General features: G+C 48.1%; 1 protein-coding gene across 4 annotated transcripts; it reads right to left on the bottom strand.

Annotated features, from left to right (window-relative positions):
* Nucleotides 1-96082: 96082 nt before the first annotated feature.
* FBXL7 (F-box and leucine rich repeat protein 7) lies at nt 96083-450713 on the bottom strand. 4 transcript variants are annotated; one of them, XM_055325791.1, is made up of 5 exons: nt 450547-450604; nt 387750-387836; nt 362390-362479; nt 105737-106354; nt 96083-99181 (listed from the first exon to the last, which is right to left on the bottom strand). In XM_055325791.1, exons 2-5 carry the CDS (start codon nt 387766-387768, stop codon nt 98445-98447), a joined length of 1464 nt encoding a protein of 487 aa, XP_055181766.1. In that variant the 5' UTR covers nt 387769-387836; nt 450547-450604; the 3' UTR covers nt 96083-98444. The 4 variants fall into 4 exon arrangements, with proteins under 4 accessions (XP_055181766.1, XP_055181765.1, XP_055181769.1 ...); XM_055325790.1 differs by lacking the exon at nt 387750-387836 and having other exon boundaries at nt 450547-450713; XM_055325794.1 differs by lacking the exons at nt 387750-387836; nt 450547-450604 and adding an exon at nt 387400-387574.
* Between the last annotated feature and the right edge of the window lie 56158 nt (nt 450714-506871).

The following is a 506871-nucleotide window of genomic DNA, read 5'->3' as shown; positions in this document are numbered from 1 at the left end:
TTTCTTCTCCCTTCCCCTCTATTCCCTTTCACTATTATTTATATTCCCCAAAAGAATGAGACCATATAATGTTTGTCCTTCTCTGATTGACTTATTTCACTCAGCATCATACCCTCCAGGTCCCCCCACATCGAAGCAAATGGTGGGTATTTGTCATTTCTTACATGTTTTTATCAATCTCTTCCTTATGATTAGGGATTTGTCTATGCTTAGCTTATAAATTTTTGTTTTATGTGTTTTAAAGTTCTGCTTTTAGGTATGCATATATATGCCTATATATACGCATAGACAGAGATACAGACGATACAGATAGAGTTATTGTGTCTTGACCTTTTTTCATTATGAAATGTTCTTTATCTCTGGTATGGAAGTTCACTTAGTCGATATTAATTTTGCCATGCCAGTTTTCTTATAGCTTTTTACTTACATTGATTCACATATTCTTCTCCTTTTACTTTATTTATTTGAGAAAAAGAGAGAGAGAGAGAGTGCACACGGATAGGTAGGGAGGGGCAGTGGGAGAGAGGAAGGAGCAGACTCCTCGCTGAGGGGCAGCCTGACGTGGGCTCCTCTCAGGACCCTGAGTTCATGACCTCGAACTCAAGAGTCAGATGCTTAATCGACTGAGCCACCTAGGGGGTCCCTCCTCCTTTTCCTTTTAAATTATTTGTGTTTTTATACTTAAATTTCATCTCTTGAGAACAAGATAGAGCAAAATCCTTCTTTTTTTATTCACTCTGAAAATGTTTGCCTTTTATCTCTTTTGCCTTATAAGGCAACATAGTCCCCTGTTTTAAGGATTAGAATTTGGATATATTTGGGGGGCCCTTCTATCCTTCCCTGTGTCTCTACCTCTCATCCGTTTCAGGCCCCAGTATAATTCTCCTTAGGAAGAGTCACAATAATAAATAATGGAACAAAAATCAAAACAAAACCAGGAACTATTCACAACAGGATGCAAACATAACCTTGGGAATGAAGGAATGAGGATTATTCTCTTTCATTTTAGTTTTTTGTGGAAGGGGGGAAACGATTAATTGTTTATAATTAATAAATAACCTCTCTACAGTTTACTTTTCCCCCCCAAATTCATGGATCTCTCTCAAAATCTCTAAATATAAAAGTACAGTTTAAAACATCAATTTATGGGGCACTTGGGTGGCTTGGTCAGTTGAGCAAACAACTCTTGGTTTCGGGTCAGGTCATGATCTCAGGGTCATGAGATTGATCACCACATGGGTTCTGTGCTCAGTGAGGAGTCTGCCTTTCCCCCTCTCTCTTCCTCCCCCTCTACTCCTCCTCCTCCTCTCCTTCCTCCTCCTCCTTCTTCTTTCTTCTTCTTCTTCTTCTTTTCTTCTTCTTCTCTCTCTCTCTCAAATAAGTAAATAAATCTTTGAAAATAAAGTAAGTAAAACATCAATTTATGTAATTCCTTGTCAATGTCTATGCCCAGAGCACCAATCATGAATTTAGGCAGAGATGGATTTCCTGAAGTGAATGGACATTTTAAATGTCAGAAGAAAGTTCAAGAAGAGGGTGTGACATTTATTTCTTGCAGATTTAATCTTTGCTGTTTGCCTCAGATCTGATAGCCTTACAGGAAACAGAATTCAGAGTGCACGTTCAAATTACAGCCTTTGGGAATTATGCCTGAATCAGCTCTGTTCCACTGGAAATCTTTACCTAGACATGTTTATGGAGAATTTGCATTAACACTCTCCCAAATAAAAGCCAAATAAATTTATTGACAGAATTTTGAACTTAAAATGTTCTTTTACTTCCCCCCTCTCGCTTTTATCTAAAATACCCTCAGGTATAACTTACTTTAGTCTTTTTTTCTGAGGCTTGTAGAATGTAGTTTAATCAAAATGGCAGGTGAACTTTTTGTTTTTATAAGACTTTATGACTCAAGTCGTTTCCATCTGGACTAAAATAGGATTAAAACACCCACTTCCCATTAACTAAAGCAACTACTTCCATGGGTGATGATTTTTCTGGACATAACAGAGAATGCACTTTGAAATGGCACCAAACAAAGTAGGAGGGTTTGTGTCTATGACAAATACAAGTTTAGAAGTTCTGGTAGGTAAGTGATCATGTGCTACTATCGTTACCGATGTGGGGTTTGGAAGGCTCTGTAGCTCTACGGAGGCTGCTCTGAAGACATCGTCAGGACGAGTAGTCCTTTTTAGGTAAATCTCCTAAATACGCAAGTGCAGTGTTTGACAGCCCTTAATTCCAACCATCTCCACGTTGCTTCGTTGTCATTACCAGAAGAGGACATGTACGTGGGTAGGGAGGAGGGCGTGGGTGTGGGGGAGATTAGAGCAGTTCATCTGCATCTGTGGAAGATTCATCATCAGGACAAAAGGTTGGGACAGTCAGTGCTCGGGATTTCATTCTGAAGCGTCTGGTGCTTGTTCGTGCCACCATTCATGGAGCCGAATCTAATTCTCATCCACCGTGCTTGCTCTTCGGAGTCACTTAGGATCAATTTTAGCTGTGCTCAGAGATGTGTGGGAAGTCTGGCTCCTGTCCCAGCCCTATGACCTCACTCAGGGCTGACAGTCTTAAACCCCAGCAGCACCCAAGACTGAAAATGCAAAATTTGCCTTTGGGAACTAGGCTACCTTATCTGGTAAATATTTGTTAATCTCCAATCTTGTGCCAGACTTCGTGAGAGAAGGTGGGGAAGAGGGTTTGGAGGTGGAGTTGGTCCTGTCCTTAGACCTGAGAAGAGGCGCCCTTGCCATGTGTCCCTCTAGCTTCACTCCTGCACGTGGCACATAGCAGGCCAAGGTTACCTGTCCACCCAGAGTTCATCCAGAGCCCATCTCTCAACTTTGAATGTGCTCTAAGCACTGACATCCCAGAAGTTTCTACCTGAATTGCTCATGTCTACTTCCTGAGCTTGCATGGACCTCTTTCCTGGGTTCATTCTTCTAGGGCTGACTATCCTCCAGCAGGACTAAACCTAAGGCTTTGGGGCTGGTCAAGAGGCAGCTGGTGGGGTGAGAGGATGCATGAATGAAGCCTGGATGTATGAGCTGGAGGTCACACGCATGCGGTCAAAGCCCTTGTAGTGAGGAAAGAATCGAGGGGTGGAAAGAAAAAGGGGAGAGCCGTGGAATACAAGAACTCGCCCTGAAATGTAGATTTCAAGTTAAGAGGACAAAGCTTATTTGAGAGCATTAGCTTCATTTTTAGGTTTTGAATATTAGACATCTGGTATTTGTACGCCTGCCTTGAACCCTGTAAATAATTAAGAGCTTGTCTACAAGCCTGGAGTTAAGAAATCAAACTAAATTATTATCATCAACTGCTATGTATGGTTTAATAAAGGCTTCTAATTTTTTTTTTTAGAAATATAGTAATATAATTCGGAATTCAGACTTCTGGGTTCAAAGTTAGGCTTTAGCTCTTAATCGTAGAAGATTTACAGAGGACATTTATTTAGCAAACTCACTAGTTGATCTACCTCCTCCATTCCCTCTGCGAAACACGAATGATACCCAAAACACTCATTGGGGTGATCTACTGCGGCACAGTGAACTACTTAAATGGGGTTGGCTTCAAATAACAGTCTTTTATTTCATTCCCTAATCTGTAATTGGGAAGCGCTCAGCAGAGAGGGCTCCGCCCTATGCACAAGGTATAAGGTATCAGAGGGGCTCGGCTGGCACTGCAGGGTCTGCTTTCCTGGGAGCTCGTTCACGGGCCGGGCCGGGGAGCCGAGCTGGTATCAGCCGGGAGTGGGCTGGGGCCCTGGCTCTTCCCCATGTCGCATCTCTGGAGGGTGCTGGGGCTTTTTTGCAGCATGTGGCTGGATTCCAAGAGGCAGGGATGCAAAGGAACAAGGTAAAAGCGCGTGGCGTTTTTATGACTTAAGGTTGGAAGGCAAAAGGCACCACCTTTGCCATGCTCTGCCACGGTAGTTACAGACGCTCCTCCAGGTTCCTGGGGAAGGGACGGAGATTCTACAGGAGCGTGTGAGGTGGTGCATCTAGTTACAAGCATATTGGAAATAGAATCCTCTATAAGAGACATATACATTTCTGCTTTTACCAGATGCTAAGGATTATTACTATTTTTAGTCCAAAACTCTTAATACCAATGTCAACACATAATTTAATCAAATATAACTGATGATGAAATTGAGTATTAAAAAAAAGAAAGTGAGTATTTTAAAAAGGTGCTTTTTGTCCGCCCTGTGAACATTAGGCCTAATGTTTTGGAAGGACTAGACAAGAGTGAGCCATGCTAGTTGGATGTTGGAAAAGTATCTACGGAAGATTATAGAAAACAAAAAGAAATCTAGAAAGATTCTGTGTCAGATTGTTTCACATGTGTCTCCAGGTTTATTTTGCATCAGAGAAACTGAAGCCAGAAAATGTTAAGCATATATTATACGTGTGGTTTCTGCCAGAAAAACAGCCCTGAATTCCATTAGCAACTTCTACCAAAAGAAAAGCCCTTGTCGAATTGACGTATATTATGCATTTAAAGAAATAGAATGTTTAAGGTATGCATGAATCAGTTCCTAAGTATTCCTTGGTTCGATTTTCAAGTCACTGATGAATTCCTGGGCCTCGCTGCATCCAATGGGAAAGCTTTTGTTGTATTTGACCCTCCTTTGCCTCAGTGTACTCATCCATAAAATAGATATCATTGTCATGATACTTATTTCATAGTGTTTTTTAAAGATAGATTTATTTATTTATTTATTTATTTATTTATTTATTTATTTATGTATCTGAGAGAGAGCAGGGAGAGGGGCAGTGAGAGAGAGAGAGAAGCCTCAAGCAGACTCCCCACTGGGCATAGAGCCCATCCCAGGGCTCACAAGGTCATGAGGTATGATCTGAGCCGAGTCCAAAACTCGGACACTTAAGTAACCGAGCCACCCAGGTGCCCCTCAGAGTTATTCCCATCGTAATTGTTTTAGGTCACAAGGAGGAGAGACAAGCTTGAGAGGCCCCAGGTCATGAAGACCTTGCAGGGAACGTTCAGGAAAGTGAGGAGGGTCAGTAGACCACCTTAGCTCTCCCAGGTGTCAGAAGGAACCAAAGCATCATTCCAGATCCCCAGAGCTCTGGTGCCCTCTTGTCCTTTCTGTAAATAGCACTGGGACCTCCTACCTACCGTGAGCTCACCAATCTCAACACTGAGCTTCTTTTCTGGCTGTTTCTCTTTCTACTCTGGGGTTTCCTCCATGGCTGCCCTGCTTCTATTTCTTCCTTCTATTTCCTGTACTACTCTTTCAATTCCTCCAGAAAGAGGCTCGCATTGCGTTCCCTGATCTTCACCCAAAAAGAAGCACATTTATCTGGCACTTGACCGCCTTGTGAGCCACTGGACTACCATATGTGTCATGTGGTTTTTAGTCAAGGATCCAACCGCTGGCTCCATCCATTATGGCCAAGATATCTGCGTCTGAGGGCACAAAGCAAGATAGCACATGCAATTCCACTCTGGTCGTAGGTTTAGGAAGGATACATCAACCGGCATTTGTTGTACTTGAGGAGTGCTGGTGCTGCTGGACCATTTGTCTTGACTCCCACCTTTGCACGGTGATTATTTGATTACAGCCATTGGAAAAAAAGGAGGGGGAGGGGGTATTGTGCCGAAGAACATGAGCGGGAATCGGACACTGGTTTTGAATCTTGGCTTCTCCACTAGAATCTCTCTCTCTGCCCCCAACCCGTGTGGGTCACTCTCTGTCTCTATCTCTCTTGATCTTTCTCTCACCCTCTCCCTCTGACACACACACACACACACACACACACACACACACACATGCACACTATCCTTCTCATTAAAATTACTCCTAAAACTAACTTAAAATAAAAATCATTTGTTATCATTGCTCCCTATTTTCAAAGTATGTACTTAGGCAGAGATGGAGAAAACTCATCCTGAAAATGTATCCTGTAATCCCTACCCTGTGAGGATTAGTGTCTCTGACGTGTAGTAGGAGCATCAAGAAAGACGTGTCACAGAAGCACAGAGAAAAACAAAACAAAACAAAAATGGGAATTGAAACCATTTACCCAAAGTGACACCTGAACCCAGCAACCTGTCCTTCCTAGTTGCTTACTATTTCAGCAGCCTTCACTCTTTGGTGAATACGGACATTCTATCTTTAGAACTCATTTAGAGAAAACAATTCCAAAAATGATACAAGGAGAATCCATCTGGAATCAATTGTTCAAATGCTCAGCAAAACTCTCCTTCTCTTTGGAACACTCCAGTCCTCTAAATAGAGTTAAGATTAAAATAACTCTCCCATATCACTGCTGGCCAGAAAGTGGGGGAAAGAGATGTGCCAACATAATGGAATGAGAATTCCCACAAAAGATTCCCGTATGGTGTTAACCCGCAGTCCGTCTAGCTGGTTCTCCTGGCCCCACACCTCCCGACAGTCACTCGGAGCTTATGGTGGAGCCTGGCAGTTCATTTCCTTTCTAAATAGAGCAAAGGGGTAGAGAAATCACCCTAAGAAAGAGAAGTTGGCACCCGGAGGTACAAATAAAATGATCAATGATCCAGTGGGCCGCCGGGCCATCACTCCAGCCCCCGCCGACCGTATCCAGACTGTTACTCCGTGGCGTGCATTTTATCCCTTGGGGCAGAAGGAAAAATGCCTTTCTATACAGGCCAGGAACAGAAGATCCGTTCTTTAATAGAGAGCCAAACCCACTCACCCTTCCCAGCGTGGACCCCTTAAGACCCCTTGCGACCGGGCTTCCTGGGGTGTAGTTTTATCAGAATATGTTTGCTTCTTCCTACGTGCAAATTTCAGGACATAAATAATGGACCCGACTCTGTGCAAAGTGATTTTCCAAAACACCAGGAAAAAATGGGTTTCCTCCCATCCACTGGCTTTCACTACCCACAATCCCAAGCTTCACATCTCCTAGTGTCTCTTTTTATTCGTCCTAATTAGCAGTAAGTGAATCCAGTCGTGTTCTGTGGTCAGCCAGCTTACAATTGGATTTTATGTGCACTTTATACTTAGCAACCTGCTGCTATCTGGCTCCAGACGCCGCCTCATCTCTGGTCATGGGAAGTGTCTGCTTTTGATTTATTTCTACTCGAAATCAAATGGTTGATTCTGTGTGTATATCCGACGCACTGCGCCCATGCTGGTTTTCTCGGTTTCTCGTTTTTGAGAAGTTTAAAGTTTTAATAGGCAGCGACCGATTTGTGCTGCTCTGTTGAATGCCTGGCGTGGGCACCAGGATTCGTTTCGTAAGGAAAAGCTATCCAAAGGTCACGCGCGGGGGCGTAAAGGCGAGTGGAATGTCAGATCACGGAGGAGGACGGAGCATCGTCAGCTCAGAATGGGCTTTCTGAGCAAGGATTCGAGCTTGGCCCTCTCTGACATAAGCCCCCTTAATGGGACTCTGCTTGGGCACATTCTCTGTATCCCTTTCCCTCTGTGGATCTGCACCGTTTAGTTAGGACACTAATTCTGATACTGTGATGAGTGATAAATGGGGTCTGCACATATAATCCAATTCCAGATCCCACCAAAAAAAAATCTCAGTATCAGTGATTTGCTATCCAATTTTCATGGATCATTTTTAATGATATAATCCAGACCCCGCTCCCTTATTTATCCCATCCTGGGCTCAGGCTGGGCCCTCTGGGGTTGCTTAGCTGTTTCTAAGAGTGAGAGGGAGTTACTTCAAAGCCCCAAACGTCCCCCAGCAGGCAGACCCAAGGGCTGTGAACACAGAGCTGCTCTGGTCTCTCCAGCCCACCCCCAAGCTCCTGTGACCCCACCATGTCCAGTGTCACACCCGTAAAGCCAAACTTGAAATCTCCCAGTGTTACTCATTGTAATTTGCAGTGAGCGCAGCCCACCTAACGTCATGCCCTTGGAAGAAGCCTGGGAGGGAAAGATTTCCTGTGGGTTGGCCACAACTTGACCTGAAGCTGCAAACCTCTGTCACACAGCCAGTCAGGGTCAGAGGCCTCAGCAGCTTGATCCCACCTCAAGTCATCCTGCTGGCGGCCAACGTGGTGTGGTTCTCACGGCTTGAGGAAGGTACGTCCTACCCTGTCCTCGGTTCCACATGAAACTCAGGGCCTCAGCACCTTCAGACCAGAACTGGCCAAAGAGCTTGCCATCTTCACTGAAGGTGTCTGCTGACGCTGACCCCTCATAGACCATAATGTCCATTACCATCCCCAAAGAACTGCTTTATTAGAGACCCAGGAAAAGGGCTCCAGGAACCCCCCCCCCCCGTGCCATGCTTTTTATACTGGTCCCTGGAGGGGACGCTTCTCACACTCTCTTTCAGGTTTCCTTTCATTTTTCTCTTTAAGTAAATGCTTTTTAAAATAGTTTTTTTTTAAAAAACATTTTATTTATTTATCTTTTTGACAGAGAATGAGTGGAAGGAGGAGCAGAGGAAGAGGGACAAGTAGCTTCTAAGCTCAGTGCAGAGCTGGATGTGGAGCCCGGTCTCACGACCCTGAGATCTGACCTGAGCAGACATCCAGAGTTGAACGTCCAGCCCACTGAGCAATCCGAGGTCTCCTCTTTTAAAAGACCTGTATAATCATTGATTACACCTTCTAAGCTAGTTGTTTCCAAGTCATCTGTACTGGCAAACACCCTCAGTGGAGGAAGGAGGAGCTATATGCAGAACTTTGCATTCATTTACTCCAAAAACATTAATTGAGCACCTATTATGTGCACGAAGTGATGAGTGCATAAAAACATTTACAATCCCTGACCGGAAGGACACAACTAAGTCCAATATACAGCCAGGGTCCAAGAGAGTATGATAGGGCCTTGGAATAGGAAGCCCTGGGGCCATGTGGGCACAGGGGTGGTCTGACCATGCATCGTCAGGGTAAGCCCTGCCATCAGAGGAAGTCTACACAGCCACGTACTGTTTCAAGTGTTGTTTATGGATCAAATACATAATACCTCCACTGTATTATTTTTCCATAATACCTCCAGCGTATTGGTTGTATATGGAATCCTTCTGTCCTTATGTGACTCCTGTCCTTGTGGTTTGCAGTGCAAGTTGACCTACAATCCGGAGAAAGGATAGCATAGCCATTGAGACTAGGGACAGTGGAATTGGGTCATAACTCAGTTCCCCTCTAGCTGTGCTGTGACTTCGGGCAAGCTCTTTAGCTTCCCCTTACCTTGGCTTTCTCCTCTGTGAAATGCCACGATACTATTTTCCTCACAAGGATGGAATGAACATTAACAGAATCAATACACAGAAAGCACATAAGCAGGGCTTGGCTCATGATAAAATGTTGGCCATGGTTGTAATCATGGCGAGGGGGCATGAAATATTTTGTGGTTGAAAATGGCTTTCTGACAAAACTGGAAAAGTTTGGGAATGAAACTTTTCTTCCAGGGGTCTGGCCGGGGAGAATGAAGCCAGTTGCCATCAACAGGCATAATCCTGTCGTCACCAGTCCTAAGTCAGCAACACTTGTTGGGCCACTCGGTTCAAACTTGTCATGTCCATTTCTTACATGTCCATTGGTAATGGCCAGTGAGGACATCATCGCCTGAGATGCTTTCCTGTTCCAGGTGCGTGAGATACACCCGATTATTTCAGGGCATCCAATCTCGATGGACTGCACTATATGAGGCTCTTTTTTCCAAGATCCTATGACAGCCAGACTCTATCCTGATCCACCCAGTGTGAACCTTAACACTCCTGGAATCCACAAAAACACTAATTTTACTTACCTCCCAGTGATACATAAAACCTGAGGTCATGGGCACAAATGACAGGGGGGAGGACATAAGGGCAGGGAGGGGAAGAGACATTTATTGAAGTCATGATGGAGATAGAGGGTTGAAAATGTACAGTTAGATTGGGGAAAAATATACTCCAGTTTTCATTTGGGCCCATTTTTCTGAGGAGGTTTAAAACTTTTTCTTCCTCCCTTAGGACTTCTATCTTCCTGTGATATCTCATTACTCAGTAACAAGCAAGAAATATAAATAACCAGGACCTGCAGAAATCTCCCAAGTCTCAATGCCATTTGCAACTACTCAGGCTTTGGATTCAGAGGGATTAAACGATAATGTCTCATGGAGGTGAGGGTGAGTCAAGAATAATCTTTCAATTCCCTATCCATAAATCTCCATTTCCTTCCTACCTGTCTCTCTCTTCCTCCCCCTCTCTCATTTTATTTCTCCGTGGAGGTGAAGGGGGCTGCATCTGGGTGGCTCAGTCAGCTGAGTGTCTGACTCTTGATTTTCACTCCGGTCATGATCCCAGTGTCGTGAGATCAAAGAGTTCTGTGTCGGGCTCAGTGCTCAGCATGGAGTCTGCTGGAGATTCTCTCCCTCTCCCTCTCCCTCTCCCTCTGTTCTCTCTCTCCTCTCTCTCTCTCTCTCTCTCTCTCTCTCAAATAAATAAATAAATAAATGTTAAAAAAATTCTCCACCATGTCTCTCTCCATCTCTCTCTACCCCTCTGCCCATTTGTTACCTATCATCTACCTGTCTATCTAGGGTCTAGACTAAAGAAACGATGACGAGTGTTTCCAGGAGATCTGCACTTTGGGAACCAAGACGGTTGTTGTAAATGTGTGCTTAGTACAAAGGACAGAAGCGCATGAAATCCCACCCAGAAGGTAAACAACTAAGCCACCTCTCTGTGCCAAGTATTGTCCCTCGAGGCCTCGGATCATCTCATTTTATTCCCTACAACAATACTGCGGCAGGTTTCAGTCTTTCTATTTCTCCAAAGTGGAAATATGAGGCTTAGGGAAATTAAAACATTTTCTTGTGTCCATAGCTGAGAAGTGGTAAATTTGTCTCCATTTAACACACAGGGAAATGGATTCAGGAAGAAAATAATTTTAAAACAGTTGCAAAACTAAATTAAATAAAAATAAGGCATGTTTTGGGGATCCAAATGGTCCCCCCAATGATGCGGCAGTTTGGTCTTCCTGGGACACAGCAATTCCCCACCGCTCAGCCAGTCTCTGACATACATTTCCTCTCTCTCTTCCTCTCAACTCCTTCACCTACCACTCCCTCCCGGACCAACTTCCCTCTCTCTCTCAAAACAGAGCACCTGGCCCATCAGCCCTTTAACCTGTGCCCCCACCATGCTGGCTGTGGGATTGTTCTTGGACCATATTCAACAATGGACCCTTCCTTCCCTGCAACAGAAGACCTCCAGAAGCTCCCATGACACTTGCTTCTTACGCTACCTCCATCCCCTCAAGTCCTCACCAATGAATGAAGGGGGAGTTTCCATTTCTGATGAGCTGTCAGTGAGGTGGGATTTTTCAAAACATTAACTATTTCAGGTATTTTGGGGGGGTTAAAAATCTACTACGGTTTAAGAGGCTCCTGTCAAGTTTATCCACAACTATCGTGCTGGCTGAAACTGAGTCATGAGTCATGCCTATGCCCTGAGAGTGGAAACGGGTCAGCCAGCAATTGAAGAAGTGGGTGGCACAGTGAAAAGAACGTGGGACATGCATCTGCCAGTTGTTGGATAACTAGCTATGTGACCTTGGTTACATCACCTCTACTTCCTCTAAGACTCACGCGGTACATCCTGCTGTTCCCGGAAGGTGCTGTGTCAGTCAAATGAGATAATGGCTGTGGGAGAGTTTTAAAAACATTATATACGTATAGGAATACAAATACGAATATAGGATACAAAGATACACATTTTATTTACATATAAATTATATATACATATGCATGTATGCAAACATTTTTGACGTAGACGTAGATGGAGAGTGGTCTATATAGCATAAACACCATTTCCATTAAGCCAGAAGCTGAGTGACTCAGACTGGCAATGAGCAAATGATGAAGAAGGAAAGGTCATGGGACATCTAGAGGCAACACTGAGCTGAGTCATTCTCCCGAGGCCCTCATTACATTGTGGCAAGTCAGTACGGGTGACACGGGGAGGGCATATCAGGTGAGCAAAGGAGAGGGAGGGAGGTTGTACTTTTGTCTGTGAAGTGGCTCAGGTGGTAGAAGGTGAGTGACAAGGCAGAAACAGACTGGCGGCTGAGGACACTCCATCGGGAGCTGTTACCCACCCAATAACTCATTCAATTAGGTAGTCATTCTTCTCACAAGTGTTGAGCACCTACTATGTGCAACGTACTGTGGGGGGCGAGGCTGCGTGACAGAGTTCTCGCCCTCCTTCATGTAGGTAACAAAGGCCTAGTGAAGTCAAGACAAAGTAAATGCCACAAATGGGATATGGTGATCCCTCCCCATCTATGTCTTATTCTCCATGGCGAGCTCAAACACCACCCCAAGAAAGTGTAGGACTGGCCCTTCCTCTGCATGGGAGAGTTAGGTGTGCCCCGTGTAGGGCCTGGGCCTATGGTGGTAAAACAAATGGCAGTGCTGGAGTAGAGGTTTGGTTGTTTTGTTTTGAGAGAGAGAGGGAGAGAGGGAGGGGATGGATAGGGGCGTGGGAGAGACAGAGAGAGAGAGAGAATCTTACGCTGGCTTCATGGCCATCCCAGAGCCTGTTGCAGGGCTCAATCCTGAGATCGTGATTTGAGCCAAAATCAAGAGTCAGAGGCTTTACTGACGGAGCCACCAGGCATCCCTGAGGATTGGTTGTTTTGAAAGAAGACCTTCAAAGGAGTTAGGATGCTGAGGGCTAGTGCTTGGTCACCAAGTAGGGTGTTGGGCTAGTGCACAGGAGTCAAGGGATAGTTCTAGTCCTGCTTCCAGAGCACTGAACCCCCTCACCCCGCTTATGCCCTCAGTATCTGTCTCCGCGTGCAGATTATATCTCCCCTTTAGGAGCCTTGGGATGATGAATCTGGTAATAAATGTCAGTCTCCACAGTGCTGGGTAGGTAAGTGCTTGGGGGAACTCAGGGCTCCTCATGCCAGCTTCTCCTCCGGAGTAAATACTGCCTCGGTTATTGGCGTCTGGAGGTTAATGTGGTTGGAAGGGAGTGGATCTTAATAAAACTTGTCCACTGACTACACAACTTCATTACAATATCATATTGATTTCAAACTCCTCCCCCTCGCCCTCTCCCCACCCCGCCCCAGCTTTCTGGATGGTCTCATTATCAAGAAAGAACTGCTTCCTACAAGATCGAATGTCGTTCTAAATCGGCAATAAATAAATAAATAAATAAATAAATAAATAAATAAATAGGCGGTACACACGATACTGGGGCTGGGGCAGCGAACACGGGGCCTTGTGTGGCCTTTGCATTTGTCCAAACAAGGGGCACGTTCTTTGGAAGCGTAATTTTCAAGGATATTATGTGACGCTTCTTCGAGTCTGGAAATGGAAATAATTTCACCTGCAATATTTAGAGCTGGGACTAATGAATCTTCATATCTTTTCAAACTCATCTATTCTTATTTAAAAGTGATGAATAGTGGCAGTTTGGAAAGATGTACTTGTTCATTGGTGCAATAAAAAATAGATGGCATTGAAGCGCAAAAGTTCTTAATGTCCTTTCCCAAGGGGAAAAAATAATTGCTACAAAGAATTAGAATTTAACTCCTCGCTCATTCCTGCAGAAGGTTCACCAGCGTTTATTTTTATCCTTTGTACAACCTTCCCTGCCCCCCCCCTCGTAATTCACTCAGTTCCTGCGCAGAGCATTTTGTGTTTACGTAGAGAGATTCATGTTTTCTCACCTATTTGGCATATTGATAACAAAGGAAATATTCGTTTTTAAATTCTTTTTCTAAAGAACTCAAGGCGCTTTAATAGCTTAAATGCAACATGCAGAATTCAGACTTTGCGTATCGCTCTCCCCCATTCCCAGATGAGTAAATACTAGCTGAACACAAACTTTATCTCCTGTTTCTAACCTGGAAATGGTCTCAGGAGAAAAATGTCTCTAAGTAAATGCAGAGTAAATACGTCCTTGAGGGAAGAAGGGATATATGGGTGTTTGGGAGGGAGGAACTTTTAGTTCTTCTTTCTGGATTATGGTTTCATTAGAGAATGAAGACCAGTAGTATCACCTGAAGGGCAGAGTTAAGTTATATTCATGCAACTAGGATTTTTTTTCAGTGATATGGTAGGAAGAGAGTCAGGATGTATTGATTCTGACTTCGGCTTTTTTTTGGTAACTGATTATGAGATTTGAGAATATCGAATAATATCTTTGGAATTCAGTTTCCTCATATACGAGAAGAAAGGATTTGACTAAGTGATGGAAAATACTTAGTATATCTTTCTACCACCCCCCAACCTCACGCCCACCATGGACCCCAGTAACAACCTCGCATTACTTCTTGCTGAGCCCACAGTTGGCTTTGGCACAGTTTCAACATCATGCTCTGGGTAGACACAATCAGTTGATAAGACTTAACAATTGAAATAAAATCTATTTGCCACCCCTGGACTGGAAGGTTCCAAGGGTCCCATCTAAAACCCTAGGCTTCCTTTCCTTACACAGCCTGCCTACATTTAATAAGAAGGATTTAAAACAACTGAACATTTGGGAGGCATCCATAACACCCTTTGTTAGAGGGACGCCCCAGGGAACACGGCCCCAGACTAATGAAATACTTAAAACGTCACATGCTTAACCCACAGCGGTCATGTGCTAACTGATGGGCTGTTGGGGTCAGACCTCAGGATACGGAGATATCATCTGGGCTCTCCCAGACATAAGCTGCACTGCATGATTTTAAAACTACGCTGCAAGCAAAGGAGAAAGAGAACACTTAGCCATAAAAGGACCCAGATATTGGCAGCAATACACTATTAGATCTCTGTGGAATCTGTGTTGTTGTCGAGATGACACAGCAAAGACTTAGAGCTCTGAGCCTGATTTCTCTTAGCCTCCTGGACCCAACTGCAGAGTGACACACATTAGCAGGCTGGGTCTGTACTAAGGAATTACATATGTGCATACATTACCCAACTGACCTGCCAAGAACATGTTGTGTAATGATTGCATGGATGAGGTCCCTATGAATAGACGCTGATTCGTATTGTCCTGGCTTATCTTCTTTTACTCTGGACTCTAAGATTCTCTGGCCTAGAGAAATTAAGACATTCATAAAGGAAACAAAGCATTTTGAAAATGCACTATCGATTTATACTTGCAAATGGTCAATAGACTTGGGGAGAATAAGAGCTCCTTTTGTTTTGTGTGTTACTTTGGTATGATTTGAAGCCCAGTGTCCTTCCAAATGAATCTATAAAGTGATATTAATGAGGATGCTCTGCTTTTTCTCTGTCTGCAAGCAGCGGTGATTCTTCCCAGAACTTCCTCACTGACTGGAGAAGACAATTCAATGATGCTCTGGTGACAGAAACCTAGAGCTCCTTGAGGTCATCTAGGAAGGTCAACTCAAGGGGTATGGGGTAGGTAACCACATCCATTCTTCTGCAGTGGCCCATGTGCACGTTCACTTCCCCCTCTCTGCCTTTCTCATCTCTGGGGAACAAATACATATTGAACACTCGTGTTAGTCTGCTCAGGCTGCCTTCACAAAACCCTACAGACTGGGTGGCTTATACATCGGAAATTAATTCCTTCAAAGCTCTAGAGGCTTGAAGTTTAAGATCAAGGTGGCACCGGGGTTGTTTCCTCTGAAGGTCATGAGGGAAGGATCTGTGCCACATCCCCTCTTTGGCAGACAGATGGCCACCCCTCTGCACACGCGCACCCCTGGTGTTTCTGTGTGTCCTTATCTCTTCTTATAAGGACACCAGTCATATTAAGTCAAAGTCTACCCCAACAGCCTCATTTTAACTTAATTACCTCTTTAAAAGTCCCTATTCCCAAATATAGTCACATTCTGGGATACTGGGGCTCCAGCACTGCTGAGCTCACGGTAGCACTCATGGTTTAGACTCATAAATTCTTGATGCGTGCAATCTTCATCCAGTCCTCACAGCAAACCTATGAATTAGGTACTATTATTGCCCCATTTTACAGGTAAGGAAATGGAGGTCCTTGGAAAGAACTTATCCAAGATCCCAAATACACACACATGCAGTTATTTCATTTGATAGATTCATTTCTTCTTTCTTTGAAGGGTGCTGTAAATAAGCTTCACTATATTTGCTAGCACGAAAACAATATCTTATACTTGTGTGTAAACTTGAATAATTATCCTTTTTTGACACGCGTCTGTATCAGGATTCCTTACTGTATTCCAGTGCCTTGTATTTAGGACGTGCTCAATAGTTCATAATCTGACTTAAAGGTATTTGAAGGCAGAAATAGAATATAGAAATGGTTAGAAAAGTCCAGAGTGACCGAATTCACTAGATAGCAGTTTCATCTGTGATGAGAGACGCAGCATGAGTTATCAGGACATGGATACTGATCGATGTACACTTTTGAAAATTTGGCCAATATAAGGAGGCTTTAATATGGGGGCTTTAAGCTGTGATATCTCAATTTGTTATGCAGTCACTTTCCTCCAATTAAAAGATCTGTCAGAGAAGACAATGTTTCCTGCCACTTGCACATACAACACATATGTGGAAAGGCACATGATGAATTTAGCTGGAGAATATTTATATAATCAGTGTTTAATCATTTTTCTGTTAGTTCAAGTCTGAAGCCTCCATCAGCCACAGTATTCGCACACAATCCACAACAAAATGTTTTCCGGTCTTCAGGAGAGGAGACCCCTACGTCCATATCATAGGCAGAGGTTGCTTAGATAGAGCCGAGGCTTCCCTTGGTTCCACATCCACAGCCCCAGGACAGGGATCCCACCATGTTAGTCCCTGGGTTTTCTTTCTTCAGATCTTGTCTCCCACTCCGCTCCCCCCGAGGGAGGCGCGGTGCTGAACACCACCACCACCTTGTTTCATCCGATTTTTCACCCTCCAAGGTCTTACTCATGACAAGGGCAATTCCTTCAAAAACGAAGACTTGGAAAGTAGGGTGGCCCGCTCCTGGGCTTAGCGCTCGCTGCAATGGATGAGAGAATGAAACCACAGTGGAGTCTTGAGCCATACTCCGCTTTCCAGCCCTTCTGCTAGGAGGGATTCGAAACGACTGGCAATCGAACAGCCCGATATAAAGAACCAGATGAGTGGAGGAGCCTTGGCATTACGCAGGGTGTTCTGTGGCTGGGAGGCTTGGCGTAACCCTGAAATTACCCAAACTTTGATGGATGTAAGCCAGGCTCTTAACTCTATTTTAATGTGGTTTTTGAGCCTGAGACCCATACTTACATATTGTATACAGCCGTGGCTGCCTGCAGAAGCAAACCTCTGTAATAATGGTTTTATTTTGTTTTAGAAAGAAATACTATACGAGTATTCCTCAATAAACCCCTAAACTTTTTCTCTCTACAAAACCAGCAGTTTTATCTAGGCTTTGGGTTCTGGTTTACGTCTCTAATTTGGCTCTGATGTGAGGTAGATGTCTTCTTCAGACGTTATTTCCCTTAAAGCTATCATTTGTCTGATTCCACTGTGAAGAGGTAGCTCTATCTGTGCCTACCTTATGCTCTAAAATCTATCTGTGGGTCAAAGACCTGAGTCTATCTGTCTTAAGAACACGGGGAATTATGGGATAACTGTCCCCAAAACACCCCTTTATGGCTGTGGATGCTCAAAGTTAAGTGAGAATGTTCCTCAGGGTAGCGGGTAGAAAAATGTGGCTTGTCTATACATCTATGCTGCCTTAAGAAACCCCACTGAGAGGTGGTTACAGCTTTCCTCCAAATGTAGACTGACCAGTCTTAGGTTATAGCTGTGTCTCTGTTGTATTTCAAAAATCCAAAAGAAGCCAACAAACAAATAAACGTACTATTTGGAAAACTGTAGGTTAGAAAGATAATTCTTTGCGATATCACAGTATTTCCCCTTTGGATAATGCAGCCTTTCCTCCATCCAGTCAAGGCCAGGAGACTGAAGCTAATTGCTCAGGAGAGGAGGATGGCTATCATTTAAAATAATAATGATGATAATAATGGTGTTAAATGCTTATAAAGTGTGTATTATATGCCTGGAATTGCTCTATACAGTTTCATTAGTTCTTTGAATCTAGTCTTATCCCTTAACACTGGGCAGGCAAACATATCCCTCTAGGCTCACACATGAACCATCTTAGGCTACTGAAACAGGAAACAAGATGGGAACCGAGGGGTCGAGGCCTTATTTAGCAATAAAATAATGCACTTCCCTGACATTTTCTTTATGCATATAAAGAAATTCTGGGACTTTGCATGTAGATTCCTTAGTACATATAGATTCCATTAGGAATCTAGTTCGGAAATGGGAATCTGGTCATGTTTTTCATCAGACGCTCTGATTATTTCAGGATACATGGATGTACTCAGTGATAGCCTCTTCTGACCCATCTTCAGAGTAACACCAGGAGTCTGATCAGATAAAATAAGCATAGAATTCAGGTAAAAGTTCATATTTTCAAACAATCTTCTTAAGGGCAGCTCTTTGTTCACATAAAATATAGGCATAGTTCACTCAAGATAGCTCTAGCAGGAGTAGGAAATTCTATCAATTTTTATTCTACAAAATGGCCATGTTCTTCAGAGTGCCTTAATATCTTACAATTATTCTGTTCCAAATTTTTTCATCTTGCATTCAGCCTAGCAAATACAGCTAATAGGGGAAAAAAACATATCCTTTCTCTAATATGCAAAGTCAAATCATCAGGTTGTACATTTAAGTATCTTACAATTTTTTGTCAATTGTAACTCAATATAGCTGAAGTAAAATGAAATAAAAATAAAGTAATTCAAATCCAATTTGATTATTTAAAGACTCCATTTAGATACTCACCAGTCTTACCCCCCAAAAAATTTCTTAGCCACTGAAGTATCTCAGGCACTACTTCTTTCCCTGGATCTTCCCTAGAGTTGGATATAAATGCATGGAGGAAGGAAATGCTTTATGTACATGTCTGGCCATAGGAAAAACAAAAGGTCGTATCCCCTGGCTTAACCCCAGGATTATGTCCTTAGCCTGTGCTTTGGCTGCTTCCCAGTGGGCAAACTATGTGGCTGGCGTGACTCAGGTCTTGTTTCTCTGTTCATTTTTGTTTGGTATATGTCCTGAGGTATTATTTCATTACAGGCAGAAGATATAAAATGTATAAAAGATAATTTCAGAGCACATGTACAGCTCAATAATTATTTATGACAATGAATAAGTAATATTATTGAAATCATATTCTCTGTATGTCCTCCTACCCCAAAAAAGAAATGATTTATTTTTAAAAAATTTGGAAAGAGACTTCTGAGAGCATTTATATATACAGAAGTATATTTCTTTAATCAACAAATGAATGTTATCTCAGGAGATTGTGTGGTTCCAAAGCATCTCATTAATTCAAAAACATTTTTCAGTGTACCCTCACATCTTGTGCAATTTTCCCAAAGTCCTTGGAAATAGCACTCCAGAGAGGGGAGGAACCATGGCCCTGACTGAGGGTGGTCCATATGCCCTAGAGGTGAGGGTGAGGATGGGCTGGGGTGAGTCCTGGGGATATCTTTAAAGAGTTATATTTTCTCTTGTCTCCCTCTGGGTTAGAAGTGAGCCTGGGGAGACATGGGTAGAGAATGGTCATGCTGAGACCAGTAGGCAGGAACTAGATGCTAGGTCTTCTTGATATCCCCAATTCTGAGAATAAGTGGGGGTCACAGTACCTGCATTTCCCATATAGGGCCAACTGTTACCAGAAACATTGGAATCCAAATTCCCAGGTTCTAGGGACTTCACAACTCTAAAGTTAAAGCTGAGAAAGAACAAAGCTGGAGGGATCACATTTACTGATTTCAAACTATATTACAAACCTATAGTAATCAAAGTAGTCTGGTACAGGCATAAAAACAGACACATAGACCAATGGGTCAGAATCAAGAGTCCAGAAATAAACTCTTTCATATACAGTCAACTAATATTTGACAAGACAGCAAAGACTTCTCAAGGAATAATGGGGAAAGAGTGTTCTCTTCAATAAATAGCATTGAGAAAACGATATTCACAGGTAAAAGATTGAAATTGGACTCCTAGCTTACATCACACACAAAAATTAACTCAAAATGAATTAAAGAATTAAATGTAAGACCTGAAACCAGAAAACTTCTAGAAGAAAACATAGAGGAAAATGTCCTTGAAATTGGTCTTGGCAATGCCACCCAAACACTAGCCACAAAAGCAAAAAATTAAGCAAGTGGGACTATATCAGACTAAAAAGCTCCCTATCAAAAAAGAAAGAAAGAAAGAAAGAAAGAAAGAAAGAAAGCAAAGCTCTCTATCATTTTGTTCAGTTCAACAAAATAAAAGGATAACCTATGGAGTGGGAGAAATTATTTGCAAACTACATCTAATAAGGAGTTGTTATCCAAAATATGTAAGGAACTCATACAATTCAATGGCAATAAAACTAAAACAAACAAACAAAACCCCCCAAAAATATGATTAAAATGTTGGAAAAGGATCTGAATTAGACACTTTCCCAGAGAAGACATGCAAATGGCCAGTGAAAAGGTGCTCAACATCACTCATCATTAGGGAAATGCAAATCAAAACCACACTGAGATACCACCTCACACCTGTTAGAATGGCTATTATCAAAAAGACAAGAGATAGTAAGTGCTGATGAGGATGTGGAGAAAAGAGAACACTTGTAAACTGTTGCTAGGAATGCAAACTGGCACAGCCACTATGGAAAACAATATGGAGGGGCACCTGGGGGGCTGACTCTTGGTTTCAGCTTGGGGCATGATCTTGGGATCATGGTATCAAACCCTGCATCAGGCTCCTTACTCAGCATGGAGTGTGCTTGAGATTCTTTCTCCCTCTCCCTCTGCCCCTCCTTCCCTGTGATTTCTCTTTCTGTAAAATAAGTGAATCTTAAAAAAAAAAGAAAGAAAGAAAGAAAGAAAACAGTATGGAGGTTCCTTAAAAAATTAAACAGAGAACTCGGATGTGATCTAGTAATCCCACTTCTGGGTACATATTCAAAGACAGTGAAATCATTATCTTGAGGAGATACCTATATTTCCACATTCACTCTGGCATTAGTCACAATAGCCAAGACTAGAAACCGGATAAGTGTCCATTGTTGATGGATGAACGAGAAAAGAAGATGTATTGTATATACACACAATGGAATATTATTTAGCCGTAAAAAGAAAATTCTACCATTTGTGATAACATGGATGAACCTTGAGGGCATTGTGCCAAATGAAAGAAGTCAGATGGAGAAAGACAAAATAGTGTATGATCTTCCTTATATGTGGAAACTAAAAAAGTTGAATTCATAGAGAATAGATGCTGGTTGTCAGGAAGTGGATGGGTGAGAAGAATGATGAAAGGTTAAGGTATAACTTTCCAGTTAAAATATGAATGAATCCTAGGGGCCTAATGGACGACATAATGACTATAGTTTGCAATACTGTGTTGTATCCATGGAAGATGCTCATAGAGTAGACTCTAAAGGTTCTCACCACAACCACCACAATAACAGAAAGTGGCGGTCATAGGAGGTGAAAGATGTGCTAACTAATCTTAACTGCGGTAATCATCTCACAATATACACCCGTATCAGATCGTCACGTTTCGTACCTTAAACTTACACAGTGATAAATGTCGATCATGTTTCGAGAAAGCTGGGGGCAGAAAAGAAACTTCACAGCTGAACACATTTGCAGGGGCTCCCTCCCTTTCCGTAGGCCCAAGGCAACCCACCAGCTGCGTGGCTTAGCTTCGCGATGCTTTATCCTACATTGGCAAAGAATAAAGGTTTCAACTCAGAGACCTGTCCTGAAAATATGCATGTTAATATTTTAAGAATGAAAATGTGTTTTTACTATTTATTTATAGATATATAGTCTTTCAGTTTTATTATTATATATATAAAAAATATATATTTCATATTTATATTATATATATTTATATATATTTTATATATATAAATATATATTTATATATATCATATATATATTATATCAGTTTTCATATATATATTATTATATATTTATATATATATAAAGCTTTTATATATATAATATATAAAACATACCATTATTTTACCTGATTAAAAAAAAAACCTACAGAGAAAAGTAATCTTGCCTCAATTGCTTAGGATTGTAATTCTGAACAGTGGACACATACAGTATGTGTCCATGGAGGCAAAGTGAGGAGGGAGAAAGAGCAGACTGCCCAGAACCAGTCCCGGGCTCCAATCCTGACGCTCTCATACGTGATGTCTTCGTCTTCACGATGCAGTCAGTAACTCCTTGCCCTGTCAAAAGATAATATGTGCAAAGTGTGTATTATGTGGTCTGGCATATCATAGGCACTCAGTAAATGTTGGCTTCTCTTCTACACTCTTTGATTCTCCTTGATCCGTCTTCCCTGTAATTTTCTCAAAACTCAGAGATACACAGAACTGTTCCTTAAGTTCCTAGGACAACTATGATGAGTGACGCCTAAGATTCCAATATTCTCCAGGTTGGGGGGTCTACGTAGAGTGAGGAATGGAGGCTTTTCCTGCCCGCCTCCGTCCTAATGAAAATACAAAAAACAATGACCAAGTCTCTTGTGAAAGGGGCTTATATATTTCCCCAGATCTACCCATGTTTCATTTAAAGGTTGGCTGAGCTCCCATTTCCAATGTATAGATGGAGGCATTCAGTTGTTTATTCATCGTGCTTTTTTAAGGAAAAAGAAAATGAGGTAGAGTGGGAAGTACTTTTGTTTTTTAAAGCCTCCCTTAATCTACACATACCCAAAGAAACGAATAATAAAAGCTCATCCACATTAGGTGCCTATTACTGCCTAGACTCCGTTTTAAGCACCTTACAATTATTAGCTCACGTAACTCTCACAACAGCCCCATGAAGTAGGTTGCCGAGAGGACTGAGGTATCAAGGGATTAAATCGGACCATCAAGCATCAGGGCTAGGATGCTTGAACCCAGGATGTTTGGGTCTAGAGTCTCTGCTTTTGGCTTCTGTGCCACGTGTCATAACTTCATAAATAGGCATTAAAACATCATATATATGGGTCATCATCAAGAAAGACTTGGAAAATACTTTAGATTTAACTAGTGGTAGTGAGTTCCCTAATGCGCAAACTCCATATCTCAATGCAGGAGCTGGTTGTAGAAAAAAATACAAGGCAATTTGCAGGCAATAGAATATATTCAAGCATTACCAACACTGCCCTACTCATGAAAAACAGTATTTCAAATTAAAAAGCTGTAATTTCAAGGATCCTATGAGAAAAATAATCTTAGCTTTGGGGAGTTCCTACAGAGTAGGGCCTTAGGGCAGCAAGCTCGAACAAATTAGCCCTGGAGAACAGTGGACGGTGGATCAAAGTAGGGCCACCTTCACACCCATATAAAGTGTGACTCTCCACACCTGCCTTCTAGAAAAAGATTTCCTGGTTGAGGGAGAGAGAAGGGCAACTAAAGGTCAGACAGAGGTCGATCTTCCACAAAGAATTTTGCCTTTAAAGCCAGATATGTGAACTGGGACAGTCTGGCCTGTAGATGGGCGGCAGGGAGCATAGGGATTCCATTTCCATGTATCTGATTTAGGACCTAATATCCTTGTGTTTAAAAGGTTTCCCTATTGATTTTTCTGCCAAAGATGTCTAATTCCATTCAAAAGCCTTGGGTTTTCTATTTGCCTTATATACTCAGCCTCTCGCTCATATTCAGAGCTCTGGAAAGTTTAGTGCTTGTGTTCAGCACATTAAAAATCCCAATACATTAACAAAGGCAAAGTTCCCATCAAGTGAAAGTTTTGCTTAATATAAGTGTAAGAAATACACTATAGGACTGACCATTCCGGGACGCCTGGGTGGCTCAGCGGTTGAGCACCTGCCCCTGGCTCAGGGTGTGATCCGGGGTCTCAGGATCGAGTCCCACATCAGGCTCCCTGCCTGGAGCCTGCTTCTCCCTCTGCCTGTGTCTCTGCCTTTTTCTCTGTCTTTCATGAGTAAATAAAATCTTAAAAAGAAGAAGAAGAAGAAGAAGAAGAAGAAGAAGAAGAAGAAGAAGAAAGAAGAGAAGAGAAGAACTGACCATTCCCATAAACATATTTGAAAAACATGCAATTTCTCTTCATCCCACCTCTGGCCCTGAGCTCTGCTCACTGCCCCTTCTGTCTGGCTCTGTTTGTCTGAAGTCCTCTCCGGCCCCACCCAGCTCAGAGGGCCCCAGGGAGATGCACCAGAGCAGAATGGTGTTGACATTTCATTGGTCAAGGGTGATGTCATGCTCTAAATATTTGACCCTGGAGATTAGAGTAATTGAAAACACGCTTTCATTCTCTAAACACCCCCGTGACTCTGTCTCTTACATCGGCCTTATTTTCCTCCAAGTACAATTGTCAGTATATCGCTGTTTTCCTGAATATAAGGTTTTATTCTCTCCTCTTCATATGGGAGGGCCGTGTTCAACGACTAACCGATTAGCTGATGCATCCCCATCTTACGTTGCCCAACGGCCCTTAGTCTCTGTTCACTGGATATTTCAGGAAAACATGTGCACGAGCATGAGCATGGGCACGTGTGTGTGCTGCGTGTGCGTGTGCGCACCTGCACTGGTGAGTCTCTTAGCGTAGTGTTTCAACTTAGTTACGGAATGGAGGGTGGAATATTGGTAGAGTACCTCATTACTCTACCAATACAAAATAATGTGTCGTTATCTTATTTATATCTTATTATTGTCATAGCAAAGAGTCAGACCACCTATATCTATGTGCTAGAAATGTACTTTTCTACCAGTACGAAATAATGTAGTATTAGCACCACATAGCCATCTTGGATTTCATGGAGAATCTTAGACTCGGAAGAAATATGAAAGACCTTCTAGTTCAAATCTTACACCATTATTCATGTTACAAAATGACAAGGAATCCTTAAAACTCTAAATTGTAAGCTCACAATATCTTCTTTCGCAAAGAACATGTACTTTTTGCCAATGCTCTTTTACTTTCCATTTCATTAAGCTTTTAAAGTCTTAATCCGCATACATTATATTTTGCATGTCCTCATTTCCCCTGCTCGCACCGTTACTATATCTGGCTACCGTTCCTATTTTAAAGGCACCGCTCTTCTCGTAGACTTTTATTTTCTTCTACATTGCTTGTATTCTCTTCCACTTTTTGAAAAATACTATATATCTTAATAGAGCTGAATCAGAAGGAAAAAAGAACGATAAATTCCCGCCACCCTCTTACTAATAGCCCCATGGTGGAATGTCGACTACTTCCATGACCACTGGAGGCTGTCATGAGATAATTTTTTTTTTAATTTATGATAATCACACAGAGAGAGAGAGAGAGGCAGAGACACAGGCAGAGGGAGAAGCAGGCTCCATGCACCGGGAGCCCGACGTGGGATTCAATCCCGGGTCTCCAGGATGGCGCCCTGGGCCAAAGGCAGGCGCCAAACTGCTGCACCACCCAGGGATCCCTGTCATGAGATAATTAATGTATCCTTTCATCAGGGGTTCAATGATGACTGCATCAGCTTCAGAATCCCCTCTGCGCAGAGACGCCTCGCCATCACAGGACAGTGGTTTACAGATGGAAGATAACAAAGTTTACGACTTTGTCCCCAAAGCCCAAAGCAAAAGGCTTGCAATCCAGGTGAGCCACGTGGAGAACTCTGAATAGCTCTTCATCTCTAAAGTCCAAACCTAGGTTTGTGATTTCATCAATTTGTAAGAAAAGGACTATGCGGTGTGCACGCTCTAGTGTCGAGATGTGGATCCTCCGTCACAAGTGTCCTTGTGTGAGAGCGGCGGAGGGAGGTTGGACAGAAGAAGGAAGCAATGTAGTGGCTGGAGCACGATGCTCCTGCTAGCTTTGAAGATGGAGGATGAAGGGGCCATGCAAGGGGCTCCGCTCTGGGTGCTGGTGAGGGCAAGGACACAGATTCGTCCCTAGAGCTTCTAGAAGGAGTGTGGTCCCGCTGACACCTTCATTTCGGACTAAGTGAAAATGATTTCAGACTTCTGACCTCAAAAATTGTAAGGGAATGAATATGTATTGTTTTAACCATCAAGGTCATGCTAATTTGTCAGAGCAGCAGTGGAAACTTAATATTCTACGTGCCTGAGTTGAGGCCAAAGGACTGTGGGTAGATAAGGCCTGTTTTCAGGTCTGGTCTACAAACACTGCCCACATGGTTTCCTCAAAGCTCTTCGTGATGCGATGGGCCAAAGCACGGTGACCATGGAGGCCACATACCGAAGACAGCAGAGCTCCCCAAGCCCTCGAGAAACTATGCGGAGAAGACAGGAGCCTGCCAGGCTGGGACTGGTCTGCAGGACGTAAGCTTCCGTGGTGCGTAAGCTGCTACTCCTTTTGGGGTCGATCAGTTCACAGCGGTTGCTAGCACGCGAGCCAGTGCAGCCGGCACACGGTCTCCTTGGCCCTCGACACCCCTCTCTACTGAGAGGTTTATTCTCTTCCATCCTGAGCAAAGCCCTTCGTGGCCCCGGCTGGATAAAACCCTGGCAACGGCTGGTCGTACCAGGCGTGCCTGCAAAATGACGCTTCGTGCGCTTCTCACCTCTGCTGCCACTGCTCCTGAGAAAGCACCGAGACACTGATGGGCTCACGTGGCCACGTGGCACCCTGGCGTCAGCAGTTGGGTGCTTGCCACCTGGGACTTCATAGTCCCCCTTGGAGGGAAACGGCAACGACAATGTGACCACCTCCATCTACGTGCTCGTCGCCTACCTGCCTACCTGCTTACCTGTCTACAGCCACCGTATGGCCTGAATACATCGGTGGAGAGACAGACAGGTGCTCTGGGTGGCCACGCGGTTGTTCCCAGGACCGTGTCTAGAGCCCTGCGGTGGCATAAATGTCTACGTCACCACTACGGCGTAGACAAAGGAAGCGCAATGTGCTGTGAGACTGCTCAATTGCAGCACGTAACCACATCTAGGTGCCAGGTGGGTCACACAGCGAGCCACATTCCAGGCTGATGGTGGCAGGCGGGCGGGCAGGCGGGGGGCAGGTGGGGGGCAGGCGGGCGGCAGATGGGTGGGCGGGCAGGTGGGCAGGCTGGGGCCTGTGGGCCCGTGTGTCAGGGGCAGGGGGAGGCGAGCTGAGCTGTGCAGCCCCAAGCAGGGCGGGAAGGGGGAGAGTGGGGCGGGTGGGGGTCCCCAGGATGCTTCCCTGTGCAGCCTCCACCCGGAGGCTCTGAGCAGCAGAAAGGTGGCTTTGGGGGGACGTGGGGGTCCAGTGGCCCACCTCCCCGGAGCCTTATGTGGAACAACGTGTGTGACCTGGGGAAACCGGAGTGAATTCAGATGAAGTCCGTTTGCCTTTCTGGTTGGTTTCCGACATTCATGACTATTAAGCACGATGAGCTCCACGTCAGTGGGGGGTGAGGGGACAAAGGCCGCCCCCGGGCCTCGGTGTCCCCGCCAGTGGAGGCCCACGCCCAGCACCTTTGCCCGGTTGCCGCCAGGCTGTCCTTGGCCGGGACACCTGCCACGGCCGAGACTGCAGTGCAGGCTGCTCCATGTGTCCTCGGGCCTCCTCCTCCTCCTCCTCCTCCTCCTCCTCAGGGAGCTTCTGTGGGCTCGGGCTGGGGCTCCCGGGGCCCAGCTCCGGGGGGGGGGCAGGCCCGCTCGTAGCCCTTGTGGGGCTGGAGGCCGCCGGGTCCACCGTCCTGCAGAGCCCGGCCTTGCCCCTCGCAGCGCAGCGAGGCTGTCCCGCCTCTCTAGCATCTGGCTGTGTAGACAGCGGCACCCCCACATCCTCACCCGACCCGGCCTGCTTCCCAGCCCGCACCGCAAGCCTCGGTGCTCCCTGCGGCCTGTGCCCCGCTCCTCCTCCGAGAAACCAGTGCTCCCAGTTTCCCCAGCATCCCCGCTGCGCGACCTTGTCTATTCAGCCCATTATTCTGGGTAGTTTGCTTTCCATCAGACACACCTGGAGCTGTTTGCCCCTTTTTCTCATTGAGAAAAGTCGGCGGACTTCTACTGAGACCATTGTAGGATTTTCCTTTCTGGTAAAGAAAAAATGCAACCGACATTATTTGCTCAGGGTTGGCATTAGCAACCCAAAGATAAGCTGTAGGGTTTAGGTGCTTTTTAAAAAAAATACTTTATGTAAAAACACTTTGTAATTGTCGAAGTGTTTTTGCAAATAACTATTGTCCTTTCTGTTGCTCTCATTAGGGCGATTCATCGCTCCTTTCCCAGTCCGAAGAACGCGCAATTAATGGGACGTGAAACCATCTCGACCCTCACAAGCCAACCCGGACTGACCACTGTTGACGGAAAAGAAACACATTTTATGTGTTTGAAGAGGTGGGCGGCCTGCCCCTTAAAATGATAGATGTAGGTGAAGATTACATGGCTCACAAAAATCGCTTTCAGAATCTGAAGGAGGAGAAGATAATTAAAAGTTCAGGTGCCTGTTCTGGTTACAGGATAACACCAGTAATAAACGTATTCGCGGAAGGCGTCTTATAATTACCATGCATCTGCTTTGGAACGAGCTGGAACCTATCACATTACTAGACACTGGTTGTCCCTGACGTGGAAACCGCGGATTACCTCTGCTTGTTTGAACGGGTGGAAGCGAGCAGATGAGAAAGGAGTTGGAGATAATCAATGGAGCTACTAGTAGATGAAATCTTGGCTTTAGGAGCTACTTCATAATTGCCTCCTTAGCATGAGAGATCCTTTATTTCTCTTGGGAGTTTTTGGGATATTGGTTACAGAATAATTTCTACTAATTCTCAAGAGGCACCAAGGCCAACACAGAACTCATTTTGCTCTTAAGAATTACAATGCAATTATCTTATATAATCAGATATTAAATTTGGCTGGACAAGTGCAAGATACAAGCCTCCATCTCCTGGCACTGCAGCCTCTGTGCCCAGTGTTTGCAGAGTCGCACGTGTGCGTGCCACTCAAGGAGAGGACTTTGACTTGGCCTGGAGGTGAGAACTGATCCTGCCTCTGCAAAGTCATTCATCCACTCTGGGTGTTGGGTGGGGTCAAAACAGTACAGCGGCTGCTGCGTAAACCCAGGGATCTCTTTTCTGCCCCCAACTTCCCATTAGACCCTCATCTGAGTCCATATAAACCAAGAATGGTGTCCACTCAGGTTTTTTTTTTTTTTTTTTTTGCAGTCGGCGGGGGAGTGCTATGGACTGAATATTTGTGCCCCTCAGAATTTATATGCTGAAGCCCTAAGTCTCAAAGTGATGATATCAGGACATGGGGCCTTTGGGAGGTGGTTGGTTTTCCCATGAGGCTGGAGCCCCCATGATGGGATGAATGTCCTCATGAGAAGAAGAGACTACAGCGCGCGCTCTCCCTCTCTCCCTCTTTTGTGACGACACAGCAAGGAGCACCATCTGCAAACCAGGAAGCGGCTCTCATTACCCCTCTATGCTGTTTGTTGCGGTGGCCTGAACGGGCTAAGACGGGCGAGGACGACTCAGTGACCGTCTGCTGCGTAGTAAACATTTCAGGCTCTCGGGTCATCTGTCTACAATAAGACACTGACTACAGCCACCGTCAGGCGGGCACCTCATGCTGGCAGTCAAGGGGAGGCGAGCCGGAGGTTGGCCTGGGTCTCCCGCCATGTGCCCCTCTGTTTTATGAGAGAAGGAGATGAGCTTCCAGCTCATTGAAGCCATCGACACACTGTGAGTCTCAGGCTGCTTGCTCCCTAACCTATTTCTCACCGAATCTCTCTATTTCTCACGTCTACATGGTAACTCACAGTATTTTGAGCAACACGGATCCTCTATCTTATCCCGCTTTATTTTTTCATTCCCTCAGGGTGGAGAAGAAAGGTGGCGACAACACGGTGTTTCCCAGGGGAACGAAGACACTAGAACTAGAAACGCTGCTGTTGGAATGAGAGCAAGACTGGGGCCAATCACCTGGGGCTGGAAGGTCCATGTCTCCTTCCTCCCGCTCTGCCGCAGACCATTCTGATCACTTGTCCTCGGTGGGTCTCGTAACAGGGCTTTTGTTGCAGGAAACTGAAAAACAGAACCCCGAACAACATGCAAGCAAAAGTTTTGGTGGACTTAAGCAGACAAGTATTTTACTGAGAAGACGTGGGGAAGCTCTTAGGACACGAGGCCGTGGTAACCAGGAAGGCCATCGGCAAACGCCTGCTCAGGAACAGGAGATGCCGGCAGCGACCGGGCCAGGCCAAGCCCTGCACCGCCAGGCGGGAAGGGGCTCCACGGCTACCTCCAGAAGTGACCAGGAATGCCACTACGGCGGCGCTGAGCCTGGGGTTCCTGACAACACGGCCGCCACCGCCTGTCACCGGATTGGAACCTCCCTACTTTTTTATACCATAAGCTCCCAATTCAGAATTTGGGAGAATTACAAGGCAGGCTAATGCTGTCAAAGTCTAGGGCTTTGAACATCTGTAGTGAGAATCGAGCTTTGTCTCCCACTGAGACTTGTGAACTGAGGAATCCTCCATTTATGAGGGTTTTGGATGCTCAGGAGCCAGAGAGAGAGAGAGAGAGAGACAACAGAGAGAGAGAGAGAGAGAGAGAGAGAGAGAGAGACTCCATACAGCAGGACACCATTTGCTCTCCTGAGAAGGTTGAATTACGTGATCTCCGAATCTATTTTAACTTCTTAAGTGTTCTGGTTCCAGAAAAGTGACACCTAGATGCTTATGAATATTAAGAATATGCCTCTTATTATTTAAAAAACATGGGAGGAAGCAGCACATAAAATATTTGCTTCCTGAGCTGCGCAGGCCTGTCTTGAGGCAAATAGGTGTCCTTTTGCATGCTCATTTCTATTGAGTCACTGTGGTTTTCAAAACTGTTATGTAAAAATAATTCAGACCTAGGTTCATCAAGAAAAGGAGTTGGGGTCAATCACCATGGACTCCTACAAAGGGGCAGCAGTGGGGAGGGATCACAGTTGTGTGACCTTCCTACCAATTCCAGGCTAAACTCAGAAATAGTAGGGGCCAGAGCCTCTCCTTTGCATATGGGTGTCCTTTCTCCCCGGCGGGGAGCTGTGGATGAGAATCCACCCCTCTTAGGAGGCCGCAGGTCATGACTGCAGATAGCCAGGAATTGACGATGACTTTTGTGTGTCAACTTGACTAGGCCACAGTGTGTCCAGACATTTGGTCAAACGTTACTCTGATGTGTCTGGAAGGATGTTTTTGGATGAGATCAACATTTGAACCAGCAAACTGAGTAAAACAAATAAGACTTCTTAATGTAAGTGGCCCTTAGTTAATCAATTGAAGAATAGAACAAAAAAAAATTAAGAGGGGATTTTTGCTTTTCTGACTGTTGAGCTGGAACGTTGACCTCATACCCTTGTACTCGAACTTAAAACTTGGGCTCTTCTGGTTCTCAGGCCTTTTGACTGACTCAGACCAGAACCACACCCACCGCCCTCCTGGGTCTCCTGCTTGGGACTCTAGATTGGAACTTCTCAGCCTCCATAATCAGGCAAGAGCTAATTTCTTATAATAAATATTCTTTATATGAGAATATCTCCTTCTGGCTTTCCTTCTCTGGAGAACCCTAAGACATGGGACTATGCCTAGCTGGGGCAGAGGGTCAATGCTGGGCCATATAAATTACCCCTCCCCCACCGCCCACCTCCCCCAATTCCATAGCCAGCGTGATGACCATGAGCCTCAGATCCCTGGTCACCAGTGTAGCCACTTGTTCAGACTCTGTTCCGGTACCAGAGACAGTGTAGAAGACCTGGGGTAATGGTGTAGGCCTACTTCTCCTGCGCTTGGGGGGCTCTGTCCCTGAAGCTAGGGCCCTAAGTGATGCCTCTTGATGGTGGGTTTCAGAACAAAAGTGACTGTACCGAGAAGGTACTAAAAATGTACTAAAAATGCAGATCAAAGAAAAAGCCTGAACTCTAGGGCCCAGAAAAATGTGGAGTTTTTCCATATGAATTCTTTCCATGGGGTGGATTCTGTATTTTCTCCCGACTCATCTGCTTCACTCACTTCTGTATTTGCAGAACCCCTAAGCTATGACTCTTGGCTTACCAGAATGGCGGGTGCACCCGCATGAAAGAGGACAGTGACCTTCTAGGACTTGGCACACAACATTTATTCATATTTATCAGAATACTCACTAGGGATGGGAATTTGGACTGAGGCATTTGCTTGCAGTGGAAAGTGGGATTCCGGTCACAAAGGAAGTGGAAGCTTCAATTATTTACACTCCTCACTTTCTACGGCACCCTGCTAGTGAACTATGCCTTCAAAGGACAGAATTCATCTATTAAGGTGGATTAGAAATACCATTAAACTGATTCTTTTCTTCTCTCTTTTTGCTTCTGGTGGTCCCAGGAGGTGGATGCTACATCTTCTGGATTGTCCCCAGTGCTTGGACTTACTGATCTGTTTCCTTTTTGTTTTTTGGTCTTTGTTCTTTCTGCTTTTTGTGTTTTGAGGATCCTATTGCTATGTCCTCTAGCTCAGAGGTTCTTTCCTCGACCATGACCATGGTTCTACTAATAAAGCCATCAAAGGCGTCCTTCATTTTTGTTTCCATGATTTTTGTCTTTGGCATTTCTTTTTTGCTCTTTCTGGGGCTTCCTACGGCTCTGCTATACTGCCCATCTGTTCTTGCATGGTGTCTACTTTGCCTGTCAGAGCCCTTAGCACATGAATCACAGTTGTTTTAAATTCTCATTATGATACTTCCAACATCCCTGCCACTCCTGGTTCTGATGCTTACTCTGCGTCTTCAAATTGTAGGATTTTTTTCCCCTCTTTTGTTATGCCTTGTAATTTTTCCTTACAGAATTTGTTTTTTTTAATTTAAATTCAATTAGCCAACATATAGTACGTCATTAGTTTCAGATGTAGTTTTCAACAATTCATCAGTTGTGTATACACCCGGTGCTCATCACATCCTGCGCCAGCCTTAATGCCCATCACACAGCTACCCCATCTCCCCACCCATCTCCCCTCCAGCAACCCTCAGTTTCTCAAAGTTAACAGTCTCTCATGCTTTGTCTCCCTCTCTGATTTTTTCCCAGTTTTCCCTCCCTCCCCCTATGATCCTCTATGCTGTTTCTTATATTCCGCATCTGAGTGAAACCATATGGTAATTGTCTTCCTCCGACCGACTTCACTTAGCATAACACCCTCCAGTCCCATCTATGTGGATGCTAGTGGCAGGTGTTCATCCTTTACAGAATCTATTCTCTGGTGATAGCTGGATATAAGGTACTAAGCGTAAAAGAAGTTGTTGTAAGTAGGCCCTTAGTCACGTGGTGGCGGGGTGGGCGGGGGGTGGAGCAGTGCCCTGGGGTCTGTGATTAGGTCTCCGTCTTTCAGTGAGCCTGTGCCTCTGGACTGTGAGCCTCACAAAGGGCTCTCAGTTGTCTCCTCCCTCCTTATGCGGGACAGGATGGCTAGACTGGACTGGGGTCAGTATTCCCCTTTCCCAGGTCCCTTAGGCTCTGACAACATCCCAGGAGTTTGGGCTCTGAGCTGTTTCGCTGGTCTCCCCTGGAGGCCGGCCTCCTGAGGACCAGGGTGCACTGGCCTGTTTCAAAATGGTTCCTCTTCCCGTGTCCCTGCCAGAAGCCTGGGAAGATGTGTTTGGTATGGGAATCTGGTCCAGCTCCTGGAAGCAAATCTTACAGTATTGTAGGGCCCCCCAAGACTGGGTCCCGTGAAGTTTTAAACTCTCAGAGTTGTCCACACTGAGGCTCCAACAGTTCTTCAATATGGTTAAGTTTTCCTTCCCCAGCACCAGTCACCATGGCAGTTTACACTCGTGAGTCTCTGCTCTGGCTACACCGTAGCTTCCCCTGCTCACCTGCCCCTTCCTCCCATCTCAGGGGCAGTGGTATCTCTGGGTCCTCCCCTCTCTTATAGATCCAAAAAGAGTGGTTGATTTTTCAGCCTATTCAGCTTGTCACTCGTTGTTAGGATGTAGGGGGCCACTTCCAAGCTCCTTATGGGGGCGGGGCAGAAACTGCGAGTCTTAAACTCTGGCTGTGACTGAATTAAGAGCGTGTTAGGGAAACATATTCTGAGAGTCTGAAAAGAGTTGAGAAGAGGTGGCTTTGGGGGAAGCTAGATCCTTCCATTTTTTTAAATTCAGAAAATCATCTTTTTAAAAGACCCTGTTAGAAAATACTTCAGACTCATCAGAAAAGATAGAGAACATAGTAAACAATTGCATATCAATTATCTAAATAATAAAAGATAAATTCAATGCATCTGTAATGAACACACTCATAGTAGGCTACAAGAAGTCATCTCCATTTCTGATCTATTCGCATGATTGAGAAACCATGAATCAGTGCAAACACTTGAACCACGTAAGAAGTCACCTCTCTTTACTGGCCCTGATTGGCCTTTGGCTGTTTCTAAGGCACATCGACCTGCTGAAGATGACAATTGTCCTCTATAAAGGGATATCAAGGGAATGCATGTCAGTCTCTGATGGCCATTTTTGTGATGAGATAAGGGAGTTTGCTCCAAAGCAAAGTCATTGGAATCAGTATATAATTTCCCAAGGTGATAAAGCTGAGGTGATGATGGTCACTTGACTACGTAAGTTCTTGAATGCCCAGTAACATTTGTCACACCATTTAACAGTCAGGATCATTTTCAAACATTTTAATGGAACTTTCACAGTAAGATTTGTAACTCTTACTTCTGGAAAGCTGCCTTTTATGTCAACCTTAAACCTCTCCTACAGCTCAGTCGATTACAATCTGCTTGGCCCTGAATCAGGATAAGAATAGTCACTATTTGAGCCTGAGAATGGCTCTCTGCCTAGGAGGTGGGTGCTAGCATAGCCTATGTTTATAGGTGAGCAGCATCACTTGGTGAGATGAAGTACTTGTCCAGAGTCGCGCAGGGAGAGTGGTGGAGAGCTGGGATTCGGACCCATTTAGATTCTGGGACCCTTGGACATTGCCTTTCCGATCCCCACTAGAGGAGATGGTTTCTCAGACACAGGAGCTTATCTTCCTTAGAGGAAATGGACGCAGCTTTCCCCGACACCTAAAGAGAACTCATCTTGGGATGGGTTGCTTTATACTGAATTCCCTCAGGTCTTGTAGACGCAATAAAAGTGAGTGGCCCTGTGTGTAGCTGCACACAGAATATGTGCCACATGTCCAGAGTGAGCTATTGTCTCCAAACAGGGTTTCAGGGAGAAGCTTAGCTCCATATCCCTGGAAGTAGATGGATGTGGTTCCTTTGCATTGGTTGCTAGGTGACTCACTGCACCAGCCAGCCAGAATTATGGATGCAAAGCAGAACATCAGGAGGAGGCCAAAAAATAGTCGTCCTCTCCTTAAAACTCTAAAGAACCCATTTTCAGCGTGTCTCTTGGGAGCCCTTGGGAGACACAATCATAATAATTTATGCCACCTCCATCCGAAAGAAAAAAGAGAAGATTCTCCTTTTTAAATCTTGGGGATATAACCATTCACGACATCCAGTTTCTGGGTTTTCTGCCACAAATATTTAGTATCCATCCCGTGACATACACATTTATAAATTGCTGAGAAGATCTCAAGGGGCAAATTATACAAAGGTGAACAACTGATGGAGCCTTCGTTGGTTGTGGATTCCACCCAACATATTAATCTCCTGGTGTTACCTTCCACTCTCCACCACCACCCTAAATAGCCCTTTGTTTCCTGGGAAAATGTACATGCCACTCTCCACACCTGTTTCAGATCAAAACTACCTTTTCAAAAACCAGTCAACAATTTCTCTGGTTTAACAACTTACTTAAATATCTCGCCTTTCTGGGCAGTTATATCTTGGCAAAGGTCTTTCCAAAAGCTTCCTTATCTCCCAATAATTTTAACAAGACTTCCTCTGGACAGCTGATGTTTTTCTTCTATCTCTGTTCTATCGGAAGTTTTAAATCTTGGCTCTGATTTCTCACTGTCCTGTAGAATTACATTAGGATTGGCCACAGCTGAGCTATAGGGTGGCCTTCCTCTGCCTTTGACTTTGGTCTGGGCCACATGACCTTCATTGGCTATAGTAGTTTCTATTGCCGTCATAATAAATTGCTACAAATGTATTGGCATAAAACCACGTCCACTTACTATCTCACGGTTTCTGTAGATCAGAAGTTCAGTGGACTCAAAACTGGGTCTTCTGCTTAGGGTCTTATAAGGCCTAAATCAAGGTTACAGAAGGGCTGGACTCCTTTAAAGATATTTTATTTTTTTATTTATTCATGAGAAAGAGAGAGAGAGAGGCGGAGACACAGGCAGAGGGAGAAGCAGGCTCCATGCAGGGAGCCCAACATGGGACTCGATCCCGGGTCTCCAGGATCATGCCCAGGCTGAAGGCGGCACCAAACCGCTGAGCCACCTGGGCTGAAGGGCTGGACCCCTTAATGAAAGTTCTAGGGATGTATCTGCTTCCAACTTCATTAAGATTGTTGGTCAAATTCAGTTCCTTGTTTAGGAAGGAGACCCCTATTTCCTCACCGGCCATCAGTGGGGACCAGGCTGTCTGCATTGCTTCTTGAGCTGTCTTCTTCCAGCTGGAGGATGTGGTCTCCTTCAGCAAAGGTGGTTTGAATTTCTCTCATATCTCAATTCTCTCCATCTTTCCCTTCTGCAGCATCTCTTACTCCAGCTAGAGGAAGTTCTTTGCTTTTAAGGACCCAAGCAATTAGTTTGGGTCCATATAGATAGTCTTATAATACAGATATCTCCCTATTTTAAGAATCATAATTTTAATTGCATCCATAAAGTCCCTTTTGCTATATAATGTGATATATTCACAGGTTCTAGCGATTAGGGCATGAGCACCTTTGGATACCTTCTAACCACCATATTGGTCAGCAGGATGTTAGCAGAGGAGAGGCAAATGGAGACTTGAAATGTACATGCAAGAATGGCCTTGACCTGTTCTTCCTTCATCACTATGGGGATAACCCATGTGGCTGACTGCTCTTCTGTGTGGACTCTACAGTGAATACGTTGGAAGAGCTCTGAGCCAACACACGGTAAGGATCCAAGTTCAGCCCAACCTGTAGGTTGAAGCAGAGCCACGAAGTTAATTCCAGCCTGGATTGGTCCCTTTGCAGTCCCATTGTCTGAGAATAAATGCTTATTCTCATCTGCCACTGAGGTCAAGGGAGACTTCCCCATGTAGAATTATTGTGGCAATTGCCTACTGATATAGCAACTGACCTTAAGACATAAAATGAAGCACATTCTTTTTCTTTTTTTCATTTCTAGAACTAATCTAAGTTTTATTTCAGAATCTGTTCCCACCCTATTTCACCCTAGAATCTGAGCTTTATTACTGTAAAAAGGCTCTGGCCAATGACAGAAAAGGTGGCCAAGAATTCTGGCTCCTGTGATCTGAGACAAGTCATTTGCTCTCTACGTGTCCTGAATTCTTCCTATCTAAGTCAAGAAAATAAGTCCATTTCTTTTAAATGAGTGGGAAATATCAGAAAGGGAGACAGAACATGAAAGACTCCTAACTCTGGGAAATGAACTAGGGGTGGTGGAAGGGGAGGAGGGTGGGGAGTGGGGGGTGACTGGGTGATGGGCACTGAGGGGGCACTTGACGGGATGAGCACTGGGTGTTGTTCTATATGTTGGCAAATTGAACACCAATTAAAAAATAAATTTATAAAAAAAGAAAATAAGTCCACACTTGTAGAATTAGAGCAAAAAAACAAATAAAAAAATAAATTATTTCATTCAGCTGTTCTTTGGTATATTCACAAAGGTAAAACTTGAGTTCCTACTATGACCTAGGCATTATTTTAAGGATCAAGGAATTAAAGATTAATGGAGACAAGTTTCTTTTTAAGAAGTTTACATCTCAATGAGAAAAGCATTTTGTAAATGCTAAAGCAGTCCACAAATTCAAAGCATTACTGTTTTATTTCTTCTTCTTTTTGTTATCCCTTCCTATTAGGCATGAACTGCTTTTCCATATTTCCCATCCTATTTTTCTCTAACCTGTCAATCAATTGTTGGCTTATTTTAAAAATTAACATCACTCAAATTCCACCTTCACATTCTTTACTTGGAGTAAAAGGTAGTTACATTATGCATTGGGGGAAAAGCATTTCACTTCAGGGAGACCCAAATCCACTAAGCCCTGTAGGCAAGCATAGGAGCTTTTCAGTTAAAAAGGATTAACCTTTCTTAGATCTATTGAAAATCCTCTTATTTATTTTCTTCGCTCGTAAGAATACACCTCAGGGTATCTATGCATCAGTACCAAACCCCAACAACACCACAAATGAGTTACATGCAATTCTAAATAAAAGATTATAATGGAAATTGTCTGACTGCATTGTTGCTGTAATCCTCCAAAGCCCCATCTAACGATTCATCTTTTCTTCAGGATCAGAGCATTTCTATAAATTCTTATGGCCCTTAATAGTTCTATTTTGCAGACATGATCATTATTCAAAGTGTAACCCAATAGAATATTTTTGGAACATTGCATTACTGTCATTCACTATGCTATTTTAGCTTTGGTTTGCTTCCCCGCTTCTTTCTATCTCCTTTTCCCCTGCACTATGTCTCTGGACCAGAGCAAACGTTCCTTTTGTTGGGCTGCCCTAATAGTAAAAAATAACACTAAGTGTGCATAGCTTGACCTGTTCTGCAACAATTCACCGACAGTCTAAATGACAGAACATTGGCAGAGAAAATCACCTCAGGGACACATCAACATCCCACCCAGAAGTGCCAGGAGGGCTGCTGCACTGTGATAAACTTCCCCTTTCCTTCAATGCCTAAGTTGACAATGCCTCTGCAGAGCATCTTAACCTTGTCCTGAGAAGGGTCTCTGGTCCAAGCCCAAAGTTCACTCAAGAGCCACTGTGATGGTCACTCCTTTAGGTTTCTACATCGTTCTCAAAGACTTCCTCCCCATGAAGGTATTTCCACACCGAGTGAATCATTGGATGGTAACGGGCACTCAGCCTCATCATGCTTTCAAAGGAGACAACAGCATGGAATTTGCAACCATACTCACTTAAGGGACAGATCAGTCACTGACGGGTCAACTACAATCTGTTTGCGTCATTCTGGCCATCACTTGTGCCAGGATATGATATCCAACATTTGGATGTGAGAGTCAGAGAAGGTATGAGATATCCTGAGAATGAGAGATACTGGTCTACTGCTGCTGGCCTTGGGGGAAGCGTGGTGAGACATGTCAGAGAGGCATATCAAGGGGGTTAGTCCTAAGCACCCCGGGTCAAAGAAAGGAGACACCCCTTGTGCAAGGCAATGAAAACACAGAAGGTCAGAATCGGGAGGGATAGGTAAATGGGACACAAAAGGAAGGCTGCATGGTATCAGAGGTTAGGGGCAAGACACAGAGAAAACAGGGCCCAAAAGAAATGTGAGTTTAAAATATGGTGGTTTAGAGAAATCTTGGTCTCCTACTATTCCATCTGCCCTGGATCTTAGTGTGCAGTGTCCTCATCTGGTCAAGAATAGAGGTCTTGAATGGGTAGACTAAAGATATGCTCCATGTCTTAATTCTGTAACTTAAACAAGTGAGTTCAATAAAAACAAGTCTCCTTCAGTTTCCTCCTCCCCCAAGTGCATGATAAAACTGCAGAGGATTGGCGTGTCTGTCAATGCCTTAAAGCATTATGGTTAAAAGAGACCTCAGAGGCCATTTGGATTATTCTCTTGCCTTTAGTCACATTCTCTAAACCACCCAAGATTGCTCTTGATGTTACCATGAAACTGTTATTGCACAAGTGAAACCAAAGGAGGCCCCAAAAGACCTGTGATCAGGGCCTTATCCTCTCTTGATAGGGATCTACAAGCAAACCCCTGGGTCTTGTAGATCCAATTTAATCACATTGACCATCATGGTAGGCTTTCTAAGATGGACAATATCACCCATTCTTACCTTTTTCTTACACTAGGCATTCTGATGTTTGGTACATAGTAGGTGTTTCAGAAATGTTTGTGGCATAGATGAAAGACTCAGTTCCAGATCCTACGCGTTTTCAGAGCTGATGAGATCTGTTAAGAAGTATAATAAAGCTAGACTATACAAGGCATGGAAATCCTCACTGCTCAGGTTCCACTACTGGAAAGTGGAATTCAGTATTATGCTTATTAGGGAATATGGATTATATTTCAAAAATATTACGTGGATGTAACCTATGGTTAATAAACAGGTGGGAAATAAAGGAGCAAAATCTTCATCAAATCAAGCCTATTTTGAATAATGACCATTAGCAACTGTGTCTATGACAATGGAGGAATAAAAATACTACATGGCCATCTCAATGCTGCTCTAGTGCAGAACGGAGATTGGACCCAAGGAAACTAGCTTTTATGGGCCGAGTTGGTTTTCAGAGATCAAGTGACTTGGTGCCTCAGGCTGGGAAAGAGGGAGGTAAAAATGAGATGAACCAGGCAGGACTTTTTGAACTTTAATTGTCTCCCAGTTTTATTGGGATATAACTGACATATTGTCTAAGTTTAAGGTGTACAAGGTAACGGTTTGTGGTATGCATATGTTGTGAAATCATTACCACAATAAATTGCGTTAAGAGTCATCACCTCATGCAGTTACAATGTTTTTTTCCTGATATAAGAATTTTTAAGACTTACTCTCTTGGAAACTTTCAAGTATACAATACAGTATTGATAACTATAGCCACCGTACCGAACGTCACACTTCCAGAACTCATTTATTTATAACCGGAAGTTGGTACCTTTCCACCACCTTTACCCATTCTCCGCATCCACCATGCCCCCACTTCTAGCAACCAGCAATCCCCTCTCTGTTTTTATGAGTCTGGTTCTTTGAGACTTCACATGTAAAAGAAATACAGTATTTGCCCTTCTCTGCCTCCTTTCACTTAGCGTAATGTCCTCAGGATTCACCCATGTTATTGCAAATGATAGATTTTCCTTCTTTTTCATGGCTAACTAACAAATACTCCATCATATGTGTACAGCACGTTTCTTAAAGCGCTTATCTGTTGATGGGCACTTAGACTATTCCCATGGCCGGGCTGTTATGAATAACGCTGCCATGAACATGGGAGTGCGAATATGTCTTTGAGATAGTGATGCCATTTCCTTTGTATGTACCCTATAAGGGGAATTGTTAGATCATAGGGTAGTTCTATATTTAATGTCTGAGGAACCTCCATATTGTTTTCCATATTGGCTGGGCCACTTACCTTCCCACCAACCATGCGTAAGAATTCCTTTTTTTTTCAAACCCTCACCATGCTTGTTTTTTGTCTTTTTGATAATAGTCATTCTAACAGGTTTGAGGTGATATCTTTTTGTAGTGATTCTGATTTGCATCTCCCCGATGGTTACTGATTTGAGCACCTTTCCTGTACCTGTTGGCCATTTGAATATATCCGTTGGGAAAATGTCTATTCAGGTCTTTTATTGAGTTGTCTTGTTTTGTTTTGCTATTGAATTGCATGAGTTGCTTACGTATTTTGATATTAGACTTGTGGTTTGCAAATAGCTTCTCCCATTCCATAGGTTGCCTTTTCGTTTTGTTAGTGGTTTCTTGCTATGCAGAAACCTTTTAGTTTGACGTAGTCCCATTTATTTATTTTTGCTTTGTTGCTTATGGTTTAGGTGTCATAGCCGTGGAATCTTTGCCAAGACCAACTCAAGGAGGTTTTCCTTGTGTTTTCTTCTAGGAGTTTTATGGTTTCAGATTTTAGATTTAAATCTTGAATCCATTTTAAGTTAACTTTTGTGAGGAGCTTGTCTTTTAACTTGCAACCGAGGGAATCTTCTCCAAAGCCAGGGCATGTCCAGTTGCTATATAGTCCAGGGTGCAGCTGGCCATATAGAACACTGACTGACCCATACACAAATGTCTCTGTAAAATTAGAAAAATGTGCCCACTCTTGATAGATGCAGCCCGGTGCTGAGGTATGTGGTCTGGCAAACAGCACACTGTTTGCCAATCCCAGTCTCCTCCTCGGCTGGCCACACTTGCACAGAACTGACCCTGCATGCCTGAGTGTGGCAACCCTGATCATGAGCTGGAGCTTCCCAGGGTTCATCCCAAGAGGCCTAGGCAGTGGAGAAAGAAGAGGATGTTTTCTGGTCTCTCATTTCTTGTCTTGTCCTGGATACAAGAGAGAAATCTGAGCTTATTTTACTAAATTGGAATTACTTAATATGAATTCCTTGGATTCTTAAGGCTCCACAGTCTTCTTTAAGTTTCTCTAAATCTTCCAAAATTTGGTTAGTTTTTGCAAGCATGGGTTTTCTTACAAAAAGATTTTATATCTTTCACCAGCTTCCGAGGGATCTGTAACCCTCAAAGGCTAAAATTACTAGTCAAATATCCATTGTAATCTAAGGATTAAACCAATGAGCACAGAAGAGAAGAAAAAAAAAAACATCTGATAAGAACTTGTTCTTTATTTCACTTTAGTTGGCACTGTCAAATGAGCATGATATAAACATATAATATTTTGTGAACAGCTACACATTTGAGGAAACTTATTCTTACCTGCTTTGCACAGCCTTAGAAAGTAACTCTTGGCCACTCTCAAGTTATTAAACCAATAGATCTGAAAACATTCCAAAAAGCACAAAAGCTGTTCAAATATGTAGTCCTGTAGAAAAGCTGCCAAGGACCATATGTTCTGGGCAGGCAAAAAGAAGCCCAACTTGGTGGTTAAAACCTCCTGTTTAGGGTCAAGTTTAATTCCCATTTCTGCCATTAACTAACAAGGAGTTGAGAGGAAGTTTAGGCAACTTATTTAATTTCTCATATGCAAAATAGAGCTGAATAGGAGAACTACCCATCACACAGGATGGCTTTAAGGGAAAGATGTAACAATACATGGGATGTACCTTATATAATCCTTGACACATAATAAAAACTCTATGAAGGTGAGCTGTTGGATATTTATGTTACTATTACTGGCAAAATTGACCTATCAGAAGCAGATTGAGGGCTTTAAAGTTTTTGGTGGCATTTTCCTTTCTGTTGCTGATCTCTTTCTATGTAACTTTAGAAACAAATGCCCAGATTCTAAGATAAGATACACATCCCCCCATTACCCCTTGGAGATCTGTTAAAATGAATTTAACCTTTAAATAATTTAACAGCTATTAACAATGTACAATGAGTGGGATTTAGAAGATCAGACTTTGACAAATGGGTAGAAAGAGTAAAGATGAGTTGGCAGGAGGTATATATCCATTGGGTGAAATGATGCACAAAGATTAAAAGCAATTTTATTTCCCCTGGATATCAGCTTAAGGCCAGTCTTGAACTTTTCAGGCACTTGGGGGTCATTTTGTATTTAGAAAGGAGTAGTTGGTACACAGGTCTAAATGTTCAGAGAATGTGATGCCTGGCTCAGTCCCCAAACCCCTTCCAGCCCCCCGCTGACTCTCCTGTGTGGACAGTGCCTTTTCAATGTCCAGGACATTCTTAAGCCTACTTTCCTTGTCATCTCCCTAGTGATTATTTAAAAAATCACATCCAAGACAATTAAAAATATAATACTTATTTGGAAATCTATAAAACCAAAAATGGAGGCATGACAGAAAAAACACAGGAGTAGGTAAAGGGAAGGAGTAATAAAATTATCATTTGAAAATACCATAGGTAGCTTGACCAGATGGAGGAAATGGACGATGTTTCATAGACCACAGGTCACCAAACTGGGACCAGTGGCAGATTCTTTGAATTCAGTCCCATAACAATCAACGAGAGTATCGTGGGGCTGAAAGTGCAATGTCTGTTACATTCTTGACCACCTTTTCTTACAAGTTGATTTTTCCAAAGAGAGGAGAAATAAATAGGAGGATTGGTCCTATGGACTCAGTTCTGATGAACAAGGAGGATTTAATTGTAGAAGAAGTTAAAGATATCTTTGAAGAACATGTCTATATTACTTTGGAATTTTTTTGATAGCTGAAGAAAAAAAGACATCAAATGTGGAGTCTAGACTTAAGAAAATGGATGGTTGCATGTTACGAAAATTGGGTAGAGAAAAAGCTCAAGAGGATTAAGCAATTCCTAAAACTCAAATTCTGAGTATGCAGCCCCAAAACAGAAGAAAATGAAATGAAGCAAGATTATATTCTCAAGAATTAGGAATGGAATCAATGAGAATAAAACCTTTGGTATCAACTGGATGTGTGTGCCTTACATCACCCCAAACCACCAATTTATATGTTGAAATCTAACCCCCAATGTGATGGTATCGGACGGCGGAGCCTTTGGGAGGTGATTAAGTCATGAAGGTGGAGCCCTCATGAGTGGGATTAATGCCCTTACAAGAGAGGCTCCAGAGAGCTCCCTTGACCCTTCTGCCATGTGAAGACGTAACCAGAAGACAGCTTGTATGATTCAGGGAGCAGGTCCTCACCAGACACCAGATCTGTGGTGCTTTGATCTTGGACTTTCTGTGATAAATAAGTTTCTGTTGCTTATAAACTACCTGGTCTATAATATTTTTGTTGTATCAACCCCAAATGGACAGTAAGAGTGGTTGTCTAAATTTTCTTTAGAAGAGAATGATCCCAGAAAGGATGGATTTATGGCTTGAGCACTCCCGGAATAACTGCAGTATATTGCTGGATGACAGTAAAGTCACAACTTTCCAGGGCCACTTTCTTTCTGTTTTATTTGTGCTTTAAACATGGAAAATCATCATTGGTAGGTGGGGATTGAAATATAAGATATATGAATAAATGAAAATGAAACTTTGGCTGTTCTACTTTCTTGGCTCAGACAGCTGCCTTCCAACGACCAGAAGTAATAATAGCTACGATTTATTGAATTCTTACAAAGTTCCAGGCATCGTGTTAAGTGCTTTATATGAATTATCTCATGTAATCTTTACGGAAATTCTTTGGGAGAAGGTATTCATTAATAACCTCACCTTAAATATGATAGAAATTAGGTTTGGAAAGTTTGATGACCTATGTCAAGGGAGAAAAATAAAAGTTAAGACAAAACCAATGTTCCAGACTGCTATACAGAAAGAGCTCGCAAATGAAAATGGTCAATTGTTTTCCATAATCTTTGAGGTATTGTGGGGAAAAAAAAAAAAGAAACGATGCTTCTTAGGATAGGAGCAGAGCACAAAGATGCAGGAGGAGGGTGTCTGGCAAGGGTTGAAATATAATCAACTCTCTGCTAGTGGGCGAGTAGCATCCCTGCAGAGGGACTGTGACAGCTCAGAAGAAAGGATTCGTTTTCCTATCTGGTCTATCAGAGGGCGTCCATTTTTCAGTCCCTTTGCTCGAAAATAGAAACACCCTAATTTACACAAAAATGCTCTGCGCTCTCGAGGTCCAGGATGAAAAGTAGAATAAATCAATGAAGGGACAAGTGTGAGAAGATTAAAAAGAGAGAAAATGTTAATATAGTTTGCAACAAGATGAATCAGGTAGGCTTGGAGAACCAGCAGCCAGTACGATTGACTTCCATCTTGGGCAAGATTCCTGGAAAGGCTTATTAAGGGTATGATTTGTCTTCCACTGTCTTACTTGTCTGAGGTATTTTTTGAAAAGTTGACAGCAGGGATTACATTAACATATACACCCACCCCGGCAGAGAGAGCCTTATATGGGCTTAAAATGTATGTTTAAAATACATATCTGTGTATGTTTATATTTATTTAAGGTAATAGGTGCTTGATATTTTCTGAAATGAATAAATGTGTAATATGAGAATAAGGTCAGAATGAGTCCCTATATTGATATAGCTGCTTTCAAAATTAACTTGGCACTAGAATCTATCAGTTCACACAATAATCACAATGATTTCATTCATCTTTCTGGTCTCAGGTTCAATGTGACTTCCTTAGATGTGACTTCCTTGGATAAATCTTGTTATTTTTTTTAAGTTTTTATTTATTTATTCAAGTAATCTCTACACCTGATATGGGGCTCAGGCTCACAACCTCAAGGTTAAGATTTGCATGCTCTTCCAGCTGAACCAGCCAGGCACCCCCTTGTTATTCTTGCTTAAAGCACCCAAATCTGAGACAGAACATGGAAGACTCCTAACTCTGGGAAACAAACTAGGGGTGGTGGAAGGGGAGGAGGGCGGGGGGTGGGGGTGACTGGGTGGCGGGCCTGAGGGGGGCACTTGATGGGATAAGCACTGGGAGTTATTCTGTATGTTGGCAAATTGAACACCAATAAAACAAATTTATTATTTTTAAAAAAGCACCCAAATTTTTTGTCTTCATTTCACTCATCACAGGCAGTAATTTATGTCCACTGGTGGGCATTCACTTAAGGCTGTCCCACCATAGCAGTGGCTGCATCTCGCTGGCCATTTTTTTTTTAAAGATTCTATTTATTTATTCATGAGAGACACACACAGAGAGACAGAGAGAGACAGAAACAGAGAGGCAGAGACACAGGCAGAAGGAGAAGCAGGCTTCACGCAGGGAGCCCGATGTAAGACTCAATCCCGTGATCCTGGGGTCACACCCTAAGCCGAAGGCAGATGCTCAACTGCTGAGCCACCTGGGTGCCCTGCAGTCTATTGTTTTACCTTCAACACACATCTGAATGTTCAGCACATAGAGGCTGCCCAATAAAATTTTGTGGAGTTAAAAATATGGATAAAAGAGGAGGGGACATCACTGCTTACTAGATCAGAAGACCAGTGGGTTATTGCTGCTCTTCTGGATGTCCCATTTTAAATGCATATGGACAAAGAGGAGTATATCTTGAGAACAGAGGCCAATCCATTTTGAGAGCTAATCCTGAAAACTAGAGAAGAGAATTAATTCTAAGTTCTATGAAGAAGTAGAGTCATTCAGCCCATTGAGAAAAGTCTGAAGGTAAGAAGTAGAGACATGACAGTTGGCTAATTGTCTACAAGCATTGCAAGGGTCATCTCTGAAGACATGAGCATTCCCTACACCACACACACACACACACACACACACACACACCTAATTTGTCCCTCGGGGGCATCCTAGGACCAGTGTTGACAATGATAATTCTTAGAAGATAAACAAATGACATCAGGGTAAAAAAGCATCACGTTTAGTAGTTAAATCTGCCCCCAAATAGAATGGATAACTGCAGGAAGTCTTCAGATCTCCCATTAGACACACGGTGGGTACGTTAGAGTTGGCAAAATTAAGAAATACCATGCAAGTTGGACCAGCAGGAACTGGACAGCACTGGAGAGTTCTGGCTCCCCATGGCTGCCTTGAATTTGTGTGGGCTGGTCAGACGAGCTGTGGCTTCTTCTGACCAAAGTTAGAAGTGCTGCAGAACTTTGCAGAAATGAGTGTAAAATCCATAGTTCTTAAACTTTGATCATCCGTGACACTCTTGAAAGAGTCTAAGTGGAAAATCTGGCCTATCATGTTTGAAGTATAAAGGGTATGTCACGGAAACTAGGGTGTTTTATAAACTCATAACAAATGGGTTATGATTTAATAACTTTATTTTTTCAAATGGAACATGAGAAATCTAAGCAATTGCTCCAAACTGCCTAACTATTAACCTTGATTTATTGGTAACAAAAGCAATTTCCATATTCCTGGTAATGTAAGCCCTGTGTAGACACAGTATTAATATTTATTAAGACATTTTTTTCTATATAGCAAAAAGAACTGAACTATTTTTTTCCCAGAAAACTAAAATTCAGCACATTTGACTAGCAGATAATTTAGTTAAACACAACAATGAGTGTGTAAGAAGACTCTTTATCTTCTCAAACTCCATAGTCCTAGATTGAACAGCCATAAACCAATCTCTTAGGAATAGATGCAGTCTGGCCAGTTGTCTTCATCTTTGTTCACTACATATAGGTCATAGAATGAGTGTTTTGATATTCTGGAAAGTTCTTGTCCTTGGAACAAAGATGATAAAAGTGTCTCAATATTTTATTTTATTTATATATCATTTATGTTCATTTTCTTCCATCATCCCACACTCCTTCAACCATCACACCAAGCTCTATTTGGGAAGAGAGCAACAGAATGCCTTTCACAGTTTATGGTATTAGTAGGTGTCGCATTATTATTTTTCTACTTTATATTTTTTATACTTGTAATTACTAAAAATATCATTTTAATATTCACATCTCATCAGATCCATTTGACTGGAAGCAATGATCATACATCAGATAGTTTGGAGGACACTGGTTTTATTAGTGCACATGATACATAAAAATGCCCTAGATCCTGCAGAGATGTTCTCTTCTCAATTACAATTAATATTGCACAAGCCCTCTTGCCAATTTTTCTCAACTCATTTTTTTCCCTTCAAATTCCTTTTTAATCTTGCTTCTTTCCCACAAATTATGAGGCAAACTGGCTGTGCTGAGGCAATCTCCACTACCAATAAATCAAGGGTTCCCATAAAACCGTACAATTTCTTGCTGATGGCACTTGAAGAAGAAAGTTATTAAATCATTATTCATTTAATATGAATTTTTAGGATGCTCTAATACTTCTCACTCTATACTTTGCCTAGTACAGTCATGCTGTAGGAATCTAGATAGTGTATAGAAAATATGGGCCAAATCTTAGTGACTTGCAGGGTTTAATAGTTGGTCTGCTGTTGCTAATTACTGAACAGATGAGCCGCTAACTTTCAAGAATGCCTGTTTTCCTTTAACTGCAATATCCAGGGCGGATTCCACAAAGGAAAGATGGACTGGAGTCCGGGAGTGCAGCTACAACACCCTTGCTTGGTTATCTCACGGAGAGGGGCTCTCTTATGCATCTCTGCATTCCCATGGTTTTGTCCTGCAGCTTGTAGGTGCTTTGTGGTTAATGAGATGAATGTAATGCTTAGTCATGAGAGGGAGGGAGAGACACAAACCCATGTCTACGAAGAAAGATACTCCTCTTTGCAGACAAGTGAGCTGATCCCTCGCGTCCCTCGGAGGTGGAGTGGTGAGAGTGTTGCGGTAGTAGTAGGCTCCGCAGCTGGGACGAGGATTCTTCTCCCTAGAACCAAGACTGGTCTCTGAAAGTACTTGAGGCTGTGACAATCCTGAAGCATGAAGCTTCACATTTTATTTGTAGCACACAATCAGGAGACCTGAAAGGATAGAAAGCCCTGAGACTATATTTTTATAAAAATCTGCTCTATTGCGATGTATTTCCCCCTCAGGACTGCTTTTGCTGCATCCCAAAGATTTTGAACGGTTGTATCTTCACTCTCATTAGTTTCCATGAATCTTTTTAATTCCTCCTTAATTTCCTGGTTGACCCTTTCATCTTTTAGCAGGATGGTCCTTAACCTCCACGTGTTTGAGGTCCTTCCAAACTTCTTCTTGTGATTTAGTTCTAATTTCAAGGCGTTATGGTCTGAGAATATGCAGGGGACAATCCCAATCTTTTGGTATCGGTTCAGACCCGATTTGTGACCCAGTATGTGGTCTATTCTGGAGAAAGTTCCATGTGCCTTGAGAAGAATGTGTATTCAGTTGAGTTTGGATGTAAAGTTCTGTAGACTCAGAGGTATGTGTGCTTCTCTGTGGACTGAAAGAAAATGTCTCAGAAGCTGATTTAGTTTTTAGTCCTCCAAAATTCCTCTTAGGAAACTGTTGCCCAAGGCGCTGCCTGAATGGTGACCTGCTGAATGGCATGTGTTGAGTAGGGAATCCAAGAAAGTTGAATTTTTTTCCCCTAAGTATTGTGTACAGACCATGAGGACTTTTACAACTATCATGTCTACTAACAATGATCTGAACACCAGGGGATATAGGTTTATTTACTTAACTAGCCACAGGGTAGGATCACCCAGTGAGACGGCTGCAAGGAGAAAACTTGAACCCAAAGTATCAGTCCCATTTAGGGACCAGTACCTAAAACTTTACCATTACAAATTCATTTTTTTTTTGCCTTAAGTATCATGCTGTTCCTCTAGTTTCCTTTTTACAAATAGTTCAGATATAGATTAATGTATTAAGCCACTCATTAACACCTTAGAGTAACAGTTTGTCACATCCACGAGCAACAGGAAAAGCTCAGTGCAGCAGTGGGGGAATAGGGAAAGTTCTAAATCAAAAATGATTTTCTTTTTTGCTTGGGGAACCCATCTGTAAGCACAAATTTTACAGATTCTCTCATCTCAGAATCGCTTCATCTTTCTTTAAATTTATTTTTTTAAAGATTTTATATAGTTATTTGGGTGGGGGACAACAAGTGGGAGGAGGGGCAGAGGGACAAGCAGATGCCCCATGCCATCCCAGGACCCCGAGACATGACCAGAGCTGAAGTCAGATGCTCAAGAGACTGAGCTGCCCAAGCCCTGACCCCAGAATTTCTCTATCTTATTGATAGGGTGGGAAGTCTTTGTGTAGGGCTTTCCAGAGCACTGTAGGATGTCTAGCAGTATCTATCCCTGCCCTGTACCCACTTGATGCCCTAATCCAGTTATGACAGCAAAAAAAAAAACTGCTCCAGGTGTTGCCAGATGTCCCCCGGGGAGGGCAAAACTCCTGCCCCACTGAGAACCACGGGCCTAATGTAAATTGTAATGAGCAAGACGTCAAGGGCAGATGCGGGGTGACGGATTTCCTCCCATAGATGGGGCTCTTGCTCAACAAAGTGCTTCATTAACCGGCGGCGGTGGCAAATCTGACCAGAAGGAGGAACCCTGCTGGCTCAGTGGCCGCTTCAGCAGCTGCAAACCATCCGGTGGTTTTGGTCTTGGAATCAGCAGGAAGTGGCAGCCCTGGAGAGTTCTGGGCTGTGAAGGCTGCCTCGACGCCCCACAAGGGGGGATCCTGCGGATGGGGGAGGCAGCTGCCCCGTCCTGCATGAGCGCCACGGTTGGCGCCCCATTGCCCAGAGCAGCAGGCCACTCGCGCCTTCAGCATCGCGAAAAGCGTCCCCTGTTCCCCTGCACTCTGTGTCTTTACGCTGCTTTCGTTGCTTCACGCGGCCCGTGTCACACACCTCACTCCTGCCGGCTGGCAGCCGAGTATTTCCAGCGGTGGCTCCTCTGACAGATGTTCTTCGTGCTTGTAGGCCAAGGAGTCAATGTGAAGTCAGGGAACAGAGGTGAGGGGTTGAGACCCGTAGCCTTGAGATGAGAGGCAAGTCCTCATACAGTGCCCTGTGACCCAGAGGGAGAAGGGCCACTCTTTGGGCCCTCAGGGTGATGCTAAGAAAGCCTCCATCTCTTTGACGCTTGGCTGGAATTCTATGAAACTGGTTATGGGTTATTCAAATTGCAGCTCTCACATAGCGGCTCAGGACAAGGTCGTGCCACTGGGACACAACAGGGATGCTCTTGCATCGGGGCCCGCGGCAGTCCCAGTGCCCTTCTCTTCCACTTGGTGAGCGAGCAGGTGGATGGGGACACGATACAGCGGGTGCTCGGAGCTGACAGCCCCTTGATTTGTCACTAGCAGCAGTGTTTAGTGTCAGGACTGGAGCTCCTCGTACCGGGATCTGTTGACTGCACCGCTTACAGACTTCATGAGGACTCCCCTTGTGCAGATAAATACCCGGAGCCCCGAGGTTCAGGCCCCCGGAGAACCTTCCTCAGATCCATTGATTCAGCAAGTACCTTTTGCAGATGTAAAATTTGCTCCACCCTGGGCAATGACGTCACCCCCAGACGCCAGCGCTGAGACTAGCCCCACCTGAAAGCACCCAAGCCCACATGCGGGACGCTATCCTGCTTGTCAACACTCCAGAATCTCGTCTTCAGAGCCTCTCTAGGGACCTTTCTTCTTTGCAGCAGCGGCAGTTCCATGGGATGGGAGCTCCACCTTTACCTGCTCCCGAGGAGTTCAAGCAAGCAAGTTACGCCCGGCCTGCTCTCCCGAATGCCGCCCACCCTCCACCCCCAGCGGGGACAGATGTGGGAGTTTTGCAAACTGAGGAAGGAGCCTGATTTAGGCTGAGGGGGCTACTTGGATGCATATTCTTACAAATCTCCTCGGAGGTTTCTCGAATGTGCTACTGTCCTAGACGCGTTGTCTTGACACAGATTCTCCACCCTGGCTGCACATGGAAACCACGTGGGATAGCCTGGGAAATGCTGCTGCCTAGGGCCCCATCCCTACAGATTCTGATTCCATTGGTCCGGCATGGGGTTCGCTCTGTGGGAAAGTAATGAATTTTATATCAGTGGTCCTCAGTCCTGGATGTAAATTAAAATTAGGTAGGGACCCTCGAAGTGTCTTGATGCCTAACCCTTGTCCCAGACCAATTAAAAATGAATCTGTAGGCTAGAGTCCCAGCATCAGTAGATTTTTTTTTTAATTCCTTAGTGTGTTTTAGTGCATAGGTAAACTTGGGCCCCTGGTTCAAATTCTATTACGTTCAGGTGGAGACAGTATATACCAAGCAATCAAAAAGGCAGAAAGAGTAAGGAAAAAAAAGGGGGGTCAAATTGGGATGGTTCTTGGTGCATAAGGAATCAAGAACCAAACATTTCTCCTGGAACTTTTGAAAAGGCATGTGCGTGTGTGTGTGCGTGTGTGCATGTGTGTGCATGTGTGTGCAGGATAGGTTTTGTAGAGTTGCATGAACAGGAGTAAGATGCTCTTGATTAAGAAAAAATACATTCTGCACCAAGGACATCTATTAACACCTCCTACGTGCCAAATGCTGTCAAGGAAAATAAGGTAAGGCTAGAGCCTCTCATGCTCAGAAGGCGATGTTGCTTTGACAGGCCTACTAGAAGCAGAGGGAAGCATAACAGAGAAAGGACCTAATTCTGGCTCATGTCTCCAGATTTGTCACTCGTGTGATCATAGGGAAAGTTCAATACCTCTATAAGCCTTTGTTGCTTCCCCGTAGAGGGTTCACGTAGATCGGAATGGCTCCTCCTGCATCCTCCTCTTCTCTATAATTCCTCCTCCAGAGAAGCTCCCTACCATTTCTTTACTCCACCTATTCCGTACCCGTCAGTGTCCCAGCATCCAGACCCGTTCCCAAGTCCCCCCTCTTCCTCCCCCATGTGATTTATCCTGTCATCTTATTTCCTGTTCCCTAGGGACCCTGTTCCCTGAGGTCCCCAGTGAGAGCTGATGAGCCGTAAAATTCTCTACAGGTGAGGTGCTAATGAATAAAAGTGCCGTATCTGGTTTCCTTCCCAAGGATGAGCAGTCAGGAGCAACACATCCAGAGAGTTTATTTCCTGACGGGCTTGGTGAAATATGTAAGAACCACATGGACTTCTCCGTGGAGCTCGACGACTGACTGCTAAGAGAGAGCTGCTCGTTCAGCCCGGGAAATGCCTGCAGGAGGGACCCTCTGTGACCTCATTCCAGGAGGCCTGGGTCCCACCGCGAGGAAGGAATGGGTCCTCTTTACTCTGCCCTGATTTATTAATGTAAGAAACTTTGTAAGGTTAAAACCTCAGAAACTTTCCTTTGAGAATAGTGCTTAATTTTCAAAGACATCTTTTATGAATTGAACTGAATCCAGGGCACACGGTGAGGAAGAATTTTTAGAAACGGTGATACCGTGGCTTTTTACTGAGGTGATGGAAAATACTATTTAGCTCAATTACCTATCAGCCCAAAGATCTTGCACCACCTTGTTGATAAAACCTCCTGTGTTATTTTACTTATTTATTTATTTATTTATTTATTTATTTATTTATTTATTTATTCATGAGAGACACAGAGTGAGAGAGAGGCAGAGACACAGGCAGAGGGAGAAGCAGGCTCCATGCAGGGAGCCTGATGTGGGACTCGATCCCGAGACTCCAGGATCACACCCTGGGCGGAAGTCCTGTGTTATTCTAGCAAGAAATAATCACCCTTTTCTCTGAAATACAGATCTAAATTCATATCTGAGATTAGAGAAATTTATTTGCATTTTTAATAATGCACTTTCTCCTCATGTGATATTTATTTAAGTATATATGTTATTTTTTTCAACTAGACTGTAAACTCCTTAAGGGGAGATACCACTTCCTGAACAGTATCGAGCCCAACATGAGGCCTGCATATTGGCAGCTCCAAATGGAGGCATGAGTTTATGTTTGTGCATTAAAATAATATGGGAAGAAAGCATCAAATCTTAGCATGTATATTATGGGAAGGCAATCATAAATGTTAATTGAATTCGCTTTACTCACATGTCATAAAATTGTAAATGATTGGCTCCTGGGCATTCTTACCCCATGGGGGTAAGAATCGAGGTATCGGCCAGCTTGAGGTCTCCTCCGGAGGGTCTGGGGAAATGTGCACCTTATCCTAATGACTTTTCTCAAGCTCTCAGCTCCTAGAGGCTGCCACATGCCTTGCTTTTGTGGCTCCTTTCATGTTCAAGTCAACAATGGTGCATCAAATCCTTCTCAAGCTTCAAATTACAGACTTCTTTGTCGCTGACTTCTAACCCAAATTCATTTGATCAAGGTCAAGTCCATCCGGATAGTCTCCGTTCACAAAGTCACTTGTGCCATGTAAGATGGCCTAGCATGGGACTGAGATCCATCACAGTCCCACATCCTGGGGATTACACAGGGGGTGTACACCAGGGGTTGGACATCTTGGGAGCTACCTTGGGTTTCGGCCTATCACAGTACTCCTTCAAAAAGCTTGGCTAAGAATGGGAAAATACTAAAACAGAAAGATAATCTTTCAGAAGGACACGGGAGTGAGTTTTTTTTGAATCCGTGGTCAAGAACAAACCTTGAGTATTATTTGTATACTGAGGAAAGAGAAAGGATCGAGAAAAAGGATTAAAACTCTAGGAGAGTGGGGACAACCGTAAAGGGAACTGAGGAGATGATCTCCTGAATAACAAGATTAAACTCAGAGGAAGGACTGCCTCCTCCTCAGAGGATGGAAGAGAGATTGAGGGTGAATGTGGAACTGGGAAATTTTGTGTGCAATGGCGGGAAGTTGATGGAATATTTTCAGATGATTTCAGTGCCTTCTCCAAGAGGTAGGAGGGAGGTGGGCAGCCATACGGATAGGATACATAGCATCAGGGGGATGTTGAGAGAGTGGATATTAGGGACAGAACTTGAGATGGCTGAGCCAGGGTGTCCACAGATGCTTCAGGGATTGACCAACCCACCTGTAGAGAGCTGAAGGATGCTGGAGCTGCCTCATACCTATTCATGAGTGCCTATTACGTGCACCTCTTCCCAGCTCTGTGCTCAGTGACATAATGCTGGTAGCTTGAAATCGGCCACCACGGCGCTAATTTATTGCTCGGAAATTGGCAAACACTACAGTTAAGGCTTTTAAAACAGAGCTGGTGCTTAAATCTGTACCAGCACACCAGTGCTGCAGGGACTACCATTTTGATTCCAAAAGCATCGGGCTGCATTAAATTGCTTCTGTTTATAAACTGCCGGTTCCACGTAGAGGTCACAGGAGCATCTGGATACAGTGGCGGTTAACGTGAGCATAGTTCACAAGAAGGTGCCCCGATTGCCAAACTACTGAGCTCTCACACCAATTGCATGGACATCAATAGGAGGGGGAACTGCTGAGAGTGGCCAAAGGAGCAACTGCAGACTCTTCTCCTCACAGAACACAGTTTTCAGCCTCAATTTGAAGATTAATCAAGATCCATGATATTAGGGGCATTTTAGGTGTTGAAGCAAATATCAATGGATAATAAAAAAATTTCCTTCCTTGTTCCACTTCTTTCTTTCCTACTTCCCTCTCTTGCTTCCTTCCTCTTTTTTTTTTCTCTTTTAACATTATGTGAGTTTTTAAGACTATCAGGACTTGTTTAAGGAAATCAGGAGAAGGCAAAAGTAAAAAAATTGAACTAGAAATAGAGGGAGATGAGCCACAAAGAGAAAAAAGAAATAAGCAAAGAAAGGTACAAGGGGATTGTGAGCGACATTAATGTAACGTCCGAAGAAGAAACGCTTCCAGTGAGGAAATTAAGGTCTACATTTTTTAAAATAATTTTCTAAATTGTCAATGGTCTTCCCAAAACCATTCAGGTGAATGCATACTTTGATTCTTTGGTCAAAAAGTCATAACGTCTCAGTGCTGCCAAATATTCGTGAGGCAACCTACAGCTTCACTAGCTCTATTTCAGGAAAAGACATTGAAAAGACCTCTCGATGAGCAGAAAGACGCTCGTGCCGTCCGGCCGTGTCTCCCCTAATTCCCCTTGTTATCTACTCCGAGCGGCCTTCTATGGGAAGAATGCTGAGTCCAGGGAAAGCAAAAGCAGGCAAAGTACCACAGAATTTTGACTTCTGTACATAATTTTAGCCGTGTTGTTTTTGATGAAAGAAGGCACTAGAAAAGTATAGCAATAAGAAACTTTGGAGATTATCATGAACACTTAAGCTATGCAAAAGACTTAGGGTTTTTTATTCTCTTTTTACCGGAAGCACTGGTTCTTAGAGTCTTGTTAGGGAGATCAACATGAAAAAAATTAACTGTAATTCTATAAGGATGGATTTTATGTTTTCAGAAGTCTACTTCTTGGGACCGGCCTAAATGTCAGTCTTAGGCCCAAGTCACCTAGGAGCAAAGGGGCCAAAGTGGTAGAAGGGAAGCCAACTCTTGATTTTCCCCTGTGTCAAAGCAATTGCTTTCCTTGCTCAAGGGACTTTGGGACAGTATCTCAGGAGCATCTTCTCAGAAGAAGAATAAATTTGGATTCTGGCCATTTCCTTAGCACTGTCTTATTTGATGGACTCTCTCCCCTTCCCTGCTACGTGGAATGCTTCATCGATATTCTCAGAGGTCACCATGATTTATCATGCGGCTCAACAAACGTATCCAAGTGGAATGTACCAGTGGTCGTATGAATTAAAGTTCATTCAGGATTCTAGATAAATTAAAAGAGACTAAAGTTACGTTCTCTGTACTGTGGATTTATACAATTGGATCTCCATGAGCAACTTACTACAGCAGTCTTATGACATTTTGAGGAAGTTCATATATTCCCAATAAGGTAAGGAACCAATTCACTGATTCTTCAGCTTGCTTTTTAAGAAAGTCTTAATGACTCTTTGAGCCAGCAGATAAATAATCTGACATTTTAAGGCATGGAACAAGATGAATTTTAAAATCAAGTTTGAAGACATGTTGAATAATATCAAAAGTTCCAAATCAAAATAATTTTAAGAAAATTCTGTATGTAAAAAGAAACATGTAATCTAAACGTGAGACTGATTATTTGCTTTGTCTATCTAGAGGCACATTAAAAATGGAAACAAAGTAATATACATTAGTTTTAAAGTTATTCAATAACTGTAAAGCAGTTAATAAAAATTTTAATATATGATATAAATACTAATATACTAATACCATCTACTTCACTGTATGGTTTGGAGATTTAAGTAGATTAATATATGTGAAATTTTTAAAAATTATCTCACACATAGGAGATAATAAATATTTAACATTGTCACAGAATGTTGTGCCCCTTCAAAATTCTTCGGTTGAAGCTGCAATTCCCTACGGCACTTGGGAGTGGGATTGTGAGAAGATAACTAGGTTTAGGTGAGGTCATGAAGGTGAGGGTCCTGTGATGGGACTGGTGTCCTTAAGAGAAGAAGAAGGACCAAAGCAGTCACTCTCTTTCTCCACCACGTGAGGACACAGTGAGAAGACAGCTGTCTGCAAACCAGGACGAGGGCTCGCACCAGGAACAAAGTCATCCGGGACCTTGAACTTGCACTTTCCAGCCTCTAGAACTGTGAGAAATAAATGTATATTGTTTGAGCCACCCAGCCTATATGGTATTTTGTTACAGCATCTTGAACTGACCAAGACAAGCATTATCACATATTTAAGAAAATAGAATCCTATTCAATTCTCTTATTTGAGCAATATTGTATTATAGTGTCCTAAGTCATTAAAAAGTCACTACTTAATGCCAAATCTCATTATATAGATATGTGAAGTATAAACCATAAGCTATTACTGCATTGCCAGTATGTCCTGTCTATTAACTATGAATTCCATTAAATTTCTTTGCAAACTCGCTAACTTTTTATTCTAATTTGTACTTGTTATCTCATAATTGGGCCGCAACTATCTTGGAAACTATTTTCTATCCCAGAGTTTCTAATTGCCTTTTATTCATGTTCTTCAGTCTGGGCCGATGGCTCTGTAGCAGGATGAAAGAACAATACTGTTTCTCACCACGTTTTTGGGTTAGATGAACATTTCCCGGATCCCACGTGGTCTTCTTTGGTTTACTCTGCTGAAGTACATCCTGATCCAACTTCTAAGAAAGGGTATATGGAGCATAAACTTTCTAAATCCATATATGTCTGAAAAAGTTTTATTAGACACTCTAGCTAAGAGTTCTGGCTTAAGAATTTTCTTCAATTCTATTTTTATGTCTTACGTATATTGATTATTTTTTCTCTCAGAGAACTTTTAACATGATCTTTTCATTTTCCATTTAATAATTACAGCATTTGGAGAAACTTGCCAAATGTAAGACACTTGTATCCTTTCAGTTTCTGGAATTTTATTTTTTAAATCTCTTTGAAAATCCCTCATTTTTATTTTCTACTCCCACCCCACCTCCCTTCTTTCCCTCTTCTTCTCACTTTACTCATCCCCCCACAATAGTTAGATGTTGGAATAAATAGCATTTTGTCAGATATTATCTGAATATTATACATGAATAACATTATGTTATTAATGAACAATGGATGACATCATCCTAATGTTATCTTATTAGATAACATTTCTATTTTCAGGTAAGCAAAAACAGGGTTTTTTCAATAGAATATAGCTTTGAACTTTCACATAATAAGAAACCTAGGGGTAAGAAGTCAAGGCCTGGTATGGCAATTCCCCAATGCCGTGAAGATCTGGGGCCATTCTCTTTTCTTGAGCCATCATCTTTAGCATGTACCACTCACTGTCACCCACCCATGGTGGTTGCTTCCTCTCCAGAAATCTTTCCTGTGTAGGGAAGAGTGAAGAAGAAATGGAGAAGACATTGAAAGCCTTCATATATATATATATATAATTTTAAGATTTTATTTATCTATTTGACACAGAGAGAGAGCACAAGCAAGGAGAGCTGCAGAGGGAGAAGGAGAAGCAGGCTCCCCACCAGGCAGGGGGCCCGACGCAGAGCTCCATCCCTGAGATCGTGCCCCGAGCCAAGGGCAGAGGCTTAACCAAACAAGCCACCCAAGCACCCCTGAAAGTCCCCTTTAAAACAAATATTAATAAGGTTGAAATGGAGAATGAATATTGAGTAGGCAACTATAGTGTTTGCTGGAGACTTTTTTTAAGATTTCATTTATTTATTCATGAGAGACAGAGAGAGAGAGAGAGAGGCATAGACACAGGCAGAGGGAGAAGCAGGCTCCATGAAGGCAGCCCGATGTGGGACTCAAACCTGGGACCCCGGGGATCACGATCTGAGCCCAAGGCAGACACTCAACCACGGAGCCACTCAGGCGTCCCAATGGCTGGAGACTTCTTGATTTCATCTCTATGTCCCTTATCATATCTGCCATGATTATGGCCCCCATGTCTTTATATTCTTGTAGATTTCCTTCAGTGTATTTTCCAACCCTTCTATTGAATTTTTTAAAATCTGATCATGATTTTAACTTGTTAAAGCTCCTCTATTCTTGTTTTATGAGTGCAACATTTTTTTTTCATATTTCTCTGAAGGACTCGAAGGATTTAGGAAGTGGCCTTTGGGTACATGAAATTGTCTCTGTTTGCTATAGCTCCGAGTTTTGTATCTTGATCCTTCTCTTTCATGTCTTGGTTTTCCTCAAATGTCTAGTTATTTTGGTGATGTCATAGTAAAGATGTGGTTGGGAGCGCTGCACGGAGCTGGGGCATTTCAATCAGCAGGCTATTCTAAATATAGAATGCTATCTCTGCAGCCCAGTCCCTAACCCCCCAACCCTGCATCCAGCACAACCATACTCAGACGCACCTGGAGTCCATTCTCTTTTCCTGTTCTTGGCATTTACTTCATCCAGGGCCAGATGCAAGCAGGATTGGAGAAAGAAGAAAGAATAGATTTAGGAAACCTGATACTAACATATTTGAGAAATGCTATATTTGATTTTGCTCTTGGAACATAGATTCATATCCTCCTTGATCTTTGGGATCTTTTTTGATCAAACTCTTACAGAGCTAAATTAGAGATAATTCAACTTAGGAAATCAGAAGCAAAGTGAGGGGGAAAAAGTAATAGCATTTTACATCCCCCGGTGAAGGCATTTAGGATAACAGCCAGAACCTGAAAGTGCTTGAGTCTCACTTGAAGTTAATTTTGGTATAAATAATCAGGGAGCGCCTCTCATCTATCTAATTTGTACCCTATTATCACTCCATATAATTTGTTTTTCTGAAGAAGCAGTAGTGATTGAGAATGAAATGTAAGAGAATTTTATTTAACTCTCTTTTGCAAGTAAAAATTATGCTTTTCTATGAAAAAAGAACCATCCTATTTTGATATGCCTTCTGAAGTGTTAGCTAGCCATTTATATATTGTGTTTAATTGCAGCATGATTATGAGTAGGAATGTCAAAACTGGGGTGATTTATGATGTTAAAAAATGAAATCTTTGTGTGCTGTTTTCTTTTTGTCTATTTCAAAGTATCTGGTGAAAATGTATTCTCACAATATCATGCTGAATGGACTTCTAAGCTTTTTGCCAGAGATAGGAAAATGTTTTCTATCAAGAGCCAGTCACCTCACACATGCTATATCAATTTAAGGTTTACATGAAGAACAGTCATCTTAGTACGGCTTTAGCTTTTTATTTTGAAAGAGAGAAAGTTTTTAAAAGTTTAAGTAGACAAGCTATAAAACTTGATAATATCAGTTATTTAAAAATATACTTCAGTTCTATACTATGCATTAACATAGTGCAGAGGGTTGGGTGAAGGAAGGAGAAGAGGAAAAAGAGACAGATGGGAAGAGGAGAGAAGGAACAGATTCAGAGACCGGTGAGAACACAGAGAAGTTCAATGGATTATGAAGTGTGAAGCTATTTTTGTTACATGATGCTGTCTCCTTGGACTGAGTGTCTATTAGCAGCACCTTCTGAAACATTAATTTATTAGCATCTGTTCACACATCCTTAATTATTCTTTATTCTTTTTTTAAAGGATTGTATTTATTTATTCATGAGAGACACACACACAGAGAGAGAGAGAGAGGCAGAGACACAGGCAGAGGGAGAAGCAGGCTCCATGCAGGGAGCCCAATGTGGGACTCGATCCCGGGACCCCCGGGTCACGCCCTGAGCCAAAGGCAGACTCTCAACCGCTGAGCCACCCGTGCGTCCCTATTATTCTTTATTCTAAAATGCAGTGAACAGTCACAGGAGCTCTCCACGGAGGTCACTTTTTAAGAGTAGTATTATTATAACTGGGGAAATTTTACTAAGGAGATAGCACCTAGACCCTTCCTTTTTTTTTTTTTTAAGGTAAAACTACAGACTTAATCAGATTTCATCATTTTCAAACTGGTGTTCCTTTCGGGACCATGATTCAATCCAGGGTTCCACACTGCCTTTAGTTTTCATGTCTCCATATTTTCTCCCAGCCTGTAATGGCTTCTCCCTCTTTGTCCTCCAGGACCTTGACACTTTCGAAGCATATTGGACAAATGTTTTGCAGAGTGTCCTGTAATTTGGATTTGTCTAATTTTTTCACGCGTGGATTAAATTTGTGGGGTTTTTGGCAAGAATGTCACTGAGATGATGCGTGCCCTTTAGTGTACCGTACCAGAATGTGTCTCATTACTGGGGATGCTAACCTCCATCACGAGGCTAAGATGGCATCTGACAGTTCTCTCCATCTATAAAAGTATTAGTTCTCCTCTTGTAACTAATAAGTATCTTCAGAGGAGATATTTTGAGATTAGGCAAATGTTGTCCTCCTCCTCCAAGGTTTGGTATTCCTTGGTAGGTCTCATCTGCAGCAACTTTTACTGTTGTGTTCTAATGGCGTATTCCTTCTCTTTCTTTCCTTTTTAGAGAGGGAGAGAGTGCGTGCGCACACCTGCACTTGTGCAAGGAGGGGAGGGGCGTGGAGCTGGATGTGGGCTGGATCCCACAACCCTTGGATCATGACCTGAGTCGAAATCGAGAATCAGATGCAACCAACTGAGCCACCCAGGCACCCCTTTAGAGGTATATTCCTCTTCTTGTCTTTCCTTCTACACGTACTGATTGGAAGAGCTGTCCTGCCTCACTTCTTTATTTATCCAATTATTTTTTGTGTCATTATGGACTCATGATGGTTTATTATATTCTGTTTGTTACAATCTAATCTGTCATTATTTATTTTGTTACTCAACTTGCTCCAGCTCTGGATATTGGAAACCCCTTGAGGTTGACTTCTTTTGACATGCCCCCACCCTTTATTGAGCACTTCCCTACTTTCTGGCCCTACAAGATGCTCTGGGCTCATCCTGTATTTTTTTTCTGCCTCAGCTTTGAAATCAGTTATGTCTACAAGGAGTTCGGGTTTCTTTTATTGGAAAGTGGTGTTAGGAACAAAGATCTGGGCTCTGGGAATGTTTATTATTACTGGGATGTCATTGTTTCTAGACTTCATTAGTGCTTTTGCTGATACCCTGCTGTCCTGATTAATGTGGGTTTATATTGGGACTTGAGTGTGAGTGTTCCAGCTTTGTTCCTTTTCAAAACTACTTTGGTTATTCTAGTTCTTTTTCCTTTATATGTGAGGATCTACAAACAACCTACTGGGATTTCCACTGGGTTTGCATAGATGAATTTGAACCGAATTGACATTTTAACAATATCAAGCCTTCCAGATCTTTTCTTTTTTTTTTCTTCTTCAGATCCTTACTTTTTTACAACTCTGACTTCTATACAAGATTCAAACCAGTGCATGGAAACCTATTTAAGGTAGTTGAGGTCAGGAACCAACCCTATGCACTAAAACCAGACCATAACGTTAGGCAATCCAAGAGTTGGTAGGAAGCAGTTTACATAGTCATTTTTAATGATTCTCTCCCAAGCCAGTAAAGGATAGAGTAAAGGAAAGAAGAAAAGGATTTCCATATGGTAGCATAGTAAGGGAACTGATAGCAGAATTTAGTTATTTGCTTCTAATGCCCTTGATAACATCCACACCAGATGTCCTGCCAAATCTGAAATACTGTAAAAACATTCTTTATTTACAGAACCATAACATTTCTTTTCTGCTTTGTAAACATTGCAAGAATGCTTCCTGTTTCTTTTCCTTTTTTTTTTTAAATCCAACCTCCTATATATATTTGAGGGGAAAAAAAACCATAGGGTAAGACAAGACAGGAGTGAAATTATTTTTCCACTATAAATTTATCATTTGTAGAACCACCTTGGATTTCATTTATCACAGGAAACTTAGAATAATCATTCCCAGTGCATCCATTATGGTTTGGAAACTACAGAAAAGTAGCATATGGTCTTTTAAAGCCTGTTTATGTGTTTGTATTTTTGAAAATTAATGTATTCACTGACATCTTTTAACAATTTCTCATTATACACAGGTTGGAAGGATGCTTGGTGGGGAGAATATAACTAGGTCTCTGTGGTGGTTTAGAAATTAGGCGTACAAAGGCAAAGATAACCCAAAAAAGTTTGACAATTAAACTTTATAAAAGACAAACTGGTATAATCATTTCTAGAAGTGTGTGTTTCCAATTACATCTTTGTGGAAAGCTTCTGATGAAGTAACTTATGTTGTGCTATGGTAGATACGTCCTTGTGATTTTGGCTGCTGGTTACCTTGGCCTAGAAAATAAAAGGACAAGATGAGATTTTGAAGAAAAGTCACTTTTTGATAGTGGACTTTACTATTCGATTATAAAGTTTTGTTTATTTAACATTTTTACTGTGACAAAATAGATATGACATAAAATTTACCACATTAACCATTTTTAAGTGTACAGATCAGTATGAAGTACACTCATGTTGTTGTGCAACCATCACCACCATCCATCTTCAGAATGCTTTTTATGTTGCTAAATGAAATTCTATACCCATTAAACAATAACTCCCCATTCACCCTTCTTCACACACCCTGGCAACCACTGCTTCACTTTCAACCTCTATGATTTTTTTTTATGATAGTCACAGAGAGAGAGAGAGAGAGAGAGAGAGAGAGGCAGACACACAGGCAGAGGGAGAAGCAGGCTCCATGCACCGGGAGCCCGACGTGGGATTCGATCCCGGGTCTCCAGGATCGCGCCCTGGGCCAAAGGCAGGCGCCAAACCGCTGCGCCACCCAGGGATCCCTAACCTCTATGATTTTGACTACTCAAAGTAATTCTTTTTTTATTATTAAAATTTTATTTATTAATTCATGAAAGACACAGAGAGAGGCAGAGACACAGGCAGAGGGAGAATCCAGCTCTCTGTGGGGAGCCTGATGTGGGACTTGATCCTGGGACCGCGGAGTCATGTCCTGAGCCATGGGAGATGCTTCACCACTGAGCCCCCAGGTGTCCCTGTATTGAACATTTTATTAATATTTTTATGTTGAATATATATATTAATTGAACCTTTTATTAATATCTTCCCTTTTCTCTCTCAAATTTTTAAAATTTAAGGTCTGTTTTGTCTGATAGTTTAGGCTCTCTTGTTCTCATTTGGGTGCTATTTGCATGCAGTATCTTTTCTCATCCTTTCACTTTCAAACTATTGATGTCTTTGGATTTAGAGTGAGCCTCTTGTAGACAGCATGTTGTTGGATCATGCTATGGTATCCATTCTGCCAATCTCTGTCTTTTGATTGGAGAGTTTAATCCATTTATATTTAATGTAATTGCCAATAAGGAAGGACTTCTGCCATTTTACTATTTGTTTCCCATATGTTTACAGCTTTTTTGTCCCTCATTTACTATTTTACTGACTTATTTTGTGGTTACTTGAGTTTTTACAGTGAAATATTTAAATTCTTTCTTCATTTCCTTTTGTATATATGCTACAGCTAATTCTTGTGGTTATCATGGAGATTATATTTAATATCCTAAAGTTTCAATACTATAATGTGAATTTATACCAGTTTAACTTCAATAATATACACAAATCCTAAAACTCTGTTCCTTTACAGCTCCTTCCCTGCCCTTTTCAGTTGTTGGTGTAACAAAATTATATCTTTATACATGTGTATTTAAGGTAGATGGTACTATCATTCCTGTCCTCAAGGAGCTAACAGATGAGAGGATGGTGGGCAGTTTGCAAATGTCAAGGGGACACTAAGAAGTTCAGGTTTCAAGAGGAACACAAAACTGGGGAGTCAACTCTAGTGTGAGGGTATAAAGCCTCCCCCAAAATGAGGCTTAAAATCTAAAAGCATGAGTAAAGATACATAATGAGAGTTTGCTGTGGTTTCTTCATGCTTGTCTATGAACCAGTGTCTATGAACCAGAGCTATGAAGTTTTCCATGATAAAACAAGGAAAATATAAGGACCATATTATGAAGCTATTAAATATAAGAGATACTTTATTTTGAGACTGTGTCACTTCTAACTTTTTGTGTTAAAATTTTCTCTCCTAATAACTACTTGTATTTGTATGTGTATATGCAGAAGGAGGCAGTAAGAGAAAAAAAGAGAATGACCAGTAAAGAAATGTTAAGAAAAAAATGTGTTGAGAAAGAATGAAACACAGAAAGAAAGAATAATATTTGGCAAAATATTAATAATAAGGGAATCTGAATAAAATGTAAATGAGAGTTCTTTGTATTATTGCTGTGAGTTCTCTGCAAGTTTCTTTATTTCAAAACAAAAGTTAAGAATTCCTTTCATTAATGAAAATAGAAGTATAGTAGATAATAGTTCTTTTTATTTATAAAATTAAAAGTTGATAGCATTTTTCATTACTTGTGAAATTTTACTGCGTGTGAATTCCCAATGGTAGATTAGATTTCTTTTGCTTCTCCAGCCAATTACTACTAAGTTGGTGATTTAAAACATAAAAATTTATTGTCCTACAGTTTTGGGGGTCAGAAGTCCAAAATGGATCTCAGTGGGCAAAAATCAAGATGTTAGCCAAGTTTTGTTCCTTCTGGAGGCTCAGTGAAAGAATGTATTTCCTTATCTTTTTCAGCATCTAGAGACTACTCTTTTTTTATTTTTTTATTTTATTTTATTTATTTATGATAGTCACAGAGAGAGAGAGAGAGAGAGGCAGAGACACAGGCAGAGGGAGAAGCAGGCTCCACACATCAGGAGCCCGACGTGGGACTCGATCCCAGGTCTCCAGGATCACGCCCTGGGCCAAAGGCAGGTGCCAAACCACTGCACCACCCAGGGATCCCTCTAGAGACTACTCTTATCCTTTGATCATGGTCTATTGCTCCGTCTTCAAAACCAGCAGTGTAGCATCTTCAAATCTCTCTCAAACTCTGACTCTCCTGCCTCCTTTTTTCACTCATAAGGACCCTATGGTAACATTGGGCCCACCCTGACAATCCAGGATAATCACCCCTCCTGAAGGTCAGCTGATTAGCAAACTTAATTCGATCCTTCCATATGACATAACAAACTCAGAGGTTCTGGGGATTGGGATATGAACATCTTTTATTCTCCTCACCATGTAGCTAATGTTGGAAGAACATTTCCACTGTGTAGCAGCGGAAAGGTAGACTGTGGTGTGAGGGACACGAGTGGTGAGAAGCCAGGTAGTGCAGAAGCCTTTAGGGCATGTCAAGGATCTGGTACTTTCCCCACTGGGAAACCACAGAAAAGTTTCAACTGGAAGCTGACGTGTTCAGATTTGTATTTATGGAAGTTTACCCTGTCTTCCACGGAGAAAGTAGGCTGGATAAGAATGGTTTGCCACTGGCTTGGGTTATGATCTCAGGGTCCTGGGATTGAGCCTCACATCAGGCTCCCTGCTCAATGGGGAGTCCGCTTCTCCCTCTGCCCCCTCCCCCTCCCCCTACCTGTGATCTCTCTCTCTCTCAAATAAATAAAATCTTTTTTTATAAATTTACTTTTATTGGTGTTCAATTTGCCAACATATAGAATAACTAAAATCTTTAAAAAAAGAAAAGAAAAGAAAAGAATGGCTTGCTGAATAGCAGGTCACAGAACTGTGTAGTCATTCTAGTGAGAGCTGATGATATGGACTTGGCTGGTGGTGGGGAAAGGATAGAAATAAATTGTGAGCCCTGGGAGAAATGAGAATCTGGAACTGGATTCCCCAGGTGGCAGTGTCATCTTCAGTAATATTAAGGTATTACTTAGACAAAAGAGTTGACAGGACTTGGTAAGTGCCCAGAGGGATGATTAGGGTTGAGGGGGGTTTACCTGTCTGGGTTCAACTGGAGAAGCAGAACGAGTAGGATGCCTGGTTTTTGTGTATGGATTTATTATTTGGAATTGACTTTGCAATTGTGCAGCTGATTAAGGCCAAAGAGCACGAGCAGTCAGGCAGAGAGGGAAGATCACAAGTGGGCTGGAACACCATAGGCATGTGGCTCACAGACAAGCAGTTAAGAAGGAAGATCCAGGGAGAAGGAGACTCACTGCACACTCAACTGCTGTGTGGAGCCACTCGGCTCAGGGAAATCCTAATTTCTCTGTCAAAGACTTACAACTGATTAAGCCAGGCCCACCCAGGATCATCTCCCTTTTGATTAACATAAAGTCAATTGATGAAGGGCTTTGATTACATGTGAAAAGTCCCTCACAGCATCACCTCTAACAGTGTTTGATTGAATATCAAGGAGAAGGTGGTGTATCTTACAAATTGGCTGTTACCTTCCCTCCATCCTCCAGCTCTTAGAAGAGATCTCTCTTATAGCTTAGCTCATCCAAACTACAAACATATAGAAAAGGGAATACTGGAGACTAGTTCAGCCTGGCCAGGTTGACACATCACAAACCTATCACAGGGAAGGAGCAGTAAAGGATGATCCAAAGACTCCTGATGGAGAGGTGTGTTCAGGGACACAGTCATGCCTTGAGGCACAGTGCGTTACATGGTGGGGAGATCCTTTTTCTATTTTAGATCCTTCATTGTTATCTGATCCCAAACGGAAAAAGTGATGATAGGGAGAGTCAGAGCATAGAAGGTACAGCAATTCAAGTTCAATAAGCCTCATTTTGGGCATCTCCTCTTTTCCACGGTTTGTTGCGATTCAGTCTCATCCGCCAGAGCTGATGGATGACATGGTGACTAAAACTCATAGTTTTCATCTGGAATTTCATTGGCTGGTGGTGATATTCACACTTCTTGAATTCTTGGTCTCCTGGACACTCTATAAAACCGGCATTTTACCTTCCTCACCCCTCTGGGGGGTGTGCACAGGAAGCTGGAGCGTGCATTTGAGAAGGGTGGCAGTGCATGTCAATGTGAGGGTAAGAGGAGATGTAGGGCCACCACCTCCACTTGCTCTTGCATTAGAGCACTCAGATGGACACTCTGGTGTGGCCTCTGTTCACTCTTGGCCACAGACATCCTTTCTTCTTCTTTTTTTTTAAAGATTTTATTTATTTATTCATGAGAGACACACACACCACACACAGAGAGAGAGAGAGGCAGAGAGAGAAGCAGGGTCCCTGCAGGGAGCCTGATGTGGGACTCGATCCCAGGTCTCCAGGATCACACCCTGGGCTGAAGGCGGTGCTAAACCACTGAGCCACCCAGGGATCCCCGGCCACAGACATCCTTGCATCACATGAGAGAGCATGACTGTGCTTTTTAGTGTCATCATTAGAAAATTACAAATGTACCTAACCCAAGCATCACTTGCTTTTTGGAACCTGTTCAATTTAATATCTTAGATAGCAGATTAAAAGTACCTGTAATGCTTTTTAATACATTTACTCCAAATTATGGAGTTTAATAATTTTTCAAATTACTGATTCTGAAATTTAGAAAAATGTCTGAAACCACCATGCATTGAGCAAGAACTATGTGCTAAGATTTTTACACATCTCTCATTTTTTTCTCCACGGTCAATCTAAGAGATGGGCATCATCATCCACACTTTGCACATGAGGACATTGCCTAGAGTCACACTCAGTAAATGGCAGAGTAAGGTGATGAACCTGTTCCTGTCTGAATCAGTGATAATATTTTATATGCAATGACATGCTGTGCATCTCAACTTGCCTCATTGGCAGCCCACTGACTTTCCCCCATAATGAGATTATACATCTTGACATCAGTGGTATTCTCTTGCAAATTAAGAGGAAAGACTCTTAACCTCAAGCACTCTATTATTGAAATCTGGCAGTAAATGTGAGAAAACAATACACTAATAGGGAAAACGTAACATAAATGACAAGAACAACAATTAATTGCCTTGTCGAGTACTGTTAGGGTCCTAAAACCTATTGTTTGATTTATTTAGGCATAATTAACTGAGCGCCTGTGATAAATAAAAAGACAGTTCTGATGCAAATCCTGAGCTAATGGAGCTTTAGGTCTGAGCAGAGAGAGATGTGATGTAGATTATCAGAGTGTGTGATAGCAAAGGCTGGATACCCTGAGGGAAGAGCAGGTAAGATTTCTCCGTGAGACAGAGGACAGGGATCTAGAGGACGAGCACTAAGTGCCACCACCATGCTGGACTGTCACAGTCTATCTCTCACGTCATGAATTTCTACACTTGGAAATACAATCACCCCAAATTTGGGCTCACCAAGTGTGTGAGCATTCAAACTGGCTGCCGTGCCGTGGTATGGACAGGTGCAGTGTAGTTAAATCTAAGTCGATGGCCTTATAAAGGCAGGTCACTCGAGTGGCTTTTGTAGGTGGCCATCATGTAGTTCAGCTGGTTCCTGGTTTGGTCTGGGTTTGTTGACTATCTTACCCTATTCTCGGATGGCATCAGCACTTAAATGGTGGTATGTGTGTGAGAGAGAGACGGAGACAGAGAGGGCTCAAGATCACAGTAACAGGGCGTAGGGATGAAGGACAATATTGACACGAGCTAACTCCAGACTGTGATGTCTGAATTGTAGCTCCTACACCTTGTCTGAATTCCAAATTATACCCCTAGGTTTGGCCTCTCGCTCTTTCTTACCTGATCTTCGTAGTTCGCTTGCCTCTGTGACCCTGAATATGAATTCACGGCCACACTTTCCTAACAATAAACTTGCCCGTCAAATTGTCGTTAGGGCTGTGCTGGCCGGCTCTCCCTCTGGAGCTCGCCTACCGGTCTGGGGTCTCCCCCCAGCCGTAGCTTGATATCTGGTAGCCCCGCCGGGGAAGGGCTGAGGACGTTCTTCTTCATCTGATTTTCTGAGATACGGCAGCGTCAACCAGAACTGGGAGCGTTCCTAAAGTGGCCATGTGCCTCCAGTTCGCTTAGAAGCTGATTTTAAAAATCAAATATTTTCCCTCCCTGCTGATGAAAGCTATTTTATACGTGGTGATCCTGCATCAGGGAGGCTTACAGGAAACAAACAGAAGCCACAGTATAAGCATAATATTGACTCCACCATAAGTAGAGAGGTTTTGTGTTTTTCTAGGAAAAGTGTTGCTCTCCTAGGGCTCAATCCTTTCCTCAATTAAGGCTGCATGTTAAAGCAATTACAATAATGTGACTTTGGGAACACAAAGGACTTGAAGAAATATTCCTTCATTTGTCAGAGGAAAGCTCAGAATTGGGACAAGCCACGCTGAGCATTTCTTCCCAGGAAGAGGATGCAGGGTCATTTGAAAAATCTGCAGGACCTTGCTAGAGAGGGGGATGCCACAGACAAAAAGGAGGGTGCAAAGACAGGCCGAGGAAAGCACGCTGGCTTATACCGCGCCAATGTGCTTGGGCAAAAATGATGCTCCCCAGGTTCCATTCCCTGCATGGTCTTGAGTGGCGCTTGACCAAGGATGAATTGAAGCCAGCTTTGGAGGCGGTCATGAAAGCCTAGCCACTCTGCTCTGAAGGTTGCTGTGACGTCCTCAGCCTGGCCGTGAGCTTTCCCTGCATGGATCCACTCTGGTGGCTCAGCTCATCCAGCTCCCCTCCGGGACCTTCACTTCTCAGCTTCTCCCACAGTGGTATCAGATCAAATTCCCATAATGAATACCTAGACCCATAATGGGGAGTTCTTCTACCTTTGGGGATGAGCCCTGACTTACACAAGTAACGAGGGGACCAGAGGTCTCATTTCCATTCACCTCCATGAACAAAACCTACCCATAGAAGGCTCTTGCTTAGCTCTGGGAAGATCAAGAAATTGAAACTTCAGTTCCCAGGTGGTAATGGATCATTGATTGATTGATTGATTCATTCATTCATTCAACAGTTATGTAGAAAATTCTCAAAACGTGCCAAGTACTCCAGGCGGTGAAAGTACATTTACACTCAGAAAGGCTTATCCTGTAACTCATTGTCCACACCAGATGTGTTGGAGACTTAAAGGGAACTGTTAATAAGTATGCCAGAAAAATAGGCATAAGCTGGAACTGTGCTGGACAAATCGAAGTCCAGATAAAAGAAACCTGATGTTGGCCATCCTGATGCTGACAATCAAGTCAGAAAGGTGATTTAAAAAACTCTCACGAGTAAATGTAGACTTACGAGGATGAGAAGGGCTAAAAAGGAGTCCACAGAGCAGAGACAACACGTTGTAGACTGAGGAGATCAAGAAAGCCTGTTGACTGCTCGGGTAGCCCGAGTGCTCCCTCCTCCTCCTCTTTCTTTTTCTTCTTCTCCCCTCTTCTCCCCTTGTCGCCCCAAGTCAACATCACACAAGCACTTGTCAAGTTGGCCAGGCAAGTTGCTGGGCATGCAGGACATTCACGTGGGGGAGTCGGTGTGCAGGTAAAGGCCCCACGGAAGCGTTAAACATGTCCGTGAGTTGGGGTGTGTCTAGGGTGGAGGAGACCCTTCTCTGGAAGTTAACTTGGAAGTAAGAGGTCCTGATCTGGGTGCGAGGGAGCCGTTCCCATGTATTCCATTTTCACCTTTATCCTTTTGCTTTTTGTTCAGAGAGTTTGGTCTAAAGTGTAGACCCTCCCCCTTTGCTAGCTGTTAGATGAGCTATTCCTCCCTTTTAGACTTACTGTTCCCTTCTGTAAAATGGTTTATTCTAATGGCGATACATCTCATAAAGCTCTTTAGAGCTAAATAAGACAAAGAATTTAAATGCTTAGGGAATGCTTGGCACATCATACCCTTCATATAAATATTATTCTTTTTGTTATTGTATGATTTTTATTATTATTGGGTCATAACACTTCTCAATGAAACTCTTTCATACTGTTATTCTGCAGAGAAAGGTAAATCACTGTTAAAATGCTTTCATGTTTCTTTCATTTAATCCCTTATAGATCTAAAATGTGAGTTTGTCAAAATGTCTCAAATATTGCAAAAATGAAGAAAATAAATTTCCTATATTTCTTCATCTCAGAGATAAACACTGCTAACACACTGATTTATTTTCTTTCCATCTTTTGCTGTGAATTTTTATGTGGTTGTGTTAAAGTATAGGACATATCATATATGCTGAATTTTTTTAGTTTATTTTTTCTTTTTTTAAAAAATATTTTATTTATTCATGAGAGACACACAGAGAGAGGCTGAGACACAGGCAGAGGGAGAAGCAGGCTCCCTCTGCAGGGAGCCTGATGGGGGATTCGATCCCAGGACCCTGGGGGTCACGACCTGAGCCAAAGGCAGATGCTCAACCACTGAGCCACCCAGGTGCCCGAGTTTATTTTTTCTGACTTAAAAATTATAAATGTTTATTATAGAAAAATTAGAAATGCTGACAAAATCCATATTCAAAATATTGAAAGTATACAGCTGTTAATAATACTTTGGGTGCATTTTCCTATTGCCCTTTTCTGTACTTTTAAAGAAACATAGTTGACATCGTGCTGTGTACACTGACTTTTAAGCATTAACAAAGGGACATTTATAGATTCTGTATGACAACTATATTCTTTAGGTTCCATAAAGAACCAATCAGTAATCACTAATGTCAGCCCCTGAGTAGATTTATTGGGTTTTCCTGATTAAAAATCTCCCATCATTGCTGTCTTCAACATGAATTTTAGGGAAGCCAAAAACTATTACTCAAGTAATTTGCAACAGCACTGGGATCGCCTATACACGCCTAGTTTTATGAATGAAGGAAACACAGTGCTTGGTACACCTTCCCATTCAGCGTCCCAGTGGTCTAGAGTCAGAGCCGTGCTAGGCAGGTGTAGGCACAAAATACAAGGTTTTTATTTCAAGTGTCATCAACCACGGCTCCAGGGCTGTGAGGCAATTATGAAAATGCCCCGGTCTCTGCCACTTACTGAGTGAAACGGGAGGGAAGTGCTCTGGGGGGACCCAGGCCTGGGCTGCGGGGTGGGCTGCTGCACTGAGCCGGCTCGATTGTAAGCTGGCAGGAGCTTAAGCCGGACAAATGTCCCACACCAGTGCCGGGGGCTGTACAGGGGGAGGCAAATGGCTGGGTCCGACCCGCGTGCTCGGGGTTGCCTCGTGGAGCGCCTGGAGTCCTGCTATGTTAACAAGCGCCGCGCTCTGCTAGAGGTCACGCTCTGTGGACGGGATGTGAGATTTAGGGTTGGATTCCTCTCCTCCTACGGAGACTGTTCAGAATGCAAGGGTCGTTTTCCGGAGCACCTGGATGTCTCTGTGTTCCTCTGGAGCAACCTGCCACGTTAAAAAGCCCCGGCCGTGCAGTTACCTGTGTCCCCGTCGCCTCCTGGTCCTTAGAGCTGCAGAGAGTAAGTAATGAGCAAAGGCAACTTCCACTCAATCTATTCAAGAAGCTTATAATATGATCTGTCTTTACTTTTGAAATCCCAAACTTCCATCAGGACGTAGGTGTCTCGTTACTGAATTTTCCTACAACACACGAAGGCACTTTAAATTTGTATCTTCACACTTTTTAAGCATTTTTTAAAAATTTTTTTTAAAGATTTTGTTTATTTGAGAGAAAGAGAGTGAGTGAGAGAGCCCGGGAGCAGCAGGAGCAGCAGGGGGAGAAGGAGAAGCAGGCTCCCCGCTGAGCAGGCCGTCCCACTCGGCTCCAGCCCAGGACCCCAGGATCACGACCTGAGCAGAAGGCCTGACTGACTGAGCCCCCCCGCCCCCGCTCCCCGCGCCCCTAGAGCATCATATTTTAAAGCTCATACTCAGCAAAGTCCATAAACATGAAAGTTGTTTTTTCAAATATGCCTTTGAGGTTGCTTCTGTAGAGTTGCCCCAGCTTCTCTTCCATATCACTTCTTTTATTATTATTTTTTTTACATTGTTGGCTCTGTATTTTACTGCCTCTCGTAGAAACTTTCACGTTGTGATTATATTGCTATCACTTCCTTCTACTAGCCCGTGTCCCATTTGTCTGCTGTTCATGGCACTGTGCTACCTTTTCTGCTCAGCTGTCTCTCTCCTTCTAGCTTTCTCTTCTTTGCCAAAATGTTCATATTTTCTTTCAGCCATTAACCGATGCCAGATTTCCACATTTTTCACCTGACTCCTATTGTAAATAGTCTTTTTTTTTTTTTTGGTAAATAGTCTTTAAGGAAGTTTTTGTACCTGAGTCTTGAGGATAATGTTCTGTTGTATTTAACATTCACACAACTTCCAGTGATCTGAGGTAGAGTCAGATCCATGGTTAACTTACAGAAAGGATGTAGACCATTTTCTGGCTCGGTCAACGTGGTTGCTGATTGAAGCCTCGCTGAGATAATCTGTTTCCCCACTGGCTGCTCTACAGTTCCCAGGGCTCTACTTGGCCTGTGGTTTTTCAGTGGGAGTCTGGAGGAGACTGGAGGGTGGGGGGAGGGAGGTGGTGGTATCCATTCCTCCGGCCCCCTCCCTGAGGCTGCTGGTCTCTTGACTCGGGGCCTTCACTAAGGCACCTCTTACACATAACTCGTTTTGCCCATATTCTGGTAACTGCTCACAACGACCTCTCCTCCCCTTACCTTTTCAGGCCCATGGGTAATGGCAGCCCTGTTGTTCAAACTCTTGCACAACATCAATTTTGGTTTCCCTTACTTTTATAAATAGTCCTTCCTATAATATATCAATTATACACTAATTTCATGAGTCAACTTGGCCAGGTTATGGTGCTCAGTTGTTTGATCAAAGGCTAGTCCAGATGTTCTTGTGAAGGCCTTTTATAAATGTGATTAGCACTTGCATTCACTTTTATTTTTTTTAAGATTTTATTTATTTATTCATGAGACACACAGAGAGAGAGAGAGAGAGAGGCAGAGACACAGGCAGACGAAGAAGCAGGCTCCATGCAGGGGCCTGACGTGGGACTCGATCCCAGGACTTACTGAAGGATCACGCCCTGGGCTGAAGGCAGGCACCAAACCGCTGAGCCACCCAGGGATCCCTCAGTTGACTTTTACAGTTGGATTCTCCTCCCTAGTTGGAGTGGGTCTCATCCAATCAGTTGAAGGGCTTAAAAACACACACAAAAAAACTGGGAGTTCCCAGAGAAGAAATTGTGCTTCAAGAATGTACCATAGAAATTGTGGCTGAGTTTTCAGCTTGTCCTCCTGCCTGATGGATTTCAGACTTCCTAGTCGCCACATTCTTATTTAGCCAATCCCTTAAAATAAATCTCTCTGTCAGTAGAACGACTTGTCTATCTATCTCTCCAATTGTTTCTGGAGAACCCCGACTGGTAACCCTTCATTATGTCTCTGAGGAACTTCTTTTGTGCTAGTTCATATGAGTTCTAACCCTGGCATTGGGCTGGGGAGATGTGGCCCTTGCTTTGCAAAGCTTTCAGATTCCCGGGAAACCTGAAAAATGCGATAAAATAAAATAAATGTGAGGGGTGGTGCCATAGGGCATCTTCCCTTATTATGGATTTTAGAGAAGCTTCTGTGGTGAAACCAGCTCCAGGCGGCGAGGAAAGGTATGCAGGGCTATCCAGGTGAAGAGGAGGGGTAGTTGGAGGATTTCTAGACACCAGAGCTGCCTGTGTGAAGCTTTTAAGGTAGTAACGTGGGTAGCGGATTCATCTCCTGTATGTTTATGCCAATCTTCACAGTCTTCCTGGCTCTCTGACACTTTAAAGAGATAGACCGCAGTAGGAACCTTACCCCAGGTCAGTCCTGCTTTCTGGACTGTTTCCACAGCTGCATCCAGAGTACTTTCTTTGGTTACCTCCTCTCCCTGGATGTCCACCATCAAACTTCCTTCTTGCTCAGGAGCTTTCCGGGAATTTCAGTCTCCAACAAGTTTAAATATAAAGGTGCTACCCATCCTCAAAATCACATGTGGTAGTACTTCAGTTGGCATTTCCTTGCAGGTAAGAAACCGTGGTCCACCTTTCTGGCGGCACACCGCCCTTCCCTTTCTCAGCCAGAAGCAGACAGTAGGTAAATTTCCACCCTTTTAATAGTTACTAGAAATTCCTTCAAATTCTGGAAACCTTTTTCCATCAGTTCTACTTTTCAGAGCCATGTAAGTCATTATTAATTGATTGACAGATGGATGGACGGGTTGAGCTTTAGCCAGAAAGCTCATAAAGTGAAGCAAAATGTTAGAGGAAGCTAGGAGAAGTTTCCTCAGGAGCCATTCGCCAGCCATTTTAGAATAGGAAGTCTGAACCCACAGTGTTTGATAAGGGGATGACATTCAGTTCCACTTATATAAGTGAAGTCTACCTTATTAGAGCAGACACTTGATTGAATCAAAGAGGACCTTTCTTGGTGTTCTAGATAATTGCCTCAATTGTCCCTTTAGTGCACATATTTTGCAGAAATAGCGTTCAGTGGAGTAGGGGATGGTAGGTCTAACCAGCGAGTCCAGTTTTCTAAGCAGGCTGCCTTCATCTCACTCTTCTTTGGAAATAATGAGGTTTGTAAAATCACTGTAAATACATGTCTGAACATGTAGCCCTCCTCACCCCTCTCTCCTCATGATTTCATAAGCAGCTGGTGTTGCCGTGGCAGTTTAACTGAATAAACTTGCTCTTTGGGGGACATCTGTATCCAATATAGACTATCTCTGGCATGTCTGGGTCCCTTCTCTGTGTGTAACGTGATGGAAAGCAGACTCTGAGTTTTGGGTCCTTGCCCCACGTACTTCTCCATATCATGAAGCGAACAGCTACTTCCTTTCCAAGTTTTGTAAATGCTGAGGGGATTTTCATTTTCTATCAGGAGGATGAGATTTTCCTTCTCCCTGTGATCTCAGAAGTCCTTGCAGCTGGCACTTTGCAGAAAGTGAAGGAAAGGGCATTAGGCTTTTGATTGTACCATCTGCTCTACAGTCTCATAATTCCAAAAACAGAGTGAGTTCCAACTTTTTGTTTTGGTTTTGTAAATAAAAACAATAGACATAAAACAAGCCATAAGTAATAGCCAAAGTTGAACAAGATTGGGTGATACTATAAAGGGAAAATTCCTACCCACGTGGCAGGTATCTTCTCCACTTTTCTTGTGTTCTTGAATTTCCCATTCAAAGAAATCAATTTGTAAAAGCATCTTAGAAGGTAGACTTTTACAACTTTTATATACTTTAAAAAATAAATTCTGATGAATTATTTGAAATGAATCCTAAATAGATTAATGTACCTTAATCTTGTCCTTTTTAGAATAAAAGGGTTTGCTTGACAAAGAGAGTATTTAACAAAGTCGATGCTCTACAGTAGTGGGTCTTAGCGTGTGCTCCCCAAGGTGGCAAGATCGGCATTCCCTTAAAACTTGTTGGGGGATGCACATTCCCTGGCCCCATCAAAATCAGAAGATTCTGGGATGGAGCCATCAATCAGTTTTTTAAGAAGCCCTTCAGGGGATCCTGGTGCACCCCAAAGTTGGAGAACCTTAGGTCCCTATGGGGTGACTGGTAAAGTGAAACTGAAAACTGAATTAATATCTCTATGGGGAAGCCAAGGAAAAAGAGGTGGCCGACACTGAGAGGTCTCGCAACCCTGGCGGAGCGATGGCTCTGGCCACTCTTGCTTGTTTAATTTAATTAATGGTCATAACAATCTCATGCAGTAGGTACTATTTTGAAGATTTTATTTATTTATTCATGAGAGACACAGAGAGAGAGGCAGAGACCCAGGCAGAGGGAGAAGCAGGCTCCATGCAGGGAGCCCGACGTGGGACTCCATTCCGGGACCCCGGGGTCATGCCCTGAGCACAAGCTCAGCTCAGCCACTGAGCCCCCCAGGTGCCCCTTACGTGGCGTGGGTACTATTATTCTTACTTTCAAGATGAGGAAATTAGGTTAGGGCCTTGGCCGTGTCACCCAGCTGCATCAGCAGAGGACGCATGCTCCTGCTCAGGAACTCTGGGGTTTAGGGATGGTCACCTCTCCCTGGCTTTGCAGAAATCTGCGAAGGAGCTGACACCTTTCACAAGAAGCCCAGGGGCTCTTTACGAGGAGCTCTGAGGCTGTAGCTGCTCCCAGAAGGACACAATTAAGGGAACTTCTCAGGACAACTAGGGTACAAGGTAAAGTGGCACAATCTCCTGCCTTCTGCTATATTAGCGTCTCTGTGCCTAGATCGTAGTCCGGTGTAGCGTGGGTTGATGCAGGCAAGCCCGTTTCCAGTGTTACGGCTCACTCTAATGAAGTCCTTCTCGTATTTTACTCTGAATAGAACACTTTTCATAAATTTCAATTTCCAAGTGTGGAGTTACGGATGGCTAGAAAGTTCTGCATCCCTGTGGAATGAGAATAGAGGCCCTCCTTGGTCCGATCTCCCGGGGGTTGTTCGCAGTGTGTGGAGTAAACCTACGTGTGAATATTCAGAGGCTTCTGCTTACGCTAGAGTTCAGTTTCCTTCTGCTCTACGTGATAGAACCTTGTGAAAGATAGTACCCTCCCATTTATCTAGAATGAATCCAGATGAAATGTCCAAATCTTAAGGTTTCTTCTGGATTGACACCGTGAAGCAGCAGGATATTGTTTGTAGTAGTCACTTTATTGTATTATTTTGTGTATTTATGTTTTGAGGGAAAAGAATCTGGACAAGTTTAGTGTGGGAAAAGTGTGGAGTTATGATATAATGAAGATGTACTCTCCACTTCCTTCGGTTGGTTTATACTCTTCATTTTGAAGATTTTTTATTTATTTATTTTAAGTTCCAGTATAATTAACATACAGTATAGGGATTCAACAATTCTACATGTTACTCGGTGCTCACCGTGACGCGTACACACTCAATCCCCTTCACCTGTTTCTCTCATCCCCCTACCCACCTCCCCTCTGGCAACCACCAGTTTCTTCTCTATATTTACAAGTCTGGATTTTTGTTTGTCTCTTTTCCTTCGTTTGTTTTGTTTCTTAAATTCCACATGTGAGTGAAGCAAGGTATATTTCTCTTGGCTGGCTTAGTTTCTTTAGCATGATATTCTCTAGATCCAACCATATTGTTGTATACGGCAGGGTTTCGTTCTTCTTTATGGCTGAGTAATACACACACACACACACACACACACCATCCTTCTTTATCCATTTGCCTATTGATGGACACTTGGGTTGCTTCGCTTCCATAGTTTGGCTACTGTAAATAACGCTGCAGGAAACACAGGGCTGCATGGACTTCAAATTAGTGTTCAAAATTAGTGTTTTCTTATCCTTTGGGTAAATTAGTGTTTTCTTATCCTTTGGGTAAATACCCAGTAGTACAATTACTGGATGGTAGGGTAGTTTTAATGTTTTGAGGAACCCCCATACTGTTTTCCGTAGTGGCTGTGCCGTCTGCACCACCAACGGTGCATGAGGGTTCCTTTTTCTCGACATCTCACCTACACTTGTTGTTTCTTGAGTGTTTGACTGTAGCCGTACTGACAGCTGTGAGGTGGTATCTCATTGTAGTTTTGATTTGCATTTCCCTGATGATGGGTGAGGTTGAGCATCTTTTCGTGTGTCTGCTGACCATCTATATGTCTTCTTTGGAGAAAAGTCTGTTTATGTCTTCTGCTCATTTTTTAATTGATTTGTTTGGCATTTGTTGTTATTGAATTGTATATGTTCTTTTTTTAATTAAAAAAATTTGAGTTGTATAAGTTCTTTTATTTTATTTTTTAAATTTATTTATGATAGTCACACACAGAGAGAGAGGGGGGCAGAGACATAGACAGAGGGAGAAGCAGGCTCCATGCACCGGGAGCCCGACGTGGGATTCGATCCCGGGTCTCCAGGATCACGCCCTGGGCCAAAGGCAGGCGCTAAACCGCTGCGCCACCCAGGGATCCCGAGTTGCATAAGTTCTTGGCATATTTTGAATACTAACACTTCATCAGATACATCATTTGCAAATATCTTCTCCTGTTTACTGGGTTCTCTTTTTGTTTTGTTGGTGATTCCTTCCCTGTGCAAAAGCCTTTTATTTTGGTGTAGTCCCAATAGTTTATTACTGCTCTTGTGGGGGTTGTTTGGGTTTTCTTGTGTTTTGACAAAGGAGACATATCTAGAAAAATGTTTCTTAGGCTGATGTCAAAGAGATTGCTGCTGATGTCTTCTCCTAGGAATTTTTTGATTTCAGGTCTCACAGGTAGGTATTTAATCCACTTTGAGGTTGTTTTATATATAATATAAGAAAGTGGTTCAGTTTCATTCTTCTGCATAGCTATCCAGTTCTCCCAATACCGTTTGTTGAAGAAACTTTTTCCCATTGTATATCCTTACCTCCTTTGTCACAGATTGACCATAGAACTGTGGGTTTATTTCTGGGCTTTCTATTCTGTTCCATTAATCTATGTGTCTATTTATTTGCCAGCTGAGGACAATCCCTTGGCGTGGCTGGCAGGTCACTTTTGTCCTCATTGACGAATGTGGCCAGAGCCATCAGCCATGGTTAGAACCGCTATGAGGATTGCCCAGATCTCTCAATCTGCTCTTTCTCCCGGGCTTCCCTGTCACCACCATGCCACCACTTTCTTCCATGCTTTGTTTTTGTTTTTGTTTTGTTTTGTTTCTGTTGTATGCAGAATAGGAAAGGAATTGGGGTGCAGTTTTTTAGGGCTGAGAACACTGAGATGCTTGGTACCCAGGCTTCCTGTTCTCCAGGTTCCTACTGATGTCACTGTGCCTATTTAGGAGCCAGCTTCTTTGGGTACAGAAGTGATCTGTTACTAACACAGAAAGGAGGGTCAAATTTAAAACAAGTTGATAGTGTTATTAACTAAATCCCAAAAGATTAAGTTAACTCTGAAGTTTTCAAAACTTCACCAAGCCTAACTAATTGCTTACTCAGTATTTGCAGGGTAGTATCTGAGGTGGCTTCAGCGATATTATAAAAAGCCAGGAATCAATGCCAATAAAAGAGAAATAGGCAGGACTTCTCGGAGACAACCTTGGAGAGCTTGGTGGAGCAGAGCAGGAAAACAGATGTAAGATCTTTCTGGGTTTGTACCCTGAGGACTTTGTTAGAAGTGCAGACAAGTTACTTATCTTTTTATATAAGGGCTTCGAAGTTGACAAAGTACTTTCATCTATCATCTCTCCTTCTACAGCCAAGAGAAGGGGTCTGGGTCAGATTCCTACACAGGAGGGATGGGGCCATTGAGGAGAGAAGGATTAAGTGAACTGCCCAGGGTCATATGGCTAATAAGGCATAGAGCTGATAGCTCTGATGCAAGACTCTCAGTGACTCCGTAACTCCACGCCATCTCAGGAGATGGCAGTGAGCACCATACTTTGGCCATAGCTGGTTTGTTCTACCAAAATGATGAAGGAAACAGTTACAGGAAGCAGCCAGTCGTGGTACAGAGGATGAATGATGTTGACTATGATGGCATTGTCATAGCCACCATTCATCCTTCCTCCAGCCAAAAAATAGTAGCTGATGAACTATACTTACCAGTCCTGTTATCATAACAAACACTGATAAAGGGACACACCATCCATCAGTGCTTCAGATGTGTAGGCATCTGGCACCTGGATACTTGAGTCAGCAGTTAACATCCTACTTTTTTCACAGAGAGGCTTGCATCTTTGTGTGGATGGGTCCAACTGATAAGGAAGAACATCACTATGCACATTTAAACAAGAGCTCAAAAGAAAGTGGATACAGGCCTTCATTTATCAAAGTTGGCCATTGGCATAATAGCATGGAAATCTTTGGAATAGCTCTGACTACAGCACATTCTGAAGATGATAATAAAGTTGAGTGTCACTAGCAACACCATCTTTGGGCGCATAAATATTTATATTCCCTTGATGAAAAGGAAATACTACTGTAGTTTAAAAAAAAAGGAAGAGTGGAAGAAAAGGAAATATGTGTGTGTCTTTAGCTTATCTACAGGGGACAACTTTTTCCTGGTTCTGAATTTCCACCCATTGCCTCTCCCCATGCCCTCCCCAGCAATCCCCATTCTACTTGATCATAAGATCAAATTAGATGCTGGAAATGTAATTCTGGCATGATTTCAGCTGACCTGTACCACTGCAAAAATCCTCTGGGCCAAGTACGCTCCTTTGGTTCTCTTTGGAAAAGCAAGAATGTGTCAGTGGGATGTAACATGAATATGACCTGTGGTGCCTACATTTCAGGGTCTCTTCCCAGACCATAGAAGGTCTTATGCTGCCTGCCAGTCTGGTAGTTGAGATAAGCAATTTAACATATGGAGAGATTTTTAAAAAAAGATTTTACTTATTTATTCATGAGAGACCCACAGAGAGAGAGGTAGAGACACAGGCAGAGGGAGAAGCAGGCTCCATGCAGGGAGCCCGACGTGGGACTCGATCCAGGACCCCGGGGTCACGCCCTGGGTCGAAGGCAGAGACTCAACCCCTGAGCCACCCAGGTGTCCCCCATGTAGGGATTTAAAACAATTTCAAAAGGTGAACAGAAGATGATAAGCAGTAGGTTTGGGCCATAACGAATATGACCAACTGTGGTACTTCAGAGCTGAGTGGAGAAGCCCAAACTTTGGGCCTTGTAGGAAACATCTTCTCCTTGATACCTCCTTCCCCTATTAGCATTACCTTATCCCAGTAGGGTTCAGAGGAATGACCTGTTGATCAGGCTGGACCATGCTTTAGATACTTCCAGAAGTTCACTTGAGATAGAGCCAATATCTTTAACATGATTAGTTTTTGTCATTTTTTCCCCTATGCTCAGGCTCTACATGGCTTCATACCTTCAAACCAAACTGTGGACAGCTCTTGTCTGACCCCAGTTATGAAAATGTTGATGGCTTTAGTTTTTATTCCTTCGTCAGAGGATATAATCATATATTAGTTAACTAGGTCTCTCATAACAAAGTACTGCAGATTGGTGGTTTGCACAACAGAAATTTATTTTCTCAATTATAGAGATTAAAGGTCCAGCATCATGGTGACCACAGGGTTGTTTCTTCCGACGCCTTCCTCCTTGGCCAGTAGATGTCTGTCTTCTCCCTGTAACTTCATGTAGCCTTCCCCCCTGTATTTGTCTATGTCCAAATTTCCTCTTCATATAAGGACGCCAGTCATTTGATTAGAGTCCAGCCTAATGAGCTCATTTTAACGTAATTACGTCTGTAAAGACCTACCACCAAATATAATCACATTCTGAGTTACTGAGGGCCAGGACTTCAAAGAATAGAAATATAGAATATTTTCTATATTTAACATAGAAAGTTTGTTGATTGAGAGACACAATTCAGGAAATAAAAAAATAGTATCCAAAAAAAATTTAAAAAAATAATAAAAACAAAAATAAAAATTAAAAATTAAAAAATAGTATCCAAGCTGCCTCAAAGGATGGGCAAATCTGAATCATCTTCTGCTGGCTCTATGATTTTCAAAAAAGAACACATATGAAAGACAGCAGCATTCTCAAGATGCTGGAGGGATCAGCTAAGAGTCCTTCATCTCAGCAGTGCCACTGGAGCTGAGCGACAGTACTTGTGTATACAGACCTAAGCTTTGGAGCTTGAGTCGGAAATCATTTGCCCTTGGCTGAAGCTGTCATAATTTACTATTTATTTGGAATATAAACCTTGTCTACTGCAAAAGGATGAGAGGTGGTATATAACTTTAAACATAATGAAAGAAGAGTAATCATATGAGATACAGAGAAAGAAGAGATGTTACTAGTCAACTAGAAAGAGCTAAAGCTTTGGGATCCCTGGGTGGCGCAGCGGTTTGGCGCCTGCCTTTGGCCCAGGGCGCGATCCTGGAGACCCGGGATCGAATCCCACGTCGGGCTCCTGGTGCATGGAGCCTGCTTCTCCCTCTGCCTGTGTCTCTGCCTCTCTCTCTCTCCCTCTGTGACTATCATAAATAAATAAAAATTAAAAAAAAGATTATAGTTTGGCCTTAGTTATTTTCTGGATTTCCTGAAAACAAAGGAAGACAGAAATATACTGAGACAGGTCAACTTCCTAGGCTGTTAAAAGAAAGCAGGCAAGCTTGCCTGCAGGATAATTTTTTTTTTCTTGGAACTAAACCCAAGGAGAAATTTATTGCATGAGACATCGTGCAGACACCTGACTGAGTTAAGAGTGTCAGATGTTGAATAAGGGATAGTGGATCATAAAATAAACAACATCTTCAAACAGGTTTAATGAAAGTAATTATTTATAATAAAAACTGTCTTATGGCTAACCTTTGTGTTATAAGGGGAACATTTGGCATAATTCATAACTTTGGGGAAATAAAATCCTCAGGAAACTCCTTTCTCCCTGTGCTATTTGGAGTGACGGCAGTGGCTAGTGGGAGAAAGGAACCTCGAGGTGCGAGCGAGCTGCCACGGTGCAGCAAGGCCTGGTCCCGAGCAGTGGAGCACGCGGTGCACGGCTGGAGGTGATCTGGGCTTAGGAGCTGCGAAACGGGAAAAGGCCTCTCCAAGGAAAATGCAGAAATGTCTTTTTCATTTTATTTCTTTTCTCCTCTTCCTCCTCCTCCCCACTCTCCTCCTGCTTCTCCTCCTTCCCTTTCTGCTTTTCTCCTCCAGGCTCCCGAGAGGGGGATTAGCAGAGGTGGCCCGGAAGAGGCCTGAGTAACTAGGAGCTGAGTGGGGCTCAAGCACGGGATACTGTGTATTTGGTGTCGCAGCCTCCAAGAGAGCCCCACGGTGATGCCCGCCTTCTGGAATTCACGGCCTCTGTAGTTCCCTTCCACATCCTATCAGGCTCGGTCCGTGGGACGGCAAGTCATTTTAAGACGAGGTCATTAAAAACAGGTGGCTCTCTGCTGGCTGTCTCTTACCCTCTTTCTTGGATCACTTCCTCTGGGGGAAACCCGTTGCCATGTCGTGAGCAGCTCCGTGGAGCAGCCCATATGGCAGGGCTTCCTGCCAAGAGCCACCGACGAGGTTGAAAATGGGTTCTCCAGCCTGTCAAGTCCTCTGAGGACTACAGCCAGGGCCAGCATCTTGACTGAGAGACCCTGAGCCAGAACCGTCCAGCTGAACGACTTCCAAGCTCTGCGAGACACGAAACTTGTGACCCAGGAGCGATATGGTTCTAGGACCCACAGAAACGGTGAGGTGGCAAGTCTGGTGTTGGGTTGCCGAGTCTGGGGGTAACTGTGACCTGTAACAGGAAGCTAACAAGAGCATTCGGTCGCACTTTGCTTGCATTACTACAGCGCAGGTACTTGCTCTGTCCTGGGGAGATGGCATCGCGGCAGAGCTTTCCCGAACCGTCCTAAGACAGCGCCCCCCTTGGGCACGCACCTGCCCCTAATCTACTTCAGTTTTCTTCACAGCCCTTATCGTCACGACACGCAGCATTGTTTTCATTTATCTGTGGTCCATCTTTCTCTAAACAAAGGAAGTTTTGCAAGTATAGGGAATTGTCCCTTCTTTTCACATTTTCAGAAAGTGCTTGGCACCTAAGTGGTGCTCAGTAAATAGTGGCTGAATAAGCTAAACGATTAACAAAATACTTCATAGCTGTTGGCCTACAATGACTGAATTCCGGGAAGAGCAAGTGCAACCAGGGGAAACCACTTAAGAGATGGCCGGAGGGGACCTGCTGAGTGAAGGGTCAGCCAGGATCCAAGACGGAGGTGTCAACTAGTCTGTATGGCTTTCCAGAAGTTTCCTTGGGAAGAGAACTAATAGCTAGGAGTGACTCCAGAATTTCTATAAGGACGTTTTTTTTGGAGGAAATCTGCTTGAGGATGAATCCCCAGGCTCTCAAGCAAGATTGAGAAAAGCTGAAGGGTCCAGAGCAAAGGAGGTGGTTTGATGGGTGTGTGTGTGTGTGTGTGCGTGTGTGTGTGTGTGGCTATAGCCCTTCTATATACTCCCTGCTCCAGGTGCCAGTATGGATAGGCGAATGGACTGGACAGACCTTTGAAGTTTTTGTCATGTAGCAAGCACAGGAAATAATATCTAGTTTGTTTTGTAGTCCTTGTTAATCAACCTAGTTTGCTTGGAGTTATCCTTATTCCTTTTGTTTTTAAATCCACATCCAATAGTAGGCAGATCCTTTTGGTGTTTCCTCCAAAACGTACCCTGAAGTTGGCTGCTTTTCATCGCTTCTACCTCCACCACCCTATTCCAGACCTCTCTCATCTCTCAGATTGTTGCAATGGTTTCCTAGGTCGCGTCCCTGCTCGTATCCTGGTGTCACCGTTTCAACACAAAACCAGAGGGCACCCTTTAAAGTATGTCAAGTCATATTATTCCTTTTGCTTACCATTCCCAAGTCACACTGGGAATAAAAGCCAAAACCCTTGCAATGGCACTAGCCTCACACAGATCTCCCCACTACCTCTGAGGCCTCATCTTGTACCACCCTGCCCCATGCTTTCTGCTCCAACCATGCTGGCCTCCTTGCAGTGCTTGGAACAAGGCATTAGGGTTTTTGCTCCTGCCGTAGGGGCTTTGCATTTGCTCTTCCATCTGCCTGAAACGCTTCCTGCAGGTACCCACACTGCCTGTTCCCCAACCTTCTTCAAGTCTTTTCTCCAAAGTCACCTTTCAGAGAAGACTTTTTTTTTTAGAGGGAGGGAGAGAGAGAGAAAGAGAGAGAGAGAGAGAGAGAAAGGAGAGGGAAGGGGAGGGAAGGGGGAGACGGAGACGGAGAATCTCAAGCAGGCTCCACGTCCACCACGAAGCCCGACACGGGCCTCGATCTCACAAGCTTGAGATCATGACCTGAGCCAAAATGAAGAGTCAGATGTTTAATCAACTGAGCCTCCCAGGTGCCCCTTCGGTGAAGCCTTTTCTGATCATTCTTCTAAAAATGGAAGCCTCTCTATTCTGCACTCCTTGTCCTCCTTCCCTGCTTTATTCTGTACAACACAGAACTTCTCATCCTCCTCCATGGCCACATCCTCAACCACACACACACAGACATGCACACATTTGTATATATGCACACATATAATTCATTTATTGCATTTTATTATGTCTGCCTGTATTAGACAGTGCTTTTCAGAATTTAATCTGAGGATCCTGTTCACATGCAGAGTCTGAATTCTTAACATCCCAAGTGTCGCTGATGCTGTTGGTCCATGAACCATATACTGAGAAGCAGGTTTCTAGAACTGCACTGTCCAATACGGCACTCACTAGCCACACCTGTTTCTCCAAGTTGAAATTTACTAAAATTAAATAAAATCTAAAATCTAAATATTCATTTAATATCCAGTTCAAAATTAAATAAAACTAAATGAAATTTACTAAAATTGATGCAATAGAATTTAATATTCAGCTACACTTCAGATGCTTACTAACCATGTGTGACCAGTGGCTACTCTACCTACAAGATAGCACAGATACAGGGCATTTCATTACTCCTGGAGGCTCAGATAGGTAGCCCTGCTCTAGAACTACTCTGTACAATGTGGTAGCCGCTAGCCACATGGGACTATTTAAATGCAAATTAATCAAAATTAAATAAAAATTTAACATCAGTTCTTTCCAACTAGCACATTTCAAGTGCCCAGTAGCCACATGTGGTTAGTGGCTGTTCTGATGGACAGCAGAGATAGAGAACATCTCTGTCACTGTGGAAAGTCCTGTTGGTTTAAGAATCCAAGCTCCATGGGGGCATGGACTTTTGTCTGTCCAGTTCACTGGTCCATCTCTAGTGCCTAACACAATAGGATCCCTACGTGGGACTTCAAGAAATACTTACTGATTTGAATCAGAACACCATTTTGGTCTTCCTTCAATAGATAGTGGGCGTCTTGAGGGCAGGACTTGTGATTACCTTATTGGAGACCGCACTGGGATTGCTGTCTCCAACAGCTATTGATGGAAGACCATCAGTCCACATTCCCTGGACTGAATGTTCAGAACACTTTAACTTCCCAGCTCCTGAGGGATCAGTGTGTGGTGGGACCACATCTGTGCAGGAAACTGGGCACAGGTACAGACTCTCCATTGTGACTCTAGTCTTTCTGTGAGGCCAGACATGGAGGGGGCCCAAGGGTCGTAGCTTTTTACTCTTTTGGAGAATTGATCAAGTCAGCTCTGGAAATTAGTCCTCCTGGTGCCACTGAGCCCTTGCAAACTCTGATATGAACAAATTATACCAAATGGCCTCCCTCTTCCTGTGCATTACTTCACACTCCCAGATGTGCCACCAAAAACACACACACACACAAAAAAAACAAAAACAAAAAACCCTATATCATCAAGTGTTTCTTTGAGATCTTTACACTTACCGCATCTTGAGCCCTTTCATTGTGCCTTTCCGTAATCAGATCTAACTGCTCTGTCCAGAAGAAAACACTAAGAGGCAGCACACACAAAAATTTAGCTGTATTCTTTGGAAATTGTTTCCCTCGAATGTTGGCTACTTTTGATTATCAATGGTATTCATCCAGCTATATTTTTCCAGAAAAAAAAAAATCTGGCCAGGGATTTTTAAAATCAGTGCAGAAGATACATTTCACTACTACCACATTGGAAAAAAATATTGTGTTTGGCAAAGAGGAGCCTTTTGGATGCCACCAATAAATACCCTCGTGTTCAGTCTCAGTAACCAGAACTGAGAAAGGAAATCAGGCCATGAAGTCCTGTCTGCATCCTAATTCAGATGGCTTATTTATCCCCTTGGCTTTCTCCTACGGCATTTCAATTTTATTGGCTGAGTCAAACGTCTTGTTTGTCCTCATTCCAGCATCAGCAGAGTATCTGTATTCTTTTATTCTTCTTAGTTGGACAGAATGGCAAGATTTAGAGTGATTTTGATAAAAATGGAGGGCAGATGCAACACTCAATATTTTTGACAGATGTGGCTCCATTGCTGTTTTGTTCTGGGCCTGGAAGCTGAGATGTCTCATAAAGCTAAATAAAATACTAAGCAAATGAGAGTCTTAAAAACACCAGGAACTCTTACAGGATGGCATCAACGCTGGGTGCTCCTTGACCAAATCTATACCATACGTGTACATGTATAGGTAACTACCTACCTGTATTTTATGGGAAAATCAGCCCACCGTGTAAAGTATAAACCATGACGATATGCCCCCAAAGCTTGACCTCTTAACCACGGCTGTTGTCATAGCCTCTAATACAGAAATTAAGTAATTCTTCTAAACAGTAACAGAAAATCAGCGCCAGAGGCAGGAAGCAAATTCAGGACTGTTCGATCCAAATCTAATAATGGATTAACTCGGTCAGACCTGCGCGTGTAATAAAACGTTAAAGGGAATCCTTTCTCTGTGCTTCGGTAACAGTGCCGGGGCCGAGCGGGTCAGTGTTTCTGTGTTTGCTCTTTCGTTGTCTCTAGACTTACTGGTCGGCAGAAAGTGTGTAGTGGGGGCTTTCTCTTAGACTGAAGGTCTGCTACCACAGACTTCTATGTCAAGAGAAATGCTGATGGAGACATTAAGAATTTATTTTAGAAAGCCCCCTGGAGACATCCCAAATGCTGGACCAAGGTAAACTCAGAGACATTTGGAAACTGTTAATACGGACTGGAGTGGTGGGGAGAGGTCTGAAAAACGCTGGGGAAATGGTCTGCGAGTGGTTCTCCTCTTTATTCTGATTCTGCTAAGTCAGAAGGATGGCGGCTAAAAGTAGTTTTCTGAAGGATTAGGTGTTCAGATGTGCATAAATCCCACTCAAGCTGGCTGCTTGACACTAACTTGAAGCAGACTTAAGTTATTCATATGCTAATGGGATCTTGGAATACAGTCAATGAATTCCAGAGCCTTTCTACCATGTGATCCATGGCTCTCCCATCGATTGCAACCCAAACGAAAAGGAAAGGGCTTATTTTTAAGTCATACAAAGTGGTGGGACCAGCAGGTATCCCCATGACAAGGCTAACTGAAATGCGAAATCTCTAATCAATCCTTTCACCTAAAGCTGGAACACTCTACAAGTCAATGAAACTTGATGTTTTGAAAATTCAGCATTTGGGGGGCGCCTGGGTGGCTCAGTGGGTTGAGTCCAAATCTTGGTTTCGGCTCAGGTCATGATCTTGGGGTCATGAGGGTGAGCCCCCATGGGACTCTGTGCTTAGCAAGGAGTCTACTTGAGAATCTCTCTCTCCCCATCCCTGCTCTCCACTCTCTAAATACATAAATAAATAAATAAATAAATAAATAAATAAATAAATAATAAAATCTTAAAAAAAATTCATCTATTTGTATGTCTAGTCCCTTACTGGACATATAGAAAGGATATATTTGGTCATTAAAAACAAGACAAAATACCTGAACACCCCTCATTCCTGTGCCAGAAACAAAATGTTGCGAAGAACCTTGGCACGTTTCTCTAAGTGGCTTTTTGAAATTATCGAACCACGTCTGTCGCAGGGCTTATCTCTAGTTTTGTAACAGTTTCCACAAACTTGCTGATGGTCACTCATCGTTTACATGGGGGTCCCTGGATTCTGAAAGAAACAGAACTTACCACTGTAAATGCCGCGTGAGCGCGAGCATCCAGGCCGAAGAGGAAGCAACTATGAGTGATGAGCGAACACCTACAAGCAGACCGTGAGCTTTGGTCGGGCCAGAAAACCCTCCGGATTTGTTAGCCTTACAGTGTATGGTTATGGGGTAATTAAGTCCCTGCTGCAGTTTGGGATCCACCTGGCAGGAGTGGAGTGAACCTCTTCAGTCCCCCAGAGTCAGGCTCTTCATCTTTCCGGGATCATCTCCAAAAATGCTCACGTCCCTGACAAATTACCATTTGCGTTCCAACAACGGTACGAGCTGTTGGACCCTGGGCTATCCAGCCTCGCCCTGCTGCCTAGATGGTCCTGCAATCACCGGAGAACCCCACAGGGACGCATCTTCTGAAAACGGTGTGCGACACAGGAGGAGCCAAAGCCAGCTTGTGTGCGCAACTAAACAACAGCGACAACAACGAGGCAAAGAACCAAAACAGGATTAAAACAAAACAAAACAAAACAAAAACAAAACAAACAAACAAAACAAACAAACAAAAAAACCCTACAGAACCCAGACCTCAATTTATGTTTCATCAGTTGCCAGAGAAGACTTACCAGGCAGGGCTGCAGGCAAGGAGGGACGGCTGTGGAATTTGTCCCACCCGAAGTCAAGAAATAGTCAGCTTTTATAAAGTCTTAAAATTTGCCTTTGCTACCTCCCTCAGAATTACCAAAGGTTTCCGAGTGTCAGCAAAGGGGACTGTCACCCCTGCCCCCCCACGGTCTCAGATCTCAGGAGCCCCTGAGTCCTGGAGAGCAGCCTGGCTGTGAAGCTGGTGGCACGGTCCTACGCGTCGTCCCAAACCCGGGAAGAAAGGTCAGTTCTCGGGGCCAGAGTGAGCTATTGGCCGTGCGCAAGGTCAACGCATTTCGTGTGAGGGAAGCTAAAAACCCAAATAGCACCTAAGCCCATGTGACTTTCCTTGTTGCAAGCACGGGGGGTCCCTACGTGACCCGATCACCCTCAGGACTACTGGCCACACGCATTTGGGGTTAAGCGCACATTCTAAAAGGAGGGGAGGCTCCGGCTCCCCCGTGGCTTGTGTGTCCCGTCGCTTTCTGGGTGCACTATTTTTAAAAGAAACATTACACGCAGGAGCCCCAAGGCGATGGTCCCAGGGAAACCGCGCCAGCTCGCAAATCTGGAGGAGACTCTGGTTTTCATTAACTGGGCAAGAGGTCATTCATTATTTCTGTCTCTCTCTCTCTCTCTTTCTTTAAATCTGCAGCCTTTTGGTCTCCAACTTTCCCGGGCATCCATGGCCATTATTCTTTGGATATTTTAAAATTATGAATGTAAAGCCAACCGAAGTCTCCACATCCAACCAGCTCATGGAAAGCCTTGGCGGCGTAGACGCCGTTCCTGCACATCAGCCTGTGTCGTAAATCAGCCTGTGTGGCTTGTAACAAGAACAGGAGAAATGGTGCGAATTCTCCGTCTCTGGGTCTTCTGCTAAGACAAGATGATCTCTTCAGGGGCTGGACCAAGCGGCCAGGGAGCACGAAAACCCAGCTTTTGCCACATTTCTCCAGGGTTGGAGGTGGGATTGCAAAACGAAAAGATCTACGGTTGAAATCCAACGCATCTGTGTGGTTATCCTGGAAGCACGGATAGTGTCCAAGTCTATGCAGGCGATTATATCTGCTTCGGTCTCCATCTCCAAAGGAAAGGCTTCGAGATAAAACGAAGAAGCCGATTTATCACTTGTGACAGTTTGTCCCTTTATCTACTTTCTCAGAAAGGAAAAAGGCCTTGATAAAGGCCGTTTAAACTCCAAGTGTAAATGCCCACGAAGAAAACATTCATGATGCGAAACCCGGAATTTCTTTAAAAAATTTTTTTATTTATAGAGAATGTCTGTGTTCATTGGTGGTGGAGGAGGATGGGAGACAAAGGAAGCGCCAATGCCCGGCGAGGCTCTAGTTGGAGGTCCTCCCCCCGGATCTGTCGCATGCCCGTCTGGAAGCGGCCTCGGAGGCCTTCCCAGGCTTTGCAAGGCCGTGGGGCTCTGAACACCGGGACTGCTCTCCCGGCAGCAAAACAGAAATTAAGAGCCTTCCCGCCGCCCTCTCACTTCCTAGGTGACGGCTTTCATCACTCGGTCTTTTGTTACTGCAGCAGATAATTTCACATTCCCAAGCCTGACGCTATTTGAGGTTCCAGAGAACCCGTCCGCAGGGAGTTTACAAATCGAATCCATTTCTTGGCGATTTTAACAGCGACGTTTTCAACCCTCCTTGGGCCTTCCAGCGTTTTTGACATCACTGGCCCAGGCTGGTGTGCAGCGGAGGGGCAGGATAAATTGGGAAACCTCGGGCTCCCTGGGTGGCTCAGCGGTTTGGCACCTGCCTTTGGCCCAGGGCGCGATCCTGGAGTCCTGGGATCGAGTCCCATGTGAGGCTCCCCGCATGGAGCCTGCGTCTCCCTCTGCCTGTGTTTCTGCCCCCCCACCCCCCGCCGCCATGTCTCTCATGAATAAATAAAATCTTTAAAAAAAAGAATTGGGAAACCTCGACTATTCCGACAAGACAGCCGTGCGGGCCCGAGCGTCCTAGCAGCCCGGGGGGGGGGGGGGGTCGATCCTCCCGCAGGGCTGGATCCTGCAGAAACAGGCCTGTGGCCGACCTTGACCTGTTACCGCGCCTGCTGTTCGGGAGGACGGTCAAGCTGCTTTGGGCTTCCTCAGGGTTTGTCCAAGAAACTATGGTTCAGTGTGGTCTTCACAGAAAATCCCCACTCTTATGGTATTGTACGTGTGCGCATGGAGGTGTGTATCTGCGCACAGGACTCGGTCTGTGGGAGGACAGCAGAGCAGAGCTTGCTCTTTCCGAGGACGCAGACCCCAAGGCAACGCCAGAGTTGGCCCGTAGTCCGTATAGTTGGCGTCTGATGCCGCTAACCTACGGCAAAGGGCAACGACTTCTATGAGCCTCATCGATGCTGCCTCCCCGGGACGGCTCCCCGTAGGGACGTTCAAGGGCACCGTGGCCTCTGACGGCCCCTTGTCTGAGTCATAAAATCCAGCTCAAGGGTCTTGTCCTCTGGCCGGAGCCCCTAAATTTTATTCCTCTTTCCATATGGTGATGAAAACGACCTCCTGGGCAAACTCCATCGGGAAAGACTCGGTGCCGCCACAGTGTCTGGCACATGTTGGATCCTTAGTGAGTGTTTGTCAGATGAATGAGTGAGAGGGTGTTGCCTCTGCTTTTTAAACTCCTCTCCCCATTCTATAACTCATTCTGTGATATTACAGGTATTTGACCTGACACACCACTTAGGCTAAGGATAGTCTCTCTTTCCCCCCTGGAAGCTATCACCGTAACCGCTCAATAAATCTTTGTGAAAGGGGTTGAGAGTTGCTCCTTCGGAAGAAAATGACTGGCGTTCCCTGGGCATCCTTTGTTCATGAAGAATGACTTCAATTTCCAGTCTCCATCATATGTTGGTCATCATGGGCCGGGAGAGAGTTCAGACATACTGATCTCATCAGGGTAAAATTCAGTAGCTCAGTGATGGAAAGAGAAACATTCTGCAGTATAGCAACGACTAGATTTGGAAATATTTAGGCCAAGAGTTTTTTTTTTTTTTTTATGATCTTCAAGGCCATTCTGGTTTCTGCTGATGCTGGTAGCGAACATCTGAGCAACAGTTTAGAGCTTATTGAGCCTTCCTGGGTAGTGCACGAGGCCAACATCCTTGTTGCGATCCAGGTAGCTCTGCGGGAGATGCCACAGGGTGGTGACAGGCAGCGGTTGAGCCGCCTCCAGCTTCCAAATGGAGATGTTCTTTCATCCCGCGTGGTTTTAGCAGATGCCAGGTGGCTTGAAGAGGGGAAAAAGGCTCTACACAATGGATCTGTGGCTTTAGGAGATAATGGTGCACTCAGAGAAAAAAGATGGAATAGTCACATCCTAAGTACATGCCTGGATGGGCTGTCCCGAGTGTCCGGGAGAGTTTACTGCTTCCCCCAGGTGAACAGCTCTGCCCACCTGGGGGTCATCTTCACGAAACTGCCCGAGCTGCTCTCTGGGCACCTGGAACTGTGTTTGGGGAGCCTCAACGACGGCATCAGCCTCCACTGCAGATGATGGCAGGCGCGTCCCTCCCCGCGGCACCTCCCCCTCCTGCCACAGTAAGGACGGGGCTGCTGAATGGATCAGGAAGAAGAAACCATTTGACCAACAGCAACGCAAGAGTCAAAACCAGCTTCGTCTCACAGTTGTCTGTGTGCACGGTTTCACCGCAGGCTTTACCAAGTCTCTAAATACGCTCTCTTCCTCCCCGACTGTCGAGTCAGCATTTCTTCAAATTAACGTCTCTCTTAGCTAATCGTGATTGCCGGCTATTGAACAAATGCACGACCTTGGGTGGCTTCTCTGTGAACACGGAGGAGCGGGAAGCAATTTTTCTAGTATTACTTTTCCTCTTAAAAGGGCCCAATCTGTTTGGGTTCATGTTGCATGGTCTTGGGTATCAGATTTCTTGACGACTTTTTCTAATTCTGAACAAATGTCGACTTAAGAAGTCCAAGATAAATGCATTTTACTTGCTGCTAGCTTCTCCTGGGATCCCGGCAAGAACTGCATGGCGCTACCCCAAGTTAGTGTTCCCAGGCCGCTCGCTGCCCTGTTGGCTAATGCGACGCTCGTTAGGCGGCTGACGTAGGATGTGGAGAAGGTTGAGGGCAAATACATTTAAAATCAAGATCTCTTAAAACCTTCTTACTTGCTACAGCTGGAGCGAGCCACGCACCCATCAGTACTTGCTTTCTGCCACATTGATTTCTCAGATCTAAGGGCTGGGGTGAGTAGATCTTTGGCATTTCTTTTTTTCCAACTGAATGATAATTTTTCCTTTTAGATCAAGTTGCCGTGTTGCCCCTCTAGGTTTTGATGCTCTAAGACCTTTTAAAAAATGTGTAACAACCAATGGCACGATTTTGACGATGACTCCGATGTCTGCACCAGTGCCAGGGGAAGTACTTTCAGGTCCACGGTTACTTACTCATAATTCTGAAATCTGGAGAGCTCTGAAGAAATAGAAGCCTTTTTTTCATTATGTTTGGCACAAATTAACTTGGTGACAAAATCTGAATGGGCGCAAGGCTATTTGTAGTCTGCAATGATCTTACATAGTACGGCTATCCGCAGCGATTCCTGCAGAAATCTAACGTGTGTGACTAAGGGGCCGTCCTATAGACTCTGCCGGGGTATTACGAAATACACCACAGCTAACTTCCTAAAATATAAAAAATTACGAATTCCAAAATACGTGTGGCTCCAAGACTTTGGGCTAAGGAATCCAAGACCTGAGCTGAACTGTGAAGCTAACGATTTTTCACTCACCTGTTACTTTTCAGCCCAAATCACCGAGCCCAGGGAAACGACAAAATCGTGGCTGCAGCTTTAAAGGGACAAGAGACGCACGGGCCCGGCTTGCTCTCTACTTCAGCAGAAGATGCGTTTCTGGCTCGCCCTTGAGTGTCCCCATCTGAACACCGTGCTCTTCCAGCCAGGGTATTAAATGAGACTTAACCCAATTACCAACATATTGCTTTATTTCTTGGTGGTAGTAAATTAAGGCTTTCTAGAGTCATACAGCACGCAGTGATTGAACATTAGAAATAAAAAAAAAAAACAATGAGCATTCAATTTCGCAGAGGCAGGAAGGAAGCAATGTTTTAAAACAGATAAATTTCCTAGTGAGGCCTTTTTCTTGGTCTCTAAGAATCTGCTGAGCTGCTTCCCCAGTGACTTCTGCCATAGATTCATATCCCAAGTGGGGGCAGAGTGGATGAAAAGAAGACTGGGGGAAAGGGAGAGACTGGGAGGGGCAGCATGTGCTGGGCAGTGAGTGCGAAAGTCAGCTTTGTCTCATGTTTGGAAGGCTGGTTAGGTGATGTGGTCGGGAGACGGTGGGACACCCCGTTCCCTGGCTCAGGGCGCCGTTTTGGATCTCTCTCCTCATTCTGGGGGCATTAACATATGCCACTTGGAAGACCCCGGTGCCTGGGCTAGGGACAATCCTTGCGACTCATAAAATCCTAAAACGTCAGACCCGGTCACAAGTCACAGAGATGGGGATGCGACATTCAACCTCTTTCATGGCTCTAAACCCTGTGACTATCCCTAGACGCTCTTCCCAGCCAAGCAATTCACCCCCAGCCCCCGTGGCACAGGGTCTTGATTGCACACTAAGTTGCTGACGATGTTGACTGGAGAGGAGGCCATACGTCACGTGACGCGTGGAAGAAAACTTCTGGGCAGATGCCACCTCACTCTATCTCCTCCTTCCCGACATGAGACAAAAAAAAACAAACAAACAAAAAAAAAAACCAGACCGCAGGGAGCCTACAGTGGGAGTGCAGTTGTCGAGCTGTGTGTGAGCTTGATCTGAAACGAATCCCACATCCTTAGCTTGGAGATGCGGAGGTTCTGGGTTTGGATGGTGGACCCTTTGAGAAAGAAGCGGATGACGGAACAGCAGGGATGAGGGAGAGGTGTGGCTAGAGAACATGTGGGCACAGTCCTGGGTTTACTAACAAAAGGCAACTGCATGGTCATGAAAATGAGCCGTGGGCTTTCCTCTGGCATCCTGACTTCATGCGAATGAGGCCAGCAAGTGGCTTTCCATCCAAATAGGGCCATTTAGGATGTGTGCTTGGCAACGATTTTAATGTTCTATTCCAAGGGCCTGGCTAGCGCACCAGCGCCCGAGTGTCACCAATGTGCTCCTTCTTCCGTTTGCCTGACATTTTTGAGTGAACAGTACTTAAACACCTGCAAGTCCGCTGTGCTTCCTTTGACAGAGAACACGCGGACAGGCGCCGGCGAAGGCGGCAACCCGCGCAGCTGAACGCTCAGGGCTTAGGCCCACGGGCTTCACGGGATGAAGTCTGGATGCACAGAGAAATAAATAGACGAGCAAAGTGGAAGTGTGAGCTGCATGACAAAGAACCGACATGGCTGTTCCTGCCAGCTGCAGGGCACGTGTGCCTGACGCATGCCACGTGAACACTAGAAGGGACCGGGAAAACCTCCGAAGACGTGTCCTCTCGGGCCTCACTCGGCAATTAGGAATCATGAGGGTCTTGCTTCCTATCTGAGAACATTCAGCAACGTCAGCCTGACTGGGGACGTGGGCTTTGCTGTGAGCAGGAAATCCTTTTCTTCCATAAGATGGCATGTGTGCGTGTGTGTGTGCGTGTGCGTGCGGAGGGGGCGGGGGGTGACGCGGGAAGCACTTGTCACAGGAGCCATCCAGCCAGCAGGGCAGGAGGAGGGGCCCGGGAGACTCACCCACCAAAACAAACGGGCTTAGAGTGACATTCCGGTGGGAGCGGAGGGCGCAGAGGACCCTCAGGCTGGCGCGCGTGAGTGTCCCCGGAGCACCCGCAGAACCAGTATTCGTGGACGAGGTAGATGCCTCATATGCCGTGTGCCGGGGCGCTTCTGCTTACCTGCGCCCCATGTGTCCTTTCTGGACCAGGTACGACGCGGATCCTGGAGCTGGATGGCCTCTGATTCAGCGCCCGAGGCCGCGGCCCAGCGAGGGCAGGCCTGTGCCCCAGGTCACCGGCCGGTGGTGGCGGGGCCTCCTCCTGCACGGCGGGCCTGCCACTAGTGATTCTTTAGAAGAGGGCTGGAGGCGCTCTGTCTACATTTATTCACCGAGAATCTGCCCGGGCCGGGGACTGGTGCGTGGGGCTTAGGCCAACCCGGGGCCGAGGGGCGGGGGTGGGGGGTCAGGGGAGCATCTGCGGAGGGTGTGTGGCTGCGGCTGTTGGCCGGGCGGCCTGGGGAGGGGGCGCCCCCGGGGGCTCCTGAGACAGGAGGCCCCAGGCGCCCCTTGGGAGGAGGAAAGGCCTCGGGGCCCCCGCGGCCCCTGTCCTCGCGGGGCCTTCAGCAGAAGGCGGGGTTGCTGTGCTCGATGACACAGCGCCTGCAGTGGCGCTTCACGAAGCGCAGCGCCTCCACGGACACGTCGCAGTCCTGCACGTTGAGCATCTGCAGGTCGAAGCAGTTGGCCGCCACGATCTGCAGGCCCCGGCCCGTGATGCTCTCGCACGACTTGAGGCTGAGCCGCTTGAGGTTGAAGCAGTTCAGGGCCAGGCACTCGAGGCCCGAGTCGGACACCAGCGGGCACTTGCCGATGTCCAGGGACTTGAGCCTGGCGCAGTGCTTGGCCAGGTACTCCACGCCGTGGTCCGTGATGCCCTCGCAGCCCCGCGCGTTGAGGTAGCGCAGCTTGCCGCAGTACCTGGCCACGTAGCGGATGCCCACGTCGGTGACCCGGCCACAGTGCGCGATGCTCAGGTACCGCAGGCGCGCCTCCAGCTTGGCGATCTCCCGCAGGCCGAAGTCGCTGATGCAGCGGCAGTCGCTGACGCTCAGCTCGCGGAGGGAGCTGCAGTAGATCACCAGGTAGCGCAGGCCCTCGTCGGTGAGGCGCGCGCAGCGGCGCAGGTACAGGTGGGTCAGCCGCGTGCAGTGCGCCGCGATGGTGTGCAGGCCCTCGTCCTCCAGCGCGAAGCAGTCCGTCATGTCCAGGTAGCGGATGGAAATCTGCTTGCCGTGCAAGGGCGACAGCTGGATGGAGGCCTCCCGGGTCAGGCTGATGCAGGTCACCTTGGAGCACCCTGCGCGGAGAGACGGAGCACAGGCTCAGAGACCCCTGGAGCACCAGGCCGACCCGCCCAGCGCGGCCCCGGCCTGGCCCCTGCCTGACCCTGCGGACAGCGACAGCGACAGCCGGGCCTCCGCGCTCCTCTGACCACGGGGCTACTCGGTCATCCGGGCTCAAGACGCATCCCCGGCTTTAGGATCAAAAGGCCGCGGCTCCAGTCCTCGTCCGCCACTGGCTGCCTGGCCCTGGGCTGCTCGCACTCCCGAGCCCCTCGTTGGTCCTAACACGGGGACCTGAGGTCCCTGCAAAGCCGCTGTGAAGGGTAAGTGGACCCATGCTCCTGAGCATGTCGCCCTGGGCCGCGAAGCTCTGGAAGCTCAGTAAGGCTCAGTAAGGCCCCGCCGTCCCCCTGCAATGGCCTGGTGGCCCCGTGGCCAAAACGCTGCCCACGACCTGGCTGTGATCCTGCTTGGCACAGAGGGCACGCGGCAGTCACCCCCGGTCCAGGTGTCCTCCTTATGGCCTCGGGCGGGGGCTCCCGTCTATGCAATGGGCGTGAGGAGCTGGGGCGCCCGCACCTTAGAGACAGCGCTGGGGTGCGCGAAGTGGCAGCGACAGAGGTCCTGGGGGGACCCCAGCGGGAAGACACCTAATCATTACCTCAACCCGGGCCAGCCGCCTGGGGACTCCAGGCACCTCTCTTTGCTCAAGGAAGAATGAGTGTCACTCGGTGATGGCTCCAGCCCCCCAACCGGCCTCTCTGGCCGCGCTCCCACCGGCTATGCTCAGCTGCTCGGGGACTCTGGAGAACAGACCTCCGACCATGCCACCCCCACCGCCCAGGGGGGCCTCCAAGGACCCCACCTCTCAACAGCCCTCTACCCCGCCCCGGCGGACCACGCTGGCCTCCCTGCTGGCGCCCAGACCCCGCAGCTGCCCCTCTGCCCCAGTGCCGGTGGCCTGGACACTTCCTCAGGTAGCCCCGCGGGCCAGCCCCGCTTTCTCGGGTCCCAGCGTGTGTCACTTGCCTGGACACTTCTTCCCAAGGGCCCTGCATGAACTCCTACTTCTGTTCAGCGCCCTTCCTCACCCTGTCGTTTGTCCGCTCAGGGATTTGCTGTGCTCACTCTGGGGCTGGGGGACCGGGCTGCCCCCTGCCGCATCCCTCCCCGGGTTCGCCGCTGCTCGCCAGGTGTCTGCTCCGTGCAGGAAGGTGTGGGACCCGCTCACACGTGGGCGGAGGGCGAGCTGGCGGCTCTTGCACAGGCACTCATCCCGTCACCTCACCCTAAGTACTCCCGGGGTCCCTCGTCCTGACATCATCACATGGACGGCTAGGGCTCCAGCGTAGGGACCTCGGGGACACACAGGCCTTCAGCGGGTGACACTGCCCTCCCCTTCCCCTCAGGCCGTGCTTTCGTACCACAGATGTCTTCGGCAGATGCCAATTAGGCAGGAAGCGTGCCCGGCACACGGGGGCACCCACCCCGACCTCGCCCCCGGCGGGCAAATGTGGGGGGGCAGGGAGGGAGGCGGTTTCTCTCATTACGTAAGTACCTGCAAAATACAGATGATTTCACCTCCTGGGCCATCAAGCCTCTATAAGCCTCTAGGGAATACCTGTAGACCTTCATCCAGGGCTAATTTTGCCCCACTCAGGATAATTTAAATTCCAACGTTTAAACGTCCTCAGGACTTTGACCATGGCTGATGCATATTTAGACTATGAAACAGTGTGTTTTATACTTAATTACAATGTCTTTTATTTGCGTTGAATCATGAAGTTTACAGAACGGTCTCATAAATAATCTCTTTTTTTTTCATAAATAATTTCTCACCTGATTTTTAATCCGTTTTACTGATAAGGAAATTCACGGTTAGGAAGATTTTTGTTGTCGTTGAGATCTAGAACCCGTTTAACTAATACTCCGTCCTTTTTCAGATGATGGGAGGATCTCTTTAGCTGTCTCTCTAAGCACCATTTCTAGCCACTCTTCCCCTACGAATGTGTGCACAAATGACACATTGTATGTCACATAGACAATCACACAGGAAACACGCGTTCCAAGGTGTATTTCCGTTCACGGTATATCACCACGGAACACAGGCGCCGTCGATTCTTAGTTGTGTAAACTGAAATATTAGGATGTCGATGTAGAATATAAATAAATATATAATATAGGCACGTCCCTCCCTTTCATCCCACTACATAAACCGTATGTATCGTTTTCCCTTTTCTCCGTGCTCTTCCGGAATCCTTGTGGCAGCTCCAAAGCCAGGTGCTTCACCTCAGGCACCTCCGAGCCCCGGCTGCTCGGGCAACACCCAGGGCTCCCGAGTGGCGACCTAATAGTGCTAATGGGGACTTTCCGCCCACCTCCTGGCAGCCTGCCCAGGAAACTCTTATAAACTTCAGGTCCTGGGAATAATGAGGTTCAAGGGCCAAGTGCTACCAAGTCAAAGAATTTCAGGAAAGAGTAAAGCGTACAATCCCGTGCTGGAGAACAAAGATGGGGCTCGTCAGAGGCCGGCCCTCTGCTCCGCCCAGTAGCCTCTGTGGTTTTGCAGAAGTCGGATGGTACCCCGCAACTTTTAACTCTGAAATCTTCCTTTGCTTGGAATTTCTTTTCTTAGAGCGGCTGTAATCCTGCTTATGCTGAATTTGTGTGTTCACGGTCACGGCTGCCCACTTGCGATGGGCACTGGGAAGGGACTTTGTTTCTCAAGATCCTAGGACAACCTTTGTTCCTAAACTCTTGGTTCTGTTTTTTCTCTCTCTCTCTCTCTCTCTGTCTCTTTAAAAATATCTAGTAAAATCCGATGCACTCCGGTAAGGACATTACGTTTGGTTTGGGGAAACAGATGCCTTGTTTTTGAAACTGAGCCCCTGTTTTAAGGAAACACTGATTAAGGTCAGTTTTGGTAAAGACACTATATGGATATGTTCATATTATTTTACATCAATAATTTCTTTAAAGATTTTATTTATTAAGAAAAAAGATTTTATTTATTTATTCATGAGAGAGAGAGAGAGAGAGAGAGAGAGAGAGGCAGAGACACAGGCAGAGGGAGAAGCAGGCTCCATGCGGGGAGCCCGATGTGGGACTCGATCCCGGGTCTCTAGGATCACGCCCCGGGCTGCAGGCGGCGCTAAACCGCTGAGCCACCCAGGCTGCCCCATGTCCAGCCTTTGAAGCAATTTCATTTGTGATAATTACACCATTTTACACTTTGAAAATTAGTTGGCTTTGCCGTGTTTCGTTGATGTTTAAAGATATTGTTACTTGTGATATATTTTGATTTTATGTGTCAACTCGAGTAGATGATGATGCGCTAAGACATTGGCTAAACATTTCTGGGGGTACCTGTGAGCCTGTTTCTGGGTAAGATTAACATCTGAATCAGTGGACTCCATCAAGCAGACGCCTTCCTCAATGTGGATGGGCACCCTCCAATCCAGTGAGGGCCTGACTAGACCGAAAGGTGGAGGAACGGAGAATTCTTTCTCTGCTTGACTGCTCGAGCTGATGCATTCGTCTTCTCCTGCCCTCGAACTGAGACTTACACCATCAGCAGCCCTGGTTCTCAGGCCTTGAGACTTGGACCGAACTGCACTGCCAGCTTCCCAGAGTTTCCAGCTTGCAGATGGCAGATAAATCTCTTTACACACACGGGCGTGCACACGCACAGAGACACACACGGTTCTGCTTCTTTGAAGAAACTGAGCTAAATATCAATAAGAGATACTATGTGATGACAAAACCCTACAGCTAGTTATAGTGTTTCAATGACTCGAAAAGACAGCTTTCCAGGTGAGCACCGCGGGCACAAGGGAGGCAGTCTCACGTCCTCCGGGGGAATTAAGCTCCTGAGCAGCCACGAATCATCCGAAGTCAAGTTTCCTGCCAGCTTGGACACCAAGGGGGTAAGGTAAGGCCTAGGTGGGATCACCTCTGGCAGCCCTCTGGCTTCTCCCAGGACCAGCTTACTCCTTCCAGACTCTCTCAGAACTGGAGGGCACCATTTGGAAAATCCTGCCCCTTCTCCCCCCATCTCTGGAATCCTGTGCTCTTAGCTTGGTGAGTCAGAGGTTTCCTTGTGTACACAGTCTCTACACAGGTCACAGCAGGTCCCCGAGAGGCCTGTGAGCAAAAAACAAATAGATCAGGCCCTGCAGATTCGGGGGATGTAGAGGAAGGACACTAGGCTTCGGCCTCGCTCCATCCCCTCACTGGGGCCGGAAGCCCAGGAATTTCCATTCCCAACGTGCTTTCCACATTTCTGAATTCAAAAGGGCTCCAGGAGAACAGGACGGGGTACTTGAAGCCAGTACCCGCCGTGCTCAGGGAGGTCCCTTAACAAGGACGGAGATGCCAAGCACAAGTCACTTTCTAATCTGATTTTCGAAAAGACAAGGAAATGAGGTGTCTGAAGAATAGGCCCACGGTGCTCAGAATCTTGGAATGTTTACGAATCCAATTCCTTGCCTTTTGTTTTGTTTTTGTTTTTGTTTTTTTTTAAACTGAAGAGGAAGCACATCCAGAGAAAGCTGTGAACTGTCCCAAATCACAAAGTCTTGAAACTAGTCTCGGGCCACATCACAATGCTTTGCTTCCAGAACTCCTTAGGGAAAAAACAAAAGAAAACCTCTTTGTTTCCTGCCTCTCTATGCCAGCGGTGGCCCCTGACTAACGGAACGGCCGGTCACTGTGGTTTTGTCCCGAAGCCAGCTGAAGCCGGGGAGAAACTAGTTGCTTTGCAATAAGTAACTGTCATCGGAAATATTTTCGGACGTCGGCTTTTGAAAGAGAGAGAGCAAGCTGGGAGAGCGGACTCCGCCTTCGGGGTTGGTTGGAGGCCATCAGTTCCCGCCGCTGCTTGTCAACCCCAGATTCTGTTTAGTTGCCTGTCACGGCGGTTTGTACTTCTTGACCCCTCCCCGGCCGTCCCCGAGGTTGCGGCTCACGCTGTGGGCTCTTGAATAACTCCCCGCAGCATCTCACACGTGTCGGCCTCTCGGATGTGCTGGTCCTTGACGGGGCAGCGGGTGAGGTACAGGCAGGCTGCTAGGCCGCTGGACCCGCGTCTGGCGCCCAAGCGTGAGTTTAGTCCTTCTTGCCCGAGGCAGGTTTACAAACATCTACGGGCTCCCGCGATGGGCCTTGTCCTTGCACCAGGTAATTGAGGATGCTGCTTCAAAAAAGATCCCAAGGGCGCCTGGGGGTTCAGCGGTTTAGCGCTGCTTTGGGCCCAGGGCGTGACCCCGGGTCCTGGGATCGAGTCCCACGACGCGCTCCCTGCACGGAGCCTGCTTCTCCCTCTGCCTGTGTCTCTCTGCCTCTCTCTTTCTCTGTGTCACTCAAGAATAAATAAATAAATCTAAAAAAAAAAAAAATCCCAACTCGACCCAAGGCGGAATATATGTTGAGTGGGCTGCGAGGGGTGTGTGCCCGGTGTTGCCGAGCACGGGGTGCAGGAGCCAGACGCAGGAGCCTTCGCCCGGGCACAGCCGCTGGTACACACAGGTGCGTGGGGCCCAGGAAGCCGGGGGACCTGTGTGGCTGCCCGGGGTTCTGCGGCCGCTGGGCCCACGCGTCGGGCCACAAGCAGGTGCCCTTGGTGCTCTGAGGATGATGGCTTCATGGGGTGAGGGCGCTGTGGGGCCTGGGGCCTGGGGGCCTGGGGCTGCCTATCCGGAGTGCCCCCCACCCCTTCCCTTCCCCTGTACCCCGTCCCCCCTCCACCCCCCCATTCCCCGTGGGCCGGGCCAGCAGGGTGGGGGTGCAGCGGGTCTTGGGTCCTGGGTCCATCTACCCCCCCTCCCCACCCGGGGACCCAGGCCCCGGCCAGCAGGGCGGGGGCGCAGTAGGTCCTGGGTCCTGGGGCCGCCTCTCTGGAACGCCCCTCCCTCCCCCTCCCTTCCCTTGTACCCCCTCCACCCCCCATCCTCTGTGGGCCCGGCCAGCGGGGCGGGGGGCGGGGGTGCAGCGGGCCCTGCGTCCTGGGTCCTGGGGTCCTGGGGTCCTGGGGCGGCCTCTCTGGAGCGCCCCTCCTGCCCCCTGCCCGCCGTCCCCGTCTCCCTCCCCTCTCCGCGGGCCCAGGCCCCGGCCAGCGGGGCGGGGGTGCAGCGGGCCCTGCGTCCTGGGTCCTGGGGTCCTGGGGTCCTGGGGCGGCCTCTCTGGAGCGCCCCTCCTGCCCCCTGCCCGCCGTCCCCGTCTCCCTCCCCTCTCCGCGGGCCCAGGCCCCGGCCAGCGGGGCGGGGGTGCAGCGGGCCCTGCGTCCTGGGTCCTGGGGTCCTGGGGTCCTGGGGCCGCCTCTCTGGAACGCCCCTCCCTCCCCCTCCCTTCCCTTGTACCCCCTCCACCCCCCATCCTCTGTGGGCCCGGCCAGCGGGGCGGGGGTGCAGCGGGCCCTGCGTCCTGGGTCCTGGGGTCCTGGGTCCTGGGTCCGGGCCCCGCATCCTGCGTCCTGCGTCCTGGGTCCGGGTCCCGGGTCCGGGCCCCGCGTCCCGCCCCCCCCGCCCCCCCACCCCCCACCCCCGCGGGGCCGCGCGGCGGCCGCCACTTACCCGACACGTCCAGGTGCTCCAGGTTGGGGCACAGGGACACGACGTGCACGACGGCCTCGTTGGAGATGCCCTGGCAGCCCGCGACCTCGAGGCGCCGCAGCTCGGGGCAGCACTGCGCCAGCGCGTAGAGCCCGCGGTCCGTGAGCCGCCGGCAGCCGCGCACCGCCACCGTCTCCAGCAGCAGGCACACGTTGGGCGTGTCCTGGCACAGGCGGCGCGTGAGCACCCGCAGCGCGCGGTCCGCGTGCAGCCCGGCGCCCGCCAGGCGGATGGCCCTCCAGAGGCGCGGGTCCCAGGCCACGTTGTACCAGCGGCGGCACACGCGCGCGCAGCGGCACAGCTGGTCGGTGCGCAGGAAGGAGAAGACGCGCACCAGGCAGGCGTCCGGGAGCCGCTCCACGCGCGCCTGCTCGCGCTGCGGCCGCGCCGCCAGGCGGATGAGCGGGTGCGCGAGGCGCGGCGGCGGCGGCGGCGCGTGCACCAGGGCCACGGTCTCGCCGGCGACGGACGACGACGACGTGGACGAGCCCCTTCCGTTCTGGCAGCCGCCGGGCGCGCCGGGGGCGCAGCTGAGGGCCGGGCTGGGCGTGCTCAGGGTGCGCATGCTCAGGTCGGAGTCTGGCAACGGGCAGAGAGCACAGGGTTAGGGGCGCAGGCGGCGGCGGCGGCGGGGGGGGGGGCGGGGGCGCGGGACACACCCTGCGGACGGGCGGGGAGCTGGGGCGTGCACCTGCCTGCAGACCCGGGAGCTCGGGCCACGCACCTGCCCGCGGAGACGGGAGCTCGGGCCACGCACCTGCCCGTGGAGACCGGAGCTCGGGCCATGCACCTGCCCGTGGAGACGGGAGCTCGGGCCATGCACCTGCCTGCAGACGGGCCCAGGAGCTCAGGCCACGCACCTGCCTACAGACCCGGGAGCTCAGCCCATATGCACCTGCCTGCAGACGGGCCTGGGAGCTCGGGCCATGCACCTGCCTGCAGACCCGGGAGCTCGGGCCATGCACCTGCCCGTGGAGACGGGAGCTCGGGCCATGCACCTGCCCGTGGAGACGGGAGCTCGGGCCACGCACCTGCCCGTGGAGACGGGAGCTCGGGCCACGCACCTGCCCGTGGAGACGGGAGCTCGGGCCATGCACCTGCCCGTGGAGACGGGAGCTCGGGCCATGCACCTGCCCGTGGAGACGGGAGCTCGGGCCATGCACCTGCCCGTGGAGATGGGAGCTCGGGCCATGCACCTGCCTGCAGACGGGCCCAGGAGCTCGGGCCATGCACCTGCCTGCAGACCCGGGAGCTCGGGCCACGCACCTGCCCGTGGAGACGGGAGCTCGGGCCATGCACCTGCCTGCAGACGGGCCCAGGAGCTCGGGCCATGCACCTGCCTGCAGACCCGGGAGCTCGGGCCACGCACCTGCCCGTGGAGACGGGAGCTCGGGCCATGCACCTGCCTGCAGACGAGCCTGGGAGCTCGGGCCATGCACCTGCCTGCAGACCCAGGAGCTCGGGCCATGCACCTGCTCACGGACGGGCCTGGGAGCTTGGGCCATGCCCCTGCCCGCAGACAGGACAGGAGCTCAGCCTGCACCTGCCCCACAACCTGCCCAGGAGCTCAGTCCATGCACCTGCCCCATGGACAGCCTGGGAGCTCGGGCCATGCACCTGCCCACAGACAGGACAGGAGCTTGGCCATGCACCTGCCCGCAGACGGGCCTGGGAGCTCGGTCCATGCACCTGCTCACAGAGGGGCCCGGGAGCTCAGCCCACGCACCTGCCCCGCAACCTGCCCAGGAGCCCGGCCCATGCACCTGCTCACGGATGGGCCCAGGAGCTCAGCCCACCCACCTGCTCGCAGACCTGGGAGCTCAGCCCACGCACCTGCCCACGGTCGGGCCAGGAGCTCAGCCCACCCACCTGCCCTACAGTTAGGTGGCCCCGGGTGCTTGGCCCACCCACGTGGCCCACCCACCAGAGGCCTCGGCCCACCCACCCCGCAGACAGGCCACCCTGCTACCGGGACGTCGCAGCACCAGGAGCTACAGCTGTGTCCCACGCCAAAAAGGAACTGCGCCCTGTGCTGCAGCGGGAACCCTGGGCCTAAGACCCGGTTCAGGAACCAAGGCCAGCTGCAGGGCCAGGGCCACAGTGGTGACCTCTGACCTGCCCTGGTGCCGGTTACTAGAAGGGCGAGGCCCAGTTTCAGGAGCGCTATTCCGGGAGGAACCCTCCCATATGATGAACATGAACTCTCTTCCTTTCCTTATTACATTTTGGGGAGGCAGGTAATCATGTCGCATTTACCAATGAAGGAGTGAGTCCAGGGGAGAGGCCCGGCCTGGCTCTGGGGAGTCCTGCGTCCTTGGGCCGCTGCCCCTCCCGTCCAGCCTCTCTTCTTCTGATCACTGCACCCCAGCCTCTGCCCTCGGAGCCAACCCGCTTCCACCTCGAGAGCAGGCACTTGGGCTGGTATTTCCAGGCCTTCAATATGCGGGGCGTATGTTCTCCCTCCTTCCTCGCAATGCTCTCTCCCTCACATTTTTTTTTAATGATTTTATTTATTTATTCATGATAGGCAGAGAGAGAGAGAGAGAGAGAGAGAGAGAGAGAGAGAGAGAGAGAGGCAGAGACACAGGAGGAGGGAGAAGCAGGCTCCATGCCAGAGCCCGATGCGGGACTCGATCCTGGGGCCTCCAGGATAGCGCCCTGGGCCAAAGGCAGGTGTTAAACCACTGAGCCACCCAGGGATCCCCCTCTCCCTCACATTTGAGTGACGTGATTCGCATTCTATTCTTTGAAATAAGAAAGACCAGGTAGTGGGGATACAGGTAGTCTTTAGAGTGCCATTCCAGGAAGTGTGCTCAGGGGCACCCGGGGGCTCAGCGGTGGGGCATCTGCCTTCGGCCCAGGGCATGACCCCGGGGTCCCAGGATCCAGTCCCACATCAGGCTCCGTGCATGGAGCCTGCTTCTCCCTCTGCCTGTGTCTCTGCCTCTCTCTCTCTCTCTCTGCATCTCATGAATAAATAAGTAAGTAAGTAAATAAATAAATAAATAAATAAATAAATAAATAAATAAATAATAAAATCTTTTTAAAAAAGTGTGCTCATTTCATGTGCCCCACCTTGATATCTGTATCTATCTGAAATAATGTATTTTCTATATAAATATATTTGTCATATACTTTATGTATATAGATGGATAGATTTCTTTAAGATGACATTTATTCTCTCACTCTATGTTTATATTTCTCTCTCTCTCTCTCTCTCTCTCTCTCTCTCTCTCACACACACACACACACACCCACAGGCAAAACTTATCTCCAAAACACAAGTTTCTTAATCTGTGTAATAAGAAATAAGTGATCTGGGTTAGATGATTTCTAAGTCATTTCTAGCTCTAATTACAGCTCTAAAGACTTAAACAAAAATTCTATCCTCCTGTGCTTTTCCACATGTCAGACTTGGGGAATTCTCAAACACTCGTCCCCCCCCCCCCCCCCACAGGGCTTCCAGTAACAACATACATCACAACAACTCCTGACACTGGGGTCTCCACCGAGTGTCTATTTGTAGTTTTCTTACTGGAATACTTGTTCTGTTGTTACAATGTTTTCTTTCAGTTTGCTTCTTTATAACCTAACACTGAACATGTCCTACAGTGTCCATGACTTTGCGCCGGGATCATCTCTGAATTACTGTTTCTCTGCCGCACCCCACGCAGCCCCCCTGCCCCGCCGCCCCGTCTTGTCCGCCTGTTGAAATAGAAGCCCTAAGTGCAAACGCCACCTCCTCTGAGAATATTTTCTTAATGTCTTTGAGATAGAACTAATCCCTCCCCTACTGAAATCCCCATCCTCTGTTATTAGGCAGCTGTGAATTTATCTTTCCCTAATGTGCTTGACTGTGTTATTTTTCTCAATATCCACATCTTTCTCAGGTGACTCTGGGCTTCCTGGCAGGGACGGCAGATTTGCTCCGTGCAGCGATGATGGGCTTGGCCTCGTGGCTTGCTCTGGCCAGTGACCTGCTTAGGACATGTGACATGCCCAAGGCGAAGAACATGCCCGGCTAGTTCGCTGACCTTAGGGTGGTGAGGCGCCCACGGGGAATGCAGAGCCGGCTGACACCTGCGGCTTAGAGCTCAGGCCAACCAACGGTGGGGTCCCCTGATGCCCAGGACGCCGAGCCTGAGCGTGACTGTAGCAGCAGGTGATGCATAGGCCCTCAGTACACCGAAAACTCCTCTGAGACAACGATTAAATCCTCTTCTTATTTGTGTCCTGGCAGCACCTGACACGGTTTATGGTACGTAGTAGGTGCGTATGAATTTCCTGGATTGAGGAGAAATACTCATATGTCTGAGAAACAATAGCTTCTCCCTCGGCGTGTACCTCTCTACCCCAAGGGGCAGACACGCCGCATTCTAGATCATTCATGACAAAAGGAATGTGTACGTCTCTCTTCTGTAAGCAGCTGAAACAAACAGTAGATCTTTATGGAAAACACTACACGTAGCTACTTAGGGATCTCGAAACTGCCATCCACGCTACCGTGGCGCTAACCTCCGGCATGATGTGAACTCCGAGAACTGCCCCCGGAGTTGGCATTGGTCTTAGGCCGCATTCTCTGAGTGAGCGGTTCCCAGGTGGACCGTCTGGGACGGATCCGGCTGCCAGGGCTCCGAAATCCCTCTCCTGCCTGTCTGCACGCCTCCTATTTCTCTTGAAAGAGAAGATGCTCCACGGGGACCCGCACACCTTGAGCTCCGCGGCGCTGGCATGAACGCGCGCAGTGGGGACTCAAGCGGGTTCCTGACCCCGCGTCTACACCCGATTCTCTCTTCTTCACTCTTCCAGGCTCCCTGCCCTGGAGGGGGGACAGAAGGGGATGCAGCCCCACTGACCAGACTGCTGTGCTGGTAGGAACGCATTTCTTTGCCCATAATGACACCCCAGGGGGCACAGAACTGGCTCAGAAGAGATGGCTGGGCCGCACGGCTCGGCTCGGAGGAGCCTTCTGTCCTGGAGAGGATCCGGGCGCAGCAGGGGCTCTTTCCCGCCCTTTCTGGACACAGTAGCTGGGTTCTCAGCAGTACCTGTGTGGCGCTGCTCACCCAGCGAGGAGATAAGCAGGGAAGGATCCCTGGGTCCCCACCAGGGAAGCTGGATTCTCTGGGTCCTTCCTAGTTATTCCGGTCAAGAACCCCCAGAGCCTTTTTGAAAGGGTCTGATTTGTCATAACTGAAGAAATAGTACCTGATAATCAAATAAATAACAAAGAGCAATGAGTAATGCCGTGGTCTAGTTGTCTGTATCCCTCTCAAGTTCCTGTCGAAATCCCAACCCCCGAGTATGAGCCGGTGAGGCCTTTGGGAGGTGATTAGGTCGTGAGAGTAGATCCCCCATGAGTGGGATTAGAAAGGACACTCCAGAGAGCTGCTGGATGCATAAGTATGTACAATTGTTTTATCTTCTGGTTAGAGGGTCTCTTTTATTATTAAAGTGTCCTCCTGTGTCTTCTGTGCAGTCTTTGTTTTCAAGTCTGTTTTGTCTCATGTAAGGATTCCTACCCCCACTTTCTTTCTCTTCACAACCATTTGCATGATAAATGCTTCCCCGTCCACTCACTTTCAAGCTGCATGTGTCTTTAGGTGGGAAATGAGTCTCTTGCAGGCAGGGTATAGATGGGTCTTGTTTTTGTTTTTTCTTATCCATTCTGACACCCCAGTCTTTTGTTTGGAGTGTTTAGTTCATTCACATTCAAAGTAATTATTGATAGATGTGTATTTATTGCCATTTGGTACTTGGTTGTGGTTGGCTTTGTACTTCTTCTCTGATTCTTCTCTTGTATTCTTTTGTGGCTTGCTGGCTTTCTTTACTGATCTACCTGGATTCCTTTCTCTTTATTCTTTTTTTTTTTTTAATAAATTAACTTTTTATTAGAGCTCAACTTGCCAACATGTAGTATAACCACTAGGGTTCATCCCACCAAGTGTCCCCCTCAGTGCCCGTCACCCAGTCACCCCCACCCCCCCACCCTCCTCCCCTTCCACCACCCCTAGTTCGTTTCCCAGAGTTAGGAGTCTTCATGTTCTGTCTCCCTTTCTGATATTTCCCACACATTTCTTCTCCCTTCCCTTATTCTCCCTTTCACTATTATTTATATTCCCCAAATGAATGAGAACATTCACTGTTTGTCTTTCTCCGACAACTTCACTCAGCATAATACCCTCCAGTTCCATCCACGTTGAAGCAAATGGTGGGTATTTGTCGTTTCTAATGGCTGAGGAATATTCCATTGGATACATAAACCACATCTTCTTTATCCATTCATCTTTCGATGGACACCGAGGCTCCTTCCACAGTTTGGCCATTGTGGACATGGCTGCTAGAAACATCGGGGTGCAGGTGTCCCGGCGTTTCACTGCATCTGTATCTTTGGGGTAAATACCCAACAGTGCAATTGCTGGGTCGTAGGGCAGGTCTATTTTTAACTCTTTGAGGAACCTCCACATAGTTTTCCAGAGTGGCTGCATCAGTTCACATTCCCACCAACAGTGTAAGGGGGTTCCCTTTTCTCTGCATCCTCTCCAACATTTGTGGTTTCCTGCCTTGTTAATTTGCATATCTATTACTGGTTTTCGGTCTGTGGTTACCACTAGGTTTGTATATGACATCTTCTGCATATAGCGGTCTATATTAAGTTGGTGGTCACTTAAGTTTGAGCCCATCCTTTCCTCCCCCCCAGCTCCCACTTTAGGTATATGGCGCCATATCTTACCTTTTTTTATTCTGTTTACTTCTTGACTGATTTTTTACAGCTATACTTATTTTTACTGCTTTTGTGAGTTTCCTACTTTTCTTATTCTTTCTTTCTTATCCACTCAAAGCGCCTCCTTTGGCCTTTTCTGTAGGGTTGGTGTAGCTTTTGTTTCTCTGAGAAACTATCTCTCCTTCTATGCGGAATGATACCTTTGCTGGAGAGTATTCTTGGCTACAGATTTTTTTTTTCATTTTAGCCCTTTGAATATCTCATGCAACTCCTTTCTGGCCTGCAAAGTTTCTGCTAAAAAATCTGCTCATAGCTTTATGCGGTTTCCCTTGTTTGTAACTGTCTTCTCTTCTCTTGCTGCTTTTAAAATTCTCTATCACTATTTTTTTGCCATTTTAATTATATGTGTCTTGGGATGCACCTCCTTGGGCTGATTTTGTCAGGGAATTTCTGTCTTCTGGATCTGGATATCTGTTTCCTTCCCCATATTGGAGAAGTTTTTAGCTATTATTTCTTCAAATAAATTTTCTGCCCCTTTTTCTCTCTTCCTCTGGGATCCTTATAATGTGAATGTTATTATGCTTCCTGGAGTGCTACATTCCCTACGTCTATTCTCGTTTTGAATTCTCTTTCTTATCTCATCAGCTCAGCTTGATTACTTTCCATTTTTCTGTCTTCCAGGTCATTAATTCATTCCTCTTCTTCTGGTCTGCTATTTATTACATCAAGTATATTTTTTCATTTCATTATTGTGTTCTTCATCTCTGATTAGTTCTTTTTTATCTCGTTGTTAAGGATCTCACTGATGTCCTCCACTCTTTTCTCAAGTTCACTGAGTATCTTTATGATCATTACTTTAAATTCTTTATCAGGCATATTACTTATCTTCCTTTTGCTTAGGTCTCTTGCTGTGGTTTTGTCCTGTTCTTTGATTTGGGACATTCTCCTCTATCTCCTGGTTTTGTCTAACTCTCTGTGTCTATTTCTATGTGTTAAGAAAGTCAGCTACATCACCTGCTATTGAGAGAAGTGGCCTTATGGAGAAGAGATTCTGGAGCACCCTGCCGTGCAGTGTCCCCCATTCACCAGAACCTGCTGTTTCAGGGAGTGTCTCCTATGTGTGTTGCGTGTGCTCTGCTATTGTATCCTGGCGGCTTTTTCCTTCAGTCCAGTAGTCCACAGAGACTCTCTTTTCCTATTGTGGGCAGGGTTTGGTCCCTGGCCAAGGTGGGGAATGTAGTTTTAAAAAGATGCATGCCAGTCTGCTTGGGAAAGGAGACTTGCAGCCACTGGGAATCAGGCTCCACAAATGATGCCAGTTGGGGGATGCAGTATTGGCAAGGTTTACTTGGATCTTCTGGGAGAGGGGTCTATAGCTCCGGGACTGAGGCAAGACTGGCAAGGGTGGATCCAAGGAAGCATGGTGGGATGGGACTTGGTGTAAACAAGTTGCCATTGGTCCCCACAGGTGGCCATGTTTTTATGCTGGGGGACAGAGGAGAGAAATAGCACCTGCCAGCTCCATTGTTCCTGGAGATCTTCCTCAGTTATCCCTGCCCCTCCAGGACATGCTCCAAAATGTGTCAAGTACTCTGCTTCCTGTATGTCCTAGGCATTATGAAAACTGCTGCTTCTACTCTGTATTTCTGTGGGCTGTTTGTCATGCTGTCTCTTTAAGAATGGGGACTCAGCTTCCTCTCACCCTCCAGGCTCTCCCAGAACTGAACTTGCTGATTTTTTAAAATTCCAGGCCTTAAGTCCTGCTGGTTGTAAGAACTCACAAAATGCAAAATTTGGCTCCTCTTGCTTTCAAAGTAAATGTTATGGGGCTATGTCTTCCCTGTACGGTAGTCTGCTTCTCTCCCTTCTCTGCACCTTTGTCTCCCTCCCCACAAAAGATGGCTGTGGTCCCTTTTGCTCCCCACTGCATCTCTGATGCATCTCTGCCCTTCCGACCCTCTTTAGTGTGGCCTCTTCACTACCTCTAGTGTTGGAGTTTGTTTTGCCAGTGTTCAGGCCATTTCCTGGTTATTTACACCGATGTGAGTGTTATCTAGCTGTATCCGTGGGACAAGGTGAGCTTAGGGTCCTCTTAACTCTGCCATCTTCCCCATCTCCTCCAAGGCAGCTAGCTTTCTAAATTTACCAGGACTACTGCTGACATTTTTTTGGCAAGATTTTAACCAAAATAAATACATAAAGTGATAATGAAATATGTTAAAGGTAGACTCAATGAATTACTCTGTGGGAGGATGGATGGCTGACTGGAGGGATGGACAGAATGACAAAGCTATAAGAGGACAAATTATAAAGTTTGCAAAAAGGGACATATCTGGTTAATTTCAGATACAAGAATTAGGGAAGAGGTTGCAAACCATGAATATGTAAGACTCTAAGAAAGACAGAGATGAACACATGTAGGTGTCATGAAAGCAGAATGGGAGAATTTAAAGAAATGAGCATGTATTTTTGCAACGAGATACATATTTTGTGGCCTGTGTCTCTTAATGACATTGGGAAGGTGGATATATCAAAAAATTTGAAATAAAATGAAAAACACACAGCACTGGTGTCTACAGGAAGATAATACAGAATGGACTGCAAGGAATACAGAGGAACAGGCACTGGGTACTAAAATTCAGTAGGTTGGGCTGCTGCACATTCTAGGATTACAGATTTATAGGCAGAAAAGAAAGTGATGATTCATTCTTTCATTGGATCCTTTAACACACATTATTATTGCTGCTTGAGTGCCCAGTGGGGTCTAGAAAGCGAGGAGCTTTTGCATTTGACTAGATTATAAAGCAAATGTTCCTAGCCCACCTCCTTTCTGTACCACAGTCCCATTAAAGTACCTCCACAGCAAAGACTCTGACCTCTCCAATTTATTGTATCCTTTAGGGAGAGAGAAAAATGACTCTTGAAAATGTGGTCAAGTCACACAAAACCCTGGATTTCTGTAAGGGACAGAAAAGGTTTGTCTAAGTCTGGAGCAGAAGTCAGTTTTCAGATGTCCAAGGTAAAAACAATGACATAGAATCTCCCAGTGGTGGAAAACATTGGAATTAAACAATATTTTTGGTGAGCTTTTGGATTTTCTCAAAATGGTGTAATCTTTGTTTGATAATATGGTGATCCTAAGACAAATAAATACACTTTTTTATATTGATATTTTTATCTGTTGACTAAATGAAGAGATGGTGGATGCCTTAAAGTTTAAGCACTTGTGGCTCCATTAATAATTTAAAACATTCCAAGTATGTAATTTATGTGAGAACAATATGTGTAATGTTCTTAAGTTACTTTAAATATGTAAAGGATACCAAAAAGTATAGCTGTCTTATTCTGTCGGGGTGGGGGGGGAGACCCCAATAAACTCATTTTCTCATGGTTTCAAAAGCCCTGGAAATTTTACATCTTTAGTAATTATAGCACATTATCAAAAATATTCAAGGCATCTCCTACACCCATGCTTCTAAGACACATTTTCTTCCAAGCAGATAGCTGCCTGTTTCACACAAGTTTTTATTTTCAAACCGCTGCTGTTTACACTCTAGGAAGTCATATTTACATTACACTGGCCTTTCAAAGTCAAAATTTACAAAGCTACTCTGCATTTTCCCTCTCTGATTACCGAAACTTTTCTGCAAGATGCTTTCCATTATAAATTGTCTTTCTACTCAAGAACTCTTGCCATAAAAAGCAAAGTTTCTTTTCTTAGCTTAAACTCAAGCTTAAAAAAATACATCTATAAAACCTCGCCAGTGGAAAAAAAATACAATCTGAGGGATCCTTTTTCTTCTTGTTTTATTTCAAAATATTTTCTTTTAATGTGGTTCACATAATATACACACCCTAGAACTTATTTAAGGTGTTGGTTCTATAAAGTGGAAATTTATATAGACAAGGTTAATCCTGCATTTTACCTGGAGAAAGTTACCTCTGGGACCCAAAGGTTCTAGCTAGGACTGTCATCCAGTAGGTGGCACCCCCCCCCCAGGATCAGATTATGGCTAAGAGTCTGTCCAAGGGCAAAACCCTGCTTTGTTAGTGATGTGGACCAGCCCCATAAGGACAGAACTATGGCGACTGATCCTTGCTGTCTTGATGAGGACGATGAGGCTCCTCGCCTGTCAGGGCACGCGGTCTAGGTCTAGTGAAATGCCCAGCTCTGTGTGTATGCTGGAACACCCGTTCCCCTTGTATTCAGTTTTTGATTCTAAACTGAGTGTAGATTCTGTTTGATACTAGTTTTCTAAAAAAAAGAACAGTCTAAAGAAGCTTTTGAACCACATTATTCTAAAATCCATAAATATAATCAATGAAACGTATAGAATGGCATCTTTGGAATCTATGGTGCAGTCTGATTTTGTCTGCAACATGAGTATCCACAAAGGAGTCTTAGGGAAGTTACGCCAGGGGAAATAGGAGGTGGCCTCAGAAACTATGGGAGAGTCCTGGACTGTATAGTTCATCAGCCTCCTTATGGTTTTATTCTAGGTCGAAATGACAACTTTTTAGAACCTTTCTTTTTCTTATCTTGTGAAATGGCAAAGGATGACCTTATACCACTTTTTCTTTAATGGCAAACAGGATGCTTTATCCCCGAGAGAGTACCACTGCTATGAGATGCTATCCTTTGCAAAAGGCGGGGGGATAGTCTCCTTAAGGTAGAGCATGTTTTGAGCATCTCTTGAAACATTTGTTAATCTTCCTTTTTAATAAGAGGAAAGTAGGTTTCAGATGCAAAATCTCTGACAGGCGGCAGTATTTTATGACGTTAATTACAGTCTTCTTTTTTTTTTTACTGTTCATAATTTATTTTTATTTAAAAAAATTATCATCTCTTTGTAAGAAGCGCTCTTTCACGTATTTGGTTTTTAAACAATAATTTACATTTACTTTTGAAGATATCAAGTGAACAGTAGTACAGGCAGTAAGGAGACATCAGCAAAAATCATGACGGTATTCATGAATGTCTTTTAAGTTTAGGAGACGGATGAACCCGCCTTCCTGTCCCTGCTCTACTCAGGGCAACCTGCATCATCCGAGGCAAGCAGCTGGAACTCCATAAGCCACGAGCCTCCTCTTTTGTAAACTGGAAGTCATTCCACTCACTTTGTAGAATAATTAGGTGGAGCCTGTGAAACCTGGTATTGTCCTCGGTAGAGTCATCTGACAAAAACTCTACAACCTCAATGGAGGACTCATGGGTAGAAATTCTGGGCCCTCCTGCTATGGGGCAATGTTTTTAGGGGCATATTATTCTGTATTGTCTGGTGTTCTGTCTTTATGAATATTGTTGCCTCCATAAGCCTTTGAAATGTCTTTCAGGTTGGGGGGTGGCAGGGTGGAAATAAAAATAAAAATAAAAATCCGTATCTCCAGCACACAATATACTTAACTTTTGCTGAACAAAATATGGCCATTGCATTTATTGTCAAAGGAATATGGTAATGTTGAAATCCTTTTCTCATACTCTATTTAATAAAATCTGTTTTATATGACATGGTGGACCTGCTGTCTCATTAAAATTTCTCCCATGGCTTTTGCAATACCATTCCCTCTTCTGCTTTCCCTTTCTTCTTCTCATGTGCTGCTTGCTCACCTTCTTTTGTGGTTGCACCACTACACTGATGGTCCCCAAGGGTTTTATTCTTTACTCTTCTCTCTTAGCATCTGGCCTCCCCTGCGTCGACAGAGGGCGGTTCGTGGATCCACATGGCTTCAACAATTGCCCAAAACTCAATTTCCAGTCTGGACCATGCTGTGCGTCTCTTTCAAATATTAAACACATATATACCCAAATACCTGCTAGGCCAGTGCTACCTACTATGACAGACCTAGCCACATGTGATTATGCAAATTGTATTTATTAAAATTAAACTAAAAATTCAGCTCTGTGGGTACGTACACATTTTATTTTATTTTTTTTTAATTTTTATTTATTCATGATAGTTACACACACACAGAGAGAGAGAGAGAGAGAGAGGCAGAGACACAGGCAGAGGGAGAAGCAGGCTCCATGCACCGGGAGCCTGACGTGGGATTCGATCCCGGGTCTCCAGGATCGCGCCCTGGGCCAAAGGCAGGCGCCAAACCGCTGCGCCACCCAGGGATCCCCTACGTACACATTTTAGGAGCTCAGTAGTGACATGTGGCCAGAGGCTACTGTACTGGACAGCACAGACACAAAACTGTCAAGAGTGCTAGTGGGGCACCTGGGTGGCTCAGTCGGTGGAGTCTGCCTTTGGCTCAGGTCACGATCCCAGGGTCCTGGGATGGAGCACTGCGTCAGGTGGGGAGTCTGCTTGTCCCTCTGCCTCTGTCCCTCCCTCCACTCATGATCTCTCTCAAATAAATAAATAAATAAATAAATAAATAAATAAATAAATAAAATCTTTAAAAGAAAAAAGAGTGCTAGTGGACAGCTAGCTCTACTAGACCACTCGCTGAAAGTTCACTGGATAAACCTTACTTACAACACCCACGAGGCTGAATACACCCATGTCCTTGGCAGAGAAGAGCCTCCTTCCTTTAGATTCTGTGTTGCTGCTAATGTTACCACTACTTGTCAAGTCTCCCTCCTAAGCCAAAAACCTGGGAATGACCTTGACTCCTACTCCCATCTAACCAGTTGACTAATCCATGGAGCTAACTGTCCTCTCTTCTCTGTCTGCATGGCTACCACCCCACTTGAACTTTTCAACATCTCTGTCTCTTCTCAACAACTCCTTACCTGAGACTCCTGACTCGTTCTTCAAATCTCCACCGCTCTCATATGGCCTCTACCCTGCATTTCGAGTTAACCTCCCAAAGCATGATTCAACCTCCTGCACCAAAACCTCGAATGACTCATTCCTTCTGTTGTGGGTTGTGTCCCTGACAGGATATGCTGAAGTCTTAATGCCTGGTATGGGTAAATGTGACCTTATTTGGAAGTAAGGTCTTCGAAGATGGAATCAAGTTAAGATGAGGTCATGCTCGATTACAGTGGTCCCTAATGCAATGTCTTTGTAAGAAGAGGAAACAGAGACACAGGGAGAGGAGACAAAAACACATGGACACAGAGGTAAGATGGTGGCGGAGACTGGAGTGATGTTGTCATAAGCCCGGGAATGTCTACGGGCACCAGGAGCTGAAAGAGGCAAGGTCCGGCCCTCTTCCAGGTCTCTGCTAACACCTCGTTTTCTGACTTCCAGACTCCAGAACAAGGGGAAAATAAATTCTGCTGTTTTAAGGCACCTGGTTTGCGGTACTTTGTAACCACAGCTCTAGGAAACCTACACACTTCTTTCCACACTTTTTTATTGACTGCTTCCTAAGTGTCAGGTATTATACTAGGCCCTCCCCTGGGAATAAAGTCCAATATTTTAGTTTGTGTAGGAGACCAGAAGTTCTATTCCCCCTATACTCTGTGCTAAGTATAGATTCCTGGCCAAACCTCACATCCCAGGCGGGAAGTCAGCTTCTCTGTGACCTTTCAGATCTACCCAGACTACGTAATTTAGCTACTTTTAGTGTTCCCCCTGAATTCAAATACATCTTATCCCCTTTTGTATAGTGTCTCTCTGCCTACTAGACGGTGAGTACCTCGAGGCCAGGAGGCGTCTTGCTCATCTCTTGGTGATTGCAAGTCTTACCCGGATTCAGGCGTCCAGGAATCATTCAGCTAATGCACCCCAACGAGTGTTCTTGGCTTGGTCCTACCACACAGCCTGACAGTTTTCTTTGGGTTCCTGTTGGAAGTATTTATAGGAACTAGCTGGAGGAGCCAGGTGTTTCAGATTGAGGAGGAAGTTGGAGCATCTCTGTGCTTTATCAACAGTTCATTTTTTAGATCCTTTTCCTCTGTCCCTCCGCTTAATCTAGGCTGAGGGAGCACACACACTCAGCCTAATGATACTCGTCTCCTCAGAAGATATTTAGAGAGACACATGCACACATAAAAAGAGCCTCTTGGAGCACACATCCCCGAAAGTACCCAGAGCCAGAATCTTAGCGCTTTCCCCCAGGGTCCCTGCTGTTAGAGATTGCTCACATCTCTGTTCACTCCTAATAACAATGAAACACAAAAGCTCAAAATAAATAAAAAAGGATCACACTTTTACATTGGCTCAGAATTGTAAGACTTATTCGGTTTAAGTTTAGTTACCTTAGCCGGAACAGGAACTACCCCCCCCCCCGCCCCACCGCCCCCCCCCAGAACTGATTCACACATCAGTCGTAATAAGCAGAACTGGCTCTTTCTTCACCGTGCAGGAGAGACAGGGATAGTTATTTGCTGTTCTCTAGAGAGCTCGTGGACAGCTTTGCAAGGCTTGGGAAATGAGCCAGCTCCTGTCTCGACAAGAGAAGAAACGCATAGATTTTCATGAAAAGCCGTGCAATCCATACCGTTCAACCTTCAAGACGCACTTTATACGGGCGCCTTAATTGTCCTCTCTCTTCAATTGTCAGATACCGCTTCCACCTTATTTCCCCATGAACAGCTGTGAAATTCCGACGTCTGCATCTTTCAATGCGCAATGCACGGCAGAGTATTGAATTTAGATTCTGGTGAAGAGAAACTTATAAATTTTCAGTTCACAGCAGAAAACAGGCCTCCCCGGGAGCTCCAGCCTAGCTCACAGATCCAACTTTCAAGTGAGAAAAAAGAGAAATCTCCGGCAAACTTATGAACATGTACAAGATCAATAATTAATTAGAATGTTCCCAGAGCAAAGCAAATCCCTGAATTTCCTTACCCATTTGAAAATACGATCCACTGTTGTTTGAATTCTTTACAACAATTTCTTTCAGTGTAAAAATATGTGTAAAGCATTTATTATATACAAGACACTGCTCTAAGTACTACCGAAATAGTTTCATAAATGCAATCTCCCTATTACATTTTTAAAGACTTGGGAAAACGAATGACAAAATGATGTGGAGAAACATTTTGTTCTTTCTACAGAAGCAAATGGAGAAAGCAACAATTAAAGGAACTTAGTATATTTAAATATTGTCTTATTTACCTGCTGAGGATCTCACTGCAGCCTGGTGGGTGGATGGATACCTCGCCCCAACCGAGGATACACTTTGCATGCGGAGTTCCCTGGGTCTACTAGGCCAAGTTCATCATCTCTTTTTGAGACACCAGGACTACCTTATAGGGTGGGACTTTCCCAAGGATCGGACCCCAATACTCAGTAGCACAGAGACTGGCTTTTCAATGGGCTCCTGGGTTTGGGATGCACGACTTTACATGGTTGGCTCATGGCTCCAGTTCTAGACTATCTTATTTTTCAGCAGTTAAATCACACTTCTTTAGGGACCCCCCCCCATTTTAAAGGGTAATTAATAATAATCTTTCAGAAATTCACCTGTAGAGTAGAATTCAAGCAAATCAAAGTATTTCTGGGAAAATCTCTCTGCTCCAACTGCATAACAGATTTAGGACCTTTCATCAATCTTTCCATTCACCCATATCCCACTCAATCCATAATGTCTGAGTCGTATTTCGCTTTAGGAAGATATCTATAATTTTATATTTATTGGACATACCTCTTAACTGCATTTGGATCAAGATTACAACTTTAGTAGGTTGATAATTGTAACATGTGGCATTAATTATAGTGCTTGAAGCTCCCACGTAATCCTAAAATCATTTAAAAAAAAATGCTTGGGGTAGAGGCTGGAAGCCTGGAGGGGTGAAAGTATACATTTGATACACTGGAGATAGTTTCTCCTTAAGACTGCTTCTCTAGACAACCTGTGCTTTTACGTTCCCTTTTAAACGAAACTTGAGACTTATACTTACTTAGTCATAAAGCAAACAAAATGGTAGATCATGGTTCATCATTTATAAAGTATTTCACATATTAGGATGTAAAACATTCAGTAGACTACAGTTCTGGTTCCTTCTTGGAAGCTAAGGTTTGACCGTGTGACATGGGTCGGTGTGGGGATCGGGGCACAAGGGGAGTGGGAGGTGAGTAAGGGCTCATCCCCCCCGCCCCCCCCCCCCCCGGTCTGCCCCTGCATTCGTTCCTTTGCTTCCCCAACACTTACTGAGAATCTGTGTTGCGTTCAGAGGAGGATCACTTTGCCTACCTTCGTTAAGTTTAGATCTGAACTCAAAATTTTTTTTTCTTTTTTTTTTCAAGACCGATTTTATTTTTATTTTTTTATAATAAATTTATTTTTTATTGGTGTTCAATTTACCAACATACAGAATAACACCCAGTGCTCATCCCGTCAAGTGCCTTTTTCAAAATATTTTTACCAGCAAATGTTAACACTCTGACCTTATATTACAGGCTAGTGGCTGGAGTTTTCCTCAAGATTTTTTTGTTGTTACATTTGTTCATTTTATTTTAAAATACCTATTGAATTAGTCAAAGCAAAGATTACCAAAGATGACAAAAACATTTTCAGATTCATTCTTCAGAGGTTGACCAGATAGAAGCCCTGAGGTAGGAACTGTTTTGGTTCGTTCAATATGAACTATCTTAAAAGAAATTCCTTATCCTAGGTCAGATTATTGGCAGGCTGGCCTCCAAACAATAAATTAGTTCCTTTTTTGGTTAGGAAGAAGATCCAATCTCTTAAAATGGTTCAAAAAGGGAAAATAAGATGAAAATGGCATCTTAATTTTAGATTTTGATGATAAACCGCAATGTTTTATTGTCTTGGAATTGATTTTAGGTCATTTTAAACAACAAAGAAAATATGGTTTATAGCTAGAAAATTGCTTCACGTTGCTTCATGCACCAGGCAAATAAAAAGATTAAAATAGCATTTTGCAAAATGGTCAGTGTGGCTCTTTTGGCCGTGTCAAGAGCCTTATGAAATAATACAGCTGAATGAATATCCAGTGATTGATTATTACAAGTAGAGCACAGAGTAGCACAAACCACAAAGAAACGGTCAGATATTTTTACTTAACATTCTTCTTTGGCCAGTGATGTTAAGTAAAGGGCATACTTATTTTTCCATTATTAAAAATAACCCACATAAATACAGTCAACTAATTATGAAATAAAGATTTTGTTTTCTTAGGGAAAAATGTAGAAATATCTTGACCAAGACTAATGTGCGAGATACTGAACATGTCGTTATTAATGTAACTCTTTCTTTTTTGTGTCTTACAATCCTGGAAGTAATTTTGAACTTTGACCAGAGCCGTCCTTTGTCCCTGGAAAAACAATGTGAATTGTGTAAAGACCTAAAATAAAAGTAGAAGCCACCCATCACAACTATAATCTACCTAATACTTAACCATAGCAAGGAACCTCTGCTTTTGCCACAAAAATCCACAAAAGGTTTATAATTATCTCTCTCTAGAGCTTGGCCTGGCTGCATAATCAAAATAGGGAACAAAGCATTGTGTATTCACATCGGGGTTACGAGTTTTGTGTGTTTACACTGTGCATGAGTATACAAAATGTCAGGAAACGGTCTGTTGCAATTTACAGTTGACTAACAGATAACTTTGTCTGAACAAATCTGGCTCAAATCTTGGAATATATCAAAACACAAGACTACATCTTTAAATTAGAGGAGCCAAGAAAAACGATGCTTAGAATTGTCCTATGACTTAACTGATAGAAGTTAAAATCGTAAACACGACAGAAAGCTGTATCTATGAAGATTTAGAGATACTGATATATTGTACCTTGGCGTGTGCCAACCACCTTCGCATGAACCAAGGGTGCTACGTCTCACGATGTCGATCTTAACCTTGGATCCCTAAAACAGCCGTGATTTTTTCCAATTCTTCCCTTCTCTTTCCATAGGATGTAAAAATGTACTCTCTACAATTTACATGCAGATAGAGCTGTTGTGCACAATTCCAATCCCTGGACAGTGAAAGAGCAGACAATGTGAGTATATTTTCCTGCTCCTGTGCTGGAATTCTTTGAACGAGTTAATGGCACGCTGACTTCTAATCTCTTTGTTTTTAAAAATCTGAGTTGGATAAGAAATAGACAAACAATAGGAAAACAAAACAAAACAAAACAAAAAACCACAAAAACCCCACCCAATCAGGCCATTGTTACATTGCAAGGTTTTAGAACCTCTTTTATAAAAGTTTCCGTAAAAATATCTATTCGTGTTTCTCTTTCAAAATCATGGACTAAAATCATGTTTTAAAAAGGGCCCAACGTCTGAATAAATTCTGGGTTTCACCACCCTCTCTCTAGCTCTGCAAGAAAGAAGAACTGTTGCTCCTAAGAGTGTTTTCGTGTGTGTACGGAGGCCAGAGGCTGTTAAAAGATAAAACCACACCAAGAAGCTGTCAATCCTTCTGGAGGGAAGTGTGCCAGAGTATGGAAGGATGAGGAGAACAGCAATCAGATTTCATAGTGTTTACACCTAAACCCCCTCCTTCCAATTCTTGTATTAACAGTCTGTCCCCGGTGGACACAATACTCGAAAGGGGGCATAGTGGGTGGTGGGGACCCGAGAAAGACCTTCCAGATAGGCATCATTTTTCAGGATCCTTGAATTAAACGGCAGTTTTCTTAGGAAACATTTGCTTTTCTAGATAGGTCTCGCTTCCACTCTTTAATTCCTGAAATGTTAGGCGTGGGGTTTAATTGAGCTTTTGAAACGGCTTCTACTCCTCACTGTATTTACCCGGCCGGCCTGGCCCTCGTCCGCTCTAGTTTTGCAGGTTGCTCCCAGGGACCATCAACCTGGTGCTTGCTGGTCTTTCTTCCGCAGCACTTTTGCTTTTGAGCCTAGACATTTGGGCAGCAAGTCAATCGTGCAGGGCTTGCTCTGCTCTGACCTATGCCTACGACGTGAAGTCTTCATTGCCGTTGTTAGCACCACTTTGTAGAGAGACCATATCCCACGCTCACCTGTAGACCAGAGGGCCAAGATGCCGACCTGACCCCAAAGCACTGACAATGGTGGTACGGTGCCGGAGTCCTGAGGACAGCTTTGTGACTCCTCGTACTTTAGGGGATCTGCTGAAGGAACCGCACTGTCGTGCTGTCCACTGAACTGTGTCAAGCCAATCTGAAACCTAGAGAGGTGTGTGGGGGCAGGGCTGGGGGGGGAGGATCCTAAAAAGGATCCTAAAAAGGAAGCTAGCAAATTCTCTTCTGAAAAGTAAGCTCTCCACCCAAACATGGGCAAATGGTAAATACCACTGTCACTAATTAAGCCATATTTGGGGATTATAGAGCAGAAAAAAATGTCTCTCATGTGGAAAACTAGATTGGACCAACTTCCACAAATCATCTGGACATATTTTTTCTTTAAATCAAAGCATTGAGTTTTTCCTTGTATATTTTTCAGTTGTTTTCAGTCAACATAATGGCAGCAAATGGCAAAAATGTGCTGGCTCAAAACATTAGAGCACTTAGATAATAATAATTGCGTAAACATAGATGCAATGTTGGGCACTCTGTGCTATGAAGACATTAAGAGCTCTGGGACTTTGCATGTTAGGGCATCTGTGCCTTCTAAGGAAAACAAACTGATAAGTCCCCAACTTTAAACATCCTGTTCCATCTCAAATATTAAACATATGGTGTAGGGGGAAGCAAAGCACAGCCATGTGGAAGCAAGACAATCAATATAAAAGTGTCACTGAGCACTCCACAGGCACAGAGAGAGGGCTAGGAGCGACGAGATGAGAGGCAGCTGCACAGGGCCTTTCCCATTTGGTAAACTGGATGGAAATGGAGACGCGGGATCATGGGGATGGAGTGGTTTGGGCTCCTATTTCAGTGCAGTTTCCTGGTCAGCCTGTGATCATAGCACCTTTGATCACCTGCAAGAAACAATTTGGAAGGATGAAGTACGATTCCCTAAGTACTTGCATTCCAGAATGAAAGACAGGAATCTGAGAAAATCAACCTGTAGAACCTAGAGCAAGGCAGGCAATCACTCCCAGCTGAAAAAGTCATTAAGAATGCAAAGCCAGTCTTTTACACTCAGGCCTGAGTATTTAGCGTGTTGGGCTGGGTGTGATTCAAAATTCCTTCTCGAGGTGGGACAATGGTCTAGGCCTTGGTTCTACTCACAAAGAGTAATGCGCTGTGTGAAACTTGGTGACGTGGCCAAACTCTGGCTTTACCAGTTCCTTGCCTGTTTTAATGTTCCGTGGTTCACTTAGGAAAGATCTTGTGGGGAAATCCATTATGACTTATTAATTTTAAAAATACGAGAAGGAATGGTAGATGTTTCCAGCATTCATCATGCAATAAACTATGGCGTTGGGAGTATAGGGCTTTTAGAAATTCGAGTAGTCACCGAGGAGTTCCTACTTCCAGAGAGGCAGTTAAAGCATGTATTTCTGATTTCTACGGTTTTTCTACATATGTCTTTGAAGTTAAGTAGGTTTCTATTTGATACTCTGGAAGAATGTGGGTTTCAATAAGAATCCAGAGGACTCTATGAAGATTTGAAATTTCAAGTAAGCCCTAACTGTGAAGTAAAATCGTTCTAAAGAAAACTGGAAATCTACTACTTAGGCCAATAGGTGCAAATGCCAATAAATATTATCAGAAGTTATAGGAGCAGCAATTTTCTCTTCCTTGAACCAAATTAATTACATTTCAGTCAATACTGCTTCAATTTCTATCATCACAGGCTTTGGTTTAGTTGATTCACTTGTTATTTGATTGGAAGTATTTATGGTGCACTCTGATGTTTGCTCATAAAATTTTAGAGTTCATACATTTGATTTATTTGCGTATGTTGCTTTGACTCCAATAGGGAATCCACAATAATAAGTTTGCTGGGAGGTATAAAGTATATAATTTAGTAGGTAAACAAAAATCCCAAGGAAGTGATGTTCTTGCTTACTATTTCCACCTGTTACTCTCTCACCACGGCTGGTGTTGCTGGTAGCAGCATGAACGGACTCTATAGAACATCAAAAATATATTTTTCTTCTTTGTAATCCTTGAGTACAGATTTAAATATGGTACAGAGCCAGCCGTCTTGTGACAGTTTAGGAATATGGTGGGGATGACTTCCCTAATGTGTCCCCAGTCGTGGATTTTTGTCTTTAGAGATACCCTCCAGGTTAAAATGGTTCCAGGTTACAATGAGGCTGTCTTAGAACGGGAGCAGGTGAATGCAAAGTACAATCAGTTACTCATTGTAAGAAGAAATTGATTATATTTGTTTGGACGTAGACCACATGAGGCCACCCCGAGCAGGATCACTCCCAGACAATGCTCTTACTGGCCAATTAATCTTTCCAGCCTCAGTGGAAATAGGCCCTAGAGTGAACATACCATATTTTCATTTTCTCTAATCCTCAGTACCGGGGGAAAGCTTCTATATGAAAGATTCTGGAGAAATTCTTGGTGACATGAATTTCTTAGGTATATATCTTTAATAGTAAAGATTAGTTTTCTTATCTTAAATCGTTATCATCAAATTTTAAAAAAAGATTTTGTTTCTTTGAGAGAGAGAGACAGAGAGAGAGACAGAGAGAGCAAGTGAGAGAAAGAGCTGAGCTGGGGAAGGGACAGAGGGAGAGGGTAGCAACTGACTTTCCGTTGAGTAGGGAGCCTAAGGGGGCAGGATCCCAGGACCCCGAGGTCATGACCCGAGCGGACGGCAGCTGCTTAACTGACTGAGACACCCAGGCACCCCTATCAACATTCTTCTTTCTTAAAAAAACTTTTTTTAAATTCAATTTGCCGACATATAACACCACCCAGTGCTCACCCCATCACATGCCCTCCTCAGTGCCCATCACCCAGTTACCCCATCCCCCCACCCACCTCTCCTTCTGCAACCCTTTGTGTGTTTCCCAGAGTCAGGAGTCTCTCATGGTTTGTCTCCCTCTTTAAGTCATCAACATTCTTATTAAAAGCTCCATCGCTTACCAGTTCCATTTGTAGGAGATACTTATGGGCTCTCATTCCTCCCTCCCTGCCTCCCTCTTTCCTTCCTTCTTTCCTTCCTTCCTTCCTTCCTTCCTTCCTTCCTTCCTTCCTTCCTTCCTTCCTTCCTTCTTTCCTTCCTTCCTTCCTTTCTTGTTCAGGTTTCTCTTTCAGGTCTCTGAATAGCTCTTAATTGGGCCAGGCTGCATGGCATTACCCTTCCAGGCTTGTCTAATGTCTAACTCTGTACACTGATATGGCTGCTCCATGTCTTAAGAATTGCTGGAACGAAACCAGGGCTTTGTGTTTTTTTGGCTTCTTGAATTATTTTCTCAAGTCATTCAAGACCAAAATTTCAAGCTTACAAAAAGTTGCGTTTTCAAATCTGTTTATCTCAATGACAACTCCTTTACTGTGTAAACGACCTTGCATGGCATCATTTCATTCAGCAGAGCCCTTGGGACAGAAGAGGAATTCGGAATATTTAAAGAGTCAAAAATACCATGATGATGGATAGCATGTGTATATGTGTATATATTATATAATCTTAAATATATATATATATATCCTTCATTTATATATAAATATACATACATATACTTAAGAAATATGTATATTCTTAGCTTTGAAAGCTCTATGAATTATTCAGTCCTCTTCAAAAAGAAAGGCCAGAAAAAGAACCCCTGTAAGAAACAGGAATAGCTGGCCAAAAAGTAAATTCGTGGCAGGAGATGAGCAGGTGTAACGAAGTGACTTCTCAGCCTAAAGGGAAAGTAAACGGGGAACCGGCGCTGTGAATGCGCGTGCTATTCCCCAGGCCCGTAACAGAAGGGATTGGCTGAGCTAAGAAAACACTGAGTTTCATCCACGTGTCTATGGAAACTATTTCAGGTAGAAAGCTGTATCCTGACGCATATTTTTAGCTTGAGGCTAAAATCTAACTTTTACCATAATAACATTTTCCACATATCTACGCCCAAGGACAATCTAGTTGGGATCAATGAACAAATGTCCCTTGAGAATAATGAGTGCTCATGTCAAACAACTCATTTCTCTCTTTTCGTGCTGCCTAATATGTAGGATCTCTCTCTCTCTCTCTCCCCCTCCCTCCCTCTTTCTGTCTCTCTCACACATAAATCAATCTAGCCGCTGGCTGGCACTGCTCTACTACCTGAAACCACATCTGGGTTGCTGGTTTACTGTTACTTATGACCTCTCCTTCGTGTTTTCAAGTAAGTCAACAGAATTTCCAGTGTGGTTGGAGACAAAGAGGCTGCTTGGCCAGCAACGGGGTTGCTGATCGTTGGCTGCTGTCTGGAAAGGTGTTCTAGCTTGTGAGGTTCCTGGCTGGGGCGGGATTCACTACGTGAGTGTCCTTCCTCCACCTGTGGCTAGAATTCTGGTTTCTCCTACGTTAGTTGTGATAATTACATAAAACGAGGCTAAAGAGAGAGCTTTATATTCATTAGTTTGGAAAGCATATTTTTTTTAAGATTTATTTATTTATGATAGACATAGAGGGAGAGAGAGAGAGAGGCAGAGACACAGGCAGAGGGAGAAGCAGGCTCTGGGCTGGGAGCCTGACGCCGGACTCGATCCCGGGACTCCAGGATCGCGCCCTGGGCCAAAGGCAGGCGCCAAACTGCTGCACCACCCAGGGATCCCCTGGAAAGCATATTTATATGGGCAAAGTCCACGGGGGTGTAAATCTCTGGCTGATAGCCTCTTTATTTTCGTTTTTGCCTCACATCCACTAAGTGTGTTATCTTTGCACGCTGGCTATGCAGCGTGTTTCACTGTTACTGTTTATGTGAGTCACAGTGACGTGATGGAAGGTGGTTGATGATAGTGATAATCCCCCAATGGGATTCACACCTTATTTTCTTTTCAAACTCTAATCCATTCTGGTTGGATCAATCTTTGCTCGTCTTTGTTGCAAAGGGTCACAACTGTTGCATCCCTGGAGCAAAACTGCCTGTCACTCTCCTCCAGTTGCGGTCAGCGGTAAGTGTTCCCTGCACACCGAGCCACCAAAGGTTGAGAGGCTGAAGGAGAACGCCATAGCAGGCTTTACACGTCATCCCCAAGGCCTACCAAACTAGAGCTGTGGGGGCTTGGTGGATAGTCCGACGTCTGGATCCATCTTAAAGCACACCTGCCCCCACCCGGTCCCTAACTCGACATCGGGCATCGCTGTCCTATCGCCTGCTGAATTCAGAACCAGCTTCTTGCCTCTTCACCGAAGGCTGGCCTTGCTGGGGTTTTGACACATTTTTTTTCAACTTCTGTTAGGGCTTCCCTCGTGGCTTAACCTCTAGAAGTTAGACTCTCCACTACTTCCCAGAGCACCATGTAAATTAAAGTTTCCCCTTCCTCTTCCATCCCGTAGAATTATGTTGCTGCTGTTTTTTGAATCTTTTTAGGGTTGACTCAAGTACTTCCTTCTTCATGAGATCCCAGAGGTCCGTCAACATATGACATCTGCCTCCTTTAAACTACTACAGCATTTTCTATCTTAAATAAGGCTTACTAGTCTGTGAGCTCCATGATAATTAAGTAGCCTGATTATCTTGGTCACAATTACTTTGCTAGCATCGAAAAAAGTGCCTCACACTTGAGAGATACTCCGTAAGTATTTGCCAAAGAAATACATGATAGGAGTAAAGGCGTTAGATCTAGCTCTTTGAAGTCCTTCTTTTTATCTCCTGCAGCAGCAAGCAGAGTGATTGCATAGAAGACTCTAATATGTATTTGTTGAATTTAGGAGACCCTGCAGAAACATGTGTTGAATTAGGAAAAATTGGGTTTGCCCATGATGGCTTATAAAGCACTTTTATTATCTTTTTTCATACTGAACGCATTAAGGTACACAAGTTGGTTTCCCTCCCTCCCCCCGTTTTACACTGAGTTACTAGGGCATACAGAGAAACAATACACAGTGGCCTCGGGATAGGACTGCTCTTCTGATGTCTGTCAACAACAACAGATGCCTAAGTCAGCTGCCCAGGTAATCTCCACTTCCAAGGGTTAGAGGAGGAAAGAACTGGCAGGAATTCTTCTCAGTAGCCTGAGATGCAGGCCCATCAGCTGCAGAGTCAGGAGCACTTTCAGTTCTTGAGCCTCCAGAGCTAGGACTTTCCGACTGGCTCCAAGGCCATTATCTTCACACCAGGTGACATTCTCTATCTCATCTCCGGATCTATGAGATGCGTAACTTTAGAGGCTGTTTTGACCATTCCAGGGTCTCAGAACGTACTGGTGGTTTACCCACGTGGAGTTGGTCTCTGAAGTGAGGCACAGATGACAGGCCAGCAATTTGGGCATCATGTGCCCTCTCCTACCTGAGCTCTCACCTTTCTGACCAAAACATCTGAGGTCAAAGTCAAGACTCCATTATTAAAGGGTGGTTGACACAGCTGACCTTGAGTTCAGTGCCCTAAGTCCCCACTTTACAAATGGCCTTGGGCTTAAAAAATATGAAAACAAATGTCCTAAGTATCAGAATTAGATGATCATTCCTATAGACAATGGAATTTAAAGAATCAGAGACGTCTACGTTTTAATGTTTGCAAATGAAAAATCCACTAAAATGCAATGTATCCAGCTTATAGCATCTTCTTTGGTTACAATTAAATTTCACATTTTTTTCCCCCTGGAAAACTCTTAAGTGTGTTCAATGATTTTTTTAAGGCTTTCTGTAAGGGTTGCAATTATGCCCCAATCCATATGTTCCATGCTAAGCATGATACTGCTTTTCTTCTCTTCAAAATTAACTAGATCTTTAAAAAAATGTTTAAATAACTTTACAGAAACTCAGTTAGACAAGTAATATATGCTCCATGCTAAAAATTCAGAAGATATAGAATATCAACAAGAGCAAAGAGAGTATCTATAGTCTTTTCACTGACAGGTAATATATATTTAACATTTTGATTTATGTCTTTCTAAGTATAGGTAGGAAGGTAGGTAAAATGGCAAGTAGAACAGATAGGACAAACATATTCCAGAATATTGATAGTGTTGAACTGGTTCTCAAACATATACATGCTTTGATCTTCAGAGTTTGGTAATTCATTTTATAGAAATGAATTGTTCAATACCAGTAACGTTATACAGTGAAATCCAAATTCTTATAACTTGCCATTAAACTGTTTAGAAGGCATATTTTTCTCCTCTTCTGTGAAGTACCTTGCCATCACCTATTTAAAAATGAATATCCGCCTTGTCTAATTCTATATATAATACAAAAAATTTTTTTGAAAATGTCACGTAAGCCCCTAACTGGGTCCTCGGGTAGAACTGAGTTGAGGTATGGTTGTAGAGCAGGGTGCTCTGTAGGCACCTACTGAAACGTGGCAGGGTCCTATCCATGGAAACCCCGACAGGCTTTAGGAGAATCTCATCTAAATTATAAAATATACTTCTTCATGTAAAGACGTGTCCCTACTATCAATCAATCAATAACCTCTCCGTCGTCGTCGTAACATTCGTGATGTCTGTCATTGATATTTACCATTTGTGCTCCTATCAGTGGGCGGTTATGTAAGTCGCATATTTCAATTCTCCTTGGAAGGAACATGTTATCAGGCTTATTTTTATTGTTCGAACGAATGTTCTCTCTCAGCTGTGTTACGTCTGACCAAATACTCCAGAGGTCCACCTGACACATCTGTTACAGCGACTGGTATCAGTGAGCTGTCAGCCTGAGGCCAAGCACTTAGCTTTTCCAAATGTTGACATGCTTTCTCTATAGCCCTATCTGATGGACTGGACTCTTGCCCGAAATGTGAATTTAATCATGCCTCCATATGGCTGTCGACTAAGAGCGTGCGTTGAGCTTGAGTTTGCCTCTTTGTGGCAAAGTACAGTGGAGATAAATAATTTATCCCACTGCACTATGTGCTCAAACGTAATTTCTTTTTTTTTAATTTTTTATTTATTTATGATAGTGAGAGAGAGAGAGAGAGAGAGAGAGAGAGAGAGAGAGAGAGGCAGAGACACAGGCAGAGGGAGAAGCAGGCTCCATGCACCGGGAGCCCGACGTGGGATTCTGGGATTCGATCCCGGGTCTCCAGGATCGCGCCCTGGGCCAAAGGCAGGCGCCAAACCGCTGCGCCACCCAGGGATCCCTCAAACATAATTTCTAATATAAAATATTTGACCTAAATTATTGTGATCATGACTGGGTAATTCCATTTTAACCAGTTCACTAATTTTGGCCTAATGCTGCATTAGAAACATTATGGTTCAAATGGACCCTGTAGACAAAGGCACAGTCAGGATTAAAAGAAATTCACTAAATTCAGGCCATGCTTTTAGGCAGTCGGTTGACGCAAAATCAACAGGTCGTCTGCTCATTGTAGTCTTCCTTTGGACGTGCGCTAATTGCCCTATTCCAATTAGTTGCTTAGATGGTGGCCCCACCAGCCCCTCCCTTTGTGAGCATGAACTCAGTACTGATTTGTAACATCCCAATGTATAAAGTGCTCAGTTCTGCTTCCTATAATGGATACAGATTTAACTTTGACCATTTTTTTCATAATTTCATAATTCTTTGCAAGAGCTGTTCAAAGACAGTCTGTCAAGTGCTACACGATAAACAATATCTGTCCGTGTCTTACACCCCTGGCCGGCCGGGGGCACTGTGGTTAGTGTGGGAGCACTGGCATGGGGCAGACTAACTGATTTCCATCCCACACCCTCCAGCTGAAAGACTTTGCACACCTTCAACTCTCTAAACCTTGATTCTTCATCTGAGAAATGGGGAATTAAGAGTTGAATCAACAAGGGTTGATTCTTCATCCGAGAAATGGGGAAAATCATCTCTGCCTCATTGTGTGTCATGAAAATGAAATGGACCATAAGTAAGCCTCGGTCAAATCCTTCATGAAGAGTCTGGCACATAACAAGTGCTCAATGGAATTCCCTCCCTCTGGTCCTTGAGCTCAAGAACTCCCTGAACTCATGCTCTGCACACAGTAGCTACTTAGTAAATGTCCACGAAATGAACGAAAGTGTCGCGAAAGGTGTTCAGACGTCAGACGGTAACAAATCCTAAGAGGTCAAACCTGGTTTTCTCAACACTTCTCCTAAGTCTTGCTGCATCCACCGTATTTCAGATGATGACAAACGTCTTCTCCCATCTGAACGTCCGCTCTAAGCTCTGGGTGGCTGCAGTCCATCCTACCCCCTTAGCCCTGCTTCCCACACAGTGACCACGGCCTCCCCTGCTTACAACGCCCCCCATGACCTTCGCCTCACCTCATGTAAGATGAGAGCCAAGGCTTTGTAGAGTTCACAGGGTCCCACATGATCTGCCCTCCACTCGCCCAGTGACCCAGACGTCTACAAGGCTCCCCTTGACCCCCGGACTGCCAGCCCCGCAGACTCCCTTGCTGTTCCTAGAATGTGCCAAGCACAGCCCTCCCGGGGGCTCCATGCTGGTTGGGGTGTTTCTCCAGGGTGGGGCTGGCTCACTCCTTCTCTGACGTTCTCTCTGGGTCCTGCTCTCATGCCAACCCTGCGAACTGCCTCTCCCAGGCTCCCTTGTGCCGTGGCTTGCAGCCAGGAAGCACTGGCCAGAGGTGGCAGGGTAGGCGGAGGGAGGCAGGGAGGGTGGGCCTCCTCTGTCGCTGCTCCTCCCTGTTGCAAGGGTAACTCCCTCTTCTGTGAAGCAGCCGTCCTTCCTTGCGACAGCCCTTGCTAGGGTGTGATCTCAGCACTCCCACCCTCCGCCCCTTCGGGATTACAAGAGGTGAGGGCACCCATGGCAGCCGGGCCTGGGTGCTCACCAGCCCTGCCCCTTCGTCCTGCGTATACTCGTGCACATCGTACTCTTATTAAGTCCATCCACTTACTCCCTGTGCCATCTGTTCCAGCTCAGAGGTCACCTCCTGAGGGAAACCTCCACCTTGTCTCCTTAACACAAAAGTCCTCTCGCTCTCGCTTCTTTATCACACTTTACCTGCCTCCTTGGCACTTGGCGCCACCCGACAACATAACACATTATTTTTTAAACTGTGGGCCTCCCTCTAAATCGTAAGCTCAAAGGGGCTTGTCTTTCTTTTGCTTCCTGGTACGTTTCCAGCTCTTCTAACAAAGTCCAGTTTGCACAAAACAGTTGCTTAAAAATGGATGCTGAGACCTAGAAAATGATATTTAGGATTTCTCTTTCTCTCCAAGGTTTCCAACGTTAGAGGCAGTGACTTAGTATCAGTGGAAACCACTCTGACCAGGGCAGAGAAGAACTTCAGGGGAGGATGGAATGTAAAATCACTGGAAATCTACGGTCCGTAAGTTAGGCTTATAATAATACAAGTCACGGCACCTCTCTGACCTGAGCAAGAAATTGAAGACGCTTAAAGAGTCTACTTTTCTGACGTATCTAAATGCATATGGTGGAATTAGGAAGCGATGGGTTGGGCAGGGCCATCGGAGGCCTTGGAAACTGTTCCAACTCTGCGGAGGTATCCAAATGATAGTAGGTCATGGCAACAGTGGTAGAAGGAAAAGGGGGGAAATCATGCAGAGAAAATGCTACGAATCATTTGGCTGTATTTCGGCTCGAATCTCCTCTGCACGGAAGATAATTTTAGCAATTCTCAGATCCCTCTAATGGCATAGATTTTTTTCCGCCCGATATATCACTATTCCAGCAATGCTATTTTTTGAAACTATGGTCACCTCACCAAATTTATTATGAGAAAAGAATTAGTGAACTTCTGATCTCCTTCGGACTTTGTTTACAGCAGGCAGAGCTGACATGTTGAAGGGTAACGGGGATGAGCCAAGCCTCTCATTGGGAGTCTCGTGTCGGATGCCGTTTTGGAAGGTACCGAGGCTGAGTTACGTTGGTGTCCTGCTCTTAAGAGGATATTCCCAAGAACTTTTGTCCCTCACAAATTCAGCACTGTGAGCAACCTCCCTCAGGTTAGGGACGGCCCACCTCCCCCACCGCACTTCTTAAATTGACCAGCGCTTCGGCACCTGCTTGGATTTCTTGTTTCTTTGTTTGTGGTTTGATTTTCACACCTTAGCCCTGGTGTCGATCTTGAAGTAGCTGCCGAATAACCATGTGTTTGCGGGAGGAGGGACCAGACGGGCCCGGAGACGGCAGGGATCCCGCCCAGCGATGTGCCGGCAGGTGCGCCCAGGTGCCAACGCAGGGCACCGACTCAGAGTCCGATGTCAGTTGGAACCGCCCAGGGAGTCCTGAAACCACACCGACCTGGGTCAGGGGGATTTATTTACCTGGCACAGGCGCCTTCTAAGTCCGGGCGGGTGGCCAAGCTCCCACCTGTCCCGAGAAGGGAGGCGCTGGGACACCGCCCGCCGGAGCCTTGGGGCCCAGCAAACCCTGAGGGCAGGTGTCCCTGGCTGCAGCCGTCCAGGCGCCACGCTCCTGCCCCGCCCCCCGCTCTCCCCACCAGCCCCGGGGCTCTGCGGGTCCCTGGGGGGGGCGGGGGGGACGGGGGGGGGGACGGGGGGGGCACTCGCCCACGGCAGGAGGTGGCGCTCGGCAGGTTGAGAGCCAAGCAGCGAAACAACAGGCTGTGGCTGTTGGTGGCCAAGGCCAGGCCACCTCTGGGCCCACGGCCTCCAAGCCCACAGCCTCCCGGGCCCACGGCCTCCAAGCCCACAGCCTCCCGGGCCCACGGCCTCCAAGCCCACAGCCTCCCGGGCCCACGGCCTCCAAGCCCACAGCCTCCCGGGCCCACGGCCTCCAAGCCCACAGCCTCCCGGGCCCACGGCCTCCAAGCCCACAGCCTCCCGGGCCCACGGCCTCCAAGCCCACAGCCTCCCAGGCCCATGGTCTCCAAGCCCACAGCCTCCGGGTCCACAGTCTCCTGGGCCCACGGCCTCCGGGCCCACTGAGGCCCCTTCCCTGTGCCACTGGCCCCCCACCCCCGGGCTGTCCCCGACCACGGCCTGGAGGGACGCGTCCACCACTGCCCTCGCTGGTGACACCTGCCTAGAGGCCGCAGCGGCACCCCCCGACGTGCGGAAGGCACACCGCTCGCCCTCGGCTCCTGCCGGGTTTCCACGAACCCGACCAGGGGCTTCCCTTAAGAACTTGGTGCTTCGGAACCGTCATCAAGCCAAGACTAAACCCCAGGAAAGCTCAGCGGCTTGCGGAAGGCACATGCCTTGGCCTGTGAGGTGGACTCTGCGGGGGGGTCACGGTTACCGGCACCTCGGCCCCTGCAGGGCAGCTGAGGGGTGCCCGGGGGGCCCAGTCGCTGGGGCGCCCGCCCGCTGCTGGGCCGAGATCCAGGCCCGGCCGGAGCCCGCACCCTCCCGCCCGGCGGAGACTGCTCTCCCTCTGCCCCCCAGGGTCATTCTCTCTCTCTCTCTCTCTCTCTCTCTCTCTCTCTCTCTCGTTCTCAAATACGTAAGTAAATGAAATCCTCTAGAAAACAGTTACTGGTAAGTTCTTGGATGGCGACGCACCACACGCCAGTCACTGTGACGGCACCTTGTGGGGTGGCCTGAGTCGGGCTCTCAGGCTGCACAGCCAGGCTGCTCGGGTTGGGGACAGGAGTTCAGGGATGTCTGGACCTGGGGCCCCATGAGGCCGCGTGGCACAGCCTTAACTGCAGCGTCAGGCGTCCCAGTGCTGGAAGAACAGTGGATGCGGAGCGGGAGCGCGTGGCAGCCGCCAGGACACAAAGAATCCTGGAATAAGCCACTTTTTAAAATTTTTAAGATCAGCATTTCCTTCCCTGGCCCCTGGAAAAGCACATATGTATTTAAAATGATTTCACAGACACTAACCCACAGTCAATCCTCTGGACCTCACCAAAATACCCGCACGTGCAACTCCCCAATTCCCACGGAACGCTATCTCACGCGCGATCGCACGCAGGTCGGGCGATGGCATCGCAACGGGCAGCGCTGAGGTCACAGTAAACGTGCTGAGCAAGGGGCTCACGGACGCGCTGTGCCCCAGACACCCCCGACCAGGCTGACGATGCGCACGGTCCGTAGGGATGTCGAGGCGGTTTGGAGCCACCTCCAGCAGCAGCTGCGCAGATGGTCGACGTGGTCGCTCTTTCTCAGACGCTCATCTGCACACATGTCCAAACACTGAGAATATTTGCACTTTTGGTAAGTAGGAGAGTCCCACTTGGGGTTTAAATGTGAAGCCAAGAGGGACCATCCGTCCCCTGCTTCGCTTCCCTGCAGCTCTCGGCTCCCACGCGCTCCCCCCGGCGACAATACACCCGCCCTGACTTGCTCCCTGAGAAGCCCCCCGAGAAGCCCCGGGCCTGCTCTCCTGTGCCGTCAGAAGCAGCGGGGCAGAGGCACTCGCTGGAAATGTAAACTTGGATCAAGCTCCTAAAACACAACACGACAATTGGTGGTCTTGTCGGGTCCAGTCCTTTAATTGGGCAAAACCATAGTCTTGACGAGGCTGTACTGTTTATAAGGCTCATCCCCACATATAAACGGTTTTTAAAAATTATGGGAGACCCATGTTTATAAATGCAACGAGTCTTTGTTTAGGAAAAGCAATTCGTCTGTCTCTTGAATTGTTTTTTTTTTTTTTTTCTCTTTCCTCTGTCCAGCCCAGAGCAAAACAAAGCGCGGTTTGGTCTTTTCTAATTGAAGGTGAGTCACGGCGAACTTGCTCGATGCAAAGAAGTCTTCGTGTAAATCATTCTGAGGGGAGCGTCATCATCGGGTTGTGAGGTACGGCTCTGGGAAAATGTGCTGCGAGCATAGGCACACACATGAGCGCGCACACACGCACATGCACGCACGCCCACGGGAGCACACACGTAGCTCCCAACGTTTTGCCAGAATTTATTAGGAGAGGATTTCTCCTTGGCCGTCTACACTGTTTGTGCCCGGATAGTCACGGAAGCAGAAGATCCTTGGTTTATGGGACGAAAAGCCCTATTGGCAGGACGGCCATCCGCAAACTAGCATGATGAAGGGGCAAAGCTGGGGTCGCTGACATTAGCCTCCGTTTGAAGACAAACTAACTGGGGAGATTTGCTAAGTCGTATCCGCTAGGACTGCTCTTTGGAGAAAAGGGAAAATGGCATAGTTCAGAGAAAGGAAATGCCTCTGGAGACAACTAATTTAGGCTTCACCAAACTAAAAAAGTTCCCGTGCCTGATTTTACTGCCATAGTGAGAAGGGAGCGAGGTAAACGCACAAGGCCACCCACTGGGACATGGGCCCGTCCCACTGTGTGTGTCCACGTGCACACGTATGAAGGCACGTCCGCGCATGCACGCAAAAACTCAGAGCTCAAAACGATGTATTCACAGCTCTTTCAGCTGACTCTAGAGAGAGAAACGGGGACACGACACATCTGGCTGACTTCAACGTAGAACATTCCGGTTGTTTGCCTGAATCGATTTTTCTCTCCCTTCTTCTGGATCTCCTTTTTTATTATTTTTTTTTAATATACATTTTAAACAAGAAACTGTCATATTTAAAAGTCTGACTAATGGTAAGGGGAATGTTAACTTGCCCAGTTCGGGAGGCACATACGCTCATAGATATTGAATTAGGTCCTACCTAGAAAGATGATTTGTGTATTTTTAACGTTTTGGAGGAAAAATCTGAGGACTTAAATATATCTTAGATATTCCACTTTTCATTTTGCCACCACGGAGGTGGAAGTCTATCACCGCGGGTGGTCTGGCATGCGAATCAAGGATCTCCCCCCCTTTTATTTACCTACTCATGCACTCACCTCCTCTTGAGTGGGGGCTGGACCTAGTTACGTGCTTCTAAAAATTGACATTTGGGAGAAGTGGCAAGATGTCACTTCTAGGTTAGGTGACAAAGGATGGTGACCCCGTCTTATTGCACCCTCTCTGGCCTGCCCATTCGAATGAAGGGAGTGCCATGTGTGACTGTCCTGTGGAGAGGCCCACCTGACAAGAGGATGAGGGAGGCCTCTAGCTAATGGTTTGTGAAGAAGCGGGTCCTCAGCCCACCAAACGTCAAGGAACTGATTCTTGCCAGGAACCATGTGGGTGAGCATGGCGTGGATCCCTCCCCGGCTAAGCCGCGACAGGACTGTAGCCCAGCGGGTGCCGCGTGCTGCCTCGGGAGGTGCATGGGGCCACACCGCACAGCGAGGCTGCGCCTGATTCCTGATCCACAGACATTCTGAAGTAACGAAAGCTGTTTTTTTTTTTTTTAATTTATGATAGTCACAGAGAGAGAGAGAGAGAGAGAGAGAGAGAGAGAGAGGCAGAGACATACACAGAGGGAGAAGCAGGCTCCATGTACCGGGAGCCCGACGTGGGATTCGATCCCGGATCTCCAGGATCGCGCCCTGGGCCAAAGGCAGGCACTAAACCGCCGCGCCACCCAGGGATCCCAAAGCTGTTGTTTTAAGCCACCAAATCTTAGGAAAATATGTTATACAGCAATCAGTGGCCAATTCACCATCACTCATTGGTAGACTGAATTATTTATTTATTTTTTAAAAATGATTTTTTATTTTTATTTTTTTTTTAATTTTTTTAAAGGTAAATGCACTCATACGCAATTTATGACAAGTTTCCATCTACTTTTTTTTTTTGGGGGGGGTGTTTTCTTTTGAATCCCACCATTTTCCCCTGCTAACAGAATCTGTTAGATTCATGTAATTCAAACAGTGAAAGTGTCCCTAGTGAAATAAGACTGTTTATACCAATGGAATCCCTGACTCAGAAAACTGTCTCTCCTCCACTAACATCCTGAATTTGACATTTTAAGCAGCTATATCGAATTAATTGGTGAGCAAACTGTGTCTTTCTCTTTTAGTCTACTTTTCTTTGTTCACGTCAACGACAAATAATAGACAATCAAGATAAATGCAGATAATTGGACAAGGGATTACCCCATTTTTGTACAAAAGACAATTCCATAAGCATTTATTAGGCAGTTAACCATAGTTACTACATTTTATACTTTGGGGAATAGTTTGCTATTCATAAGCAGATTATAGTTAGTTGGAATAGTTTCCCAATGATAGATGGGTGTTAGGATTTAGGATGTTAATCAGTTTCAAGGCCCCAGCCACGTAGTCTTGTCCTCTGTCACCCTGGGAGAAATCGTCTCCAGATGTTCACGGAAGCTGAATGACCAAGTAGCAATTTGGCCAACACTGATCTAGGACTTCCCGAGACCACAACTTGGACTTGCTGCCAAATCTTCCCAACAGAAAGGATGCCTGTCTCACCACCTGTAAAGCGGTCAGTTCATAATGCCCAATTTGGGGTCATGAGACCCATTTCTTGCAACACTAAAAGTTGTTATGGATACAACTTGTGATGAAAAACCAATGCGTGGGAGAAACCTTATTTGGTGAATAACAGCCTTTCTATACATGGGCTGAGAAACCCTGGCGCATCTCATGGATCTAGTTTCAAGAAGACTGAAGCCAATTGGTGGTATTTTATTTTCTGGGAAAACCCCAAAAGCTAAACAAAAACAAATCAAACCTTAAAGCGGTCTTGTCAAGGATAAAGTGTCTTGGGAATGTGCATTCTTCTGAATTCCCTGCTCTGTGATGATGCTCTCGAGTCCGCGTCTATGCCAAGAGAGCAAGCATGCCAACACTGAAAATGTAGATTAAAAAGTCTCCTCCTGTCTTCTCTCTTACCCAGACATTTAAAGACCACACCTAGCATATGAATGATACATGTGATAAGGATGGTTTTGATCACACTGAAGAATTTTTCAACTGCTGAGAGTTGGCCACCATCTTAAAAGACGTAATTCATGACAACGGGTCTGAGGCTGAGAAAGCAAGCTAGGCCTTACTTCAGCTACTTATTTCTCGAAATTCCTGGACTGATATGTCGGTAAATCATTTACAACATATGTTTTGGTAAAAATATGCTATGTTATTTTTCAATACGTGTTTCTGAAATTGGAGCTCTATTAGGCGTCAAAAAAAAAAAAAATCACCTTGCCTGGTGATCCCACGCTAGTGCTTGTTCTGCTCTGCAAACTTATTAGTTTCACCTCAGCTTCGCCTTAGGGGTTTGATGGAGGAGAAAGAACCAGTTCTGGGCCCTAATAAAGGCTTTCTTCCACAGGGGGCCAGATTGGGAAGAGATTGTGTTTACTGCGCTAAAGGCCGTTTGACTCCACAAGATTCCCGGCTCACAGCCCCTGCCTTGAAGCCCTGATGGGTCTCTGGGCTGAACAATGACTCCTGTCACGGGTGCAATGTGGGCTTGTATAGATCTTGGCCGCTTCTGCAGCACGGGGAGCTGTTTTGCTTCCTGGCCGCCAAGAGCAGACATCCGCCTCGCGTGGCCACAGGTCTGCCCCCTGACACCAGCCTGGACTGGGTCCCTTGGGAGCATCTTGCACAATTCCTGGCCCTGACCCCTCGGGCACCAACACGCTCATCCCTGGTGGGTCACCGAGACCAGCGTCCTGGGAAAACTTTGGTCACCGTCTCGCGGGAGCTTAGGCTCGTTAGCTACACTCCCTTCGTGACGCAGGTGAGAGACCCTGAGAGTCTGCGGGGGATTACTCATACCCGAGAGAGGGAAGGATACGATCTCTGCAGAAAAGCAGAGGCTTATGGCAACGCACTAGCTCAAATCTGGAAACAATACGTCCAGCCAAACAATAAAATCATCTATCTTGTGAGCCACTGTTTTTTAAGAATGGCTTTGGCTTACTCAGAAAAATAGTGCGTCTGGCTAAAGAATCTGTGCGGTAAGGACAAATTTTGACCGTGAGTAATACTATTAAGTTTCCTGCCGACTGCCTGATGGTGGGGCGGGTCCATGCAAGAAGGCAGGGTGGTTCGGTGGGTAAGAATGAAATTTCTGGAAATGGGCTGCTTGGGAAAGTAACTTATCTCTCTGTTGATTGTTTTTTTCATCTGTAACATGGGAATAGAAGCAGCGCCAGCCTCTCAGGGGAGTACACAATAGGCAGAGGCAGGAGGATTATGGTACTCAGTACACTATTTTTTATCATTAAATGAAAATATAAAACTTCCCTTGGCCCACGTGTTTCAGAATTTATTTTACTCGGCATGTATTACAGACCAGAGTAATTACATGGTAAGCGGTGTGCTTCTCAAACCCCCTGTTGTTAACGTGCCAGGGTTTTGTTTCCAATCCACGGCAGGCCGGCGCGCTAGCAAAGCTAATACAAGTGAATTACTACAAAAATGAAATAAAAACGGGATAAAGATATACAAGATCCAAGTCTACGCTGTTGCATAGAATGTTTCTGAAAGCGTCCTCAAAGTTCATGCTGGTCTCTTGGTCATCTGGTCACTCGGTTCCCCGACAGGCACCTGTCTGCACCAGGGTGGAGTGGTAGCGGGTAACACTGTCCTCAGGACTGTCGAGCATCTGCACATACTCTAGGCTGGGGATCCCTGCACACGCCCCTAGCTGCGGGCCCTGAAGGCTGGGCCCAGTCCTCGGCCCTGGGTCAACCGTCAGGTACAGACTTGGAAAGGAAGCTTGATACGGGAAGCAGCGTACAGTCCACCCCAGTTCAGGGAAGAGGTAGCAGGAGTAGCTCATTCCCTGTCCCAAATATTCTCTCCACCTATTCCTTCTGCTGAAACTACCCGGTGGGTTTGTGTTGCTTGAAACTAAGAGCCCTGAGTAAGTAATTCATGTGAATTTAAAAGACAAAGTCAAGCATGGGCTGTCTTGGCATCCAACATCCCACGGAGCTGGCTCTCCTCCGGCTGTTTAGAAACATGCTGGATTCCCATCCACGTTATCATCCCATTACTCATCCCAGTTCTACTGACTGGGAGCTTCTATTTCAGTTTACTTAAAATAAATAAATTCTTTACAATAAATAATTGCAAAATCAAGCCCAGCTATCACTCCCTGGAAAACATTTTTCATCACGTGGCGCATAATGGTTTGCCAGAGGCAGAGTAATTTATTAACAGGGGACCCGGAACCCTAACCATAGGAGACGGGTGTCTCCTATGTATTTTGTGAATTGATGAGTGAGAGAGTGAGAGGACGTTCTAAACCTAAGTTCATTTGGTTTCACCAACATTCGTGTCCAAGAGTAGGGATTTTGAGTATTTAGTATCTCCCTGAATCCCTTCCTTAGAGATTAAACTTTCTAGGTAACTGGGTAGTTCAATTATCCCTCCCCCCCCCCATTTTCCAAACCTAAAGTTTTTTCCCTTTTCCAAATTCAAGAAGGTCAGTTGGCTTGTCTCGGATCACGCAGGGGTTGGCACCAAAGCCAAGTCAAACCTCCAGCTTCCAGCATCGCATTCCCATTGAAATCACTGTTACTGGATTCACGTCGCACCTGCAGGTGTTCACCCTGACGGCGGGTTCTCCTTCGTAACACGCGTTTTTGCCAAATATCCCAAAGTTTTCCTACTTATTCCATGATTGCATTTTGATTATGAAAAGAGAATAAAGCCCATGTGGACATTTGAACGGGACCCTTGTGCTCAGCCACTCTGCGGTCTCAAACGACTTTATAATAGAATATTCAAAGGAAAGTTAGACCAACATGAAGAGTTACGGAGATATTAATTTCCTTCGTGTTGCTTGTTAATTTATGTGAAGGGTTCATTTAATCATATTTAAATCCCACAGAGATTAAAGAGATGCAATTAGCAAAGTACAAACAATCTATCTTTGTCATTCCAATTCCTTGCTGTTTAGCTCTGCGCAATTGGCAAGGTAAATAACCCTGAGTAATGAAATGATTTAGGAATATTATTTGGAGCCATCGCTCAGTGGATCGCAAAAGACAGATCCTATAATAGGGGAAATTAGTAAGCGAAACAGAGAAAATTAGTAATAACGTAAATTTCCAGTTTGCTATTATTTCTGCATCCCTGAGCCCATCTGATGTGCTGATGTTTCCCTTTAAAACAGCTCATAATTCCTCTAAACTCCTACTGATCTAATCACCTGGCTGCTAAAGAAATTGCTCTTTTTAAATATTTCTGCAGAAGAGAAGCATTACTCGGAGAGCTAGTCGACACTCTGAAGGGGTCCCTCTTCCACACGTGTCCCTGTTCATCTTCAGAGATTTGTGCTGCTTCCTGTCTGTGCACGTGGCCTCTCGCGCGGCCCCGCGGCCCGTCACACCCAGGCCCGGCCCTCCCGAGGGGCTGGGGTCAGGCCACGCGAGGGTGGCTCGATCCCGGGGCTCCCCGGGGGCCCGGGCGGGAGAGGACCCGCAAGCCTTTCGGTCGTCGTAGCGGGCCGACGAGCACGCGGGCTGCAGGAAGCTGGCTTCCCGAGGACCACGGAGCCCCCGGCCGCCCGCAGCGGCTGTGACGGCAGCTCTTGTGCAGCTGCCGACTTGCCGTTCAGAAAATCCCGGCACATTTTGTGAAGAATCCCACGATAAACTCAACTCGGATGCCCACCGCCGGCCGCGGCCCGCCAAATCCCTCTCCACGCGCCCTGGCCATTCCACCTAAAGATGGAAGATTCAGCCGCGGCCTAGGCCAGTTTGGGCTCAGAAGTCGATCCCCAGCCCAGAAAGCCCGGAAGCATCTCCAAGCTAGGTAGGATTCGCTCTCAGACCACAACCTAGTTGCACCTCTCCAAGTCCCTGGGGATTCTCTAGTGTTTTCACCCACCCATTCCCTGCAGAAAACCCTGAGCCCTCTTCTCTGGTGCTCTTTTCATTGCACCGCCTGCCTTCTGTCCACACGGCGCAGCCGGGCCACACGGCCAACCGGCAGTGTGAGTGGCGGAGGGAAGCTGGAAGGGAGGCCTGGCTGAGCGCTTTGTCCCTACATTAAACGTCAGAGGCGGTGAGATGTGCGCCCCCCTTGATGGATCTTCCTGGACCAGTGCTATTCCCATCCCCCTCTTCCCTTTCAAAATGCCCTAAGTGCTCCTGACACCTCCCGCTGGCCTACACTCGGGTTACACTGTTCCAAGAAGTGAGAGCACAACCCGAAGTCCTACGAAGCTGGAAAACATATTATTAAATATTAAAAATCTTCCCAGGTGATTCTAATGTGAAGCCAAGACGTGGCGGCCAAGAGTCCTCTTCTCCTGGTGTTCACACCCGACGTGACTGCCTCCCCTCAAGTGCGGGCTGCCTGGGCCTCGTGACCACCTCCTAACAAGCAGAATGTAGCAAAGTGATGGGACGTCACTGCCAAGATGCAGTCACACGAGCATTGGCTCCCGTCTTGTCCTCTCTTGCCTTCTGGGCTTGCTCGCTTTGACGGGAAGCCCATGTGGCACGAGGCTGAGGTCAGGTCCCGCCCACTGCTCGTGAGGCCCCGAGGCCCGCAGGCCAGCCTCCCGATGGCTACGGCCCACCGCACGAGCGAGGTGGTAAGTGGCCGCGTCTCCAGCTCGGCGCCTGGATGACCTTGTGAGAGACCCCGAAGCTCAGGAGCCCAGGAACCTGCGTCTGGACTCCTGCCCCACAGAGACACTGAGAAGATAGATGGGTATTGGCTTCTTTCCCCGACGCGCTATTGAGGAAAAGGTGACAAATAAAAAGTTGTATGTATTTAAGGCACACACAGCGATGTTTTGACACACCTGCAGACTGTGAAGTGCGCACCACCACCACCGAGTCAATTAGCGTATCCACCTCTAGCGGGGCTGGGGGGAGATGGAGAGAGGATCCCAAGTAGACTCCGCGATCAGCGTAGACACGTGGCTGGATCCCACCACCCGGAGGTCATGACCTAAGCCAAACCCAAGAGTCAGACGCCTAACCAACTGAGCTACCAGGAGCCCCATGATTTTAGTTTTTTTGTGGTGAGAACACTTAAGATCGACTCACTGGGCACCGTCTTTAAGTTTTCAGGTAGTTTCTCACGGCAGCGGATGGCTATACGATAATCACGTTAGTGGTGAGTGCTCTGGGGAAAAATGAGCACGAAGGGGCACGAGGAAATGATGGGGATGGGGCTACAGGAAACAGCTGACGTTTTAGTGGTACCGAGGAAGGCGCCGTCTAGAAGGTTCCACTGAGCAGCAGCTTGTGGGGGGTGATGAAGCGAGTCCTGCAGATACCGGTAGGGAGACGCTTCCAAGCGGCAGGGCAGGAGCGTGCAACGGGTAGAAGGAAACCCTCTCCCAGCCCGACAATATGTTTAGCGCTTTGTCTGTATTTTCTCAGGCCATTGGCACAGAAGCCGAAGAGCTAGGCATGGATTACACCCGCTGCAGAGGCGGACTCCCAGGCTCAGCCCCCCCAAGGGTCTACTCCCAGGAGCCTTGGCGCTGGGCACCAAACGCAGGCCGGTTGAGTCCAAGTTCCGGTCGGAGAGCGCAAATTAGTTTCCTATTGCTGCTCTCACAAATTACCTCAGACTTAGTGGCTTGAATAATGAGATTTTATTGTCTCATAATTTTGTAGGTCAGAAGTAGAACACGGACCTCACCCGCCCAGGATCCAGGCGTCGTTAAGGGCGCGTTCCCTTCTGGAGGTTCTAGGGGGAAGCCGTCTGCTTGCTTCCTCGGGATGTTGGCAGGATTCGGTTACTTGTGGTTGGAGGCCTTTGCTTTGTAGATCCCCGCTGCCCGGCTAGCGGTCGGCCGGGGCTGTTCCCAGGTTCCAGAGGATCCCACACTCCTTGGCTCACGGCCCTCTTCTCCGCCTCAAAGCCAGCGATGGCCGTTAAGCCCTCCTCCCGCCTCAAGTCTTTGCTGCTGCTCCTGGGGTTGCATCTCCTTGGCCTCCTCCTCCACTTTGAAGGACCCCCCCCCCGCCCCCATGATTAGACTGGGCCCACCTGGCCATCCGGCTTAGCCTCCCTGTATTAACCTCCACAAAGTTAATTCCATCTGCAAAGTCCCTTCCACCAGGTAACGCAACACACCCACAGTGGGGCTTGGCCTGTGGACTCTGGGGGCAATCATCCTGCCGGCCACAGAGGGGCACTTTGGGGAAACGACGTGAGAATTACTGAAGACGCACCGACGCTCCGCGAGAGCTGAACGACAAGGAGACCAGTCACCGCTCGGATCGGTCGAGGGGATCGGTCTACGTGACCGATGCTCTCCATGGAACCAGCCACCCTCCTCCTTAGGCTGGAGAACTGTCAAGAAAAAGCTTTCTGTAGGAGGTTTGCGTGGGGTAAGCCTCACAACACGTTCAAGAGGAGGACGGAGCTGGTGAGCGCGCTCTTCGCGGCGGGCAGGCCCCGGACACGGTTACTGAGCTCGTGCACAGCACAGAACGGATGCGGGTCACTCACACAGGCTGCTCCGGGCACGGGGGGGCGGGAAGCGAGTGAGCGGTCACGGGTCTGAGACACGGGCTGCGGCGCAGTCAGAGGAGGAACTTCGTCCTCAGCGGCATGGATTAGAATTTACAAACTATTCCAGTTAAGAAAGGTTTTTTTTTTTAAAAGATCTTATTTATTTATTCATGAGAGACCCAGAGAGAGGCAGAGACACAGGCAGACGGAGAAGCAGGCTCCCTGTGGGGAGCCCAACGTGGGACTCGATCCCAGGACCCCGGGGTCACGCCCTGAGCCAAAGGCAGACGCTCAACCGCTGAGCCCCCTGGGTGTCCCAAGAAAGACTTAAATATGATTCATACAGAAAGTAGAAGATACGTACTTCTCCATGCCTTAACACGCTCCAAATAGGTTTTTCCACCACAGTGCATCTTCCTAAAGTTTCTATCTAAAATCTAAGGTCAGATATGGACCGAATTGGCTCATTTTACCCCATTTCATGTAAGTGATGGGCATTAGTCACACATGAAATTAAACTAGGAAAAATACAGGAACTGTTTCTCATCAGAGTGGCATCTGGAACTTCTAATCGCGTGTGGCCATGTGTAGGGGATGTGCACACAGGTGTATACGAGTGTATCTGTAAACCTGTATTTACAACCCTCCTGTAAGTGTGCCGTTGATGGTCTCTGACGGCCTATCATATGCTGACGCTATCATATGTTGGTAGTTTAATTCTACAGACAGTCCAGGAAACCCCGGTCTCAAGACCATTCACGAACTTGCCTTGTCTAATAATTATTCTAGTTCACTGTTGTGCCCACATGTGAACATCAAGAGTCGCAGCCGTTCTCTGAATCACCGAAAGCAAAATCTGTGTCTGTCTCAAACGTGCACCATTTCTGGGAAAAGGTGACCTTTCCCCTGGTAACGCATGTGGTCGTGTAGATCGTGTCCCGGGGAAAAGAAATCCTCACGATGGTTTGTTTGTAAGAGTTGGGAGGCCACCGCGGGCCTGCTGGGCTAAGGGGTCCCATTGTTGGCGTCTTTGAAGATGATGAGAATGGGTGGGAGATGTGCTGTGCTGGGAAAATGAGAGAATTACATGTGGTGGGGTCAGGAAGGGAGGAGTCACTTGATGTGGGCACTTTCCCTGCAGCTGGTATTTAGGGGATTTTATTCTCTGACCCTTGAGGCACTTTTAATTTTCTCAACATGGAAAGGTCAGTATTTCATCTCGGCAACAATTATGGTGAAAACAGCTCCAAGTAAAAGTAGATTGAAAGCAATTGTCCTCCCAATGGTACTATTGTACATTGTTTTCAAAAGGCTATTTTAAAGAGAGAGGGGAGCGGGGGGGCGGGGGGGGGGAGAGCGAGAGAGAGAGAGACCCGGAGAGAAGCACGAGGCTGAAGGAGGCGTGTTTGGAGGCGGCTGACAGTGGTCACCCGTGCTCAGCCTCCTGGAAGCCCGCCAGGGCTGCTGCCGGTCCGGCCTCAGTCCCCCAGCCTCTGGGCGCCTGGCTCCCTTCTGCCCTGGGTCGACCCTCTTCCCCCCGCCAGGAAGCTCCCACCGGCTTCCCAAGCTGCGTCTCCTGCGGGGGGACCAGGTCCCTGCAGGCGGTGGCAGGGAGCTGCGGGGGGCCTTTCCTGGGGGACCCACCCGGCCCCACTTTGTGGAGTGAGGCCAGAGCTGGCAGGCGGGGGGCAGGTGATGTCCCCTTACCCCCGGCAGACCTTCCGGGCCATCGGGTGGGTGCCGGGAGCCCGAGGTGGCTTCTGTCCTTGCAGACTCTGAGATGGTGGAACAGTGTCTAGAACGGTGACCCTTCCGTCAGTGGCGGCCCGAGCGCCGGGATGAGAGCCAGGCCCGGGCAGAGCAGCGGCTTCTGGGGGTGCAGCGGCGGGCGAGGGGCTGCAGGCTCCTGAGGCCGCATTTCCTCTCCCGCAGGGACGGCGTTCCCCTCTGTTCCCCTCTGTTCCCCTTGGTCTCCGCAGACCTAGTGCGGCCTCCGCTGGTTCCCCGGCTGTCCCGCTGCGCGGACACCTGGGCTACTCCTCGGGCTTCTCTCCTTGGGTTTCTCTCCTTGTTCTGAGATCATTTCTGCGAGCTCCGTGCCTCCCCCTGGGCACCTGGGGCTCATGCTCAGCCATCGCACCTCTGGATCCTCAACACCTGCTAGGAAATCTGGCCAAGCTGGGGAGCAGCAGCCACCTCCCGGGGCCTGGAGAGCTGGGGACAGCGCCGCAGACACACGGTCACCACAGTGGGGTCGCACCCACTGCGCTCCAAGATTCCCACGTCTGTATTTTTTTTTTTTAGGATTTATTTATTGAAGAGAAAGAGAGAGAGAGAGAGAGAAAGCGAGAGCGCAGACTGCATGCAGGGCACAGAGCCCGCGGGTCTGAGCGAGACCAAGAACTCAGGCGACCCCGGCTAAGGCACGGGTGTCCCAGGGCATCAGGGTGATGCCGCCGGGCGCCTGTTAAATTCTGACCTCTGTCCATGTGAGCAGAAGCCTACGGTGTCTGGTAGGAGAAAAGCCATCAACACTGTTTCTTATAAAGGAAAGTGGGTGCTGGGAGAGGAAGGGGCGCCAAGCCCGGCCCAGTGGAGAAGCTCCACCCGGCAAGGCCCTGGTCATGGTCAGGGGCCCGCAAGGCCCTGGTCATGGCCAGGGGTCTTTTCAGCCCCTTTAGGGCTTCTTTCTGGGTCTCCACTCCTGGAATTTTACTCCTTAGGCCTTCAGAGCGGGTGAGACGGGATGGACCTCGGCTGTGGGGGGGGGGCGGCCTGCCTCAGACGCCCCGGGCGTGGGGACATGGGCGGCCTGACTCCGGGGCCGCGCCTGCTCCCAGGGCTCCGGGACGGTGGGCGCTGGGGCCGCAGTGGGGCGGGCTGGGGGGGACCGCGCGGCGCCGGGGCTTAGCACCCGCTTCCCAGCAGGTGACTGGGGGGGGGGGCGGCGTCCTCGCGGCCGGGTCAGCCCCCCCACCCCAGCTCGGAGGCCCTGGCCCCTCCTCCCCAGCTGCGGTCAGACCCCCAGCTCCGAGCCCCCCCGCAACCCCTCCCCCAGCCCTGAGCCCCCCGCGGCCCCTCCCCCAGCCCTGAGCCCCCCGCGGCCCCTCCCCCAGCCCTGAGCCCCCCGCGGCCCCTCCCCCAGCCCTGAGCCCCCCGCGGCCCCTCCCCCCACCGGTGTCAGGCCGGTGTCAAGCGCAGCGGGGGTGCAGGGCCCAGGCCCTGTGAGGACCTGGCGCAGCCGAGTCCCGCCCTGGGCCTTCTGGAGCCCAGATTCAGGGTCCAGGCCGCCAGGTTCAGGCCTGCCAGGCCCAGGGCCACCAGGTTCTGAGCCACCAGGTTCTGGGCCACCAGGTTCCGGGCCTCCAGGTTCCAGGCCCACCAGGTTCCAGGGTCACGAGGGTCCAGGGTCTCCAGGGTCCGGGCCGGCCAGGTGCCAGGCCCACGGCCTCCTGTGCTCTGCCGCCCTGACCTAGGAGAGCCCTGCTGCGACCTCCTCACGCTCTAAGCCCAGAGGTTTAGGGAGGAGCAAGGAGGTCCTCGCCCCTGCCCGTGGAGCCCCCGGGGCGCGCTGTCTGGCTGCCGGCGTCCCTGCCACTCAGGTGGGCCCCTCAGTCGGGCCCACAGCGCGGGAAGGCCTGGGTCCTCAGCGCAACCCGAGGTTTTGCTTCCTGCCTTCCCTTTGGAACAACCACTATTACTCTTTGCTTTTCACTTTTAAAGATTTATTTGAGAGAGAGAAAGAGCGAGGAGAGGAGGGACAGATGGAGAGGGAGAGAGGAATCCTCGAGCAGACCCCCCGCGGGTGGGAAGCCCACTCAGGGCTCCATCTCAGGGACCCACCATCAAGACCTGGGCTGAAATGCAGTCTGACGCCTAACCGACTGGGCCACCCGGCCGGGCGCCCCATGATTGCTCTTTTAAAAGACAATAGAAATAAGGACAAAGCCAATGTCTGTCGTTCTGGCAATATTCTCGCATGTGTGGCCTGTGAGGCGGCCGGACTTGGGAGCCTGTGCCCCATCCAGAAGGAGGCCGGGACAGCGATGACACTCCCTGCTCAGTGTCTGGCTGGGGACACTTGCTGTCCTCACGCCCAGCCCCAAGAAACCCGGCATTACCCCGGCAGGGTCGGCCAGGCCACCGACACGGGCGGCGCTGGAGCCCACGCTGCTCTGGAGCGTGGAGCGGAATCCACTGCAGCAAACGCTACCCTGAGCCACATTCCAATGCGCTTTATTACCGGGTGGACCTTTGTCAAAAAGTGTCACGCAGATGAGCCTGGGAAGGAAAACCAGTAGATAAAGACCGAGGTCCCGCTGCGCCAGCTCGCCGGCCGTGTGGCCTGCACCAGGACGCTCAGCCTTGTTGGATCTTACGTCTCTACCGGTCTGAACAGGGGCTGGACCAGACACTTTCTAAGGCTCCCGTCGGTGCCAACGTCCCATGAGTCATTTGGGCCCAGCGTCAGTCATCGTCTAAGAGGAGACTCCAACGGCAGAAGCTGCACGGCCCCTGCGCATCGAAGCCCAGCCCGTTCCAGAATGCTTGAGTTTGGTGGTAGGGACCACGGAAATGGGGAGCTAACCAGCCAGGTCGAGGAAAATTAACATGCTGACGAGCAAATATGAGAGGACAGCGGGGGTTGGAATGAACACTTTTCAGAGACAGGCTCCAAGGACCCGAATTTGAATAAGCTCATCAGAGGGTAAAATAAACCCGACATCAGAGCGACCGGAATATCATCGGGGACTGGGGAGCTCCCACTGTCACGTGCGAGGTGCGGCCAGAACTCCTCACTGGTAACGCGGCCACACTGCACTTCTCTGGAGAGAGATAACGAGAAGAAAACGAAGCAAGCAGGACGGCTGCAGGGCATTTCTTGATATCTGGGAACTAAAAATGAAGTTTTGGAAATAACACCTAAAATAAAATGTCTGGTTTCACTTTGGCCCCGGTTTGCGACTCTTAATAAATTTTGGCAGCTCAAGGCTGTCAGATAGGAGAATATGTGTCTGCGTCAACAGGAGAGCATAAGGAATGAGGTCTCAGGACCAGTAAATTGCTTGAAAATAGGAAAATACGTGTGCTGGTGTGTCGAGCTCTGATTTTCCAGGAGCATTGCCTTTTATTTACTGTTTCTGCATGTAAGAAGGGCTCCCCCGTCCCTGTAGGATACAGGCTCCTCAGGTTCCTAACTGTCCACAAGGGGACGTTGACTCACACGTCGTGGGCTTACCTCTCACCCCCGGAGAGGGACTGAGCTTCACCTTCTGGGTGAGGCCTGACGTGGATCCTAGCTCTGACATTCACAGAGTGCGCACCCCGAGCCTCAGCGTCCTGACCTGTAGGACGGGACAGCGTCTCTCCGCACCGGCACTACTGACACTCTGGGCATGATAATCCGAGCAGCACCCTTGGGCCCTGCCTGCTAGGTACCAATAGCATATTTGCATTGGAGAAATGTTTCCGGACGCTGCCCCAAGTCCCCTGGGGGGCAAGGTCTTCTCAGGCTGAGTGGTTCTGCTTGTCTCAGGTATCACTGCGAACGTGCAAGACAAGAAGGGTAAGAAACCCCTGGGCCCCGCCGCTGCTCCTTGTCTCTTGATTCTAGAACTGGTGAAAACACCGGGGACCTTCCAGGACTCCATGTATCACCTCCTAGCATCCCTGCAGCATCTCCTCAATGTCGGGACATAGAGGATTGGCTTCTTTGATTTCTGCTCAGCACCTGACGATGGTGACTGGCTTAGGAAACTTAACTTTAAAAAAAAAAATTTTTTTTAGAAAAGAGAGTGTGAGAGGGAATGGGGCAGAGAGAGAGAGAGAATCCTCAAGTAGACTCCCCGCTGAGCATGGAGCCCAACGTGGGGCTCGAGAGATCACGACCTGAGCTGAGCTGAGCTGAAGCCACTCAGGTGCCCTGAAAACCTAACCTTCAGGGGCAGAGATAAGGAAGAGGAAGGGAGGGACCCAAGGTACATTCTTACAACCCCAGTGTATTAAAAATAGGAATTTATTAAGCCATGTTAGTGGGAATTTCTCCAGACCAAACTGTGTCTTAGTCATATTCCACTTCACGGACGTGAAACAATATCTCATGACGTTGAATTTCCGGCGACCCACTACGTGCATGTAAGTGTGGCAGGGATGAGCCTGTGAGACAAGATATAGGTGGAAAAAAAAATGGCAAAACCTGAAAAATGGTTCTCTTTTGCCTCTGACCAGAGAAGCAGAGGCAAACAACCTAAATCAGACTAAAGGAGTCAAAATGATGTGTCTCTTTTACATAGAACGAGAAGAAAAGACAAGAAGGAAACAAAAGAACCCCTGGGCAATGAGCTGGCTCCCCTGTGAATTCAGGGGGGACAACGAGGCCCAACCGCGTCCGTCTATCGGGTCATTCCCACCAGAGCATCACCCCGCACACGAAATGACGGGACACGTAGCAGGGTGGCCCGTCCTGTGACCACACGTGCCCTCAGAGACCTTCGGTTGTCAGATCTGGGAGCCAAGCACCGGGGAAGGCCCGCCGCTGCCAACCTCGGGCTTTGTCCTGCTCACCCAGGGGAAGGCAGCGCCCCTCCTGCCCACGCACGGGCCGAGAGCTCCGGGAGCAACAGCCCCGTGTCGTCGCTATCAGTGATGTGGGGCCGTTTGTGACTAGTTTTCGTATGACCAATTCCTGGGGTGCGTCTTAGACTTCACATGCATCCCCACGTGCATTGGCATCTGCCTCCGCGCCCCGCCCTTTCCTTTCCCTAAGAGCTAAGGGTGAGGTTTGCCACGGTTCCCCGGAGCGTCGTCGAACTCTAACGCGAATAAAGAAATGGAGTAAGACTGGACTATGAAGCCGCGAGCTTGGAAAGCAATCACTCTGCCGTACTGGTGAATGCTCCGTTTTCTGGAGTCTGCGTGCCAGCTTGCAGCAACCGTTAGACTTGTCTGCTTTTATTTCCTCAATTTATGGCTGCTGGTCCTTGAGACAGAAACACTTCAAACACATGCATCAAATAATCACACACATACACATCAGAAACCGTGCATTGTGTGGTGGAAATCACCCTTTGCAGGCATCTTCACATGTATCTGTTAGTAGTTAAAAAGATTCAGAACTTCACTGGAGGAGAGAGGAAATCTTTTTTTTTTTTTTTCTGCAGAATTGAACTAAGCCCAAACACGTCTTCTGACCCCAGTCCATTGGCGTTGGCTTCCCACCCCTGTGCCGAGGCCGAGGAAGCCCTCACTGCTCTTACCAACTACGTCCCTTGCTAATAGCTTCCGACGGATTCCCGGCTCCCAGAGCAATGGTCTTCGAGCTGCGCCCCGCGCGTTTTGGGGTCCACACGCCGATGTCAGGGGCTGCCTGGGGGACAAGGCGGGTCCACAGGACTGGCTTTGGGGCTGCTCTCCCCACTCGCTCCCCATGAGCGCAGCTGCAGCTCAGTCCGAGTAACACATGGAACCAACCACTGCAAAGGAGGATCTTCCCCTGGCACCAAAAGTCACCAAAAGCCACCATGGGTTTTGCAGGACTTGTGGGATGACAGCTTGGAGAAGAGAATCTGAATTCATCTCACTAATATTTTCTTCCACAGCCTGGGCCCCTATGAAGCCTGCTTTTAGGACAGAAGGAGACCAGAAGGAAAGGGGACGAAGGGAAGGGGCGAGGGGAGAGTTTCAAAGAACAGAATTTGCAAGAAGTGAATGGGACACACACTTCCTCTACCACCAGGTTCTCGGGCAAATGGCAGGTGAAGCCTGATGGATGGTTCCCTGGTGGAGGTTTGCAGAGCACGAGGACTGAGGTTTGCAGAGCATCACGACTGCTACATATGCCGGGGCACCGTGAGAGTCGCAAAATGGTCTTGCGGCAGCAAAGCAGTGGAGGGGACCAGTGAGACCCCCCCCCGAATGTGCAGGGGGAGGAAACGGGTTCCAGAAATGCCCTGGGCCTGAACATGGAGACGGAGGGCACGCAGGCGGCGGGCTCCAGAGGATGTGCAGCGTGCTGAGCACGAGTCAGGCCCGATGCCCCTCAGAAGGTGGGCACACCACGCCCACCGGAGTCCTCAGGGCCCACCCGCCCTAGGAGAGCTCTGGGGACCTGGGAGCCCTGCATCCCGCAGGTTCCTACACCCGGACAACAAACAAGGTGCTGTGCAACCCACTCGACTGGAGTCTTAACTCACTGGGATATACACTCGGAACAGATTTTCTCATAAGTTACTGCTGTGCGCTTCTTTTTTTTTTTATTGAGTCACAGGAAACACCCTAATTGATACCTCATTTTTCAGTCATCTTCACTTGTGAAGGTTTTTCTGGTCCAGTTTGCACCCCCGTCTCTGATTCAATTTGAAGCTTTCTCCACCTGCTAGATTTATGGCCCGAGCGGCTGCGGGAGAGCAGGGCTGTGTGTGGTCTTTGCTCCTGGTCCCGAGAAGCTCCAGCTCCAGGTCACTGGTCAGCACTGACGGACACATTCTCCTCTGCTCGCCCGAAGCTCCAGTCAGCTTTCCCAAAGACACACACACACACACACACACACACACACACACACACACACTTACTTTGGGTTCTTTTTAACTCAAAATCCTTGATCCTGCTCCTCTATATTCTTATACTTAGGACTTTTTTTTTTTAAGATTTATTTATTTTTTGGGGGGGAAGGGCAGAGGGAGAGAACCTTTAAGCAGACTCCCCACTGAGCCCGGAGCCCAAAGCGGGGCTCGATCTTACAACCCTGAGCTCATACCTGAGCCAAAACCAAGAGTTGGACGGTCCACTGATTGAGCCACCCAGGTGCCCTATACTCTACCCTATACTCTAGGACTTCTTTTTTTTTTCTCTTTTTTTTTTACTCTAGGACTTCTTAACGAATATGCTAGGTGCCTTGGTTGGAATGACTCTTGGAAACAACTTTTCGTAGAAAATAAGTATAAAATAGAAATACAGCGGGCAGGTTCAGAGCATGGACTCCTGGGCCGTATTTCCAATTCTGACCACACTGATTTGGGGAAAAGTTGCTTCGTCTCTTGGTGCCTGAGTTTCCTCACCTGCAATCTGGGGACAGTAATTGTGCCTTAACCTGTAGGGCTGTTGTAAGGAAAATGGTTTTAAAAGCGTTTACAACGGCCGTTGGCCCTGAAGCGTTGGCCATCATTATTATTACTAATACTAAGATCTGAGCTGGGCCTGAACCCAGTTCTTATTACATGGGTGATGATGTGAAGACAAGCCTTCAGCTCCTCTCAGGCTCAGAGTTTCGACTAGAGAAATAACTAGAGGCATGAATAGTCTCCTCGATGCCCTCCCGTGGTTAGGGTTTGCAGGAGCTGGTGGGAGCAGGGTAACAGGGAACCCTTACCTGATGCCAGGGGAGTGAAAACCAGTGAAACCTTTTTGGAAGGCTGTGTTACAGTAGTGCTTATAATTACACAGGTGCAGACTTTGGTCTCAGGCATTTTTAGTTTTCACGATTTATTTTCCAAAAAATACTTACGTGGAAAAAATAAATATAGCAGAATGCATATTGAAACACTCTTTATGATGACGCAAGACATACGGTTATTAGGGGTTGGTTAACTACCATAATAATGCTACAGCCATTAAAAGGAAGTTTGATATTCATGGGACTAAGCAGCCAAGTAGAAAAAAGCGCCAGTTGTGAACAATGAGTACATCGTGATCCCATCAAGAAGAGAGGGAAAAGAAAGAAACAGAGAAGGAAGGAAACAGGAGAAAAATGAAGGAAAGCAATAAAAAAACACATGCACATCTTAGCATTTGTACGGGACGCTATTTGAGAAAACGTATGTCTGACAATTACCAGTAGTTATTCTGGGGTGGAATTACGGATGTCTCTGTCTTCCTATGCTATACAGTTATTTATTCTCTAAATATCTTAAATTATAAGTAAACATTACTTTGGTAGTTAAGAAAACAAAGCTATTATATACATATATATAATAGAAATATAAATATGTGATAAATAAAGGATATATATATATATGTATACACACACACATTTTAAAGAATAATCATAGAGTTTGGAATCAGATAAGCTTGGGCTCAAATTGTAACTTTATAACATTTTGGCAGTGTGACCAGGGACAAACTATTGAAAATCTCTGAATCTTAATTCCTTTAACTTTCACAGGGAAAATATCAAATTCTCCTTACTATTGCAAGAATGAAGTAAAGTGGTAGATTTAAGGTCCTTGTTGTAAAGCCTGGCACACTGTGAATGTTTCAAAATGTCTATTCTCTTCCTTCCCTCTGTGCTAATCATGAAATATCTACATACTAAGCTGTTTGTCCTTAAACAGTGGAAATAATATTTCAACTGAAATAATATTTCAACTGAAATAATATTTCTCAATAATGTCTTAATTTTACTCTAACACAAATTTAATAGATCAAATTTGTGATAGTCTAGTCTTAAATGTATCATTTTTCTTAAGAGCATTCTTATTTTAGAGAAAATAAGAAAATGTGTATATTAAGAGATACCATATAATAAAAATAGGGATATGTGAGCAATGATCGAATACCTGTGCTGTCTTACTGTAGGCCCATCAGGACAAAATATACACAGAATCTTTGTGTCTCAACCCATTTACAAGCACTGCAGGGTGTAAACGAGTCACTGTTCATTATAAATTTTGGCAAATACGTCTTTATGTAGATTTATATAAATATACGCACATATGTAGGGAAAGCTCTTCTTCACAGTAACAGTGGTGATCCTTAAAAAACAAAACTGGAGGAAATTTTTTAAAACTCATTTATACATTAAAAATTTTTACTGTGGGGCACCTGGCTGGCTCAGCAGGAAGAGCATGAGAATCTTGACCTTGAGGCCACGAGGTGGACCTCCTTGTTGGGTGGAGAGATCACCAAAAAAAACCCAAAAACAAAACAAAACAAAACAAAACAAAACAAAACAAAAAAACTCAAAAAAATGTTTACTGTATATTTTTTGAAATGAACAATAGACACTAAATTTTCTTCACTTCAAGTATGTAGAACTGAGCAGCGATAAAAAAAAATAAACCAGGGTCTTTGAAAAATCACTTTGTTTCTATTTTTCCACCAGAATGACCAGGGCAAACTTTCAAGCTAATTGTATTCCTGATTTGGGCGAGGTCAACTACAGCCTGCCAAGGAAGTGAGAACAATGAATTTTGACTTGTTTCTGACATTAGGAAATACGCGGGGCTTGTCCTCACCATGCTGGCTTTATCGTAAACAATTAAACAAAACGCGGGTGGAGAAGTGGACGGGCACTGCGTGGGGCGGCGGCCCATCCGGGTCTAGGCAGGGCGGAGGTGAGAAAGCCGTCCCGTGCCCACTGCCCACTCGGAACTGGAGGCGAAGCTCCTGCTACGTTGACACAATGGGAAATTGCTCTGAGCGGCGGGGGCTGTCTGGGGCCGGGGGCCTGGCGGGATGATCCACTCCACGCCCACGGCAGAAACACGTCATGGGGGGAAAGCATGTGGAAAAATAGGGACTCTTCCACTGTTCGTGTGCTCATATCCAAAAAGGATTAAAAACAGCAACCAGTCTAATGTCTCCTTTTAGAGAAAAGCCCCTGATTTGAGCTGCAACTTGAGCCCCATGTCCCAGCTCGGACGCCTTCCTCCTTTTCTTTCCGCCAGAACATGCGGATGCGCTTCCCATTCAGGGAAGGCCGCGCGGCCAGGAGGCCTCAGATCACCTGCGTAGAGTCTGAGTCCTGTTGGGGGGCGGCGGGGGGCGGGGGGCAGGGGGCAGCTAACGTGCCGGGGTAACGGGATGTGCATTAAAACCTGCCTTTGGAATTTGACTTTTTCACGTTTGCGCTGCCCCATTCGTCGGAGTCAACCGTGAAATGCGCACACTTACGGGGACGAACGCTGTGGCCCGGCCAAGCGAGCCAAGCATGCCCAGGCCCTCTGCAAATATTTGTCAGATAAATCGCTAACAGATGGTTGTTTACTGTATGGATTTCACAGCTCCTTTGCCTCCCTCTCTCTCTGATTCCTGCCTCCTCTTCTGGTGCCAGAACCATTTCTCTCTAAAGGCAAAGAGATGAAATCAGAGTCAAGCAACTCCCAAGTGGTCCACTTTACTCTATTGAACGTTTAGGTCCTGATGGCTTGGCAGGGAGGAACTTTGTAAATGTCGACGAAAACAATCTGTTACATCTCTGTCGCTGTTCGTTAAGAGAGTCGAAAGGATCAAATATCCATCTGTCATTCAAGAAGACAGCCAGGGTCAGAGATGCGAAGTGCAGAGAGTCCCGTCCCTAACGAGTTCAAGCTCCGCGCAACGGCCATGGTGATTTTTCTAGGACCCTCCGGACAGGGGGCATTTCAAGCTCGAAACCCTTGTTAGCTGGGTGCCTGCCCATCCCCGTAACCCCATGCCCTGCCCCTTCCTCCCAGGCATTTGATGCTCCAGGGCTCCGAGCAGCTCTACTACCCCCGGGTCAGAGCACGAGTGCCCCTGAGTGTCCAGGGCGTCCGGGGCTTGGGATGCAGAAAAGGAGCTCGCTGTCCCCCTCCAGGAGTCCTCCCAGGGCTGCACGGAAGGCATCTTTGCAAGCCACCTGATTGGCCGGAATTGAGTCCCAGCACGTAGGCCCCAAGAAGAGATGCTCCTCTTCCACCTCTCACTACCCTAACCCTTTGCCCCAAGTACCACTCCTCCATCCAGGGCCTCTGCTGAGCTGTGGCCTCTGCTGGGTAGGTCCTCGGGTGCAGTCCTTCGAATCTCCTCCTTTAAATCTCTGTTCAAGATGTCAAGCCCTTGAAAAGCCAAAGCACAGCCAGAGACTACGCCTTGGGTCCCCCCCACTGTGGGTAGGCCCCACGGTCCCCAGCGGTAACGCGGCGAAGCCCTGCCTGCGTTGACCGTGCTGTCTCAGAGCACGGAGCTCCTCAACACCGACTCCGCGGGCAGGGACCCTGGGCTGGACCCCTGGCTCCTTCAGCGGTCGGCACGGTCGGGCTCCTCTTCTGTAAGGTGGACATTACGGGGCAATCGGCCTCGAGGGCGGAGGGTTGAATCAAGCAGTATCCCCAAAGCCGACAAAGCGGGGTCCTCAGCGTGAGCTCTCGGCACCCTTCACCCGCGCTGGCTCCCCACCCTTGGTATTTCTCGCAGGAAAAGACGACTTAATTGTCGTACATCCTTGGCCTCACGCACGCCGCCTGGCATCTGCAAGCGCCACGGACGTACGGGGCGAGCCCAGCTCCACTTGTAAGAACACGACGAATAATTTCCAAGTCCTAGAATGACGGATCCGACAACTGGAAATGCCGGACCATCGACACTTAGTTCCAGGTCCACAGGGCGAGGAAGCAGCCCCCCGAGGCCGCGGGAGCCCTTTTCCCCAGGGAGGAGACAAACGAGTCAGACTGTACCCGACCGCGACCGGCCCCTCCACGGCACGCGCGCTCGCAGCCCTGACTCCTCCCCGAGGCCTGCTGCGCCCGCAGAGCGTTCAGCGAGTTTTCAACAGAAAGTGTAAATTACGGGATGTCTGATAAATTCATCCAAAAACGCGAAGAAAAACAGATGGCATTTTCCGATTCTTATCAAACGATTCCCTTTCTCCTCACTCACCAGGGTCGCGTTGTGCCAAATACGATGGAAAAGTAATTTGCCGGCCCCGGTGGCGTCTGCGCCCCGGAGCGGGGCTGTCGGGGTGAGTGGGCCGAACCGACTCCCCGCACGGCGCCCTCCCTTCCCTGGGTGGCTAGAACCAAGACAAAGTATTTGATTTCCTCCATTTTTCTACCGACGAAGGGTCACAGATCCAAGAGTTGAGCTCACAGTGCAGATCTTTGTTACGCAGGACTGGAACCCCCGCCCGTGTTTCCACCGGCGCATCCCGGAGACGCACCGAAGCCTGCAAGGCCGCGAAGCTGCGAGGCCTGTGCCACGGCCCCAAGGCCCGGCAGCCGAGGCCGACGCGGACCGGGCATCGCAGAGGACGGACGGGCTGTTGGTGCGCCGTGGCTTGCGGGCTGCGGGCTGCGGGTCTCCTTCCTGTCCTGGTCGCACGTCCTCCGCTCGGGGAAAGTCGGCGCTTCCCGGTCGTGAGCCAAGCACCTGCCCTAGGAGGAGGCCACCGCGAGGCCGCGCTTAGGAGACGCGGCCGGTCTCAGCTCGCGGACACGGTGCCTGCAGCGGGTGGACCCCGGTGTTCCATCCTGGGGTTGCCACGCATGTGACAAGCTTGCGTGGATCCTACAGACCCGTCGCCCTCACGCTGTCCACCCCCCGACTATAGGAAGTATTAAGGAGGAACCGACACGCCGCGGGAGGAACTCAGCGAGTGGTCCTGGACCCGTCCACGCAGATTCGGCCTCGAGGGCAGCTGCACCGAGGCGCTCGCGGTGACCCCGGGGTCAGGCCCACAGGGCAAGGTGTCCGCGGCCGCAGAGCTCATGTTAGGTCCTCAGAGCCATCCCCGACCTCGGGGACTCCGACAGCTTCGGCTGCTGGTGCGAGGGGCTCTCGGCTCTCGGGGGATGGGGACGGAGCGGTCCCCAGCAGCCTGCGTCCCTGCGCTGATGCCCGCGGGGGCTCCACGTCTGCGCTGCCGCGGGTCGGGAGGTGAGTGGGCTCGCGGGCTGGACCCGGCTCTGCGCTCCGGCGCCGCAGGGAGGACGGCGGGTCGGCCTGCACCTCGGGCGGGACGCGCTGGGCAAGGGAACCTCCGAGCGGTGCTGAGCTCTCCAGAGGAGGGAATGCCCGAAATAATGGGGGGGCGGACCTGGCACGTGTCCTCCCGGATCGCCCGGCGTGTGTCCTCGCTGCTGACGCGGGAGCCAGCTCCCAAGCCTGCTGTCCAGCAGGCCACACTGCCCTCCCGACGGTGTGTCCCCAAGGACTGGACACTCCAGCAGGTGGCTGGAGCCCTTGGGGGTGGAGCAGAGACGTGGGCTCCTGGGCCCTGGTAGCAGGATGCCGTTGAGGTGGACAGGGCGGGGAGCAGTCGGGGGGACAGGGCAGGGGCCGTCCGGGGGACAGGGTGGGGGCTGGTCAGGGGTACAGGGCAGGGGCCATCGGGGGGACAGGGTGGGGGCGGTCGGGGGGACGCAGTGGGGGGCAGTTGCGCAGGACACAGGTGGGGCGCCAGCACTTACCCAAAGGAAACCCACTGTGGACTTATTCCCCCGGGTTTTTAAAAATCGCTTTAGGGAACCGAAATCCAGAGCATGGATCATTGTCGGGAAGCTTGTGTCTGTCACCTTGTGGATGAGGCCGGGGAGAAGCGGTAGGTAAGGTAAGGGTCAAGCAGCCACCTGCGATCCTGGGTCACGACAGCCACCTGGGCCAAGGGCACCTGATGGCCCGGCCTTGACCACCACCCGCGTGCACGGAACCGGGCAGGGCTCACCAGCGTGTCCCCACGTGTCCTCTGCGGCCAAGCTAGTGCTCTCACAATCACCCCGGGGACCCCAACCGGCGTCTGGGCTTAAGGGGCCCCTGCCCCATTCAGCGGGTGACGTGGCCGCGACCAGCCCGTGTGCCCTGGAGCGCGGGCTCCCTGGACGGCGGGGGTCCAGCACCTGCGGCCCAGGAGCCCTTCCAGGCGCGGCCCTTCCCTCTGGAGCCCGAGGTGCCAGCAAGGTGCCGCCACCCTGCCGCACGCTCTCGCCCAGCCTTGCCTCCTCGCTGGCGCCCCTTGCACGAGCTTTCCTGCCGTCCATCGTTCACATCAGGTTTGCCCAGTTCGACGGTCCTCATGGCGAGGCCTGAGGTGGTGAGAGCTGGGCGGTCACATTTGGGCTGCTGCGGCCGCGAGGCCTACAGGTGCGGCTGCTGGGGTTCAGCGCCCCCCTGCACCTGTGCCCCGGCCTGTCCAGTCCACGGCCGCCTCCGCCCCTCGGTCCTCCTGGGGGGAGAGTGGGGACAGGCCGGCCGGGGCTTGACGGCCAGGAGCACTGAGCCCGCGAAGACCCGCGAACACGCGGGGCAGAGGCAGCAGAGGCTCCCGGGCTCCCGGGTTTCCAGGTGGATGAGAGGCAGGTACGCAGGAGACCCCGTGCGCAGCTGCACTCGACACAGGGGAACCAGAGGGAACACACAAAAGTGTGTGCGTCGGATTAGCAGCGATTTGGTTCTTCGGACTCGTCCACCCACCTCCTCGTTCATTCGCCAAACGCCTGTTAACCTTCCCGGGAACGTGTCTGTCGGACACGAGGGGAGGACGACGAGGGGCTGCTGCGCTTGAGGGCCGTCGGGCAGGAATCGCCCCGCGTTCACGGCCCGCGCAGGCGGCTTCTGTCAGACGCGTAGGCCGCAGAGCAAGGGATTAAAGCCCAGGAGGGGCCGACGCGGGACGGGTTCTTAGAACACGGAGGATCGCCTCCACAGAGCACACAGGGGAGGTCGCTGAGGCACCACCCACGAGCAACGGTCTCCCGCTCGGCCTTAAGCGCACCCCGAACACGTTGCATCGGGCACCCGCCAGCCTGGATTTATTTTTGCAGAAGAGAGAATAAAGCCGGGCAACAGTGTTTGAAGACACTAAGCCCCGGCTTCTGTTTCCTTTTAAACAGCCCAGGATTCAACGCTCCTGAAAAATGCTGTCGGATGTGACCACAGCCCCCTCCGAGCGCCTGCAGGTGCGCCTGGGCGGCTCCTCGGGCAGGACGTCGAGTGCAGCCCACGCTCAGCAACTCCGGCCCAACACGCGGAGCCGCACCCCAACAAGGCCCGCTTCGTTTCAGAGTTGTTGCTCTTGCCATGCCGAGCTTCCTCCGGGCGGCAGGCACGGCTAACCGAGCGGGCCCCGTGACACCAGGAGCTGGGAACGTCTTGCCGTTGTCACCGGAGGATCAAGCGATCCGACACCGTTCCTCACCGTGCGTAACCGTCCACGAGGAGCCACAGCCTTGACAGAGGATTTTTGTCAGCTGGGCCCTCGGAGTGGAACTGCTGGATGCATCAGCCAGCTGCTGCTGTGTAACAAGTGATCGCCACCGAGTGGCTGTAATCACCCCCAATCACAATGTCACGGTTTTGGCGGATTGAGAATCTGGGCTGGACCTTCTGTGTAGGATCCGGCTAGGCCGCCCTTTTGCAAGGTCACATCACTGTTGGGAGAGTTCGCTTCCTTATGGTGGCAGGACGGAGGTACCTGTTGTCTTGCTGGTGGCCCACTGGGCGCTGTCCTCCACTCCTTGAGGTCGCTTGCAGTCCCAGGTGACCCTCTCAGCACATCGGCACTATATGGAGGCCAGCCGAGAATCTCTTTAGGAAACGAGGCCCTGGTCTCTCCTCTAAGGGATCTCACCTAATGAGGCCAGGCCCTCCCGGATAATCTCCCTTTCAATTAAATGAAAATGCACGGATTTGGGTGCTTGCTTCATACAAGTGCAAAATTTCTTCCCCTTTGCTCCGTAAGGCGACCTAATCAAGAGAGTGAGATCCCATCACATACACAGGTCCCGTTCACACTCAGCGGAGGGAATTGTGCAGAACTTGTATGCAGAGGGCAAGGGTCTTGCAGACCCTCGTAGAGCTCTGCTTTGCACCCTGGGCGATAGTATTTACTTGAGAAACTCGGATTCATATTGCCAAATTCTTCTGTCAAGAGTTTGGGACAATTACCAGCCCACCAGTGTATGAACGTGCTGCTTCCTCCTGTTTTAATAAATATTCAAGATGGGGTGGCTCAGCAGTTTGGCGCCTGCCTTTGGCCCAGGGCTTGATCCTGGAGACCCGTGTCGGGCTCCCTGCATGGAACCCACTTCTCCCTCTGCCTGTGTCTCTGCCTCTCTCTCTGTATCTCTCATGAATAAATAAAAATCTTAAAAAAATATTCAAGATGATTGATTGGTCCTTTGATCCCTCCCCCCACAGTTTGGTGGAAGAAAAACATTTTATTATGGCTTTAATTTCTATTTCTTGGAAGAGGACATTGAGCATAATTTCATGTGTTCACATACCCAAGAATTATCTTTTTCAAACCTTTTGCTTTGGTTTCTTTTTAAGTTGGGCTGGTTCCTTTTTTTATATTGATTTTTAAGAGCTATTTCTTTATTATGGAAAAAAAAATCCTTTCCTGCTTGTGTGTGTTATGATCATCTCTCTCTCTCTCTTTCGGCCTTTAAACTTGTTCTCTCTCTCTCTCTTTCATTAAGGAGAAATTTTTAGGACAAATGTATAATAGTGGAAAGTTTTTAGTTGATCAGGTTGTTGAATGAATTGATGTATGTTCATGTGATGGAAAAACTCTGAAAACATTAGGAAAATGAGGTCAATTTATAAGATATGGACACGAAGAGAAGTTAGACTTTCACAATTTCAATTAGTAGGAAAGCAAGTTATAACATAAGATCCGTCCTTGTGATCCCATGCTTGATAGTTTGTTCTTGCCTATCTGAGTATTTATTTATAGAAAAATGTCTGGAATGACACACACCAAGATACACATACACACGATAGTGGATCAATCTGGAAAAGTGGATTAGGAAGTGGGGTGTAGCTTTTTTACTTCATTCACTTCCATATTCTTTCATTTAGTTTTGCAGTAAATGATCTTTGATTTTATATTTGAAAAGAAGACGAGCAGTGGGGGGCACCGGGGTGGCTCAGTCAGGTAAGCATCCAACCCTGATTTCAGCTGCAGTTGCCATCAGGTCGGGCTCCATGCTCAGGCTCAGCAGACTCCACTTGGGATTCACTCCCCCTCTGCCCCTCCCCCTGCCCTTTCTCTTGCTCTTTCTTTTTCTAAGTAAATGAATAAAGTCTTAAAAAAAAAAGCAAGACGAGTAATGATATAATGATGTTTAATCTACTTTCACTGAGCAGTGACCTTGGGGCTCAGGAGACTGAGGTACCTGCAGTGAACCGCCGAGGAGAGGAAGGGAGAGGGGCCACCAGGCAGTGGCCTTGCAACTGCGGGCGGGTCTGGGCAGGGGGCTGGCTGGTGGTCAGGCTGTCCTCCCTGAGGGCGGAGGGGCAGAGATGTCCTCTGCGGGGTCCCCAACCACACACACAGTCCGAATTCCTGACTCTCAGTTATTTCTGAAGTCTTTTTTTTATTTTAATTTTAATTTTAATTTTTTTTTTAATTGAGGAGGGGAGGTTCGGTAACAGAAATGATGCCCGGTATGTCCGCCCACGCCAACGGCCTGGCCATGCAGTACCCTTGCTCTCGGCCCCCTCCCTGCAGCCTGAGCGCACACCCCATCCTGGAGTCACCACCACCGCCCCCTCCTCGCAGCCTGAGCGCACACCCTGTCCTGGAGTCACCACCACTGTCCCCCCCTCGCAGCCTGAGTGCACACCCCGTCCTGGAGTCACCACCATCGCCCCCACCCCACAGCCTGAGGCACACCCTGTCCTGGAGTCACTCCCACCACCCTTAACCCCCTCCCCATGGCCTGCGGTGCCCACTGGTCCAGAGGTCATCAAAGGAAGTTTTTTTTTTCTATAATTTTTTTTAACATATGGAGTTACTGCAGAACAGTAGTTACTCACTTTTTAGCCTAATCTTTGGAAAGCGTACATATTTTTGCTGCCACTGTGCATAGGCTTTTTGTTTTTTAGAGATTATGCATCTGACATCTTTTTGAGATGCAGATTAGCTGTAAGATTTTAAGACTTAGGCAAAAAAGACAATAAAACTACACTGATTATTCAGCAATTTGCAATCCGCTGGAATTACCAGAAATTCTAGAGATGTTTACAATCTTCTTTTAAGCTTTTTCTCCATCAGATTTAGGAATTTGAGGAGAGCAATTCCTAGATATTCGTTTGTCTTCTCTAAAGTGTCATTCTTTGCATACTTATAATATGGTACTTTTACCATATTTTCAATTCTATGACAAATCAACCATATAGAAAGGACGATTCATAGCATTTTATTCATTTAAATATTTTCTGAATTCCTACTGTGTGTGTGGGACACAGAAAGGAAAGAGGCAAGATCCCTAACTGGAGGGAACTTTCATTCTAGTAGGGAAAGACAGCCAGACAGGAAGGCCAGAAACACACACACGTGTGTGTGAGAGAAGTATCATGAAAAAAAGGAGAATAATAAAGACGGAGGCAAATAAAGGTATTTAAATTGTGTGTCTCAGAAGAAGAAGGGGATATACTTACATGAATTATCTTTTTTTTTAATATTAGAAAACACACCTTTCTTAGCATCAGACATATGTAGGAAATTCGAGGAAAGTGAGCAAGAAAGATGTTTCCTGAAAATCACATGAAGATTCACCTACAAAAATGAGGTCAATGAAAGGATGTTCCAAGACATGGCACCTTATCTGCAGCCGTCTTTTCCACAGGGTCTGTTTTCTGGTCACAGGGAGTAAAACCCCGTACGACCTAGAGCAGCGAACGGTCCTGTCCTCACGTGTTCTACTTAAAAGCGGGCGCATCCAGGGCTTCTCCTGACTGCAGTGTGAGCATCCCTTTGCCCCACAGTGGCCACAGATCCTTTAAGAGTCGCAGCAGGCCGGGCCACCCTCCCTGGCTTTCTGGAGCCACGGGCCAGCCTGCACGGGGTCTTCTGCTGCAGAGCAGCGCCTGCGCCCCGGCCACCTCCACCTCCACCTCCACCCCGCCGATCCCGCTGATTTCACACGGCCCAGGGGATCCCTGGAGAGCGGAGCTCCGGAGGCGCTAACAGGACAGCAGAGGTCCCCGGGGAAAGGCTCTGCGGGGTCATCGGGCTTGGAAACAGAACGTAAGGCAGGAGCCCTCCTGGCCTCAGGTGTCAGCATCCCTCATAGACTGCCGTGCAGAACGAACATGCAGGATTGCTCAGAATTATTTAAAAACAGAATCAGTCTTTTTTTAATTAATTAATTAATTAATTTTTTTTGGTAGCATGCTTTAAGGGATACACACTCCAACAAGACTATTTTTGAGAAACCGGGAGTTACATCAACCCCACAAAAATATCTCCAACACTTGATTCTTCTGGATTTTCACCGCCCCCCAAAGAAGAGGGGCAACCCGAAGAGATCTCTAATGAAGAGAATTTACAAAGATGCCTTGTTTTCAGTCAGGAGGGACTTTAAATGCTTTGTACTCAAATATCTCCTGAGGTCGGAGCTCACTGGGACAACAGGGGGGCAAAGAAGAAACAGAGAACCCGATAGGAAATCGGGGAAAGTGTCTGAGGAGCGAGGTGGGTCATAGCAGAGAACAGGCGAGCGGCCCAGCAATGCACGAAGAGCTCGTGAGCCGTTCGGTGCTCCGGGAAAACAGGAGTTTTCAAGGGATGAGAAAAACGACAGTGAAGGAAAAATAAAGAAAGAAGAAGAACCTTAGGACGTCCGACAAGCAGTTCACAAAAGGCGAAGCCATCCTATGGTTCACGGGCTCTGTATGTTTCAAAATCAAACGGGCAAAACCAAATATGTCATTATGGTTATTTAGTAATAGTTACTGTTACCGATATATCCCATAGACCAAGCTACGTCTACAGAATTTAGGGAAGGAGATCCGGGTTAAAAATAACGATTTTCTACACAGTTTTTAAGTCCTTGAAAGTCTGTACTAGAAAGTGGACTGCGGGAAAAGAGCAGTGGGGGCCTGCAACGACCCTCCAGGGACGACTAGCAAGTCAGATGCGCCCTCGAGGGAGGAGAGATGTCCCCCCGGGAAGACGCTCTTGGTTCCAGGAGGAGACTCAGAAACCGCGAGGGGAAAGCATTTCAAGAAGGGGGTGTAGTCGGCAGGGCCAGTGCCGCAGAGATCCGCCGGGCGGGATGCAAGCGTCGCGGGTTCTTCCGGCTCAGCACTGAGAACGGTCTCCGCGCACCGTGTGCTTGTCTGACTCCGGGATGCAGGGCGAGCCCCGGCCTCAGGGGGGGAGGCCCACCCACACCTCCGCCCCGCTCCGGCTCGCCCGAGTGAACGGTGGTTGTTTATCGTGGCCTAGAGACACAACTCCGTGATGCACCCTGGAACCGTCGGGAGGAACGACGATGTCCCTGTCGCTCCCAAACAAAACTTACTTACCCATTTATCCCTTTCTGTCTTTGTGCCGAGTGATTACGTTCCAAAAAATCTCTCCCTAAAAGAAAGAAAAAGCTACTCTGACCCAAGAGCATCGCACTGAAGACGGTCTGCCTCCAGGGACCTTGGGCAGGGCAGCCGCCAGATGCCGACCCGGGATTCCTGACTTCCCACCAAGTCAGCTGCAAGGAAGATGCATTTGCCCTCTGAGTCTCTGCCTGACTTGACTTCTAGCCATCCTTGGCTTTCAGGGTATCTTAACGCTAATCCCAATAATAATACTTCCCAAACAGCCATTAGGTAACAGGTTAGCCCCAGAGGGTTGTCTCAATCCGCTCTATCTAGAATTTGGCTCAATTTCCCTTCGCTGGATTCAATCTTTGAGCATGCTTGTCCCAAACGTCAATGAAACCGAACAGAAACATCTTGTTCAAACGAGTTTATCTTCACTAAACTGAACTGTAGTCTCCGATGAGCTGATGGAAGTCAAAAAAAAGCATATTTATGGTTGTTTTCCCCCTTATTGTATGCCAGCTATATATGGGCAAAACCGTATGTCTCAGATCCTTTAAAATGTCCAATGGTGAACTTTGAAAGAGCAGGTGTCACGCTTAATTTTATCCAATATAAGCAGTTAAGGGTAACTTGAGCGTTCACTGCTTTTGAAAGGGTTCTTTCCGTAATATAAGGAAACTCTAGGCTTTCTGAAAAGAAGTAACTTGTAATTTCATAAGATGATATTATTTACAGTATTTCAACTCGCGCTGAATTTTTCATTTGAATGTCACGCTAGCTTCAGCCCAGGTGGGGCAAGCACTCTAGACCTGGTGTCCCTGCGCCCCCTCCTCATTAAATTCATAGATTGAAAGCTCTTCCCCATTGTGATGGTGTTAAGAGGTGATTAGCCTTTGGGAGGTGATGAGGTCCTGACCTTAGAGCCCTGGTGAATGGGACTGGCGGCCTAGTAAGAGAGGCTCCTCCCCCAAGGGAAGGTTCAGCAAGAAGACAGCCATCCAGGACCCAGGAAGCAGGCTCTAACCAGACACTGAATTTGCTGGTGCCTTGATCTTGAACTTCCCAGCCTCAGGAACTCTGAGGAATAATCCCCACTGTTTAAACGCCACTCAGTGAGTGCAGTATTTACTAGAGCAGCCCGAACCCAGACACCATGTCACACGGGCATCGGGGATCTCAGTGCAACAGGTTAGGAGTGAGGTCATGCTTCAGACTTGGGCTATGGGGTTACCCGAAATTCTGGGTGTTTGTCTGCTAGGCACACGGGGGGACCTACACCTGTGAAGTCTGGATGCCTCGGTCTTTCTTGCAAGTGAAGCAGCAGAAGACACCAAGAGCTCACAGGATGTACAGGAGGGGCCCCTGCCTGGACGCGGGGGGAGGGTGTAGCTCACCGCTCATATCCCAGTTCTCCCGATGGATCCCGGGGCAGGTTCCATCACAGCGTGTGATGGGGATGGCCAAGGTGAAGGGCTGGAAGCTGGAAGCTGACCAGGCCAGGTCCCGTCGTTCTCCGTGCCACACGCTGCAGGGGGCCTTGGACTAACTGGGGCACAACGCGCCACAGGCCTGGACTCTCATGGTCTCAGGCCCACTTCTTACTACTCGTCCTCTTCTCTACGGGGCCTGGGCGCACCGCTGCTCGCTGTCCCTGGGACACACTGCGCACACCCCCACTTCGGAGCCTGGCGTCACCTGCCTTTGTTGGAGGGCCCTCATCACAAGGTCTACGCAGCTCATTCTCCGTCTCAGTCCGTCGCAGCTGTCGTGACGGAACGCCGGAGACTGAGCGGCTTATAAACAACAGAAATTCATTTCCCACAGTTCTGGAAGCTGAAAGTCCCAAGATCAAGACTCTGGTAGATTCAGTGTTCGGCAAGGGATCCCTTCCTGGTTCCCTTCCCGAGAAGACGGCCATCTTCTAGCTGTAGCCGCCATGGAAGAAGGGGCTAGGGAGTCCTCTGGGTTCCCTTTCACGAGGACACTAATCTCATTGGTCTGTACCTTCTCGACCTGCTCACCTTCCAGGGCCTCCCTTCCAAATACCATGATATTAGGGGTGAGGATTTCAACGCTGGACCCTGGGGGAGCATGAGCATTCCGTCGAGAGCGCTCTCCTGCCTCATGTAGGTCTTCGCCCAAGTGTCACCTTCCTGATGAGGCTGCTCTAGAGCATCTTATTTAAAATTGCAACCTTGGTCTTCCCAATCTCTCTCTCTTCACGTGACCTATTTTTTCTTGCACTTTTTTCTTTTTTCCCCCTCTGTGGCACTTTTCATCTCCAAGGTACTATATAATGTGTCTCATTTATCATGTCTACAGAGTTCTATCTGCCTCCCTAGGCCGGAATGCATGCTCCAGGAGAGCAGGGATTTTTATTTTGTTCACCGATGTATCTCAAAGCTCTGAAATAATTTCTGGTACATAATAAGTGTGCAATAAATATTTAATAAAAGAATAAATGGATGAATAAAATTGATAGGATATTGTGCAATGATAAGATAGAAGGACCATGATGAGTAAGGGACAGGTTGGGCTAGGTAGGGAGAGATAGGTAGGGGGCCATGGACTCTGACTCACACACATCCCAAAAATATGGAGGTGAAAGGAAACCAGAGATAAACCAGACCATCCCGTCCTCATTGTCAGAGGTGGGGTCTTGTTATAACAGCTACTTGTGACCAACAAGGCATTACAGGACCCTAAAAAGGAAGTGAGTGAGCCATTAAGGTGTCCTCACCACTCAATGGTGGTATCATTAAAGATGTTAAGAGGATTTAGGTCTCCCGGTTGGTTTTCAATAAAAGACAGACCCTACAAGCCCCCAGTAGCAACCCTGTCCAACCCTTAAGCTTTCTCTGTATCCTTGCTTAATAAACTTCTATGGTTTCACGCCCTCTCCTTGGTCCCCAAGAATCATTCTCTGACTCTGTGAGACAAGAACCTCGCTGTCTCCCCTCAACAAGGGCAAAGAGCACATGTATTTGCTCACCATGATATCCTAAGCACCTATGATAGTCCCCAGCAGCAAGGAGTAGTGAATTTATTGAATGAGCGAATGCGTGTTATTGGTGGGTGGGGGCATCTGAAAACCTGTGTAAGTATTAGTAGAAAATAAATGTCTTGGGGCCCAGATTGAAGTGCTTCTGTGACCCAAATCCTGCTGCAGGTGCTTTAGCTACGTGCAAGTCATAAAATTACCCAGGGAGCTGCAAAAACAGATTATTCCAAAGAATGTTCCAAATAGCTACAGCTACTTTCAGAAAAGTCCTGACAAAGGTGACAGAATCTGTGCTGCAGAGCAAAGCGCGTGAAGATGATCATCCCATGATGTCACGTACACGGTTCCACCCGGCCCGAAGGCTCCCCACTCGGTGCCGTTCCCTGCGCTGGAAGGGGAGACCCCGCCATGGGGTCGGACCTCCCCCTGCACCGTGCCCTGGGCTGTGTGATTCTGAGTCGCTCGCTTTGTCTGGGCTTCATGTCCCATATTTTAAAAACAACACCCGCTCTTCAAGGTCATTGTGAAGCTGAAAACGATGAGTCAAGTAAAATGCTTAGCAGACATTGCAACAAAAAAAATCACGATGCCCTCTCTGTCTTTTCTCTGATGATTCTAATATTTCTATTATAATTGCAGAGTTCTGTATAATAATACATAGTCACATATCATAATTCTAAATAAGGTTTTGTTTTCTCATCCATGATCTAACCATTAGACGGCTCTGTTCATATTTTCTTCTTGCATTTTACACAGGAAATGCACAATAGAAAATGCCGTAGGAAATTGGAGTTAAAATACAGACCATTTCATTTCCTTCCTGAGCGAGTGCAAATCTAGCTGGTGAGAGTCATGATTGGTTATTAATACTGGATTCCTTAAAAATCATAGCGTAATATCAGAATATTTACTAAGAGGGCAGAGCAATGACTCATAAGTTACCCACTATGCATATTTGAAAGATGCTAATGGTTTTTATCCCAGATAAATCATGACTTGATCTCCAAGCCCGGTGACCAAAAAAAGGCCGAACTGGTTTACAATGAGTGGCCCTACTCCACTACTTGGAAATATTTCTTACTGAAATGTAATTAACCCTTAGCTCCTGGAACTCAAGAATAAGCAAATTAGTCGCCAATGAATCTGTTAATTTTTCTGTTGCCTACTTAGGTCTTTACGGATATCATGTGAGTGATGTAAATCTTATTGAGGAAGGAGCACTTCTGCAATCTGCAGACTTCCAGAAGGCCAGGATTTCAGCCTTAGGGCTAGAAAACACACAAAGAAGGAACTGGCGCGTTGAAGGATTGAGAACTCTGATAGGTTTACACAGTTTCTACGTGTTGGAGCCATGACCTGAAATCCTTGAAAGTGAAGCCAGTTAAGGCCATAGGATTCATAATCAGAGAGCCACGCATGTTAAGGTTGGCTGGAGTGCTTCTGGTCCACCAGATTCAGAACAGCGATACTTGTCTCTGTTTTATGTGTGTGTCTTTTATGGAAGACAAAAAATCTTATTTAAAAAATCGATACACTACTTATCGTGCCTAAGTATAACTTTCTCTTTCTTTTTATGATTTATTTATTTACTCATGAGAGACACAGAGAGAGAGAGAGACACAGGCAGAGACCCAGGCAGAGGGAGAAGCAGGCTCCATGCAGGGAGCCCGACATGGGACTCGATCCCAGGACCCCGGGGTCACGCCCTGAGCCAAAGGCAGACGCTCCACCGCTGAGCTCCCCAGGCATCCCTAAGTATAACTTTCAAAAACTTTAAAATATGATTTTCATATAAGTATGGGAAGAACAAATGAAAACATTTTCTTTAAAGGGAGCCAACAAGATGGATTCAAAAGAGAATGAAAATATATAGGCAGTGAGGAAATCGTTTTGCAACAAGATTTCTGTATCAGATGTACACCCAGGCGGGGCCCTATGGGGCAGATATCTTTTCTGCAGACAGAAATCATTTGACTGGACAAGAATGTACATGTTAATACATAATTTCATAGAATCTAGGCTTTCGGTCAATAATACCTAGTGAGTCAAACAAAGTGACATTCCCTGAACAAGTATACAGTCCTTGGGTCAACCTGTTAAACAGTGTCCTATGTGGCATCAAACGACATGCTTCCTTGCTTTGCCTTATTGCCAACTACTGTGTAACTTTCCATCACTTCCAGCAAATGTCTTCTTGGAAACGGAAGACAGATTAATAAGAATAATGAAGATAATAATGTTTTATTGGCAGACGGCTCTACAGTTGATCATTTTATAATTTATAAAATTACCTAGATGGTGAAAATGGCACCCAGATATTTCTGATGCAAGAGAGCATGACTTATTTTCTAAGAGTAGGGACCAGATATTCCCTATAAAGAATGTTACCAAAATATATATTTTGAATGAAAATGGATTATTTTTATCAAAGCAGTTAATGACATCATCAGAATCTTAGCACATCCATGCGCTTCCTCTCAGAAAGCACCGAAAAGCAGATGCAAAGGAGGAAGAGTGATAAGTTGAAGGTGACATTGCTGACCTGGATGGGAAGATAAACAAACCTCCCCTCACTCTTACAGCCGACCTCCTTGAGCTTGAATATGGGTCTCTGTTCATCATAGGACAAATGACAAAACCTGGTTCAACTGGCCAGTCACTTGTAAGTCAATATTAGGATCAGAAAGACTAGCCTTGTATGGCCATTGCTTGAGAACAGGAGACTTGCTGAAATTGAATTAATAGAGGACATAGGGAGCTGGTCTATCACAGCAAAGCAGAGTGGATAACCCACCAGGAACTCCCTATAGATTCTGACTCAATCATTTGTGTATTGGATAAAGCCCTCTGAGATCTCTTTCTGCTTGGCTCTTCTCTGCACTGGACAGAGACAATATCTTTTTTTTTTTTTAATTTAAATCCAATGAGCCAACAGATAGTGCATCATCAGTTTCAGATGCAGAGTTCAATAATTCATCACTGGCATGTACACCCAGTGCTCATCATATCATGTGCCCTCCTAATGACCATCACCCAGTTACCCCATCCCCCCCCCGCCTCCCCTCCAGTGACCCTCAGTTTGTTTCCCAGACTTAAGAATTGACAAAGAGAATTTCTATAAGCTCAAGAGTGTTGTGTGTCACCCAGGTCTCTGTATTGTCTTTCATTGTTCCATTTGTAAAAACCTCAGTTGACCTAGCTGTGGTCAGGATGGCTAACCTGAGTGCCTTGTACTGAGAAAGGTCACTGACTTAACATGGATTAAGATACTTTTAATCATACTTCCGAGAATTACCCAAATAATTTTTGAATACATAACTTTACACTGAGGTATAACAAACTGATGTTTATTAAGAAACAAATGATTTTCTTGCCTGACTTATGCCCTAGTAAGTGTGCTTTCTAGCATTTGTAAAAATAACCTTTAAACAGATATAACAAAATCGTATTTTATGATATTACAAGGCCACGACTCTCTCGGGTTACTTGCTCCTGTGCTCCTTTGTTGCAGTATTTAGCTGCAGCAGACAGCTTCCTCTATGAACTGCCTCAAGGAAAGAGTAATACAAAGGAGCTTCAAATAGGTTTTTGAAATTCATAGCAGAGACAACAGTTTTGAGAACTGGAATAATTCAAATTCACAAGAAAGGCTTGGAACTTCCAGGAAAAAGAAAGATGTGTGGGTTCCATTAACCAGAGCCTGGGATATTTAGATCACAGAGTTTATGCCATAATTTCTAGGGCAGGGAGGGGTCGGTTAAGATTGGTAGCTGCTTTCTTACCCTGAAGGCCAGGTATTAGGGTGGAAAGGATTGTAGAGGTCCTGAGGGTGGGCAACAGAACAAGGACCAGGGATACCAGCAGAGCGAGGACGATGGACCATCTCTTTACAAATAGATGAATCACATACAACATGGGGCTGCCCCGTGTATAGACAGATGTTTCTTATCTTCTTTCCCAATGAAAGATATTATGTGCATCTCAGCCACCCCAACACTCTCCTCCTTGCCAACCCCAGTCCCATCTATCCTGGCACATCTCCTGCCCCACCCCACCGTCCTCTGAGAATTTACAACACTTTCTGCAAAGGGGAATATCCTCACTGCCCTCCTGTAAGAACAGCCTGGCGTGATACGAGAACAATGTTTCCTAGAATGATTTCCAGAAAACGAAATTTGAGAAACAGACTCCTAGACTCACCCTGCACATTAGCCTATTGGAGCTTATAAGAGTTCTGTGTGGGACAGGAAAATGCCTTAGTGCGTCCTAGGGTATCTGATCATATAAAATCCATTCAAACACATGGCTCTTTCCCAGGAATTACACTGATATCCCGTAAAGCCACTGTTCCTTGAACTGTACTTTGGGGAACACTAGGCCAGCTCCCTGGCTGTCGGGTGTGTCCTGCAGCTGCCTCTTGATCTCGATTTTTCCCAAATAAAATAATACCACTGAGCATAGTTGGTAGTATCAGATGGGACTGTGTCATGCAAAATGTGCAGGATCTGGTACGTGGGAAGGCGCCTTGCTCCTTTCCTCTCATGCCCTTTCTTCCATACCTACTGCTGGGAGTGCTCTGACCCCCATCCCCTGCTGTCTAGATTCTCCTCAGCCTTTCGGATTGAAAGGCCGCCCTCTCCGGGAAAGGTTCATCTAGTCTTCAGACGTGTAATCTCCCTTGAGCTTCCAAAGCATTTTGTTTCACTTGATCTTGGAAGAACTGTAAAGATCTTCACCATAATCAACCAGTCTTTTGATTGTTGGTACTAAAAACACTCTGTCATGTGTTACCACTGTCATAAGTCTATCTCTTCCATGGACAGGAATTTTCTTGAAGAACAATATGCCAAATGCTTTTATCCTGGAATTTTATGCATCTAGAAAGATTCCTGACTAGAGTAGGCACCCATTTGTCATCTGACGGATCGAATGGATTGCTGGGAGAGAGAAGTGGGGGCCTAAGGGGGACTCTTCAGCAATAGAAATAGTATATTAGTCAGGATGAGCTAGGCTGTGCTGCAGTAACAAAGAGCCCCAGAACCTCAGTGGTCAAACAATAACGACGTGTATCTTATGTTACGTGAGGGTGAACTGGTAGTTGTATGCCAGCCGTTTCCCTCTGAGAGCCAAGATGCCACCTGGAACACTGCCTGTTGGTGAGGCAGAAGGAGAAGGGACCGTACACTGTGGCCTCCACATTGCACTGCTAATGCTCCAGCCCACAAACGGCGCCATCAGCTGTGTTCACAGCTCTCTGGTGAGAACTGGTTATATCCCGGAGAGGGGGGGCGGCACGTCTTGCAGCAAGCCCCTTCCTTTGGTTTGTAATCAGGTCCGTGCATGGGAGCCACCACCCCTGGATGCCTCCACTGAGCCCTGATCAAAGCAGGTGTGCTTCTGTATCCCCTCGTGGAGGCTGATGCTGAGACGGGGTGAGTAGGCTCTGGGTGGACTTGGAGATGTCAGAGGACCACAGTTTGGAGCCGGAGGAAGGAACTACGTTCTATGTTCCGTCATTTCTGAAATGTACTAAAAAAAAAAATTTTTTTTTCTTGGTGAAAATAAGCATCACCTTCAAATGCAAACACAGCTTGGAGGGTGAAGTCTGTGGTTGTGGTGTTCCCAGGTAAATCAGCATGTTTGCTTTTTAGGAATGGCTCACCCCTGTGAGCCAAGAAACACTTCTGATGTTTGGGGTGAGCGCATTGCCAATTCGGAATCGTAGAGGACATCCTGAAGGGAGACAGGCCACAGTGTGCTAAGGAACAAGCACAGGAGTCCGTGGGCGGAGAAAGAAAGTGTGAAAAAACAGGAGGCTAGCCAGAGAAGGCAGACTCAGGTGATTCTGAAATTTCACTGTGGTCTCGCCTCACTCCCAGCTCAAAGAAGGAAGAAAACATCGTCTTTCTTCTCAGCTCCCATCCTGTTTCTCAGGTCCTGAAACCAGGAGTCAAGCTGGTTTCTTCCATGTTGAAAGCACGAGTAACGGTGCACGGTGCACTACCGTGTTTAGTTTTCACGTAAGAAAGTCCTCACGTTCTTCTTCAGAAAAACCAGGATGAGGAACCAGGTTTTGAGGGGCTTCTGCACGTTACCGTAGGAGAGCGTTACGTACTCTGTGCAACTCCAGCGGACGCTTCTCTATGTCCTCATTTTATTACTTTTTTTTAGAGGTATAATTGACATAGAACATTGCAGTGGTTTCAGGTGTACACCAGCGACTCGGTATTTGTATAAATCAGATACTCCTTAAAAGAAATAGTACCAGTGCCGTTTACATTATTTTCTTATTTTGCAGAATGAGTTGATGTAGCCATAATAAAGGGCTTGGATATGCCAGTGAAACCAATAATTCTAGAACAAACACAGGGAAACAACAGTCGCAGGAAACCTGTCCCAAGGGTGACCACGACATCCGTTGACACTTGATGAGTGTTTCCCAGGCGCCACCTGCTTTATGTCGACTTAACGTCATCCTCAGGACTTCCCTACCAAGTACGTCTTTGTACCCCCCCCCCCCCGTGAGGGGTCGCTATGGACCTCATACTGTAGGTGAGGACACTGGGGTCCAGAGAAGTAGAGTTACTGGGTTTGAAGTCAGGAAGCCTGGCTCTAGAACCTTCCTGCTTCGACACCTGCCCCTCGCCATGTCAGCAGCGTCACTGATGGAAAGTGCAGTGCTGAGCTCGGAGCACCCAGGCAAAGATGAAAGCACGTGGGGCTCCGCCCTCCCCTGCTTAACCAAACTCTTGTCTTGCCATCATCGTTTCACGTCCTCAAATCCTGCGGCCCCCGGTTACCCCATCAGGCCAGGAGGGGCAAAGGCCGACCCACCCACACTGGCGGCACCAGCCACGCACGACTGACTCTGCTCAGCGCGGCAATCACAGCCTTGGGTTGAGGGCATCTGTGCTAAGGGGGCCGGCGTCTCATCTTCGGGCCTCAGAGTCTGAGAAGGAGCTACAGGCCGGGGCTGGGAACTTGCCGGGTTCGGGTCTCTGGGTGTGAAGATCAGAGGAAAGTCGCCCTAAGTGAAAGGAACGAGGGCAGCTGCCTCTGGGAGAAGCCGGGTTGGGCTCCAGAGGAGGCACCGGGAATTAAGGGGGGGCCTCCCCTCACCACCCCACTCTCCCTTGGGGCAAAGCTGAGAGTGAAAAACACTGGTTCCAAGGCCAACTTGTGACCAACAAACACCATGTAAGAAATGCTCGGCCCGTTTATGACCCAGGATGTGTAATTAACACGACAAGCTAGATCTTGCAAAGACGGGTGGACCCCAGTGCAGTGGGGCCGGAGGTTTGCACGACGTGGAGGTTCTCTTTCAAGCTGGAGAGGCAAAGAGAGCGAAGGACTGAAGTCTTACCTGATGGTGGTAAAATATTCTATTTTTGCAAATTTTTCTGCAGCCTACGTGAATATATTTTTAGATGTCTCCCAGGATGTTGGAAGGACCCAGGTAAGGGTGGGCCCTAAAGCAAAAGCCTCTTGGCTTCAGGATAGATGCGGCTCTGCAGGGGAGGATTCTAAGCAGGGAGAGATACGGCCGGGACCACGCTAAATGGGGGCAGCTTTGCTCATTTGTCAACCCAACATGTAACTCTCTGGGGGCAGGCCTCAAGACATCAATGGTTTGGATTCTGGTTTTATTTTAAATTACCAAAATAATCATGTTACACTAACAGAAGAGGAGAAACCTAAGGGCAATCACTTCTCAGGTTTTTTTACGAGGGAAATATTCAAGTGCCACATAGGATTATTTTTCCAATAAAGCAATAATATTTCAAAAGCGAATCTTGACGTTCAACTTCCCAAAGTTACCGTGCCACTATAGGACAACAATTGATATATTCTTAGGAGCACTTCTAGGAAAGTACAGACTGAGTGTCCACTGGCAAACTTATCTGCCGACTGGTGAATTTTAAAGCAAAGAGAGCCAATGCTATTAAAATGAAAATAATCATATATGATTCAGAATTCTAAATGATTACCATATGTTACTTGGGTGACTCCCAATGTTAGAAAAGAAATGCAAAAATGAAAAAAAAAATCCATGTTTTGTTTTTAACCACTTGTTTCTTGAATCGGATTTTATATTTGAACACCAGGTACAAACTTTCCAAAAGTATAAAAAAAAACTTTTAAAAAACCTATAAATTTAGTATTTTTTGCAGTCACAGATTTCTAGGGATCAATGGCTTAGCAAACAAACAAACAAACAAAAAATTGTAATCAATGAGCCACCTTAAAAAAATCAAAGACGATGACAACAGACGACAAATATAAATAGAAAGGCTTAAGATGGCCCTGAGGTTTGGAGAGTTAATTTAGGGTCACTCTTAAATATTAATATGAAAATGCACTGTTGCTTAGCTGGTTCATGCAACTGAATAAACCAAGTTATATTAAAACCCAATAATCCAGAGCAACGGCCCAGGCTTCTGAAGGTCACAGATCACTATCCAAATTAGTTATATTACTAACAGAAGTCATACTTCTTCTCATACCTCATGTTTGCTATTTCATTAAGAATTCTAATAACTCTGAGGCCACGTAGCATCTCAAATCAAAAAGGACTAAGCAGGGATCCCTGGGTGGCGCAGCGGTTTAGCGCCTGCCTTTGGCCCAGGGCGCGATCCTGGAGACCCGGGATCGAGTCCCACGTCAGGCTCCCGGTGCATGGAGCCTGCTTCTCCCTCTGCCTGTGTCTCTGCCTCTCTCTCTCTCTCTCTCTAACTATCTTAAATAAAAATTAAAAAAAAAAAAGGACTAAGCAGGTAGAAAAGCTTATATGAACGAGTTCCCCATGGCAGGTGTTGTGTTGTCCTCAACCTCTTTCTCAGATCCGAGGCAGGTGTTTCTAGTCAGGTAACAACATTCTGCTCCCACTCTAAGGTTTCTACTGTGAATTCCTTTCAGCCTTTCCAAGAGGCCGTTGCAGGTCAGAAAGAGACTCAACCCCAAAACTACGTGTGGTGCAGAAGGCCCACGGGACCCCTGAACTTCCAATGGTTGGTTCACCCAGAATTCCTGATCCCCTTCCAGGCACCAGCTCATCACCTGAGATCAAGTAGCTGTTGCAGAATGTGTTCCATGAATCAGAAAAGGCTCCTGCTAGGGGGGCGGTGGGGGGGGTGGTAGGATTTACACCTTTCATTCAGTTGATGACACCAACCCTTTAAAGTTGCATTCCTAATCTTCAATTAAGGTTTATCCATTCAGTCAACCTAGGGTCAACCCGATTAAACCCAGGGCACCCAATTAAATTTGAATTTCAGATAAATGATTTTGTCCCACGAGTGTGTCCCAAATACTGCACAGAACATCCCTGTGATAAACAACTCATGCACAGTTTCCCCGAAAACCAAATTTAACTGGGTAGCTCATATTTTTGTTTGCTAAACCTGGCAATGCTAACTCAATCGCATATTAATGACGGCCAGCAAAAGCAGGCACACCACGCTGACTATGCCAGGCACTTAGTGTGTTCTTCTGCGTTCCTGACTATTGCAATAACCTCATGAGGTGACTATTATCTCTATTTATTTTCCAAGTGTGAAAAGGGAAGCTCAAAGAAATAAACATTCTCGTAGGAGATCAAATACTTTAAATCTGGACACTCAGATGTCTTCCCATTGTGTGGAGGTGGGCGAGGCCAACGTGTTCCACAGAGAACAATCTGAGCTGCTTGAACACAAGGACAGATGCTCAGTCGAGGTCCTTAACAAGCTTTGGCATGGAGTATTGTTATATTCTTTTAGTTTGGAAAATATCCACAGCAGGTGTTACCAATTGCCCACTGCGGCCATTAAAAGACTCATAGAAAATATTGAATTTTAAGCAATTAGATTTTGGGTGAGCCTTCCAAGATAAACTGGCTATAATTTATGCCCCTTAATAGCCAAATAGTTTGACCTGCTATTTGTTTGATAGAAACTATTTAAGTGAGCACTCGCCACTGCCAAAATGAAGATTTCTGTTTTAATGTAGTTCATGTACCATGCCCCTCCTACATGTCAGACATAGAAGAAAGACACATAAAGAAATAATTTAAATGCAATATACTGGATGTTAGGGTAGAGATATACCCAGTAGCTATATAAAATGTAAGATTTTATTTTAATTTTTTAAGTAGGCTCCATGCCTAATGTGGGGTTTGGACACAATTCTGAGATCAAGAGTCTCATGCTCTCCTGTTGGAGCCAGCCAGGCACCCCATAAAATATAAATGCAGAGCTGAGTAGGGCTATCCATCTCAAGATGAGGGGACTGCAAGAAGGCCCTCAAGGAGGAGATGTGGGTGAACTAAAATCTTAAAGAATAAGGAAGTGTTCCTCAAATAGGAAATTGGAAAGGTTGTTGTAGGTGAAGCCCACTGAATGAAACAGAGGGAACCTTGCGTCTCATCATCATTAGGCAGCTGGATCCATCAAGCCTTGAGCACATTCTTAGTATGAAAAAATGAAGCCAGAGGCGCCTTGGTAGCTCATTCGGTTGAGTGTCTGCCTTTGGCTCAGGTCATGATCTTGGAGTCCTCCAACTGAGTCCTGCGTTGGGCTCCCTGCTCAGTGGGGAGCCTGCTTCTCCCTCTGCCCCTCCCTGCCACTTGTGCTCTCTTTCTCTCTCTCAAATAAATAAATAAAACCTTAAAAAAAATGAGGCCATAGGGATGTTTGCAACATCCAGACTAATATAAGGAACAGTTATATTCTGTTATTTCAGGCCTCTTGGCTTTTTTTTTCTTTTTTTTTTTTTTTTAGATTTTATTTTCAAGTAATCTCTACACCCAAAGTGGGGCATGACTTTACAGCCCCGGTATCAAGAGCCATATGCTCCACTGACTGAGCCAGCCAAGCAACCCCAGGCCTCTTGGCTTTTTAACATTATTTTTCTTGATGCTGAACTAAATAGGCACAAGATTAGGTCTTCATGCACAGTAATCAGAGCAAAGAAAAGATCACAGAAAATGTTAGGACTTCCTTTCCTCGCCCTGTACTTAGAAATACATACATTACAACTATTATTTTCTCTAAATACTAAAGTCTTAAAAGCTCATCTGTCTTTTATGAGTTCCTCCACTTTAGACATTCAATATTAAATAAGGAGTATTTAGTGTATTTTGAAATGTGCATTCTCTCTAGCATTTTTAACCGTTAGTTTGTAGCTAGGGAGTGGGAAATAAAATTTTTGCAAAAAAATGGATTGATGCAGATATTGATCAGATATACCAGAAATAATGAAAAGTTTTGATTTTGGGACATTTAATTTTGCTCTCAAGACAAGTCTTATTCTAGGCCTGGCCCCTGGTAACTAAAGAAGAAATGTGAACCATGTCCTTAAGCTTCTACAACACATTTCTCGCCATTTTAAGTTCACAGAAAGCTCTGTAAGGAGGCTAGGATGATGGACTTGAGGCAGAGAGCAACATGCGCTGGGCTGGGAAGCAAAGGCACCTGCATTTCCTCTTGGTTTTGTTTCTCACTAGGGCAAGTCATCACGCTGCTGAGTTTCTCCTTTTTTCATCTCCCGAAAGGGACAACTGAGGTGGACAATTGCTATGATCCCCCTGGCTTAATTCTACTTCTATAACTTAAGTTGTTAGATGGAACTACTTTTACTTATTTGCACTTCAAATCTTTTGAGTAAGAGATTTAGCAAAATTGCCGGTGACCTGGGATAGTATCCAGAAAAAGGATGATAATGCCTCCCACCGACCTGAATACATACAGATTCAGAAATTAGAAAACATTTAAAATAAAATTTCCAAGGTTTTATATTTTGCAACGGGAATTGGAATGATTTGTACTTCTGATAGAAACGTAACAGGTCTACTTCATTCAAATGCATGTGTGTTCCTTCCTTTGCTTGGCTGGAAGCCAGTGAAAGCCTCAAACCATTCTAAATAAGTAAATTGCAAAGTTACTCTAGTTAAGAGTTGTAAGATCTATTCAGTATTTTAAAGCAACATATGTGGTGTTTTATTGGATCGAGACCTTATATTCCAAATGAAGTCATTTTTTTTTTTACCAAATAAAGATGATTTTACTGGATTCAATTCAGATAATAATAACATTTATGGACAAATTCCAAATTTCCTTTGTTTTCTAGTAATCATATACAAATGAGAGTGGGGACAACAATTCCACGAATATATTTACTTCTGTCAGAAGCTGTGTTAGCAAGCATACAAGAAAACACTGGAAAATAAACACTGAAAATTGTACTTTTAAGGCATCCATCGTAGCTTATGGATTTTATTAAATAAATGCCAAAATAATTAAATTACTGCAAAATTTTAACTAAATGTTTATTATTTATCTTGGCTTAGAATAAAAAATCCTGAAAGTTTATAATATCTCATGCTCCAAAATTAATATATCTGATTTACTAAAATAAAAACATATCACAATGAATTAGGTTTGCATCTGAAACTTGCAGATGGGCTTTGACACTGCGTATGCCTCTTGGAAGCTCTTCTAACTTCTCATAACCTTGGTCCCACGTCTATAAAAAGACCGGGCTGGCGATTTTAGAAGTGTCTTCAAGCTCTGAGAGTTCATGAATCAAGATAACAGCTTGCAAAAAGTACTGAGAGGACTCTGATATTGTTACATGGATTTCAAAGATCTAAGGTAAAAAAAAAAAAAAAAACAGGAGAAGAAAAGAAAATCAGCCGGTAGGTAAGACTGGGTTATTTAGAGCAGGCGACACTGAAAAAGGGGGACTCATAGTGTTTGTCACTCAGGAGGAAGAAAATGACCATTTTGAATCAATAGACGCAAATGTTCTTGGAGTCTCCCAGCTTTTTCTTGGAAAGTGCACGTTAGGAACTCCGAAGAACAGCAGAGGGCGCCACAATCACAACCAAAATAAAAGAAAAATCCAGCGCCAGGAAGTCCCTAGCCTTGCATTTCAGAAGTGAGCCACCGCCAGGTGGGAACAAAACATTTTCTGGGTGTATTTGGGAAACTGCCAATAAAAATTATTTACCTTTAGTCTCAGCACGCATTTTCACATCAAAGGCCATCATTCTCTTTCTTGGCTATCCCCTGGAACGTTTCGTTCACTGTGTGACACCGAATTAGAGAAGCGACTGTGCCAGGTGAGAGCACACCCACGGCAGGTGCGGCGGAGGCAGGTGCACGGAGAATTACTGGAGGCTGAGGGCTGCTGTGGCTTGGAGACCACAGTCCTTGGGGTGGCCACTCTGTACACTGGAGCCTGTGTGTCACCTGAGGGCACGGGTCTAGAATGCTGGAGCTCATGGGAGGGCAGCATTGGGGGGACGGTGGAAAAGAGCTCCAAAACTAGGGTGTCCGCCCACAAAGTGAGTCAGATGATGAGAAGTTTCCAGGCAATGGCTGCCTGCACTTCATTCACAGACCTCGGAGACTTAAGAATCTGGCGAGAGGTTGGAGTTGATGACAAAGACTGTATAACGGCAGTGTATTAATTACACCTGTCACTGTGTCAAACTGCGTAGAGTCTGATTTACTTCTAAAAAATAAGTATGAGGTTACAAATGCTTTGGAAACACAAGCCCATTATTTCCCAATAACAGGCTATAAGGACTGTGATCCGTCATTTTATTTATTTATTTATGATAGTCACAGAGAGAGAGAGAGAGAGGCAGAGACACAGGCAGAGGGAGAAGCAGGCTCCATGCACCGGGAGCCCGATGTGGGATTCGATCCCGGGTCTCCAGGATCGCGCCCTGGGCCAAAGGCAGGCGCCAAACCGCTGCGCCACCCAGGGATCCCATGATCCGTCATTAAAACAAAGTAATGATTACAGTTGTTCAAGTAAGTACAAGAATGATTCACGAGTTTGCTAATGGTCACTCTACTGATGCACAGTGGGCCTCGGTGAGAGCCCGGTTTTCATGTACACGGTGTATTCATGTGCACACGTGCACAAGGACTTAAGCAGGCACACTTATATGCAGAAAAACAGAGGAGCGGCTTATAGGGCAGTGGACTTCCTCATGTCAGGGCATATCACTCCCCTCTAGTTATTAGTACCCCGGTAACTCCAAGGCTCTTGGGGTAGAGGCCTGGTGTGGAATCCAGCCTCTACCACTTATGTGGCCCTGGGCATCTTACCCCACCTCTGGCTCTCAAGTGGTCCCTGGAAGGGCAGCATCAGCATCAGCAACAGTGACCCCAGGGAACTTGCCTGAATTGCACGTTCTCAGACCCCACCCCTGAAACTCTGGCCCAGCCATCTGTTTGAATGAGCCTGTTAGATGAGTCCTGATGCGCACTAACATCTGAGAACCACTATTCCATCTTAGTGTGGGTCATTCTTCAATTACAAAAGTAAGACAAATAGCATTGTGGTGAGAAATACCTGAGCTAACACATATCTCCAGTGTTTAGAACAGTACCCGGTACCTACTGAGCAGTAGTTAACTGTTGTCTAATATTACTATATAATTACAATAGAAAATAGAGTGAGGGGCGCTTGGGTGGCTCGGTTGGTCGAGTGTCTGATTCTTTGCTATCAGCTCAGGTCTCATGAGTTCAAGCCCCACATTAGGCTCCACACTGGGTGTGGGTGTTATTTGGAACACTGATGTTATTTGCAAGCACCCACTAAAACGTGGAACGGAGAAATATCCAGGCTTCATAAGCCAAGGCCTGTAGGACTTCCTAGGGAGGAAAAGGCGATCACATTGGCTCCTCAGAAAGCAGCCCTATCACTCTCATTCCCTGTGTCTACACCTTCTACCCTAGCATGCTTCCTGAGGGGCATCATTTGGGGTAAGGCTGGCCCACCTCAGACCCCATAGATGATTTTTACTGAGGCAGCCAAAGGAGCTTCATCTAAAATGCCATGTCTTCGTGTCCAAGCCGACTGGTGCTCTGCAGTTCCTCATAACTGAGAAAGTAGAGGCTAGCTCATCCAGGTGCTAGACGGGGAAGGCTTTCCCAGACACTTCCAGCTTATGCCCTGGAACCGCAGGAAAGCCAGCCCTGACTTTTTTGGTGGTTATGAGTGAAGGCTGCGGAATGTCTTTGATCCTGTAAAGTTTAGGGAGTCTTCAAGCCTCGATTTCTCAATGTGCACTACAGGGGTGGTGGTGGCGGTGGCGCTTTCCTCACAGGGCTGTGAGCACCGCATGAGAGCAGGGATAGAGTGGCAACCATTAGAAGGTGCATTCACCCCTGCTGAGGGATTGACTTCACGTATTCTGGGAGGTGAAGTAAATCACCCAACATCCCACCGGAGCAGGTGACAGAGTTCATCTGACTCTACAATGAATGTGCTCCTCCCCGCATAATGCTTTCTTGAGAGCTGCCATTTTATGGCAACCTGAGATAGCTTTCCCTTCCGAATTCTAGGAGATGTGGTTCAAGGACCACTATAAAAAAAAAAAAAAAAAAGAATCCTCACGACAGGAAAGACTGATGCTCATAATCTCAAATATTCATTGAGGGAAAGATATGTCTAGTTGGTAAAATAATATTATGATTTTAATTCATGAAATTACCAAGGATTTCTTACCTTTGGAAATCAACTGGCAATGAGGCTGACTAATCAAGAAGTCATTCACCAAGGGCATGCCATGTGTCAGGCCCATTTAGTGGACGGGAGAGCAAAGTCGAATAACAAGTATCCCCGCCATTAGCAAACACGCTCCGCTAGCGCAGTAGCTTACGTCTCTTATAGCATTTACTGCTACAGATCCACCAGGTCAGGAGTGCTGAGGCAGGGTTGGTGGTGCAGCATCAGTATTTTCTAAGATCTACTTAGATAACACGAAGCTGCAACCCGGCTTGAGACCGTAGGCCTAAGGACCCCATCCAGGTCCTGGGATTCGATCTCTCTTCACTGGCCTTTCTGGGCCAGGTGCTCCTTCCTGAACAAGCAGTTATCCTTCCTGACGGGCAAAAATCAGGAGCCACCACTAGACGCGACAGTGCAATCAAATCCTCAAAAATAAAAGCCTAAGACCGAGAAGAGAGAATTCAGTGGACAGGAAATGGGAAAATCGTAATTCAGTGAAACCCACAGACTTGCTGGGGACTAGCAGGGCCCAGGTCTCAGGACAGGTCCTTTGTATGGAGCTCGACCCCAGAGGGAAGGAGGAGAGAAAACAGCACTTGAACTAGAGGAAGGAAAAGGGAGACAAGAAGGGAGAAGGAGGGTGAGGGAGAGAATTGAAGGTGAGGGAGGCTTACGTTTTTGTGATTAATAATACAAGGAAGAAGGTAAATTCAAATGAAGCCAGAGGGAGAGGCATGGGATCCAGGATGGGGTGTAACAATGGCCCGTGAGGGGAGGGGAGGGTGGGGACGGCCCAGGGCAGGCCCGGCCCGGGCACGACAGCGGGAGAGCAGCCAGGGAAGGCGCGGAGCAGGTGCCAACCGGGGACCCGTGTGGGGGACAACGTGGCCTGGGCGGCAGGGCAATGGTCGCGGAGCCCCCGACCCAGGCTGCGGTCACCCCACAAACAGGCAAAGGAAGACGTCGTGTTCTAGAAGGAATACAAGACAACCCTGGCACTTGTTTTCACGAGGTTCTCCAGAAGCGGAGCTGAGTTATTTTCATTCTAGAATCCAGCGCGGGGCCAGCTTCACCTCCAGTGCTGTTTAAATGGAAAGGGGGAGAAAGCACTCGGGCAGCTGGCGACGACGGGACACAGCTCCCTGTCTCTACCACGGCGGGTCATCAGCCGCCACGAGCCAGGACGGCATCGCGACGCATCGTCCGTCCTTCTGGAAGGTTCGCTTCCGGGCATCAGAGCTCGCTGGGGTTCGGCGGGAGCGTCTGAGGGTGGAGGCTGCCAGGGTGCGAGCCTGGGGCTGGCGACAGCTCCCAGCCAAAGACATCCTTCCTGCGCCAACTGCCTGACCCCAAGCTAGCCCAGCGCCGTTGGGGCTGCGGTTGTGATGGCTTCAAGACAGCTTCCAATATTAACGTACAGTATCTTCTACTAGAGACATTGTTTTCCCTCCACTGACCCTTGTGTTGGAGGATCAGATTCAAAGTGAGGAGGAAAAAAGGCAAAATTCCACTTTGTGTGCAGCTTTTTAAACATGTTGAGATCACTCTTGGAAGGAAGTACACAAAAAGCTTGGTAATAATCATAATGATAACGTAATAGGTGGTTTTTAAACTTTAGATGTCCGAACATCCAGATGTTTGGCCTCTGCTGGAGGGATCCCGATGACTGATTGCATTTTCCCAGCCTTCATGCAGCTGCAGGACTTTGTGGGCCCCGAGCCTGAGAGCTGCAACAGCGCAATTAGAAATCCAGATTATCGTCCTACCGCCGAGGGCCCCGGTGAGCAACCAGGGTCTGCAGCCCAGATCTAGGCCCACCGGCTCCTGACGCGTCGTCTCTGGCGGCCTTCGCTCGGCAACGCGGGGCTGAGCTCCTACGATGCGGATTCTGGGGCCCGCGATGCCACGGGGGTTGATGACCTGGCCCTTTGCGGAGAATGTCTGCCCACCCCTTACGTACACCATCTCCTTTCCTTAGTTAATTGGAAATTAATTAAATTATTAAATAAATTAATTATTAATTTATTATTATTAAATAAATTAATTAAACTAATTTCCTTAGTTAATTTCTATGAACCTTTACCTTTCAGGAAGGTAAAATAAATCAGTGTACTTGATAAGGGCGTGGACCATACAGGCTTTGAGAAAATGCAAAATAATTTCGGTCATTGTTCAGAGGTGAGCTCCCTAGAATTTAATGTTTAGGAGGCCGCTGGTTACCTGCTCTTCACCTTGGAAATCATCACACACTCGTTAGGAGAGGAGCGAGCTCCAGATGCACAGGTAGACACGTGGCTAAAATGTTCTTCACAGTTTCCATTTTATAGTTTTTTAAAAAAGATTTTACCTGTTTGTTCATAAGGGACCCAGAGAGAGGCAGAGACCCAGGCAGAGGGAGAAGCAGGCTCCCTGTGGGGAGCCCGATGTAAGACTCGATCCCAGGACCCCGAGGTCACGCCCTGGGCGGAGGGCAGACACTCCACCACTGAGCCCCCCGGGCATCCCATTTTTATAATTTTAAATAACATAAGCTACAAGAAGTGATGGAGCATCAAAATCACCTCGATATAAAGACTTCAGTCTTAACCAAATTTTACTGTCATAATTATCACTAACGTGCTTATTTAATGGCCAGTTTTAACTTGACACTTCCACATAGAAAACTAATGAATAAAGAAAACATAAAGAAAGTAATGTAGTTACCGTTTTTTCTGTATCATTTCAAATGTAAAGTTCTGTGAAATCTACTTTTGTATCCTATTATTATCCTATTGCTATTTTATCCTATTATTTTATCCTATTATTTTTAAAGAAAAGGTTAATTTAGCTACCTGAGGAGTCATGATTCATAACAAACTTGAATTACTGTTTCCTGAAAAACTTTTAAGTGACATTTAAGTAAACTTAAACTGATCTTTCTTTTTTCATTAGTTGAAAGAAAAAGGAAAAATAAAAAATAAAAGCCACCGCAGATCTTTTTGTCTACAGATTCTTAGGTTCTCATTTGAATGTGATCTGAGACTCTCTCCTAGTACAGACAGTGCTTTGTCAGGTTTCCTCTCTCCATGAATCCTAAACCCTGTTTACTGCATCAATTTCTGGCAGTAGCATCACATTCATGTATGTATACGTCTATGTGTACACGTGTACACAGGCGTGTGTCTGTAAGTGTGCGCCCGTGTGTGTGTAGTGCTGGGGACGACGGGTGAATGCCTGCCGGCGCTCCGACTGTTACCACCGCCTCTGACTCCTGAGTGTGCTTGGTTCAGTATTGTGTGGGATCACAAACGCTTGAAGCTGGATCCCGGAGCAGCAGGCCCTTTGCCTTTATTACAAGATGAGTCTCCTGTTATCTAGTCTCTAAATTTTATCACCTATTTAAATCCTCACTCTTCCACGCTAACCCTAAACTCGCCCTGTCCAAAACTTTACTAGCTGTCTAGGGACTGGGATCCCGAAGGAAATGAAAATATCTTTTTTTTTTTTTTTTTAAGTTAGCGAGAGTCATATATTTGGGAAGGGAAGTCTCTATCACATCATTTGTCTTATATTTTTTTTTAAAGATTTTATGTATTTATTCATGAGCAACACACAGAGAAAGAGAGGCAGAGACACAGGCAGAGGGAGAAGCAGGCTCCATGCAGGAAGCCCAACATGGGACTCGATCCCGGGACCCCGGGGTCACACCCTGGACTGAAGGCGGTGCTAAACCGCTGAGCCACCCAGGGATCCCACATCATTTGTCTTTTAAAAGAGAATCTGTCCGCCGCCCCTGAGGCCAACACCTGTCGGAGACAGAGCCTCATGCACTCCCCCGCCACTTTTTGACTTGTCGTGACGGTGTTATGCCCCTTTTACAGGTGAGAAAACTGAGGTGTGGGCAGACCGGGTGACTCGCCCAAAGCCTACAGCAGAATCTGGGACCTGATCTCGGGTCTTTGGGCTCCAAGTCCAGCCAACTTCTCATTACCTCACACCCGCAAACCTCTCACGGATCTAAACAAAACCAATCTACCCAGAAGTTAGGAGGAGTTCGTTCTTTTCGACTTTGATTTTTGACAAAGGTCGATTCGTTACGGAATCACACTTCATTTTCCAACGAAAAACCATCAACAAGGTTATCTTGCATGAAAAAACAAAACAGACAAATCTCTCAACAGGAATTTCTGAATAGATGAGCAGCTTTGCGGCCTTCGTAATAAAAAAACTTAAGTGGCTGCGATGCAGGATATTTAGATCAACTGTGAGTTTAAGAGCGGCATCTAAAACGCATCAAACGCGTCTGGGCCACAACAGCGTGGACTAGATCTACGTATTTTTTAACTTGGTGTGGGTGCCAATCCCAGCCCACGATGAAGATTAAGGCAGCACGGGGTGGGCAGCAACTCCTCATTTCACCCACGAAGAAGGTATGGTGGGGCAAGTGCAGGCTTCGCTCGCGGCCAGTTACCGCCACACCCAGTAGTCGGATGAGACCGTGCTGCTCCACCGCAGGGTTTACGGCAGGATTTGGCTTTCAGATTAACTGTGTGTTCACCGAACTTGAAAAGGCATGACCTGTACGGATGCACAAACGCCAAAGGACAGTCGCAGCATGAGAAGGGTCCCCCCCCCCCATCTCCAAAAGGAAGAGATCCTTCTGCCGATAGAGTTTACCGTGTCCGTTCACTCCCACACACTCCTGGCTTTCTCAGATTCGCAGCAAAACAAAACAAAACAACAAAACCAACACAAATCTAAGTAATTAAACCCTTTTTATTTGTGTATCTAAGGACAGCACCCAGTGGTAGATGAGTTAAAAGGGAAACAAGTCATTTCGGTAACATATTTCCACCGGTTAATTTCTGAGTATTTTCTGTCCGAGTGATAGGATCAGGGGTAAGGAAATGATCATAATGGATATTTTTGAACATCCAAACATTTCCGAGTACCTAAAAACACTCCAATTGTGCTTTATATCTAAGTCTTGAGGTAGATGTGGAAAATTTATATCACATTGGTGAGAATCCAACAGCGCTTTTCACGTATAAACATCTTTTCATAGCCCTTTCCAGACAGTTTGAAATGAAACATATATTACAAATTAATCTAAAATAAATTACGTTTTCTCAATTGCAGCCATTGGCTGTCACCTTACTGAAAACACCCTTCAGCCAAGACTCAGTATCTAGCCACTAGATTTAGTGCTGGCTACCGAGGTTTGATGAAAGCAAGAAAGTGTGAAAACTTAAAACCCTTAAAGCAAATACAGGACATTTTATAGGTGATGAAAATAATTGAGTATAAATCCTGTATTTTATTTCCATCCTTCACAAAATTGTCCTGTCCTAAATAGTCAAGTGTCTTGATTGAGTAGAATTTAATGTTCCAAAAATAATCTATCAAGGCAGAGTTTCCCCATCAGCAGCATATGACTCTCATCACCTTCAAATATTTCTCATTAAATAGGGATTAATCCACGAGGCCCCTACTCCGCTAAGGCCCCACTGTAAATATGCAATATTCCAGGGAAAGTTGCTAACATCATTATCAAAGGCACTAATGTCCTAAAGAGCTTAGCGAGTCTGCCTGTATAATGAGTCCATAGAGAATTCTGTTTCCAAAAAATAAAATAAAATAAAAAAATAAAAAAAAATAAAAAAGAATTCTGTTTCCGCGGAGGTTGGACAGCCATTCTGCACTGAGGCTCTATTTAAAGCTGAACACTTAAGTTTCTTTCCCTTCAAGAGGCATCTCCTTGCATCGCTTCTTCATTTCATTCAAACACTAAGAAAATCAGCTGCAAAAAGTGTTCTCGAGTGCCAGTCATGGGACTGAAGGATTCCAACAGTATCTCCAACCTCGAGGGAGGCAGTAGGTGGAAAGATTGGTACCACCTGGTTGGTGGAGAGTACAAAACAGGGAAAGCCATAATTTAGTAAAGACTTCTTAAATGCATCGAGGAAAGTCCTGGGTCAAATTACGAGTGTATTTCAGAGGTGGTACAGGGTTGGAAACAGTGGGTCACTCGGAACTGGACTCACCAGTGGGGCTGCTTGGGGTTAGATCAGTAGCCCTCTCCAACAGCACTACTCAGGGGTAGGACCCAACACGGCGCTGGGCCACCACTGCGATTTGTCAGGTTCCATGGGAAGACCTGGAGTGTCAAAGGTGTATGTCATTAGGAAGGGGGGGGGTGCTGCTTTTTTCATTTTTGTGTTTGTTTGGTAAAGCCAGACTCCTCTGGTTTTCTCCGGGAGATTCCTAGTGTACGATAGCAGATAAAAGGGATCCACTAAATGTGCCTCCCCAGGCATGTCTCAGACCCCTCTGGCAATGGAAGATTTTCTTTTTTTTTTTTTTAATTTTTATTTATTTATGATAGGCACACACACAGAGAGGGAGAGGCAGAGACACAGGCAGAGGGAGAAGCAGGTTCCATGCACCTGGAGCCCGACGTGGGATTCGAGCCTGGGTCTCCAGGATCGCGCCCTGGGCCAAAGGCAGGCGCCAAACCACTGCGCCACCCAGGGATCCCAATGGAAGATTTTCACGACCACACTGCTAACTGGCTGGATTGAGTCCTCCCCGCCCCCAAATCCAGACATTGGAAGTCCTAAGCCTCACACGGTGACTCTATTTGAAGGTAAGGTCTTCAGTGAGTTTCTAGGGCGGCCTCTAACCCGATATAAGTGGTGTCCTTATAAGAAGAGTTGAGGATACACACAGAGGGAAGACCAGTGAAGACACAAGGAGAAGGTGGCCATCTGCACGCCAAGGAAAGGGGCCTGAGAAGGAACCACAGCCCTGCTCACACCCGGAGGTCGGACAGACTCTCAACCCCAGAAGTATGAGGAAATACGTTTCTTTTTTTTTTTTTAAAGATTTTATTTATTTATTCACGATAGACGAGAGAGAGAGAGAAAGAGAGAGAGAGAGAGAGAGGCAGAGACAGAAGCAGGCTCCATGCCAGGAGCCTGACGCGGGACTCGATCCTGGACTCCGGGATCACGCCCTGGGCTAAAGGCAGGTGCCAAAGCGCTGAGCCACCCAGGGATCCCAGGAAATACATTTCTATTGTTTAAAACTACTGAGTCTCTGGTATTTTGCCATAGCGGCCGGAGCAAACTAACACACACATCTTAAAGATTTACTGGGACAAAACACTATCTTACGGCAAAAACGTTCCTATAGTTACGGTGTATAGCAGCAGTAAAGGGTAAAGGCCCACGTCCTATTTCATGTTTGCGTCCCACCCTGTGAGCAGCTACTACTACTACTAGTATAGAACCTCTTGTACGACTGTGAGCTGTGAATTTATTTTTTTATTTTTTAAAGATTTTGTTTGAGAGAGAGAGAGAGAGAATGAGCTGGGGGAAGGGGCAGAGGGAGAGGGAGAAGCAGACTCCCCTCTGAGCAGGGAGCCCGATGTGGGGCTCCATCCCCGGGACCCCGGGATCCTGACCTGAACCAAAGCCAGCAGCTCAACCAACAGAGCCACCCAGGCGCCCCGGGAGCTCTAAGTTCAGACATACTTCCGCAACTTCTTTTAATTTCGCCAAAGGGTCATTTTTGTTTGTTTTGGGGGTTTCTCTTGTTGTTGTTAAGAAAAGCGGAAACATAAAAATGCAAATGTCATGTTTCCATATCTACATTTTGTTTGATCATTTATTTGTTAAATGCCAACTGTGTACCAAGAACTGTGCTACATGAGGAGAATACGGAACAAACGAGATAGGTCTGCCGCTTGGGTTTTCGAGTGAGGGGCGAGGAAGAGATGAACAAATATTGGTACAATCTATTATTCATTGTTTAAAATAAATTTATTGAAATTTACTATTTCATTTCAGTTTTGCTAAGTCATATAAATGAAAAATATGGTGGCAGCGGGGCTGTAACAATATTTCAGCTTTCACTGAACAAATGCAGGGCATTTTAAATAATGATGCAAATAGGGTCTGCCATCATGGTAAACACTGATATGTTCACATCTGTGTCCCATGCAATACGCCTTTTAATATTGAATAAGGCTCACCGACGATTATTATTCGATGGTACCTGTTTATTCAGTTTCTTAATACTATTTGTTCTGAGAGAGAGCTAGAAACATTAAGCAACAGGATATGCACTTCAATTTAAAATATTTCACTTTACCATCTTTTACATAAAATGAAAACAGTGGGTCATTATTGTCTGATTTCAGTACCGACATACATTCACACAAAATATATATGTATTATACCGAAACAGACTATAGAGTGCTATTTCCAAAACTACCCAACAAAATATTTTGCGCATTCAAAGAAATTCTGGGAAGCCAGAATCACATATATACGTTGCGCATCTGAATGATAAAAGTCATTTACGACACTAGGAAAGGAAGTCAGGATTGGCAGCTTTGGCTGATAAAATACGGTAACAATCGGAGACTGTGTTTCAGAATGGGCATGTTGACATTTCTTCATTTATGCAAAATAAAAGTTATTTTTAAGTTGCCTTTTCTCATCCCTTTCACTTCCTTTTCAGTTGGATGCCTCAGCTCCGTTCACAGTTTAATCAAATAATCTTGGCCTCTTTCCACGTGTTGTTGTTTGGCTATTGATCTTCTATCAGAATGGATAAAGCTATTATTTTTCTTCAAAACGACGGGAGTTTTCTAGGAGTATAATACATTAATATGCATAAACGATCATTTTAATGATGATATCAGTTGAGACTCCAGTGATAATAGTATTAATGGCTAACGGCCACTGCGTGTTTACTCTGTGTCAGGCCCTTTGCTGAAATCTTTGCCCCCGTCAGACATCATCCGCCCAACAGCTCTATCGAGTCCATTCTCTTAGGAGCCTCCTGGTTTTGGTTTGGGCTCTGGGGTTTCGTTTTTGTTTTTTTGAGGAAACTAATTTTAAGGAGAGTAAATGACTAGGACTCTGATTCAGGGGCAGCCCGGGGGGGCCAGCGTGTGACCCCAGGGTCCCGGGATCGAGTCCTGCATCAGGCTCCCTGCGTGGAGCCTGCTTCTCCCTCTGCCTGGGCCTCTGCCTCTCTCTGGGTCTCTCATGAAGGAACAAATAAAATCTTAAAAAAAAAAAAAAAAAAAAAAAAAAACTGGTTGTGACCTGGCCGCAGAGTCGGGGCTGCGGGGACCACCACCCATTGAGCAGCAGGGACTGGGCCGGGAGCACCCCAGCTCCCTGAGGCGCCCAGGAGCATGGTCTTCCCCTGGCGCCCGTCCTGCCGCCAGCACGCGGGGGTCTAGGAGCGGCGCCCACCTCCCTGGCTGACGGGGCGGAGGCCACCTGGTCAGGACGAGCGGCGTTTGCTTCTCCTGGTCACAGACAGCTAGGCCTTCCTGTTCAGAAGTGCAGCCATGGCCCAGACTTGGGGATGGACGGCGCCCCGATGGCGCGCGCCCGGGGGCCCCCCAGCCTCTGGGGGTTAATGGTGGTGAAGAACAGGGGGACCGTGTACCAAACCCGGTGGGAAAGGCCCTCTTCTATATGTGACGTCCCGACCGCCTCGCTGCCACAGCGCCCACGGGCCCAAGTGAGCCCCAGGGTGGGACACACCGTGTCGCTGTCCTGATGCCGCTTCTCTCCTCCAGTGCCTGCCAGCCACTGGGGAGCTCCCTGATTTTTCACACTGTTTGTGAAAGTTTGTCCAAGCTCATTTAAGCAGATACATGGAAGGTAACCGTGAGCTGAATCATCCACAAACCCACATGTCAGGTGTGAGTGCTGGTGGAGGCGATTTTTCTGCTTTGACTAAAAAAGCGACAAGCACACAGGTGGCGGACGTCTGATCATGTGGCCCATAAGCGAGCAAACTCAAGAATCATTGGAACGAATTAAACAGGCTTATTTTTAAGTCTTAAATATTTCTGTTTAGTGGTTCGGTCTGTAAGTGACGTCATCTGGCTTTTCTTGGGTCTCGTTTACTCTACCTCGAGATTCTGGAATTGGATCAGACGATCGGGAAGGGCTTTATTACTTGTAAATTTGATTCTGTGATTATGAGGTTTTTTTTAAAAAGCAGATCAACTGGAGAAACAAACAAAGAGCCGTAGGACAAGAATCAAGCCTCACTTTTCTTGCTCTACTCGTAGCCTGAAAAAGGGAGGGTAGTTTTTCATCTACTTCAATACCCAAAATAATTATCCAATTCAAAATAAAGTGAAAAAATCTATTTTATATCCACAGAAGCTGAATGATTTTAAGTAAATCCCACCAAATACTTCACGTTACCACAAATATCTTAGCTTTCTGTTTAAAAATCCTACGACTAATCTCCTGAATGGATTATTTTTCTCCTGAAATTGATTATCGCCGACATCCCGGCGACCTTAGAGGCTGAATAGGGCCTTTGCGGCCCTGCGTTCTAAAATCTCTCAATGCCTATGGTGATACAGTGTCTCAAAGAACTTTGTAGTTAGGTTTCATTATATGAATCCACAGTGAAGACGTGGCCCTTAAATAGGTCCTATTAAATCCATAAAACACTGAAAATCCGTAAGAATTTAAAAGTCACATCTTACTGGAATATACTACTATATACGACATGATGATTTATGAGAACTTCAGAGTGTGGAGTATTTGCAGTTACCAAATTTCCAAGAGTGTGGATTTCTATTTGGGGAGAGTGGAATTTTGGGATCTAAAAGAGACATCGGCCCTCTTCACCGCGGGAGCCAGGACAACATGCTGCTCTATGCCAGTCCCGAGGGTTAGGTGGGCTCCCCCAGAATTCACATGCTGAATTTCTAACCCCCAGTGGCTCAGAATATATGCCTGTATTTGCAGATAGGGTCTTTAAAGAGGTGATTTGTTAAAATGAGGCCCAAGGATGGGCCCCACTACAGGACGACTGGGGTGCTTAGAAGAAGACAAAATTGGGGCAGAGATGCACAGGGACGGTGACGTGAGGACCCAGGAGCGTCTGGCCTTCTCCAAGCCAAGGCGAGGGGCCTCAGGAGAAACCTGCCCTGCTGACACCTTGCACTTCTTGGACATCCAGCCTCCAGGACTGTGAGAAAAACCTTTTTTTGTTGTTGTTGTTTTTTAAGGCGTCCCCTAGTCTGTGGTACTTTGTTAAGGCCGCCTAGCAAACTAATGCAATAGTTAATTTTTGACATTTTACTTTAAATGTGGAACAGTAAAATAAGAATGCAGTGAAGAGAAACTGCAAAAAAAAAAAAATCAATGTGATGTTAACAAACTCTCTTGAGGTATAAAGGCAATTACTTTAACATTTGGGTGAGAACAGAGTCACAAATTACGACAAGCGACGGGAAGAATCTCGTGGTACCGCTTTCCGAAAGCGGCTGTCCTCACGCTACAGCAGCAGCTGGATGTGTGCGGAATGTTCTGGTGGGCTGCTATGGCACGTCCTAGTCCCGCGCCTCAAACACGGTCATTCCCCTTTGTGTGGCCGCCTGCACACCTACTCAGGTGCCCTCAGCCACTCGCCTGCTACGGCTTTACTTATTATTATTATTATTATGAACTGCAAGGAGGAGACAGTGCTGTATTCAAGGAGAGGACACAGTGATTACGGGAAATAGCACAGTCGGTTTTCTGTAACTCAAAAATACCATTACCGAGACAGGGACCTACGCACAGGGGATCAAGGGTCTACTTGTGGAATATTCAGGGATAAAATGCTGGTCATTAATTTTTAAGTGGCTGATTTCCAAAGTCCGAGCAGAACACTGGCAGGAACCAAGGCATCCACAGGTGGCCATCAGGACCACTGCGGTGACGCGCACAGCGAGGCTCTGGGGACCCGGCAGGTACCGGTCGATGTCCATATCGTCAAGGATCTCACTTTCTCCCGAGGAGGGACATACAGACCTGAAGTCCATCAACACATTTTAAGAAGTATGATTTCAGGCATAGGTAGGTGCAAAGAAAAAAACAAACAAACAAACACGTTGGGGAGTTCGGAGAACAGCCTGGCAGTGCCGAGAGCGGTGCTAGGTTGGCGGGAGGGCAAAGGGGCTTCTCCAGGGAGACACTTAGGCTGAGACCACAGGGTGAGAGCCAGCTGCACCTCAGGGGAGGAGGAGCAGCCAGTGCAAATGTCCTGGGCTCAGGCCACACTCAGCACGACCAAGCGAGAGAGCGGGAACGGCTGCAAGGCAGTGAGTGGGGTGAAAGTCGGACATAAGTGGCAGATGAGACCACACGGACGCCCGGGGCCATGCGGAGGAGCATGGATTTTGCCTGAATGGGATTCCATTTTAAGCAGAAACTTGACTTGATCTGGCTCTAAGTCCTCACTCTTGCTGCTGGGTGGAAAAAGGGACTGTTTGGGGTCAGAGTAGAGGGAGGGCGATCCAAAGAGGGGGTTAGACGACGTCGCCGAGGAGATGGTGAGAAGTACTGAGGCCCAAGGTGGGTTCCGGAGGCAGAGCCAACTGGACTTGTCGATGAGTCGGGTGGGGGTACGAGGGAAAGGTGGGAGCCGGGGAAGCCTTCTGTCCTCCCGACAGCCTCCTGTATCCTGCTTGGGGGAGGGTCGCTCTATCAGGCGACGCCCCGCAAGCTTCAAGTCCCCAACACCTGGGGCTTTCATGGATGGAAGGGAGGTGACCACTCTCTGAGCTGATCAAATGCAGTAAAGTGTCCGCAGTCGTGCTGGCAGACGAACCCCCTGCAGAAACACGGACAGCGGCGAGCATGTCGACCGTCTGGGCCTCAGAGCTTCTCCGTAGTTAAGTGGATACAATAAGGGGCATTTTCAGAGAAGACAGCCCAAAACAGGAGACATCCCTCTCCCGCCTTGAGCCACACAACCCCAACCCCTCCCTCAAGGAGGACTTCCAGCGCCTAAGAATATTTAAAAACTCGGGCTTGCCTACTTCCCTGGGTCCCAAGGTGGAGGATGGAGGATTCTATCCCATTGATAAAGAAAACCCTACACAGAAGAAGACTCGCTCCGGCAGCAATTGCAGGTCTTGTACTTTTCTTACCAAAATTAGAACCTCGTCGTGGCCCATGATGCTGTTTATCATACACCAGACGCACGTGGCTTTCCGCTAGAAGCTTGCTCGCCAGTCCTTTTACGGAGAGCAGCCCTATGGCCTCAGCCTCTAACCTGCTATCTCCTTCTGCTAGGAGCTGGCAGTGGCTCAAATCCCTTATGACGGCTGGTTTTAGATGCCCACCTGGCCACAATACAGCACTCAGGTATTGTCAGATACGGTGACACGGGTGGGCCTCACCCAAACAGGTGAAGGCCAAAATGAGCAAATACAGATTTCTCAGAAAAGAACGTCTGGAACGTCAAGTCTGACGTGAATTAGCAGCCTGCTGGCCTGGCCTATGGGCTCAGACTTGCCAACCCCGCAGCGCCACAGGCCGATGCCTTAAAATACGTCTCTCTTGTCCCCCCTCTCACACGCACGCACACGCACCCTGTTTCGGTCACGCGTGTCTATAACAGAGTCCCGTGGGTTCTGCTTCTCGGGAGAACCGCGGCTGATACATCCTGAGAACAGTAGGCAGCAGGTGCCCCTCTGAGGGGGCCGACCCGCCGCAGGCCAGGCCCCAGGCGACCCCGGGCCGCGGCTCCTCCGGGTCCAGCGGGCCGCCGACGCCGGCACCGGTGTGCAGGACGAGAGCCAAGCACCTGCCTCCTGAGTCTGCCGTGGGGCTGGCGGGAGGGCATCGGGCCGCGCACCTGCGAGGTGGGGGCTCAGGCGGCCTCGGGTCCCCCCCCCCGCCCCGCTCTGCTGTCACGGGCCCTTGCTCCTTCCGGGACCCCTGAGCCTGTGAGCCCCGTCGGCCTCTCCATGGCAGGAATTCACTTTCTGTCCTCTGCTCCCCACGGGCCACGGGAGACGCCCTCCCTCGCGCAGTCCCGCTCAGCCCTGCCGGGGCCCGCAGGGGAGCCATGGGCCTGAGGATGCCCGGCGCCCGCCCGCGGCACCTGCACCTCTTTCCTTGCGGGGAGAGCCCCTGAGGCCGTGGGGCCACTGTCGTAGCCACGGCGAGGCAAGGGTGCAGGCCTCTGGGGCCTGCCTTTCCCTCCCGGATACAAGCCCAGGGTGGGACGGCTCTCTTGGCCGCTCCATTCGACTTCTCCCGCCGCCCGCGCTGCTTCTCCCTTGCACCCCGGCTAACGGCGCCACGGGCCCGCGCCCACACCCTCGGCACACGCACGTCTTGTCGCTTTGGCGACAGTCGCTCCAGCAGGTGTGAGGCGACACACGTGGTTCTGATTCGCATCCTGATGACGAGTGACGCTGAGCGCTCTTTCATGTACCTGTTGGCCGTTTCTATGTCGTTTTTTCTGGAAAAATACCCACCGTCTTTTGCCCGTCTTAAAATCAGATTGAATTGTGTGAGTCCTTTATGTATTTTGGGTATTAACCCCTTATCAGATTACGTCATCTGCAAATATTTTGTCCTGTTGAGTAGGTTGCCTTTAAGTTTTGTCGACTGTTTCTTCTCCCGGGCAGAAGCTTTCTAACTTAGTGTAGTAGCCCCGGTCGATTTCGGCTTTTTCCCTTTCTCTTAACGTGCAAGGTGACAGCGCCTCCCTCCCGGCCAACATACTCTGTCGTATTGTGTGTTCGACCCCCTATTGCAATGAAGGTATAAAAATGAATAAGGGGTTATTAAAATGTTTTTTGGAGGCACCCGAGTGGCTCAGCAGTTTGGCGCCGCCTTTGACCCAGGACGTGACCCTGGGGTCCTGGGATCGAGTTCCGTGTCGGGTCCCCGCAGGGAGCCTGCTTCTCCCTCTGCCTGGGTCTCTGCCTCTCTCTTTGTGTCTCCATGAATAAATAAATAAAATCTTAAAATAAAATAAAATAAAACAAAACAAAATAAAATAAAATAAAATAAAATAAAATAAATAAAATAAAACAAAATAAAATAAATAAAAATAAAATAAAATAAAATAAAATAAAATAAAATAATAAAATAAAATAAAATAAAATAAAATAAAATAAAATGTTTTTTCCTCAATGACAGGCAAAACCTTTCCCCAAATCTTCGTTTCCCGACTGGCCTGGGAAGCAGCTTTCGCCAGGACTGATGCACAGTGCTCAGTAATTAAACAAAACTAAATGAGCCCAGAGAACCTTATGACGGTGACTAAGCGCCGACCGTGACGTCCTTAAGGAACTACCGTGCGTCGCTTGATGCTGCTCGGCTTTCCCACGACCTGCCAACTACCCTCCCGGGTGGCTCACTGCCCTGAACACTGTGCCCCGCGCTCTGGACATGCAGGGCACCAGGAGCCGCCCCCACGGGGGTGCGCGGGAGGGTGCTCGAAGGAGCCTCTGAGACCCGGTGCAGGATCGGGTGGGGCTGGACACGGGCACACACCCTGTGGAGCGGCCGGCCAGGCTGTGCTCCCTCTCCGGCGGCTGCTCGGAGGCCCTGGCTCGGTACCTGGGCTCCCCGGGCCCCGCATGTGCCACCGTTCAGCGCTTGTCCTCGGAGCAGGTGCCAGGGTCAGCAGTAAGGAGGAGGACGACGTGTGGCTGTGTGCAACAGGCTGGCCCCACGCTGCGGCCCGGGCTTGGCTGTCGGCACGCGGACCCTCCGTGGAGCTCAGGGCCCGCGGCCGGCCACGCGAGCCGGAGGCCAAGGGGTAGTGGGGGCTCCGCCGCCGAGTCCACGCGCTCACTCCAAGGTGGGGTCGGCTGGACCCTGGCCACGCAGGCGCCTGGGGCCGACGGGAGGCACTTGGGTCCAACTCCCGCTGGTCTCTGCATTGTGGCTTCTTTTGATTTAAAAAATATTTTTGGGGATCCCTGGGTGGCGCAGCGGTTTGGCGCCTGCCTTTGGCCCAGGGCGCGATCCTGGAGACCCGGGATCGAATCCCACGTCGGGCTCCGGGTGCATGGAGCCTGCTTCTCCCTCTGCCTGTGTCTCTGCCTCTCTCTCTCTCTCTCTCTCTCTGTGTGACTATCATAAATAAATAAAAAAAAAAATTAAAAAAAAAAAAATAAAATAAAAAATATTTTTGATTTTAAAAATTAACTTGATCTTTTCGACAGGTTGCAAACTCGCATGTCCTGTAAGTGCAAGAAAACCAAGCTCCACGGCGGAGGGCCTGTCGCACGTCCCCCCTGGCTGCGTGGTGCCCGCACCGGCACGGCCCTGCCGCCTGTTCTGTGAGTCCTGAAGACTTCCGGCTGCGCACGCAGATACATATAAATTCCCATCCCTCCCCCCCTTTTTTTCCCCAAAAACGATGGTTGCTCATAAAAAAGCAGATTCATCAGTGCTGAAGGAAGTTCTTCCCAGGTAGAGAAACTGTAAGATCCGTAAGTGGAAGAAACTGTTGGCCCAGAGGAAGAGGGAAACTGGAAGAAAAGAGAAGCAGAAAGCGCTGAAGCGGGCCCTGGGGCGCACGTCCTGGTCCCCAAGCCTTAGGGACCCATGGGCAGCTGGGGCCCGAGCGCAGCCTGTGGCTCTGCTCCCCGACTCGGGCTTCCTCGGCGCTTTCAGTTTTCTTTCCTCTCTGTCTCTCTGTCTCTCTGTCTCTGTCTCTGTCTGTCTCTCTCTCGTCTGGGCTGTGTTAATGGAGAAACGGGGAGGAACCTCAGCAATTATCTGGAAAATCAAGTGGAAAGATCCTCGTTGGTCGCCGCGGAGGGTGCAGGCGGATCCGAGCCAGGACGTCCTGCGACCGAGGGGCCTTCAGGTTTGGGGCCGCGGCACTTCTCTCGGGGGCGTGAGGCCACCTTGCTAGGGGCACAGGCATGCCCGACGGGGCGCGAACCAGCAGGGCGCTAGGAGGGTCTGTCGGTCAGCTCTGAGCCGTTGCTCCCGCGCCACCTGAGGCCAAGGCTGGAAGGCTGCGCCCCGCGCAGGGCGCGTCCCCAGCCCCGGCCTACGTGCCACCGCCCGGTCTGAGCCCCATGGCCGAGCGCCGTCGCCCATCAGCCGCTGTGCCCGGGAGCAGGCTGCGGCCCGAGGCAGGGGCCCACGTCGGGCCCGGGGCTCACGAGGACGCCGCGTGGTCCTGGCCCAGGCCCAGGCCGAGCGTCACCCACGCCGTGACCTCACACGTGAGCCCACCGGCCTGGAAGCCCGCGCGACCCCGGGCCCAGCTCGGTGGCCACAATCACAGGAGGGAGCGGCACCCGGGGCCGCCTGCAGAACGGTCAGACAGCATCCGAGCCGCCTTCGGGTCCCCTGCCGAGTGCACTGTGCTCCCCGTGGGCTCCGGGGCGGGCCGGGCTCGTGGGCCAGTCCCCAGTGCTGGTGCCCCCCTCCTGGAAGGCCGCGTCCACACCCAGGCCGCCGCGCAGACCCCGGACAACACAGCGAGGAAGGTCCGGCCAGCGCCCTGGGAGGGACTCGGCCGCCAGGCTCCCAGCCACCGACACAGCCCAGTCCTCAGCCCGCGGCACCGGGACAGCTGTCCCCACAGCCCACGGGGCGGCCGTGTGCCTGTGAACCCGCATCCACCACAGGAGCGGGCAGGGTCGCCGGGTCACGGTCACCGGGTCACTGTTGCCAGTGCTGCGCTGAGACCCACCACCTCCCCAGCGTGTCCCCCGTTGGCTGTTACACAACGTGCCCTCTCCGCCGTCGCGACTCCCGCGGGGCCTATCTTGTCCCCGCCTCCTCTTCCCTTATGGAGCAAGATGCTCTTGGCTTCTGGACCAGAAACCACCCAGAGATTTTCAGGGTTGCCTGAGAACCCCCCTTCACCTCAAGATTCACTCATGGTTTAACAATTCCTTCAAACTGCCACCCGTGACGGGGACAACGGATAGCGCCAGAACATCTAGTGGGTACAGTGACCCCGTACAGCGGCCTGACGTCGTGGGCCTGCTTTAGCAAGAAGACACGCCACTGGGTGGGCGGTCGGGGAAACACACTGCAAGGTCATGAACTGAAAAAGAAAAGTATAGATCATATAAAATCATAGATTATCATGAAAATGCAGTCTTTGGGCTGGATGCTACTCCAGGTTCAAGCTGTGGCTTCCTTTTCTGCTCACCTGTCACATTGATGGCAGAGAGCTGGTGAGCACGCCTCTGAGATCAGTGGGATGGTCGTGCCCATTTGGATCTCCGAATACACGAAACTGTCAGGAAGATGTGTGTTTGGGGGCCCCCGGGGCTCAACGATTTAGCGCCTGCCTTTGGCTCAGGGCGTGACCCCGGGGTCCCGGGATCGAGTCCTGCATCGGGCTCCCTGCATGGAGCCTGCTTCTCCCTCTGCCTGGGTCTCTGCCTCTCTCTCTCTCTGTGTGTCTCTCAGGAGTAAATAAATAAAATCTTAAAAAAAAAAATGTGTCCTTACTTCTACCTTAAAAGTAAAAGCTGTATTTTCTCCCACTTGCCCCACTTAGCCCCCAAAATAAAGAACAATGGAATTATGTGTATTTGCCTCTTAAAAAACACGTGTGAGGCGAAACCTTGAGATCATCTTAGTGACCACACTTCTGTTCGCAGATAAATGAGTGTGACTTGGTCCCCAAGAAAGCCCAGTTTCTTCACATTAGCAACGCTCAAAGGACATGGATTTTGAAGCATTCGTCACAAAAACGGTGCCTGGGTGAGAACAGTACCGTCTGGCTCGCGGACCTCTCTTGTCCTGAGCCCCCCGAGGCCTAAGGCTGCGGGCCGCGTCATCCCGCTGGCTGCGGCTTCCGACGGCCACCCGCCAGTCCCGGCGTGACACACGAAGGCATCTTTCGCCCGCGTCCCTCTGACCTGCGAACAGTGACGTAGTTAGAAAAATGTCAGCCAAGTTAGAAGAGGGAAGCGCTTGTGTGTCCCCCCGCCACCCCCCCTGGAGGCTTCTGGTCCCTCCGGTCCCCTGCTGTCGGAGCTGACCCCGGCCCCGGAGTACGCCTCCGGACGAGGAGCAGGACAGACACACAGGCCGGGCAGGCCTGGGCCGCAGGCCGCGGGAGGAGCCGCAGAGGCGGGGGCCTTCCTCCCACCTGTCTGCCGCATCCTGCAAACGTCTGTCACGTCCCGTGAACAACTCACGATGAGCTGTCACGCTAACAAATGGAGCTAAAGAAAGTTGTCGCCGATTTCCCACAGGAAACGCGCCCTGCTTGCCCCCTCGGCCCCAACGGGGGCCAAACTCTCTCTACACAGGAAGGACCTTCTGTGTTAGTTTCCACCCGCTCCGCTCCCGCCTCACACTAGCAGGAGGCTGCAACCGCCTGGTTGTTACGAAGCGACCGGAGCGGCCCACGGTCGGCATACAATTGTGTGATCAGCCGCGAGCCTCCTCTCCCAAAGTGGTTGAGAGAAAAGAAATAGGCCTAGTGTTCACGAGGCCAGTCATCGGCTCCCAGGAGGAGACAGGGAAGGCCCGGGACTCTGAGCAAAAACCCTCTTTACTCCGTTCCTAAAGGTCTCGTGATATTTCCCACGAGGCCTTGCCAATTTCAAGACTCCTTTTGCTTTTTTGCTTTATTTATCCGCCTTTAGTAAAGGGAGATATCAGTTCTGCTCGTCCACTCTTCTGAACACGCAGTGATAACAAGGACTTATAAAATGCTGATGGCCTTAAAACAAAGCACGTGGCAAACATCTTTTGTTGCTTTCTTTCATATCTTCACGATTTGCTCTCACCTCTGAAGATATCTAGCAGTCGTTTCACATCTCAGCCAGGAGATGTCACTGCAGTTGAATTAAATAATTAAGAGCACTTGAGATATTCCGGAAAAAGTCTGAGTGTTAAAAAAAAAAAAAAAAAAAAAAAAAAACCTTCTATGAACTGTCACAAATGAGTGGAAAGGCATTCTGGAGTAAAAGTGGGCTTTGTGTACCCAATTCTGCTTTATGGCTAATAGATGCAACATTTGTCTACACCCCAGATTAAAAGAGAATGCTTATCCCTCCCTCCTTGCTAAGTCGCAAATACACTGGAACACAATAGCATCAGAAACTTACTGATTTATTCGTTTGTGTGAATAAAAAACTTTTAGGAAGCGGGGACCTCCTCATCGCTTTCGCTTCTCAGAGAAATAGAAAAAACAATCCTAAAGTTAGTATGGAAATACCAAAGACCTCCAAGAACCAAAGCAAACTCAAGAGATGAGAACAAAACTGGAAGAAGAACAAAACTGGAAGAATTTCCTCATTTCAGACCATACCACAAAGCTGCAGTCATCAAAGTGTCATGGCACCGGCATAAAAATAGACGTACAGACCGACAGAAGGGAACAGAGCGCCCAGAAGGAAATGCCTGCATTTATGGTCAATTAATATTTGACTAGGGTGCTAAGAACACTCAGTGCGGAAAAGACAGTCTCCCCAGCAAACGGTGCTGGGAAAACTGCACAGCCACAGGCAGGAAAATGAAACTGGACCCCTACTGACACCACTCACACTAATCAACTCCTTGACATTGATCCTGGCAATGATTCATTGGATTTGACACCAAAAGCAAAGACAATAAAGGAAAAAATAAACAAGTGGGACTACATCGAACTAAAAAGCTTCTGCGTAGCAAAGGAAACCATCACAGAATGAGAAGGCATCGTATGGAACGGGAGAAAACACTGCAAAACACATATCTGATACGGGGCTAATATCCAAAATATACAAGGAACTCGTACAGCTCACTAGCAAAAAACCCAAATAACTCAATTAAAAATGGGCCCAGGTCCTGACTAGACATTTTTCCCAAGGAAAACTTACAAGTGGCCGACAGATACATGAAAAGGAGCTCAGTTCATCACTAATTAGTGGGGAAGTGCAAATCCAAACCACAGCGGAACACCACCTCACACCTGTGAGGATGACTGCTGGTGAGAAGACAGGAGATAACAGCTGTTGGCAAGGATGTGGATGGGATGTAACTGGTGCAGCCACTATGGTGACGGTACGGAGGGTCCTCAAGACATCAAAACATTGCTCCCGTTGACGCAGCCAACCCATTCCACGTGCCAGTGGGCACCTCGCAAGGTCCGTGTCTCCTCATTACAGCCCATCCTCCGGACAAGTAGGATAGCACTGTGTCCCACTTACGTCCATAGTGCATTCTGGAAAACATTCCAGACTTGGATGTCTGAAAGTCAAACATTGAACTCCTGTTATTTCACGTGGGGTGTGAGCAAGGAATGCTTTTTTGCTTCAGCTTTAGTGAAGATTCAGCGCGTCACGAATGCATGCCAAGTCAAACGGAAAGAGACAAGCAGAGTGAAGATGCCCCAGTCCCTGCCTCCTCTCAACCAGACGGTGCTCAAGGAGCATCACTGAGTCATGGGGTCAAGGATAGTACGCTTGAACACAAAACGCTTGACAGCTAAGCCAATTTCTGTTGTTCCTCCCGCCGTGATGCCCGTATAACATCTTCCCGCCATTTACTGTCATCGCCATTGTCCGCTCTTCATAAAGCTCCAGGTGACAAAATGATTCTCTCTAACCGTTAACCCAAATTACCTGTTGTTCTTGCACAGTAGGTACTAACAGGATATTTTCATGGGATACTCTTTGGAGTCACGCTCTGCATTTGCTGCAGCAGATCCACTCTGGGGCCTTCTGTATCCTGCCCCACAGCCGGGAGCCGCACGCCTAATGGCCGCTTCTACAGAACAAGGCTACTTCGCTCTCTGGCTCCTGGTTGGAAACAACCAAAGGCAGCCCCGCAGAATAGAGGAGGCCAGAGAGGGAGAGGTCACGGCACTACCTGCCGTCCTCCCCCGTCGGCCCTTCCTCTGCCAAACACGGCTTTTGCCTTCAGACACGACTATCGCTCCCTTGCAGACCTGGCAAGTACCCCAGGAGCCAGCTTGCCTTTGCCCCAACAGGCCCCGAAACTAGCCCAGAGTACTGTGCAACTTTTGTAGGGTCCCTTTAACCCTCCCTCAACTTTGTAAAGGGTTCTCTAGTAAATTCTCTCCAGTCACCTCGTTTGAATGTTCTGCATACGCGCATCATTCCTGGACCCTAGGTGGCACCTGAAGCGCGACCTATGCATTAGTCACATATTTAAAACTTACTACTTAGATACACGATCAGGAATATATCCCACGTGGATGACTTGCATTGGGAATAAAATCGTTTTTATTCAGATCATCAAAACCAAGTTCTCCGTGGGAGAAGAAAATGCATAAAGGCAAAGGAATATTTAAAAACCGGAACTGAAGAACAATGAACCCTAGAACTAAACTTGTTGGATCCAACCACAGGTTGATTTTAAATCTTGATTATGGTTCATAGCACTCACTACACTATTTATCCAGCACCTACTCAGGGTTTGACACCGTGCTCGGCATTTCAACATAAATCATTTTCAGTCTGTCGGATAATCTTGCGAGGCAAGTGACACTCTTGTCCGAGAGCCGAGGAAAACGAGAGTCATAGGAGTGCAAGAGCCCATCTCAGACACAAGGCCGTGACCTAGCGAGGTGTCCAGTGTGTGCCAGCTGTCCCTGTAGCAGACCACCCCATGCAGAGGGACGCGGGCTACTTCTGGGCTGCCCAAGCCCAAGGGACTGAATAGGCCTGAAGCCTTAAAACAAGCCCGTTTAGTTCTGCATCATCTCATCTTCCAAACAGGTATCTTCACATCTCTCGGGAAGCTCCGCAGCATCTCGTCCATGACTCACGGGTTTTGGAAAGTGGGCCGTGTCACTTCTCTGCCCCTAGTTCTGGATTTTTGTCTCTTTGAGCCGAGTCTGATGACTGTCCTTCCCCCTGGGATCAGTGACTCAACTCCAGAAAGGCTGCTCAAAATGTCAAAGATTCCCACTGTGCTGTCTTCACAACGATGAGGCGTACTGGTGAGGTTTTCAGAGCATGTCATAATTTGATGAGGAGGAGGAAAAGAGAAATCTTTGTGACAGGGAGGCCTTTCTAGTGCTTAGTGATTCGGGCAGTGACTGGGCCAGCGGCCATCTGATAAAATGGTTTGCTAGGAAAACTGCTGGTGTGGGTGACTTTAACAATAAAGAGGCGCAGGGATGATAGGTAACAGCACTGAGTGTTGTTCTGCTCCCCACGAGTCACCTCCCTTGAAGCTCCCTTGGGGGTAGACGTGATTACCAGGCTCGGATTTTAAGGTGGGGAAACTGAGCCGCCAAGCACTGACCAAGTGACCGACCTCTGGCAGCTATAGCCGAGGAAGCTGCCCAGCCCCTGAGAGCCGAGTTCCAGGCCCTATGCTGGGAGGAGAGGTTTCATCCGTGCAAGAGACTCCAGCTTCCTTCTGTTAGGAGCAGCCACAGTTGGAAATGTCTTTTTAAGTTTTTTATTTAAATTCAATTTAGTTAACATACAACGTGTTACTAGTTTCAGGAGTAGAACACGGTGATTTATCACTTGCATAGAACACCCAGGGCTCATCCCATCATGCGCCCTCCTCAGTGCCTGTCACCCCGTTACACCATCCCCCACCGCCCGTCCAGAGATCCTGCTTGTTCCCTACACTTAAGTCTCTTATGGTTTTAAAAAATATCATGCACAGTGATCTCAACATACTGCAGGGACGGATGGACTCTCAGAATACGAAACGTGGTATAATCAAATTTGTAAATCAGGCCTGATATTTTTTAAAGATCTAGTTTCAAAAAAAATTTTTTAATAATTTAAAAAAAAGACCTAGTTTCATGAATTCAGGAAGAAGTGAAATTTAGCATCACTGTGGAAACGGTCTGAAGATTTGAGTTAAACGTAATCTAAACAGGCACAGCCGTGTTGGGGCGCTGACAATGGGGTCTCACTCAGCGTAGCCGCAGGCTCAGGGCTCAGAGTGGCCCCGCACATTGTCAAGAGCCACGGAACCCAAAGAGCCAAAGAGCCAAAGAGCGCTCTTATTCTGAGCACTTCCCACACGCAGGCACACGGCGCACACACACGCACACGCCGCACACGCTCCACCACTGTGTATCACACACCTGCACGCACACGCACACGGCGCACACATGCACGGTGCACACACGCTCCACCACTGTATATCACACACCTGCACGCACACGCACACGGCGCACACACGCTCCACCACTGTATATCACACACCTGCACGCACACGCACACGGCGCACACACGCTCCACCACTGTATATCACACACCTGCACGCACACGCACATGCACACGCCGCACACGCTCCACCACTGTGTATCACACACCTGCACGCACACGCACAGCACACGCGCACACACGCTCCACCACTGTGTATCACACACCTGCACGCACACGGCGCACACACGCACGGCGCACACACGCTCCACCACTGTGTATCACACACCTGCACGCACACGCACACGCACACGCCGCACACGCTCCACCACTGTGTATCGTACCTACATACCTACACGCACGCACACACGTGCACACACGCACACGCACACAGGCGCAGGCACACTCCTGCGTGAGCAGATTCTCAGCACGTCTCCAGCCCAGGCAGCAGCGTGAGGACGGTGCGGACGCCCCCGCCGCCGCGAGCTGCAGGCCCCACATCCTGCCCTTCGGCTCGGCGGCAACGGGCCCGATCCCTCCCTCAAAAGAGCAGCTAAGGCGCCTCGGTGCGTCTGCGGGCGGGACCCGGGGCCGGGGCCGGGAGCGCCTCTTCCCCGGGAGGTCACGGCGGCCGCACCTCCGCCTGCTGCTCCCGCCCCCCCCCCCCCCCGCGCCCTGGGGCCGCGCCCTGGAGCCCCGCCACGCCCACTGGGGTCCCGCCCCCGCCCATTGGGGTCCCGCCCCCGCCCCGGGCCCGGGCGGCAGAGCGTGGGTCCCGCCCGCAGCCCCAGGACCCCAGGCCGCCCCGCCACGTCCCATCCGCGGCCGACCCCGCGGCCACTGCCCGGAGGCCCAGCGCCCTGCCCGTCTGGCCGACTGCGGGCCCAGCCGGTCAGCCCCACCGGGCCGGGCTGCCCCGCCTCCCTGCGTGGCTGCCCGGTCGCTGACCCCAGGGCTCGGGCCGGGGCAGGCGCCCTCCTCGAGAACCGGCCCCAGCACCACGCGGCCCTCTCCCCCTCTCCCCTCCCGTCACCGACGCGCCCTGCTCGTCCGTCCGCACAACGGACTCAACCACTGCCGGACACTCCGGATCCGTATCCGCCCGCCTGCCCTCCGGGTCCTGGGCCTCACCCCCGGCGGGCTCCTGCTACACTTCACCTCACCCCCCCTCCCAACGCCACACCTGCACTGCGCCCCCCCAACGCCGCACCTGCACTGCGCCCCTCCCCCTCCTCCCAACGCCACACCTGCATTGCGCCCCTCCCCCCTCCCAACGCCACACCTGCACTGTGCCCCCTCCCCCTCCCAACGCCACACCTGCACTGTGCCCCCTCCCCCTCCCAACGCCACACCTGCACTGCGCCCCTCCCCCTCCTCCCAACACCACACCTGCACTGCGCCCTCCCCCTCCTCCCAACGCCACACCTGCATTGCGCCCCTCCCCCTCCCAACGCCACACCTGCACTGTGCCCCCTCCCCCTCCCAACGCCACACCTGCACTGTGCCCCTCCCCCTCCCAACGCCACACCTGCACTGTGCCCCTCCCCTCCCAACGCCACACCTGCACTGTGCCCCCTCCCCCTCCCAACGCCACACCTGCACTGTGCCCCCTCCCCCTCCCAACGCCACACCTGCACTGTGCCCCTCCCCTCCCAACGCCACACCTGCACTGCGCCCCTCCCCCTCCTCCCAACGCCACACCTGCATTGCGCCCCTCCCCCTCCCAATGCCACACCTGCACTGTGCCCCTCCCCCTCCCAACGCCACACCTACACTGCGCCCCTCCCCCCTCCCAACGCCACACCTGCACTGTGCCCCCTCCCCCTCCCAACGCCACACCTGCCCTGCGCACCCTCTCGCCGAGGGCCGCAGCACCTCGGTTCCCCACCAGCCCTCAAGACCTTCCAGCTCACCAGGCGGCAGTGACGACAGTGCTGCGATTCCAGTCCTTCATCTTCCCCAAAGCTCGCATCCCCTAACCCCACCGCTGTCACTGTTCCTCGGCCACCTTCTCTTTTCCCTTCCCCTTTTGCCAGCCTGGATTTCCTGGGCCAGCGCCACTGTTGGTCTCATGCGAAACCCTTCACTCTCCTGCTTCTCCGTGCTGCTGTGCCTACCCCTTAAAACCCAAACTTCCCTGCTCCAACTTTCCACCCCCACCCTGCCTACAGACTAGCTGCTTTATGTTACCGGACAAAAATCCTACAGAAGTTTGTTTCCCTTTAAATTGATGATTGCAAAAAAATAATAATAATAAAAAAATAAATAAATTGATGATTGCAAATGGCCAATACAGTCTCAATATTGCCTGGGGAGCCTGCGACATTTCCTTCCTAAATTCACTTTTCCATCCCAGGTATCCTTTCTCCTCAAACATCTCCCATGGTCACCTCCCCAACCCCAAGCTCTGACTCAGAATGGAAGAAGGGATATCCCTTATCCCTTCACATGCAAATGCCTTCCTTCCCTCGGGGCTGCCCATCTCCTCCCCTCCTACTTCCTCAAGAATTTTGCTTCTATGGTCTTCCTTGTTTGTCCTGTGCTATGGATCTCTCCATTTCAACTTTTCAATCCTATCAACAAGAAATGCACACTCCAGTCTGTCCAGTTAAAGGAAAACTCCTTTAACTCCTTAACTCCTTTAACTCCTCAACTCCTCAGATGTCTTCAGCATCGGCTCCATTTCACAGTCCCCTTCATAGCAATACTTATCAAGGGATGTCTGTAAAATATGGGTCTCCACATCCTGGTTTGTCATTTACGTTTTAAAATGTTTACTTTTGAATATCAAAGTAAGATTCTTACATATTCTAAAAATGTATTTATATATTTTAGATTTTCTTCCCATAGACAGCAGCCTGAAACTCTCAACAAAATCACCTGTGATTCACCTTAAAAACACGCTCGTGAAGCACTTCTCTATTTCTCAATTTCTGACACTTGTATTGGCTCCTCAGTACTGAAATGCCATTGTACTCTACATATAATACCCTACGCTCACATACGTTTCTGCTTTTCCCACCCTCCCAATCGTAGTTATGTCATAGTTTTTGGTTAAACCAGTGTTCAATGATACGGAAATACTATTCATAAACAAGATTGTAATGTGCATGACAATAAGTGCATAACTGCATTTTTTAACACTTTAGTTTTTCTATAGTTATCAGTTGCTTCAATTTTCTAATTATTTTTCTATCACAGATTTGATCTCTACTAGAGCTGTAGAACTTCTTTTAATATATTCAAACATAACAGTATACTCGGTCCCAATTTCTGTTGGGCAAATCCTTCCTGGAGTCCTCTATCCTCTGACTCAAAGAAGATCACAGCGGCACAGGGGAGAGATATAATAAAAGATGCCCTAGGGAATCACTGTTACAACCGAATGTGCAGCGTATCTTAGAAATATGCCTGGCCAAGAAGTCTAAGAAGGTGATAATGAGAGTATGAACAGCAACAGCTTCAGGACAATGGGATCAGAGCACTACTTTTTATGGCCAAAGAAGCTTTTGTACCAGAAAGAACATTGTTTTCTGACTTTTTGGTTCATTCTAAATTCTCTGAATCTGTGAAGAATTCTAAATTCTTCAGAATATTAAAAGAAGAACAAAATTTTAGGATAAGTCTGAAAAGAAAGGTAATTTTTATATTCTGTAGCGTAATTCCAGCCACGATTGCCGGATTCTTTATCCCACCAGCTTTAATAAACACATAGAACTCACTGACCTACGTGAGACGTGCCTGTTGAATATGCAATATGAATCTGTGAATCCTCTAAAACCCTTTCTTGTGTCTTAGTAACTCTGGAATTGGTTTATGAAGTTTAATGTACTTAACAAATTTTTTTTCCCCTAGAAAATAGTCAGGTAATCATTGGGCAGCTGTAATTCAACTTATGGCATATTCTGAATTAATTCAAATAATTTACAATGTTTTATAGATATAATATATATAAAAATATAAACAAATATAAAAACATATATTAAAAAATATACACACACATATTATTTTTCCCTGAATTCTATCTGGAATTCCTTATAGTAACACAAATATGGCTTCTTTAAGTTCAGTAAATGTAACCAAGTTACCACAACTAACCTTTAGTTTTTTTCTTTTTTACTTTGGACGAGTGATTATATACTGAATTTTCCCTTAATATGGCTATTTATTTAGTGAAACCAACCAGAATTTCACATTTTAAGTAAAGAAATGTAGACACAGCAATGGAAAGTATAACTCAATTATTCCCCTTCCCCAATCTTCTTTGTAGATCCAGATTTCCCTTGGAGGGAAGTTCCAAAGCAAGACTAGCCAAAGAGAAATCATTTATTTCACTCAATACCCACATGATGTGGCAATTGGTTTTCAAATATATTTTTGACAAACACAAGTAGGACATCTGGAATTGAGGTAGGGATGATTAGGTCTGAGGAGAAAAGACCAATAAATGGAAATTTCAGAAATCTTTACTGTAGAAACAAGCATTCTAAGAGTAAGTGGTTCTGTCTTTAAAATGAAATTGCTTTTTCAAGTAAGAAAATGCTTATTGAGTTCTACTACAGAACAAATAGATTTTCCATGATGATTCTTGGGCAAAAGTTATAAATCAAATCTTAAGCACTTTTTAAAAAGACCATACAGATGTGTATTGTTTAAGCTTATATTGTCATTAGTTCATTGACTGTATCTGAAAAACTTAAAAATGCTCAAAAATACATACTCAAATTTATTTTATATGAATTATGATGAAAATACCCAAAATTATTTATCCATGAAAAATTTCATCTAAGTGATATGAGACACTTCTTAAAAGTGTCTTCTTAAAAATGGTCATGGATGGTTTTCCTTAGAACTCAGAATGGCAGGAAACCAACAACTGGGAACCACATTTCCTAAAAAGGCACTCCTTGTGACAGACAAGAGAATAATTGCTCCTAAACCACTCTTTTCCATGTTCAATGACATGGCTTTTCTACTCTGCTCTAGGCGTAGTTCTAAGACCCACCGCAAGAGTCTATGTCATAACCTGCATTGACAATTATCAATAAATAAGGAAAAACAAAAAGTCAATTAACAGTAAACTGACACAACAACCTTCATATTGCATGGATTTAGTAGGAACTAACATGCTTTTGATTTTGAGAAGCAGGGCTCTACAACTGTAAGACATTACCCCTAGGGAGAAGATCCCTTTGTTTGTACCTTGAGGCATGGTCCATTTTCACTTCTGGCTAAAATCTCATCTCTCTTCTTTGGCTTTTGGGACCCTGACCTTGTGAAGCCATTTCAACTGTACTAGAAAGCTGACTACAGCACCCGCCGCTCTCAGGGATGAAGGCTCAGGGATTCCCGGTATCTGTGATGACACTTGAAGTAATTTGGGGGATACAGAGAACAGAGGTTGAAGCAAATCAACCACTGGAACAGAGAACCCTTGGACAAGAGGAAAACGAACCGTTGGACAAGAATGACGAGGATGCAATAGGGGGTTCAGGAAGCAGTGCCCTTGAGAGAAGGCAGGAGAGATGCTCTTGACCACAGGTAGATACCTGGTTTTCATAAAGAAGAGGTTTCTTCTTAAGAAAAAGTCCATGGTTCTCAGCCCAGATTCCTTTTTTTTTTTTTTCAAGTTTTTGTTTATTTGTCTAAGAGAGAGAATGAGAGAAAGAGAGAGCACAAGCAGGAGGCCGGGGTGGGGGCGGGGAGGACGGGACGACAGGCAGAGGCAGAGGGAGAAGCAGACTCCCCGCAGAGCAGGGGCCCGACTGAGGGCTCTATACTGGGACCCTGAGGTCATGACCTGAGCTGGAGGCAGATGCTTCACTGACCAAGCCCCCCAGGAACCCTCTCAGCCCAGTTTCTTAATCAATCTAGAGTGGGTCTAGAGTGGGTCTAGGCAACAGTATTTTTTTAAATAGCTCTCCAGATGACTTTAACGTGTGCTCAGATGTGAGAAGCACTGGAAAATGAAGAACAAAACAAAAATACAGAAGATGGGATAGAAAGTGAAGAGTCCATCCTCTGGGTAAACTAAGAGATGGAGTAATCACCTCTTTACACAAGACCTGAGTGTAGGGTTTGAAGAGAGTAGGGATATTTGAAAGGGTGGAGTTTATAAATGAAACATAACTGTAACCAGAAATAACCTTTGAATGACCTAAAACACACTAGAGTGTGTGAAAGTTGGAGAACAGCCCCTTATTGTTGAGGAAGGATAATTAAATGTGTAAGCATCTTAGATCTCATAAGCTTATGCGGGATGTCTTCATATTAGTTATGCCCAAAATATTGGTTGATTGCACTTGCAGATTTTGACTGATTTTGAATAAAGTTATTATCAAAATACTATATGTTTTTTCAGAATATGCTCATGTTAATTTATTTTGTTTGGTTGTTGGTGTGCAAGGGGGAGGGGAGTGGGATTGTGTGACTGATTTCCTGCATTTCCCCAACATGGATATAGAGAAGATAATTAGTGTTGCCCTAGACCAAGTGCGATAATAATGCTTCTTGCACAGATGCGTACCAGGACAACATAAGAAAAAAGTTATTCAACCTTGGAATTTACTTTTTTTTTTTTTAAACCAGAATAGAGGTTTGCACACTATATATAGCCCATTTCCTTAAAAGGGAAATTCTTGTGTGTCTCCTAGGACCCAGAAGTTCTATGTATCAAGCTTTTAAATTTTGATTCAGCTTCCCTTTCAGTTTTCAAAACTGTGCCATGTGTATTGTAATTTTGTACGTCTGACAATCTCATAACAAGATTTGAACACAGCAGCTGTTTACCATATCATGCTAATTGAGTGCGATTCCCATCATTGTCGATTTTACTCTTCTACTTCCCAATCACTTAACCACAAATAAGAGAGAGAGACAGAGAGACACAGGCAGACTCTAGGGAATGTGGTATCTGTATATTACTAATTGATGAGTCTCAACTAAAAACACCTTTTGGAGTAAAGATTAGAAGCTACAGTATTTGACATACTAAAGGTTGATGCCCAGGTGCATTTGATTTCAAGCTTGTAGGGGAGCCACGCGGTACAGTGGGATCACGCTAGGCCTAGAGGTACAGGTGGAGCTTTGCCCCTGGTTCCACTAACCACTAACCAACTGAATCTTTTACATCTCAGTTTCTTTATACGCAAAATGGAAACGAAGGCATCCTTCCTCCCAGGGTTGTTAACAGGATGAATGGAATAATATATGCAAAATATATTTTAATGTGAATTAACTTCAACTTAATTTTCTATTCAGAAAGGCATTATATTTGCATAACGAGCTTCCCGAAAACAAAGCGTAAGAGTACACAGGGTGATTAGGAAGCAGAAATGAAGATACCAGCATAATGAGAGCGCCACAGGTACACAAGGGTGAAGCACCGAACCTTCAAGGTCGCGGTTTAATAGTTTATTAAAGTTCTATAATTCTTATCTTCATAAACATGAGCTCTACATATTATTATGTAGAAACAATCAACGTAAGCCTTTATTTAAAATACAGCTAACGAATACACTTCTGAACCTCGAAGAGAGGTTCTTTTCTTTCTCTCGTGTTGATGCTGGTGCCATGACATTATAAGAAACATATGAGAGAAATTATAGTAAAAAATGTGAGAATTTTTTTCCTGCCTCACCATCACATATGTTGAGCCCCAGACACAATTATCCTTTTAGAATGTATTACAGATGCAGCGCTCGGCAAATGGGTGCAAGATGTTTGTTCGGATAGAAACTTGCAGGCCAATGCGAGGGGAAGCTGGCAGAAGCTGTTAGCAGGCAATGTTTCTTGTAGGTTGCCAACCCAGATCATTTTTTTTCCCTGAGAGTTTTGGCAGCTGTCTTCCATCTCTTCAGATTGCACTTATAATTGGTTGTTTCCATGGCAACACAGAATTTAAACCATAGTCTTCTTTATTAACTAGCTATAAAATGAAGGTGTGCTCTAAGCAAAATGGGCTTTGGGGGGTAACAGCAATTAGGATAAAATCTACCACACTTTTCTGTATGATGTTAATTCTGCAGCCAAGAGTAGCGCGCTCACGATGTGCTGACCCGCGTTGGTGGGCGTCTACCCCGGCTCCTTCCTGTAATGCTGCACTTAACGAAGGGCTCTGGATTCAGATTTATAGAGTTGTTTACTTATCACCCCATCCTATTATTATTATTATTACTAATGATTACTACTACTAATAATAATACAAGAAGAAAACTTTGGCTCATGTTCTAAATGAAGGAGACTCACAATATACAGCAGGTGTCTATTTTTAATCCTGAGAAATAATAGAAACTGAAATCTGCCTCACGCTGTATTAGTTAAACACCCAGTAATTTCAGGTGTATCTGCCCATCCAGAACCTCTGGTGTCTCCCAGGAAATATCCAACACAAATGGAATACAGAAGGACACCAGGATGTTCTGATGGTACAACTGCGATGAGGTTGCTTTGACCAGCTTTATCAACATATGAAAAGACTGCGATTGTTGTTTTTATTTCTCCAAAAGTGTGGGCAGTAGACAGGTCTGACCCATACTGCTGTGCCTCACTGAAGTTGTGAATTAGCTGAGACAAATGTGGAATCGCTGTTTTGTGTGTGAAATTTGTAATGTTTCCTATCAAATAATGTGAATCACAGACATCCCGCACCTGAAATCCATTCCTAATTTCCATCCCATCCCATCCCTAAAGAATGGAGACTTCCAAGATGAGGAGCTAATGAATAATGAGTATCACAGATAAGGTCAAGGATCAAAAGTATACTTTGTGTTGGGAGGATGCGAAGAGTGGGGAAAATTAGTGGGAAGGCACATTCCCCACCATGGTGTGTGATGACGGTATCTGAGGCTGGGGGTGGGGGAAGACGGAGAAGAGTGGAGGAAGGGCAGCTAGTACCTTCAAGAAACATGATAGTTGTCAACAGTGCATGGCGGGCGCCTGAGTGGCACAGCTGGTTGAGCATCCAACTCTTGGTTTCAGCTCAGGTCATGATCTCAGGGTCCTGGGATGGGACTGCCACAGTCGGGCCCACATAGTCTGCTTGGGATTCCCTCTCCCTCTGTCCCCAATAAATAAATAAATCTTTAAAAAATACACAACATAAAAAATGTATGTAACAAATGACACAAGCAAATCACAAGCAAAAAAAAAAGCAATTTAGAACATTTTTATGCAATCTGACTAATAATCACTATATTTTTACCTATTTTGCTTGCCCAAAGGTTGACGTGTGCACCCTTTACATTGTTCAATGCACAAATACTCCACTTCCCTTTAGTTATTTGATATTTATGCAGTGGTCAGTGAGAATATCTTCTTTATAGGTATAATTATTTGAAAATTATATCAAACCACGTTTCCGTATTTTCGGCCTGGCAACCTATCAGGGGCTGTGCCTGTCCAACCGCCTCTGTTTACGTTACATTTTCTCACTAAGTTCCCTTTGCAGATCTAACTTCTTCTCCTCTCACGTACTTCAGAATTTCCAGAAAACACAGTGAAACTGGCCCAGAGCCCCTGGTATCCCTAAGGCCAAGTGAAGCAACAGAACGCTAGCGTGCAGGGTGCATCAGGACCACGGACAACTGCAGACACACCCCAACCTCCACATTCAACAGTCAGGATCTGAAAGGGCCAGGAAAGATTACTTGGTAATCAGTCAGGGCTTGTTGTTAAATTTTTTATTATTTTTTAGGCTGTCAAAGTCCTCCCTACCACCAGGTTAACATCATTTCACTCAAGTGTCAACCCCATAGAAAAACAGTGACCTGGTTAAACTTATTAGGCCTCATCAGAAATCTAGACTCCATGTTCTGGTGGGGACACGACAAAGTCAGAGATGGAATTCACAGAGGTGAAAAAAGATTCTGACGCCCAGGGTCAGACAGCTAGGTGAACTGGGAATTAGGAAGAGAGGGGTGGGGGGGGGCAGTAAAATCTTAAATAGAAACCATACCTGGGTCTACATATGCAGCAGGTTCACTAACCTCCCCCCAGAAATGTCCACGTCCTCATCCCCGGAACCTGTGATTAGGCCACTTTATATGGTAAGTGGAATGTGTGGGTTAAATTAAGGATATTAAGATGATGGCACTACCCTGGGCTACCTGGCTGGGCCCACTGTAACCACAAGGGTCCTCATAGGAGGGGGGCAGGAAGGTCAGAGTTGGTAGGAGCTATGATGACAGAGAGAGGAAGGGAACATAAGTCGAGGATACAGGTAGTCTCCAGAAGCTGAAAAAAAAATCAAGGAGATGTTCTCTCCTTGGAGCTTCAGGAGGATACAGCCCTGCCAACACCTTGATTTAGACTTCTGACCTCCAGATCTCTAAGACTTGTATTTCTTAAAGCCATTAAATTTGTGGTAATTTGCTACAGCAGCAAAAAGTTGAAACCAAAAACCAAGAAACAAAACTAATACAACACACACAAGAAAAATCCATATGCAAGGAGAAGGAAAGGAAATCAAACAGCGTGGAAATACTTTCGAGTGGAAGGACTTCTGTATTGTTGCCTTCTTCTGCCCGTTTCCTTAAATTGACTGTGATATCCAATAAGCACGTCCTTCCTTCACTCATCCATTTTTTTCCCAAGTAGACTAGACGACATCGAGCCATATAAGCCACCCATGTCATTTATACCGTCCCCTTCTGCTGTGTAATAAACAATGGCAATCAGGATGGAATTCAGTAGGTTGTACTTTAGGCCACTGATAATTTCTTTCACTTTTTTTTTAAGTTTTATTTTATTCATGAGAGACACACACAGAAAGAGAGAGGCAGAGACACAGGCAGAGGGAGAAGCAGGCTCCATGCAGGAAGCCTGACGCGGGACTCGATCTCAGGTCTCCAGGATCACACCGTGGGCTGAAGGTGGTGCTAAACCGCTGAACCACCCAGGGATCCCCAATTTCTTTCAACATTAAAAATTCTCCTGAGTCTTGAACAAAATGTGCTCAAAGCAGAATATTTAAAGTGAAGCCCGATTCCGTAAGGTCGGATGCAACTGGTGAGTGTGATGCAAATAGAAGAACACTTTTTAAAGAACCGATCTGGCTGTTGCTCTCTGTTTTAATGTCAAGTATTTTTAGAAAGCATTTTAGACCTCAAAAAGAAGGGTCACACTATTTTCATAGCTCTTGGTCACTACAGAGGCCTTCAAAGCATTGAAGAGGCACTAAGGGAATATATGTCAAGCTAGAGAAAGAATCAATATGGAAGCAAGAAGGGGAATAATGAAGGGTATCTGGGGGCCGGAAGAGACTGGTGAATACAGGATTGGTGGGAATTGGCTCTTTCCTCCACTAATTCCAATCATTTATTGAGTCTGGCTAACCACGGAGCTATAGACTTATGCCAACATGTTTTTAAATTCATGCAATCACACCACGAAGAGGGTATTATTATTCTCATTTTAATAAACTTAGAGATCTAAGTAACTGGCCCAAGTTGACATGGCTTGCGTGGCTGAGCCAGGGGGTCTAATTTAACAATATCTGACTCCAAAGCTGTGCTTTTTCAATCATGCCTTTTGGTGATGAGTGTCCATAAAGCCTTTCAGTTTAACTCCTTGTCTTCCGTGCCCCGGAAAGATAGTTCGGGTTGTTTCCTTGCCAAGGGAGCAGGATTTTCACTGAAGGTGGGCCATGGATCAGCAGCCTTATAAAAGCACCAGGCCCCTTTCTCACTGACGCACCGAGCATTCCACGGCTCAGCGTCCAGAAATATGAGCAACACTCTGACCTGTAAACCTGCACACATAACATCTCCCTTGGGTTTAACTACCCTGTGCCAATAAATGGAGAAGAGGAAGTGGAAACTGCTAGGAAAATAGGGAGTATGGAGAATGTGCGCTGCTACTGCTCCTCTGATTCTGATGCATAATTTACCAACTTATGAGACTGTTAGTTCATTTATGGATAGTTTCTTTTTTTTAAGATTAGTTCATCCATTGACTTCCTTCTATTAGTCTAGATAACTGTGGGTCTGGAATGAGGGAGGGGCTGCAAATATTTTTGAAAAATAATAAGCCTAGACCCCTCCTTCGTGTTGACCTACATTGCTGGGGCACCCAGCCTCTTCAGGCACAGCTGGCCTGGAATCCAGACCTCCCAACTCCCAGTCCGAGCTTCCCCCACGTGCAGCATTCTGATATCTGCTCTTCTCTCCGACGGCTTTATAAACCCTAACGTCCTGCTGGTCCCGCTCAGATTTCTGATACACATCCCCAGTGTAGCCCCAACTCCGTGAGTCCACACCCAATGAGGCAACATCACAGTAAAGAGGTGCTGTACGCTATTTTTCTAATGAAAAAGAAAAATGAAAACTACAGTCAAACTACAAATATTCATAACTGTGTTCCTCCATGGCATTGAGTCATTTCACTCCCGTTTCAGGGAGAGCAAGGCTAGATTTAGCAGAGCGTGGAGAGTTAAAATGCAAATAAGAGATGCTCTTGAGAGAAAAGTTCCCCGTGATGAAAAGGTGGAAGCCGGTGTCACATGGCAGAGCAGACCAGTGTGGCGCCAGGGAGCCGAAGGCCACCGAGGACCAACTCCGGGCCCTCGGGCTGGTGGCTCAGTTCTTGCTGTGTCGGAGTCATAACTACAGATCATACAGAAGGACGCCACTTCTGACCGTGCCACAGGCACCTGGGATAAAAAAAAAAACCGGACTGGAGGTGCAGGCGCTTCTCTGTACACCTTACCTGCTGAGCTGCAGAGAAACAAAGCCAAGCATTGAGGAGACCCAGAGTCTCGTCTTGGTGCAAGTGCCCTCACCTGGCAACTCTGGGCAAGTTTCCTAATCTAGTGCCACACGTGGTGCGCACGAATCACCACGCAGAGGCCTGCGGTGTGGTGGCAAAGGCAGGAAGTGTGGAGCTAGGCCCACGGAGATTGCAATCACAGATTCACTCACGTCTGTGTGACTGTGGGGAAGTCAGTTCATCTCCATAAGCCTCAGTTTCCCAATCTGTATAATGGGTAGGATGAGAGTAATGCCTCCACCAAGGCAACGATTGTGAAGGTAAAATGAAATAGTTCACGTACAACTTGCACATAAGCCACAAATGTTTTCAGCTTCAGATAACAAAAAACACAAGAGTGGCTTAAACTAGCAAGTGTTTCTTTTCCTCCCGTATCAACAACTCCGAAGGCAGGAGGCTGCTGGCAGGCCTATCACCTTGGTGCTGGCATCTCGGCAGCTTTCCTGGCCTCTGCCTCTTGGTCACAAGTCAGCTGTCAGAATTCCATACGTCATCGCCGTATTCGGATGGGTAAAATGGGGGAGAAGGGAGGAATCAGATGTTTGTTCCTTTCATGAGGAACGCAAAGTTTTCCTAGAAATACGTCCTGCGTCCTTTCATGTTATCTTATTGGCCAGAACTGATTCACCTGGGCTACCCCTGCTGCAAGGGAGATCGGGGTGTCAGGGACCTTGGTGAACCATCCTCAGGCTGTGCATGCGTGGCCCTGAACAAAATCAGGGCCAACAAGACACTAGGAGATGGCCGACAGGCTACAGGCTACCACCTGGCACCTGGCAGCTGATCGTAAATATTACTTTTTCAGCAATAAACTGAATCAACCCGTTCTAATAGTCTGTGATTCCATGTGGCTTGTTAAATTACAATCAGAAATCAATACTATAGTTAAAATTCTCTAAACTGGCCTATGTAAAGATAAACATGACAGTGAAAAATCTCACTCATGGAAGATTTCTAAGTCTTCTGAGATTATTTCAGATTCATAAACAAGTTGCAAGATTAGCACACGGTGTTTGATACACCCTTCGCTCTGCTTCCCCAGACGTTAACATAGGACCTTAGCCAGATGACCCAACCCAGGAAACCAGCACTAACACAGGGCTACCAGCCACGGCTCCTTAGCCTCCTCCAACCTGGGTCTGAAATATTCTTAAAGCTAGACATTTTTACTATTTTGATGTGGTGACAACAGAGCTATTTGCTTCGAGGTCTTCTGAATGAGCCGTATCGAATTTTAAAATCACACTGTTACGTGGCACCCGGAGGATTAAATGTTTGATTTGCTATTGTTAATTTGCTTAATTTTCTTTTCAGAATCAAAAGCATAGACGATCCAGCTCCAGATGATTATGGCAGGGATTAACGGGGGGTTTTGCCTCTTGCTCTGGCTAATGCTAAACTTCTGCCCTGGAGCATCTTCCTGCCCATGACATGTACATTCATCATACCATAGTGGGTCGATGTTGAAGGTCCAGATGGATGCATTCGAGATGCATGCTCAAGTAGTGAGAATTAGCTCCGTAGACCAGCATCGTTCATTACAGAACTCCAATACAGAGTGCCTGGTGGTCCCTGGAGCGGCAGGACCTCACCTGCCCCCGTGAGGTGGCCGCTGTCGGCAGAGCTGTGAGCCAGAGGCCATGTGGCAAGGCAGCAGGAGGTGCAGCCAGGGCTCCCGTGCAGCCTCCCAGCCTCTGCCTTGCTGCCCGCCTGTTCAGGGCACAAGAATGATTTATGACCTTGGCAAACAGGTGCGGGTAGTACGCCAATATTTTGGATCAAAACTGGGTGCCTTTCCTTAAACGATGTGTCCTTTTGACTCTTGCACTGTTCCCCGTTTTGATAAATTGAGGCTTGCCTGCCCTGAAACAAGAGTCGAATGAAACAAACGGCCCAGATTTCTGGGCTTTGGTGTATATTCACATTTCTTTGTTCAGTGCACTCCAACTCCTCCAGTTGACGTTCCGTGGACTGCCCCAGTGACGGTGCCCGGGGCGGGGGGTATGAGTCAGGGCTGAAGGGAGTCAGTCTCTGGACCCAGGGCTAGCAGAGGAACGTGACATGCTGTGAGTGACCCTGCTGCCCGTGGTCACCGCTGACCACATGAGCTCAGCAGAGGACAGCTGACCCTCGTTCAAAATTCTAAATGTAGGTGGTCTCCTCTGGGTACCGTGGGTGTGCTGCGGTGGATTTCTGTTCCGAGGGTAGGAATGAGCACATTTGTGACAATTTACTCTTTAAGCAAATGTTAGGTACTTGCTCTTAGAGTTCCCACCATCCTCACAGTAGGAGGGGTCAAAACACCTGAGACAAGGACAACACAGCTTCAAGGTACTCATGTCCTCCTCTACCGGTGGGAGAACAGAACGACAGGCTTCTGACTCGGACACGGGTTACACGGTGACTTGTTAACCAAAGCAGTGGGACATTTTGAATCTTTCAAATGGGATTATTAGGAAGTTGAAGGAAATTGAAGAGGTAGAAAGGAGACAATTGTTCTCAAGGCAAACAGGACAAGTAGAAAAGCAGATGAATGTGCCAGCATTTCGTGCCATGTGTACCTTTCATAGACTACTATTCCTATTAATTCCTAATAAAAAATATAATATTAAATTCCTGATGATGATAATAATAGGAATAATTCCTTTCATAGATTAAAAACAATCCTGTTATGAGCCCCCATACAGTTTATTCAAATACAATCTGTGTCTATGCTTCTCTTTGTGACATCTACTCTTGTCATGAAATATTTATCTTTGTGCTACATAATATTGGAGCCTGATCATTACACATGAACAGTGGAATAATGTTGAAAATGATGGTTGAAAGTAACAGTGAACGAATTAGCAAACACACGCAGGAAGGAATGAGCATACAAATTCTCTAGGAAATCATATACATAATTTTTCTGTTAACACATATATATTAGATATTTATATTTCACACTTTTTACATGTGAACCTTCTCCAAAGTTTTCCCCCTGGTCTTTACATACAGGCTTGCTGGTGTTACGGCCTCAGCGTCTGCTTATCCTGAGAGTGTCTCCGTGCTTTCAGAACCGAGTCACAGGGCAGTGTGTGCTCAACATCACGTGGCATCAGGTTATGAGGACATTGTGTAGAGCTGTGGCCTTTCACATGCTGGGAGGGCTGCACTTCCTGGATGGGGATCCAAACCTCAGTGGGCAAGTCTGTGTCCAATTTTAGTCTGGATCCACTCTGTGGATCTTATCCTTTGAGTAAAACAGCATTGAATTGCTTCAAAGTAGAAGATGCTCTTTTAAAGGACAATCACAGATTTTAAAACCAGAGTTGTCTACCACAGGAGTGAAGGGAGAAGTGTGGCTGTCCAGGGGAATACTGACCTCTTCTCACACTGTCCTCTGTCGTGGCAGAAGGGAGGGGGGGCTTACAGGGTACAGAGCTTATTGGTGTCTAGCACTTCAATTCTCTTCCCTTCCATTTCTTGCATTTGATGAAAGTAGAGGAAATTTTAAAAATCAAATTTGAGGCAAATACCTTGATAGTAAAGTCATTAATCCTCTTTTCTCTTTGGGAAGAGCAAATACATTCGTAAAGAAGGCTCCATCTGAGATACTGAGAGGCAAGTTTAAAATAGGAACAATTAAAAAAAAACTAAATAAATCCAACAGGAAGAACTTTGATTCAAAATTATATCACGTGGGCAGCCCAGGTGGCTCAGTGGTTTAGTGCCGCCTTTCGGCCCGGGGCCTGATCCTGGAGTCTTGGGATCGAGTCCCACGTCGGGCTCCCCACAGGGAGCCTGCTTCTCCCTCTGCCTGTGTCTCTGCCTCTCTCTGTGTCGCTCATGAATAAATAAATAAGGATCTTTTAAAAAAAATTCTATCACACGTATGTGATACTGAATACAGAAACTCAAACGTAGCCTTTGAAATATCAGGCTGCTGTCTCCTCCTTTCCGTTGCCCCTCCGCCCAGTGGCCCTGAAGCTAGCCTAACGGGTGGCAGCAAGCCAGGTCTGGAGAGCCAATCAGGCCGTGAGCATTTACTGAGCGCCCACTCTCAGTAGGACTCCTGCTCCAGGGCATCAAAAGGCGGACACTTCCCAGTTCTCAAGTGTCCGGGTGAGCAGGGGGGAGGCCGACAGGCCCAGAGACTTACTGTAACTCAGTGAGGCAGACGCGTGCGTACCTGAGCCCCTGCTGGGAACACGGAGCAGGGGGCACACTCTGCCTCAGAGATGGGCGAGAGGTGGGAGGCAGGAGGCCCTCCAGGCCCGGGGGCCGGGAGGGCCAGGGTCAGAGGGTCAGCAGGTGCGGGAACGAGGTAAGAGGCAACACGGCACTTGCAGAGAACTGGCAATTTGATGGCGCTGGAATACGCCTGTAGACAAACCAGGAGGGGTGGGTTCGGGTCCCCGCCTGGGAGCTCTGAAGACCACGTTAAGGAACCTGGACAGACTCCGAACCAGGATGTGAGCTGTTCTAGAAGTGGTCCCGGGAGAGCGCCTGGACCGGGAAGAGGAGGGAGGGAGGGAGTGCAAGAGACACATCTAAGAAGTAATGGGTCAGACGGTTGATAATTACGGGATTAGTTTGAGATTCCTGCAGGTGACCCAGGCGGACACGCCCAGCAGCCAGGAGGCTTTACACGTGTAAGAGTCAGGGAAGGGGAATTTGCACACAGTTGGGGTCACATTTGGTCGGAGGAGGTGCAGAACCCCTGGTCTCAGAGCTTGGATCTCCTTTTCGTCATTCCTCACACCCCAAAGAAGCAAACACACGCCTCCTTAGCCTACGTCATCATTTCCTCACTACAAAGGAGGATCTGATGTCACAACACAACGGTCGGGCCTGACCAGTTGTGACACGTGTCTGGGTCCCTGGTGACTATATTAATTATAATGCAGACGGGGTTGTTTGACTCGGATTCTTTCTTTGATGCGTTAGACAGACGGGCGGGGTTACAGCCGGGGTACTGGGGAAGAATTTGTGGTGCTTGCCACGGGAGTGTCACATCCGTGACCAGCACCCACGATGCACAGCTCAGTGGCAAGATCACGGAAGCTGGGAACCGCTGCTCCGGTCCTAGCTCTCAGGTCCCATTTGGCCCACCACCTGTTCTACAGGCCTCCTCTGTGCTCAGAAGGCCTTTTACAGATGGACATTTGCAAAAAAACCATTTGGTGACAGGGAACTATTATCTCCCTGCAAAAAGACTTTCATCCTTCTCATTCGGACTTCTGCGCAATAACGCATTATACTCAGTATTGTATTTTGAAATCTGCCATTAAAACTTTTGTAGAAATTTGTCTTTGCATAGTATTTTCAGTTTGTCCCCTGGCCTCCAAAGCGTAAAATAGTCACGACCTGGACCCTTAGACAAAGAGGCTGCCAAGTACCACTAGATCATGGGGAGACAGCCAAGCCCAGGGGGCACTCACGCTGTGCCCAGCCCCTGCTACGGCTGACGCTCTTCGTCTCGCACTCGGAGCTCACAGACCCTGTGGGGTGAATGCTGTCGTCGTCTCCCCGTCATGGGTGAGGACCCTGAAACCGGCCCAGCCCACACATAGGCAATGACGAGGCTGGGACTTGCAATCGGTTGGCCCGCTCTGAGGGTCCACACGCGTCCCTCACTCTGCCCTCCGTGAGCCCGAGGCCCCTGCTCCCATCGCTCCTCCCCACGGGCACGTACTGTGACCTGACATTCCTGCCGGCTCTGTCCTGCTCCTTCCACACTTCTGCACGTTCCTGGGCTGGTACCGTGCTTATCTGTTGGCCACAAGCGGCCGCTCAATCTCAGGTATGAGGAACGATGAGAGAACACGTTTCTACACTTATATTTCCAGCTGCTCTAGTTGGGATGCCTGAGAATAACGACAGTGTCTCGTGGTCTAAGTGAAAGAACAGTCCCAGTCCAGGTCACAGCTTCGCACTTCACATGTGCAGAGCGTGAACAGGCTGCCACCTCCTGCGTCCATCAAGCACTTTCCAGCAGTATACTGATACTCAGCCTTTGGTCTAAAAGTGTCACTAATGACGATTAAACCAAACATTATGTGTATTGTTTTCAAAGTGACTCACATACCTTCCCCAGATAGAAACCTTTGGAAGCCAAGATGCAATAATGCGCTCGGGTACAGAACCTATGTGATAATAGGACACGATGACCATCGTTTTTGTTTTGTTTTGTTTTTAGGATTTCATTGATTTATCTTAGAGAGAGCATGTGAGTGTGCACATGTGTGCATATATACCCATGCAATGTGGGAGCACAGGGGGTACAGGAGAGGGAAGAGGAGGGACAAGCAGACTCATGGGGCTTGATCTCATGACTCTGAGATCATGATCTAAGCCACAGTCAAGAGGCTCAACTGACCAAGCCACCAGGTGCCCTGCCATGGTTTTCTTTTGACCAACGGAATTCCTATGGGACTGAACACCAATGGCATTGGATCTAGGCCCATAAAGAGACTTCAGTGACCTACAATGCCCTGGAACGCTGTAGACACTAAAGTACTTTGATGCAAAAAAGAGGTCCAAAGTGATGGCCTGTTCGTTCTTATACTCCAGAAAATTCAATAACTCAATTGATGTAAATTGTTAATCATACCTAATGTAACACATGTCTGTGACACTGACCACTGCATATGCATCAGTTTGTTGCTAATGAGGTCGCTGATGACGCGTTGTAGGGATGATATATATGGACTAGGTGCTGGCAGCGCCATATGGTCTGCGGACAGCGAGCATGACGGCTCACGTTCACACCCAGGACTGTTGTACGCTTGCAGCAGCAGCTACTGACTTCCCTTTTTTTAAATTTTTTTAAAATTTATTTTATGATAGTCACACAGAGAGAGAGAGAGGCAGAGACACAGGCAGAGGGAGAAGCAGGCTCCATGCACCGGGAGCCCGACGTGGGATTCGATCCCGGGTCTCCAGGATCGCGCCCTGGGCCAAAGGCAGGCGCCAAACCGCTGCGCCACCCAGGGATCCCCTGACTTCCCATTTTAAGTCCACAACGGACTAGAAGGAAGAAGGGGAGCAGCCTGCGGCTCAGTGATAACAATGAAGTGCACCTGGTAGCAGAATTCGAGGCAGACAGAAAAAAAAAAAAGATTCAATTCAAACAGAAGCACTGAAAAGTTAGAGTAGTTTTGGACCAGTCAAGGCGGCAAAAAGCTTCAAATGTCTCAAAGGCCACGCAGGACATCACTGTATAGTAACGCAAAGCAACGGTGAGGTTTCACAGCCGGGCCGTGAAGGATGGAGCCTCACACTTCTGTTGGGTACAAATGTCTGAAAAGACACTGCATAAGGCGTGTCAGCTACGTTTCAGTCAAGACGTGAAATCAAGAAGCGTCCTTCCAGCGTTCTGAAAATTCCGACCCGGACTCTACTTCACTCTCTGAACAGTGTGCGAGCTGTTTCACAGGAATTATTTCAGTTAACCTGCAAAGCGACTGTAGGTGGGAAGGATTCCTTTCTAAAGATTGATTGATTAGTTGATTGATTCATGATAGAGAGAGAGAGAGAGGCAGAGACACAGGCGGAGGGAGAGGCAGGCTCCATTGCGGGAGCCCGACCTGGGACTCGATCCCAGAACTCCAGGATCGGGCCCTGGGCCAAAGGCAGGCGCTAAACCGCTGCGCCACCCAGGGGTCCCCGAAGGGTTCCTTTCATCTGAGTTCTGCAGACTGGCATTTGCAGACGAGGCGGGCGACTTTGGGAGGTGGGGACCGCCTGCAGGTCACAGTGTCCACCAGGAGCCCAGATGCCCTCAGACTGTGGGGCCCTCAATCTGCTCTGAGCACCCAAACACACAGACTGCTGTCAGGAGGGGGGCCGGGGCGTGGGCAGTCACGATGGCTTCGGCGCCGGGTCTCCCGCCAGTCACACCTCTGTGCGTCCCTCACCTCCTCCCCAGGTGTGCTTCTAACCTGTGAAGTGTAACACAGGGGCAGTGGTGTCACCACTAGGCCACGTGCCTGCCATGGCCCTCTTGCTGCCAGCCCGTCCTCTCGAGGCCGCCATGGGCAGGCCCGCCTCTTCCCTTCCTGGCGGTGGAGGCCAGTCGGGCCACACGGCGGGAAGAGAGCCGCTCCGTGCGTCCGGGAGAGCCGTGCATCCGGGAGCCAGGCCTGAGCCCGGGAGCGGAGGAGCCCACGCGAACCCTGGTGTGGCCGCAGCCCAGGCTGATGCCTGTAAGTCCTCCCGGCCCCTGACCCACAGACCCGACAGGAGACGCGCTGGTCCTAAGAAGCCCCGCAGCCTTGGGCGGGACGGGCCGCTCCGCACGGCAGGTGCTAAGGCCACGGCCCACATGCGCCACGGAGCCGGAGCACGGTCATTTCACGAAGCAACGCAGACGTCTTTTAAGGGAATTTCCAGCTGAGACTCACTTTGAAGTCATTTCCGGGAAAAGCAGCAAATAAAAGGAACGATTCCAGAAGTGAAGAGATTCAACGGGCCGAATCCAAGTCTTTTCATCCCCAGGTTCACCAACCTGAAGCCTCTGCCGAAGCAGGAAGCCCAGAGGCAGGTGCACATCTCCCCGCGGCCAGCACAGGCCGCTGAGACGGAGGCCGCCGAGTGGGGAGGCCGCGGTAGAGCGGGAGGCCGCAGAGGCGGAGGCCGCGGTAGAGCGGGAGGGGGAGGCCGCGGTAGAGCCGGAGGCCGCAGAGGGGGAGGCCGCGGTAGAACGGGAGGGGGAGGCCGCGGTAGCGGGAGGGGGAGGCCGCGGTAGAGCGGGAGGCCGCAGAGGGGGAGGCCGTGGTAGAGCGGGAGGGGGAGGCCGCGGTAGAGCGGGAGGCCGCAGAGGGGGAGGCCGCGGTAGAGTGGGAGGCCGCAGAGGGGGAGGCCGCGGTAGAGCGGGAAGGGGGAGGCCGCGGTAGAGCGGGAGGGGGAGGCCGCGATAGAACGGGAGGCCGCAGAGGGGGAGGCCGCAGAGGGGGATGCCGCGGTAGAGCGGGAGGCCGCAGAGGGGGAGGCCGCGGTAGAGCGGGAGGCCGCAGAGGGGGAGGCCGCGGTAGAGCGGGAGGCCGCAGAGGGGGAGGCCGCGGTAGAGCGGGAGGCCGCAGAGGGGGAGGCCGCGGTAGAGCGGGAAGGGGGAGGCCGCGGTAGAGCGGGAGGGGGAGGCCGCGATAGAACGGGAGGCCGCAGAGGGGGAGGCCGCGGTAGAGCGGGAGGGGGAGGCCGCGGTAGAGCCGGAGGCCGCAGAGGGGGAGGCCGCGGTAGAGCGGGAGGCCGCAGGGGGGAGGCCGCGGTAGAGCGGGAGGGGGAGGCCGCGGTAGAGCGGGAGGCCGCAGAGGGGGAGGCCGCGGCAGAACCGGAGCCGGACCGGAAGCGGGGGGGGGGCGGGCATTTCCTGTCCCGGCAGCGGCACCGGGGCGGGGGGCGCCCAAGTACCCACCCGGCCCCTCGCTCTGCCGCGTCCTCGAGCCCGGGCCCGTCCTGGAGTCTCTAGGAAACGTCCTCGCTTGAGGCTCCAGCCGGCTGCTGAGTGACCCCGCGGCCGCCCTCAGGAGCCGCCCTCAGGAGCCGCCCTCAGGGCCCCGCAGGAGCCGCCCGCAGGAGCCGCCGGCAGGAGCGCACTGGCTGGCTCCTAGCGCCCCCGCCCAGCTGGGCCCTGAGCTCCCCCGACCACACGCCAGGCTCCGGCCTAATCCCCGCGGCGGCCCTGGCATGTCGCGGCGGCTGAGTAAAGGTCCCTCGGGCATAAGATGGATAGAGGCGGCCCCGGCACCCTCGGCCCCAGCACCCTCGGCCCCGGCACCCTCGGCCCCAGCACCTCAAACCCTAGACGCCGGACCGCAAGTCGGAGCAGGTAACCCCCCCCCCCACCCCGCACAGACACTCGCGACTCCAGGAAAGAAAGAACAAACGACAACCCCGTTTTACAAACGGCAACGCCAAGGCGTGATCATTCGCTTAAAAAGCACAACGAGAACCGTTTCTTGAAGCCTCGAGGTTCGCCGACCTCATACACGAGGTTATTTCGAGGGCGGCCGGTGCAAACCTGAGAAACATCATGTCTGAGCGACACGAAGAGTCACTGTTCCATTATCAGGGTCTCCTTTCAAGCCCGTGGTTCAGTTTCGATCAAAAAAAAAAAAAAAAAAAAAAGGTCAGAGATGTTATGATGAAATTGCTCTATGCGGCTGGATTCCGTGTTGATCATAGATCCCACGCTGCTGGTTCTTCACATTTTCCTTTTTAGCCTTAAAAATGTGGCCTGCCCTGAACAGAATCATACTGACACAGTATCGTACTGACGGCTTCAGCATCCTGACACAGCCTCAGTTTCCCAAGCAGGAAAAGCTCAAGAAAATGACTATTCGTATATGAAACGTGGCTTCACCTTGTGAACACCTTCTGAGTTGATCGGTTCGTGACATCCACCTCTAGCTTATGTGTGGCCAGGACGACCACGATAAATTCAACAGTGATAACCTGCTGGCAGACACGTACATTACACAGTTCAAACGCGTGTTGTGTCCATTCTGATGACGCCAACGTATTTTAGGGATTTAATAAGATTGGGACACCTGGGTGGCTCAGTAGTTGAGCCTCTGCCTTCGGCTCAGGTCGTGACCCCGGGGTCCCGGGATCAAGTCCCACATCGGGCTCCCCATGGGGGGAGCCTGCTTCTCCCTCGGCTTGTGTCTCGCCTCTCTCCGTGTCTCTCGTGAATAAATAAAATCTTTGAAAAAATGTAGTAAGATTGTTCTAGCTATTTGTCACGTGATTTCTCAATCAATTACAACTCACTGGTAAATCCGTCCTATGGCTTTCTTTCAAAATTCATCAGAATTTTATTAATTTTCCTTACATAAAAGCAACTCAAAATAGTTAGGCTATAAAGATGAATAAAAACAATACCTACAATCACACCCAAAGACACAGAGACAATCCCTGTAAACATCTTGCTACGGGTACATTTATTAAGTCTACATTTTTAACCCAAAATGAGATCGTGCTACCTTGTGGCTATTTGGCTTTTAAAAATGTAACATGTTGTGACCGGCTTTCTTCATCATTAGATATATTTTGATGATGCTGCAGTTACTGCAAAAGTAGTTCATCGCCCCGAAGCACCACAGTGTGTGTAGCCAGCCCTTTGGTTGGGGATATCGAGCACTAGGTAAACAGGCACACGGAGCAGGGATTTTCAACCTCAATCCTATTATCACTTCAGGCTGGATAAGTCTTAGTTTGGGGAGTCAGTCCTGTGGCTTGTAGGACGCGGAGAAGAATGGCTGGCCTCTCCACACTGCGCGCAGTGGCACCCCTCCCTCCCTGCAACAACTGGAAAGTTCTCCAGACACTGCCCAATTGCTCCCGGAGGGCGGGACCACCCCGACTGGAGCCACTCCCACGGGCAAATGCACATGCAGTGGGTTATTTCCCCTGAAGTAGAACCGCTGACCCAAGGGGCATGACCTGTGGCGGGTTCGATTGCGTGTGGCCAGATGGTTTCTCCTGAAGACAGATCACGTCAGCATCCCCGCCACAGCACACGGTGACATGTTCTGCTTCTCTTTCCCACCAGCGATAAACTCTTTCCTTTTTAAAACATCTGTGCCAATTCGAGAGTATTTCGTTGCTGTTTAAAGTGTGTGTTTTAAGACTACTGGGAAGATGGAACACTTTAAAGGATGTTTTTGCATCATCTGTATTGGCTCTTGTTGAGCAGTCTTTTTTTTTTTTTTTTTTTTGGTCTTTTCCTGATAAAAGATTTTCTTTCCTTGGTTTTCTAAGAGTCCTTTATATATTAAGAAATTGCCACTGACTATCCTATGCTGCAAATACTTTATCTACCTTTATTTTAATGTATTTTCATGCAAAATCTTCATGATCTTGTGTCTCTCTGCAGGTACTTTTAGAAATTCTGATCTTGGCATTATGTTAAAAAGTACTTTCCCTCCCCCAAATTACATAAATACTAAAATATATTTTTTATAGCACTTTCATTCTTTTTTTCTGATTTCTTATATTAAATATTTTATGCAGAGATTCTATTTTGGAGTGATGTGTATTGTGATTTTCAAAATGTTTTGATGTTAAAGAAAAGGGGCCTGGATATACCAGATGAACAGGACCCCCAGACCAGCTCATCACTGTATTTCACTCTGCTTAGCTTCACTGCTGGAGTTTCTCCCTCTTGCTTGCTAGTTTTCCCATCATGACCATAATTTAATCACGAAACAGGTGTCAGCAGAACAAAACAGAATGTAACTGGAGAAAAAAGAAGGAAACAGAAACCAAACTTAGGGACACCAGGGTGGCTCAGTGTGGCTCAGTGGTTGAGCCTCTGCCTTGGGCCCAGGGCGTGACCCTGGAGTCCTGGGATCGAGTCCTGCATCGGGCTCTACCGGGGTCAGTGTCGGGGCTCAGAGGGCTGCCTGGACGCTCGGCAAGAATCTGAAGCATATTCTTTGGAAGACGTCAAGGCAGTGAGGCCCAGGCCCCGGGCTGTGCTCCTGGAGTCTGCATCCCGCCGGGGCCTCGGGGCCCGGGGCAGGTGTTCTGGGACTCCCCAGCCCTCTGAGAGCTTTTCTTAACAAGACACTTACCTTTGAGAAAAAGAACAGCCTTGTAGGGAAGGATGCTGCTGCCGGGTAAGGGGCAGAGCCTGAAAGGACTAGGCGGCCCTACTGCCGCGCCCTCGGCCTACATCCCGGCGCTGCCCCCAGCTCCCCACAAGCACGGCCTCCTCGGGCGCGAGCGCAGAGGACACACCTAGAGACCTCTGTACTTACTGCTCCCCTCAAACTACTGACACCAATTCGCCACAGGCAATAACAAACTAGGCGGGCAACTGTTTTTCTTTGAATTTGGTCACTTAAAAGAAGGTATTTTTCACTTTTTAATTATTTGCCCACCAGGGTTATTCCTGGTATTGGACAATGGTGAAGAATATGCTGAGTTCATTAAAACATTCGAGAAGGAGGCAAGAACAGACTGGACGGTAATCTCTCAGTGACTTGAGTTATACATTTTACGAGGAGCTCTTGGCATCATTAAAAAGGACCCGCCAGCGGCGCCTGGGTGGCTCAGTCGGTTCGGCATCTGCCCTAGCCTCTGGTCGGGATCCGGGGTCCTGGGGCTCCTCGCTCAGCAGGGAGTCTGTGTCTTCATTGCCCTCTGCCCCCTTCCCCCACCTGTGCTCACTCTCTTGCTCTCTATCATCAGTCAATCAATCAATCAAATCTTTTTAAAAAAATGACCCATTTCACACTCACAGACACCCTTGTATTGTTGTGGGGACTTGATGTTTGAAGCCTTTCTTAGCCCTAGTTAAGAGCAGCACAGCTAGTAAAACTAGAGTCACACAGCGTCACAATACCTGCGTCCAATGTTGATATCCTAAAAAATGCTCCATCTCTCTCAACGTTGAGTGACTTTAAGACTTTCCTTGTGACTTGCTTTGTACATTCCTGGCAGAGCCACAGCAAGATAAAGCTATTAGGACTGAACACTGAAACTCAAATCTGTCTTTTTCTTGAAAACAAGGTGACTTTCTGGAGAATAATTTGGTTCAATGTATATGGCAATTAACTATCACGATTTCCATCATTTTTCACTGTTTGCTATTGATATTTTTTGCTATCTGGAAACATTACTGATTAGACCAAATAGATAACAATAAATTATGAAAATGAAAAGAAGTGAAAGAGTAATTTGCTTTAAGCTAACACTGAATTGTGTACCAGCAGGAGGAAGACTGAAAATGTAGTTATGCTATCACAAAACTAAAATATTTTCATTTTACATTAAGGCAGGATAGGCTTCTTCCTTTTTTTGCTTTCTCCCCCAGTTCCTGACCTGAGCCTAAAGCAGATGCTTAACCAACTGAGCCACCCAGGCGCCGCTGGCGGGTCCTTTTTAATGATGCCAAGAGCTCCTCCTACTATGGAAAAGCAGAGCACAGATGATTCGGCAGATCCAGTAAGTTCCTCTTTGGTCCAGGCATTAGAACACGACAGATTTCTTCTGGGCTAGGCTTTCTAGTGTATTCCAGCAGTGATCCTCACAACAATCTGTAAGTGCCTCCTCATACTTTAGAGCACTCTGATTGGCTGACAACATGTCTGGTTAGTTCTTCTTGGCTGAGGTTGTGTATTGGCCAGTGATTGTTGTTGGCCATTCCCAGAAGTAATGAAAGTATTCACCTCGGCGCAGAAAGGGAGGTAGAGGGCCAAGGATATTTCTCTTGAATACACCTGAGAATTGTCTTTGGTTAAACTTTAAGCCATTTGACCAGGCAAAGTGTGGCTATTTGCTGAGAGCTTACTGTCTGCTGGTGTGGAGAAACTGGCTTCCCATGAACCAGGTGGGGCAGGGTAATTTTTATCTGTGGATCAGCGAGAGATACATGTCCACACACACCTGGAGAGCTAGCCAGAAATCGGGTCTTTTATGGCTGTTCATTCATGCCTTCAATGCCGGCTTCTTTTTTTTTTTTTTCTTCAATTAGAGATAGTCTTGCATGGGATCTTTTGATAGTCTCCAATCACATCTTTTTATGGTATTTTTTATAATTTTTATAATGTCATAATCACAATTTTTATAATATTGCGGGCAAAGTTTGAAGAAGCCAAAGATTTAATGTTTTCCAGAATCACAAATAGAACCTGTTAAGAATCTAGACAACAAAGAAAAAAGCTAACACTGATTTTAGTTAATACCGTGTGCTTGTGTGCGTTATGTATTTCGTGGTTACTGAAGGATGGTGGTGATACGGAAACAACCGGAGTTTGTTGGATTGTATTTTTAGAGTAGGACAATTTTCTCATTGATATTAAAAGCTACATTAATTGTAGAAATACAAGGGGTGCTGGTTGCCCAGTGACTGACTTATGAGATCAATTCTTTTTTTTTTTTTCCATATCCCGTATGTATACGTAACTTGTTGGAATCTGTCACAGCATCACCTACGCTGAACAAAGTAGACCGACTAAAGGCCCAGCTCCCTGTAGCCACAACCACTGTGGTCTCCCTGCATTAGAACCCTAACATACCAACTTTTTGGAGTCTCTCAACACCAGTTCAGAGGTACTACTGTTAATATGCGGGCCTTCCCACGACTAGATGGATCCATATTTCTGCTCTTACGAAGATCTACATTCAGCACTTCCCTAGCTATACCTACCACAGACAATGTACTCAGAAGCTCCAAACAGGCCACCACGGCCATTAAGAACATGACCCAGGCCCCACAATTAATGCTGGACATGGTCAGAGAAGTCACCAACCCAGTGATTCTCAAAATGTGGTCCTTGGACCAGTAGCGTCAGTATCACCCGGGACCTTGTTAGAAAGGCAATTCATTCAACTCTCACCCCGGGCCATGCCAAAGCTGGGGTTGAGGACAGTGATTTGCAATTTAAAAAACCTTCTAGTTGATTCTGTCGTACACTCAAGTGCAAGAACCACTGAACTAATACAAACCACCCATTTTACAGATAAGAATGAGACTTAGATGAAAATTAAAGGAGTTATCCACGACCTCACTCCTAGTTGGTGCTAGGACCCGCATCTGGTGTCCAGTCCAGGGCTTTTCATGTTTCAGAACAGCATTATTATGCATCATGCCACTTTGCCGACACTGTTCTAAACTAATAAATCCAAGTTAGTAAATACAAAACTTTTGAAGGTAAAGTATCAAGAATTGAAGGCTCTAAAGGCATGCCATTGCTTCATCCCACTATTTTCACTCCCCTGCAGACAGCTAAATCTTCTAGGAAACAATAAATATATCCACTAGGAGAACCAGATCAAAGCTCTTGACTACATCTGAGTTAACAGTGTTCAATAAGGCAAGTAATGAATTTGTACTAATTAAAGTTCTGAAAGAGAAAAAGCAATACACTGTAGATATGGGAATTCGATTAATAAAACAAAGGGCCACGAGTCTCACCTGTCCACATCTCCTTATCTGCAGATTTAAAAATCACATAGAATTTTAACAATAACGAGGGCTTTTACGCCTTGCTTTATGTGTGCGTCTTGGACCCATGTACAGCTTTTGATGTATGCTCCTCGGCTAGGAAGAAAGAAAGCCACTTGTGATCATCGCTCCGCTAAGTCACAAATACCACCGACGTTAAAAATGTGGATCATTTACAGTTGAGGTCAAATATTCCCCTAGATCATCCTTGAGTTTGTTCAGATAGCTGATTATTCACTTGCCAAAATAAGCTCTCAAATAAACAGATGGTCTGCTGAAAGAACAAAGTAGGAGTTATTCAAGTGCTTAGTGAATTCATCAGTCACAAACACCAGAGGGGAAAAAAGAAAGACTGTGTCCTAGAGAGTGTGTCTAGCCACGTCCAGCCCATGCCTGCCCTACACTCTACTGTCTATGCAAGCAGAACTGCAGCCCTCGGAGTCTGGCTGCTGCCGAACAGTCCAATTCAAGGACTACTTGAATTGCAGTGACAGAAATGTTCAAAGTCTTATCATAACAGAAACCACTCTGCCCTAAAGTCAACATTTTGCTGAAGAAAAAGATTGATTAAACCAAGAACAATTCCCTAGACACATCACTCTGAAACAAGAATGAATGATGGTAGTGAAAGCAAAGTCATCCCTGGAGTCGTTTACGGTTCCCTAAGAACCTTCTAGAAGGATCATTTATAGTTGATGAATTTAAGACATAACTGTAAAGGAAAGATTGGGAGACTGAGGTTGGGGGTGAATTTATATGAATTTCTATAAATATATGTACATTTACTAAAACGAGGCAATAAAAGTAAACAATGCACTGTGAGTTTTGATACGTAATAAGTTGGCAGTCCTAACGTAACCCTGTTGAATTCCATTTATCGTTCCTGGATGACATAGTCTTTAGGATCTTCCCCTGCAGATTCAATGAGATGTTTGCAAATTCTTCTGTTGCATATTGAAATGCATATTTTTCCAGGCTTTTTTTCTTTCTTTCTTTTTTTTTTTTTTTTTAAATCTAAACTAATGTTTTTGAAATTCTAAACTCTCACCTTCTGTTACTTGCCTTGGCTGGAAAAATCCAATGGCTTGGGATTAAAATAAAATAAAAAAAAAAAAACAACAAAATGCTTTGGGAAACTCAGCTCTGTTGACTATTTGTCAAACCACCTTTCTTTCACCTGACATTTTCTGCCCGCTAATGTTTCATGGCAAACAGAGGCCAACAACCCTCTCTTCCACCTTGCCTTCTTCTATTGTAACACATGTCGCTGGAGAACACAACTGAGGCACAAGTGTCTTTTCATTTTTTCCCCAAGATTTTACTTTTAAAACATCTAGCCCTTTCCCCATGATTTGTTTTTTTTTTATACTCCATTTTCTATTCTTAACCCCTGGGCGCATCCTCCATGTGGAGTGATGTACGTAATGTGTGCATTAGAAATACAATTCTGAAGATGGGTTAGAAATCAACACAAGGTATTAAAATTTTTGCAAGAGGAACTTACTCTTTGACCACAAACCTTATAATCACTTTAGTGAGCTAAAATGATTTATCTACTTGTCCATTCTGTGATATTCCCAGAATGACTCTGGGGATTTGTAGTTGTGCTGGATTTTTACTAATTTTGTGGATTATCCATTTTTAAACCAGCACCAGTTTTCCAACTGATAAGCAGCATACTCCTGGGTTGCCCTCCTGCTGCTGAGTAATCACTATGTGTCTAGGGAACATTCTTAATTAAATATTAGTCTGACAAAAAAAAATATGACTTCATATATAAACCCCCTTTAAAAATAATGAGAGCAAAAAATAAAAATAAATGAAAATAAAAATAACGAGAGCAAATACTTCAGACACCAAACATAAATGCATTTTTAAGATAAGCCATTGTTGCAGACCATGCCCACTGCATTCCACTCTTTAATGCATATTATTAAAAACTGACACAGAACTCTGTCTCATTCACTTCTACTTATTGGAATACTCACTCTTGAACATGGGAGGAAGAGAATGTGATTCTGTTCCATTTACAACAAATCCTATGGACTAATACCTTCAAACCTTAGAGGTGAGTCAAACTCACCTACAGGATACAAAACAGTCCTAAGTAGATTCCAAAACAAACAGAGTCATAGGTTCTCTGAACCAGCCATACCTAGAGATGAATCCTTTGCACAACTTGAAGTCTAGCCTGAACTTCTAATCAGAACCTCAAAGTTCACCTGGGAACACTTCCTTCAAATCCTGTCACACTATGCACATCATTGAGTATCCTAATGACCCCTTTTCACAACCCAAATTCTAGTTACCACCTGGCAGCTGACTGAATAAAGGTGAGAAAAAACTTTTACTATTGGGCTAGAGATATATGGGGCGGGGGGAAGGCCAGTTTTCAATAACAATGATGACGGTACTGGTTGTATAGAGAAGTCTACCTTTACTGAACAGACATCATGCACATATTTTCCTAAAAGCAAACAATCCTCAGAAATTACAGTACCCCAAAATGAAAACACACAAAGAGAAAAATATCCTTGAAGATAGTGTTGGAATTACATCTTTCTGAAGAAAAATTAATTCATCTTTCTCTTTCATTGTCTTTCATTGTAATAGGTATAAGTTGACACATTTTGGGACAGGAATGACGGTGCTCAATAATCTATATCTTAAAGACTTGAGCATGGTTTCCTTCCAGATGTGAAAGGCATACTGAGGGCGATTCACACTTGGGCAAATGCTCTTTAGTGCCGCATTCCACACACATGAGCTGCTCACTGCTGACTGCTTTGTCAGCTTTACCTCTGGTTTTATGTCCCCTTACATGCTTCGTTACAGGACTGTGGTTAAAAGGATGGCAATGGTGGTATATAGACATTGGAGTAAGGCAGCTGCTCATGACATCAGGCCAAAAGCAATCCCCAAGCCCCCAAACAGAAACTTTTCTACTGATACTGCTCAAAACACAGGTTTGGTTACCCAAGGGCAAAAAAGAAAAACCAAACAAAGAAACAAACAAAAAGCAAGAAATGTCTCATAAATTCAGAATTGAGCTTGTAAGTCAAATGTTCAATCAGAGATTTGCCAGGAACTGCAGGTGGGGCTGCTAGAAATACTCAGTCATGCAGCAGTGACCAAGCACTCCTGCCATGCATCCCCTGCCACACTAAGGTCAGGTGGTGGAGCATTCTGCCCCTGTGGTGCCTCTGGGGCCCTGCCCAAGCCTGTAGATGTGGACGGCCTACACAGGGGATGTCCCACTGTGGTGGCCAGGAAAGACTGTTTCTGGGCCCCAGAGGACTGAAACCACTGGAGACAGTTTTTGGCAGGCTTGAATTGTGACCAACCCCAGGTCACTGCACAGACAACAACACAAACCTCCAGTCTGCCTGTGACAAAGGTCTAGTTACTCTCCTTGGAGTTTCAGCCTGAGGGGCATACTTCAGGATCAGCATATATCTAAGAGGCTTCAGAAGGCTCTAGAATGGAAGCCTCCATTCTAAGGGAATGGAGGTGTGAGACACCATTTTTGTGTTCTTTGGTCTTGTCACAGTTTTCCGGTACCTCCCAGAAAAAAGCTCATACATATGTCTGGAGCCCCGATTTTTGTAACTGTTCTGAAAAAGATCCCATATCACCCATATCACCTGGTCTGGAGGCGGGCAGAGTTTACAAATGCAGTCCCAAAAGACTATATATATTTGCATATCCTAAACGCTGCTGCCTAAAGGTCCAGCTTCCAATCGACCTGCAACTAGGTACTGACACAAATCCCTCCCTCTGGAGCACTCACAGAGCTTGGCATTCCCTCAGCAGTGGGGTCCTATCAAAAATATACCAATCACAAGGTTCAAGAGACAACTGAGAGATAATACACAGTTAAACAATAAGGCTTCTCACCTGCACAAGGCTGCTCCTTCAAGACTGGGAGTAGCTATTCACCCAAAACACAGAGGCTAAGCAAAATAAGGAGATGGAGGAATATGTTTCAGATGAAACAAGATCAAACCTCAGAAAAAAAAGCATTAATGAAACAGAGATAAATAATTTACCTGATACAGAGTTCAAAATAATAGTCATGAAGATACTCATTGATCTTGGGGGAAGAATGTGTGAGCACAGAACTTCAAAGAGAGTGAAGACAGCACCAAATAGAAATCACAGAGCTGAAAAATACTATAAGTGACCTGAAAAATACATGAGAGGGGTTCAACAGCAGACTCAATGAAGCAGAAGAAAAAGTGGAGCTCACCCAAATAAAGTGGAAAAAAAGAAAATAACTTAAAAAAGTGAAACAGTGGGATGCTTGGGTGGCTCAGTGGTTGAGCATCTGCCTCTGGCCCAGGGCGTGACCCTGGGGTCCTGGGATCAAGTCCCACATCGGGCTCCCTGCATGGAGCCTGCTTCTCCCTCTGCCTGTGTCTCTGCCTCTCTCTCTGTATCTCATGAATAAATAAATAAAATCTTTAAAAAAAAGTGAAATAGCTTAGGAGACTTATGGGACAATAAGCAGAATAATATTCACATTGCAGGGGTCCCAGAAGAATAAATGAGAGAGAAAAGGGGTAAAATACTTTTTTGAAAAAAAAAAAATGCTGAAAATTTCCCTAACCCGGGGAAAGAAACAGACATCCAGATCCAGGAAGCTAAGAGAGTTCCAAAAAAAGATGAACCCAAAGAAACCTACACCAAGACACCTTATAATTAAAATGTCAAGAATTAAGGAGATAATCTTAAAAGCAGCAAGAGAAAACAACCTGTTATGTACAAGGGAACCCCCATAAGGCCATCAGCAGATCTCTCAGCAGAAACGTAGCAGGCTAGAAGAGAGGGGCATGGTAGATTCAAAGTGCTAAAGGAAAAAACAAAAAACAAAAAACTTCCAATCAAGAACATTCTACCCAATAAAGTCACTGTTCAGAATTGGAGGAAAGATAAAGAGCTTTCCAGACAGACAAAAGTCAAAGGAGTTCATGAGCACTGAACCCACTTACCAGAAATGTTGAAGGGTCCTCTTTAAGCAAAAGAATGGGCACTAATTAATAAGAAAAAAAAAAAAACATATGCGAGTAAAAACTCACTGGGAAAGGTAAGTATATAGTAAAGGTAGTGGATCAATCACTTTTATAAAACTATTGTTGAAGGTTAAAAGGCAAAAGTAGTAAAAATAACTACACAATAATTAGGGGATACACACAAAAAGAAGATGTAAAATACGACCTCAAAAACATAAAACATGGCAGAGAGCAAGTAAAAATGTTTTTGAGTTTTAGAATGCACTCAAATTTTACTTGCTAAAAATCAATCCACCAATCAATCATGGAGATATTAAAAAGAGTTATAGAGGGGGTAAAATGCTTCCTTCTTTGTTAAAACTGGCCACTAGCAAAGGTGTAAGATGAGGAACACTGTTACAACAGGTAATGCAGGAAAACTACACCAGGCTTCAGATGAGGTCATCTGGAACAATCTGCAGCAAAAGGAAGGTCCAGCCCAAGGAACTTGTAAGATTTAAAACAGTCCATTGTTATACCTAATGATAAAAAAAATCACCTGCAATTTATTATTTTTTTTCACTCAGAGTATATAGTTATTAACTTGACATAACACACTTTTAAAACACAAGTCCCACTAGATTGTAAACCCCACTAGAACATAAGCTCCTTGAGGGCAGGGATCTTTTATTGACTGGTGTGCACAAGCGCCTAAAGGGGACATAGAGTAGGCACTTAGCCAGTACTCGTGCCGTAAATAAAAACCTAAAGGGATCCTCCCCATCACCAAGATGTTGCTCCAGCATGGCTGCTGTATAGGACTGTGTAGGTTGTGTCCTGTATAAAACTAGCAGGCCCCGCTGGCAAAGTGAGGTGGGGATCCAGCCTATGTGCACCCACCAACACCTGCCCCTGGCTTGCTAGGGCAGAGTACGGAAATGGTGCTGTTTTGCACCCATCTGCCCTGTGAGGCAGTGGACCAAGCCCCCTGCGCTCTGCCCAGCACGCTTCCTCCAGCTGAGACCGCGGCGAGCTGCACAGGTCAAGGCCCTTAGAAGCAACGCAATGCGTTTCCTCACAACCGTTCTACAATCCAGACACCGTCAGTTCATTTCATTACTGAGGCCTTCCCGCCTCAGTGCTCCTGCTCAACGGCGGAAGATGCCCCTTTAACCGATTCGTCAACAAATCCTTTCGAACTTGACTCACGAGTCAAATCTGAAGTCTTGAAATTGCAAAGCCATGTCTGCCCCACTCCTCACAGCTGTTAAGCAGCCAACATGCTACTCTGGGCATCTGGGTCATCATTTTTTTTCCTTTTGTTATTATACAATAACATATAATTAGTAACTGAAAGCATAAGATATTTAACTGAGGAGAGACATTAGCACAGAGGGGAAGTTAGTGACTGAAACAACAGTGAGGCACATAGGTCACATTTCCTTAACTTTGGCACTACTGGCATTTGGGGCCAGATACTTCTTTGTCATCAGGGGCTTTCCTGCGCATTGTGGGATGCTGAGCAGCAGCCCTAGTTTTACCCACCAGATGCCAGAAACATTCCACCACCTTGTAGAGTCAAGCACAATGTCTCCAGGTGTTTCCAAATGTTTGCTGGGGAGCAAAATCACCCCCAACTAAACCCGACTGGTACAGGTAAAGCTGCCATATTGGAAGTGGGGTAGAGCCAGAAGGTGTTTAGTTAGTCATGGATAAACAAAAAGAATTACCAGCAAAATACTAGGATAAGCCTCAGCCCTAACATCAAAGTGAGGAATGGCCCGGTACAGTTGCCCTCCGTGGGGAACACTGGGTGGTAAGAGGGGAGAGGGATGAGGAGAGACACGCACTAGGCTAAGCAAAAAATTTGGGATGATGTTTATGAATGGCTGAATAAGTCACAGACGGAAAACCTGGATTGTGCAATCCCCTTGGGCACCACCTCAGCTGATCATCTTATGGGAGATCCACATGAGTCCATTTGAACCTACTAATCCTTCTGCCTGAAAACACAATCTTTGCTGAGAAATCAAGAGTACTTCCACCCTGCTGGCCCCATGCAGAGAACGTGTTGGCTAAAAAAATACTACCGCTGATAGTAAAGAAGGAAATCCCAAACAAATATTAAAGGTTGGTTTCAAAAGACTTTAAGGGCCAATCTAAGAGTGAGGTCACTTGGCTTATGTTTTTAGGGAAGAAGATGTTTAAAACTGATCTCACCCTAACCTGGTGATCCTATTGCTCTCTTTTGGAACTTCTCCAGGCTTGTTCCCAAGCCATCTTAGAACAGGCGACGCACAGACAAGCTTAAGACTGGAAGAACAGTATCCTCATGAAACCTTGTGAGGGAAGGAAAAAGTAAAAGCCAAATAGCATCTTTGCACCCATGCTGGCCTATTTGATCATTACAGTTGGGGCCTTGGACCATCAATTTTGCTTATGCCGTTTGCCTCCTTTCTTCCTGAAACATCTTCGTCTGAATTCTAAGACCCGTAGTCTGATGATTCGCTCCTTCTGCTCCGGCTCAGGGCTACAGCCGGAGGCCCAGGGCTCCTTCTCTGCCTCCACCGATGCGCCCTTGGTGCCGTCACCACCACGATCCACCGACACGTGCTGCCTGGAGACGTCAGCCCACCGCAGTGTCGGTACAGAGAGCCAGAGCAAGCGTTTAGAAACTCCTAGAGCAGTTTCACAGAACAGTTCCACGCCCGTTCCATGTGACAGCAACAGAATAAAACAAAAATGTAGCACTTCTACGTCGCGCGTCTTTATCGTACTTCTCCCTTAATTCCACTTCCCCTTACACTCACGGAGTTTAACAAAGGATTAGTCCAGCACAAATGAGAAACAAAAACAAAACGCAAAGGCTCTTCGGCAGAGATCAGAGATATTTTGAGAACCATCTTCACGTAATCTCATCTAAGTCCATGGTCTGAAATACCATCTCTATGTGGCTGGGACTGAATTGTGCATCTCCAGCCCCGATGTCCCCCGAGCTCCGGATTCAGAGTCCAGCTGCCTACTGGCATCTCCACTTGGACGTCTGAAAGCCTCTCAAGTTGACAGGTCCTGAAGCAAAGTCACTCATTTTATGTTTGGCGGGCCTGCTCTGCCCTGCTGCTCCTCAGCTCATTAAACGGCACTAGCACCCCACACCCCCAGCTGTTAGGGCCAAACACTTAGGGGTCACCCTTGACTAGTGTCTTCCCGCCACCCTCTACAGCCCACGCCGCACGTATGCCCGAGGCTCTGACTCTAGCAGGTTCTCACGTCGGACCACTTCTCACCATCTGGCCGCCAAGATCCCAGCTCAAGTCATCATCATCTCCCAGCTGGGAAACCGAGTCTCTGCTCTTTCCCCTGCTTCTACTCTTGCCCTTGATAGTCCACCCTCCCCAGCAGCCACCGGACTGTTTAACAGCACACACCTGGCCAAGCTCCCCGGGCTCTAGGCCCTCCCGTGGATTCCCATCGCACTTACAACGAAGGCCAGGGTGCTAACCCCGTGGCCCGTGGAGCCCGCCCCCCACGACTCTGGCCTCACCTGAGACCGCCCTCCGCGGCCCACTCTGTTTCAAACACAGGGCCCTCCTCCTGTCTCGTAAACACCTGACGCATGTTCCTATCATCTCAGGAGCTTTTGCGTTGGTTTCCCTTTGCCCGAAACACTTTTTTTCTAGGCATTTGCAAGGCTTGCTCCCTGGCTTCCCTGAGAACCTTCGCCGAGTAACATCACCGAGCTTTGTCTTGATCACTCTTACTTCAGGCCATCATGACTGATTAATATCGTATTATTTCATTTGGAGATTTGTTAATTGCCTCTCCCTTCTCCCTAGAAGCTAACGTCCCCCAGCAGGGCAAGGGTTCAGACTTGCTTACTCTCCCGTGCCTAGAGAACGCCTGACATGGACGAGGCCCGAAAACATGTTTGAGCGAGCCACTGTATTTCCAACGTGCTCACGAATACACGAAGTGTTCATAGTATATTAGCTAACAACAAAGGCTTTGCTACGTAGGTTTATCACTCACCCATTCATTGTACTCTGCAAACATGGTTTACTGAGAACAGATGTGCCCTTTGAGCCACAGTTCCACATAATTAAATACTTCTAACTAAATATTTAGGCCATTCAGCAACGACCCACAGAAACGGGAGCTGTGGAGAAATACATCAGTTCAGACTCACCTGATAACACTTTGAATTTTGTTCAACAAACCATGGGAAATTCAATGTCATAGTGTATATAAGATACAAATGAAATGCTTTAGTTTTTAAAAAAATATTTTATTTATTTATTTACAAGAGACAGAGGCAGAGACACAGGCAGAGGGAGAAGCAGGCTCCCTGTGGGGACCTGATGTGGGACTCGATCCCAGGGCCCTGGGGTCACGACCTGAGTGGAAGGCAGACGCTCAAATGCTGAGCCTCCTAGGCTCCCTGATTTAAAATGTCTAAGGGGCAGCCCCCGTGGTGCAGTGGTTTAGCGCTGCCTACAGCCCAGGGCATGATCCTGGAGGCCCTGGATCAAGTCCCACGTCAGGCTCTCTGTATGATGCCTGCTTCTCCCTCTGCCTCTCTCTCTCTCTCTCTCTCTCTCTCTCTCTGAATAAATAAAATCTTTAAAAAGTAAATAAATAAAAAAATAAATAAAATGTTTAAGGATGCTGGCTCTCAAATACCAGGGAAGAAGCCATAAAAGTACAAACGATTCCAATGGTAATTACAATTATTGAATGATAACTATAATTACAACGTAGTCTCGTCTATCCAGAGTGCAGGTCACCCGAGACTCTACTAGACCAACTTCATTCATGGATTCACTTTGCTGCTCGGCCTTGTCACTCATTCATGCCCGTTGCAGGTATTTACTGAATACAAATTGTGCTGGACACTGTTCCAGGGCTGGGGAGGGAACCGCACAGCCATCAGTGAAGTGCACAGAGTCTTTTCCTTCACCCAGTTGTCTTTCCGGGTGGGGGGACTTTGCAACTTCCGACACCTGTTTTTAAAAACAGCGGTACAACTTTCATCAGCCAAATTCTGTGATTCTGTAATTCACTGGCTTCAAGGAGTTTTAGGGTCCACTTTTTAGAGATTGGTTTGCTCTTTTGTCCATAATCCATATTTTAAAATGTCTAAAAGACTTCAAAATTAAGATGTATATTCTCCACCACCACCATAGGGAAAACACTGAGTCTCAGATTTTGATTTATTAAAGACAAAACCGTTGGTATTTCTGACGAAGGAGCGTGTATATGTATATAATCTCCCATATAGGTAATCGCATCAAGTAATTTTGGATGAAAACATTTCTTAAAACTCAGCAGAAAGTGGCTGAGTCAGAAACAGGTTTAATCAATCTAGTGCACAATCACTAGCTCACTCGTCTTCTCCAGGACTCTGGGCTTGAGCCCACATGCCGCCCACTCTGGCATCGCTGAAAGCTTTACCTCTGGCTGATTCCAAGCTACTCGTAACCTCCATGCGGCCGGGGCCTGGGCCTCTGTTCTCTGACCACGGAGCCCCCGCGCGTTCGCCGGATTCACGTTACAGTTGCGAGGAAATCTTATTCTGAGCTGTGGGTGTTTTCAGGGGAATTTTTTTTTCCTCTTCAACGTGTATAAACAGTGTTGCAACCCCTAAGAGTGGCTCCATTTTTCTTATGAAACTTAACTGGACTGTACGTATCTTTCTCCCTTTTCTGCCTCATGCCCCTGAGAACACATGAGTTAATAATCCCTGCACAGAGCCAGATGTATTTTAAAAAGTTGTGCTCTGTGATTCTTTTTTCACCCAAAAGCAGTGTTTTCTGGGAAAAGAAAAAAAAAAAAAGAAGCGAGGAAGGAGCTTTAAATCTTCTACAAAATATAGTGAATGCCAAAGAATGGCTTCCTGCATTTACATGATTTCACCATGACTGTTGATCTACAACTTCTGGAAAGAAAAATTCTTTTCAAAGTTGAAAATTCATGTGAGAAAGTTGCAATTATACACTCAAAACACTCACAACTATCTGAAGGGTAAATGGCCCACAAAGTGAACCAAAGTGCGGATTACCTTTATTTTTTTTTTTTTTGGTATTACCTTTAATATCACGCGACACTATTACCAAAATTAAAAATATACCCCAGAATTTAAAGTGTGTCTGGGTAACTGTGAAAGTCCACCAAGCAAGGGCACCAATTAACACTGTATTTCCAACTATAAGACTATTTTCTAGGGGCGCCTGGCTCACCGGTTTAAGCATCTGCCTTCGCCTCAAGTCATGATTGGGGGGGGGGGTTGGGATCCAGCCCTGGGTCATGCTCCCCGCTCCTTGAGGGGTCTGCGTCTCCCCCCCCCCCCCCGGGCCCTGCTCATTCTCTTTCTCTCTCTCTAATAAATACATAAATAAAATATTTTTAAGAGGGATCCCTGGGTGGCGCAGAGGTTTGGCGTCTGCCTTTGGCCCAGGGCGCGATCCTGGAGACCCGGGATCGAATCCCACGGGCTCCCGGTGCATGGAGCCTGCTTCTCCCTCTGCCTGTGTCTCTGCCTCTCTCTCTCTCTCTCTCTGTATGTGTGTGTGACTATCATAAACAAATTAAAAAAAAATTTTTTTTTAATATTTTTAAGATTGCATTTTCTATGTGACCGTCTTCACGGCGGCGGTGGCCTTTGCTGCGTGAGCCTTGGGAGCAAGTGGCTTGGGAAACCGAACAGCACACAAGTGCCGGAGGTGCCGGTGGCTCGGGGCCACGTCGGCCCGGCCTCAGGTCAGGGTCCAGGTCCGGTCCGGGGTGGGCCCGGGGCCCTGTGTCGGCGGGAGGGGCTTCTGCCTGGGCGTCGGCTCCGCTCGCGCTCTCAGGTGAACCAACAGGAATCTCTGAACCAAGTTGAAAACGAGACCACTTGAGAGCACAAGGACGGAGCCTCGGGGGAGGACAGGGACGGAGCACGGCGGCCCCGGGAGGAGGGGACGGAGCACGGCGGCCTCGGGGGAGGGGACGGAGCACGGCGGCCTCGGGGGAGGGGACGGAGCACGGCGGCCTCGGGGGAGGAGGGGAACGGAGCACGGCGGCCTCGGAGGAGGGGACGGAGCACGGCGGCCTCGGAGGAGGGGGACGGAGCACGGCGGCCTCGGGAGGACGGGGACGGAGCACGGCGGCCTCGGAGAGGACGGGACGGAGCACGGCGGCCTCGGAGGAGGAGGGGACGGAGCACGGCGGCCTCGGGGAGGAGGGGAACGGAGCACGGCGGCCTCGGAGGAGGGGACGGAGCACGGCGGCCTCGGAGGAGGGGGACGGAGCACGGCGGCCTCGGGGAGGACGGGGACGGAGCACGGCGGCCTCGGAGGAGGACGGGGACGGAGCACGGCGGCCTCGGAGGAGGGGACGGAGCACGGCGGCCTCGGAGGAGGGGGACGGAGCACGGCGGCCTCGGGGGAGGGGGACGGAGCACGGCGGCCTCGGAGGAGGGGACGGAGCACGGCGGCCTCGGGGAGGGGACGGAGCACGGCGGCCTCGGAGGAGGGGGACGGAGCACGGCGGCCTCGGGGAGGACGGGGACGGAGCACGGCGGCCTCGGAGGAGGACGGGGACGGAGCACGGCGGCCTCGGAGGAGGGGACGGAGCACGGCGGCCTCGGAGGAGGGGGACGGAGCACGGCGGCCTCGGGGAGGGGGACGGAGCACGGCGGCCTCGGAGGAGGGGACGGAGCACGGCGGCCTCGGAGGAGGGGGACGGAGCACGGCGGCCTCGGGGAGGACGGGGACGGAGCACGGCGGCCTCGGAGGAGGACGGGGACGGAGCACGGCGGCCTCGGAGAGGACGGGGACGGAGCACGGCGGCCTCGGAGGAGGACGGGGACGGAGCACGGCGGCCTCGGAGGAGGACGGGGACGGAGCACGGCGGACTCGGAGGAGGAGGGGGACGGAGCACGGCGGCCTCGGGGGACGGGGACGGAGCACGGCGGCCTCGGAGGAGGAGGGGGACGGAGCACGGCGGCCTCGGAGGAGGAGGGGACGGAGCACGGCGGCCTCGGGGAGGACGGGGACGGAGCACGGCGGCCTCGGAGGAGGAGGGGGACGGAGCACGGCGGCCTCGGGGAGGACGGGGACGGAGCACGGCGGCCTCGGAGGAGGACGGGGACGGAGCACGGCGGCCTCGGAGGAGGACGGGGACGGAGCACGGCGGACTCGGAGGAGGAGGGGGACGGAGCACGGCGGCCTCGGGGGACGGGGACGGAGCACGGCGGCCTCGGAGGAGGAGGGGGACGGAGCACGGCGGCCTCGGGGAGGACGGGGACGGAGCACGGCGGCCTCGGAGGAGGACGGGGACGGAGCACGGCGGCCTCGGAGGAGGACGGGGACGGAGCACGGCGGACTCGGAGGAGGAGGGGGACGGAGCACGGCGGCCTCGGGGGACGGGGACGGAGCACGGCGGCCTCGGAGGAGGAGGGGGACGGAGCACGGCGGCCTCGGGGAGGACGGGGACGGAGCACGGCGGCCTCGGGGGAGGACGGGGACGGAGCACGGCGGCCTCGGAGGAGGGGACGGAGCACGGCGGCCTCGGAGGAGGGGGACGGAGCACGGCGGCCTCGGGGGAGGGGGACGGAGCACGGCGGCCTCGGGGGACGGGGACGGAGCACGGCGGCCTCGGGGGAGGACAGGGACGGAGCACGGCGGCCTCGGAGGAGGGGACGGAGCACGGCGGCCTCGGAGGAGGGGACGGAGCACGGCGGCCTCGGGGAGGACAGGGACGGAGCACGGCGGCCACGTGGGGCACAGTAGGTGCCGGAGGACGAGGATCCGTCTTGGACGCTGGGGGAGGCGCCCCTGGCAGGAGGTGCCCAGAGCCGTCCCCACCGCAGCCGCCGGCTCCTGGGCGTCCCCCGAGGGGCGGGAGCGCGTGTCCGCACGACCCCGCACACGAGCGCCGCCCACACGGGCTCCACCTCCGGGACCACAGGGGCCGGGACGTCGCGCCGCGGGCGGAAGGATCCGAGTGCACGCGGCTGCGTAGACGCCGACGGCCCTGCCCTCCGGCCCAGGCGCGGACGCGGTGGGCGGCACCGCCGGGGTCGACGGCTCCACGGATGCACCGGGGCCGCCGGGGCCGCACCGCAGGACGCGTCCTCACGGCGACTTACCGCCCGGAGCCTCCGAAGGCCCAGACGCCGCCGGCGTCGGGAGGGGCCGCGGACGCCGCGCAGGAAGGTCACTGGGAGGCCGCGGCAGGCGAGGCCGGACACCGGGCAGGACGGGCCGGCGGCCTCGGTCGGGGCAGCTGCTGCGGCCCAACACCCGGACTCGCAGGTGGCAGCAGCGCAGCCCGGGGCGCCAACCCCTGCACCGCCCGCCCCGCCCGTGACCCCGCCCTGACCTCGCCCTTGGCCTGGCCCTGCCCCAGCCCCCGCCTTGACCCTGGAGGTGTCTGCATCCCACGGTACCAGGGGAAACCATGGCCGCAGCTTCAGCCCCAGGCAGTGCGCGTTGCACCTGCAGCAGCGTCCCCTCCCCCTCGAGGGGAGGGACCACCCTCCGCGGACTTGGAGGCTCCGTGAGGAGCAGCTCGGGATCCGGTCACAGAGGAGGTCGCCTCTGCACGTCCCCCTCGAGCAGCGGAGAAGTCCGGGTCCCTGGAGCGCCGCGGGGAGGCCGGGCTGGGCCGCGGCCGCTCTCACACAGCAGTCACACTCCCCCTAGGTGTTTCCTGTTTACCGTCACGGTTAATTCTGTGTGTGGACTTGACTGGGTCACCGTGGGGCCGTTCCCGGGTGTGTCCTCTGCGGGAACCTGCCCCGCTGGCCCCGGGGGAGCAGTGGCCTCCTCGCTGCGGGCAGTCCCCCCCCCCGCCCCACCTGTTGAGGACGAGCGCAGGACAGAAAGGGCACAAGGCGCAGCTCGCCTCCCCTTGCCTGATTCTTGTGAGCAGACACCTGGATCGCGTCCGGCTCCCGGGTCCCGGGCTCTGGCCTCGACCAAGACGGCACCGCCTCCTGGGCCAGCTTACAGGCAACAGACCACAGCCCGGCCGCCGGGTCCACCACTGTGCCAAGCAGCGCCTCACGGCATGTTGCACGTACCTCTCCGTCCCCCGGGGCCCGTCTCTCTGGAGGACTCTAACACTACTTCATCCAAAGCAAATCAGCGTCCTACATCCCACGCCCGACGTGACCTCCTCATGGGTAACGACGCCCGTTTTCTGTGGACCACAGCCTGGTCCTGGGGACGCTGGCACCGCTTTCTCCCATCACAGGGCCCGCATCGGCCCTACGTGGGGGCCCAGCACCCAGCCACACTGAGCCCTCCCCAAGGGAAATCGGGGAGCTCAAAGGGGCATTGTCACTGTGGTTCTTCATCCACGGCCAGACACTTCTCAGGCTGTAGGGTAAGGACGCGGCATTCCCGGACAGGCACACAGGGCACCACGTTAGAGGGCCTTCCTCCCCAGATGTGGCGGGTCGCCGCCTCTCAGCTCCCTCTCCGTGTCGGCAGCTTACACAGTGGTCATCGCACGATGTGACACTCTCGTTACAAAGTAAAGATGCCACTTTTCTGCCTCTCTACTTTTTTGAATTTCCAAGATCTGACATATTGAGGTTTTTTCAGATAAGTCCATCTCTGTGACTTTTGTGGCTTTATAGCTCTTAAGTCAGCAATTCATGGAGTATTTGTTGAACATCTATGGGACACAAGTTCTGAGGCTGTGATGTGGGTGTATAAAGGGCAGGGGGCGAAGGACCGCTTAGTCTCCGGGGGAGACATGGGCCGCTGGCTGTGTGAGCGCGCCATCAGCTGACGGCGGAGGCAGATACAACAGAGAGCTCCAGGCACCTGCTGGAAGAAAGATGGGGAATGGAGGGGAGGAGGTGACTCTGAAGTTGGAGAGCTGCGTCTCAGTTGTTAACTTTGCCCACTTACGGGCTGTGTGACTCTGGGCAACACAGTGACCTCTCCGTTACTGTTTCTTCATCCATGAAATGGAAGGATGATTGTATCTGCCTCACAGAGTCGTTATAGAGAGTACAACTAGACCATAGAGACAGGACAGCGGCCCGCAGAGACAGTACCGCTAGCCCACAGAAGGCACGTGGAATGGTCTGGGAGCATGGGAAGGATCACATACACTGCAGCAGTGATACTTAGCAGGTCTCATTCACTGTGGCAATGAGCGAAAATCGGCTGCCTTTTTACCCATAATAAAGTAGACAGGACCCTATATATACGGCCCAGTGGACAGAAGCGTGTCAGTGGCCCCCTGTGGTTGCAAGAGGGGCTGAGAATTTGCATACTTCACTTTCTAGCTTGTAAGAAGGCAAAGGGAACGGTTGCTAAGGACACCAGACCTTGTGGGGCACAACTGTCTCCGTGGTGTTTGAATGCTTTTAAAACCAGCCAAGTTTCAAGTGAGGGACAAAGATGATGAACCAAAACCAAGCCCGGTGCACTGACATATTTGTGTTTAGAAATGATTTGTGAACATTTTCTATTATGTATTCCTTTAAGATTGGATAATTTATTCAGATTTGTTATTTTAAATATAAGAAAAATATTTATCAGTTTGTAAAACAGTATTGTAATGTTCACGACAGCTAAAGGGTCACATCCCTATAAGTTCAACGTCTTACATTTCAGTAGATTTCTCCAGAACTTGAGACCATTTAGCGTGTTAGACCATTGAAAAGCTTGAAAATGAGAAATGAATATATTAAATTTATGAATGCTATTTAAATATTTAATGAAACTTAATCAAGTTAGTGGTGAAGGTCCCCTTGTAAGTGACTGCTAAACTGTACCAGAGTTACAACTAGAATGATGAGAGTCTGAACGTAAGAGCCTAAGAAAAATTTGGTTTTGGAATAAGCAACTCTAGGACACTGAATATCCATTAAAAGAAGTGGAAGTTAACATGAATGATTTTTTTCCTTTGGATAAAATACCCAGAAAAAACGCCAAATCCTAAACTGAAAACAACTAGTAGGAAACAAACCTTAACTGAAAACCACGAAACCAAACCCTATCCCATCCTTCTGAGGAGTTCAGGTTCCTACCCTGATTTCTCGGGGTCGTCGTTCATCATTCTAGACGTCAGTCTCCTCAGCCCTCACATCCCTGGCCCTCAGCCTGTCCTCCCCCGACACAGACCACCCTCGGATGATCCCCGGTTATTCAACCTCTCTTCCAAACCCCACGTAAAAGGCGTAAAAGGCGCTGAGGGCTTCAAGGCTCACATTTGCTGTCCCTTTAGAAACACGACTTCCCAAACTTCCAGCTGATACCTCAGACTTCCTTCGCGAAGATCCTTCTTTCTGCGCATTTCCTCCCCAGGATGTTGTCACTTCTGTCCCTCCCATCACTAAGCTTAAAACTCAAACACTTCTCCTTCCACCACATGCCTTACGGCCTGGCCAAGAGTCATTAGCTAGGAGTCCTACTGAGATTGCGATTGATTTCTCAACAACACTTCCTATTTCGTTTGTCACCACCTGCTTCAAATCCCCTGAATGTTCTCTCCATTCTCTTCTCCACCTATTCAATTAGTCACAAAAGCCATTTTCAGTATCCACCCCCCATGGCACACCCAGGACACGATCAACCTCCACCCCCCCACACACTTTCACCTTCACAGACTCCGTCCTGCCTGATTAGACACACGTGGAGCCCCAGCTTCTAGCCTGCACCCCTCCGGTAGACAGACAGGTTGTGTTAGGACAGTGGTGACTCAGTCATCTTACGGCATGAACCTTCCCCAGACGGCGCTCTCTACGTGGCAAACACTCGTTAAATACTGGGTTACATCCGCGAGCTTTGTTCAGACTTCATCAATCATTTTAGGGAAAAAATGATAATACGCTTTCACACTGTTTTCATTTTCCTGCGAGTCTATTCGTGTTAAATTAAGTTCTAATATCGATGTGTGCTCTGCGTCAACGAGTGTCAATGCAGCACTCGCTGTCGTGCTGGTCGGGATGTGAGCGCTGCTGTGATTTGGACAGCTCTTCCTCGTCCATGTAACAGTTCTGTACTAGGCTCTATTATAAGGCCGACATGACTTCGTCCTCAAAGAGAGGGGAGTCCTACAGGTGCAAAGCTCCTTTGCTGTTTCTGGATTAAAGTTCAAGGGCAACATCATTACTCTGAATGGCATTTCGTTTTCTGTATTTGACTGTAGGACGTAGAAAGAGGAAATTGCACATGAAAGGGAACCCTTTTTGACATTAAGCTATGGTTCAAGTACTGTAGCTTAGACTAAGTAGGGTTTCTCTAGATTGTGATCTTAAAATATACAACCATTCATCGTCATTTCCAACCTTCAGCCGTGCTGAAGAGTTTCCTAAATTGGCCACACACATGACTCTGCTCATTAATAAATATGGGAATCCTGCATCTGACATACTGGGGCTTCTTTTACCTATCAAGAGAGACACTGAAGAACGAATGAAAATATAAATAAAAGTGATAAATAAGAATAAATACCGAAAGCGTCATTTTAATTACTAAAAATAGTTTCACTGGTATTGTGTTAGTTTACATTAATTAATAAAAATCATAAATCACTAATACTCATTTGGTACTAATCAAGCTTCTCTTTCTCTCGTGTCTTTTGTTTGTCTGTTTGGCTAACAAATAGAGTGACCCTTAAATTCTGAAAGAACAGCTAATTACGGACATGCCCTGGTTATAAAGAACAGTAATCTGAGGAAAGAAAGAAAGTACTTTAGACGTGAATCAATAAACACATCTGTGGAATTACCATGAGAATTATTTGGTTAACTTTGCCAGAACCAACCTTCAAACACCGAATTTTATATGTGGGGGAAAAAATTTTCATAGTATGGAAAACAAACATACCATGAGCAAAAGAGCTCATAAGATTCACCAAAGGGAAATGGAACAAGTAAATCCGTCCATCTGTTCATACCTTTTTTTTTTTTTTCACTGCATTTGGAAACGTGCTGGACAGAGATAACTTTGTTCAGTTCTGAAGTGCGACTTGACATGATTGTTGTTTCTGGCGCCTGAGTCTCTGCACAGGACCCACGAAGTCGAGGAGCTGGCCAGGAAAAGGCAGCTGCCAGTTTCTGCGAGGAGATTAGAGCCCCAGCACCGCCTCCTTTATCTGCCTCTACCCTCCAAGCACACTCAGGAATTCAATTCATCAAGAAAATTCATCATCTCAACTTACTAACAGCACAACTCTCAGAACGAAAGGTAATCATGGGATCTGCGACACGCCGCACAGGATCCAAGAGGGGCTGTCAGGAAGCTGATGCTCTGCACTGACTTATCTTATCTCGATTGCTGTGTCCTGTGCTCATTGATTTTTTTCATCCAGAAGCAATTTTTGCTTTTCCTTCCCAAAACTACCGCCCCAACTCAAGATCCTTCCTCTTCATCCTTTCCTGGGATATGACTTTTTTTTTTTTTTCTTTTCAGTTCCTTTCGCTCTTGCAAACAAGAATGGACTCATATCAGTAGACCCACAAGTTGGGTATCTGGGTCGTATCTCTGGGGCTGGTGCTGCTTAGAAACCTCATTCTCTCCTGGCCACACTGATAATGAGATGCTCTCAGACATCATGAGCAGGGGAGCTTAACAACCTGGGTTTAAATACAACCTCTTAACCTCATCTGAATAATCAGCGTGGAGGTTCCATCTTCCATTTGTCAGAATGACCAGTTGTGATGTCACAGAAAAGTTGGAGGGGTGAGGTTTGTTACGAGGGCATCCAAAATAACACTATTTTATAAGCTACACAGTATTATGGAGAAATTCACCTTTAACATTTGTTATCAAGCACCAAAAAACTGTCCCTATGTGTCACAACTAATTGCAAATGGAAAAATATGCCTTAGAAACAGTTTCTCCAAAATAGGACAAAACTTATTTTTATAGTATGATATGTGAAACAGGGTTTCATATAATTATGCAATTATATCCATGCTCTGTTCTTAAAACCAAACCAAGTCTTTCTCTTTTTTGTTTAAGATTTTATTTATTAGGGATCCCTGGGTGGCGCAGCGGTTTGGCGCCTGCCTTTGGCCCAGGGCGCGATCCTGGAGACCCGGGATCGAATCCCACGTCGGGCTCTCGGTGCATGGAGCCTGCTTCTCCCTCTGCCTGTGTCTCTGCCTCTCTCTCTCTCTCTCTCTCTGTGACTATCATAAATAAATAAAAATTAAAAAAAAAAAGATTTTATTTATTAGAGAGAGAGAGAGACAGAGAAACAGAGACAGAGAAGGAGAGGGAGCACAAGCAGGGGGCACGGCAGGCAGAGGGAGAGGGAGAAGCAGGCTCCCCGCTGAACAGAGAGCCCGACATGGGACTCGATCCCAGGACCCTGAGATCATGACCTGAGCTGAAGGCAGGCGCCTAACCGACCAAGCCACCCAGGTGCCCCTAAGTCTCTCTTTTAAATTTAAGAGAAAATCTCACTGGTCCATATTTATGACAATTCTGTGACTTTAAATAAAATTACTTATTTTGAATTTTTACCTTGCCCATTTTAGTTTTGATGTCTACACCTTAGTAAGATTTAGAAGTAAGTTCCTTGAAGGAATGAAGAGTAAACAGCTCAAGAAACCAGGGCCCACGAAAAATAGGGTAGAGAAATAATAAAAAAAAATCAAGATATGATTAGTGTTAGGGCATCTTAAAGTCCTACACAGCATTGGTAGGTAGGCTGCACATTTGGTTCCAACCTTAGTAGCCAAAGGAAACAGGCAAACATCATCAGTTATGAGACTCAGAGTGTCTATTCAAGTGGAAAATACATGAACGTCTGAGAGAAATTTCTTCCAAACTTTTCTGTTCTCATAAAGTGGGGACTACGTGAAACAGAAAAATTGACTTTAAGATTTATTTTATTTCTACATCCTGTGATCCAAGAGAATTCTAAGCACATCTATCTTCCCGGCCACTGAACTTGCTACCTTGATAGGAGGCCAGGCCAGTGGTCCAATGCTCTGCATTTGTTTTGTGAGGTACATACTTGTTTCTCATGCAAATTCGCATTCCTTTCTTCTTCAACCACGTGTCAAGTGGCCCTGCAGCATACAGTTCCGAATGTGGAATGTGGACAGTAGCTTTCACTACTAGTGTGAATTGGCTGACCTGCTGCATTTCTCTGCGTGTCATTTTAGTCATTTGCAAAATGGTGATAATTAGGGGCAACCTTTTAGGTTTGTTGTGAGGAACAAATTAAATTACTTATGACAGTGCCTGGAGCAGAGTCAAGCACTAAAATGTCAGCTACGACTAAAATTATCTTTAATATTTACTATTAATATTTATGTCTGTGTACTACGCATAACCATTAATGTCTGCACACACAGCCTAACACCGCACAATCAGAACACTAACTCTGCCATAAAGAAAAGGATACACATCACTACCGATGGACTACGCAACCGTATTTTTTTCCCAATAAAGTTTGTATGTCCATTTCTACTAAATTCACTGCTGATTTGGGATCACCGTATTTTATTTTCTTCCTTCCTTATAAAGTAGTCATAGTCAAGGAAAAAGGGTGGTAACAGATATTTTACATGTCATTATTTGGAATACTGTTCATTAAAAAAAGCTGACATCAGTGTGATGGGCTTTGGGGAAACAGCACCGTCAGAGGACCCTGAGAAGTCAGCCAACATGGACAGGTTCTCTGTTGGCATAACAAACAAAACAAAACAAAAGGGAAGACTAAATTATCTAGACCAGGAAATTCAAAAACTGGCAACAAGGATCTGCAGGCCTCCCTGGTGAGGGAATAGTGTAGGAAGAAGGACTGTCATCCTTCTTGACTTTTTTGGTCCGGTGGAGAAATGGGTTCTTTAATTATAGATGTTCTAGCTCCCGTTTCAGCGCATTTCTGTCATGTGTTAACTCTGTGGAAGTTACTTTGCTCATTTAGCAAATTAGGTCCATACATGCATTAAATACTGCAGTCCTCTGAGACACCAATAAGTCACTCATCATCGAATTTTTAATTTACAACACTGAGCAAAATCAGAAGATGTCAAAGTCAGATCACTTAGCAGTTTCAGGCAAGTATTCATGAAATGTCTGATTTATGTTGCCCTGGAGAAGAGTCCTATACAGGGAAACAGAAGAGCTTCATCTGCATCTGAGCTTTACACTTGAGAATTTGTGATTTTGTTCTAAATACTTAAATCTCTCAGCTTCAGTGTACTTGATTCTGAAACAGAAAAATATAATTATCACTTCTTAAAGACATTATGAGAATAACTTGAGATTTTTGTAAAAAGCTTTTGACAATTAGAAAATATTATACAGAAAAAGAAAAGAATCTATTACACAAAAAATAGACCATTGTTCATGATCTGACGCTCGCTTGGTGACAATCAAAAGCACAAGAAGAATGTTTTAGGCAAGAATCAATCTCACAAGAGAACTAATTACAAACTAGAATCTCAGTTTATTTATTTATTTTTAAATTTTTATTTATTTATGATAGTCACAGAGAGAGAGAGAGAGAGGCAGAGACACAGGCAGAGGGAGAAGCAGGCTCCATGCACCGGGAGCCCGACGTGGGATTCGATCCCGGGGTCTCCAGGATCGCGCCCTGGGCCAAAGGCAGGCGCCAAACCGCTGCGCCACCCAGGGATCCCAAGAATCTCAGTTTAAATGTAAGTTGGAGGACATAATTGGTCCAGACTTTCTTCATAATGGCCATATCCTCTTCGGATACTAATTTATGCATTAAAATTTTGTTTTATGAGCACAGGATTAGAAGAAAAGTAGCAGACGACTATTCCTGAAGCTAAAGGCAAAACTCTGGAATCATACTGCCTGGGTTTGGGACCCTGGTCCACCATTACTTTTCTATTAATTTTTCCAAGCTCCACTTTCTTTTTCTGAAAAGATGAAGGTAATGAGAAAACTTAATAATACAATTGTGAAGACTAAGGGGGATCACATGTGTGGGATGCAGGAAACAAAACAAACTATCATAGTTAAGAAACAGACTCTTAACTGTGGAGAACAAACTGATGGCTACTAGAGGGGAGGTGGGTGGGGGATGAGGGACAGGTGATGGGGATTAAGGAATGCCCTTGTTGTGATGAGCACCAAGTGTTGTACAGACATGCTGAATCACTAAATTGTACACCTGAAACTAATATTACAAAATGATTTTAAAGTTAACTAACTGGAATTTAAATAAAAACCTAAAAAAAAAAAAAAAAAAAAGACTAAGTGAGATGACATACCCGGAACATGTAGTGCAGTGCTTGGCAACATTAAGTGTTCAAAGCGTGCTGGCTTTCATTACCTATTAACAAGGAAACAATATCCTACCCGACGCAATGAGTGTTCTTCCGGAGAGTCCTTCCACTACGTACGAAAGAACCACTTTATTTGACCATGTAGTTTAAGAAAGGATGCAACATAGAATAGAGATGGATGAACCATATGGAGGAGGAAGCTACCATCTGTAGGGAAGTCAAACTATTGGTGGGTTAAATGGATGACAAACATGATGTCGCCACTTCCTTGGCTGTGCTTAAAGTTTTGTTAAAAAAAAGAAAAAAACAATAAGGGACGTGTGGGTGGCTCAGTGGTTGAGCATCTGCCTTCAGCTCAGGGCGTGATCCCGCGGTCCTGGGATGGAGTCCCACAGACACAGGCAGAGGGAGAAGCAGGCTCCAAGCAGGGAGCCCGATGCGGGACTCGATCCTGGAACCCTGGGACCACACCCTGAGCTGAAGGCAGACGCTCAACTTCTGAGCCACCCAGGTGTCCCCAAGTTGAATTTTAAAACTGATTTAATTGTGTTGTTTGAAGTAGAAATAAATAAATAGGGCAATAGGATGGAATAGTAAACCCAGAAACTTTCCACAGACTAGTCGGTCCATCGTGCTGGACATACTGGGGTGGAGCTGCTCCGAACCAGCTGACAAAAGCCAACTGTTAAATTTTTTAAAGTTTTACAAGCTATTTGTTAATATGGCCATTTTAAAAAAGTAAACTCTATAAACTTCAAATTAAATAAATCATATTTATAACAAAATACTCAAAACTCACCACTTCTGTATTTCTACTGCAGTTTACTGAATTGCACTTTCTGTATGTCCTTAGATCCCCACGGTGGAAATGCTAAGTAACGTGGCCTCCTGCACGTGTTTCCTGACTCTGCTCAGGCAGCGCCGCGGCAGCAGCCCGACATCGGCAACTGGGAAGCACTTAGGCCTAGGCAGTGCTCAGTGTTACAAATCAGAGCTTGGTTCGGTATTTTTTGTATTGTCCAGACTTAGAAGCATAATGGAAAAACTGTTAGTGATACAGATGAAACTTAAAAGTCTATCATGTCTTGGGGCGCCTGGGTGGCTCGGTCAGGTAAGCATCTGCCTTCGGCTCAGGTCATGATCTCCGGGTCCCAGGACTGAGCCCCGTGTGGGGCTCCCTGCCCAGCGGGGAGCTTGCCTCTCCCTCTCCCTCGGCCCCTCCACTCCTGCTCTCTCTCTCTTTCTCTCTCAAATGAATAAATAAAATCTTTTTTTAAAAAGCGTATCATGCCTATAAGTCATTACACTGTGAGTAGTACAAAAAAAATCAAGAAAAGATTTTTCCAGTATTCAAATGCTATCTGATTCAACAAAAGGAGTCATTAATGTCGCTGCCAAAGGGCGACTTTTCAGCACATCTTACCGTTTCACTTTTGATTACTTGTAACCATAAACAAGAACAGCATCCACTGTTCTGCACTACACTCATTCACCAATGGCAATCATAGGTTGGTACGGATAAAATATCAGTAAAAGCATTCTGTAAGGATTAATTGGTCACATAAAGATGACTATAAAGAATATTGCATAAAATATTTATAATATACACACACGTATTTTCACTGCTTTACAGTATTCCATTACGTCATACAAACTATTCAATCTCCTGTTAAACAATAACTGAGTTGTTTCCAGGTTTTTTTTAAACAAAGCTGGTATGAGTATCCCAATGAAATCTTCCTAGCGCAATAATCCAGCCACCCAAGGGATACCCACCTGATACCGCCCTTGCCGTAGCCCACATTCTGCTATCCCAGACCCTGCCCCGATGACCCTAGCCCAACTGCAGGGACGGTGTCATTCTGTGCCCTGGGTCTAACCTCTCAGAGCAGACTGTGCCATTCCTCCGTGCACCCCTATGCTTAATGGACAGCCACGGGCAACCATTTGTGAAGATTAGGGGTGGAGCCTGGGTATTCAGGTGGTGATGTCCAAGTGTGTTTGTGCCAATTTCCTGTTAGTATAGAACAAGGAGGGGAATGGTGGTATGAGTATGAATGAGACAGCGAGGATCTTAGAATTCCAGATTCACACCTGCCCTTCCAGGTTTTACAAAGATATGTTTACCAAGGTTGCAGGACATGCTTCATCATTAGCATGATATATATCTGTTAAATATTTATCAAATGGGGAGTAGGCTTCCATTTGTACTCTTACTATGGGCTCTATCGGCCTGCTAATTGAAGGTACTGAAATATTTCATGACAACGTATTTTTTTTGTAATAAAATATTTTTTTAAATATTTTATTTATTTATTCATGAGAGGCACACAGAGAGAGGCAGAGACACAGGCAGAGGGAGAAACAGGCTCCATGCAGGAAGCCTGATGTGGGACCCCAGGATCATGCCCTGAGCCAGGGTGCCCCGTAATAAAATACTTCTTAAAAATAAAAAAGATATATGCTAATTGCACAATAATGTACTTTCTTAGGCAATATTTGTAATTTTTATAATAGCAAAAAAGCCACTATCAGTAAGTTTATATTTTTTAATGATCAACTAACAAAAAAAAAAAAAAAGAATATATATATACAATGGATTTTTACCTAAAAAGTATCCTCATCTGGCCGAACTATGCCTGGGAAAATACCACTGCAATGCTAACAACTAAAACAACTGATGCAAAAAAAATGGGAGGTGAGGAAATGAAAGCAATATAAAAATAAAGTATTTTGAGAATTTTAACTGTGATGAAGAGCTGAGAAATGGCACAATGGAAGGATCTGAGAGTCAAAAAAGATTTTCTCTTTCTTTTCTTAAATTGGGGAATTTTTTTGCATTAATATAGGAGTAAATGGAAGAATTGAAAGAAGTGCAGAGAGAGGAGAAAGGGGAATCGAGTGATCTTACTTGAACTGCAAATAACAGAATAAGACTTATAAAAGAGTATTTTTCTGTATTTTTATCCTGTATTTTTTATCTTAGTTTGTTATGATTTTAGGCAGAGTTTTTTTGTAGCCTTTGTGAGTGGTCTTACTTACACATCTTGTAACTAACTCCATAAGCTTGGAACTTCTTTTTTTTTTTTTTTTTTTAATCACTTTAAATATTCACAAGTCTCCTGAAATCACATGCCTAAAGGAATTTGGGAGATTGTTTTGAGATCATAGATTTTATACTGAAAAACAATTATTTGAAAGTCCAAGACAGAGTCTATAAGCAGAAAATGAAACGAAAACTTATCTAGTCCCTATAATAAAATAAAATATGGAGTTTCAAAGATGTATGTGAGTAAGCATTATGCAAACTGCTATCAGACAGTTACAACTGATAAATATTCCATCATAAAAGCCAATATGTAATTTTGAAACTTAAGATGGAATCTTTTTAAAAGCAAAATACTCAAGAACTAAAAAGGGATACAAATTTTCTATAGGGAAGGCTGCATCATGACCATGACTTAATAGAGGAGGAAAAAAATACTATATTTGAAAATGATTACTTTTAATTAAATTTCTCACTTGACTCATTGTTGCCTTTTTAAACAAATAACTTGCACTCTAAAAACACCCATAGTGTTTCAGAACAAGCCCATTCTCGGAGCCTATTATACAAGGTCTTACAATTTTGGTATTTTTCTCCCAGATTCTTTTTTCAGAGAAGTCTAGGTAACTACCAATTTAATGAAAAAGCTCTTATTAACCTGTTATAATCATGGTATGATTATATAATATTATACTCCTTCCAATTAACCAGTTTGAAAGAAAACAGATAAAAACAGATAGTAGCTGATGACAAGACTGCTAAAGCTGGTGGTTTAATGTTCATAATTATGGGTCATTTGAGAAAAAATCCATGTTGATCAACACAATTCAGATAGCAAAGATAGCTGAATTTCCTAAATGGGAGAGAAAAAATAAAAGTAGCTAAGGATAAATGCAAAGTCAGGTTTATACTTTAAAATATTAAGTTTTAATGAATTTTTAAATGTTTCCCAAGGCATACAACCTATATGCACGTTTCTGAGGGGTCACAATAGAAATGGATCATGTAATCACGCATCATGTGGCTACATAACACCATTTTAAGGATGGAGAAAAGTCAAGTAATTTACTCAGTCATCCAAGGTAAATATATTCAAAGCTTAATGTTTATAACATGGAAGTTATTAATTGGTTATTTCCCACCTGAGTCCTGACTGTTTTCAGCAAAAGATCAAAAGAAGACTATGAGGAAAACGTCCTGGGGGCATGCATAACGTGGGCTCTTTATTGCTACATTTTAAAGATAATGTTAGTAGTCAGGATTGCTCATAAATGAGGGGCTGAGCATTGGCTTATCATTTCCTGCTAACATCCTACTTTGCATAGCAATTCAACAGAGATTAGGAATTTAGACCTGCAGACAACTGTGGCAGTTCCTTTGAGTGACTCCAGTGCCTGGCTTGGAAATGATGATCCTGTTTGTAGAACAATCAAGAAGCAGTAGCTACTGATGATGAATATGCACCAAACTTTCCAGCTGCCTTGTCTTTTCAGACATCAGCTGAATAGCCTTCTTGCTCCAAAACTCCCAGTACGGTTTTCTCTCCCTTCCAAAAAGGATCCTTGAGAGCTCGGATGAATTCTTCTTTGATTATTGGTCTAAATCAAGGCAAGCTACCCTGACATGAACGATTCCTGCAGAATGATATTTCCTTTAGTTGATGGGATAGATTTTAATTGACAAATAAATGTCCATCCTTGTTAAGACTTTAAACACCCTCATAAAGACCTAACGGCCCAGACCGTGGAGAAAAGTAATAAAATTGCCACCTGAAAAGGATTTGGTTCAATCCATTTGATTGTGCTTCTGTCTGTTATCTGTCACATTCTGAAATGGAGGACGGAATAAAGAAGCATAAGTGTCCTGCATTTGCGGGAAGCAGTATGTATGGTAGTGGTAAAAGCAAGGCTTTATTATCAGACCAACCACCACCTATTAACTTAGCTATAAAAATTCCCTTCTCTGTAAAGCAAGATAATAGTACCTGAGACAGGGCTCTTGGGATGTTTGTATCAGATAATTGTAGGTAGTTCACCTAGAACATGTCAGAAGCATCATGGCCACTCCACAAATGGTATTCACTATAGTTCTTGGTATTTTGACAGTTAAAGAAGAAAAACAACAGAAATAGAATTTAGAGCAATAACTGAATAATTATTTAACCTTCTTGCTAAAAGATTTATCATGTCAGATTGAGGGAGGCCACAACTTGTTACCACTTTTCCATATGGAAAAAAAAACAAAACAAAACAAAAAACCAAAAAACAAAAAACAACAAAACAGAGTGTAAAATCACATCAAGAAGACGTCTTCAAACTTTTGCTATTCCTTGGAGCAATGTGTGGATCCTTTTAAAACTAGTCTCAGGATAACTATAAAGACAGCTGCGATGCTCAGAACAACACTGTTTGGAGACCATTCCTAGGAAGTAAGTAATGATATCCCCTGAGCTTAGAATTCCATTCTGAATTGCGTTCAACAGGAAAAATCCAGATTTCATAGGAAAGTGTAGCCAACATGCTTGGACAAAATTTCTGGGCTTATCCTTGGGTGAAGGCCACAAAGGGAAACAGTTTACCCTCGTTTCAAAGGATGGGCAAGCTCTTTTGTAACTGGTCTTTTTTTTCACCTCTAGTCCATCAGAATTCTGTCTCCCCAACACACATTTATGAGAAATTCAACTGATCTTAATGTTTAAAGAAAAAGAAAAAGGTCATTTATGTTTCCTCAACACTGCAAAATTGTACTGATGATATTTACTTTAAACACTATGTATTTTTCCCTTAGCGGAAAAGCCCGTTATTATTACAGCTGAAAGCAATAACTCTCAAACTGGGAAACATTTCCAAATCAAAAACTTGTGATTGTCACCATGCCTGGATGCCTGGCTGTGTTATTTTATTTGTTTGTATATTTAACAGGCATCCCCTACAGGTCAAACATATATGAAGATATATTTATTTAGCTAGCCTTCAACTGCCCTTGTTTATAATTGCCAAAATATCCAAATATTATAAAGGATTAGAACAGATTATTTATTTTAGTAGCTTGGGGATTTTCCACTTTAGTTTATCTGAACCTAAACTGATATCAAAACCAAAGCCAGGGGAAAAGATGCTTTGGGATTTGTTGACTTTCTCTCCCCAACATTTTATTTTGAAAAAATGTCAAACCTATGAAAAAATTGGAAAAATAGTATAACAAGCACCCATATACCAAGATTTACCAATTGTTAACATTGACTACATTCTTTCTCTTTCATTTACATTTGCATTTGCCCATATATGTATACCTAGGAGTGTACATACATCCATGGGTATGTATGTATGTATATGCATAGGTACACGCATGTACACCTTCTCTTATTCGGAATTTTTGAGAGTTGGTGGGAAATCTTGAATTTACTCTGAATCCCTAAAGTACTTCAGCATGTACCCTCCATGAAGGATATTAACCCATATCACTTCAATATAATTATCCACACACAGAAAATTTAACAATAATTCAATACTCCTAACACGCACTCCACATTTAAATGTTCTTCCATTGATACAATAATGCCCTGTAAAACTGAGAAATTTTATTTTTGAAATCAGGTTCTGATCAGAGATTCTTTATTCTAGAACGTTTCCTTCGGTTCTTTGACTTTTGCGTCATTGGCATTTTTCAAGAGCCCATTGGAATTACTTTGCCCAGTGAGTGTGCTTTCAGTTGGATCAATCTGTTTTCTCAGGCTTCGTTTCAGGTAACACATAGGTGGCAGGTGTACATCAGAGGTGACATTGAGGAGCAATGTCTTGTGTCTATTTTTATGTAATTCTTTGATCTCAACTTTCCACCCATCTTTTCTCACTCATCCAAACTGTACAACTGCAAGGGAGCAAGCCAGCACTTTTAGCTTGGCTTCTTATTATTCTAATGACCTGACCACTTGCCTGCAATACCTTTAGAAATCAGAAGATCCACTCAATCATAACTTTTTCAGTGGAGCGAGTGCAGAGACCATTAAAAAGTGGAATGGTTTAGGTACTCGGCACTTATTCATTTTTTTTATAAATTTATTTTTTATTGGTGTTCAATTTGCCAACATATAGAATAACACCCAGTGCTCATCCCATCAAGGGCACTTACTCATACTCAAATAAATGTCCTTAGAATAGTTTGTGATGGAGTCTCAGGGGAAATTCTACTTTTTGTATCTGTTCATGGATGGAAGTATACACTGTCAAATCATGCCAACAACACAGTCATCACACCTATGAGACATCAGAATACAAGGAGCAGGTCTTCCTGAGAACTGGAAAGAAGACAGAAATGCACTGCCAAACACAGCTCTTCATACCAAGCGGTATATTCATGGAGGCCTGGCCAATGTGTAGAGACTTACATGGCAGATTATTTAAACTAGAATCAATCCATGTCAGGAGACTCAAGACTTGCTTTCTATGTAACTCTTTGAAGATAATAAAAATGCTTAATCATCTGGAATAGCTTAGGTGAAGTGAAGCCAAAACCAAAAAGGTTCAGGAATACAGCCTAATTATACTTTGCATCCAAGGCATTAATTAAATGTTATTATCAAATATGATTTTTTGAACATAAATGACAGCCACTAAGCAAATCTGGAAATGAGAGTAGATTGCTTTCCCTAAAAAATATTAAGGAAAAGGAAAAAAATTAATTAAATAAAGAGAAAATATTAAAGGAGGGAGTGAACACTTGTTGTAACTAGAATGCTAAAAAGAAATAAGCATTCCATTCAAAACACTAACATATTTCTCAATATATTGTCATATACCTATACTGAAATCCAAAGAGTCTTTTCTCAGAAGTGGGCAAATCCAGCAGGCAGAAAGTCAGTCAAGGACAGAGCTGAACTCAGTAACACCAATGATCAACTAGATATAACTGACGTCTATAAGCTACTTCATCCAACAGCAGCAGAATATATTTTTTTCTCAAGCTCACAAGGAACATTCACCAAGATAAATCACATTCTGGTCATAAGATACACCTTAATAACTGTAAAAGAACAGAAATATACAAAGTTCGCTCTCAGATCACAGTAGATTTAAACTAGAAATCAATAAAAGAAAAAATAACTGGAAAATCACCAATTATGTGGAGATTAAACAGCATACTTCTACGTAATATGTGGATGAAAGAAAAAATCTCAAGAGAAGTTAAAAAATACTTTTAACTAAATGAAAATAACACAACCTTTCAAAATCTGTGGGATGTAGCAAAAGCAATGCTTAGAGGGAAATTCATAGTATTAAATGCATAGATCAGAAAAGAAGATCTAAAAAACAATCTAAGTTTCTGCCTGAACAAAACTACAAAAAGAAGAGCAAATTAAATCCAGACTAAGCAGAAAAAAAGAAACAATAAGCATTAGAGCAGAAATCAGTGAAATTGAAAAGGAAATCAGTAGAGAAAAAAAAAAAAAAAAACCTCAAACCTGGTTCTTCAAAAATATCAACAGAATTAATAAGCCTCTAGCCAAGGTAACTAAGAAAAGGGAGAGGGAACACAAATTACTAATATTACAAAGGAAAAGGGGGACATCAATATAGATTCTCATGGAAATTAAAAGCATAATAAGAAAATATTATGAACAACTCAATGCCCACAAGTTTGATAACCTACTTGAGACGAACCAATTACTTGAAAGACACAAACCACTAGAACTCTCACAAGAAGAAACAGATGATCTGAATAGGCCTATAGGCATTAAATAAATTGAAGTAATGATTAATAATCTTCTAAAACCAAAAGTACCAGGCCCAGATGAGTTCAGGGGTGAATTCTACCAAATATTTAAGGAAGAAATTACACCAATTCTACAATCTCTTTCAGACAACAGAAGCAGAGGGAATACATAAAAAATCCAAAAATATCAGGAAACAAATGCAAAAATAAACTATTGGGACTTCATCAAAATAAACAGCTTCTGCAGAGCAAAGCAAACAATCATCAAAACTAAAATCAACCCATGGAATGGGAGAAGATATCTGCAAATGACATCTGATAAGGGGTTAGTATCCAAACCATATAAAGAATTCATGCGGTTCCTGGGTGTTTCAGTGGGTTATGTGTCTGACTCTTGATCTCAGCTCAGGTCTTGATCTCAGGATTGTGAGTTCAAGTTCCATGTTGGGCTCCACACTGGGCATTTAGTTTACTTAAACAAAAATAATTTATAAAATTGAACACTCCAAAAAACACACAAATAATTCAGTTCAAAATGGACAGAAGACACGAATAGAATAGACATTTTTCCAAAGAATACATATAGATGGCCAGCAGACATATGAAAAGATGCTCAACATCACTGATCATCACGGGAAATGCAAATCAAAACCACAATGAGATACCACCTCAAACCAGTCAGGATGGCTAACATTAACAACATAAAAAACAACAGGTGTTGGGGAGGATGCAGAGAAAGGGAAACCCTCTTACACTGTGGGTGGGAATGCAAAGCAGTGTGGACACGGAAAACAGTCTGGAGGTAAAAAAGTTAAAAACAACTATCCTATAATTCTGCAATTGTACTACTAGGTATTTATTTACTCGAAGGAATGCATGTACCCTGATGTTTATAGCATTATCAACAATAGCCAAATTATGGAAACGGCCCATATGTCCAAGACTGATGAATAGATAAAAAAGACTCCATTATATATATGATATATAATCAATATATGATTATATATGATATATAATCAATATATCATATACATATGTAGCATATTAGTCATAGTAAGAATGAAATCTTGCCACTTGGGATCCCTGGGTGGCGCAGCAGTTTGGCGCCTGCCTTTGGCCCAGGGCGCGATCCTGGAGACCCGGGATCGAATCCCACGTCGGGCTCCCGGTGCATGAAGCCTGCTTCTCCCTCTGCCTATGTCTCTGCCCCTCTCTCTCTCTCTGTGTGTGACTATCATAAATAAATAAAAAAAAATAAAAAAAAGAAATCTTGCCACTTGTAATAATGATGTGGATGGAGCTAAAGAGTATTATGTTAAGTGAAATTAGTCAGAGAAAGACAAGTATCATATGATTTCATTCATATGTGGAATTTAAGAAACAAAACAAATGAACATAGGGGAAAGAAAAAAGAGAGGCAAAACAAAAAGCAGACTCTTAACTATGGAGAACAAACTGATGGTTACTTGGGGGAATGGGGGCAGGGGGATGGGCTAAATAGGCGATGGGGACTAAGGAGAGAACTTGTGATGAGCATAGGTGTTATATGTAGGTGATTAATCAATCACTAAATTCTACACCTAAACCTACTATTTCAGTATATGTTACCTAGCTAGAGTTTAAAAAAAACTTGGGAGGAAAAAAATCTAAAAATATCAACAGAAATATCCTATAATAATTACAGTAAGGTTGCAAGATATAAGATTAATATGTAAAACTCAATTGCTTTCCAATGCACACAAAATGAACAAATGGAGTATGCATTGCCATTTACATTAACACACCCTAAAAAAATGGAATATTTAAGAATTAAGTCTAACAAAATATGTACGAGACCTATGTGAGGAAAACTACAGAATTCTGGTGAGTGAAACCAAAGATGGACTAAATAAATGGAGAGAGATTCTGTGTTCACAGATGGAAAGACTCAATATTGCCAAGATGTTGGTTCTTCCCAAATTGATCTACAGGTTCAATGAAATCGCAATCAGAAACCCAGAGAGTTATTTTATGATATCAACAAACTCATTCTAAAGTTTGTACAAAGAGGTAAAATATCCAGAATTGCCAATACAATAATAAAGTAGAACAACAAAGTTGGAATAATGACACTCACTGACTTCAAGACTTAATATAAAACTATAGTAATCAAGACAGTGTGGTATGGGTGAAAGAACAGACAAATAGATCAATGCAACAGAATACAGAGCCTAGAAATAGATCCACATAAACAGAGTCAACTGATCTTTGCCAAAGGTGTGAAGGCAATAATACAATGGACTAGAGATAGTCTCTTTAACAGACGGTGCTAGAAAAACTGATAGCCACATGCAAAAAAAAAAAAAAAAAAAAAAAAAAAAGAATCTAGACACAGACCTTACAACTTCCACAAAAATCAACTCAAAGTGGATCATGAACCTAAATATAAAACACAGGGGCGCCTAGATGACTCAGTTGTTGAGCATCCAACTCTTGGTTTCAGCTCAGGTCATGATCTCAGGATCATGGGACCAAACCCCGAATCCAGCTCCATGCTCAGCAGGGCATCTGCTTGAGATTCTTTCTCTGTCTCCCTCTGCCCCTCCCCCTGCTCACACTATCACTCTCTCTCTAAAATAAATAAATCTTTAAATAAATAAATAAATGTAAAACATGAAACTTAAAGCTCCTAGAACATAGGAGAAAACCTAGATTGACCTTGGGTATGGCAATGTCTTTTTGATACAACACCGAAGGCACAATCCATGAAAGAAATAATAAGCTGAATTTTGAGATTAAAAATGTCTCATCTGTGAAAGATAGTATTAAGAGAATGACAAAACAAACTCCAGACTCAGAGAAAATATTTGCAAAAGGTGCACCTGACAAAGGACTATTATCCAAAATATACAAAAACTCTTAAAATTCAATGATAAGAAAACAATTAAAAATAGACCAAGGATGTTAACACACCTTGGTGAAGAAGATATACAGATGGTAAAAACACTCATGAAAGCTTTTGTCATCAAGGAAACAAAAATTAAAACAATGAGATGGCACTACACACCTATTAAAATGGCCAAAATCCAATAAACCGACAACACCAAAAGTTGACAAGGATCGTGGGACAATAGGAACTCATATACTGATAGTAAAATGCAAAATAGTGTAGCTATTTTGGTATTTTCTTACAAAATTAAAGACACTTTTATCATATGATCCAGTGCTCTTTGGTATTTCCTCAAAGGGAATCGAGAGCTTCCGTCTACACAAAAATCTACATACAGGTATTTATACAGCTTTATTCATAGTTGCCCAAATTCTGAAGCAACCAAAATGTCCTTCAGTAGGTGGCTGGACAAATAAACTGTACATCCCGACAATGGAAGGTGACTCAGTGCTTTAAATGAATGAGCTCTCAAGCCATGAAAAGACACGGAGGAGCCTTTAATGGACATTACCACGTGGTAGGAGCGCACCTGAACGGTGACATGATTCCAACTCTATGGCACTCAGGAAAAGGCAAAACCATGGAGGTAATAGAAAGACACGTGGTTGCCCAGAGCGTGTGTAGGGGGAGGAGATGAAAAGGCAGGACCCAAAGGATTTTTAGGGCAATGATGATATTCTGTATGATGCTGTAGTGATGGAGTCTGTCCAAATGCACAGAATGTATGACACCCAAAGGGCACCCTACACTACGAACTTTGGGTGAGTCTGACGTGTCAATGTCACTTCATCCCAAGTGAGAAACATACCGTGTGGTGAGTGATGTTGATGATGACGGGGCTGTAAATGTGTGGGGGTGGGAGGCACATGGGAACTCTCCACACCTGCCTCAATGCTGTAAACCTGAAAATGTTCTAAAAAAGTAAAATCTTCTATAAAAATCCAAAGAAGACTCAAATTAAGTAACAGAATTTGCAATTCAATAAGCTCAAAAATATTTATTGAATGTTATGCATAAGCCTTATGAACTGTAAACAAATTATAAGCTAGGTCCTGACTACGAGCACCTATAATTCAGCAGGAAGCATGCACGGAGCATGGAATCAGTAAGACTTCGCGTGGTAGCAATGAACTACCCAACACGTGGGGCCTACGGACGTTAGGAGCAGCTGGAGAGGAAGTCATGGTGATTCGGGCCTGACCTGGGAGGGGGCAGTGACCTGAGCCAGCATGACAGCGGAGGAGGGAGGGAGGAGGAAGCCACAGGCAGAGAAACAGGGTCAATGTCACATAACGCTAATGTGAGCACGCTGAGGACAAAACCGTAGGCGGCGAGCCAGGTACGCGTGTACATACACATGCCTGGGGTCGGGTTCACACAGGCCAAGGCACTCGCGTCTGCCATGAGCCTAGCAAGAATCCCCGGACGCAGCAGTTGCTTTGGCTGAAAATCACACCGTCAGTACAGTTCTCCTCTGCTGAGAGAACATTTGCCTCAAGAGAGATGTCCCGTGGAGACACGATAAACAAAAGAGCATTAGCAGGCCCGAGAGCCGTACACAAAAACATGGTTTTACAGTTTAGTTTAATCCTCTGTAGACAGCGCCTGATGAAATACATTTTTATGAGATGTGCATATTCTCAGCATTAGAAATGCTGGCTGCTTCGTGGAAATACAGTGTGATCTTCCCACTTGCGCAGATCAAGCCAGAGTACGTTAGCACCGCTCTGGACACGGCCAAGACACGACCTCGGCGATGGGTGAGCGCCGAGGGCTTAGAGACGCCTGAAGAGTCTTAGAGAGCCTGCACCCCTCAATGTTGCTGGTCGGAGAACCAGCTATGGACCATCAGTGAATGTTCTACAGCTAGTTCAGCGCGTCGTGTGGCGCTCTTAAATGGGAATGGATTTCAGAACATGATGAAATACAGATTAAAAGAATAAATAATGGTGAGACATAGGTTTATCCATGTACCAGCAAGCTACAGCCCATGGGCCAAATCCAGTCTAGGGCTTCTTTTTGTAAATAACGTTTCATTGGAGCAGGGCCATGCCCATTTATTTACTTATTGTCTCTGGCCGCTTTCATGCTACGTGACAGCTGAATACGTGTGACAGAGACCATATGGCTCACGAAGTCTGAAATACTTACTATCTGGTCCTTCACAGCACGGACTGCTAAGCCCTAGTCTCTGCTTTTAATTCTCAGGGCCTTAGGTTCTCACCCTCGAAATATGCGTGTTCACTTCCTATGGCCAGCGTGATAAATAACCATAAATTAATTGACTTAAAGCAACAGAGATTTATTAGTTTACAGTTTTGAAGGCCGTAAGCTCTAAACTCAAGGTGTCAGCTGACCTGCATTCCTTCTGGAGGCCCCAGGGAAGACTTCATTTCCTTGCTCTTTCTGGCTTCCAGAAGCCGCCTGCATCCCTGCGCTTGCGGCCTCCTCTGTCGCCAGGGCCAGCAATTCCACCTCTGCTCTGTTGTCACGATGCCTTTGGTGTCCTGCCTGCTTTGGTCACTGCATCTCCCTCCCTCACAGAGTCGGGTCTCTCGCCTCTCCTCCCACACTGGACAAAGCCAAGTGATCCAGAACACTCACCCCACCTGCCACCTCCCTTGCCCCACGTAATTTACTACGTCCACAGGTTCCCGGAATCAGGGTGGTGACGTGGTTGGTTCTACTGCAGCGTGCAAAATAATTTCTTTTCCAAATAGAGCATAGACATTTAAAAAACAAAACCAAAGTTGGCTAAGGACACAAGGTAGATGTAAACACCCATCGGAGTTCCTCCACATTTCTTGATTCTTCTTTCTCAAACCCTTCTCTGAACCTTATTAACATCTTCATCGTTGTGTCTCAGAAAACAACTGAGGGTCATCATGTCCTTACATTTGAAATGTCACGTTCTTCTGTTCAGAACAACAACAAAACAATTTGTTTAAGATTCTAATTATTTATTCATGAGACACACAGAGAGAGGCAGAGACACAGGCAGAGGGAGAAGCAGGTTCCCTGCGAGGGCCCGACGTGGGACTCGGTCCCAGGACCCCAGGGTCACGCCCTGAGCCCAAGGCAGGTGCTCAACTGCTGGCACCCAGGCATCCCCAGAACAACAAAAATTTACTCAAACTTTGTATCTACAGTTTCCTGAAAAGTGTTAACAAAAGAATCATCCTCTTGGCATGCTTATCATCCTAATTTAGAAGAGACAAAAACTTCGCGTACACCTAAAAGGCAGGGTAGGAAATAATGAGTGTCACCCAAAGGTCAGGGGTAAGCTGGCACTAGGAAGGCCTTCAGTGATGGCTGCACTTGATGAGACACACGTGCAGGGGTGCGGTAAGGGGTGGTAGGAGCAAATCCTACAAGTTAGGTGGGTCATCGGTTATGTGATGGTGGCTGGCAACAGTGTGGGAAGCTCAAATTCTAGAGCCTTTTGCCAACTTATAGGTGTCAAAGCGTGTTTTTTTTGTGTGTGTGAGTAGATGCTGGACCAGAGCTTCTTGGCTTTTTTGGGAATTTTTTTTTTCAAAACCTGATTTTAAAATATACAAACTGATAAAATTATTTTCACAACATATGTTCTATGTGTGACCTTCCCACAGACGTGAAAAAAACCACACAAGTCATACAACGGACCAGTTCGTGAATCATAAGGGATGGTTCATCCAAGACGAGCATACGCACATTCATCAAGAATGGAGTATTTCATCGTATCTACCCACGTCTCTATCATGTCTGTCTGTCTGACATAGAAGACAGTAGAAAGAGTGAGGAAGACTTGCCCTAAGAATGGATTCGGTTGGCAGAACTGATAAAAGCATGAGACAGACTGGAATCCCTAAGGGTCGCGCTGGTGAGAGAGCACCTTCGGCCATGGAAGGGGCAGCGCAAAGGCCAGCGTGTCTCCAATGCAGCCCCACATCCAGGGGCCCTGCTGCTCCAACGGTCTTGGGAGGCCCCAGGAAGGCAGAGAAGCCCCTGATGGTAGACCGGGGTCTACGTGACCTGTGCACGATCAGGTCAGGGAATTCGGAGAAGCCCCTGATGGTAGACCGGGGCTGACACGACCTGTGCACCGTCAGGTCACAGTCCCACTTGGCGAGCCTCGATGTTACTCAAGAACGTTTCAAAGACACCTGAAGTGAGAGGTTTACTCTAGACTTCGAAGATGGGCAGTGCGTGAGGAGCACGGGGCGGTGGAGGACATGAGGGGAGAGGACAGGGGCAGAGAGTGGGCAGGCGAGCCAGTGGACAAGGGCCGTGCAGGGTGACCACGCACGCACATGTGACGGTTGGAAATCGAGCTGAAAGGGGGAGGAAACCTCCATCCCTCTCGCGGAGTATGTCAGTATGCCTTGGGGGACAGTATGTCCCTAAGAACCTGAACCATGGGTCTCGACAAGGTCTCGCTGATGTGAGGGAAAGAGGAGAAGAAGCATGAGCCAGCAGTTCAGTCCTGGACCCCACAACAGGCCGCGGTGCCCTCCACTCCCCCAGGCCTGGCCGCAGGGGGCTCCTGGAAGCAGGGGGACAGCTGTGATCCCCACGCACCTGGAGGCCCGGCTGCCTGCGGGATGGGGGCAGCATGTGGAGAAGCCCTGGCCCCCCGCCCACCCCACCACCGGGCCTCAGCCACTCCCTGGTGCAGCTGTCCCCCACGAGGACGCCCAGCAGCTGGGGGGGGTGCCTTCAGGCACCACTGCACACGTGGCCCGCGGACTAGAGGGCAGCCACACGAGGCCAGGCGGGGTCGTGCTCCCAGGAGGCAAGTGTACAGCGCACCACGGGAGGCCGGACATGGGAGGGGACACGGTCACAGAGAGCTGCGGGTGGAGGCTGAGTGCATGAGCCCTCCGGGAGGAGGCCCAGGGGGATCCTCGGAACCCGACACCTGCTGTCAGGCCTCAGCCCACTCTGCGTCCCAGCAGCCCCAAGAAACCACAGGTCGCCACCCGTCCAGATGACAAGGTGACCATCTGGGGGGCTCGCACCATCCCCTGTGTGCAGGCCGCTCCCCGCCCGAGGCACTGCCATCGTGGGGCCGCTTCTGCTGCGGAGGCCAGGCCCGGACACAAGCACTTCAGGCAGTGACGTTCACGTGGAGGGAGAAACGGCAGCAGCCTGTGTGCGTGCAGCTCAAGGGGTGAGGCCTGGAAGACGGAGGCCGGGTTAGGCCGGGCATGCAGGCAGGTGAGCCCCCCGGAGGGGGGGGCGCCAAGGCCCCGAGGTGTGGAGCCCCATGTTCCACACGGGGGCAAGGTGTGCAGGGGCTGTGGGCGCTGCAAGGACACCAGCCCCACGGTGTCAGGCCGCCTGATTACAATCCTAGCACAGGCCGCAGGTGGTGGCGGGAGGCCACATGGGAAAGCCGGGCGACGACTGGGCTGCGACAAGGGCAGCAGCTGGGGCAGGTGGCACTCCCAGGGCTCGGCTTCCAGGTGGGAGCGCTCAGTGCCAGCTTCGGGCCGCGCGGCCATCCCAGTGACCAGGGCCCGTGGGTGCCCTGTGGGCAGGCCTACGCCCACCCGGCCCACGGCCCACGGAGCAGGGATGCCATGTGTGCCTTGCTGGGCAGACCCAGGCACTGGGCAGCAGCCCCCAGTGTGGGCCCTGCTCGGCCCGATGCCAGCCCTCGCCCCGCACCCCACAGCACACAAGGCCACTGCAGGAAACGTGAGGACGGTCAACTCTTCAGTAACGGGCAGCGCACAGTCTTCACCTCCACGGGCTTTACTCCAAGGGCTCTTCTGCTTGGAACACCAATCACACCCGAAAGATAAAGGCGTGACTCGGAGAATTCACGAGAACAGAACTGAGAAGGAAAGCCCATCTGAGTACTGGCGCGGGCTCCTTTATGGGAAAGAGCGGGAAAACGGACTCTTCGCTTCCAAGGAAAATGCCTCAGAGATTCATACCAACGGTCAGGGGATCCGGTCACTGACTGTTCTTCCCCTGAAGCAAGAGTTACCGGGCACAGAGACTTCGGCGCAGCGATGTCAGGCCACATGGCAGTTGGCATCAGCCACCGTCAGCGCCATCAGTTCCGCTCCCCGAATGCCGGGAGTTGCGGTTTCCAGCTCCAGGAAGCGAGAGCTTATTGGGCTCACCAGGATTTTAGGTAAAGGGACGCTGCAGGTGATGAGCAGTGAGCATGAGGCATGGCAGCCCCTGCACGTGCTAAGGCACGGCCCATGCCAGTGCACCCAGCACCACTCCGGGATTCCACTCGTCCGGGCTTCACTTGGGGAACACGCCTTGTGTTGCAGGTTTGTTCCTTTAGCTGAGGTGGGAGCCGGGGACAGGCCTGCCTCTTCGTCTGGAGGGACGGAGTATCGGTGCGGCCCCCACTGTGAGCGGGTGATGGAGGGAAGGGACTGTGCCTTGTCTTCAGCTCCGTTCTTTAGAACAGAGACCAGGCTGCACACCTGCCATCCCCGACCAGACACCCCAACTCCTGGGCACAAACAGAGCGCCAATGGAGACAGAAACTGAAAGTAGAAAAGCATCTTGGGGACGCCTGGGTGGCCCAGCGGTGGAGCGTCTCGCACGGCCCAGGGCATGACCCTGGTGTCCTGGGATCGAGTCCCACATCGGGTACCCACAGGGAACCTGCTTCTCCCTCTGCCTGTGTCTCTGCCTCTCTCTCTCTGTGTCTCTCATAAATAAATAAAATATTAAAAAAAAAATCCCCTACCCTGCCCTTTACGTGATTGTCCTATGCAGAACTTTCCAAGCAGGGGCTCAATGCACACGCATCGAAGGAGGCCGAAAGGTGAATGAGCTAACACAGCACCTCCAGAGCAAGGCACCCCAGTGCTCCTTTGGAGAGTCTGTATTGGCAGGAGAAGCGGAGTGCAGCCCGCTGAGAAGGGCAGCACGGTGTAGGGAAGATAGCACGCGAAGGAATCAATATCCAAGGGAGGAGTCTGGCCCCAAACATACATATTTGCAGTAAAGAAGGCGGCTGCCCACAGCAGCACACGGTGTGCACACGGATCCACTCCGCCCTTCACGCACACTCTCCGCAGCTCATGGGCACCAAGCAAATGAGCAGTAAAGCCACATGTGTAACTTGGATTCTCTTTACAGTACTGTCCTGGGAAAGGGGTTATTGAGGAGGCAATCATTTCGAACAGAGCCACTCCACAGCTTCTCACGTGGAAGGTGCTGGAAAGCCATGGCTCACCCGCCCTTCCCATGATGGCTCAGTCTTTCTTCCCGCCAACATTGTATGCAACTCCAGTGTCCCACCCGTTCAGGGCTCTGTGCTGTTCTGATTCCAAAGAATTTGGGGAATTCCAGAGAGTCTTCTTATTCCTCATGAAGCTCCTGGCTCCAACCTGGCAAGTGCAAAGATCTGACCACCCTGCTTTTATCTCGGATGACTGAACAGCTGTAGATCCACCAACAATATGCTGCACAGGGCACGTGTCACCAACAGGCACCTATTGTGTTGACACTAAATATGTTTAGTTTTAAAAACTTAGATCTTTGTCCTGTAGACTTATCAAACACGCTATATAATTTATTTTTTAAGACTTTATTTATTCATGAGAGACACAGAGAGAGGCAGAGACACAGGCAGAGGGAGAAGCAGGCTCCCTGTGGGCAGCCCAATGTGGGACTCAATCCTGGGACCCCGGGGTCACACCCTGGGCCAAAGGCAGATGTTCAAGCCCTGAGCCACCAGGCATCCTCACTACATAACTTCTTTATTGAAAATGGAAAAAAAAATGGGACAGACCTAGAATGATACCCGTGCACAGAGAGAGCCATCCAGGTAGTCTAGAAAAAACTACCATATTTGCCTTTGTAAAGGTAGCAAAACATTAACTGATGAAATCTCTATCCAAATGCTAAATATATGCCTCAAGGGTGAATCCATTCTGGATTTAAGCAAGTACTGAAGAATATTAAAGCATTTCCATAATCTGCACAGGATCTGTGAACAGGCACAGGACCTGAACTAGATTTTACTTCCAGGAACAGGCACCTGAGGATCTGTGATCTAGAATCCAAGACACCTATAGGTGATGCAACACTATCATTGTAAATTGACTTATTATTTTAATGTTCATCAGATGGGGCAGGCAATTTCGTTTTGAGAGAACTTAAGATGATGTCAGACTCTGCCTGCAGCCAAGGAAGGAGGCAAGGATGCAGCTCAATGGGCACAGACATGGAAGAAGGTGACCAATCAGAGCGAGTGCTTGTATGCAGTGTCCCAGAATGATGCTTCCCAAAACCTCTGGACAGATTCACAAAACAGACTTCATCGAGTCGTAAGTACAGACGAAGACCTTATAATGAACCCAATACGGCACCTCCGTGGGATTCACGGTGCTGAGAGTTCAGGCTACCAAGGGGCCTGGTTATCTGGCATCTTGTCTTCACAGCAGAGAGGATGTTTCTCATTCTTTGTAGCATCATTCGAAAAATTTGGTAAGACGACTCAAGAAAACAATGTGATGCTTGATTCACACTCAACGCGCACCCTGACCTACAAACGCCCCATAACCAATAACCCTCCCCGTTCCTTCTCTTCCTCGTCCTCTACCCAGGAACTGGGCCTCACTTGTTCCCAGGCAGGACACGTAAGGATGTCGGAAAAGGAACCTCACTTTAAAGCCTCACAGAGCCGAGGACGCCATCGCCGTTTAGACAGTCGCTCAGCGGCCCTGCCCACCGCGGAGCACCCCGCGCAGATGGCGGAGGCAGCTGGTGGGCTGCGGTGACCTGCGAGCCCTGGCGGGCTAAGCCGGGCATGGCTGAGAGCAGACAAAGAGCGGGGACACCACAGCGCCCCGAGGTGAGGAAGGAAGCAGGGGCAGGGCGGGTGAGATGGGGGGAGGGGGAAAGGGGGAGCTGGGGAGTCCCTGGGGGAGCGAACCAGGGCGGGGCAGAGGGGAGCAGGGGCGGGGTGGGAGAGGCAGGGCAGGGACACCACACTCAGAGCACTTCCTGCCGGCCCAGGTGGCGCAGCGAAGGCTGAGTCCCGGTCCAGCAGGGCGCCCTCACGCAGGGCGGCCCATCATCTTCAACCGTGCACCCACCGGCCCCGCCCCCTGACTGGCCTCACGTGGGCACATATCACACTTCCCACCCCACCCCTGTACCCTCCTCGCCCAGACCCGCGCCCTTGCTGCTACTTCCCCAGCGGAGTGGCCTCCCCACTGCCCCACTGTTGCCCTCAGAGTCCTCCCCTCCCCACCTCTCCTGCCCCCCCCCCCCCCCCCCGCGCACTGCCCCACTGTTGCCCTCAGAGTCCTCCCCTCCCCACCTCTCCTGCCCCCCCACTGCCCCACTGTTGCCCTCAGAGTCCTCCCCTGCCCACCTCTCCTGCCCCCCCACCGCCCCACTGTGCTAGCAGCAGACCCCTTCCTTCTGCCTCTCACCCTTCCTACCTGGGGTCCCTCGCTGCTGCTACCTCTGGAACAAGGGTGTCATCATCTTCAGGCCAACTAGGAAAGCTAAGGCCGACGTCCACCTTGTGCATCACAACCTGTCTCCACAGCTGAGCAAGAATCAGTGTTTTGAGATGTCACTTGATCATGTGCCTCGGGTCCACTGGGCACCATGTGCCCTCGAGGCATATCCCTCAGTACCTGCCCCTGTGCTCCGCGCCCTCCTCCCTCTGCACAGTGCTCCTGGCAACAGAGTCCCTACTGCTCTTGGACCCCAGGGCCTTCGCTGCGCACTTTCCTCTGCCTGGAATGCTCTTCACAGAGCTGGTTCCTTCTCATCCTCCAAGTTCAACTTAAATGTTTCAGTTTTACAGTTCATCCTTTTTAGAGTAGCTTTCTCTGTTATTCCCTAACTCACTGTGCCTTTTTTCCCCCAGAAAATGACATTTTTAAAAAGATTTATTTATTTATTTATTTATTTATTTATTTATTTATTTATTTATTTATTTATTATTATTTATTTATTTAGAGAGCCCATGAGAGAAGGGGAAGGGGCAGAAAGAGAGAGAGCCTCTTGCAGACTCTACACTGAGCACAGAGCCTGGCACAGGGCTTGATCCCACGACCCTGAGATCACGACCTTAGCCGAAATCAAGTCAGATGCTCAACTGACTGAGCCACCCAGGTACCCTCAGAAAATAACATTTTTAATCACTGTTTTTTTATTGTTTCCCCCATTAGATTATGAGTTTGATTTGGACAAGACCCGCATCTATCTTATTCACTATTGACTTTCTCGCACCTGACAATCTCCCTGGAACATACAGACGCTCAGAGATTTATTAAACAAACAAACAAACAAATAAAAATCCAAGGATATCGAAGTCTGTTGGGGGCGGATTCTTATTTATATTACTCTCCTACTTTGAATATTGAGGGCATTTATTAATGTCATTAATTGAAGAATCAGAATATGACTGTCCTGAGATAATTTTCCATTGTTATCCCAAGTTGTTACCTCTCTTTAATATTTTGCCAATCTGTCTTCCACCCCAGACCGTAAGCTCCTTGATGGCAGGGATCAAATTCTCTCTCTTTTTTTTTAAGATTTTATTTATTTATTCATGACAGATACAGGGAGAGAGGCAGAGGCACAGGCAGAGGGAGAAGGAGGCTCCATGCAGGGAGCCCGACATGGGGCTCAATCCCGGGTCTCCAGGATCACGCCCTGGGCTGAAGGTGGCTTTAAAAGGCTGCGCCACCCGGGCTGCCCTAGGGATCAAATTCTTAAGTTCATTTGCTCAACAAATGGGAGGCAGATGCAGTGGCAGGGGCTGCGAATACAGAGCTGCACACAAGAGGCAGGATTCCCATCCACAAGGGGGCCAGCAGGGGTCACCCTCCCATTCCTTAACTTATCCTTTTAGCACCCTTGGCCCCACCCACTGTGAAGGTGACAGGAATGTGACAGGAGACGAAGCAACCCTTGCCCTTGTGAGCTCACACTTTTGCATCCGTACCTGAGCTCCAAGTGCTCATTGAGGGACTTGGTCTCTGACACTGAGATCATCGAGATGGATCCGTGGATTGACCTCAAAACAATGGGACGTTTTGAAGGAGTAAGATATGTAGGGATTTAGGGTAACTGAATGCAGTGCTTCTCTGGATCACAGGGAATTGGCAGAGTCCTGGAGTCGGGGGTGAGGGGGGCAGCCCTGCAGCTTGGGTGTCTGCATTCCTTTAGGCCACCTCAACCACATGCACGTTGCCCGAAGAATTCTTTGCCGTAATCCAACCCGCCAGTCTGAGTGAACTGTCTATGCGCGGAAATCCGCCTTATGTCCTGTAAGTCCTGGGACTGGAGGGAGAGAGAAAGGAAAGCATGCCGGGGTCAAGGACGGAGCTAAGACCAAGGACCTGCCCAACCCCGGCCCTGCCCTTCACGTGCTCCAGCAGCACACGCATCTCAGACTTGTGATCTCACGCACAAAGTATTTTAAATAGTTTAGTATGTTGCACTGTCAAATGACAAACAGTGTTCTGGATTTAAAAAATAAGTAAAAACATGCCGTCTCGTCTCCAGTAGAATTTAACTCCAACGATGAAAACGGAGGAGACACTGTGTGTCTTGCCCGGGATGCGACAGATGGGAGGTGGGACATTCCCAGGCTTTGAATCTGACCCTTGGATGTGACGCCACCACTTGGGGTTCTGCATCACAGGTTCCTGTGATTACCTGTCAGAAGCCCTATAGCAAGCGCTCCGGTTCTACCCCAATACGCTTGGTGAGAAAATTTTCTGTTACCTCAAAGAATTGTGTTATATCCAAAGGTCAAAATAAATGGACTGTGGATTCAGTGATTCACACACACACATACACTTGTACAGGGAGGGAGGGAGGGAGAGAGGGAGGGCGAGGAGAGAAGAGGAGCGCTCTGCCTTGAATTACAGAACCTGGAGTCTCCGAATATCAGCATTAGAGGGGCCACGGGGCCAAGTCCTCCTTTTACGTGAGAGAAATGAGATTTCCTCGGGCAGCACGTCAGGAGGCAGCCCAGGCCACTGTCCCCTGGTGCGGGCTCCAGGAGCACCTCCGCCCTCTTCCCAAAGGGCAGCTTCCCAGGGCAGATGGCCGGACCACCTGGGGCCGCAGGGGCGGCGACATAGGCCCAGAGAGGACCCCGCAGGCCTGGGTCTCAGCCCCAGGCCAGCCTCGGACTCGGAAGCTGCCACTGCCCGCGTGTGACCTGCGGGGTCCGCTCCTACACGGCAGGCGCCCGTGACCCCGTGTCTTCTCCGCAACCCTGGGCGGTTATTCTCACGTAAGAGACTGAATTGGACGTGACATTACCTAAAAAATTACATGATCAAAAATAAAAGTCCCACGCTCCACTTTTGAAGGCCACACTCTTCAAAATGAGCACCTCCTTACCGTCGTCTAGCTTCTGGCTTCGCCACCTACCAAAACTCTTCTGAGCGCATGACATCCACAGGACACACGATCCTGGGAGAGGGATCAGCAAGCGCTGTCAGAACTTAGAAGCTACTTAAGGAAGACTGTTCCTAAAATGGATGATTTAACATCTGTAGCTACAAAACGTGAATTTTCTAATCAGTCCACGAACCAACACTTTCCATTTAGATCAGTCAGTGCTTTGCTGAATTAATTTTGCTGACTTCCAGTTTCGAGTTGCACCACGCCTATACAAAACACGAGGCAGGAACAGTCAATATATTGGCTCCTTTAGCAGAAGAACTTCCCACAAAGTTAAATGATGCAAATTTTATGTCCATATCAGTAAACGCTTCACGTGCAAAATGAGGTTAATTCCAACAAGACTCTGGTTTTCATCATCCAATTCACAGAATCAAAGTAAATTTTTGGAAATTCATTGTTTCGGAGGTGAAACATCTGACATTATTATGGGTGACCAGGGTAAACCCAGTTTAAAATTTTAACATTGTCAATAAAGTGTGAAAATATTCTGGCTGAAATAATTACACAAATACTAAAAGTTAGGATTAAAAATAAACTCTAACCAGCAGAATTTGCTCCAAACATAGTAGCCACGGAAGCAGCTGTAAAGAGTATTCTCTCAATTACAAGAACCTACAGACAATGGGCAGCCCCAGTGGCTCAGGGGTTTAGTGCTGCCTTCAGCCCGGGGTGTGATCCTGGACACCCGGGATCGGGTCCTGCATCGGGCTCCCTGCATGGAGCCTGCTTGTCCCTCTGTCTGGGTCTCTGCCTCTCTCTCTCTCTCTCTCTCTCTCTCTCATGAATAAATACATAAAATCTTTAAAAAAAAAAAAAAGAACCTACAGACAAGAGTCAATTGGAAAATGTCAATGATTTCCAATTTCTTAACCATCAAATGCACCCCTGAAGATGACTGTGGGCAATGTCATTAAGCAAAGAAGAAGGGGATCTATTGAAAAAAATCTATCATTCGGTGAAATACCCGTGAGTCCCTATTAGAGAAAACACAGGAAGGGAGAAGCGTGACGAGCGACAGAGACAGAGAGCGCCTCCCGGTGCTCAGTTCCCTGGGGACCTGAGGCTTCCTGCATTCTGTTTCTGCGGCAACCCCTGATGTCTGTCAGGGACCCCCCCTTTACTTGAGCTCACCTGAGTGGCCTTTGCAAACCAGAGAACCTCACAGTATTCACTCCTCGGTGCCCCCGGCCCCCGACACGGCTGCCGGTCCTGAGGCAGCCTTTCCCCGGCTGTGATTCCTCCCTCCCTGCTGTCCTGCCCTCACCTGAGTCTTCAGGGCAAAAGCTCGCGCCGGTTGCCCGCACAGTGCCCAACGCATAGGAATGCTTAAAGATGAGGCGAAGGAGTATCACACAGGTCAGGAGTTCTTCTTCATCCACATAATCGCCCATTTCACCGGGAATTTCGTGCTGCCCGTGGACTTCTCGCCATGTGCCTCCTTGCGCAATCCCACCACCTTTGACTCTTGTATCACATCATCTCGTTGACCCTGTCCGTTCCAGTGTTGGAAATTTTTTCCCCCAGATCAATCTTCTCAATTAAACTGAGAGTTTCTCTTAAACTGTTTAATCCCAGTGAATGCAAGCAGTAAATATTCGAAAAATATTTAAGAATTCATTAGTTAATACAGATAAAAAACCTGAAGCCTAACAATGAAGATGTGCTGTGGCCACAGGGAAGTAAACCCAAGGACATGGTGATGACCAGCTGCTAAATGTGGAGACTGAATTAAAAGTACTGGTTTCCAACAAAGGTCTGAATATTTCGGTGGAACGTCATAGATACTCTGGAGTATTTGGAGTGTTATCCCAGCTTGGATTTCTCTGCTTCTCTATGATAACTTTTGACCCAGAGACACAAAGAAAAGTAGATCCATCGAGGGAATGCAGCCCTCTGCTAAGAATCTGGAAATCAAGGTCTCAGTCTCAGTGGAGGACTAGATGAAACCAAAAAACCCCAATATGAACAGAGGTAGTTTTTGTCTATTTGTATCTCCAACCTGGCCCTGAGCGAAGTTCACAGACAGCATCTGCATTCAGTCACATTCTTCCCTAAATCTACATCTCCATATGGCGTGTAGATACTGATGGAAACATTTGGCTAATCCACCCTAAATAAAGAAAAATATTTTCTACGAGATAATAATTTGGGCAAAATATTGTATGTGCCAGACTTATGCAAAGAGTCATCAAAAATCTGTGCCTCGCCTGATACGCAGCATTACCAGGGAAGACAGATATACCAGAGGGAATTTTGCAAACTAAACGCAGATCAGTAACAATGGCTATAGGGAAAAAAGTCCCATTGGAACATAAATGTAACTAAAAATACTCAAAGGAAACTATGAACGGACTACAAATTATTCAAGGATAAACCACATTTGCTTTTTTCAAGAATGTGTTATTTGAAACAGCAAACTGTATAATTAAAATTATAAATTCCACTCAACATGCAACTCAGTGATTCTGAGACACACTTGTTAATTCCTAGATCGCCATGACTCCTCTTGCGGAGGAAAGAGCTAAATACAAAACTACAGTTTGCAAGACACACGAAGGTCCAATTCTTCCTCCAGTATGATCAGCTCCTACAAGCAACCACTGGCAGACTGCACTTATTATGCTTAAGGACATGCAATTTGAATTATCTTAGTCTCCAAAATCAGAAAATTGGTTCCATGAAGAAGCCTGCAATTACTTTGAAACAGCCGGGGATTAACAATGTATGTATTATTGAGGGTGGCTGCAGCAGAGAGCTTTTGGCTCCAGGTTCTCTGTATTTTATCTGTATTCTATCTTGAAGGGAGGATTGTTAAACATGCCATTTTGATCAAATGCATGGCCTCCTGAAGTCCTTAGAGGCTTGGGTGAACTCATATTTATATTTTGGTTCCACTTCCAGAAGATCCTTTGCGACTATTAATGAAAAGAAAGCAGTCATAACGGGGGTGGATGACCCAATTTTCATTATCCCGTTGATAATTAAAATAGTGGAAAAATAAAAACATTGAAACGGTGTTTAATTTTATAAAAGATCATCCTTAGGAGGAGCTTTAATTTTCCTTAAAAGTACGGACTGATCAAGATTACATGCGTGATGTGTGAACACCGCTTCCCTGCTCCTGCCAGGTTGGACAAACACATGGTAGCAGGGGGCTGTGGAGATATTATACCGACTTACATGTGACTATCACCTAAGTTTTATGTAGTCCTAACTTCTCATTTACAGTGTGTTCCGGAAGTTAGCAGACGCTACCGGCGGGGCTCCTGCAGAGCAGTTACACAGGCTCTAAGACACGATCGCACACTTTGTTGGAGTCCGGAGCTCAGGTGACAGGGGCCCCTGGACCTAGCTTGTCTGCTCATGCTGGACCAAGTTATGACCCTAACTTGGGAATCCCCGACCTCTTCTAGCCATGCGCTCCCCAAGAGCACTCGTGCATATACGGTATTTGCACACATCTTGGAACTTGAGATTGACGGGCTGGTTTGGATTTAGGCACTAGCTAAACGTGTACTGACTGAACCGTGTTCTGGAAGCTGTTGTGCTTTCATACACTCCCCTCCCTCTTTTATGGGTTAATTCACGTCTTCCAAAAAAAGGCATGTTGACGTCCTAACCTGCAATACCTCAGAATACGACCAATTACTGGGCAATCGGATTGTTGTAGATGTAACTAACACGTCTGTGAAGATGAAGCCATCCTGGAGTAGAATGAGCTCTTAATCCGATATGACTGGTGTCCTTCTAGGAAGAGGAAAGGGGTGTACAGGGAGAACGCTGGGGGGACAGAGACAGAGTGGGGTGACCGACCCTACAAGCCGCAGATCGATGGCCACCACCAGAAGCTGGGAAAAGACAGAGAAGCCGTCCAGCTAGCCGGTCTCAGAGGGAGACCTGCCCTGCTGACACCGTAATTTTGGGCTTCCAGTCTCTGGAACTGTGAGAAAATAAATGTTTGTTGTTCAAAGCCACTTAGTTTAGGGCAGCCCCAGGACACTAACATACCTTCCAATTTCACAACAGGAAAAGGATTCAGGGAAGAAATGACAGAGGCAGACCTTCAACAGGGTTGTCTACCTGCCACTAGACCATCCTTCCCAAACTGCATACAGACCTGGAGGATTGTTTCCTCTCACCTGGGATCCTACATTCACTTTCTCATCAAGGGATGATCAAGGTGTACTCCGAGGACACCTACCTCAGACCCAGCTGAGAAGGGCTCAATAAAGGAAATGCACTTTCCTGAGTTCCATCTATGACCTAGTGTGTCAAAGTCTCTTGCAAGTAGGGTGCAAGAATCAGCCGTCGTCTTAAGAGAAGTCTAGGGTACTCCAGCAATCATAATTAGTTTGCAAACTCCGTCTGTAAAGAATAGGGTATCCTGATTAATTTAATTTAGACTTAATTGAGCGTCATTCAAGCAATGCTTTGATTTTAACCTCTGTTATGGAAAATAATCCTACACTTTCAGTCCAAATTCTTGCTGGAGTAACTGGACTCAATAATGCTATTCGTGAGTCACTCTATAACAAACACGCTTAAGCTCCATAGATCTTAGAGAAAGCAAGAAACAGAGAAAAGAGAAAATCTCCTTTTAATTGGAGACAACTTAAGATGTCAACTAAAATTTACCGTTACTGTTTTCAATGAAAATCAAGACTAAAATACAGCCTTCTGTATTTATAAGAAAATACAGCACACCATCCGTAGCTTGCTCACTTCACTATTGACTGGTAAAGATCAAAGAGATTAGCTCTGACAAGCACTGCTCTGGCTCGCTAGTTCTTAACCATTTTAGGCACCATGACTCCTTGGATAAACTAATGAAAGATCTGTCAATGCGCTCCCCAGGAGCACACGTGCATGTGCAGTATTTGTGCCCATCTTGGTACTTGAGACTGACGGCGCGGCTTGGATCTAGGCACAAGCTAAACGTGTACTGACTGAACCGTGTTCTGGAAGCTGTTGTGCTTCCATACAATTCCCCGATAACCATGTAAAAAGTGACCATCAGTTACTTTTCAAAAGATTACAAATGGTCCGCCTCTTGGTGATTTTTCTAAAAACACTCTCTTTCTATTGCTTTTTGTTTCCCTTATACTTAACTTCCATGTGTCTCCACTTCTGGAAGATACGTTAAAAATCAGGAAGAAACAGCTTTCACATTGCAACTTCCCCTGTTACTATAAGGGCTGTGAATCATCACCAAATTTCCCTCTACAATATAAGTGACTAGGTGGGTCTCAAGATAAAATTGCTATTTTACCCTAATGACAAGTTTGACGTCTTTGTGAATTTTGGAAAATAGCATCTCTTCAGTTCTTTGCTCTGGGACGCTGGTTGGTTTTGGTAAAATCCAAAACAGCATTGGCTATAAAGTTGAGAGCTGGTTTCTTTGCTTGTATTTAGACACACACTACAGGGAAAAGAAAAAAGGCAGAACTTCACGATTTTGCTTTTCAGGGAACTTTTTAAAATGTACAAGAGAGAGAAGCAAATGAGTTCCTTTGATGGCTTAATTAATAAGCCTGTGTGCATAGATGGGCCTGCCAACTCTTAAGAAAAATGTCCCTGTCACCTCCAGCATTCTGTCTCCACTCCACCTGCTCCCAATTTGTGTCTCCTTACCTTGAACCTAGAATGTTAAAATAGACTGTCAGGAGATTTTTCTGCCCATTTAACATCTTATTATCCTTAGATGTACTGCGTACTATGGTCATATCAATCTCATGGCACTTTTTCAATCTTATCATTCTTTGGCTCCAAAACCTACATTTGTTCTCCAGTTGCCTTCAGAATTAAGTATGACCCCTTGGTCAGACATTTAAGATCCTTCAAAAGGTGTCACCAAAATGTATCATTCTCTTACTTTTCTCACACCGAGTCTCTATCTTCCGCTCACGCTCTCTTCTTGAATATGTATCATGCTCTCAGACTTACTAGCCCTTGCAACTTTATCACCCCTTAATCCTGGCATTCCTCTCTGTCAACCTGCACCTAGCCAGAGAGGATCGATTCCTCAGGACCCGACAGAAATATTAAACACCCCCGGAGATCACTCTGGCCCCCGAGAGGATGTGATCTTGCACTCACACGGGCCTGCAGCGCACAGAACCTCCCATCATCTGCCTGGTGCTGAGTTACCAGCGGCCTTCTCTCATCTGCCCTGAGTTTTTATAAAAGCCTATTCCTTCCTTCACTCACTCAACAGAAACATTTGTTGATCACTTGCTACGTGACGGTGATATAAATCAGTAAGCTGTATACCTGCAGCTGCCGTGACCTTGTGTGTCGACTATGCTCAAACTTTTGTTTCAATTTAAAAAAAAATAAAAGAAGCTTAAGCAAATCTTTACATGATGAGGTTGAACTTGTTATGATAAAGGCACCTCTGTGGGCACTTACGCCACACAAGATGTGAGAGAAGCCCTGCAAAGAAGGAGCTCCTAGGTCGAAACTGGCATCTGCCCCATGAAGAGCCCTGAGAGAAGGGTGTGACTCCAGGAAGAAGGGATCATCTCATGGGCTCTCAATGCCCATTCTGCAATTAATCCAGATCTTATTCTGATGGAAATTGGTACTGAAGCCATTTGGGGGGAAAATCTGCTCTAGTTAAAAAGCTACATTAATTAGGCAGATCGAGCATGCAATGGAAGGCTCCCTTCAAAATACCAGAAGTGGTGAAAGCGAACAGTAAGCAGTACCCCAATGAAGCTGGAGGGAGCTGCATGGTGTGATTATACGATGGAGTTTGTATACATGGGCCCACACAGGACAGTCTTCTTAAGGAGAACTGAGGTGGAGTTCCAGCTTATAGTCTACGGGGTAATTGAAAAACAAAACCAGATCACGTGATGGGTTTATTTATTTTAAATTTTAGGATGTGTCTGGAAACCCTTCAATATCAAAATCATCTCTTTCCTCTCGTTCAAGTCCCATGTATAGTACTACGGAGAGAAAATGGATCTCTATAAAAACAACTACAAACCTTAATGCACAACTATGATCATTTAATATTTAAAAAATATTAAATCCGGCTTATGCTATTTCTGAGCAGTAAAACGTACTAGCGGGATGACTGAAGACCCTGAAATTGCAGTTACCACAGCACGCCACAGGCGTTCCAGTAAAGCCAGGTTTCAGTCCCAGACACCATTAGTTTTGGGCCAAACATATTCAGGAGGACAAGGATGAGCAAGACAGGTGCGTAGGACAAGGGGTGGTGAAAAGAAGCGCAGCGAACCTCCCGCGCGGCCTGAGGGCTCAGGAGCATGCCTCCCTCCCCCGGCAAAGAAACAGGTCTTCCGAGGGCTGCTGCGCTGCCGTCGCTCAGGCTCCAGCCAACAATGGGAGCAGACCTGGTGCTCCTCAGGACAGGGAAAGCAACAGCCAGAAAGGGCAGAACAGAGCCCTTCCTAACACCTTCACTCTCCTGGAGCGGGGGTTAGCAGCTCGGTATCTGGATTCGGACAGGCCAGCGAGGAAGCCCAGCCCCAACTTTTATATATAGTGTGACAATCTCTCTGAATAGGGTTTCCACATCTGTGAAACAGAGACAATAAAACCTCCTTCAGAGCGTTTCTTGGGAGACACGGAGATGGTCCACAGAGGCACTTGCACGGTGACCGACACACACTGAGAAATCCCTAGATTGCAGCCATCCTGACTGATCACTAAGGCAGCCAGGGCCGACCTGGCTGTGCAGCGCTTTACCAATATCCCCATCCCTGCTCCACCGGTGGACCCCTGCAGACTGAGCACCGCTTGTTCCCAGAAGGACCGTCCCTGGGGACTGATTCGGCCTCCGGCCAAGGACCTTCTCAGCAGAGCCGGGCAGCCTGGCCACAGAGGAGGGAAGGGCTGCACGAGGCCTGAGGCCAAGGAGCTCGCTGCCTTAAACACCCCCCACCCCAAGGCCTGGGATGCTCTCATCGACCGACTCCTATTTCTCCCCAGCCTGGGTGTCAGGGAGGCTCTGGACAGAGAGATGCTCTGTGGGAGGGCCGCTCTTCATGCTTCAGGGCCATGCAAGCGGCCGATGGAAGGGCTGCAGGCGAAAGGCAGATTGAAGCCTTTGAAAGGGACATTCAAGGTCATCTTTCCTCTTTCTTTCTTTTGACTCTAAAAGTTATTAATTATATCACAAGCCTATAAAAGAATTCTCCTAATCCTGGTCTTTCTGGAGTTGGGTTAGACACGCAGGCAGCAATTTCTGTTTTTGTTTATTTTTGAGCAGGTCTGTTGCCTATGCTTAAATTCTCTTGTTAAATCTCCGTGTTTTATAGCTAATCACATTTTTATAGCAGGCATGAAGCTCTCTACAAGGCCCTTGCTGAGCTGTTCCTGTAAATCAAAACCTTACTCGGCTGTTCTTGGAGCTGGCAGTGGAACAGGGTTAGTTTTACCATTTATGGTTGTAAAGTCCATCCAGATTTTTTTTTTTGGTTCCCTTTAGCTTTTTTATTTTTCCCCCCACTCAACCCCTTCCCCTCCTTCTGCCTTAAAAATGTATATTCCAGGCTTAGCTAAAACATGTATGAATAGATTATTTCATTCCTTACCACGGTACGTTAATAAAGGTGTCAAAATGACAAAAGACGCTTGGCTTACGCTCCCCTGTCCCAGATCTATTCCTCGAGGGCAGCCTGCAGCTATTTGGGAAAAGATGATCTCTTGGGCTCCTGGAAGCTGACCTATAAAGTCTATTTAAAGTATTAAAACACTTCCTAGTAAAATACATGAAGCAGACAGGGCACTCATCCCTCGCCATTGTCCTCACCTCCGTGCCTGCGTCAGGCTGGGGACAGACGAGGGGCAGGCGCTTAACCCAGGATGGCCCCGCTGAGGGACTGGGCATCCGCGTCCCGTGTGTTAGCACTAGGGTTAAAAACTGCCCCACTGTGTTGCTAGTCACACAGGCTCAAACGACAGAAAGCGTGAAGGTTTATGACAAATAAAAAGAAGGCTGAGGCATAAGCAAGGGGAGGGGTACATTTTATAAGCATTTATTTATTTATTTATTTATTTATTATATTTTATAAGCATTATTTATTTATAAATATAAGGGGGAGAGCATGAGCAGGGGTGGGGGGAGTAGAAAGAGAGGGAAGAGCAGGCTCCTTGATGAGCAGGGAGCACGACACCCGACGTGGGTTCGATCCCAGGACCCTGAGATTATGAGCTGAGCTGAAGGCAGACGCGTAACCAGCTGAGCCCCCCGGGCGCCCCGGGGAGCGATATTTTTAAACAGCAAGGGAAAGGAAGCTGGGGAGTGAGGGGATGTGTATCCCGTCCAGTAGCCACCCCCCCCCCCCCCCCGCCCAGAGGAAAAGGCCTCCCAGGCACCAGGGGAGCCCGCATCTGTGGGAGGACGAGAGGGCAGCTGTGACCAGGTGGCTCTGGGCTGCCAGGAATTCCTGCCTCAGTGGCGCCCACGGCTGCAGATTCCACGTGAAACCCCAGGAGGCCCCGATCACCAGAGATCAGGGACACTTTCTGGTCCCGATGTTTTACCGACGTAAGCCCTGTGAGACGCGAGCGTTGGCTCCGATGTGTGGCGTCCTGCTGCTCCCAGGGCCCCGGGGGGTTCCTCTCCAAAGCCTCTCCTCCAAACTTTTCTCCTCCTCCTCCTCCAACTAGGGCAGTAGTCGGAGCTCCCGCAGCCTCTGTGTCGAAGGGACCCGGTAGCACCTCCTGGACGTGGCCTTCGTTCCCACACCGTCACCCGGTCAAATCCGAAGAACAAAGTATATTTATTCTGATCGCTGATCAGAGGGACAGTGTCTGAGCTGTGTGTTATTACTGAATTTATTTTCATTGAATTGAGTTTCGATTACACCCACGAAGCTGATTATTTAAAGTAATTATGTAATTCGAAAATTGGAAAGCAAAGCTACTTTTCTAAAGAAATGCCTCCTCAGTTAGCTCATCTGTTTAAAAAATATTAAAGAAACGATTTTCCTTCACGATGAGGATAGCGCAGAGGGCAGCAAACTATTGGTTCCCACCGGTGGATCTCAGCCAGAGGCAATTCTGCACGTAATTTCGCCGTCCCTGGGGATATTTGGCAACGTCTAGAGGAACTGTAGGTTGTCACATGCGAGATGTGTAACTGGCACCCGGAGGGTAGGGACCGGGGATGCTCGGAAATGCCCTACAATGCACAGAACGGCCCCACAGACAAGAATCCTGTAGACCAAGATGTCAGCAGTGCCAAGGATGAGCACCCTTGGTGTAGACACACCTGGGTCCATGCATCATTAGCTGAGTGGTTCGTGGGCAAGTCACTTAAATTCTCCGAGACGCTTTCTCATCTTCAAAATCGTGAAGATGGTTGTGAGCGATGACAAATACTCTGCTTTCACGAATACCACCACGACTACTGCTTCCATAACCACCATCACTATCACTCCTACTAACTCAACGCCTTGAGCACTTATTATGTGTTAGGTACTGTGCTAAGTGCTTCTATTTCAGTTAATCAGTACAACTACCGTATGTGTCACTGTTATTTCTCTGATGAGAAACTGAGGTAGGAAGGGGATGAGTATGTTCCCCAAGGTAAGAGCTGGTAGAGGAACAGGGCTGGAAAATGACACGCACACGCACGTTACTAGAGGCCGTGCTATTGCTACTCATCTTAGATGCTATGGAAATACTTAAAGCACAATGGAGGACATCGCCCAGGACCTCTGCAGCAAGACTTGATCAAAGGAGGCGGAAATCACTCATCAAGTCATGGCTTTTTTTTTCCCCCCATCCTCTCTATCACAGTGGAAAACACTGTCTTATGGGTTTTCCTGAAAATAAAATAATTGAAAAATATCACCCTGGGGACAAGCAAGAGTGATAATAATATGCAGTAAGAGCGCAGAGCGAGAACTCCCCGGTATCAGCATGGCACACAAGTTGCCCAGCTAGTGGCAACAGTACCAGCCGCAGCCAGCGCTGGGGTTCTCCAGGAGGCCAGGGAGAGGGAAGTGATGGTGTGATGTCCTACATCTACATGGCCTAGCACTTTGAGGACATGGAGGACAAGGCCCGACTCGCTGGCTCCGTCCCTGGCAGGAGAATATGGAGAGGGCCTTCCTTTTTTGGACCAAGTACCCAAATAGATTCTAGAATGTTCCTTTCCCAACCTCTGCGTACCCATCATTCTGAGCTTCATCAGCTCCATTACTACTTCACCCAACACAAGTCCCTGGTGCTCCCTACATACAAATATATACTCAGGTACGAGGTCAGCCCATGTCATCAGACATTGAACGTTATTAGAAATGGAAACCACGGCTGTTCTGGTCTTGTTGACGGCAGGAAACCATCAGCCTCAGGGACACCTCACTGCTCCCCACGGTCACTGCACACATTTCCTCAAGGAGGACATTTATAGATAGACGCTAGCTGGTCCGTAGGACAGCCCTTGGGTAATATCTAGGATTCTCACTCAAAGATAGTGAAAGGGACACGAGCACACGTGTTACGGGAGTGTTGGCTTCCACTGGGGCCGGCAACCACTGACCCAGTCGCATCGTGGCTCAGGTACTACGGTAAAGGCACTGCCGGGATCCCACACAGGCGCTAAGCAGTGAGACCCCCGTTTACAAACAGAAGACTGAGGCTTGCTGAGGGAGGGTCAGAAATGCGTTTGTGGCCCAGAGCCGGTGTTCCAGCTTGTGGGGTCTAGAGGCATAGACATGCTCACACACTGCAGTCTGCCTCCAGTCAGGGGATGGGTGCTGACTCACACACACAGTTGCAGAAGAAATGATATAATGCTCTAGCTCCATGACAAAGGAGAAACAGAAGGAAAGTAAATCACGGTGAGACAGTGTGCACTTAAATATGTAATTGCTCAGGTTCTTCTACCAAAGAAGATACGGAGCCAGCTGCACGCCCTACCTCTGGAGCAGCAGCTACAGCTACAAATGCAGGGGCAAGTGTGAGGACTCGGGGCCTGTCATGCCTCAAGAAGCAGGGCCGCTGGGATGCAGCCGCCTGAGACGGTGAGCAGCTCTGGGAAAGTTCTGACCCAGAGCCCTACCCTCTCTCAGTGTCCATGGTGGTCTCATTCTTGGAAAATTCAATACATACTCTGCACACACACATGTGCACACACACACACACAAAACTTTATGATTATAAAGACACGGGAGTTAGATCCTAGACCCAAATATTATTAACTTTTTTTTTTTAACCTACACGAATGTCCAATAAACTCACAGGCATTCCTTCACTGCCTTGGCCACGCAGGACTCTCTACGCACGGCAGCTCACTAGCATCCCTGTTCTTCCCAACCCCAATTCCAGGAGCTCTCCTCCAGTCATTACGATAACCAAATGCATGTTCACCACTTTGACCCAAACGCTGCCCTAAGAGTGGGGCCGTACCAGTTGAGAACCCTACACCGGCTCAATGGTATCACTACCACAACAAGCCCAGAAGGTCCTACAGTTCCATGAAATGATTATCCGTCACGCTGCATTAAGTGCATTTAGAGGGATCCCTGGGTGGCGCGGCGGTTTGGCGCCTGCCTTTGGCCCAAGGCGTGATCCTGGAGACCCGGGATCGAATCCCACATCAGGCTTCCGGTGCATGGAGCCTGCTTCTCCCTCTGCCTGTGTCTCTGCCTCTCTCTCTCTCTGTGTGACTATCATAAATAAATAAAAATTAAAAAAAAAGTGCATTTAGAATGAGTACTAATCAGCAAAAGCGAACACCTGTAGGCATCTCTCATGGAGAGCGAAGGTAGGAGAAGAACAGGAGGCAGCTCTAAGTGGGGGAAAGAACCCTGGCTGCTCCCGTGCCAGGCTTCTGGTCTCTGAAAGTCCTTTTCTGCTGCCACAATTTGGATCCACTAAGACTGATACCAGGAGAGCAGGAGTTAAGCTCAGAGGTCTGGAAAGGAAAAGGCAGTAGTTAGATTTCAGAGCTTTTGAATTCTAATCAGCCATGTGGATTTATTTCTGATGATTGTCCAAATATAGGGTTTCCTGTAAAAGGGGTTTCGTTATTATTATAGTCACCTATTCTAATCCAGGGTGGCCTTGGAGAGTGATTCCCTCGAATGCTTTCGCTTGTATGCTTTTAATGGAAGCAGATACCGTGATACTCTAATTCATTCAACAAACATGCAAGCTCCACAACCTGCCAGACCTTGAGTTCAGACAAGAAGGCAGGCTCACTTGGTACACTACACAGATCCTGAATCCATGTGATGATTCTAGAATTTCTCTGGCCCAAACAGAGACTGTCTTCATTTAATTAGAACTGGAGTCTCACAATCATGATACCATGCTTGAAGCCCAGTGGGTGGGTGGTCACCATGCTTCTTGGCTCAATGGCTCAATCCATTAAAAGTTAAGTAGGTCACAATTTCCGAAAGTTTTTCCTTCCAAAAATTTACGTTTTCAAGCATCACTGCACTTCCAAGCTATTAAAAAATCCAGTAACTAAAGATACAGGTCCAAAAAAAGTCAATTTCACCTTCTAAATTACATTGAAAATGATATAAATTGAGGGCTTTGTAATTCTGTATGTTTAAGTCTTGGATAAAATGCAGCAATTAAAGTAATATCCCTAGAGGTCAATATACTTTGTTCACTGCTACACAGGGGGAGGTTGGGAGAGAGAAAGCACACAAGCGAAGTCGCAACACGGCCCCTGACTCAGACAGTGGAGCTTCCAACAAGATGGGGTGGTTTTGATAAAGGGACCGTGGAGGTGTTGTTTGGTTTGGTATCGGGCCTATCCACCGTGCCCGTAGAAGACAATTTAAACACTGTCAAACTGATCAAACAACAGTCCATTATGTGAATGCGCTGGCTCCGTCCACTCCGGGGCCTTCCAATCCGAGTGTGCCATGGACAACATAACAAAGAGATAAACTTGGTCCTTTATGCTCTTCAAGGACCTCAGTAAAGTCTGTCTCACCTGCAGCAGCAAGTGCAGAACAGGTCTGTGTGAAGCTGCCCAGGTTTTAAAGCTGGGTGTTATTCTATATGTTGGCAAATTGGACACCAATAAAAAATAAATTTAAAATAAATAAATAAATAAATAAATAAATAAATAAATAAATAAATAAATAAATAAAAAAGCACTTGGAGTGACCCGGTCAACAAAGCCACTCAGACAGCTAACTGGATGCATCTGGAACTAGAGTCCAATACTACGTTTTGTTTACGCAGCGTCCAGAACCACCCCCACCCCCCGCGAGGGCGTTCCTCAAAAACCCACACACATCTGGTCACTGTTCTCTAGCAACACCGAGAGGACGGTTGTTAAAGCCTGGTCTCAAAGCCTGGCCTCATCCCTGGTATGGTTTTGTGCACTTGCACGTCTGCTCCGCTTGCAGCTACCTAACCGGGTGACCTCGGATTTCAGATTAGGTCACGGTAAGACGCCGTAGGCCTAGAGCAGAATATGCCGTGGTGACGGCAGCACGTACTGAGTGTCTCCTCTGTGCCAGGGGTAGTGCTGAGCTCCACACACACACATTCCCTCGGGAATCCCGGGGGCGCCGCCACGTGAACAGGGCACGGTCACTCCAGCTTACACGAGGACTTCGAGGCACAGGGCAGGGAAGTGAAGTGGCCGAGCCGGTGAGCACAGTAAAGGGTCAGACTTGAGCCCTGGGCTGACCGTCCTAGGAGCCCGCGCTCTGCTCTGTCGCCCTCAAACACATCCAGCCTATGCTCTGCCAGCGTCGAGAAATGAACGGAAGATTCTCCTATCCCCCACATAGATTTCTTCCTGGCATCTGAGCCATCCTAGACACCAGTCCTTTCCCCTGAAACATTCGCCCCAGGCCTTGGAGGTCAAGTTGCTCCCACTGTGAGCGTGGAGCTGCCGTCTACGATGTGTCCTCCCTAACTTAATCTGGAGAACCAGCCTCCATGACCCCCACCCTTCAGCCGCAACGCCTCCAGTTGCTCCCGAGTACTGTTGTATCCTCCCTGTATCCAAATCCAGAAGGCACACGCAAGATGCATTCGGACATTTTGGGGTACTTCACGTGACGTGCAAAAGTGCATCTCAGCTTACAGTCACACGACGAACATTATTAAAAATTTGGAAATAATTTCCCCGAGCGCATTCACGGCTTTTATTATTGATTCATACTCAAGGCTAAGGCTTTTTTGTTGCCATGGAAGATAGACGCCTGCCTGGACTGATACTGCTACCCGGTAAAGTGCTGAGTCAGGTAGGATCTTATAAAACATCACAACCAGAAAAAAAAAAAAAAAAAAAAACCAAAACCAAAAACTCTTTATTCAGAGAGGCATTTAGCCCTACAAATAGGAAAGAAAGGAAAGAATTCAGTACATTTTCTCTCCAGTAACATTATGGTGGCCATTTCTGTCTTCGCTATCATGTATTTGTCAGCATCATATTGTAATGTAATTATCAATTTAATATGCTATAATTTTTTTTAAAGATTTTATTTATTTACTCATGAGAGACACCAGAGAGAGGCAGAGACACAGGCAGAGGAAGAAGCAGGCTCCATGCAGGGAGCCCGATGAGGGACTCGATCCCAGGTCTCCAAGGCCAGGCCCTGAGCTGAAGGCAGGCGCCCAACCACTGAGGCACCCAGGCGCCCCTAATATGCTATAAATTTAACACATTTCCTATGCTGTCGACGTAATGTGTCTGAGAACAGAAGGACCTTCTTCTTCCCTCTTCAGTTCCAACGAGGCTCGCCAAGTCCTGAGCTCCCTGGCTCTCCCGCCGCCTCCTCCAGGCGCCGGGCTGGGGGCCAAGGCTCAGGTACTGCGGGACGACGGCGGCCCTGCACCCACGGCTACAGCTTGTGACCTCCACACACGGGTGCTGGTGACCTTCACAGACACCAACACGAAGGACAGAACGTTCGGGCTGGGGGTCTGGGTTCATCCCGCAGCATCTCCATCTGCATCCTGCGGACACGGAGCAGCAGAGAAAGGGACCCACTTGCCTGAAGCAGCTTGTGCACGTGCGGGGAAAACCACGGTCCGTTCCTGCCAATCAGGTTCTTCTTCCATCTCTGGCTGATTTCTTTTAACCCACATTATCAATATTCTCTTTACTTCATGAAACAAACTCGCATGCTGAGAGAAAGTAATGTTTGGCCAGTCCTTGTGGGCAGTGCGTCCCTGGATCCCCTCCAGCGGCCCCATACACCTTCCAGCACCTTCCTGTGCTGGCTTTCTGGCCGCGCATGCCCAGTTAGTAGGGCCACCTGCGATTCCCCCGAGAAGGCCATGCTTCCTCAGTCACTGACACAGTTGGCTCCACAGAAACAAACCGGTGCCGGTGGAGTGCTCGCTGTGTGGACACACCAGGAAGACACAGTTCTTGCTGTAGGCAGGACTCATGTGTAACTATATTCTTTTCCCACTGCTGTTGAAGCAAATAACCCATAACTGAGCGGCTTAAAAATGTATCTTCCGGTGCTAGAGGTTAGGAGTCCAAACCGGGTCCTCACGGGGCCAACATCGAGGCGTTGACAGCATCGGCTCTTGGTGGAGGCTCTAGAGCAGAGTCCTACCCTTGCCCCGTTCAGTGTCTCGAGGACACTGCCACGCGCTGGCTCATGGCTCCTTCCTCCATCTGCAACATCAGCAGCATCGCACCTTCCAGTAATTCTGACAATTGCTCCTTCCTTACATCTCCTTGTCAGATGTGACCCTCTGCCTCCCTCCTATGAAGACCCATATGATTCTATGGGTCCTGCTCAGATAATCCAGGATCATCTCTTCATCTCAAGATCCTTCACCACATCAGGTAAGTCCCTTTTGTCATGTAAGATAACGCATCCAGAGTTCTGGAGAGTAGGACGTGGACATCTTCAGGGCCATCATTCTGTCTCGCATGTTTGCCCATCATTGATTAGTTTTCTCCAAATCCCTCTCCGCCCGCTGGGATCCTTCTATCTACCCTCCAGCCCCCAGATCAGCCGCCGTTACCTGACCCACACCCACCCGGGCAGACGGACCACTCACCTCTTCTCTACACCACTTTGCATCTATCTTCCTCCCAGCATGTATCATAATAGCGTTTCCTTGTCTTCCTTACCAGTCCGTAAATTCACTGGGAGCAGGTTCTTGGGCTTATTGATTCATGCAGCCCCCTAAGTTAGTACAAAGATTGATGACGACTATCTCAAAAACAGCCATGTGGGAAATGAATAGACGGAGAAGAGGGCTGGGGGAGGGGGTGGGCGGCATGGACTGCGGTCGCATGTTGTGATTTAACTTTATATCATATGCAGATGTTGAGACTCCTTATGTTGCGTACCTGACACAAACGTAATGCTACATCTCAATTTAAAAAAAAAAATGTGAGCTATGTTGAAAATTGTTTAAATTATTAAAACATTTTTATTAACTTTTCACCACTTCGGACTTCTAATAGGGCTTTGTGTTCTCAAATTTTACTATGTACATAGGCCTTGGGAGGCACTATAGGGTTGTTGTTTTCCAAACAAGGAAACTGCAGTTTAAGGAAGTGAAGGGTTCCCAACACATAGGAGGGAGGTGGAGGAAGTGATGGACCTCAACTCCCCCATTTTTGCATTAAAGAAGCTGATTAGAAGTGAGGATTTGGGTAAAATTATGTGCCGAAGAGTTTTTTGGTGTGACTTGGATCATTACTGAAGACAAGGAAGATTTTTCTAGGTCTAAAACTACGTAAGTCTCTTAAAAGCCATGCCCCCCACTGCCTCTGGTTCTACGGGGTATGTTCCATGTCATTGTCATGCCTGCCCTTCTATAAATATGCTTCGAGGGGACCTTCGCTGTGGAGTTTCCTTCCTTCTGAAACACATCAAAACTTCCACGCTCTCTGTGCTGTCCCAGAGCACACGGTTCATAGCTGCTGAAGAGGGAATTCCCTGGTGGAGCCTGGGGGTGGATGCGCTTTCACAGGAAGCCTTGGCTGGGAGTTCTTGCAACGCCCCGGGGTGACCGAGGGCACGACTCTGGCAGGGCTCGGCGGTCCCCTGCAGCTGTTCCACTCTGGCAGGGCCAACCCACCACCGCCGACAACCCTGGTATAAAGGCACCCACCCCGGAGCGCCCTGGTCCGGCACTATACGTGGTCATGGACACGCCTTTCACTGGTTAATTAAAAAAACAACAGCAAACCATTGCTTGCGAGTTGAGAGCTTCAAGAACCATGAAAGACCAGCTTAAGAGCTCAAAAGTTCACTTCTAGACGCTCCTAAATCAGCAGTTGATTCTACATTTGAAACAGAAACTTCCTGTCTTTCAAATGACCAAGCAGCATCACCTTTTAGTTTGCTCTCTTATTCTATTTACCACCACCTTGCCTTTGGAAACATTACGGGAAAGGTAATCAGGGCCACGGTTTATTTATTATGACCGGACAATGCCTAACACTGCAGATCTGAAAAAATGAAACCAGGTGATTCCACATGCTCGAAATTTCTTCTACTGCCGTCTTCAACAAAGAGACTCTCGGACAGTAAAGAGCGTTGCCAGCGTCTGATACAAGCCCGAGAGTGTCCCGTGGGACATGAAGGCTCCTGGAGCTGGGGGCGGGAGACGGGCTGCACCCTCGGCCCAGCTGTAGCCCACGCACACAGGGGCCCTTAGACAGCCGCCCTCTTCCCCGGGGCCACCTGGGGAGTCTGGCCAGGAAACGCGGGGCCACCTGCCTGGGCGTCGGCTACTCCCTGAGAAGCACAATTGGATTTTCTCCGCTGGGCGGAAAGCTCTTACAGCCACGTGCCCGAGGGGAGCACCGAACGAGCTTCTCGGAAGAAAATGTAAAAGCAACAGCTGACTTCGATGGCAGAGTAAACCAGAGCCGGGACGTGCCAGGCTCCGTCCTTGACAGTAAGGATCAACGTGGCACGGCCCTTAGGCAGAAGCGGTAGCGACAGGTGCGGGGTGTCGCTCGCCCCGGGCCGGGGCCCTCGCCCTTTGCAGCCCTCCCTGCGTTGCCCGTGGGAAAGGCCAGGTGACTGAGTGTGGCCAACGGAACGTGCACAGGTGACAGAGGCCACGTCGTCCCGGCAGTAGAGTCCCTCGCAGCCTCAGTATCAGCTTCTTGCTTGTGAGACTCCTGGAGGCCACGCGACCCTGGGAGCAGAGCCTGGGCTCCCAAGCGTCTAATGACACCCAGGCCTATGACGTAATGAAGCAAGACCTCCTCCCTTATAGGTCGCTGACACTGCAGGTGTCTTTGTTGCAACACTCAGCACATTCTGACCAAAGCAGACCTGAATCGTCTGGGTGACCGGCACCGTGCTTACGGAGACCTCATCGGAATGAACAAACCAGAGGTTGCCTTTTCCTTGAGAGAAGTCATCGTGCCTAGACCGCACAGTTAGGTCGTACCTTACAGAGAAAAACTCATCTTCCTTATGTTTCCCTAGTTGCTCCTGTACTTTCCTAACGAAGGCAAAAAGAACACGTAAATCCGAGATAAACACAGAAACCAAACGAGTATCAATGCACCTTTATACTTGGTTCAAGTGTAATCACAGGATAAATGGCTACGTTAAAACCATATTTCTAAAGTCTTTCTCTGATCGTAAAAGTGATACAGTTTATTATGAAAAAAAAAAAACCAAAACAGAAGAAATACACAAAAATAGAAAGGAAGAAAAATCACCCATTATCACACCCCCATTGGTAAGTACTATCCACGGGTCCATGCAAACCAGTCCAGTCTTTCCTCTGTGCATGTCTGTGAGTATACAAGCACATATTTAATTTTACAAATTTTAATCCCCTTAAATATTTTCCAATAAGAACATTTCAGTAAGGACATTTTGAGGGCAGCCCTGGTGGTCCAGCAGTTTAGCGCCGCCGCCTTCAGCCTGGAGTGTGATCCTGGAGGCCCGGGATCGAGTCCCCCATCGGGCTCCCTGCATGGAGCCTGCCTCTCCCTCTGCCTGTGTCTCTGCCTCTCTCTCTCTCTCTGTGTCTATCATGAATAAATAAATAAAATCTTTAAAAAAAAAGGACATTTTGATAGAATGTTTCTTCTACGACATCACTTGTAAAGCTATATATCAATATACTTTACAAAATCTCCTATTGATGAATATTTATTTATGTTATTTCAAATGTTGTTAGTGGAAGCAACGCTAAAGTGAATAAGCCATTAGAGAAATCTTTGCTATCTCTTTAATTACATCTTCTGGATGAATTCCTCATGCTGAAATTGATGAATTTGAGAACATGACTTTCTGTAAAGCTTTTGACACAAATTGCCAAATTATCCTCCAGAAAGGCTGCACCCGTTTGTGTTCCTGCCATATTCTTCCCCTCGATCCCTGCATTTCTCAATAGATTTATTCCTAAATGTTACGTGTACCTGTTTGCATCTTTTTTAAATTTTTTAAAGATTTACTTATTTATTAAAATTTAAAATTTATTATTTAATTTATTTATTATTATTATGGAGAGAGAGCATGAACGAGCACAGGAGGAGGGGCAGAGGGACAGGGAGAGAGAATCCCAAGGCGACTCCGCACTGAGCAGGGAGCCAATGCAGGGCTTGATCCCATGACCCTGAGATCATGACCTGAGTAGAAACCAAGAGTCAGACACTCACCTGACTGAGCCACACAGGGGCCCCGTTTGCATCTTTTATTAATTATATTTTCCCAGCTGATTCTGTGTGGCATATAACTATTAATCATGGTCTTTTCATTTCCATGGTCATTAATGGGATGGACTTTGGGGTTCATATAAGGTAGGGAGTCTACTTTAAGGATCAATTTCCTCATTTAGATGATAAGAATAACTAAAACAAGGACTCTCTGGAATTACTGCAAGCTCTCACTAAGATATCGCATAGAACACATTCAGCAAACTATCCAAGTACCTGGTAAGAATTAGGAAAACTCAGGTACACTAACAGAACATCCACTACGTTTTCAGAAATCTATACATTCACATGAATGCCACTGACAAGGACTGAAACTTGCTCACACTTACGAGGTCTGTGGGCTTTAACAAGCATTTATTCAGCACAACTTATCAGCCTAATTATTTCTAACTGGCATCTCGTTTCCCCCTATTTGGGTACATTAATTGGAAATCTACCGAAATCCAAACACAGTCTGATGAAAGACCGTGTGATCTATGGGAGCCTGGTTCTTTCTTCTCTATTTGACTACAGGACAGGATGATAAAACTAGATAGATTTCTGACTCTTGGAGTCATTATCCCCTCAAATAGCTGCTCAGTACAGTTGTTTAGGTTGTGAATTGTGCAAGGGTAATATATCTAATAGGTCGTAATTCACATCTAGCTATCTGTTGTCGTTTTCTTTTTTTGTTTTTTTTTTTTTTTAGTATGATTTCATTGCCTCCAGACATGAGTGTTTATTTATTAAGACAATATTCCAAAAAATGACAGTGAATTGTGTGGCTTCTGTAGTTTGCAGAAATGAATAGCCAAAGCACCGAACAAAATTCTATTCAACTGTGAATGTGGATACTTGTTCTACAGACGAGCAAAAGCTCGATTACAACTTGTCTGTGTCACCTATTAGAAACTTATATTAGAAATCTATCTTGAATCATCTACCCTTCTGCTGCTCCATAATGAGGACCTTTGGCCACATGTTTATTGTACAAACATAAACCTTTTTTGGATCCCTGGGTGGCGCAGCGGTTTGGCGCCTGCCTTTGGCCCAGGGCGCGATCCTAGAGACCCGGGATCGAATCCCACATCGGGTTCCCGGTGCATGGAGCCTGCTTCTCCCTCTGCCTGTGTCTCTGCCTCTCTCTCTCTCTCTCTCTCTCTGTGACTATCATAAATAAATAAATTTTTAAAAAAAATTAAAAAAAACCATAAACCCTTTTTTTTCCTTTGTCTACCAATCCTGTGGTTGGTGCAAATGTCTATTTTTTATTCCATGTTCAATGTTACCATCATATCATTTTTCTTCATGATTGAATTGTTAGATGCAGTTAATTAACTCTCATTCTATGGAACAGTGCATGGCCCTCTAAGATTTCCCCCAAAACAGGGCAGCCTGCAAGCCTTTAACATCTAAAAATTCATTGGACACTCAGGTACCTACTTGATAGGCAATCTACTCTTCTTTTTAAGAAAAAAAAATATATAACTCTCCACAACTATATTCATGAAATACACTTTAGTTTTAGTATCAGAGTATGAGAGGACCAGTATTCTGAAAAAAAATTAAAAAAAGTAAACTCAATGCAGTATCATAGGCGAGCTTATATTTTCCAATCTTTAACATATACACAGTTTCCCACCAAAGTTACCAGAACAGTATATAACCTATTCCAAAGCCAAACTGGAAAACCAAAATTAAGAACTGTAATCATGGGGCACTTGGGTGGCTCAGCAGTTGAGCATCTGCCTTCAGCCCAGGGCGCGATCCTGGAGTCCTGGGATCAAGTCCCACATCGGGCTCCCTGCATGGAGCCTGCTTCTCCCTCTGCCTGTGTCTCTGCCTCTCTCTCTCTCTCTCTCTCTCTCTCTGTCTCTCATGAGTAAATAACGTCTTAAAAAAATAACTATAATCACATCTAAAATAGTGATATTAAGAAGCACTGCAGTAGGCTGGCTAACACACAACCCTTAATAGTCCATTCAACTGTTAAGTTAGGTTTCAACACAGAGGGTGGTTTATCAGCATTTAGAAAAACCAGGTGAGGTTTTCCTGTGGCCTCATCATCCGCTTAAATATCAATGAAAAAAATAAATAACCGAAATTTTCAATTCATCTGGTTCAAAATCGCTCAGCATTTGTAAGCAGATTAGAAGATGATTGTATTTTTTTCTGTAGATGCCTTTCAGATGTTGGCCAGAGGGCCAGAGTCAAGGGTTGGTTGAAATCATTTAGGTGATCAACAAAATTGAAGAGGCAATAGCATTTTTAGTTGTGCGGTACCAGAGTCTGAAGAAAAGTAGGGAACGACGCTTCACCCAAATTGTCTCAATTGGTAAAAATGAGGACTAGAAGTTCAAAGCCACTGGATCAGTCTGAAATTATGTGATATTTTGTTCTTTGACATTTAATATGCTCAAAGAAAGAGTGTCATTCCTCTCCTCTCAAGACGCACTGGTTGGTTTGAAGGATGATTTCGTATCGCTAAGTCTCATACACTATCTTGAACATTCTATAAATATTAACTATTGAGGTGTATTTTCCTCCATGTACAGACATTAGTAAGGAACCTCGATATGTCTGTATCTCCTCTTTTCTGGGCTGAAGAATCAGGAATCTGAACACTGGTATCATTGAAACCCAACCAAAGTCCTTCTGATTTCCATCCTGTAAGCTCAAGAGCAATGCATCCATGTTTTATTTATCCTTGGAGGCAATTAATTTAATTTTGATTTCCTCTCTGTGTTTGCTTTGGAGGTTTTCACATACATTGCTGAAACTAAGTAGAACTTGGCAGGGAGAAGGCTGTAATGTGATGTATATCCCTTCAGGCTCCCTTGGCCAACTTGGCTAGGCTGTCGATGGAAGCAGGACGAGAGCTTCATCTTCCCTGCAGGAGGCAGAAGACCGGAAGGGAGACGACGTTGAGGTGTTCTGGTTTTCACTACAACACTGCACGGAGGTTGTCACCCTTAATATTCCAGATGATTGGGGTCTACCATGCTATCACCTTTCTTAGGACACGAAGATAAAGAGAAGGGATCTACAGGCCATAATCAGACTGGAAGGGAAGTCAAAGTTCAGGATTTGCCACTTTTTTTTTCCTCCTCTGGTGTTGGTATTTAAAAAAAAAAAAAAAAAAGGTTGGTCAGGGTGGTAGTTCAGAAACCAAATCCACATGGTAGCCTGAGATATATGTCCCAGCTGTCTCCATAACTCAGCCATTTGAAGAATGTCACAGTAAAGATGGGAGTGTGGGTATCTCTTCCATATTCCGATTTCAACTCTTTTGGATACATCCCAGAAGTGGACTTGCTTGACCATAGGGTAGTCCGGTTTTTAATTTTTTGAAGAACTTCCAAACTGTTTTCCATTTTACATTTCCACCAATAGTGGACAATGGTTCTCATTTCTCCATGTGCTCACCAACACTAGTTATATTTGTTTGTTTGTTTTATGCTAGCCATCCTATCAGGTGTGAAGTGATATATCATCATAGTTTTAATTTCCGTTTCTCAGACAAATTGACAAAGAAAATGTGGTATATACATGTGATAGAATATTATCCAGCCGTGGGACCCCTGGGTGGCTCAGGGGTTGAGCGTCTGCCTTCAGCCCAGGGTGTGACCCTGGGGTCCCGGGATCGAGTCCCCCATCGGGCTCCCTGCATGGAGCCTGCTTCTCCCTCTGCCTGTATCTCTACCTCTCTCTGTGTCTCTCATGAATAAATAAATAAGATCTTTTTTTAAAAAAAGAATATTATCCAGCTTTAAAAAAAGAAGACAATCTTGTCCTTTGGATAACCAGGATGAACCTTGAGGATATTATGCTAAATGAAGTAAGCCAGTCACAGAAAGACAAATACTGTACGATTCCCACTTAGATGAGATGTGTCGGATGGCCCAATGCATAGAAGCCAGGGAAGAAGGTTGCCAGGGGCTGAGGAGAGGGAGGATGGGGAGTTGCTATCCAAAGAGTATAAAGTTTCAACTGTGCAATATGAGTAAGTTCTACAGATCTGCTGTATAACATAGCACCGCAAGCTAATAATAGGGTATTCACTGCACATTTCAAATTTGAAGAGGGTAGATCTCATGCTAACTGTTGTTACCACACACACACACACACACACACACAGCTCCCCAGACTAAAAACGATTTCACTGAGAAACATGAGAATCAAAGCTCACACCTATTAAAACATCTACGGGCACATTCAATCTCTGTCCTGTCCAGAAATTTCTTGAGAACAGCAACTACATTTCATAATCATTCTCCACCTCAAAAGCAACAGCACAATACCGATGTGCCATAATCTTACGTGCTGACAGAAGATAATGAAAATGATGACGAAAGAGGCCTTTTGTATTTTCATGGCCTCCCCAAGAACTTAGCATCGGCATTAACCAGCCCTGCTTTTACAGCTGAGCACATGCTGCGTGCGTGGCTTTGCAATGAGGGACTAGGAGACGGCAGCTGTGAAGAGCTGGAGAGGAGAGCTCACTTAAAGGCAAGTGGCCCCTCTGCAATCACGATGCATCCCGGGGACGTCTTCTTGGGGGCCAGTTCATGAGCTCCTTCCTACTTGAAACGCAGTCATTTCCTCTCCGCTGGCTGTGCTCACCCAAGTGTTTTCTGGGGCCGCCGGGGTGAAGGGCAGTGCCCTGAGGCACGGGGACCTGGGGCCCTGCTTCTCTAACTGGAGCCTTTAGCAAGAAGCCTTCTTAGCACCGAGATGAGCCCTCATAGGGCGAATCCCAGAAGATGAAACGTTTCACTAGGCAGGGGGGTTTTCCAGCTTTATCAGAAATATTTTCAGTAAAACTGTCTGAGGGAGATGCTAAGAACCAGAAAAATGATTGTTTTGAAAAGACTGAGTGAGATTTAAAAAAAATGCAAAAACAAAAGTCTTTGCAGTTGTTTTACGAAAACATAACTGTATTTTCTGCTTCTCAAACTACAAAGTCTAATGAAAACCCTGATTCTACTGCATTTCAAGGATCAAAAAGTGGGCCAAGAAAGGATTTTGGATCCATCAGATATGAGGGCAGAAAAATGAAGAAGAAAAGTATCTTCAAGTCTCCCCAAATTCATCTGTAAATCGACGCTACCTAAAGAGCATCTGCAAAGCTGGTTTAGTCTCACAGAGTTAGGGACCTGGAAAGTGCCTGGACATTGTTTCAGCCTTACTTGATGGATAAGCAACCTGAGGCTCACTGAAATTAGATGCATGTTCCAAATTAATTAGAAAAATGAGAGATCTTAAATTTCCTGACTTCCTGCTTTCTCTCTACACAATATTGGGCAAAAAATTTAATATAGTTAAAAGCATAAAAATGTAACCTCAAGGGTCATAGCACAACACATTACAGACATACAAAGGCCATGTTTTTGGCTACTGCACACTTTCCCCTACTCTGTGCAGCCCACTCTGGTGTGCACCAGGGATGCAAATATTAAGAAGAGTTAAGCTTGTGTAGTAAAGGCAGCCTTGGAAGCAAAGAATGACCAAACCTTAGGATAAGGACCTGGAAATAGCAGGACTCAAAAACTGCCTTTATGTTCAGTGGGAGAATATTCCATGCATCAAACAAAGATGCTGCGTGCTCTTTGGGGTCGTCCGAGAAGACTTCTCAGAGGCAGGGGTGCCTTGCGTTGTGTCTTTTAAAGGGTTATTACAAGTTTGCTTGGGTGTCAGAGGGGAGAAGGGGAATCCAGTAAGCTGGGAACAACCTGTGGTCAAATCAGGGGAGTATCCTGCAGAAGGATGAAGCAAGTTGCGATGGCGAATATGCATTATACAAGGGATGAGAATGGTAGGAGGTGAATTTCAAAAGCTAGGCAATGGCTTGTATGACATGCAAAGGTATTCTAGGTTTACCATAAAGCCCATCATGTCCCGAGGTGTATGTCATCGAGTACTAGTCTAGGAAGATGCTCTATGATTAAAAAAAAAAAAAAAACCATCACACACCTCTGAGACGTCACTACTCTTACCATTATATTTATAGTTTTAAGTATCAACCAAAAAGAATCATTTTCAACTTTGGTTTTACCTAGTATTGTGTAACTGAATAATTTTTGAGTAATATTTTCATGGAAATGTAATATTTACCTACTAGTGAAGTGCTACATAGAACACAGTTTGGGAAAGGTTGTTATGTGACAGAGAATCACAGAAGAGAAAGTAGATCAAATATGCACTTAAACGACACTAGATGCATTAATACTTAAGAACGAGGCCTAAGTGGAGCCACTTAATTCCAAATGGCAAGGGGAAGCCCAAAAAGCAACAGAATTTAGAGACAATCAGTAATATGTAGTACGTGATTTATGGATTGTATAAGCCGCCAGCTGGAAGCGGTGAAAATTCTTATAACTCTTAGTGTCTGCTCCCTTGTGTTTTTAGTCTTGTGATGACACTACCATTCTGGACTCCATTCTAGTGGCCAAGATCTATCACCCAAAAGGCATGAAAAGTAAAAAGAGAATAAAACAATCATATACTTCTGTTTGAGGGCCAAAAAAATCTAATCCAAGCCAGGGAGTGAATATTCATGAGATAAGATCAATGGTTTTATTAAAACCAATTAAAAGACATTCAAAATCCTTCAAATGGTATCCTCAGAATGAAGACAGATGGCTCAGGACCTACAGAATGGGAATTTTATGGATTGCATGTTGGTGGGTATTTATCTCAACCCAAGTACGAGCAATAGTGGGAATGCAAACCCCCTGAGAGAAGCAAGGACACCGTGCCCAAAAGGCTGAGCAACAGAAATGCTCTCCTGCTGCACATTTCCTCCAAATGGATAATCTGTACAGAAGAAAACCTTACATTTCAGCTCAGTAAGTTTTTTGGAGCACTTACATAAACCAGTTGAAATGATGAATGGAAGCAATTAAACAGATTTCACAAGACTTTAGAAGCCAATACTTTGATCCAAAGTATCCAGAAAATTGAGATGATATGAGATTGTTTTATTTGTTAAGGTTTCCCAGATAACAAGTTGTAGGATCCCGCTATTTATTTTAGATAACATCTAAATCCAGGCAAAAACCTTGCATATACAATATTTTTTAACAATCAGAGTATACAAATATTTAGCATAAAAATTATTCTTAAAGTTCAACTATAGCAAAAATACATTCAATTATATGTAATATAAACATTCTGAATATAAAGCATATTTTGACTCAATTGCTTTTGTGTGTGTGTGTGTGTGTGTGTGCTAACATCCCATGCCAGCCACTGCAACTGATGCATTATTTCTCCAATCTCTGATTTATTTTGTGTTCTAAAATAAATACACATAGTCTATCTGACCCAGCCTGCTGCAGTTCACGGAGGTCTTGAGGGAAGCATGTTGATATCAGGTCCATTCACGTACCGAAGACAGAAAAGACATGGATGCAGCACTGTGAACCCCAGGAACCCTCCAGGCCTAGAATCTTAATGATCTATTTGAAGGAAATGTTGTGACACTGTTGGAGCCAATAAAAGTATTCCTGTGAATTAAGAAACCTTAACTCTTTCAGATAACATAGTGCAACACTAAGATCTCCCATATATGGCAAAATATCAGAATTACCTAAAATAATGATTGATTGCATTTTTGTGGTCAAGAGAAATTGGGCTAAATTCTAACCCAATAGTAAGGGAGGAGGAGTTCTATTACAGCTTTCAAATTTAATCATTGCCCCCTCTCTATCTTTTTTGGGTAAAACCACTCTTAGAGTAGACGGAAACAGCAAACTGTGTGCGTTATGTTTATGAACTTTGTGGATTGGAGTTCTTTCCTCAAATAATGGGACAATTTAGTGTGTGAGCTTTCTTTCTGAACAGATGCCTCAAGTCCACCTAATTAAATTTGCTACGAACAATTCAACTATCTCTAAAGATCTTCTTCTAACCTGATCATTGTTTTCAGTGTTTTTCTTTAATCACCTTGACACCTTTGCAATAAACTTTTAAGCAGTTAATAGCTGAGTCTGGTCCTTCTTAAAACCTTTCCAAAAAACCTTATCACTTATCTATATGTTTCTATAATATGAGAGTTGATATCCAGTAATACAGCTATACCAACAAGAAGGTAAAATAAAGCATTCTATAAGCCATGGACAGATATTCTGATAGTACTAACCTCATTAATGGTGCCAGTATTTGCGTGAACCCAGGCCTGCAAGTGGCTTACCACCAGTTCTTATGCTAGGCTGCAAGGTTTGCTTCTCTCGATTCCACTTCATAGCTGAAGAAATAGTTCAAAAAGACACCTGCACACAGCTACCAAGCACTGAACCTCTTTCTGAACTAGTCTCTAGGACTCTTTAAAGCCTGTATACGCAGTTTCCCTCCTCTAAAGCATTACAGTGAAATGTAACGGATTTCCCCAACATGCCAGACTCATTTCCAGATGCATGTTCTCACTTGCAAGATAATTTGCTCAGGGAATTCCATGTGTTTTCTAGGATGCTGCCATCGATTCACATATTTTTTGGACTTCTTCCTTTTGGAATTTCCTAGCTTAAAACATTTAAATATAAATGGCAGCAAGCCTCTGTTCTTGAAAGATGTGTTTATTGAATACTACCAAATATATCATGAAGAGCCAAGATGTATTAAAAATGGATGATTAGGCTTGGGGATACTCTTATGGATCAAAAATGAAGTGTACCTGAAAGGACAAGATTCATTTTCTTCTGTGGCCCACAGACTCTGAAGACCATTCCAAGGGAGACCCAAAATTGTTTGAGCAGTGGTAACACGGTTGTAATCAGTGCCCATTCTTAAAAGGCGATCACTCCAAAGGACAAAATTCATTTTGAAGAATGACTTGTGATTAAAATTTTGTTTCTGTGTTTCACGACCAATGCTTACCATTAGTACAGTCACAAAAATTCATACCAACATTTTATTTTGGTAACTAACTGATTAATAAATGACTACACTTCTAGAGTATACTATGTGCCATCAGTGAGGATGAGAGTATTACTGTCAGTCCGATTATTTAGCGTTTTCCTCTAACTTCAGTGTCTCTTAAAGCCCCCCCCCAAAAAAAAAAACTCCATTAAATATCCTTTAGGTATCTCTCAAATCATACTCTGAATCATCTCCAATATCTGGTGGAACATTTGAAAGTGGCTAAAAACAGCAACCAAATATATTTTCCAAAAAAGAAAAAAGTAGGTAGACAAGTGATAAAAATTCAATTTAGGAAGACAAATTACAAAATTATTTTTGAATTTATAACTTCAGAATTTAAAAGACCTCCTAGAATGTTATTACCAGCATAAAACCTCTCTATGGAAACAGAATCATTTTTAGAAACTAAATGAAAACACTGCTAATAGATCTAACTTTAAAGAAGAGGAAAAAGAGATGTAATGCTGGCCAAAGGTGTTTCAATCACATAAACCAAACTGTAAGAATATTTTCAAGAATTAAGGCTTTTTAAATAATCCCTCTTTCAAATAGTTAAAAGGCATGATCGCTAAAATTCCTGGAAGAAATCTATTTAGAGACATCAAGATATCTTAAAAATATGCCTCTTTCTTGAATTCTTACATGGCCAACCCATATAGACTAAAGATCATGGGGCTTTCTCTTTCCCTAAAAGACAGAAACGATAAAGTAAAAGACTCTGTCATTGACCCAAGTCAGAGTTTACTCATCGCATACATTCAGGTTGGTAGTTTTTTAATAAGGTTAAAATAATTTTTATAGCAACTATCATTACCAGCATTAGTATCTAATCTGCACTCAACAATTGATCCTTACCCTAACTTCTAGGAAACTGCTTAGGTTTATCAAGGATAGTCCTCTTTTCTAGGGATAAGAGGTTCAAGTTTTATAAACTAGGGTCCTGTAGGTAATCCGCGAGCATTTAATGGGGTTTTCTTTCTTGCTACTGTCTACCCACTTCACACGGTAAATCTGTTTGATTCCATCAGATAAAACTGGTCCAAAACTAATGGATTTAAATTAAGCTTGACTAATCAACATTCTCGCAGTCATTTTTACTATAAAAAGGAAAGAAAGAAACACATTCCAGGTGAATAAAAGTGCCTGCTTTGGCCAGTCTGGATGTGAAATATCAGCCTAGGATTGATGTTGGTACATCAATTACTATTATTTATTTTCTAGGGTTTCAATATTGTGAACCAGTAACTAAAATTTATAATGGCCCATCAAAACATCCCCATAAACCTTTATATTGTTGTTGTTACAAAATTAGAACAAAGTACAGGAGGTCTCCAATTGTACCATGGAGCAATCCCACAAACAAGGTCACATGTAATTTCTAAAGGTTAAAATCTAAGACTTGATGTCAAATGAATAAATGACCAACCAAGATTAAGATAGGTCCAAAAATTCTACTTGGAGCCACCAGATAATAAGAAATAACAATGACAGAGCTCCTACCTTATGTTTTATTTTCTCTGATGATGCTCATGGGTTACCATTTGAAAATGGTGGGAAAAAAATAGGTGAATGTATATGAATCTAAAAAAGAATAAAGCAGCATAGAGAACAGCTGCTATATGATCTAAGCGAGTTCCAGTTTTCTGCCTCAGGTTGAAAATGTCCCAGAGTAGCAGTAGAACGTGCACCTCAAACCACTGAACATGTATTGAAATAATTATGGAAAATGGAAATGATGCCAGAAGAATAAAACACTAAGTGGACAAATGTTCTGATTTCTCAAAAAATGAGCAAGGCAGTCTCCAAACTGTAGATATTACTATGGATCATTAAGAATTGGTGGGAATGTGGAAACAGTAATTGTTAATGGCTAGCAGGGCTTTACTAAGTACAACAGACTCTATTCTTGGACAAGGCTATTACACAAATAAATACGGTTTGTAAATAGAGAAAATATTATATGTGGACTTCTGAGAAAGCAACTCAGAACTACCATTTAATCAATCTTATGACTAAGAACAATGAAAAATAAAAACAAAATTATTTAAGTGGACTTTATCAAGTTGAACATACCAATTCATGAATCAATGTTCAATTTGGGAGGGAGAATTTCTGGCAGGCCCTTCTTTGGACTCAGCTGTCAGCTATTCAATACTTTCGTCAGTGACTTGTTGAAGGAACAACAACTCTGTTAAATGGAAGATCAGGATCCCCCCAGTCCAAGCGGTCTCAAGAGATTTTATTAAACCCCAAAACTATAATTTTATTTTATTTATTTATTTTAAATTTTTATTTATTTATGATAGTCACAGAGAGAGAGAGACAGGCAAAGACATAGGCAGAGGGAGAAGCAGGCTCCATGCACCGGGAGCCCGATGTGGGATTCGATCCCGGGACTCCAGGATCGCGCCCTGGGCCAAAGGCAAGCGCCAAACCGCTGCGCCACCCAGGGATCCCCCAAAACTATAACTTTAAATGACAATTTGTGAAGCTTTGCTCAAGGGATCCAAAAAAATCAGTTCAAAGCGCAGGGTTGGGAAGAAATGGCTTAGCAATGGCAGGATGTATGAAAAAGACCTAGCAGATATTTTGACAATAAACACATTATGATCCGATTATATGCATGGCACAGTAAAAGCTGAATTGACACTGACAAGTATATAGTTGTGGATATACCCTACTCTCCTGTGCTCACCTGAAGAATTATTTTTATTTTAGGGTAATTTAAGTGGGCCACATACCAATTTTCATCGATTCATAAGGGTATCTAGGATGGTGAACAACTTCAAAACCATAGCAAGTTACAATGCAGAGAGTTGTAAGATAATGCTGTTTTCATTGTACAATGAAAAAAAAACCCAGAAACTTGTGACCCTCGTCTAAGATTTGAGTTCATAAAGCGACCTAAACTGAATTCCAAGGAGAGACAGGAGACAACCTTTGGCAGAGCAGGTTAGGAAGAGGTGGCTACCATACAAGTAGTGAGAAGAAATCAGTCAAAAGTTGATTGCATTCTTAAAAGCCACATTTGGACTAAGGGGTCAGCTTATAATAGCTGAAATACCAAAAGACAAGGAGAATTTCACTATTAATATCCTTTTTTGTAGGCTTCCACTAGGCTCCTGGAAGATTTAGGGGCAGGGAGAGAAAATGGTGAGAACCCTTCTAAGTGAGGCTGATATATAAGCAATAATCAGCTGCTCTAGGGCAGGCATGAAATGTCCCCAATTTTCTTGAATGTTTTTTTTTTTTAATTAAATTATAATCCTTACATCATGGAAGGGAGAAAAAGGCCCTTAACATATTTAGGAGATAAAGACAGGCATGACAGCAAACCTCCTGTTAGGTGCCATGCAAGCCAGAAGACAGTAAAATAACATCTTTAATGTACTAAAGGAAAACAAAAAAACTGTCAATCCAGAATCTTTTATCCCATGAAAACATCTTTCAAAGCTGAAATCATGATAAGCACTTTATTAGACAAACACAAGCTGAAATTTATTACCTACACTCAAAGCAACAACCACAACAAAAAGTGTCAAGAGCTTCTTCAGAAGGGAATACAAGACTAGATGAAAATTTGAAACTTTACAAAGTAGCAGTAAGCTCTAGAAAAGATAAAAATGAAGGTGAATATTAAATATTTTTTTCTAAGGATAATTGAATACCTAAGCTATGGTTATATGGGTTGCAGCGTTTATAACACATGTAGAAGTAAAATAAATGGCCACTGTAGCACAAAAGCTGGGAAGGGAAAATGGATATACACTGGTTAAGGTTCTTACACTATATGTAAAATCCTAGAATATTAGTTCAGGGTAGACTGTAATAAGCTAATGATATATACCATAACCCTAGAGAACCCTCCAAATAAAGAATTAAATCAAGAAGAAACAAGAGTTAAGATAAGATGGAATCATAAAATAACAACAAAGCAGTGCAAAAGAAGTCAGGAAAAGATGAAAAATGGAAAACTGGACAGACAAGATGAAAAGAAAACAACTGGCAAGATGGTAGATATGAAGCCAATCACACCAACAATTACCTTAAGTGTAGGTAACATGAACACCCCAACTGCCAAAAAGTAAATTGAAGAGAAAATAAATGGTTTTCTAAAAGTAAGATTAAACTCTATACTGTAGTGTAAGAAATCCACTTTAAGTAAAAAAGCATAGCTAGATTAAAGTAAGGGATGCAAATGCTAATGAAAAGAAAGCTTGAATGGCAATAATATTATCAGGCAAAGTAGATTTCAGGTAAAGGAATACCACTAGACATACAGAGGGGTATTTTATCATTATAAAGGCCAATTCCTTAAGAAGGCACAACAACCCTAAGTGGTTCGAAATATATGTCCCAAAAACTAATAGAAACTCCAAGGAGAAATAAAGAAATCCACAGTTTGGATAGAGACTTTAACACTTTTCTCTCAATAACTGATTGAAGAAATACTTAGAAAATCACTAAGAATACAGGAGATTTGAACAATACGATTTACCAAACTGACCTAATTGGCATTTAAAGAACACTCAATTCAATAGTAGCTAAATACAGATTGATGTGCACATGAAACTTTTTGCCAATACAGAACATACTATGTGTCATAAAATAAATCTCAAAAAATTTAAAATGATTGAAATTACACAAAATATAGTTCCTAATGATATGGGGATAAAACTAGAAATCAGTATCCGAAATTATCTGGAAAATCCCAGTATCTTTATAAATGAAAAAAAATAAGGAAATGTTCAGAAATAACACATGGAAAGTCACAAGCAAAATTCAAAGATATTCGGGATTGATTAATGAAAATACACGGGATGCAAAGGAAGCAGTAATGAAGGGTTGTATATACCATCAAGTGCTTAGAAAAGAAAAAGGAAAATAAAAGCAAATTAAACTCCAAAAATAAGCAGAAAGATATAATAAAGAGCAGATGTCAATACAGAAATCATTTTGAAATGGACACCCTTTTTGAACTTGGCCACAGTAACCGGAGAAGGACAAACAGTGTATGTTCTCATTCATTTGGGGAATATGAATAATAGTGAAAGGGAATATAAGGGAAGGGAGAAGAAATGTGTGAGAAATATCAGAAAGGGAGACAGAACATAAAGACTTCTAACTCTGGGAAATGAACTAGGGGTGGTGGAGGGGGAGGAGGGCGGGGGGTGGGGGTGAATGGGTGACGGGCACTGAGGGGGACACTTGACGGGATGAGCACTGGGTGTTATTCTGTATGTTGGTAAATTGAACACCAATAAAAATTAATTTATATAAAAAAAAGAAACAGAAACTTAAGTCAAAAAAAAAAAAGAAATGGAAAAAATCATAACCAAAATGACAAAATCTGGTCTTTTGAAAAGATGAAAAAATGGTTAACCTTTAAAGCCAGACTAATATGCAGATATGGGAGAAGGACAAAGAATATGAAACAATTACCAATATCAACAATTAAGGAGGAGCCATCATTACAGATCTTACAGACCTGCGAGAATAATAAGATCATATCCTGAAAATCTGTGGGCCAAGAATTTTGATAAAATAAATGAAATACACAAATTCTTTGGGAGACATGAATTAACAAATTTCATTCAAGAAAACAATAACCTGAATAGCCATTTACCCATAAACTAAATTCACAAAGATATTTCCACAAAGAAAACTGTAGGTCCAGGAAGCTTCACGAGTGATGCCCACCAAACATTTAAAAAAAAGAAATAATGCCAACTCCACACAAACTCTACCAAAAAAACATAGGATAAAATGATACTTCCCAACACATGTTAGGGGATCAGTATTCTCCTCATATCCAAACCAGACAAAGCTGTTTCAAGACAGAAGAAATGACAAGACCAAAACTCCCTCATATAGATGGATTAAAAAAAAAAATCCTTAACAAAAGAGCAAATTAAATCCAGCAATATGTAAACAGGATAACACATCCTGAGCAAGTGCTTCCTCTGCTTGGAAAGGATAGTTGGTTTAACATTCAAAAGGAGCTTAATTAAAAATTCAGAAGGCTGAAAAACAAAAACCATGTGATCATCTCAGTGGATGATCAATGGTGGCAAAAAAAAAAAAAAGGCACTTTACAAAATCAAACATCTATTTACAATAAAAGCCCTCAGCAAGGGATCAAAAAGAAACCTCTTCAACCTGATGAAAAATGTCTACTAAAAAAACCCTACAACTAACAATGTACTTAATGGTGAAAGGCTAAGTGCTTCCCACCACCACCACCCCCCCCCCCCGCAGACTGGCAAGGATGTACATACACTGTCACCATTGGATTCAGTAGCGTACAGGCGTCCCAGCTCATGTAATGACCCAAGACAAACAAACAGAATACACAGAAATCAGAAAGAAAGAACTCAAATTGCCTTTATTTGAAGATGATGTGATCTTCTACAAAGAAAATCCCAAAGATCTGACAAAAAAAAAAAAAAAAGCTAATAAGTAACCTTTACGAGGATACAGGTCATTTAATAAAAATTAACTGCATTTCTCTATGTTAGCAACGAACATGTGTAATTTGAAATTATACTCGTAAAAAAAAAAAAAGAAAGAAATTATACTTGTGTTACCCTAAGACCAAAAGACCAAGGGGTGAAAGATAGAAAGAAATGAGGACTTTCTCAGTATAAAAGATCCCTTCTTGATAGTCAGACACAGGGAGAACTTACAGGACAGCCAGCAGCTTTAAGAAACTACAGACGCTCCAGCCTGGAAGGGCAAACTGGTGCAAGGGAATATTAAGTAAGAAAAGGAAGATCCTCAATCTTAGACAAACCCATCATATGTCATAGGAGATGCTGCAAAAATAATGGAAAATGAAACCAGAAGTATTTAAAGACTGTTGGGTTACGTTCTAACGTGTATAACACGGGCGCGTGTGTGCCGCACACTTAGGATTAGGTGAAGAGCCCGCAAGCAGCATCGAGTGTGCACATACCCCCTACCCCTACTTGCTGCGTCGTGAGCTTGATTTCAAGCTAATGCGTGGGCAGTAATAAGCCTTAAACTAACAGTAAGTTTGCTTGCCTCCTTAGAAGGAAGGAGTGGGAATCTGGAGAGCGAAACCGGTGGACGGCTGCCCGTCAGCTAGGGGACCCGCAAGGAAGTCTGAGCAGGTACCTTGCTTTCTCCTAATTAATTTCTCTCCTGCACATCCCAGCCTCCAAGTACTTCCCAGCGAACTCTGATCTGCTTCAGTGACGGGTAGGAGTAGCAATCGTTCTGTGTCTTTGTGAAAAAGTGAAAACTGAGAAAGCCAAAGAATGAAGGAATGAGGAATCTACTGTTCACGGGGGATGGGATGCAAAGGACGAAAAGTATTTCCATCAGAGCTTGGCCGAGGATGGAGAGTCCCTGGGGCTCGCTGATGGAGGGGAGGCTCGTTGCCCAGGAGGGTACAGAAGGGAAGACCACGGGGATGACCACGGGTCGCTGGGCGGCCCTGCCAGCCTGGTGCAGAACTCACTATTCGGCCTCTTTCACACTCTTTTGCATCGTGAAACCTACTGTGTCCGCTGAACTCTACGGACACATCTCAAGTGGAGCTTACACGTTCTCCCCCCCGCACCAGTATCTCCTTCAGAACGTAAGCACTAGAAGGTGTGCATCTCCTCTAATAGTAACTTTTAAAATAAAATATATACACACGTGATCTGTAACACCGACGTGAGATTCTAACCTGACATTTTCATTCAATGGAAGCCAAGAGCAGCCTTCCAGGCCCTGCGGACTGCCCGGCCATCCTGCCCGGGGATCCCCACGGGGGTCCCATCAGGCCTTCTCCTTCCAGCCTCCTCCAGGCCGTGTCTCAGGAAGGCGCTGATAAAGCTTTGTTTGTATTTACGTGTTTATGTTCATCTTAAAAATCAAGTGCTTTGATTTGTTCCTGGATAAATCTCTGCGAATGAAAATAAGAGATTAATTCACGTCCACGTTTTAATTCTACAAAGCAGTGCCAGGTCACAAGGCCTCACACCTCGCCGGTCCCCGAACTGGTATAAGAGTAGTTACCTTTCTACATTCCAACAAGCCCTGAATTCCAGCCAGATTTTATGTTTTAACAAATATGATGATGGGAATGTGTGATGTTAATATTGCTGCCCTAATCACCTAGAAGGTCATGTAGCTTTTTATTTGCATTTTTTTTCTTTCCTTAATACATTACCTTTTTATACCGTTTGAGTACTTTTTCCTCTTTGGTTGTTTTGACCCTTTCTTATTTGGATTGCAATTATCCTCTTCAAGCCTATCCTTTGTCTTTTGACCTTTATGGGGGTGACCCAGTCAGAATTCTTAGTTGCAAACACAACTCTCTCTTACTAGTTTAAGCAGAAAGGGAATTTATTAAAGAGAATTGGATCACAGAAGTTCCAAGAGGAAATAACTGATTTCTGAAGCTGCAGAGCTGGGGCAAACATCCAAATGAACCTGCTACATTGCTCCACCGGGCACTGTGTTACCCCCCAACCCCTAGGAGGCCGGACGTCACTGCCATTGCTTCACAACAGCGGAGTGTTTCTCTGTTGCTCTCTCTTTTTTTTTTTTTTAAGATTTTATTTATTTATGAGAGACACAGAGAGAGGCAGAGACACAGGCAGAGGGAGAAGGAGGTACTCTGTGGGGACCCTGATGCGGGACTCGATCCCGGGACCCTGGGGTCATACCCTGAGCCAAAGGCAGACCCCAACCACTGAGCCACCTCAGCGTCCCTCTCTTTTGCTCTTCATCTAATTAGTTCCATGAGCCACTTCCTTCTTCAGATCAAACTTTCTGAACCAGAATTTAGAATGAGGAGGTGCATCTGAATCACTAGGCTAAAGTCTCAACATGAGCTGCAAGGGAGCCTGGGAAAGTGGATTTCAGCTTCCACCTTAGGAAGACAGGATTTATAAATGGATTAATTCCCCACACATCGGAATGGTATTTCAGATTTGTTGACTAGTCGGTGAAGATTTAAAATGTCCATTATATGAAGTCTTTGTCTTTCATATGTTTTTAAATTGAAATAAAGTATGTTTTAAAATGAAATAAAGGGTGCCATTTTGCTCTTTCTATTTTTATGGTTTTAGTCTTGCTTAAAAAAAAAATACATCACCACATGATGATCACACAAATAAATACTCTCTTGGAGTGTCTCCCAAGAGGGCTGTGGTCTGATTTTTTAGAATTCAGATTTTTCATTCATATGTAATTTGTTGTTATGTAATAAAGTATGAATAAAATTTTATTTTCTTACAAAAGCACAGCCAGTTCTTCCAATTTCATTAATTGAATAACACATATTTATCTGCTGACTTATAATGCTATCTTCAATTATATATTAAATGACCCTTACGTGTTCTATAGAATTGTTTGTTACAGGCCAGTACTATACTGTTTAAGTGGCTTTATATTAGGTTTTTGTATCTAGTAAGGCAAGCTTCTTTGCTGTCACTCCATTTCAAAATTTTCTTGGCAATTTTCACATATTTATTCTTCCATATACACTTTAGAATCACTTATGTGGTTCGAAAAAAAATGAATTCTGATTGGAACTGCATGAATTTATATGTTAATTTCAAGAGAAGTGACGTTTTTATGATATTAAGTCTTCCTATCCAGACCATGGTCTTTCTTTCCATTTATTTGGATTTTGTTTTATATCCTTCAATATAATTTTATAGGTCTTTCCATAGAATCTTTCTCATTAAATTCATTCCCAGGTATTTCATGGCTTTTTCTTCCACATGATTATGAAAGGGATCTTTCTCATTTCCATTTTTATAATATCACTTTAGACCATTTTTCTCACTGCATCTGATTCTATGATATAAAAAATGTAGAGTCTACCCTTCATGTAAGGAACTCCCAGAGTGCTCTATATTGATAATTTAATCTTTTTACACAAAGTGACTTTGATGAGACATGAAATTTCCTAATTAAACTTGTCTCATACACTAGATTTGTTATATTTCCAATGACGTGTCTTTTATTTTTTAATTACTTTATTTACTTTAGAGAGAAAGAGTGTGTGAGCAGGTGGGGAGGGGCAGAGAGAGAGAGAGAGAATCTCAAGTAGACTCTGTGCTCAGGGTGGAGCCCACTGTGGGGCTTGATGCACAACCCTGAGATCATGACCTGAGCCCAAACCGAATCATAACTGACAGCCTTCAAGGCCCCCCAGAGCCACCCAGGCACCCCTAAACTGAGTCATCTTCTTGATATTCACTGTCTAGAGTTTACAGTTCTGACTTGTTATTACTGTAATAATAACCACATGGATGCATGCACGCGCTTACTATTTACCAGTGTTATTTTGCAATTTGACATGTTCATAAGTCCCTTTGATTCCCATAAACCAGTGCATTCATAAATCAAATCTCTAGCAAACACTGTGTAAATTATATAGTTTCTCTATATATCGCCTCGTTCCAGTTTCTACTGCAAACTCAAAGCAAAAATGTCCAAATGATGTAAAATAAGGAGCCACGATGGCCTTTGACAGATGAATGGATAAAGAAGATGTGATCTATTTACACAGTGGAATATTACTCAGCCATCAGAAAGGATGGATCCCCACCATGTGCTTCGACGTGGAGGGACCTGGAGGGTATGATGTTGAGTGAAGTAAGTCCGTCGGAGAAAGACAATCATATGGTCTCACTGACACATGGAATATAAGAAATAGTGAAATGGAAAGGAGGGGAACTGAGTGGGGAAAATTAGAGAGGGAGACAAACCATGAGGGACTCCTAACTCTGGGAAACAAACAGAGGGTAGTGGAAGGGGAAGTGGGCGGGGGAAAGGGGTGACTGGGTGACGGGCCCTGAAGACGGCACGTGATGGGATGAGCACTAGGGGTTATACTATATGTTGACAAATTGAATTTAAATTAAAAAAAGGAAAAAAAAACACATAAAAAAAAGTTTGTTTCTCTCTGTAAAATAGAATATTTTGAACAAAATAATTTACTCAAAAATAATTCTGATCTTATGCACGAAGTGATCAAGATTGGGGGATCCAAAAACACCGAGTTCTGTGACAGGAACATGCTACGTAGAGTAGAGCCCTCCAGAGGAGCAACAGGACTACTGGTTGGAGCAACGGACTGGGTCAAATGATTCAAGTTTGGGTCAAGGCCTTGTTCTCACAAAGGTCCACTAGGTCTTGTAAGTCATTTATCTTCTCAGTCCTGCATCTATAAAATGAGGGAGTTCATCTGACAGGCATTGAGGTCCTCTCACTTTTCAAGTTCCAAGACTCCATGTTTCAAAAGTGGAGTCTCTTGCTCCCCCCAAGACCTTGGGAAAGGGTTGATATGTCTGAATCTGTGGAAACAAACTATTTCAGGCACACTGAAACCACAACTTTTAGGCAAACTGATCACCTATAGTTTGTTTATGAAGACATTTCACTGTAGCCTAGATCTTTGCTTGATTACGCCACCATATATATGGAAATACGGATTAATCTAGTCAAACGTTATATTTCTATTTCAATTCTGATACCACAGAAAGAATTATAGCTTCTGCTTGTCTCCACACCTTGGGCTGGCTGACACAGGATGTTTACATGGAACTCGGACTAAAATGTGCGCTGACATCAGTCACCATCTTAATATGGCCGCACCAGGAACACGGGTGTTTCTGAAGCCAGGCCCTCTAGATACGCCATGACAAATTAGCCATATCCCAGTTTACAGTAAGATCCATTTGAACCACATTCTGAGAAATTTCCTAGCGTGTAAATAGTATGCAAACATAAAACTGAATATACACAATTTTCAAAATGCAGTTTATATTGTAGAGACCTATAATTACACAACCCACATGTGTATATCTAAATGAAGTAAGGCTTATGGTAGATTCTTATTACATATATATATTTTTAAATCTCAAATGAAATGTTAAGGCCTACTCTTCCAAAATTTGTTCAATACACACAGAGAAAAACCACCAAAAATCTTGGACGATATCTCTAATAGTTCAGTGTTTCAAGGGGCTAGAGCACGCATCTGTTTTTCTAATCAGGAAGTTTTCTGTTCCAGAGATTAAAGCTCTGGGGAATAGTTAGAGGTTTGGAATCCTTTAAATAACTTTGAATCCTTCAGGTATTAAATTCAAGACAAAAATGAGCCATAAGCAATAGACATCAGGAATATGAAAATAGAGAGATGGCTACCGAATACGTATCAGGCATTCGGACCGGAAGTCTGTGGCTCGAAGTCAAGTCGATTGCTAAAAACAGCTTTGTTGTTGTTGTTCTATAAGCTTCCCTCATCTGCCTTATGTGGCAGGTGATCCTCTCTTAACCTCATCCTTGCACAAACGGATTCCGAGGCTCCTTCCTCGGTGATGTCAACGGGCCTAATTAAGGACCCTACCATATACACATCCAGGTAGCCGTCTGTGACTTGACAGTTCCATCTGGCCTGATTTGGAGAATCATTTAGGGGTGTTCCAAGGAGTTACGGACGGACCCTTGACCTAGAATAAAAATAAACCTTTCTCTAAGAAATAATTGGTTCCACTGCCTGTGGAAATGAAAGCCTGTTTACTTAAGGCTAATTAGCTCACTGTTTGGTGTATTTGACCCAAATCAAGTACAAGACATTTGCATGACCATAAACTGGATTTCCATGTGCTGACAGGTTCACTGCTGCTAAATGATGTTTATTGGTTCTCGAAATTTGAGTCAAAGTCATTCATGTTTTCAGTAAATGGGCAAGTTTCGGTGAACAAATACCACACTGAGGAAAATTGAAATCGGTTTGGTCATGCAAAGTCAGAAAAACTAAGGGTACGTGTACTTTCTGGTAGCTTCTGTGCAGGACTCTCAGAAAGGAAACGATGATACCACTGCAGATTCACACAGTGAGGGCAAATGGATAAAACAAGCCTTTTTTTTTATTCCATTAACTTTTTCCATTATAGGTGACATTTTGGAGAAGTTGAAATTGCTTCACATTTCATCTTGCTCTTTTTATTGGCCGAGAGCTTTTATGGCATATCTTCTTTAACCCTGTTCCTCAAGAACTCAAGTGGTATTACAACACGCTGCAGCAGATGGATGAAGGGCAAAGTTACTTGGTAAATTTTGATGACTTTTCCATCCAGGAACATAATTCCTATCAGGGAAATCAGGCCCATAGGTCGGTCACCAGTCCTTTAACAACTCAATCTGAAGAAAGGTTATCAGCAATTCCAGATAAGCTGGATTTTAAATGAAATCTTAAGGTACTTCTTTCCTGTGGGTAATAACACAAACTTCCAAATAGAGAATGAAATAGGCTTTTAAAATTGTACATGATGCAAGACGCTAAAGTGTTGGCCTGTGGCTTCAGTAAAATTACTTTTAGTCCAGGAGGTTTGCTGGAAAGGAGAAAAGATGAACCCAGAGGGAAGCAGGAGGCACTGGAGTGACTTTTATATATGTAGAGCTGGTCTCCAGGTACGGCTGTATCTGACGACTGGAAAAAAGCTGGTCTGGGAGAGGCAAAAATCTCTTACCCATCGAGACAATCACTGCTTCCTAGAAACAATCCAAGGTTTAGATCATACAGATAAAACTTGCCACATGATGTGGATGGGTCACTGCTTTTTTACGCAGGCATTTGCTGATGCAAGAGTTGTTTCCATCCTAATAAAGGAAATCAGAGAAAATCAGAAGTAAGAGGGGAGAGAGTCTCACTCACCAACAAGAAATCAGTAAGTGGAAACAGAAACGCACGTACAGTCATGGGTACGAAGGTGGCTCAGTACCCACGGCTGTCCCTGCAAAATGAAACAAAAGATTTGTAGATAAGTCAGATGTGACAAGAACACACATTGGCATTTATATTGATAAAAGAGAAAGCAATGCACAGAGGTGAAGAAAAATGGAGACAAACGTAGCTTAAAAACAACAAGGGGCAAACAAAGCAAATACAAAACTTCATTCCTAATAAATCATAAAACAGAAATTCGGGTCTATGTTAGGTCGTATCAAATATCAAACGAAATTTAAGTTGTAGAGACTTTAATCGTCCCCTATTTAAAGATGACGCACGGATCTACAAATTGGCAAGATGGTATATGACCGCAACACGTTCTTAAAATGTTGGCCACAGTCATGTTCTAGACGAGAACTGGTCGAATTTCAGAAGTCAGCGTCAGGTGAAGGTTTAGCAAGTGATGAGGAGCATCTGGAGATGAGGCAGGATAAGCAAGGAGAACATCTCAGGCTCCACAAAGGAAATGGAGTGTGGTGTGGCCACATTGATTCGGAGAGCAAGGCAAAGGTACCCAGCCATGCAGGTGCTCCGCGGTAGCTGGCCAGGGCAAGGTGCGGAATAACAGCATATCCCGAGGGAGAGGGAGAGCGCAGCGGAGGAGAACCCCGTGGTAGAAACAGATGGGCAAGAGCAAAATTGGTGCGAATGTACCAGGCCAGGAAACGGAGGCAGAGGCTGAAGCAGGCGCTGTGGCTACAGGCTGAGAGAGGGGCTCCCGCGTGGCGAGCGCATATCCCAGAAATAAGATGTCAGGTGGAAAGTGGAATCACAACTCACTTCTAAAAAAAAAAACTTTCATCGGTAGGATACATTAGCACTTCCTCAGTGGTTAGATGAGTTTTCATTTTCCTTTATTGAGGTATACCAGATATACAATAAAAAGCACATATTTAAAATGTACGTTTCGGGGATCCCTGGGTGGCGCAGCGGTTTAGCACCTGCCTTTGGCCCAGGGCACGATCCTGGAGACCCGGGATCGAGTCCCATATCGGGCTCCCGGTGCATGGAGCCTGCTTCTCCCTCTGCCTGTGTCTCTGCCTCTCTCTCTCTCTCTCTGTGACTATCATAAATAAATAAATAAATAAATAAATAAATAAATAAATAAATAAATAAATAAACAAATAAATTTTAAAAAATAAAATAAAATAATAAAATGTACGTTTCAATGAGCTGTAACATAGGAAGCCATTTCCACAGTCAAGTAAGTGGCATAACCATCCCCTGTGGGGGGTCTCCTCGTGCCCCTCTGTAATCTCTCTCGCCACCCACTCGTCGATGTCCCCAAGCGACCAGTTATCTGCTTTTGGTCACTCAGATTAGTCTGCAATCTTTAGAACTTTGTAGAGTCATACTTTATGCTTCTCTCTGGGTTCTTTCTCTCAGCACGAGTAATTTGAGATGCATCCATGTTGGCGCATGTTTCAACGGTTAATTAATTTTTTTAATTCCTGGATAGTATTTCATTGTATGCATATTTCACAGTTTGTCCACTGAACTACTGATGAATACTTGGGTTATTTCCAGCTCTATGCTGTTATAAGTAAAGCTGTTATGAACATTTGTGTACAAGTCTTTGCTTTTTGGGGGGTAAGTGTTTAGGAGTGGAATGACTGGATCAGATGGTCAGTATGTATTTAACTTTTTAGAAAGCTGCCAAATTGTTTGTTGTTGTTGTCTTTATCGAGTACGGAGTTATACGTTCCCCCTAGCAGTGAGTGAGAGCTCTGCTTGCTCCATATCATCACCTATACTTCATGTTTTCACTCTTTTTAATCTTTTTTTTTTTTAAATCTTAGCCATCCTAATTGGTCTGTAGTAATGTCTCCTTTGTATCTTTAACTAGCATTTCCTAGTTGAGTTGTTGGTCTTTTTATAACTGAGTTATAAGAATTCTTTACATCTTCTCGAATCAAGTTCTTATCAGATTGATACACTGCAAATATTTTTTCTAGCCTGCCTTTTCCCCCTTCTTTTTCCTTAAAAGTGTCTTTTGAAAAGCAAAAGGTTTTAAGTTTAATGAAGTTCAATGCATCGATATTTTCTTTTATCATCTGGATAAGTCTTGGCAACCCCAAAGTCACTAAGATGTTCTCCTACAGAAATCGTGTTTGTTTATTGTTGTTGTTGTTATTAGCTTAGCTCTTACGTTTTGGTCTACAGTCCATTTTGAGTTATTTTTTGTACATCATACAAAGTATGGATTGGGATCACCTTTCTTCCACATATAATCCAACTGTTCCAGCACCATCTTTTATAAAGATTATCATTTCCCCATTGAATTGGCTCGGCACAGGTGTAAAAAATCAATCCTACAAGTCTATTTCTGGACTCCGTTCTATTCTACGATCTATTATTTGCCCATCTTTGCATTAATACACACTGTCAGGTTTCCCGTAGTTTTATAGTCTTGGGGTCAGGCAGTACTGAACTTCTAATAACTGGACACAGGGTCAGAACGAAATAAAAACAGGTGTCACTTGGTGAAGAAGCCCAGAGAACACTGTTGGAACGCCTGACATCCCTCAATCCAAAGTCAGGATTGGAAAAAACAAACAAACAAACAAACAAAAAAGTCAGGATTGGCCCTGGAGACCAAGGGAAGCCACAGGGTGACAGGGAGGAGTGAAGCAGTCCCAACCACAAAGTGGAAGCAACAAAGAGAAGGTTACAAAGGACCAGGTAGGACCTATAAATACTTGACCTCAGACTCTCGGCCATAGATTGATAGGATATTGCAATAACCAACTCAGCACCTTTTTTTTTTTTTTTTTTTTTTTATCTAGTCCTGCCTAGATGACACATGAGCAGTCTGCTAGGACGACACCTTTGTGAGATAACTATCTAAAAAGCCAAGCACGAGGATGCCTTCAGGAGAGCTAAGATGAACTAGGTAACTTGGAGTGGTCCTGCAGAAAGGCGATGGCCTTGTTTCTTCCTTTTTATTCTCAGGACCTCATGACATAAAATCTCTTTAGCTATGCTATCGCCCCCTAGTCCAGCCATCGCTTTTATAACTAGAAAACTTGTCCACATCAGGAACTCGAACCAGCAATAGGCTAACTGAGCAACCGACAGGGAAGGCTTGTTAGCTTTCCAATGTCAATGTATACCCGCACTGCACCAAAAAGGGAATAAGAACATCAAGAAAGGAAATGAAAATATAGCCATTTTCTTAAACGCCTAAGAACAAATCTGACTTAAAAAAAAGCGGGGGAAGAGGGGGAATTGACTCGGCTGGGCTTGGATGAGCACCGTCTGAGACAATAAAACAGCTACAGAGTCTGAGTTCAAGTGGTCATTTCTCCATAGTTTCCGAAGAAAAGATCATTTCAGCTGGAGTTTATCGTTCAACAGAAGTCTTCAACAGGGCATCTGGCTGGAGGATGGACACATGGAAAATTACTGTGGCTACAAGAACCCGAATGGAAAAATAAGCTTCACACAAATACATGTGGAAGTTGGTAATGGAGACCTTATCTCGCAGGAATGTGGCCACTTCCACTGGCCAGGTTTGAGCCATCCTGGGGCCTGATCCACTTGGCTCTGTGAATACTGAACGGTTAAACTGAGCTTTGGTTCAGACAGGATAAAAATGATCACCACAGGAATGTTCCAGAGATTTCAAAATGCAGAAACGGCCATGTTACCGGAGGAGAAAACCGTTTATAGAAAGCCTAAAGCCAGAGTTGGGTGCTTTTTCATGTTTGTCTAGTTAGAGATCTCTTCATGCTCCACGTTTCGGAAGGTTTTATACACGTCCTTCCACCTGTACTTAAACACGTGGACTTCCGTGACCGGCCAGTGCCTTCATTCCCAAATCAGATGTAGAAAAACAAATAAAACAAACACACACACATGCAAAAATCCAAGGCACGGTGTTTAAGAAATCACAGAAGATCCTACAAAACCGACATCAATTCTTGGATGCCTTAAATCTCAGTGAGAACACGCTTCAATGCGTATCACAGTCACATCAATACCTGACACGTCCAAGGCGAACTGAACTCAGCGGCAGGTAGTGGTAGGACAATGAAGTGTGTCTCGGGAAGGGGCCGCTCCTCCCACCCACTGCATGCCCGGGTTTCCTTTATGAAGGTTTTTATTTCAAAAGTGTGCTGGTGGCGAGCGTTTAGGAAGTGCTGCTGCACGATGGTATTTTCAGCGCCTCCGCTCACCTCCAGGCTTTAGAGAGGCAGCCCCAGAAAGTGAGAAACAACAGACATTCTGGTTTCAGATTCTGACACAGACACTCCCTGCTGTGTGCGCTCAGGCACAGTACTTCCCCTTCTATTGTTTCTTTAACATTTTATCCATTTATTCAAGAGAGACGCAGAGAGAGGCAGAGACCCAGGCTGAGGGAGAAGCAGGCTCCCTGGCGGGAGCCCGAGACGGGATCCCAGGACCCCGGGTCACGCCCTGAGCCGAGGGCAGACGCTCCACCGCTGAGCCCCCGGGACCCCCAGGACTCCCACTCCTGATCCTAAGTTTACTCTCCTGTAAAGTGTAGGTATGACTGCGTACCCGGGCTGGGGCAAAGATGAAGAAATACGGCCTTGCCACAGCACTCAGGGATGCCCAAGGCCTCCCATGACGTCAGTGCGCCTCTCCTCCTCTTCTACTACCACTGGTACAAAATAAATGTGATTAAATGTGTTCTCCTCTCGAGGATTCTTGCTGCTGCCTAGTGAGTAACATGGGGAAGGAGCAGGCGGGACAGAGCAAGCGGCGCTCCTCGCCCTCTTGAGGCCTGGATTCGTCGGCAGCACCTGCTCCGCGGCGCCCCATCCTTGCAGCCGTTAGCCTGTCCCTCCCGGGCCCGGAGCCCGCTGTGCTCTACTAGCTGTACTCGGAAGGTGCCATATCCTCAGCATGAAAAGCTGACGGTCGCCTCCCAGCATCGGGAAAGAGCACGAAACACAGGAGACGCTGCATCACGGGGCCGCCCGAAGGCTCGGCCCTGCGACTTGGGGTTAAGTCCACAGCAGAGCGCTTGTTGCCCTGGTTTTCCTGAGTCTTACTTCCCACCCTGGGAATGTGGATAATAATGCGTCATCTGTCGAAACCCTAAGAATTTGTGGAGCTCAGCTGCTATTATTTGTGGCACTTCCTTCTAAGTACGAAATAAACGTTAATGATTGGCACCACTCTTGGCATTGTAAGGTCGCGTAGAGATTGGAGCTGCCTTCTTCACAGGGTCACCTTGCTCCCATCCTGAAGCTAGTCCAGTCCAACGTAGTGTAGGACGTCCCCACACGGAGCTGGCGTCAGAGTTTGATGGTGCCACCTCACATCCAAAGACCGGACTGAATTGGGGTGGTTTTGTGATTTGGACCAACAGACAGATTTGAAGACACGTTATCTCTGGCCAGTCCAGTGCCACAAAATAGGATCCGAAACCTCAGTGAATTCTACAGCCGACCAGGCCGGTCCTGGCTCCCGGGATCTGGGGGGAATAGGACTTGGTCACGCCGTCCCCTGGGGACCGCCAGCCGAGCACACCATGACACAGTCTACATCTCTGAGACTCATAGTCCACAGTGTCTCAACATGTGGGGGGAGCAGTCACCCATCAGTATCACATAGCAACACACCATTAACATTCAAGCAGAGAGAAAACGGGAAGGGGGATTGCAAAACACCAAAATAAGCTAAATCAACAATGTGGTGTTTAAACATTTCCAGCAATTCCAAGGCTCTGAAACAGCTGAAAATGATTTTGAGGGATAAGATCAGCCAAGGAGAATGTCTAATTTCCATTAATGTAGGAGTATCTATTCAGCTCCTGCCATAGCCATAGAAGCAGCATTTGAGACAGTTTTCAAGCGCGGTTCCAGCTAAACTTGGTGAAAATCATTTCCTGGCATTGTTTCAAGTTCTTCACTCTGGAGCCAGACTGTCTGGGTTCAATTCATAAGTTGACCACTTACCAGCGGTATAACCTCAGGCAAGTTCCTTAACCTCTCTGACTCAGTTTCTTCATCTGAAAAATGGGGGTCATAACAAAGCTCCCTTACCTGAGGACCCGAAGGATTAACTGGAAGTAACGAGAGTAATTCCAGACTCAAAGTAGTGACTCCCTGAGCACGTACCGTTATTATCATTAAGGCTATACAAATGCTCAAAAAGAAAGAGCTTTCTGCAAGCCCTTCACGACCTACCGAACTGGTGCCTCCTGCAGTAGAAGATGGGAGGCACGTACACCATCCTCGCTCTGCAAACCAGGCGACGGAGTGTTCGGGAGGTTGAATTTCCGACATTACCCAACAAGTCAGTGGGTTAACCATGGTTTCTAACGTGTCTCCTCCTCCCACCTCTGCCCACACCCATTAAACCTCAATGCCTCCAAGAGTTTTAAAGTTTCTTAGAAACACAAATGAATGAAGTAATCGCCGTGGGTGATTGTTAGAACAGAGAACAAGCTCTAAACAAGCCAAAATTCCATGTTTGAAAGGAAGGCTAAGCAATTATGCTGTCATTTTCAAGTGAACAACGCAGCCAAGTTATTTTGTTATTGGACAGAACTTTCAATCTGTAAAGTTTCATATAGAATTGACCCAAGTAAGCCTGTTACAAAGGAGACTAGGAGTGATAAAGATACTTTTTTAAAAAAAAAGATACTTTTTTAAAAACAATTTAACAACGGTGAAATGAAAAAAAAAAAAACAATGGTGAAATGGGTGAAGAGGGTCAAGAGATATGAACCTCCAGTTGTAAAATGAGTCGAGGGATATAAGGTACAGCATGATGACCACAGCTAATAATGCAGTACCGCATGGTTGCGGGCTGCTAGAAGAGTAACTCTTAAAAGCTCTCAATCACAAGAAAAATAATTTTTTGTAACTATAGGGTGACTGATGTTAACTAGACTTTTTCTGGTGAACATTTCACAATACGTAACATTTCAAGTCATTGTATTGTAGCCCTAAAACCATCATAATGTTATGTGTCAATCGTATCTCAAAAAAACAAAACAAACAAACAAAAAAAAAACAGAGGTTAAAAACATATAAGAAAACCTGAGACAGCTTTCATATCATGGAACTCAGCACCAGGTGAAGGCGTCAACCGATATAAGGGTGTAACTAATGAATACACAGTTGGGCTTCATGAAAAAGCACCACCGCCACCACCACAAAAATAGAAAATTACTTTCCAAAATCTGGTCTATCACTTTGTCCATGAAAATCGCTGATGATCAGAGTGGGTCAGCTCCCCAGCTGGGACAGGAACAAGGCAAATATAAAACCTAAGGAGTGTGCAGATTTGTCCCGAACTTGTTTGCTTCCAGTACCTTTAGCTCTGCCATTGCTCAGGCCCATCCAGCGGTGACAGCACTGTGACCAGAGCACACCTGTGTATCAGTTTGTCTCCAATTTCAGGTGAGTGGGGAAACGGACTTATTTCCTCATGAGGATACTAGATTCTCTAGCTCTAAAACCCATCGAATAAGGAGCATCTCGAAGATGCATTCATTCTGCTAAAGCAGCATGTCTCATTAGGGCTTCAGCTTCTTGCACGTCTGTGATGTGCTGAAATCCAGTCTCCTAAAGTAAATTTCAAACTGAAGTCATGCAAGACGAATGGTGTGTTTGCTTAGAAACGAAGCATTACTCAAGTAGGCAAAAGTGTTAAATAAACTCTCTCTCTCTCTCTCTTCCTCTCTCTCAATATGGAAGGAAAGAAGGAGTCATCACCATTTAACATAGAGGCTATATCATTTCCCATATAAGGGCAATAATAAGACTCTTCTTTAACTCTTACTCCAAATCACCAGCATAAATAGCAAAACATCGGTGAGGATGGATTTGAAAAGGGAAATTCGAGGCAAGTTATTGTGGCCTGACACGCTCACCATCCCTTTGAATGAATTAAAGTATAAGTTGTCAAAACAATGTTTAATTCAAAAGTCATTTCTTTTGGTTTTTATAATGGATGAATACATTGAGTCAGACACGCGTCCAAGGACTAATTTGGGCGAAATTCTTCTATTTGCTAGACCTTGACACGGCCTCAGATCAAACTCAAGTCGTCACCTCTACGTTCACTCACAGATGATCCCTGTTCCCCATCAACAGACACTCAAAAGCACATGACACCAGCTGCTCATGCAAGAACTAGTTCCTCTTCCTTGACCAAACCAGTCTTCATCGACATCAACCCTGTATTGTAGAGAAACAAATGCTTCCTTCAAACTCTCTGAGCTCACCCTCCAATGCTTGCCTGATCCGGGGAAGTCAAGCATGGTTCAAAGTTCCTTACTTAATATTTCAAAGAAATTAAACCTTCATCCACCCGCCTTTCCAACCTTGGCGGCAATACTAGAGGTAAAGAAAGTAAAAGGAAAGACAGTGAGGGTTTCGGCATATTGTTCCACCCAAAATCAGCTTCTCCACCCCAGACCTTCCTGTACATCTCCATTTCAGGTGGGGAAGCCAGCATGCGTTGTATGTTTTTGTTCTTTGGGCTTTTTTTTTTTTTTTTAACATAAGGTTCTAACTTACGAAATGCAAGTAGGATACAGAAGACGAGGTGATTCTTGGCTGAATTTGTTGGTTCTTAAAAATTAAAATTCATGCAAATCTCTAGCAAGGTTTAGCTGGTTCCTTTCTCGAAAATTTTGCAACAGGAGGAAAGATGAGGTTGGATAGATTAATAATTCAAACATACAGAAAGAGAAGCAGCTCCATGAGGAAGCCTGAGGACTGGGACCCTGGCTGCTAGTGAGTTCGTTTAGATTTATACAACTCAAGCTGTCTTTGTATGGTTCATAAAAAATTATTATGTGAAAAATTTGGCTGTTCATTGCATTATTCATTGCAGACCCTCTTAGACAAATAACAGTTAAACACATAAAAGGGTTCATGTATTAAGTGGGGAAAAGCAAATGAAATCTGTTAAACAAATTATAATTGAGATGAGCAAAAATGGTTCTCTGGTCAGAAGAAGAAAGGCAAAAAAAGTACTCAGAGTCTTGCACTGAATTTTCGAAAGGGAGATGCCACGGTTCTTTTTCTTAAATAAAATCAAAATCAATTGAACAGGCTGGCAATTGGTCATTGTGAGACAGAAGGATGTAGGAGAACGGGACACTGTTGGGTGAACATCAGTGGAGGACTGATTCAGATCCCGCGTCTCCCCTTCCACACCTTCCCCACTTTCCACACGGAAGCCTGTCAGGGTCTGTCTCGCTCCAGGGCTACGAAGGTTAGCCTGGTTTGCTCCGTGACATCAGCTGGGTTGAGAACAAACCGAATTTCCTGGAATTTAGAACCTACTGAAAGGCCTTGGTAGCTCTCCTACCGCTTGAGGGTTTGGGGTTAGGTAAGGAAGAGCGGGTTTCACAGCCCCAAGTTCCTGATCCTTCCAGCCACTCCAAGCTCCTCTGGACCAGAAAACAAGTGCAAGAAAAGACCCTTTCACTAGAGTTTGAGTGGAACAGGTGCACGAGCCTGGAAATCTCTGACTCTCGGGGGCCTGTGGGCACCAAAGCCATTGCGTGTGGCACCCCGAGGGATTATATACCCCGGCCGCCTTCAACATGGGTTTGAGCAAGTGTCATTTTTCTTTTCGTAACAACCAGAAAGCAATGCAGAAACACATAAAAAGTCAAATGTGTGTGATTTTTTCCATACACCGGGAGATAAAAGCAGCTGGGAGAAACAGGAAGAGGTCACCAGGCTAGGGGTGGGGAGAACATCTCTCCGATTTCTCAGCTAAAGAAAATACCAATTATTTTAACTGCTAAGATTATTGAAATCATGTGTCAGAAAGCACTGCTCTTTCAAAATCTCCCTGGATCCCCAAATAGGCTGGACGTCACATCGACTAATACATAGTCGGGGTTCGCCGGGGAAACCGAACAGGAGATGATATGTAAGAACAGATTCATTATTTTTAAAAATGAGCTCACATGATTACAGAGGCTGAAAAGTCCCAAGACCTGAAGTCAGCAAGCTGGAGACCCACCAGGGTGGTGGTGTGGTCCCAGTCTGAGCCAGGAGGCCCGCGGACCGGGAGAGCTGATGCCGCAAGTTCTAACGCAAGTCTGAGCCGTTACCCAAAGGCAAGAGGGGCTGACACCCCAGCTCAAAGACAGGCCGGCACACGGACAACCCTTTCCCACTCAGCCTTTTCTTCTCTGCCGGCCTCTTACGGATTGGACAAGGCCACCCGCACTGGGAAAGGCCATTTGTTTCCTGGTCCACTAATTCACGTGTTCACCTCATCCAGAAGCGCCCTCCCAGGGACATAGTATCGCAGAACCAAACGTCTGGGCTCTCTGTACGTAAAGCAAATCCCGTAATCAAAATGGCGGTGAGGGCCAGAGTGGGACCCTTACCCCTTACCTCTACTCCCTCTGCTTCCCTGTAAAGGAATTCCCATGCAACCACAACCCCCTGCCTCTCTCGGCCTCCCAGGCTCACTCAGCGAAGGAGAAGAGGAGATTCAGGTCTGGAAGGAGGAGCCAGGTGTGCAGGGCCCTGCCCCACACGCACCCTCTGCCTCGGAGGCACCTCACTGCAGAATCTCAGTCCCAGGGAAAGGTTTGGCTCGCTTCAAGAAGCCCCTAAAACATGAACATGGAGTGCATTTGCTGGGAACCTAGAGAAACAGGTTATAGATTTCCAGGAGCAAAACACTAGCAGGTGGCGGCCCTGGGGCAGGAGGCCCCCCGCGGCCTGACTGCTGGCGTGCGTCGCGAGCTCGGGCCGCAGGGCCTCAGCCAGGGTCAGCTGTGCCACCGTAGCAACCCGCCTCAACTGCTCCAGCTCCAGCTCCAGCTCCAGCTCCAGCTCCAGCTCCAGCTCCAGCTCCAGCTCCAGCTCCAGCATGCCGGCCGCTGCGGCTCCTCGTGAATGACAAAGGCTGCGCGCGGCCCGGCATCACGGGGAAGACCCAGGACAGAGGAAGCAGACTGGCCCCCAAGCCTCGTGATGCATCACCGTGTGGCCACCAAAGATGCTGTGAAGTCCCAGGCCCCGTTACCCTAGCATGTGGCCTGTTTGGAGACAGTGCCCACGCAGGTAGAACTAGAATGAGGCCATCCTGAAGGAGGGTGGGCCCCTCTGCTGCCAGGAGGGGAGACACGGAGGCAAGGAGCAGCCAATGGGACAGCAGACCCGGGGCTGGAGGGGGCTGGAGGGGGCTGGAGGGGGCGCAGCAGGCACGACGGAGCCGGGCAGGGGCAGCAAGCACAGGGGAGCCCACCGGTGCAGCAGCCACTGTCTGCCCTCCGCTCCCGGATCCTGGGTGCGAGCGTGGGCCGTCCTGGCCTACGTCAGCAGACACGGGTCTGTACCTCAGGAGGAGCGACGGCGGCGGTGCCTTAAGCACATCCCACGTGGAGGCCGTGACGTAGCCGTCTCGACACAGAGTATACTCTGATGCTCGCAGTAACTTGAGGCATAAGTGTTGTTATCCTCATGTTTTTCGAATGAGAGGCTGAGCTTTGCTGAGGTCCAATAAATTACGAAGCCCCGTTTTGAGGCCGGGCCTGAGTCTCAAGCCCCAGCTCAGTCCCAGAGACAGTTTTTTTTTTTTTCCTTCCCCTGTTTCTTTTTTTTTTTTTAATAAATTAATTTTTATTGGTGTTCAATTTACCAACATACAGAATAACACCTAGTGCCCAGAGACAGTCCTGAACACAAAGAAGCAGACGGGGTCCACAAGTCGGAAATTCAAGAATAAATCACGGTGCCAGAGACGAACACCACCACAGTCCTACAAGCTCTCCCGATAATTACTCATCGGAGAGTCCCTCCAGATATGATCGAAACACCAAATAGCGCTCCTTCCTGAGAAGCTCTTGCTGAAAGCTCATTTTCGGACGCTGACGGGGTGGGGCGGCCACCCTGGGGTCTACACAGCTCGACGCCACCGCAAGGCTCGGGCATGTGGAGGAGAGCGCCAGAGGAGTGGTTTCATTCTGAGTCTATTTTCTAGTATCACAAATGCTGGAATACCCCTTTCTGTAAACACCGTAGAAATGCAATTTCGGGAAACTAGGTGCAGCTTGATCTGCAGACCGATAACCTTCAAGGCCCAGGTGAACCAACTACTCGCTAAGCTGCTAGGATTTTGCAACAGGTCATGGTTGCCCGCGAGGTGCAGTTCAAAGTCAGCCCGACAGGGACCACAATGCCCCCCCCCCCCCCCGCTGGGTGCACACTGCGCCGACCTTACAGACGCACCCTACAGTAAAGGTCCTAAATGTCAGCCTACCTGCGCGGCACCCAGATAACCTGTGGAAATGCAGGTCTGGGGGAGCCTGGAAGCCCCCACCTCTAGCGAGCTCCCGGAGCGCCCTGGTCCCGGGTGCCTTCCCCGAGGCGAGGCCCCTAAGGAGCTCCCGGAGCGCCCTGGTCCCAGGTGCCCTCCCCGAGGCGAGGCTCCCCCCACACCTGCTGGCTCCCACTCCCTGTCACGCCAGGCCCGCGGCCCACTCGGGCTCCTCCGTGAAGCCTGTGCGGCCCCGACCCCCCCGGCCTCCCCAGCCTCCCGGGGCTCCCCGGCCTCCCCGGGCCGTAGGCAGGCATCAAGGAGAGCCGCAGCTCCCCGCAGGGTCGGTCTCCACCGCAGGCTGCGTGTCCGGGCTGGGCCGCTGCGCTGTGCTGCACCTGCCTGCTGCCGGCTGGCCCTCCTTGGCCTCCCGTGCGGCCTGGCCACGTCCCCGAGCTGCTGGTCCACGGGCATGGCCAAGCCAACGAAGCCGGCTGGACCGGCTGTGGGAGCAGGGGCCCGGTCTACACGGACGGCCGACGATGTTCAAGGTGCCCGTCCTTCGGGCCACGGAGCTGTGACCGCGGCGGCTGCGCTGACCTGCATCCGTTTTGGAGACTTTGATACCCACAGCTTGGGGGGGGCTCGACTTCCGATCACACCGCCCGGCCCTACTCAGAGGCGGCCAGGAAAAGGCTGCTTTAGTTCAAGACCCTTAGTGGCCTCGTCATGTCGAGCACGTGACTCCTGCTCTCTGCCTGTCGCTCCTAAGACGGTTCCGACCCCGCAGCCGCCTCAGCAGGGCTGACGCAGGGAAGGCTGCAGAGGCCGCAGAGGCCAGCCCAGCGGGGCCAGCACTGCTGCCGCCCCCCACCGCCCTCGGGGTGACGGGCTGTGCCCCTTGCTGCTCCGACAACCGTCCAGCCCCTGTGTCCTGCCCTCCCTCCGCTCCCCTTAAGCGATACCCTGCCTGTCACTGCCGTATGCTTTCCTGGGCATGCTTCCCATCCCACCTTTTTTTTTTTTTGAAGATTTTATTTATTTCTTTGAGAAGGAGGGAGAGAGCGAGCGTGCACAAGTGGGGAGGGGGGCAGAGGGAGAGGCAGACCCTCCCCGAGCAGAGAGCCTGACACGGGACTCGATTCCACAACCCTGACGTGGTGACCTGCGCCCAAGGCAGACGTGTAAGAGCCACCAGCGTCCCCCACTCCACCTTCCTGCATGACTCTCAACAACATGACTTTGCGCACTTTTGCTGCCGTTTCGTTTTTGTCCATCCCAGCTCACTGGCCATGCTCCTCCTACCACAGTAATCCCGAAGATTGGGTACGACTTGCCCCTTGGTTCTGCACCTGTCTTTATCCACGTCACATGGGCTTTAAATTCTGAGCTCAAAAGAGATCCATTCACACTGGCTCCAATTTCTGCTCATGGGAGATGGTGTCGATTATATAATAAAAATTTCATTTTCGATTTTTTTTTATTTGTGCTCGCTTCGGCAGCACATATACTAAAATTGATTGTTTAAGATTTTGTTTGCTTTCTCATCATTACTTTTTCTAGTTTCTGAAATATAAAACTATCAGTAAGGAGTATCTAAATGTATCAACTGCTCTTAATTAGCAGAATGAGAATCAGAACAGTTGAGGAGCCGAGAGACCATCACACGTATCTCTTCTCTCACCAAGATGTAAGGCTGCGTCATCCATGCGTTCGGTACTTGCAAAAATGGGCCATTTCTGCATCTTGCCCCTTTTTCCATAATGAAAATGCACGATTTCTAATTTAAAACCTGTGGCTTTCTGATTAAGTACGTGACGTAACCTTTCCATATTGTAGTCCTCCCCTTCCTACTAGACCTGTTACTTTTGAGAAAATAAAAGCGTATTTCATCCTACCAAATTGAAAGGCAACAACACCAAAAATTATAAAAGATCTGCTGTTCCGTGACCCATGCAAGAAAACACACTGCAGAACTCCAATCAGTAGCCACATATTCAAACAGGAGGTTTTGACCAAACTTCAAAGGACTAGAAAACAAATAAATATGTTTTGAGTTAATGAAACCATTTACAGCCCACATACTAATTTTTAAAGGATTCCTTGCTTTAATCTATGTTTTCTAGCATTTGCCAACCACAAATTGGCCCCTGTCCCCGTGAGCAAGGAGTCTTACATGGCTAATGCAACTGGGGAAAACTTAATTCAGATGCAAGTATGACAAACAAATACTCGCAAGATGCTATGAAAGAGCAGTGGTGTCAGGGACGTCCGCAGACCGTCGCAGAACAGCTCTGTGCCAGCCCTCGGCAGTCACATGTCACAGGAGCAAATCGAAATGAGTCTTAAGAAATCCAGCACAGGTAGTTGTAGGTGTTTCTGTCCCAGGAGGAGGGTCCAGGACGCCCAAGAGAGACACAAAGAAAAGGTATAAAATGTGTTCTAGCAATCCAGCAAGGGTGAGATAGTTGGAAAATACCAGCATTTTTTTTCAGGTTTCAAATTCAAAATCAATACTAAAACGAGACAAAAATGAAAAGAAAAAATAAAAGTCGAAAGCAAAAACAAAAAGCAAACATACCAAATGCAAGCCCATGCTCATCCCTCTGGGTCCCACGGCACGTCAGGCGGTCACAAAGGATTCTAATTTCTCAATTTCTCTAATTCTCAATTTCTGTATTGACCTCAAAGCGACAGAGTTCACGGACGTCACTGACCACACTACCCCACTCCTCGGCCATACGCCACAAGAGAGCTGTGGCTGAACAGGAGCCTGAACCACACAGTCCCACGTACTGTTATTTCCGAGGCGGCCACGACTGACCTCTCATGGGCTTCCCCCACCGCCCACAGCCAGGATCACCCCGCAGCAGATCTGTCCCTGCTCAAGGTCCTCGGGGGCTCCTCCTTACTTAGAATGAACCCAAACCTGATGTGGTCTACAAGGTCCTACTCATCCAGTCACCTCTCCTCTGTCATTAGGTTACACATACACACAAGCCATTGTTCAGAGAAGCCCTAAGACTTTCTCACGTTTCATCCCTCTTCGTGGAATCTTGTGCCACTACCCATCCACCGTATTGATTAAAAGTAGCTGCAAATATGTCAACGTGCGCACATGACATGGTGGAGTCAAGGTCCCCACCCTCAGATCCCGGTGGCTCCGTGATGATGTGACAGATACAATAGGGCAGAAGCGAAGAGGTGTTAACTTCTGAATCCAGGCCTTAAGAAACTGGCAGCTTCCAATTCCTGTCTCTATCTCTTTTTTAAAAATATTTTTTAATTTAAATTCAATGTAAGAAATACATTATCAGTTTCAGAGGTAGAATTTAGGGATTCATCAGTTCACGTAACACCCAGTACTCGCTCCATCAAGTGCCCTCCTTAATGCCATCACCCAGTTACCCCATCTCCCCACCCACATCCCCTTCCACTTCCTGTCTCTTGAAATACTCTTTCTGGAACCCTAAGCAACCATGTAAGGAGTCTGGATGCTCTGAAACCGTCCTGCTAGAGAGGTCACCTGTAGGCTCTCCAACTGATAGTCCAGCCATCCTAGGCAAGGTGCAAACACACACTGTTGCCCTTGTAGACCAGCCTATCCACCAACAAAATACCACCAGTGACCTCAGTCCACGCTACACGGAACAGAAGAATTACAGCCAAACCCCACCCAAGTTTCGCATTGGAAAAAAAAATGTGACATATAATAAAATGGTTGGTGTTTCAAGTAAATAAATGTCAAAGGCAAAATAACGCTTCCCCAAAGACATCCATGTCCTACTCCCGAGAAACTTGGAGTTACTACATAATAACAGGGACTTTGTAGATGTGAATAAGTTACAGATCTTGGGATGGTGGGATTATTCTGGAATATCTGGGTGGATGCAAAGTAATCCTTCCAGGAGGGAAACAGAGGATCAGAGTCAGAGGGAGAGAGAGATTCGGAAATGTTACGGTGCCGGCTCGCATGATGGAGGGACCATGAGCCAAGACTGAATAAAGCAAGGAATGGATTCTCCCCCGGAGCGTCCAGAGAAATGGAGCCACACCAACACCTCGATTATAGTCGCTGGAGACTCATTTGGAACCTCTGACCTTCAGAACTATAAGGTAATAGATTTCTGTTACATGAAGCCGCTAAATTAGTGGTACTTTGTTACAGCAGCAACAGGAAACTTATGCATTGTTTTAGGGTTATTTGTTATACGATTATAGATGACCAGGACTCCACTCACCTGCCATCACACCTCCCCAGTGTCACCTACATCTTTACCTTGCTAATTCCTGGCCATCATTCAGGCTTTGGCTTAAATTTTTACTTCTAGGCATGCTTAGAATATGATTTATTTTTAATGATTTATTTTTTTTTTAATTTTTATTTATTTATGATAGTCACAGAGAGAGAGAGAGAGAGAGAGAGGCAGAGACATAGGCAGAGGGAGAAGCAGGCTCCATGCACCGGGAACCCGACATGGGATTCGATCCCGGGTCTCCAGGATCGCGCCCTGGGCCAAAGGCAGGCGCCAAACCGCTGTGCCACCCAGGGATCCCAATGATTTATTTTTATAATTTATTTTTTCTATAATATTTGTGTCGTCGTAAGACAAAAAATTCCAGAAGGTCAGATCTGTTGTCTATTTGGCTCACCAAGGAGTTCTCATTCCCCAGCCACAGCACCTGGCATTCAGTATACTTTGGGGAGTGAAAACATCACTGAGTAAATGAATACAGAATGAATCAGAATATATGCAAGATATTGGATATACCTCACTCCATAAATGATAGAAAAGAGAAAAATTGTCTCGGAAATACATTCAACTAATGGAAAGAAGTTTTAAGTTTCAAGTTCTGAAGTTTAGGGAAAGTCTTTTAAAATTGATTATAAAGCAAACCATGAAAGCAAGCAATCATTGCCCTGCTGGGTGCTGAATACATATTGAGGTAACGGGGATAAGAACCAGCAAGGTCAATTTTTATCCATAAATCTTAATCATGAAAGAAATCAAATAACTGAAACTCCTGTCATATCACATTCAACCAAATTCCAAAAGCAACTAGCGAAAGAGACGTTTTCGGCTCTTTAAAAAGAACCAGCTTGTTTTTTTTTTGTTTTTTGTTTTTGTTTTTGTTTTTAAAGAACCAGCTTGTTAATTACCTCTGTGCCACGGGAAGTTAGACAATATTGGAAAACACACAAAATAAAAATAATCTATAATTCACTCAGTGAGAATCATTCGCGACACCCTGAAACATGTCCTCTCGGTCTTTCTCCTCTTCAAGTATAACGCTATTTGTGGAATTCCTAGGAAATGCCTCATAATATGCATTTCTCTTGACTATTTTCCCGTATCAGGAAACATTGTCAATATGTTTTTAATACCTAAGCAGGTCTTTGACACATAAATGTCTCCATGAAATATTTTACCAAGGTTTTTACATTATAAAAATTCAGAAATTCAAATTAATCTCCAATTAAAATGCAGATTTTTAAGGAGATTTCCTAGGGTGAAATCCCTAGGCCGACGCGTGTACACATATTGTAAGGCTCTCGATTCACACGTATCACATTTCAGGGTTGTTAAGGATAAAAAAAAAAAAAAAAAAAAAAAAGGTAGTGAAATAAAAGACACTACTTGAAAATCAACAACATACACTAACACATCAACAGCCTCGAGAAGTCCAGCAATAACAAGCGAGGGCTGCTGAATCTTGCTCACTGAAAAGCCAAACATACTTGACAACGGAAAGACCTTCCTCCCTCCTCTGGCCGCACTTGCCCACACGCGCAGGTGGCCTTCTCTAGCTTTACGACAACTTCTGTTTTCACGCTTTAAGAGGCTCTTCTACCTTGAGACGGTAAAACAATTCATCTACATTTAATCTGAACATTTAAATCTTTCATCCGTCCAGAATTTATTTTGGCATCGGGAACGCATTAGGTTGTCCCTGTTCCTTTTCTCTAAAATCAGAGGCTGATTTTCCTGTTAGGATGTGTTGACACGGCTTCTCTCCCTGTCCACCCAGGACGCCACCTTTATCATACCCTAAATTCCCACGTACGACTAGCTCCACCCTGAACCCTGTTCCATTCCACCAAGCCCCACCACACGTCGCTTCTTAAGTATTAATAAATGTAGGATACATTTTCATGACGCTAGGAAATGTTACTCTCATTACTCGATTCCAACATTTTTCTGGATGTCCTCATACGTACATGTATTCACTCAACAAATGAGTTCAACACACATAAGTAACTCAACATACATAATGTCAGACGTGTCGTTGAACTGAATTCAGTGTCCACATATGGTAGGTACTTAGAGACGCTGGATTTATTCTTCCAGGTAAAGAAAGTAGAGTTTGGTCAGGTTTCAAAATTAAAATCTTACTGGGATTTCCACTGCAATTATGGTGAATTCATTTAAGGGTGATTTTTTCCATATAACGTCTTCCTGCCCCTGAACAAGGTCAGATACAGAACTCACAGCGAGTGGCTGTGAGTAAGCTGCTGAAACGAGACCAGATAATACGCGCAGGGAGTCACACCGCATATAGTTTTTGAATTTACTCCTCATAACCAACACATGAAGTAGGGAATATTATTATTCCTGGTTTGCAGAGAAGAAAATTAAGGGTAAGTAACTTGTATCACCCATAAATGGGAAGTAAAAAAAAAGAAAAAATTAGGAGCATTTTTTTGTCGCACAGCTTTTTGATTCCCCTTCTCATTCATATTAAATGCAGGGTTCAACCTCCTACTTCATTTTCCAAATGCACCCATTACCAGAATTTAGCTCTTTGTAGATCTCTGAGATTGAATGAGATCATTCCCTAATCTCTGTACCGATCGGTTCCAACCCAGCTAAACAAAACATGAACTTTACAGTTTCCCACTTTCTACAAAATAGAATATAGTTTGCAAAAGACAATCTGAGGTCAAGGTTGGTTCTAGGATAATGCGTTTTTAAAAGGGGAAAAAACAACATTATTTTCTTCTTTAGGAATGCATTCCGTAACATTTCTTCATAACAAGTCAGTGAACCACCACCCCCCTCAAAAAAAAAAAAAAAAAAAAGGAAAGAAAAGAAAAAAACAAAACAAAACAAAACCCTGAACACATTTATTAACTGGCCAATTTAGCCGTACTTTATGCCAATAAAATGAAACTTACTTCTCTAGTTTCATCAGTTAAAGAACCACAGGCTCTAATTTGATACTTTGAGATATCAGTAAGTGAAGAATTGAAATGATTCAATGCATTGAGGTTTAAAAAGATTAAAAAGAGGTTTAATAAAATTAAATTGGCTAGGGGTAGAGAATATTTTTCCTCTGCCCTTAAAATTGATGTACCGAGGCTGAAGAGCTCTAAAGCTCTGTATTTCTAAGTTCATCTCATTTAGTGATCTAAGATGTTAAAAAATTTTCTGAGAGAAACTGGTTACTTAGAGAGCTAACATTCAGTAGACAACAAACTTTCTTTCAGCTTAAAAATGTTGAAACAAATGAAAACGTAGAAACCAGAGATATCTTCTGTTCCAAATATCTTCCTCCTTCTGACGTGTCTATTCTGTTAGAGAAGTTGTTTGTTGGGATCCCTGGGTGGCGCAGTGGTTTGGCGCCTGCCTTTGGCCCAGGGCGCGATCCTAGAGACCCGGGATCGAGTCCCACGTCGGGCTCCCGGTGCATGGAGCCTGCTTCTCCCTCTGCCTGTGTCTCTGCCTCTCTCTCTCTCTCTGTGTGTGACTATCATAAATTAAAAAAAGGGGGGGGGGGTCAAAGCAAAAGTCTACTACTGCTTTGACCTTAAAAAAAAAAAAAGAAGTTGTTTGTTCCCATAACACAAAAGACAACTAAAAGCAAATCAGTGGCTAACAGTCCTATGATTTGCTTCGTTTTCCTAAGGCGTGGCGTTACTCTTTTTTCTAAAAATTAACTGTATCTCTCGTATATTGCCTTGGATTTGCCCAGCTTTCGATGTCACAGTCTTCGTGACCATAAGTGGGAAAATCAATCTAGGGGGCTCTTCCTTTTTTAGAATCTGAATAAGAATCCATTCATTCACTTAATAAACATGGCAATCGCTGTGGTAGCCACTTGGCATACAAAGGGGGATACAACACAGTTCCTTCCTTGAAGGAGTCAAGCAATTGCAGGAGGGACCCTATGGAGTTACCGGTGGAAAGCAAGCAGGTAACTCACGCAGCGGCTACCTTGACGGAGCTGTAGCCTATTGCTCGTCACTGCTCCCATAGGGCATGTCTGGGCACTTTTGAAGATCTGATGGAGAAGGCCCAACTTCAGTTACATCTTTGGTTGCTGAATAGAAGAAAGTCTTAGTGGCAAGTGAAATCTCATATCATTAGAGTATAAGCATAGTACAAGGATGTATAACACACAATATTATAGATTGATAAAATCAATGTGTGCTGGTACCTTAAAAATATACGTTCTCCAGGTCCAACTTTATCAAAAGTGAGCCCATAGCAGCAGGAATCCTTTGCTTTATTCCTATATTTACATCTTGAAATGTTACCCCATTAACAAAAAATCCCATTGGGCATGATTGATTCCATATCTTGGGCAGGAACAACAAAAGGAAATGGACCTGCAACATTCTTCTGAGGCCAGAAATTGGGGGTGTTTTAATGGTCTGAAGGACAGTGCTGGAAGGACAAACGAGAAGCTTTAAGGTTTTCCCTAAAAGAAGTTGTGAAAAATCAAGCATCAAGAAGAGAATAATAATTATCGATAATGGGAACAATGTGAGTTGGTAATCAGACTTAAAAAACAAAAGTTATTTTTCCTCCTTTCCCCTTTATTCCCTTTCACTATTTTTTATATTCCCCAAATGAATGAGACCATATAATGTTTGTCCTTCTCCGATTGACTTCACTCAGCATCATACCCTCCAGGTCCATCCACGTCGAAGCAAATGGTGGGTATTTGTCGTTTCTACTGGCTGAGGAATATTCCATTGTGTACATAAATGAGTGGGAAATATCAGAAAGGGAGACAGAGCATGAGAGACTCCTAACTCTGGGAAATGAACTAGGGGGGGCGGAAGGGGAGGAGGGCGGGGGGTGGGGGTGATTGGTGATGGTGAGGGGGGCACCTGACGGGATGAGCACCGGGTGTTATTCTGTATGTTGGCAAATTGAACACCAATAAAAAATAAATTCATAAAAAAAGTTAATATAAATTGTGAAAGTGAATATGTTATCTAGAATATCATCGCACACAACACAATATAAGCATAATAGAATGCTTCCATTTGTGCAAATTGCAATAGTGAGGAAGTGTTAACTGATGGACTTTTCATCAGTTGGCCTTGCTGTCTCTGCGTAAGTCAAGTGGACAGTCTCAAAATTCAGCACTTCCCTGATTTCTACAGGAAATCCCCTCCCTCCAAGCCCTTTCTGAGTTTAGTAAGGATCGACTAAGGATTTTAAGGGACACAGGAAAGTGTCCCCTGGGAAGCCACTACCACCCATGATGTAAGAACATCTCCCAGGGATACCTGAGTCGAGCATCCAACCCTTGATCTCAGGGTTGAGAGTTCAAGCCTCATGTTGGGCTCATGCTGGACATGGGGTCTACTTAAAAAAAAAAAAAAAAAAAAGAACACCCCCCCCAGTTCCACCATCTCTTCTTCCATCTAATCTCCTTCTTCAATCTCCCAGATACCTGCTGCGTCTCCTTCCTGTACAGCTCAGAATCTCTCCCCAGTGCAGAGCAACCTGGTTTTGTGAAGCCCACACACACACAGCTGTTTGGAGAACAGACGTCCTCCAGTGTAGCAGGTGGCAGGCGGCAGCAGGAGGTGCCCATCGTGGACGGCAGCAGAGTCATGAACAACTAAAGCTTCCCAGTTGCACTTACTATGACGAACTGTACTGCTCTCTGCTTCCTAATAACAATTCCTCGATCGCCTCTTAATGATCACGAGTAATATCTCAATTACTTGTATATTATTCCCTCCGTAATGGGGATTCTCTACGTTTTTAAATACATGGAATCTAAAGGAACACACTTAGAGAGCTAAAGGGCTTTTCTCTCATTATTTGTTAATCAGCCCAACCGCCTTGGGAAGCCTGGGACTTCCTGAGGAAGTGAGTTTATCCTCAGGAAGTTATTTCCTACTCAAAGAGGAAGTAAACAGACGTGTTAACCTGATTTTAAGGTCAGACTGTGTCCATGACCGTAAAGGGCAAATATTTCCAATATCAGTTTATTCTTCCTAAGATGTTGGTCCCAAACCCCTTCCACATGCCCGTTTGCCTTCGATGAGCTCCGGAGTCCGCCTTTTAGGGTAAAACCCTCCCAATAACCCAAAGAAAGGCGATGGGTATAAAGGGTCACAGAGCGCAGGCCTACCCGTCGCGGACGCAGTGCAGAGAACGTGCAGGCCTCGGCAGCTAACGACTTTAGTGGGAGACTGGAAGCGCAAAGCACTGTGTGAACGTACTCAATGCTGTCAGGGAGCGGCTTCTTTACAAGCCTCCCCCTCTCCCCACATGGACCCCGATGGAGCTCTCCGGACTCCACACAGCCGCCCACCTTCCCGCCTCTGTCCACACAGGGGAAGCCAAGGCCCGGCTGCCGTGACGCCCTTCCCAACTGCTCCAACCCATGACTCTCTCCCTAGTTCCCCCAACCACGGCACCTGTCTAGACCAGGTGTCAGGACACAGTCTCGTGCCCGCCGAATCACTACTGGCCTGATGCGTGGCGCTTACCCCCCACCCCCTGCCATTGCTAAGGTCCTGGCAGCAGGGGATCCCGCCATAAAACCAAATTCTGCGGGGAGCCGAAGAGCTAACGGTAATATGGTGAAAGATGCCTGCTTAAGGCGACAGAATGACGGATGCCCCACCTAAATCCATTAAGGGACGCCCAAAATTAGTTCTGAAAGTTCTTCAAGGAGAAGAAAACACATCTGGGAAAGGAGCTATGCTCTGTGCTACCGACCTGTGACTGGCGTACACCTGTGGTCTCCCCGCGTGTGCCTAAGCGAATGTACCTGAACCTAGATTACACCCGTTACTACATTTCTGCTGAATTAAGTTATTGGGTTACTGATACCTTAGGAATGATCCCAGCCCTCACCGCAAGTACACTTGGTTGTGTTCAGATGAACCAGAATGAAATATATCGATTATGTATTGAGCGTCTATGGCAAACGACAGAATGGAGGGGAGAGAAAAACACAGAATGATTTTACACACGGGACGAGAAGGCTAAAGGTCGAATGTTTTCTCTCCTAACTCCTCTCCTTAAAGGCACTGACGGGCTCTGGGTGTCTCGGTGAAGTATTACTTTAAGATACCTTTGAACTCGCACTCACACACTCACACACAGAAACCTAATTTCCTTCTGAGCCTATTAAACGACATTTCTGCCATTCTGGATGATTCATTTTGGAAGATAATTCCCTTAAGAAATTAAACTTAGTTCTTGAGTCTGAGATGGTATTTAGGGTTTCATTACACATTTTTAGGCTTATAAGACAATTTTGTGGCGTCCAGGCTGATGAGTTTTCCACTGCTTAAACTAATCCTCAGATGTAAATTTGACTTCTTTATTAAATTGGGCACATTGAATCTATAATATGCTCAAACCACCCAATATAATTGGTGCAGTTTTTCAAAAGTCACCTAACTTATAATTAGGCAGTAGTTAGAAACTTGGTCACGAAGCGGTGACTTGTTAATTTAATTACCAAAACACATTAAGCCTCAACAGTTAAAGCCTTGTACGGTTCTCCTAAATGATCCCGAAGTTTTCGGCAATAGTTATGTTTGAAATTTAATTTCTTTTTTTTTAATTTTTTTAAATTTATTTATGATAGTCACAGAGAGAGAGAGGCAGAGACACAGGCAGAGGGAGAAGCAGGCTCCATGCACCGGGAGCCCGATGTGGGATTCGATCCCGGGTCTCCAGGATCGCGCCCTGGGCCAAAGGCAGGCGCCAAACCGCTGCGCCACTCAGGGATCCCTGAAATTTAATTTCTGAAGGCAAACGAATCTTTATAATAATCGGTCATCACCTTCTTCACAGACTGGGTCAAAGCTCCCGACAGCACATTTCTGATTTTGGCATCTCTCCCGCCCGTCACCTCCCTCCACCACCCTTCCAGTTTGAATAGATGTCACTTTGTCGCTGTTTTTAAAGAGGCCTTTTTCTGTGCCATTTACTAGCTCCACTTCTTTACTTTTTATTCCTCTTCCTAGGTTGTATGTTTTATTCTCTTCTGTCGTGGACTGAGGTCCATTTGATGGTGAAGGACGGCTTGGAGGCATAATTCCGGTCTCCCCAGGCACATGCTCTACGATAGGTCTCTCCCACCTGTGTGCGTTTCCAGTTAAAGAATGACCGCTTGGCTCAGTCTTAAAGTAGCAGGAGTGATGTAACCATCACTACTTCTAGAGTACGCGCACTAGAGATCCCGCATCATGATTAATTTAAATATCAATTTAAAACCCTGAGTCTGTCTGACGCAGCGTGTTAAGGACACAGTTGTGAAAACCAGCAAACTAACCCTTCAACGGTTCAGTAAAAAAGGCAGCTTGGAATATCGACTTTTGCTTTCAATAACTAAGAATTCTGGGAAACGAACTAGGGGTGGTGGAAGGGGAGGAGGGCGGGGGGTGGGGGTGACTGGGTGACAGGCACTGAGGGGGGCACTTGATGGGATGAGCCCTGGGTGTTATTCTATATGTTGGCAAATTGAACACCAATAAAAAAATAAATATATATAAGAAAGAGAAAGGGAAAAATAAAAAAAATTAAAAAATAAAAGTGAATTTCTAGATTATCCATAGACCACACTTCCATGTGTAATACTGACAATCTAAACACAATTATGGATTGGCTTTCCAAAAGGTACTTCTCGTCAGGGCTCCTGAAATATATTTTGATATAAATATTTATAAGCATGATTAGCGTGAAATTCTTAGTAGTTCTAACGACAATTACAAAACAAGCATCAGGAAAAAAAAGAATCTTACTCAGAATTCAGAGCTCATAACCATCTTTGCCTTTTGCTGATCTTCCAGGACTCTGGGCCACGCTGATGCTCTCCCAGTCTCCCTATTGTCATCTGCCAAGTGAAACATCTACACGTCTTCGCAAGACCAATGTGACAAGGGAACAGCTGAATGAATAATCCTCACGAGAGCGCGAGGAGCAGCGTGAAATAATAGGTATCCCAAAAATGCGTGTGGAATTCGCTGGATGGTCGAAAGGCTTTTGTTTAGGGAAATGACATCCACCCTGAATTAAAAGCATCATCTTTCCCTTCCCGAGTGACTCACTGGATTTTGTTCGAGAGGCAGAATGAAAATAATATACGGAAGACAAAGAGAATAAAACAAAGCCCGATTCCTGGGCATTTTCGAAATACCTCCCTTTGGGATTGGTCTAATTTGGGCAATGAAAACATGTTAACCCACGACTGTATAAGTAAAGTGGTGATTTTAGGTACGGTGGAAGGAATCCTTTACGTGTCAACTCATTTCACTCGTGGCTCAAATGAAACATTTTAAAGTCGATTTCCTTCAGGGAGTTAATTAAATGGGAGATTCCCCAAAACGGTATTAAACCCATTTATGAAAAGGCTATTTTTATAATCACGGGCTAACTTAAAAGCAGTGTTGCCATCTCCAGGCGAGAAGCTGACCTATGTAAGTGGGTTGAGATCCTTTTACCGGTCGAAGTAGATCCTCTCCTCCCGTTGAAAGTACTTTTTTCTGTTTGAACCCAGTGTTTCTCACCTTAAACTCTCCCGAACAGCCTACCTCCGCTCTGCAACCGGCTCAAACAGGCAGCGAGCAACCAGAGGGACAGGACAGCATTAAGCGGCTTCCCACTTAGAAGGCAACGACTTTTTTCAAAGGTTATGCATCCCCCCCCCCCCCCCCGCCCCGAATTGACCATCGCTCGCTGAAACAACACGGTGTCAAACTCCGGCTCGGCAATTTATTAGGTGTGTAATATTGAGCAAATCTCTTTATTTCTCTGTGCCCGCAGGGACTTCTTTGTAAAACGAGCGTTATTAGGTCAGAAAAGTTGCCAAGGCCTTTGTAGCTCTAAAAATCCTATGATTCCATGTTTGGCCCGCTTGATAACGGCATTTATAAGCCATCACACCTATAAATTGTGCTGTCAGTGGGCTCAGTATCTGAACCTGAATATGTTTAAAGAGCAGCTGGATGGAGCGGACCCTTCAGCAGCCAGTTACATTTGGCCTCTGAACCAACTGCGTCACCTTCCCCAGGCCCAAGAGCAGTCGGAGTTGTTGAGATGCCCCCAGTCAAGCCACATCCTCATAACCCTGTTCTCAGAAAGACCAAGGCCAGGCTGAGCTTACGATTTCTAGGAAGCGGCCTCATGACCCGACCCAACCCAACGGACTCTGTTTCGGGCTGGCTGCCGTGTGCTCCGTTCTAACCACGGGCTGGACGTGACTTTCATAGCGGAAGGTCAAAGGCCGTTCCTTCAACACCCCGTGGATGAGAAAGACTGAAAAAAAAAAAAAAAAAGCATAACAGAAAGAAGAGCGACACAACTGGAAAGAATTAAGCTGTGGCTTACTATGCCGGAATGCAGATTTCGTTGGGAAAAAATGGAATGTTTCCAGCTTTCTGCACTTGAACCCAAACCCCCTACAGTGTCAGGAAATCAGGAACTTAAACTGTCACAAGACCTATAATGGGCTTTAAAGAGAGCGTCTACCATTTATCAAGGGGAATGCCTTAAAAGCCTACCTCTGCTCTGCAACCAGAGCTGCCAACGCCTTAGAAGAGGTGTGGCTTCAGGGCTCACAAAGGGAAGATGCACGAAGCTTTGGCAGGAGACTTTGGAATGGGGTTGGAATGGGACGCTGCCACTTAGGTAAGAAAATCCCGTTGTCCGTTGGATGGAAACCAAACCGTACCCCCAGCTGTGCCCACCATGCCTAGGGGACAGCCTTAGGACCCAAAGCCGCTGAGTGGGGCCACCAGGACGACAGCAGAGGCCTAAGTCCTTATGCTCCTTAGATGCCGTAAGTGTGACTGAGGCCTTGGCCATCAATCAGGCGTGGTTGCTGAGAACTTGATGTCCAAGCAGAGGCTGCAGACTCTCCAGGAAAAGCTTAAAAAGAAAAGGTTCTGAGAAACCAGAGGGTGTACCCCCTCGGGTCCCTGGAGCATGTATCCCCCGACGGACAGCACACCGGGCTGTGAGCTGTCGTGGTGCAGGGGTGCTCCGGAGGTCCCCGGGAAGCATGGACCCCGCACTGGGCTGTGAGCTGTCGTGGTGCAGGGATGCTGGCGATGCCCTTAGGCCCTGGGGCCCCTGCCTCCCGAGGCCCAACGGCCAGGGCTTCCCCAGAGGCGGTGCGGCCCCTCCAGGAGCAGGTCACTGCACGTCTGCGGGCCGTGCCGGGCACTGCCGCTCAACACCCATGGCCCAGGGATCCCAGGAAGGCTCGCACGACCCCACTGTGGGGCTGGGGCCCCCGCAGCAGGACACCCCATGGCCGGGAACGCAGCTGCTTCTCCAGGGGCCCCACCTGCAGCAGGGAGGAGGTCACGGCCGCCCCGACGTGCCCAGCCTGCGGGCCCCAGCACCCTCCTCTCCCTGTCGCTGGTCTTCAGAAACCCGCATGGCTCAGCTTGCATTTCTCCAAGGGGATGCTGCAGGTTCAGGGGTGAGGAGCCCTCCGAGGAGGGTCGAGGAGCCCGAGGAAGCCACGGCGGTCCACCGGCTTCTGGAGAGCCCGTCACTCGTCTGGGACCATCACTTATCCCCCGAGGTCCCACAGTTCCGGACGCACGGGGACACGAGCGCTCACAGGTCCTCAGCTGGCTCCAGGGCGCAAGGGCCTTCCTGTCCCCTCGTGGGCCCACCACACCCGGCACCTGTGCGACGACAAGCCGAGCGCTGGCTGCTCGCCCCCCCGAAAGCCGGGCGGCTACTGAGACTGCTCCACAGCCAACACCCCACAGACACATTCTCATGGAAGTAAAACCCACACCTAACTCATTTAAGAAATATTTTTTAGTTCCATTGATTAAAAAAACAGCAGCAAACCGGATTCATATATACAAACAGTCAAAGACGCTGAGTTTTGCAGACACGCAAAAATATAGATCGCCTCGCTCACAGAGATGCGGTTCTTCCATTTAAGAGTCGGAAAAAAAGATCCCCTGTTATTTAGCCCGGTTATTAAATTTCTGTTTCACATGAACATCGTATTTTCCCATTTTTCTAGAATGCTAGAAAATGCATTGTGACAAAAATGTATAAAACACTGGCTGAGCCTTTCATCGAAAGAATCTTCCTAAGGAAAAGCAGAACAAAATGAAAATTTTAAATCCCTGCGGTGCGTGAAGCCCACAGTCCCCTCCCAACCCTGCAACTCGGCCCACACGGTTTTGTATTTTCTGGTTTTGAGAAGGAAAAGACAATCATAGGAGGACTTCAGTCTGGAGAGGGAAATGCAGAGGGATTATTTAACGTGCTTTTAGCTTTCTATTTCCACAGCCACTCGAATTAGCTGAACTGTGACTATGACCAGAGTGACCAGAATCATGGTGGAAAGAGGCGTTCGCCCCCAGAACCACAGATCTCTGATGAGAGAGCTTCGTAACTAAGTTACAGCGAAGGGACTTGCACTCCTAGGAAGGAGGCCTCAAAAGCTGACGTCTAGAATCCCTTTACCCGACTTGCACATCACCGGAACTGAATTTCAAGAATGACCTAGCGCTCAAGTTGGAATTAACAGGCAGAAAATTAAGGGTGGATTCCGACCGGGGGCTTCGCAGCACGGAGGGGAAGACCCCAATCTGTTCGCCTTACAATGCTGGCAAAACAACGCCAGGGCACGAAGCCCCGGGGAGTCTAACCCAGTTGTGAAAGTCTGCTTGACACCCCCAAGAATGTCCAGAGAGGAGACACACACAGCAGGGGCCGGCCCTCCTCACTGATGGGCACGCGGCCACGCAGATCAAGGGCCACCACGCACCGAGATGGCCAACGTCGCGTCCCGGGTACGCGTCCCTGCATTGCCACCACGGAGCACACGGAGCACGGACGCGTCCCTCCACACGCACCCTGCACGCTGCACGCTCTGAGCCACGGGCTCTGCACGGTGTCACGAGAATCCGCGCACACCTCCCACTGGGGCCCCCACGGGACCCGCGCCGAGGTCTTACGCTGGACCCGCATTCGGCAATTCACTTAAAAGGAGCTCTCCCTTCAGGAAAGAACTCCCTTAATTGCGTTTCCCGTGAAAATAAAAACGACTGATTCCACCACTGGGTCAACGCTCCAGCAAACGACTACCGCAAGGAACGGTGACGTCCACACGCCGACGAGTAATAACACGGAAGCTTCTGGACTGTAGGCAAAGCAAGTAATTCCAACCTGTATTACGACACGGAGTGAAACTCTATATCAGGAATCTCAGCAGAGCCGATCTTTGTCCTGAGAAGCAGGGTTTTCCACGTATTCTTTAAATAATCAAACAGACTTCGCTTCCTACCCCCACATATTGGCGACTTCAAGTTCTACAAATCACATGACCGTGACCTGCCCGTTGTCAAAACCCTGAATCCCGAGTGTGCCTGCTTCGAAAGCTCCTGCAGGAACCTCTAGTGACAGCACAGGAATTTTACGATCACAGCGTCTTGCACACTGAGACACAGGACGGGTAACCTCCTGAAAACCCCCCAAAAGTCAGCCTATTGCATTTCCACCAAATGACAGCCCTTGCAACCTACCAAAACCCTTTTATCAGATAACAACAGCACAACCACCAAAAAGAAACTTGGGAAACCCTTTGCCTCCTCATTTTTAAGAATCTCATCTGCTCCCACCCAGTAGAACAGAACTGAGACTCACACATTTTATTCGTCTTCCAAAAATAGCCTGCGCCGTGAACACAGGCAGAGAGATAATGAAGACCAGATGCCTACCTTCACTGGTAGCCACATTCTTCTGGGCTTGGGTCGGCGTGTGATCTGTACTTGAACTCACGTCGGATGAGATGCTTGAGCTGCCTTTGCCTGGAGAAGACAGGAATGAGCAGCTTTTGAGTTTTGTGACTTCAGAACCGGACCGCGCCTGCCGCTCCGTCCCGCCCCGCGCCGCGCCGCACCACCTGCTTCCACGAAGGGGGCCACGGTCCCCAGGATGGAGTCGGTTAGGTTTCTCGCCTTACGTGTTGGACGTCTGGCCCACGTAAGAGTGGAATCGAAGCCCGTAATAGTACAGCTCGACTACGAACTCGGACAAGACCATAAAACGTACGGTAGCGTGATCTCGCTCTGGCATCCGTGTGGGTAAGAAAGGACGCGTGGGAAACGCATCTACAGTATTGATTCTTTATCTGCAACTCTAACCTATACGTGTCGTGGTGCAGGACAAAAGCACACCTAAGGATGAGGCATCATCCGAATAGTAAGAACCCGCTGACTCCAGGGGGATGTATGTATCACCTTGAAAACCAAATTCCCTGCTTTAATAGGTTCTTCTTTAAAAAAACGAACAAACCAACAAACAAAACTCCCGCAAGTTTGAAGTCCACGCCCATGGCACCTGCTGCAGCTTCAATGTGTCCCCTCCCTGCCCCTGAAGGCGTCTCAAAAGTGCATCCCCAGTGGGATGGCATTAGGAGGGGGAACCTCCGGGAGGAGATAAGGGCAGGAGGTGCAGCCCTCATGAACGGGACGAGCGCTGTAGCAGAAGAGGCCCCAGAGAGCCCCCTCGGCCCGTCCACGCGTGAAGACACGGGCGGGACAGCCACCTGTGAACCAGGAAGCCGGCTCTCAGCAGACCCCTTGGTCTTGGACTTTTCAGACTCCAGAACTGCAAGAATCAAATTTCTGTTGCTGTAAGCCACTAGTCTGCGGTATTTTTTTGCAGCCCCTTGAACAGACGGAGCTGGTGGTCTGCTCCCTCCACGGACGTTGCCCCTAAGCAACAGAATAGGCAATAGTGAGGGGGTTTGCAGACCCTAATCGGTTGACTTTCATCAAAAGGGAGATTATCTTGGGTGGGCCTGGCCTAAATAGGTAAGCTCTCACCTCTCTCCAAGAGTCCAGGGGAAAGAGACGCCCCCCCGGGCCCCCTGGCCTGAAGAAGCAAGCAGCTGTGAGTTGTGCGGCGGCAACGAATGAATTTGGTCAACACCCACGTGAGCGTGGAAGACCTACGCCTCGGGCGAGGGCACCGCCCTGGCCGGCGTCTTGATTACAGCTCTGCGGGGACCACAGCCAAACTCCCAGCTGACCCGGGCCCAGAACTCCCACCCCGGACACTGTGGGATAATAAAGGTACCTGGCGCGAAGCTACTATAGGCTTGTGGTCATGTGTCACATGGCAACCGAGACCCAATGTGATGACCGTCCACCTGTACGACAGAGGAGCTCCTCCTGCTTCAACGAGTTAGACGGCAGCTCTTACGTGGAGCTGAGGGACACGGTCCTGGCGGCGCCACAGCCCAGCTTGGTGCAGTGCACGCACCTGTAAACGCGGGGCAGAAGGCGCAGGCGGGCTCCGTTTCAAGAGCCCCGGGGATTTGTCTGAATCCCGGGAGTGACGGGAGCAGCTTGGAGCTCGGCCTCTCACCCCTCCCCCAGGAGGCTGTGTCCACATGTGGGGGGACACGGCCGCGCTGAGCGACCCCCCGCAGCTCCAATGCTGTGATCCTGCGAGTCCGTTACAGTGCCCCTCAGGTCTGAGTGATGCCAACACTCGCTCTCACACGGCCCGAAGCGCTCCTGGCCACGGCTGCTGGCGGCGTCAGTCGTCTTTCGTCTACTGTTACTCGGTGATGCACGAACGGAAAGCGAGAAATAGACTCCAAAGGCTTTGACTCGGGTTCAACAATGACACCAAAACAAAGTAACGAGTCAAACAAATCAACCACTGAAACAGGAAAGGCCATAAAATCCAAATCAACGGCATTGATTTCAGTGGCCGACGATGTTACTTTGCAGAGATTAAGCTGCTAAGCTGCATTTCAAGATGTAAACGCAGCACTGGCTGCGGAGGCCAAGGCTCCCTTGGTTTGGGTGTCGCCGCCCGGGCCCAGCGAGGCCTCCGAGTGAGGCCCACGGTTCCTCCCCGCGAGCCTGGGAGCCCTTCCTCCCAGGACACGGGGCCTTCCCTCGCCCTGACGGTCTCACTCCCCACCTCTAAGTCTGCTCTCGTTTTATTCCTTATTGGCCCATAAGCGTCGAAGTAGGATTCTCGCCTTAAATGACAGGCATAAACTCGGACGACGAGATCGTGTGGCAGGACTCACCGATACGGGGAGCCAGTAGACAGTGATTGTCGTATTTATGATTGTCATCAAAGTGGAAGCACAAAGTAAAATAAATTTCGGAGGAGGGCAGCCCCAGTGGTGCAGCGGTTTAGCGCCGCCTGCAGCCCAGCAGCCCAAGGCGTGATCCTGAAGGCCCTGGATCGAGTCCCACGTCAGGCTCCCTGCATGGAGCCTGCTTCTCCCTCTGCCTATGTCTCTGCTTCTCCCTCTGTGTCTCTATGAATAAGTAAATAAAAATCTTTAAAAAATAAATAAATAAAAAATAAATTTCGGAGGAAATTCTCAGGTCGAAAAACAGAATGCAGAGCCCTCAGGGGACCGTGGACCCCAACTGAAGAAATGCTGGTTTATGAAGGAAGGGAAAAGGATTAAAAATAAAAAACAGATAGTGTCATCAATATTCACGGTAACAGCCATGTGCCATGTAGGCTGCTAAATACCCTAAATGTCCCGCCACGTAGTCACGGTGCCCAGCGGCTATTTGAGAATCACGTTTTTCCTTGCTGCCCTCCCCACAAGGAAACTCGTTACACTTTTTTTTTTTCCTAATTATCCCCCCGAAAGAAACTAATACTGCCAATACGCTGTATGTCCGCTCCGCGCTCCGTGGGTCATCTCTGCTTTTTTTGCATGAACAGGAGCACTCGCCTCCCCAACCGAGAACCGATTTTTGTCCCTTTGAGAACATTCGCCCTTTGAGAGCAAAACACTGAGTATCTAACAAATCAACTAATTAAGGAAAGCGAGATCACAGACAAGTACAGTCCACTCTTGTCAGTCGCAGTCTACAGAGTCCCCGCAATCCTGGATCGCTGCTTCTGGGGGAAAAGACGGGGCCAGGTCTCTGCTGGTCACAACACGTGTGTCCACCCATCAGCACATAACCTGCTCTCGCGTGGGTCTCTGTTTAAAGACGCCTTATTAACAGACACAGTTGACGGATCAGCATTGAGCTTGAGGCCAACAGCGCTATTCAAGCTGCAGCGGAAACTGTCCGGTAACACACGTGAGGCACCTCACCACCTCCTCACGCTTAGGACCAGTCTTGAGCAAGGACAGCTCTTGAGCACGATGCTGGAAGGCCACTAGACGTGTCGGAACCATCAGTGAGACTCCCTCAAATCAACAGACGTGGTGGTAAATAGACCGCGAGGACGCGGATCTACGGTAGGGATGCTGAGACAGGGACACACCAGCTCCTTGACCCCCGGCTGGGAGGAGCGCGCCAGGAGACTCGGGGTTTCCCCCACTCTGCCCACGCCCGTGAATGACCACGAAAACCTGGTGAGCGCTGATGTGGGGGTTACGGATACACGTTACCCAGTAGACGAAGCTGCAAATACGGAATCCACGGATGGTGAGCGTCGACGGTACGTGACCCTGTATTGGAAACGGTTTCACGGCCTGTTGGCGGCTCTCATGTGGACTGGAGCGCGAGGCCCAGAGTCAGGACACCAGGCCTTGTATCTGGATTTGCCACTTACCCGCGTTGGGCAGATGAATAAACCTTTAGTTTCTTCAGCTAAGACAGGGTGGGGATGATAAATCCCGCCTTGCAAGGCCGTTTTGAAGGCCCGATGAAATAATCCAGATACGGCACTTAGGAAATACTCTGCAAGTCTTAGAATAACGGGGTTCACATTTTGAAGACTCTGTTCCTGCCTTGCTTCTGGAAGCATAACCATCTCCCGGTGAGTTCAGCAAAAAAGGTATCTATTTCGGGGTGGAAAGCTCACCAGAGGAAATGTCACAAGAGGGACTCAAGAAGGGACGAGCCAGGTAATTGTGTGGCTCCGGAGAGTCAAAAGCAAGAATCGGAGATGTGACCATGTTCCCGCAAGCCAAGCTATTGGCTTATTTTTTTTTTTAAGATTTATTTATTTATTTATTTATTTATTTATTTATTTATTTATTCAGAGAGAGCAAAAGAGAGGCAGAGACACAGGCAGAGGGAGAAGCAGGCTCCATGCAGGGAGCCCGACGTGGGACTCGATCCCGGGTCTCCAGGATCACACCCCGGGCTGCAGGCAGTACTAAGCCGCTGCGCCACCGGGGCTGCCCAAGCTACTGGCTTAGAAAGATGGTCCCGCGCTTGTCACCCTCAGGCAGTGTTTGGTTAAATACCTGACGTCTACACCTTGGCCAGGTGGACACGTCCAACTGTCCGTCGTAGCGTCAGAGCACACGTGTAAATTCCCTAGATTCTCCAAGGTTCCTTGTCTTTATCAATGAAGTAGGGATAAAAACAAACAAAGAAACAGCACCTGCTGCCTCTACTGTAAGTGGGGGCCTGTACCCACCCTTCAGAGCCTGGGGGACGCCGCCAGGGGGAATAAATGGGCTCCACGGGTAATCAACCCCACCCAGTGCCGCCAAGAGCCCACCCTGCAGCTGTTTAGTACTGACCCGTCCATCGCAGTCTAATTTGTACCAGGAAACATGAAATCTAAGCCACTAATCATTATTACACTATTATGTGGACATAAGAGAGTAGATGTTACATATGCACGTAAGTCGCATCATGCATCCCCCAAGTAGCCAGCAGAGACCCGTCGAGGACGAGCCAGGCTGAAGAGTCTGCCCTCTGGCTAACCGCTCGCCTACAGGACCCCGGGGGCAGCGACGGCCGACACCCGCACGAGGGGTGACGTGCAGGTCAGAACTGCGCCTGCCACGCGTGGGAAAACACGATGCTGCGATCTCGGGTCCTCCCGACGCAGTTAAAGGCTCAAATCCGGATGGTGGAGCCAACAACTGGGTCCCGAACGAACACCCGGCAAAGCCAGTGAAGACGAGCGCGGGGACCTGCAGGCGTGTGTGGCTCAGTCACGCTCTGGAGAAGCGAGCCCGCGGGCTGATCGCCGGGGCGGCCGCGACACACGCTCAGCCCCGGGACCTGCCGGGAGGAAGGGCTGCTCCGGGCCACACCACGCCCTCCCCGGGGGAATGTGCCCGGCTGCCCAGGGCTGGAGGCAAAGACGATGCCCACTCCTTGGGGAGCCCACTGGATGGACTGACTTGAAGTCTCTATTTTACTTCATTTTTTTAAGATTTTATTTTTTTGAGAGAAAGAGAGCAGGTGCAGGTGGAGAAGTAAAGGGGGAAGGCAGAGGGAATCCCAAGCAGGCCCCCTGCTAACCATGGAGCCCACACAGGGGCTCCATCTCCTGACCCCGAGACCGTGACCTGGGGTCACCGAGACGTGGGGGCTGAACCACCTGAGCCACCCAGGTGCCCCCTGTCTCCTCATTTTTTTTAATTTTATTTATTTATTCATGAGAGACACACAGAGAGAGGCAGAGACATAGGCAGAGGGAGAAGCAGGCTCCCTGCAGGGAGCTCAACGCAGGACTCGATCCCAGGACCCCGGGGTCACGCCCTGGGCTGAAGGCAGCGCTAAACCGCTGAGCCCCCCCCCCCCGGCTGCCCTGTCTCCTCATTTTAAAATTCCCACGTGTAAACCTGCAAAACTAAGTTTTTCCTCTCCTCTTGCCAGCGCCCAGGCTGATTCCGTAAATGCAGGTACCTCAAACCAGACAGACGTCCCACCGTGATGTACTGATAACGTGAGGAAGGTAACGGGTAGAAGCAGAAGCATCGACCAATACGTGACCAGAAAAAAAGGAGCCAACGGGCCTATGGTCTCGAACATTCCTTAGAGCCCAAGAAATCACTTGCGAAGTCGATTCCTTCTATGACTTCCAGATTATGTGCATTGAGTGCATTCCTGTGGGTTTCAGCCGCAGACGGCACGTGGGCCCGCGTCGGGGCTCAGCCCGGGACGCTTCCTGCTGCCCTCGGGGACTTGTTTCCGAGCCGCTGCCGGCACCCCGTGACCGCCTGGTTCAGGACCAGCGTCCACACCGGAGCAGAGGGGGGTGGTCTCCGCGTCGGTGGGCCACACCTGGGGTTGAACGGACCGCTACTTTCCTGGTTGTTCTCTTGAGCTAATTGCCACCCTCCTTGACCACGGTTCCAGGGCCCGAACGTGCAGGACAGCAAGATCCGTCATCTCAGTGATGTGGCCCCATCAGGGCCCGGGGGCGTGTGGGGTGACGAGGAGCACCCACAGGATGTCAGGGCCACGGGGCAGGAAGCTCACGTCTGGAACAAGCCCGTTAAGTGAGCACCTGCTCCGCCCGCAGGCGGCTGGTCCCTTCGGCTGAGCGGCCGCCACCCCTAAGACAAGCCGAGGAGCCGCCCAAACCCACGACCATAAGGGTACGTGTCACGTAAGACCTGCCGTGAGACTGGACTTTCTCGCCCTACAGGGGGTGGAACTGTCCACAGTCACAGTCCTGTGCACCTGTCGCTCCTCTTGGTGAAATCTTTCATCATGTGACACAGGAATCCTGTGTCCGCTGGGGGATGTCCCCGGCCCTCGGCCCCGGGCCCCTGCGGCTGCTGCTGCAAGGACGGCGCGCTGGCTGTGCCACTTGACGTCGGGGACCCGGGGCCCTCCGGGCCGTGCCGCCTGCAGCCGGAATCTGACTCCAAGGGCGTGGCGCCCGTGCAGGCCAGGAGGTGGGGACGTCGGCACCCTGCGGCGGCCGGGGTCCCGGGCGCTACCTCTCGGCCAGGCCGGGGCAGGTGCTGGCGGGACGCACCTGTGACACCAGCCCCAGGAGGAGGCGCCGCTCAGGAGCAGCCCCGAGATGCGACGGGAGGACAGCTTGGCCCGAAGCAGGTGCGCTGAGGAGCCGAAGGGGACCCGGGGCGAAGGGACCGGGGACCACGGGTGCCGGCCGCAGGCACTGGCCACGCTCGGGGCTCCTCTCCCTGGGGAAAGAAGAGGCCCACGGAGACAAAACCGCGACCACGACCCTGGTCCTCCACAGGCTGTGATGAGAAGACAGAGGGGGGCAGGACTCCGGCCCCAACCGCCCGGCGGGGGAGCCCAGGGGCCGCGTTGCACGTGGTGGGGGTGGCCGGGCGCCCTGCGCGGACTGTGGGGCCTCGGGCACGTCGCCGACTCCAGGGCTGGGAGTCCCCTTGGGACCACGCTCGCCACGCGGCCACCACACGATGGGCACCGCTTGTCTACACTCCCGCGCGGCCAGGGAACACCACCTTGCGAGGCATCGCCCAGAACGGCTTGCGGGTGCAGGGCACACGCGCCAGCTCTTAGGCGTCCTCCCCGGAACTCGGGCCGCGGGCCTGCTCGCCCCACGATGCTGCTGAGCCTACAAACAGCAGCCGGCTCCTGCCCACGGCGCAACGGCCACGCTTCTCGACCGCACCGCGGCGTGGCCGCCCCAAACGCTGTCGGATTCACGCGGTTTCACTGCTGGGTAGCGCCCCCAGAAGTTCGTTTCCAGGGGAGTAGCCTGGCCCGGAAAGGCTTCCTAATGAGGAGCACCTGCCATCCCGCTCTCACCCACCCACGTGAGCGGGGAGCCAAACGACAGGCCTCACGCAGCGGCCGGCGCTGCACGTGCAGGACAGAGCTCAGAACGTCCCTGCGGGTTCGGCGCACGGCACGTGGCCCTCGGTGCCAGCTTCCTCCGCACGCCTGCGTTAACAGATCCCTAACGAGGGGCTGCAAGTCAGAGGAACGTACTGTCTCGCAGTCTTAGAAGCCAGGGCCTGGAGTCAAGGGGCTCGATCCATTCTCTGAGACGGAGAATCTGTCCCGTGCACGCCTGGCGCCCGGCTCCCGGCTCCCGGCGGTGGCCAGCACCCCATGGCACCCACTCATCTGCAGCCACAGGACTCCCACCTGTGCCTCTGTCGTCACGTCTGTCTTCACCCCACGTGCCCGTGTCCCTTCTCAGACACCAGCCACGGAGCGCACACTCCAGCGGGCCCGCAGGTTGGCCGGTGACGTCGGCAATGACCCTGTGTCACGTTCTGACGCCCGGGAAGGATACAAGGTAGAGGTGGGCCGGGGGGACGCGTTCCGGCCCCACAGATACTCCAGCACCCTTTCCCGCACAAGTGAACGGGGAGCAGGGACCCGCACCCTGCGGCCACCACACGAGCCCGACTCCAGGCTCCTGCACGGCAACCTAACCGCGGTGGAGCCGGTCAGCGAGGCAGACCCGCAGCATCGGGCAATGCCACGTCCCGCGAGTCGCTCGGCTGGGGAAAAAGCCAGCACCGAGCACAGCGTCGCGGGCGGGTCTAGGCTGAAGTGGTTCCCTGACGGCCCCCGGGCCCTGGCCTCCCGGCCCCCCAGCCTCCGTCCTCCCAGCCCCGGCCCCCCAGTTCCCGGTCCCCCAGCCCCCACCCCCTGGGCCCAGCCCCCAGCCCCCTGGCCCCCCAGCCTCCATCCTCCCAGCCCCGGCCCCCCAGTCCCCGACCCCCAGCCCCCGGCCCCCCAGTCTCCAGCCCCCAGCCCCCTGGCCCCCCAGCCTCCATCCTCCCAGCCCCGGCCCCCCAGTCCCCGGTCCCCAGTCCCCCGGCCCCCAGCCCCCTGGCCCCCCAGCCTCCGTCCTCCCAGCCCCGGCCCCCAAGTCCCCGGTCCCCCAGCCCCCAGCCCCCCAGCCTCCAGCCCCCACGGGCCTTCGGGCGACCGCACACGAGCTCACACAGATGTCACGGACACCTGCCGCTGACAGGCGGCGCCTCACAGCCGGGGGGCCGCGGATCGCAGCACGGACAGGGGTCGTGCACCAGCGCGAGCACCTCCCGGGAGCCCTAAGTCGCTCAACAGGCATTTTTAGATCAATGGCCACATCACCGTAATCTGTGCCAGCGCCTTGCCTAGAGGCCTGCAGGACGGCTGCGGCCCGGAGGCCACGAGGAGGCTGCGCCTGGCTTACTGGGACGCTCGGGAAAGGAGCAGGCTCTGCCCTCTGACGTTCCCGCTGTCTCCGCGCGTCTGGGAACAGCCTCCGGGCCGGGGCTTCCCTTCCTGGCGTCAAGAGCCTCTGGGCGCCGACGGGTCCGTACCTGCCTCTCCTGATTCCCTCATCCACCCCCTCTGCCATCAACACGCCCCGTGCCAGGCCCCACCTCGGACGCTAGGCCACGCTCAGCCCATCTTGCGTGAGGCCACTTCGCCCTGGGACCTCAGGGCAGGGAAAACACCAACTCCACCCCTGACAGAGGCCAGTAAAGGGACAGGCAGCAACACTCCTCGCCCTCATGGCTCTGTGGCTCCACCCGTCAAAACTCGAGCACAGACCTTTGTACCCTGTCGCCACTCACTGATTTCAGGATTTTTAAACGAAGACATTTATATGTGTTTACCTTGATTATCACTGATGATCCATGCAAATCAGTGGAAATTCTGAATAACGAATTCTTATAAGGCATCGATTCTCCTCCCACACATAAGCCATCAATCAACCAACAGTGAAACAGGGGAAAGGCTAAGGACTTCGTAAATTAGTCTTATTTAATAGAAAACAATCTTGGGATACTCTGCTGTTCCCCATTCCACCTTGGGCAAGTCTGTCATCAAAATCCTGTACAGGGAAACTAAAGAGACCCAAGCATCCTTACCCGGTAAAGGGATTAAACAAGCTTCCCAGCCACGGCAAGGCACCCAGTACTGTTGAGAAAGCACTTAAATGGAGAAACTGGAATTCTCAGCTCAGACTCCCTAGACCAGCGGTGAGGTCTCAGCAACCACCCCGACACCTCTGACTGGGGGAGAGAGAAATTGGACGAGGTCATATCCAAGCTACCCTCTCCACAGCAAAACTAAACGGCTTACACCCACAACCAAGATTCAGAAAGACCTAAAAATTAGTTAAAAGTTGCATGACAGAGACAGAGTTGTTAGCCAACTTCCTCCTTCCTCTATTGAATCGCAATTGTATGTAAATTGAACGTGATCATATACATACTTCCTGACAGCAGGAACTACACACACATATGCCTACACACACATTCAAATATATAGATACACACGCAGACATTGAAGTCCCCGAACCGCAGCTGGATTATTTCACAGCTTGTCCTTTCGTCCGCTGCCTGACCCCTGCTCGGGCCCGGCCAGTGCGGTGATCTTGGTCTGCAGATGACAGTCCCGGCTATACCACGTGCCAGGCTCCCTAGAGTCTCGCTATTGTCCTCCTGCACTTGTTCCACTTCCCCTGAGTTGGGCGTTTTCTTGAGCCCATGTTGGGAAATGGCAATTGTCTCAAAGGCGAGGAGGAGCTGTGAAGAACAACAACCACGTATCTCACAGGCAGCCAGGACCTGCTAAGTGCTACCTCCCAGGCAGGGGAGCCTAACGCAGTGCCCTGAGGGCAGCGATCACCCCAGCCCTGAACCAATTTCCCCCAAAACATTAGCATAGCTTCCCCGCAGTTGGTGGGAGCCACACGTGCTAGCTCCAGCAGGCAGCTCTAGCTGCTCCAAGTCTACCAGGTGAGCCCCCAGGCAGCTCCAGCTGTTCCAAGTCTACCAGGTGAGCCCCCCGGCACCTCTAGCTGTTCCAAGTCTACCAGGTGAGCCCCCCGGCACCTCTAGCTGTTCCAAGTCTACCAGGTGAGCCCCCCGGCACCTCTAGCTGTTCCAAGTCTACCAGGTGAGCCCCCTGGCACCTCTAGCTGTTCCAAATCTACCAGGGGAGCCCCCAGGCACCTCTAGCTGTTCCAAGTCTACCAGGTGAGCCCCCCGGCACCTCTAGCTGTTCCAAGTCTACCAGGTGAGCCCCCTGGCACCTCTAGCTGTTCCAAGTCTACCAAGGTGAGCCCTGCAGGCACTTCTAGCTGTTCCAAGTCTACCAGGTGAGCCCCCAGGCAGCTCTAGCTGTTCCAAGTCTACCAGGTGAGCCCCCCGGCACCTCTAGCTGTTCCAAGTCTACCAGGTGAGCCCCCCGGCACCTCTAGCTGTTCCAAGTCTACCAGGTGAGCCCCCCAGGCACCTCAAGCTGTTCCAAGTTTACCAAGGTGAGCCCCCCAGGCACTTCTAGCTGTTCCAAGTCTACCAGGGAACCCCCAGGCAGCTCCAGCTGTTCCAAGTCTACCAAGGTGAGCCCCCCGGAACCTCTAGCTGTTCCAAGTCTACCAAGGTGACCCCCTGAGGCAGCTCTAGTGGTTCCAAATCTGCGAACATGAGCCCTTCCTCTTGGTTGTGACCAGCTCGGCAGATGGGTGGGAGGGGCATGAGCAGCTCAATGGCCAAGTCTGTTTAACAGGAGGGACCAAGGCCTTCTCTCAGGATAGAGCCCTAGTGCTCGTTAGCAGCTGTATTAGAACTTATTAGACGTATCAGACGGGAGTCACCCAGCATAAGGATGCACCCTGAGACACAAGAGGAAGGGAGGACATCAGAGAAGGGCGTCACTAAGATATTACCAGCTTCACCCAGTCCTGCCGCCTGAGCTACTACTGGAATCCTGTTAGGTGAATCAAGGAAGGAGGAGGGAAGAGGTCCGTCTGCTGCACCTAGTGCTGCGTATTGGAGCTTCAGAAATCTTTTTTTTTTCATTTTTACATTTGTGCTTATTTAAGTTTGATTTGCCAAAAAAAGTCTTATGCTTAAAAGACACAACTTGCAAAGCAAAGAAAAAACTTTATCCTAAAGGTAAGATACTTTTTTCCGTGTGAAAGCAGCACTTTCTTACTCTAGAGACCGGCTCTATTAAAGGCTAAATAAGTACAAAGTAGTAATTTCAACAATGATGAATTGTAATATTTTGAACAAGCACAACCAAGTAAAATAAGAAGCCGCATGTATAGCCCCATGGTGAATCTGATAAGGTTCCCAGACCAGGGAAATAGGTTAATTTGCTCTTGGCCACGAAAAGATGATTTGGTAGGTCTTTCTTCTTTTAAAAACCATAATTCGCCTTCCACCTATAATCTATGTTGTATGTTTCAAAGCTTTATGCATTAACAACAACAACAAAAAATCACTCTCCCTAAATTTTGCATTTACAGCCCTTTTATCATATAAATTGCGGTCATGACCTCACTTGAGGCTTGCAGGGCCAGTGAAGGGAAAGGTCTGGCTTCTATAAAATGAGATACATTAAGCAAAATAAATCTTGTCTGAAACTGAAATCGTTCTTGAATACAGCAACTTAGGAACTAATCCCCCCTTTTCTTTTTTTTTTTTAATTTTTATTTATTTATGATAGTCACAGAGAGAGAGAGAGAGAGAGAGAGAGAGAGGCAGAGACACAGGCAGAGGGAGAAGCAGGCTCCATGCACCGGGAGCCCGACGTGGGATTCGATCCCGGGTCTCCAGGATCGCGCCCTGGGCCAAAGGCAGGCGCCAAACCGCTGCACCACCCAGGGATCCCAATCCCCCCTTTTCTTTTAAAAATATAATGGCTTTGCCTTTTGGCCAAAATGGATACACCCCACCAACAGCTGTTGCTCCCTTGCCCATTCCCTTTCTTGACATACTGATACCTGGTTGCCGGCTGTAAAATTTCTTAGGATTCTTCCCCAAAATCTTCTAGCACAGGGCCATCGCTTCACCCAAAAAGGTGACGGGGCATTCTGACCACCCCATCTAGCCTGAAGGAAGAATAAGGTGCAGGGATTTAAAGGTTCAAGCTACGTGTTAGTGTCTCCCACTATTCCAGGCCTTTCCTCACCTTCTTGTAAGACTTGCTCTCGTCCTAGAAAGCACACTGCATTTCCTGAATCCGTTCTGTAGAACCCAGATAGGAATTCCGGAGTATGCTTATGCCCTGAGTATGTTTATAGAGACTTTGCTGGAACGCAATTTACAGGGCTTTAACTCATTTAAATAAAAAGTAAGAATTTCAGGCATTTGTGATGGTATTTTTTTCTCAACGTGATACTATCTAGGGAAATGTTTTCAGATGCATGGTTTGAGACAGGCAAAAGAATCTTGCCTGCTTCAAGATTTATGTATCTTTTATAAACGGGATGGAATTAAATATTTTGGCTCTGCTTCCCCTCCTGTCCTCAGCACTTCATCGTCCCCATCTTTTCCAGATGTCCCCAACAGACTTGCACCACCTGATGGTGTCACCAGCTCAGTTTCAAACTCCCTTAACAGTGTCCTATTGGTTCTGGCTTAACCCCGGACCCTCTTCTATGGCCTGTGAGACTGTATGGTGACCGGCCACGGACTGCCGTCTGCTCAGAGCTCACCCCCAGGAATCCACAGAGGAGGCGTCTGTCTGTCTGTTGAGATCAGTGCCGTCCACACTACCAGGTGGTTGGAGCTATCTGATAAACAGTCGTTGAATGAACTAGGTAATACTTATGTGCATATAGCCTTTGCCTTTTGGATTTATCTAAATTACAAAACTAGCAAGTTTTTAAAATACAATCTTCAAATACAGAAAATTTTTTTTTAAGTCACATAGATCAATATGAGACAGACGGTGAGTCTGGATATTGATCAGTGAAAGGAACTGCCACTTATATCACTTTAAGTTCGTAGAAAAACTACTTACAGTAGCTTATTGCCCAGTGGAAATCAAACAGGGTTTAGGAGAAAAATAAACTAATGAGAACAGATCAGATAATGAATTAGTTGGAGGTACAGAAGGAGGATGCGGGGGGACCAGCCCGAGCCCATTACGATCGCATAAAGGCACACCTGTAGGTCAGGGTGTTACAGATAGGACACAAATGTCCAAGGAACATGGAAGCCCAGAGAGAAATTCATATACAAAGGTGAAGACAGAAACATACTACAAAAAATCGCTGCAGAAAGGAAGAATTAACAACTGGGACAGCTACGTATCTATTTTTTTTAAATCATATCTTCATCGTCATCCTCCTCAAAAATAAAGTTATGAGTCAAAATATACAATTTTAAAAAAATAAGCAAAAATTCATGAAATTTCTGGAAGGCAGACGTCTACTAATCTCAAGCTGGCAGGAGAAAGTGCAAAGAAAATCACCAAGAGCTTCAACCACATAACATGTGGAACTACGCTATGTCAAAAACAAAACAACAGTAACATATATAATTGAAGCCAAACAATCCTTCAGGGGGAAAAAAGTCCCAAGGGGCAAATGTCTTTATTGTGCAAGGAACTTAGGGAATCACTCAAAAAACAGTAAGACGACCATGCAAATTGGGAAAAGACGGCAACAGATGATTCCCCGGAGAGAAACCACAGTTGATATCGTAGAATTTGAAACGTCGTTCAGCTCACTGATAGAGGCAAAGCCAAGTGTGTGGACGGGAACACGCAGTCACGGCCCGGGAATCCCGTGACACCAGTACTTTAAAGGGTCTGGCAAGACGCACATCGAAAGCCTCAACAGGCTGAAGGCCTCTCACGCGGCCGTCGCACTTGTCCTTGAACCGACACGGAGTCGGGCCGCCCTTGTGTTCTCCACTTCGCCCTTAAGGGTGACCTCAGGCCCGGCAGGAGCCGACCACGCGGTCGGGGGAGAGGACGTCGCTGGGACCTGAGGTCCCCACAGCCGAGTGGCGCTGTGCGGCCCTCCGTAAAGCCGCAGGGCACCACGTGGGCAGGGGCCCTTTAGGACACGGGCTGGCCCTGCGAGGAGCATCTGGGGGGAAAAGGCAGTGTCCCCTGGGCTCCCTGGGGTCCCTGCGGCACTGCCCTCTGGGTCCTGCTCAGTGGCTGAGGGGCTGGGGTGGGTTGGGGGAGGGCTGGGCCTTAAGTGGAAGCGTCCTCCTCTCCAGGGGAGGGGAAAGCGGGCCCTGGAGATGCCGCAGCCGAGCACACCCCCGGGCCGAAGCCTGGGCATCCACGGCAGCCCCGGGCTCCCCGCCTTCTCGGAACCGGGTGGGCATCCAGCCCGGCCTCTCTCCTTCCCCCTGCGCAGCGGCGGAGGGCAGACAACCCAACAGCTCTGTTCACACCTGGCCGCCCTCCCCTGCCCCTGGATGCAACAGCCACCCGGGTGGCCCTGGGGGTGGCACGGCCCTACAGCCCGGTCCCCTGGTGTCCCTCAAGTCCACGAAGGCCGTGGAGAAGGGCCGGGAGGTAACGGACGGTATCCAGTCTGCCTGTGTGTCACGGAGTAAGCCGGCATACAAAGGGTGCGGTAGGAATCGCGACATAGAAACATGCTGAGTATTTGAAAGTTGACGTTCATCCTTATTTTAAGGCGGGAAACACGTATTTAAAAGTACAGAAGTGAACAATTAGTAACTAATTCCAAATAATTATTTATTTATTTGTTTGTTTGCTCTTTTAAAGTTTTTTTTAGGGCAGCCCGGGTGGCGTGGCTCAGTGGTTTAGCGCTGCCTATGGCCCAGGGCATGACCCCCGGGTCCCAAGATCGAGTCCCGTGTTGGGCTTCCTGCATGGAGCCTGCTTCTCCCTCTGCCTGTGTCTCTGCCTCTCTCTGTGTGTCTCTCACAAATAAATAAATAAAATATTAAAAAAAAAATTTTAGAGGCGGGATGGGGGCAGGCGGAGAGGGAGGGAGAGATCTGAAGCAGGCTCCACACCGGGGGCGGAGCCCGACGTGTGCTGCATCTCACAGCCCTGAGATCACAGCCTGGGTGGAAATCAAGAGTCAGATGCTTAATTGACTGCGCCGTGCAGGCGCCCGTGCCGTCTGCTTAGAAACAGAACAGACGGGGCACCTGGGTGCTCAGCCAGTGCAGCATCTGCCCTCAGCTCGGGTCGTGGTCCCCAGGGGCAAGGATCCAGCCGATTTTGCCTCCCTGCTCCGCAGGGAACCTGCTTCTCCCCCTTCCACCTACTCGGCTTCTGCTCTGTCTGCCAAATAAATGAATAAAATCTTTTTTGAAAAAAAAGAAACAAAGTGAAGCAAAGTCCACACACGCACACGCACACGCACAGCCCTGTTACACTGCATGAAATTCTCCTACGGCTTGTCCCCCTGCAAGCACCACATTTCCTCCAGAATGCCTTCTCCTCTGTCACGTTCCGAGCAAACCTCAGGCCGGCGTCACCCTAAGGGGGCTGCACACCAGGACCTGAGGGGAGATGCGGGCCCCGGGCTCCCAGGCAGGGACAATGGGCCAGGCTTGCCCCACTGCTGTGACGCGAGCGTCCCAGGCCGAGGGCTCCAAGGCCCCGCCGAGCACACCTGCCACCCAACTGCTGCCCCCAGATGGCCACGGGTTCCCTGGGTGCACGGGGAGCCTGGGCCCAGGCCTGCAGGAGAGCCGGGGAGTCAGCCCCTCACCAGCCTCCCGGGGAGAAGCCCGGGGCTGGAATCGTCGCCGGTCGCCGCTCTGACATTAGAAAGGTCCTGCACGGTCCCCATGTCACTGTCCACGAAGGCGGCCCAGCGCGGCGGTCTTCCTGCAAGCCCACACCCATGGAGCCCGGCGGATGCCTGGCACATGGCCCGCTCTCAGCAGATCACCCACTGGTGCTGTTCCGGGTGTGGACGGACACGCCGAGGGTGCCCCAAGAGTAAGAGGCCAGAGCAGCACTTGAGACACTATCCCGATCGCCCATCAGCCGAGAGCCACACCGAGCCCTCTGCCGCCGGCTCTCCTCTCCTGCTGCCCGTCGGCCTGTTTCTCTGGCACACTCGTCACACGCAGTGCTGCCCGGAGTTTGGATGGGCCGCTCCCCCTGGGCAGCCCCGCCCTGACCCAGGCGTCCTCAGGGACGCGGCCCTGGAGTGTCGGGACCACTGATGGTCATTATTACAACTGGGACGGCCGCGGCCAGCCTTTAGAGCCGGTCCAGGAATCCACGGATCGCTTTCGTGTATCCTGTCCCTGTTGTGGCTGCCCCGCTGCCCGCGGCCCAGGGGGCGGCTCTCCCACCCAGGCCAAGGCCCACTGACCGGGAAAGGAAGAGGAGGCCTCGCCAGACCCCTTCACCCGCGGATACATCCCGTAAGCGCGGGTGACTGCAGTGCAGCAGAGGCAGGCAGGAGGGGGACACTAACTCAAGCTGTCAAAGGACGCCGACACAAACGCCGCATTTCCATCACCACCAAGGAGGACCACAGTCTGTGAAGAAGAGAGTTGCTTCTGGCACTTGCATCAGGACACAGTGTGCCACAGGCACAGGCTATTAGGGAGAGGCCAGTCTATAGTCCCAGACCCCTGGATTCTGGAATAGGTCCCAGGCCACCTGTGAGTCTCTACTACGGACACTACAGACGAGTGCGTGCTCTAGAATCAGTTCTCCTGGTTCCTTAAGCCTATCTCCAGCTTTATTCTCCAAGGCAGGGCCCACAGGCACCCTGCACCATTCACCTCCAGCCCCAGTGTGAGCTGGGAATAGCAATCCATGCTCCTGTTCTTATCCCTAAATCCCCTGCATTAGGAACCTAGACTGTGGTGAGTGGCTAACGAGAACGCCCACCCTTCACGCAAAATCTACTTCCCTCACCAAGGAAGGAACTGAGACGCCGCCGGTTCAAAGCATGGTTATGTTTACTGGCCTAGACCGCCCGAGATCAGAACAGATACACGTCTAACCTTCTCAACTGTTTGCTTTTCAGATGCCTTACCAAATTCTTGACCTCCTTGACCCACCACATGTCCTCTCGTCCTAAACAATGAAAAGCCTGGACAACCAAGGCATTTAATCTCCCGTCAGCCACCTCCGCCTCACGATATTTTACCTCCACCACATGGTGTAGAGGTGGACACCAATGCCTTAAAACCTACCTCCTTAGTACCACTAAGATCGACTCCAGGCCCGTTGTCTCATCAGCAAATAAGTACTAAGGGTCTAGTGTGTATAGAACATAACGTGAGCACTGGACAAAATAATTGACCATAAGAAAAGAAGTGAGTAGACTGGATTTTTAATATTCTTTTAAATTATAAGAAATTGGCTTTTTTTTATAGGTAAATAAAAAGGCCAGGATCCACGATTTCACATGATGCAACCTGACTATAAGCACGTCTCTGGGGCGGTACTCTAAGGGCGGTGATGGAGCAACTGAATGTCACTGGATGGCGCCCAGGATAGCTTAATCCCTTCTACTGTACGCTTCTCAGAGTGAGTTACCCATGAACACAGAGAAATAACATTCAGCATAAAGTGAGACGATCCACCAACCTCCCATAAAAAAGGATGAAAAATATTTGTTATACTAATTAAACAAATAACAACAACAACGAAACCTGCACATTTTTACATCCATCCCTTATGCTGTTTAACTTCTTACCAAACTCTTGGGGAAGTCAGCTTATTAAATTCTCATCTAAGCCTTCACACCAGACAACTTAATGAGAATTCCACGCTGAGCAGAGAAGGACTAAGGTCTGCTTATTTCCAAAGAAGAGGCAAGTGACAGAGCATCTGAAAGCAGGGAGAAAGGAGGAGGCCACACAAGAGAATAACATGGTAAGCAAATGTTCACCAGCTGTTCCCAGCACCGCTAACTGGCCTTCAGTCCATCGTTTTTCATTTTAAAGGCTCTAAAACTCAAATGAATGCAGGGACTATTGTTCTACAAGGAAAATAAGTTTTATTGCCCATCCTTAAATACTTCCTAGTATCCGAGCAAATCATACTCCTGCAGCAGCATAATGTGGATGGTCCTTCCCCTGTGTTTGAATTATGCATATTTTACCCTGGAATCTGTCATTCATTAGTGCTCTTTTTTTTTATTATTTCTTCATTTTAAAACACAAACAACATTTTAGCTCAAGGCTAAAGTGTGAGGTAAGCATATAGCATCAGTTGTCAACTTCTCCAAATAATGGAAATAATCTTACTAATAAAATTTCCTTTCACTCTATGTGGCCTGAGCTGAGCTAAATGTTAGGAATAGAATTTCAGTTTTCAATCCGTTTGGGAAAAAAAAAAAGAAAAAAAAAACATTAAGGGTTTGAACTAGAGGTGTAGACAACTGTTCTCCTCCTTGTGATTATCGAGGTCTCCGAATCCGTGACGGTGGGGCCCCTTTATTCGTCGGGAGTATGATCCGAGTCCCCCAGTGGGTGCCTGAAACTACACAGAGTACCAACCCCTTTACACACTGTGTATTTTCCTATACATGCATCCCTAGATAAAGTGTGATTTATGCGCTGGGCACAGTAAGAGATTAACAATAACAATAAAAGTGAAGAACTAGAATCACAAACTGTAAGAAAATTTATGTGAATGTGGTGTCTCCCTCACTCTCAAAATTATCTCATGGCGTGGACTCACCCTTCTTGTGAGGCTGTGAGATGATAAGGTGCCTACGTGATGAGATGAAATGAGCCTCATGATGTAGGCGCTGGGACGTGAAGTCAGGCTACTGCTGACCTCCGCACGGTTTGTCGGAAGGAGGATCATCAGCTTCCTGACCGCCGCTGACCACAGGTAACAGAAACCGCGGGGAAGGGAGGGGGGGGATTGTGGTTCCTACAAAACCCGTGTAGGGTCCTAGGGCACAGCATTACCACCAAGCTTTCAGGGGCACCCATATTCTAAGTGGAGAGACTGAACTTCCATGGCTCAATAGTATGGATTTCATGCATTTCATGCACAATCCAATTGGATCATCACGAGAACCTTATGAACCAAACCTTATGATCTCCATTTTCAAGGTAAGAGAATCAGGCCTCATGCACACAAGCTGAGCTTGTCCAGGGTCACAGTTCAAGGCCAGCCCAGAGTAGAACCAGGCCCATCTGATTCCAGAACTCTTCCTGCTCATTCTGTGTCAGCATAAATTAAGTGGGTAACCATCTAATGTCAAGGTGGAGAATATCAAACTGGACCAGAGGACAAACAGCAAGAAGACCTAGGTTCCAGGCTAAGTTTCAGAATTCTCTAGCTAAAGGATTTAAGTTTTCTGAGCTCCAAATTTCCTCAGAGTGCAGAGTGGGCAGTCAATGAGCACTGACTGAACCCAAAGATTTATGAGTCCCTGAGATGCCTTCCTTGCAGTGGCCTTCAGGGATCCTATGCACCACGGCAGGGAGGTGACTACATATGGGGCCACATATTTCAAGACTCACATCATGAGATTTGGGGCTGAGAGGATTGATGTCATTAAGCTCCTGGCTCTGCTAAGTGAGAGGGAGAACTGGGAGCTGACACAAGCTTGGTCTACTCCTAAGCCTTCTGCTACTCGGAGCCTTCCCCTTGGTCCTAGCCTCAACAAGGAAATTACACTTGAACCTTGAAAAATGTATGGGTTAGGAATGCCAACCCCATACGACCAAAAGTCCAGGTGTCACGTTTGACGCCCTCCCAACCGTCACTACTAAGAGTCTACTGTTGGCTGGAAGCTCTACTGATAACATAGTCAATTAACACATATTTTATAAGCTACATGTTTTATATGCTATATTCTCCTACTAAGGTAAGCTAGAGAAGAGAAAATGCCATTAAGAAAATCATAAGGAAGAGAAAATACGCTTCCAGTCCTGTTCTGTAAAAACTCTGCACAGAAGTGGACCCATGCAGTCCAAACCCGTGCTGTTCATGGATCAACTCTATTTCCATTTTATAAGGTGAAATTTGCACTTTAACGTCGTGCCCTATGACCTGTAAAATTCTCCAGTCTTAACTTAGAACGATCACAACCTGCTATGACCTACGGGAAAAGTGGTGTTGCGATGATTCAGGCCTGCAGAGATGCCAAGTCCCAGGAAAACTAGACTCAAGTCTTTAAAACACTAAGGGAAATAAAGGCCAAGCGGTGCTCAATGTGGTCAAGACTCACTCACGCCATTAAAAATGTGCTTCCTTTCCACAGAAGTCTCTCTGCTATAAGTGGAGAAGGGAAAGAAGCAGGGAAGAAAATAACAATACAACCATAAGGTTAATAGAAAAGATTTCCCCAAACACAGCTACCTGGCTCATTAATTTACACGACAAGACATTGATTTGGTCTCTGCTTTAATGACCAGGCATAAGAGCCAGGAGCCTAACAGCAATACCCTCTCTGCTCTCAAGACATTCAGAGCCCGGGGCAGGACTAGCCCGAGAAGGATACTCCTCTCTGCAGATGCCAAAAGAAAGGCAACATGCTCCAGAGCTTACTGTAGGTCCACCTGGCTCAGGCTCGGCTGGGAGGAATGAGAGGAATAAGGCGATCTGGAAATTTCGATAATGGTGAGTGCACACCCTAGGCGGAGTGGAGGGTCCAGAAGCAAAAGGGAACACTACGTGTTCAGGAACCGTAGATAATCTGGCAGGGCTGGAGAAGACCGAAGAAGGAAGGAACGCAGAAGGGAGACGGCCAGGAAACTTGAAGTCTCGCAGATCCTGGCAGGGAACCGGGGCGATATCCTGATAGCAGGGGCTGGAACAAGAAGACGGGCACCCCAGGCTGCAGAAAGGCAGGTCGAGCCGCCACACAGGAAACGGACAGGAGGGGGTCCAGCTGGACGCAGTGAGACTGGTTAGAAAGAGGTTTCTGGAAGTAGCAGTGGTGAGCGGACACAAAAGAATAGGTTTGAGAGACGGGAGCCCAGCAGAAACACCAGGAATTTGTGATTGGTCGGTCGGAGTGAAGTAGGCGGCCACGTCACCGACGGCACCCAGGATGATCTTCTCAGGCGACCAGAGGACTAAGTGTGGCCCGGCTTGTGGTAAAGGAGCAGCTGGAGAAGAGGTGGGGCCGCAATCGTTCGGGTCTGTCGCGATACTGAGTCCCGGGAAATCCGGACGCTAAGGGAAGAGCCAGGCCCAGCTGTGGTCAACGTGGTCAAAGACTCCTCCACACACTCGGAATCACACCCGCACCCAGAGGAGGCCTGAAAACAGACTCGAGCCCTCGCACGCCCAGGCACACGTGCCCACCGTCCTCTCCGCACTCTCCCTGCGCCGCTGAAATGCTCCAATGCTCTTATTTCCTCTCTTAACCTTACAGGTCAGGCCAAGTCGGAGTGAAAGGCTCTCTTCCCCTCCGCCTGCTGCTTCCAAGCGCCTCTTCATATCACTGTTGACCCTCGAAGTCAACGATATCTTAAGACACGTTGTAAAAAGTTCATTCTTTTTGAGAAAAAAAACGTGGCATGGATTTGGGATGGTGAATCAACTATTAGTGTTGGTTGTTTTAAATGCGGAGAATCAAGATTTAGCCAATTCTTCACAGCAACGTCCATTAGCTGTAGAGCAGATGGAGGAACCACCGAATCAGGTGGACGCGTGTCCACAGCCACTGCCTGAGGCTCTCATGTGCGTCACCGCCTCTGATGACGCCACTGAGGACCCGCTGGCTGAGCCCGAGGCTGGCTTGGGAAACCCAACGGGAATGTTCAAGAAACCAAAAGAGCTATTCGGGCCACACGCATGTTGGCCTGACACCACCACCACCAGAAGACTTCTTGAGGGACAGCTTCCGGAGCCATGACTTCTGATTTAAAGAACAGGAAACTAGATCACACAGTTCAGTTCATCGAGCCTCTTTAGGCACAGACCCCCGCATGATGCTCCCCTCACCGTGCTACCGTGTCCGCACAGGTAGGGAGGCGCACACGGCCTGCTTACTAACACCCAAGGTGCTCGGGTCAAGAACATGGGCGTTCTTGCTACCTGTCCTCTCGTACAGTCCCCCTTCTGTCTCACTGAATATATTCTGTAAGTATCTCTGTAAGTTACAACAAGAAATCTTCTGAAATTTCTATTGGAAAGGGGCTTTTGTGATCAGCACTGGTGCACGGATGTCCAGATGAAGAATGAAAACACAAGAGATTATCAATATCAAGAGAGACGGGAAAATGAGTTTTGTTTTTTTAATTTTTTTTTTAATTTATGATAGTCACACACACACAGAAAGAGAGAGAGAGAGAGGCAGAGACACAGGCAGAGGGAGAAGCAGGCTCCATGCAGGGAGCCCAACGTGGGACTCGATCCCGGGTCCCCAGGATCGCGCCCTGGGCCAAAGGCAGGCGCCAAACCGCTGCGCCACCCAGGGATCCCGGAAAATGAGTTTTTTAAAAAAGAGTTTGGACCAAACTCTTTAAAGTTGGAACAAAGCAAAGTTCTGATGGCACTGGCCTTCAAAAACTCGTATTTTAGTAATTGCTCCATGACTTGCACGTAAATGGAAGATGGACAGAGGCACAGAGACATATTACAACTGGAAAAAAAGTCGTAATAGACACACACACACACACGCACACACACACACCCCAGTTGCACATAAACCGCTTCCGGGCAGAGATGATAACATTACTTTTGCCTTGTGCCACAGTTGTTCCGTGTGATTACCAAAGCCATGAATTTACACACCGATACTTTAAAATGGGTAGTAAAGTCGGCCTAAACTATTTTTAAAGTGATAACTTATTTAGGGAATAATAGCATTCACTTTAAAAACTCCATCATTTAGCCCTGACAGTAAATAAATCACACAACGGTCTCCCCGCAACCTACCAACACTGAGTAATAAATCTCTGAATTCAACATTACCCCAGACATAATGCTGTAAAGCAAGGGTCTAGTTTTCACTCAGTGACCTCAGTTTTGCCTCTGCTGGACAGTAAATCTGATGCAAAATGAGCAAATATGGGTGGCTGAGTTTCAACCTGGCATAACAGTCAGGCTTTGTCAAGGATCCCAGAATTTAGAGTGTTTTTAGGAACAAAAAAAAAAAGTTTGAAAAACAAAAACATATGCTAAACAGCTGGGGATGGGAGAGTGAAGGCAAGGGAAGAACATTCACCTTTGCTGGAAAAACATCTATTTCGTGACCTTTCCTTTTAGCCGACCCATTCTCCGGTCCCCTTTTTCAGTCTCTAAAACGGTTACTTCTAGAAGGCATATGTTAGACCAATAAAGGTTCATTCACTCATTCAATTAATATACAACAAACAGTGTTTTCATCTCTTAGTAGATCTGGGACCTGGAAAAAAGTATTTCACTTCACCGTATCTCAGTTTCTTCATCTGTAAAAGAGGGACACACTTGTGCCTGACTCATAGGACACTTCAACCGTAGTCCTGTGTCCTCTGCGACCAGACACCATGTCAAAACTAAGATTCACAGCAGCGAATAAAGCAAACCAGATTCCCACCTTCAGGAAGGTGGAGGACATAATTAGGAAATGAAAATGAATATACACGGAATTTCAAAGCAGACAGGGACCTGGGGGAAATGCATGGAGTACTACTGAATACAGGGGGGTGGGGGCCACTTCGCAGGAGGGGTCCTGGAAGGCTTTGCTGGTCGGGAACTTTGGGCTGAAATCCAAAGGATGGGAAGGAATCAGCCATGCACAGAGGAGACGCGCACATTCCAGGCCAAGGATTTCAGATCCGCAGAGCCCCTGACCTTGGAATTAGCCAGGTATATTCCCCAGAAACTAGAGAAATGTAGGAAAGGGGCAAAGCATGCCATACTCAGAGGCAATAATAAAGAATTTGGCTTTAGTGAATCTGTCTATATGGATTAGGAAGTCACTGGATGGTTCTCCAGGGGGAGAATGACGGGTGTTTTTTTCTGAACCATGATTCCAGCTGCAGGGGAGTGAACAGACCAGCACGGGGGCACCAAGGTGGCTCAGTCATTGAGCATCCAATTCTTGATTTTGGCCCAGGTCATGATCTCAGGGGTGTAGGATCGGGCCGCACATCGGGCTCTGCATTCAGCACAGGGTCTGCTTACCCATCTCCCTCTGTTCCCCCCCCTCCCCTCCCACAACCCCATCTCTAAAATAAATAAGTAAATAAAATCTTGAAAAAAATAAAAAAGAATGAAAGTCACCTGGGGGCTACTGAACTCAGTCTAGGGGGGAATGCGGTTTGCTTGGCCTCGGCAGGGTCAGAGAAGGCAGCAACAGAGAGCACTGAAGACACCTCCCAAATCTCCCCAAACGTCTGCCTTGCCATTCTCTTCTCAGGTGCGGATACTGACAAGAGAAGTGGCCCAGAGGAACACGTACGTAGTACCTATGGCACTGAAGTTCTTCGGATGGCTCTCCTCACGAAAGGCGGGAGCCAACGAAGTTAACAACGTGTTTCTATCAAGAGAGCTTCCCGCCGCGAACTCATCCGGCCGTTCAGGCTGACGTCTTGATGTTGTTTCGGACGGCAGCTCTAAGACCCCATTCCTTAGAAAGCACAATCCAGACGCATAATGGTGCTAGGCTCGCACGGCGGACAACTCTTCACTGCTCTCCCTTTCGATTATGTTGTAAATTGTCCTTTGGAACACACACTAGAGGCCTGGCGCTGACAATGGCTAGCAAGGGAAGGTCTCCCTGTTGTAGCTTCCCCATCAAGGGTCCAAGAGCAAGCACCTTGTCGTCCGGCTGCCATCCAGACGTTCAAACAGCGAACACCTTCCGAACAGCCCGTGCTTCCATTCCAGCCTATCACTTATGTGCCTTGAGAAGGAAGAGAGGAAGGAGAGAGAGATGGAGAATGAGAGAGAGAGAATAAATATAAAAGGGGGGGGTTGGCTAAAGCATGATTTGTCATCACCCAGAAGTGCTAAGGCTGGCTCCCAAAACTCGGGCTCTTATTCCTCCGTCAATCTTAATACCCCCTCCCCGCCCCAACCCCAGATTCTATGTAGAGCAAACAGGGAAAGAAAAGAAAGTTCCTAGCCAAATATCAGAGTCCAGCTTGGAAAAATGAACTCTGCAATGACAGCACATATTTCTCAGGGCTTACTGGGATCTAGTGAAGGAGACTGGCTCCAGGCCTCACAGTCTCACATAGTTTCTTGATTCCTAAGTTAATCATTTTTGCGTCGTCCGCTTTCAAATAAGCCAAAGGGAAGCTTCCTCCAGGAACGGCCATTCATTGGCATTTCACAATTAAAAAGACCACCTTTGGGATCCCTGGGTGGCGCAGCGGTTTGGCGCCTGCCTTTGGCCCAGGGCGCGATCCTGGAGACCCAGGATCGAATCCCACATCGGGCTCCCGGTGCATGGAGCCTGCTTCTCCCTCTGCCTGTGTCTCTGCCTCTCTCTCTCTCTGTGACTATCATAAAAATTAAAAAAAAATCTGAAATGGAAAAAAAAAAAAGACCACCTTTGTGAGACGAGCCTTGAACAAGAATCTGATTTAGATTTAATAAGATACATGCTCGTGGGTAATGCATACCAATGAGACTGACAAGAAATACCTGATAGGATGCAGCTCCAGCACAAACCCAAATCAGTTTTAACAGCTCCTCGGGATTTATCAGGCACAGCCCAGGTAGCTTGACTGGGTTATAGCTGATGATACCTGATGGTACCTGAGCCTTCCATGACGAAAAAAGTCCAAAATCCCCTTTCTCTCAACACGTTTTAGGCATACAAGCCTTGGTCCCCTCCACTAATGACACCCCAAAGACAAAACCAGATTAACAATCAAACGCATACGACTACATCCATGACGATATTTTTCGAAATTCAACTTTTAATCGTAAATAAGCATTTCCTTCTCTTTGCTCTGAAAAGTATCTACCCAGTGTTTTTAGGGGGGCAAATTTTCCATGTAAGCAGGTGGCTCCTCGACCCCTGGGAAGATCGCAAGAAATCACAGTGGCCTGGGCCACTCTTACTTTTCAGCATTTCTAAATCTTACCATTCATATCACTCATTTCATTGGTCTCATCTCCCTCCCTGTGCAAGCAAAGACCGCGAGTAACCATGGGGGACAAGTAGGTTCACGGCGGGCCTCGGGACCCGTCTTCCATTGTTTCCGATGCACACGACCAATGGGGCTCTCCCTTCCGGTGTATGTCAGAGGCTATCACAGTTCGTATATGGCAACCCCTCTTCTCCTCAACTACGGACAGGGAGAAGGAATTACAATCTGATCAACCAATCATAAATCATGGGATTTTTCAGAGTAGCTGAAAGGAATTCCAACAGGTATTCATGACTCCACAAAACCACCTGGTATAATCGCACATGAGTGCAGGCAAATGAGACCGGCTCTTCTTGTAAAAGAAATATTTTTCTCAAAGGCGTTAATCGTGCTCCCGGGGGTCTGCTTGTTTACTCTGGATTTTCCAATCTAATGGCTTCAGTACATGACAGTTTGGTTCTAACCAAAGGCGTAAAGGCGGCCTGGCGGGAGGAAGAAGATGATCATTCTTCCTCCCTGTCCGTTCCAACCAGGAGAAGCAAAGGACCAGGACGTTCACCATTTCAGGATAAGGTTCAGCATCAGCAACTAACCAATCTGTCACAGGACTCATGAACCAGGAGCAAGACTCTCAAGAACCGGGTAAGCGTCAGGCAGGGCTCGATGAGGGTCTGCTGGTGATCCCCATGTGTAGCCAAACCGGGAGCCTCATGGGCCCCATGAGACCTCATCACTACGTCTCCTTTGAAAGACAGAAGAAGAGCAGGAATTATCTGCATCTGACTCAGGCTTGAAAATCAGAGGAGAGTCAGGACCCAGGCAAACATGGCCACAAACCTCTTCTTCGGATATCCCAGAGGCACACGCGTGTAAACCACCCCCTCTTGTTATGTCATATATAAATACCCAGGTAATAATATCCGGTACCCAAATAAAAGTAGTAAAGAGAACGTCTATCCATTCATTCACTTGCTCATTTAGCAACCAGGAGATCTCTATTGTGTGCAGTTGTGCAACCACGGGGCTGGTGATGGGGATACAGTCATAAGCACTGTCAGCCAGAACCCATCGCTGGCAGGGAGAAGCTTCCGGCCTGCTAAAGGAGGGAGGTGCTCCTCAAATATCACACTTACAAATGCACGGTTTATAACTAAAGACTCTAAAGGAACTTATGTAGTTCTTTGAAAGTGTAGTAGAGAAAAAGAAAACCCAACCTGACCTTGGAAATCAAAGAAGGCATCATTTGATAATGACGAGATACACTTAAGGCCAACAGGAATCTGGCAGAGGAAACAGCCTGTAAAGGGCCCAGGCAAGAAAGAGCACGACTTCAAAGGGCTAAAAAAAAGGTGCACGCGGTGGGGCAGTGGGGCAGCGACGAGCTGAGGCGGAAGGAAGACCATGCAAGACTCATGAGGCCCATTCACAGCAGAGATCTTTGTCCCGAAACCATTGAGAAATACCCAAGTGTTTAAAAATCAACTCAAGTTTCCCGGAAATAAAATCTACTGTAACAGTAGCATTTCAAGTCAACAGGAACAAAGATGGATACTTGCATAAATATTTTGGGACAACTGGTAAGCAACTTAGAAACAAAAATAGATAGATGATAGATAGATAGATAGATGATAGGTGATAGATAGACGATAGATAGATGATAGATAGATAGACAGATAGATGATAGATGATAGATAGATAGATATAGATAGATAGATAGATAGATAGATGATAGATAGATAGATGATAGGTGATAGATAGACGATAGATAGATAGATGATAGATAGATGATAGATAGATAGACGATAGATAGATGATAGATAGATAGATAGATGATAGACGATAGATAGATGATAGATGATAGGTGATAGATAGACGATAGATGATAGATAGATAGATAGATAGATAGATAGATAGATAGATAGATAGATTGATAGATAGATAGATGATAGATAGATAGATGATAGAGCCAACCTCACTGCTTCCCCCAAAATACATTTCAGATAAATAAATCGTTAAAACGCACAAACTGAAAACTGGAGGGTGCTAGGAGAACAGAAGCATGAAAGTTTTCTACTCTGGATTAGAGAAATCTGTTTAGTCCTATTAGAAAATATGAAATCGTATCAGAAATGATGCATAAATGTGATGTAATAAATCAGTGAAACGTCTATGTAGCAAAAAAAGAAAGAAAGGAAAAGAAAGAAAATCACCCAACATCTAGCCTATGGAGAGGTGAAAGATAACAAACATGCAGAAAACACTAACATCCAGGAGGGACAACGATCACATCGTACTAGAGAAGGAAACCCCACGAGAAGCTGAATAAAGGACAGGGTTAGGGCACTTCCCAAAGGGGACAGAGAGTGGCCTACAAACAGGTCAACTGCTCTATGTCAATAGTAACAATAAACATAAAAATAAAAACAGGGGGAGGTTCGGCGTGGACATGCTGGTGACCAGCGAGCGTGTGGGAAGCCTCCACAAGCGCATGCAGCGGGGCGCAGGCCGGCAGCCCCCGGGACAGGGACGTGCTCCGGGCGGTGAGCGCGGCTTGGGGCACCAGGTGTGCACACCTGAAATGGGCCTAGACGTCTTGGCCCAACAAGAGCGTCTCTGAATTCAGCCAAAGGAGCCCCACAAGTTCAAAAGGTTTAGAACCTCAGGTGTTCGTTCATCTGATCAGTTATGGGACAGAAAAGGAGAGAACACCACGGAACCAGTTAAAAAAAAAACCTGCCACCTCCGTGCAGGGGCAGGTGACACATTAACATGGGATGCGTTTGCTGTCGTGGAAGAGCGTCGGTGACAGTGGTGCAGTGACACGCGGGCGTCGGGATGCCGTGCACCTGCCTCGGCGCCTACGGGAGCTGTCGCCTTCCTCTTCTACTCACAAGGTTCAGGGAGCAGCTGTGCTCACCTGTAGGCCTTCGGGGCGTCCTCACGTGGCCGAGCCAGGTGCCTGCCCCCAGCACCGCAAGACAACGTGCGCTTCTGTCCCTGCAGCAAGCTTTCACGGGCCTGGGGTGTTTCAGCGTGAGGAGCGAGCCGGTGGGGGGGGCACGTTGGACTGTGGGAGCTGGGTCCCCGACGGGAACAGGCCTGCTTGCCCACCCTTGCCCTCCCCGGCCGTGAATTCAGACACACCTCACCCACAGGTGCACGTGAGCCACCAGCCCGGAAGGCTCTGCTCTCTGAGACCGAAGTCGGAGAGGCCCCCGGATGCAGAGCGCAGTCTGCTGAGTGGGCCTAGAAGCTTCCGCAGCAAGGGGACCAGGTGGCATCAAGCCAACAACGTTGCTGTGGTCCCACCCCCAGGGCCGTCATTGCGGCCAAGCCCCCGAGGCCTGTTCTGGGACCGCATGCCCCCCCCCCGGATGCAGCAGGGAGCGGGCTGCCCTGGATGAGGCCCTGGACGAGGCCAAGGATGAGGCCATAGATGAGGCCCTGGATGAGGCCGAGGATGAGGCCGTGGATGAGGCTGTGGATGACGCCCTGGACGAGGCCCTGGATGAGGCCCCGATGAAGCCCTGGACGAGGCCCTGGACGAGGCTGTGGATGAGGCTGTGGATGAGGCCATGGACAAGGCCCTCGATAAGGCCATGGATGAAGCCGTGGATGAGACCCTGGACAAGGCCCTGGACAAGGCCGTGGACGAGGCCTTAGACAAGGTCCTGGACGAGGCACTGGATGAGGCCATGGATGAGGCCGTGGATGACACCCTGGATGAAGCTGAGGATGAGGCCCTGGACGAGGCCGTGGATGAGGTGATGGATGAAGCCGTGGATGAGTCCCTGGATGAGGCTGAGGATGAGGCCCTGGATAAGGCCGTGGATGAGGCGATGGACGAGGCCCTGGATGAGGTGCAGCTGGGGAGCCAGGCCCCAGCCCAGGGTGCGGCACTGAGGGGTCCGCACGGCATTGCTGGGTCACAGGCCCCGACACCTGCCGCCCCACCAGCTGGGTCCTCGCGCTTCCTCTCGCTCTCCGTAAAACGTCCAGGTGGAATAGGCTCACTCGGAAGAACTGCTGGGTGCAGAGCCGCTGGCGGCCGTGTCAGCAGCAGAGCCGCTGAGGCCGATGATTAACACGACACGGGATATGCCTGACGTCATGGTCACCGCGCATCGGAGGAGACCCTTCAGCAGCTTGAACCAGACTCCCATACGCTTATTTTAAAGATTCATTTATTTATTCCTGAGAGACACAGAGAGAGGCAGAGACACAGGCAGAGGGAGAAGCAGGCTCCCTGTGGGGAGCCTGATGCGGGACTCGATCCCAGGACCCCGGGGTCGTGCCCTGGGCCCAAGGCAGACGCTCCACCGCTGAGCCACCAGGCATCTGTAGGTGCGGCCGAGACCGTCCCCAGCCCCATGACTGCTCACCTGGACAGCGGAGATAACCGTGGGCGCCACGAGGCTCCCGAGGGCCTCCCGACAACCACGGGAGGGCAGGTGGTGAGGTTCGTCGGGTCACTGCTTCCCCTGCGTGCTCGAGCTCCCCCAACACTCCTGACCCAGAGCTTTATGTGGTGCTGCCTCCAGTATTCCCTCCACCCCGGGGAGGCGCAGCCGGGCCCGTGCCTGTCACACAGGAGCGGGGTTCAGGGTCTCCAGGCTCGTTCCAAGCCTGGCAAAGAAGGGCTTCTCCGTTAGCTTCTCCAGGAACTCTTTCCTCCCTTTTAAGCAAATGTGAAGCCAAGTGCAGAAGGCGGGACCTCCCGGAGACGCCGCCCATCCCCAAACCTTCTGTCCCACCCACTGCCCTCCAGCCCCGCCGCGCCCCGACTCCCTCCTCTTCGCCCAGGGCAGAAGGGGACACGACAGGACCTCTAAGACGAGGTCGTAGAAGGCGATGCCGCTTCTGCCTCGTTTCCTTTCTTTCGGGAGTGGATAAACCACTGTCGAAAACTTTCTCTGCCGAGTAAGCACACGGACTTCCCCGGGGCCTCCGTTCTGTAAGGAAGACGGAGCGAGGCCGCACGGAGAGGCCACAGGACGGGCCTTGGGACTCGGGAGGGCGGCGAGGCCGAGACAGGGAGGAAGAGAGGCCAGCGCCTCCAGGGCTGCCCCGGCCCCGGTGGCCCCGCTCCAGCTGCTGCGTGGCCCCAGAACCTCTCCACCTCGGCCTTTCCAAACTCCTGACCCGCCCAAGCTGAGAGGGAGCGTAAAAGGACGGCTGTTGTTGTAAGCTGCTCCGTTTTCGGGTGATTTGTTACGCAGCAACAGCAGCCAGAGCACGCCGAGACCTAACAATGAAGAGACGAGAACCGCTTCTTCCTGTCATAGGATTTCCTGCACTTTTGTAAAGCGATTCTGTTGAGCTTAGGGAAGCATCTGTGTTTTATGACTTTCATTGTTTCCCTTCAGACACGGTGTTTTTCTGGAGAACGAGTTACAGGTTAGACTCTAAAGCCACATACTAATGGACAAATTACGGCCTGCGGGAGCACCAGCATCCTGGGGCCCGGCGTCCCTCTAAGATGCCAATTACTCACAGATCCCGACACTACTATGTCAGGTTCCCCTGAAGAGGAGGATTTCCCACACGGCTTACGGCCAGGTAGGCCTGGGGGAGCAAGTGGAAACTTCACTGTGGTTACACGTAGGGGACAAGGTCTAAAACCTCTTCCTATCTGTTTTCACAAAAGATGAGGGATATCACTGCTTTCCCCTCTCATTCTGCCCACCTCCCACACGCAGGCAGAAACCCCAAAACCCCAAAGACATCAAGAGCAGGACACGAATACCGAAGAACGCGGCACTTCGGTGCAAGTTTCCGTTTCGGCATCCAGCCACGCGCTGAGGTCTAACCAGAGAGCGTCGTCCTCCGTGGCAACAACAGCTGGATATCCGCGTGCAACCAGGCGGGGACAGGCGCGGGGACTCGTGGGCACGGCGAATGCCTCCGAGGGCTCACAAGACCGCGGTTCCCCAGTACGCTGCAGGTCACGCGTGACGAGGGCAGCCCATGCCGAACCAGTCCACCTGTGGTTAGCTGAAGCACCAGGCGGGTGTGTGAGACTTCTGAGCGGGGCCCGGGGTAGAACAGGAGAAGCCGAACGCGCCGTGTCGTGGAAGTGGGACAGCCTCGTGCACGCCGCACTGGATTGGGAGGAACCCGTTTTTCTTTCACACATGCAATGACTGTACTCCTTGCTGTTTGAACCATGGAAGTATCTTGGGTGTCTTGCAGTGTCGTGGGGGTGGGCGTGAAAGGCTCCCGAGGGGACCCGTGGTAATTAATATTCGGTGATGCTCGTACTGCACTCAGACTTTGCAGAACTACGTCTGAGGCCGTAGATATGGGTTAGTTTGTTTAGCCTTTGCCTAAGAAGACTCAGAAGTTCCAAACCACTGGGCTTACCCAAAACCGCCCAAAAGGCCGACCGGTTAAACTCACTGATGGCCTTGTGACACTTGGTGTCACACGACTGTTTTTCTTTGAGCTCAAGTCTCTGCCTACCGGGAACCGCATCCTAACGACTGCCCAAAGGGGATTTTTCTCGATGCATTGTTGTGTCTTGTCTTAAGAAATTCATTAGTTATTTCAAAACACGACCCATATGCTGTTCTCCTCTCCTCTGTTTTATATAAGGATTCCTCTCTCTCCTTTTTTGGCAGAAAGTTCCAGAAATTTCTCTATTCTCACAAGAACAGCTCTAGGCACTTTCCCAGTACAATAAAGAAGCGTTTTATGTTACGGGGGATGGCCAGTTAGCATTTGTATGTCTCCGGAAGAACTACAGCGCTCCTATCAGCCAAGGGAAACACCTGCACAGCCTGTGTTCCCGAATTACATCCATGACCACACATCCCATAAACAAGAAATCGGAATCCAAAGGACAAAAAACCACAGGTGCTGCAGAAAAACAGCTCCATGTAAACCTGTAATATGCAACAATCTCTTCCAAACAAACAAGATTACTAGGGTATAATTATAGCCGGGAAACATGGCCCTCAACCCCGAAAGACTGTAATTATTTTTAATAACGTATAGGGTTTGGACTAAGCATGACCACAGACTGAAGCACTAAGGCAGGGTTCCTCACGCTGCCTGACAAACACCTAGGAGCGTATTCATAAAATATTTAGCCAGACCTGAACCTTCTTTTTTCCCCTTAACAAATTTAAAACACAAATTTGGAAAAACGGTATATTTAGACCTCAAAAAAAAAAAAAACACCACATTCTTAACCCTGTGACTAGACAGACACACTCACTGTGTCATATATCAATAATAACGTCTGCATATTGGACTCGGAGCAAAAACAAGGACAGCTAGAAGCCATTTTAATTCACCGAGAAGAAGAACCCAAATATTGTCACGTGGACAAGAAACGCCCTGAGAGACGATGTCGTAGACCCCACGTTAAGCCAGAGGGTCGGGGAGGAGATGAGCCCGGCGCTGGCCCGTAGCACGAACGGATGAGTCCCGCCTGTCGGAGGGGGTCGCGGTGGGCAGATTAGGAGGAGGCAAGTCTCTGGGGAGGCACCGTCAACAAGGCTGCTTTGCAAAATATTTTACATAAAATCTTCTAACTTTGGAGTCTATGTTTAACAAATCCTTTACGGCCAAAAAATAAAAATAAATAAAAAAAATCCTGATATTGTTTATTCAAGTTGGCTTTTGCTATTTATTTTATTTTTTTTTTTGGACGTCCTAATGTCTGCCACATTGACACGCCTGCGAGGAAGGCCCTTAGAGCGTCTGCGAAGGAAGAGGAAAAACAGAGGGACAGGTAGTAAGCAGGGCATCGGAGAGACGGCAACAATGCTGTCACGGGCTGCGCACACGCTGGGGCATGAGTCTTCAAACTGATGGCCCAGATCGCACGCAGCCAACCACCTCATCTAAACTTTATGGTTCCAATGAGTTATTAGGGACAAAAAAAAAAAAATCAATCCTCTTAAAAGGTGTCTTAAATGTCAGTGATCCACGCCAGCTGTTAAGCTAAGCAAAAGCTCTACATCAGCTGTCTCCTTGCCTGGTGAATGTTGCCACACACCAGCACTGACAGCATAAATATTATTCTTGATTCCAAAGATAGAGCTTCTTGCTCATTTATGAAGTCTAGCTACTGAAACGTTATCGTCCTGCTAGGACACTCTGTTAAGATTCAGAAGGGATCATCTTTCCCGTTGCTGTGAAAGCGGTGAGCTATAAACCCAGTTGAGGCCTGAAAAAGATAGGATACTAGGAATGTCTCTGACAAACATTATTCTTCACGTTATTTAATGAATCACTAAGCGCAGCTTCCATTTAAAAATACAAATCATTTTTTGTAAGTTTACTTTTTATTGGTGTTCATTTTGCCAACATAGAGCGTAACACCCAGTGCTCATCCCGTCCAGTGCCCCCCTCAGTGCCCGTCACCCAGTCACCCCCACCCCCCGCCCTCCTCCCCTTCCACCACCCCTAGTTCGTTTCCCAGAGTTAGGAGTCTCTCATGTGCTGTCTCCCTTTCTGATATAAATCAAACGCAAAACATCAGAGTGTGGACCCAATGGAGGGAATGGAGAATGCACGGTCAGGGACCAAGGACGCGAGCCGCCAAGAACTGAGCTCTGGGTTTATAGGTCTCTGGTTGTACTTCTGCAGAAAACTGCAGTTCTCCGCTCCCTAGACGAGTGTGCACTGGGACAGGCGTATTGCGTGTGCTAAAACTGCAAAGAAAAAGAATGAGTAGCTAGAGATCACACCATATTTCCCAGGAGATGAAACCGACCTCTTACTACGTTTCGTTCAACTTCTATTACTGCATGCCAGCTTGGAAATAACTGAAGTATAAGATGTAGGAAAAATGACAGATACGATTACCAGCCATTCTTCATAGGAGATGAAATGTGCTGCTACGCCGTCCAAACACCAAGGACAAAGACACAAAAACTGTATTTTAAAGTAAAGCAACACTCACTTATTGTCCTACACTTAAAACGTGAGGCCGGATGAGCAGTGGGTGTTACACGTTAAGTGATGAATCACTGAATTCTACCCCTGAAAGAAACATCTAATCTAAAATAATTAGGCCAACCATTTGTTCCTCTAACACAAAAGGATTCGTCTTTTCTGGCCACTGAACACAGGAAGCTCTTAAAAGTGAAAAGAACCAAGAAAACACCAAGAAGGTAACTCTCCTTCAGGTGATTCTCAATCCCTTAGGAATCCACTCTAGATTTGTTTCATATTTCAAGGAAAAGGCAAAGAACACACAAATAATAAAAGCACATAAATAAGGGCGCAAAGGGAGGCAGACTTCTATGAAAACACATCTCCACATCAGAATAGGTTAGAGCCAAGCCCAGAATACTCCATAACTCAGGTTGAGAGAAATTCAACATTTTTTTTTTTTTTTAGAGCCACATTTGCTAATCCAGGGCTCCTCAATCCTGGTGCTATAACATTTTGATTTGAGCCAGATAATTCTTTGTTCTGAGAGGCTGCGCTGTGCATCGCAGGATGTTGAACGGCCTCCTTGGCTTCTACCAACTGGATGCCAGTAGCATCCCTCCAAGTTGCGTCACCTGGGGAGCAAACCTGTCCACATCGAGAACTGCTCTGCTAACCCGCGGTGACGAGGCAGATCCCACGTAAGCCAACCAGCTTTCAGCTACTGCACGGCCATGGATGCCCTGAGCTTCTCTCTGTCCAAGGTGCTCAAGGGAACCCACACCTTCACTGCCCAAGAGGTGGTGTCTAGGCCGACACAAAGGGGCAAAAGCTTCAGGCCTCACGCCTTCCCAAAATGCGTCCCAAGCATTTCCTCCTCTGGGAGGGACATTTCCCATCTGAACACTGGAATTTAACAGAGCTCTCTACATCAACAACGTCTCCTTGACACATGTCTACGTGATGCGGGATCCTTAGAAACCACCAGGAAGGAAAGGACAGGGAAAACACGTAAAATGATCAAGAGACTAAAAGATGCAAGAAATACTGGAAGAATGATTTACAAGATGCCTCAGACTTTTTTTTTACGGCTAAATTGTCAATTCATTCAATGCCTAGGCACTGGACACCCACCATGATTCAGCACTTGAGATGCAAAGCTAAGAGGGAACCAGGCCCCGCCATTTGAGGGAGCTGAGGGACCCGCTGACGTCTCAGACACGCACACTAGTCGTTCTCAAGCCGGGTACCTGTTCAGGTCACCCGGAAGCGCTTCCTCAAAGTCCCAACGGCTCCGCTCACACCCAGGCCCGTTACATCAGCGTCTAGACTCTTGGGTAGTTCCTAAAAATTAGCCTTTGAGCTAGACCGTGAAGGTTGGTGGAGACGTGGACGTAGCAGGGGGGAGTGGGGACAGCATTTCTAGTTGAAGAAGGTACAAGAGAAGGGTCACCATGATGCAAAGTCAAGGGCATCTAACAGCTAAAAATAAAAACAAGTGGTTTATAGCCCCCTCCATTCACCAGGTCTGAGAAGGGCACTGGAAGGAAAGAAAGGGGGTAACAACCAGGCCCTGGCGCATGTTAAACTTTGGAGAGAACAGAGACTCTTTAAATATTTCTGAGAAAAGAGTCAAACTTCATCTTCGTAAAACTCTTATAATGGAGGGTCCAAGGGTAGAGACAAAGGCACGACGTCAGGTATCACGTCTAAGGCGCGAAACCCCAACTAAGGCAGTGGCTTCCCTTCATTCCCCTTGGTGGGCTCCCCACTGGCCTCATCCAACGCATCCTAGATGCCCTCAGGCGTCGGGGCTACAGCCGGTGGCCTCGTTATTCTAACTCCCTTTCCCTACGTGGTCTCGTGGCTGTTCATTCACTCCTCATCGGGAGGCGCACAGTCTGGGAATCCTCTGCCTGCACCTCACCCCACACTCACCCCTCACTTGATGCTGCCTGCCTGTTTGACGTCCCCCTTGGCCATGGTGAACTAACCTCAAACCCATCGTGTCGGAAACCGAACGCACGGTATCCCTTACAAAGCCTACTGCCCTTTACGCCTTTTCTCTCTGGAAATGGTTCCGCGTCCCGTCCACTGACACAGGCCAGAGACCTGCATGTCTCTCGGGACACGGTCTCCTCCACCCCGATAACCATCCACCGCCAGGCCCCGTGGGCTGTACCTTGTGTGTGTCTCCCAGTCCCCTCCCGGCCTCTCCCCCGTCGGGAATTCCTTGGCCCGAACTGCCACCTTCCATTGTTGGACTCTTTCCATAAACGCTCCGACTTACTGACCCAAATTCACTCTTGTCTTCCTACCAACACTGAGTCGCCAGCTCAAATCCTACAACTCGCCACATCACCGCTTGACTTAAAATTCTGTGGCTTCCTATTAATCTTGGGGTCTAGGAAAGTTCCTCAGAAGGTCTGCCGATCATCTCGACCTAGCCGCAAAGCCTTCCTGGAGTCCTGCAGTCTCCCATGCTTGGTCCCACCTGCCAAGGGCTTGGGCTCCCTGTTCAGACTCCGAACCTCTCAGCCGCCCCTTAGATCCCAGTAAAAGCGTTTTTCCCCAGGCGTCCTTCGGTGACTTCCCTGCCCTACAGCAGGTTCTTACAGCAAACATTTCCCTTTAAACTCTTGATTGGGATGCAATCGTACATCTGGTTGACCTCCACTCGCCGACGGTATTCGTTCCCCCACCAACCTAACCCCTCAATCATCCCAACACGGGTCTGGACGGAACGAAAAAATACACAGCAAGGAACGTGAAGGAGAAGGAGAACACACTCAAGGGTCCTCGTGGTTTAGAGATGCTAGATTTTAAAAAGGAGGAGTGGCCTCAAAGGGGCCCACAAAGCTTCCAAATCCGGACGACTAAGACATAGGAACCACTAGGTTAGTACCCGCACGGATCCAGATCGATTTATTTCATTTTCACATTGTTTTCTGTCTTATTTCCCACGGCTCCGAGGCCAACACCAAAACCCGTAGCCTTTTATTTAAAGCAAGTGGTTGTAAGGTCGGCGGCTACCAGCACATTCCAGCCAAAAGCCCAAGTGCAATGATTAGCGCGGGGCTGCAAGTGGCCCCACGGTAAGGAGACCGACTCTCTCGTTCCCTCCCTCGAGCATTAAATACGGAAGGACCAGCACGAAGGGGAGCTTCACCGCCAGGCAAACAGAACTCTCTCCGTGTGGTGACGTCCAGCGCATCAGCAGTGATGAGGTGCCTGGATGGCTTCAGCCCTGTAGGGTCTATTTTAATTTTTATTTTTCAAGATTTTATTTATTTATTTGAGACACAGAGAGAGACAGAGCACAAAGGGGGCGGGGAGAGGGAGAAGCAGGTGCTGGCTGACCAGGGAGCCCCACCTGGGCCTCGATCCCAGGACCTCGGGGTCGTGACCTGGGCCCAAGGCAAAGCTCGGCCCACGGGCCGCCCGGGCGCCCTGCAGAGTCGGCCTGTGGTCGCCGTGTAATTCCAGTGGTCCAGAGGCACCGGCACCTCGCGTCTGGCACGGCACAGTGCCTTGCTTCACAAAATAACACAGTACTACTATCCAAAAGCTGCTAAAATGTGCATTCCACCCCCAAACACCCGCCCATCCCTGACGCTGGAAATATCAGGCGGAACCTGAAGCATTTCCTGGCACCTGGCGAGTCCCTGCCCAGTGCGCGCTCCTGCTGTCGAGCCATAGCGTATCCCTTCGTACTTCTACAGGGAAGACACCGAAGTTTATTCTTTAAGCCCAAATACATCATAATATACAATAACCCACTCTGGGGATGACACGGTTTACGCCTTCATAAAATGGTCTTGAAATTCAGAAGGTACATGGCGTGGCGGCGTCACACCCTCGAGAACCGCCCAACAGCTGTCTTGAGGCGACAGTAAGGGCAGGTCGTACAATAAGAGGCCGCCAGTGGGTTTCTGGGAGAGTAAATCCCAGTCCGCAGCTCTGAAGGGTTTCCCCGAAGTAGGGAAAGCACAGGCTTCCCTGCGTGTCACCGTGTCACTGTGACGTTTTATTCAAAGGGGAAGAGGATCGGGATCCCTGGGTGGCGCAGGGGTTTGGCGCCTGCCTTTGGCCCAGGGCGTGATCCTGGAGACCCGGGATCGAATCCCACGTCGGGCTCCCGGTGCATGGAGCCTGCCTCTCCCTCTGCCTGTGTCTCTGCCTCTCTCTCTCTCTCTCTGTGACTATCATAAAAAAAAAAGAAAGAAAGAAAGAAAGAAAGAAAGAGAAAGAAAGAAAGAAAGAAAGAAAGAAAGAAAGAAAGAAAGAAAGAAAGAAAAGGGGAAGAGGATCCTCTTGTCCTCAGGGTTGGCCGCGGCCGTGGGGGACAGGCCCTGCCCGAAGCCCCCGGTGCCGCACACGCCGTCAGCCCTGGGGCCGCCTCTCCGGGTCACAGCGTGGGGACAGGCGCCCGGGCAGCCGAGGCAGCAGGCCCACGGGGGGCGGTGGAGCTGCTCACTGGGCCATGGGATGGAGAAGAGGCCACAGGCGGAGGGGCCCCGTTCCAAGACCCCGCGGCCTCGTGCAGGAGACAGACACGGCCACACGTAAGGCCACCGCAGGGCTGCCTGGCCATGGGGCACAGGCAGGGAGACAAGCCACCCGTGGGGGTGACTGCGGGGCCTGCGCGGCTCTTGCACCACCCGGGTGACACGTGCATCACCTCCTGACCCCCCTGCTTATGGGTCAACGAGGCACTGGAAACCCTCAGTCTCCTCTGGAGGCAGCGAAGTGGTGCAGTAAGAGGCGGGAGGGGGTGGGCTGGCCCGAGGGGGCACATGCGGCACCCGGGACCGCCAGTGCCCAAGGGACACAGCTGTGCTTGTGTGGCACCTCTCGGCGCGGCCTCTGCCGTCAGAGCCAGAGGGGCCGGTGGGGAGTAGAGCCGCGGCCGCGGGCCCCGTGGGAGCAGCTCGCCTGACGGGCCGGCCGGGGAGCAGCGGGGACGGTGGCGGCTCTGCTGAAGCCCTGTGCCCGGCCCTCGCGCGGCCTCTGAAGCCTCCAAGGACTGTGCGACCCGGGATCGAGTCCTGCTCGGCTCCCCGCAGGGAGCTGCGTCTCCCTCTGCCTGGGTGTTGGCCTCTCCGTGTGTGTCTCATGGATAAATAAAGAAGATCTTTTAAAAAACAATAATAAAAAAATAAAAAAAATAAAGGACTTTGCACTTACAAAGTGTTTCCCTTCTCCTTCTCTGGTTTGAGCCTCGTCATTCTCTAAAGCAAGCATCCTCACTTTGACTTTAAAAAGTATAAAGTAAAAAATGAATAAATAAATAAATAAATAAATAAATAAATAAATAAATAAATATTATAAAGTAAGCCTCAGAAAGCTGAAATCGCCAGGCGAAATCACGCCAACAGGGAATGTTAAAAACATTTGGATGGACCCGGAAGCCCTGACCCCCAAGGTCACAGACTAGTGAGTCACGAATGCGTCTTATTTGGCCTGCTTAGTGTTCTCAAATAAATAAATAAATAAATGTAAGAAAGAAAGAAAAAAGTCGGATATATCATATAATAAAAATACAGATCATTCTAAAAATCCTTGAAAAACGGGGACCCGGAAGCCTGACAATTCTGGGCTGGCTCCGAGTGCTGGGACAGGGCGGGGGTGGGGGGGTAAGCCTGTTCCCCACCATCTACACCAGCCCACCCAGACGCCCGCAGGGTGTAGGCCTGCCCCGCACCGGCCTGGCCGGGGGCGGGGGGGGGCACCTTTGTCAGCACACGTGAAACCGCATGGCAGGTGGCGGTCCCCCCAGCCACGCAGAGCACGGCTCCCCAGGGCAACCCCACGTGCACGGATTCCACCTCCGTGTCGTTCGCTCAAGTGTCCCGTCATCACTTCGTGTGCACCGAGCGGCGACGGAAAACACCTGCTCCGCAGGGCGTCCACACCCTGGTCAAAGCAGGATCGCTGCCAGGGACGGCCAAAGCCCTTCCGTGAGCAGGGGAGTGTGAAGGGGCCCACGGCCACACTCGCAGCCTCGCGGCCTTGACTTCGCCCGTGAAAAGACACGATTTGGAAGGGGGGGGCGCTGGGAGGCACAACTGGCTCGAATGGCAGGCAGACCCTTGGTTAGGTTTTACGATTTCAATTCCACTTTGGGATCTGAATCCGCTCGTGGGAAACAGACGCTTTAGCTGCTGAAACGGTGACATTTTAAAGTTTTGTTTCATAAAAGTGAAAGCGCAGCTGTGACCCCGGCGCTCTGAGGAACGAGCCGGACAGTCCCCGGCTGAGGAGGACCAGGGCCCCCCGTCTCTGCTCCGGGGTGCGGGGAGCCACCACAGACACACAGCCTGCAACCCGACGTGGGAAGGCACGAGCCTTGAAAGCTGGCACGTGCTCGGGGCCCGGGGCCGCTCGGTGGACGCCAGCCCGCGCCCTCCACCCGGGCCGCCCGCGCCCTCCACCCGGGCCACACGCTCTGACCCGAGCGCAACGGCTCAGTTCAGACGACACGCGGCTCGCGGGCTCGGGGAAGGGGACCCCGGCGCCCTGGGAACACCCGGCAGCCCACGGGAGCTCACCTGCGCGGCGGGCACGCGGCCCCGTTAACTCAGTTCAACAAATGTAGATTCATTGGGAAGAAAAATAAACCTCACAGCCCCCCCCCCCGAACAGACTGGGAGACATTTTTAGGCTTATTTCATTTGTAGTTGAGCAAACCACCCAACGTCTCCCAGCCCCTGCTTGCCGACACATAAGCTGGAAGGATAAGTTAGTACTGACTTGACTTCCGACCCAGGTCTACGCCTGCAAGGGCTTCGACTTAGTTCCTACATTTTAGCAACACAGAAACCGGGGGGACGGGGGGGGGGCTTTTTTCTTCCAAATTATACAGTAGAATATTGAATTTTGAAGTATCTCTTATTCTACTCCATAGTTCATATGAAAGAGAATCCTTTTATTCTACTGCTGAAATGTATATAAGCTACGTAGGCATCTACGAGCAGGGCAGTCATCGGTCACGGACGCTGGGGACAGGTGGGGACGCGTGGGCAGCCGCGGGAGATTGTTAGGGGAGCCCCGTCCGTCTCTGAGGCACCACGATCGCGGATGCAGGTCCTCAGAGTCTTGCCCAAACTCACTAAACGGACAACACCCGCGTGAACCCTAACGTAAGCCACAGGCTCCGTGTGCAAGTGACGGGTGAACGCGGGCTCCGGATGACAGTAAGGGCCCAGTCCAGCGGGCGCTGTGGGGCACGGGAGGGCGAATGATGCACAGGGCCAGTGATACGGAAAATCTCTGTGCCTGTCACTCCGCTTTACTCTGGACCTGAAATTGCTCTAAAACACGGTCTTTTGGGGATCCCTGGGGGGGGGGGCTCAGCGGTTTAGCACCCGCCTTCAGCTCAGGGCATGACCCTGGCGTCCCAGCATCGAGTCCCACATCGGGCTCCCTGCGTGGAGCCTGCTTGTCCCTCTGCCTGGGTCTCTGCCTCTCTCTCTTTCTGTGTCTCTCATGAATAAATAAATAAAATCTTTAAAAAAAATTTAAAACACAGTCTTTAAAAAAAAGAAACAAAACGAAATGAAACCAGGTTATAAAAAAAGGGAAGGGGGCTGAAAAGTAACGCTAACGAGCTGCTGGCAGAGTTAAAATTAAGAGGTGCTGGTGCCCTCACGGTGCCGCTGTGCATGCGGCCGTGTGTGCATGAAGCAGATCGGTGCACGTCACTGGGGCCGAAGTGACCGTCCTCGTTGACTCAGTGCCTCCCTGGGGAGGACATGCTCCTGCAGCAGACCTCCCCTGACAGCCCTGTACGCGTATAAATGCCCCATGAATTTCAAAAACGATCTGCAGGTCTCCAGGACAAAGGCCAGCCGCCACGGAGAGGTCACGAGAGGCCGCGAGTGCATCCCGGGGAGCCTGGCCCGCCCGACCCTCTCCCAGGCTCTGCAGAAAGGGAAGCCACTGCTCTTCCAAAGGCATGAAAATATCTATTCCTTGGCAATAAAACAGGTTTCTCACAAGCCTGCTTCGTGTACGACATGTGGACTTTATGGGGTGGGAACGAGTGTCCCGGTCCCAGAATTCATGCTCCCATTTCTCTCCCCGAGTGCTTGCTCCGAGCCACGTCCCTCGTAACCACACCTACCTCCGCACGGCACACGGGGTGGCTACTCAAGTTCAGCAAATTGAATTAAATGGTTTACAGACATCCTTGGGGAGAATTACTCAGCTGTTGTTTGGGATTCCTAAGTTGGCCTGCCGAAATAAAACAAGAGGAGCCAGTGCCCCCTCGGCCAACTGCACTTACAATTGAAATGCTAGCTGTTCATTTTTTACTACTTATGCTCAAATAAAATTAAAAAAAAAAAAGGTACCAGAGCACAGGTTCTTGGAAATCTGCTCCCTTTAAGTCTCCCACCCATCCAAATTCTTTTGCAGTATAATAGTCAACTTGGACCCCACGCTCTCGCGAAAAACATAAAAACGTCTACACCCTGAAGCATTTTACATCATCTCCAATCTGTTTTCAATGCAAGAAACAGAAGAGATGTGAATGTTCCAGGAGAGATTGCTGTAAACGTCGTATTCTCCTGTCTTCCATGTTTATCTTCGTCTTATCCTTTAAAAATAACATCTTTCCTGACATGTGTCCTGCTTCCTTTTGTGTGTCAATGCGACTGGATCACAGCGTGCCCAGGCGCTTGCTCAAACGTCCTTCTGGATGTGAGAGGGAGCGGGCTTGGGATGGATTAACACGTGAACCGAATAAAGCAGGTGTCCTCCCTAACGTGGGTGGGCCGTATCCAATCAGTTGAAGGCCACAACGGAACAATAAGGCGACCCTCCCAGTGAGCCAGGGAGAACTCGTCCTGCCGGAGTCCCTGAGCTGGGACTTTGTTCTTTCCTGACTTTGGACTTAACGTTGGCTCGTTTGGTCGCGGGCCTGCCGGTTGGTATTCACCAGAACCACAGCACCGTCCTCCGGGATGGCCCACTCGCCGACCGCACATCTGGGACCCGTCGGGACCCGTCGGCCTCCGCGGCTGTGGAAGCCCATATGCATCTACACACAGAGACGCACACGCCCAGGCAGATCCGTCCTACTGGTTCCGCTTCTCGGCGGGATGCTAACACGACGTGACCTGGAGACACGTGACCGCACTTCCACCCTTTACCTTTGCTCGTTTAGAATCTTTTCACCAAACCACGAGCTACCGCCCCCGAATGAAGATGAAGGCTTCCTTCCATTCAAATACCGCCTTTCCCCAGTTTTCACGTTTCTACTGGAAAAACACGGCGTCACGTTAGAAACAGCCTAGGTTTCAATAAATATTTTCTTCGTGGAAACTTGACAAACTTTCTTGAAGCACGAGCTAATCATATTTTTATGGCCTGGAAAAATCGTATCAGAAAGACGGGAAAACGCAGCCAACTGCCATTCACTTTGATGGAAAAGATCATATGCCTATTTTCTCCCTATGATAGGAAAATCTACTGTTTTTTATTACTGTTATTTTAATAGCTGCATATTGGAAACAACTATGCAAGCTTAGTCTTATTTGCTTTTCCAAAGTCGTATCTTTATTTAAAAAAAAAAAAAAAGCCACACACAAATACGCCGTAGCATTTTTCTTATGTCCTCACTTTTCTATAAAGGCCAGGGCTGGGGATCCCCGGGGGGGCTCAGTGGTTGAGCATCTGCCTTCGGCTCAGGGCGTGACCCCGGGGTCCTGGGATCGAGTCCCGCATCGGGCTCCGTGCGTGGAGCCTGCTTCTCCCTCTGCCTGTGTCTCTGCCTCTCTCTCTGTCTCTCATGAATGGGTGAATAAAATCTTTAAAAAACTAAAAATAAAAAGGCCAGGGCTGTGCATCGTTACCACAGGAGTCAAGAAAATAGACCTTGCAATATCTGAAGGTGATTCGGGGACGCTGTGCATCTACGTCCATAAAACTCTTGCAAGAGGGGATCCCTGGGTGGCTCAGCGGTTTAGCGCCTGCCTTAGGCCCAGGGCATGATCCTGGGGTCCCGATATCGAGTCCCACATTGGGCTCCCGGCATGGAGCCTGCTTCTCTCTCCTCCGGTGTCTGCCTCTCTCTCTCTCTCTCTCTCTCTCTCTCTCTGTCTATCATAAATAAATAAATAAATAAATAAATAAATAAATAAATAAATAAATAAATAAATAAATAAAATAAAACAAAATAAAATAAAATAAAATAAAATAAAATAAAATAAAATAAATCTTTAAAAAAAAAAAACTCTCACAAGATGGACTTCCGTGGGTTTGGAGTCAGACCCCTCCAGAAGCCACCTGTATCCTGTATCCTGGGCCATATACTCAGCGGCGGAGGAGGGAAGGGGCACCCGGGGGCTCGACCGCACAGGCTGGGTCGTGGGGCACAGGACTCTTGATCTTGGGGTCATGAGGTCAAGCCCCTCGCTGGGCCCGGAGATTCCTCACAAGAAAAACAAACAACAAAAACAGAGGCGAGATGAAGGAAGTGGCACGGCGGGCTCAGCAGTTAACTGAACCGGTGAGCGAGGCAGGTTTCCCTTTACCACACTGTCCTTCAGTTGTTTTGTTTTGTTTTTATTTTTTTCGCTTCTCGCTCTGATATTGAGAATGCACATGCATCTACTTCTTAGTTACACATTCAATAAACTGCACCGACTCTGCCATTCACCCTTAGCATCTCCTTTGAGAAAATCTAGAGTCCGTGCACCTGTACACACTCCCGCGCACGCACACAGATACGGACATTGCGACCGTCTGACCCGCTAGACTGAGGCTGAAAATCACTTTTAAAAGCCAGACCTAGAATTTAAGAAGGCTCTTTCGTACCGAGAGACACGGGCAGAGGGAGAAGCAGGCTCCCTGCAGGGAACCCGACGTGGGACTCGATCGCGGGTTTCCGAGGTCACGCCCTGGGCTGAAGGCGGCGCCAAACGGCTAAGCCCCCCAGGGATCCCCCATCCCAACTTTTAATAAAGAGGAGGCAGTTGGTAACTAAAAGGTCCAAGACACCCTGGAAAGAGTGAAGACGGGGAAAAAAAAAAAGACGGCTCACGCTTCACGTGTTCCATGTGCTAACCGGGATGAACAGCTGCCAGTGACAGCATTAAAAGGGGCTTTATGAGAAGCGAATTTATTTATTTTAAGACGCCGAGAATGGACACTTTAAGCCCTGATGGGACACTCAGACCCACAGTGACTGGACGTAACCACCCATTTTTATTTTAAATATTTAGAAAGTAAAGGCCCAACCCTGGGGCTGGACACGTTTCAAGAGTTGTTCGGCGCAGAACTTCCTTTCACAAGGCATCAAGCCTTCCCGAGCCCAAATAATTCCCTAAGTACCTCCGACTCCCTTTCCACGAGCGAGGAGGGATGGGTCCTGAAGCGTGACGGCCTGCTTGCCGAAACACCCGCCGACGGGAGCGTCGAGGTGCAGGCTCGCGGGGGGTTCTGGGTCCTCCAGGCGGGGGGCGCCTGCCCTGGGCGAGCCCCACGGCCGGGAGCACCGAGGAGGGGCGGGCGATGTCCCACACAGGAGCCCGGCCCCTGCGGGCCCCTCTGAACGGGACAGCGAGGACTACTTGCAGTAGACAGCTCGAGCGGCCGCGGGGAGCGCTCCGGGCCCGTCCCCATCCCGTCCAGGGGCAGCTGCTCTGGCCCAAGTCTGGGTCGTGAAGATGCTGCCGTCAGCAGGCCCCCCGGGAAGAGCCACTGGACACCCCTAGAGAGGCCAGGCCTGGGCCTCACGAGCCCCTCGCGCCCCCACAGCCCGGGCCCCCTGCTCCCCAGGCGCCCCCCCAACATCAGGAGTCCCTCGACGTCCAGCGGCCCAGCCCCTCTGGCCTCCCAGTCACGCGGGGCCATGATTCACCCCAACAGTGGCCGCCGTCACCCCTGATGCTGCTCAGCATCCGCGTCTCCCCCGAAACACGTTCCATGGGGCGAGGAGGTGTTGCGCTGTGTTGCGTTTTGAGGGCGAGGATTTGGATCTCGTTTCACTCCCTGCCGGGTCTGTCCACGGAGCGGAGGCCGGCGGCTGGCGGGGGCTGCGGGGGACCCGGGCGGGAGGGCGGACGGGGAGCAGCGGGAGGACGACGCAGCACTGGCACTGCAAAAGCTCGAGTGCGCCACTGGCTGCGACGGGGACACCCCCCGTGACTATGCAGCTGGTGAAAACAACCGGACGGAAGGGCTCCGGGGCACCATTCCACGGACAGCGGTAGGTGTCACGACGTGCGGAGGGTGGCAGAGGTGGGACCGACGCCGGGGACTGGGGGTGATGGCCGGAGGGCCCAGCGAGGACCCGACGGGCGCCCACGGGAGCTCTCCCTCCCACGTTACCCCTCCACGCACGCAGCAGACGTGCTTTGACCTTCAGATCCTACGAGAACAGCAGGGCCCGCGCGCCTCCTGCCTGGCGAGCAGCTCAGGCCCGGCTAGCGCGGAAGCCTGCAGGACGGGATGAGGTCTGGGTCGGGGGACGGCACGGGTCGGGGGTCCCCAGCAGTCGTATCCCTGAACCCGCCGTCCTTTCGGGGGAAGCCCCTTGCACAACGGTTTGTGGTCTTCTAACAGCGAGCTCCAGCTCTGCAGAGGCGGGGGAGCCGGGCAAGCGCTCCAGGTCTACGCAGGCCGGCCGGGGAGGGCTCCTGAGGGTCCCCGCTCCAAGTGCACGAGCTCGTCTGTTGGGTCGTGTTCATGCAGAAAGCACCGCTGAGAGGCACCTGCACACACCTGCGCCGGGAGGCCCCCGGCGGCCACGCGGACTGTGCCTGCTGGGTTCCGCCCCAAGGGACAAGGGGACACGGGCACGACAGGGAAACCCCGCACCGCGAGGCCGACGGCGACCAGCAGGGCAAGCGACCCTCCCCGCCGGGGCCTCCACTGCCCGCGACACCAGAGGTGTGAGCATCACCCAAGTCCTTGCCCAACTCGCTGACCTGTCTCGGTTTCTTCTTTCCCCTTGTTGACAGACGTTTAACACCATCAAACTCCGGGTCCGTTTTGCCCAGTGAGGAACCTGGAGCGTCACGTTTGAGTCCTTCCTCACAGGACGTGCGTGGAGGTGCAGAGTGGCGAAAGGGGGTCTCCAGGAAGAGATCTCTGGGTCCCGTAGCGGCCACGCCTGGGGGCACGCCACGGAAGCTCCTGGGGGTGAAGACCACGCCCGGGGCCAGGTGTGCACCCAGGATGGACCCTCCACCACGCTGACACTCCCCGTGTGGACGCCGGGACGCCGGTCTTGCCCCGGTCACGCCGTGCATGCAGGACCCACGCGCCCGGGCCGCGACATGACCCCGAAGCAGCAGGCTGGGGCTCCCGGCTCTTGCGGGGACACACACGCCTCCTCTGCCCAGCGCTCGGCGTCTGCCCGCTGCACCTGCAACTTCTTCTCTCTTGCATCCTCACGCCTCGTCCTCCGCAGACACAGCCCGCTTCTCACGCACGTCCCAACGAGCAAACACGCCGGGCGCACGTGCCAGGTGCTGTCCTCGACGCGCCTCCTGTGTGAAGTCGTGTAATCCCCAGGACCACGCGTGGGGCGCAGAGTTCGCAGAGACGGGCCTGCCTGCGTGGATGGCCCAGCCCCCGGGGGCACGCTCCGAGCCCGACACAGGCTCTCAGCGCCGCCGCCGTGGACGCCTTCCCAGGTGCACGCACATCGGATGCACGACCGGAGCTATACAGGATGGAGAGGCAACCTCGGCGTAAGAGGAAAATAATGCTCCGTCAAATAAATCGGGCTTGGACACCACTCAACGAGGGCTTAAACCCAAGCCCGCCACGGTCTCACGTGGGCCTCACCAGTTGGCCTGGAGGCTGATGAGCTCGGCCAGCCACTCGGGAGCCTCGGGTTTATTTCCAGAATCCAGACGCAGGGGACGGGCTGTCCCCATAGTCGACCCCTCGGGCTCGGCAAGCTGGGCACTGAGAAGCCACGCAGGCCATTTCGAGTCAGAGGCGGCCTGGCACCTGCGTGGAGCCCTTGGCCGCCCCCGCTGACCCGGCAGCGTGGGTCTCGGGGCGGGAGCCAGAATCCTGCTCCGCGTCCTGAAGGGAACTGAAGACCTGGCCTCTTGGAAAGCGGAGGGAAAACCAGCCCAACCCCTCCTGGCTCCTCAAGGTTGCAGCCGAGGCCAACGTGTCCATAAGATGTCCGTTCCGCAAATATCCCGCTGCGAGCCTTGCTCCCCTTTCTCCTTAAACTTTTCAATTCAGAAGATTTTGGCAAAAACACTTGCCCCTTTAGCCGTTGTTAAGTGCCCAGCCTGGCGGCACGAATTGTGTCCCCAGCGTCGTGCGGCTACTTCCTGTACTTGTCACCACCCCAAAAGGAAGCTCCGACCCCACAAGGCGACGGCTCCCCGCCCAGGCCTGGTGACCCCTCACCCGCGCGAGTCACCAGTTCCCACTTCTCGAGAGTACGGTCATGCGACGTCCGTCCTCCGTGTCGCGGGATGCTTGGGCGTGAGTCTCCCGGGGCCCCAGGGGCGGCGAGAGCGCAAGGAGAGCCGGGTCCCCCCAGAGCCGTCCCGCTGCCTGTGTCCGAGGAGTCGGCTCGCGGCGTGGTCCCCGGTGACCTCACAGGCCCACAGGCCCGGGGGGCTAGTCCCCAGCTGACGGAGCCGCCCAGGCAGCTCCCCACCGTCCCCCCTGCAGCCTCGGGGCGGAGCACGCCGGGCGCTTGCACTCCGAGCACGGATACAGGAGCTGCTCCAGAGTCCGGGGGGTGCGTCCCTCCGGAGGGGCGTCGTCAGGGCCATTCTGCGGCCCGCCTGTGCCTCGGCCGCCCGGCTCTGCAAAGCATCGTCCGAGGGGCGTCGAGTGGAGGACCCGCAGCTCACCCCACACGTGATCACGCGGAACTGGGAGGTGCAGTGCACCACGGGGTGCAGCCCGCACCTCGAGGGCCTTCCTCAACCACAACGCCGCCCTCGTTTCTGTACCCGACAGGTTCTCGGGGCTTAGGAGCCACACAAGCCCGACAGGTAGCAAGGTCGCTGTCGGGCGACCACACGTCGTATTTCAGGCGGCCTTAGGGCTCTTGGGCCGCCTCTCGCCTTGACGTCGGTCCTGGCCTAAGCGCCCCGTGATGCTGAGAGGAGCGGCGTCCGCGCAGCCCTCGCCCGACACAGACGCTGCGTGGCCCTTGCCTGCGGGCAGCTGGGACACTCCGAGGCTCGCCTGCCCCGCACGCCTGCCTTCCTTCCCCGTCCCGTGCCTCCGTGGAGCAGCCCCAACGTTCTGCACTCACCGTCGGCCGGGAGTGCCCCCAAGCCAGGCGCAGGCGGGGGCCCGGACGGGAGACCGGGCTCTACAGTCCGACGGAGCCAGCACAGAACCCGTCGTCCCAGGTGTTCCGACGTGCGTGGTGACGGTGACCTTGGCGGCCATCATCCTCTGTCCTGTTCCTCTTGGTCCATCCCAGTTCGGGCCTGATGCATGGACCTGGCCCGTCACAGGATGTCCGGGGAGCCGGAGAACTACTGCTCGCAGGTGTGTCTGCAAGTCCACCTGCAGCAGAGCACCAGGGCTGCCGACCGAGCAAAGGAGGGGACCCTCCGGGGGCCGTGGGCGCCGTCCGACCATCTGGGGGCCTCAAAGCAGCCGATGTGCAGAGCTGGGGCGTCGGCCTTCCGCCTCACCTAGTGGTGCGCGGCCGGCTGCCCCGGTTCTCAGGGCTTTGCGCTCAGACTGAAGTTCCCCGACGGCTTCGGGGGCCCAGCCAGCTGCACACCCTGGCGCTTCCCGGCCTCTGTGATGCTGGGAGCCCATTCCTCGCCATGGACCCTACTGTCACCCACCCCGTTCTAAGGCAAGGTACGATCTCCAGGTGCATTAGGGTTTCCCAGAGGAACAGAAACCACGGAATGTGCACACACACATGCACGCACACACACATTTTTATAATCTTGGTAAAAACACGCGCAACATAAAACCGTCCACGTATCACGTACCCGTAGCTTATTACCAGCTGCACTTCCCCGGAGAACCTTCACCGAAGCACCGAGAGGGTGGCATCAGGTAGAAAGGCGTCTCCGTCTCTGGGGGCTCTGCCGGGCGTCCACCCTTCTGCCACCCGGCAGGGAGGCAGAGGGAGAAGCAGGCCCCATGCAGGGAGCGCAATGGGGGACTCGATCCCGGGACTCCAGGATCACGCCCCGGGCTGCACGACTGCCCATGGGGGTAAGCCCGGCAGCTCCGCGCATCGGCCCACAAGACGGACCGCCCCTGGGGCTCAGGACACCCGAAGGCCACGCGGCATCCAGCCCTGACTTCTGCCTCCAGCACCATCCACGCCGTGCGACACTTGTGCCCGGGCTGTGCCGCCGGGCCTTCCCCTTCAAAGCAACGTGGTCCTTGTGCTCTAACGGGATGCTGTGCGCCGTGCGTGCACGTGGGTTAACCTCAAGAAGAACCGGCGAAGAGTCTGTTGATTGCAAGTTATCCTTGGATGAGCGTTCAACAGGAGGACACCCGCAGAGCAAGAGCACGAGGAAGACGCATCTTGGAAATGCCTTCACGGCCCCATGGCTTGACGCGTGTCCACCCCAGGGGACACCAGCAAACCATACTGGTTTTCACTGAGGATTACGTCCTTCACGGTGCGGCTGTCCTGGGTTTTTGTGGGGCTTTTGGGGTTGTTGCTTTGTGTCCGTTTGTTTGGGGTTTTTTGGCCAAGAGCGGTGATGTGATTGAACCCCCCTTCCGACAATGCCCGCTGCCACCAGACACGTGCCCGTCACCCGCCCCGTAGAAACACCACCTTCCGCAGGCGAGCACGGCGCCAACCACCGTGCACAGCGAGTGCTCCTCGGCGCCACGTGAGAACCGGCCTCGGGAGTTCCAAGCCAGAGCCCCCTCGCCTGGACGTGCCACGCCGCAGCCGGGGATCCGCGGACGCGCCGTCCGGTCCGCTCCTTCCAGGCTGGGCCTGACACCCTGCACTCCATTCAAGGTTCGGGGCGAGGCCGACCCGCCAGTCTGCACACACCCGGGTGCCCGTGCGCTCCGAGAGGAGCGAGCTAAGGTTCCGCGTGGAAGCGCACAATTTTGGCGCCATGGTTTTCATCGAACCACCCAACTTCTCTGATGCTGTCGCCTCATCCAACCGAAGGGTTAAGAGACGAGCACCCGCCCCTCACTGGGCTGCTAGGAAGCGTAAGGAGAGACCTTCACGTGCACTGAAGGTGCCTGGTGGGCGCAGAGCACCCACAACTGGCAGAGACGACTACCGTGTACCCAAGCACGAGGGTTACCGCGGATTGAAGCATTCACGAGGGAGCCAGACGGGGACGTGCTTCAGGGGGCACCACCCGCAGGGCGGCGGGACACGAAGACCGCGGGTCTGCACCTCACGCTGCCATCCTGGGGCGCAAGATGCTTTGCAGGTGCCACCCACGCCACCCATCACCCTGCCTGGCTCGGGATGGGAGCCCCCCCCCGGAGCAGCGGGGGCATCGAGGGGGCCTGGACGGACGTCTAGCAGGTGGAAACGATTCAGAAGCAAGACCGTCAATTTGATTTCTCCCCCGGGAACCTAATTGGAACATGACTCTCCCCTTCCCCCTCCCCCCCATGCGTCCACTGCCCGTGGCCTCCGATTGTGGACGTGGGTGATAACGGGGGCTGAGCAGAGACGAGGACGGATGGGAACCCCACGTGCTGAGGGAGACACGGAGCCGGAGAGCCCGGGCGGAGGGACAGGACGGACAGACAACGGGCCCACCCTCCCGGATGCTGGCACGTTTGCTCCGCTCAGGTCTCGCGCTTGCGTTCTGCATAATAGTTACCCCGTGTCCCTTCTCCCCTTTGCTCTGGCTACTTTGGGGGGAACTCTGGTACCTACCGCCCCATGACGCACCCCTAGGAGCCGTGAGCAGGCTGCCCGTGAACCTCCCTGAGGCGCCGATGCCTCCCCTTCACTTGCTTGAGGTCCACCCGGCGCCCACCGGGCCCCACGCCCCAGGCCGGGAGGCGGGCAAGGGATGGTCGGGAACGCAGACGCTCGCCCACCGCGGAGGAGCTCACGGCAGAGCATGTGAAGCCTTAAGAGATGCGTCAATTGTAAGAATAAACATAAAATTAGGAGTGGGGTGAGCGTCCCCACCGGGGGAGGACCTGCTATAAGACGACACATGCGAGGAGGCCGCCCCAGACGGAGTCTGAGAGGAGGCGGAGCACGACCCAGGGCGGCCTGAAGCCGGCATCGCCATCGCGGCGACCAGACGGACTTCCCAGCTCTGCAGCTGGCCCTGCTGGGGAGGCCCAGACCCGAGGGGACCGTGCGTCCCTGGGAGCCGCCTGTGGTCCCGATGGAGACACGGGCGCCAGCGAGTCTGCGGACGGAGAGGCGGAGGCGAGCGGTGGGGTGGGGAGCGGGCCTGGGGGTAAGAGACGCACATGGGGGGGGGGGAGACGGGGGCGGGGGTAGAGATGCCACGGGGGATGGATGGGGACAAGGGGTAGGGACGCACAGAGGGGACGGCCCGGGGCGGGGGCAGGACCGGGGGTCGCTCCGTCACTGCCCAGGGCTCACCAGAGGACCAACTGGCCACTGGGATTAACCTGGATCATGAGGCACCACTGCAGGGTGACACCGGCACAGGGCAGGGAGGCCCAGGAAAGAGCAGTTGCCATCACAAGGGCTCAGATTCCATGAGCCTAAAACGTGGTGTCGCCGTCCTGAGGACCCCATCCCGAGGACCCACATCCCCAGGACCCACGTCCCCCAGACCCACGTCCCCCAGGACCCACATCCCAAGGACCCACGTCCCCAGGACCCACGTCCCCCAGGACCCACGTCCCCAGGACCCACGTCCCCAGGACCCACGTCCCCCAGGACCCACATCCCCAGGACCCACGTTTCCCAGGACCCACGTCCCCAGGACCCCGTCCCCAGGACCTCATCCCCGAGGACCCCATCCCCCAGGACCACATCCCCCAGGACCCACATCCCCCAGGACCTACATCCCAAGAACCCACGTCCCCCAGGACCCACATCCCAAGGACCCACGACCCCAGGACCCACATCCCAAGGACCCACGACCCCAGGACCCACCTCCCCAAGACCCGACCACTGGAAGGAAACAACAACCCCTTCTGCCGGTTTCAGTTGTTTTAGGTCGAATCCTCCAGGACTGTGGGAAACCTCCAAGCAGGAGACACGACGGGAGGATGAAGCGAACACTGAGGAAGCGGGAAGGGTGGAGACTCCCGAGACTCCCGGAGCGACGGGCACGAGGACGTGCGCAGACAGGTGCCGACAGGTGCCCGACAGGTGCCCGACCGGTGCCCGACAGGTGCGCGCCCTCCAGCCCCGCCGGCCGCCTCCCAATCAGGAGAGCTAGCCATGGGCTAACGCCACGTTCTTTAGGGGAAGCCGTCATGCTCCGCGGTCACCGCTGGCACGTACCCCTGCCGAGCCCCGAGCTGCCAGGGGCCTGAGTGCCCGCGGGCGCCCGTTGCGCGGCCTGTGCACTGTGCCACCAGGGCTCCGCCTGGCCTGGGCAGCCGCGTCTCCCTCCGGGGCAAGGCTTTGGGGTGGAGCTTGCCAGAACGCCCGCCGAGGTCAGGAGCGCAGCTCCTCTCCGGATGCCGTGCCCCCCCGGGCACCCCCAGGTCAGACCCACACCGGCGGCCTCGTCCACACCAGCCCGCGGGGCACATGGGGTCACTCGGAGGGCCCTCGGGGTGGGGTCCCCGCAAGGAGGTGGAGCGCGGGGGGGGGGGGCTTCCTGGGAACACGTGTGCTGCCTCACTCTCCCAATCCAAAGAAGTGGATGTTCATTTTACTTAAAATTGGCAGAAAACAGCAACTCCCACCCTGTTTTGTATGGCCAAAAGCCCAGATTTAAATTTTACCATTTGCTCGTCTGCTACTGTTTAAGTCTTGAGCTGATTCAGCTGCTCACGGAGGGGAGGTCGGATCCGGCAGGAGGGCGGTGGGCACCCCGTGGGTGACAGGTGCCGAGCCCCAGGGCGGGGTGTTCCCGGGTGGAGTCCGGAGACTGTGGCCGCCACAGGGGGTCTGCGCGTGCATCACGCGGCCCGGCTGCCGAAGCCGGAAGGTGTGAAGCGTGTGGGGGCAAAGTCGGGGAGGGGTGTCCCCGCGGCCGGGCTGTCCCCCGGGGTCTGCGGTGGCATCCCGGCCCCAGTGCAAGAGGCCGCACGGCTCGGGTCTCCACAGCCTGCCCCGGGTTCCCTCTCCTGATCCACTTGTATCTGGAAAAACCCGGAGCGCCGCGGGCTGCACGTCCCCGACAGCACCACGTCAGCCACCGGGGCCGAGAAGGGCGTCCCAGAGCCATTGGTGCCCTGGTTGCAGCCCAGGCCGCCCCCCAACAGCTTCGCGATGGAAATGAGTTTTCCAAGCCTCCTTCAAGGGAAAATAAAAATACTTCAAGTTGCTTTTGAAAAGTCCTGCCAAGCTTCTAGACTTACATCTTCCGAGGACATTTTTTATTTAGAGCACCCCCGAGAGATGGAAACAAAAGTATAATCTGGGAGAATGTTTCCATTTCGACGAATTTGGCCAACGTTCCCTAGGAGAAGAGATCCTCAGAAACACTCCCTCCTCGGCCCTTGCACAGAAGCTCCTGCTGGGCACAGGCTCCTGCCCGGACCTGTGTAGGCAGGTGCCATGCCGCAGGCCTGCTTCCGGAAGCGCCCTCTGCACCCTCCCCGGCTACCCAGCTTCTGTCTCCTGCATCCTTTTCTTTCTTTTTTTTTTTAAGATTTTATTAGAGAGAAACACAGAGCACAAATAGTGGAGAGGGAGAAGCAGGCCACCCAAAGGCAGACGGTCAACCAGAGCCCACCCAGGTGTCCCTGTCCCCTGCATCCTATTTGTAATGACCAGTTCTCTGGTTTTTTGAACTGTCTCCCCCAAGGACCACCCTAATAGAAGTAGAGGCAGCGGGGCCCTGGGGGGCTCAGCGGTTGAGCATCTCCCTTTGGCCCAGGTGTGATCCCAGGTTCCGGGATCGAGTCCCCCATCGGGCTCCCTGCATGGAGCCTACTTCTCCCTCTGCCCGTGTCTCTGCCTCTCTCTGTGACTCCCGTGAATAAGCAAATAAAATCTTAAAAAAGAAAAAAGAAAAAAAGAAGGAGGAGGAGGAAATGGAGGCAGCAACAGCGTGGTAGGGGCAGCATCCAGCAAACACTCTCTGGAAACGGCCAGGAGGGCCCTTATAAAACAAGAGCGAAACCACATTTCCACATCTTATAAAAAAGAAGAGATACGTATAAAAACAAGAGAGAAACACGTTTCCACGTCTTTTATACACGAAATCCAAAACACGGTAATAACTGAGTGCAGTCACGGAACGCAGGCCTCCTCGTGAGAGTTTGGAGCTATTCTGGGGAGCGCGGACAACATTTCCTTAATTTCAGTTCAAATTTCCTATCATCAGCTCAATGGCAACGATCACCCACTAAAACCACCCGTAGCTCCCGAGCCTGCTCAGGCAGGCGGAGGGCAGGGCTGGGCCGCCGGGCCGTAGCTTACTCCTGCGGGGTGGTTTGGCACAAGCTTCAGGTTTTTGGCTGAGTTTGGGTTAAATTCTGTAGACGACTTACTTGCCACCTTCTGACCTCACTTCTCCAACACATTTTTTTTTCTCTCTTTATAAAGGGGCCAAGGAGATAGCGGTAAGCGTTCCATTAAGGAATGACTAGCATTTGTCAAACTCCTACGATGTCCTGGAAATTCTCTCTTTTTTGCTGTTTTGTGTGTGTGTGTGTGTGTGTGTTTTTAAGAAAGAAAAAAGAGAGAGAGAGAGTGGGTAGGGGGGTGGGGAGGGGCAGAGGGAGAAAGAGGATCCTAAGCAGGGTCCACACCCTGCGGAGCCCAACACGGGGCTCCAAATCCCAACCCTGAGATCGTGACCTGAGCCGAAATCGAGAGCCAGATGCTAAACCGCCTGAGCCGCCTGACGCCCCAAGTCCTGGACACCATTCCCTGTGCTACGTGCCCCCACGCACCCACTCCTTTAGTGGTCAGAACACAGCCGCAGGACGAAGGTAAGTTCCCATACCGACTTTCAGGGGAGGAGACCAGGAACAGAGAAGGAAAGCAAAATGCCCGCGGTTCCTCGCCCGCACGCCCACGTACGCCGCGAGGCCTGTCCGATGAATGTGGGCTCTGATCACTTTTATCCTCGTGAATGACGTAAGTCGGCGGAGCACGAGGGCGAATGTCTGAGGTCCGTCCCTCCGTCCCAGAACGCAGGCGCCGCCTCGAGTCCGGTCCGTCGGAGACGCTGACCTTGCTGACCTTGGAGACGTCCTGCTTTCCAAGTAGAGCATCATCGCTCAAGACCTTCTTGCTGTTGCCCTTCACGCAGGTTGGTCGACTCGGCAGGGCGTTCAGGCTCGCCATGATTCCCTTCCTAAATCAGGAGCTGATACAGCCCTTAATGAAATATTGGACTGCCTCCCGAGATACGCCGCTGCCGAGTTAGTGAAAGAAGAACTCCTCGTGTCTTTTCATGGGTAAAGAGAAAACTGAAGCGTCCATCGAGGACCTTGCCCGATGTGTCCGTGCCACGCCCCCCACCCACTTGCCAGGAGCATCCTCCTGTCGCCCTCGGCAGCCCGGGACAGAGAACCTGCTCACACGGCCTGATTTCACATCCCTGCAGGGGAAGGTCGCTGAAATACATGACCACGGGCTGATGTCTGAGCCGACCCAGACCCTTGGAGGCTCCCAACCTCCTTCCCTGTCCCTGGAACGTGGGTTCCACTGGCCTTCCTCACTCCCAGACGCTGTTCCAAGGACGCAGCTTTGGAACACCTGCAGGGCACACCTGACTGAGCCCAGGTAGGGCCTCTTCGTACACCTTTAAGACTGGGAGCGCAGGTGGGCGGGGATGCAGGTGCATCGGGCTGCTGCCCCAGACAAGCCTCCTGAGCGGCTTCCCTTGGTTATTAAAACTGCCGCTTGCCAGCTGGAGCGGCCAGCTCTTTCTAGGGTCTCTCCCTGCCCCCGGGACAGAGGCGCTTTCAGATTTCAGCTGGGAAGCTCCGGGGAGACTCGCTTTGCTGCTGCCCGAAGTCCCTCCCTCACTTCTCCTGGATCCCCACTTTGCTTGAAGCTGCCGTCATTCCTCCCCAAACACCAGCCTGGTGCCTGCCAAGTCCTAGGAGCTAAAGTGAAGGGGGTGCGATTCCCAAGACGTAATCCATCTTCTCGCTCGTCTTTAAACGTGCGTCCCCGGAGCGCAGACACCACCAGCTGAACAGAGGCCGCAGGGCAGCAGGTGCAAAGCCGCTGCGGAGGAGCTCCTAAACCAAGCCGTCGAGGTCCCCCGAAGGCACCTGTCCCTTCGGACAACCTCACACACGCTGTGGAATTTCAAATGCAAAACGACACCTCTCAGACCCAGCCCTCTGATCCCAAGCTCTTCTCCAAGCACCTCCGTCCTGCTGGACCAAGCCCCCCAGAACGTCCACCCAGATGCCCACTGGGGCAGCAGGCCTGGTGCATCACCTGCGATGTGCTCAAACGGCTCCTTCCTCTGCCTTTCCACGAGCTCATGACGGTACCTTCGCAGCACGGGGCCCGCCCACGCCGCCCTTCCACCCCCTCCAGCCCCCAGTGCCCCCTCCTATCTAACGTACGCACGGATCCAAGAGAAAGATAACGCGAGCCGAACGCGATAACGCGGGCCTTATGCGTAATCTCTCCAGAAGCCGTATTTAAAAAGCCAAAAGAAAAAAAAAAAAGAAGGCAAAATTGATTTTCATGTACTTCATTCAGTGCAGTGCATCCACGGTGTCATGGTTTCAATATGGAATCAACACACGACGTTAAGGACACTCTTACGTTTCTTCACACGAGGTTTTCAGAACCGAGTGTGTGTGTCACAGCGACCGCAGGTCGTAACTCAGCCCGGCGACACCTCCAGTGCTGCGCAGCCGCATGGTGGCCAGGGGCTAGCCCCGTGCACCGCGGGGACAGTGCAGACCTGGACGCCACCCGACACGCCGGGACCAGCGCCATCCAGCACCCTGCGAGGTCCCGCCGGCGCCTGCAGGCCTTGCGACCCTTTCGTTCCTTGAACTGCCATTACCCGGATCACGGCACACTCCCGTGCACAGCTGTGTGCTTCATGTCTGCAAGTTTCGTCTTCCCATCCAGACCCCAAATGTATTGGGAACGATATTTATTTTATCCCTGGGCTAGCTATCACGATGCCAGATATGACCATTCAATAAATATGTATTAACTGTCACTGAGGAACCAGTAAATCACGTCAGTAGCCAACAGGGGCAGAGACTGAGCAAAGAGGCAAACACACAGTAGTGTTCTGCTGAGGAACATGACGATCCGTGTGAAGACACACTGCTGGCCCTGCCCAGCCCCGTTATTCAGTTGAATCTGCATCCGTGCGTGGCCTCCAGGCACCGGCACGTGCAAAGCGTGCCCGCGGCGCTCGTCGGATAGAGGCAGTAACCGTGCAAGACACGGGAGACGGTGCCAGGAGGCCCTGGCCGCCCTGCCTGGAGGCAGGAGCAATAAAGAGAAGTTCCCCGAGGGCTGCAGAAGCCTGCCTGCGACCAGGACCAGCGGGGACGCCCCTGCCCCTGCCCCTGCCCAGGGCGTGCAGCCTGCAGGAGCCCAGTGTCCGCAACAGCCCTCCCCTCCTCGTCTGTCTGAATGCGAACAGGCCTCCCAACGTCACTCCCAACGACATCCGGGCCAGCATTGCCACGTCTTCACGACGCACTAAAAGCAGAAGCGACTGCAAAAGCCAACCAGTGAGCACAGCGATCGTCAAACACGGGCTTATGGAATCATTAATTCTTAAAAGGACACCTTGCCTGTCACAGGTTAGCACTGAACTGTTTTCCCGGTGAGGGCACATCCGGGGTCCCCCGACCTCCTGAAGCAAGCGTGAAGGATGGATGAGGAAGCGGGGTCGTCCGACTGCGGGCGGAGGACACAGTAAATGCAAATCCAGCAGACCCAGCGCACTCGGTCCCGGCCCTGGTCAGCTCTGGGGACACTTCGGGACGGCTGGGAGACTTCCAGACAGAGACACCCCGTCTGCGCACCCCGCCCCCCGGCCCACAGCCCTGCCCCGGAGCGGGGCCCTGCTCGGTCACCTTCTGCACAGGAGGCCGAGAACGGGGCTCTGCTTGCCAGGTGCCCACTGACCCACCAGGGCCTCCTCCTCGCACGTTTCCAGTTTCGAGAAAAATGTGAACCTGAACAGATAACGCAGCCCTTGCTCCAGCAGCCTTAAGCGCAGGGAACGTGCCTACCCAGCCGTGCATCCCCCATGCCGGGCTTGAAGCCTGTTCTAGACTAAAGACACTCCACGTAGGGCAGCCCGGGTGGCTCAGCGGTTGAGCCCCTGCCTTCAGCCCAGGGCGTGATCCTTGGGTCCCGGGATCGAGTCCCGCGTCAGGCTCCCTGCATGAAGCCCGCGTCTCCCTCTGTCTCAGCCTCTGTCTGTGTCATCTCATGAATAAATAAAATATTAAAAAAAATAATGAATTAATAAATAAAATATTTTTTAAAAACCCACTATAGGTAGTTATTGGACCAGATTGGGGCTGCTGGTTTTCTTTTGGAAAACACTGGAAGATAGGGACTCCCTTCCCAGGCCAGGTCTCCTCTGTACTATTCACAAGCTGACATCCTTCAAACCTCTATTTAGACTTTTCCCGCTCAGGGACCTCCAGGTTTCTTCCGGGGTGAGAAGGGCACCGGGGAGATCCCCCCACCTGGTGCAGCTTCCCCACTCGGAGAGCAAACCGCCACTGTGCGGGCAGAGGGGCGTGAAGGTCACGGGGGCGTGACCGGTCGGTGGCGTGGTCTTGCTCAGACCCTAGGGTGCCTTAGGATTTTTTTTTTTAATTCTTCACGACCATTTAACTGCTGACAACTTTATTGCACATACAAAGATATTCAGGTGTAGGAGTTTTCGTCATCTGATATGAAACCGGAATGCACGGTGATGTGATAAAGCTGTCCAAGATGTGGATATATTCTTTCTTAAAATTTTTTAATAACAGCTGTTTGCATCACACCCGCAATCTTAAAATAAAAACTGCAAAAGCAAATTACCAGGAGGACACGTGGTAGGATAAAAGACATGGATTGCTTTTTCATGCTTTTTTTTTTTCTTTTACGTTTAAAAGGCAAACCCACCTAAAGCTAACAGATACGGAGGGAGGTAAATTTACCATTTGTTGCATTGACAGAAATGGAAACTCGGTTGTTTTAAAAGTTCAAGACCCAGGAGGCGCCTGGGTGGCTCAGTCGGTCAAGAGTCAGCAGAGAAGGCATTGGCAGTTCGGGACATCTTAGGTCTGTCTCAAGCAAAAAACGCACAAGGTCATACGGGTTGTCCAGTCCACGTCCACCAATCTCACTGAGGGGCACTCATGTTTCAGGAAATATGAAATCGGGAGTTTGGAATTTCTGGCTCTTCAAAAATGTTGAGATTGTTCCAGAAGAACGACCGCCGCGGTCTGAGGGTACGGAACACCTGAGCATGTGCCCCCTAGTAGGCGACCACAGTGATTATATTGGGAAAAATACGAAATCGTGGAATGTGCTGAGATACGTCTAAAAATTTGTCATTGCAAAGCCGTAGAAGAACGTTGACCGCAAAGGCTGCCGGGTGGAGCATGTGTTCGTCGCAGAAAAGGGGACGATCAAGAAAACGCAGAGACGTGCACGTAGTCACCCGTAATGCCAGAGTTATAGGAGAGGCAGACGGAAAAGTCCGCGTGAAAGTCACTTGGAAACAGGTAAAGAAATATATGACCGTTAACTGAAGATAGATTCTCCAGAGAATTACTAGTTCTTTTTTTTAATTTTTTTTTATTTATTCATGATAGTCACAGAGAGAGAGAGAGAGAGAGAGAGAGAGGCAGAGACACAGGCAGAGGGAGAAGCAGGCTCCATGCAGGGAGCCCGACGGGGGACTCGATCCCGGGTCTCCAGGGTCGCGCCCTGGGCCAAAGGCAGGCGCCAAACCGCTGCCCCACCCAGGGATCCCAGAGAATTACTAGCTCTTCTTTAAGAAACACAGAAGCCAAGGCATTGGGCACGATGATGCCTCGATTCGGAGTTTAACTCAGTTACACGACTGCTCACAGGGGACAACCTGTCAACTCATGAGTCCTCGTTTAGAAAAAGACCTCTTGGGGCGTACAGGGAGGGCTGTCCACGTGCAGCGTTAAGCAGAAGAGAGGAGGAGGAGGAGGAGGAGGAGGAGGAGGGAAAATGTGGCATCGAAAGCCTATGGACAGCACGCTGCTCACTTTGTGGGGAAGGAGAAGGAAAGGCACATCCACACACTCACCGTAGAGAGAGAGAGAGAGAGAAAGAAAAGAAAAAAGAAAAGAGAAAAGAAAGGAAAGAAAAAGAAAAGAAAGAAAGAAAGAAAGAAAGAAAAGAAAGAAAGAAAGAAAGAAAGAAAGAAAGAAAGAAAGAAAGAGAGAGAGAGAAGCGGAGATGCTCTCCTACAGGTGTGAGTAGGAGCAGGGCAGGGAGGGGCGGGGAGGGGCGGGCCGGGCTCCCAGCCCTCTGACGGGGCCTTTGCACACACACTTTAAACGGATCACACAACCATTCCCCTATTCAAACGCACGATTAAATTTGGGGGAAAAGATGAAAAAGGAAATCCCTCTAGATCTGAATACCAACAGTGTAGGATGGGACAGTGGCGCGGCGCTCGGTAACAGAACGTCCTAGAGATGCCCCCCGGGGGCTGCGGGGGCGGCTCCTGGTACTGGGCCGCGTGTGCACAAGGCTCAGCCCAAAGAAGCACGTGTGCGGGTGCATATGCTGACCTGTGGGCACGTGGCTCACGCGCACGCGGGGAGAAGGGGGTAAATGAGGTGAAACCTCAGGACTCGATGAATGAGGGAAGGTGCACGGGCCCCCGCTGGGTCTCCTACCCCTGACGACAAGCGCACCTGGAGCCCGGGGAGCTGCTGAGGCGGCCGCCCCGCTGCCCTGGGTGCAAGGGGGAGGCAGGCGGGAGATGACACCTGGGGAGGGGACACTCGGTCATCAACGCATCAAGTGGGAGGAAACCCTGGGCATTGGGCCTCTGCAGCCGGAGCAAAGCAGGAAGCCGCCCCCCCCACCCCGGTCCGACCCCAAGGGGTGAAGAGCTCGGTGAGAGCGAGCAGAGGCGGAGTTCTGGTGGACGGGAACCCGTCTGTGCACCTGTGAAAGGGTCTCTCGGGGAAACGCGTTTGTCGGGAAGGGCAAGAGCCCACTCGGGTGCTTTGCTGCCATGTTCCCGTCACTGAAGGCGCAGTCTCCTCCACTGGGACTTCTCAGCCCTCCCCCGACGGGCCCTCCCTCGTCTACACCACCTCGTCTACACCACCTCGTCTACACCGGACCCCGCAGGGCACATTATCTGCACATGCGTCCAGGGAAGCACATGGGTTATCGAGTCATTCTGGAAAAGAAAATCCGGTTTCTCGCCCAACCCTGTATTCACTAAAACATCCCTAGACCGAGTAAAATACAGGACCCTTATTAGGAGCCGTGCCCCTTATTCCTAAAGTAAACTTCACGAAGGAGGACCGAGCTGCGAGCAGCGCGCAGGTGTTCTCCAGGGGTTAGGACACTGCTCGCAGCCTTCGTCCAGCGGCCCAGGAAGGCCCAGGGCCCACGAGGTGGAGACATGTCCTCCCAGGGGCGCGCAGGAAGGCGGTGACGCGGGAAGGGGCGCTCCCCGCAAAGCCCCCGGACTCGCCCGCCGGCCTGGTCCCCGTGCCCGGCGTCTCCAGGCGGCCTCCCTCATCGACAGCGGCTTGGCCCGAAGGACACTGCGTCGCAGGCCCGAGCTTGGCCGGGCACTGAGCCCCCGGGGACCCGCACCCCCTGGATGGAAGCAGCAGGAACCCAAGGGGCGGTGTGGATGGTGAGTGCTCCGTCGGGGGAGCCCGCCCGGAGCCCAGGGGGCCTGGGTGCACCTGGGTGGGCCACGTTCGCAGCTGGTGCGGCCGTGTCACCTGCACGGGGCCGGCCCCACAGAGCCTTCAGCTACCGGGCATCATGAGGTGGGGCTGCGGCCCTTTCCCCGCCACTAGGACACATGTCCACAGGACAGGGACGCCGCAGCTCTCCCGACAAGCCAGGGGGCCCGGCCCAGGCACGCGAGCATGGTCGTGTGCACCACTCTGGCCGCGTGCACCAGTGCGGGGTGCCTGCACCTGTCCCCCTGCAGGGACCCTCTGCGCAGTTTCCCACCGTCTGCCAGACGCAGGGCCACGTCTTCAAGGTCTCCTCCGGATCCGGACGGAGCAACTACCCCAGCAGACTCTTGGAGACTGTGCAGCCGCAGGGAAGCCAACAAGACGCTCTCCCCGCATATGGGCTGCAGCCCCAGGGCAGCAGGTGGCTGACCCCGCCGGCCCTCCCAGTGCCTCCCAGTGCCTCCCAGTGCCCGGCCCGCGTGGGGCCTTCCAGTCAGGGCACATGCGTCTAAAGGGGGTCAAGTAGCGGCGCTGCTGACCGGGGGAGACGCAGCATCGGGTTCCCCAAGCACGTCTGCCCTTAATATGCCCTGTGCCAGCGATCCCTCCAAAACGGGGCTTTCAGGGCCGCCTCGGACCTGCTGGCTCAGGTGCCGGGTGTGCAGTCACGTGCGCAGGACCCAAGGGGGGTGGCGGCATCCAGCCTGCCCCCGGGGGGCCCAGCCCGCACTGGGCCGTCCTGAGAACAGCTAACCCACTGAAAAGCCCAGCCGGGCCCATCTCCTCCCGTCTGTAGCTGACGGAGGGCAGCGGCCTGTTCCCCGCAGCACAGCTCCCTTCGAAACCCTCGCCGCCCTCAGAAATAAGTGGGGTCGAGGACAGTCTCCGACGGGGGCTGCACCCTCCCGCTGTCTCCCAACGCACTCGACTGGCACGATGAGGAGGCCGGGCCGGGCCCCCACCCCTCGGGGGGACCCCGCGAGCACCCTTCTCCCCCGTTGCCGACAGAAAGGCAGGAGGCGCAGTCGTAGGGAAGAAAAAGAAGAGGAGCAGGGGCGAGCTTGCCCCGCAGCACGGCGACCTGGGCCTACCACCCAGTGCGTCCCCCCGGGGCCTGCGGGCCTCCTCGCCGTACCGACCTGGACGGTGCCCCTCTCTCCTCGCCGCCCCTTGCTCACCCTATGACCACGGTCCAGTGAGACCTGCGGCTCTTCCCTGCTGATGGGAGGCCTGCCCCAGCGCAGCAGGTGTGTGGGCATCTCAGCCCTCCGGGCCCTCTGCTCCCCATCGTGTCCTGGGGAACAGCCCCGCACCTCCGGCCGCCTGACCTCCCCTTGCCCCACGCGCTGGAGCACTGGCCGGGAGGATCTCTCTGGCCACCGGAAACCCCGTCCCTCTGTCCCTTGGCCTAGGTCAGGAGCCCTGCCAGGGGTCAGGATGAGGACTTCTCAGCGGCCTTGGGGTGAGGGCGGCACCCCTCTCGTCCCCTATGGCCGGGGAAGGGCCCACAAAACTCCAAGGGCGCTCTCTCAACCTGTCCACCCTTATCACTGCCATCTCTCTCTCTCTTCACTAATCCAACCCTTTCTAGCCTCTAGGCAGCACGTGCCTCCAGGACCATGAGACTGGTTTTTATGCATAGATTTTTACTTATTTATTCACGAGAGACACAGAGAAAGAGGCAGAGACCCAGGCAGAGGGAGAAGCAGGCTCCCTGCGGGCAGCCCGATGCGAGACTTGATTCTGGGACCCCGGGGTGACACCCTGAGCCGAAGGCAGGTGCTCTCCCGCTGAGCCCCCCAGGGGCCCTTAACTGATATGATTGTTTATCCCTCAGAATCTGTCCTCAAGAAATGATCTTAGAAATGTGATTTTTATCCTAGTGCTAAATAAATACAGAGACATGAAGGCTGTGGAAAGAGCAATCACGGCTTCTTCCCCTTAACAGACTAAACCAGATTGTTCACGACGTGTTCGTCCTCACTTCAGAGTCCTTCCTAAATGGAGCGCGGGGTCACCTAACACTGAAACGGGGAACTCTGGTAATACGCTAAGAATTTTCGGGAAACCAAAATACGTCACTGCTAGTGTTGACTAGAAACAGGCATTGCAGGAAAAGAGGTGTTTGCCTGCTGAATACTGAGCACACCCCTCACCAGCGAGGTCGGGCACACGGTTTAGTTTCAGCCACAACAAGGGATGATTTGTATGTAGCGCTCGCTACGCACCGGCTGACGGGCTGACAGTCTATACGAGACATGTCATGGCCACAGAAGCCTGGGATGCCCTTACTCTCAGCACCTCCGTGCCTCAGCTGAAGACACCAAGGTTCAGAGACTTAGTCGTTTCTCACGGCCTGTACACGCTTGACCCCGAGCCCACGAGACCCAACAAAGGGCTCCAGCCATTGCTCTACGGAGGAGGAGGAGGAGGAGGAGGAGGAGGAGGAGGAGGAGGAGGAGGAGGTCGAAGAATTAAGTCTGATAGAGTTCACGCCCTAGAAAAGGTTGAGGGAGGCAGGGAGAGGAAAATGGCTGCATACCAGTACTAACTTAGTGCTAGGTACACAGTCTTCTTTTTTTTTTCTTTTATTTTTTATTATTATTATTTTTTTTTTACTTATGATAGTCACACAGAGAGAGAGAGAGGCAGAGACACAGGCGGAGGGAGAAGCAGGCTCCATGCAGCGGGAGCCCGACGTGGGACCCGATCCCGGGTCTCCAGGATCGCGCCCTGGGCCAAAGGCAGGCGCCAAACCGCTGCGCCACCCCGGGATCCCCAGGTACACAGTCTTCTAGGACCCAGGTCAACGTGTAAGTAATTGAAGAAGACTGGGTTATGTGACGGAAAATCTTGAGCATAACTTAAAAACTGAAGTGAAAAATTACATTTTAATTTAATCTCCTATGAGAAATAGATGAATTAGTGTAACACACCATCTGAGAAGATGATAAAATTCACTGTGTTAGCAACAATAAGACAAAAGTGGGGGCGCCTGGGGGGGCGCAGCAGTTGGGCGGCTGCCTTCTTCGGCTCAGGGCATGAACCCCGGGTCACAGGATCGAGTCCCACATGGGGCTCCCTGCATGGAGCCTGCTGCTCCCTCTGCCTGTGTCTCTGCCTCCCTCTCTCTCTGTGACTCTCACGAATAAATAAAATCTTAAAAAAAAGAAAGAAGGAAAGGAAGGAAGGAAGGAAGGAAGAGGGAGGGAGGGAGGGAGGAGAGGGAAGGAGGGAGGGAGGGAGGGAGGGAGGGAGGGAGGGGAGGGAGGGAGGGAGGGAGGGAGGGAGGGAGGGAGGGAGGGGAGGAGGGAGGGAGGGAGGGAGGGGAGGGGGAGAGGGAGGGAGGGAGGGGAGGGAGGGAGGGGGAGGAGGGAGGGAGGGGAGAGGGAGGGAGGGGAAGGTACTGGAGCACAGCCATCCACCACACCAGCTCCTGCCCCGTCCCTAACCTACAGGTAGCAGCGCCGGCTCCACCACTCCACCGAGTACATCGTGACGCTCGGCATCCCACCAGGTCTGGATGCCCAGACGAGACGGCGCGGCCGTCAGCAGCCCACCGTAGAGAAACCCCAACCTAGATGCACAAGGACAGCCCTCATTTTGATTCTAAAACCGAAAAAGGAGAGTATCATTCCGCTAATCTGAAGACAGTGCCTTGGGCCTGTGCGGGACAGTCGCGGCCCCGCGTCCACGAGGGGAGCGTCACTCACTAACGGCCACGGCATCCACGTCTCAGTGCCTTAGTGGAGCCTCTGCTCGGAGGAGCACGGGGGTCAGCGGCTTCGGTCCCCAGCTCCCGCGGGTTCCCACGGGCTCCCGCAGCCTTCAGGGGCACGGCTCTGGGGATCCACATAACGATCCTCACTCCGGCTACGCAGTCGAGCAAGGACAAAACCAGGAGTATACGGAGTCCTGCTCTCGTTTCTGGAGGGAGGTCTGTGTCCGGGTACACGACCACAGGCAGAGCTGAAAGCCACGCGAGGTGTGAATGAGACCCACGTAGCATCCTCCAGCGCTCAGACTCTCCAGGGCAGATAAACCGGCACCTCAAACATCAAATCCTCAGCGGATGTTATGCACCTGCTGGAAACTGCTGGCTGTTCCCCCAAATCCATCCTCCCCCCCCCCCAGTAATAACTTAGGCTGCACAGGTGCCACCAAGCCACGGGCCACTTTCCCCACAATCACGTGCTGCTGGGGGTGGACCCGTGGATTCAGAGCCACAGGATGTGAACAGAAGTCGCATGGACGACGTCTGGGTCACTTCCAACGTGCACGGGCCCAGTGGCCCTGGCGCGGCCTCCGAGCTCCTGAACGAAGCCGCGGGTACGGACGCTGGTGGAGTGAGCCCGGGACAAGGAGCCCGACCGGGCGGCCGCGGAGGAGCCAGCAGGTGCCTCTCGCCGCTCAGTTCCCGCGCTCCCCCGCGGGCGGCCGGAGCTCCTGCACCTGCGGGATTTGCGGGGGCTTCGGGCCTTCCGGGGCAGCTGGACCCGCTGCGGCAGCCGGCCGCGGCCTCCCGGGCTAGGAAGCCTTCCCTGCCCCGCCGCCCAGGGGGCAGCCACGACGCACACGGGCTTCGCCTTCGCACTGTGGCTGCAGCGCCTGCAGACCCAATGGTTTTATTTTGAATTGCAGTGACCAGGACTTTTAAAACCCGTGTGGGGCTGGTTGCTAGTAGCTTACTCGAGTGGACGATGCAGCGTGTGCAACATCTAAGGTGTGAACGCGCAGTTCGAAAGAACCATCATCATCATCAAAGACCTGCTTTTTAAAGCTTAGAGTTTTTGCTATGACGTTAGGGAATAATCGAAGGCCTCAAGCCACAGCTGGGCTGAGACTAAAGGACCAAGTATTTAGGATTGTGCCTTCATTTCACAAGGGGCACCTGGGGGCTCAGGGGTGGAGCGTCTGCCTTCGGCCCAGGGCGTGACCCCGGGGTCCTGGGATCGAGTCCTGCATCGGGCTGCCTGCAGGGAGCCTGCTTCTCCCTCTGCCTCTCTCTGTGTCTCTCATGAATAAATAAACAAAATTCCAAAAAATAAATAAAGCTGGCACAAGCTTTGTATTTCAAGGCGAGGACACCCGGGACTCTTTTACACTGTCATCAATGTGCTTATCTTCCATAAAACTAAATTTGGGAGATCATTTTTGTTGAAGAGCTAGATAGAAAGCCTAGGCGGCAACGTACTGCGTTTACTCCATTGTTCGGAGACCCGGGACGTTAGGATACCTTCCCGGGATTCGGGCACTGGCTTGGTAAAGCTCCCTGTGGAGAGGGGAGGGTGCACCTGCATGCCCAGACGCTACAACACCCCAGGAAAGCCCTCGGTTATAAGGGACACAGGACGCGGCAGGAAACCTCCATCTGAAACCTGTAACGGAGGCTCTAAGTACAATTATGAGAAACAAATAAAGCTCACCGGGCAGGCTGCGCAGAGACAACAGTCGAATATAAACTCTGCAGAGACAGACGGACGGCGGGGGGCTGGGACGGGGTGGGGGGCTTGCAAGGGGGAAGGGCCAGACGGGGCGCGGGGCGGGCGCAGGTCACCCGGAGCAGCCGCGGAGCGCAACAGGGACGGAGGGGCCCGGGCGACACGAGGGCCGGCCCCAGGCCTCCGCGGCGCTCCCACGGGGACGCCGTCCCGACCACACGGCCTCTGCCCCCAGCTGAGCCCACCGGGCACCCGAGCGCACGGCCGCCGCCCCCGAGCTGGTGCACCCCACCCGCTGCCAGGACGGCCTTGTCCGACGGCCACCGAGCGCTTCCGACGGCGTCAGCCTGGGCTCAGCATAAAGACGTGCGTGACCGGGAGCTCAGCCTGCGAGCCCGGGCGGGGACAGGAGGCTCATTCTCTGAGGGGAGCTCGGGCATTTCCTTAGCCTGTTCCTGCAGTAAGGTGGGAGCATCACGTGAGCTACATGTCTCGTAGGCCTGGGAGCCCCGAAACTCGAGTTTCCCAACCGTTCTGGGCCAACCGGCATCATCCGACGCGCGGCAGGCTCCAGCGCCCAGACGAACAGCTAAGGTTACTTCCCAAAGTGCAAGTGTGTAAAGCTGGGATCCTGGAGAAACACCGCCCGGATGTAGGACGGAGGGTGCCGCAGCTTCTAGTCCCAACTCTGCCTCAGGTCGGCTGAGGAACCCACGAGCCCCAGCTCACCGGTTCTAGGCTCCACCCTCCCACCGCCCCCTTCGCCTCCCTCCTACGACCAGCGTCCCCTTCACAGCACTGTGGCGGGTCACACGGTCGTTCCGTGCAACCTGCCACTCACGCACTTTGACCTCAAGAAACCAGGGGCGTCGCTGCATCCCGGGTTCGCCGACGTGCAGACCATCGTGGCCGACAAGCAGCACCTGCTGTCCGGGCACCTTGACTTCGCACCCCCTGGGTCGATCCACCCCCTGACGACTCTTGCAGGGGACAGCGGCTGCCGGCCCCGTGTCCCGGATGCACGGACGGAGACACAGGGAGGTGAGGGAACTTGCACAAGACCACGCGGCTGGCAGTTGGCAGAGCCAGTCGGAACCCCAGAGCCTGACGCCAAGCCGGCCGCGGCCTTAGCCACCACGTTGGCTCCGGACCTCATCGGGGACTCGGTCCAAGTCCTTTCGGCCATCCTGGGCCTGAGCTTCTTGCCGGTCCCCAGCGGAGAACACCGGCCTAGGTCATCGCTAGAGTCCGACCCAGCTTCCAGACACAGGGCCCCGACGTGAGTGAGAGCACATCCCCTCCCCGTGGACGACGGGCACCATACTACTAAACCAATGATACTTCCATTTTAGCCGCATTTCTTAAATTCCTTACAGGGCGGTACTGTATTTCTCCCCAATCATGGGAAACACAAACTTCTAGGACAAAAGTGGGGCATTTCTGTTCTGGCTTAAATAACAGTGATTTTAGATAAAGCTGGTATTACCCACTGGGAACGCTGATCGCTGCTTCTGCCCCACCTTCTGCCTCAGCTACCTCTTTCCAATTCCTGTGCTGCGTGACGTCGGGGACAAACTGAAATCATAGCAAATAAATGTCCCAGACTCTGGTGCACAGCATATGGTTTGATCTTGTAACTACTGAAATAGGAAGAGCAAGGAGCACGCAGACGTACACACACGTGCGCACGCACACACAATTCACGTATGCAAACGGCACTTTACATTGGATTGAGGACTCTGGAAAGAGTGGGATTCCCCCCCCAACAATTTTAGAACATGCAAAAAAAAAAAAAAACAATCTTAGAACATTCAAGAGTCCATATTTGCATGAAACGGCATGCGGACCTACAAATCAGAGGATCGTTCCCTAGTAACACCAGGTCTGCCTTCAAAGGCCACAAACGCCTTATTTCTCCACTTCCTAAGACTGTCTAGAATCGCCGTCGTAATAAGAGAGCCCTCATTCTTCTCTAGGTCCCTGATGCGAGAGAGCTCAAAAACGAAGGCTTCTCCAAAAAAATAAACCACATTCTGACTCCCCTCCATCAAGTGTGATCTGAAGGGACCGTCCAAGGGAGAGAGAAATAGCGCATAACTTAACGTTGCTCCGGTGACAACTTCTTTCAGCTAGAGACAGGAATTTCCTGTTTTAAAAATGAATTCCAAAAACAACTTTTTTTATTTTTTCATTTTTTTCGATCTTCTAACTTTCTGGCAGAATTTACTCAGAGCCAAGCCACCGGTTTCCTGGGCCAAATCAGAAGAATTGAGAACGTGTGAAGTGGCATTCGAGGTAGATGCTGACTTGGCGACCTCACAACTGAGGCTCTGGTGAGGTCACCTGGCTCGCAAGGAGCAGGGGGAGCAGGGTGCAGACGCTCACTCAGGCTGTTTGGCCAGCACCGCGCCGCCCACTCCCACCCCTCGCTCGTGCTTTCCTGGCTTGCTCACCGGACTCCGGGTTCGTTCGCAGAGGACAAGTGAATGTTTTATTCATCACTGGTCATGGCCAAGCCAAGATGGGTATTGACACACAGGAGGAGACTAATAAACATCTACCGGCCACACGAGGTAACAAAGGAATGGACCCCTTAGGTGGGCAAACGCCCAAGTGTACCAGCCCCTGAAAAATTCTCTCCGATCCCGGGGGCGGGGGCGGGGGGTAGTCCCTCCCCAAGGGCAAATGAAAAGCCAGATTAAGCGTCCCGGCCTCAAGCACCAACTGGGGGATACCTTAGGTCAACCAGGGTATGAACGAGTGTGGCCTGCAACCACGCGAGCCAGAAGACGCGGTCCTTCTAGGTCTTCGTCCATCCCACTCATCCCCTCAGCCAGTTAGTCACCGAATCTTGCTCACTCTACCTTCTTTTCATCACCGAAACCCGCATCATCCTCCTTAATCATTACACCCCTGCTGGAATTCAGATTTTCACCTGCTCTCGTTGCGCGGTTCTTCCCATCTCCCACCACTCGACGGTTAGGGTCTCGAAGGGGCTCAACGACTGGCACCGTTTTCTCCCACCCAGGTCCAGGACAAATTAAATTAATAATAATTTAAAAAAAAAAAAGGAGTGGCAGACAGAGAGAAAAACAGCACGTGCACGTTTATTTCTGGGAATTCTAGCTCAGTGGTTGTGGTTTTAGGTCTACAGCGAAGTGGCTAATAATCTCGAGCCCACGCGTTGACAAGCAGGAGACCAGAGCTAGTCCACTCACAGAATTCTACTCAAAGAGCCTCCCCCAGAGAAGCTCCATCTTCCCAAGGACAGCTCCCTCTCAAGAGGAAAACAGAGCAGGGCTCAGATGTTGACCTGATTCCTCCCCGAATTTACCAACCAGGCAAGTTCTCCAAGCCAGGAGTCACGTCAATGATGCTCTCCTCACACGGAAATGAACACAAGTGGAGAAGAGCGATCCATAGGCTTTTCCCCGTGATCTCTGGATCTGCCCAAGGCTGCCTTCACTGGACATTTCTGGCCACTGGCCCCCTCCTGCTATTCACCTTCACGACGCGTGCGCGGCCATGCAACCTGCCTACCTTTCCGAGCGTAAGGCCCGACGCGTAACACTCTCTCCTCTCTGTGGCTCATCCACTGGCTCCTCCCTCTCGTCTGACCTTCCGTTGTTCCACCCGCCTCCTTCTCAGCCACGTCTGGCAAGCACCTCACTCATCTTTCTAGACTCAACTCAAGGGTCTTTCAGATAAGAAGTCCTTGTGGACATCCCCCACTGAGGCTCACCACGGCCAGGACTGTGTCTCCCAGAACACGCCTCAGCTTGGCCGTACGTGGCTCCTCTAGCACTTTATCATATCCCCTCCACCAGACTGCAGGCCCCTTAGGTGAAGATCAAGTTCTCACTTTTTTTTTTTTTAAAGATTTTATTTATTTATTCATGAGAGACACAGAGAGAGAGGGGGGCAGAGACGCAGGCAGAGGGAGAAGCAGGCTCCACGCAGGGAGCCCGACGTGGGACCCGATCCCGGGACTCCAGGGTCACGCCCTGGGCCGAAGGCAGGCGCCAAACCGCTGAGCCACCCAGGGATGCCCAAGTTCTCACAATTTTTAATCACCCATTACCTAGCATGGATTCAGGTACAGGGATACCCCCAAATGCTTACTGAACTTGAGAGAGGAGAGCAGCCAAATGCAAAGTAGGACATACAAATTCTACACAAATTAAATGCCATGGTGGTTCACGGGGAAGAAAAGGTAAATCCAGTTGGGAACACCTGACGTGTTTCCCCATAGCAAGCGGTTTAGCATTATAACCAAAGATGTATCTAAGGGAAATCAGAGAAAATTTCATTGATAGATAATCCCACGGAAAGAATGGTCCAGAAAGAAAAAGACCCAAATCTTGGGGAATAACAGAAATGTCTGGGGAACACCTGAGGTTCCCAGTTGGGCTGGGGTATGAAGTACATGCAGAAGAGAAAGCCTGAGAGGAAGCACAGCATACATAGGGCCTTGAATACCAAATAAGATATATTTGGGCTTAATTTACAGACAATGGGGCTCAAAGAACGTTTTCAGGAAGAGTAGCTGGTTAATTACGCCAAGGAAACTGTATAGAATCTGAATCCTTATAGTAGCAATAATAATAAACCAATAATTTGCTTTTCAATTACTTCCAAATTTCTCAGGATCGTGAGTGACTCTGAGCTTATAATAGTTTGATAATCTCCATGGAACATTATTTGAGCATAATAAAATGACTAATAAACTATTTAGGATGACCATGAGACCACATATTAATTTGTAGTCATTTTTCATCTAGCTTATGACTGCTTCAACCCACTGCCGCATGCTTCATCTGTCTAATGAATGTGTACTTGCCACCGCTCTATCATGTTGCAAGCCTTTGCCAAGTCCCCAATCCTCTTAATAGCCAGTTAACACGAAATGCTGATTTCAGGCAAAAACAACCAGGACCATCTGTTTCTGCTACACCATTTCTTCTTCTCCACTATTCTAGGACCAACCCTGGTGAGCTTCAGCGACCGCTCTTCAAAGGACGGTAGACAGTTCGCAAGGTAAGGCCGTGTGGGAATTATCGGGATTTCTGGGCCAGAGCTGAACAAATGGGTCAGACAGATGAATGGTTTCTAGACCCATCTGCAGTCAACTCGGAACGAATTCCAAAACGGCCCTCCCAGACCCGCACGGGCAGCAGCAGACAGGCCCCCCAGGCTTGCTGAAGCTCCTCCTGCCAGCTAGCTATGTGCTGCTGGTCACGTTACTTTAGGGAACGGGGCTTGCTTTCCTGATCTGGAAGTGGAAGGATGAGACCAGGTCCCCAGGCAGAGAACCGGTGCAGGTCTCTCACCTCTCAGCTGAAGACTCTCCCGTCAGGACCACCGGGGTTCCCAGGAAGAAGACGGTTCTCCCAGCAGGGCCATCCTGCCCTTGACCCCTGCCAGAAGAGCACCCTAGTCCAACTTCTCCAACGTCTTAGGTTGGGTGTCCTGGTAAATCATCCTCTGTGATGATTTCAGGGGCAGTTTCTTGGGACTCACCCTCGGGAGCACGCTTGGGAAAGCAGAGTGGACGGACAGATGATGGTCTGTCTCAGCTAAGTCCGCGGGGCCCTTGGACCCCAGAGGGCCATTCCAAGCATCCCAAACAATAGCCTTGCCTCAGTTAGTCATGTGATGGGAGCTGCTCCCTTGCCTTGAGAATAATTTCTGGAGAGGCACCGGGCCATGAGTCATCAGTGCCAAGACCCTGTGGAGCGGAGGGTCTGAGGGGGTCGGTCCCACAGGGGCTACCGGATAGGGAGGTACAGCAGAGAGGACACTCACCCCCAATTGTCTTCAAGTAAGAAGAAAAGGGTGCAAAGCACGATGAGGAGGAAAGACATGGATTGGAGGCAGCCGGACGAAGAAAATCAACGATGGTGTCCTAAAGCCTTGCAACCTGCAGGACTCGGGGGGAAGCTGTTTCCTCTCTCCGCGCCTCCGTCTCTCTGTAAGGTGGCCTACGGCCACTTCCGCCACCACAATACCCATCACTGTGTTCCACCCTGCACTCTTGGTCAACATCCAGAGCCCTTTTGTTAACTTGCAAACATCGCTAAGGGACAAGGGACCCACCCACATCAAAAATCTGCAGTAGCATCTGAAATTCATCTTCGGTAGCTGTGGAGAGGCGATGGGGAGCGGCAGCAGGCTCACAGCTACACACCACGGTGGACACAGCAATCCCAAGATTAAATTAGATTTGCAGGCGGCAGCCTGGGGATTCTGACATTAGACTGAGCACAATTACTCACTTAGCTGTATCTTTATTACCCGTGCTCCCCCATGTGAGGCAATTTTCCTTATTGGAAGCAAAGCAACCCCAACCAAAGCATTCAAAAATGATCCTTTTCCTGTTTTTATTAGCCCGTATCAAAGAAATGACTACGCGAAGCACAACCAAGGGGAGGGAATTGGCTTTTTATTGCTTAGTTCACGTTGTTATGGCTTTAGGAGTGGAGAAAGACTCCCCAAGGAGACACCGTGTCTCAAAACACGCTCACAGGATAATCAACAGGAGAGGTCTTTCAAGAGAGACGGAAGATAGAGAGAATTATTAAAGTACAGTTAAATAAGCAGAGCGGATACAAAATAAAATGTGAAGAGTAAGATGTCCAGGGCAGAAGTGCCGGGTCCTGAAATTCACTTTCGTAATAGTTACACAACATACACCGTCCACACGGGACCACAGAAATCTTTCCAACCAACGGAGTAGCTTTGATCTTGAAAATTAAAAAAAAAAAAAAGAGAGAGAGAGAGAGAGAGAGAGACAAAAATGAGCATATGAGTGTTGCCTATGATTCTGAATTTCCTCTCTTCCGCTTCAAAACAAACGCCGACCAGGCTCGGCTCGGCGGCGTGCGGTGTAAAATTCCCACCGACGAGGTCGCACATCCACTCATCTGGGCTGAACACAGATTTGGGTAAACAAACTAAAACATACAGTTCCAAGCGGCTGTTACGTCACAGAACCATCACGAGTCCTTGTCCGTAAAGTACAGCCCCCGGGGCGCCTGGGGGGCTCAGCGGGTGAGCGTCTGCCTTGGGCCCAGGGCGTGACCCCGGGGTCCCGGGATCGAGTCCTGCTTCTCCCTCTGCCTGGGTCTCTGCCTCTGTTTCTCTGTGTCTCTCATGAATAAATAAATATAAATAAAACCTTTTAAAATGACAATTAAAAAAATTAAAGTACAGCCACCTTTATCCCACGTTATGCCCCCAAAAGCTCATACGTTGGACTATTTGTTTCTTCTTTAGCTTGATTCTCATGGTGACCTTTTTTCTGAAAGCTGTTCCTCAAAAAAAAAAAAAAAAAAAAAAAAAGCTGTTCCTCTAACATGCCCTAAAATTAAAGAAATAAATGACGTTTTAATTATATTTCTTAAATTCCTTACAGGATATGTATTTCTGTCTACATACAGAAAAAAAAAAAAACTAGGTGTGAAGAACAGATTTCACTAAATTTATAGAAAAGAATTATTCAGACATAGCTTTACCACACGCAGCTCAATAATGTTTGTTTTGTTTTGTTTTTCTCACACTGATTATTTCACTTCTGATCTTAGTAACGCGGGAAGCCAGAGGCAGATGATGGAGACACCATTCCAATCCTGCCGGACACACATAATAACTATTATGTCTCGTGTAATAAAAAGGAGAAAAAGAGACATATCCACTCAGCATGAAGTAGATCAATATATGAATTCAAAAAGATTCATAATCCTATTAGCGCTGAATCCAGGGAGCACAGAGCCCAAGGAATGGCTTATCACTCGAAAGATAAAATTTTAATAGTCTTTAGGTTAATGATTTGCTTAAGCTGTCCTATAAACTCAATTTCCGAGTCAGTTTAAGCAAACATTATGCTTTCAACAAATACACCGCAGTGTCCCATTCGATACTAATCACCGAAAATGGTTAAGATGACAACACTGTGACGCAGTAAACCTGAAAAGTCTTCAAAGGTCTTCAGCGATCCGAAAAAAAAACTACATATTTCATCATTCCTTAAATGTACAACTTAAACTATTATCAACCATAAGATGTTAAAAATAAAGGTCCGAGGATGAATATCCTCAGAAGAAGGCATATGCCCAGAAAAACTTTTTTTTCTTTTCCTTTTTTTTTTTTGGGGGGGGAAAAACTTTTTTTTCGAGTTAAAATGTCAAAGTCTCAGAAATATTCACTGAAAACAATGATAAGAGTTTTCATAAGCGTCTCTTCGATCCACCAAAGACCACGGCTACAGATTCATGCTCATTTAATTATTTAGCAAAAAAATATGCATCACGAACGAACTATACGAGCGGGCTACAGTCCCGTCACATCAGGGTGGGCAGAGATGGGGAAAAAAAAAATGGAAACTGGGAAACAAAAAATAGAAAGTAAAGCAATTAAAACTAAAGAACAAGGTGGATTTCTATCACAATGACAGGCCCTCAGTGACGTCCGCTCACCCCAAAGACGCGCCCCAGGCCCTCACCACGTCCAAAGGCCTCTGGGAAATGTGGTTATTCCACAGCAAAGGACACAGAAGGTGGAAGAGAATCAGGAACCCTGTGCCCCCCGGAGTCCCCAGGTTTGGAGGGGATCCTCTGACCTCCGAGGCAAGGGACAGAACTTTCTCTAAAGCATCTCGGAGGAGACAAACGAACGCCCCTCCGAGCCCCAGCTGCGTTTCATCACCTGCAAGTGCTCCTCGTCCTGAACATTCATCCCCAGCTGCTCACTGCGCTCTCATCGTGACCATCCCGTCGCCACCAGGCCGTCCCCGCGCCAGAGGTGACGCCTCGGAGCCAGGCTGTGCCTGCACAGGAGCTTGAAGGACGGACGCCCGCAGGCCCCCGCTGTCATCCGGGGGTGCAAGGAACCTAAACCGGTGCCAAGAGCCTGTGATACCCCCCGGCGTGGTCGCACTGCGTCCCGTGGCGCTGAAGGGAGAGGCCGAGTCCTGGCAAAGGCACTGAACTCAATCAAAATGAGCTCCCCTGACCTTCGGCGTGGAATCGGGCAAGTGGCTCTCCCTGCCGAGGCCTCAGTCTCCTGACCCGGGAACTGGGGATGACGGGGCGCCCCTCCCACCGTCCCTGTGATCAAGGTCTGAAGTGCTTTCCAGTCTGCAGAGCGACGTCAGAGACACACTCACGGCGAAGTCCCCCAGGAGCTGGCAGGAGGGGGCAAGTCCTCAGGTACCTGTTGGAGTCGTTCCCCGGGTTAGCAGCTGCTCAAATCCACGGGTTTGAGGCCACAGGGAAATTCAGGATCCAGCCCACAGACTAGGGAGGAGAGAGAACGTGGTCCCCTCGCTCAGTTCTCCGCTGGCTCTGGTGAGCAGGTGTCTGGCCGCCAGGTGAGGGGACCGAGGCCCCGAGAATGGGGTGGGGGGGCAGCCCCAGGCTCCCCGTTAGGTCCGCGCGCTCTATCAGCAGAGGGTAGCCTGGCCCGGGGCAGCCCCGGGAAGTGCGTGGACCAATTCCTTCCACGCTCCCGCTCCCAGTCCCTGCACCCCCCCGCCCTGGGCTTCCCGGGGCTACTCCTCAGCCACCGCGATTCTCGGGCGCCACACACGAACCCCAGATTGGTCAAAATTCTGGCAGGAGGAGGCCCTGGGCACAGCGGCAAGGGCCATGCACTCCCGTGCCCCCAAGGGACCACAGGTGTCAGTGCACCCCTCTCCAGCCGTGCACCCCAGCAGGACCCGACCTCTCTGCCCTGCACCCATCCCCGGCTGTGCACCCCAGCAGGCCAGGCCCCTCAACCTCCACACCCCTCCCCAGCCGTGCACCCCAGCATGACGCAGCCTCTCAGCCTCTGCACCCCTCTCCAGCCGTGCACCCCAGCAGGACCCGACCTCTCTGCCCTGCACCCGTCCCCGGCTGTGCACCCCAGCAGGATGCAGCCTCTCAGCCTCTGCACCCCTACCTGGCCATGCACCCCAGAAGGCCAGGCCTCTCAGTCCCCTGACCCCTCCCCAGACGTGCACCCCAGCAGGACCTGGCCTCTCCACCTCTGCACCCCTCCCCGGCTGTGCACCCCAGGAGGCCAGGCCTCTCCACCTCTGCACCCCTCCCTGGCCGTGCACCCCAGCAGGACCCAGCCTCTCAGTCTCCGCACCCCTCCCCAGCTGTACACCCCAGCAGGACATGGCCTCTCAGTCCCCTGACCCCTCCCTGGCCATGCACCCCAGCATGACCAGGCCCTCAGCCTCCGGACCGCTCCTTATGAAGTGAGCACAAATAGAACAAACCTGGCAATATTCAAGATCGATTAACAATTATTTTTGTCCCACGAGCTAAGACGTTGTTGGGAACACGGGGCTGAGTGGACCACTGATGCTGCTCTTCACATCGGAGGCCATCGGAGCCCCGCTTCCCAGTCTCTCCCAATGTCCCTTCTCCCTCTCCGGGCACTAGGGCTCCTTCTAGTCATGCTCCTCTGCTGCGTCCTGGGCTCGGGGCTGCCGCCGACAGCGGGGACGTGCCAGGCCTGGCCTTGGCCTTAACCCGGATGCCGCCGCGGCCGCCTCCAGGACTCAGCTGGTCCAGCAGGCTCCGGGGCACATGAAGTAGCCCCCTCCTGACGTCTCCGCCTTGCCAAGGCGTGGGTTCCTTACAGCCGGAAGGTCAACCCACAAGTCCCAGAAAAAATTCCTGAAATTTTTCTCTAGAAATTTCGACTCAGTTTCCACTGCTACATCTGCTTGGAAAACGCTGCAAAGGAATTTACCACAGAAAGGGCAGCAAACAAAAAAATGTTTTAATAACATTTCTACACGTTGCTCGAGGCTTCTAACGTTACAATCACGAGTTCATGCAGTGTCAACGACTGTTTTCCATTTTGTTACTGGTTTCGAACTTAAATAGGAATTGATAGAATGAGCACATCTAGCGCGGGGCCTCAGAGAGATTCAGGGCTCCAGAAACAGTCCACGCCCCTTCAAGCTGGACCGGGGACAACGTGGACCACGTGTTTGTATTTCGTTACCGAGGGAAACGCAGAGCCGGTGAGGGGTTCTCCGTGTCAGGAGGTCTCGAGTGGCCGCCTCCGGGGGGGTCGGAGCATCGGCCCGCGGCTCCCCTCCGAGCTCAGGGCCGCCCGACGCCCGGCTGGTCACACGCTGCCCCGCGTCCTGCCACCTCTGAGGCCCTCGCTGGCAGGCCCCACTGGAATCGCTTCCCAGGAAGGAAGCCCCCCGGGGACACACAACCTGGGGATTTTGGGGAACAACCAGGGAGGTCTCCTTGCAGAGCGGTCGGCTTCTCCGCACGGTCAACCCACTGCTCCTGTGACTCACTCACCTGCCTGCGGCTGCTCTAGAGGCGCCCTTAGGTGTTTCGGGGTGCAGGCCGTGTCCCCAGCCGCACGTCCCTGTCACCGCCCCCAGCCCCTCGGCCCTACCTGTCCTCACTGCCTCCCCGTCCAGCACCCCCATGCGGAACTCCCCCAGCTAAGCCGATGGGCCCTGCTGCTCCCGCTGACGCCGGGCAGCCGCAGGGCCGGGGTGCAGGAGGCCTCTCGGGCTCCCACCAGGGGCCACGGACCCGGGCTCGGGCACAGTGAGGGCCCCTCCCCAAGGCCCTGCGCGCCCCGAGGCCAGCCCCGGCCAGCAGATGCCCGTCCCAGGGTCACAGCACAAGTAACAGCCACTCGGTGGCCCAGGCCGCGCCTCCCCCTCCCCGAGAGCCAGGCCACGCGGCCAGCACCCCCAACCTGTGGTGCCCGAGTTTACGTCCACAGAAACCAGGAAAGAAGAAGATCTACAGATTATTCCTTTCTAATGATTTACTTGGGGGGGGGTGAGAAGGAGAGAGAGGATCTCAGCAGGCTCCCCGCGAGCACAGAGCCCAAGGCTGCGCTGGTCCCACGCCCCGGACCATGACCTTCACCCACTGAGCCTCCGGCCCCCAGAGGTTTCTCCCTAAGACCTAAACACATCAAGGTGACACAGACACCTGTAATGATGAATGACAGGGAGGTGGGGGGACACACGAGTGCCCCTCCGCCCCCAGACGCCGCTTCACGGGACAGAATGTTGGCGGGACACGGGGCAAGGCGGCCTGGGCGGGCGCAGTACCCCCCAGCTCACGCCCCGCACGGCGCCGCCCCCACCCGAGAGGCCTGGGGCCCTTGGGCACCCTCGAGCCCCCGCAGAGGCCTCTCCCGCGCGGCTCCCGGGCAGCCCCCTCTCCACTTTTAAAGATGCTCAAGACCCCGAGCGGCTGCAAATACCTTCCCGCGGCGGATCGAAGCTGCTCTCGGCTGCACCGATGCATCGACCTGACCCGACAGTGCGATCACACGGGGGTTCATCTTCTGATTTTTGGCACAATGGAATTACTTCCTGGGGCAAAAGATGAAGACCTACTTCTAAGAATCAGGGAGATCTCTGGAGTGGCCGTCACGCGCCGGGCAGGTCAGGCCATGTCCCCCCCGCGCAGCCACCCAGGGCCTGTCCGAGGCGTCCCGCGCCCAAAAGCAGTCACAAACCACCTGATATAATCAGATAAAAGATGATGCAAAGACGTCAGGCAAACACACAGATGAAGGCCCAGCGACCAGAACGGACTGCCCCGCAGCTACGGACAGAGGACGCTCCAGCCAGCACCTTGGGACAGACTTCACCTTGGGCAGCGGTGGTCCCAGCGGCCGACGAAATGCTCCCTGGCTCCCCAGGGATCGGTCTTTCACCTCCTGCGAGCCCTGGTCTCTGCGGCCCTGCAACCGGCCCACGGCCAGGATTCCAACTCGAAGCACCAGCCCTGTTCCTCCCAATCCCCAATAATCTGATGGTTTTATTCAAGGACTTGAGCCCGTTAGACGGCATCACATGGTTTGCCGACCTGCTGTGTGTGTGCGCGCACCTGTAAACCGTCCCAACACACACACACGACTGACAAGGACACGAGCTGGACCGGCTCGCGGACGCATCCCAAGTGTCCAGGAGAGCCCCTGGCACACGGGAAGAAATACGCAATCAGCACACATTAGGGGAATGAAGGAATGAACGACTGAGCTGAGACAGACTCGGGACTCGTGGGTCCCCATTCCACGCGCACGAGCTGCGGGACCCGGGAAGGGACGGCCCTCTGTGCAGCCGTGCTCCCACTGGCACGCGAGGACTCCAGGAGCCCAGCCCTTAGACCTGTCACGGGAGCACACGAGGGTGCTGCCAGCAGCCAGGAACACCGCCCGGTCGCAGTGGGTGCTCAGCAAACACCAGCCGCCCTTATTATCACTCCAACATGTGCTTCCCACGGTGCTGATGGCTTAGCGGCGACGCACGAGCTCAGGCGCCCGGCTCTCCGCGCGGCCCGACGGAGCAGCAGAGCCACCAAGGGTCACACCCATCAGTGTGGCCCCGTCAGCTCCAATCCCACAACACCCAGGATTTGGCCGAGGAGCTGCCGTGTCCAGCCCTGACCTGCGGGAGCAGAGAACACACAGCAGCAGACCCCCGGGCAAGAGGGGGAGGCCCGACACCCCGGAGGCAGGGAAAGCAGCCTGCCGCCTCCTGCTTGACCGAGATCGGTTTATTGGGCTTTCACTGGAGTCGAGGCTGATGGTCATGAGGCCTTCGCTCCACTCCAACTCATTCTCCAGGCTTCTACACACGGGCAGAAACGTATACCTTATGGACGAGGACAGAGACAAAAAAAAAAAAAATAAGAACCAGACTTCCCCTAAAGGAGTTTACCAGAACACACCAACCACCCAGGTATTCGTTTATGTTTCTAGAACTCTCAAGATCAGGTGTGATGGCTTGTCCCAGTAGCGAAATCCAAGCTGGGAGCGGTGGGAGGGGCTACAAGGGAAACCCCCAACCTGAAGCCTCGGTAAGTATTCAGCGGAACAAACACATGGTAGTTTCTACGTCGCCGAGTGGCGTTAAGGAATGTTCACAATGTATATTTACAGGATTATCACAGTAAACTGTGCCACATGCTGTAAAAAAAAAAAAAAAAAAAAAAAAACAACTTTGAAAACGCCCATTATTTACCTATACCTTGAGTTCAGGGAGAAAAGCAGGGATTTCAGGACTGGTTGCATCCGGAGGGGGGGGGGGAAGGGGGATGAGGAACACGGGAGGAAGGAGCGCTCCGGGATGTCATGGCAACAGGAGTCTTCCCTTCCCTATTTATTAGGACAGACCTTCCACTGCCAGGCTAATCTCCCTTAAGTGGCCCATTAAGGCTCCGTAAGAGCGAAATAAAAGGAATGGCGAGGGCCGGAGAGTTAGTTCTTGATAGATAAGGCCCGTCAGGAATTCCCCTCCTCTCTCCAGACAGAAGAGGACTGAATTCAGGTCTTTCTTGATTCCCGGAGAACTGAGCAGGGAACGTCCCAGTAGCTAAACTGAAGCTGGACTCAAATCTCCAGGCTCCCCGGTGAACGCTCTTGCCCGCAAGAACGTGCCCAGATTTTAACCCGCGCGTGGTAACGGATTCCGTCCGACGAGGGACCTGAGAGTCTGCATTTTTAGCGAGCTCCAAGGTGACGCTGAGGTCACTGGAGTGCACGGGAGAGGAATCCCCGTCCTTGCTGCACCTGCTAAGCTGAGCCTCACCAAGAATTCTCGTTGTTTTAGTGAAAAAGAGGTTTTCCCGGAGCAAGGGGAAGGAAGATTACATACGAAAGTACCGTTACGTGGGAAATACTGAATGTTTAGGCCCTCTGGAGATTTCAACACTATTTGTAAAAATTCAGGTGGTCTCAGCTCTAGAATCTACTTACGGAGCAGACTGTCAAAGTCTCCACGAACCCCTACGTTTTAGAGTCGAGCAATCGCTACATCCGATGGACGTGCATCCACATCCACGCATCACTTCCCCCCTTTAGGACGACTCGGGTCCGGTCTGAAATTACGACCTACGTGTTAAGATTTCAAACCAGACCTAACTGTACTAAATCTGCTAAAACCGTCTTATTTCTCAGTCTTCTTAATAGAGATACGATGTGTGAAGGGTTGATTTCAGGTTCTTTGAACTCTGCTGTTTTAGACAAGGGCACCAAATTCCCACAGGCTTATTTGCATATATTTGGCACAGGTGGTGACTGTGAGGAAGGTGACTGATGCCAAGTACAGGTGACCCCTGAGCAACCGCAGTTTGAACTGTGTGGACTCATTTATACGTCAATTTCTGTATGAATACAGTACAGGACTGTAAGTCTATTCTCTCTTCCTTATGGTTTTGTCCATTATATTTTTTTTTCCCGTTTTCTTTGCTCTAGGTCACTTTACTGTAAGTACAGCACGTACTACATACGACACATAAGGTACATGTCGGGCAGCCCGGGTGGCTCAGCGCCTGCCTTCGGCCCAGGGCCTGATCCTGGGGACCCGGGATCGAGTCCCGCGTCGGGCTCCCTGCAGGGAGCCTGCTTCTCCCTCTGCCTGTGTCTCTCTCTCTCTCTCTCTATCTTTCATGAATAAATAAAATCTTAAAAAATAATAATAATAATAAGATACGTGTTAATCACCGGTCTATGCCCTCAGTAAGGCTTCGGGGCAACAGCAGGCCATGAGCTGTGCAGCTCCGGGGGCCAGTTTCAAGTGCATGGGGAGGTGGCACCCTAAGGCCCACGCTGCTCAAGGGTCCCCCGAACCTACATTAGGCCCCTATTTGGGAGAAGGTCAGCGTAGCCGGGGGGTGGGGGCCAAGGAAAGATCTTCTGAAGCTCACGTTCCTTCTGCTTCTCCAGTGTTTCCTTTGCTGATCACAGAGCAATCTCCCAGCATCCAGGGGAGTGGAAACCTAAGCACAGCGGGTCCCTGCAGCCAGCACTGGGTTACCACCCCGCGCTTCCCATTGGTTCCCTCGGATCAGCTGAGCCCAAGAGGTTTTCCCTATAAGAAGTTCCACAGTGTCTCTAAATCTGATCCCAGAAAAATTTCTCCGGAGCTGAAGTGAAAACGCAGAGGCAGCCTGCACGTAACAGCTGGAGGTCATTAGCTCTGGGTCTCCTCGGCCCTCCCAGGGCAGGAAGTCGTCAAGCGGCGCACGCTGTAGGGTTCGGGGTCTGGGGTCTGGGAACAGGCTGCGGAGGATTGGGGGGGCGCTGGCGGCGGCGGCGGCGGGCCTCGGGGTGCGCCCCGGGTGGGTGCAAGCAGCGGCCTGTGCCCCCGGGGCTCGGGCTCCAGCAAGGCCTCCTCTGACCTTTCTGCACGAGTGTTCAGGACATTAGCAAGTTCTGGGGCGCGTCCGGGCTCTCCGGGACCCTTGTTGGCACAGGTTCCCAGGTGCCATCTACGAAGGCAGCCCTCAGCTCTTTCAGGAAATCATTAAAGAAAGAAAAAAACTCTCCCGCAGCCGCCCGGGATGAGGAGCTTAGATACGCGGAAACCGCAGCACAGCGGGCGGAGAGGAGGGTGGGACGAAAGGTCGCCCTGGGTGGGGGTCCTCGGGGTCGGGCCTGCGGTCCTGGGGGGGGGAGGGATGCGAGGGGCGCGAGGGGCGCCGGCCCCGCACTCCCGCCCCCCCCCGCAGGACGCCCCGCACCCCTGCATTGCCCACCCCGCACCCCCCCAGGACGCCCCGCCCCCTGCATTCCCCACCCCGCACCCCCCCCAGGACGCCCCGCCCCCCTGCATTGCCCACCCGCACCCCCCAGGACGCCCGCCCCTGCATTCCCACCCCGCACCCCCACCCCGCAGGACGCCCCATCCCGGTGCACTCCCGCCCCCCAGGACGCCCCGCCCCCTGCATTCCCCACCCCGCACCCCCCCAGGACGCCCCGCCCTCCGCATTCCCGCCCCGCACTCCCCCTCCCCCCCCCCCCCCGTCCCTGCCCTCCCCCTCTCCCGGGCCAGCCGCCCGCCCCCCGCACCCCGCCCCGGGCTCCACGCGAGCGGAGGAGGAGCGAGGGAGGCGCCCGCCCCACGTCCCGTCCCCGTCCCCGTCCCCGTCCCCGTCCCCGTCCCCGTCCCCCCCGGAGGCGGGGCTTCAAGTTTCCCGACTTGCAAGTTCGCACTTGACAGGCCGCATTTCTGCGCGGCTCCCGCCCCGGGACGGATGCGGGCGGCCGCCCTGCCCCGCGAGGCCCGCGGCGCCGCTCTCGGAGCTTCGGCCGGCCCGAGGCGGAGGGGGCCCGGGGAGGGGGCCCGGGGAGGGGGCCCGGGGAGGGGGCCCGGGGAGGGGGCCCGGGGAGGGGGCCCGGGAGCGTCCCCGCACCGCCCTCCGCCGGGCCGTCCTCGGCCACCCCGGGCGCCAGGGAAGGGACGTCGAGGCACACGTGCTCACACGCGCGGCAGAGCGCCCTCGGGCCGCCCCGAGACAACCCGGGGTGCGGGGCCCGACGGGGGGACGAGCATCCTCGGGCCGCCCCGAGACAACGCGGGGGGCGCTCCGGGTTCGACGGGGAGGGGGGGCGCGAGCATCCTGGGGCGCCCCCGGGACGGAGCCCGACGTCGGGCATCCCGGGGCGCCAGAGACAACCCGGGGGGGAGCTCCGGAGCCCGACGGGAGGTGGGGGACGAGCATCCTCAGGTGCTCCGGGAGAAGGCGACCGGGACACAGAGCCCGACGGGGGGGTGAGCATCCTCGGGGCGCCCCGGGACGGAGCCCGCGGGGGGGGGGCATCCCGGGGCGCCCGAGACAACGGGGGGGGGCGCTCCGGAGCCCGACGGGGCGGACGAGCATCCTCAGGGCGCCCCCGGGAGAAGGCGACCGGGACACGGAGCCCGACGGAGGGGGTGAGCATCCTGGGGCGCCCGGGACGGAGCCCGCCGGGGGGGTGAGCATCCTGGGGCGCCCGTGACAAGGGGGGGGCGCTCCGGAGCCCGACGGGGTGGACGAGCATCCTCAGGGCGCCCCCGGGAGAAGGCGACCGGGACACAGAGCCCGACGGGGGCCGAGCATCCTCGGGGCGCCCGGGACAACCGGGGGGGGGCGCTCCGGAGCCCGACGGGGCGCGAGCATCCTCGGGCGCCCGGGAGGCGCCGGGACGGCGAGCTCCTGGGGCCCGGCGGAGCCGCCGGGGCGAGCATCCTGGGGCGCCCGGGACGGAGCCCGCCGGGGGCCGAGCATCCTGGGGCGCCCGGGACGGAGCCGCCGGCATCGGGGCCCGGACGGGCCCGGGGGCCGAGCATCCTGGGGCGGGCGAGCCGCCGGGGCGAGATCGGGCGCCGGCGGAGCCGCGGGGCCGAGCATCCTGGGGCGCCCGGGACGGAGCCCGCGGGGGGGGGCATCCCGGGCGGGGCCCGGCGCGCACTCACCCTCGCTGCCGGACGGTTTGCCATTGTTCGCGCCCATCCTGCGGCGTCAGGCCCGCGGGGTCCCCGGACGCTCCATGGCGGGGGCGCCCCGGCTGCGCGCTGCGGCGGAGGGAGGCCCGCCCGACGGGGCGGTCAGCCGCGCATCCCCCGGGGCCGGGCCGGGCCGGGCCGGGCCGGGCGGGGCGGGGCGGGGGGGGGCCCGGGGCTCTCAGAAGCCGCGCTCCGGGCCCGCGGGCGCCGCGCCGCCGAGAGCCCGCGCCCTGGGGCCGCCCCGAGGCTCTCCGCGCCGCCGCCGCCGGGCCCCCATCCGCCGCCGCCCCCCGCGCCCCGCGGCCGCCCCACTTGTTGCGGGAGCCCGAGGAGCCGCACTGGGCCCGCGGCCGCGCCGCCCGCCGCACTTTTGTTCGCGCCTGGCGCCTCCTCCCCGCCCGCGTCAGCCGCGGCCCCCGCCCGGGAGGCCGGCCCGGGATGCGCGGCCTTTTAAAGGGCCCGCGCGCCTTTTCGCGGCTCGGGCTGCGGCCCCGCCGAGGCCCCGCCGAGGCCCCGCCGAGGCCCCGCGGGGCGCGGGCTCTGACCCCGGGGCGCGCTGCAGGCCGGGGGGGTGGGGGGGTTCACCGTCGCCCGGGTCAGGTGCGTGCGCCCCCGGGGCGGGGGGGCGGGGGGGCGGGGGAGGCCGCCTGCGCCCCAACGTCCAGGACCCTCTGGGCCAGGAAGTGTGTTTTCTCCCCCGTTTCCAGGACTCTTTTCCCCTCTTCTCCCGGTGGGTGCCGGTACCCTCCGGGTAAGACGTCACGGCCTCTTCTGGAGATTCGCGCGGCCCTGGGAGAGCTTTGACCGGCCCTTCGGTGTTGCCTCCTGCAGACGGAAAGAGGAAATCCCTCTCCAGGTTTCATTCCCTTTGCAAGCAAATACCCACAATTGTAGGATCTTGCATCTTTGTAAAGACCCGGGGGCGTCCGCGGCGCACGCCCCTGGCGCGGGGCAGACCCGCAGCCCGGTCGCTCCTTGGAGGTGTCCCGTGCTCTGAGTCAAGTCGAACTTACATTACGATACAGAATATCTACGCATAACGCAGAAGCATGTGTAATGACCTCATGGAGAACTGGGATTTTTGTAATTACCTATTTTTGGTTTTTTTGATGATCTATTTCTTAAAGAGCTGTCAAACTACAGGCAGAAATTAGGGTCCTACTTAGGTGATTCCCTCAAATTCGGAACAAGTTTCTTCATGACAAGATAAAACATATTTCAGAATTCAAAAACCTAGGCTTATGGCGCAGGAGAAATCACCTATTGACAAATATATCATAAATTCATCTATTTTCAAGGACAGGTTTAAATGGTTTTGTGTTGTTCTGTTAACATTAAACTGCTCTATTCGCTGATTAAGGACTACATTTCAATTTGTCTTGTTACATACAGAACCTAGCATACTGCGTGGCTGATAATATGTGCTTCCCAGTAGCCTTGGGTTAATTAAATTAAAAATTTGGCGGGGGGGGGGGGGGGCAGCGGTCCCTGGCCTGCTTAGTGGGTAGAGCATGTGACCCTTGATCTCTGGGTTATAAATTCAAGCAAGCCAGACTACTTTTAAAAATCTTTGAAAACAGAAAACTAACAACAGCAAAAAATAAAAAATAAAAAAACCACCTGTGTCACAAACCCTAAATAAGAGAGATGGGTGTTAAAAAATGTGGAAGACTTACATGCATTTTCAGACACCCCACCTGAAAACACAGACCCAATCTCGAAACGAGCTGACATCTACCTTATTTATCTTCATCCAAAGTGGGTTTCTGCTCACCTGGTCTTTGTGATTCTCCATCACCATCTGGGGTGCTACCCTGAATCTAGTCATTTTGGAGGCTTACTTGAGCATAAAGCCACCAAAAAGCAGTGGAACACTGGAAGCTCTTCTTGATATTTGCTGTTAAAAGCTGATATTGCTGTAAAAGCTAGCAACTTGCTTTTTCACAGGCTCTTGTCTTCCTGGTCTCTCAGTCCTTCTCTTGAGGTCTACAGGTCGGGATACTGACAGGAGGAGAAACTGAGGTTTCAACAGTTTAAACATCTGGGGTTACCCAAGTGGCCAATGGCAGGTGGATTGAGGTTCTCAGGTCTCTCTTCCTCACAGAGGAGGCCGCTGCCCCCCTGGACCTGTTCATTGTTCATCTTGGAGTCACTGTCACCCCTTTTTGGTTGCGTTACCTCCTGGGGCCTCTAATACCAGAGCAGAGCTAACAGTGAAAAGTGCACTTGAATGAATAACTACATTTATCAACCTTGAAATTAAGGTCTCTATGCATGTTCAAGGCCCGTTGCCTACCAGGAAGAGGAGCAGAGATGATTCTGTTTAAGAAATTCCAGTTTAAAACAAAACAGAAAAAAAAAAAAAACCCACAGGATTTTTAACATCTTTCTGATTATAAAATAGAAATACATGTTGTCAGAGTCACTGTAAAAGCTTGAGGGAGGGGATCCCTGAATGGCTCAGCGGTTTAGGGCCTGCCTTCGGCCCAGGGCGTGATCCTGGAGTCCCGGGATCGAGTCCCCCATCAGGCTCCCTGCATGGGGCCTGCTTCTCCCTCTGCCTGTGTCTCTGCATCTTTCTGTGTCTCTCATGAATAAATAAATAAAATTAAAAAAAAAAAGCTTGAGGGAAACGTGGTTAAACAAAAGGAAGGAAGAGCACTGTTCCTGCTAAAGATAAAGGTGTGTTCACATGGGTGTATTTTAATTTTTTTAAGTACGATTTTGTACAGATACATGATTGTGACTGAAAACTCCTCTTTTTACTCAGCTGCCAAAGCTGACCCCCTAATTTTCAATACAGATTTGTATGCGTACAAAAGAAAAAAGGATGGTGCGGTTTTCACCCTGTATTCCCAATATCTAGCACAATTCCTAACACAAAGTAATCGCTCAGTGAGAGCTTGCAGACTGAGTGAATGTTGGACAAAGAGATTAAAAGCTTTGATTGTTATGCCGTTTTCTCTCTCTGCCTTTTTTTTTTAAATTTTTTTATTTATTTATGATAGTCACACAGAGAGAGAGAGAGAGGCGCAGAGACACAGGCAGAGGGAGAAGCAGGCTCCATGCACCAGGAGCCTGACGTGGGATTCGATCCCGGGTCTCCAGGATCGCGCCCTGGGCCAGAGGCAGGCGCCAAACCGCTGCGCCACCCAGGGATCCCTCTCTCTGCCTTTTTAAGAGGCCACAATCACTGAAAAGATCAGAAAACAAGTAAGCACTCTAAATTACCCCAAAACAGTAATGCCATGTTAGGCAACTGTTGCTTTTCCCCACCAGGCGCCCCCAAGCTCGCGCGGAGAGCCACCAATGCCTGCCCTTTGGGAACCAGTTTCTCCCAAATTTCGGCGGTGGCCTTCTGGTGGGAGCTCGGCAGAGGTTTCCTGGCCGAGGAGCGCCGTCGGCCTGACCCAGGTAGCCGCCTGCCCTGGGCGGTGCGGGAGCTGGCCAGTGCTCAGCCCTCCTCTGCGGGGCCTGGGCGGTGGTCCCGGGGAGGGCCGGCCTCTCAGCACCACCCTGACGTCGGCAGCCCCTCGGCGGTACTGGTGGGGACCACGTGGGAAGCCAGAGAGTCACACACACACACACACACACACACACACACACACGCACGCGCGGCAAGGAGGGGCCCCTTGCGTCCAGTGTCAACAGAGGTTGGGTGGGACCTGAACTACTTCCACCCGCAGTTACGGTGGCGCTTTCTAGGCTGCCGTTAAGCATTTGCTGCATAGTGTGACCCGTAGTAGTTTCAGGGTACGACAGGAACGAGGCCAGGTTTCAGTGGGAAGCCACTTGTCATACCGAGAACCAGGAAGATTTCAAATGAACGCAAAGAGACAATCAACGGAGGCCAGCATCAAGGTGGCACAGAGGTTAGAGCCCTCGGCGCAGCCTAAGGCAGCCACAGAAAAGGCGGTCAGCGAACCATTACAGAAGCCCTTGGGCGCAGGGAAGAAAGCAGAGCGTGAGCAACGGAATGGAAGGTAGGAAGCAGAACCAAAGGGCCATGTCTGAGCCGACACAGGAAAGCTCGGGGGTGCGGACCAGCAGAATGGAAGGGGCCAGGGAGAGGACCAGGACGTATCACCACATCTGAAGGACGAGGACAGAAGAGCCCGGAAAAATGGCAAAGCCGCGGGGACACGTGGGATTACGATAAAAGATCTAAAGTTTGTGTCATCAGACCCTCAGAAAGACACGGAAGGGAGGCAAGAGCTGAAAATCTACTTGAAGAGATAATGGCCCAAAACTTCCCGAATTCTTGAAATGCCAAAGTTACAGGCGCGGAGAGCAGATTCCTGGGTGAACACACTAGGGGCGGTTCCAGCGCGACAGGGACGCGGTTGAGAAAGGCATCACGGGGCACTTCCCTGAAGAAGATGCTCCATGTGTCCGTCGTATCCGTGTCGTCTCCCGGTGGGGACCACAGCTGTGTGAGATGCTACCCCCAGGGCGAGCAGCTAAAGGACAAGTGGGATCCCTTGGCATTACGTCTTACAGGTGCAAGAGAATTCCGTGATCTCAAAATAGAAAGTACAATTCAAAGAACAAGAAGCAGCCCCTTCGGGCCACAGAGCTCTCTCCGCATGTTCCCCCTCTGCGGTCGTTTACCCCGCGCCCACGTCCTCTCCATAGTGTGCGTCCACCTGGGAGAGCAAAGGTCTTCATGAGAACCGATCTTGCTGCTAAGTAGATTTACGTCCACGTCGACTCAGCGTTCCACTGGGGCAAAGAAGCCAAAAGAGGCCCATCCTCAAAACTTTGATTTGGGTTTTGTTAGAATTGATGGACTCCATCAACGAATTGACCAATCGCTAAGGTAAATTGCCTCCTTGCTTTCTCCTATGTAAACCTGGTTGCGAGAAGAAAACCAGAGAGGTAGACAAACCTATGTTGTGATTGATATTCGTATCTTCATTTCTATTTTTCAGTAGCTAGCTCGGGGCCCTTCCAGCTACTATAATAAATATATCCACGTTCTGAGCAGTGGGAATAAGTTCTTTTCTTGCAGTATATTTTTAGAATATTGAATTCAAAAGCCATCTGGATTTATAACACCATGGGCCCCCATTTTCTCTGGGCGGGGAGGCACAGGGTTCAGGTTAAATCCCTGGCCTTGGCACTGGGGTGAGGGGGACGGGCTGCCAGGCTGCATTGGTGGAGCCCAAATGCCAGGAACCAATCAGAGCACCTCTTTTCTCCAGCAGGCCTCAGGCCACAAGGGTGCAAAAGAGCACGTCCTCGTCAACCACACGCTTCCCCGGGAATGATGTAGGCAAAACGGAACCCCCATGAAACCCAGTTTGGGAAACATTCAAAACTGGACTCCATCGTTGAAGAAAAACGCTAAAAATGATCAAAAAAACAAAAACAAAAAACAAAAACAAAACAAAAATAAATAAATAAATAAATAGATAGATAAATAGATAAATAGATAAATAAATAAATAAAAATGATCAAAGGAAATACTACTTTGTAAAAGGAAAACATGAATCAAACCATGGTTTATTCACGTGTACCTTGACTTTATCTTCTCTCTTGGGCACACCGGGTTGCCTTCAAAAATCTGGTTATTTTCACAGTTTGAAATATGGTTAGATTTGCTGTTACTGCAGTTGTGTTGGAAGAAGGCAACTGAGTTCTGGAGCACACCTGTGTTTAAGTGTATAGTATCTGAAACAGAAAATGCTGCTTTAAAATTAGTATTGGTTTGTTATCAAAATATAAAGTTGGGTTCTTGGCAAGGCAAATATTCACATCAGGTAGAATGTGAGTGTATAAATCATTATTATGCTCCCCCCACCAGCAGCACTTAGTATATTTTTAATTAATCTGTAAAATTAGAGAAGGAAAAGTACATGAACCAATTTTAATGTACTACTGCCCCTGTGCGAATACTAAGGCTCGGAGAAAATGGGTAAATCCTATAGTGATGCACAGAAAGGTTAGCCCCAAGATCTACTCGCGGAGCCTATAATATCTTTCACCATTTGCTGCCACCAATTTCACACCATCACACGCTGCCCTAGTTTTAGACAAAGCCTAGCTTTCGACAGAGATCGTCTGTGCAATAAAGAGCAACATCTTCTGACATCTGTGCAACTTAGATTTGAAAATGAATATTTATTATGCAACGTGAATCTTCATCGTGGCCACAACAGTGAATCGCTAGATATTTTAGAAATTTAATAAGGAAATTCCAATAATCATAAAGTAAATAGATAGCTTAATAGAATGGAGACTTTATACGGGGCTCTTGAAACCCATCTCCTTACAGAAGCTCCCTTTCCAGCCCTGCCTGAGAAACAAAACAGCCCGTGGCTCTAATTCAAAATATTACAATATCTACACACTGCCGAGCAGTTGCACTTTACCCCCGATTCTACGTGTAGTGGGTAATTCCATATCTCTCTGTGCTGGTCCTTTATCGGGTAAGTGGCCCACAGCAGAGGAGGAACCACCAAGCCACTCCGTGGCCCAATCTGGCACCACCAAGTTCACGCGCTCCACTCAGAGTGTTACGGCATTCGGGGTCCTAACGCACATAAGCATGTGGCTTCTTAGAACACAGCAAGTTAGAAGCAGGGCGTTAGAAGGCATATTGCTCAATGGATCTGAGAAACTGCAAAGAAGTTAAGGCTAGTTACAGGGAGGGTGGTGAGAAAATTCTCTAGCAGGAAGATGGAAAACTGAATAAGACCAGAAGCAAAAACAAAACACAAAAACAAAACGAAACAAAAGAACAGAAGCAAAACACAAATGAAAACTCTGGGGTGATGTGAGCACGGGTCGTGATTATTACTGAGGTGACGTTAGCACCTATAGCAAGCAAATGTCTACCTTTTAGTGGCCTGGCTTAATACAACAGAAATCTATTTGGGGCCCATCGCACAGTCTAGGTGGGCGTTCCGAGTCCACAGGAGATCATCCCTCACAGGGCAAGTGGGTGACCGGGCCTCTTCCACCTGTAGCCCCACCCACCACGTCACCCACGGGCAGTAAGCTCACACCCCCGGTGAGTTCGGGGTCACATCTGCTACCAAAGAGGCTGGGAAGTGTAGTCTCTGGTTGTTCTGATGACCTGGCAATGGTCCCTCACTGGGGGGGGGGGGAAGCGAGAGGGACGTGGTCCTGGTGAATGTGTACGTAGCTTCAGGCTTTGGTGGCCCCTGAAGATACCCCTTTCCTGCTATGCAATGAAGACACCACTGTGATGTCTCAGACACCGCCGGCTGCACACACAACCACCCTTCCTCTCGCCTTCTCCCTTGTCTTCCTCCTCCTCCCTCTAGGTCAGAAGTTCAATCCTGGTTTTCCCAGAATCCCCAGTAGTTAAGAATGACCCTATGGCGCTCTCCTGGCCCATAATGACCATGACCCTACGACGCTCTCTTGACCCAGGAAATGTAAGCAAAATTCATCAAGAGCTCCTGGGAGAGATTTGGCTCTCGAAATAAAATTCAGAGATAGCGCTGCCACTCTTTCCTCTCTCTTCTTCCTACATTCCACTCGACTATTCTCTTGAAACTGTGGTAGCCGTCTTGTGAACTGCAGGGACGTGCCAAGGGCATTGTGACGACGGCCACCGCGAACCTGAAGACGCAAAGCCACTGGGACACGGCCCGCAGCCTCCTGCCTCCGCTCTGCCTATGACGGAAGGACAAAAACTGTGTTGTGAGGGCGCTGTTAGTTGGCTTTTCTGTTACTTAACGCCAATTGCATACCTAAGAGATTGATAGTTTGTTCATTTCCGAAGAAAGAACAGAAAAAAAAAACAGATATGACATTATTTCCATTCATAATAGCTAAACTGTATTAAAATAGATCGGTACTGGGATCCCTGGGTGGCGCAGCGGTTTGGCGCCTGCCTTTGGCCCGGGCGCGATCCTGGAGACCCGGGATCGAATCTCACGTCGGGCTCCTGGTGCATGGAGCCTGCTTCTCCCTCTGCCTGTGTCTCTGCCTCTCTCTCTCTCTCTCTCTCTCTCTCTCTCTCTCTCACTGTGTGCCTGTCATAAATAAATATTTAAAAAAAATAAAATAAAATAGATCAGTACTAAAATGTGAAATTTTAAATTATGTAGAAAATATACATATGTGAAACAGCAAATTTTCCACAGTCCTGGCCTCCTCAAATGCTACCCTACTCACTTTCCATTGTATCTAATACACAATTGCATATATGAATAATACACATTTATTCAACATGAGTAAATAGCATTTTCAACGTCTTTGTTAAGACTTAGTCTGTTTTTAAAGCCAAAACCTCAAGCAGTAGGAAAGATGAAAAATAACAATGGAGTATTACAGCACATTTTCTCTCTCGATTATGGATAATACAAAACTTTCCTGGAGGGGCCCTTGGGTGGCTCAAGGGTTGAGCGTCGGCCTTCGGCCCAGGGCGTGACCCCGGGGTCCTGGGATCGAGTCCCACGTCGGGCTCCCTGCATGGAGCCTGCTTCTGCTCTGCCTGTGTCTCTGCCTCTCTCTGTGTGTCTCTCATGAATAAATAAATAAAATATTTAATAAATAAAACTTTCCTGGAATTCATCGCGACTTTCCTGAGAAAGAAGACGTTTTACTAGAGCTTAAAATCTGTTTCAAGTGGAAACGTCTGCATTCATTCTCTGGTAGCAACAAGTCAATTAGTCCCCGATATAAGCAGTTTCCAGATATGGATCATCTTTCTCTGCAAAACTCAAAGAACTATTAGCATTGAGCCAACTACCCTCATTTCTAGCTGAAATGGGACCCCTGGGGTGTGACTGGAAAAGGCTTTGTGAAAGGAAAATGGAGGTGATGTTGGTGGCAATGGTGACTGTGGCTGGAGTGATAAGAGAATGTGCTTCTGTGGACGCGACGTGTGTGCTGAGGTCGAACAATGAAAAGAATGTAGCCAGATGCACATTTAGGGAAAAGAATATTCCAGAAAGAGGAAACAACAGGTATAAAGTGCCTAAGGCTGCAATGAGCTTGGCATATTCCAGGGCCACGATTGTCCCCAAACTCAGGATATGCCTTACTTACTCACAGGACTGCAGATCAATGAACTACTTTATTTTTTTAAGACTTTATTTATTCATTTATTTATTTTATTTTTAGAGAGAGAGAAAATAAGTGAGGGGGGAAGGGCAGAGGGAGAGGGAGCAGGATGAGCAGAGTCCCTGATGAGTGCACAGCCCCCAGCAGGGCTCAGTCTCATGACCCTGAGGCCATAGCCTGAGCTGAAACCAAGAGGCAGGTGCCCAACGGGCTGAGCTGCGTGGGCCAAAGTGGGGCTACTGCAATGCAGGCCTGTGGGTGAGCGGGGCAGGGTCCCGGAATTCAGGCCAGGCTGCTTCCCTAGCAGGCCCTTTGGGAGCCCAGGCTAAAAGGGCGAGGGGATCTAGCGCATGCTCTTCTCCTGGTGGGTCAAGGGCTCAGAAAGACCGGGCCAGACTCGGCAACGCGTTCTCGACCTTGCGAAAGCCTCACTAACGAAACAAAGTCACGCGGCCAAGTCCAAATCCAACACATACGGGAGCTGCTTCGCCCACTTTTGTGCGTTGTAGGGTCACAGGGCAAGAGGCTGAAGAATTAAGAAAGTTAATCTATTGCAGCCAGTATGGACAGAACATTGTGACTAGATGGGAACGTCACAGGTTTGCTGGAGAAGGTGCAAAAGTCAGGTTGTGTAGGGGTTTATGAGCATGATTAATAATTTTGAAGTTTATTTTAATCGTACTGCCCCACAGGGAGGTTTTAAGTAGGGAACTGATGTGACCTGACGTATTTGTTTCAGATCAACAGGTTTTAGTGGAGAATTGATGCTCTTAGGAGCCCAGAGACCTGCTAAGATGCCTCTGCCCTAGAACAGGTGAAAAAAATTTGACTTTGATTAATTAGCACGAGAGTGGAGAAAGAGGAAAACGGTCCGACTCAAGGTATATTTTGGAGATAGAGCCAACGAAAGTCACCTGAGCGTGTCTTGCGTGAGATAAGAGGAAAATTGAAAGGTGGCGTCCGGGCTTCTGCTCGAGAAGACGGTGGACGGTGGTTGGGAAGGCGGGGGAGGGCACCTCGGGACTGGTGGCCCAGGGGGCCAGTTCGGGATCCAGAGATTTATTTTGGACACATTAAACTTGAAAGGACAATCTGGACATCGCTGGATGGGTTTGGACCGCGTTAGCACGCGGCGTGTGTAAGGCCGGGCAGCGAGAGGAGGGGATTGGGAGAAAAGGCAGTTACCGTAGAAAGGACGCGCTCCCAGCGTCTGTGAGCCTTTAGCCGCTCACGGAAGGAGCTGGAGGAGGAGATGGAGAAGGAGTGAGGAACAAGGCAGGATGAGGACCCCAGAGCTGCGGCTCCGGAAAGTCAGAGAAGATGCGTCCAGACAGAGGAAGCGCCTGGTGGGTCATAAGCTGAGGGTGGCTCCCACTCCGTGGGCCTGAGCCGACGTGGACCCGGCAGGAAGCGCTCAGGACAAACCGGGGAAGGCCTTGTGGCCGCGGGGCGGGCGGGACAGGCTGCGGCCCACCGAGAAGGCCACGTGCTGGGTGCTGGGATGGCCTCTGTTGGCGGGTGTTGGTGCACTGATGGGACTAGAAACAGGCCAAGGATCGGGACCTCAAACCCAAGCCAGGAGCTCATTTTGCCCGGGGGAGAAGAGGGCGACCCTCCGAAGATCGGCAAGGGAGACTCGAACCGCAGGCCAGGAAGCCATCGGCCCGGAGGGGACGTGGGTGCTGCGGCCCTTGTAGCTGCACCGCCCCCCATGCCCGCCTCCTCCAGCCCCATCTCCCAGGCCTGGGGCAGCAGCGGCTGCGGCGGGACGTCCCGGAGAGCGCACCCACTTCGGGCCCCCTCGTGGCCCCGGGCCCGTTTTCTCCTGTGTCCTGCTTGGTTTCTCTTTGTCCTCTCATTTCAAATTCCCTTGAGTTTTATATTCGTCACCTGTACTCTCACTTCCCGTTCTTCCCCCATTGTTTTTCTCCCCAAGCCACTCTGTTGAAATGGCTTTTATCAAAATCCAATGACAACCCTCCGGCCACACTTTCCGGGTCATTTCTCCAACCTTCCTAGACCCCCAGCTCCGAACCCCACGTCGTCACACGAACCCACCACCCCTCCTGGGTATGCTTATTTGCAGACCCCAGAGGGGACTCTTGCTCATCTTTTGGAGGTTTTAGTGCCACCTTCATTTTTCACTCTCCAAAGTCCTTCGCGTTAGCATTCCCAGTGATGTCGATGTACAAGTAGACAGTCCTTCCAACTCCCCAGCCGATTGACCACAAAACCCCTTCACTGGGAGCCCGGGGTGGCCCAGTGGGTGAGCATCTGCCTTTGGCCCAGGGCATGACCCCAGGTCAACCAGGTCCCACATCAGGCTCCCCGCATGGAGCCTGCTTCTCCCTCTGCCTGCGTCTCTGCCTCTCTCTGGGTCTCTTATGAATAAATAAATAACATCTTTTAAAAACAAAACCTTTAATTGGATGAGCATGTTGTCTATCCCACCTCAGCCGCTCATGCCTGGTTTAAACGCACCTTCGAGTACACGGTTCCTATAGTGATGTCCATCTTTCCAGCTCATTTCCTGGATTACCGTAACCCAGGTGGGATTTTCCCCCCACCTCACATCACTGAAGTGTGATGATGGTCACTACCTGCAGACCCACCATCCAGTGATCTCACCAACTTTGCACTGTCCCAAATTTGCCCTCATATTCTCAGTTCCCTCCTTAAAAGGATTAGTTCCTGCCCATCCCCATTAAAAATTATTTCCAACTCCTGTGACCTCATGCTGTGTTATTGCACTTAACTGCCGAAACCACAGCCCAGAAAAAACAACCCTCTATCTACTTAAATATTGTACTTACTTCAGCTGAACGTGGCTGAGAAAAATACGCAGGAACCGCAATCCACAATGGACCTGCCAGCCCTGCTCCAATTCCCGGGCCACTTAGCATCCCACTGTCCTGGGTGAGTGCTCCTCACCTCCTCTCTCCTCCACCTTCATCAGCTCCGGTAATTCTCATTCTCAGTTGATGAAAACTTGAAGTTTTCAATCTGCTGAGAAAATAGAAATAGGAGAACTTGCTAGGCTCACATGTCCACCGAGTCACATGGATTTGCGCCTCTTACTCCATCCCCCCCCGACCCTGTGCTCTCCCTGAGGCCAGCCCTTCCAGGTGTGTTCTGGATGACATTCCCTTGCACCTACACAAGCTCCGACCATAATCCCCTCTTTTTCTTCCATTACCAATTGTGGTAGATGCTGGACATGCCTGCCTGCCTATAGTGGTTTACTGTATTCTAACCGATTTCCAACAGCCATGAAGAGCTGGGGACCTTTATCCTCCTGCCCTCCAGAAGTGTATCCCCAGGCACAATGGCTTAAATTGTCCGGTCTGGTCACCTGTGCATCTCTGGGGCCCTCTCTCAAGTGCCAGGTCAGTTACTGATCATTCACAAAACTAGTTACTGAACCTCTTGGTTTAATTATACGTGTGTTTGGCCCCCTCTGCAGAAGCTCCTAAACTTGGGCAGTTTGTCTCCACAAATTTATTAGCTAAGCATTTTCGATGACACGCAGAAGGCAACTTTGACTGAATTTCTTCTCTTCGTACCTTCAAATTATCACAATCCCCAAAGAGTGAGTGAAGCCCTTGCGCTTAAACTAGGAAAGCTTCCGCATCCTGGCCCAGCCACACGCCAACACGTGTTGCTATCTCGTCATGTACGATGCCCTAAACATTTGCGTTTCTGGAAACAACATTTTAGAGCTCCAATAAATGCCCCAGCGTAGCCCGGCTCCAGTGCAGTGGTGGGCATTCTGATGAAGCAGGACCACAGAAGAACAACCGCGTGATTCTGATGAACTAACCAGCCTGTTACGTAGAGATGCTAGTTTTGCATTTTCTGTGGGAAACGAGTGCTTCCAGTGTTACTGAGACACTATTTTCTATGGTTGTTTTATTTCCTCCTATCTTTTCTCATAAACTCATTATATGAAGAAGAAGGACAAGGCACTTCAGAGGGATTTGAGGGTAAAGAAGTAGTTTATCAAAAATGATTTGCTTCTGTGAGTTCCATCGTTCTTAATATTAATAATGCTTAGATTAGTAAACAGTATGAATCACAAGCAAAGAACGACTCTCCCTCTCTTTCCCACAGGCCAATCCCTGTCCCCTAAATACACACAAACCCATGCACGTTTCTTTGCTTAATGAATCTCTGCTCACCTTTCAAAGAGCAGCTCTAATAATTTCTTCGTGTTGAGGATGTCGGTAACCTCCCTCCATTCCTCTCCTACCCAGTCACTTATTTTTATGTTCACAGTATATTTCCTACATATTACTACTGATCATTTTTGTGGGTTGTTGACATATATTCCTTCTGGATTCTGAAATTCTCAAGGGCAAAGACCATGTATTTTCTCTTTTACCTTCAGTGCATTATATTTGACACACAAGATAGGAAACACTGGCGACAAACTGAGTAAATGAAGTTAATTCTGTTGCCTAATGAACAGGAAAAGAAATAGAATTGATAAAGGAGAAAATAGGCATCGAGATACACGAGGGACACCGAAGCAATTGCCTTTGGGGTGAAGGGAAAATGCCAATCAATCAGCTCTGTCCTCCTAGGAGGTGTCTGCCTCCCTGACTGCCAAGAGACTGGTGGACACAGTGTCTAACATCGACATTATCACCTCCCCCTGGGGAGACCTTGTCTCCTGGTGGCTCGACCTCTACCTGGCAAGTGGGAGGAACTGTGACCGTAGGCCAACAGAGAATGTACGTGGAGTCATTTTCCTTACTCTCGGTGAATAAAGCCATATTTGGAACGGACCGAGAAGCTGAATGCATCAAAAGGGAGAAAGAAGTAAGTGGTAACGTGCGACCGAAACAAGCTATGATGGTAGAACAACTCTGTGGTCATCCTCAAGGAAGAAAGGCAGGGATAATTCAAGAGGACGGGAGATGGACCTAAAGGCGAACGTCAGGATGGTGGCTTGGCCACTATGTCGCACGCTGCACTCTGCTGCTGGCTTTCAGGCATAGATGAGAAATGAGACCTATCCCGCCAAAAGAACTAGAGCCAGTCTCTGACGCGGTGAGAATTGGCTAAAGAATAACTTGAACAGAGTTGGACGGGAGCAGGGGCCCCGGGCGCACTAGGGGGTGTGTGAGCCCTGTAGGTTCTGGGAGAGGAGAGAGTCACGGAATGAACAGAACCACATTTCCCAAAGAGCGTTCTCTAGACCAGAATCCAGGAAAGGGTCCCGTGAATACGGGTTCCTCGAACGAACAGTAGAGCAAACACTTCCCAAATGTGGTCTCTGATTCGTACATGGCTTGAGACTTTCTTTTATTTTTTATTTTTATTTTTTTTATAAATTTATTTTCTATTGGTGTTCAGTTTGCCAACATATAGCATAACACCCAGTGCTCATCCCGTCAAGTGCCCCCCTCAGTGCCCGTCACCCGGTCACCCCACTCCTCGCCCTCCTCCCGTTCCACAACCCCTAGTTCGTTTCCCAGAGTTAGGAGTCTCTCATGTTCTGTGGCTTGGGACTTTCTAAACAATTTCTCATTATCAAGGGATAAAACATGGAAAAAAATCTTTTAAATTTCAACATGACTGCTGATGCTCCAGCAGGAGGATCTGCCTTGCTTGGGCTTCTCCCGTATCGGCCTCAAGTCATCCTGTGTTCTCTCTAAGGTGACTCTTGATTGCTCAGGATACACGTGGCTGCAAGCTTTCGGAGTGAAAAAGGTTTCCTTCCTGAGTGTACCGACTCAGGCTCTGGCAAGAACTGTAAAGTGACCACTCGACCCATAACTAGAACCACCCTGCTTCTTATCTCAACGAATTGCAGTCAAGCATTTCCCAAGGTGAATCCCATGAGATGTTAATGGATTTGAGTGGAGGAAAAGGCTGGTAAACTATTTGTAGGTAAACAGAAGGTTATAGGGGACTCTGTCCTGCAGGGTTTCCTGGTGCTTTGATGCACACTGTCATCCTCCCGGCTCTGTCCCCAGCCCCCCCTCAAAGCTGCCCCCAACTTTTATTTACTCCAACCAAGCAGCCACTACATAAAACAGTACAACAGAGACCTCTCAAATGTCATCTTCTGTAAGGCAGGTCCCAAAGACCTCACTCATTCAGTTAATCAGAAATTCACTCAAGAGTATCCACCAAGATGGAAACGCACTAACCACTAGCTAATGACAACCAACCTAAGTCCGAGCCCGGTCCCTAGCACCTGGGGTGGAGGGTATGGAAAATGCGAAACAGGTTTAATATACTTAGGCCATCAGGGAAAGTATTTGGGAGCTACCAGTCACCTTTTCCCTCTTGTAGGTCAGCAGCAGGATTTTCTCCCAAAGGCATTGTCTCTGTAAAGCATCGGAAAGCTTCGAAGTCTTAACAACTTTTGAAACCGAAGCTCTTGGTAACCCAGGTGTTCTTGGACCCCTGGCTTTTTCCTATTAGTCGGGTTAGGAATCCACAATGTTGGTTTTCTTACTCAAGGGAAGACCAGCAACACTTCCCTTGACTTCATTCTCTCTATTCCCAGTACTTTCCCCCAGAATATTTACATCTTGCAGCTCTTGAGAAGCGTTTGCTCATCACCTCATGTAGCTGTTTTATTAGCTCGCTCACAGGACCTTACTGTTAGGAGAAACTTAGAAACCAACTTCTAGGGTTTGAAGTCACCCAAGGGATTATCTTTCCAATCATTTCCTTTCTGAAAACAAGAACTGTGATGCCCATACAAGTTAGGAGCTTGCCTGAGTACCCCCAGCTATAAACAATTTTGGAAATCACTACACTGGCTAATGAATTTTGAAGATAAAAATTATATCTTGAGGAAGTAGTGTGGTCTATTTCCATTTTGTAATGTCAGTTTCGTTCTGAACAAGAATTTAAATATTAGTAATTAATTTAAGGGATTAATAATAATCCCCAATATAGGATGTGCCCCTCTAAAAATTATCTTTATACTTAAGAAATATTTTGTATTTACGTGTGTTTTTATTTTTTAAAAAAATGATACGCTAAACAGGAAATTAAGAGTATTGATGTTAAGCTTCATAAAAGTGGTTAAAATTAGGGAGACAGAACATGAAAGACTCCTAACTCTGGGCAATGAACTAGGGGTGGTGGAAGAGGAGGTGGGCGGGGGGTGGGGGTGACTGGGTGCCGGGCACTGACGGGGGCACTTGATGGGATGAGCACTGGGTGTTATTCTATATTTTGGCAAATTGAACACCAATAAAAAATAAATTTACAAAAATAAAAAAAATGGTTAAAATTTACGCAAAAGGTAAATTTCCTTCCGGAACTGTCAAAATCTGAAATTCATAATTCCCGAGAGACGGAGTATAGATAGATCGGGTGTTGGCTCTACAGTGTGATTTTATCAGCTAAAAGGACAATATGAGGTTGGTTCTATCATGTCCCAAATAGCTCCTAAGACCAGAGGTTTCTCTCCACCTAATTCATTCCCTTGAGTCACAGAGCAAGGGGAGGATCCTTGAGTCCAGAACGCCGCCCTTGACTCCTTCTCTCACCCACAAAGGACATATGCCTGCGTTCCCCTCCCCTACACGTTTTTCACTTGTCTGTCTTCCAGTCAGTTCTGAGCCCCTTGAGGGCAAGAACCAAGAGGCGTGCTTGGCACATAGAGTCGACCATTAAATGTCAAAGGAAGAGGGGCGAGGAGTAGTAGAGGAATCACGACAGTCCTCCAGTGCGAGAGGCGCAGCACAGCCACTAAAAGTAGCGTCTCCAAAGAGGTCCCCAGGGTTGGAGAAAGATCAGGATGTTCCTTACCAAAAACCAGTGGGTGCAGCACACACGGCTTAGGGAACTGCTTTAGGAAAGAGTCGCGGGGTGAGGGTGACACGGCTTGAGTAAACGCCCGCCCTTGCGTTCCACGCGTTGGCTAACAGAACCTGCATGGCATTGGCTCCTGCGAGTCTAGGCAAGTGTTGCCTCGTGTAGTTACGTGGACTCTGAGTTATATGGATTTCTCGTTCGATGATGAGTGTCCAGGCATTCTCATATGTTTCTTTGTCTTTCTGGAATCTGAGGCTAAAGAACCACTGTAACGGCACAGGGGGGATTCAGGTGACCCGCAAACGAGAGCCTCGCCTAACGTCTGGCTCCGGAGCAGAGAGCGCAGCTAGGCCGCGGTCCCTTCAGGCCACAGTCTCGGGGCTGTCATTCTCGGTTGGGCGAGCTGCGCTATACACAAGACCGCTTATGATCCACCCAAAATTAGGTCTTAGGAGTTAAAAAGAGAAGACAAGGATTCCCTAACGAGCATTGAATATTACTTTTCCCAGTCTAGTCTCTCAAGGAAGGGCCCAAGAACATTCGGCTTTCTGTTAAAAAAGAAAACTTCTGAATATTATAGACCATCGCTTCACACTTCCCTTAACATTTCTACCAACAGTAATGTAAGAACGAAGGGATTGAAAACTCCAATACAACTTCCTCCCGTTTTCTTCTCAGAATGGCTCAGAAATCGCCATTTATGCGGCAAATACCGACCATAGATATGGCAATCTCTGGAATGCAACAGTTCGGTGGGCTTCTCGGCGTTTCAGACTTGGAAGGAACAAAACCTGCTGATATTGTTCACTTGCCCCTTTGCCCGCTTCTCACTCTCATTTGCGACTCATGATATTTTCTTTGGTTATTTATTTATTTATTTATTTATTTATTTATTTATTGGAAAGATTTCTTTATTTAAAAAAAAAAGATTTTATTTATTTATTCATGAAAGACACACAGAGAGAGAGGCAGAGACCCAGGCAGAGGGAGAAGCAGGTTCCATTCAGGGAACCCGATGAGGGACTCGATCCCGGGACCCCGGGGTCACGCCCTCAACCACTGAGCCACCCAGGCGTCCCTTCTTTGGTCATTTATAAAATGACCTTGTCTTCACTGGAGGAGTAGAATCAGAGATCTTGTTACAGGGAAGTGCACTATAAACATTTCCAGGAGATGATTGTAATCTTTTGTCCGAGAGCAATTTGGTAGTTTTCAGGGAATATAGACTTCTATAATTGAGTTTAAACCTTTTTGCAACCTGAATACACGTAGGGAAAAAACTCTCCTCAGTACTTCCCCTCTTTTCATGCTTCCTCTGTTCCTTCCTTTCAAGAAACTACCTTTTTGCTCATTCTAAGATCATTATTAGCAGAGAGATGTGGACTTAGAGACTGTGGATTTCCTGACTCTGTTCTCTCTCCAGTGCTGCCTGTCAGTGACTGAGCTACTTAGAACAGAAAGCTCTCCAGCCAGGGGCGCCCGGGGGGCTCCGTGGTTGAGCGCCCGCCTTCGGCCCAGGGCATGACCCCGAGGTCCCGGGATCGAGTCCCGCATCAGGCTCCCCACATGGAGCCTGCTTCTCCCTCTGCCTGGGTCTCTGCCTGGGTCTCTGCCTCTCTCTGTGTCTCTCATGAACAAATAAATAAAATCTTAAAAAAAAGAAAAGAAAAGAAAGAAAGCTCTCCAGCCAAAGGCACATTCAGCTGATTCAATAAAATTCTTCCTAAGAGGAGAAAATATGAAAATGTGACTTTTAAGAACTAACATGAGGGGGCGCCTGGGTGGCTCCATCAATTGAGCCTGCTACTCCGGGTGCGGCTCAGGTCAGCATCTCCTGGTCCTGGGATCCAGCCCCACGTCAGGCTCCCCGCTCAGTGAGGAGTGTGCTTGAGATTCTCTCTCTCCCTCTCCCTCACTCGTGCTCTCTCTAAATAAATAAATAAGCAAAGTCTTAAAAAAAAAAAGAACTAGCATGAGAGTTTGACTTAGTGTGTCATTTTGTTTCTAAATCATTTTTACTCTTAATTAGTCTCAATTTTATTTTTTTTAAATTTCTTTTGATTTTTATTTTATTTATGATAGTCACACAGAGAGAGAGAGAGGCAGAGACATAGGCAGAGGGAGAAGCAGGCTCCATGCACCGGGAGCCCGACGTGGGATTCGATCCCGGGTCTCCAGGATCGCGCCCTGGGCCAAAGGCAGGCGCCAAACCGCTGCGCCACCCAGGGATCCCTAGTCTCAATTTTAATGGGTCTGTTCATCTGTATTTGCTTTTTTTTTTTCCCTGTATTTGCTTCTAAAGGGCAGGTGGTCCTTTTACTTTTCTTTTTTTTAAGATTTTATTTATTTATTTGAGAGAAAGAGAGAACCCGAGACAGAACATGAGCACGGGGAGGGGCAGAGGCAGAAGCAGACTCTTGCGCTGAGCAGGAGCCCAGGACCCCAGGCTCTGACCTGAGCCCAAGGCTGACGCTCAAGTGCTGAACCCCTGAGCCCCCCAGCGCCCCTCCTCTTACTTGGCTTCGAGGCATCCTACTTCCATACCTTTTGCTTGAGCCTATGGCCTATCAGTTAGATGGGCCTGTCCCCGAAGAAAATATGACAAATTTGGCTTCCTACTCTGAAGCCCTTCTCCTTTATTATCATCAGCGCCTGAAATATAGCCACTAACTGTACCTACTCAGATCTCCAATCATATTCTATAAATGTCTAAATTATCACACATCCTTCATGACATGTTATTATTGTAAAAATGTTCATCTTTTCAGCTCTTAGCCTTGGTGAAAGGGAATGTAATCCAAAAGAGAGTGTCTGACGTGTTAATCATTAATAAATCTGAAAAACATGTGTTTGATCAAGGCCATCTTTCCCCTTTGTGTAATTCTTCTTTTTTTTTTTTTTAACATCAGCAAGTTCTTCTGAAATTCATGATTATCTCTCTGAAAGCTTTAAATAACCAGTGTCGATTTCAAAACGGGCACTGGCCAATACTTTGCTATTTATAGTAAATCCCTGGTTGGCATTTGCGTTGATAATCAATCTCTGTTTGTTGTTTAAACCATTCAAAGTTCCTCTGATATATATGATTTCATTGAGTAGGAGACACTGCATGCAAATAAGTGCACTTTAGTTACAGAAAGCAGCTGTCAGAACACATTTATATTCCAGCAGCAGAGAAGAAATTAATCTCACAGTGGCTTCAGTTCAAATTGGTATGATATTCCAGTAATAAATTCCCTGCCCAGATGGAATCATTTTCTTTATCATAAATATTTTAAAACACTTGATCTGTATTAAAGTTGTACGGGACTGAAACTGATTTTAAATATCTTAAATATTTTAAATCAAGTCCCAAATAGAGAAAACATTTTGGTTATATAGAATCCATTAAAAAATAGTTTTATATTTTATAGAAGTTTCTCCTATCATGTAGATTTATTTTGACCCGAAAGAAAAGATCATCAAAAGCTAATTTTATCTGACTTGGAGCCCCAGAAGAAAGCCCACCTTTATAGTCTGTACTAATCATATGTCTATCGTGTGTTTTAATGACACTAGCTGTTCCTTTAATATCAAAATAAATTCTGAAACTAGTTATTACTTTTTTCCTTTGTTTACGGGCTGGGTAGAATTATATTGCCAATTGGCTTACAGGTTTGTCTTTTAAAAATCAGTTTCTTCATAATGTTAAAATAAAGGGGTTTTTAGTAAGGAATCTCTACTGTCACATTCAAAAAACATCTCATCCCCCCTTTAATGATCTCAGTATGCTCAGGATCATGACCTTAAGGAGAGCAGACATTGGCTTCATCAAACCAGTGGGTAGAAGCCAGTTCCAGAGTTGAAGTTAATCAGTTAGGAATTGCCAGCTTGCGGGAGGTAAAATTCAGGACCCACTGGCTTACATCAACCATCAAGATGGTGTGTAGAGAGGGAGGCTGTCTTCAGGATTGCCAAAATCCAAATCCCATGTGCTTTTACAGATTAACATCAGCTCTGAAATTATATCTGGAAGTAAACTGGAGAGTAGCCTAGAGTATTCAGCACAAGTATTACATAACCAAACAGGCAATCCAGAAATCAATGAGAGTTTTTAGGTACTAGCAGATGTTTTGAACTATTTGGGAAAATAATCAATCCCATGCATAAGCCAGGGGGAGTGCTCTAATAACAGACATACAGGCTTGTTTGATAGCCTGTGGACCAATTCCTTCTGAGGGGTCGACCTTCATACCCCTGAAGACTGGGGAAGGTGGGGACGCATTTCTCCAGCACGGGCATGCAGCGCATTCTCAGGTAGATGCTATGATTCGTCTCCAGAGGACAAAATGGTGGGATGGCTTCAACAAGATGAAAATGCTCAGGACATCGTCACAGCTTGGGCAGTTCTTGACCTTCAGATCAGTTAGGTCAATCGGAAAAATGGTACTCAATAAGAGGATTTGATCCTGCAAGAAAAAAGCCAAAATATATTTTTGAAATATAGAAATAGAATTGAAAATGAAAACTAAGACTATGTTTCTTTTAGTGTTTAAATAAAGCAGGATCCTTGGTGGCTCAGCGATTTAGCGCCTGCCTTTGGCCCAGGGCGCGATCCTGATCCTGGAGTCCTGGGATCGAGTCCCGTGTCGGGCTCCCTGCATGGAGCCTGCTTCTCCCTCCTCCTGTGTCTCTGCCTCTCTCTCTCTCTCTCTGTCATAAATAAATTAATCTTTAAAAAAATATTTTAAAAAATAAAGCTATATTTTCTCTGTTAGCTTTGAAATTAATTCAAACTTTGGGTCAAGGCCATCCAACACATAGACCGATTATTTTTGTGAATGACTGGTTGCATGTATCTTGAAATTGATGATAATTTCTGGGTTACCTGGACCTGGCTTAAGTCACGATGCAACAGAAGCGCATATGCAGAAGACTGACAAATGATAAGGAATGATTGTTTTTGTCCTGTCTTGTGCTAATCTCTCCATCAATGGAGATCCTTTACCCTGAAGTACAAGACCCTTGGTGGAGGCGTAGGGGAATTCCACAACTCCTCCAGGAGACCACCCCCCCACCTCGATAAATATTTTACAAAAGGCCAGTGCACATTTTCTTACTCTGTCTACTCAGAATAACTGGTCACCGTCTTGTGTGTAATAACCTTTATCTGTCAGCTAGAAGATTTGACTCTATTCCATCCTTTAATTAACTGCAATATTCCCTGAGTGAGTTAGTGATGATGTCAACAAAATTGTAATGTTCATCAATTTGAGGTCTAAAACTTGGCGAAATTTACATATCAAGATTCACCGACCACTCTTAACCTCATGTACATTCTAAATTAAAGAGAAATTTCATCACTTCAAGATGGAAGCCTATTGAGTAGCCCAGGGATGGTGAGGTTATAGTAATATTTAACTTCCAAAGCTCAAATTAATAGCTGGAGTTTGCCCACCAAGGTACTTCCAGCACTTTGGTGCATAGTGCTGCCCCTAAGTGGGATAAATGCTTTGATATTTCCCATTAATCTCAGTGGATACATTTCTTTGATACTAGAGGAATAGCAAAGATGACTGTCAAGAACCCACTTAAAAGGAGAATTAAATGCAAGCTATACAGAAATGCACCTCGTAGCCAGTAGGGATTTGGGGAAGAAGCGAACGATAGCAGTCATCACGGAAGGTAAAGGCTAAGAGAAATTATTCTGACAATTAGATTACAGAAAAGGAAACTGAGGGCCACAGCTGCAGACTGACTTTTCCAAAGTAACTACAGAAGTTGACAACAAGGCTGAAGCCATAAAACCTTACGAGAGTCTGATTATTTTCCAATGCTTTTTTGCAGTTTTAAGCAGTTCAGTCCTGGCATGCTGGGTAAATGTGTATGACCTGAATAGATAAATAATTGGATATACAATTTATAAATATATAAAAATAGGTTGAAGTTCCTCCTCCCAAACTGTTACCTTGTGAGTCAGTCTAGCCCCCTGTCTCCCAAGAGCAACTCATGACAGGAGACACACAGGTCCATAGAAATGACCACTTGTACCTCGCAGGTTCCCCAGCATATGGATCGAGAACTGGGCGTTTGAGGTGCTCTGCTTCTATCACTAGAGTGGTCCCTGCTTCCCATCGACACTTCCTGGGGAGGAGGGGCCCCTCACGAAACACCACGGTTCTACCTTTCTTTCCAAGCAATACTCTGAAATCCTCCAGGTGGTAGGAAGCTCAGAAGACAATCACACCTCTTATTGGTTTGTATCTTAGGAACCCTCTCTTGACCTTGACCCACAAGTTGACAAGACATGCAGATTCGGACTTTTTCGTCCCCTGCAGCATTCAAATGTTGGAATCTAGAAGACGTTTGATAGGATCGCTACAGCCACGTTGGTCAAATAGTGACTTCCCGGAGGCAGCATGTGACTAAACTTCCAACGCCTGTTGCCATTCCTTCTACCAAAATATGGCAAGTTTTATCAATGAAGAATATACCAGAAACCAACGGAGTTCAAACTCTGAAACCGGTCTTGAGACATAAGCTCCATAAGACCTTGTTGAGTCTGTACCACATAAAAGGAGAGAGGACTGAGTGTAGGTTAAAACAACAAGAAATGGGGGAACTTACAAAATAACTCTTTTCTTGACCAAGAATTAGAAACAAATTGATATCTCACTTGCAGAGTCAGTCTGCTCAGACCCACATCTCATGGGACATTCATCTGCAAAATTGATGACTGGGGAATGGAGCCATTTTTGGAAAATGATATCAGATTCCTTGAAGATCTGAGACAAAGTTCTCTATGTTTTTCAGATTGTGAACTATCAGGAAGGATGTGCTTTGTCAGAATAACCTGCCTGGCCTACGCCAGTTTATATTTACCCATAGTTAAGGACAGTTGGAGACGGGCTACAGGATATCTGGACCTTAGTCTTCCTCTGACATTGGCTGTGTCTTTTTACACACTGGAGCGTTGTATGAAAAAGAAAGGATATTTTCAGGGAAGCCTTTTAAGAAGCAGGAATTGTTGCATAAATATGTTATCAAAATAATCTATCCTATGCTGAGATGATCCAGAGGAAAGAAGGCCTAAATGTGGGCAGGAAATATAGGAACCAAAAGTGAAGACCCCAAATCATGGATTTATAGATAAATATACCACTTTTACAGAAAACTGGATAGTGTTTGGCTTTTTAGATCCAAGGTTCAGACCGAGATTTGTGCTGATTGTCCAAATGTGTGATGGTACATGTTACTACAAGGTAGCAGCTAGGGACTTTATACATATTCTCAAATTAAAATCTAATTCTCAGCCCAATTCTATTAGACAGATATTATTTTCAATTTCAGATAAGAATATTGAGGCACAGAGAAGCTGGTCGTCTGGAGCTCTTCCCATGGTAAAGAGCAGAACCGGGATTTAAAACCCCAACAGACCACAAGACCAGGGTTTTGTCCATTACACTACATGACACGGAGTTGAAAAGAGACAACAACTATAATGGAACGTGCAAAATTTTAAGCATAAGCATCGGACCCCTTGTCAAAGGTCTTTGTTTTTGGGAGATCAACAACTGACAAAAATGGTCTTTGTATTTCATCCCTGTTCCCTTTATCCATCTATGGAATAACTAAGGCAGCATTTAAATCCCTGTTCTGCTCAGAAATGAGTTTTATCCATTTAGTACTGCCAAGGAGAACCCTACTTTAAACTTTCTCCAATTTTCTCAAAAATAAAAGTTCCCAAGGACAAATATTATTGCGGATTGTAACTTGACAGTGAATGTCTCAAACTCTCCACAGCTATATTTTGAACGGAAGCCAAATTTATGAAAAAAAATCCACTTCAAAAGCTTAATGAAGGCAATTTGTCAACAATTTCACACATCATTTGCTCACAACCTTTGAATAGAAATTTTCCCAATCTACCTTATTCCCGTGTGAACTCCTGGTCATGTGCATTTAATGATTCATTAATCATCATTTTCCCCAGAAACTGAGATGCAAGGAAAATGCAATCTAAAAGATCTGGGAAAATATATTCTCTGTGATATGCTTATCACTTATATTTCTTTTTATATAATGTCAGAGCGATGTACATGGGATTATGATCAGACGCTGGTCTAAGATTTGGAATAAATTTGCTACACAAAAGGTTAAAACAACTTACTGCATCTTAGAGTGACTAGATGTTAGGCTTCTAAAAATTTTGCAGAGAAGTAGGAAGAGGAGAAAAGAGGAGGAAAAGAGAGGCAAATGCATATGACTTACAGGAGAACGAGCAAAGCTACCCCTTGGCACTGATTCTTTAAATAATTAACAAGAGGGATCCCTGGGTGGCGCAGCGGTTTGGCGCCTGCCTTTGGCCCAGGGCGCGATCCTGGGGTCCCGGGATCGAGTCCCACGTCGGGCTCCCGGTGCATGGAGCCTGCTTCTCCCTCTGCCTGTGTCTCTGCCTCTCTCTCTCTCTGTGGCTATCATAAAAAAAAAATTAAATAAATAAATAAATAAATAAATAAATAAATAAATAAATAACAACAAGAAACTCTTTGCATAGGGGCCTACTTGTCAAATAACTAACTTAAAACCATTACTGTTGATTGTCGGCGTGCTTTTGTAGCCAGAACACCTGAGGGATAAGTTGATGGAGAGTGATTAATAAGAACAAGAATAGGGTTTACTGCATGCAACTCATGCTATTTGCCAATCTGTTACCCATAAAGCATTACACTGATTGAGGGAGGAGATGCAGATGTTTCTGCTATTTTAGTAAAGGAAAGAAGCGTAAAACACTTCAACCAACAGAAAAGGGGTGCAAAACATTTGGATCTGCAATACTCACCCCCAAAACTCTTCTCTGTTACATTTTTAACATAAAGTATAGCTTCCCTGTTGCGTACTTGGTCTGCCCACATATGGGACTCAGGTGTGACATCTCCATTGGTGAATAAAGGTAGTTTTATAAGACAAGGTAAAATATATATGTTTGACCCAGATATCTAGATAATTTGTCAAAAGGAATTATAACTAGAAAAAAATGGGAAAATGGTTGGAGGAATCAAGAAAATGTTGGGATAAATTCTCCAGTAATTTTCACCCTTCCATCCATTTTTTTCAGCATAGAGAATTGTGTTTGCTACACTATCTGGACCATAATGATTCGAGCACTGGTGATGGAATCCGGCCTGCGTGTGTACCTCTGTGTGCACATTCTCAAATTGACACATGTCAGTGTTTGTCAGAATAAAACGTTTGGGCTTCCCTTATTGCCCAACTGAGTTTAGTTCTACCAGATATATATTGAAATCGTCAAAGTTCTTAATTGAGATATAATTTGATGAAGAGCTTGATTAAATGTTCTTGTTCTTCTTCTGTTTATATTTTAGTAAGAGCAGAAAAAGCGTTTTTGCTTTCGGCTACTCTGATCAACGTGTGGAGGTAGACCCCTGGCATCACCCTGTAGACCCCCAGGGTCCTGGGGAAGCGGGTTTGTCCCCTGGGTGACTGTGTCTCCCTGGACAGCACTTGGTCGAGTGGGTAATAATGGTAGGATCATTTACTCATTTTTATAACCGTGAATATATTGCTCCATCACCGTCTTTCATCACCTGTGATGTTTATGAGCATTCCTAGGCCGCTCTTTCTCCCTGGCTTTATCGACGTGGCGGTAACATACAATTGCATGAACTGAAGGCGTAGAACGTGTTGATTTGATACACTTGCATCCTGCAAAACGATTACCACCCCGGCATTTGCCAACACTTCACCACCTCACATAACTACTAGTTCTTTTTTTGTGGTAAGAACATTTAAGATCCACTCTCTTAGCAACTTCACAGTATTATTACCTGTAATCATCCTGCTGTACGTTAGATCTCCAGAGCTGGTTAATAATCTTGTAACTGTAAGTTTGTACCTTTTGACCAACATCGTCTCATTTCCGCCATTCCCTGGCCCCTGGTACCCACCACTCTACCCTATTTCTGAGTTCAGTTTTTCTAGATTTCACAAGTAGGTGATATCATACAGTATTTGTCTTTCTCTCTGTGACTTATCTCTAACACAGCGCCCTCAGGCTTTCTGCAGGTGCTTGTAGATGGCAGGGTCTCCCTTTTCTCATGGCTGGACAATATTCCACCCTGCGTGTGTGGGTGTGTGTGTATGTGTGGGTGTGTGTGCACACATCGCATCATCTTTATCCGTTCATTTGTTGACAGACACCGAGATTGTTTCTGTAGCTTGGCTCTTGTGAATAATGCTGCAATGAACATAGGGTTTCTTAGTTTTTTTTCCCATTACTCTCATTTTTCAAATTTCACTGCGGTAGATCTAGGTGTGGATGGTCTTTTGTCCAGTTCATTTGGCATTCAGATGGTTCTTTCCACCTGAAAACTCTGGAAAATATTCTTCTATTGACTCGAGTAGTTCTTCATTACCATTTGCATTTATTCTCTTTTACCAGAACTCGTATTGGACAAATGATGGAATTTCTGAATCTGTCTTCCAGGTCTCTTACTTTCTTTCTTTTTTTTTTCTCTATTTCTTATTTTGTGTTTTATTCTGTGAGCATTTGCAACCTTACAACCTGAGGTTTTAGCTTCTGACTTTGATCTTTGTTAGCTGATCTGGTTAGTCTATTCCATCTGCTTAGATTTTCTTTTAATTTCACTGATCATATTTTTTTTCATTTCCAAGATATCTAATAGGTTAGTTTACATAGCAGCTTACTCCTGATTTCTCCTGTCCTATATTCTGAGGTTAATAATGACCCTTTAATTTTTAAAATATTTTTATTGAAAAGATGATTCATGCTTATTATAAAAGGACCCCCCCAATAAAGCCTCAATGAACAAATAAAAAATTAAGTCTTCATCTTATCTAGGGCCATCAGAGGCTTCTGGGAATCAACTTATGTCAACAGTTTCTTTTTTGTGGGTATAGAATTCCAGTAATTTTTTGTACATATTAAGCATATATTTGTATGTGAGTATATACATTTTTAAAAAATATTTTATTTTTTTATTCATGAAAGACACACACAGAGAGAGAGAGACACAGGCAGAGGGAGAAGCAGGCTCCATGCAGGGAGCCCAATGTGGGACTCGATCCCGGGGTCTCCGGGATCATGCCCCGGGCTGAAGGCGGTGCTAAACCGCCGAGCCACCTGGGCTGCCCTGTGGAGTATATGCATTTTTAAACAAAAAATTGGTTTGATAAATATACTTCTGAAATATGACTGCTTTGTTGTTTCTTTTCATTATTGCACTGATACAGTTTTGGAGGTAATTGTATATGCACACATAAATAATTATCTTTTTAAAAAACACTTTCTCAAAATTTACTGTATTGATCACCATAAGTTACTTATTTACTGTTCTATAGATAAACATTATTACTGGGGTTTATTTTGCTAATACAAACAGTACCGTAGTAAACATCTCTGCATATTTACTTTTTTTCCCATTGTGTGAAGATGAGTTATAGAATGAATTCTCAGAAATGGAATTGCCAGCCTAAATGTATACACATTTAAAATGTTGATGAGCATTACAAAACTGTCCTGCAAAGAGATTGTACTAACAATTTATGAATGCCTACTTCCTCACAACCTTAACAAAACTATACATTATCTTTTAAAGTGATTAGCTCTTTTTCTGCCAGGGGTGTTGCAATTGTTCCCACTTTTTCACTCAGTTTTTAATTTTATTTCAATGCAATTGTTAAAACTTCATTTTCTTCTAGGTTTTTTGGGATCATTTTAAAAAGGGTCTTTCCCATGCCCAAACTGGAAAAATATTTAACCATGTTTCCTGCTAACACTATCCTTTAACCTGAAATTTGTTTTTATTGTAAAGAATGAGAAAGGAAGCCAAATAATATTTTCCTATTTAGTGAGTATTCCATCTACTTGTCATGAGAATTGAATAGCAGCTTTATCAGATGCTAAATTATCATATGATTATATTTCTTTATTTCTTCTTCTATTTGTTAATAACTCTTTTTTTGATAGTGAAAGGGAATAAAGGGGAAAGGAGTGAAAATATCAGTGAGGGTGACAAACCACGAGAGACACCTATCTCTGGGAAACGAACAAGGGGTAGTGGAAAGGGAGGTGGGTGGGGGGTTGGGGTGACCGGGTGATGGGCACTGAGGGGGGCACTTGGTGGGATGACCACTGGGTGTTATGCTATATGTTGGCAAATTGAACTCCAATTTAAAAAAATAACTCTTTTTTTGAGGTGTTAGTTCTCTTTGCTGAATTTGATGACATCTTATTGATGTACTAAAATATGTGGTAATTTTGGTTATGTGCTTTATATTTGAGATCTCTGTGCCCCTGCCTGTGGATATTCTTGGGAACTGCTGCCAGCACTTGCTTGGGAGGGGCAGAATCTAATTCTGCTTGGGGGTGTAAGTACCTTATCTGGTGCAGCCCTTCCATTATTCATGAGTATCCTCGGAGATGTTGTACCCTGCTCTGAGTCTCTGGATCTGTCCAGCTTTGGGATGAAGAGCCCTGTGTATCTATGAGCCACTAGATATAAATTCTGATGGAGGAGGCAGTAGGGAGGAGAAGCAGCAGACTTCTTAGCTGTTTCTGTGGTTTACCAAAACAATTACCCGGGCAATTGCCCTAACTCCCATCCCTGCTCCCTGACCCTATCACCTGTGGGCTTAGAACCTCTGTAGAATTGCCCCTACTTTTTCTAGAAGTCCTATCTTGCATGTGTTATTGGCCATCAAACTTGTCTGCCTTCCATTAATCAAAGATTTATCCAAAATTTCAATCTGTCAATGGCAATCTCTTTTCTAGCATGTTATAAAGATTCTCTTTTTTTGTCATTTCTAATGTTGTGTGGGAATGGCAAGTAAGCATAGGCAATTTTTGTGCCATTTTGACCCAAACTACAAACTTCTTCCTTCTTAGGAAGATCTTGTACAATTTCCATTGATGAAAAACAGAATTTTTTTTATAAAGTATGGACTCAGATCATCCATTTATCATGCAACTTTCAGTGATATTAACTGAATGATTCTTGCAGCTTTAAAGAATTCTGTTTAATCATGAGTCCTCCTAAGAAGAGCTTGAGATGAGGACTTCTATTCAGGCATTTTATTTGGAAGATAATTTCAGGAATCAGGACTGAGGGGGAGGGAATAATAAAACAGGAAAGAAGGAAAACTTGACAAAAGGGTACATTACCGAGGTTATCACCGTAGGCAATGGGGGCTCCTTTCCACCAGTCATTCCAGAGAAAAGTATGATACATCCCAGAAATGCCCCCCAGGAGGGGAGGCAAGTCTATTTACCCACTGGCTTCAATCCCCTGTTAGCTCAAGGATTTCCCTCAGCGATTTCAACTCCACGTTTGCATTCATGTGCCAGCTGGCCGACCTGGTCCCGTAGTGTTGGGGAGAAGACGATGCCTCAAGGAAAAGAAGGCCAGGCCTCTGGAGGAGAAAACGTATCCAGTTCATGTTTGAAGTGAGGCATTATCAGTACAAGACTATCCTATATTTAAATGAAGGCGACCATTGCACCTCTGGCTAAAATCAAAGACCAGTCAAGGTGACTGATGTCGGTTCCCGAGGCACCTAAGAAAAATACACACCGGCCTTCGCAAAGTGTCTTGTGAGAAAACGGTCATGGGACGTATCTTGAACGCTCTTTGCCGCGCCACAGCTTCTTTGAGGGTTCCTGGGCCGAATTCACTTGGGGTCTACTTGTCACCCTCTGCCAATGCACACAGGATACCTTTCTCCGTTTCTGAAGCCCGAAAAGGGCTTACTATGTCTGAAGACCTATAAATATGGTCTGAATCCTACTAGACCTCTCTACTTTCATAAAGAGCATTTACATTAGAATCTGATTTCACATCACGATGACATGTAGTCGCATCGTCTTATTACTTATGCAAGAATGGTAAACATGCGGAATACGTTCTCCACTGTCGATATAGCCGAGAACAGCCTGGCAGTCACATACCCTCCCTTCCCTGCAACCTCCACACGGGACCTCAGGATGCTTCTCCACCCGGTGCTCCAATTTGGCGTTTGAGTTATTATTTACTTGCCATTTCTAGTTTTATACCTTTCCTTATTTCATATAAGCATCACATTCCCTAAGTCTCAGCAAAAACATCACGGGCACCGTAGCATCCAAAAACTTGCCAGCGCTCATACGTTGCGATAGCACCGCTCGGCGGTGAAGCTAGGGTGACCCTTGGCCACCTGCTCAACAGCAGTCCTCACAGCTCTGACCAGAACGGTGACTAAACGTTCTGCTAAATCTTGGGCGTACATCACACGCTCTTGAGGCTGAACTAGAGCCTGAGTGTCCGGACTGAGATACAGACGGTCCTCACGTTGGCGCCACGTCATCTAAAATGGGTGTGCGTGGAACTGTGCCCTTGCTTTGCAGGGTCCCCTGCCAACGACATTTAATCTGCAGTAACGTTGAGTCACACAAGAGCCACAGGCAGAGGCTCTGAGCAGATGCTGGTTCCGCCAATACCTGGATCTCGGGCTTCCCGGCCTCCAGAACCGTGGGAAATCACCCGGCCCATGGCCTCCTTAACAGCGGCCGCTGCGGACTAAGACCAGCATCACTCCAAACTGTGCAGCACACAACCACAACATGGTGAAAGGAGGGACGAAATCTGTTGACCTTTAGCGACATTGCGATGATATTTCTGTGGTTAACGGTGGATAGATTTCATGCAGACGGCTAGGCTGCCGTTAGAAAGATGTTAAGCAAACAAATTTGGGAAATTCTAGAATTAGAACAAAACAAGCAGTTTATTTTAGAGTCTGTTTGTCAGAAGGTTACTAGAGTTTCAGTTTCTGCTCCTGTCTATTGTTTGTGGCGTTCCTAATCACCGTTGTCACTTGCCAGCACATTCTCTCAGCTTTTAAACATTTTCAGTTTCCCAAATATGATGCTTCCAAGTAAGACTCCCTCTGTTGCACGTATGAAAGCACAAATGATTTTTAAACCGAGAGGATCCATTAAAAAAAAATCAAGTCCAATAGTATGGTTTTAACTCTGGGGAAACTGATACCCAAGACTTTAAGTGATGCGGCCAATGTCTCCGAACTTGTTAGAAGCAGAGCTCTGTCTTTGTCCTAAATATTCCACTGTGGGAAGCAGCCTAGAACTGCGTTGCCAGCATATAGATAATTCCTGGGAGGAAACATGGAAAATAAAAGAATTGCTTTCATAGGCAGATTTCTGGATAATTTCCCTCATTTTTAATTTCTTTTATTGTTATTACAATATGTCGTCACCATGAATAGAAACGTGGGGAAAAATAAAAAAAGAAACAAATTGCACACATTTAGATTCACCGGTTCTTCGTGAAAGATAACATATTTAACATATGTTTCTCCAGATTACAGCAGCCTGGAGGAAAAACAGTTTTGAAATAACAGCAACAAGAAGTATTTTTCTGACTCAGGCCTTGCCCACAGGATTGCGAGAAATTTAGCCTCCCTTGAATTCTTCCCGGCTCGTTCACAGAGTCCTTCCCCGGGGTTCCCGGGCGGGCACATGCTGTCGCTCCCCAGCCCTATTAGTCCCCAGTTCTTAGTCTCCGCACTCGTTGCTTCCTTCGTGGGACAAGAACTGAGATGCCCCGGGCCTGCCATCAGGGGAGGGTTCGGGGATGGAAGGGGGGGCCTGCACCCCGCGCGGCTGGGCTGGGCCGGGCTCACTGTCCACGAGCACGTGGCTCCGGTGGTGACGCAGGCAGGACAGGCCTGCTTGCTCCTGGGCCTGCGACAGCCCCTGGGGAATGGGGCCCGGGGCTGCTGGACACTCCACGAGGAGAAGGACCTGGGGCCCGGGGTGTGTTGAGAGGCCGCGGGCCGCCCTCGTGCGGGGAGGCCACAGGGAGCTGCTGTCCCTTCCACCGAGGCAGCAGGGCGGGGCTGGAGCCTCGCAGCAGCAGGAGCCAGCGGAGGAAGGCGTCAGGCTCCCCCTGAGCCACGAGAGTCCGCAGACCCCCGGGGGCGGGGGTTCAGGCCCCTTTGCCACAGGTCTCTGGGGCTCCTGAGGGCTAAGTGGGGCCACCGGCGAGAGGGACCAAGGGCTTGGCGTGGAACAGAAGGCTCAGAGGGGTCACCCCAGAACCTCCGGGAGACACGCCGGGAGGCTCGTCCACACCGGGGAGGGTGCGGGGGCACCAGCGGGTCCCCGGTGCCCGTGCCCAACGGGCCCTGTTTCTGGCGGCTTTCCTGGCCCTTCAACAAGACAGTCCTTCCACTCCAGCGGGGGGACGGAGGGTGGAGTTGGGGAGGGCTTGCAGAGCTCGGGAGACCCGGGTGAGGAGGCGACCTCAGGAGGCCGGAGCCCAGCGTGGCGGGCCTCTTCCCTGGGACGAGGCCACTGGGAGGAGCAGGGGGGCTGCCCACGAGCAGCCAGGGCCAGCCCTGGCCTTGCCCAGCACCGCGGTTCCCCTCGCCTCTTCCCCATCAGGGCAAGGTCACCATGGTGACCCCGTGGCTGGTGGGGGGGGGGGAGACAGACCATGGTCTACACTGCTGTATAACACACATCCACACATTTCATGGTTTAAAACAATACAGTTTTATTCTCTTTATAATCTTGTGCGTCCTAAGCCTGGAATCCTCGGTGTGGGCTAGGCTCCAGGTGGCAGCCAGCCCACGCCCTCTGCAGGCTCCGGGACAAAGTCTGTCCCCAGTCCTTCAGCTCCAGGGCTACCTGCCGCCCAGGGCCCCTGGCTGCTTCCTTGTTTTCAAGCAGCATCTTCTCTCGGACTGCTGCTTTCTTCCTCACGTCTTTGCACTTCCTACGGAATCTGCATGTACCCATCTTCGGGGGGGGGGCTATGATCCAGTCTACGGGGAGGCTATGATCCAGTCTATGGGGGGGGGGGCTATGATCCAGTCTATGGGAAGGCTATGATCCAGTCTATGGGGGGCCTATGATCCAGTCTATGGGGGGGCTATGATCCAATCTATGGGGGGCCTATGATCCAGTCTACGGGGAGACTATGATTCAGTCTACCCAAAAGTGCATAGTCTGGGCCAATGCATGTGGGGTTTCCGGGGAGGGGTCCCACCATCGGCTTTAGGACAGGGGGGCCCTATGGCCCTGCTTCCATGCACTGGCCTCTAGGCCCTTGGTTCCCACGGTCCCCTGTGCGCTGGAACCAGGCCTAAGTTCTGAAGCCATCTTTCCCTGTCCTCTGGGTGTGGAGCCCAGAACCTTCACAAAGAATCCGGAGTGACGGTTGAGTTGCCCTCTCTCCTGTCACTAACCAGTTGTTAGACACAAATTCAGACTCTGTTATTTTATCCGCCCCCAGGGGATCTATTTCTTTCCCGGAGGCTCTTTTTTGTGCAAAGTGATCGGCCTCCCAAAACATGTCAGAAAACCCACGTGTACCTGCAGCCTCAGTGTGGATGCACATCTGGCCCTTGAGCCAGGATCCTATCGCCATCATGACTCAAGAGAAAAGTTTCTGGGGCTGAAAATATACCCCAGTAAAATGACCTGTTGATATTTTTTTCAACAAAGTAACTAATAATTTTGAGGAAGTGAGATTTAAACAAAAATCTACTTGATACCAATTGCAATAAATTATTTATCTTAACTATGCAATTTGGAAAAATTATGGTTGGCATTATGTAAATACAGCCTTTTTCAATAACACAAAGCATTTATTCTATTAAAAATTTATCACTTGAAGATAATAGAAAACAGATTTATTAAGAACAATTCGGCACTAATACTAATACAGTGACTAATAAATAATCATAAGACCCTCAATAAATAATGAACGCCACCCTCCGGTCCTGCAGCCCAGCTGACTGGCACACAAACCGGGAATGCAGAACGGTGGCCACATCTATGCGTCTCTTGTTCCAACTTGCCATTGTCCAGGTTAGGAAGCAGAAGGGCGACCCGTCCAGGGCGGGCTTCCGAGTGACCCCACATAAACAGACCGGGGATGCGGCTCAGCCCAGCAGTCGCAGGCCCAGTGCCCGGTGCCCAGGGCTCCCTCTACTCGCACACCGGCCTGGCTCATGAACTGAGTCACCAGGCTCGGGGACCCCTGGTCATGCAGCGACCACGAATGCCGCAGGCTTGGGACACACACAGCCTCAGAGCAGAGAAGCAAGAAGCTGCAGCTCTGGCTCTGGGGCCACACGCAAGGGCCTAGGAAATAGCGGGGAGCCTTGCCGAGGAAGGAGCCGGATCAAGGAACGGATGTCCCCACGGAGGCCAGGCCTTGAGGGCCCGGAACACCTTGGGCCCCGTGGGAGCCAGTGGGACCCAGCGACCGCCTGCACCCTCCACCGGGGACGCCGAGGGGCACAGAGGTCCTGGCCTGCATGAAGAAGGGCCACAGGGCCGCGAACTCTCCAAGGGCAAGAAGGGCCTGCCCGCGTCCCTTCCTCCAAGCCCGGCACGGATGCCGGCAGAGCACCGCTCGGGGGTGTCTACGCGAGCTCACCAGGCCCGTGGCAAGTGCGCTCCGAGCCTCTGCTCACCTAGAGACCTGACTGGCGGGCCCCTGGCGGGCCACAGGAGGTGGCGTCTGTCGGGGTCCTGCCTGGGGGAGGCCTGCGGGTACCCTGAGCTGGGGACCCCTGAGCCCCTGTCCTGCTGGCGAATCCATATCTCACCTGCAGGTGCAAGGGGAGCAGGACATAGCCCTGGGAGGTAACAGGTTCAGGGAACTTGGACATCCGTGTGGGACAGGTGAGGATGGTGAGATTCCCAGATCAGGATGCGGGTGCTGCTCTGTGCAGGGAGGTGCTCTGGCTCTGGTGTTCTGGAGGTGCTCTGGGCAGGAGGCCTCAGGGGCAGGAGGGTTGCCCCACGAGGGTCCTGTTTGAAGCTGCAGGAACTAGGGGTGGAGGCAGCAGGTGGGGTAAGGCCACGAGGGGGGCCGTGCTGGCTCCCTGCCCATCACAGAGGAATCAGGGATTCCGAAGGCCGATCGCTCCAGTTTCACGTCTTGTCTTGTCTTGACTGTCCTGTGGGTCAATGGTGGTGTTCACATCAGCTCATCTTTCTAGATATTTCCATGTTTCTGTCTTATGAGTTCCTTTTCTCCTGAGTGACACTGGGACATGCGTCAGCAAGGCCACTGACATCAGACTTCCGAATGAAAGACAAATAGTGATGTGTCTATGCAGAACCAAAGTAGCCAGAGTAGGGCCCGGAGGCCCCGAGAATCCGGCGCAGACATTCAGGGACAGCACAACCTGGGGACAGCAACGCTCCCCGCTCCAAGCCGCACTAAGTCGACAACAAAAATGATTTTAGAACATTTCTTTCTGAAGGGAAATAAATTTATGCGAAGGATGATTAATTTTAAGAGCCATAGAGAAAAATCGGTGGGTAGGAAGTCAAGTAAACCCTAACATGTCCTCTTGATGAATGAATCCCTTTAATATTGTGGACTGAGCTTTTCTAATTGTGCACCACGTGCCTGTCGGAAGTCTGCGCCGTCTGATGTTAACGTAGTCACTCTCGCCTTGTCCGCGCCAGTGTTTGCCTGTGACACCCTTTTCCATTCTTTCATTTTAAAGAGAATCAGCTTTACTGAAGCGTAAGGTAAAAAGAAAACACTCGGCCCGTGTAGAGCACCCCCGACGAGGTGTGAGCAGGGCCCGAGACGGACACAACATGCCCATGGCCTCCTCAAGCTCTCCGTGGCCCTTTCTCCCATCTCCTCCTCCCACCCCCATCCCCCGCCCTATGAACCTCTAATCTGCTCCTGATCCCCATAGTTTCATCCTTCCTAGACTTTCATGCCGATGGAATCGTGGAGTCTTTCATGGCCGGCACCTCCTCCTAGGACAACGTCCTGAGGTCCATCCGTGTGGGTCAAGGGCTGAAGGGATCAGTGCCCTCTTGCCTTTGGCCGCAATTGTTTGTCCCTTCACCAGCTGATGGGGATTTAGGATCTCTCTAGTCTGGGGCCTTGTGAGCAAAGTCGCTACGGCCATTTGAGCGGAAGTCTCTGTACAGCTGCACGTCCCAGGACGCACACCTAAGAAGGGGGATGCTGGCGCGCATGGAGGCGTGTTAGGCTTTGTAAGAAACTCCCCAACTGTTTCCCAGAGTAGCTGGGCCATTTTGCATCCCTGCCAGCGACATGTCAGAATTCCACGTCTTCGTCAACACGAAAGCCTTTTAATTTTAGCTGTTCTTGCCTTTTTGTCATGATTCCTTTTGATTTTAGCCGACCTAGTGGGTCTGTAGTGTTATCTCACTGTAGTGTTGACAAACACTCTTCCAACACTCATGAGGTCGAGTATCTCTTCAGGTGCTTGTTTACTATTTGTGTAGGTTCATTTTAAATGTATTCGAATCTTTTTTCTCTCCACTTTTTAATTGGGCTATAAGACTTCTTTATGTATTTGGATTACAAATCCAGACAAATGTTTTGCAAATCTGTGACTTGATTCCTTTTTCTTTATAGTGCTTTTGGAGAGCAACTGTTTTTAATTTTAACAAAGTCCAATTAAATTTTTTTCTTTTATAGTTTGTGCTGTTTTTGTCCTATTTAAAAATCTTTGCCTAATTTGAGGTCTCTAAATTTTTTTATAGGTTTTTCTATAAAATTTTAATAGTTTTGGCTCCTATATTTAGGTCTGTGATCCATTTGAAATCAATTTTTTGTATATGGTATGTGTTAAGGTTTGAGATTCTTTTTTATTTTTATTCTTTGCATATGGATAGCTGATGTTTTCAGCATCATTTGTTGAAAAGATTATCCTTTACGTGTTGAATTGCCTTGGCATCTTTGTCAAAAAATCAATAGGGTATACTGGAATCTCTATTCCTTTTGATTTTAGCTCTAGGTGTCTGCCTTATACCTATACCATATTACCTTATTACTGCAGCTTTATAGTAAGACTGAATTTAAGTTGTGTAAATCCTCCAGCTTTTTTCTTGTCAAAATTGTTTTTGGCAATTCCAGGTTCCTTGAATCTCCATAAAGATGAGCCCTTCGTTATTTACAACATAATATTTTTAATGTCAATGAAAAAGGTTGTGATGACTTTATCTGGGATTATGTTGAAAGTGTCGTTCAATTTGGGGAGAACGGAAATCTTAACAACATTGTATCTTTTGAGTCAGGGACATTGTATATCTCTCACTTTATTTTCATCTTATTTAACTTCTCTAAAAACTGTTTTATTGTTTTGAGTACACAGTCTTGTAAATGTTTTGTTAAACTTATACCTGCATATTTTGTATTTTTAATTATTTTGAAGATGACATATTAAAAACTTCAATTGTCAAAGGTTAGTTTCTTAATGTATAGAAATACAATTAATTTTAGTAGATTGACCTTAGTTTCTGTGAGTTTCCTAAATTTATTCATTATTAGCTTTAGTAGCTATTTTAGATCCCATAAGATTTTCCACATAGATGACCATGTTGTCTGTGAATAGACAGTTTTATTTCAATTTCCCAATTCGTATGCCTTGGTTTCTTTTTTCCTTTCACTGAACAGAATCTCCAGGAAGACATCGACTAGGAAGGGTCAACAATTGCCTTGTTCCCAGTTTTAAAAGGAACGTATAGAATCTCCTGCAACTTAGATGATGTTAGCTGTCAACTTTTCAAAGCTGTCCTTTACCATGAAGAAGATTGCTTCTATTCTTGGTTTACTGACATTTTTTTATTAGGAACAGATGTTGATTTTTTTACAAATAATTTTCCTTGCATCTATTGGGATGATTTTTAATGTTAAACCAATTTGCATTTTGGGGAAATCCTAGTTAGTCATGATTTATATTTATGTAAATATTTATATATTGCCTGATTCATTTTTTTAAAAATTTTGTTAAGGAATTTTGCATTTTTGCTCACACAGATGTTTGTTGTATTTTTTTTTTGTAAAGAAAAAAACTAGTTTGGTTTTGGTGTCACTGTAAAGCTTGCTTCATAAAATGAGTCTTCTATTTTTTGGAAGAGCTTAAAACAGAATCACTGTTGTTTGTTCCTTAAATGTTTGCTAGCATTCACCAGGGAAGCCAACTGCTCCTGGAGTTTTCCTTTGTGGGAAGATTTTTGCTATATTGAAACCATTCAGATTATTTCTTCTTATAGAGAGTTAGTAGTTTGTGTCTTTTAGAGAATTTGGCCAATTTGTCAAAGTGTCATATTTATTGGTTTATAGAACTCTTGGTAATATTACCTCATTAGTCTTGCAAGTCTGTAGCGTCTGTGGTGATGTCCCTCTTTTACTGCTGATATTGTTAATTTGCCCCCCCCCCCATCTTTTGATCAACATGGCTAGGATTTTATGAATTTCATTGATGTTCTTCACAGAATCAGCTTTAGATTTCATTGATATTTCTCTATTAAATTTTGTTTCCTACTTCATGGATTTTTGCTTGTAACTCTATTATTTTCTTCTACTTTAATTGCTCTTCTTTTTCTAGTTTCATTGAAATGGGATCTAATAACATTGATTTGAGGCCTACTTTGTTTTAATTCTATATATTTCCATCAAAACATTGCATTAGCTGCATCTTACAAATTGTGATGAGTTTTGTTTTCATATTCCTTCAGTTCAAAATATTTCTAATCATTTCCTTCTTTGCTTCTTTGGCCATGGGTCATTTAAAAGTGTATGCTTTGATTTTCAAATACTTGAAATTTTCCAGATAGCCATTTGTTATTTATTTCTAGCTTACTTTCATTGTGGCCAGAGAACATACCTAGTATGATTATAATCCTCTAAATTAGATGTAATTTGTTTTATGACCCAGAATATGGTCTATCTTTTTGTATATTTTGTATGTATATGAAAATGACATGCTGGAGTATTTTATAAATGTCAACTAGGCCAAGTTAAAGTTGTATATGTGCTTATTAGCCTTCTGCCTACTTATTCTATTAATTATTGAGAAGAATGCTGAAGTCCACAACTGTAACTTTAGATTTTCCAATTTTTTAAGATTCCATTAGTTTTTGACTCATGTATTTGGAAGCTCTGCTCTGCTATAAAGCCCATTCACATGTAGGATTATTATTATGTCTTCTTGAGATATTGATCCTTTTTCTTATTATGAAATCTCTATCCCAGATAATAGACTTTGTGTTTAAACTTACTTTTCAGGGGCACCTGGGGGGCTCAGTAGATTCAGCATCCAACTCTTGATTTTAGTACAGGTCATACTCTTGGGGTCATGAGATTGAGCCCTGTGCTGGGCTGCGGTCTGAAAGTGGAGTCTGCTTGGGATTGTCTCTCCCTCTTCATCTGCACCCCACCCCTGCTCATGTTCTCTCTCTCTCTCTCTCTCTCTCTCTCTCTCATAAATAATCTTTACATTTACTTTTCAGATATTAATTTAAAAAACCCTCCAACTTTCTTTTGATTAAGGTTTTTATAATATTCTTTTTTTATCCTCTTAATTTTAGCCCATCTGTATTTTTAGTTATGAGTAGTATTTTTAGAATCTAATAGGAAAATCTCTCCTTTTTCATTGTAGTGTTTGGATCTGGTATATATAATGGAATAATTGGTAGAATTGTGAGCAAATCTGTCATTCTTGCTATTTATTTTCTATTTGTCTCCTTTCCTGTTCATTCCTTTCTCCTGCATTTCCCACATTACTTTAATGAATGGTTTGTTTTTAATGATTACATCTGATCTCTAAAATTAGCTTTTCCTGTGCAATTTATTGGTTCATTTTCTATGAATACCTGAAGATTTACAATACACATGTGTAATGTACCATGTTCTGCCTTCAAATATTGCTATATGACTCTTCTCTATGAATCTTGCAACAGAATTTTTCCTTTTTCCTCTTAGATCCTTTCTGCTTTTTCATCATGAATCTTCTCCCCACATATGCTATGAACCATACAATACATGATGTTTGTTTTTGTGTTAAATTTTTTTCTTCTAAAGACACTAAGATGAGAAAAACGTCTTCTATGTTTACCCACTAACTTACAATCTCCAACTTCCTTCACTCCTTTTTGCAGATTCAGATTTCCATTTCTTATCATTTTCCTCCTTCCTGAAGAACTTTCCTTAGAGTTCTGACAGTACAGGTTTTCTGGCAATAACTATTCTAATTTTGATTTACCTAAAAAGTATTTATTTTGCCTTCATTTCTGAAAGGTTTTTTTTGCTGAATATTGAATTTCAGTTGACATATTTCATTTAGTTAACATATAGCATAATATTGGTTTCAGGAGTAGAATTTAGTGATTCATCACTTACATATAACACCCAGTGCTTATCACAATAAGGAGTGCCCTCCTTAATGCCCATCACCCTTTTAGCCCATCCCCCACACCCACCTCCTCTCCATTCCATGCTCATGGATTAGAAGAACAAATCTTAAAATGTCAATACTACCAAAGGAATATACACATTTAATGCAATCCCTGTCAAAATACCAGCAACATTCTTTACAGAGCTAGAGCAAATAATCTTAAAATTTGTATGGAACCACAAAAGACCCAAATAGGCAAAGCAATCTTGAAAAAAAAAAAAAAGAAAGAAAGAAAAGCTGGAGGCATCACAATTCCAGACTTCAAGTTATATTACAAAGCTGTAGCGATCAAACAGTATGGTCCTGGCACACATACACACATAGAGACACGTGCAACAAACAAACAAACAAACCAAAACCCACGGATCAAAAGAACAGAATAGAAAACCCAGAAATGGACCCACAACTCTATGGTCAACTCACCTTTGACAAAGCAGGAAAGAAAATCCACTGGGAAAAAGACAGTATCTTCAACAAACGGTTGGGAAAACTGGACAGTGACTGACTTCAGTTCTTTAAAGATATTGCTCCATTGTTTTCTGGCTTGACATTTTTGGACAAGAAGTATCTGTCATTGTGAGTTTTTTTCCTCTATATCTAAGGGATATTTTTTTCCTCTGCTTACTTTAAAAATTATCTATTATTCACTGCTTTCTGTGAATTTGATTGTCATATCACTCAGGAGGATTTTCTTTATAATTCTTCTGATAGGAGTTTGCTGAACTTCTTGAATCTGTAGTTTTATAGGTTTCATTAAATTTGTAAAAATTTATTATTTCCTCAAATGTTTTCTCTTTCTCTTCCTCTTACTCTAGAACTCAACTATATGTTTTATCAAACTGATATCACTAGTCACTAATTCACTGTTAATTATCTTTGGGTTTTTTTTCTCTCTGCCCATCATCTTGGTTGCCTCTAATGCCGTCTCCAAAGTAACTATATTTTTTTAATTTAGTGTCTAATATTTCATCTAATTTTGCTTGGTGTAATATCTATTCCAGATATAGTTGTTCAACTCTGTAAATTCCTTTTTGATTTTTTATCTTTCATTTCTGTCATAATAATCATATTTTTCTACCATCTGGAATATCTGAAGCATATTTACAATAGTTGTTTTAATGTCCTTGTTGGTTAGTTCTGTCATCAGTGTCATATCTGAATCTGTTTCTATTGAATTTTTGTGCTCACAGGTTACACGTTCCTGTTTCCTCCCATGCCTGATTGGAAGTTTGGTTTTGGCTGCCAGGTATTTTGTTTTTCTTTATGTAGTTTGGATTATTTCTAGTTTACACTCAGTACTATTTGAAGTCAGCATGATTCTTAGGAGGCCTGCTTTCATGCTGTGTTAGGGCATGCCAGAGCCCCTTGGAGTTTAAGGCTAATTTATTCTCACTTTGTCTTGGACTCCGCCCGATGAGTCCTTTATTACAAGGCCTTTCTGCCCTGGCTGGTGGGGGGAGGAACTATTGTCAGCTCTGCGGGGACCCTGGGAATTGTTCTGCCTATACTTTTTCAATGGTTTCCTCTCCTGCCTTGGGCATTTCTTTCTCCTGCATATGGAGATCAATAAGCAGTAAAATACTTAGGGCATCACCCACAAATATCCAGACTACCCTTTTTGGAGTTTCCTCCTCTCTGACATTCTTCCCTGTGGATTCTCACCATCTCTGCTTCCAAGAAAGGGACAAAGTTCCCAAACGTTGTCCTCTCAACTCAGTAAGACCACTTGACTGTGTTTGGGTTCCTCCTCCCCTCACTTCAGCCTAGAAATGCATCCGGGTACTGAGCTGATACTGTCATAGGAATCACCCCATTTGTTTTCATTTTCTCAGGAATCACAGTGTCCCACTGCCCGTTCTTCAAGGTCTGAAAACCATTGTTTAATATGTCCTGTCCGATTTTCTAGTTGTTCAAAGGAGGAACCATTATTCAATCAGGAAAATAGGCAGAAGCAGAAGCCTTCTCATCAGGAATTTTGAGGAAGGCTACAAGGATTTTGACTTTGTCTCAAATCTTATCTCAAATGTGGAGATAAGTCACTGTAAGTTAGTAAGAAGAGACGTAGCAGAGCCAAAGCGAAATGAGGGGAAGACAGTATAGACACTCTCTCTAGAACTTGGTGGTCTTCATCCTTTGAGAGGAGGCAGAGCTTGACATCAGTCTGACATCAGTCCCACACAGGGAGCTTGATGAGTAAAACAAGAAAAACAACAAACACTGCATTTGGAGATAGAATGCCTAAAGTGAGTGAGTCTTGGCTCGGCCAGCTACTGTTTACATTACTCTAGGAAATGTAATCCATCACGTACTTAGTAGGTGCCAGTGGTCAATGAATTGTCTCCTCACTACCCAGATGGTGGCAAGCCATCTGTCACTGGACTCCTCGGAGAAGCAGCCAGACATCAGATGTGTAGAGGCAGGATGTCTAGAGTTCTAATTCCATTTCAGCCACTAGTGTGCTGTGTCGACCACAGCCGTGGAAAGTTGACCCTTGGAAGTGATTTCATAATTAATTAATTTTGATACCTTTAATTCATAAATAAGAAAATTCAGAACTTAGACTTTTCTTTGTAATTTATGTTTTTTTACAATAAAAATTATTCCAGGATTTTAGGATTTGGAAATGAAGGCACTTTCTAGAGTTTGAGTTTTGACAAACAAAAATGTAAACTTTCATTTTTATTTAAAAATGTTTTTAAAAAGTGTCAAGCAGGCAAGAGAAAGAGTCTTAGTATGTGCTGTGAGTTCATTTAAAAAGTACAGTCAAGGTGACCCTGTATTCTTTGCTTGTGAATATGAGTGATAAATTTGAAACTGGCCAGGAATGTAAAAGAGAGGCAAACAGCACAGGTTCCTCCAGAGAAAGTACAAATTGGTGATAAGACACATGGTGCCAAGTGTTCGCTGTGCCCAGTTCTACAACTTGAACTGTACAGATTTAAATATCATCGTAGGCTAGGACTACGACTACTATAGGACACTTAAAATATTTGAAAGTGAGAAAACTTAAGATGGGAATTCAGTGAAATCCCAAAGTAAAAATATAATTCTAGTGAGAAAGCTCCATTAGGAGCTGCTCTTGTGATTTCTAGCTTAATGGCGAGTCATAATCCTTGGTAGTTACAATATTAAACTGTGACTTGGTATCATTTGCCCTTCTCCTTCTCCATATTAAAAGCGAGCGTCTGTGGTTTCTGCTTCCAGGAATGTGGAGTAGGCATATTTCCGCCCATTTCTCCTGCTAAGTACAAGCAGAGAACCTTGAAGATAGATAGATATAGACATAGAGCAAACACAAGACAATTTTGAGAGGAGAGAAGGCAGGGGTTGGGCTGGGACCTCAGGGTACAAGGAACAACACAGAGGTGAACTCATGGTTTTCTTCGGGCCGCATCTGTCTCCCTGGCAGTGAGGTAGCCAGCAGCCTGGAGATGCCGGAAGGACATCACAAACGAAGCCCTCCCAGATCCCACCTCTGAAGCCAGACAGCCAGAGTGGAGTCTCTCCCCGGCTCTGTTTGAACGAGGGCCTAGACTTTGTCCTCGGCAGGTGGTGGCGGGATGCCCCAGATGCTGGTGACCCGAGTAGGGGATGGCAGTCAGGCGACAGGAACGAGTGGCCTTGCACCCCAGCCGCAGGACAGTCACAGCATCCCCCTCCCTGTGAAGGGAGGGTCGGGGAGGCCACCCCTCCTCACCTCACCATGAAGGCCAGGCGGGGAGTAGCGGGTAGGGTCGTGTGGGAGAGAGTCAAGGGCCCTGGGGCGCAGTGGGTTCAACTTCTGACCATGACCTCGGGGCCCAGGGATTGGGTCCATGTCTGGTTCCCCATGCATCCAGGGCCCTGCTGCTCCCTCTCCCGCTGCCCCTCTCCTGGCTTGTGCTCTCTCTCACTCCTGAATAAATAAATACATTGTAAAAGACCAAAAAAGTGGCAATTCCCAGAGCAGCCCAGAGGTAGCAGAGACCTTGGGCTGCGCCAGTTGGCGTCTGGGAAGGGCCCGGCTGCCTGTCCGCCCCGACGTGCCTGGCGGTCTGCACCCTCCTGCCAGGCAGCACCTGAGGAGGCTGCTCATGCAGGAGCTGTAAACACCTTTCATCTCGCCACCTAATACCTCAAATGTCCAGGTTCGAGCAGAAGACCACTCGTACCAGGAGCCAGGAAGAAATTGACGCAAATAAAAGACAAAATACAGAAAATCCGCGGAAGCCGCCACCTGGAGGACAGAGAACCTAAAATGATCTGTCTGGGATTTCAAGCAACCCACATAAACAGGCCTCAAAAATCCCTGGTACAAACCTGCCTGGGGCACAAAACAGACAGAGCTCCTCGGCCAACACCCAGGAAGTCCCCACCTTGAGGTGCTGTGGGCCCAGGCGGCCAAGCGCCTGCCTTGGGTGCAGGTCGGGATCAGATTGTGGGGCCGTGGGGTTGCGCCCCGTGGCAGGGCTCCCTGCACTGGCTTGCTCGCTTGCTCGTTCAAATAAATAAATATTAGTTTCTCAAAAAAGGAAGTCTCAGCAAAGAGATAGGAAATGTAAAGAAAAATGATGGAAATTTGAGAACTAAAAATGCACTACATGGAATTAAGACTTCAGAGGCCAGTATCGAGAGCAAATGCAGCGACTGGAGGAGAGGCTGGAACAGAACAAACCACGCGGAACAAGAGCAAGGATGAAATATCCTCAGGAGAAGCCACTGAGCCTCAGAGCCTGTGGGCCCTGGGGACGAGGTTTCCGTGGCCACATGGTGAAGCCTCAGAATCCGGATATTTTGTCAAATACAGATCTAGATGTTTCTGTGATGGTACTTTTGTGTTTCTATAAAGATTATGTTTATTTATTCATGAGAGACACAGAGAGAGAGGCAGAAGACACAGGCAGAGGGAGAAGCAGCTCCCTGCGGGGACCCCGACGTGGGACTCGATCCCAGGACCCCGGAGTCCCACCCTGACCAGAGGCAGATGCCCACCTGCTGAGCCCCCGGGCGCCCCTGTGAAGGTAGTTTTAAGATAACATAAATGCTGCGGTCAGTGGACTTTGAGTGAAGCCCACGGCTCTGCCTCAGGGGTGTGGGGGGCGCTCCCCCCCCCCGCCCAAAGGCTGTCGGGGGCACAACGAGCTCCCAGAGGAGAGAATCTTGCGGTGGACACATGGCTCTGAGCCGCCACCTGCTCAGGGTCTCCTGCTGGGCAGCCTTCCTTGGTGACTGTGGGTCCCAAACCTCTACAAGTGGGTAAGACGAGTCCTTAACTTACACCCTCCACAGGACGATCCCATGGATATAGGGACCTGGGTGGATAGAGGCTCCGGGTGGGTAGAGGGACATGGGTGGATATAGGGACCTGGGTGGGTAGAGGGACCCTGGTGGATAGAGGGACCTGCGTGGGTAGAGGGACCCAAGTGGATACAAGGAACCGGTGGATAGAGGGACCAGGGTGGATACAGGGACCCGGGTGGATACAGGGACCTGGGTGGATAGAGAGACCTGGGTGGATATAGGGACTTGGGTGGATAGAGGGACCTGGGTGGATAGAGGGACCCAGGTGGGTAGAGGGACCTGGGTCAATAGAGGGACCGGGTGGATACAGTGACCCAGTGGATATAGGGACTCGGGTGGGTAGAGGGACCCAGGTGGTAATGGGACCTGGGTGAATAGAGGGACCTGGGGGGATAGAGGAACTGGATGGATAGAGGGACCTGGGTGGACACAGGGCCCCGGGTGGCAGCCTAATGACACCCCCATGTCCAGAGGTGAGAAAGCCAGTGCTCGGAGGAACGTGTCCAGACTGTCACGTACTTAGCAGACGTTCTGCGCAGGTGAGCAGCTGAGTGGAATCCGCAGGTGAGCAGCTGAGTGGAATGCAAACGGGAAACCCTAAGGAGTGGACCCCAGGCCGCCCACCTGACCTCTGCGGCCCGAGGACAAGTGGTCGGCCGCCCAAAGCAGTGCCTGTGACCCAGTGGGAACATCAGCGGGACGGCGGTGCAGGTGCCAGCGGACCACAGAGGCGGGAAGGGAGCGGCCGGGTCCACACAGGCCCTGGGGAAGATCGTCCGCCGTGGCTGCCCCCTCCCACAGGGACCTGGTTCTGAAGCCCTCACGTTGGCAGGTGGCGGCGGGGACCCCTGGGGCTCAGGGACAGAGCCTGCGCTTCCCTGCGGCAGGTGGAGCTCGGGGAGCAGGGCTGGTCGGTGGGCCCTGCACTGAGGGTGCTGCGCGGGGGCCTGTGGCGTGGCAGGTGTGCGTGTGTACGAGAGTGTGTGCGTGGGTGTGCATGTGTCTGTGCACGTAACTGTGTGTGCACAAGTCTGTGTGCTTGTGTGTGTGTGTGTGTAACTGTGCACGCGTGTGTCGCGGAGTGTGTGTGCACAGGTGTGTGGGTACATGCAGGTGTTTGTGCGTCGTGTGCACCTGCCTGTGTGTGCACGTGCCTGAGCGTGAGCCTGCTGGGACCGTCGGAGGCAGTGTTCCTAACTTCCGTCCCCCAGGATGTGAACCCCTGCGTGCCAGCCAAGGCCTGACACACGCAGACCGGAGGCCACGCTAAGGCCTCCGACTGCCCTGGGAGCCGGGTCAGCACAGGTGTTGCCACCGCCCAAGGGACAACCTGAGGGATGGGCCACGGTGCGGGCGGGGGAAGGTGCAGGGACTCAGGGGGGACCACCGGACCCCATGTGGAACCCACTGCGGCCGGTTGGAGAGGGCAGCGCGCCAGGAGGGCAGAGAGACTAGAGGAGGGGGCAGGTGTCCCTGTCAGGGTGGATGTGCCCTGAGTGACCCCTCGGCCCTAGTGACCTGGAGGAGGGGGCAGGTGTCCCCACTCGGGGTGGACATGCCCTGAGTGACCCCCAGCCCTGGTGACCCTGGAGGAGGCTGCAGGACCAACGCAGGGTCCCAGCTGCGGAAACCCTGGGAGGCTCCGCCTGGCCTGCACCCCGGCCATCAGTGTCCCCCCCAATCCTGGTGGGCTCCCTGCCTCCGCGTGACGCCTCGACACCCAGCCTCCCGCAGAGCTCACTCCTGGGGGCCCCGGAGCTTACTGGTGGCAAGAGGACGTCAGGAGAGCGACGTCCGATTCCTCATCCCCACTCCTTATTTTATTTCGGAAGATTTTTATTTATTTGCGTGAGAGAGAAGGTGGGCGCGGCGGGAGCAGGGGAGGGAGACGGAGCCGAGCAGGAGCCCAATGTGGGGCTCGACCCGGCACCTGAGGCAGGACCTCCCCCATGCAGATGTGGACCCAACTGCGCCCCGCGGGCCCCCTCGCCACTACTTCTAAAACCTAAGACATTAAAAAAAATGTTAAAAAAAAAATCAGGGTCCCCGCATGGAGCCTGCTCCTCCCTCTGCCTGTGCCTCTGTCTCTCTCTCTCTCTTTGTCTGTCATGAATAAGTAACTAAAATCTTTAAAAATAAATAAATGAATGAATGAATGATTGAGGGCAGCCCGGGTGGTTCAGCGGTTTGGCATCTGCCTTGGGCTCAGGGCGTGACCCTGGGGTCCCGGGATCGAGTCCCCCATCGAGCTCCCTGCATGGAGCCTGCTTCTCCCTCTGCCTGGGTCTCTGCCTCTCTCTCTGGGTCTCTCCTGAATAAATAAATTTAAAAAATCTTAAAAAAAAATATCTTCCAAGCAGTCCTGAGGTGCCCCATGTGTAGCCAATGAAAGGAGCGCAGGCTGCTGAGGCCAGTGTCTGCCCGCAGGTCATCGGTGTCGTGTTCGACGGTTGAGGGCACCCCACGTCCCTCCTAACCAAGCCCCGGGCATCTGACAGGTCGGTGGCCCGTGTCCTCAGAAAGTCCGTGTGTCTGGTTGCGAGAGCGCGGGGTGACCCAGGCCCAGACGCCCGGCCTGCAGTGTGTGCGCACACCGATCTGCAGTCCTGACGTCAGGTTAGGCAGCTCGGGCCGGCAACCTGTCGCCCAGCTTACGTGTGGGTCCGAGGGACAGCATATCCGTGTCACTGCATCAGTAGGAGTGTTTTCAGGTGCAAATAACAAAATACATGAACGACAGTGTCTAGAAGCATAGGATTTATTTTATTTTTTATTTTATTTTGTTGTTTTATTTTTTACTTTTTATTTTAATTTAATTAATTTATATTTTATTTTATTTTATTATTTTATTTTGTTTTATTTTTAATTTTTATTTTATTTTATTTTAATTATTTTATAATTTATTTTATTTATTTATTTTATTTTATTTTATTTTATTTTATTTTATTTTATTTTATTTTATTTTTTACTGAGTAAGATGTTGGGAGGTAGGATGCCAAGGACAGATGAGCCACCCAACAGTGGTATCAAAAACCCACTCTTTTCTGTTGGGCTCCATCGTGCTCCACTACATGCCCGTGCTTCATCCTCATGCCGGTTGTGTTATGGTTGGAGCACGGCTGCTGCAGCTCCTCTATCACATCCATAGTCCGCAAAGGAAGAATGAAGAAGGAGCAGAACCAATAAACTCTTCGCAGCTGTTCTTTTCATCAAGAAACAAGCTGTATTTCTCAGAAACCTCACAGCACCCTTCCCCTGTGATTTCATTGTCAAGAATTAGGTCGCTTGGCTACGCACCCATTGCCCAGAGGCCACGAAAGGAAGTGCCTGGACTCTCAGCGTTGGTATTCGAAGGCAGAGAGCGAGAAAGTGGTTCAAAACGGCTTTTGAAAGTAATCATCGGCGTCTCTTACTTTCGTGATGTCCAAGGATTTGTTTCATCAAACTAAACTTTCCCCTCTTGTCCCTCCTCACTCTAAATAAGGTGTAAGCGGTGTTTGCAGATCTTGCCGCTGTTTTCTGGATAGTGTTTCCCGTATGGGAGGCCCGAGGATGCGGAGTGCATGCCACGGGCATCCCCGAGATGAATTAGGTCCGTGCGGGGAAGTGCCCGCCCGTGATCTGTGCCCAGTACATTCCTCGTGTCCCCGGAAGTCACCCCCTATGTATCCCTTCTCTTCCTGTTGCAGTGAGCTGGACGCGAGCTGTGTCTAATGCCAGAACATCTGGATGAGAAGAACAAAAAAACCAATTATCTGGATGTTTTGTCTGCATGACATCAAAACATGTCGCACTGTGTAGACAAAACATGCAGATGACTGAATATTTTACTTTTCATCCAGACATTTTGTTGTCATGTGGACAAAAAGCACTGCCAACTTGGGGACGTAAGAGGAAAAACAGGGTCTAGCGAAGCTTGTCTGGTTTGCAGAATTCAAGAATTGTTGAGATACGGTGTCAAATTAGTTTTCAGAATCTTCTAGGCTTTCTCAAAAGACGTTTCCTACTATGGGTTCATACCGATCATGACAGACGGTACAACCGTCACCAGATCCGTAATAGAAAACACACAAACTATTTTTTATTTGGCGTTGTGCTTATCTTAACAAACGAAGCAATGTCTTCACAGAGAACAGCAGTCCCTGCCAAACAGTCCTTTCCATCCTAGAAGGGCACGTATGGAAACCGGCTCTAGCCGTTGATCACAAGTCGACTTATTAGCCCAGGTTCAGTTCGGATTCCGGAATTCTTTCCGTCTGGCGCTCCAGGCCCTGGGCCGGTACCTTTCCCTGTGGAGGCGACCATTTCCTTTATTCCAGGGTGATCTGTGGGGTAGCTATTGCTGTTCCAGTTTCATAAACGGGATTCTGGGTCTTGAAGATGAAGTAAAAGCTCCCAAACCCCACAGATTGGTTACATCTACAAACAGCAAGATGCTCAATTTTTTTTTTGTTTTTTTTTTGTTTTTGTTTTTGTTTTGTTTTCACTTAGTATGCCTAAAAGAGTGAGGGCTTTAGGGTCCCAAAGTGTGTCACGATTCCTCAAAAGCTGGGACACGGAGCTAAATGTACTCAGCTGTGCTATTTTACTTCATTTATTATTAGATACGGATGCCTGTGATCTGGATCCAATACACCTAATTGGGAATTAGACTTGACAAAGAGGCATATTAGCCTTTGACAGGAATTTCTTTTATCCTTGAAGAACCCGATTGGGCCACGTCCTTAAATCCTATCCGAAGGGCCTCCCTGAGATAACAAATTAAGTTTTATGACTCACTCTTCTCGTTCCTTCAGGCGGACAGTTCCAACTTCAATACACAGAGGTCGCCTGGGGAACATTCTGTCTTCAAAGTCGGCCTCTTGTAGTCTCTCGCTTTCCTGGCAGTGACTTAGCTGGACGGGGTGTGAGTGAGAGCGAGGAGAACTTTGTTTGAAGCCAAGAATTGTGTGATCAGGACCCAATGGTCGGGGATTTTCCAGGTCAAAAACCTGTCAAAAAAATATCATCAGCAGGGGAGGGGGTCTGAGCGGGGAGGCCGGAGAATTTTCCACTGGGGCTGCAGCGGCGCGTTTCTCACAACAGAGAGGCTCATCTCTGCAATCGCCCTTGAACCCCGAAGACTCCCATTAAACGTGGGATTTTCTGGTTTGTGATTGTGGCGTTAGGGCCGGAACAAGTCTCTTATTGACAGCAAAACCTGACGCGACGTTCCAGACCAGGAGCCTCAAGGTGAACCCCCGGTGCAGCTCTGCGGACGCCTCCCACCGTGAAGATTCAACGCCTTATCAGCGTTGAATGTGTTTTAAAACCCGTCCTGGGGCAGAGAGGGGAGGCTAGGTAACACGCCTTTATACCACACAGCCAGAAAATAAGGAAGCTTGGAATCAAACCCAAGAATTTTGGTTCCAAAGATATTTCTTAATCCTTAAACTATAATGGACAAGCAGTAGATGGGCAGACAGATGGAGGTATTGACTGGTGTAGGCGAAGGATTACTGGAAAGGTAAATGGATGGATGGGAAGAATCTTAAGAGCTAGTTGAGGAAACTGAGGCTTAGAAAGGACAGATAGACACTGTTCAACGGCTCATGCTTTTATGTAGATTCTTCCTGGAGTCACTATCCAGATCTTCCTATCAACATAGGTTCTCAGTGTTTTTCTGATGGGGAAAAATATGATGACTTTAATGATCCTATGTGATCCACTACCATCTTTGGTTAATGTTGGGGAGGACCGAGGAAACATGGAGAAGTGGTAGAATCCTTTAGAATCCTTTCTCCCACAGGATGAGCACTGGGTGTTATGCTATATGTTGGCAAATCGAGCTCCAATTAAAAAAATATATAAAAAATAGAAATAAATACTGTTGGGCAGCCCGGGTGGCTCAGCGGTTTAGCGCCGCCTTCAGCCCAGGGCGGGATCCCACATTGGGCTCCCTGCATGGAGCCTGCTTCTCCCTCTGCCTGTGTCTCTGCCTCTCTCTGTGTCTCTCATGAATAAATAAATAAAATCTTTTTTTTTTTTTAAAAAGAAACACTGTTAACATTTTGGTGTAAAAAAAAATAAAAATATAATAAAACCAGTACTGGGTTCTGGAATTCCATCATGGTAAGGCTTTGAGAAGATACAAAAAAAAATACTGAATTGCACCCTTTAAAGGATGGATTTTATAGTATGTGAATTATATATCGGTGTTAAAGAACCGCATTGGACTAATTCAAACGGCTTCTTGGACATCAAATGATCTTACAAAGCAACATTTTGGTGATTTAAGTGTAAATGAAACAGAAACATATGGAGTAAATTCCTGCAAAATTGCACATGATTTCAAAAATTAAGGGGGGAAACGTTCTTGGCAAAACCTAGTTGGGTTTCATCTAATCCAAAATACTTGAAAAATAAATTGAGACATTTCGTAAAGCAAACGACAGCTGGTTTTCCCACGCAGCACGTATCTGCTGTGTCCCGTCCTCATCGCCGCGCTAGGCAGGCAGGTACGGTCAGGTCAGGTACCAGGGACAGACCTACGGGTGCTCGAGGCGTCCTACGGTGCAAAGCGAGGGCACATTACGGAAATCCTGATACAATATATTAAACACTATTTTCACGGAACTATTCCTTGCTGAAACAGAGAAGAGAGCCGGGCGAGGTTCAAGAGCACGGGGAAGCCGAGATCTCCGAGCCTATTCCTCGGGGGCCGTCCCAGCTCCGCTGCACGGACGGTCTCGGGCGTGTAAGCGCCGCACACCCTGACATGGTTTTATAAAACCCGCTCACAAAAAAGGCAGATATCCACGCACACGCCGGATTTCGAGGTTGTCCTAGGAGACCCTTGAAATCCGTTTTAGCCTAGACATCTGTTTATAGTCCCTGTTCCCTTCTGCTACAGCCGAGATGTTAAATCGTAGACGGCCACGGGGAGTGCTCTCTTCAGTCCATGCCGGGGCCTGATGGACCCTCGTACCCCCCAAAATTTGTTGAAGAAACGCTCTTGATGAAATAACCCTTTGAGCTTTCCTCCATTCTGCTCGTGTCACCTCTCGAGGGGACCTTCCCTGCCCACTGTGACCATTGCTCTTGTGCCCGCGTGCGACCGTCCGTCCCAACCCGGGTGCTGGGGTCCCTCGCTGCCTGCTTACTGTCCGGCCAGCACGTGGCTTGCTCGTCCGTCTTCCGAGGACGAAGTATCAGGACATCCAGAGAAACCAGAATTCGAGTCAATTCTAACGTGGACGGTGGCCCAAGGCCCCAGGAGGGGACACTGGGGTAGCGCCGGCCTTCTCACAAGGAGCCACCCTGCATTTCTGGAGCTGCCCAATGGCAGCATCTTACGGGAGGGCGGGAGCCAGCTTGCTTGGCTGGCTACCGCCACCTGCCCAGACCCGGCCGTCCCCAGGGCCTGCTTGCTGCCCTGCCGCCCGGTCCCCTTGTGGCGAGTCCTCGGTGCTCCACGTCTCCGCGGCGACCGCGGGCTGCCCCGTGCTAGCGTCACACGCCCTGACACTGCTGATGCTAGCAGCGCCCACCGAGGGCGGGGGCTTTGGAGACACAGGCCCTCCGGCATCTGGTCCCCCGCACCCCAGCGGCCTTAGCTTCGTCAGCGGCTACACCGGCAGGCTGGGCTAGTGCCCCACAGGGTGATCGACTGCTGCTCACCCCCCCCCACTACCAGCAGAATATTCTGAGAAGCGGGAGGTCCTTGCTGGAGACAATCCGCGGACCCACCAGCCAGTGTGTTCTCGTGCGGCCGAGGCCGGCGGTGACCCCAGACCGTGTGTCCTCCTCTCCTGCCTTCGCTTTCTCCCTCCTCCTTGCTCCTTGATCACAATGTGAACCTCCGTCCCAGAATTCTAGGCATCGGGGCTAAGCCAGCCGCCGTGGGAAGCAGTCTCTCGGGGCAGGAGCTTGCACTCTCCCACCTGCAGTAGTAACAGCTGCCAAGCTCCCACCTGTTGACAGGTGGTCAGGCAGGGGGAGGGTGGGACAGCGTACAGGGGGAGGGCAGGCAGGTCAGGGGGAAGGAGGGCAGGCAGGGCAGGAGAAGGGCGGGAAGGCAGGGGGAAGGAGGGTGGATGTGGCAGGGGGAGGGCAGGCAGGGCAGGGCAGGGGAAAGGAGGGTGGGCGGGCAGGGCAGGGGGAGGGAGGACAGGGGGAGGGTGGGTGGGCAGGCAGGGGGAGAGAGGACGGGGGAGGGCAGCTGTGGCAGGGGGAGGGTGAGCAGGGCAGGGGGAAGGAGGGCCAGCAGGGCAGGAGAAGGGCGGGAAGGCAGGGGAAGGAGGGTGGATGTGGCAGGGGGAGGGCAGGCAGGGCAGGGGAAGGAGGGTGGGCGTGTAGGCAGGGAGAGGGAGGACAGGGGGAGGGTGGGTGTGGCAGGGAGAAGGAGGGTGGATGTGGCATGGGGAGGGCGGGCGTGCAGGGAGGATGTGCAGGGGGTGGGCAGGTGGGCAGGTGGAGGGCGTGCAGGCAGGGGGAGGGCAGGCAGGGCAGGGTGAGGGCTGCTGCCCCAGTGAGGCCTGTGGCGGCGGCGGCCCTGTCGTGGGCAGCGACGACTCCAGAGGTGACGGTGCCGGGCTTGGGTGCCCGGGGGCCCTGCGGCAGCGCTGGGGGAGTGCAGGGGCGCATCCGTCAGGCGCAGGGCGGCCGTCGGGGCAGGGTGGCCGCCGTGGGGCTCCAGCCCGGCAGGTCAGGCCGAGAGAGCGGTACTGAGCCTGCGGCCATGCGGGGAGAGCAGGCGCTCAGGTCACCACGGGTCCCCATGCGGACGCCCATGTCCCCAGGACTGTGCCCTCAGCAGCCACGTCGCCCGCAGCAGGCCCGAGAGTGCCCGCCCCGGCCCGGCCACCCCGCAGGGAGCTCGGTGGAACAGGTGCCTCGTGGGGGTCTCCCCTGCTTCTTCCCAAATGACCCGCGTGTGCCCCCCTTGTTGGGCTGGGCCGGGTGGCGGCAGAGCGGGTGGGGTCGGGAGCACAGGTGACCCGGCACAGGGACACGGAGTCACCGGGCCCCGGCCGCCCAGACCCCCAGCCACGCTGTTTGCAGGGGACACAAAAGGCCAAGAGACACTTAGGCGACTAATCGTGTCGCTTAATCGAAAACTGTACAAGTCTGAGAAAGTGAGGGGTGACGTCAAGAGCTGCGGGGCCAGGTCGAGGGTCCTCACCCTGACTCCAGAGGCAAGTTGACCCACACCCGGAGCCCGACGCCTGGCTGGGGGGGGGGGGGCGGCTAACTGGGGCGAGGCGGGCGGGCCGTGCGTTTCCCCCAAAGGGACCTGCGGGCACTTCTCAGGGTGACGGGACCCTGGAGAGAGAAGGACACCCAAGTATGGGAGAGCTGCTAGACACGGGACCTGAGCCTACGGGCCGCCGCCGACACCCCGAAGGCACCCTGGCCTCCTGTGCAGGGGGCGGGGGGGCACTGGAAAGAGACAGGGAAGGGACAGGTGGGGAGGCCGCCGGGGTGCGGGTGGGCAGCGGACGGGGTGCAGGAGCGCTGGGGCTGAGGACAGGCAGCCGGGGACCCCGGGGACGGGGCCAGACAAGGTGGCGAGGAAGGGTGGCCGGGGGGGGGGGGGCAGGGGCAGGAGAAACCTGCAGCGGGAAATGGTCCTTGGGGACATCGGGGCAGGGTCGCCACTGCCCCAGGACTGACGCTGCTTGCTTCTCGCTTGTCCTGGAGAAAGAACTGCCCGCAGCCCCTCGGGAGGTCGGGACGGGGCCCACCTTCCCTCCCTCCTTCCCTCCTTCTCTCTTTCTTTCTCTCTTTCTTCCTTCCTTCCTTTTTTTTTTCTTTCTTTCTTCCTTTCTCTCTTTCTTTCTTTCTTTCTTTCTTTCTTTCTCTCTCTCTTTCTTTCTTCTTTCTTTCCTTCTTTCTTTCTTTCACTGGCTCTGAGGGGAAACGGAGCCTCAGTGCGGCGAGGCT

Source organism: Nyctereutes procyonoides, unplaced genomic scaffold, assembly GCF_905146905.1.
Source record: "Nyctereutes procyonoides isolate TBG_1078 unplaced genomic scaffold, NYPRO_anot_genome, whole genome shotgun sequence".
In the NCBI taxonomy this organism is placed as follows: Eukaryota; Metazoa; Chordata; class Mammalia; order Carnivora; family Canidae; genus Nyctereutes; species Nyctereutes procyonoides.
Note: the sequence above shows the minus strand (reverse complement) of the source record. Positions and strands in the feature narration are given on the sequence as shown.

Excerpts from the sequence above, each read along its gene's own strand:
- FBXL7 (XM_055325790.1), bottom strand. The coding sequence starts at position 450,583 with ATGGGCGCGAACAATGGCAAACCGTCCGGCAGCGAGG. Across the intron at positions 362,480-450,546 it reads CAAACCGTCCGGCAGCGAGG|GCAAAGGCAGCTCAAGCATC; the intron begins GTGAGTGCGCGC and ends TGTCTTCTCCAG. Across the intron at positions 106,355-362,389 it reads GAATGTGGCTACCAGTGAAG|ACTCCGACCTGAGCATGCGC; the intron begins GTAGGCATCTGG and ends GCCCGTTGCCAG.